Source organism: Stenella coeruleoalba, assembly GCF_951394435.1.
Source record: "Stenella coeruleoalba genome assembly, chromosome: 8".
Lineage (NCBI taxonomy): Eukaryota > Metazoa > Chordata > Mammalia > Artiodactyla > Delphinidae > Stenella > Stenella coeruleoalba.
This window is the reverse complement of record NC_137154.1, coordinates 102,392,591-102,931,813: the sequence shown is the minus strand read 5'-3', so window position 1 is coordinate 102,931,813 and position 539,223 is coordinate 102,392,591. Positions and strand designations below refer to the sequence as shown.

Genomic DNA, 539,223 nt, shown 5'->3' with positions numbered 1-539,223 from the left:
TTACTAAGTTTGGAAAAATATTAACTAGGCCTTTCCACATCTATCAAGTTCAGAGACAATATACTTCATGTACCAAACTGCATAAAGCTTAGTCCTAGAAATGTGGATTATATATATATATATTTGTTTATTTTGGGCTGAGTTGTGTCTTCTTTGCTGCACACGGGCTTTCTCTAGTTGCAGCGATGGGGGGATACTCTTCATTGCGGTGCGCGGGTTTCTCACTGCGGTGGCTTCCCTTGTTGCAGAGCACAGGCTCTAGGCACACGGGTTTCAGTAGCTGTGGCACATGGGCTCAGTCGTCGTGGTTCACGGGCTCTAGAGCACAGGCTCAGTAGCTGTGGCGCATGGGCTTAGTGGCTCCACGGCATGTGGGAGCTTCCCGGGTCAGGGCTTGAATCCATGTCCCCTGTATTGGCAGGCGGATTCTTAACCACTGCGCCACCAGGGAAGCCCAATATATTCTTAATATTTATTAAATTTTTTCTTTGTCTATCGGCTGACTTATTTTAGTCCCGTGGGCGTGCACTTATCATAGGCTTAATTCATATATTCAGATGACTCTAGCAACTTTCTGTTCATGAAGATGAGTTAAGATGAAAGGCATCAAAATAAGGTAGACTTGAGCTAGCAAAGCATCTGTTTAATATAGCCCCTCTTTATATTACTTATTGCTGGTGCTGGGCATCAAAGAAAAAAATGAAAAGTCGGCACTGTTCTCTTAAAAATACGTCAAGGGCCCCCAACTCTTTAACAACACAGGAAATGTCAAATATTATATGGATATAAATAACTCAGTAAAACAGGGTTACAAGAACATCTGGCTTTGCACAGTTCCATGCACTCAGCTGGTGCAGAGATATTTCAGTAATACTATCCAGTCGCTGGGCTGTGCGTGCCTGGGACACAGAAGGGGATTTGAGTGTCGAGTGAAAAATGTGCTTGTAAAAGGGTCTGAATTGTTATCTGTCTAATCCGTCCTAATCTGTTCAGTCATTTGCTCTGGGGGCTCCTAAGAGGGAATACTGACCCCCTCTGGAAGCTACTTTCTTAGACAGACACCCCCAGAGCCCAGGGTGAAGGGTGGAGGGTGGGAGGTTAACGACCCTTGAGACGCACGCTGCCCCAGTGATAACTGGAGAGATCATTTTAAAAGGGACATCTCAATCTTCGGGGGGAATTGCAGCTTTACTTCAGCTCTAACATTGTGGAGACCGTCGGGAGGGAACGCTGGTGACGGGTCTCCTTTGTTCTTGCCAGTTTTGCCTCTCACCCCACTGGGCTCTGCTGTGTGGTTTCCCTCCTCTCTCTGCTCCTTCGTGGTCCCCACTGAAGGCTTCCATGGGATTCGGATGGGCTAGCATCTGGGGAAGGCAGTCTGCACAATCTAAACCATTTGGTGTGCATTTCATTATGCACATGAAGAAAGAAAGTGAAACCCTCAAAACAGATATACATAAAACCTTCACACAAGGCACCTAAGGTGTATGGTTTTCCTCCCAATTACAAAGGTCATCATTATTAAGAGTAATAAAGGGCAACACCATCCGCCTCACAGGAGGGCAAAGACAAATATAGAAACGACAGGTATATCCTGGATCCTTTCGGGCTCATTCCCAAGTAACTCTTTTACCTATGTATTCTGCAAATATTGAGTAACTACCGTGTACCAAGCTTGGTGGTAGGTAAAGACTCAAGGCCCTTCCTTGCCTTCGAGGAACTTTCGGTCTGGTGGAGGAGGCAACACTTGGACACTAACAGCTTAAATCCAATTCAATGCAATTCAGTCCAATCCAGTCCAACCTGATCCAATCCAGTCCAGTCCAATCCAGTCCAGTCCAATCCAGTCCAATCCAGTCCAATCCAATGTATTCTAAAATAAACCATTGAAAGAAAATGAATACCAGGTAAAGACACTTGCTTAAGGGTCTCGTACCAAACTTTCAAAAATCTAGTTATACTGATATCCTTCTACATCTCCAAGAGTCTTTTTGGCAATCACTTGATCCTCTGTTAAAATCAAGTCTAGGTGGGGAAGCACAGGTAATTTAACTGAGTGACAGTGCTGCCCAGCACTGAGACAGGAAGCGGAGGTGAAGATGATTTCTCTCTGAAGCAGCTGGGGAAATTGTCTTGAGGCGAAAGAAATCCCTTTATAGGGAGTATGACTGGTAAGTGCGCATGACGATCTGGCTGTAGTTCCTGGAGACATCAAAGTGCTAACCTTACGGCATATATTTTTTTTTTCTTTCTCAAATAACCGTATTCTATTCACTAAATCAATGAATTCAACTAATGTGTTTCTGTGGAGCATCTTTTAGGAGTGAAAGTCTGTGGGAGATGATAATTCCCTGCTTTCAAGGAGCTCGGTCGACCGGGGGAAGCCACATAAATGCGTAAGTGAAACATCATGGGAGGAGTGTTAAGGATCTGCGCTAGAGAGAGAGAGAGAGAAACATTTGGTTAGAAAGCAAAACCCCATGGTGCATGGGTTGGAAAACGTCGGATGGGTGAGAGTAATTCTCACACTAAATATTCGTATGTTAAATTGAATTTTTCATTCAGGATGATCCTGATTGGCTATATACCTTGTTTGCTTTAATCAGATGATTTCCCAAATCCCTTTCACTGTGTTCTCTGTAGACTTGTCTTGAAAGGGATGACCAGTTAGTCATCTGCATTACAGACTTTGCCTACACTGTGAGTTTGGTCCTCTAGAACCTCGAGAGGGTGCCCCCTTAGGTTTATTTGTTGGCGGGGTCCCAGCCCCGCGCACCAACCCAGCCCTAGAAGAATACTGCTGAGTTTCACTTGCCAACCTGTCCTCCTGCTGGTTTCTTGCATGTACTCTCTCTTTTCTGTTCCATTCTATTCCAGGGATTTGACCGAAGAACTGCCCCCAGACACCACTGAGATCATGACACAGGCCAGTACACTTCAGGAAATTCAAACTGACAGGAACTCCTGCCTTCTGCTATTGCCCAAGTGGCTTGGTGTAGCGAGACGCCAGCTCACAGCCATGGGCTGCCACTGAAGGTTCTTGACCCTCTCTGCAGAGATGGGAATGCCTGAGGGGCTGAAAGCTTTGGCAGGGTTGAGATAAACACTCAGGTTAAGGCATTTTTCATCTGTTTAACCAGATCTCATTATGTTGTCAAACAAGACTGCGGTGCTCACAAGAAACAGCTATGGTATTCTTGTTGAGAGCTGGGACTAGACGTAAGAATTTATTTTTTCCATTGAGGTTAATTTCCCTAATGCTGGGATGCCAGGCATAGTTTTCATTGGGATGGAAGGCGGAGGGTGGAGAGAGTAAGCTGTTGGAGCCTTTTTTATTTTTGCACACGGGCCTCTCACTGTCGTGGCCTCTCCCGTTGCGGAGCACAGGCTCCCGATGCGCAGGCTCAGCGGCCATGGCTCACGGGCCCAGCCGCTCCGCGGCATCTGGGATCTTCCCGGACCGGGGCACGAACCCGCGTCCCCCGCATCGGCAGGCGGACTCTCAACAGCTGTGCCACCAGGGAAGCCCTGTTGGAGCCTTTGAAGGAAAGCTTAATGGCACTTCATAGAGCCCCCTACCTGGTGTTGGGGAGAAGAGTTTAGAGATAATCTCGCCCGCATCCTTGGCAGAGGACCCCCTTCTCTAAGCCACCTACAAAACCTTCCCCTAATCATACAACCCCTTGCTGTGTTATTTTATCACACGCCCCTTCTGCTGGTTCCAGGAAAATGCCACTTTATTTATTTTTTAAGTAACTTATCTTTTCCAGGTTGAGTTAACTTTAACCTGATAAAGTTGCTTAGTCCTGATAACGCTAAAAGCTAGGTAAATTACCGTGCTACCTAGCCATTTGTCCGCATGGTTACAGGAGTAGTGGTGACCCCTGTGAAAATGCTTATCAATAGTCCTATAAAATGGACTTACTGAAAATCCAGAGCAAATGTCTGGTAAGTGAATCCTTTCATTAACCACTGACTTCTAACATGATGCTATTTTATATTTGTATCGTGCATTTCACACACCTAGCTGACTTTTGTTTTGATCACAAAACTCTATGATAAAAAAAAAAACCAAAACTCTATGACATAGCTTAAAATTTTAAAGCCAATCCTTTCTTCCTTTATAAGTGAAAGAAGCCAGTCTGAGAAGCCTACATACCATATGATTCCAACTGTCTGACATCTGGAAAAGGCAAAACTATGGATGGCAGTGGTTGCCAGGCAGCAGGGCAGGGTGGGGTTGATGTAAATAGAGCACAGAGCAGTTTCAGGGCAGAGGAGCTTCAGCGCTCTGTATGGTGCTGTAATGCACCATATATTCCTTCCAAAAATATTTGAGTTACTAGTTTGCGAAAGCGGTCTTATGATGTTCCTCTCCCACATTTGCATGACTATTTTAAAACTTCTTGGCCCTCCTGGAACCTCCTGCAACCTCTAGTACTCCCAGTTCACCTCCTGCCCGACGGAGGTGGTTCTGCTTCACTGGGAAAAGAGAAACCATCCAATGGGAATCCCTTTAACTTCCTGCCACCAGATCTGCATCTTATATCTGCCTCCATAGTCCCCTTCTTCCTTCCTATGACAGTGGAGAAAGGTCTCTTAGGTAGCTATTTTATAGCGCAGGAAAGCTGCAGAGTGACTAGAAGAACTGTTTAATATCTTATACCTTGTAAAAGCAGCAACAGAATTTGAACTCAGGTCTCCAGTCTTTTTGGTCCTAATGCCCTTTGGTTTTTTCTTTTTCCTCTTTTAAGAGACTCTTCTTTTAGAGCAGTTTTAGGTTTACAGTACAATTGAGAGGAAGCTATAGAGATTTCCCATGTAATACACCCCTTGCTCCCACAAATGTATAGCCTTTCCTATATCAACATCACTCACCAAAATGGTACCTCTTTTTTAAACCAAGGATGAACCTACATTGACACATCATAATTACTCAGAGTCTAGAGTTTACCTAAGGGTTCATTCTGGGTGTTATATGTTCAGTGGGTTTAGGCAAATGTATAATGACATGTATCCATCATTACAGCACCATAGAGAGCGCTGAAGCTACTCTGCCCTGAAACTGCTCCGTGCTCTATTTGCATCAACCCCACCCTGCCCTTCTGCCTGGCAACCACTGACATCCATAGTTTTGCCTTTTCCAGAAATCATACGGTTGGAATCGTATGGTATGTAAGCTTCTCAGACTGGCTTCTTTCGCTTAGAAATATGCATTTAAGGTTCTTCTATGTCTTTTCACGGCGTGATAGCTCATTTTTTTTTTTTAGCCCTGAATAATATTCCATTGTCTAGATGTACCACAGTTTATTTATTCATCCACCTACTGAAGGACATCTTGGTTGCTTCCAAGCTTTGGTAATTATGAATAAAGTGTTATAAACATCCGTGTGCAGGTTTTTTTGTGGACCCATGTTTTCAACTCCTTTGGGTAAATACCAAGGAGTATGATTGCTGGATCATATGGTAAGAATGTGTCTAGTTTGATAAGAAACCTGCAAACTGTCTTCTACAGTGGCTGTGCCGTTTTGTATTCCTACCAGTAAATAATGTTTCTGCCCCTCCATCCTCATCAGCATTTGGTATTGTCACTGTTCTGGATTTTGGCCATTTTCATAGGTGTGCAGTCGTATCTCACTGTTGTTTTAATTTGCATTTCCCTGATGACATACGATGTGGATGGAGAGGAGATGCTGAGGAAGTACTAGGAATGGGCTTAGGGACGGGTTGGATGTGGAGAGTGAAAGAGCAGATGTCAAGGAGAAACCTTGGCTCCTGGCTTTGTTCCCAGGCCTGGAGCATGACGCATGGAGACAGCGTCACAAGTATGCCGTCCGCCCAGGAGAGCCTGTCATGGGAGAAGTCACGTGGGAACGGGCACGTGGGTCTGCAGCGCATAGGAAAGGTCCAGGCTGGAGAAGCAAATCTGCAAGTCCTCAAAGATAAAATGGAAATTGTGATCATGGGTATGAAGGAGACTGTCCTTCACGAAGGAGAAAACGAGCGAGAGTCCTACTCACAAAACTGTCCAGAGCAGGTCTTTAGGAGCTGGGTAGGGAGCGTAAACGTTCAAAGGCTACTGAAAGGAGCAGCAGGGAAGTCAGAAAAAGCTGAAGAGGGCAGAGTCTCAGCATCAAAAGGAAGAGCGGGCATCAAGGAATGCAGGGCCGGGGCTTCCCTGGTGGCGCAGTGGTTGAGAATCTGCCTGCCAATGCAGCGGACACGGGTTCGAGCCCTGGTCTGGGAGGATCCCACATGCCGCGGAGCAACTGGGCCCGTGAGCCACAACTACTGAGCTTGCGCGTCTGGAGCCTGTGCTCTGCAACTAGAGAGGCCACGATAGTGAGAGGCCCGCGCACCGCGATGAAGAGTGGCCCCCGCTTGCCGCAACTAGAGAAAGCCCTCGCACAGAAACGAAGACCCAACACAGCCAAAAATAAATAAATAAATAAAGTAATTAAAAAAATATTATATATATAAAAAAAAAAGAAATGCAGGGCCATAGCCAGTGTCCAGAGCTGTGGGGAGGTCAGCAAAGATGAGGGCTGAGAAGCATCTTTTGGATTTAACAGCATTTGGGCTTTTGGTGACCTCAGCAAGAACTATTTCAGAGAAGTGATGCGTTACTGTGGATTGAGGAGAGTTTAGGTGAAAAGAGAATGGAACAAGTGCTGTGAAAAACTTCGAGGAATTTTGCTGAGAAGGGGAGCAGAGAGTTAGGGCTAACACGGGTCCCAACCTTGTCTGCACACTACAATTATTGAGGCGCTTTAAAAAAGTCCCAAAGCCAAGGCCACTCTCCAGACCAATTACAACAGGATCTCCGAGAGTTGGCCGCAAGCGCGGAGATAGTTTATAGCCCCCAGGCGATGCTTATACACAACCAAGACTGACAATCACCAGGGTGGAAGGAGATGTGGGGTTGAAGATATATACAAATATATTTTAAGGATTGCAGACTCCAACATGCTTTATTGTTGATGGGAGAGGTCTGGTTGGGAGGGAAGAGAAGGGTTAGTTGATTGTGTGAAACCCTGAGCTGTGGTGGTGAGAAAGGCCTTGGAAGGCAGCCCTTTAGAAGGAATGCATTATACTTTTAACTGCATTATGATTACCTTGACATTAAAAAATCTTTTTAATCTGCATTTCTTTAATTATCCAAAGAGTAAAGTTGCTTCCTGAAGCATTTCCTATAGAAGAAAATGCATTTAAGCTGTTTGACTTGTCCAGACACCTTTTTCCTTTTCTTAAGTGTTTGTTCCAAATGATGATTGCAAAATCCTTTTTTTGCATTCTCTATTCTCTCTTTTAGAACCACTTCGGACACTTGCATTTAATTTTGTAACTATGGTTTAAAGCAATTATTTTGGTTTAATTCTAGATGTACTTCATTGTAAATGCTACCTGCCCGTGTGATGACACCATGGCATCCCCGCTCCTGGTTTCTGAAATTCTTCCCTCGTCTGGTATGAGTGTTCAAAATACGTATATGGCATTATATTTTCTGAATTATTTAATAACTTAAACATTGGCTTATTATTGTGAAGATAACGAGTGAAACTTATATGTGGAATCTAAAATATAATACAAATGAACTTATTTACAAAACAGAAATAGACTCACAGACATAGAAAACAAACTTACGATTACCAAAGGGGAAAGTGGGGCAGGAATAAATTAGGAGTTTGAGGTTAGAGTTACAAACTACTATATTTAAAACTGATAAACAACAAGCTCCTACTGTATAGTACAGAGAACTACATTCAATATCTTGTAATAAACTATAATGGAAAGAAATATGAAAATAATATGTACACACTTATAACTGAATGACTTTGCTGTACACCTGAAACTAACACAACATTGTAAATTAACTCTACTTCAATTAAAGATTAATTAATTAATTTAAAAAATAAAATACAAAAAAAGATAGCAAGTGAAAGATATCATCGATGAGCATTTAATTCTTTTATTTCAATATTCTCCATAAATACTCCACCAATCTTAATTTCTCTTCCACTGTAGGTAACATGGTTTCCTACCTGCATATTTGTAGGGTGTTTTCCTATTATCCTTATGTTTACTATACATTTCCAGGATGCAGCTGTTGTTGTTTAGCCTTGGACATGGTGAACGCTTTTGGTCTCCAGGACACATTTTTCCTCCTCAAAAAAGTGTTATAATTCTGACGACCACTCTGGTTGAGTGGTTTTGGTTTATTCTTCAGAGACACTCTCATTCTTTGTCTTCTGTGTCTAGTATCCTTTCTCTGTTTTCATTCGACTATTTTACTTTGCATTCTGGAAGAACTTTTCAAGTTTATATTCCAATTACCAATTGGTTTTTCTGCAATTTCAACTCTTCTTTTTCCTGCTTTCCATGTAACTCTGCTGTTGTATTTTTCATTAGCTTATAATCTTCTATTATCTTACTCATCTCCTTTTTATCTGTTGGTAGTTTTCCTACTTATCGCATCCTATCTCTCCTTGGGCATTCTGTTACTCTTTCAAAGAGGCCATACCTTTGGGTGTTCTATTGAAGTCTGATATTTTCTAGAGACTTTAAGATGGTGGGCCCTTTCTCATGTTCTGCAATTTGTTTTCATAAGACCCGTGGTCAACCGAACAAAATGTTTGCCAATATTCAAAGTGTGTGGGTTGCTTGTGTATACTCTCTGCATCCTTGGGCACGTGTTAAATCCCCTTTCTATTTCAATATCAGGTATATGTCAGGTTGATAGACCCTCGGGACTTAGCTACATTCCCAGGGTCTGGCTGGTCTCAGCTAGCTTGGTCTACTGGCATCTTCTACCCCCTGAGTCTACTCTTCTCCATCAAGCTGAACCTGCAGGCCACAAGAACACCTGTAAGCTCCAGCCTTCATGGCCTGGAGGACTCTCCTTGCTCTGTCCCTCCTGACGCTTGTGCTTCGCGGGAGGCAGTGCACAGCTTCCAGTGCCCTGAACCCAGCTTCCGGACAGTTTACTCCTGAATTTATAGTCTCTAATTAGCTGTGGAAGCAAGGACCGATGCGAGTGTGAGACAGGGCTGAGGAAAGGGCCCCCTGGGGGATGGATGTGTCCACACGGCACAAGTTGGCGCCCTGGTTTTCCATCTCGCAGCCCTATAGCAGAGTTGAGTGGGGAGCAGGGGGAACAGACTAGCCTCGTTCTCTACACCCTTGGTTGTTTTTGTCAGTCAGCTTCTACCAGACATACAGTCAGTGGGAAGTCTTCTCAGATTCTATCAATGGTCTTCATTTTGGGTATTGTGAGTTCGTCTTTTTCATTTTTCTTTCTTTCTTTCTTTCCTTCTTTCTTTCTTTCCTTTCTTTCCTTCTTTCCTTCTTTCTTCCTTCCTTCCTTTCTCTTTCTTTCTTTTCTTCCTTTTCTTTCTTTCCTTCTTTCCTTCCTTCTTTCTTTCTTTCTTTCCCTCCCTCCCTCCCTCCCTCCCTCCCTCCCTTTCTTTCTTTCTTTCTTTCTTTTCTTTCTTTCCCACCCTGCGTGGCTTGCAGGATCTTAGTTCTCTGACCAGGGATTGAACCCATGCCCTCCGCAGTGAAAGCACAGAGTCCTAACCACAGGACGACCAGGGAATTTCCTCTTTTTCTATCTTAATAAGAATGTTAATGAGAGGCTGGTAGAGTCTTAAATGGAGGACTTATTTTGAGGCCTCATTTCTCCTGCCTGGAGAATACTAGTGTATACCTCGGGAGGACTGTTGTAAAGATCAACTGAGTTAATACAGAGATCAGCTGGCCTAGAGAAGCGTTTGCCGTTATTATCACACGGGACCAATAATTGATTCAATCCAACAAATATTAATTGAATACCTGTCTTGTGCCAGGTTGACAGAGGGCGGATGCGTCTTATCATGTGCCAGGCCCTGTGCTTAGCTGTGGACATCAGAGTAAATAGGACCTAGTCTCTGCCTTATCTGAGTTTATATAGTAAGGGATTCGGACAGGTAATCAGGTGATTACAGGACAGTTATTTTAGAACACAGTCCTGGAAGCTTTGGGAGCACGTAGGAGGGGGTCCCTTCCCCAGTATTGGAAATGATTTCCTAGAAAAATGGAGCAGAAACTGACCGAGACTCTTTATGCTTATCGAAGGAAGTGAGGACTCAGGATCCATTCAGCTTATCGTGACATTAGATTTCATTTGCCTGGAATATTAGGTATTTAAGGAAAAAGCGATTGGCAGATGTGCTTATACGTTTAGATAATGGTTTCAGTGCCCTTCTCTGGGGCAACAACAGTGGCAGCTGCAAAGACCACAGCCTCTAGGGGCTACGCTCCATGTTTGGGTCTTAGTTTGTGCCCAACTGAGCACCATCTCTGGGTCTACAGAGTGTTGGTTTATCTTCTGAAACACTTGTTCCTCTTCTGGACACTTCTCCATAAGTTTCCTGTTTCCATCAGAACCAACATATCCTGTAAAGTCTTTCAGCTCATGGACGAAGCATGTGCACCAGGGGAGTCAAACTGTGTTGAACACTCCCCAAAGTAGTTCTTTTTTCCTCCCTTTCTTTCCTTGCTTCCTTCCTTCTTTTTCCTTATCTCTCTGCTCCATTCCCCACTTACTCCAAATCCTCTGACTTCCTCTGTGGATTCCAAAGGAGGATTTCAGAGACCTTGAGATCAAGGGCCTCTATTAGGGGCAGGGACCCTCTTGGGCTGAATTCAGCTTTGGACAAAGCAGTTATTTTGGTGCAAGCAGATGAGCAGAATAAAATCTGCAGGTCATTAAAAAGCTCCAAAGTCTTCCTTCTGCCTTACAAACATACGCCCTGGCAGAGGAAGCGATATTTCCTTACCCTCACTCACTGAGGTTAAGGCAGTAAAGACTGCTGAAATTTCAAATGTTAAATAAGGAAATTTCAAAAGTTAAATTTCAAAATGTTAACTAAGAACCCTGGTTCACTGATACTAGGATATGAATTAGTTTCTCTGCTATTACTGCCCTAGTCCTGAAGGCATGAAACCCAAAACATGTGATTTTGTTTGTTTGGTTGGTTGAGCTTTTTTGTTTTGTTTTAATTTTAATTTTTATATTGGAGTAGAGTTGATTTACACTGTTGTGTCAATCAGGTGTACAGCAAAGTGATTCAGTTATACATATACAAGGATCTATTCTTTTTCAAATTCTTTTCCCATTTAGGTTATTACAGAATATTGAGCAGAGTTCCCTGTGCTCTACAGTACGTCCTTGTCGGTTATCTATTATATACAGCAGTGTGTACATGTCAGTCCCAAACCCCCAATCTATCCCTTCCCCTCTGGTAAGCATAAATTCATTCTCTAAGTCCATGAATCTGTTTCTGCCAAAACATGTGATTTTTATAGGAACTAAAGAATCTGGAGAATGGTGGCTATTACCTGAGAGACAGAGGTAGATGCTACAGCAGAGGCCCTGCTGACGTGGGCTTTGAGGATCTGGAAATGGGGACACCCAGTTTCACCCCTCCCTCCCTTCCTTCCTTCCATCCTTCCTCTTTCCCTCCCTGCTTCCCTTCTTTCCTTCCTTCCGTCCCTCCTTCCCTCCCTCCCTCCCTCCCTCCCTTCCTTCCCTCTTTCTTTTCTTTCTTTTTTCCTATTCCCTATCTATGTCTCCCCTCATTCACCTATTCATTGAACAAGAAGGATCGCGAGTGCCCCTCGCAGGCAGGCACTGCTCCATCTCCCTCCTGGGGATCTGAGGATCGGCATTGGCCACGAGGAGCTGAGTGCAGTGGGATGGACAGAGCTAATAAATAATGACCCTGCACAGTGTTATGAGAGCCAGAGGCACCATGCCCTTTCTGGTCAGATCAGAGACACCTTCTCAGGGCATTTGAGCACGAACTTGAAGGTGAATCAAGATTTTCCAGCTGGATTTGGAGGGGGAACGACCCTGGGTAAAGCTGTGCAGGAGCCTGAAGTGGTCCGGGAGGAGAGCAGCCCCCTGTGTCTGGGGCAGGATGTATGGGGGGAGATGAGGCTTGAGAAGGGCTCTGTGGACCAATCTGAGCCCAGGCCCTGGGGTGTTACAGCAGAAAGCACAGGATGACCTCTTAGCAAATATCTCCATTGTGTGGAAATCAGCTCAATGGTCCTCCTAGTTTTCTTATAAATACTTGTTTTACAAAGGAGGGTGTAAGGCCAAGAGCACTAAAGAGGGAGGAGGCCAGTCTGCTGGGAGCTGCGGATTTTCCTTTGAGCTGGGTTTTTGAGGGAATAGAAAGCGTGGAGGACCTCCCCCCGCCAGCCGGAGGCTGTGTCAACACAGTCATCAAACACAGTGAAAATACGACCAACAGGGAGCACAGCGTCAACGCGCTAATTAAAACCAAAATCCATTTTATTTTTCTTAGATTTTCCTGTTTGGCTTTTGACAACAGTTGAATGAAATATAGTTTGCTGGGGTCTCCCTTCTCTGCAGATGGCTGGTACCAATCTCGGCCTCCTTGGAATTCAACCTTTTGTAGGAGAGAGAAGCAAGGGGAGTGGAAAGAGTCAAGGGACACAGGCACAGGCACAGGCACGGGCACGGGCACGGGCACAGGCACAGGCACAAGCAGAGACGCGTGTGCGGGGGCGTCCTTATCTGTTCCCTTTCCCTTGAGACATGAGAGACTTCTTAGGAGAGGACCCCGTGGACTTTTGTGGGCCATGGGATGGCGTGTCATGCTCCTGAGGTTCCCAAGGCCCTGCTTCCCATGGGTCCCCTGCAAGCAAAGCCCCGTGGAGGCCAGAGGTAGGGGAGGGACAATCCAGAGAGAAGGGAGGGGAGAAGCAAACGTATGTCCGGTCAGCGGCTCCTGTTGCTTTTGGTCCCTCAGGAGTGAGATTCTGAGCTGACCATGGGTGTCTGGGGTCTGGAAGGCCAGGGGACCCTAGGGAGCCCTCTCAGGTTCTAAGCTTGGGCAGCTCAGCTTTGTTATTTGTTTACTTTGACATTTCAGTGTCTTCTGATTCACGGAAACAGGTGGGGAGCCGGAAGGCAGAGATTCAAGGTCTCTGAGGGCCTTTCCTCCTCGTGGTGGCTTCCCTGGTGGCGCAGTGGTTAATAATCCGCCTGCCAATGCAGGGGACATAGGTTCGAGCCTTGGTCCGGGAAGATCCCACATGCCGCTGAGCAACTAAGCCTGTGCACCACAACTACTGAGCCCACATGCCACAACTACTGAAACCCACGTGCCACAACTACTGAGGCCCACGTGCCACAACTACTGAGCCCGCGTGCCACAACTACTGAGGCCCACGTGCCACAACTACTGAGCCCGTGTGCCACAACTACTGAAGCCCACGTGCCTAGAGCCCGTGCTCCGCAACAAGAGAAGCCACTGCAATGAGAGGCCCACACACCCCAATGAAGAGTAGCCCAGCTCACCGCCACTAGAGAAAGCCCGCGTGCAGCAACAAAGACCCATTGCAGCCAATAAATAAATAAATAAATTTATTTATTTTTTTAAAAAACTGCCTCGGCAGGCGGATTCTTAACCACTGCTCTACCATTGAAGTCTGGGTGGAAGTCTGCCTGCCTTGGACGTGCAGGCAGACGACGTGGCCACCAGGCGGCAGGCCCTCGGAGCTGCTCTTCCCTAGTCGGTCCTGCCAAGGACGATGGCTCCTGGGCTGCCCCAGGGCTGAAAACTGAAAACTTCCAGAAACGAAGGACCTCGAGGTGTTGTAAAGTCTGGCACGTGGGAGGTGATCAAATGCTTGTAACGGCTGGGTGCAGGGAGTAAATTCTAGAGCCCAAGCTGATGGGGTGGTCCTCACCACGCCCATCATGTATGGACACTGAAAACAGAACACGGGTGGTCTGGATTCCTAGCTCTTCTCCTGGCCAAAGCAGGGCATGTTTGTACCTTGCTGATTCTGTTTCTTGCTTTAGAGTTTGTTCATTTGTCTTTTATGCCTGTTTCTACACTATTGCCAGTGTTAGTCTGCAGGTTCCACAATGGGCGGCATGTTTGTTTTATTCTTTCTGCACCAGGGAGCACCGATGGGCCGAGGACAGGTCATGTTGCAGGGGAGCAGGCAGTGCTGACCCGACCCACCCGTCACTGAGACCGAGCTCTCCTTGTGTTTTGCACCCAGGGCACCGGGCTTGCCTGGTGGCGGCCCTGGTCCCTCCCCACTGCTCCCAGCAAGGAGGTGCTCCTCTGGGACAGAGTCTAGGAGCTACAGCAGTAGCCAATGGGGGGACATTGCCTGAGGGACAGAGGCAGCCATGAAGACCTTTGTGCCCGCCTGAAGGAGCACCTAATTCTGTCTCGAATCCTAGGTCCGTTTGGGCTCCAAAATAATTTTGGACCGAAGCTCAGGTATTTGAGATCAGCTGCGTTCACCTGGGCTGCTCATCCCTATGACGCGGTCATCGCACCAAGGGCCTCCTCCCCGCCCCTCGGCCAATTTTCTTTCTCTCTTGTCCACTCAGCTCCCTGCTGCTGCTCTCACACCCTCTTACTCTCTTGTCCCCTCCCTGACACTTGCCAGTCCAGCCTCAGGAGCCCTCAGTCCAACATTTCATCACCCTCTACCATTTTTTTTTGTGTGTGTGTGGTAACGGGCCTCTCACTGTTGAGGCCTCTCCCGTTGCGGAGCACAGGCTCCGGACGCATAGGCTCAACGGCCATGGCTCACGGGCCCAGCCGCTCCGCGGCACGTGGGATCTTCCCGGACCGGGGCACGAACCCACGTCCTCTGCATCGGCAGGCGGACTCTCAACCACTGCGCCACCAGGGAAGCCCACCCTCTACCATTTTTAAAGGACATTTTAAAACTACAAGTTTTCGACTCAGAGTTATGGTCTCCGAACTCAGCTGGACTCAGAGCTTCCCAGCAACGCTTTTACCGGTTTGGGGTCATCTCTCCTCCATGACCCTCACCATCTGCTTCTCCCCCACCTCACTTCAAGCTTCCTTTAAATATTCTGACCTCTGATTCTCACACCTGCTCTTCTTCCCATTTCATAGAGAAAAAGGGGAGCCTATCGGGAATGATCTTCCCCACGTGCCCCTGGCTGCTTACACACGTCTCTACGCCTCTCCCCAGCTCTGAACGGGAGGCATCAGGCTCCGCAGTGCGGGGCTCATTCATCCAAAGCTGCCTGCCTCCCTGTCCACCTGGCTCTCTCTGTGTCTTCCAAAAATCAGAACTTTCTCTTCCTGTGTCTTAGCGTCTCTCTCGCTCTCTGTTGCTTGCTCCCCTTGGCTTATAAACGTGCAAAATTCCTTCCCCGCCTCTCTCAACGACACTCCCCTCTCCACCACCATCAGAGTTCACTTACTCTCCTCACCCACACTCCCTGGGCAGTTTTCATCTGGTGTTTCCATTTCTTCCCCTGACATGTACTCCAGACCCAGTCCAAACCTTGTCCGGTTGGGACTGGTTATCCCATCCAAGAGCACCAAGAAAGACTTGCTCTACAGACGGCAACTGAGGCTCAGGTCTGTCATCCATTAGTGAACAGTGAAGCTGGAAGTCAGACGTAGGTTTTATGTGTTCGACCGTCTGTGCTTTCTCACGACTTGATGCTGATGGACAGAAGCCGACTCTGGGCACCTAAGATGCCTCCCTGGAGGTCGTCTAGGAAGGCAGGCGTTTGGGGGTGAGCGGGTGGTGGTTGGGAGGGCAGTTGAGAAGTTAGAGGCAAGGAGACGAGTTAGAATGGCTTTCTGCTTGTGGCGGTTCCTGCTCACGCCTCTCCATTGCTCACTCCCCGCTCCCCTCAAACACACAGTCACACACCTCCAGAGACCCACACGTGGCACGTTCAGAAGAACATATCATAAACACTCAGTGATTATTCCAAATGAATGAAAGCCCAGGCAGGAGAAGAGGTCAATGTCACAATACTTGATCCCGGCTTGAGAGTGGGGAGGAAGCTGTGTCCTGGCTCCGTCATCACCCCTTTGGGCAGGAAGGAGGCCACAGCCTCACCAGGGACTGCTGAGACCCCAGGTGAGCTGGGCAAGGAGGGCATGTCTCTGAGAGGCGGCACACCTGTGCGCAGGGGCAGGTGGGTCTGGCCTGGGGTGCAGCCCAGCTCTGCTAGGCACTGCTGTTACCTAGCAACTTCTCACTTGGAAAAGGGGGCGATAAGGGTGTCCACCTCAAGGGGTCGCTGGGAGATCTCAGTGAGCTCCTGCGGCACAGCGCCTAGGACACTGGGCTGCAGGAGCTTAGACGCTGCTGCTGTTTGATGATGACGATGATTGATCGTGGCGACCAAGACCTCGTAACCCTGCTGTCACCTTAGTGCACCCAGTAAGCAGTGCCTGAGCACCTAGTGCATGCCAGGAACCATGAACTAGACTGGAGAAGGGGGAGACCCGAGGCTCGCTGTGACGGCCCCCGCACTCTGGGGCCTGAGTGGGCTGCCCTTCCTAATGAGTGGACACCTTCGTTCTGGCAAGAACCTTTGAGGAGGGACCCCTCCAGGATCTGAGGGACCCCCGTTTCCTTCTCCTTCGCAGAAAGAGGACTGCAGGCCGCTTTTGAGCCTGTGCGCCCCAGGAAGCAGTGTTATGAGAAAGCCACGGGGTGGGGACCCGGGGCGGGGGATCACGTTACCTGCCTTGGAGCTCCTGCTTGGTAACAGGAACTGGTGAGGCCATCCCCTTCCTCTGTGGAGCTTGTGGGAGCGGGTGAGGCTCCAGGCTTTGGGGTATCCCCTGGGCTCAGCTCGGTTCAGCACTCCAGGAGTTTTAGGCCATTATGCTTTTTCTGGACGAGCAAAGCAATCCCTCCATTTGGTCCTTTTTGCCAAATGGACTTTTCCCTTCTTCTCTGTACCCAGGATGCCCAGATGGCAGGAGGTGCCCAGAACCCAGGGCAGCAAGGACGAACAGGCCCCTGGGTATCTGGTGGTCGAGCCACCAGAGGCCAGGCTCTGCTTGAGCTGGGATCCAGGCTTCTGATTCTCAATGAGTTATTCCAGTTTGGTCTCATAGGGACCACTGTTTTCATGGACATTTAAAAAGACTACAGAGATGCTAAAGGTCTGGGTCTGTGGGGACACTAGTCATTTCTTTACTGGCTCAGCTGTCACCTCTTCTACCACCTCTTCTGTCGCCCAGTATGGCTGGGTTGATGTGATTTACCTTTCTTAAAAACAGTGTGTGGGGCTTCCCTGGTGGCGCAGTGGTTGAGAGTCCGCCTGCCGATGCAGGGGACGCGGGTTCGTGCCCCGGTCCGGGAAGATCCCACATGCCGCGGAGTGGCTGGGCCCGTGAGCCATGGCCGCTGAGCCTGCGCATCTGGAGCCTGTGCTCCACAGCGGGAGAGGCCACAACAGTGAGAGGCCCGCGTACAGCAAAAAAAAAAAAAAAAACAGTGTGTGCTGTGAAGGTAAATTTAGTGATGCTTTTCTTTCTTAACATATTTGTTGGGTTTTTTTTTTTGTCTCTTTACCCCTGTTTTGTTGCAAATCTCCTCCCAGTTGGATTCTGGTTGCCCCAGAAGTCCCGTGGAGGGAAGGGACTTTTCTTTGAGGTGATAATGTGCTTTAAATTAGGAGTTGATTTGGGGATTCCACAGCCAGCCACTTGGTCATCAGTGCAGCATACTGTCCTCTGGAAAGAGGTGATAAATGAACTGTAGACAGAAAAACTGAGGCTAAGAGACGATGTCCCTGGCTCATTGGGAGGTCACTGTCCTGTCACTTTGTCCCTGCGTCATTCCAACCCCAGGCCAGGCATCCTGGCAGAGTCTCAGGTTTCTCTTGTAAATCTCCAGGATCTTCTAAAAACCAAAGCGGCTCTGTGTTGCCGGTAGGCCAAATTGCAAGCCCTCAGCTTGGGTTCCCACCCCCCATTCTACCTTTCCCACAGCATGCCCCAGCCCCCGAAAATCCCCGGCGTCCCCCTGTGCCAGGCCCCCATCCCCAGACCTCCGCGGCTTTGCACACTCTTTTCTGACCAACCTCTCTTTCCCCTGTTGAATTTGGTGATTGGCCCTTCCCAATAACTCAAATGGTTCCTCTTCTGAAAAGGTTCTGTGTGTCCCACCAATAGGCTGGTCACTGCCTTGCTATGCCCCCTGGCAAGGACCCTCCACAACATCATCATCACGCCTACTGGTTCTTTCCTGTCTCGGGCTCTGAGCATCTTGGGAAAAGGGTCCTCGCCTGCCCACCTGTGTCCTCAGCAGCGCCCAGTGTGGGAGCCGGGCAGAGCTTGCTGGATGACTCGCGGTCCAGGGTGAGCACAGCAAAGGGCATCGCGGTGCCCTGACGCCTCAGGGACCAGAGGGGCTGCCCAGCCGCTGGGTTTTGGCCTCGCCTGTTTCCCAGCATCTCCTGTGAGATCTCCGTGTCTGCTGCGTTGCACCACCGGCGTTTGAGCAGAAGGGGTCTCTCCAGGCGCAGAACACAGGTTCCCAGCGCTGCAGTCAGGAAGGCTGCCGAGAGGGGCATCCTCTAGTGAGGAGCAAAAGCCAGGCTTCCTGGACATTCCGGGCTTCACTTCTACACCGGGAGGAACTCTGCACCTCTCCTTTCTCCAAAGAAAGCGTCCTAAATTTGGCTGGAAGGGATGCTGCAAGACCCTTCCCCATAGAAAACCAGCTTCTCGCCTCCCTCCTAGCCCTAAACTCACCTGTCCTTTTCGTGAAAATAAAGTACACAGAGAAGGAGTTTCTCACTCTCTTTTTATTTTTACATTTTAATTGTATTTATGATGGCAATAATCATGTACTATAACCCCCAGATGGGGTGAGGTAAACGTAAATTAGACTACATGATTTTAAAAATTGAAGTATAGTTGATTTATAATGTGTTAATTTCTGCTGTACAGCAAAGTGATTCAGTTATACATATATGTACACTCTTTTTAAAAATATTCTTTTCTATTATGGTTTATCATAGGATATTGAATATAGTTCCCTGTGCTGTGCAGTAGGACCTTGTTGTTTATCCATCCTATATATAATAGCTTACATCTGTTAAGAAGTTTCTCTTTATAACAACATATGTGTGTGTGTGTGTGTGTGTGTGTGTGTGTGTGTGTGTGTGTGTGTGTGTAACAGGTATCATTGGGAATTTCTTCCTGAACTGAATTTTTCTCCTATTGTCACAAGTTAACATCAAGAATCAGAATACTAAGAATTTATAGGCAGAGCTAATTGTATATTTTGGATCCATAACATAATTTATTTTGTTGCGGTAATGCTGGTCGCCCAAACGCTGTTTACTTGTTTCTTTTCCCGTTAATTTGGCACTTAATTTTCATATTCTATTTCATTTTCTATTCTATTCACAATGAGCTAGCACCTCACATCTGTCAGGATGGCTGTTTAAAAATAAAAAAAGACAGCAAGAGTTGGCGAGGTTGTGGAGAAATTGGCAGCCTTGTGCAGTGTTGGTGGCAATGCAAAATGGTGCAGATGCTATGGAAAACCGTATGGAAGTACCTCAAAAATTAATAGAACTAACATATGATCCAACAATCCTACTTCTGGGCATTTGCCCAAAAGAATTGAAATCAGGATCTTGAAGAAATACCTGCAGTCTTGCGTTCATTGCAGCACTTTTTACAGTAGCCAAGATACGGAAACAACCTAAAGGTCCATTGACAGATGAGTGGATAAGGAAAATGTGGTACATACGTATATACAATGGAATACTATTCAGCCTTTAAAAAGAAGGAAATTCTGCCATTTAGCACCTTGGATGAACCTGGAGGATGGTGTGCTAAGTAAAATAAGCCACTCAAGCAGGAGTTAATCGAGTTTTAAATCGCAGTGAGCATCTTCTTTGTTACTGCTTTTTACCAGTTCCCTGCGTGTCTGGTAACTTCTATTGCTGGGAGCTAACTCGTTTTGGATTCTCCCTCCCACCTGAGAGTGGGAAGAGGAGCTCGGTCCAGCTAACAAGACTGCAGCCTGCATGTATTCTTCCTCTGATGCCACGTCCAGTTGAGTTGAGGGTAGAGAACATCGGCTCTGTGTTACAGGATGGACAAGTGTGCCCAGAGGGTCAGAACATCAGAGAGCCCCTGGACCACCCTCTCCCTCCAAGCCTGCTTCCTCATCACATCTTGAGGACTCCTAACCAGCCTTCCTGCTACAAAGGCTCCAAGAACCCTGAGCAAGGGCAGAGCAGAGGGGAGAACCCACGGGTCTTGGCTTTCATGCCTGCCGTCCATGATGTGCTGTGTCTCTCTCAAGAGTCAACAGAAGTGGCTGAAATGTCACTGAACTCGAGGTGTTCTTAAGGACCACCAACCACTTCTTTTCATTGATTAGAAGATGTCTTGAGAGGTGAAGTCTTGATTTGTCTAGTAGAGTCTATGAGAATCTTAGGTTAGTATAAAATATGCACTTGAAGGTGCCTGGGAGGACATTTCCTTGGACCCATTCTCCAGATGAAGAAACTGAGGCACAGAGAAGTCACTCTTGGTTGACCAAGAATGGGAACCTAATAGGAACCTATTATATATAACCTAATAATTATTAAATCTATCTCCTATTTATTGAGCATTTACTCTGTGCCAGGCTCAGAGTGAAGCAGTTGACATTTCTCTTCCCAGTGCTCCAGGGGCCCCATGGGGTAGTTTGGGAGGTAGTGGGATGTTTGATTGAGTCCAGGCTCCCAACCACACCACCCAGATTCCAGCCTGGTCCTGCCCGTTACCAGCTGTGACGGTTTCTAACTCTCTGGGCCTCAGTTTTCTCATGTGTATGAAGTGGATAATCATAGCACAGAAATCAGAGGGCTTTGGGGAGGATGAAATGGGTTAACACATGCCAAACCCTACAGCCTGTGGCTTAGTAAGTCATCCAAAAATGTTACTTTGCATCCATGTTGTATAGAAAGGAAAAGGGAGTCAGGGGGTTAAGTAACTTGTCTTTGCTGGAATTCCATCCAAGGCCTGTCCTGTGCCAAAGCCCAGTCTCTTTCCGACATGCATAGCCAGCTTGGTGGCCTCAGAGCTGGGGAGGAGTGCGACAACTTGGTTTTACTGACTCTGCCTTTGGGTGGAGACCCTGACTTTTCCAGGCTGGTTCCCACAGGTTCCTCACCTTGTCCTTTCTTGCTGCACTCCTTCCTGTTGGCCTTCAGGGGGCACCATTGAGCTGCATTCACCAAGTTCGGGCCAAGGGATGGCAGCACGATTTGAAATTACACATGATGAAAGGAAAAAGGAAACTCCAAGGCTGAAATCCCAACTGCTAAGACTTTTGTCTTTATGACAAACAGCTCTTAAAAAACAAAATTGCTCCCCTGCAGGAAGGAGAGGACTTTTCAGAAGTCAAGCTTATCGCAACGTGTGTTGTTTCTTTGCTCCAAGTACTTTAAAAAGAAAAGGATAAAGCTACCTTAACACACACGCGCGCGCGCACACAAGTCTGGAGACAGTGTCAGACTCTGCAGCCTTAACCCTGTCAGGGACGGAGTCTTAGCCTAGCTGACCACTGAGAGCAGAAGACAAATGTTTGCCTCTGGTTACTGCTCACGGGAATCTAACACGTCAGAGAGAAAGGGAAAATAATTGGGACCAATTTTCCCTTTGCTTATTTTCCAAATCTGAGGTTCCAAACTGGGTGGCTTTCCTGGAAGATTTTAACAGGAAAGGTCCAGATTCTTGGCGCACTGGCCATGCCCACCTGGGGCATTGCCAGTCCCGCGCTCCCACTCCCTGGCCTGACCCAGATGCTGGCCTCTGCCATCAGCCTCTTGGAGACTTGTCAAAGGCCTCACGATTACCCTTTTATCCCATAAACAGTGCACACTCGGGTGGTCGCTATTTTCTCTCCTCCCAGGCATGAGCTAAGTGTGGAAGAGCTCCCGGCTTGAAAGAAAACGCTTCCAATCTCACTGCTCCTGGAAATGAGTGGCAAGCGTTTTCTGCCCATCTCTGAATGGAGAGAACTTCAAGTGCAGAGACCTTTTCATCTCTGCCAATAATCTCTTGTGACTCACCCTGTTTTACAGGGTACAGACCAGTAACGTGGCTGGAGTGCCACACAGCTACCGGAGGGGCTTTGTGGAGGTTCTAGGTCCTCTGATTTAAGTCCAGGGGTCTTTGCATGACCAGATCTTAGCTGAGGATGGAATCACTCAGCTTCATTGGCTGGCTCTCCTCCCTTTTTGCAGGACTTCCCAGGGCTGTGCGGATAAGATCTCATCCCACTGCCTCCCCCTGCCCCGACCCCACTCATGCCTCCCCTCACCCTCCAAAGTTCACCTTTATCCAAAAGTCCTCACTTCCAGCAGAACCATCAGGGCAAATCTGGCGGGGTCTGCAGGGCACTCAGAGGCCCATTCTCCCTGGGGCCCCCATTCTGGTCTCAGCCTTCCTGGCGCCACGTTCACATCCATCTCCTGCAGCCCTGGCCTGACTTCTTCTGCTCTGTATAGTGCAAAGGCCTCCATAAGGGATGGATGACTCAGCCCCTCATGTCTCCGTGTGATTCTAGTTTACAGCACCTTTTCTGACAAAAATTAGGATTGGAAAGTGGAAGGAGAAGGGGCAGGGACCAAGACCCAGAAGGGATGCAGTGCTGCCTGTTGGGGCAGAGCCTGGTCCGGAGTACAGGTTCCGAGATCACTTCAGTGGATTGAACTATGCTCCAATCCAGGCTGTGTACACTGTTTCAAAACACCCCCGCGCTCCGCACCGACCCACGTCAGCAGAGAAGGGTGGAGATGGAGCTGAATATTAATGATACGCCCCCCCAAGTCCTTTGAAGGCATCGCTGAGGTCTGACAGCTCTGTTTTCTGCCTTGCAGTGTGGGCGACCGTGAAACACTCCTCGGGGACACAGAGAATCAGATCTGACTCCAGAAAGCACTTCATTCTGCTCTTGGAAGGGTCAGTCGTGGAAAGGGAGCTTTCCTTAAAAAGGACTTCAGAGAGAAAAAAATCTAGCCCTTTAATTTATAAAAAACAAGTCCATCTGCTTTTTTGAAATAAACAGAGATACAGTTAATTGTTTACAGGCTTCGGTGGGGTGTTTTCATCTTTCATTTGTTTATTAAATGGTTTTGCCCCTCACCTTCGGGAAGAAATTTCACACTTCCTCTGAACGCTGCGCTAAACCTTATCCTCAGTTCAGCTCGAGGAAACCCTTGCAGGAGCTCTCATCAAAGGCAATCTTTAGGACTTCAATCCTGGAGAACCTTCAAGGGGGGGATGCCTCACCGCTTCATCAGTAACCCCAACCCAGAAAGCACACCCTCTGAAGGCCACCGAGGTGTGATCACCTGGGAACCATTTGAGCAATGTCCAGGGTCACTGGGCAACCCCAAACGCACACTGTCAGGCCCAAAGTGGCTGGTGTGTTTTCTCCCCAGGCAGGAGGCAGCTGGACGCTAACTTCCTACCAACAGCTCACGGTCGGTGACCGGGAGCATTATGGATGGGGCATTACGTGTCAAGCAGCATCTGTCCTCATCCTGGTCTTTCTACCCTTAGCGTTCAGCCAGGGTGGTCCTGATAAGGGCTCTGCTGCCACAGATCGTTCTCTCCTCACAGCCTGCGTGCGGCGGTGACCCTGAGCTCACGGGGGTGCGGCCTAGGGGCCGTGGAAGGAGGGGAGCAGCCTCGGATGTTACGGGGCAGCCTCTGCAACATCTTGCTCTCTCTCTGTCCCCATTTTCCTTCCCATTGTTCCTACCTGGATAACTCTGCTCATGAGTCCCTTTTCCCATAGGTGATAAAGTCCCCCACCCCTGCCCTTGCCACATTTCAGGAAGGATGGAGGAGGCTGGGCAGACTCCTCATGGGGGTCAGTCTTTGCAGGACACCAGTGAAGATTGTTCCTCAAATTAGCAAGAAGGGGGCCAGTGTCTTTTGAGCTCTGCGATGAGCTTGGCTGCCCTGTAAGACCTGGCCAGGCTCACAATTGCCACAGCAGCCCTGGCATCTCCAGCCCCCAGAAGGTCTCACTATGGGACACGGCAGTGCCTGTTGGGGTGGGGAGGGCGGCTGGCAAACCCAAGGGCCTCCTCCCTGAAGTTCTTCTGTCGCATCTGTTGGATTCGAGCCTTGGAACAAACCCCACCCGCTTCCCAACAATCCCCAGCTTCTAATTGCTCTTTCCTTTTCATTTTATTTAGTAACTGGGTTCAGCCCAGGAAACCCTGGCTTCCAATCTTTGAGTGTTTTGACTCAGGGACTGTAAACTGTCTGATTTCTTGGACAAACACAATCTTGAGGAATTTTTCTCTTTACACAATGGCCGGGCTGTGTGAATGTCATAGTTCCCCATTCAGGCCTCGGTAGGTTTTTTTTTTTTCCCCTTCCTACCGACGTCAATCTACTTAAAATAAATATTCCCTTTCGTTTTGGGGGCCCTTTCCTTTGGATTACTCACCTTTATCTCTGGGATTAGAAAGCAGCTGGGAAGCAGAGATAGGAGGGCAGGAGAAAGAGCCCATGCCAGGAAACCCAACTTACACTGGCGTTTTTTAGCAAGTCTGGAGCTCACCTTTGGCTTTGCAGATTATACTCCTTGACTACGTGGGGCCACCGACCTGCGTACTCTTCCTATTTGGAGAGACTGCTGACTCCCCTGTCCCCTTCCCCTCCCCTATGACCCCCGCACAGCCCCCGAGTCATCTTTCTGAAGCAAATCTGGTCCTGTTGCCCCCATTGCCCCCTGCTGGAAACCTCTGAGGACCTGGATCGAAGCCCCACTGCTCAGGCAAGCTGGGCCCATCACGGTGTGGCCCTGCCGACCATCTCCATTCCAGTCTCGTGGCTTCTCCTCCATGCACCATCACGCAGCCCACCCGACACCAGCGATCTCACCTTGGTGCTTGGCATGTGCGATCCCTTCTGCCTGAGATGCCCTTTCCTTTCCTTGTTGGATTCTTCCTCATCCATAAAGACCCACTTCAGTTTTCACCGTGTGAGGCTGTCCTCCACAGAGAGTGTGTCCGCCCCCCTTCAGACACATTTTTTTTCTTAGGCTTTTCTTTCTTTCTTTCAAGATGTTTTTTTGATGTGGACCATTTTTTTAAAAAGTCTTTATTGAGTTTGTTACAATATTGCTTCTGTTTTCGTTTTTTTGGCACGTGGGGTCTTAACTCCCCGACCTGGGATTGAACCCTCACCCCCTACATCGGAAGGTGAAGTCTTAACCACTGGACCGCCAGGGAAGTCCCCAGACACATTTTTGTGACAGCCCTTACAGCCTTACCTGTGGCTACCAATGTTCACCTTCCACAAAGCTGTGGGCTTACTAGTGTCCTTATTGTTTCAACGCAGATAGACTGCTAACTGCTCTTAATTCTTCTTTTTCTTTTTCTCTTTCTTTGTCTTCCTCTTCATCTCTTCCCTGTCTTGGTAGCTCATAAAATTATCTTTGAAATCTCTGCTGGGCCTCCTATGGTACCTGGCATTCTACCAACAGAATGAAAGATTGACGTGCTGAGCTTTGCCTTATCAAATAGCTTCCATGCCTAGACACCGACCAGGCACCTTATGTTTGCTATCTCACACCCACCTGGGGGGTTAGATCTTATTTTCTCGTTTTCACATGAGATCAACCGAGACTTAGTGAGTTTAAATTCCTTTCCAAGGTCACACTGTCAGCAAAGGTGTGGTTCACACTCAGGTCTCTCCGAGCCCAAAGCCTGGCCTTTTTTGTGCTGCCCCTGGCCACTGGCACAGCGACTCCAGGGCTGAGGGGACCTGAGCCCCAGGTTGGGTCTCCCGGCAGCTCACGCGAGCCCTTGACCTTTCTGTGCCTCCCATCCAGAGTGAGAGATGGAAACGGATACGCTAGCATGCGCTGCTCAGGATGGTGGCTGAGTGCAAAACGTGTTCATCAGAAAACGCCCGCGATTGTTGGGCATCAGAAGAGAGTTAGATCAGGAGGACTTTCATCCCCTTCCCGCTCTTACTTCCTATCCCACCCTGAACGGATTATGCTTTTCCTGGTTGAAGAAATTCATCCCTGGGGAAGGTGGGTGGCAGTCAGTCTGGATTGCTGGGTAAAAACCAGGCTTTCATGTCTTTGGACTGTGATCTGCTGGGTTCTGCCGGTGGGTATTTAGGGACTCTGCGGAGACCAGGTAACGCTGAGTGAAACGTGGAAACGCTTATGCAAACAGAGTGTTACGGGAAAGTGGAAGTCGGTGGGAGAGGGGCGCACAGCAGCCCTCGGTGTGCTGTCGGGCTGGGGTGAGACTGAACCCCAGCAGAGGGCTGCTGGGCCAAGGGTCTGACGGTGGGTGCGTTCTTGGTATGACTCAGCGTGACTCCCACCTGTTGGTTTCCTGTTCTTTACTTCTCTCCTTTCTTCCAGAGCCAGAATCTAATGAAAGCCTGTTCGTTAGAGCGCCTACTGTATACACAGCCCTAGGAGGTACAGAAGACACAGGCCCCGTTCTTAAGACGTTTAGACTGAGGAGGGATAACTAATAGATTCCTACAAGGCCTCACTCCTTTAACCGCTGTTGATTGAATGGTTTGCCACGCTTCAGGGATGAGGTGAGGGAAGACCCCCATGGCATCATGTCGGGTGGCGACAGTGGCTGTTCTTCACAAGGAGTGTGGAGACCCAGGGGGCGCGTGTGGAGCCTGTGCTCTTCTCCACGGAGCCGTCGGGAAGGCCTCCTGACCCAAAGCCGGGTCCGAGCTGACCCAGCAGGATGGCCCGTGGGCATGGTGACTCCCCTCCCTGTGGCAGGAGGACCCGGGGTCTGACAGCGAGGTCCCACATACGCACACATTTGGACGGCAGATTGAAGCTGGTCTCGCCCAGAACATCTAGTACGGCTGTTGTCCTGCTGACACGACAGTCCCTTTAGTCCCACGGCCCCTGCTCAGGAGTCCCTGCCCTGCCTTAGGTCTTTTCCTGTGATTAGCAAGAGAGCCAGCTCCCAGCGACGAGCGTGTGTCTCTGACTCTGTCACCCTCTTTGAGCGCCGCTTTCTTTGTTCCCTGACAGGAAAAGGTGACCAGAGCCGGTCAGCCTGGCTGGGAGCTCAGGGAAGGGCCCCTCCCCTCTCAATGAAGCCCAGGGCCACCTGGCTTTCGAAACTTCTTGTCTGGGGTAACTGTATCTCACCTCATCAGCCCCGCTGATGCTTACGTCAGGAGAAGACCGTTGTGTCAAAGCTGACTGGTGCCCGGATTATGGCTCTGAGCGTCTACCCACCTCTGTTCTTCAAAAACAGGAAGTCACCCCAGGCCAGCGCGACTCAGCCCCAAACCCAGAGGCTTAGATCTCATTCGCGCTCAGAAAGTCGGTGTAGAACTTGGCAAGCTGGGTGTGTGTCTGTCCTCTTCCAGATGCCTCGGTTTCTCCTCCTGCCCTCAAGCTCGGCTTCCAAGTCAGACTCGAGCTTCTTGGGTGAGACCTGGAGAAAGAGACAGTGGTGGGAGGCCGAGACCCTCCCAGGGGTTTGAAGACCTGCTGGCTCTGCCCATGGACAGAGGATAAGACCTCAGGTTCCAGAAACCATTTGTGCTTGTGTGTTGTTTGGTTGACTCTGCAGCCTCGGAGCCGAAGTGATAACGTTCATCTATTTCCCCATCAAGAGTGACAATACTCTAAAAATACCGGTAGTACTTTTTAGGGGGAATGCTTTTCACTTTGTCCTAAGCTGTTATTTTGGGATAGATCAAGGCCCAGACTCGGGGACTCAGGCTGCTGGCGATCAGGGCAAGGAGGAAGGAACAGGCCCGGGGGTCATCCCTGAAGCACGTCCACTGTGTTCACATCAAGACAAGAATATTCTGGGACTTCCCTGGCAGTCCAATGGTTAAGACCTCGCCTTCCACTGCAGGGGTCATGGGTTCGATCCCTAAGATCCCACATGCCTCGGGGCCCAGAAAGCAAAACACAAAACAGAAGCAATATTGCAACAAATCCAGTAAGACTTTAAAAATGGTCCAAATCAAAAAAATTCTTAAAAAAAAAAAAGACAAGAACATTCCGCATAAGACACGCAGGCTGGGCCTGGGTTAGCCTCCCTGGGTGAGATGACAGGGCACAGCCCACACAGCTAACTGGCATGTTGTCTGCTGCAGGTCCACATGCCCTACGCTTTCCTCTTCTTTTAATCTCTCTCCGCTCTGATCTGTCTCCCTCTTCTAAATCAGAATTCCTTTCTGTGGACATAAGCCACCTAGAGGTCTGAGAGATGGAATAAATAACGAATAAATGAGTTCCCTTGCCCAGTCGTTGACGAGATATGGCCGCCACCTCCCCTACACTTGATTAGCAGCTGCAGAGGAATGTCATAACATGGCAAGGACTCCAAAGATGAAATTGGCCACTGGGGAGGGAAGGGAGGATTTTAAACCAAGACCCAGGAAATAAATCCAAGAAAGGGCTGCTGTGGCGGGATTCATGCTGGGTAATGTGTGAGGACCGCTCTCCGTCCCGGGGTCCTCTCAGAGGTATCCTGGGGAGCAGACTTTCTTCCCTCAGCTCTCTGCTGCTCCCTCATCTGCCCCAGGGCCACCCCCGGGGCTCCCCGTGAGCCATCTTGGAAACAAGCATGTGGCGGAGACTCCAGGCTCCTCCAGGCTCTGATGTGCTTTGTGGCCAGGAGGAGGGTGACCGGGTGGGAGAGAAGTTGAGAAAGTTAACAGTGTTGTCTGGGGACACTTTCGAAGTCATGTTTTAAGAGGCAGATCACATCTGATGCAACACGAACCCACCGCCAAGCAGCGAGAGGCATAGGTTCTCAGGCTCTGAGACCCTATGGGAAATTGCCTATAGGCCCCACAGCCTGGGAAACTGGCCTGGAGGTTTTATAGAGTGACTAATATCCTACAGGGATCCGCTGGGTCCTAGGACTTGCCTCAGGGTCAGCACATCAGCCCCTCTTAGAGCAACACCCCTGGGACCGTCTATGTCCATCTGGAAGAAACTAGTCACAGAGTGGATTCAGGACTTATTTCTCTTTCCCACCTCTCACCCAGCTGTGTGTTTACACATGATTTTATATTTTCTGTTGGGAAATCTCAAAGCATCTAAAAGGCAAGCCGAGATTCTCAAGCTGCAGGCAAAGGTGTATGTGTGTAGGGTCGAAGGGAGGGGAGCGTTGCTGAAAAAAAGGAGAGAGAGACAGAGAGACAGAGAGACAGAGAGACAGAGAGAAGGTAGAAAGGAATGAAATGGCCAGGGAGAAGCTGGGTCTCCAAGGTTTAATACTGTGATATCATAGTCCATAATCCTGTCACATTTGACACGACATGGTACCATTATAGGTGTTTGGGCTGTAGGATCAGGTGAAACAGTGTCACAGAAACACAATTTCTTTCTCTCCCATTTGGGGATATTGGCCAGCAGGGGATGTGATGTGTTTAGATGTTTATAACTGGTTGTCCCTGACCTGGGGGCTTGTCCCCACTCCCAGCCAAACATGGCATCCGCTCCGTTATTGTCCAGAGGGTGAAGGGTCTCCAAACCCCTAATCACCGTGAACTCCTGACACCCTAACTTCATGCTACCAGCATGAATCCCTGGCAAGGGGATACATTTGCCACTTGGTTGTGATTCTTCTGCATCAGGACAGGTAAAGCTTGGGGCTGGAAGAGGTCCAGGGAGGCAGAGGGGGACATGGAAATGCCTGGGATTTGGATGACACTGACAGCGATTCTAAATCCTGACTTGCTGGCTCTGTTAACCTTTTGAGATTCAGTTTCTCCCTATGAATAATGACAGAGCATCTCTGAGGATCTGGTATGTTGCATTGCATAGGGAAATTGATCAATAATAGCTAGAAAAAAAAAAAAAGGAAAAAAAAACAGCTAGAAGCCCTTCTTAGAATCTAGTATAATTGTCTCGTTCACCCAGGTGAAACTAGAACCCAGACTGGCAATTCCCACAGAAGGGGGATTCTGTAAATACTTGTTGAGTAGAATTGACAAGCTATTGTCTCTGGACTCCAATTCAGCGTTCTTTAGAGTCAATTTCACCTTGTTCCTTTTCTGAACAGGCATCTTCTCCGCTTTCAATGCCACAGGCGGCAGAGGCTCCCAGAAGGTCCGTTTCCCTGAAACTGGCTCTCGGAGGATGTGACGTGGACCTAGTGAGTTTAGCTCAGGTTGCTTCTCTGGCACCAGCAGAAGCAGCTGCTTCTCTAAGAGGCTGAGCTGGGGTCTCCATCCAGAAGAGGAACTGGCAGATTAAGCTCTCAGCCCTGCCGGTCTGGCTAGAGGTTGATAAGCGATCTTCAGAGAAGTGGAGGGAGCCGTCTGTCCCTGCTTCCTTGCAAAACCATGACTCAGGAATATGGTTCACATCCTCAGGATGGCAGAGGCGCTAAAAATAAACCATGACCAAAAAGACCCCGGCGATGGCCTGGGGGGGTGGGGACGGGAGAGGGAGGGGTGCCAGGGGAGCTGGGGGAAGGCGAGAAAGAGAAGGGGGAGGAGGGGAAGGTTGGGCAGGGGACCACACAAGGAGAGGGAGAGGAGTCAGCGCCTTGAATCAGAGGGGGGAGGGGGGGAAGGAAAGTCCTGGAGGGAAGATGTGTTTGTCTACTGCAGGGACACAGGCTGGACGCTGGGCTGGCGGTCACCTCTGCTCCCTCTGTCCCTAAATAGGAACGTCCGCCTCTCAGCACTGGGCTCTGTCACCCTCAGTGATGTCCTGCATGTCTGTAGTTACCACTTCTACGCTGGGGACGCTGAATCTTCATCTCTGACTCTAATCCCACCCGAGTCTGGTCAGTATCTTCAGCTGCCTCCTTTAATCTATTTTATGTATTAGTTTCCTCCTAAGATTTTTGTGGCCACTAAAAAAAAAAAAAAAGTTTGGCAATCATTGACTTTTGGGCTGAAACTGTCTTCGCTGAAATGTAAAATGTCCCCGATTAAAGTGCCCCTCTCCCGTCTGTCCGCCAGCCCCCTTTCTCCCTTCCTGTGGTGCTTCGGCCATACTCCTAGTCGTTCAGACTCTGGATCTAGGAGTGCGAGCAGGGGCAGGGTTCCCACCTGCTGCCTTGGAGATGTTTCTGGGATTCGGCACTTTCTTGCTCACCCGCTGTGACCCCCCTGGTCCCACACTGTTAGGGCCTAGATGGCTGTGACATCTAACTAGCTTCTCTCTCCTCCTCTGCTCTGCGCACGTCACCCTCTGCCGAAACTTCCGGTGCCCCGCTTTCAAAACCCTCAGTGCTCCTGTGGTTCCCTCATGGGAATCCTCTGGCCAGAAGTCAAAGGGCTCTCCTGGCCGGGTGCCCCAGTGGTTTGACGCATCACTCTGTCTGGTCAGGCATCCCTCCCCCATCAGGGTACAGACCTCCTGCAGTCCCCACCACCCCTGGGAACACTCCCCACTCTTTTGAAATTGCCCAGTCTTGCCCATCTTTTGGTTTTCAAGTCTAACCTTCTCTACTTCCTTCTCCAAGCCTCCCTCCCCCCAATTATTTTAGCCTAAGGATTTTTCTGAGTCCTTGCAATCTCTCCAGTCTGCAGTGCATAGCTTAGCATTTGTTTATGCACAGCTTATCCCGATGGCTGGCCTAGCCCCTGACGCCCCACATGCTGCTCCCAGCCCCTAGCTGGGAGGCCCTGGGGCCTTTGGCTCCGCAGAGCTGACTCCTCTTTCCCGCCCACCTCTCCTAAGGCACAGTGGGCCTCTTAGGCTGACCGCCTTGTTCCTGAGCCAGCCTCAGGAGAGTTCAGACCTCAGCTTGACATATCTACACGTCTCCTGCTTTGGATTAGCTTCAACATCCTTGACCTTGACGCTACCAGCAGGAGTGTCTTCACGTCCCTGTCCCTAGTCTTTCTATTTCTCGTCCTCGGTGGAGTCTCCGGGCATGTTCTTATTTACTGCACTGGAGCCATCCCAGCCTCTTTGTCTCTCGGACAGGCCAGGCTGCCTCCAGACAGGGCCTTCCCACTCCACCTCCCTTCCTGCCTTCTTTGGCTGGGTCACTCCTACCCACCCTCCACTTCCCAGGGGGCCACTAGAAGTCACTTCCTGGGGGGCAGTTTCCCTGACTGGGTCAGATCCCCCTGACAGATGCCCTCAGAACGTCCTAGGCTTTCCTCCACAGCACTTAGCACACATGCAATCACGTGCTTACTTCCTTGTTTACACACTTTCCCCCAGTGACTGTATGCACCATTTGGACGGGGTCCTAGCTGGTATTATTTTCTGCTTTGTCCCTAGCATGGAGAATACACAGTGTCTGGCTCAGAGTAGAAGATCTTTGTTGAAAAACTACAGAAGATGTGTTTTGGATTTGACTTGGGAGTTAGGGTCTGGCTGGTCCAGGACCCAAGGATTCTGCCTTCCAAACATACTGAGTTGTTTGACAAAGTTGTTTGACTTTGTGCTGAGCCAAGCGTCAGCTTGGAGAGGCCGTCCTTGCCCTCCTACATTTTCTCTCATGCCTTGCAACAAAACGTCCGGGTCTGGCTCAAACTCTCTATTCTTCTAATATCCATGGCAAAGTTTCCTCTCCTCCATCTCCCCACTGCCCCCAACTCTGGCACAGATTGGAGGCTGGCCGATGAACAGACACAAAAGACAATGCTTCTGCCAATCCTGCCCGTCGAATCTCTGGGCCAGTTTCCTCTCTGTCTCCTGTTCTGCGGGAGCCTCTCACCCCAACAGGAGCACAGCCCTGGGAAAGGTAGCTCGGAGCCTAGGGCACAGGGGTGGTGTCTGAGACGTATCTGCAGAGGATCCGTCACGTTGGGCAAAAAAACTCCATTGTGCATCCTTCCATCCATCCTTCCAACCAGTGTTTACTGAGTACCCACCACCCCTCCTGTTCTCACCAAGCTCACAGTCTATTGGGGGACTCAGAACCCTGAAGAGGTCAGCAAACCACGGATTACGGGTGGCTCTTAGGGCCAGGAAGGAGCAACAAGGTTTGGGATAGGGAACTGTGTGGTCCCTGCTTTGGATCTGAAGGTCAGGATGGGTTAAGTTTAAGGTGATCAGGTTCATCTTGCCTCCTCACCTCCACCCCACCAGTTGTTCTGTCCGTCAATGACTTTTCTTTCTTTGCTCATCTCTGATCCACTCTCATATATTCACATCCCGATTTTCTGTTTTCCAAGTTCTCTCTCTGCCGGTGTTTGGTCTTGTCTTTTGTTCCTATTTATCAAGAAGTTTGAAAACCTAGAAGCTTTCCTTTTCTTTTTCAGTTGGCTTATTGCAGTGAAATCCCTGGAGTTCCAGGTTCTGGGTCATCCCCCTAAATCACTAGGTCTCACAAACTTGGAAGGTTGGAAGATAACTTAGAAGTAGGCATGCCCAGTCTTTTGATCTTCATTTTCTCTCTCTCTCTCTCTCTCTCTCTCTCTCCTCCTCCTCCTGTTTCTCATTTTCCATTGCTCCGTTTCTTTCTCTTCTCTGGCTCTTTCCTCACCTCCTGGTGTTTCTGTCCCATCTGTCTTGCAGGATGACAAGTGGTTACAAGATAGGAAGGAGAGCCTCCCTCCTAGGGCAGCTCATTTTTTCCAGACACGTGGACAGATCTCGTTTCAATTATCACCTTTTTGATACGGGTCAAGCTGATATGCCACAGTTCTGTGCCTGTCACTTCATCATTCCCGGCTTTTGTCCTCTAGTCTTTGTTGTATCATGGGAGAAGGAACTAAGCAATTTACTTTTTTTTTTTTTTCTGCAGAAGGGAGGATGCAGAGATGGGAGGACCCAGAAACATGTGGACTGTGCTTTTTGGTAAGTGGTACCAAGCTTTGTTAAGTCCTCTCTCCCTTTCTTTCTTGATGTGGAATACTTGAGGAGCAGGAAAGTTGCATGTAATGTGCAAATGGTCCTTCTCCCCTGCTTATCAGGGAATCTAAGCTCAGTGGTCCGCTAAGTCAGCAAGCCTGAGGGTACTGTGGAAATAGCACGGGCTGGATGTGAACCACAGTGTGGCCATTATTAGCTATGCAACCTTGGGAAAGTTACTTCCTCCTTCTGAGTCTCATTTTCTCGTTTGTCAAATGAAGACAGACTAGTACTGACTTCTGAGCCTGTGTGTGAGGATAGAATCTATGAAGGTATCTGAAGCACCTGGCTGGGTGCTGAATGTACGCTTCTCATTCCAATTAGTACGCACGTGCTGAACCCCTCACATTTGATTCTGCAAACTGTATAGGGCCTGGGCCATGCCTTTGAGGGTGCGGTGAGGAGGCAGCCAGGATTGTGGAGATCAGGTTATAGACATGGTCCTTTCCTCTGCCCAGGGGCCTGGCTCTGAGCTGGGGGCGCTCAGCAGGGGCCCTCTCCCCAGGAGCTGTCATACCTCCGGAACCGGCCGCTGCGCCAGCGTCTGGATCTTCTTAGATCTCAGTCTGGACCCCTTCTGCTTGTCTTGTGGAATCAGTTATCAGCAGCGAGCAGAGGGGCCTTGGCTTTCTTCTCTGTGGCCCAGCCTGCCGCCTTCCTATCCATAAACAGCCTGGAGAGGGGCAGCAGGAAGGTTGCTCCTGGGGCTTCAGGTGATGCTGCCCTGCGTGCTCCCTCCATGCCTCTCTGACCTCAGATGCTGCTGTCTTGATGCTAAAGCAGGGCTTCTTTTCGTATCTCCTGCCCTTAGCTGAGAGGTGCGTAGGCATCAGATGGAAATTTAGAAATTGTTCGGGAAGAGGGACTGTGGAGGTCTGTCTTTAGCTTCTGCTTTGCATCCCATTCCTATCAAGATGCTCCTGCCAGCGGCCCCATTCCCTCAGGCTTCTTTCCACTTTCTGCGACCCTCCTCCTTACATTCATGAACTCATGAGTCCACAGACGAAGGCTGGTTGCAGCTTTGGAACAGACCTTCCATCAGCGCTGCCCCTTGCCCGGACTGGTGCTTCTGTGCCTGGGAGGCTTCTGTGCTGGAGTGTCAGATGGGGGCGGGGAGGGTACCGCCCAGACTGGGGAGCTGTTTGCGTGGGAGGTTCTGGACACCCCTTCAGGTGAAAGAAGAATGTGAGTTCTCAGTCCTCATTTTTGTTTTCCACTCAACCGCCGTGGGACACGGTCCCCCCCCTCCCTCCTTGCTGTGCTTTCTTCCCTGGGCTGTCAGGATGCCCTCCCTCTGGGCCCCCTCCCGCCTCACTGGTCTCCACTCAGCCCCTCTGAGCTTCCTGTTGACTTTGGAGGGTCCCCAGCTCTCTTTTCAATCCTCCTCTCCTCCTCGGTGAATCCAGCCAGTCTCACGGCTTCGGAAGCATCTAGAGCTGGCCACCGCACACTGATAGCTCCAACCCAAAGTCCCTCTGAATCCAGGTACACGTGGAACTCACAACATGGATGTCTCGGAATTCCTGTGGCCACAACCGGATGCTGGTTCTCCCGACATAGCTTCTCCCTGCTTCTGGGTCTGAGCCGAGGTCTTCAAGAGCCCTGCTAACACCTCTGGTTCTCCTGACCCACATTCAGCGGGTCAGCTGAATGTTGCCTCTACTCCTAAGCTCTGTCCAGTGCCCTGCTGCTGTGCGTCCCCTGCATCTCCGCCACCCTCAGGCTAAGCCCCATCTCCTCTTGCTTGGAGCCCGACCAGGGCCTCCTCGCCACCTCCCCGCTCGGCCCCTGCTGGTGGCCTCACGGAGGAAGCCAGATTGGATGGACGTCCATTCTCTTCCTCACCTTCCTCCGGTCTTTGCCCAAATGTCGCCTCCACAGCCCATCTGCCCTGACCATTCTACGTGAACTGGCAACAGCCCCGTCGCCCCGCTCCCCCATCCCTACCATGCGCTCTTATTTGCCTCGGGTGCTTAAGTCATTATTATCTTTTTTTAAAGAAAATTTTATTTTTCTTTTCAATCAAATTGTCTTTTTTATGGAAGTATAGTTGATTTACAATGTTGTGTTAATTTTTGCTGTACAGCAAAGTGACTCAGTTATCCATACGTATACATTCTTTTCCAATATGGTTTATCATAGGATATCGAATATAGTTCCCTGTGCTATGCAGTGGGACCTTGTTTATCCATCCTGTATATAAAAGCTTACATCTGCTAATCCCACCCTCCCACTCCATCCCTCCCCCAAGCCCCTCCCCCTTGGCAACCAGCAGTCTCTTCTCTATGTCCGTGATTCTGTTGCTGTTTCGTAAGTAGGTTCATTTGTCCAGTTTTAGATTCCACATTTACATGACATCATATGATATTTGTCTGTCTCTGTCTGACTTACTTCACTTAGTATGATCATCTCTAGTTGCATCCATGTTGCTGCAAATGGCATTCACTACCACCCTCCCTCACCGGGAGCGGCGGGACCTTTGTCGTCCAGTCCCGAGAGCCTGGTGACACATTGCAGACGCTCTGTAGTGGACGGAGCTTTGCTGCTTTTGGAGGCTGGCGTCTTCTCACCCACAGGTCGTGGCCAAACACCACGTCTTGAGGGAGCATTCCCGACAGAGCAGGATCTCCCTCCCCCGGCCCCCCCCAGTGCTCTCTGCCAGGCCTTTCCTTCAGGCCTGTTGTCACAACTTGTAAGTTCACGTTCACGGGTCTGCTCACGCGTTTGTTGTCTGCCTCCCCAGCTGTGACCCCGTTACAGCGTGTTGGCTTTGTTCTCTGTGGTTTTCACAGTCCCTGGCACAGGCCTGCAGAGGGTGGACTCCTGATATTTTGGTTGAGTAAATGTGAGCACACGTTTCACGTGTCATCTTATTTGATATGAGGCTCGGGGAGGTATTTGGCCCACAGGCATAGAACCAGGTGGACGAGCCAAGCTTGAATCGAGGTCTGTCTAACGTGTGTGCGTGTCTGTGTGTGTGTGTCTAACGTGTGTGCGTGTCTGTGTGTGTGTGTCTAACGTGTGTGCGTGTCTGTGTGTGTGTCTAACGTGTGTCTGTGTGTCTAACGTGTGTGCGTGTGTGTGTCTAACGTGTGTGTATGTCTGTGTGTGTCTAATGTGTGTGCGTGTCTGTGTGTGTCTAACGTGTGTGTGTCTAATGTGTGTGCGTGTCTGTGTGTGTCTAACGTGTGTGTGTGTCTAACGTGTGTGCGTGTCTGTCTAACGTGTGTGTGTGTCTAACGTGTGTGCGTGTCTGTGTGTGTGTGTCTAACGTGTGTGCGTGTCTGTGTGTGTGTCTAACGTGTGTCTGTGTGTGTCTAACGTGTGTGCCTGTGTGTGTCTAACGTGTGTGTATGTCTCTGTGTGTCTAACGTGTGTGCGTGCCTGTGTGTGTCTAACGTGTGTGTGTCTAATGTGTGTGCGTGTCTGTGTGTGTCTAACGTGTGTGTGTGTCTAACGTGTGTGCGTGTCTGTCTAACGTGTGTGTGTGTCTAATGTGTGTGCGTGTCTGTGTGTGTGTGTCTAACGTGTGTGCGTGTGTGTCCAACGTGTGTGCGTGTCTGTGTGTGTCTCCCCAGTGTTGCACTATGCAGGCAGCTGCATCCTTGTGTAGGGAGGGCTGTCCATCCACGGCTGGCTTCTGCGGTGACCCCGGCCCAGTAAACACTGCCAGAAGAGACTCCTTCCCTACACTTTGGGTTCTTTCTCAAGAAACCTACTCTGGAGGCCCGGTGCCCAGCTCTGTGAGGTCCCGTGACTACCTGCTGCCCTCTCAGCCCCACCAAACCCACGGCCTCCAAGGAGACAAAGGTCTAGAAGTCCCACCTCTTTGGGCACCGAGCACACGGCCTTGGGAGGCTGGGGACAGAGGCAGCCACCTGAGCCTCTTCCAACCACGCGATCCATCCTGTCCAGATCCCACGGCCCAGGAGGAGCCAGCTGCCCTCACCCCGTGATGCGAGCCCACCGTGGGCACAGCTGAGAGGCCCCAACGGTCCCCGTTCCTTCCCGCCCACAGCAGGTGTCAGGCTCACACCTGCGTCCCACAAGGATCCGAGGCTCTTTTCTACAGGAAGGGAGAGGGTGAAGAGGGTGCACAGCGGGGGTTTCAGAAGCAGCAGGAAGGACACTGGCTGCCCTCCCCTCCCTGGCCAAGGGCAGAGAGACTGGAGGAGACGAGCCCCTTACCCCGGAGGGGTTAGGTCCGGCGCAGAGCTCTCACCTCACAGCACCCCCGGAGCCGTTTCTCCAGGTGGGCCTGGGCCTGTCCCTGGACTTCACGGGTGGCCCCCAGGCACCTCGGGTGAATGGCAGTCACCATGCCACCTGCGGCAGGGCGGCTCCCCAGGGCTCGCAGCAGGACTGGGACGATGACAGGCACTTGGGTTCAGAAACTGTGGCAAATCCAGGGATCTGCTGACTATTGCCAGACCCTGCGGGTGATGCCTGGCCTGACACACGGAAGCTGAGGGCTTGTCTTTTGTCTCCCTGGGCAGGCAGGTGAGAGTAAAATGGTAAATTAAATAGACTCATTTAAAAAATTATTATCTATGACGCTTTTCCCCCAGTTACAATGTGGGAGCCCCCAGTATGACCCATTTGACATTAAGCCACTTTCCTCTCCCAAGCTGAGCTGGTTTTGCTTAACTAGTAGTAGATACGCTTTGCTCGTCAGTAACACTACGGAGAGCCAAGCCCAGGTCCAGGTTTCCATGCTTAGTGGCCGGGAAAGAGTGAGGCGGGGGCTCAGGAGCTGCGAGCACAGCCCGACTTAGTCTTCACTGCTTCCCAGCTTGGCCCATGTGAGTGCACGCGCACACACACGCACACACACACGTACACACGCATACACGCACGCACACACAGACTAAATTTGCATCAGGCAATCCCTAAAGCAGACAGTTCAATGCTGTCGCTTATTCTATCAAATAAATATAGATCTATAAATAGACCTCCCTCTTTGCCTTGGAAAGTGACAAGTGTGCAGAAACTATTTCACTCACAAGCCAAACGCTGGCTGGCTTCACAGCGTTAGTGTGGGTGTGGCATCTCCTGGATCCTGGGCGCTCAGGCAGATTCCATGAGGGTTTACAACTGAGTTGGGATTGTTTCTTCACCTGAATTGGCTTTTGGTTTCATCTGGGGGGATAAAATCTTAATCGATGTCATTTTAATTAAACTCTTCCCAGAGTGCTACCGATACCAACTGGCATCTACTGAGAGAGAGAAAGAGGGGGCGGGGAGAGAGAAAAAAAGAAGGAAGGAAAGAGGGAGGGTGGGAGGGAGGGAGGAAGGAGGAGAGAAGAAAGAAAGAGGAAGGAGGAGAGAAGAAAGAAAAGAGCGCTGCTTCCCTTTGGCTCCGTTCTCTGCTCAGGACGAGCCCACAAACCATGACAAGGGCACACATTTCCGGTTCCCGGTTCTGCTCTGACCATCCCAGACTTGGCATCCACCCAGCTGTGTCCACAGACTAGACAGGTCAGCCTCCACGGCCTTCTGAGCCCATCACAAATTCTGATGGACATGACACGTGGAATCTAGTGTCAGCCCAAACCTGCGAGGGCCATTCTGCCCAAACAGAGAGCGAGCACACAGACCCACAAGGAACTGGATCCAGGGGAAGGGCCACACTCACCACCCCCAGCCCCCTGTCAGCCTTGCGCTACGGACTCCCCTCGGGCCCACCCGCGCACACCTGTGCTTGCAGCTGGGTCCCCGGGCCGTCTCTGTTCTGAGCTAGTCCGAAGGTGGCACTGAGTATCGCCTGATTTAAGGCAGTATTACGTCTTGAGGCCAAAAGCGTGCATCCAGGGAGGCCAGCAGACACACCATGGGTGAGCGCTCTGTGCCGTGAACGGCGGGGTCACAGGTCCTCTCGCCTGTTGTTCCAACCGTCCCTTGGCACCAAGAGGCTGCCTTGATTTTTTTTTTTTTTTTTTTTTTGGGACTGATCCTGCACTTGGCCGCACAGACTGCAGGCCTCTCCTAGAGAGAGGAGGTGCCCCTGGCCGCCTCTTCCCCTGGGGGGCTGGATCGAGCTCTCTGTGCCCCCAGCCCCCAGCTAGGTCTTGTACACGAGCTCTGAGTCTCAGCGCCCAGCACGGCTAGCTCTGCTGGCTCTGCCCAGATCGGCCCCTCGGCTGCCCTCCAGCACCGAGCTGCACTTGAGCCTGACCCCCAGCTGCTGAGCTGAGCCCCGGGCAGCCTCCCCGACTGCATCACCCAAGGCTTCCTCCTCTTTCCTCCGTCTGCCTTGATTGTCAGGCCCAGCAGCTATTGCACCAATGCTTGTTCACTTTAGAACAGCTCGAACCTCCTGGGTGAGAAGAAACACGGGGTCAGAGAGGTGAAATGTCTTGCCCAGGACCCTGGGCTGGTTGGAAGCATAGTCTGGACGGTGCCTACTAGGTCTTTAGACCTTGTGTCTGTGAGTTTCCCCCCTGGACCAGCAAACTTCCACGTCTGTGCCACACGAACCCGTGGGCGCCCCACAAATAGACAGAACCCAGAGCCAACCTCGACCCTACAGTCAGACGCCGACCTCCCTACCCTCTGCTCCCCACGCGGCTGTTCCTGCCGACCCGGAACCACATATCTGACATCTCTGCCCGCATCTCACCAGCCTGCTCTTGCAGGTGGCAATTTGCATGGGGGAGTGTACCCTCTCCCGTGAGGTTTTGCCTATGTGAGTCTCTTTTCTGCTCTTGGGAGACGAGCAAGAGATTTTCTTTCTGCCTCTTTAAAAAGAAAGAAAAACAAGACCCCAGTAACTCCCTGCTCAGACCCAGGCCTTAAGGTGTTTCAAAGCCTCCCTGGTCTATTTCTGGCCTATTGTCCTAGGGGTCTGAGAGGAAGGCCTGATGGTGGTTCTTTGCTTTCAAGGCAGAAACAGAACATTGTTTCTCCCGGCTTTGATTTAATGGCCAAAAACAGTTATAGGAAACTGTTCAGCAGATGTTTTATGAAACTCAGAAAAAAATTGGGTCTTTGAGAGGGGCTATTTTTAGACTAATGCTTCCTACCATTGGGGGTTTGGTGCTCACAAAGGGAACAGAAAATGGGAGAGAGAGACAGAGAGGTGGAGAGAGCTTTGAACATTTAGACAATCACGTTTTATTTTTTCTTCCATTTTCACCCTGAATTAAATGTACCTGGGAATCCATGGAGGATGGAATACGGAGGTGGTTCCAGGGAGGAAGGGTGCACTTTACTGTGTCCCTTCTAAAATGAAAGTTTACTGGGTGCAAGGAAAATCTCTATGTTTTGTCATTTCCCCAGCTCCTTCTTGGAGCAACACGGAAATGCTTTCTTCCTTGCCCACTTCGCTTCCTTGTGTCCCTTTGCCTGAATTAACCTTTCCTCCTCTATCCCACCCCTGCTTTCCTTCCCCTTCTGCCTCTTTTACCTATTTCACTCTAAGGTCTCATTCACACTCAGGCCAGGCGCTTCCTCCCCCAGGAAGCCTTCCCTGAACTCTCCAGGGTGGATTGCTGGGCCTCCTCTGTGAGGAGGAGAATACACTCCTCCTCCTCTGTGTGAAATACACACTCCTCTGTGTATTTCAAACACTGCATTTACTGCCTGGCTTTACAATCTATTTATGTATCTAGCTCCTTCCTCAGGCTGTCAGCTCCAGGAGGGCTGGGGGCTCTGTCTTAATTACCTTGTTGTCCTCAGTATCTAGCCCCGTTTAGTTAATACCATGTAGAGAATAAATGTTTCTTGAGCGGAGGGATTGATGAAGATTAAAGGGAGTGAGCAAGCAAGGGAATTTTATCCAGTTGAAAAGATTTTACTTTACCTACAGAAGCAGAAATGAATCTGTTTTGGTCTTTGCTGTTCAAGTAGAACTAAAATCTGTTACTACTATAATGTAATAAAGTAATTATTATACTCCAAAGTGGTTATTACGATTTCCAGGAAACTAAGTCTTTGGGACAATAAACAAAAGAGTTGATGTGAGAGTCATCAGCTTCAGATATTTAATTAAAACCTTTGGTTTTCTCCACTCCATGGGAGGGAATCATATTTAAGAAAGCCTCAGCTGCCTTGGTCCAGGTAGGATACCCGGTGAGGGCACAGAAAAGGAAGGTGGGGAAACTAAAAGCAAACTTTTCCCCCTTTCTGGGGCCACTTCCAGTTGGAACAAGAGGACAAGCATGGCCCCAGGTGAGAAACAAATAACCTTCCACGTTCCCCTTTGTCCTGAGACCTTTGGCCAGTGTCTCAAACTCAGGTGAACAGAATGAAGGCCAACGGCTTCTAACTTTCTGCAAAGTCCAGGAACTCAGCCCAGGAAAAATGAGGTTTTCCCTTGATTTGACCTCGTCATTCATCACGGTCTCCCTTGTTTCTCAAGACCTTATTGAGCACTTTCCAGAGAGCTGGCGGAGGTTGAGGCAAGCTCTGCTATCTGAAAAAGCATCATCGTCACCTGTGTGAGGGCCCATGGCCACATCAGTGCACTCTGGGCAAACGCGTTAGAGTTTCTTGGAGGCTGGACCCCGGCAGAGCACCCTTTCATGTGCCAGGGCCCTGGGTGAATGTTTCCATATCCTTTTTTATCCTTAGAGCTATCATTTTTTTTGAACACTTAAAATGCACTAGAAAATGATCTCACTTATCTTCTTTATTTAAGACTGTTTTAAAAATCACATAATATAATTTTTTTCCTTATTAATAAGGAACGATATCTTCTGTGTCTTCAATTATCTTCTATGTCTTCAAGAACTGGTTTCTATTCTTACCCTGTTTTCCGGATGAGGAAACCTGAGTGGCTAGAGAGGTTGAGGAAACGTGCCCAGAGTCACCCAGTAGGTGAATGAAATGCTGGGACTGGGCTGACACCATCGATTTCAGTGTCTCAGTGGGTCCTGACCAAGGTCCCTGGGAAGCTCTCTCTCGTGGAACCCTCCCTTTCCAATCTTTGCACACTCCTTCAGACAATCTATTTCTAACTCTCCCCAAGGTTCTCTGCCCTCTTCTAGGACAATTCATGGCATTTCTTTATTCTGACTTTTAAATTCTGCAGGCAAAGACAGAGACCTTCCCTGCTAAGGGAAAGTAGCTTCAAAGAGGAAGACACGCAGAAAAATATGAAATGTCAGTGGCTTTGAAAGGCTATTTTCTAGAAACAGGACAAGGGCATATGAGGCAGACCTAGCAAAGTCTATTCCAGTGGAGGTAGCTTTCCCCAGGGCATTGCCAACCTAGTTGATTCACATCCTACTTATGGGCTATGATCGAGCCACTGGGACAGAGCTTAGGGGATAGTTGTGGAGCACTTCCGTACCGGTCGGGCCGGGCTTGGTGACACCGTGGTGACAAGGGCCAAACCTCAGTGCTTCAAGCTACACTTCCTACCAGGCTACTGGAGCATCGCAGGTTGGCAGGCAATTTGTGCCATGGCATCTGAGTCACTCTGGGCCGCTGGCTGCTCCGCAGCTGTCACCTGACACACACGCAAGAGAAAAGCAGAATGGCTGAAACTCTTCAGGCGTTCTCTGGGTTTCTGCCAGAGGGCTCGAATTTCATCACTGAAAGCAAGTCCTAAGGCGACTCCCAATTTCCAGGGTGCAGGGAAGTGAGATTCTACCTCGTGCCCAGGTTGGGAAAACTGCCCTCTATATTTGGTGAATAAATTGGATGTACTTCATTTTAGGTTAGGTATTGATGAACAAAGTCCCAATCCTGTCCTCAGAAGCTTTGTATGGTGTTGGGGAACGAGGACTTACCACACATCAAATAGTTAAGGACATTATGAGTGGGTATAAAATAATATATCCTGGTAAACCATGGGGCACGGGGGATAGTAGGTTTTAGATACAGTGTTTCAGGCCCCAAGGAAGCAAATGAAGAGAATTTGATCGGTACAAAATGCCCTAGATAATGCGATGTTCAAATAGAAAAAGCAATTATACAAATTTTGGAGATGAAAGGGTTCTCCCAGATTTAGTATCCCTAACTCTTCCCGCCTCTAACTCTGTACAAGCCTCCACTAAAAATGTAGATCATCTTCTTCCTTGTTCCCCTGATAAACGTCCATCTCTAAGAACAGATCTGACTTTATCTTTTATTTTCAGTTCTTATGAAATATCTGGAACCCAGTTGTTGTTTGGATGCGTTAATCCTGCTGAGCCCATCGTGTAACAGGTTTCTTACAAGAAAGCGTGTGAGGACCACCCAACATAGAGTCACCAGCATCGTCAGCTGGGCTCCAAGGAGACTTTCTTGGGGGAAGGGTCTCTGCATTTCTGTCCTTTCCCAAGCAGACCAGCTCGCTCTAACTCAGCTCCGCCGCACATCTTCTGTTCCTTGGGCATCTTCTTACCTACACCTCTCACCTGGCTATCCTGGGAAGAAAACACCATCTTCTTCTGCTATTGCTTCGGCAACATCAATTATTCAGAACGAACATTCTTCCCCTGCTCGCATCAGGGTCAGCATGGCCAGGGGTCCAAAAACACTGAGATTTTAAAGCTGGGAGGGCCCTAGAGGGACCTACCACCCAGCACTGTTGTTTCCTTTGCAGAAACTGAGGCTTCGAGAGCTTAGGAGACCCTCCCAAGGCTTCCTAGAACTGACTGGGAAATCTGGGCTTGAACCTAGGTCTTGTGAATCACCTTTCATGCTCTTCATACACTGTATTTACAGATGCGTATTTGTGTTTAGACTTTCAATAAACTTTATATTGATACCTGAGGCCTCATATTTTCCCCTTTATATCAAGATAATGTTCAAAGCAATGCAGAAATGATCAAAGGAAATCAAAAAGTGTGGTTTACGTGCAAGGAGAAGAATAATCCTATGCCCAACATGAACGTGAGATCTCATAGAAACCTCTTCACCTGCTTGAACGACACCAGTGCCGCAGGGAGAGGATCTTGAAATCCACCGGATGAAGTGGACCACCACGTCAGGAGGGCGTGAGTGGGCAGGTGCTGATTGTCATTAGAGTTTCTCTAGTTCACCCATCATTCAGAGTTTGGGTAGAAAACACGCTAAAAAAAGAAAGAGAGAGTGGAGCAATGGAAGCCGTGGGGAGGGTCAGGTGAGGACCAAGGCGGGTGGGAAAGGAGGACAGGTACCTCCCAGAAGCGAGGGCAGAGTTAAAATTACATGATGGATGACAGCAATGATACTGCCTCTCACTTCTCTGAAAGCACTGCTCCTCCAAAAATAAGCCAAGAGCAGAAAGACAGTATCATATTGTGGTCAATAATATGGGTTGAAGAGTCAGACTAACTTGAATTTGAATTCATATTTGCTTGGATGTGACCTCAGGCAAATTATTTAACCTCTTGTAGCCTCATTTGTTTTTCTTTCAGCAAAATGGGAATAATAATAATAAAATCTCCCCGAGGGGCTGTTAAATGAGATAATGCAGGTCAGATGTTTAGCTCAGGGCTGGACAAGTAGTAAGTATGCAGTGAGTGTTAGCTGTTATTAATATCAACAATGTAGTTATTAGGAGGGGAAATTCTTGAATTTGAGCTGAGACATTACTCACCTTGGCCACTCGCATACTAATGAACCCAGAATCTTCGTGTCTTTTTTCCTCACCCTCCTCTCTGATAAACTTGAGCTCCTCTTCACCCAGTCTTAATTAATTAAAATTTTGTTGAGTGTTTTAAGTGTTGGTCACAATCAAAGACAAATGAGACAATTTACTTGTCCATAAGGAGCTCTGTGAGTTAGGACCAATTTAGGAACTTCATGAGCTGATATCATTTTCTTTATTTCTGATCAGGCATGCATCTGATGTGATGTGAGGAGGAATATGCAATACTCCTAAGGTCCTATGAGGGTTGTCAGAGCTGCAACTTCAGCTCTCTGACGGCAGATGAGGTTCCAAGAGCCTTGCACGGGAGTGCAAGCTTGGCTTGAAGAAAACCTCCGCTGCACACCTAGGTGAGACTCTATTTCCTGTTTTTTGAAGCCGTGCTTGCTGTAACCTCGGCTGAATAACCCCCTAAACAGCCCTTAGACCAGGAAGCATTTTTAGGGCCTCTATCCTGTCCTGGCAGAGAGATGGGATCAGATGAGCTAACGGGTCTTTCCGTGGCGAACTGCTTTGACAGCTGCCATGTCAGTAATGGCAGGAGCATCAAAAAGCGAGCTGTCCAGTGTGAGAAAGGTTGACTTTTACTTTCCATCAGCACAGGAAAATGAGGTATCAAGGCATCCAGGTTTAATCTGTTCATGTGGAAGTTAAAATTAGAATGGGAGGTATTCAAACCCACCTGTTCTAGGATGTGTAGCCAACTCACGACCAGAGGGGATAAGTAACAAAAAACAAAATGATACACAATAATAATATAAAAATAACCCCCTTGGAGTTATATTTTAGGTCTGCAGGGAAAACACGTAGTCCAACACCTCCATTGTTTTGGTGGCAGGGCTTCAGTGAAGTAGAAGATCTGAATGCTGGCGTCATTGAGTGTTTGTAAAAAAGGAAGTAGTCATTGTGATGAGATCTAGTGCCCCAGCTCTGTGTGGGGAAGACAGGGCTCAAGTCTCCCCTCTAGCAAGTGTCCCCCCAGACCTTAACTTCCAGCCAAGTGGCTAGAATTTCTGTTGTCAAGCACTTGTCTTCTGGTCACATAATGATATCTACTGGTAAAGTGGCCTGGGGCAAAGACCAGAAAACAAGATGGCCAAGGAACAGAGTGCAGTCCTATCTGTGCACATCGGCTATGACTTGAATCAAATCTGAGCTTTGATGTCATTATTTATTAAATGGAGAAAATATGGGCTTGCCCCCAAAATTTACCTGGAAGACAAATGAATTAAAATTGCGAGCACTTTGAACCTGGACAGGAATTGACACACGGATGAAATGATTGGCCTCCCTCTCTTTCAAACCCACGGTCTTGTCTCTTTTTCTTGCCCGGACTGTAGGATGTCTGGCTGCCTCTTTTTGCTTCATTTGGCTGAAGGGTAACTGGGGAGGGCAGGTTTGACCTCAGAGAGAGTATCCAGCCCACAGATGTGGGTGGTATACGATGGAGCCAGGAGAACGATTGCTCTTGTTGGCTCCCTTTCTCTATTCCCAGCTCCCTCCAGGGGACCATTTTCTCAACTCCTTCCCAGTTTGGGGGGAGTGCATAGACACTGCAGAGAGGTTGCCCCTTTCATAAGCCAGACCACAGGGGATCCAGCTGTGGGGTCACCTTTTCTTACTCTTTCTGCCCTCCTGGGAAGAGAATGGGCGTCGGGCGCATTTTAAAGCCATTTCTATTAAATTGATGCTGCAAGTCAATGGGAAGCCTGCACTCAGCTTTCCAGGCGGGGGTTTGCCAAGGAACAAAGATCTGATTCATACTAACTCATTGACTGCCTTATTTGTAATTTTCCCCTTAATATTATAAATGCAGGCAACCAGGAATGCAGGCTTCCCAGATGAGGATTTGCACAAATCATTTTTGTTTTCTATTTTCTGTATATTTCCTGTCCACCCCCATCCCTGGCCCAGTGCACCCGTGGAAACGCCGTCACTCTCAGGAGGGGAACTGGAGAGCCCTTTGTTTAGAGGAGAAGGGGGAGGAGTTCTGCAGGGCACCTTTACTGTCTTCTCAGAGCCCAGGGCAGTAGAATGGCTGTTACCCAGAGTCTGCTGACAAATGATTAGAATCCAGGTTTTTGAGAAAGGAGGCTGAGGCTGGCTGCAGGTCCCTGTGTGGGGAGCTCCCCATCTGACCCCCCCCCAAACAACATGTTTCCAGGTGTGCTCTGAGTTGTGTGGGTGGCTGGCTGCAGGGTGTTCAGTAAGTCAGTAGCTTCCTCAGAAGACCTTCACACAGAAGTTTGATTCTGCCACAGGGGGCTTTGGAGCTGTTGACTTAGAAATCTTACCGAGTCATTTAAACATGGGCACATTCATTTGCATGCCTGAAATTCAGAAGAGCTACCCTGCTCTTCTCCACAATTCCTGGCTCATATAAGCTGTAGGAAACACTGGCAGTGCTTCCTATAGCTTAGGGTTTGCGAGTCTCATCCCCTTGGGACCCTGAATAAAGGAGTGAAATGCTATGCGCAAAGACCCCATCGAAGGGTGGGAGCACGGAGGCGTAGAAATTTGTTAAAAGATTTTTCTAGGATTACTTTTTCTTTTGATTCCAAATTCTGCCGTCTTTCCAAAGGTCCTCATAGCTTCCTTGAACTCCAAATCAGAGAAAAATAAAGGCAAATTTGTATTTTTAGAATTTTCTTGGTCAGATTTTTCTCATCCTGACATACCAAATGTCATAGGGGAAATGATTACAGGCCAGCATCTTCCAGTACAAATGGTCTTCTCTTTTAAAAGGTAGAGTTGTTTTTCTTTTTAAGTATAAAAATAATATATTCATGTGACAATGAAAAGTCCAACTAGACAAAACGTTATGAAATAAAATGTGAAAGTCCACATTCTCATCCCACAGCTAGTCACACTCCCAAGAAGTGACAACTACTCATATTTTTAGTTTTTTGGTAGCTAATTTCATGTTATATGTAATACATTTCTGCTATTTCTTGATTTCATCACTTTAAACCATACCAGTTGACCATCAATATAAAACATAAAACATGTAGCTCACTTACACTACACTCAACCCCATCAATTTCCCAACGTTTAAATAATTTTTTTAGTTCTTAGTTGTCTTTTAGTTATCATTATAACTTTGAATAATACACCTCAATTTTTAATTTCTTGATTCATCATCTTGGGACAACAACTCTGACCTCATGTCATATGAAATGAAGACATTAGCACGCCTATGTTTCTCTCCACCTTTTCACATACTCTTTACCTCCTAATATCGCCAAAGTTATAATATTTGCATTCAATTTTTATCATAATTAAGTCATTCATGCTTGATCTACAGATTGATTCTAAAAATTGAAAACCCATTTCTATTCAGATGACTATGTATTCATATTCAGGTGGTTCACCACAGGACCAAGTAGTGTAATTAGACTTTATAGGATGAGGTATAATTCTATGTCACTAAACTTGTGTGCCAATGAAAAATATTGAAAACTTGAAAAATATTCCAAGTTTTAGTATCAAATGAATTCTCTTTCTTATGTTCCATGAATTCGTTAAAATGAGATCACATTCTATTTTTCATAATGACTTTCTTATATAGCTCTTTGTTTTTCCTAGTGTTGCTGATTGCTTTTTTTTCTTATTAGTTAAAGCAGTTTATGTTTTCACCTTTCATCCAAACTTTTAATAATTATGTTACAAGGGAATCTACCTTCTTTTAAAGACATTCTCTTGTTCTATGATTGCTTTCTATACTTACTGTATACCATTCTCCTGGATAAGGTCCACTGTTTCTTGGATCTCATTTTCTTCTCTTTTTTTTTTGTTTCAATTTCTATTTTGCTAAAGTACAGTCAGTCCTCCATATTCATAGGTTCTGCACCCTGAGATTCAACCAAGCTCAGATCCAAAATATTTGGGAAAAAATTCCAGAAATTTCCAAAAAGCAAAACTTGAATTTGCCACAAGCCAGCAAATATTTACATAGCATTTACATTGTGTTTACGACTATATGCGTAGCATTTACATTGTATTAGGTATTGTAAGCAATCTAGAGATGATTTAAAGTATATGCGAGGATGTGCATAATTTATATGCAAATACTGTGCCATTTTAGATAAGGGACTTGAGCATCAGTGGATTTTGGTATCCATGGGGGATCCTGGAACCAGTCCCCTGCAGATACTGAAGGGTGACTCTACATCCTATTTCTTCAGAAAGGCTTGATGGGAAGTAAACTTTCACATTCTTTGTATGTCTGAAACTGTTTTTATTTTATTATTATACTTGATTGATAGTTTAGGTATAGAATTTCCGGTTCAAAATAATTTTTCTTCAAACATTTTAAGATATGACTAATACTTTTTAGCATCCAGTGCTATTAATTTGAAGACTGATGCCAATCTTACTCCCATTCTTTTGTAGATGACTTGCCTTCATCTTTCTAAAAGCTTTTTGTATCTTCTCTTATCCTTGGCTGAAACTTTGATTTTAAGATTGGTGATTTTCTTAAGTTCTTATAAACTTCTTCTAATAGTTTCTCCCTTTTATTTTCTCTCCTCTATTTTGGGAAAATTTATGAGGTGAATGTTGCACATCCTGGATTGATATTCTATGTCTCTTAACTTTATTATTTGATATTTCATGTCTCTTTACATTTTTTTGTTCTTTGTTCCAAGAGACTTTGACTTTTTTCAGGCATGTTATTGACATTTTTATTGGGCAATCCTATTTTTTTAATTTCAACAATTCATTTATTCATTCACTCATTGGTCAGTCACTTGTTTAGTAAATGTTTGTTGAGCCTTTGGTATGTGCCTGGCATTCTTCTAGGGGATACAGCAATGAACAAAACCTGCAAAGTATCTTTCCTTTTGATGAGAGAGGAGGTAAACAATAAACAAATGAACAAGTGGATACATAGTATGTCAGATGGAAAGTACTAGGGAAAAAATTAAGGCAAAATAAGGTGGATAGGGAATACTGAGGATGGAGATGGATGGTTTTATTTTATAGGATAGTCAGGCTAGACCTCACTGAAGAGTGAACATCTTCATGTGACATGTGTGAAGCAAGGGAGGGAACTTCATGGAACTGCAGCAGGAAGAGCAAGTGCAAAGGCCCTGAGGTAAGAGCTTCCTTGCTCTCTGACCCCTTTCCATAGTAGCCCAAAAAGGCATTTGGGGGGGGGATTCATAAATATATCTAAAATTTTAAGATACCCATGTTTCGTTGCATTGGAGACTGTCACGGGATTTGCAACTAACTTTCTAGGCTCTAAAATAAATGAAAACGTATGCATATTTTCAACCAAATAAACCTATACTAAGAAGTTCCTAAGGACCAGGCACCAAGCGAGTTGCTGGAGATACAAAAATAAATAAGTCATAGTCTTTACCCTGAGTGTAAACAAATAACTAATATGTAAGACAGCAAATGCTTATTGGATTTATGGACAAGGTAATTGGGAATGTGAATACCTGATCCCATAGTAATGCTACTGGTGATACCTGATCTTGTAGTGATGCTACTGGTAAGAGGGTAAAGTCTGGCAGGGGAGATTCAGAGAGGAGAGGAGATGAAGACTGAATAAGATTTTGCTAAGGGAAAGGTGAGGAGAGTATTCCAAATGGCAGTGACCATGTGTAATACCCAGAAACAAACAGAGCATTCCCGTCAAGAGATGTTATTCAATGCAGTCTAGTTTCTGTAGACCTCAGAGTAGCATAAGCCTATTAATTTAATTTTTCCCTGAAAAAGAAAGCCTAAGAAGAAAGGAGTTATAACGTAGCAGGACCAGAGGAGGACTCTCAGCAAACAGTCACTATACATGGCTGTCTTCTGATTTTTATCTTTATTTTATCTATTTTTTGGCTGTACCACACAGCTTACGGGATCTCAGTTCCCCTACCAGGGACTGAACCCGGGATCTTGGTAGTGAAAGCATGGAGTCCTAACCACTGGACTGCCCGGGAACTCCCTGATTTTTAAAATATATACTTGCCAAGTATGTGTGGCCTTGGATTGGGGGAGGCATGTGAGACAGAGAACCCGGAACTGGATTAAATATCAGGAGTTTGTGGTCTAACACTGGTGGCTTTGGTCAGATTACTTTCCCATAGTTACATCTACTTGAGTTTGAAACAATTAATTGTATAACATTTCCAAATATCTGAATGTTGTTCCTCTGCTGTGCCAATGCTCACCTTCCTATAACTTCTATCAACTAGACCTAGTTTGATGCATTTGAAATGAACTACTTCTTCTTCTACATTACAGCCCTTTACATATTTAAAAATAGCAGTAGAGATCATTGTAATAGTGGAATCACATAGAGCTGGATGGAACCTTAGCTATCATCTGGTCCAGTGGAAGAAACTTCTCTACAGCATCCCTGCTGGCTGGTCCTACGGATCCAGTGCTTTTCCAGGCTCTCATTTCTTTTTTGAATGGCTCCACACGTTCAAAAGCTCTCTAAATGCTCAAAAGCACTTCATCATTTTGATCTGAAATATGCTTCCCTGTAATGTTTATCTACTGATCCAAGTTCTGTGACACTTGTCTATTATGTGGCCATTTCAATTCCAACAATGAAATATTATAACGTCTGCTGCAGGGAGACAAGGCAGGATTCATCAGAGCTATCATAAACAAACTCTCCAGTCCCTTTCATATGCAAAGCATTTCACTTTCAAAGCATTTTCTGTCTCTATTATCTCATTTTATTTTTCAGCATCTCAATGAGAAAAGACCGTAGGCAACAGCCCGGAGAGATGCCTAGTTCCGTGAAGATTACTGCTACGTTTAGTAACAAGGATGGGAGAGAAATAATCAAGCAGGAAGGTGCTCAGTGTTCTGATGCCGCCACTCTTTGGAATCCTGCTTGCTGTTACGTGGGAATATCAGCGCCTCAAGGTAATGCAGTGCGCCAGGGCTTCTCCTCACTCTGCTCCTGTTTCACACCAGAGTCACAAGTCTCTGGGGTCAATGGCATTCATGATGAAATTAAACATCAGACACGTCTTCATATCTTCTCTATAGATATGCTACAGAAGGCTCTCTGGTGGGATGCTCGTTCTTCTTGAGATACCCAAATTAACAGACTCCAGAAATATGCAGAGATAAAATTCTAATCTGTATTCAATCTCTTGATCTTTGTTGGTCTTGGGCCAGTTACATGAGCAGCTTGGTTAGACCTGAAGGGAAGCGGGTTGTCCTTTCTTTCAGGCAATGGGCATGAGAAATACCTTAAGAATTCAGTTGTGCAGGATTGTATGTGGAATTCAGGAAACCTGGCACACCTTTCTGTGAACTACTGTATCAGACCTCAGGGATTCCTTTAGATTCCCAATCACGGGTGAATCGAGTCTCCCGTCCATTTTCATCGGCTACAGTGGAAAAACATTGTCTCTTCCTAGCTTCCCTTTGATGTGGAACACAAAATCTTTACTGGGCCCTTTAAAAGAGGAAGAGATTTATGTTTCTATTTCTGGTCCAAAGAAAATAAATGTGCCTTTTACATTTTCTCATAGACTTCTGGTTGGAGCCTTCGAGAAAGCAGAGACTTATTTCAAGTTCCGGGAGTCAGTTTCTACACCAGGGGCTCGGAGCTCAGATGAGCCCGGTGGTGGGAACACACATAGAAGTACCTGCCTTGTGTTTGGGGCTCAGAACAGACCTTGTACAGCAGGAGACTGGTCCTGAGTTTGCAGAAGTGGGGAAGAGGCCAACCACGCATCTTCTGATGAGCAGATCAAAGGCATCACATTTCATTGTTTCAGGGGAAAGGAAATGGAAAAATAAAGGGAAAGCAAATCGAAGAATGAAGGACAAGGGGAAATCCCTCTCATATGGAGTGTCCATAGTAAGCAATGAGGAGCAGTTAAACTGTGTGTTGTATGATTTATGTGTCAGAAGTCTTCCTCTTCAACTTTCTAGAAATGAAGTATATGATCTTTAGTTCATGGATGAGAAGACCAATGCCCAGAGACCTTTCCTCCAAACACACAACTAGTTAGTCAAACTAGGAATTGAATCCAGATCTTATGATTCTTTTCATTGCTAGAAGAGTCAGTATGAAATGAAGGCTCAATCTTATGCTAAATTTCTAGACTCTTTAGGAATACATGTGAACATACCAGATAAAATACTATAAAGGCAACTGTTTATGGCATTAGAAGTAGGTTAAGAAAAAAATGGGCTAAAATACTATGTGTAATATGATCTAGTTTATTTTTTATAAAATAAAAAATACCTATCTATATAGAAAGACTGGAAAGAAATTATCCATGGAAATGTTATTACTGGATATCTCTGGAAGTGGGGGGAGGGTTATAGATAAATTTAATCTTCTGTTTTTATTTTTTCCATATTTCTCCAATTTTAAACAGTAAACATAGATTACTTTTGGATTAAAAAGGATAATAAGTACCTGGGAAAAGACAGAAGGAAGAATTGTTCTTGGAGTCAAGGTTAAAGTCCTTGAAGTTTGATCTTGGAGAACGATTTAAGAGTAAGAACATACTTTCAATATAAATTATTTACTCTAAGCTTCCTTGAATTTTGATCACCGAGAGAGCGGACCTCTACAATCTGAACAAGTACCAGCCCTTCCGTAACTCTGACCCGTCAGAGGATTTTGCCCTACTCTGAGCTAGAAGTAACAATGCTTCTTTCACTTTTACTGTTTTTGTTTCTTTTGGCCCTTTTTAGAAGTATCTGTTATCCAAACACCCAACATTTCTAAAAACTCACCTTTGAAATGCCACCAAAATAAGATAAGAAGTGGTGCACTGTATCCTGTTCTGCTCTGGTCAAGGATGAGCTGTGATGTAGGTTGCAAGAGACAGCCCTTCATTAGGTAATGAGCCAGATTCTCTCCAGTCAGAAGCCTCCCCCTGGGAGCAAGGTCAGCATCTTTGCTAGTCCACACGCTTTCTGGATGGTGCAAAGATGGAGTTCAAGCTTTTGTGATTTCCTTAGCTGGCCCTTTGATAAAAAAAAATGGTGCTATAAGTAACTCATTTGTATGCTTATTGGGGAGTTAGAATACTGGATTGTACAACCAAAGTATCTCTTTCCATTCTTCATGCTCATCCCATTCCAAATTAACACTGGGATCCCGTTTCTACACACCTCTGTGCTGTGAAGGGTTTTCTGTGTCCAATAGCCATTGTTAAGAATGAGTGAGATGCTTCAGGGACTTTTTAGATCTGCAACTCTTAGAAAACAAACTAGGAGGGAAATAAAACCCGGAAGTCTAGATTCAGTCGAGCAATCACAAGTCAATTGCTTCCATCTTACTTATTCTTAAGGAAAAACAAGATGAAGGATGTATTGTGGCAACTACTCCAATGGTAGAGGAAAAGCACACCAGCTGTAGACTGAATTAACCCAGATAACAGACAGAAAGAAATCTGGTGTGAAGTGGTGACTCATTCTGTCTGTTTATACAGCCTGAGTCTTCTGGTTAATTGTCAGTTCTTCACTTCACTCTGTGCTCTGTAAAAGATAAATTATTCTTGTGACATGTTTGTTTTGATTGAAAAAAAAGTTCATGTTGTGATGTTTAGGGACAGAGTTGGGTGACAGAATTCGGTGTCATGTTCTGTGACGACAGCAGGAGCAATGGGCAATGGGAGAAAAATTAAAGATCAAAGAACCAAAGTTAAGAAATTATGGGTAAATTGGATAGTATATAGGCAGCATTCAAATAGCCATCTATCCATCTGTTCATCCACCCACCCATCCATCCATCTGCTTATTCGTCCATCCATATATCCATCTGTTCATCCGTCCATCCATCCATCCACTCATTCATTCATCTCCCCATCGGATTCTCATATAGCCTTCACTTTAGATTTCTGGCAGTGATAAGAGTTGCAGGAACAGGGTGAATGAGGTTGATTCATTTCTTGCCCCCATGATTTTACAATAAACAAAGAAGATGGACGTTACACAAATAATTACAATATAAGTTTTGCTACAAATGAGAAAGTGGTACACTGTTCAAATATATAATGAGATGACATAGTCCAGTGAGAGAAGGGAGATGCCAGTGGTCAGAGAAAGCCTCTTTGCAGAGGTAGAATTCAGGTCGAAACCAGATGTAGATGAATGTCTGAGACATCTGGATATTCCTAGCTTGTCTCCTTGGTCCCTGAGTTCAGGGACTGTCTTGGCTACGTTGAGGAAAAAGGGAAGTATCCAGGATAAAGATGTCCGCAGCAAACCTGGCATTTGGTTGAAACGGTGTTCCAAAAAAACTCAAAAACGAACCAATCTACTGCTAATCATTCATGAGCACCAGGCCAAAAGAATGAGTACGTTAACAACTGATGAATGTGGCTTTCCATAAATTTCTCAATGCCTTTATGGCTGTGGCTGACTGTGGTTACTGGACTTTTGTTCCTAAGCATGTTTTTTTTGCGGTATGCGGGCCTCTCACCGTTGTGGCCTCTCCCGTTGCGGAGCACAGGCTCCGGACGCGCAGGCTCAGCGGCCATGACTCACGGGCCCAGCCGCTCCGCGGCACCGGGACACGAACCCATGTGCCCTGCATCGGCAGGCGGACTCTCAACCACTGCGCCACCAGAGAAGCCCCCTAAGCATGGTTTGAAACAGCAAAATCCATGATGATTTTTGTGGTACATGGATTGCTCTTTCCTCTCCCTGGTTTACTGGCGACTGAGCTATCAACTGAATCCCCAGGCATTTGGTGTGAAAAAGAGAGAACTACTCCATCAACTGTTCAATTAACCTGAATTTTGCTTCTTCAGTACTGGTTCCTCTAGCTGCAAACCTAGACTTAGACTCACCCAAGATGCTTACTATGCAGCTGATAATGGTTCCTACAGAAAGGCTAATCATTTAGCTTCGAAGATTTATGGGGAATTTATCTATTAGCATTCTTTTAGCCAAGAGATTAATTTCTCTGACTCTGTATTCTTGCCTAAAAAATGATGCAGAATCCCTAAAGATCCTTCCCAGCTCATGAACTTATGGCTTCTAGAATTTTTGGTCATGATAGTTCTGTTCAGGGAAGCATATCTCGTCTGAGCAGATACTGCTGAGTTAGGCCAGGCATAGGGCACGGGAAGAGAGATGTCTAAGGCACAAAGAGAGTGGGAGGTTGGTGCTGACTTCTTGAGCACCTTGGAGAAAGCAGAGTTTGGGCTGCCTTACAGAAGCCCTTACAGCCTCCCATGAAGGGGGCAGTTTAGGGCCACTTTATCCTGATAGGTCAGGAAATGTATTAAAGGGCTCAGCGTCCCTCCAAGGAAAGTTGTTTGCCTTCAATATTAACCCTTCTTCCCCCCTACCCCTATATTGCCCTTTTCCCTTCCCTCTCCTCACTGGTAAGTTTGTTCTCTGTATCTGTGTTTGTTTGTTTGTTTTTTCTCTGTATCTGTGAGTCTACTTCTTTTTTTGCTTTATTCACTAGTTTATTGTATATTTTAGATTCCACACATGTGATATCAGACAGTGTTTGTCTATCGCTGTCTGACAATTCTGAACTTAATGCCCTCCAAGTTCATCCATGTTGCTAAAAGTTCATTCTTTTTTATGGCTGAGTAGTATTCCATTGTTAGTATATACCACGGGTTCTTTATCCATTCATCTGTTGATGGACACTTAAGTTGCTTGCATACCTTAGCTATTGTAAATAGTGCTATGAACATTGGGGTGCACGTATCTTTTCAAATTAGTATGTTAGTGTTATTATGGGATGATATGAAATCATGTGTGTGAAACTTTTGAAAATTGTAAAGTGCTGTAGAATTCAAGGAATCTTTCATTCAAAAAAAAAAAAAAAAGAAAGAAATTGGTTTGCCTTCTAAATCAGGACTAGAAAACATGGTTGGAAGCTTCAAAGAGTAACCCTGTAGTAGTCCTGGGAAGGTGGCCCTGACTCCAAGACCGGGCTTGATCTGTAATCACTACACAGTTTCAAAGGGAAAAATGAATGTGGTCAATGTTACTTGGTGTGACCCACCAAGACCCAGCTGCCGCTGTGCTTGTAGAGACCCAGGAGGATCCCTTTCTCATCAGGCAGGTCCTCATTGCATTACTGGGTGCTGCATCAGTCGCTTTTCTCCTGATCAGCACCCCGGCATTCCAGCCAGGAGGAAAAATCAGCTTCTGGGCTTTCCTCTGAGGATTCATGGCATGTGGGGAGGATGACGCTGGGCTGGAAAATAGAAGCCTTGGGTCTAGCCCTGGCCTTGCCGTTGATAATGATGGTTAGTATTTATTGAGTAAAACCTCGATGAATTCAATACTTAGCACTCGCTACCCTGAGGTGTATTATCACTGTCTTCATTTTACGTACGGGGAGAACAAAGACCAGAAATTTTAAATGAAATGCCCATGGTAACATAGAAGGGCTGGGATTTAAGTCGCAGCAATTTAACCTCAGAGTCTCTGCTATCACACTGTGCTCTCCTGTCATCTTAGACCAATAAAGTCACATATTTAAAAATAAAATGTGCTTCTTTCCTTCACCTGAATGGAACAGAACAGTGTATGAAATCAGAAAACACAGACATATAACAAGAATAAAACAAAAAAGTCTCCCATGCCACCAGAAATGACTACTTAATACTTAGGTGATTTGTGCAGATCTCAAAAAAATGATGTCATCCTGCAGGATATTTTGACCTGTCAAGCCATAACTCTGTGTACTCATCCAGTCCATATGAATGTGCGTTACGTTAAGGGAGTTTGCTGAGGGGGCACTTTATGTCGTATAGGGATGTCTGCCCTTCCAGGGTCCCATTCGAGTTGAGGAGATAAGGCAGGAAAGACATGAGAGGGAGAGGTGAACACTTCCATAGCACAGTATGACAACATATGAGCAAGATGATCTCTGCATGAAAAAGTGCAGGAAGAGAAGGCTGGGGTGTCAGGGAGACACAGAGGAAAAAACACTTGAGCTGGAACCGATGAGATATGAGGAAGCATTAAGACTTGGTTGCTGAAATGAATGAGGTCACTCAGATGGGGCCAACGTAGAAAGTTGACCCCAGTAAATGCACTGCCAAGTGTTTGATAGCAAGTTGCAGGAAAATACATATAATGTGTATTTTATACACGGAAACCATACAGGAAAAAGGTCTAGGGGGCTGCACATCCAATTGTAAACAATAGTTAACCTTTCCATGTGAGATTGGGTGAAAGGGGGCAGGGATGGTGAGTTCCAGTTTTTAATTCAACCTCTTCCGTATTGTTTGAATAAGCTAGGACCACATATTAATTTTGTGATTAAAAACTGAGATTTAAAAATGACTTGGTAAGAGTTCGATTGGCAGAGGGAAAAAGTAAAGGTATTTTGACGGAGGAGGGAACGGGGGCAGAGTGACAAATATACAGAGAAAGGAATAGAGTCCAAGAAGGAGGTGACTAGAGATGGGTTTTCAGTGGTCTGTAGTGTATCATACAACCATCCACTCTGGCTCTCTGTGAATTTGGAATCTAAAGGATGCTTGGAACTTTGTGAATTTATGGCATCTAAAGGATGCTCGGTGGGTCCAAGAGAACGAGTTCGGTGCCGCACGTTCCACAAGCTTTATCGAAGCTACTTTGCAGGATGTCCATCTGGGGTCCTACCGCAGCTCCAAATGTCAAATACCTCATCGAGTGCTAGGAAACAACAGAAAGCTGGTTCGAGCCCTGTTGAAGTGGCCCCACCCTGCAGGGGTGCGGGGTGCTGGGAGGACCCTGCCGAGAAGCCTAGCCTCTCCACAGGCTCCCTGGCGCACAGAAAGACCCACACCTGGGGGCCAGATGTGCATGTACCCGTACGTGTGCCACAACTGATTCGTCTGTGGCGCAAGACAAAGACTTGGCTTCTGATTACGGAAAGGAGATAGATTCATTACAAAGTGCAGGATAAGAAGTTTCAGAGCTGGAGCGCGAATAGACAAAGGTTCTCTGCTCTTTGCTTTCCTTTCATCTTATAGTCTGCGGCCTCTTCCATATTTGATGGCGATTGCATTTGTAAAGGTATCTGGATTTCACCCCTACTCAGTCTTTGTGATTTGTTTGGGTACTGCTTCCCTGTGTACATGGAGTCTTCTGAAGCATCAGAAGTTTTTTCCAAGGGAGATGGAAAGAAAGAAGAGATAATATGTGAATGCGATAAAGGGAGATGTCGTTTTGTTTCTCATTACGTTGAAAGCCATCGTTCAGTTCAGACTTACCTCTTTTTGTGCGTTGACAGTGGTGTAAAGAATCATTGTATATGACGTGTACAAGCGGTTATATTTAAAATAGATAACCAACAATATAGCATAGCATATAGCATAGGGAATATGCTATATGCTAAGCAATATAGCATAGGGAACTCTGTTCCATATTCTGTAATAACCTAAATGGGAAAAGAACTTGCAAAAGAATAGATACATGTATATGTAGAACTGAATCACTTTGCTGTACACGTGAAACTAACACAACATTGTTAATCAACTATGCTCCAATATAAAATTTTAAAAAAAGAATCATTGTAGATCGTTGTGAAGGGCATTCCTGCATTTTGGGGGTTGGGGTGGGAGGCAGGGAAGGTTGATGGTGGAAGGGCTGAGCATCCTGGCAAGGCTGAGATTCTGGGAATTCAATTCCACATTTTTCCTCTTAGGAGATACTAACTTGCAATGCAGCTTGCTATGCTGAGAAAAGAAAAAAGAGTTCTTCACAGTAAAAACAGCAAAGAGCTTGGTGGTAATTATTCTACATTCATTCAGGCCCTATTCCAACTGGGTCTAAATGATATTGAAACTACCATCCTTTAGGCTGGGCTATGAAGATGCTCTTTCAGGTAAGTAAACAATTCTTTAAAAAAAAATATTTTATTGACGTATAGTTGATTTACAATGTTGTGTTAATTTCTGCCGTACAGCAAAGTGATTCAGTTATACATATACATGTATCTATTCTTTTTCAAGTTCCACAGGTATACATGTCCCTGAGGTCACGGGGCTTTAATTATTTTTCTTGAAGATCTTAAACTATAGAGTCATCTCAACTGAGGTCCTTCTCCATAGAATGTAATATAGCAGAGCATGGAAAAGACCAACCAATATTGCCTTTCCAGTTTACTGTTTCGATAGTCATCCAATTATACAGTGATTACAACAACCTCATGTGGTTGGGCTGGTGTTATTAGCCCCTGTTTGATGGATGACAGAGCTGAGGGCTCTGTGAGGTGGAGGGAGAACCCGTGCTCCTCCTGTGAGTTCAGACCTTTTTCTTTTCTTCTTTTTTTAAACAGAGGCCATTTCAGGTCTTGTTGCCACATGGTGGCTTTTTTTTTTTTTTTTTTTTTGGCTGCGTGGCATTAGGGATCTTAATTTCCCAACCAGGGATGGAACCTGTGCCCCGCTCCCACCCCTGCACCCCTCGCCCGCAGTGGAAGTATGGGGTCTTAACCACTGGACAGCCAGGGAAGTCCCAATACCCTCTTCTTTGGAGGATCATTACCTTTACCTTTGCCCTGTACCATTCACGTGGAGGAGAAAGCCTTTTCTCTGCGGATGGTCTCCTTAACCCTAATGCTATACATATTTCCTTCAGAAAAGTATATTTATATTTTTTCTTTGGTAAAATATACATAACTTAAAATTTACCGTTTAACCATTTTAAGTGTACAGTTCAGTAGCATTAAGTAACTGTCACCACCACCCAGATCCAGAGCATTTTCATCATCTTGAACTGAAACTCTGTTTCCATTAAACCCTAACTCCCCAATCCCCATTCCCTTCAGAGCCTGGTAACCTCTATTGTATTTTCTGTCTTTATGAATTTGATTATTTTAGATGGCTCATATAAGTGGAATCATACAACATTTGTCCTTTCACATCTGGCTTATTTCATTTTGCACGTTACCCTCCAGGTTGATCCATGTCGTACCAGGTATCAGAATTTCATTCCTTTTTGAGGCTGAATAATATTCCATTGCTTGTATAGACCACATTTTGTTTATCCATTCATCTGTTGATGGACGTTTGGGTTGTTTCCACATTTTGGCTGTTGTGAATAATCTTGCTATGAACGAACATCTGTTCGAGTCCCTGCTTTCGATTCTTTTGGGTATACACCTAGAAGTGGATTCTGGATTCCATGGTAATTCTATGTTTAATTTTATAAGGAATCATTTTACTGTTTTCCGTAGTAACTACACTATTTTGCATTCTCATCAGCAATGAACAAGTGTTCCAATTTCTCCACATTGTCACCCACACTTGTTATTTATTTTACTACTTTTTTGATACACACCATCCTCATAAGTGTGAAATGGTATTTCATCGTGGTTTTGATTTGCACTTCCCTAATGGTTAGTGATGTTGACAAGCTCTTCATGTGCTTATTGACCATTTGTATATCTTTGGAGAAATATCTAATCAAGTCCTTTGCTCACTTTTTTTTCATCTATTTGAAATCCCGATATTTAATTTTATTTTTTTAATTAAAATTTTTTTTTCCTTTACTCATTTTTTAATGGAGTTATTTGTTGTTGTCGATGAGTCGTAAGAGGTCCTTATATATCCTGTAATCTATTGTAAGGGATTTGAAATTTTTTTCCCATTCTGTGGGTTGCATCTTCACTTTATTAATAGTGTTCTTTGATGTACAAAAGTTTTTAATTTTGATGAAGTCCAACTTATCTATTATTTCTTTTTTTGTGTCTGTGCTGTTGGTGTGATTCCAATAAATCATTGCCAAACCCAATGTCATGAAGTTTCCATCGATGTTTTTTTTTTATGAATTTTATAGTTTTAGGTCTTTAATTCATTTTGAGTTAATTTTTGTATAGGGGTAAGTTAAGGGTCCCCCTTCATTCTTTTGTGTGTAGATATTCATCTAATGCTATATTTTCGAAGATACTGTTTAAAACAAAACTTGCTGCTTTCCTGGGCATTCTCTAGGCCATCTCAGCAAGGGTGTGGTTTATTTTACACTCTTTAGATTTCTAGCTATGCTCTCGGCCACCATGGTAGGTTGGCCCTAAGGTTCTAAAGGGTTTTTGTCTATGTGAATTCTGTGTAGACAATGCCAGACCCCAGAGGTCTGCAATAATCACACTATACACCCATGTAAGCCAAGAATCCGGGTCTTCTCTATGTTGCTTTTTTTTTTTAACTCTCTTGCAAACATAGTGAATACAATTATAATTGGTTGTGATTGGTTTAATTGCCCATGGACTTTTTAAATGGGGTGGTGTGCTGGAGCTGACCGGGCTGCAGGGGACAGTCTGAAGCTTCCGTAGCTCTCTTCACAGATTCTTTCATAGCATGTATTACATTTGATCGAGATGGTTGATTTCTCTGTCTGTCTTCCCACTCCAGTGTGGACTTGTCATTTCCCCCAGTGCCTGGCACAGACAGTTATTAAACAAAACTGAACCAATAGCGCTATCTCTTCCTTTTCTCTAAGACTTTTAATGTGCAAAGGCAGAAGATGAGCCGTAAAATCTTGTTTTCATGACAACACCATCTTCACTGCATTGCTACCTTTGTACAGTGAAGGGTGAGGATGACGTTGCGCTGAAGGACACTTACTATATTTTCACAGTTTTTCAAAGTTGAGCCTTTGTGTCTTCATTAGAAAGGGAAAGGAGTCAACCATGGCACATTTTAACTCCCATCCATTGCTCAAAGTAAATGGAAACTTTTAGGATAAAAGCCTTAAATTACAAAGCCAGATACTGACTTTCCAAAAAAAAAAAATTCTGTAATGAAATAATCCTATTCAGAGAAATGATATTATACTGTAATATTCTTACCACGGTTCTGAACATGTGGATATAAAGTGCTGTATATTTTCACCTAGAACAAGATTTTCACATTGTTTATATTTTCTCTAAATGAGGAATATATGAATATTTCTGCCCTTTTATTCCTGCACCAGGGACTAGGAATCAGAGTCACTACAACTAATCTATTTTAGAGATCACCTAAAGCCAGACTTAATTTTCAGAATCCTCAGCTCTCATTTTTTTTTTTTGTTGTTGTTGTTGTTGTTTTTTGCGGTATGCGGGCCTCTCACTGTTGTGGCCTCTCCCGTTGCGGAGCACAGGCTCCAGACGCGCAGGCTCAGCGGCCATGGCTCACGGGCCCAGCCACTCCGCGGCACGTGGGATCTTCCCGGACCGGGGCACGAACCCTTGTCCCCTGCATCTGCAGGCGGACTCTCAACCACTGCGCCACCAGGGAAGCCCCCCAGCTCTCATTTTTGAGAGAGTTAATTCTTCCTTAGAATTAAGTTTTTTCCTTAGGAAACATCACACTTCACATCACGTTATTGTTTTTAGAGATAAGCCAGGTTACTAGAGATAAGCCCAGCAGGTGATGGGGTGGTAGACAGTCTGCTCTCTGAGTCTTTCCTGCCCTGAGGCTATAGCCCTCTCCTGACCCCTGACCTAGGTTAAATGAGGGCTCGGAGGAGAAGGTCAAAGAACTGTGAGTCATGAATATTCAAATATTCAGTAGAGGGTAAATCTAAAGCAATGGCAAAGGCTGAAACACGAGTTATCCCACTGAGGGAATTCTCTTTTGCTCGTCTCCCTCCCGGCTACTTTCGGTGGCTGAGTTACATTTAACAGAAGGGTAATTTCAATGATATAAATTAAGGCTGTGATCCGGTGTTACCTTAACCAGTAACATGATTTGCTTTTCCATCTAGACCACAGAGCCTGTCCTAGTGGCTGCCTCCATGGAGTCAGGGGCCAGTGGAACACTGCCTTTTTTCCAGCTTTTCTGGGCTTGACCACACCCCCTAATTTAAGGAGGCAGCTCTATTAGAAACATTATGGTCTTTGCATCCTCTTTAGCCTCCGAGCAGAGGATTCCCGCAGGTAGTTGGAAAGAGACCACAGACATTGAGGGAAGCTCACTCAGGACCTACTCTTCACCCAGTTTCTCCGGCAAAGTGGTAAGTGGGGTGTGAGTTTCTGCCTAAAACTTTGCAGTCCGTTTTCCTTTGCCTTTTTTTTTTTTCATTTGGTGGAATTAACCGGTAAACTGATGGGGACTTTCAGGATACAAGCGGCTTTCTCTTTTCACATTTTTCTGTATTTTCAATTCAATTGTTTAATAACCATTTTCAAAAATACTTCCTAACCTTGTTAGAGTAGTCTGAAATCAAGACCTTTTCTCTCTTTCCCCTGTTTTGTAAGAGCAAAAGCACATGCACGTTTTAGGCACTCGCCGAGCACTTGTCAGAAACTGAATTTTCTTCACATATTGGAGCACTTCCAAAGAAATAAAGCTGTTGTTAAATGTTGACATTTCCTTTCTTCTCTTACACTCCTAGTGAGCCATTGTTTTACTTTTTAATTTTTTTAAATTTTTATTTTAACCTCAGTAGCTTAATTAATTGCCCTTATTTTGAGGAAATTGCTACGGATTTGAGGTCAAACTAGCCTTTTTGGTGTTTTTCCCTGTCCTGTGACTCACAGTTTTCCAAGGGACTGTACTTTTCCCTTGGGACTTGTACCTGAGGCAGGGGGATTCTGAAAGTCAAGGAGGGTCATTTTTACCTCCACCACAGAGCTTGAATCCTTGGGCAGCACTATGGACAAGCAGGGGGTGTGGAGGGCCGCTCTCCTCCATTGGTTATTTTATATCTGGCAATCTCACTTTGTTGGGGGCTTTTCCTCTACTATTAAAGCATCTCTGTTACCCCCTTTTAAAGTTGCATTTCATGTAGGCGAACTATTCAAAAGATGCTGGGTTACCAAGATCAAGGCATTCGATTGCAGGTTTTCCTTATTACCTTTTGGGTAAGATTTTTTTTTTTTTGCAAATCACAAGGCCATTTTCCCTCCTACTTCATACCATTACCGTGCAACTGAAAAGAGAGATATTTGTTAAACAACAGGAAATCCAGGTTCTAAAAACGGTAACTCCGATAGCTCCATTTCATCTGTAAAATGCCTGGCGCTCTGACTCTTTCAACAACTATGGTTCTGGATGGCAGCACCTGCCTTCTTTTTATCTAAAGAGAAACCCCTTTGCTTCTGCAGGCGTGGGCCGGGCAGGGAGGGCGCTGGGTGGACACTATCACTGTGGAGATTCTTCCTTACGTCTTGTTTCTGAAGGGAGGGGAGGGAGAGCTAATGAGTTAATGTCTGCAAAGTGCTTTGAAGATGAAAAGACCTTTTCATGTGTTCTACATTGTAGTTATTAATATTAATATTTGAAGAAGCGTGCTGCTTCTAATTGTAAATCAACATCCTTGCCAACTCAGTAGTGAAAAAACAAACAGTGCAGGCGGCCAGGCAGCCTCTTCCGTCCTGGTTCTGCCGCTGAGGATGTACGTGGGAAGCTGAGGGCCTGACTACAGAGAGGGCATCTTTGCCTTACCGGCTCCTTACACCGAGGTGCTAGTTTGTTAGAGGTGCGAAGAGGTCCAAGAGTAGAGCCTAGGGGAGGGTGGGTAACAGGGTGTAACCCTTCAACATGAGTCGGCTGTGACCTTGGAGAACGGGTTGACAGCATGGATCTGGGCCAGTTCCCTGCCTCAGATGATAATGGAGTTCAAAGGAGATGAGGGTCAGAACTGGCACCAGCTCTGGCTTTGGAGTCAGGAAAGTAGAGTGTGCTTGGATTCTGTTAGAGACTGTCTTTGGAACTGAGAACAAGTTATTATTTTTTCGGTACGGGCCTCTCCCGCTGCGGAGCACAGGCTCCGGACGCGCAGGCTCAGCGGCCATGGCTCACGGGCCCAGCCGCTCCGCGGCATGTGGGATTCTCCCGGACCGGGGCGCGAACCCCTGTCCCTTGCATCGGCAGGCGGACTCTCAACCACTGCGCCACCAGGGAAGCCCAGAACAAGTTATCTGACGTGACTGTGCCTTATTTTCTTCATCTCTGAAATGTGAATAATGAAAGAAATGTGAATAATGATTTGTGCTCCACCTATCTCATGAAGATGAGAGAATAGTTGTAAATAGCATAGAGCTTTGAAGAATAGAATACTGCCAATAAGGCTGAGGGACAGTCTGAAGTAACATTGTAACAAATTGGGTGTGTGGGTGCAGGTGCCCAGGGAGGGTGAGTTGGAGGGCAAACAAATGCTCTGGAAACAAGCAGTTGCCACAGCCGTTTCCCTTGTTGATTGCCTCAAAGTGTTTGCTTGATTTCTTACTGATTAAAGTTTGCCATTCCTCATGGTTTTATTGATTGGTGATCAGATCTGTTTTCCACAGCAATGTTCCTTCTCTAATTACCCACTCAAAACTCCCACTTCTGCATCAACCAGCAGAAGGGAGCTGGAGCATCCTTTCTCCCTCCCCCCTTCCCTCCTCTCCCTCCTCTCCCTCCTCTGTCTCTCTCTTTCCTTCTTTATGGGAATTAAAATGTACTTAGTATTTGAGCAAAATAAATGGGGTGAACAGCAAGTTAGTGGCATTTGAGGGGAATCCTGTGAGGTCTTTCAATCCTGGGCCAACTTAGGTATGAAGACAACTCATTCTTTTGCCCTTCATCTTCTTTGTCCCTGCTCTACTGAAAATGTAGCTTTAGGGAACTCAAACTTTTTAATCTAGATGATTCTCTGGATATAATACCTGGTCTTCTCCACTCCACCCAAGGAAGGACACTCATCCCCGAAGTTTACTGAGCACTTGGTATGTTTCAGGGCCCTTGGTGCTTTGCATGGGTTCCTTCTTTAATCTACAATGAAGTCTGTGAGGTGGGCTGTCTTGTTATCCCCATCTAGCAGATGAGGACTCCGAGGTTTGGTACCATGAACGACTTGGTTGGTGGTGGGACCTGATTAGAAGCAAAGGCATGTGAGTTCAGAGCTGTGGCTGGAGTCATATCTCATAGGAACCTCAGTAGCTTTGAGGCACTTCCACAAATTTAGGCTACCTTTTTCTGCTTAGAGTGATGGTTTGCTTATCTGGGAGAATACTGTGGCTTAGGCCAATTTTCCAAAGGGGAATCTGTGGATTAATGATTCATTGTTAGAAAGACACAGACTCTGAAGAAAGGCTACAAGGTCAGGTTGACGGGATCAGCAAATCTATCCCTCAAAGGGACAGATATTGATTGAATTTCTCCCTCGTGCCCAGCCTCGTGGGGCGCTGTTGCAGACACAGAAGGAGAAATATATGTTTCATTTAAAAAAAGAATCAACATAATTTATTTTAGGAGGCAAGATGTTACCTGAAAAGAGATTAAAAATAAAAGATAATTGTTAAGTGATGTGATGCAGTCTGTGAATGCTTTGGGAGAGCAGATGGAAAAGAAAAAGTTACCTAGGGCAGTGAGGGAAGGATACTTTTTGATCAATTTTGATTCTCGGAGAAGAGGGTAGATTCCATATTCCTGCTGACCACGTGCTGGTGTGCTGCATCCAGAAAACAGAGGGGACAGTTTGGACAGTACTTACTAGAATGAAGTCGAGCAGCAAACTTTTAGTGAAGATGTCAAGAAAATATTCTCAATGAGGGAAATGCAATCTGTATTTTCAAGAGATGTGGGAAAGTAGAAACTCCCAGGGTTTTAGTCTTTTGTGCATTTTTAAAATGTGTTAACTTTTCATTTTGAAATAATTTGAGGTGCATAATGAGTTGCAAAACATAGTACAAAGAATTTCCAAAAGATTTAAGTCCCTTAAAATTGTGAAAAATATAGTGCCTTTTGGTGCTCTCCAGTGATCCTTAATCCAAAAGGTTTCCTCTCGGTAGGGGAAGAGCAGCGATGCCAGTTTCTTGACATAAGAGGTGAAATAACTCAAACCCTGGCTTCTTAGGAAAGGCAGGAGCCTTGTCAGATGCAGCCATTACCTGGCACGTGGCTTGAGAGGCGGGCACGGGTGCTGAGCTGCACATTCTCCCTGGCTGGGCTTGTGTCGCAGCTAAGATAAAAATCAAACCTCTGCTCAGCGTGTGGCCCGGATTCTTCCTGCCTGTTCCCCGGTGGCCTCTGCCATCCAAACACCTTCTTGTTATAACCACTCATGAATTTAACCAAGTGAGTCCAGGCACTGCCTCGCTACTCAAAATGAGCATGTCCGGGTATCCTGCTGGAAGTGCAGACCGTCAGGCTGGCTGTACCTCAGACCTGTTGGGTCAGTCTCTGCCTTGTAACCTGATTCTCAGGTGATTCCTACATGATTCCTATGCAAATCAGTTTGGGAAGCACCGTTCTAAAGAAAAAGCAGGAAAAAAACCAAAACAAATTTAAACAAAACCCAACAAACAAATCCTCTCGCAATATTTTCCGTTGCAGCTTATAACTTCCTTATATTTATATCTAGTTGCCAAAGTGTTACTCCACGAAAGATTCACATTTCTATCAAAAAGATACCGGTTTATCTCAGGAAGCTGCAATATTTCCCCATATGTGCTACGCAATCTTTCAATGAGTTTGCTCCTCACTGTAAGAAGAATGCTTACTTCTTGGTTTTAGGCATAACAATGGTACAAACAGACTGCCATTCAATAGAAATTGTGGCGCTTTTCTCCTGTGAATTTCTTGATTAGGCTACTCAACCTATGATTATGGAAGGGAATCCTTTTTTGATTATTTAAATGCAAGTCTTTTAGAAAAAGAGGTAAGGGATATAGGCTGTCTGGGTTCTGGCTCTAATATCTGAATAAATAACCTCTGCCACTTTGGGCAGTAAAATAATAATAAATAAAAACCACTATTACTGTTAATTAGTCAATGCTTACTAATGCCAGGCACTGTGATAAAATAGCAACAACAATAATAATAACCATTATTTATTGACCATTTTATCATGTATAAAGTAATATGCAAGGGTTTTATTTTCTCTAACCCTCCTCAATAATTCTGAAAGGGTTGGTATCATTATCTCCATTTCACAGTTGAGGAAATTAAGACTTCGTGAGATAAAGAAATTTGCCCATGACCCACACTCAGTAAGGAACTCCCGGTCAACGCATAGTCTGTCACCTGGAGTTCTTTATCATTCTGCTAAACACTTAACCTCTCTGGGCTCAGTTAACACATATATATGGAATCTAAGGAAAAAAAAAAAAAAAAGGTCATGAAGAACCTAGGGGTAAGACGGGAATAAAGACACAGACCTACTAGAGAAGGGACTTGAGGACATGGGGAGGGGGAAGGGTAAGCTGGGACGAAGCGAGAGAGTGGCATGGACATATATACACTACTAAATATAAAATAGATAGCTAGTGGGAAGCAGCCGCATGGCACAGGGAAATCAGCTCGGTGCTTTGTGACCACCTAGACGGGTGGGATAGGGAGGGTGGGAGGGAGGGAGGTGCAAGAGGGAAGACATATGGGAACATATGCATATGTATAACTGATTCACTTTGTTATAAAGCAGAAACTAACACGTCATTGTAAAGCAATTATACTCCAATAAAGATGTTAAAAAAAGAAAAAAAGAAAATGGGCAGATTTCATGAGATTTTTCCAATTCCCAAATTCATTGACTTTACAAAATCCCTCTTTATATAAGTATGCCAGGAAGCTGTTTAGCAGTATGCTGGGAAATTTGAAACTTACAGTTTGGGCAATAGAACAAATGAAACCTCACTGTGAAAAATGACCATCAGACATAGTGCAAGAAGTTGCTCGCTGGATTTGAGAGAGTTCAGGCAGCTGGTGTGCTTTAGTTCAACGTTAAAGGGCATTATTAAAACTCTCCTGGCACCATTCATTCTCTCGATAGCTATCTCTATATTTAGGGCATCTCTCAGTTTTGTTGAGAGCTTCTTAAGACCCAGAACCATATCTAAATTCTAGATTATATCTGACATAACTCCACACACTGTGAGTTGAAAAGTAACTCTTTAAACTTCTAGGCTCCTGAAGGATTTCTTTGGCAGCCGCCATGGGGTAAGAGTTGACATTTAGCTTGCAGGTCTTCTCTGGGTTCGACGTGGCCAAGAATCTCATATACCATGACCTCTGCTATAGCCACCCTCGTGAAGCCAAGATACTTCACGTCATTCCTCCAGCTTGCTCTTTTTTGTTTCTAGTTTCTTAGTAAGAAAACAATTCCAATTTTTTATACTACAACTTTAATTTTATTAATGTATTATTGTTAATTTTACTATTAGTATTATTATTGCTATTTAAAACTCAAGCAATCATGCTTTTATATCTATACTACAAAAGCCCAAGCTTTTGGTATGGTAATCTGCCCTAAAGTATCTTTCAATTTCATGTCCCGTTTTCCCCACAATCTATTTGCTTATTGGATTATTCCCTGTTCTCTAATCTACTGTTTTCTCGCTTCTGAATCTTTGTGCGTACCTCTAGCTACCCATTTTTCAAGGCCCGTTTCAGCGCCACCTTCTCTTGAAGTCTTCCCTTAGCATCCTTCCGTAAGTCATTTCTTCATCTTTTATGTACCCATAATACATTACCTACATCAGGGTTTCTCAGACTTTAATGTGCATATGAACCACGTGGAGTGGAACCTGAGCTCTGTAGTTCTACCAGCTCCCAAGTGCTGTCCATGCTGCTGGTCTGCGAGGACCCCACTGTTGAGTAGCAAGGTCATCGTTTTTCTCATCTCATCAACTAGAAAAATAACTATGTAAAGAAGAAAAGTGAATTACTCTCACTTTTGGAATTACCATAGCACCTAATACAGGGCCGAGCAGCTCTTCAATACCAGCTAGCTAGATAAAAATCCCAATTTTTTATTTAGTTATTTGTGGAGTGCCTACTATGTGCGTGGCCCTGGAGTACGTCTGAAGGACAATGGTGGTTATTTGCTGAATTTCATGGTTCGATAGAGGATCTGAGGAATGGCATTTGAAGACAAGGCTGTGGCCACTTCTACAGTCAAACAGCTGATTGAATGTTACCTTTAGTTTTCCAAAAGATGTTCCCACATTAGAAACAACAGAGCATTAGTTTCTGAAAAGTTTCAGAGACTAGGATTGACATTGTGCTCATAAAATTCCTGGACAGGTTTTAATGTATTCCCTTGATGTTTATGACAGATAGCACCATTCTGCCCAGCGTTGACAGCGCCATTCCAGCATAGTGACGAAGAGGGATTTGTTTCCAGGAGGAGGAAACATAAAATAGTCTACGAGGCACTCTTATCCCCTGATTGTTATGGTTCAGCATTTTAAAACCATCTTATATTCTTTGTCTCTTTCAGGAGATATTAGTGAGTGACTCGTCATATTACAATAACAAGAGTCCATTTTTAGTATTCTAAGAAAGGTTAGTTGAGCTATGTCAATTCATACAGAACCTGAAAGCGTTATGCTTAATTAGGAGAGGAGAGTTTTCAGAGAAATAGGAGATGGACATGAGTCATTTTCAAGCCTCTATTCAAGTAAGAGTTGGGGGATTGTTAGCAGTAAAGGCGGGGAGAAACAAGACTGACACGTTCACTGATCTATCTGTGAGTTGATGCCTCATAAACTTAGTGAAAGAGTTGGTGGATTGACTTTAAGACCCAGAAGCCAATAGCACATGGATCAGAACATGGCCTCTATGGGTGGGTGCCGGCTCCTTGAAATAAGAAGGAATGTTTATTAGGGTCATGTTGGAATAGTCAAGAAAATGAGGTTCTTACAGAGTTAGGAAAGAGAGAGAGAAACCATCTTCAATTCTGTTTACCAGTTTATTTTCTACTTATGGTAACCGCAGAGTTTCCTTGGGGGAGTGAGGATTGTTCAGCTATCTAAGCTGCTTACATTTGAGTTCTTGGAGAACAGGACTCGGTAGCTTTTGTTACACTGCCAGATCAAGGGAGAGATCTAGAATGATTTGCAAACTACAAATGGACTACTCGAGAGAATTAGAAAGAAGATACTGGAAGACAATCGACTCGTCAATGGGGTATGTCTGTTAGTTTAGAGAAAAGTATGATCGTGCTTGCAGTTAACATTAAAGAAATCTAACCTTGGGGTTGCATACGGACACATGTCATCACAGGTGATGTCCCTTTTTTTGGTCCCAGAGATATCTTCACTGTCTTGGATAAACTCAAGCACTGAGACATAACTCTTCACGTTCTAACTCTTCACGTACAGGTCTTTCCTTCATTTAGTCAACAGGAGTATTGCGCGTCTATGGTGTGGCAGCTAAAGACACACGGTCCCTACTCTCTAGCAGCTCATGATGCAGGAGCGGAAACTGAGATGCAGGAAGTACTCTGAACTTTGGTCGGTACCTTGTGAAAGTGAATCCCACGCTGGAGGACCGAGAATGTCTATCTAACTGACAAGAAGTTTTAGGGAAAGCTCCCTGAAAGAGGTAACACTCAGTCTGAGTCTTTAAAAACAGATTTACCTGTCATTTGGAAAGAAGAAATTCAAACTCTTTCCATTGCACATGAAAGGTGTTGCCTCGGTGACGTGGGTGACGCTGTTGTCTTTAGTTTGGCAAAGGTGCTGTCATTCGGAGAAAGTGTCCTTTGAATGGCTAGTCCTATTGGAAACCGAATTCTTTTTCTCCTGCATTCCAGTCCAACTTGCAAAGAGGAAAAAAATGCATCATCTGTATTTTCTGTGACAGCTTGATTGCACTTTTGTATTCCCTGCGTGCAGGCTTCCTATGTTATAGCCATAATTCTTGACCTATAGGCTAACACAAAGGTGAGAGGGCAAAGGTCAATTTTAAATCACAAGGGGTTTGTTGGTGGCACTATAATTCTGGCTTCTCTCTCATGGAAGGAAGTTTGTCAACATGTATTCAAATATAGGCTGTACGCTGTACATATTCTTTGTCCCCAAAATACCACTTTTGTCATTTAATGGGAGTAGGAAATATTTTAGGAACTTTTATAATGACGAGGAATTGGGAACAAATAAATTTTATGGTAATAAGAGGCTCATTAAGAAAGGTAGGATGCATACATACAATAGAATCCTCGACAGCTGGATACTTTGGGATGTACGACTATATTTATTGACATAGAAAACTATCCGTAACATCATGCAAATGTCAGTGAACAAAGCAGATTGTAGAACAGCAGGTAGAGAATAATATCGTGAAGGTAAAATTCTGATCGTGTGTATATGTGTACGGACACATTAAAAAATACCCAGCAGAACGTTGAATAAAGTATCAGTACAATTATCTCCAGATGGTAGAATTTCAGGGGATTTTGACATTCGTGATAGACTTTTCTGTATTTTTCTTGTAATTTTCTCAATAAATATATATATTTTGGCAAAAATTATTTTCAAAAGAAAACATTTTGAAGTGTGGTTTATGGGGTTGTTTACCTAAAGGCATAGTCTTTCTTTGAAGAGCATATAACCCCAATGAAAAACCCTTAAGTGATGTCACAGTTATCGCCTAGACAGGCACCAAGCAGGGGCAGAGTTGGTAGGAACTGGATTCAGCTTCCACTAAGCCTGGTCTCTGGGATTCCCTGCTCTTCTGCTGCCTTGGCCTGAAACACCCCTCCAAGTCCCCCCCTCCCTTCCTTCTGTGTATCACCCTCCCCGCCCCTGGAGAGACCTGGATGGAAGGAAGTGTCAGCCTGTAGATCCTGGCCTGGGTCCTGGGCTTGTTCGGGGCAGGAGTCTCCGGGGGGCGATCATGTGTTTTAGGAAGAATCGCGATCTCCCCAGAGTCCCAAAGGCTTTACTGGGTGTGAGATGCCCACGGAAACCAAACCGCTACCTGTTTTTCCCTCTGCACGGTTTGCCCATTTTTATCCTGAAAGTCCAGGGTGGTGAGGATAGACAGGAGAGGTGGCTGGTGGGCTAGTGTCAGTCTCAGCTTGGCCCGAGTCTTCGCCCCAGCCCCGTAAAAAAAGGGGCTTAAATGAGTTCAGGTGTTTGTAAAAATTTTGTAACTTACACTCTCACCTTCAACAGTTATTTGCGTGCCAGCTGCCTATCAACACTGGCCTAGGATCTAGGGATTCGGAGTGAAGAAATACGCTAAACTTTGTCCTCGACAGACTTAACTTCTAGTGGGGTAGGAGTCGGGGACACAAGAAAGAAGCAGCCGAGTGTCAGACCAGGAGCAGGAAGCTGCTGTTTACATGAGGTGGTTGAAAGGCTTCTGGATGAGGCGACATTGAATGCCTAGTGAATAAAGGGAAAGAGTTCTCACTTAGAAAGGGATCACGAAACAAACCTATTACTTCCAGTGAATCTCCCCCCAGATCTGCAGTCTATTTAGAGCCTCTGATTGGAGACTCGAATACATTTACTTCTGATCTATCTCTTACATGTTCAGTCTTGCGAGACCAATTTATTTGTTCTTTCATTCATTCACTAATTGAAAAAAAAATTCTTTGATACCCCTCAGTCTGTCTTACATTCTGGAGATACAAAGATGAAAAAAACATAGTGTCTGCCTTCAAGTAGCTCTGAGTTGAGTGGGAGAGGCGGGTAGAAACAGGCATTTATAAAACAGTGTGTTGTGCGCAGTGAGGGAAACACACGTGGGGAACACAGAGAAGGGACAGCCAGCCCAGGCTGGGATGAACAGCAGTTCAAGAAGGATCCCTGGTGGCTAAAACTTCTGAGATGAATCTAGAAGCTTCAGGAGAAGGGGTTAGTTAGTCCTGAGGAGCAAGGGGGTAGCAAGGCGTTTCTAACAGAGGTGATCGGGGGAGAAGGGCGGGGACGTGAGAAATAACACAGGGAAAACAACAGAGTTCTAGTTAGAGGAGTGGAGACATCAGTGCGGTGGTGAGGAATGGAGCTACAGTGGGTCCTGGAGGCCGGGGAGGACCACTTGGGTCCTGGAGGCCGGGGAGGACCACTTGGGTCCTGGAGGTTGGGGAGGACCACTTGGGTCCTGGAGGCTGGGGAGGACCACTTGGGTCCTGGAGGCCGGGGAGGACCACTTGGGTTCTGGAGGTCATGGAGGACTACTTGGGTCCTGGAGGTCAGGGAGGACCACTTGGGTCCTGGAGGCTGGGGAGGACCACTTGGGTCCTGGAGGCCGGGGAGGACCACAGCTGGGAGCCCAGCTGCCTCTTAAGCACAAACTCACTGAGGACAACTTTACTCTGCTGCTCCGGCACTGCTGGTCCCATTCAAGGAAATGAACGCAGTTCTTCACAGCTCTCTGTTACCAAGGGTTCAAACCATTTCTGCATTCAGACAAGCCTCTGGATGCCTCTAGGCTGGGGAGTAAATCTGAACTCACACAGTTGTTTTGTGTTTAGGCATAAATGTTTATAATGCCAAGACAAAAAAGTCTGTCCAGCCGATGTCCAAATAGCTGTCATGTGGGAGGGAATTCTCCTCGGCCAACACGTCAAAAAACTTTTTTTTTTACCCAAACAGTTTTTCTGAAAGGGTTTACATCTACAGCAGCTGGTCTGTGTCACCACCTACAAGTGGAAACAGGGTGGGTTCTTTTTTTCTTTCTCCAGAAAATAATGAAGCGGTCATCCATTTCTGTCCCAGAGTTATTTCCTGAGATGAGAACCCTTGAGTGCCCTGGCAACTCCCTCTTTCCAGCTTCCTCCACGGGCAAAGGACTTTTCCCCAAGGGGAGCGTCAGTCACAGAGCATGAAGCTTCGAGAATTCAGCCCAGCTCAGGACGGACCATATGTGGGCCCACGGGGTTCCTCACTCACTCTGTCCATCCGAAAGAGAAAACACGTTTCCCCTAAACCTTTTTCCCAGCTCTGAGGAGAGTTGTTAGGAGGAGGAAGGTTGCTCTTGGTTGCCTCAGAGCTGGGCTTCAGGACAAGGCTGCTGATTCCAAAAGTGCTTTCTTTTACAAAGGTGTAAGTCTAACAGGAATTCAGATGGGTAGAGGTCTTCTGCTGCTCCTGAGAGTCTAGGGAGGACCCATAGGGCCATGTGGTCACACCTCGCACTGTGCAGTCTTCCATGGTTTCCTGTTCCCCAGCCTTTGGCAAAACGGACTGCTTATTTTCTTCCATATTGTTGGTAACCTCCTCACCACCTTGTATTTTAGTTCTGTGGGAGCCCGTCTTCCCCACCGCCTGCAGATGGAGATCTGTCTGTCTCAGCTTTGTCCCGGATCTGATAGAACGTAAGGTCCAAGAGGTGCGGGGTCTTCGTGTACCTGTGTATCTCCAGCACCCACATAGCAGGCACAGGGTAATTATTTACTGAATGATTAACAAGTTCCCGGCAAAGGAAGCCTTTGACGTGCCTGTTGAATAAATAATTGGGGTCTGTGATGACTCAGGGGGCCCGGTGGGGGGGGGGGCTTTTTTGGAGGAAATTGGAGGGCTGGATGGGTTGCGCAAAGCAGCACTGCCACACCTGGACATTTCCCAAAGGTTTAGGCTGCCCTGTGGGTCCCTGGAGGGATGAGCAACTTTTCCCTAGGGAATCAGATCTTGGTTATGCCGTTCTCAGTATGACACAATCTATGTTGTCAACTTTGAAGTCTCATCTCTGAGTAGATCCAAAACTGTGAAGTGCAGGTGGATGGGTGAATGATGACTCATTAGGACTTTAAAATTTGAATTTAAGACGAAAAGCAGCAACGCTTCTGTACAGTATATGGGCGGTGTCCACACCGACCTGTGGTCGGCTGCTTCTTACTCCAGGCCCTCTACCCAGCGCGGGGTCTGATACTTGGTAGCTGCTTACTGTTTTTAGAAAGAAGCACTGAAGAGGGGACCACGGCTCCAGATGGGAACAGTGTCCTTGGACTAGAGACTTTGATCTTTTTCTACTCTTCCGCTTTGCCACCTGGGAATTCTTCCTAAGGGCCATTTTTGGCCATCAAGTCCCTGAAAAACTAGAAGACAACATCTTGAGAAACATAGGCACCCTTAGCTATTTTACTTTTTAAAAATTAATATTAATTTGACGGCTTCTACTTTGGGGAGAAAAGACATCATAAAAAGGTGCCGTTTTAGTTAAAAACAATAAGCACAGCTCTGGGATAATTTACGTCTTCAGAAGATTTTTAACTTACTTCTCAACTGTATGACATTAGTTGCTATGTGATGGTAGCCCTTAGTATAACTTTGTAGTGCAGAACTTTAATTATGTTATTTATTTATTTTTGAAGTCTAGCTTTTTTTTTTCTTCTCCTTGGCCACACCGCGTGGCATGTGGCATCTTAGTTCCCCAACCAGGGATCAAACCTATGCCCACTGCAGTGGAAGCATGGAGTCTTAACCACTGGACCACCAGGGAAGTCCCTTAACTATGTTATTTAAATACATTTCATATGAGAGAAGATATATACGCTCATTGGCTGTCAAGCTGTATCAAGATGGTGAACAAAGTTGTAAATTGAACATAAGACATATCGTATTCTTTATAGTTCTTGAAATGGGGTCAGTGGCTTTAATTATTCCCAAGAATAAAGGAAAAGGACAGACAAATACAAAGTGGAAAGTAGCTAAGTGGAAACTCAAATGCACTCCCTAACAATAGGAATTTGGCCTCTGAATGACATATCTAGGAATTTAATCTTCTAAATCATTCAAGAAAGGCATTTTTTTAGTGTGTAATATTGAACTTATGAAAGTGTGTAAACTAGTGTACCTTAGAGAGCGTTTGGCTCAACAGAAATGTTTGTATATAAACGATTTTCCTGATGACCGACAGCTAACTGGAAAGTCCCTTCTGCTAGAGCATTCCTCAAACGTGATGGTCATTCAGACTTTGAATGGAGATAGTAGCTCTCAACAAGACATTTAATTAGCCCTTCTCCTTTTTCAAGATGGATAATATTCACTCCCCTTTTCGGGTCTTCTCTCTGTTTATCTGTCTCAGGGTCCTGGTTGACATGCCTCCTCGATGGAGGTTTTCCATCCCTCTTTTCTCCAATCCTTTCTCTATTCCGTCCTTCATCAGTTGATAAATGCCACACTTCGTATGGAGGGCCAGACCTGGTTGGGGTGGAGGGAGGGAGATACAGGAATGGAAATGTTTTTTAAAAAGACACACAAGACCCATTCCTGCCCAGAAACCCCCTAAAGGGTCTTTTTAGGGACTCTGACTGCTTACTGTCTGCAGCAGCCGTCACCATCCAGGCTACCTTGCAGTCAGGGGACTGGCTCTGTCTGGGGTCTGCCTTACTCTCTGTTGGCCACTTTGTTTTTCTACGTTTTAATTTCTTTCTCTGTAATACAAAGAAGCGAACGCCATGGTTCCTAAGGAGACCTGCTCCGAGCCCTCCTTTGGTCGCTGGTCCACACATGTTCTGCACCCAGTGGCTCAGTGAATGCTTTTTCCCACACAGGTGCTGACGGCGTGATGAGCTACTTTGTGGAGTCTGCAGTGAGTGGCCCTGCCCCCTACTCAGCAGTGCGACCTGCAGCAGTGGTAAGTGGGACCCCTTCCCTGCCCTCCCCCTGCCCACCGTGCCGTCCCCTCTCCTCCCTCGGTTCCTGCTTTCTGATCTCCTAGACAGAAGCAGCTGGGGACCCAACTCCACAGTTGGAATGAACTTTGAGTTTTTTGGAGGGGCTACATTGTGAGATTATCTGTCTTTTTATCACCGTATAAAGTAAAACATCCAAGACTGATAGATTTACTGAGAAAGATTTTTGTGTTGCAGAGAATATGACTCAAACATGAGTAACGGTTAAAGCCAGGTGATTTTTCACAGCTCAGTTCATTTGGTGAAGGTTTTTCACACACTGAGGTACCTTACACCTATTCTTAGCATAATTGAACTTATTTTTCTTCTCATACATAAAAGCTAAAATATGCAAGCTTTCTAATAACAGAATTTGAAACTGGAAATAAAATACAACAACAAATTAGTAGGAAAAATTCCTGAGTCCTAGAATAAGAGGGGTAAAAGGAACTTTAAACTTGGACTAAAGGTTTTTTGCTCTTAGGGAAGAAGGCTCTCACCCAAGCCATGTGCTGACCAGTTGAAATATTCAGCTAAATTTCTTATAAATTTACTGTGTGAGAGATCCCGTAATGCTGTCATTCATTGATTCCAATGTTAAGTGAACTTTTAATATTAGCATTGAATCATTAACTATTGATAATAAATTCTGCGTGTTTTTGTATAGAGATAGCCAGCCTAAATGTTGAACTTTTTTTACTTAATCTGGATATGGACAGATAAGTTTACTGTTAACTCTTCCAAATACGTTTATGGGTCTATATAGACTCCAGTCTACCAGAGCTCTTTTTTGACTGCAGGCTTTGTCCAGTCTGAGGTTCTGCAGAATTTTTAACTGGTACCCTTCAGTTTGCCCTGACCTCTCACTGTAATTGTATATCAAAAGATCTGATGTGTTTGAAAATTATTTTCTGTAGTATTGAAAAAATAATTACTTAAAAAGGTATTTTATGTTCAAGGAATGATTAACACATCTTTCTTCACTGGCTGTTCTGTAATACATATTTCTTCTTTTTTAAGTGGCTTCTGTTTTCATATAAACGCCATTCACTATTAAAAAATTAGAATCAGGAAAACGTTTAGAGTACAATTTACTTCAGAAATATGTGTAAAACACACACACACAACAAGTCCAGACCAAAAGTTGTTCCATTCCGCTTAGAAATTGCCAAGAGGCTTGCTGAGGTCCACAGGGCTGGAGGCATTGCCAGGGAAAGGCTCCTTCTGCTTCTCACACAAAGGTTATCGTCTAAGGTCAGCACAAATGACACTAAAGTTTTCTTAAAGGTGATTTTGTAGAGGTTTGTTAAAATAAACAAGGATATTGTGATTTCAGGGCAAAATGTGTCATTGACTTGGAAAAGTAGATTTAAAAGCCAGCCTATGCATATACACTGAGAAAACCGTAATTCAGAAAGAGTCATGTTCATTGCAGCTCTATTTACACTAGCCAGGACACGGAAACAACCTAACTGTCCATCGACAGACGAATGGATAAAGAAGATGTGGCACATATATACCACGGAATACTACTCAGCCATGAAAAGAAACGAAATTGAGTTATCTGTAGTGAGGTGGATGGACCTAGAGTCTGTCCTACAGAGTGAAGTCAGTCAGAAAGAGAAAAACAAATACCGTATGCTAACACATATGTATGGAATCTAAAAACAATGATTCTGATGAACCTAGGGACAGGACAGGAATTAAAAAAAAAAAAATGCCAGCCTAATTCTTTTTGCCCGTATTGTAATCCAATTAAAAAAGTTGAATAACCTGTCGGAAAAAGCGATGTCATGCGAATTTGCATTTATTTTATTTTAGGCACTGAAATAAATTTTATTACGAGTATATACATTGCAGGTATAATATTAAGTTATCCTAGACAGGGCATCTGGAAATTGTATGAGATTTAGAAAAAAACCAAGAACAACTCTTAAGTGTGTATTTTCAACTGAAGACCCCAGCCCTGGCTGAATACCCTGGATATTTTTAAGGCCTTTTGAATGGTTTCCACTGGTTTCACAACAAAAAACCCATTTATCCCCAAACCCAGCAGCCATACCTGAAAAACGTTATCAGCACGTGGGATCCTTTTCACTCCCATATTTCAGAGTTGCTTGGGTAATAGCAGAAAGTTACATGGGAGAACTTCTATGTCATTGTTCTAGCACTTTTGCTCATAACTTCTCTGTGGGCCTCAGTTTCTCCATCACTGGAACTGGTTAGGCAAATTTTCAGAACCATAGAACATGCAGAAAAGTCCTCTGACTTCTTCACTGACGTCCTTTTTAATTAAAAAAAAAAAAAGGTAAATAGGGCTTCCCTGGTGGCGCAGTGGTTGAGAGTCCGCCTGCCGATGCAGGGGACACGGGTTCGTGCCCCGGTCCGGGAAGATCCCACATGCCGCGGAGCAGCTAGGCCCGTGAGCCGTGACCGCTGAGCCTGTGCGTCCGGAGCCTGTGCTCCGCGATGGGAGAGGCCACAACAGTGAGAGGCCCGCACACCGCAAAAAAAAAAAAAAAAAAGGTAAATAAAATTGGTGAGTACAAGCTCAAGTTCAATGAGCCAGCTCCTACAGACAACCTCCATCCAACTTTAGGCTCGGCTGTCGTAACAGTCAAAGAATTTGTACATTGTCTACAGAATATAACTTTGGGACATCGGCATATGAGAGAAACTAGCAAACCTCACACTCTCAATCCCAATCTAAGGTTTCGTGGAGGAGTGAGGACAGCTTCATTGACTTTCCCAGACAAGAACGTTAACGTCCCAGGCACCTGAGTCTTCTCAGTTCTGTTGGGGCCTCAGTGTCTGGAGCTCAACCAGTGGTGCTTAATCTGATCATTCAGGTCCTCCTGGCCGGCGCCCTGGTCTCTGGGTTAGTTAGCCTGGGCCACCAAGAAGAGAAACTGTCCCAGGCATGGGAAGTTTGAGGGTGAGAGGAAAGCCATCAGGACAGTGGGTTTTTAATCTGGGGCTGATTTTTTTAAACATCTTTATTGGAGTATAATTGCTTTACAATCTGGGGGCGATTTTGTCCCCAGGGGATATTTGGTGATATTTTTGCTTGTCAAAACTTGACGGGCACGGGTGCTCTTGGCCAGAGGGTAGAGGCCAGGGATGCAACTAGGCATCCTGCACCGCACGGTCCAGTTCCCCATGACAAAGAATTGTCCAGCCTCAAATGTCAGTAGTGCCGAGGTTGAGAAGCCCTGCCCTAGAATACACACAAGATCAGGTTTGAAGGTGGGGTGGTACTGTGTGTATTTACTTGTAATTATTGCGTTAGAAAGGGAAATCTTAAAAAAGAAAAAAAAAGTGAGACTATATCCATGTTATGAGGGGCTCTGCTAAGCAGGCTGCTTTAGTTGTCCAAGAAACAATCTTCTAAACTAGGACACGGATATTTTCCAGGCTCTGAAGACTGCTAAATCTCAGATTCCTTGTTTGTGTGTTAGAGGTAGCATTAGTGTGGTTCGATCATTTGCCGTACCAGGGGAAGCCTTAAAATAATCACAGCAACAGTTGTAAAATTCATCCCATACTTCGGGTACTGGCCATTGTACACAGAACTCACATTATCTGCCTCGGGACCCCTTTGTCAAAAGCAGGACACAAGTTCTCTCCCTTGTAAGGTCAGCCTCTCGGGAGACCTTCATGAAAGAAGTGATATCACAGCTGGGGTGGCAGGGAAATGACACTTCTGGAAGTTGTCTGGCCATTGTGTTGCAGGGGGTGACGTTTTCAGGTACTTATATGGGTTGTGTGTCAGGGACCCTTTCATCCAAGGGGAGGAAGCGCTCCTTCCTGTTATGCTGGCTCAGTGAGCCCGCCGTGAGCCCTGGAAGTCCCTCGAAGCCCTGGTCCTCTCCTGTGTCATCCTCCCCTTCATGCCGCTGAGTCCGCAGAGCTGGGGGAGGGCCGGCATTGGAGGATGGGCTGCCCCTCATTTTGACCAAACACGTCCTTGTCCTTGGCTACCTCCCCAGCAAGAAGGATGCGGAGGAGGTCCTTGAGGATCGATGGCTCCTGAGCCAAGTGAGGTTAGGAAGCACCTTGAACTGTACAGAGAGAAGGAATAGACGACCGCCCACTCACCTGCTCTCAGCGCTCAGGCCTTTGGGAATATAGCGATATGCCGGGCAAGTAACTGTCCAGGGGGCCAGACCACATGGAAGGCTCCGAGCCTTCCATCCTGGGCCAGGCAGCTGTGGGACACAGCTGGGCCAAGTACCATGGAAGGCACTTAGGCTTTGGAGTCAGAAAGACCTGAGTTAAATTCTGGTCTGTTACTCCTCAGCCATGTGACCTTGGGCACATTATTCCCTCTGAACCTCAATGTCCTCATCTGTAAGATAAGCACAGAGTGTAACTTACCATAGCAGGTCATTGTGATACCAGCCCCAAACATGACCTCAGCTAATTCCCTTTCCCTGTGTTTACCATCACTTCTCTATTTTTCTCTGGATTATTTGATCGTGTGAGATGGCCACATACAGGGAGGAGTGGAGATGGTTCCACTGATTGCCCATACAAGGGTGTTTCCAGAGCAAGATGGGGCTATGGGGGTCAAGATGGAGACATTCTTGTTGAGAAACCTCCTTGCTTCATCAGTACCCTGCACTAGAAATAGCTCGCCTGCCACCAGATCAAAGTTCTCTTGTAATGGGCTGGTGGTTTACAACCCCATTGTGTAAACAGACCTGGTTCTCTTATCTTGAGTAATTGCAGTTTAATTGGGCTTCCTTGGGAAGCAATTCCCTTCTTAGCCAGTGCTGTTCTCACTCTTCACCTCCACCCCACATGCCTTAGGATGTGTTCACAGGGGTGTCTGTGCAGTCCCTGCGCTTCTTGGGAATTTGGGAAGGGCTGGTGCTCGTTTCTATGAAGCTTAGCACACATGCCTTTTCCTTCTCTCTGGGAATCCTGGAGAGCAGTGGATCAGGTATTCCAGATTAGAGCAATGAGAATACAGAAAAAGAAATTTAGAATGTAAATGGAAACTGGAAAAGAAAATGTTTTCTTGTCACTTGGGGTGGTGATGGCTTTGCCTCTGGAGAGGTTGCTGGAACATTATGTTTAAGGAATGATCTATAGCCGTGACTCTTAGTGGGAGTCAGAAAATGTGAAGGAAAAAAGAGAGATGTGTATTTTTCCAGCATCTTAGAAAGTGGGGATTTTCTAAGATACTGTGTTTAGTTAGCACACACTGGAGAATTTTAGAGCCAGACTATAACCTAGAGGCCATCTCCTAATATCAGGAAATCTAGGTCCTGAGAGGTTAAATTAAGTTGCCTGAGCTTAGAAGTATGATCTGGAATATGGTCCAGCTCTCCCGGCTCCTGGTTTAGGAAACTCCTTACCATCAAACGCATCTTGATCATTCTTAAGAAATGTGGAGATGGATGAGAATTTATGACAATTCATGGATTCATATGCTTTATTCATGCTGAATTGAATTTAGGACAAAAAAGCCCCAGAACTCCATTTTGTAGAGCGCTGAGCAAATCGAAATTCCTGCCCCGTTTTTCCACCATGGGAGGTTCTCCCAATGTCCTATCAGGAGGCTCTGAGCCACCTTCACCCTCCATCTCCACACTTGGGATGGATGCCTGGGGCTGGCACCCCGTGGAGTCGCTGGGAGTCTGAAGGCTTCCGGCTAAGCGAGTGGAAGCTGACGTGTGACACGCATCACGCCCCATATCTCTCAGCAAGAGAATGTCAAGTCCAGGCGCCCAGAACTGGGGCAGGTCCCACCGAGTAATATCTTGAGTGGAGGGGGCTGTGGTCTCAGGCTGGCGTGAGAAGCTGCAGCATCAGTCACTGCCCCCCTCCCCCACCTTGGTCTGCAGCCCCAGGCCTGGGGGCGTCTCAGGGTGGCCTCAGCTGTGGTCCACGTGGCCCGTGTGGAGGCCAAGCACAGCTTTTCATGGAGAGCAGAATCCGCTGTTCCCATCTCTGTTCTCTCTGTGCTTCAGATTCTCTTTTGTCTCAGAAACCTACAGTGGTCTGGCCTGCCCTTTCGCCAAGGCCCAAGCCCATCACTCTTATTGTTTTAAAAAGAATTTCCTGGCCTTGAGTCTAAAATTAAATCGTCCTTTGAGGGTTTCCTATTTTGTCTGTTCCTGCCTCTCCTGTGGCTGCAGCACCCTCGCCCCCTCCCCCTTGGTGGGAGAGCTGAGGGGTGTTTCCGTGTTGCCTCTTTCCTTTCTCGAGGGAGCAGGATGCGTGTGCCCCCCTGAAGCAGAGGTGCCCCAGATACAGTCTGCCCCAGACTCCTCCCCAGCGATGCCAAAGCGCTTCTCCGTGAATGTAAAGAGGTGCTGACTGGTCTAGCATCTTCTGAGGATGAGGAAGCCCAGACTCGATGACAGGTCTGCGGAGTCGGTCAGGCCAGCCTGGGAGGGCAACTGCCTGCAACGAGGTGAAAGGTTTTAAGATGAGAAGTTCCCCGTTTATTGCACAGACTGGCGCCTCGCATGTGAGAGCCCCTGGGCGGTTCAGCAGCTAGGCAGGCACTTCCTAACTCTACTTTCTCTACTGAAAAATGGGAAAGGTGGTGGCAGAACGGCATGACCGACATGAAGGTGTTAATGCATTTCAAGGGGACCTTGTATGTCATGAATCTAAATGATGACAACTTCCGGTTCTCTAGGCTTTTTTTTTCCACCCTGGGGTGTTTTTTTTTTTAAATCAAATGAAGGTTGTCAGTTACAAGATCAGGAGAAAGAATGTGGATGGATCAGCAGAAAGGAGACTTGCAGTTGGAAAGGAACTTGGTGATCACTGGGGCCAACCTCCTCAGGAAGCAAAGGTTTAAGGAGGTTAAGAGATGGGCTGGAGGCTACGCAGCTCCTTAGGGGCAGAGCAGGACTCAGACCCAGGCTTCCTGATTTCCAGTCTCCTGTCTTCCTACCAGAGGGTATGAACGTCTATGCCAGGCCTAGAATGATGCGGAGTTATCCCCGCGGATGGCAAACCCCTGTACTCATCCATTCAGTGTTAACTCAGCTTTGCGTCTGGGCATGTATATTTTTTTAAGCAGCAGGATCTAGAAATATTTATGTGTCTTATATGTTTACGGCCCGGTACTAAGGCTAAACCCTAAAATTCTGAAGTCGGTTAAGGGAAAGACAGATGCACTCCCGCAGAGTTTGTGCTCTGAGTGACACATACACGAGGAGGGTCAGGAAGGGTTTGCGGAGCAAATGCCTGGACATTTAAGACTGCTTGGCTCAAGACAGAAACGAACTCTTACAGAAAGGCGGCTGCCATCAGTTTGCGATGTAGTGTTGAAAAACTACTCCCCTGTTCCCTCTTTTCCAATTGGGGGGGTCTTTGGAGGGGGTGGAGGGAAGGAAGCCTCTGGGCAGAGGCAATGCTGGGAGGTTTGGCAGGGCTGGGGGGTAGATGAAGAGTAGCCACAGGGAGGGGGCCGCGTGGGTGGGGCGGGGAGACGGAGGTCCCTGGTGGAAGCATCGGAGAGGGGAACCGGCAGGACAGGGCAACAAGGGGGACATAATACCATACGTGAAGCCCTGACTGCAGCAGGGGGGCGGTGGTCGGTTGTGGAGGTGACGTCACAGCTGGCTCATGTTGGAGCAGAGACAAGTGCGTGTCCCTCGTCCTAGTAGTTTCCAGACTTCAGGGCTTTTATGCTATTTCTTTCCAGGATCGGAAAGCAAAGCCTTTAGGCTGCAGGCTCGAGTCCTCTGAAGCCTGTCAGAGGACAAGGACAGCAGTGCTGGTCCCTGGAGATGGGGTGGGGAGGCTCCTCACAGCGTGTGACACAGCAGGGCAGGAGTGCACACTCTCCTGAGACACCCAGGGGACCCAGGCCCTCCAAGCCTGCGTGGATACCACCCTCTCCTTAGCAGCCGCTTGCTGACCCACACGGTTCTGAAGCTCTGCCCTTGGTGTCTCCCACACCGAGCACTTTTGTGCTTTTCCTCCTGTGTCTTTAACTGGCCCTTCTTTGTTGTTTCTCCCTTACTTTTCCTCCCAACGACAGGCAACTTCATAGATCCATTTTTTCAAAAGTGAAATATAATTGACTTAATATTATATTAATTTCAAGTGAACATAGTGATTCAATATTTTTATACATTACGATAAGTCTAGTAACTGTCTGTCCCCATACAAACTTATTACAATATTACTGACTATATTCCCTATGCTGTGCACTGTAGTCTCATGACTTACTTGTCTGATAACTGCTCTGAATCCCCTTCACTTATTTCACTCATCCCTCCACCCCACCTCCTCTCTGGCCACCACCAGTTTGGTTTCTGCATCTGTGAGTCTGTTTCTGTTTTGTTATTGTTCATTTGCTTTGTTTTTTGGATTCCATATGTAAGTGGAATCATACAGTATTTGTCTTTCTCTGTGTGAGTTATTTCACTCAGCACAATACCCTCTAGGTCCATTCATGTTGTTGCAAATGGCAAGATTCTATCCTTTTTCTTGGCCGAGTAGTATTTCTCTCTGTGTGTGTGTGTGTGTGTGTGTGTGTGTGTGTGTGTATCTCATCTTTATCCCTTCATCCATCAGTGCGCAGTTAGGTTGCTTCTATATCTTGGCAATTGTAAATAATGCTGCAGTAAACATTGGGGTGCACATATCTTTTCAAATTAGTGTTTTTGGTTTCTTTGGGTAAATACCCAGAAATGCAATTGCTGGATGGTGTGGTAGAGACATTTATGATCCTTTCTCTTTTCTTTTTTTTTTGCGGTACACGGTCCTCTCACCGTTGTGGCCTCTCCTGTTGCGGAGCACAGGTTCTGGATGCGCAGGCTCAGCGGCCATGGCTCACGGGCCCAGCTGCTCCGCGGCATGTGGGATCTTCTCGGACCGGGGCACAAACCCGTGTCCCCTGCATCAGCAGGCGGACTCTCAACCGCTGCGCCACCAGGGAAGCCCTCTCTTTTCTTTTTAACTGCCATTTTCCCTGACTCTATACTTTAACTAGATCCTTTACACTTCTAGATCTAACTGTATCCTTTCCTGTCTTCTCCTGTCATGCTGCCACCTTAGGGACCTCTGCACCAAATTGCTCTGCCATCTCTCCATCTGAACACAACCAAAAGAGAAATATTCTTCCAACCTCCTTACTTACGTACTTAAACTCACCATTTTCACTATCATAAAAGCAAGCAATCTAAGCATGATCTTGGATCCCCCCTTGCCTTCATCTCCTATGAGCCATAAAATCATGTTGACTCTTCCTTTGAAAGGTATCTTACACTTCTTGTTTCCTCTTCACCTCTGCATTCATGACCTTAATCCAGCTCTTCGTAACTGGCCACTGCTCAGCACCAGCACTGAGGAGAAGCATTCAAGTGGGGGCAAAGCGTGGCCCCCAAACGCAGTACTCAAGCTACGTAAATCTTAATGCAATAATTTTGACATTCAAAATGAATGCAAAAATTACTAAATGAACTAAAAAATTTAAATGCAGTAGGGAGACTTCCCTGGTGGCACAGTGGTTAAGAATCCGCCTGACAACACAGGGGACAGGGGTTCATTCCCTGGTCCGGGAGGATCCCACATGCCGCGGAGCAACTAAGCCCGTGCGCCACAACTACTGAGCCTGCGTTCTAGAGCCCGCGAGCCACAACTACTGAGCCCATGAGCCACAACTACTGAAGCCCGCGCGTCTAGAGCCTGTGCTCCGCAACAAGAGAAGCCACCACAGTGAGAAGCCCGCTCACCGCAACGAAGAGTAGCCCCCGCGTGCCGCAACTAGAGAAAGCCTGCACGCAGCAGCGAAGACCCAACGCAGCCAAAAATAAATTGATTAAAAAATAAATTAATATAAATAAATACAGTTAGGATCGGTAGTACTGACTTTTCCCTTTACGCCTCAGGCTGTGACCTGGCTCTGCAGGCACTGCGGCTGCCTTGTCATCCTCCTCACCTGATCCTGCTAAGTCCATCTGACTTAGCGCTATCGAATGGGTCCTTCTAGGACATCTTGAGTCACCATGTCACTCTTACTAGCTTTAATACAACCTCTAATGCCTTTCTCCTGCAGCCAAATTCTGGTCTGGTGTTTCTGACCCTCAACACTGTCCCTCCAGCTCTCATTCTTGCTAGTTGCTCTCCATTGCAAGCGTTCTCATTGCCATGAGCACACTTTCCCCTCATGCTTGTCACTTCCAAACAGCAGTCTTTATCTCTCTATATCGCCAAGCCGAGTCTTTCGGATCCTTCCTTACATCGCCATCTACGTTCCTTGGCACCTTTAGGTGTGTCATCTTCTTCTGCTCTCTAGACCTTCATGTTCTAGGCTAAATCTTACTTGACTTTTCGGTTATTACCTTAATCTGCTTCCTCTAGGAAGTCTTACCTGCTGTCACTCTCCTCCCCCTACACATCGGTACTTAACCCTGTCACATCTCCTTGCTGTAATTTCCTGTTTACTAGTCTGTGCACTGCTGAGGGTAAAGTTCATATATTGCTCATACTGTATTCTTAGCATCTAACATAATAGTTGGCACAGACTAGTTGTGTGATACAGATTTGTTCACAAGTGTCCATTATCGTAATCCATCCAGTACTTACCATGGGATGGCAGCCTCCCTGCCTGAGCAGTCCGAGCCACACAAGGTTCACACTGCACAGATACAGAAAAAGACGATCTGAAATCAGGTAGACCTCGACTAGAATTCTATCCCCATTATTTTACTAGCTGTGTGGTCTTTGGAAATTTACTTGCCCTCTGAAAGCCTCAATTTGTTCTTCTGTAAAATGAAGATAAGAATACCAATCTTGCACAGCTATGGTGAGGATTAAACGTGACCATCTCTCCATCATGCTTAGATCACTGATGGGCATGGGGTGGTGTGCGACGTACGTTAGTTCCTTTCAATAATCTCCTGTGGGATGAACGAGTGAGGACCCATCAGATGGGTTCCCTAAACTGTGATGGGGGCTAGGAAGCTTGCTTGCATCTCCTGAACTCACCTCCATTCTCCAGCAGCCAGGAAAGGAAGAGGTTGAACTTGTTTTGGGTGGTGCCCTTGTCAAGCACGGAGGTGGGTGCTTTGCTTCCCAGATTTCTGACTTCTTAATAAGCAGCTTCTTTCTCCTCAACTGAGAAGGTTTCATAATGAATTGGAACTGGCTCTGTGGTTCTCTTGAGTAAAAATGTCATTTTCGTACTCTGTGAAATAGGTATTCAGTCAGTTTGTGAAATGTCTAATAAACAGGCAGGTGTCTAGGTGACCAGGGTCGTGATACTCCCAGGAGCATCTGTGAGCAAAGATGTTCGTGGCTCATGGTAAGCTTGGTGCACTATCTCCTTCTCCTTCTTAAAAATAGGTTCCCCTGGCACCACTGAGGACAGCTGAGGAGGAAAGATGTCTTAAAAATTGACTTCCCTGTATAAAATAATAAGTGAACCCTCCCCGACAACAAAGAGCCTGCTGTAGGAGCTGGAGAGACTCCACGAAAAATGCCAATCACGAAACTCAAGGAGATGCCATACGTGGTTGTTGGTCAAAGCTGTGTGCTGACTCGCTGTATGGCCACGTGGTCATCGCCTGGGTCTGGAACCTCATTGCTTTATCCCTAACCCACCACTTACTCCCACCCTCTATCTCCCCTCTACAGCGCTCTCAGATCATTTTCCTTAAACACCTCTTTGCGAATCATGCCTCACCTTCAGTGACCTTTCCTTAGCAGAGAAAGCCTCAACCTTTTCACCTGAATTCAAGTTCTCCTCTTGTCCCCACCATCCTAGCAGGGCCTGCACCAAACCACCCACCACCTGTCTACAAGGATCCTACTGGTACCACCTACTGCCTTCTTACAAGGACTTTGTGGTTTAGGCAAGCCATGCACACACTGCTCCCAGAGAAGACAGGGCCAGGTCACTTAGAGTGCTCCTTTATGCCATTTAAGTACAAAATTTCCTCGCGCGAGACCCTATTCCTACAACTCTGATACTTGACACTGAATTTTGAGAAATACTCTATATGAAAAAATGGGGGTAGACACTGAGAGCACACAGCTCATCTAGGAAATGTGCTTGAAATTGATTCTGTTGCAAAGGATTGTTGGGGATCCGAAAAGAAAATCTTAATGTAGCTGCTTCAGGAGCTTACAGTATTAAAATACAATGTCAGCAATATGGCTTTATGCCGGAATTAAGGAGACGTTTTCTGACCGGAGCTCAGCTGAGCGTTCTTTCTGATGTTTTCCCTAAATCTCGGTCCCAAACACAAACGGCAGGGCTGCCATTGCTCTGTTTGTATTCTTGTGGCTCTCACCAGGGCCTCCTGGTAGCGGAAGCCAAGGACGTTAGCCTTTGATAGACAAGAACTCAATGTGACTCCGTTCAGTCCCCAGGGTTTTATTCCATTCTCAGCACCTTTAACCCACCTGGAAGAGGAGCAGCCCCGAAGTAAACTTCATCCAGCCGTAGTCTGAATGATTTTATGAATATTATGAGAAATATCACGTAAATTAATGTGCACAGAACCTCCTTTTACGTTTTGGTCTTGACTGCCATTTTTCTCTGTGCCGATATACCCTCTTATGCTATTTTTACTGAGCTTAAGCGAATGGATGATTGCAAAATGGGGAAGAGAGTGTAGACAGTGAATGATTGACTCTAACGTAATAGGGCTGCCGCTCAAGGGGAGAGAGGATGTAAGGGGTTCTCCAATTAGAGGCTCTGACTGCGGGTTAGCAAGCTACTCTTCAGGGATGAGAATTCCACCTGAGGGGTTACATTCATTAATTAGCACCTTAACGTTGGTAGTTTTAATCACATCAGAGTCTAGCAAAGTTCCATTTTCTTAACTGGGGTCTTTATGGAGGTGGAGGGGCCAAACAGGAGAGAGAAAGAATAAAAAAGAAGAAAAGAAAGTTGAGGGTGGGCCAGTGTAGACTAGACTCCTATTCTTAGGAAATCTTCTTTCCATGAATTTGCTCCTTCTTTAGTGTCTTAATTGTTAACCTTCTTGCTTAATCCCAGGAATGTTAAGGGTCTCATATTAATACCTACTTTATATTAGGCTCCATGTACACTCCTTATTACATGCATTTAATATAGGAATACATAATTTTATGACATGTATTTCATATTTTGTTTTGCTTTATGTATTATTTTCTTACACGTATTATTTCATTCAATCCTCCTACCTTATGGGGTAGGTATTATTATTTCCATCTTATAACTGAGTAAACTGAGGTTTAGATAAAAGAACAGGCCCAGGCCCCCATCAGCGAGTGATGGAGCCAGGATTTGAATCCATGCATATGTGGCTTCAAAGAATAGGGTCTTAAACACTTCAAATCATGGTCTCCCACATAGTGTATTTGTCCTACTTAGAGAGTACTGGGTGCCGAGTATATTTTGTGGATTCTATAAAACTGATAAGAGTTGCACAAGTACCCAAATGTTGGGAAAAACTGAGAATTCCAGTCTACCAATCAATATTGTTAAAACCTATGCACATTGATTAACTGAAAAAGGAGTGATTTGTATCATTTAGGTCCATTTTTTTTTTCCTTTGGCATTTGTCACTTATTGGTTCTATGATAATGGAATGTCTCGTAGGAATATCCTTTCATGGTATTTTTATAGAGTAAGGTTACATAAAAAAGAAAAAATTCCAGGATTGTGTAAAGATGACCAAGATTCTGCCTTGCTATTAACCATGGGTCCTTATTTGAAAATTAAAAAATTCTTCAAATGCTTGGGGAAACGGATGAAAATAAATGTATACATCGTCTAAGTCAGAAACCCTTCCTATTCCCTGTGTCTTTTTTTTTTTTTTTTGGATGGGAGGTAGTGATCAATAGTTGGTTCTATTCTGTTATCATCTGTGGATGAGTCTTACTTATGGATGACATGAAGTTGCTGTTCCATTAGGGAATCTTAATGTATTTCCTTTTTTTCCTGATCACAGAGGCAGGGACCTCTCAGCTCTTACGAAGATCCTCGAATGGCCTGTGGTTTCCAGTCCACTTATCACCCGCCGAGAGCTTGCTACCCCTTCTGGGATGAGATGGCCACTCAGGAAGTGCCCACTGGTCTTGAACACTGCGGCTCAGGTAGGAACATAAACGGAGGCTGAGACTGAGGATGGAGTTGAAGGACAATGGCAATTGGATGAGGGCTGCATCCTGCATCCTCTGCTGTCACAGCTGCCCTGGCTCACGTGGGTACCAGATGCTATTATTCTATGGAAAGTCCCAGGACTTTTCAGTCACTTTGAGTGACTTTATTCTCCAGTGACAGGAAGACTAAACTCTAGGAACGGGCCCACGCGAGGTTGCTTTAGGTCTTCATTTTGTAAATAGTTCTCTCCACTGTGCCTGTCCCGAGCCTTACCCACTTCAGCCTGGCTGTTGACAAAGGACCTAGAAGGTTTGCAGTCATGAAGTGTGACAGATAGACAGAGGGTGTGTGAACTAGTCAGCCTTCTTACAGGACATACTTTCTTCCATTCGTCTTCTCTTTCCGTCATCCTCTCCCGCTCTGCCCAGGCCCGCCTGCATCTGTCTTCTTTTCCCTCGTCCCCTTTCTCTCTCTTCAACTCTTCCTCACAGAAGCTCCTCTCGAAATTCCCTTCACTCCCAACCTGCTGGTCATGGTGCTGCCCTCTGGTGAACAGAAGCCACGAGGACTGGAGAAGTTCAAAGTCCTTACTCCATTCTATTTTGCCAGAGTCCCTGTGTTTCTCACAAATTCCATTAGCCCTTGCTTACCTGCCAGCTTTTTTTTTTTTTTTTGGTTTATTTTTAATGCAAAATGTAAATCATAAATTTAGGGCTTCTGAAATGATTGATTCTGACATTAAGTTCAATGTTTCATGAGATCAGGGTATGATAATATATCCAAGTACCAAAAAGCCAGTGTTTTCTCCCAGGATGAATTCTTAGCATAAGAAATTTCATAACTCTTACAGATTGAAAACCTGTAATTCTGATGAAGTACATAGGGGAAAAGCCACTGGAAACTAACTTAAATGCAATTTTGTTTGTTCAGTATCTCTTTACCCTATAAAACTATATGGTAAACTTCTTTTATAATAGTGGAGAAATAAAGAAAATGTTTGCTTTGTTGTCCCCATACTGTATATTTCACTCAAAATAGACAGACACAGAGTGAGATGCTGTAGCGCTTGGTGGAGGTTGAGAAGGATGGAAGTCCGCTTCTCCGGGGCAGAATGAAATCGACTCCTGTGTTCCATATTGTCTTGACTCAATAGCCCTTGATCTTGGAGGTATTCTCTGGTACTATCTTGGATCTCAGACAGGATAACATTTATGCTGCCACTTTCTGCGTGGCATCTCAGTTCCCCCTGGCATAAATACAAAGGTCTCGGCTATCCACCCATTTCATGAGGCGGCAGAGAGGATATTGTAGCTGGTCACAGTTTAGACTTAAGGACTTAAAATTTTAACAGATGAAAAAGCTGATCCTTTAAAATTCTAAACAAAATATAGATCTTGTTTGTATAAGCATGAATCCTGTTCATGCCATTAGGCTTTCTTTTTTTAATCAATAATTATCTTCTCTTCTTTTATTTATTTTTTAACATCTTTATTGGAGTGTAATTGCTTTACAATGGTGTGTTAGTTTCTGCTTTACAATAAAGTGAATCGGCTATACATATACATATATCCCCATATCCCCTCCCTCTTGCATCTCCCTCCCACCCTCCCTATCCCACCCCTCTAGGTGGTCACAAAGCACAGAGCTGATCTCCCTGTGCTATGCAGCTGCTTCCCACTAGTTATGTATTTTATATTTGGTAGTATATGTAAGTCCATGCCACTCTTTCACTTCATCCCAGCTTACCCTTCCCCCTCCCCATGTCCTCAAGTCCATTCTCTACGTCTGAGTCTTTATTCCTGTCCTGCCCCTAGGTTCTTCAGAACCATTTTTTTTTTTTAGATTCCATATATATGTGTTAGCATACGGTATTTGTTTTTCTCTTTCTGACTTACTTCACTCTGTATGGCAGACTCTAGGTCCATCCACCTCACTACAAATAACTCAATTTCGTCTCTTTTTATGGCTGAGTAATATTCCATTGTACATATGTGCCACATCTTCTTTATCCATTCATCCGATGATGGACACTTAGGTTGCTTCCATGTCCTGGCTATTGTAAATAGAGCTGCAATGAACATTGTGGTCCATGACTCTTTTTGAATTACGGTTTTCTCAGGGTATGCGCCCAGTAGTGGGATTGCTGGGTCGTACAGTAGTTCTATTTTTAGTTTTTTAAGGAACCTCCATACTGTTCTCCATAGTGGCTGTATCAGTTTACATTCCCACCAACAGTGCAAGAGGCTTCCCTTTTCTCCACACCCTCTCCAGCATTTGCTGTTTGTAGATTTTTTGATGATGACCATTCTGACCTGTGTGAGGTGATACCTCATTGTAGTTTTGGTTTGCATTTCTCTAATGATTAGTGATGTTGAGCATCCTTTCATGTGTTTGTTGGCAGTCTGTGTATCTTCTTTGGAGAAGTGTCTGTTTAGGTCTTTTGCCCATTTTTGGATTGGCTTGTTTGTTTTTTTGGTATTGAGCTCATGCCACTAGGCTTTGAAGTCTTATATCTCCCAGTGCAACAGAGATTAAAGCTCCCTTGCCTTAACGCTTTCAGCTCTGGATGCTGTTTCTATAGCTACCAATTTACAGCTCACTACATCTTATTAATACATGCTATGAGTAGCTGAGTTCATCTCCACACTCACCCATAGCCTCAGGATCAGAATGTCTCATATTCATAGCAAAAAGTCTTGGCTCATCTCTTGTTTTAGCTAAGAAGTATTGATACATAAATTCCCAAGTGAAGATGATTTTTGATTCTCCTCCTTGTCAAAGTTCTCAAAGGTAAAATAGTTTTTATTTCAGGGCCAATGAGACACAGTGTCTGTAAAGAATTTTAAGAACCTCAGGAGGAAGCTGCTTTAAAATGCAAGGACTGATAGTCGTGTAATAGAGTGTACTTTCCACAGTTTACTTGTTCAAGAAGGAGGAAGCCGGGGTCACCCAGACTGATGGTTCTTGGGTAGGATGGGAAGACGAGGGCACATAATAACCAGTCCTAAAATGACCTGGGTTGTCACCAACTGCAGCTTAGAAATGCTAACAAGCTTCCATGTGGGAACGGTGCTTTGGTGGCAAACGTGATGTCTGTAGTTCTCTCTGTCCTAGGCTTCTTCTGATGGAAAGATCTCGCAAGAACTTTTAGCTTTCCCAGCCCCTCCTTTGCCTTTTGAGCCGTCCAGACGAAGGGGTTGCGATAATTATTTCTGGGCTGTGGTCCAGCCCTCCTCAGTGATGGGTGTCCTTTGGAAGGAGATCTTGGGGTTACAGAGAAGGAAGATGAAGACATAGACCAATCGATGATTTCTCCAGCTGCAGCGCATTTCCTTGGAGATGTGTTGAGTAAGAAGAAAAGAGAGAAAAAAACACTCTCCAGTTTTGTCATCTCCTTTTATCCTATTTATAACTTCAGTTTCCTTCCTGTCCTCCTGGCCACCCCTAGCCCTGCTTCCATCTCACGTTTGTGCTCTCAGAAGGGCTGAAGGTACTTCTTTTGTAAGGACTAGACGTCTGTCAGTGCCTGGAATGCCCGGCAGGAGGGGCCATCGAGCATTAGGGTCCTTCCTCTGAATGTTGTTCCTGTTCCGAAGGGACTGAGGCTGAGAGGGGGGAGAGGAGTGGAGGGAGGGGGGGGGGAGAGAATCAAGCTGAGAGAGAACGTGAGTGGGGGAGAGGTTACCAGGCGAGTGGGACAGAATACTCAGTAATCAAGACGAGACGATAATCGGTTGGCCAGAATAGCTGGTTCTGAGGAAACAAGAAACGGTGTGTGGAAATGGACAGAAAAGAAAAAGTGGGCATTAGTAGAGAGATGGAGGATACAAGGAAGATAGACTGAAAGATGAATGGGAAGGGGAAAGAAGGGGAGGGGAGGATAACATGAAAGAGAAAAAGAGATGAATCTCAGGACATTAACTCTCCAGCTAAAAAAGGAAGCCACATTTGCATGCAATTGCCTGTGCAGCTGTACATTTCTTCATGACAATCTTGTAGTCATCATTTTCTTTCATTTCTACCTCCTCCGGCTCGCCTCTTCCCCCTCCTCCTCCGGATCAGCCTGGAGCCATTAGCGAGAGCCAATGGGGACGGAGAGTGGGGTTCTGCATGAATGAATGGGCTCTTTCTGTTCTAAGCCTCTCCTCATCCCTCTGTCGGGGAGACTCGTGAATCAATGGAGCCCCTTACATGAGACACGGCTGAAATGTCTGTTGCTGTGTATAGTCTGACTAGAGTGGAGTCCACTGGCCCTGCCTCCCCTCTGTTCTCTTCCTCTGTTTTGTCCCCCAACCTCAGCCCTTTCTCTCAACCATCATAGCAAGAAGCATTGTATTAAAACGTCAGTCTCTTGTTCCTCGTCTCCAGGAGGTCACCTGAATTTCACTACCATTAGCTGTCATGACTAGTTCTTATCTACAGCCCCACGGAAGGGATGGAGTAGATGGCAAACTATTTTCAGACAGAGGCAGTGAGCTCAGAGTGGTGCCCAGACCCAGCTGGAGTCATGCGATGCCTGCTTTCCACAGGGAACCAGAGGAGCGACATCAGAGACCCAACTGAACACCCGGCCACACGACCGCAGTCCAGCCCATCCACTGATAGCTGTCCATATTTGACTTGAACCTCATAGCTGGGATGACCGTGAAAGACAATAGTGTGTATCAGAAACTATGACACACTTTCAGAGTGATAGACTATCAAAGTAGGTTTCATTTCAGGGATGGATCTGTCTTGAAACAGCTAAACTTACAGAGGTGCTCTCTGACCAAAGTTCACTTCTGCAAAATAGTTGCTTAGAATTGGAAAGCAGTCTGCCGCTTCAGAACACAGTAAACCCCACTCACCCTCGTGGGACTGAACCTATGGTCTCGTTACCGTGGTCCTTGATTTGAGAAGCAAGACAATACTTTTTTTCTTCTTGTATCATGCAGTTTGGAATGTTTTTGTCACGGGTCACAGTAAAAATCTCATCTACCCACATTCATACTTCTCATTCTTTGTGAGAGAGGAAGTATACGCAGTCTAAGGTGAAGACTCCAGCCTCTGGACCCAGATGGATGGGGCTTGCCCATCAGCCCTTCCTAACTGTGTCACCTTAGACAACTTACTTTATCCCTGTACTTCAGTCTCCTCCTCTACACCAGTGTTTCCAAGTGTGTCAGAGTCACCGGCGGGCTTGTTAAAACGCAGGTTGTGGGGTTCTCTCCCCACGGTTTCTGATTCACTGAGTCTAGGGTAAGGCTCAAAATTTGCATTTCTCACAAAGTTCTCAGATGGTGCTGTGGCTGCTGCTGGTCTGAAGACCACGCGTTGAGAACCACTAAGTTAATGTATGTCAAGCGTAAAGCAGCGCCGTCGCTAAGCAAGTGCGATATGAACGTTTGCCTCCGTAACTCATTGTCCCAAAGCGCCTGAGAGTCCAAAAATGTCTGGGTATCATTGAATCAGAAAGTGACCCCTTGATGGGATGAACACTTTGGGTGGCCGGTGCCAGGCGCTGGAAACTGAGAAGATAGAGAGAGAAAGGGGAAGATTCATGCCTCGTCTCTCAGCAACTTTTATTTGGACGTGTATGTGAGGCTCCGTTTATGCGATGAGGAGAAATGGTTCCTAGACGAAATATCACACTTATTTATGAGATAAAGTTTGGGGTGACTTTGGCTCTCACTACAGTATTTAAAATTTCTAAAAGAAATTTACTAGCAAAGTTGTAGCACAAAAGAGTGTCTTTCCCAAGTAAACTTTGGAAGTTCAAGTGGGAGGTGTATTGAGAGTCCGAGTTCATGGTCTCTCCCGGGCCAGACGGCCAGGCGGCTGGGAGAGATCAAACCTGGGCCAGTGTTTGGAAAGGGCTATCGACAACCAGGTGGGAAGTTTCAGCAGGAAAAACAGATGCCTCTAATTTGGCTTTTAAGTGTTGAGAACATTGAGGGAATGCCAGAGAGGCTTGTTAAATGGAGATTCACCTTGCTCTGAAATGTTTATTCTCCTAGCAGCCTTGTTCTTTCTGCTGGCCATCTTAGATGGCCCTGTGGTTTAAAAAAAAACGGTTTTTCAAACTCTGTCTGCTGCACATATCTGTTCTTTCCTCATTTGGGGTATGTTTTCCTTTTCTAAAGGATCTGTTCCGGGTTCTCTGTTCTTCAAAACAGTTCTGATTCTGTGTGTGTGTGTGCGCGCACGTACCTTTGTCTGGGATGTCGTAATGGGGACCGTTCCTCTCGGGGAAAATTTCGACCTTCTCAGAATTGGACTTGGTAGTTGTGTTTAGAAGGGGGAAACTGTAGCCCTGTCTTAGGTTTCAGCCTTTCCCGGGAGGCTCCCGTTGGGGCCGAGATGCCCTGACAAGCCGCCTCCAGGGGACAGCGCTGATGGAAGCTTAATGCAGGAAGCCCTCTCCTGACCTGCATCCCACCTCCGAGAGGACCAAAGCCTGCAAGGAAGAGAGGCTGGGGGGAGAGCCGCGGATCTGCCTCGCCCTAGTAGTGCATTACGAAGAGCATCCGTGTACAAAGACTAGCCTACGCCCTTGCTCTATCATTTTGTTCTTCTGATCATGAGATTTCTACAAATGCCTGAACCTCTTCTCCATAAGTGAAGGATGTTTCTCTGGCTGTGGATTGAATTTGCTCCTATTTGCCAATGTTACACTGTCGCATCCATCCTGTTCCACCCCTCCACCACCACCTCGGTAGTTTTCCAGCCTACACTATTTCATATTCATATTACAATCACTTTCAGTATAAGTTTTTTTTAAATTAATTAGTTCATTTTATTTATTTATTTTTGGCTGCATTGCGTCTTCATTGCTGCACGCGGGCTCTCTCTAGTTGCGACGAGTGGGGGCTACTCTTGTTGCAGAGTACGGGCTCTAGGCAAGCGGGCTTCAGTAGTTGCGGCACGTGGGCTCAGCAGTTGTGGCTCGCGGGCTCTAGAGCACAGGCACAGTAGTTGTGGCGCACAGGCTTAGTCGCTCCGCGGCATGTGGGATCTTCCCGGTCCAGGGATCGAACCCGTGTCCCCTGCATTGGCAGGTGGACTCTCAACCACTGTGCCACCAGGGAAGCCCCAGTATAAGTTTTTGAGTATAAGCTGAAAGGTACTGGGTCCTAGCAAAGGGTTAGGGGGCGTGGTGGAAAGAGCAAGAACTCACCTGAGATCTTGTCCCCTCACCTTTAACAGGTGGGATCCTTACACTTATTTCAAGGAGTTCTTGTGCTATTAAATGGGGTGCTGTACCTCAAAGGGCCTTATAGAAGGTGATCAGTAGATGCTACCTTTTCCTTTCACCATGAGCTGAGTGTGAATTTAAGTGACCCAAGAAACCTGGTGTCCCACCCTTATCTCAGGAGTCTTGCCCACGCTCACCCTGCCCCAGACTAATCTTCTGACACCTGCCAATTTTACCTTCCCTTGTGTCCCATTTTACCAGTGAAAGGAGAAGGGAGCCGGGTGAGGACCAGAAAGAGAAGCTGCGGGTTAGAGACCTGTGTCTCTCTGCAGCGATTCCAGCAGCACAGAGTAGGAAGGGTTGTAAAGACCTTCACAAGTGTAAATCACCTCTGTAGCTCCGCGGGAGGGAAGGTAACCTAGTGGGAGAAACCGGGGCCGCGGTTAGTGAGTTACGGAGAGGATGCGAGCTCTCAGTTGGCAGTCCTCCAGTGCCGCTTCTCAAAAATCCTAGGAAGTAACAGCATTGCACTGAAAGTCCCAGGGGGCTGGGGAGAAAAAAGTTCTCTTAACTTTTTCAAACCACAAATATTTGGTCCGAGTTGGGAAAAGGTCCCCGGGGCACGGAGTTCTTATTTGATTCAAGCGGTCTGACCCCTCTTAGGAACTCGTTGGGGGTAGCGGGGGCTGGGGACCCTGGTGGAAGCCGCCTGGCGTCAGTCCTCCCTCTGCCGCCCTCGGTGAATGAAGCGCTGGGTGGGTGAGGGAGCGGGGGCTGCAGTCCGGCGGGGGGAGGGATGCGCAGAGGCAGCCTGTTGTTCTCAGCGTCTGGCCGCCGACTCTTCCTCTCTCCAGATGTTCGCTGTGTTTATAGCTGCTGAAGCAGGAGACCCAGCTCCCTCATTAATAAGTTTCTTTCCTGCGCTGCGGCCAGGGGTCTCAGCCCCAGCCTGCAGCTGGGAGAGGCGCGGTGGAGGAGGGACGAGGGGAGGCGCCCCTCCCCCCCCCGCCTCCGCGCGCCTCACCCCCTCCCCGCCTTCCTCCTCTGCAATCCTCCCAAAATACACGAGCACACAAAAAGAAAAACACCAGCAGATTTTTTATTTCAGAGAGTAAACACTTGGGCCGTGGGGGTCTGGAGGTTATGGGAAAAGAGGAAACCATCGGGCTAATCAGGCCAGCACACACTTCCCCTGCTGAAATAAAACAGAAATCATTGCTCCGCAGGCCGGCGGTTTAACCCCGGCGCTGCCAGCGAGGCGGGCGCAGGCAGGGCCCGCCCGGAGGGAGGCAGGGCGTCCGGGAGGACGGGCTGCAAGATCCCGGTCCGGGCGGGGAGGAGAGCCGCGAGGAGCGCACAGCCTTTCTATTCCGTCGTGGGTAGCGCATCTGCCCCGAGCCGAGCTTGAGAAACAGACGGTTGGAACAGAAGAGATTCTGGGCGTAGATTCAGTTTTGCAAGAGGCTGGAGGGAGCTCCAGATGGGTTGCGGAGATCCATGAGGCGGCTCAGGGAGACAACGCTCTGCCCGGCGCGCACGTGCGCACGGATCCTGCTGGGAAACGAGCTCGGGCGTTGCTGAGACTCGTCTGGACCGAGGTTTTCGCCCGGCCACCTCCCAGCTCAGCGAGCCTGGCCCCATCACTGACCCCTTCTGGGTCTCAGCGTCCTCATGTGTGATACAGTAGTGCCTGCCTCACAGAATTACGGTGAGGGACAGGAAACCGTACTGAACGTGGAAACGGCAAGCACCAAAGCATGGCTCTCAATTCTTGATTTCATAGATTACTTTCAACTGATCAGGTTCCTCCCTCCGCCCGCCCCCCTTTCCTTCCTTCTTCCTTCCTTCCTCCCGTCCTCTATTCAGTGCCTTCAGCTTCCATCTTCGCTCGCTCGCCCCCTTGCTGCCTGTCTGGAGATCGTAAATATCGCATGGGTCAGAGGTCATAAGTCAAACATGGGACCTAATTGCACTCTGAGAGAAATTACCTTCCCACTGATGTATAGGGCAACCTTTGGCTCTCTCTGAGGCTGCCAGTGTGAGAGGCCCGTCAGCTTCGGTTCTGACCCTGCCCCCATACCATGGTATAGTCAGCTGACCGTTCCCCAGCCCCCCACCCCCCTTCACTGTGAGGATGTGGAATGGGGACCCTTCCTCCACGGGGTTCCTGCACAGCCCGGTTAGATTCACTTAGCACCTCCACAGAAACATTTGACTCTTTTGGACTTTCTTGCTATTTAAGAAAACAGACCTTCGGAACCCCTGTTCATCCTTGCAGGGGGCATTAAAAAAAACAAAAAAACAGGGGGCTTCCCTGGTGGTCCAGTGGTTAAGACTTCGCCTTCCGATGCAGGGGGTGCAGGTTCGATTCCTGGTTGGGGAGCTAAGATCCCACATGCCTCCAGGCCAAAAAAACCAAAAACATGAAACAGAAGCAATATTGTAACAAATTCAATAAAAACTTTAAAAATGGTCCACATCAAAAAAATCTTTAAAAAAAGCAAAAAACAAAGCTACCAATTCCTGAAGTTGTTTTTACCAGTCTTCCCCATACCTCCTCAGACTTGCTGAAGTGGACCTTAAGAAACAGCCCCCAGTGATTTCAATATCCACAGACCCAGGGTTCTAGTTGCCTTTGCAGTTGTCACTTGATTCCTTACCTGCTTCAGACATGTTTTTTATCAACGCTGCCAACTTTCTGCTGAGTCCCAGGCCTGCAGATTCTCATAGAGAGCAGGGGTGCTTGATGCAGATGAGTTTCAGAAATGTGGGATTCCCTCTGAAACTGTGTGCAAGGATGTTTCTAAGGGTCTGTAGCTTTCCTCTGATTCTCAAGGGATCTGAGATCCCCAGGAGGTTAGGGCACCTTTGTACCCCCTGGCAGCACTTAGCATGTCGTGCTTAGCGAGTATGCCAAGCATCCTTTGTTGAACTGGGTTGAATTCACTTGTAAAGCTTCCTTCCTCTCAATCCCTTCTCACCACTCTGGTCGGTCCCAAGAGATTGTCTTTAAATCTGGAAACTGTTTCCATCCCATTGTCTCGGAGGCATTGGGCACGGACGCCTTGTCTGAAGTGAGGCCACTTCTCTCCTGTTTCCTTTTCAACATCTCCCTTTATCTCACACTCCTCAAAATGATCTCTCCAAACGCCCATGAAGGGTAGGGACCTGTGGTCTCCACTGGGAGGTGGAGGCGGGATGGGGCAGAGCCCTTGGGCCACTTGAGAGCAGCACAGGAGCATCACACTGTGATCTGCTTCTCACGGACTAGCCAGTGAATGAGAGATTTTCCCAGCATCGCTGTCTCATGCAGTGGGGAAAAATGAGCGGTAGGGACGGTGCCTCTGAAGGGGGATGGAAGTCCAGAGCCAGCACCCCTCCCACAATGGGGGGAGAAGCCACCGCGGCACGTAGAGTTCCTTCACTCCCCCAGCCACTGCCTCTGATGCTGGCCGTCCCTTGGAGTCTTAGCTCTAATTTCCGTTCTTTACCTTCTCTTGGAACCATTGGCTGTTACATCCTCTGCCACAAACTAACTTAGACAAGTGGAGACCATTTTCAGAGTCTCAAATTGAGCACGAGGCATTACCCCACACTGGTCAGCTATTTGGAGCTGCCCAGGGATGGCTCAGCGTTTCCTCCTATGGTCAGTAAAGATGGACATTCTTAACCGAGCAGGCCTACAGCCTGCATCCCGTTGATAGGCTGACTATTGGGTTTTACAATGAACGTGGCTGAAATGTCTGTAGCCTGTTCCCGGTCTGTTGAGTAAAGATTGGAAATTACAGAAAAGTTGTCGTGTTTCCTTCAACCACATCCAAAATATTCAGGCATTTCATCAGTACTTTGTGCTTTGAGTTTAAAGTTCCTAAACAACAAAACCAGCCTACCATGGTGCAAAGTTTGGTTGACGTTGAGTGGTAGTTTTTTGTTTTGTTTTCAGCATGGTTCAGATCCCTCAGAATTTTCAGTTAGATATCTGTGCTTATCTCTCTTCCTTGTTGCTTACCTACCAATCAATTAAGAAATTAACAATGTAGAGTAAAAATAATTCCTGTCCCATTCTTCTTCAATTTTAAATAATCTTATTGTAGGACGTCCAGGAGAAGGTCTGCCTTTTTCTACAACAGCTTGAGAGGTAGAGTAATTGCCATTCATGAAATACTTTCTCTAGGCGAAGGATCACACACTCTTACAATATTCCTAAGAGGGCGATATTATTCCCATTTTACAGATGTGATGAATGAGGCTCAGAGAGTTACTTCCCCCACAAGTCTAACTATAATTCTCGGAGGTGCGGAGAGGGTCAGTCAAACTGGGATCTTCCTTCAAACCCCATGCTCTTAAGCATTGTACAAACTTTGCTACCCAAACATTTTTTTTTTTTAAAGTCTGCATTGTTGCCTAGTGGCTGATGTCCACCCTATAGGATAATATACACTTTCCTAATTTCCCCACAAACTAGAGACCCTTCAAAACCTTGCAGAGGTGAAATAGAGGAAATGAGCCTCTGTGCTTTACTTTTTGGACCTTCTCTCTGGTTTCTTTTGGTTCCACATTGGTTCCTTAAGGGCATGAAGGAGCAAGGTCATCTGCAGAGCTGCCGTGGACAATGGTTTCCTTTGCTGGCATTCACTTCGGGTCTGTCACCGAAGCATGGCATTCCCTTTGCCCCTTGCCCCCTCCTCCGTCAGCCAGCTCTGTGAGCAGACAGAGTCGCTGAGCCCAACTCAACCCTGAGAAGTTTCTGAAAGGTTATACCCTTGAAGCTCTCCACAGTGCGGGCAGCACGTGCTGAAGTTTACACAGACTCCTCGGACCTCTGAATAGAGAGACTAATTGTGGGGAAGCTGCCTTTCAGCGCGCAGGATGGGCTGTTCTCTGTGGGTTTTACTATCAAAAGGCTTTCAAAAGTGTAGTGGAGCCATTGTTGAATATTTCACAATGAATTAAATACCATTTCTCTCCTCACAGCTGTTCCATGTGAGTGAGCGGAGTGCTTTTTTTTTTTTTTTTTTTTTCCTGGCAGAAGACGTCTGCTGTATAAACCTAAGCACTGGGGTAATGAGATTATTTGTGTGCGAATTCTTTAGGAAAAGCATTTCTTTATTTTAAACTCAATGTGATGCGGGGCTGCTGCTCAGGAGATGGCAGGGAGAGCCTCGGAGAAGAATGCGATGGAAATGTCTAAGCAGAGCTGGGAAAAGCAGGGGTGAGGGGCTCAGGGACCAGACCTCCAGCCTCTGTACATTCATCCACATTTCCCCAGGGCCGCCTGCATCTCCCAGACCTACTCGCTGGGCTATGGAGGCGGGAAATTCCATATATTTTTTTAGTAACAATTAATCACTTTTCCATCTGCCCTTTCAAAATCCCTTCCTGATCTCACAAGTTTTTAATGGCATTGAAGGAACGCTTGTTTTGCTCTCTACCTATTTTTATATCAAGGAGCATTTAAAAACTTTAAAGTGTAAAAGACACAAAGAAAACCGCTTTCTTGTGACGTTGAGGGCGGTTTCCACCATTAGGACATATTTGACCTTTCTGTTGCTAGAACATTAAGTGCTTCACGGAGTATCCAGTCATCTTCCCTTGCTTGAATTACTTTCCTCTTCAAATTTTTCATTGCCTTCCGTAGACATTGAGCTTCAGGTAATCAGTGAATTGGAACTAAGTATAAAATTGATTAAGATTAAATACTAGCGTAGCCTTAACTCTTCTTAAAGTATCATCGGGGAGTTACTAGCTATTCTTTAGATCCATTGAAATCCAAGAAAAAGACAGGGGAAAAAAATGGGAAGAAGAGGGATTTAGATTAGCCACGGTGAAATTTAACTCTGAAATCTATTATTAAAGGAATTTGCAAATTGCCTCTCCCCTCAAATATCCTTCAGGATATTTCAGAAGTAGTTTAAGTAATTTTCTATTATCCTTCTGCTTCTATCACATAAGACAAAAATTTTGAACCTTTTGAGAGAAGTTCAGGAGAATGTTTCAGGATGCTATCAAATGGGTAAGAGTAGGCCAGATAGGAAAAGAAGAGGACAGAGTGTTTCAAATGTAATTCTGAATTTCTCCCATTTTGATCCCTTACTCCCTCCGCTTCCCAAATTTCCCAAAGTCTGTGGCAGGGTGGGCAGGTGGGAATGAATCATTCTTCCCCTCGCTCTAATGGATGTGAAAGATCTGCTGGAAAGGCAAGAGCGAATCTATGCTGTTTCCATTGCTTTAAAACACCTCATCTTTTCCTTCTTCCTGGCTGTGTACCTGTACTTTGCCATGTGCGTATATACCAGGCTTTGTTTATTTTGTTGTAACAATCACTATAAAAATAATACATCTCTTTAAAGAAAATGTGTAAATTAAAGACTAGTTGGGAGGGCAGGGGGAGGCAGTTCAGTTCCATCACTAATGGTTAATACATTGAAGTCTCTTCCGTGGATATTTTCTCTGTGACCAGTTCACCTGGATATCACACAGGTATCTCAGTTACCACTGGGCTTATCTCTTACTCCTCTGCCTCTGTCGGAAGCCTGTCTTTACCCTCTACCCCAGTGTCACGTCCTCTGCCAATCACCAGGCTGGAAAATGGGGAGTTACTATCCACTCCCTGCCTTGTGCCTTAAGCCTTGTGTTGGTCAAGGCTCTTTTTGTTTGCAAGTGGCAGAAACCTGGCTCAACTGGCTTTATTTTATTTTATTTTTTAACTTTTTATTTTATAGTGGAGTAGAGTTGATTAACAACGTTGTGTTAGTTTCAGGTGTACAGCAAAGTGATTCAGTTATACATATACATGTAGCTATTCTTTTTCAAATTCCTTTCCCATTTAGGTTGTTACAGAATATTGAGCAGAGTTCCCTGTGCTATACAGTAGGTCCTTGTTGGTTATCCATTTTAAACATAGCAGTGTGTACATGTCAGTCCCAAACTCCCTAACTATCCAATTTCAGAAGGGGATTTATTGAGTTATAGAACTGAGAGATCCAGTAGAAGAGCCAGCCTGGGGAATTCTAGACAATCAAATAATCTTGTCAATTCCCCTTTTCTCCTCTCCCTCCCCTGCTTCCCCCTCCTTCCCTTCCTCCTTCTCCTCTTTCTTTAGCTCATGTCTTTGCTTTAGTAGAGGGGAGCTGGGAGGGGTCCCGTGCTGGAAGAAGAGGGGGAAACTCTCGGGAGAGAAAAACAGTAGATGACCAAGTCTGTCAACTTTATCTTCTAAATATCTCCTGAATTTATCCCATCTTCCCTCTTATTATTGTCAATACCTTGGTTCAGGTCCCAGTATCGGTGAGCTAACCCTTTATTGTTGAGATCATCACACTGTGTTGCAGTCACTGATTTTTGTTTTCCCTGTTAGTCTACATGCACCATGAGGGCAGGGCTTTGTCCTTGTCACGTTCATAAGACATGGCAGAGGGCCTGAACTGTCATAGGCACTCAATTCAGGTGTGTTGGGTAAAGAGACCAGGATTATTAACTTCATCTGTCAGGATGATTGTGAAAAGTACCCAGGATTTTAAAATCAATTAAGTCGCTAAATTAAAAAACAATGAAACAGCCCCCCCCCCCCACCGCCCCAAACCCTTCAAAAGAAAATTCCAATATTGTCCCAGAAGGCCCTTTGTGTTCCGGCTCTTCTCCTTCTAAGGTCGAGGGACTTTACCATTTATTCCTGTGTCCCCAGTACTGAGCCTAGTACTTGCTATGGAGCAGAGGGTTGATCAATATGTGTGTCCTGCTTGTCCAAACTCACCACGGCTTGTGGCGGGTGGTTGGTGGCTTGGTAGTCAACTGGATCAGAAATAATTCAAAGTTTTGGACTGGGTTAGGGTCTAAGTTGACCTTGGTTAGAGCCCTTTTATTCTGTCCCTCATCAATCAGCACATACATACTGAGCTCTTGTTCTGCATGGGATATTGGGCCACAAAGTAGGGCGGCACACTTGTCTTCAAGGAGCACCAGCACAGCCTTGGTGGGGAGCTCAGGCAGACACAGCTACGCCGGGCAGTCAGGTGAGCCTGGGAGGAATGGGGATGATAAGGGCGGCGTTTTTGCTGCAGACTCCAGGTAAGGAGAGACCAGCACAGCCAGGCTCCCCCGGGGCCTCTTTCCAAATTGAGTGAAAGGGAAGGTGGTGTGGGGGGAATTCATCTTGAGGTTCATTCGTTTGTGCAAACTTGGTCAGGGGAACAGGACAGAGTTCAATTTGAAAAGGGGCTGTTTTACTGATGTTTAGAATAGTGGCCGCTCTGGTTCTGCTTTATGTATCCTGGTTCCTTGTCAGTCTTTCCTGCGTTCCCCTCTGTTGATTTTCACCTCCCTGGCCCTAATCTGCCTGCCTCCAGAGATGAGTTTATCCTCTCCTCGGGCTTCCCAACCTGAGTGCGACGTTCCATTCCCTGGGTCTGCTGCTTCTCACTTCGTTAGCGTTGCCGATGTTTATAAAGCCAGGAGATAATATTTTTAGGTTTCATTTGGAGTTTCCCGGGCAGCCTCTCTTTAATCCACTTAGGAAGTTTAGAAAAGAAGGTCACAGAAATGTTAGATGTTTTTCCACTGAACTTTGGTTAAGCAAATGGTCTTGGGGTGATGTTCACAGACTCCGCTGGGCAGACTTACCGGATGATTGGAACTCCTTTCTCTTTCTTTTATTCGTCTTGCTTCACCTCTGTGCAGTTGTTTTGTTTTGTTTTTTTCTTTTTCAAACAACTTTATTGAAATAAGCTTCATTGAGATACAATTCATTACACGATATAATTCACTCATTTAAACTGTAAAATTTAAGGGTTTTTAATATATTCACAGTATTGTGCGATTATCACCATACTTTAATTCTAGAACATTTCTGTCCCTCCTAAAAGAAACCTCATACTCATTAGCAGTACGTCCTATTCTCCCTCCACCCACCCACCCCGCCTTGCGCTAGTAACCGCTGGTCTAAGTTTGTCTTTTTAAATTTACCCTTTCTGGACTTCCCTTGTAAATGGAATCATACCATACGGGAGCTTTAGTGACTGATTCTTTCACTATTTTCAAGGTTCATCCATGTTGCAGCATATATCAGTACTTCATTCTTTTTTAATCACTGAATGCTCTTCTGTTACGTGGATATGTCACAACTTACGTGTCCATCATTTGATGGACATTTGTTGGCACTTTGTATCTGTTAGAAATAATCCTGCTACGAGCATTCATGTGTAAGTTTTTGTGTGAACATGTTTTCATTTCTCTTGGATTTATGCCTAGAAGTGGAATTGCTGGGTTGTATGGTAACTCTATGTTTAACTATTTGTGGAACTGACAAACCATTGTCCAAACGGGCTGCACCATTTTACATTCCCACCAGCAACATACAAGTGTTCCAGTAATGACGTATCCTCACCTGGACTTGTTATTGTCTGTTTTCTGGTTAGATCTCATCACGGATGTGAAGTAGTATCTCATTGTGGTTTTGATTTGCATTTCCTTAATGACTGATGATCTGGAGCACTTGTTCATGTGCTTATTGGCCATTTGTTTATCTTCTCTGGAGAAATGTCTATCCAAATCTTTGCCTGTTTTTTAATTGAGTTGTCTTTTTACTATTGAGTTCATCATGTAGTTTAGACATAAGTTCCTTATCAGGTATATATATATATATATATATATATATATATATATATATATATATATATATATATGATTTGCAAATATTTTCTCCACTAGTATGAGTTGTCTTTTTACTTTCTTGATGTGATAATTTGCAGCATGAAAGTTTTTAGTTATGATTAGCCCAATTTATCTATTTTGTTTGTTTGTTTCCTTTTGTTGTTGTTTGTGCTTTTTGTGTCATATCTGAGAAATCATTGCCTAACGCAAGGTTATGAAGATTTATGCTTTCTTGTAAGAGTTTTATAGCTTTAGCTCTTAGGTTTAGATCTAGGATCACTTTGAGTTCATTTCTGTGCAGTGTGAATAAGGGATCCAACTTTTTTCTTTTGCATATATATATCTTATTGTCCCAGCACTATTTGTTAAAAGATTTTTCTTTCCTCAATGTCTTGGCCCTCTTATAAATTTTAAATACATAGGCCACCTATGTTTATGAACTGTCTTCTTAATCTATGGCATAAATAATAATTTGTAGGGCCTCCCTGGTGGTGCGGTGGTTAAGAATCCACCTGCCAATGCAGGGGACGAGGGTTCAATCTGTGGTCCGGGAAGATCCCACATGCCATGGAGCAATTAAGCCTGTGCGCCACAACTACTGAGCCCGCGAGCCACAACTACTGAAGCCCACACAGCTAGAGCCCATGCTCTGCAACAAGAGAAGGCATCACAATGAGAGGCCCATGCACTGCAAGGGAGAGTAGCCCCTGCTCAGCACAACCAGAGAAAGCCCACGTGCGGCAATGAAGACCCAACACAGCCAAAAATAAATAAATAAAAATTTGTATTAAGTGGTTTTTTCAACATTGTTCACTATGATAAATCAGTATTTTTTTGGTTTATAGTGAACTTGGTGGGTTAGGATACCAGAATTCTAAGTCTGGTTTGAAATGTGATTTTTTTGAACCTGAAAAATCCCCCAAATTGCCATTCATTGTTTATTTTGAGCCAGATACTGTCAAATATTTTACATATATTATCTTATTTAAATCTTACCAAAACATCCTGTGAGTTATTATTAGCTCCATTTCATAGATGAGGATGCTGAGCTTTACATAGTTGAAGTAACTTGCCCCAAATTACACTGTTAGTAAGTTATAGACCCCGAATTTGAGCTCAGGTCAGCCTGACTCTGTAGCCTAGTATTAAACACTGTGCTGGGACTTGAGCAAGTTATGTGAAGTAATAGTAACCAGGAATAAGAAACAGAAAGCAGCCACTGTGTGTGCAATTTGTGAAGAATGCAAAATCTGAAAATCTAGTTATGCTAAATGATTATCAATTTCCACATCTCTAAATAGGAACATAACACCTTCCCCTGACCTCCTGTGTTACAGTTAAACCAAGACGAACAGTATTTAATTTTGAAGTTACTTAGTGTATTTTAACTCCAAGGAGAAAAAAAAAAATCAGCAGACTTTTAAAGGAAAAAGTCATCATGGTTTTATGAATTAATTGTACAAATCTCAACTTAATGCAAGTGTGTTTGCCAAGACATCGATATTTCTATTTCATCCTTTTGGTCTTATGTTTGATAAGTTTCTAACAAAGTTACTAACAGTTGTCTGTAGAACACCCTGAACTTACAGAGTTGACCATACAAAAGACTTTTAACCAAATTAATATGTTCAATTTGGGCATCTTGAAGGAATAACCACTGTGAAGCCCAGGGAAGTAGAAACCTGTACTTCTACTGTATTATACCTGTATTTCTACTGTATTACACCTGTAATATTGGAGATGTCAATACACAGAAGACCTGAAATCACCCCCACATCCTCTCCCCCATCTCTTTCCTCTTTCTCCCTTCTTTCCAGTGCTCACTTGCCTTTGGTGAAGAATTTGGGGTCTATGATTTTACAACAGTGGAATGTCTCCCAGGATGTATTGTTTGTGTGTTTGTGATTGCCACGTCCCACTTGTCATGAAGTCTCTACTGGAACGTGTTATTATAAAATCCCAATAAACATATATAAGTGGGAAAAAAACTATTAGAAATATGTGTTTTGTGACCAGCTGCTCTTATTGCTAATGCGTCCCCACATTTTCCTGCTGCAAGGAGATGGGAGGTCGACTGGAACGTTCTGGGTGCAGGAATCCTCTTGTCAGTTTCCCTCGCCCCGTAGTTCCTGCGGGAAGGGAGCTGACGCCATCCTCCACTTCCCCTTAATCCCCAATCCTGATCTCATTCCTCCTCTGGTTCATCCTTGAGTTCAGGCAGATGCATCACTGGGAGTCCTACTGTATCCTCCTCCCAATGACAGCTTCGCTTAATTCGATTTTGAGTGGAGATGGGTAGGAATTAATGCATGAATCGTCTTCTCTCCGCTGCACCACGCCTTCCCTCCTTCTCCCCCTACACACACTTTCTTGGTGGGAAAATGATGACTCGGTTTGTGATATGTAAGTGATAAAAGGTCTAATAAGAAATCCAACAAATGATGACAAAAGACTTGGCAGGAGAAAACCACATTTGAAAGTCCCCGAATGATAGAGGAGAGTAATTCGGGACATAGGAATAATCTGAAAGAGTTGCCTGAATGTGTGCCTTCAGTATTTTGCACAGCTGACTTGGATCAGAATCATGCAGACTAGGAAAGTCTCTGTACCCTGGACAGACGCTGTATGCTCAGGGCCAGGAGGCTTGCCTTCCTCTTGGACATTTCTCAGAGGTGCTGTGAGATGTTGATGGAAGTGACCTTCCAGGCTATAAGGTAAAATGTTGCTGTTATTTCAATCAGAGAAAAGGAACTGTGCTTACTCACATTTAATTCTGAGGTTTGGCACATAAAGGACTTAAAATGACCCAAACTCTATGAAGATAGTGTGAAAGGGATATCTCCTAGTTGCTCTTCTAAGGGACCCCATTTGCAGAATTACATGGCCAGCTTACCCTGAAGTCATTGCTTAAATAACCTGCTAACTGGAATGTATTGACATGAACTATCAACGCAGCTTCTCCCAACGGTCAATTCCAATCTCTTCCTGCTCCAAATAAGAGGTTCCTTGTGTGTTTTGATTTGTCTATATTGTGCGTTTTAATATTGCTCCAAACCACAACTGGATTTAGAAAGCAGCTATTGCTATCGCACGTAATGTACGCTATTTTCTAAGACCTTAATAATATTGTGTTTACCCATTGTACTTAATTCTTGTACCCAATAGCTTCATGACAGCAGTCATATTTGCAATACATATTTCTTTCCTTATGTTCCTATTCTTTGATTCAAGTTCATTGATGATATACATCTGATGGTTCTACTTGATTAATGCTATGGCATTCACACCTACGTTCATTTCCAATCATTCTTCTCTTTCTACTATGTTTTCTATTTATCTTTGTTGTTAGCCGTTTATTTCTGCCATGTAGTTTATTTGATCTGTCCTTGATAAGTTAACAGGTGGGATTTTTACACTCTCGACGCACACTGGCTGCTTTGTAGTCATACTAAGTGGTACGTTGAGGAAAAAGATCGCTATAAAAATGCAGATCGATTTGCCTTCATTTATTATCCTACTTTATACAGATCTTAGAGGTCTTGGATGAGTCTTCCGTAAGGCAAGACCTGAGGATGGAGGCGCACTGCGGTAAAGGCAAGTAATAAAGAGCTTATTGCCAGTCAGAATCTAATTTTACAGCTTTCAATCCATTATGATCATTATAAAGTGGGCATTCCACTTTAGCAAGTAGGAGGCTTGCCAGAACAGAGTTGCTGCCAAAGGAATGGCGGTGTTTTCTCCCTTGGTCTTAGGTTGGAGGTTCTGTACTCGCTGATGTGATTACTCATTGCTGTAAGAGCATGGAATCTTTCTCTGTGTCTTTATCCCCTTGCTTTCCCTCTCTATATAGAAGGTACCCTCAAATATTAGAAAAATGCATCTTCCTAAATGTTGAGGTTGTGATGGTAAAATAACAAGGGAAGAATTGACCCCAAATGGCATTGTGCATGGCAGTGAATTTATACAAGAACCATCAGGGCGTAACTGTAAGGCTTTATGTTTTAAGGATGGGAATCATCCAGTGACTTTGGCTGTTTTTAAATGTTTGTGGATTTGGCAGAGTTCAAAATCTGTTTTGCCAAGCGCTTTAATTTTTTTTTCTGCTAATTTTGAGGTCCATGAGTATTACGTGGGAAACTTAAATTGTATATGGGATTACTTTATAATTTAGCCATCCATTCATCTGTATAGGACATTTGAGAAGATTGGTGACTCTTCTTAAAAACACTTAGAAGGAAAGGTTGGTATGGTTTGATGATTAAATGAGCTACAAACCTCAAAGACTGGAGTTGATTTGAAAAGTTAAGCTCTAGAACTATTAAACAGATTTAGAAAAGGGCTGGTCTCCTTTCATTTTATTATTAAAAATTTTTTTGTGTCTGAAAAGTGTGTATGTGTGTGTATGAGATTGGACAATTTCAAATGGGGAGAACCATGTCATAAGGTAATAATGCCCTTTTCTAAACACGCAGGACCATCTACAGTGAAGCTGGAGGTGGGCCTGATTTTACCGTCTCAGGTCACTTCAAAATAAATATATTTCATTTATTTATTTGGTCGTGCTGGTTCTTAGTTACGGCAGGTGTGCTCCTTAGTTGTGGCTCACAGCCTCCTTAGTTACTGCACGTGAACTCTTGGTTGCGGCATGCATGTGGGATCTAGTCCCCTGACCAGGGATGGAACCCGGGCCCCTTGCATTGGGCGCGTGAGTCATAACCACTGTGCCACCAGGGAAGTCCCTCAGATCACTTTTAATATCAAATGGTTGTTTTAGTCACTCCTCCATTTCTTCATGATTTCATTCATTTATTCAGTTATCTATTCTTTCAACATTTATTAAGCATTTACTATGTCACCAGGTCCAAGTCACTGTGTCTTAAGCTGGAAATTAAAATTTGAGTAGAGTATGACTCCTGACCTTGAAGGGCTGAGATTATTTTAAGCCAGGTAGTTAAGTGCTCAGTCAGAAGTCCATGGGCACTGACTTGAAGTCAGTTTGTTGTGAGAGTGCAAAGGAGGAAGTGCCTGATTTTATCCCAAAGACCCAGGAGACCTGCAGGGGGGTGGGGGTAGGGTGGGCAGGGTAGATGTGATGTTGGCTGCTGCTTCCTGAGGGATGAGTGGGATGGGTGGACCAGGGCTTTCCAGAAGGGGAAAGGCCTGTAAAAGTACACAAAACGGTGAAACACTAGGCCATGTTCAAGGATGCCAACAAGTCCAGGACTGTTGGAGAGCAGGGGAAGAAGGTGAAACCGGTCCGAGAGGTGGGCGGGGGCCCATTTGGGCCATTTGCCCCATGCTTGGATTTCATCTGGTTAGCACTCCAGAGTCTTTGAAGGAATTTGTTATTTCTACATCACGGTAAAAAAAAAAAAAGGGTTGAGATGTTCTCTCATATCTCTGCTTTCCTATACAGTGTCCTTCTGAGAAGCTTGCGCTTCTGTTTCACGCAGGTCTGGGCGGATGTCTTGGCTGCATCCCCCGAGGCTCCTCGACTTCCATGGAAAGTCCTTCGGAAACGCTCCACTGCTGGGGTAGCGCTTCCAGACTGCAGCGTGGGTGGATTCCCACCAAAGGTTTTGCATTGTGACAGAAGTGTTGCCTTCACAAATCATCTATTTATCTATTTATTTATTTTTGGCTGTGCCGCGGGGCGTGTGGGATCTTAGTTCCCCGACCCAGGGACTGAACCTGAGCCCCCTGAAATGGAAGTGGAAGTGCGGAGTCTTAACCACTGGACTGCCGGGGAAGTCCCTTATTTTCAAAATAATATAAAATTTGTCTCTTGGGCTTCCCTGGTGGCGCAGTGGTTGAGAGTCCGCCTGCCGATGCAGGGGACACGGGTTCGTGCCCCGGTCCGGGAGGATCCCACATGCCGCGGAGCGGCTGGGCCCGTGAGCCATGGCTGCTGGGCCTGCGCGTCCGGAGCCTGTGCTCCGCAACGGGAGGGGCCGCAACAGTGAGAGGCCCGCGTACCACACACACACACACACACACAAAAAATTTGTCTCTTTCTTTAAGCCGAGTATAACTCAAGCCTGAGCTCTGGATGAATGTGGAGCCTGAACAAACCCGGCAATGCTGATGCGGTGGCTTTTCAAAGGCCAGCGATCTGTGATGGGGGAACAGTAGGAGAAGTGGAACGTTAGCTTGTCTATCTCTAGGCGCTTTGCAGAGGTTCTGGATGGAGGAAAGCTAATCAGGAGACCTGCATGGGGAGAGAGGCGTGTTATTTAATTAGCTTTACAATGGGCTGACTTGAAGGCACGTGGTGGTTTTAATAGAGGCAGATAGATGTCCTTTTTTGCAGGGCTAATTGTTGGGAAAAAGCAGGGTCTTTGTTCCGGCCCAGCATGAGGGCTCTGATCTCTTGGAGCCCAGGGCTGCCCCTGCTTATAATTTTAGACAGAGCTATTCAAGGCTGCCCTGTAGAGAAAAGAAGAACAAGAACAGTATTGTGTATGCAGGATCTGTGCCCAAACCTCCCCAAAGTCACTAGGAAAAAAAGAGAGAGAGAGAGAGAGAGTAAGAGGACCCAGCCATGTACATCTTAGAGTATTTCCCCATCACTTATTTGCTATGTTTGTTGGAAAGGGCAAAGCCATCCTTTAATCAACTTGGAGCTGAGGTGGGGTGACTTAACTAAACACTTTCAGAAATCCAATTAAGTCCACTTTCCCAGTGATATGGCATTCATCTTGCCAAATGGAGCAGGCAACTCGCAAGGAGAGTCTGTGAGTTCCATGCTGCCAGTCTTCATGGCCAGATGCCAGGCACTGGCGATGCCAGAGTATGAATTATGTAGCGGATGCCCCTGAACAGCAAAATCTGTGTTGCTGAGGGGCAGGTGGGCTATCTTCCCTTAGGGTTCAACTGGTCGGCACAGGTAGTGACACAGCAAGTAAAACACTTCATCTGAAGGCCAGGAGGCACATCCAAGCTCAGAGAGGGGCTGCTACATGGGCCCAGAATCCCGTAGCTAAAAAGGCATGGGTACAGCACAATTAGAGATGGTTAGAGGTTCAGGTTTACAGCACAAGTTAAGTTGTTAGGAAACTTCTAGCTGTCAGAAACAGAGGGGATAACGTAAGAAAAGACTTCTGTGAAGTGACTGCAATGGTGTGTGGATGGGGGGCGGTGAGGTGCTAGTTTGGGGAACGCTTCAGGCAGCAAGATACAAGGTAAGTACTGGACAGTGTGTGTAAGATTCTGCTAAGTTAGTGATCGGCTCGGAAGCCAAATGGTGAGGCCGTTTGCTTGGGATCTTATTTTGCTCAGTTTGTATGAAATCATTGAATGGGTATCAAACATACAACCCAGAGTGGGGAGAACCCAGTATTGGAAGGAGTCCTAGAGGGTGTATCTTCCTCTCTGCCCTGCTAGTGTGTGATGTAGCTGTGACCATATGTCTAGAACTTCCATAACCATATTTCATGTCTATAGAATGGGTATCAACTCCTTTTCATCCAAGGGGCCTGGTGTCCGGATCTGTATAGTTTACATACTCAGACTTAAAACTATCTTTATTATTATGTCATGACTTTCATGGGACCACCATGTCCTCATCTCTTGGTGAGAACACTATCTACCACAGCTTGGATTAACTTCCATGAGAATTTTATGGTCGCCGTATCCAAAGTCAGGATTCCGATTTTTTAAATTATTAATAGCGGCGAAGCGGTGTCGCGTGCTCATTCTGCGTTAGACATAGTGCAAATGGCGTGGCACAAATTCACTCCATCCTCAGATCAGCTCTGTGAGCTGGGCACTATGATCAGCTCCATTTTACAGATGAAGAAACTGAGGCTTTCTGAGGCCAAGGGACCGACAGCTGGAGAGGGGCCAAGCTGACTCAAACTCTTGTCCACCCGCGGCCAAAGCTTGTGCTCTTAACCGCTCTACCCCACTGCCTCCTCAGTTCTTTTAGAGTTTAAGGGCATTCCTTGTAGTTAGGAAACCAAAGCCTGATAGTTGATCTGGCAAAAAAAAGGGCTCCTTGGAAGCAGGGACATTTATTTGGAATTGTCTCCTTATCTCCACACCTCAGTTCCATTCCATTCAATTAAAAAAATACTCTCCGGGAGAGAAAATGTTAGCTCAATAAAAATGGGGAGTCTATGTGGATGCTGGGCCTTTCCTGGATCTGGAATGGTGGTTGCCAGCCATCTGGTCTCTTTCAAGGTTGTGGAGTTCCCTGAAAGAAAAGTCCATGATCTTTTTGATTTTTCAAAATCCTGAACATTATTTAGAATTTTTAATTCCTGGAAAGGGACCTCTCCTGGGAACCTGCCACAAGAGAGCCCCTTGCCGTTTGCCCTCCCACACTCTGCTGCCAGCTCCCCAAGCAGCTGGACCTTCCTCCTTCCTCCTCTCCTCCCCTCCCCTCCCCTCCCCTCCCCTCCCCAGCGGGTCCCCTCCTCCCCTCCCCTCCCCTCCCCTCCCCTCCCCAGCGGGTCCCTGGTGGTGCTTCCTTCCACCCAAGGCCTTTGTGTGATGAAGTCTTTCAAGATGGTCTCCCTGTCTGGGGAAAACACATGTTTCTGATCAATCTGATGAAATACATTTCCATTAAGAAATAACTTCTCTGTTTTCTTCCTTCTCCACCTTACCTATCATTACCCATCATCTCGAGCCCTCAAGGCTTGAAAGGACTTCCCCGGCCCGACTGATTACATGGCGCCTTCTTGCACGTCACATAAGCTGGATTTGCTTCTCTCCTCTTCACCAGTGTGAAGGGAGAAAGGTTTTCGTTGTACAGGAGCCAATCCAGATAGATGAGATGTGAGCTGGGGTCTCTTCCACCATCCGCTACATTCCGACACCTTCATAAGGGGTGATGCAATGTGCCTAGGGAGCCCAGCTGTCTTGTAAATTAAAGACGGCTTCATCTCTTTGGCCCTGGAGAACAGAGAATTAAATGGGAGCTGTAATCCCGGAGAAGTTGACATATCCCTTCTTGAGATTGTTTTTCAACTGTTGTTGTTCTATCAGTGGCATATTTGGGGCTCAGTACATTCTAAATATGAATAATTACTCAGGACGCCCTAGAGTTGTTTTTATGGATTTAATGTTCCTGCATATTTATGAAACTTAGATTCTGTGCACATTTGTTTTCGGGACAGTACACATACAAAAAGAGATTAGAAACAGCAAAGGACTTTAAAAAGTGCTCTGCATCCCACTTCCTCTGTTACTAGATTTAGCATCAACAAACGGAGAATTCGTATAAATTCATTATGAGGCAGTGATGTTGTGCGCTGGAGGATGCTGAGGGCCAGGGAGGGGTAGATATCTGAGTGAGATATTTGTAGATGACAGCTTCAAAGTATGTTAATTTTCTTGGCTAGTAAGATGTTCTCAGTGTGTTCTCACATTTCATTTTTTCTTGGGTCGATTATGTGTAACTAGCTCAGAGAAAGTGACGTAAAATGATGTGTGTCTCTAATTCTCTTCACAGCTTAGTGGCAATGGTGGACCCTAACCAAACGCATTACGTCCTTGGTTTCCATGGTTTAAAATCAGCCTGCGTTTCCCTTGCAACATTTCCATTATGCATCAGCAGATATAACAAATTAAGTGCGGGGAGGTGTCATCTGCTATGGTCCAGCCAGCCAGAGAGGTTAGGCCTTCTTTGAGTGTCTTTTGCCACCTGCTAGGTAGTAGCAGCTCATTTGACTTTCCCTCCCCTCCCCTTTCCCATCATCTCTCAACATATCCCCTTTCTCACTGGAGAGGATGCCTATAGCATGGCCAAACAATTAAAAAAAAAATGCATTGCTTCTGGGGACCTGACAAGATATAGTAAATTGGAGAAGGTGGAGGGGATTTGTAACAGGCACTGGACTCCCTATAAAGTGTCTAGGTATTCTTTCTCACAAAGATGGAGAAAATTGGGTTCATTTCATGTATTCTCTTATCTTACGAACAATGGATATAGCTATTCTACACCTTCCCTTTATGATAATCAGTGAAATAAAAGATTCAAGTTAAAGTTCAGAAATTCCTGAAGCCTTCTTCTGACAATATGAACAATATGATGTGTAGAAGTTCAGACTGATGACAAAATGACTGGTTTGCTTGGTGGTAAAGCCAAATGCCATTTTCCATAAACAGCTATACCTGTTTACACTCAGATGAAAAACAAAATGAATACGGTGACCTTAACAACATTTTCCTTTAAGGGCATGAGAGGCAGGTGATGAGAACAGCAGAGTAAAACTTTATAAAGACCTTTCCAGTTGGAAAAGAGTCACCCAGTTATCTCTTTAGTCTTAAACTTTGGGCAACTTTGAGTCTCACATTACACCAAAAAAAAAAAGACTGATATTTGAGTTCAAGATCTGTATTTGGAATTTTAGGAAGTTATCTGTTCATTAAGTAAATAAACAGCATAATTTATTGAGTTCATACTGTTTTGAGCTGAGCACTAGAGGTGATGACAGAAACTAATCACTGCCTTGAGGGAGTGTAGGAGGCGGACGTGCTTATTCAAATACTCCCTTGGGGTGTGCTTGGGCTGTTGGGCAGAAAGGGGCACCTTGTGGGTGTGGGGAGGAAAATTCTTTGCATACAGAAAATGTCCATGTTGGGGAAATACTGAGAAATACCCTCTGTGTTTGGTGTAGATTTTCAGCTTGACCTTCCCTTGCATCTTCTGTGGTCACCTCCTTTCACTTCCATTCTGCTCTGAATCCTTTGCAACTCTTCCAGCTTGAGGACGTCCTATTGACTTGTTTGACTGTCATCCCTTGACCGTTGGCCACGCAAGTCAAAGAAATCGACTCTGTGAAGGTACTGGATCCATGCCCAGGCCTCAGTTTCATTTTGGAATCTTGGAGATTTAAGTCCCAGAATGACAAGGACATAGAATCCCTGGTGACTCTACCTTGTCGTGTCCCCCCTCACCACCCATCCTTCCACTGTTCTCAGCAAAGTTCCCCTCTACTGCTTCCTCCTGTACTATCTTTCCTTTTTCTCTTAGAGCTACTCTTCTAGTACAATCTGCTTCCTCTGCCTAACTTCCAGCATCTAGAACTGGATGGAGAAACTCTCCACCCCATCCCCGCTCCTTCATCTCTAGGGTGGTAAATGCCACTCCTTTGGGGCAATGGACTTGGCATTTCAAAATGAAAGGGGGAAAAGAAAGGGGAAGATTCCACAATAAAATTCTCTTAAGATTTAGACCACAACTGCAAAGAACATCTGTTTTGAAATCTGGTGTTGTCTTTGTAACCCAAGAGAGAAGCAGGGTAAGATCAGAGGAAGGCCTTAGCCTTCCACCAGAAGAAACCACCTGCCGTGTGGGGAAGGAGCCGGGATCCTGTCCTCCTGGGGTTCGGAGCTCCCTGCCAGGAGCCTGGTTCTCTGCTTCCACCCTGTTATTAAAGAATATTCGGTCTCCTGCCATTTGTGCGAATGCCATCGTCCCTCTACCTCCTCCAGAGGCCAATTTAGGACAACTTACATTGGAATTCATACTACATGATCCCGGAGGCTCCAGGGTAGCCTGCATTCTGCACGACCCAGGCCCAGGAGGGAGCAAAAAATCCTGGGAAATGTGCTCCGTTCGCTTCAAGGAAGCCAGCTGACCATGGTGTGGAGGGAGCCTCCGTACCCTGCAGCCTCGATCGGCAGCCCCTCACCTCCTTCTGTGTGGGCAGAGCCTGAGCTGCTTCAAGAGGAATACGTGCCGTCTGAACTGGTGGATTTTCAAATGTCGCTTGGTCTGTGGACGAGGCCCATCCGTCCCACATTGCTGGAGCTGCAGATGCAGCTGAATGGTTCATAATTACAGTCTAAAGAAACTGCAGACAGCAATAGAGCCAGCCCAGACCCTTTCTCTCCTCACAGCCCATGCCAAGCTGTCACCCACAGGGAATGCTAGTGTGGTTACCCTGCAGCGTGCTTGCCCAAAGACAACACGTCCAGTGCAGAGGAGACTGTTAGATTTCTAGAAATTGAGGCTGATCATCTATCTGTTCCTGTGTGCACTGTATCCTGCTTCCTTTCTCAAGAGTGTCTGGGAACAGACCAAGCTGAACTGCAGTGACTTCCCCTGCAGTGTGGTGTCTGTAAACCCAAGGAGATGCCCGGAGAGAGGATCAGGGGATCCCGTTCTAGAACTGACACTGTCTTTTTCAGGCTGTGTGGCCTTGGGCAGAATGACTTACTCTCTCACAGTCATTGTTTTCCTCTGGAAATAAGAGGGCTGACCTTGACTAACTCTAAGAATCTCCATCTCACTGTAACATGTGACAAAGCCAAGACCTAAGGTTTTGTCACCACGAACGTGATCTTCCTTCTGAATTTGAAATAAGATTTTTCGGTGACTCTTAAATACAAGTCTGCAGTTTTCCCTCCTAACCAGGTAGTGCTGGAGTTTCTCAACTGAGGCCGAAGCTGGGCAGGTTCCCAAATCAGGAACTGAGGGGAGGGGCTTGGAGAGATCTTTTTCAATTAGATATGATCGTTCTCCTTACCTCTCCATAAGACAGTTCAGGTGAATAGGGGGTCCATGTTACTCTGGAAAGGGGCCGACCATGCAGAAGATTTTTATGTGGTTCCTCCTACAGCCTATGGTCTACTGGCTCTTAATAGCAGTAACAGTGATTTAACTTTGAGCTCGTCTTCTGACCTAGACACTGCTAAATGCTTTCCATGCACTATCTCATTTAATCCTCCAAAGGACCCTACTTTAAGCAGAGAGGGACTGAGGTTCAGGATTGTTTAAATGACTTCTGCGTAGTAATTCAGCTGCCTAGTGGGTAGAGCTGGAATTTGAATCTGAGCCTTATGCCAGAGCCTACGTTACTTACGTTCATCTTGGTTTTATCCTGGAGAACTTTCCCAGGGCAAACGGGCCCCGGTCCTCCCCTCTCCCCGCCCACCCTCCCTCTCCTCCCTGGCTTCCCTCCTTACTTATCGCTCATTGTTTATTGTACCTTCTAAACAATAGTTAATGAGTCTGTATTACACGGTCGGGAGAGCCAGGGGTGATTTTATTCCCTGAAACAGAGATGAGGTTGTGACACAAAAAGGTTAAGTGGCTTTGGTGAGGTCACAGAGCCAGGCTGCAGTGGGCGACAGCAGCTCCGATCCCCCACTTGGGTTCCTGAACTGACCCTAAGGCCTTTTGGCATCAGAGTTTAATTAAGAGAGCTCTTTTCATTTTCTCCAATTTTCCATTTTATGGCAGCTCCATAACTTAGGTAGATATCTAAGCCCCAGGCATCTTTCTCCCCCCAGGGTGCTTTTCAGTGACTCAACTTATCACACAGAAGCCACTTGCTTTAGAGCTAAGCTTTAGGAGCCTGTTTCTGTGTGTGACGGGGGACTGCTGCTTTTTTTCTCAGAGAAAAACAACCACAAATGCAAAACGGGCAGGTTGTTAATCGAGGACTTTTTTTTTTTTCTTTTCTTTTCAATCTTACATTTAAGCCAGTAAATGAACATCTGTGAGTCATAAACTTGCTCTGGATCAGCCGTTAGTGGTCTGAGTGTTTTTGCACCTACCTCTAATAAAGCATAGTTTAGCTCAAAACTCAGAGATTCTTCGGTTTGTGGACGGTCAAGATGTGGGAAATAGAAAAGTAACTTCTTCTAGCACGCTTCTGGAGGAGGAGAGTCTGTCTTTCAGGATTGTTTATAATTAGGTGTATTTTTATATTTCTTTTTTATTGAGGTTGGAGCGGGAGTTGAGAGAGGAGCATAAAAGGGAAAGTTTATGTTTTTTACATACTCTATGTTTTTGAGGGAATTCTTATAAAAAATGTGACTGTTTTCTTGATGTCATTAACGTCTAACGTCACACCCCTGTCCCTCAACTCCTGCTGGCTTTATTTTAACCCCTTTGACATGAGGCTTCTAGTTTAAGGAATTTCAGCCCTTGCTGGGTGTGATTCCCAAGTTTTGGGAATATTTGAAAATACAATTCTGGTTTCTCCCAAGTACCGGAGGAGCAGACTGCTGCATTACCGGCAAAAACAAAAAGTTGTCCCTTGGTTGAGTTTTCTTGAGTGCCTTAAAAATTAGATATAGTCTTGAAACAACTTGCCCAAGGGGATGGAAGGCAAAGCTCCTCTGATCTTATCTTGTTAGTGGGGAAACTGAGGCGCAAATGAAACCCAGTGGACAGGAGTGCTGGGGAACAGAGCTTCTGGTCGGCCAAGGCCAGACCTAGAGGCAGAGTGGCTGACATTGTTTAGCTCATTTTCACAAGCGCTAGCATATCAAACTCACTTAACCTTTGAATTGGAAAGCCATGGTGGCAAAGTAAGAGCCCCTAGTGACCAGGAAGGTGATAGCTCACTCTTCAACACATATTGATTGAGCATCTGCAGTGTGTCAGGCACCAGGCAAGGCACTGTTTTTTAGGATACGGTAAGATAGAAATATCATCTAAAGTTCACAGAAACATTTAGAAAAATCTACTTGTGTCCTAGAAAGAATAAAAATTGAGTTGATCAAAATTGATCAGATTAATCAAGTGGGATCATTGCAGGCCTGATCAGATCATTACTATCCCAAATATGTAAAAATACTTTCACTTGTCCATATTAAGTGCTCCTTGTTTCCACCAGATCCGAGGTTAGATGCATAACTTCTGATAACATCAATACTCACAATTGGCCTCCTGCAGGAGTAACTTTCTTGGAAGTCTGTGGTGGCCTCTGGCTATCTTCCAAACCCCACTCCCTGATTTGCACAGTCAAACTTCTGTGCTTCAGGACGGGGTTAGAAAGGATGATTGACAAGTTGAGCTGTCATCCTTGAAGAACTGAAGGAATAAATTCCCCCATTGCTGAAGTGGACAGTGTTTTTCGGATTCATCATGGCGGGCTCTTTTAGTGTCTAGTTTGGGGGTGAGGGAGGTAGCAGCCGTGTTTAGGCTAGCCTGGGAAAGAAAGCTGAGAAACCGACTGAGGGAGAGAGACAGGACTTGCTCTGAGGAAGCTGCGTTTGAAATAGAGCAGTCACACCTGGATTAAAAAAAAAAATACCAGCATCTCCTTAACATAACATCAATGAAACAAAACTCCGCAAAGCAACTCCTGATTTGCACAGTTCTTTTGCTGATGTATTCACAGCGGGTAAGGCAGGATTGGTTCAAGATCCTTTCCTTTGCTGCTCATTTGAATGTGTAAATGCACAATTCATTCATGCGTTGTTTCCCTCAGCTTTTCCCAGGATCAGACGGGTCTGTTCTTGTCATCTGGGGGCCAGCACTGTTTTCTGATACCTTTTGGAAACACAGCTGGATGACAACATTCCTTCGACAATTAGGATTATCACATACAAATACTTCCCTCTGGTCACTGGAAGACTAGCATAATCTGCAGTTTGAACCAGGAGCCTGAGATTTGAGATTTATCTCCTATTCTTGGCTCCTCCCCTCCTTGGCTGTGGGAAACCTGTAAGTTACTAATACTTCAAGGGGACAGAACTGGAATTAGATGAAGGTAAGCAGGTGTGTTAAAACTTATCAGAGCTTGAGGTTACAGTTACAGCCAAGTGGTGGGAGCTGAACATTTGCTTAGAAATCAGGAAACAGTATTAAAAATAGCTTTCTCTGAGGTTGTTCAGAAAGATTTATGTTTTAAAAAAAATTTTATTTATTTTATTTTTGGCTGCATTGGGTCTTCGTTGCTGCGCGCGGGCTTTTCTCTGGTTGTGGCGAGCAGGGGCTACTCTTCATCGCGGTGCACGGGCTTCTCATTGCGATGGCTTCCCTTGTTGCGGAGCACGGACTCTAGGCGTGTGGGCTTTGGTAGTTGTGGCACGCGGGCTCAGTAGTCGTGGCTCGCGGGCTGTAGAGCGCAGGCTCAGTAGTTGTGCCACCGGGCTTAGTTGCTCAGCAGCATGTGGGATCTTCCCGGACCAGGGCTCGAACCCGTGTCCCCTGCATTGGCAGGCGATTCTTAACCACTGCGCCACCAGGGAAGCCCCAGAAAGATTTATGTTTAATCTTTTAGTTCATCAGAGATAGCTATCAGTGCCTGGCTCCAGCTATACGTATGGGTCTAGGGTTGCACCTCTATGTCTAATGCTTGATTTATTAATTCAGACCAACTCTCTCCATTTATGATAACCAGTGTGCCAGTGGCAAACCATTAATTATGCAGGATCATGTTATGGTGTCTGAAGTGTCTGGGCTTCCCAAGTGGAAAAGGGGTCTGTGTACTGGGATTCTGTCATGGCTGCGAATGACGTACTCCAGAAATTCGAAACCACAGAGCTTGTGCATCCCATTTTTGATGGTGGTGCTAGGAGGGTTGTCAGTTTTATCTAGTAGAGGAGGATCTGTGAAAGGAAAGACAAAACTTTTGGCCAATGGTGACATAATTAGAGGAACAGAATAATAGTTCTCCCTGCCACCCAACCACTGCTGTAGGGAAACTGGAAGCTTAAGGAAGCCCAGGAGTGGATGCTAGTTTGGGGGCCCTGTTCCTGACTCTCCCAGTAATAAAGACGACGTTGGGCCTTTGTTTTGGGTCTCCAGAAGGCTGCCTTGGGCTCCATCCTTATCAAGGGCAGGTCATTTTTAACTAATTTCTTAACGATGACACTTGTTGGCCCTTGAAAATTCGAAGGCTCCTGCAGCACTCCAGTGCCGATCCCTGACTCATAATCGGCTGGAGTCCAATATTCCCAGAGCCCTTTGAGGACACTGGCTCGGAGCCCCCTGCGCTTGCTCGCACGCAGGCCCCTCCAGTCGCTGCCTCACGTCCTGTGTGTCAGTCTTTGTGAATGAATGATAGACACGCACTTGAAGAACTATGCCGCTCCCGGGACGGGGCGGGAGCGGGTGACCAAGTCCTCAAGAATGCGTGGAGAATCTGACGGACTTTCCCGAAGGGCCGGAGCGGCCTGGGCACCCGCTGGCTCCGCGTGCGGTTTCTCTGCGGCCCGGCTGCAGTGCCCGGGGGGCAGAGGGCGCGGCGGACGCCGAGCTCCGCCCAGCCTTCCTTTCGGTTTGGACCGCCGCCGGCGATTGGCCGCGGGTCCAGGGCCCCGCCCCCGGCCGTGCCCGCCCCTCGCCGCCCCGCCCCTCGTCCCTCCCGGCCCCCCCGCGGAGACCCTGGGGGAGGGGGCCGGGCGCGCAGACCCGCGGCCAGGGCTCGGCGCCTCGAGTAACGCCCCAAAGAGGAGGGGAGAGCGCGCGGGCGAGGGAGGGAGTCGGCTCCGGAGAGCGAGGGCGAGGGCGAGCGCAGGCGGCTGCCCGCGGAGAGGAGGGAGCCGGGCCAGGACTAGGAGGTAGCCGGCGGGGCGCTAGGCGAGGCGGGCACCCGGCGCGCGCACTTTCCCGCAAAGTGCCAACTACCCGGGAGAGAGTTCCGGCCGCTCACCTTCTGGGCGCCGGGGAAAGTCAGCGGGAATTTGAGATTTTAGGGAAGAAGGTCCGATACCCCCGTCCCCTGTCCCTTGTTACTTATCCCCATTAAAAAGAGAAACAACAAGAATAACAGCAAACTTGCTCTAGTCCCGTCTGTCCCCCCACTCCTGGCACCATGAAGGCGGCCGTCGATCTCAAACCGACTCTCACAATCATCAAGACGGAAAAAGTGGATCTGGAGCTTTTCCCATCCCCGGGTGAGTGGTGACTGCCGAAGCCCCCACTCCAGCTCTCGGCCAGAGGCCGGGGTCCCCTCCGCTTCTACCCCCTTCGCTCTTCCCTTACAGGCAGTGGTGCGTTTCTGCCAGAGCTTCTGCCTGAGCAGGCGATGCTGGTGGCAGCTGGAGAGAGGTAGAGAGGAAGAAGAGGACGTTGGTGGCCCGAGACCCTTGTTTGGGGGGTGGTATTTATTTTCACAGCTGTGTTTTTGTGAGTAATGGGAAAAAGCTTTTAGAATGGCCAGCACTCCCATTCCTGCTTTTTTATTTTTCCAAATGAGCGGGAACCCTCTGGCCTTATTCCTTAACGTTAGGGGGGTGGACACTGCCGCCGAGGACATCATCCCCTGACCCTGCAGTCATGCCCCAGAACTGGAGCCGGATGGAGGGCCTTGGGTAGTAAGAGCCCAAACGGTGTCTAACTGGCTGGCCTTCATGCACATTTTCAAATGTCTTGCCTTCCTGAGCTCCCCTGTCACATGTCCCTTTGCTATCTAGCTTCTCTTTTCTGGGTTGAGGATAGGGAGATGGGAGCTGAGCTGAAATGATCATCTTAACTGCAGGAAACATCCCGATTCTGTTCATGCAGGTTACTCACTTTATCCATCTTTCTAATCTGCCGTAAATTTGTCCCTTGGTACCAAAGATCTGTTAGAAGAGGGAGAACCTCCCAACACCAAACGTGACTTTGGGGTGACTTTGGGTCTTTGACTGGTGTGTTATCCAACTCTTGGATTTGTAGGATTTGAAAAGGAAAGGGGTGGGACAGAAATTTCATTTTGTCTTAGACACAGTTTTTGGTGCTAAGCAGTTTAATGGACGCTGGAGCTCCAGAATTTCTGGAATAAATGCAATTGGAGAAGAAAAGATGCTTTCTTATAGGATAGGGAACTGCCAGCTATCCTTAAGAGACTCGTTATTTTGGAGGTAAAGGTATATAGAAACATGTAGGGAGAAGGTGGTGCTTTTTGGAAAAAAATTAATCGCAGTAATGTGCTTCTCTGTTGTATTGGATTATCAGTAAGTTCAGCGGCTCCCCATGTTGAAGACTTCTTTGCCTCCGCCATAATTAGTTGCTTATTTTAACCCTTTCTGAATCTGCTTAAACTTTCAACACAAGCCAAGCTGACGTTTTGTCATTTGGAGATCCTGCAGAAATCTTAATAAAGACATGGTAGTGGCTGGTGTCTTCTCCTCTTAGACCCCCTAACACTCAAGCCCAGGGTTGCTCCCTGGGAGGTGCAGGAAGACTAAGGCTGTTCGTTGTCACAAGGATGCTGAGATGAACTGGCACCTCGGAGACATTTCGGGTACATAGAGCTACAGTTCAGAAATGATGCTGCTGTGATGGTGGTTTTGGGGAGTTCAAGGCAGCCAGAATAAATTCTGTTAGTCACAATTGATTCAGACCATTTATAGAGGAAGTGAAAGGATAGTTCCCAGCAAAGATAGATCTCAACCAATAGGTCCTTTCCTTAAGTATGGCTTGTTTATATGTGTGTTTATGGGGAAGAGACAGATTTGGTCGTCTGGGAAATGGTGTCAATATGTCAGTCTACGAGCCTACAATGGATTTGGCATGCTGGGAAGGAAAAAGAGCCCCTAGCAACACATGTTTTAGATCACAGTAAACAGCGGAAGCATTTTGGGGGAGTAATTTAGTAAACATTAGAGGTTTTAAGTATATGGTACTGTTCTGTTGATTATTGATAAAAATAAATCCTGAGCAAGTAACTATTCTTAGCTTTCCCATCTGTAAAATGGGGACAGTGAGGCCTACTGCTGCAGTCATACCCATTATAATAAGCAAATTTACAGTGCCCTTCTTTTGCAAAAATATTTTGTCAGCAACCTTCAATACAAGAAAATTTCAACTGATCAAAGAAATTAGGCAGTCTTCTGCCATTCATTGTAACGAGATTTGATTTCTGGCGCTATCAACTAAGTCTGAGATCATTTTTTTCCTGGAGGTTTAGTAGCATATACGTGAATATTATTCCCATACCCCAGGAAGGGAAATGGAGGCACAGAGAAGGTAAGTTATTTACCTAAGAATGTCTAGTGAGCCAGCAGCTCAAGTGAAATGCATCCCGGTTTCTACCATCTCAGTGTACAGTTGCCTTGAGTAATACTGCAAGTTACCTCTGTAAAGCTTAGCAGAGAAACTTCAGTTGAGACTTGAACTTGCAGGTGCAAGGATGCAGGAAGCATCGGCCAGCGCTGCTTGCTTTTGTTGATGGGAAAAGACACTGACTGGCAAAGTGGGGATTTGCTTTGCCCATCAGACCATACAGGACATTTTTAAAGTTTAACTTCTCATAGCGTGGCTTTGTGTCTACAGCTGTGACAAGTATTTGTCAGAATGATTCTTTGGGTGGTTTAGTTTCTTATGTGTGGAGACAACTATTTTGGGAACTTACCTGGTTTAAATAATTAAACCAGGATTTCTCCCTCCCCCACTCCCCTCATATATGAGGGCTGGAGAGAGGCAAGAGGGAGGTGGGTGTCCCAGCAGGAGCCTGGGTCATTTGCCAGTCTCAGTGGCTAGGACCTTATCAAGAACCTTTATTCACTTTGATTCTGGATTGAGACCTCACCAGGAGTTTTGACAGCTTTAAGTGCCAAATTACCATATACTTGGAAATAACATTGGCATTGAATTTTCCTTGTAGGTGAAAGTTGGATATATCATTTTGATTGTAATACATGATTGCCAGGTTCTCAGAGCTTAAATAGGTTAAAACAAGCAAAGCCATAGAGTGTGCATGGAGTTCCCTCCTGGTGTGGAGTTTGCTGAGAAGGGGTGGAGGCTGGGTGCCAAAGCAAATACCTTCCCCAGCCGCTTAATTTTTCCTCTCCTTTCCCACTCCACTTTCTTGGTGAGGTGAGCATAATGCCCAGGGAAGATCAGGAATTCTAATTATGTTTGTTTGCACTTTTACAAGAATGAAAAAGGATCAGCCCCCCTCCTACCCTAGGAAAGGATGTCCATCCCTCGGGGACCTGTACTGCCCTTAGAGATAGGAAGAACCTCCCTCCCTCTCCCAGTGCCTTTGGTCAGTCTTTGTATCTTCATCTGTATGGACCAGAAAGAAGGGCAGAGCTGCCGGGCTCTTAGGATCGCCTGTTCACTGTGCTTCCAGACCCCCACGGACCACGCGCCATTAGTGATGATGAGCCCAGCATTTCCGAGCAGGGACTCTGTAGCCAGCCTGTCTGGGTTTGGATCTCAGTTCTGCCACTTACTAGCTGTGTGACTTTGGACGAATTACTTCATCTCTCTCTGTGCTCCAGCTCCTGCATCTGTAAAATGAGTGCGATAATCCTTCTACGTCATAGGGTTGATGTGAGAATTAAATCTGTTACTGTGTGCAAATCTTAAAACTGCTGATCCACAATAACAACACAAAAATGACGACGGCTGTAGAATTTTTAGGGGCCCTTGAAGTGTTTTATAGGGGCTGCAGCTGCCTATGCACCTCCCCTAATCGCTTATTTGAGAGGGAAAGAAGAGTAAAGTTAAAGAGAACCTTTTCACCTGCCTCACTGAGATCTCACACTCCATTCTGTGCCCCAGCAAACAGCGAGCCAGGTAACTCTCAGAGTGTCAGGGCATCTCTGGGGCCCGGCTGTCAGTTACAGGCTCAGGGATCAGTCAGTTACTGCGGGTGATGGAGATTGTCAGTGCTGCCTCAGAGCCAGAAGGCCACCAAGACTAGGGGCCGGGGAACATTTGCAGGGTTGATGGAAATGTAGAGTTCTTCAGTTATGCAGGGTTGGGAAATGCATCATGTCCAGTTATTATAAAGTATCTCCCATCTTATTTATTTATTTGTTTGGCAGAGCTCGCATTCCTGGCATTTTTGGTTGGTTTGTATTGCTGTTTTTTTGTCTGTGTAACTTTTTTTCTTTCTTAAAGAGACCAGACCACCCTGTAGGGGGATCACCTCCCCCTAGGAGACAAACCAGCCCGCGGTCAACCTCCCAGAGCCCAGCTTGCTCTGGGCTCCATCAAAATCTCTGCAAAACCGAGAGCTGGTTAGTGTAGGTCAGGATTTTTTCAGGAAAGCGAGGCTCCCTATTGCAAAGGGCACAGATAACTCTCCAATGGCGACAGCGACAGTATAATTACAGCCGTCCCTGGTTTGCGGAATGAATCACTCATGGCTGTGGTGGCATTCCCTGAGCTTGCAGTGAAGGTAGATTCCTGCCGTTCCCAAGCTGTAGGGATATTTCTGAAACACGTACTGAACCTGCATCACGTGCCAGGTTCTTTCCCACTTCACACCACTAACTCTGGGGTACAGGCACAAATTAGTACATCCATTGTTCAGATGAGGAAGAGGATATTCTGAGAGATGCATAATTTGCTCTAGGCCGCACTGATAGAAATTTATAAACTGATGAGTGTTGCGAGCATTTTATACCTAATGTAAAGCACCGTCTTATTCACAGAAACTCAGGGAATCAAAAGAGGGGCAACGAGGAGGCACTGGTGGTCGGTGCTTTGGGGGTTGAGGGGTGCAGGGGACCCCTGCAGCCCTGCACGACTCCTCTGAGCTTGGGGTTAGGGCCTGTCCCATGAGCTCCCTCCAGGGCTGGCAGTCGAGGTGTGTTGCTTTAAGAAGATGCTTGAGGGTTCCAGCTTGCCTGAGATCACCAAGCAGAGAACCAGGCTTCTTGCTTTTCCAATGTCTTCCAGATGTAGTTCGTTCTCTCACAGGTGAGGATGTGATTGTGTTCACTTCCAAGGTCACATCCTTCCCAGAGCCTCCCCATTCGGCCTGATTTACCTCTTTCGTCGCGGACACAGCTCTGCATGTATCTCACTCACAATCTGGGCGACGAGAGACACAGATCAGCAGCAGTTTGTTTTCTTAGTACAGATGTAATTTAATTTTCCTTCCTGCAAGGAGGCCAGAGGTACCTGCCTTTATTGTCTGCACAGCAAATAAGTTTTATCTTTTTCCTTGCCTAAAATATAGGGTTTTCAAGCCCATGCCATGGGTCAGGGCACATAGTGTGTAGCTGTTCTGGCACAAGGAGGGAAGTTGAGCTCCAGGGTGCTACCTGCAGACCTGCCCACGCCAACCCACCCCCCACCCCCACCCCGCTGGCCCACAGCTCAGTGGGAAACCAACAGACTCCCTGGCGACTTGTCCACGGGTGAGGTCTTGGTTCCTCTGTCACTGCCTTACGGGGAGCATTTTTTCCAAACAGTTAATACCCTTGGGTCCCACGGTCATCCCAGAGAGGAATTTGGATATTCACGACACAGTCCTCATGTTTTTATCTGGGTGCTCCCGAATGAAGTGGGGACCCCACCCCCCTGCTCAGACAGAGTCTCCGATGGGATTTGCCTCCCTGTTCACAGTATTCTAGGTCCACCCTTTGCTTCCAGCTGTTAAGCTCTTCTTAACTCTGAGTTAGGAATGTGAAGACAATCCCCAAATCTATCATTTTTCCTTGTCAGGTATCTACAGCTCCAGTTTGCTTTTTTTTTTTTCAGTTGGGTTGAAGAGCTCTTTCTCCAGAACTTCAGTAGGTGTTTTTCACATTTGCAGAAACAGGCTATTTGGCTACTTTTCTTGAAGCTCTGTGCCTATCTACGTTACCTTTTTCTTTCACTTGGGTAGTTTATAGTCTCTATGCACGCCCAGAAGGAAATTGGTCTGTAGCGTAGGTTACAGCAGATCCAGTATCGCTGGCGGGGAGCCATGCTGACAGAAGCACTCAAAATAGTGCTGTTGGAGCCATAAATATTTATTGATTATTTGGCCAACTTCTTCATATTTCTCAGGTGCTTTCCAGTTTCTGCTGCTTGGGGCCAGGCCTGTCACTGGGCACTGGGAGGGTGGCTTCTTACTGCCCCATCACCTTTTCCCCATTGTCCTTTTTCTGTAGCATTTCGTTCGGTCTCAGAATTGTAAGATACTGACCCAGATGGTGCTTTAAGACCCAGTGTAGCATTGGAAAGTTTTAGGGTACTGGATTTCAGATCTTGATGGTGTGTGCTTGTGATTTCCCATCCAAACTGGGACACTTTTGAGAGTGTAATGGGTGCTGTTAATAATGACACCACAATGAGAGATAGACTAGGACTGTCCCTGGAAATGGGGTGCACGCTACTTAGACACTGATTTGGGACAGTAATATTCTTTATGATATCTCCTTAGGCCATCCAGAGTAAGCTAAAAGGACCAAATTAAGAGTTTGAAGAAATTCAAGTTCAGTGTGGTTTCCGCCAAGCATGAGTTATATTTGTAAATGTGTTTTTTGACACATAATATAATATTTCTCAGCACCTGGTAAACAACTAAAAATCAACCTCAAATGAGTTCACTTTAAGCATTTGAAACCTCTCGGTAGCTTTGAGGAGCTATGCTAAGCTGTCGATTTTTGCTTTGCAAAGTTCTGCAGAGGAACTGTAAACTCTCTGCGTGTAGGGTGTGTGTGTGTGAAAATGAACTTTTGAGTCGGGGGAAATGCCATCATTACACACGTGAAGACAATGACATTTTTCCTTTGTTTTGTTTTAATGTTTATCCAAGATGAGAAGTTTTACGTTGGGATCAAAAGGGGCAAAAAAAAATTTTTTTTTTGTACTGTTAAAATGGGTAAAAACAAAAAGAAAAGTAAAACAGCAAGCCCTCAGTTTTTTAGGGCGGGAGAAAGGGAATGGAATAGTGGATTCAACCGCAACATCCCGTTTGGCTAAAAAAGAAGAGAAAAAAAGAAGAGAGGTGACAGGAGAAGAGTTAAAAAGTATGAAAGGACTAATGAAAGAATGAAAGGAGATAGTGAAAAAAAGATCAAAGAATTTAAGTGATATTTCATAGACTTTTGGAAAAACCCCCATATGGACCAAACATTGCACTTGGGTAAGAATTCTAGTCCAAGTGGCCAGGTGGGTAATCTGTTTCCACTCTTTGTCTCTGTAATCATTTCTGAATACTTTACATCCTGCGCGGCTGTATGGCAGGTCAGGGCAACCCAGATGGAATAATCCTTGTGCTCTAGGTGCTTTCATGGGTAAAAGTGCAGGAGGAGCATCATCTGAACTTGTGGAAGTACATGGGGATCAATGATTCTATTTTCTGTGTCTGTTGGGCGCTTTCTCCCAACAGTTCTAGGTTAGAATAATTTCCTGGGTCAGCTTCAGGGAGACCATGGGTATTTCAGAAAAATTTGGAAGATGTGGTTAAAAACAGAGGAATGTTTTAGATAGAGAGAACAGCGTGGGGAGAATGCTGCAAGTTTGGAGTGAAAGAAAGGCTTACATAAATATGAAGAAAAACACCTTGATTGTAGAAAGGGAAGAGAGTTGGAAGTGTGAGACCAGGACCTATGTGAGAGCGTTTTGCATCTCAGGATGAATTTTGCCTTTGAAAGTAGGGAGATTTTAAGGACAGAGCAGTGTTACTGAAAAGGCTTATGAGAGAGGTGATTTGTTTTTTCTTTTGGTAGCATTACTTTACCTCCCAGTCATACTGTTAGTTGTTAAAACCTCTATATCAGTTTATCAGAATAAGCGTTAAACCTCAGAGAAGATGACAAATCAATCAGGTACATATTTTCAAAGTACAAATGGAAAATAAGAATCTAGGTTAGGCCAGGGGGTTCCTAATCTGGTGAGTGTTTGTAGATACATGGTTTTTTGAAGTACATATTTAGAAACCCCTCCTATGTGCCGGGTACTATACCTACTCTCAATTAATGATATTTTTGTGCAATTAGAGTTTTGTGCTGGGATAATCACTGTCGTTACTTATCATTCATGAGAGTGTGTGGTTGAGTCTGATTTTCAAATACCCTTCAGAAACTCCACTACAGGGCATTTTCAGTGGAAGAGTTTCCATGTGTTGACTTCTATACTTCTAGTATTTATTTTTCTTTTTCCTATCTATCTTGAGATTCCCTACCTAGGTTTTTTTCTTTTAATTCTATACATTATGCATTGGTTGTCTCATATCATTGAAATACTAATTAAATGTGTGGAATGCAGTGAGGATTCAGGACTAATAAGGGGAGGTCTATCAGCCTAGTAGGAGTACATTTTGTGTATAAGCTAAGCTGAGTGTCTACTCCGGGGAACCCATCATTGCCTGGAGACCCAGGAGGCCTGGATTCTAGCCATGGCTTTGCAACTCTTCGTCTGTGTGACCTTGGGCAAGTCATTTCTTTTTTCTGAACCTCCAGCCCTTCATCGTTAAATAAACTCACTGGAGAAGATGACCTGTAAGGTTTCTCTTAGCGCTGATAGTGTATGAATCTAGATAGCATTTAAAATAATGAAGGCTTAGAGAGGGCATGGAATGTCATTCAAGAGGTAGGCAGAATGGGGGTATTTTTCTCCTGGTCCCCATATTCTGTTCATCACAGTTCCATCATTGGGAGGATTTTGAATGCATTTGTGAAGATTACCTTTCATGGGGAGAGGTATTAGGAATTGTCACAGGCCTTGCCTACGTTTGGAGAAACACATTGTCCCTGGGGTGACGCTGGACCAGGCGTCATACCTTCCTCTTGGTCCCTCTCCATGAAACAGCTTCCTTTTTCCATCAGCCTTTGCTACGGTTGCAGCGGAAAGGAGCTCCAGCGCGGGGGGTCTGCTCTGGAGGAAGGAGATGTAGGCTGGGGGTCTGGTAGGTGAAGCAGCCAGCAGCCCCAGCTGCATCCTCCGGGCCGAGCGTGTGGTCTGAGCCAGACCTGTTTCATCTCGGCTACTCCTCGTCAGGGCGCTGCTCTGGGCAGAAAAGGCCCCTCCTGCAGCAGGAACGCATTCTGCTCAAAGCCACCCTGGTGAGGCCCGTGCCTCTCGTGTGTACCAAGGCAGGGGCTGGGCCCCTGGCTGCTGGGCGCTCGGGAATGGGGTCTGGCCCTCCCGGAGGTGCTGGCTGCCAGGAGATCCCACCTGCTTTGGTCTCCCCGGGTCCAGGAAGCTGCTGCGAGTGTGTGCTGGGGTGTGGTGAGCACAGGCTGCCGGCCTTTCAAAGGCTGCATTTACAGCAGTGGAGGCACGGCGCCTGCACACAGTTGTTATCTGAAAATCAGGTTCTGGATGTTATTGCTACGTTTTGAGAAAGGTCTGACACAGTTGCCCTTTTCTTTCAGGAGCAGGGACCTAAGATCGGCGTGCCAATTTGGGGGAAAAACAAGAAAAACTGCCACTGATAAGAGGGCAGCGTTGATCTATCCGTAATTGTGTAGGCATCTCTCAGCTCGTTTTTACCTTTTTCTTGTTTTTTTCTTTTCTGTTAGTTATTGGATGCCAGCTTATTAACCTGCCAAGAACCTCATTCTTTTACCCCTATCCCTGATAGCTAACTAAGTGTTCTTCTCATCTCTCAGATGAAGAAACCATGAGGTTAAACAATGTGCCCAAGGCCACACAGCGGGTGAGCGGAGTTTAGATTCAAGCCCAGCTGCAGGTCACTCCAGAGCTCACTCTTCTCAGAACTATTTGGATACTTGTTGACTTTGGGGAAATACTAAGGTCTGTTTGTGCCTATTGTTTACCACTTCACTTATTACTTGGTTGTGATCTGGTAGCATTTCGCAGTTTGACATGGGACTTACTCCCCCTTTTAGCTTCACAGTCCCTTGAGTCACAAATATGTTACAGGTAGGGAAACTGATGCCCACTTGTGATGCCAAGTTCCTTTCCCAAGGTAGCTTGGTAAGTAAGTGGCAGAGTTAGAACAGGAAGCTGGAATTCTCCAAACCCCTTGACATTTCCATTCAGCCACACACATTTTAAATATTTCCTTGATTGGATGAATACATAGTGCGTTCACATTACTACTATGGCTACTAAACATTAGCCTGAGGTAGAAGTATTAACGAGGCATCCTCTGCTCTTTTGCTAGAGATTGAGTTCCCTGCATATTTTCTGTGTATAGTTAGTCGGTCCCCTGTAGACAGTGGGCTGATGATTGAGCTTCAAGTGGGTTGCACAAATCTCTATCATATGGGATCTGGAAAATTTGCACAGCTTTCCATGATGCCAAACCGCTGGCCAAACTTTAAGTAGGATGGTAGGTTAGTTCTTTCTCAAGAAGTAGAAAAAGGTGAGTTACCCCACAGGCTTCTAGACAAAGACGCAGTTTTCCTCTGGGGTAGGCTGACTTTGGACTTTGAGAAATGCATTTTTTTTTTTGTTTTTTAATCTAAAGAGTTTTGAAAAGAATTCCTGTCCAACCCCCGTTTCCTTATATTGAAATATATGCTCATTGCTTTGGTCTTCTGAGCCTCAGTTTACCCTTTTTAGCAAATGAGGTCCACTTTGATGACGAGCAGGAACTTCAAGTAGGCAGAGGAGCACCTCAGGATAAAAAGTAAAACAAAACCCAGAAAACTTTGCATCTCATGCTGCATGCTGTGGGAAAGAATTGTGCCAGAGAGGTGTACAAGAATTACATTTTCGGTGAGCGATGTTTTCCCCTGTGAGTTTCCATTTGGGGCATTTGCTACGGCACCGGGTGTATACACTTGGAGTCTAGTGAAGTTATATTAGATTGTCCCCCTAATACAATGTGTTGTTCCTTAGCAATAAAAATAAGCCTTCTTCCCCCTGTTTTGGTCATTCTGGAAGCAAGAGCGTTTCAAAGCCAAATGACAGGTTGTTACACGGAGAAGTGGCCCCTTGGCATGTGGCTGTTTCCTTGGGAGTGAGTTTAATTCTGAATGGCCAGCAGTGCCCCCGGGGGCTTCTGGATTATTGGGGAAGAGGAGGTGGGGCTGGGTGTAGAGCTTGGTACACCTGATTGCAGCCAGAATGGAGAATAGGTTTAAGTTCGGCATTTTTGAACGTGGGCACTAACTTTAGTCTTGTCAGGAACATTTAGTCTTGTAAAGCAAATCTTACTGTGGCTGCCAAGTGTCACCTCTTCAAAATGGGGCTCAGGCCTCCACTTCTGAGGCGTTGTGGTCAGGCCTGCAGTGTGCTTGGCCTTCCCTTTTCCTGGTTGGAGCATCTTCCGTGTTGGTAGCCAGACAGGTCCACCCAGGTAGGTGCTCATCCTTTACCTTCTGCTGCCCGGCATGAGAATCAGGATACATGATTCACTTAGAGCTGCCAGACCCTAGCCACGTCTCTGCGTCACCTGTCACCTCCGTCAGCTCCGTATTCTTCTGGAAGAAGGGCGTTCCTGGTGAGTGAGCTGCCTTTGCTTGGAGAGAGTGGGAACGTTAATGAGCTCGTGTTTACAGAAAACTCTGGAGGCATCCGTGATATAAGGAGTGTTCTTAAATTACTGGGAGATATGATACAGAGTGGCGATGCTGAATACCTAGGAACTCTCTAAGGGTGAACGGTGTGTGTGTACAGGAAATGCATCCTTGATTTCACATCAGATCAAGAGTTCAATCTTACACCTTCCTTACCTCCTAATGGAAATCAAACATTCTCCAGAACTGCTGGGTGCTTGTTTCTGGTCTCTGTACATATCTGCGCTTCAGTTTGGAGGCATGAGAGAAATGAAACTAATAGTTCTAGAGTACCTACTGTGTGCCAGGCACGTTGCAGAGTGCTTCCCACAAATAATCACATTCTTTAAACAACCCTATGAAGTCGGTGTTTTATTTTTTTCAATGTCTTTAAATTTTATTTAAAAAATTGTTTTTACTGAAGTATAGTTGATGTACAATATTGTATAAGTTATAGGTGTGCAACATAGTGATTCACAATTTTTCAAGGTCATAGTCCATTTATAGTTATTATAAAATATTGGCTATATGCCCTGTGTTGTATTATATCTCCTTGTAGCTTTTTTCGTACATGAGAGTTTGTACCAAGGTTGGTGTCTTAACCGCCATTATGAAGATAAGAAATTGAGTCTCAGAAAGGCTGCAATAATTTCCCCAAGAACTCTCAAGTCACAAATTTAAACTTAGATCCTTCTAATTACAAAGTCCTACCAACTTAGAATCTGTTTGGAGAGAAGATTTGCTAACATTCTCATCAGAGGCTTTGATTCTTGGTGCGCCCTTCTGCGCAGTGTGCTCTTTTGGGTTCCTCATTATTCTCAGGCTAAGAAAGAAAAACATCCAGTATATCTATAAATATATATCACTGGGCTGTGTAATAGAGCAGAAGCCAAAAACATAGTTCCCATCGGTTCCATGTGCATTTTCAAATTCAAAGTGGACAAATGAAACGTAGGTACGTAAATTTACTAGTGCATAGAGAGAGTTGGTGCTTTTGGCTCCATTTTCCAGATTGGGAAATCGAGGAATGAAGTCAGGGCTCCACCCATTCTTGAGAACCCTCCGGGGAGCGGCTATTCAGAGGCACACGTCTAGGCCTTGAGGCCACTTGATGCAAGAGGAATGTTGGTAGAAAAATAAACACACACATGGAATGAATCAATGTCTGCATGATGGACCTGGAGTTAGCCTCTGATTCATTTGGAGATTTAAAAAGAAAAAAAGAAAAATCTCTTTATTTCTGGATTTCTGAAGGCCTCTCTCAGGGGAGCCTTGTGGCTTTTCTATGCCCTCACCTGTGATGGATGGCCTGATGGGAGAAATTTGAAAGTCCAGGCTGGCTGCAGTGTCTCCAAAGGGTTTTGGGTGCTGGATGAGCGAAACAGCAACTTCACGTTTTAGATGAGATCGGGCCCCGGCGACTTGCTGCCGGACTCACAGGGTCAGGTTAGCGTGAGCTACTCACAGGCATCGGCTGCAGACAACGAGGGGTGACCGAGGAGGATGAGTCCAGCCTCCAGGGGCCCCAACTGCCTTGCTTTGTAAGAAAACACTCGCAGTGTTTTTATGGGCAAACCAGTTCCAAGGAATTAGTATCTGAATTTCCAAAAGCTGGTGCAAGATACGCAGGAGGCTTCTCCCACACAAACTAGCCAGGAATCTGAGGATCTTCTTCAAATTCCTGTTCTAATGGAGCCTACATGCGGTCCACTTTTTTAGTCATTGGAGTTTGGTTCTTATATCCCTCAGATGGTCTGTTTATGCCAAAGGTTTCTTAGCATCATCTTAAGATACAGACGCATTCTCTTCCCTTTCGGTAGATGAGACCTCATAGTCACAGGGGAGGGATCCATTTTTGGGCGGCTCCGTAGAAAGTCCTCTTTGTCTGTGAATCCCACAGCCTCTCATTCATGACATTGGTTGTGATGGTGGCTCTCCCTGCAGCCACCGCCCTGTCCTGGAAGGAGCAGGGTTTGGAGGTGAGACAGCCCTGCGTTTGAATTTTCTGCTTGCTAATTTGCCCTTCGGCAACGTATTTAACTTCTCCAAGCCTTCCTTGTGTAACCCTTACAACTGAGGTAATCATAAAGAGCTTTCAGGGCTCTTGCAAGGATTTGAGATAATGCCTGTAAGATACTTTTCCACTGACACAGGGTCTCGTAAATGGTGTGTTATCCTTGTGTCTCGTAGGCCACCATTTCTGTACAGAGGCTCTTTGCTGACAGCGCCGTTGCTACTTCAGTGGTTGTTAGGACTGTGGTTTCTGTGAACCTGGTTACAGAAAATTTTCCACTCGACACCCCTGTAACCAAGTGGGCCGGAGCGGTCCCTGTGGCCAGTGGTAGTGTTTTTTTCCTCTCACGCACACTTAGCAAACTTGAGCTTGGCCTCAGGTCATGGGTCCGACTTTAAAAGCATCATGTTCAGGCCCTGGCCAGGTCAACAGGGCCGGTTCTTGGAACTGTCGTTATCAGGATATAGAATTATTTTAATTGTCCTCTTCTTTTCTTCTGGGAGGGACCTAAGCATGTGAGGTTCAGGAGGAAACCTCTACGACCTGTCACTGCAGCTGGCCTGGAGTAGAGCTGCCTCCTCCAGGCTGCCCTCCGCGTTAGCTTGCTGCTGGGAAGGGCCAGGTCAGTGAGTCCACGCGATGCCCTCCTAAAGATAACGAGCCTCGGGTCGGAAGAAAGGCCACTGGCCTTGCTTCCTTCTCCACACCCCGTATCCCTTCTGTCCCCCAGCAAATGCCCAGTAGACCCTCGCAGTACTGGCCGACTTCCGCTAAAGCGCTTCGCAACTGAAGATGCCTTCTCTGGAATCTGCCTGTGGCCAATTGCAGTGGTTGATTTACAGCCAGAATCCGGCACCTGGAAAAGGGGATCCTGTGTCTTTAAACAGCTGTGCTCCAGTGTGTGTAAATGTGCTCGCTAATCCAGTGACTAATTCACTATATTATAAAGCAGCAACAAGCGGGCTGCCAGGGCAGGGCTGGATCCCAACTGGAGTGCTGTGTTAAGGCTCAGGGAATTCTTTCTTGAATTCTGCCACACCACCCGTCTCTGGAACGGACTGGACATCTCATCTGTCTGTTCCCTGCACCAGAATCAGCACTTGGTTCTCCAGATTCCCATCCTGCTCTCGCCTGCCCCCTCCCCTCCAGACCTTGGGTCAGTTTATTTACTCACCCGAGGGGAGAGCCAGCGCTGCTGCATCTGAGTCAGGGCTGGGGAACCAATCAGAGCTGCTCTGGGGCATTCCAGGGGCCCAAACTCATGATCCCTCTTGGAAGAGAACTTTCCAAAAGGTCCCATTTGGTCACAGTGTTGCATCTGCACCTTTTCTCGGTTCACGGCCAGTGAGCCTGGTCCCCTGTGTGTATGCCTGAAGCCCTTTTCTGTCTGCCCTTCCTTTTTTTCCCCCAGGGCTGGGAGAGAAACCTTCAGAAAGAGCCAGGTCTGATGGAGATTTCCTTCTCCTGAAAGCCTTCAACATCGAAATATGCAAATGCTAATGTGTTCTCCGTGGGCCCTGGGGCAGCCTCTTCTGGGGACGGCGTGGGGTGAGGCAAGCTTGATGCTCTCTGCCTGTCTCTTGGGGTCTGTGGCCTCCCTCTCAGTCCTCCTGTACGTGGTCCCAGAAGTTGTAGGCTCCAGGCATCCGCCTCTGGAAACGACCTCTCCCAGCGTTTCCGTGGCCTCCCAGTGAGTGGGCCTGTCTGCATCTCATGAGGCTTCCCTGTGGCCGAGGTCACAACGATGTCTCTTCCCTCTCGCTAATGCCACCCACCTGCCACTGGAGTTGCCCTTGACACCTTGGCCCCTCTTCTTCCTCACCCCCCTACGCTCCAGACGTCAGCACCCTTGCCCCAGTGCTTCTGGAAGCCAGCCCATCACTGGAGAGGTGGAGAGGTGGTCTGTGTGCTTCTGGGAAGGGTCCATGTCTCCCAGTCACCGGGAGGTGTTCCCATTGCTTGGCTCATAGCAGGTGGCTCATTAGCTCGTTTAAAAAATATATATATATATATTGTTTTTTAAACTGAGATACAATTCACATAACATAAAATTCACCGTGTTAAAGAGTACAATTCAGTGGGTTTTCGTACATTCACAGAGTTGTGCAACCATCACCAATAACTGACTTGGGTACATTTCTACCACCCCTGAAAGAAGCCCCCCGCCCATGGCAGTCAGTAGCTCTTTTTGCGTGAAGGCGTGCTGGTCAGGCTGTCCAGCAGGGCACAGGGGGGCGTGGAGCTGTGTCTCCTGGTGAGAGCCCCCACTGCTCTCCCCTGATGCCCCAAGCACGGACCCACAGACCCGGGAAGCTGGGGGCTCGCTTGTTTTGGCTCTGCCGTGTAGGAAGCTAGTGTCTGTCTGGGCACAGATAATGAGCCCTTTCACTAGCGGCAGGGCTGTTCAGCCCCGGAGCTTCGGGCTGTGGTGGCTGAAGTTTCCTAATGGCTTCTTGATGAGGCAGAGCCACTTAGCAGCAGCGGATGAGGGCTGTGTATCCGCACCCGGTCTTTCCCTTTCCCACCTGAGGCTGCGGATGGACAGTGGCTTCTGCTCCCTCTCCTTTTGCATTGATCATTTCTTCTCTGCGCTCCACCCGTTGGCCTATCAGACCCATTGATCTGGAGATGGGGTCTGCCTGGTGGCTTCTCAGCCTCTTGGGTTTGCCCCTGGGAGAGGCCTCCGATGCTGTCTGCTCTGGGCCAGTGTGGGCGAGACTCTGGGGTCGCCTTAGGGCTGCCAGAATGCCCCGGGCTGGTTGTTTGGGGCCCCATTCTGAAAGGAGAGAAAAAAAAAAAAAACCTGTGGAGGCTACAAGAGACCACAGCACAACCCTTAGCTGTCTGCACTCTGAATGCATTTGCAGTTAGAACAGGAGCTGCTTGTATTGCTCCAGGACCTGGCCTTTTTGAGTTAGACTTATGGCCTTGTTAATTAGATGCATCAGGTTCAACTTACAGGCCAGTGCCCCTGATTTTATGTTCTGCCTTTGTCAGTGGGGTTGGTTGTATCCCCTCATTGCTATCACCATGTCTTCTTTACCCTTCCAGCAGGACTGGAATGGTTGCGTCACAGACCTTGTGGATGACACGATGGTGCTCTCCTCTTCTTTCCGTGCTTTTTAGATGAAGGTCACTGGATCGCTGAAATTAACTGCCGCCTTCACTCTTTCTGGATCGATAGGAGTAGCACCCTCAAATTTTAGCCCTGTTACGCAGAGTGGTTTCGTGCAGTTGAAGTTGGGTGTTGGAGAGTCTTGCTTTATGATCCCTGGCATTCAGCTGGGATCCCTGCTGGCAGGAAGCTCTTCTACCGTAGAGCCTGGCCATCGTGATTGAAAATTTATAACCTGCTAGAGCAGCAGCGGATCCCATCCTGGGCCCGTTATATCCCATGCTTTTTAGATCTTTGGATGGCTTGTTCCTCTGTTCTTACGAACCTGGGGAGCAGTAGAGTTTGTCTCGAGTGATGACCAGGGCTTGCTAGCAAGCAAAGACAGGAGGGAGATGTCTCTCTCCCAATCCACCACGATAAGGAAACAGCAGTGGTGCCGAGGACAAAAAATACTGGCATGGAGCCAAGAGGTCTCTAATTAGTAACCACGTGATGTCACTTCGCTGAGCTTCGTTTTCTCCATCCGTAAGAGAAAGGGGTTGAACTAGGTGATGTCTCAAGTCCCTTCTGATCCTGCGTGTTCCGGGACCGGGAGTCCTGTGGGCCACCTGACCAGGGCGGGCGCTCACCCACCCTCATCTCTACGGCGGCTTCCTCTCATTCATCTTGTAATTACGTCGAGTTGCCAGGAAGGGGAACATCCCTCCAAGGACTTGTTAAAGCTTTATAGCAAATTCTGTGAATTCCTCTTTTCCCTTTTTGGCCTAGGATAAGCTGCGTGCATCAGATAACCACAGCGAGGGCAAGACAGCGGCACAGAGCCAGGGGAGAGTGTGAACACGCAAGCAGGGTGCGCGTCAGGTGCTACCTCCTACCCAAGGCCGTGGAGAAGGCCAAAGCTGAAGGGATAGAGGGGCCAAAGTTCTGGACCAGGAATACCTGGAAGCAGCCTCAGATGCTAGGTTGAGCAGGGAACCTCATGGTTTAGGGAGAGGACCCATAATCCCTTGAAGCTGTCTCTCAGGCTTCCAAGTACCTCCCTGGCAGCTCGGGAACCTTGAGCTGGGCCTCAGATTATTCCCTAAAACCCTTAAAGCAACGGGATTTCTGACCCCTCGTCAGGGATGTACGTTTGGATTGACCGAGCTGAGTGGGGCCTTTATTTCACGAGTTGTTGAACATGTAAAGCCTGATGCCGTAAATTCCAGATGCTCCACGTTAGGGCACTGGCATCGGTTTTTGGTGCATGTAGCTGGTGTGCATTTTGGTGCACTTAGCAGGCGTCTTTGAAGACTGTGAGAGGTGCAGAGAAGCACTGTCTCGTGCGCTTGCCAAATATACTATGGGTGGGAAGTTTTGCATCTTCTCTGATGTCAGTCTCTTCGGGGCGGGAACGTGTGTTCCTCTGCCTTCTCCCTATATTCCTGCCATGTGGCTCCCACGTGGTTCTCTTGAATGACACTGGGATGAGTCAGCAGGGCCCTTGGAGAAGAAGGGGATGCTTACTTGGCCTGTTGGGAGCAGGGGGTGGGGGAGAAGTCAAGGAAGCAGTGTTTGAATGAGGTCCCGGACCACGTTGGATGGCCCAGGTACCCACTCAGATCTTCACAGTTTGGTGCCTTTTAGGTGGTCATATGTTTCAACTGGGTTTCAGTCTCCACCATCTGCTTAGGACAACAGCGTATAGGGGTGTTTGCTTGTCGTGGCCTTGTAGGTGGCGTCTCAGATGTCCTCGTATCTCAGGTTCACCAGGCCACCCTCCAGATGGTCTGACCCCTGAACATCTGGATCCCTGCACTCCTGAAGCCAGCGAAGAGAGTGTGGGAAGGAACACAGGGCGTCACTTCTAATCACTCGCTGGTTACGTCGGTCCCAGCTGTGTGCAGCACTTGCCTGCTGTGTGCTTAAGCTTTTAAATTATACGACATTTAAGTGCTTGTCTCCAGCTCCCTCCCGCTGTGGTGACATTACCTGGGATGTTCTCAGTGAAACACCCTAAGCTATTTCAATGGAAGGGATGAAAGGGATCTTTTTCAGGTTCCTTTCTACCTACTTAGTGTTGGTTTTCCAGGAGCAAGGAGGTTGATGGCAGGAACTCGTAGGCATGCGTGGGGAGCTTGAAGTTTTCCTTAGGGGGGCGTCTGTATGAATCCCTGGATGTCTTGCCTTTAGGAGATTCCAGCTTTGCAGTTAGGATTCAGAAGTCTGTAAGCTTGGACTGGATCCAGGGCGTGCAGTTACTGACTCTGTCAGTTGCCGGTCAGTGCCGGGGCCGTCGGTGGAAACTCACAGTGAAGCCCTGCGGCAGGAGGGCTGCTTGCAGGGCCTGCTCCAGGGTCCCTGTTCCCCAGCCCAGGCCCAGGCTCTGCTCATTTTCGGTTTGGTGTCTATCACAGGCTTATGCAACCATTGCTGGTCCTTGTTAGTAAGCCTCTAGGAGGATTAAGACTATAAGTAACACAGCTGGGAAGGATTAAAATTGTCACTCCAAAGTTATGTCAGAGCAGAAGATGGCATTTCCAGAAAATAGAGAGACTGTCCAAAGAGGATGAACTAAAGGGGAGTCAGAGGCCTTTATTGAGATGTGGGGCACACGTACATGTGAAGATCAGCCCTCAGCCTCTTTATGCACCAAAGAAATGAGGAGGGTACGTTCCCATGAAGAAACACTCCGAGAGGGACTCCAACCATGTGTCATTAACAGACCCGACGGGACCGACGGGGCTGTTGTCTCGGGAACAAGAGAGTTGACCTCCGTCTAGTGGCCAGGCTTTCCGTGCACCCCTGCCTTCGTTGCTCTGGGCTGGGCCGAGCAGCAGTTACAGTCTGGACCTACCCCTTCTCCGTGGTGGCTGTATTTTAGCAGTAGGCTAAAGAGATCTTCACTTGGCTAAAGAGATCCTTTAGGCTAAGAAGAAGCTACTCTGTGAGTGAAAAAGGAGCCTATTTCTAAGCAGGCAGTGTTCTGGGTGACCTCATCTTCCTCCCAGCCCAGATCCAGTTGGAGCTGTGCGTACAGGGCAGAAATCCAGTTCCTCCTGTCTGGGACTCACAGTGGCAGATAAAAATAGACCAAGACTTTGTCTGCAGCCATTGTTCTCTAAGTGCCCATTGTTTCTGGAAGCAAAGTGGCTGTGGCTCTAGAGCTTTAAGCTCTGTGCTCTCTCTCTCTCCCTCTCCCTCCCCCACCTCCCCCTCCCCCACCTCCCCCTCCCCTCCCCTCCCCTCCTCCCCTCCCCTCCCCTCCTCCCCTCCCCTCCCCTCTCCCTCCCCTCCCCCTCCCCCTCCCCTGCCCCCTCCCCCTCCCCTCCCCTCCCCCTCCCCCTGCCCCTCCCCCTCCCCTTCCCCCTCCCCTCCCCTCCCCTCCCCCTTCCCCCTCCCCTCCCCCTCCCCTTTCCCCTCCCCTCCCCCTCCCCCCTCCCCTCCCTCTTTCCCTCTTTCATTATGCAGGGATCAGAGTCCCGGCTCCCCCATCTCCCTCAGCCGCCTTTGCACTTGTCTGGAGCTCCCCAACTGGTAGATCAACAGACTCCACTGAAGATTTTGTCCAAGTCTTTCCATGATTTGTGGCCAAGATGTGGACCTGTGGATCCAATGACTGTAAAGGCAGGAGGATTTGTAACTGGTTGAGCAGCTAAACCCAAAGGGTCTTGATTAACGTGTCAGTATTGGAATGATGCCTCGTCTCTGGTGTTATGTTATGGGTCACAGGACTTGGTCGTTGACGTTTCAACGTTTTTATCAGGGGCTCAGGTTAGAGAGGGATGCAGAAAGTATACTTCAAAATTTCAAACGGTGCAAAGCTAATAGGGTGAGGACAGATTCATGATACAAAAAAGATCTCTACGCATGGAAACACGGATCCAAACAAGGTGAAGTTCAGTATGGATAAACGCAGCCTCTGCATGAGGTTAATGAGACTCAGTCAGTAAGTGCAGAGCTGGCTCAATCGCGGCACCTATGGAGAAGGTCCGGTGCAGCACTTCGAGGGAGTGGCTTTTGCGGTATGGCTGTTAGAAAGATCGGGGTTGGTCTGCACCAATAGAAATGCGGGAGTAGGCTGGTCATCTCCGTGTTCTCCTTTGTCTCCTGAGAAGTCTGGTTCACCTGTGAATGTTCATGATGCTCTTTAGGGACACGGACATACAGGGGTGACCCTGGGTGGAGGCGTGGCCAAACCAGGCCATTGTGAATGGTTGCAGAACCAAGGAATTTTAATACCTGGATGGAAGTGATGACAAAGGGATGAGTAAAAATATTGAAAAGCTGAGAGATGAAGAAAGATTAAAATTGTACTGTTTGATTTCAGCCAACAGCACTGGAGCCAATGGTTGGAACTCATAAGAAGGGAGACATTAACTCAGTGTATGCAGTTGTTTTAAAATAATTATTGCAGTGCTTAAGTGAAACTGAGTGGCTCAAAAAGTAGAGAGTGGCTGAACGTCTTAAGTGAGGAGTTATACTAAAGGACCCCTCCAGGCCTTCCTGGGGAGTGTAGCCATCCTGTCCCAGATCCTGCCCTACCCCTGATTGTCATTACTTCTGCAGATAAACCTTTGTGGGTCTGGGAAGCTTGGCGGGGGAGGGGGGGGGAATCATGCACATAGAGCGTATTGCTTCAGTGCCTGTGGTTGGCATTTGGAAAACGGTTGGCATTTTGAGATCATTTGTCTCTGTACTGGGAAAATGGACATAGATATTCTTATTTTTCACTGCGGTTTCCCTGGGCTGAAAACAGACAGTTGCACTGTGTGAATGTCTATGAGTATGCTTTTGCCCTCTCTGTCCAGATTTATTTATTAAAAGAAAAACACATCTGCATAAAAAAGCCTTAGAACACAGGAAGAATGTCCACTTTGTTTTTCTTTCTGTAGCACCGAGACATGTGGGGTTTCAGCTTCCTCCAAGGGGTTTTTGAAGACCGGCTTTCATCTCAAACAAGGCTTTTTCCCATTGGAAAAAACAGCCCATTTTTTTGGTTTGAAAATATATTTATATAATGTATAAATAAATAAGAAAGACGAGAGAGAATTTCCTTTCAAAATTTATGGAAAAATGCTGCTTTCTGAACATCATTAATTGGGAGTAAGTTGCTGGCCCTTCCCAGCCCACTTCCACTCTGCCATGTGTCCCTTTATTCTGGTTTAAATTTTTCCAGTATTGGCTTCCTCTGCTCTTCCCTTTCCTTCCCTGTGTTCCCTTCTCTGCTGTCCATCCGCCCTCCCCCATCTTCACTGCCCGCTCTGCCTCTCATCTCCTCTCCCAGCTGCTCCCTGTCCGCTCGCCCCCACTCCTCCTGCGTTGCTCCTAAGTCCCTCTTCTGCTCTCCCCGGCAGCCCTCAGCAACTAGAGCCCTCACTGGAAGAGGCCTGTCTCTGTGTTTGTTTCCTGCGTGGGAGGGAGAGGCAGGCCTTGAGAAAACAGTTCAAAAGTGCAGAAAAACTCCACCTCTTCCAGCCTAAATAAAGGGGCTCCACTCCATCTGTTTGCCCAGATTGTTCCTTTGCCCACCGAGAAAACTCATCCTTCACCTGGACCAGCCCGGTCTTCCTAGAAATGCTCAGACGCCCCCTCCGTGCCCGCCTTGCCCCCAGGCCAAGTGCGGAGGGGGCCCCGCGGTGGGGGGGGCTCTGACTCAGGGTCCTGGGTGGGAGCCACAAGCTCTGGTGTTGCAGCTGCCGTCTGCCAGGAGAGTCCCAGGGGTGCACGCGCTTCCTTTGTCATTACTTTCTCTGTAATGAAAATGACGGAGAAACATGAAAGGAAATGTTTTTGTGTCCATTTCTGCCTCCCCTGCTTTTAACTCTGTTAACAGGTACGGGTGGAAAATACCCGGCTTTCGTGCCCGGTGCTCTGGGTTTGAGTGCTGGTAAGATCAGTCAACTGGCCTGATTATCTTGGTTCAATCACTGAAGTACCCTTTGTGAGCCTTCATACCCTCACCTATGTGACAGAGAGAATACTAAACCCTTGGTTGTCCTCAGGCTCATAGTAGAATAGGGGAGAAGAAATTTTCTAAAATGTAAACTTCTACTCAGAAAGCAGCACTGAAAATCACAGGTGGGAATCAAGTGACATGGAAATGCGTTGGTCAGCCTGATGAAGCAGCATCTCCGGGGCCTCAGAGGGTGAAGCATCAGAGCAATATGTAAACTGAAATCGCGGAAGCTGGGATGATAGCAAGATGTAGGATGTCAAATATTTTCCATAGTCTTCTTGAGTGGGGTTGTCCTTTGCCGTGTTGTTGCCAAAAGCCTTCTGACCCTGTCATGAGTATTTTATGTATTTATTTTTTTCCGGTACACGGGCCTCTCACCGCTGTGGCCCCTCCCGCCACGGAGCACGGGCTCAGCGGCCATGGCTCACGAGCCCAGCCGCTCTGCGGCATGTGGGATCCTCCCGGACCGGGGCACGAACCCGTGTCCCCTGCATCGGCAGGCGGACTCTCAACCACTGCACCACCAGGGAAGCCCTGTCATGAGTATCTTAATTGAAGGCAGGACGGGGCAGGAGTTTGCCCTGGCTCGGAAATCGAAGGATGGGGGGGAACCAGTGAGATGCACCATGGCTCTCTGCGAACCTTGAAGCTGAAAGGACCCAATGTATGTTTTCTTCCAGAGTAATATAGAGACCTTGCCTCTGCGTTTTCCGTGACAAAAGAAGTGACACTGTTCTGGGACATCCAGGACTTGTAAAATGCCTGGTGTGGAGTCAAGTGTAACTTGTCTATGTAGAAAATGATTTGAAACGTGTGATATGTTCTGTAAATGGCTTTGAATGACCATTAAAGAACTTTATTCTTTGAAGTACCCCATTGAGGCGGGCCTTCTATGCAGGAATCCTAATCTGAATAGCTAAAACATTCTTTTAAACCGTGAGCATGTCATTCATTTACGGGTACATGTATGGCTTGGGTAAGATGCAGCTTGGCTTCTGGTAAATACCAAACATGAAGAAAAGAGTTTTGAGCACAAAATTACAGTTTTGTTTTGTGCCATATAGACTCTAAGCTGGCACTCTTAGGAAGTTTTTAACACCAAAAGGCATCTTAGGTCCCCTGGATCCTGGAGCTGTGAGGTGTTGTCATGGCAAAACACACATTCTAGATGATTACTGCTACAAAGATTTCCCCCGTAGCGGACTGGAGGATACAGAATAGGTGAGGAGTCAGTCTGTCTGCTAAAACAGAGAGCCAGATTCAGGGGATGTCAATTTCCATTTATATCTCAGAACCTGATTTTTACATTCATTTTCTCAGTTGCTTGGTCGTACGTCCCTGGGGAAATCGCCAGGTTCCTTCTCCTTGCTGTCTCTCTAAGCTTTGGGAAATCAAATCGTATATTTTTTTTAGTCTTTCTATTTTACAAGACACTTTTCAGTTCAGTTCGAGTCACCAATAATTTATTGAACACCTACTAGGCTTTGGTATTTTCACACATATTTAATTGAATCCTCACTGCCGGGTAGGTAGAGAATCCTAGCGAGTGGAGGATGCTCCTGAGCTCTCAGTGGTCCCCGAGGACTCTCCCACACACCCTCACTCGCCAGGGCTGCTGGAGAAAACACAGAACTAGGAGCCATTCCAGCAGGGCCCATTCATTCAGATATTTCCTCTTTCAGGCCATGTGCCCAATGTTTGGGGTGGGAGATCTGAACTGTTCTAAGTAAGGAAAAGAGCAAGAAAACGTAGCTGCAGGACCCAGGGGGCAGTTCTGCTTTCTGGCGCAGCTCCTGGAACGGAAGAGCCTCTCTGGGTTTCCCTGAACACCTGGGATTGATTTGGGTTTTGCTCTGACTTGGAAACATTTGCTGAGGTGGAGGTTGGAGGAGGGGTTGGGGAGGAAAGAAATAAATCCAGTGATTAAAAATAGCTTGTGCATGTCAGGTGCCTGAACGAATTGGGGAACACGCCCACAGTCCCTTTTGTCTGGCAGGTCTAAGCTCCTGGCTGCCGAATTACAACCGCTTTCATTTGTTTTTCCTGCTCCCCTACCATGTAATGGTCAAGGGCTCATTGGAACCATGTGTGAGCCTGGTGAGTCACCAAATCCTCAGGACTTCAGTGGTAATAATGTGTTAAAACTCCTTTCGGGGGATGGGACAGGGGTGGGTGAGGGGAGAAGGGAGAGGACTGAAGTCACTTCCTACAGATGTTCAGGGTCCGCGGCTGTCTCTGCAGCCTTGGTTCCCAGGCCCAGCTGCTGGCCCGAGGCAGGCTTCCCTGGGCGGTCTGCAGCCTGCTTTGCCTCTCCGAGGACCATCTCTTTTGTCCTGGGACAAGTTCCCTCTGAGAAGAGGCATCTACCTCTGAGTCGGTACGCTGTACCCCAGCAGCGCGCTTCGTTTCCCCGAGGCAGTAACTGGAGACTGGCTCGAAGTTTTGGTCGGTCGGATCGTTGGAGGGTGAATTGGGGATTTTCTGTGCAACTTCGTCCTCCATCCCTCAGAGTTTTTTTTTTTTTTTTTTTTAATTCGCTGGTGACTTCAAGGGCATTGGTATCAAGAGAAGGACCAAAGCCCAGTTGTGTTTCCCTGACTGATAAGAAAACTCTGTTTTGGGGTCAGGGTGTCCCATCATTTGGGGCAGCGACGGACTGCTTGCTTGGGTTGGGTGGTCCAACCACGGCTCTGAGCTATTCTTGCTGAGCTCTTGCTGGAGCCAAGGGTCCTGCTTGTCTCTCATCACTTTGTCACTTCATTAGGTTTGCGAAAATGGGGTCGAGGGGCCGAGGAGGGACACATTTCCCTTCTTTGCATTAGCCTCAGCCAGAAGCTTTGTGGAGTATACTGACTTCCTCAACAGGAAGCCCTGCCTTGCCAAGTTTCTAGCGCCTGTAACGGGATTTGGAGTCAGGAGTGTAGGACAAAGAGGACCCTTCCTTCCTAGTTCCAATGCATCCTTGCATGAATGAGAGAAAGGTTGAATGAGATTCCTTTTCACAGCCTTCTGAGATGTTAGTGTCTTCACTGGGTAACTTCTCTTAAGGACCAGTAACGACTTTCTAAGGACAATGTTGATTGTTCAGAATCAGTCACTGACCACAGCCATTTTGCCATTTCTGTTGATCTGAAGGGGTAAAGGTGCCTCCTCTCTTATTCTAGGCAGTTTGACATCTGCCCTTTGGGTGCTGGCCAAAATCCTCAGCTCTTTCTGCCCACTCGTAGTTACAGTTGTAAGTTCCTGAGGACCTTAGCAGTCAGGAGGAACTACCTCTGCAGTCTTTTGCTTGTAGGACGTGGTGGTCAAAGGAACGGCTGGCTACCCTGATTTGAAATCATCCCTCTCTGATCCAACTTCATCACTCTCCAGATCGTGATAATGTTGCTTTAAAAGAAGTTCTGTGGTTCGAGTGGACCAATGAATGAAATGTAGACCTAGATTTAAGCACCGTGGAAAGTAATCTGAAGCCCTTATTTTCTTTTTCCACGAGCTTATCTGTTTCTTGTAAGCTTTCATAGTATGATCCTCCTTTATCTCAAGAATATCCTCGTGACAATAAAATATTTGTGGGTGAAATGGCATGTTGCCTGGGATTAGCCTTACAGTTCTTCTGTGTTGGTGGGGAGGAGACGAAATAAAAACTGGTAGTGTTGATGGATTTTGAATAGGGATTTATTATACTAGTCTCTCTACCTTGGTGTGTGTTTAAAAATGGGCGTAATGAAAAATTTAAAACCCCATGAGGGATATAGACACTACCTATCAACAGACCTCTTTTTAACAATGCACTGACGGAGTGGCGTACCCAGCGTGATTACATAAGTGGCAGAACTGAGAACCCGTGGGTTTTGACCAGCAAGCTAAGGCAGCAAGCCCAGTGCGTTGTCCCGCTGTGTCTTTTCCCCCTGTCTTCAGAATCTTCTCTTTCCATTTGGGACAAGTGTCCTTTTCTTCTTCTCTGTATGAATGAGAAGGTTTCTCCTTGGTCCTTTCACTTTAAGAAACCTATTTCAGCCAGACTTTATGTAACTAATTAACCTTATATTATGTGCACAATTGCGCATCAGGGTGACTCAGGGGTGAACACAGACAGGGAAGGAGGCCAGCTTGTCATTTACCGTGTGTTACTTTGTATGGAAGGAAGGAAGCCTCAAGACCCTTGGTTCCAAGAAAGGAAAAGATTACAGTCGGTTCTGTCAATGGCTTTTAATTATGTCTTTATGGGGCGAGCTATATGAAATCCTGGATTTCTTCGATCCAGAAATGGTTTTGTTTAAGTTTTTAATTTACTGACTCAAGTGTATCTCATTTTCAAACTGAGAAATAAAAGTCCCGTTTTCTGTGTCTCATCTGTAGAAATGTTAGTGTTCTTGGATTTCTGATCCATTCCTGTTTGCAGCCGCAGTGGCATTGAATGGAAGGACCTTGGACGTGTGAGAGTTGAAAGGTGGAGTTTAAGGCAGGCTCTTGATCTCTTGCAGTCTTGGTTTTCTGATCTGTGGAGTGGGGGTCCTGTAATACTTTCCCAGGCCCCCCGGAAGCTTTATGTTGTGAGGATATTGGGGAACAGTATATGGGAAGGGTCTCGGTGGACCATAGTGGTTTTCAGATGTAAGGCGTATCATTCATTCCTGGTGTTTCTTTCCTGCTGCTATTGACTGGGGCAATACCCACCACCCGTGGCCGGTGTCGTCATGGTAACCCACCAGGCTTTGGCCAATCCAATGGCTGCACAAGACTGGAATGTGCACCTTGGATCTCTAGTCCATCGCCTCACCCTCGGGTCCCAGATGCTCCAGTCTTCCTGCCATTTATTTGAGGATGGTGAGAGGAGGAACATCTCAGTTCAGCAAGGCCATAGGTCTTGAACTTCTCCTGGAACCAACGCCACTTCAGGCTTAGACTCTAGGTAACATTGCTGATATGAGCCGTTCGGTTTCAAACGACTTAATAGAATGGTATGAAAAGTCACGTGACATGTCGTTGATGGGTTCTTGGGCGCCGAGCAGTCCTTAACTTTGAGTTCCATTATGAGTGAATTGAAACCCTTGTTCCACATTTGACTTAAAACATCCTTGGGCTGTATAAGCTTTTGTTCAGGATTAGATCACAGTGAAAAAGAAGCAGATGTTTCCCTGCATTGAAAAGGCCACAATTCATTGTGTTCCTACTGAGTCAAGAAAAACTATCTGCTAATTTCTACTCTGATACTGTGCAGTCTTGACTGGGCAGAGTTTGGGACCGTTATTTGCTCACTAGCTTCTGTACAACTCTCCTCTCAGAAATCTGGGTGGTTCCTATAAATATTAACTCAGATTTAGGGTCCTGAGGAATAACCCCTGGGTCAGAAATCGAATATACTTGTAATATGTTTATGTTTCATAAATGTACTTAGAGCCTCCACCGTATCAGCAGAGTATATTTCCAGGTCAGGTGCCCAGTATTTTGAAACGAATGTGTTATTGCAATTCAAGATATTGCAAGTACAATTATTAGCACAAAGGCAATTTTAGTTCTTGTCCATAAAATACAATTAGTTAACTTCTGTGGAGCATTGATTAATTTATAGATGCTGTTGCCAAAATTAGAAATATTTTTGGTACCTAATAGAAAAGTATTTTAATAGGTAATGAGATAAGGTGTGGTCAGAATAACAGAGATGCCTGCTTGGGCCAAACCATGTCAGCTTCTCCACCTGTGTAATGATTTCATTATTTTTATTGGTCAGTGTAATTGACAGAACTGCCACAAACATGAATGAGCAACACAGAGGGCATCTTTGCATTCATATTCTTCATGATGAGAGTTTAATGTTTTATGTTAATGCCACTTTGGAAAGTGGTTATTCATCATCATCTACATGCAGTGCCTGTGCTACTAAAAAAGACGATCCTGACTGATTGTTCATTCACTTATAGAAGAGTTTTGATTTTTTTTTTAAACCTTCCGTTCCACACTTCATGAAGATAGATAAAACTCTGACTTTCCTGTCTGAATCCTTTGGGTCCAAAGGCACTGGTACGCCTTCTCCTGAGCTCATCAAGTCCAGGTGTCCCAAGTGTGTGGTGTTGGCTTTCCCCAGCGGGCCTGGGAGCACCTCTTCCAGAGACCCAGCGCTCTGAGTCCCCAGTCAGGGGCACAGCCTTTGGGTGCCATGCAGGACCGTGTGGACCAGGCTTTTGAGAATGGCACTGAGGTGGACAGGCACAGGTTAATTCCAGCTGCTTCCCTTGGAGAGAACAAGCCAGAACCTGGAAGTGCCGGCTCCCTGACAGGAAGTGGAAACCTGCATGGGGAGTTGTCAGCCCAGAGGCCCTGTCCTGGCCGGACTGCTGGGGCACTGCTGTGATAGGAAGCAGACTCCGGGCTCTCTGCTGTCATCCTCAGCCTTCACATCACCCTGGCATCCAACTGTCCAGGCTTTCCTGTTCAGAAGATGTCTGGGGCCTCCTAGCCTCATCCTTCAGTTCCAGTTTGCAGCAGAACCACTGCTGGTCCATTTGGCCCGGCCCACATTTTCCACATGCATTTTCCTGGCCCACTTCTGCCATCAGTAGAGTCCTTTTCATCGAGTCATAGATCCAGTGGAGGGAACAAACACACACAACAAAACCCACACAGTTCAAGTTCATGAATTGGTGTTGGATGGGAGCGAAGGGAAGGAAAGTTGATTCAAATATGGAAGACTTTGAATTCATCCAGCGTTTGTTGATTGACTCCTGTGTTGGGAGCTGGGGTTGCTGCATTTGTTCCTTCTTTCAGAAGCGATACTCTTGGTTAAATAGAGAGCCCTTTTCTCTAAAGTCGAACTGACTTCCACTCTAAGGGAAGATCTCCTGGACCTGTCCCTTAGCTGTTCTTGGGCGAGGAGAGTGGGGACGAAGGGGGAGCACTGATGTCTTTCTTAGTGACTCATGTGATGATTATTCCATTGTTCAAAGGGCTGGATGTTATGTAATCAACGTTTTATCCCATCCCCCTACTTTTCCCCCCTAACAATCTGGGATTTTCCAGCATTTTGTCAACCTTCCTGGAAGTGTGTTGATTTTTCCACTAGGTTTTTTTGGGCATGTCCCAGGGCAACCCAAACTCTCCACTCCCTATAACTTCAGATCCCCCTCAGTGCAGGGCCTGGGAGAGCCACAGCAGTGAACCCTTCTGTTCTTCGAGGGCACAGGGCAGACTCTGGGCAGTTTCCTGATAGCACCGCTCAAAGCAAACTGAGGGAAAGAGCTGCCTGCCCTTCTTTCTTGCCACGTAATTTCCATTCATTTTGATATTCAGAGGCAATATATTTGTTTCTTTTTTCAGAGGTCACCAATTATCATTTTTTTTCCCTCCTATGTTTCCATTTTATCCAGCCAGTAACACGTTACTTACATCCAGGGAACTTTTTAACTAGCCAGGGTTAAAGATGGCTGGTGGAGGGACTTCTCTAGTGGCCCCGCCATTTTCTGTCAGTTTCATATGATACACTGAAGATTCAGGGTGAGCAAGCGGGCTTCTGGAAATTACTGCAGTAAAGTGCATTGCTGTCTAAAGGTCACAGGACAGCTAGTAGGAATTCTCAAGTCATTTCTTCGCTTGTTTGCTTTTTGTTGGAAATTGTGCCTGAGGTGAATTTGGAGGATTTTTAACTTGAACCATATCTATGTATCTTGGCTTTGAACATGGTCTGCAAGTACAAGAGGGACACAGCAGAGATAAAGATGCATGTGGCAATAGCAAAGGAGGACGCATTTGTGGATCTGCAGATGTTGATTCCTCATTCTTCTTCACCACCTACATAAATCAAGTTTTATAGGTGTTACCTCCTATATGCATGTCACATCTGACCACTTACATTTTCTGCAGAGCCATCTTCCTAGCTAAAGCCACCATCATCCCTCACCACAACTGATACAAGAGCTTTTTAACAAGTCTTCTTGCATCCATTTGGAGTTAACCTCCTAAGCCATTCTTTACCGGCAGCTAAGGCGATCTTTTTTTTTTTTAACCCATTTTTAAAAATTGTGGTAAAGTGAACATAACCTAAAATTTACCAACATAACTATTTTTAAGTTACAGTTTAGTGGGATTAAATACACCCATAATGTTGCACAACCTTTGCCACCATCCACCTCCAGAACTCTTTTCATCCTGTAAAACTGAAACTCTGTCCCCAGGACACAACCCCCTATTCCTTCCTCCCTCCAGGCCCTGGAAGCTACCATTCTACTTGCTGTCTCTATGAATTTGACAATTCTAAGTCCCTTATATAGTTTGTCTTTTCAAGACTGGCTTATTTCCTTTACCATGATGTGAAGGCTCATCCACGTTGCAGTATATGTCAGAATTCCCTTCCTTTGTAAGGCGGAATGATAGCGGACTGTGTGTGTTTATACTACCTTTTGCTTATCCAACTCATCTGTTGATGGACGCTTGGTTGCCTCCACATTTTAGCTACTGTGAATAACGCTGCTATTAACATGAGTGTACAAATATCTCTTCAAGACCCTGCTATCAGCTCTTCTGGGTATATAGAGAACTCCTAAAACTCAACACAAAAAGACAAATCACTGTATTAGAAATGATCGAAATGCTTGAATAGACATTTCTCCAAAGAAGATACACAAATGACCAATAAGCCCATGGAAAGATGCTCAACATCCCTAATAATTAGGGAAATGCAGGTCAAAACTACCATGTGATACCACTTCACATCTATTAGCATGGCTACTGTAAAAAATGCAGAAGATAAGTGTTGGCAAGGAGGTGGAACCCTTGTGCACTGTGGGGGGCTGTAAAATCATGCAGCCACTGTGAGAAGACAGGATGGCAGTTCCTTGAAAATTTACAAATAGAATTACCTGGGGCTTCCCAGGTGGCGCAGTGGTTAAGAATCCGCCTGCCAATGCACGGGACATGGGTTCAATCCCTGGTCCGGGAAGATCCCACATGCCGTGGAGCAACTAAGCCCATGCGCCACAACTACTGAGCCTGCTCTCTAGAGCCCATGAGCCACAACTACTGAGCCCATGTGCCTAGAGCCCGTGCTCCGCAACAAGAGAAGCCAGCGCAATGAGAAGCCCGTGCACCGCAACCAAGAGTAGACCCCGCTCGCCGCAACTAGAGAGAGCCCGCGCGCAGCAACGAAGACCCAATGCAGCCAAAAATAAATAAATAAATAAAATAAAAATAGACTTACCGTAAGATGATATTCTTCAAACAAAATGTAGTCATGTCATTCCTCTGCATAAAACTCTCAATGCCTGTTTTGCTCAGGATACAATTATAAATTCCTTAACACACTCCTTACTTACGTTTTCAGCCTCCTCTAAAGCTGCTGTCCCCTTGATCGCTCTGCTCCAGTTGCATTGATCTTTCTGATACTAAAACAGGCCAAGGTTCCCCTCTTCCCCCATCTCAGGACCTTCATTTGTGCTATTCTCTCATCTCGGATCGCAGCCCTCTAATTTTAGTGCTCATCGGGATTACCTGGATTCTGTGTTACAAACGGATTTCCGGGCTCCGCCCGCTCAGAGGTTCTGATTCAGGAGGCCTGGGTGGGGCTGAGTTCTCCCAAGTGATGCTGATACGGCTGGTCTGGGGACCACACTTTGAGAACCACTGGTCTGGAGTAGTTTTTAAAAAACTCCTGTGTATCCTTCAGGTCTCAGGTCAAACATCTCACTTCTAAAGGAGGCCTTCTCTGATTCCTCCAGACCTGCAGGACTCCCTGTTACGTGTTAACACTGCATCTTCTACTCCTCCTATGAAGCCCTTACTGACATTGTGTTTGAACGTTTAATTGTGTAAATAGTTTTTTTGATGACTGATTTCCCTGCCAGAATCTGATATCCAGCTCCATCAGGCTAGGGATCATTACTGTCTTGTTCACTGTTCTTTCGCTAATCCCTTGCATGTAACAAATGCTAAATAATTATTTATTGAACGGATGTTGTTACTTCCTTTTCATAGGTAACAGCAAGTGCGTAGAAACATTAATATTCTCAGTGAGTGTGAAGGATGGGTAGGGGCTGTGGGGGAATTAGCAGAGCTATACAGAAAGAATAAACGTATTTTGTCAGAGAGGCAGGGCGTATGAGGCAAGAGTCAGGTTTTTTGTTTTTTTGGGTGTTTTTTATGGGCCCTACCACATTGTGGAAAGCCCCCCAAATTTTACCTGCCCTGGTGAGGATGCTACTACAGTTATTTCTCAGCTTGTCTTCTTCAGACCATTCATGCTCCATGATATTTTATGGGTGGTTAATTACCTAGTTAGTTTTATCTTTAAAATTGAGGTATAACTGACATGTAACCTTATGTTAGTTTCAGGTATACAACATAATGATTTGATATTTCTGTCTATCGCACAGCGATCACCACCACCCGTCTAGCTACCATCCATCACCTACTTCGTTTTTGTTAGTATTCATGTGCTATTTTTTCCTTACAGATATGGAATGTGCAGATGTTCCACTCTTAACTCCAAGCAGCAAAGAAATGATGTCTCAAGCCTTGAAAGCTACTTTCAGTGGTTTCTCTAAAGAGCAGCAACGGCTGGGAATTCCAAAAGGTAGGTTTTGTAGTTGGAAGGAGAGAGGATGGGATCAGACTTTGAGGTATGGGTAGTTTTCTCACCTGTTGAGTGAGATAGACATTATTACTCAGCGTGCTTCAGTCAGCAGCCACAGATCGTCGCAGACCTCTGTTGGAACAAGCATAGACGCATACTGATGCTCCTTCGTCTCCCAGGCTTGCCCCTGCCATCTTGGTTTTAGGGCAGTGGTGCCCAAACTTGTTTGCACATTAGACGGGGGATCGTCAAAAAATTCCACAGTCCAGGTCAGGTCCCAGACCAATTAAGTCACAATTGCTGGTCGCATCGGTAATTCTGAAGCTTCTCAAGTGCCTCCACGGTACAGACAAGTTTGGAAGCCATGGCCTTGGAGTCATTCTGGGCCGCCATTGGATGAACTCGATGACCTGCATTTCTGGGAATTTACTCTTTTCTTTTCCGTGTCCTTTGGTGAAATGTGTTTACCTTTGGGTGTTCTCATCCAAAAGGGTTTATTCAGGAATGTAAGGGGAAGTGACCTGCGTTGTCAGAAAGGAAAACTGATGGGGGAAGACTTAAGCCTTGACCAAGCAGCATTTCCTGAACAGTTGAGAGCAGAAAGAACACTTTTCTATTGAGTCAGAGAAACAAAAGCTGTCTTTAGACCAGGCCAGTGCTACTGCTGCATAAGAGGCTTCCACCCTGCCAGACGAAAGCCTTCGGTAGATTCTGTGAGTGTGTCTGTCCACCTTTCCACGTATTCTACTTTCCCACAAACCTCAGCTGACAGCAATGCCCCATCACAAGGCAGAATACAGTGAATTCTGACCCCTGGGTTTTCCAACATCTCATAAAGTCATCGTCTAGATCGAAGGGGGTGACCTTGAGAGCAGGCATGCTGTAGGCATCACAGCCTGCCATCAGCTGAGCTCTTTAAGTGTCATTAGCTGGTGTAGTCATGTTAAAACAGGGGTCATGCGTGAAGATTATATGTCGTCTGTCCTACACTTCTACTCAACGCAGGGCCTGTGATGTGTATATATTTTGAAGGGTATCTGGTATAATACAGGTACCTAATGATGTCGTTATTACCAAGTATCATTCGAATGGCTTACTGTTACTAATTGCTGTGACGATTACAGTCAGCCCTCCGAGGGTTCCTTGTTGGCAGATTCAACCAACCACAGGTCGGATTCTGTTGGTTGAACCTGCAGATGCAGGAACCCGCGGATACAGAGGGCTGACTGTACCCTAACCTGCCCTCTTATATAAGGGAGATAAGCATCCACAGATTTTGGTATCCGAGGGCGTTCTGAAACCAGTCCTCTTTGGATACCCAGGGACAACTGGGCTAGCCATGATTAACTAAGATAAAAATAATTAAGCATAATGGTCTCAAGTAAATTATAAGAGTTAAGAGCAGGGAGAGGTGAGTGCAACGTCCAGAGCACACTTGACTTTGTTATTATTGCTGTTAAAGAAGTCATTTGTTCCCTTGTCCCAGGCTTCAAAAAAGTCTGATGGAAATAAGGCAGTGAAAGAGGAGATCCCTGGAATCTCGGTCTGAAGATTCTAAGGATGGAGAATTCTCTGCTCCTTTCTAGCTGATGACAGTGATCTTCTAGCTGGCAAGATAGAGAAGATGGGGCTGTTGGATGCGGGGGTGGGGGTGGGGGGAGGGTTATGGAAGATGCCCTATCAGGCATTCCTAATTCTATGAATCCGAGGACATCCTCAGTGAAGGTCAGATGCTTTCGTGTTGTCTCTGAGGCTCGGGGAAGAGTTAAGAGCTCGATCTGCTGGAACGTCATTTGATCTCTCCCCGCAGACCCCCGGCAGTGGACAGAGACCCATGTTCGGGACTGGGTGATGTGGGCCGTCAATGAGTTCAGCCTAAAGGGTGTGGACTTCCAGAAGTTCTGTATGAATGGGGCAGCCCTCTGCGCGCTGGGGAAAGACTGCTTTCTCGAGCTGGCTCCAGACTTCGTTGGGGACATCTTGTGGGAGCATCTGGAGATCCTGCAGAAAGGTAAATGCATGGGGGCAGGGTGAGGTGGGAGCCGGGGGGGCGTGGCTTTGAGAGTAGGTCCAGGAGCGTGCCCAGTGGTGCAACGTCGATGCCATCACCTGGGCATCCAATCACAGCACGGCGTAGACAGTGCCTGGTAAATAGCAGGTGTTCCATAAATGTTAGTTTCTTTTTCTTCTGTGTACTGGAGGTTCCAGTTTTAATCTTTAGCTAGTCTCTACTCCTGAAGCTTATTGGTATGCAGAGTTCTGATCCCAGACTTTATCTTAGACTCATGTACTGTTTGAACAAGCAGTGCCCACAGCCAGCAACAAGAGAGTTTTTCTTTCTTTCTCTCTCTCTCTTTTTTTTTTTTTCCTGATACTCTTAAGACACACTGTCTTGATCCACGGCCACATCCAAGCTTCGTTCCTCAGAGCTTCTTAATAAGCAGGCTTCTCTGCCCACTAACTAGATTGGAATTGCAGTCGCGAGGTACACCTTTTCCATCTGGAGCAGAAACTGGGGTTATGTCAGGACGCCGTGTTGCAACCTTGTAATGACATGGCCTCCCCTACCAGCCTCTTCCAACCTTTCTGGACCAAGTGACTCATGTACCACAGTCCTGGCTGAGGATAGAAACAGCAGCAGGCGGCAAACTTGGGTGTTTTTGCGCTTATTTTTCTGAATTTCTTCTTAAAATAAATTGCAGTTACCAGCAGTCAGCAGTGCCCTCCAGCTGACTGTAAGCCTAGAAGCCTGTTGCCCTCTCTGACCCAGGCCCACCCTTTCCCTGTGGTCACCAGCTCCAAGCCCTGGCGCAGACGCGGTGACGGGGGGAGGGGGGGGCAGGGAGCAGAACTCGGGCTTAGCACTTTTATTCCATATAATACCTTCCTTTGTTTAAGGATATTTTCCACTCTGCAATGCCCAGGAGAGACCCAAATTAGACTCCTCTGGGCACAGAAGTGTTATCTTTTTCTTTTTTCCCCTTCCCTTCAGCTTGTGCTGAAAAAGAAATATAAGCAGAGTCGAGAACTAGGTGAATCTAGCCTTCCCCGAAGCCACACCGTGATCTCGGTGTAACTGCACACAAACCACTCACACGTGTTGACGTGAGCACCTGTGCATAGAGGGAAAAGAGACAGCAGGCTCAGAACAGATCTGATGCAAGCATTGGCTTATAAACACAGCAGTGGGGGGCGGGGTACACCAGACTGTGTCGCCCCAATATATGCTGCTAATTCACCGTTTCCCTCCAGTCTTCACCCTGGGGCAGCAGCTGTCCTGGAGTGTCTAAACCTGCCTCTAATCAGTTATAACTCATCTGTACAGCACCTCCTTGTTTCCAAAGTGCTTGAAACTGCGTTTTTCTCATAGGACTCTCAAAACAACCCTGGGACATGGGAAGGGCATGTTCTCTCGGTGTCCTTGTCTGTAAAACGAGGACAGGTTAGGTGGTTTCCTCAACATCACTTGTTTCCTTAAACCTAGGTCTTTTCACTCGAACTTCCTGTCCTGTGTTCTTTGTGTAGTGATGCGGACTCGTGGGGTAGCTTCTGGCCTACCTTCCTGCGAAGGAACAATACAAGCAAATTTAGGAGAATTGGGAAATAATGGAGTGGGTTTGAGAACATCTCACAACATTTTCAAGGGAGAGAGGCAGGAGGATCGTCCTTGTTCAGGTCCTTGAACAACTGAACGTGATGTTTGTATTGAGGCTACAGCTTTTGTTCTGTGATTAAACTAAGGCAACCCAGCGCGGAAAAAACATAGCTTTTCTGGGTGGGGTGGCAGGCCAAAGGTACAGGGGATGTTTCAATCTGATAAGCTGCTGAAGCCGAGTTTAATCATTTTATCTCAGCTGGGAACTGTTTTTCTGTGCAGGCATAAACTTGTTTTCCCAGCAGTCTCTGCTCCCAACAAGCTATCAAATACCTGAGGAGAAACCCAAACCAACCCTCTGTCTTTATGTCTGATTCTTACAGTGAAACGTAATCATACTGTGCCATGCGACAGTCAGGGGCCACCAGCAGATTCCAGGGTCATTAGACGATCCACAGGCTCACCTTAGTCCCATGGAGAGAGCCTTCTTCTGCTTGGGTGCCTTCATCTATGTTCCATTCTCATTCCTACGGAGGTTGGCACCTGGACAGGAGTGTGGTTATGTGACTCTTCTCTCTCCTTGTATGAGCCCTGTCATATTTCACTAAGTAGAGTCACCTTACTAGCATCTTATCTGGGCCTGAACTTGACATTTGAGGGCCACAGAAAAGACACAAAACGAAAACCAGACATCTGGGGCTTCCCTGGTGACGCAGTGGTTGAGAGTCCGCCTGCCGATGCAGGGGACACCGGTTCGTGCCCCGGTCCGGGAAGATCCCACATGCCGCGGAGCGGCTGGGCCCGTGAGCCACGGCCGCTGAGCCTGCGCGTCCGGAACCTGTGTCGGGAGGGGCCACAACGGTGAGAGGCCCGCGTACCGCAAAAAAAAAAAAAAAAAACCAGCAAAAAACCAGACATCTGTTGGAAGAAATGGAGGCTCTAAATCTACCTGTGTAGAGATTGTCCTGTATTTCTGAGAAGCTTTGGACCTGATCGGGTTGAGTATTGGTGGCTGGTAACCTCCCAACATGCCTTCAAGCCTCGGCTGCTGGCGGCACACGCATGCATCAGAAAGGCGGTGAATGCCTTCCCACCCCTTAGAGGTTACTCACAGGATGCGCTTTCCAAGAGACTAAATCCCATTCTGCAGCTACTGGAATCATAAACGTAGCCATCCTTCAGTGAGCTCGTCTCTAGACAAGGCCCCCGTCAGGGGAGACCCCGACACCAGCTCAGTCGGTGGACATGCAGATTTCTGCGAAGAGGGGCTGAGATCACTGTGGTCCTTTTGTCCAGGGTCCTCTTCGGCTGAGCGTTGCTTGCACGCTGACCTCTTTGTTTCATGCCTCTCCTGTCTGTTGCAGAGGATGTGAAGCCGTACCAAGTGAATGGAGTCAACCCTCCCTACCCAGAGTCGCGCTATACCTCGGATTACTTCATTAGTAAGTTCACCCCCTGCTCTTCCCCCCTCTTCCTGTCATGGGAACTTAGGAAAGGATCCCTGTCCTAGGCCATCTCAGGCCCCCGCCTGGTAATGCTACAGAAAATAATATTTCCTTAAATGTAGACTCTTGGTTGTTTTGCTCTTCCCACAAAGCACAAGGCTTCAGCCTATCTGCACATTTTATTCACCTGCACGCACCTACACCGGGGTCTTTCCCATGTCTTCAGCATGAAGGTCGCACAGAGAGACAATGACTTGCCTCCAAACTCTTATGTGCCCCGCGGTGGCCATCAGAGGTTCGGGTTAGGGATTTTGCCCTGGACCTTGTTCTTTCCTTTTTACTGGTAGATGCGGCAGCACTTCCTCTGAAATCCTTCCTCCAGAGCATGCCCTGCAGCCTCAGGAACGTAAAGCCTCCTCCTTGTAGTACCTTATCCCTCACCAGGCCTCCTGGGTGGCCGGAGGGAGAGAATTAGCCTCGGGCTGTGCTTATCTGATGGCTTTGCTTTCAAAGGGTGTCTTAAGCAGGTTTATTTTCACTTTATCTTTTTACGATTATGATTTTTATCCTAACAACAACAACAACGAGCTTATTGTGTGCTAGAAATGTGGGTAGGCTTTTTCCACGTATGCTGTCATTGGATCTGCATCGCAACACCCCGAGGAAGGTTGCCACCATTCCTATTTTCGAGATGAAAAAATCAAGTCAGAAAAGGGAAGTGTCTCGTCAAGGGCCACGGCTCTTGAGTAGTGGCGTAAGGTTGAAAACCCAGGCCCTTCTCACTTAAAATATTTTTCTTGCATTCCCGAAGGTAGTCACCTTGTTTGACATTGCGGGGCCCTTGTCAATGGGGAGGAACGGCCTGTTTCCAGTACGCATCTCTCCTCTCTCCAATTGCCCATGCTCTGTGTTTCCAGGCTACGGTATCGAGCATGCCCAGTGTGTCCCTCCATCGGAGTTCTCCGAGCCCAGCTTCATTACAGAGTCCTACCAGACCCTCCATCCCATCAGCTCGGAGGAGCTCCTCTCCCTCAAGTATGAGAACGACTACCCCTCGGTCATCCTCCGGGACCCTCTGCAGACGGACACCTTGCAGACTGACTACTTTGCCATCAAACAAGAAGTGGTGACCCCAGACAACATGTGCATGGGGAGGACCAGTCGTGGTAGGTCGGATTTCTGCTCTAGAAAATTCTAAGAATTACCTGAGTTTGTGAGCTCTCCAGGTCCCACTTTTTCCCCCTCGCTCTTAGCCCCGGGCATTCCTGAGTTTTAGCCTTTCCGTCTTAGAATGTCTAGATATTAAGAACTTTGTATCATGGAATTTTAGCCAAGTCCTTCATGATGCCAAAGGCTCTGGGTCCATGGTGGAACTGAAATCTGGCAGGAAGAACAATCGCCTTTCTTATGTGGGTAAAACATTTCACCACGTGATAACTTCAGGTGCTCGTGGCTCTTTTCGAAGGTATGCGTTATTTTCTTGGAGAGGATTTTGCTTAAGGAGGACACGATCACATAAAGATGATTTCAGAGACCCTCCTGGAGAGCCCACATCGTCCTGGTGTTCCAGGTATTCCCGGTCAGACTGCACATCCTGGCTGGGTATCTGAATGACCTCTGCTTCTCAGCCTGGGCTTCCTAGCCTCCTGTGCCTTCTTTGGTTTGGGAAGATAGAAGATGGTTAACCAACAGCTTATTTGGAACCAGTCTTCAGCAGTGTGGTGAAAGGGTGTATTTAGGTAGAGGACCAGGGAAAGAGGCGGCCAGAGGCTTCCGGAAGAAGGTGCTCTTGTTGCCATGACTGTTATGGCAATGATAAAATACTCACTGACAGTGAAATAAATGGTTCAAAATAGAGCTGGCTGACTTTATAAAGCAAAAAAGGTTAAGTACGCCCAGTTTTTAAGATCAGGACATAAACATTCAGAGGCACGGCTCACCTAGTGACGTGTCCAGATTGTTTTGTTTCTGACAAAAGCGCAGTCCATCGTAAAGAGGGACTTGTTCATCCAGGAAGACCTATAGCTGATTTCCAACAAGTTGAAAAAGATGACTATTCTGATGGGTAAATGGGAGAGAATTACAGACAGGAAGAGGACAGGAGAAAGCCCTTCCGAGCGATGCTTGCGAGGCCTTTGGTCACGGAAGTCGGGCCTGGCCGCCTCGTGGTGATTTCTGCTCGGTGATGACCCTGCTCCTCTCCTCAGTGAGGCCCCAAAGGCCTCACGGGCCGCACACATTGTCATCTCCTTCAAGTGTTCAGGTTCCTACTTCCTCCCAGCAGGCCTCGAGATGACCAGCAAGCCTGCAGAGGGAAAGTCCCCAGCAAAATCGGAACCTGTAATCTGCCTTCTTGCAGCCCCGGGGTGTTTGTGTTTCAGACAGAAGGGGATGGGTGGGACCAGCTTTGCCTTCCCCTTTCTTCTTTATTTTTGGATGCCGGTCTATTTAAATACTTACACATATGTGTACCTTTTTTCTCAGGCGGGTCACAGCAACAGAGCGCCTTTCTTTCTCACGGGGCTTCCTGTGCGTGTGTGATGAGGCTGAGTGTGCGTGGGGACTCAGCCGTGGTGTCACTTTGGGCAGATCTGCTGCCAGGTCCTTCACCAGTTGCGTCTGGCTTTGCATTTGTGCAATTCCCCCTTCTCCCTCTCCTTCTCTTGGTTTTTGGTTTTGGTCCCCACCCGCCCCGCGACCCCAAATGAATCCCGAGGGACCAGACGGTGACCTGTACAAAGGGACAGGAGGGCTTTCTCTCTGGCCTCCTTCTCCCTCACTCGCACCAAGCTTCACACCACACAGACTTGAAGGGGAGACCGGTCCGTTCACGGTTGCTTCTGGCGAGTTAGAAGTGCCGCAGACAGGATGTATTCTAGGGGCTGATTGGCTCTGACGTGGTAGGATCGGTCTAGACTGAAAGCATCACTGTGAGCTGCTTATTATCAACAATCATCGTAGTGTTCGTGTACTGCATTAGGGTATAGAGTGCTTCGGTGTGCCCCTTCTTTGGCCTCGGAGAGCTGTCTTCTTTGTGCTCGTCTGTTCAGCGGGCCGCCGTTGTCCTCCCCGACCTACTGTTCTGGGTGCTCCGAGGTCTGTGTGGTGGAGTAGCTTTGGAAGGACCTCGCGGAGACATTTCTCAGGAAAGCCAGCTGATGGACGGCGTGGAGCTTCCCTGCGTGAGCACAGTAGCCTAACCGAGTGTCTAATCCAGTTGGAGTCCACCCATTTTGGGAGAAAATACCCGTAAATGATGGTTCCCAGCTCCAGGATTGTGAAAGAGAGCTAAGATGAAAGTAGCCTACTGCTATAAACTGCAACTCTCCACAGACTTGCATTCGGTTCATGTTTGAGAGGCTGCCAGAGAGTGGTTCTGGCCTCGTTTAGTGCCCTTGCTTACTGGGACTCCTTGGAAGCTCCGCTGTCTTGCATGTGAAAATTCCAGTCTCTGTACCCTCCAAATATAAGAATGACTGAGAGAATCATCTCAGGGACATTTGAGTATAACTACAGCCTCGACATCGGTGACCTTGTGGGAGTATTCTTCATGAAAATATAAACTTTCTTTCTTAGGTTTTTGGTATGTGTAAGATGGATAGCGGGTGTGAGCAAATACCTTTTCATGAGAGACCACAAAATTTCCTGTTCTGTTGAAAAGGAGCTGTTGCCTTCTTGGTTGGGGGCTGTTTTCTTGAGTCTTTTAATGTGAATTTCTGGAAGGGACAGTCCCTTCTTTTTTTATTTTTAAAATATTTGTATTAGAGTAGAGTTGATTTACAGTGTTGTGTTAGTTTCAGGTGTACAGCAAAGTGAATCAGTTATAGGTATACCTATATACACTCTTTTTCAGATTCTTTTCCCATGTAGGTCATTACAGAGTACTGAGTAGATAATAATAATAAAAAGTTGCAAATATGACAGTGGACTGGGTAGGCGGGGCCGATGATTCCATGAAGCTCTTCCATGTACCTACCTTCTGGGGATTACCCTTCTTTGAATGAGTGACTGGAAGAAAGAATGAGATGAAGCAGCTAAATAACTATGTTTCTGTTCCAAGCAGCACTGGAGGTGTTAAGAGGTTCAGGAAATCTACAAGGGGAGATTATGCAAAAATTACATATTTAACTGAGTATCTTTTATCTGGGGTTAAAAAAAATTTGTTTTTGGAAGCAATGTATCTTCCTTCTTAATTACTGTATATTTAATTTTGGTTTGGACACCAAGATTAAATATTTGAATTTCACTGGTTTAACGAATTCCCTCTGTTATGAAGGGGAGGATACACCAGAAACATATTAGTATTACGTTGTGTATGCCAGCCCTTATTCTGGGATTGAAATTTCATGGTAGACCAGCCAGCCCTGACTCACAGGTATCTCTGCACACACATTTGTCACATCCTTTGGCTTCTTGAATTTGCTGAGGTGGCCATTTAATCTCCCATGATTTAATTTAGGTTGCCTGGAAAGTATCTGGAAATAAAACATAAAAAAATATTCCTGTGAGCCTTTTCAGTAGTTAGGTGCATTTATTTTTGGTCCCCCCCCCCCCATTTTGTTAGGCTCCTTCTTAATGGCATTTTCGCCAGTGGAAATTTCTCTAGCAGCTATTATGCAATCCTAGCAGCTGTTTATAACCTGGTTTGGGAAATTAATGAACTTGCATGATCTTGTGGTCAGTTAAGAATGCCTTAAGCAACTCATACAGTAAAGGATTTCTGACACTGCTGTGGACCTTAACTCTTTAATCGACTTCTTTGTTTTTTATTGCCTATGTTTCCCTAATAAAGTACAAATTTCAAGTACAAAGCTGCACTTGGAGAGGATAAAGAATATGGATTTCTATTTAGAAGAGGGATAGTGTTTGCTTTTTTTAACCTCCTGGAAAAAGCATATCATAACTTCTTTCTCTGTTTGAGAAGGCACAGAGGCAGTACTGCATTTATTTCATTTTAAAGAGTGTTTGGAAGAAAGGCTAAAAAATAATATTTTAGTTCCAAGGTCAAGGAAGGTCAATCTGCTCTTAGTCTAATGGAATTTTTTTTTCTCATGACCAGAATATTTTGCCAAATGGGGCCTTTTGAAATCGTCTCCCTGGCTTGAGTTAGGATAGGGAATGAATTGGGCCTGACACTGCTCAGATTTCCTCATCTACTCATTGGCTCTAATTCATCAGCCAGAAATCCCATCATAGCCGGCATGATTCTTAGCCTGTAGATTTCTGGCTCTGGAATTCTTGCGGTCCCAAACACTGCTGTCTCCCTCTGGCAGATGGAAACTGCGCCCGACTCTGCATCTCTGTCCTAGGGGCTCTGGAGCAAGACGAGACCACGCAGGGGGCTCGCAGACTGGGCCCAGGCAGCCCCTCCTCCCCAGAGCAAACCCACACGCCTCCATCCCCACCGGCCACTCCCTCCATCCGTCCTGCGCATCCTCACCGAGAGGGTTTCACAGTGTCTCTTCCCATCCCTCCTCCCTGCCCTCCTCCCACCTCCTCTTCCTCCAGGCAAGCTCGGGGGCCAGGACTCCTTTGAGAGCATAGAGAGCTACGATAGCTGCGACCGCCTCACGCAGTCCTGGAGCAGCCAGTCATCCTTCAACAGCCTGCAGCGTGTCCCGTCCTACGACAGCTTCGACTCAGAGGACTACCCAGCCGCCCTGCCCAACCACAAGCCCAAGGGCACCTTCAAGGACTATGTGCGTGACCGTGCTGACCTCAACAAGGACAAGCCTGTCATCCCTGCTGCGGCCCTGGCTGGCTACACAGGTAGGCGCCCGCCCCGCCTCCTGCTCGCTGAGGGTGGGCTCCCTGGAAGCTTCTGTGCACATTCCCAGCCCCTGAAGCCAGCCTCTTTCTTTCCGGGGGGGTGGGGAGAAGTAGACTCGGAGAGGTTGGGTCAGCCTCTCAAGCCACTCTGTGAATAGCCATTGGCTTTTGGAAGCAAGCAGTGTCGTTCTGTCCCAAGGGATCCTTTCCAGGATCGGTAGGGAAAACTGATATTTTGGATATTTACCCCGCGCTGGGAGAAGGGAACTCTGTTGATTTGGTGTTTCTGGAACCTCTGCCTTGTGGTCTAGCATCAAAGGACTTCTCGCCTGCCCTTGGGAGGTCTCTCTAAACCCAAAACCAGCAGTGGCATCTCTCAAAGCCGTCACGGAATGGCCTACACCCTGGACTCATTTGCAGTAGAATCCTCAGTATTTGGCCGGTCTCTCCAATGGGAACAGTGCCCTCAGTCACCGGACACTCTGGCTGGATCCTGCCCTACATAGGAAACCTTTCTTGTCGCTTAGCTTTACTGTTGATTTTTTTCCAGGAGTGAAAGTTGTAGTAGTGGTGACTGAAGAAATGTCACAGAGGAAGGAAGATGTATGTTGAGAGTCTGGGCTTTGATTGAGAATCTGGTACTAGAGCAAAATGATTCATTGTCCAAGCAAGGTGTGGCCCATAGGCTGTCTAGCTCTGGAAGGGTTTGAAGAGTATATCTGACAACTGTCCAAGGAGCAGACGCATGTTAACGATCAGACCCTTTCTGTAAGATTGTCGTGTTTTGTAAACATTAGACATTGTGTCGCGAGCAGAGCTTATTTTTAAGCTTGGATGACACAGCTGTGACCTTGCCCTCTGTTCTCTTACAGTTTATCCACCCTGGACAGGTCACTGGTGGGGACCCTCTGTATGGATGAAGACAGACAGCAAGATCTGTGTTTCTAGTGACGTGTCTGTCTGATCTGAAGAGTGTGCTGGATCCCTGTTCTTGTGTGAGGGAAATCTCAGGTCTTTACTAGGAAAGCCAGCTGACCTTTGAGAACAGCTCACATGCTTAGAAAAGTTCCTCCTCCTTCAAGGATCAGGGGGGTGTGTGTCTTTTACGTTGCATTCTTCCAGCTCCCCATGCGGTTCAGTGCACGGATAGGTGCTCAGGAGCTAGGTCTGGATTTTGAGGTAGCGACAAGGTCTGTATATAGAGTCGTGGGCCAGAAAGGAGCTTAAAGGTTCCCTACTTTCTTCTTGCTGCAGTATATTCCCCAGGTCCTCGCTGGAACATCTCGAGTAGATGGGAACTTGCTGCTTTGCCAGGGAGTTCCTTCCCATCTTGGGCAGCAGACAATGAAAGTTTGCCCTTTTCCATTAATGGCACCTGGAATAAGGAAAGTATATAAAGTCTCTTTCAGTATGCACAGGAGTGCTGGCTCCTGTAATTAAACTCTTAGGTATTTTAAGAACTGGACTCCAGTTGGATACACTGATGAAGGAGGAGAGAAGTTCTGCTTGATTAGGAGGAGGAGAGGCCGGGGCAGCTCTGGCATGACTCTGGGCTGTGGAGGCGGCAGGCGTCTCTAAGTGGCTGTACTTGCTTCTGTTCTTATGGCGCAGGTTACACTCGGCTCTGTCGTTTGCCCAAGTGTAAAGGCCACCTCTTCTCCTCCTTCTGCCCGAGCTTCCAGGACCAAATCCTCAACTTAGTTTCTCCCTATTAAAGGTCCTGCCTTATTCCCTCTGGCGTAATCTCCACCATAACCACCATTACCAGGCACGATTATAATTTTCTCCCATATGACAATTTTCATCATTCTCTCTCAGCTTGGTGTACAGTTCTGAACATGTTGCTAGTTAAGGCGGTTTTGTGGATAATGATATTAAATAAACTGACTTTAAGTTCTAAAGTTTGGGTTCTGGCCAAAGAGAGTCTTATGATTTAGGTCAGCCTTCATGGGAAAAGATTCTGTTAAGGATTCATGGCTACACTCCAGAAAGTCTAGAAGTTTCTAGAAACGGTGAACGCCTCATCTCCACCTCAAATAGAAACTCCTCTGAAAGGGGTATATATATATATATATTAGTTATTGGATTTCGTAGGTGGGAGAAGCTTGCAGAGCTAATAGTCTACAAGAGTGATTTAAAGGGTTTTGACTAAGATGATCTCAGTACCTTGGCAAGAATTATCTGAGAGTTGGGAATCTCTCCACGTGTCCCAGTTTCAAGAAGAGAAGGAAAAGGGTGAATTGGAAATTTTAAGAACGAGGAATGAGTGTGAAGTACAAATTAGGGACATGAAATGTCATCAAGAGGGCCAACACCAAAATGCCGCCTGTGAGGCTTCTCTGGCAATCCTAACCCAGAGGCAAACAGATGAGAACCTCAAAAGCTCTTTTCAGGACAAATACAGGAATGTCCTGGAGCTGTGAGTTATGTTTGATGTCATCCCTTATTTGGATAGATTATTTTTAATGGGTGCCCCTTCGTCCCTCCCTTCTCCCCTCCCTCCCTCCCTCCCTCTCTTTTCCTCTCTCTTTCTCTGCCGCTCTATCTCTGTCTCTGTCTCTGTCTCTATCTCTCTCTCTTTCTTTCTAGGGGAATAAAACTAATTCAGTGAATGGAAGCAAAGAGAGGATGATTATCAGTTAAAGATCTCAAAAATTCAAGTAGTCATTTGAACTAAAAAACCTTTTTTTAAGTATCTTACCATTCAGTTGTTTCTTCTTTATAACTGGGGATTTAACTTTTCAAACCATCTCAGATGGAGGTGCAAACAATAGCCCAGAAAACAGAAGTCCTCTGAGCTCCTCCCAGCGCTAACACACTGTGTGATTTCAGGCAAATTTACCTTGTACCCTCTTCTACTTTTAGTGAAATGGAAGTGTCCCTCCCTCTCTCGGTGGTAGGAGATCTGTGAAAATGTAATTGAACTAACTCAATTAACGAGACAAATGAGTGCTAGACATGGTGCTAGACGCAGGGGAGAGAGCTCACTCGTAACAAATCAATTATTTCAGCAAATCTGAGCCCATGTTGAGTGCAGACAAGTGTTCGTAGCCTTGGAAGGTTCACTATCTTGACGAATTCAAGACACTGTCATTGTCCTTAGACTTGAACTGGATTTTCGTATTGCTGTGGTTTGATGAAGGTCAGGAATTTGTTAGGCATGTCGGGAGTGGTCCAAATTTGGGTGTCTTTTCTTCCTGTGTTCAGTTCCTGGTGGACTTCTCCTGTCCGCAGTGCAAACTATATCTTGCCCCTCATTGTGACCCCTTATCATTTCACATACATCCTAGGGAACGGGGAAGGGGGATGGAACATGCTTACTCAGCCCCCTCCACCACGCGGGGAGCGTGTAGTGACTGGAGTTTTTATAAATGCATCTCTGAGTCTATGCAGACATGCTAAGATGAGCTGAAGTTTGGAAAAGTACTTTGGAAAGTGGAAATCATTGTATAAGTGTTGGCAAGACTTTTCATTGCTCATAAATGTCACACCTATTTTCTATCTCAAGTTCTGAGCTCTTTTTTTTTTTTTTTTAATCTGTTTCCTTAAAATTCGACTAACTCCAGAGTATGTGTGGCTACACGGTAGGAGCACATGTGTACCTTTTACATCACTATGACTTGGCTTGAACTAAAGGATGCATGTATAGATTCCCTGTGCGGGGGTGTGAATCCATTTTCCTGCCAGTGCAGTAGGAGCCTAGGTCTCTGTTCGTCTCACTCTCAAAGGAATACATTTTACTTCTTCAGATGCTGTCTTAGTTACTGCACCGTAAGTGTGGAAATCAGTTAGAAACTGAATTTTCACATTCTCTTGCACAGTTGCATTCTTCCTCCCAAGATAAGAAAATTGCATCAACCTTCACTGGGCTCCCATGGCAACTTGTTAAATTAGGTCAAGATGTGTGGGCAGATAACATGGCTTGAAAGCCTGCCTGTTCGCTGAGTTAAGAATACATCAAATGCAGTGCTGGCTTCCGCCAAGAATGCACCTTCTTACCTTACTGGGACCGCTTTTGGTTATCAAACTGATACGATCAGAGAGCTCCATTTTCTTTTGTTCGAAGATACATTATGAACCCCATCTGATTACAAAACAAACTGAGAGAAGTGGCCTGGTGTTTTCTATGTATTTGATGGACCTAAGCAAAAAGCTTTCTAGATCCTTGACACACATGGGCATCTCTGATTTTTTTTTTTTTTCCATTTCAGCAGGTGTAGAATAATATGTTGGATTGTCAAAGAGTATTTTCCCTTCCTCTCTGTCCCTCCAGGCCCCTCTTATCAATGATGAAACTGAGGCACCAAAAAGGACTTATTCCAGGCCTTCTGCAGGAAGGTAGCTCTTGAATTGAACCTTACGTGCCAGATGTCTCACCTGAGTACGAAATCTTTCTCCCTCTTAAAGAATGAGAACACTCATTGGTTATCTCAGTTGCTCCCATAGAGTAGATTAGGAGTCTTGTCTCTTGCTTGTCACTAATTCACACTGTGTGTTGGGGGGGGAGGGGGGTCTTGGGGGCAGGAGGGAGTTGGAGCTATTGCTCTGTAAATCAGCTTTATAGAGCTTCACTCCAGACTGCCAGACTTTTGTTGCTACAAATAAGGAATCCTTTCCTATCACTTCTGCAGTTGGTATGGAGCAGGCCTGCTGGTAACTGTCGTGTTGTCGTTGTCTAGGAGAAGCCCCAGCTTTGTGTTGTAATTGTTGATGAAGTGGTGAGGATCTCTTCTTTATCCTGGAGCCTGAGCAAAGCTGAGCCCAAAGCTAGTCAGTAACTATAACGAAAGTATGTTTTACCGTGCTGGGCCGATTTGTGAATAGCTGATCCCTCAGTCTCCTAAAGGCTCGATATGGGACCGTCAGGAATCCAACTTGCAAATATTTTTGCGTGAGGCATCACACGAAGCCGTACCAGCCTTGTAGAAATAGAAGCCCTAGGTATTCCCCTGTTGCTTTTGGCCTGAGATAAACCTTCTTCTTGCTATTTTGTAGATAAATTAGAGCCCGTCCACCGTCACAGAATAACAGAGTCCCTGGGCCATGCCCAGAACCTGGGGGATCTGACTGGTCACTGAGTTTTAGGGTTCAGGAACCTAAAGCTACTGCTAAAACATGTATTTGAAAATAAACAACTTTCCTGCAAAAAGAAGTGCTTCAAAGCCCTTCAGTTCAGAATGAAACCTGAGATTGGATGGCATTTCCTGAAATCACAGTTTTCTGACGGAAAGCTGGATTGCAAAATCATCCCAGCGTCCTCAGGTACAAACAACCACCGAGGAAGCTTCTGGTGTGAGCCTAAGTCATTGACGAGGAAGGGGGGTGGCGCATCACCGGAGCAGGGTAGTGCAGTGTGAATCTGTGCAGAAGATTCTAATGCTCGTCTACAGGTGGAACAGCCTGGAGTTTTATAATGGGGGGAGGGTGGTGATTCCCTGAGCCAAGCTCTGGAATATAGTCTTTCCATGTGCCTGCTGTCGCGATAAGGGTGTGAATTGACTAAAGTCAAGAAGAACCAGCTTGCTGACATGAGCGTAGAACCCTGGTGCCTGTTGCGTGCAGTACTGCCTGTTACAGGGGCCCTGAGGTTCTCGGCCCAGGCGAGGCTGGGCCTGGCCTCAGGCTTACAGGCAGCATCACAGTCTTGGTGTAGACCATCGTCGGACAGCACCTGGGTGGCTGGGAAGAAAAGAGCTTGGCAGTGAGAAAGGCAGATGGAGCATCTTCCCTTTCTCCTCACAGGCCCCTGTGAGTAGCAGGCTGTAGGAAGCCAGACAGACCCCCTGAGCCTAACTGGAGGCTTGCTGCCAGAAGCCGGGGGGACTCTGATTCTCTGTGCTGTGTTTGGCGCTGGGTCCTAAGGGGGTGTGTGGAGTGCCTTTGGGACCTCACTGGAGTAACGGGTTAACATGCTGCTCAGTTATGAGGCTGCTGGGGAAATACTCTGGAGCCTGGGGAAGGAGATCTCCCTGGCAGCTCTGGGCTGGAGGGGGAGGGGGGGGCAGAAGCCCCTTGGTGTTGCCTGCATGGACGTTCCACTGCTTCCGCCTCCTGACTGGTTCGCTTTGGGACCATTTTTCTTAATCATCTGCCACCCGTGGAAAAGATCACACGGTGGGAGGATTTGGCTTCACTCTTCATTTTTTTCTTCTAACTGGCTTCGGAAATATGGACAGGGAGGTTCCCTGTTTCCGTCAGTTGCCCTTGAAGACCGCAGCTGGCTGAGCCACCCCGGGGTCTGGACGCAGCTACGGTAGCTCCGGCGAGCTGCCTTTGGGGCGGAGAGGCCCCTTCGTACGTCACAAAACAGAATCTCAGACCCTGGCGTTCCAACTCGCCGAGGCCTGTGGGTGCCTGGATTAGGAGGCAGGAAACTTACACGATGACACATCTTTTCTGGGGACCCAGTCCCCCAGCTTTAAAGGAGTCTCTGAGTCTCCCATTTATTTGGGTCACTGTTTCTTTAACAAAATCTAACTCCAAGTGGTGGAACTGGGTGGTGACAGTTCTGGAATTCCACTCTGTCTCCACTTTGAAGCTCCACCTTTCTGTCTTTGAAGTCAGATGTTTTCACTGAACAGAATTCAGCCAGTGTGTTGCCGAGGCATCCACACAGGTCCTGTCGGCCTTGAACAGCCGGCCTGGAAACTCCCGCAGCCTCTGCTGGGAAGGGCTCTGTGAGATTTCGCCCCTTGGCATCTCCTGGTTCCTTGGATGCCTTTGCCTCTCTGGACACTGATTGACCAGTGGTTCCCCGGCGTGGAGACTCCATTCAAGAGGTGCTACAATTGACCCGTGAACACCACACGGGGGTGAGGGGCGCTGACTCCCACACAGTCAGAAATCCGAGTATAATCCCCAAACTTAACTACTAGCCTACTGTTGACCTGCTAACATAAACAGTCGATTTACACACTTTTTGTCTGTTCTGTGTACATCTGCGTATATTTTATGCATTCATGGCATACCCAACTTTCTTCTTAGTTTTTCCATATTTCTAGGCTATGCGGTTTGTCTGAGTTTTTCTCAAATTGTTGCAAATGTACAAAAAAATTTTCCAATGTATTTATAAAGAAAAAATCCATGTATAAATGGACCCATGAAGTTCAAACCCCTGTTGTTCTAGGGCCTCTGTATATCCCTCCCTCTTCTCCCTAAAGTGACTTTCATGTGATGCTTACAGATAGGATGGTTATCAGCACCCCGTCTGTCACTTTTATGCCTTCAGTCTTAAATCCAGGTTAAGCACATGACAGGAGACCATCCAGGCTGTTTGACCACTGGGTATGTTGCAGAGGCTTCATCGTGGTGGGGTTAAGAGTATGGACTCTGGAGCCAGGCAGCCTGAGTGTGTCTTGGCTTTGCCACTGACCAGCGGCGTGACTGTGGGCAAGCTGACATCTCTGTGCCTCAGTTTTCTCACCTGCGAAATGGTCATAATAGGAGTTCCTATCTCCTAGGATTATTGTGGGAATTCCATGAATAGCTTATGGAAAGCACCCAGCACAGTGCTAGGTCCACAGGAAGCACCCTCTAGGTGCTCGTTGTTACCACTGTTTCGTATTATTCTCCAGACCTTCTGTCCTTCAATACAGTTCTACATTCTTCGAGGTCAGGGGATGATGGATTTGACTTACAGAATGCCAGTAATTCCGGGCAGTATCTTGGGGGCACAGCCAATATTTCATACCAGATTAGGTCCCTTCAGCTATTCAGCTCAACCCACATGTGTGTTGAGCTCCTACTAAGTGCTAGACTCTTTCATACGCATTCTTTTTTTTTTAACTGTCTCCAATGACCACATGAGGAAAAATCTGTTATCCTCATTGTACAAAGGAGGGAATTGAGGTTCAGAGGGGGAAGAAGTCTAGCCCAAAGTCACACGGCAAACAGCAAAGGAGAGGCCTTTCACAGGTTTTCACAACGTCAGACAATTTGTAGGAAAATATCCAACGTTAGTAGCATGTTAGTTTGGGTCTGCAGATGCCAAGGCACGATTAGACTCGGGGGAGAACATCTGAAGAACACAATGGGAAGAGGAAGAAAGGGCAGGGGAGCCTTCAGGCTGTGCTGCAGGTAGGAAGAGCCTCCAACTGCAGCTCAATTCCAAGAGAGGTGTGGCCAGGCTGATGGGACTCCTCGGTCAAAGACTGGGGAGCTCTCTGTCTTGCAGGAATGGCCTCTTGTGCCCTCTGCACCATTCCTGGCTGGAGCAGCCCCAGGAAGCCTGACCTTGGTTGGGGACAGGGTGGATGGAGTCACATATGCTGCCTGTGGCCAGAGGGCCCAGCAGCATGCGGTCGTGGCCCCATCATCCCTGACTGATCAGCGTGGTGTCTGGCTGGTCGTACAGCAGGACTCCAGACCGTGGTCCCGACGCTCTTGGTGGCCCACGACGGGCTTCTGGATTCAGTGCCTATTGTTGACTTTAACTTACCGAACTGCATTGTTTGCTGTGTGACTCACCTCTCCCTGAGAGATAATGAGAGTGAAAGTTGTCCTAAGGTGGGTGAATGTGAAAGTCTGAACTCGGTGAGGAAGCTGGGACTTGCTTGGCGGGAGAGGTGCTCTTAGGGCTGGGCTCCGTGGAGGTGTTTGACCTTCAGAGCTGAGATGGGTGCAGTTTCTCGTGAAGGCCCCTCGAGGCTGGGTTCTCGCTCCTTTGTTCTTTAAAGGCGTGGGTAGCGCCTTTTCAGCTCATCCCATTATGGTGGAACAGAAGTGTTTCTTCTGCTGCCTCTGTGCTGCTTTTAGTACCCTCTTCTGTTATTCCACCCAATCTGGCTACCGTGCTTTACATTTGAGGGGTGTTCAGAAATTATTTGCTAGATAAAGGCTTGAAAAGTTATATGCTCAAATGATGGCTTAGGATCTAGTCACCTCCCCAAGAATTTGAATACGTTAACTAGTCATTTCTCGAGGGGGAAACTTGGTACGGGGGGGAAACTTTACCCCCTAGGATAAAATAAAGCTCAGATGGCATTTGAGAACCTACTAGAAAAGGTCCAGGCTTCAGAACTCTCAAGTCCTATTTTCTAGTTCTAATCAGTGAAGACCTCCTTCTTTCTTCTTGTCACCTACATACTTAGGAAGGCATTTTCTTTTGACATGTACGTTAGTGACATAAAGCTTTTTTTTTTCCTTTCTATTTTGGTTTCTAAACAAAATTTTCACTCCGTACCCTCAAATCCAAACCTTACCCATTTCTGGTGACTTCTTAAAACAATCAGTTACCTTGCAGACCTCAGGAGGAAAAGCTGTAAAGAAGCCCGCTTCTTGCCTTCAGCTTTGCTGGCTCACTATCCAAGTGTGTGTCTGAGCGGCGGATTGAACATGGTTAGGCAGAGTTCCTGGGTTTGGAGGAAAGGTGCCTGCATTCGAGTACAGGCTGCCCCTTTAAGAGAGGAAGGGTCTCCTTTCCCTGCGGCCGCTCCCACACATGTGTACTTTGAACACACGTAGGTGTAAGGAGCCCAAGCAAAAACAAGGGCCTTTCCTCCAGATACTTAAGTGTGTAACTGTCTTGTTCTCAGGCCCCAGGCAGACTCAAGCGAGCCTCACTTTCGTCTTTCGCAGGTGGGGCAGCCCGGCTGACCCATTGCCAGCCCCAGACTCACTGCCCAGACTGTCCTGGACATTAATAGCTGGGCAAGACTTTCTGCTCTTCCTTCAGTTAATAGTGATGGGATCTGTTTCTAGGGCCAAACTACAGACATTTGTGGGGAATGCTGGACTCATTCTAGCTCAGCCCTACATAATTATTAGGTGGAGTGCGCTTTGGTGATGGGTATAAATGATTAGGAGGGGAAAAACGTGCACTGGGGGAAAGAGGATCTAAGTCTGTCTGTGGCCAAGATTTCCCCAAACCATAAAATGTCGGTGATACTTTCACTTGCAAAGCAGTTTGCATCTGCTCTTTTTGTGCCTGCCTACTTTGAATTAGAGCAAGAACTTCAGAGTTATCCCTCACTTTAAAAAACCTTAACCGGTTATTCTCATCTACAGTGTTTAAAACATTTTACACTTACATACTTTAACCATTTTGTCTTAGCTTCTAACTTTCTCCTTTTTCAAAGTTGCCGTATAAAAGGCCAGTTGAATTCTTGGAAGAATCATTGAATTTGATCTAGTGCTTTTGCTATTTTTTTTTTCAACTCCATCTTTTTTTTCTCTTGTTTTCCTTTTGGAAAAGTCTGCTTTTAAAAATATTTTTTTCTGTTGTTTAATTCTTCCATTGTTGTGTTTTATTATTTTATTTTATTTTTTTGGCTGCGCCGCACGGCGTGTGGGATCCTAATTCACTAACCGGGGGTTGAACCCGTGCCCCCTGCAGTGGAAGCGCAGATTCTTAACCACTGGACCGCCAGGGGATTCCCTCCATTGTCGTGTTTTATGTTGTTCCCAGACTGCTCTGCGCTGTGGTCAGCTCTTTATATATATATGCATATATTTATATTTATGTTTATTTTTAATAATAGGAACTTGATCTACATCTCTGTAAAGTAGAGAGGAGCAGGGATAACTATTTTCATTTTAGGGATAGATAAACTAAAGCCCAGAGAGGTTAACCAGCTGCGTGAGGTCGCTCAGTGAATCGGGGAAGAATTGGGATCAAAGCTCTAGACGCTTGACTCCCTGTTTTGGGCGTTTCCCACCATCCTGTATATATTTTCATTTTATGCGATACTATCTGCTGTTATCGCTCTGTCAGTATGTCCAATGCCTGACATCTTTGTTTGTTTGTTTGTTTAAATTTTTTGAAATGCTTCCTTCTTTCTTTTGGTCTAACGTGTCAGAGACATGGACTTGACATTAAAAGCTGGTTTTAATTGTTCTCCAACTTGTTTCCATTGTTAAGTCCTGGCTATACCAGCAATACATAAACACAAGGGCACGAACATGTTGCCCCTCATGACGTCCATGAGGTGTGTTTTTCAGGTGCCTGTTAGAAAGTTGTTTGTGGTTATGAGTTGAATTATTGGAACTCATATCCCTGATTGCTGCCCTTGTGTTACTAGCCATTGATAGAGGAACGTGTGTATAGAACCTATTGATCTACAGTGATTCCTTGAACCGAGGCACCTTGGCCAGTTACAGAATGTATCGTACATATACAGATTGTGCTGGGGATGAGGTGAAATTGGGTTGAGTTGAGGGCAACGGAGGGACATAACTCAGAAGAGGTGGGAAAAGGCACCTACAGGCATAAAGCCAAGCCAAAGTATGAAGCAGTCTCTACTCTTCCTTCTTTTGAAAATCCCAGTGCTCTGGATGCCACACCAGCCAGCAGTGCATCTCGTGGCTCCTTCATCCTCAGGCAGAAGACGGTGCCGCTTCATGTTGAGTTTGGCCCAGAGGGCAAGAGACTGACAGGATGCTTTCTGTTCAATTTGTCATTAAACGTCATTTCATAAGGACTGAATGGAAACAGAGGGACTTGGAGATCTTTTGTGAATGATAATTTAGAAGGGGGTTGACAAGAAGGGGGTGATGCTTAGAGGCTCCGGGGTGACCCACCACCCCCAGAGGTAGGCACTCCTGCAGTAGTCTGAAAGACAGTTCACACTTGTGAACAGATGGGTCATTTCTGGATTTGAGTGTTCTGTTTTTGCCATCATCGTTTGGCTGTGGGTAGAGACACCTGGGTGAAAGGGAGGGGCCAGTCGGTCCCGTTCCTCTGTTTTAGAACCACCTGTCAGATGTGTGCTATTGGGGCAGAGTGAACCCTGTTGCAAGGGTGACCAACCATGAGAGTTTCATAGGTTAAAATAAATGTGGTGTCCTGCCCACACTGAGGTATTTGACTTTGAGAGTCGAGCTGCAGAGATTAGATTCTCAAAGTAGCAAATGAATTCCCCAAAGGACAGGAGGTGTGGTCGTTTTTATTTTGGGGCCCATGTTGATGAAACGTAGCCTGGGAGTCACCCATATTGTTTGGCCCCAAATATAGTTTAATAGAGAGAAGCAGTTTGGGTCGCTTTTTTAAACCCTGACACCTTTCTGCAGAGGAGGGTTGTTTTGAATCATGCAGTTCAGTAAATGTTTACCAAGCACCTGTCCAGACGAGGTCCCAGGCCTGGCATTGAACACAGAAGGGTCAATCAGACGCAGCCCAGGCTTGCAGGGAGCCAACAGCTGGAGTCACTTAACAACAAATAGCTTTTTGATAGCTGGTGTTTGTTGGTGAGGCACCATCCCAGGCTTTGGGTTACAGCAGTGAAAACACACAGTCCCCGCCCTTGGAGCATGTGTTCTAGTGGTGAGAGAGATGCAGGGAGAACAAAGCTGTCGGAGCCGGTCTTGGTGCAAGCAAAGCATGATGGGAGGCTGCCCGAGAGAGCCGCTGCCCCGGGCTCCACTCTTGTGTGTTAACCTCGCGCTGGGCACAGGTGACAGAGTGAGAACTTGCAGCTGAACTGGAAAGGAAAAACTGAAGTCCCACCCTGACCCCCGTTCATGAGCAGCGAGCTCATTGCCATGGCAGGCAACCCCCAAGCCTAGAAACAGAGAAGATACCTGTACGTGGCCACACGGAAAGAATTATGATCCTGAGCCTTTCTAACATCCCATCCTAGCCCGTTGCTTTCCTTTTACCGAAGTTGCTCACTTCTTAGCCTCGGAGCGAGGGAGTAAAAAAGCAGGGGCTTTTAAATAACCATCCCTGGCTCATTGAGACGGATATGGGGATCTCCCAGTCCCCAGACAAAGAAAAGGGACATAAACAACCAAATGAGTAAGACTTGACTTGAAGCTTCGCCTTAACAAAAAAAGAGATCGTAGCCTTGGATTTGAAGTGCTTTGAGGGTCGCCTCTGGAGGGAAGCATCCTCGTGTGAGACTTGCTCTGCTGGCCTGCGGTCCCTTCAGGTACCCACCTGATATTATCTCTTCTGAGATTGTGTCACAGGCTTCAGATCAGGACTGTCAGTGTTGCGCTAAGAGTTTTCCTCTTCCCCTCAGAAGCCGAGAAGAACAAAGCAGTCAGAGGAAATTCCCCACTGCGGCCAGGGAGGGGGCCGACGGCGGGGTAGGGGGTGGTGTGTGTGAGTGGGGCAGGGGCCCTCCCTCCCGCACCGCCTGGGGGAGAGACTTCCTTCTAACAGGGACCCCTCTGTTGTTGCGGTTCAGAGCTCTGAAGCATAGTTTCCCAGTGATGCCACTGGATTCCTGAAGTGTGACACCCCAGGGCAGCCTGGTGAAGGCCGCTGTTGACTGCCTCGGGGCCCCTGGACAGGGACACCATTGTGAGTCACATTTGGTGTATGAGCTCCCCCTTCCCATGACTGGCACTATTCTTAGTACCATTCTCTGCTCCCTGGGACAAAGGTCATTGGGACCACAGTCCAGTTGGGTGGGTGTGTGGGCCTGGGCCCAGAGCGGAGAGGAGGTGCCAGGAAAATAGAGGAAAAGGCTTTACCACGTGAGGGCGTGTCGGAGGGAGGGCACGGGATGGAGCCCGGCCCTGAGGATTTGAACAGACCAACTCCAAGCGCTGCAGAAACAGCCCCTGGGAGAGCTCGGACCGGGAGGGCCAGCCTCAGCCATTGTTTGCACAAGTCTGGGGCTTGAGAACTTCCCTTGGGGCTGGACTTGGGTTCTGGCCAGGAGGTCAGTGTCACCAGGGACCCCAGAGCCACCTCCAAGTGCTGGCCTGTCAGGTGGCCCTGATTTCCCCTCCCAGGCCCTCCCACAACCCCGTTGTTGTGGAAACAGGCTCCCGTGTTGGACTGTCCACTGGTCCAGCCGGCGGACAAGCTGTCCTGACGCCCACATTCCTGCCCTGACCCAGCGTTTCTGGCCGGCAAAAGAACCCCACGTCCTTCCCATTTCTGTTGCCTCCACAGCCAAAAGGAGGGTCGGGGTGTCAGCAGAAGTGTACAAGAGAGGAATCTCTGGGAGGCATCACGGATCCCTTTCGTTCGGGGTCACCGTGAGCGCTTTCTGAAGGGTTAGCGGCAACTTCCAGAAAGCCCTGGGTGGGAGCCCTGCGTGCGTGGTTGGCCTGAGTGGGCTGGCTGGATTCTTCCTCGAGAACTGAGGAAGGAGCCTTGAGCTGACATCACCGCTGTTTTGACTTCGCAGCCCAGCAGAGCCTCCCCATCCCAGGCCCTGTGCTTTCTTTAGGCATCTGGTTTTCGTATTGATCCTCCCCCTTCCCTTCTGTAAATAGGAAAAAAAAAGAGTTAGAGGACACCACACCTAGGACCTGGCCTCCCAGTTCCCAGATTTCAGTTTATGTTCCTTATGAGCAAAGGAAGGCTCACAATGACAGAAAAGCGAAAACACCCACATGCAAGGGCTCACCCCGCCCTCGGCCACATCCACAGACACCAGGGGTCAGAGGCACACAGAGAACGGTCTGGAGCTGCAGGGCCTGCGTCTCGGACATCTCAGTTCAGGAAGCGGCAGCATGAGCAGTGGCAATAGTTCTGTCTGACGTCCCTTCCTCACGCGCCAGTCCCAGCGACGCTAATCAAAGCCCCTTCCCCACTTGATGGCTGCACGTCTCGAGGGTGGAGGACGGAGGTGGCTCTTGGACCGCCCTCCCCGGACTCGGGACGTGCTTGCTGTTCCCAGCCAATGGCCAGGACTTGCCTGGGGACAAGAATCCCCATATTTCTTTTCCTTTCCTCAGCTTGGTATAATTAGCCCCCCTTGTCTCCCCAAAGGGATTTTAAGACAAGTAGTGTGGGAGAGGTTTTAAGGTAACTAGTGGGGGGAGAAATAATGGAGTTACGTAGGCTAACGGCGACCACGAGGGGACCTGACTGGGCTGGGAGTGCCACCTGTGGCGGTGGACACCAAGGTCACTAGTGGCGGCTGTGTCTGGAGGACCGCTGGCCGCCCAGTGTCCGGGACTGCTTGCTGTGAGAAGCGGGCAAGAGAACATGTATTTAGAAAGCCGGGTCCTTTGATCCCTGGGACCACTGCAGCCAGCGGGCAGTTTAGATGCCAGCTTCTGGGTTGGTCTTGCCTAGGGGCAATGGAGTGTCGAGATGAAGAATTTGGGGGTCAGGCTGCCTGGGTTCCAGCCACACCACTTCTGACCTGCGCGGCCTTGGGCAGGTTATATAGCCTCACAGTGGGTCAGTTTTCTCTGCTGTAAAGTGGGAGAAACGAATACGATAACAACAGCCTCCACCCATGGACTTATTGTGAGGGATAAATAAGATGCTATAAAGCATCGCCTGTTACTACGGAACATAGTAGGTACACGATAAATCATAGCTGCTGTTCATATTTTCCTTTGCCAGGTGTCTGAAAGCAACACCCCACTCTCTCTCACGCCTGCGTTATGTGGTTGACCCAGGAGAGGACCGTGAACTCCCTGGCTTATTTACATAGTTTTGGACTGTAGTAGTTGATTTTTCCTTACATGTCTCATTTCAGGGATCCTGTGAGTATCTATACTCATTCTCCACTTCTTCAGGGAACCTATTATGTCACAAGGGCTATTATAACTGCGTTTTTCTTATTATTTTGCCACCAAAAATTCCATAGCATTTCTTAATAGAAATCTCTTTTCTTACTCCTGTCCATCCGGATGACTTCTTAGTGATTCCTCATAGGAAGTCACTTTAGGACATTACTCCAGGCAGAGGGTGGTAGCTGGTGACTATTCAACTGCTAAGAAACCTGCAAATGTGTCCGAGCTGTCCATGAACTTGTTCTTCAGCGAGGGGTAGAAACAGAGAAGGGTAAGGCTTTACCGGTGTAGCTCCTGGGACTGTTTCCTCAAACGTTAATATATTTTGTAGGCATTTGCTGAATCGTTTAATTCTAGAATTTGTGTAAGCTATTTCTTGCCAGATGGGTTTAAAGTACTCAGAGTGAGGATGAGGTAGAGATATTTCATTTTCCCTGTTGAGCCTGGGCTGTGCTGAGGAGGGACCACTAGGAAGCTGTTGCTATAGCAGTTGCTTCTTTTGGCTGTCCCAGAGCTCAAAGGAAGCTCCCAGACCAGCTGCTGTTTGCTCACAGGCGTCCATCAAGGTTACCCTGGTGCCTGGGAGTCACGGCCCGGGCAGTAGGCCCACCATTTTCTAATTGTGCCTGGAGCAACGTCACATCACTTTTCTGAGCGCCTTTTTCTGCACCAGTAGAATGGAAACAGTCAGCCCAGTGTGCCTTGCCTATAAGGAGGGTAGAGAGTGGCTTTTAGGAGCAAGCAAGATGGTGCATGTGAACATGCCTTATAGACGTGTAAGACATAACAAAAGTTTGCCCTTAGAGGTCATAAAGGACATTTCTGTTTTAGACTGAGAGGCGACGTAAAGCTTGTTTCCTATTGAATCCCAGTTTACTTTGGATCAGACAAATTTGAAACTCAGGTTGAAGATTAGAGTCTGAAAACAGTCAAGTTTTCCTGTATGAGTCAGAGCGTGCCAGGCTTTCTTCATCTACACGGACTGGGTCTTTCCTAGCCACCCTGTGTCCAGATTGCTTATGGGCTCTGACTTCTGATTGGAACTGGTAGAGGCATTCCTTGCTTGGTTCATACCTTGAGTACTTTGTAAGGCAAAAATAATGACTTCGTTTTTGAAGGCAAAAAAGATTATGCTGCCTTAGAGTATCTCAGAGGAGCGATACAGTGTTTTCTTTCTGGAGTTTGCTTAGCAATAAAAATGGACTGACCCTTAAGTCGATCCAAATAAGGCAATCGCTCTTCTGTGTTAAGGGCTGTTTTGGTAGGAATTCTTTACCTGTTCAGTCTGTTCAAGCTCCTAGTGCCTCCTGTACCGCTTGTGCTCTGTGTTGCCTTCATTTTCCCCCGGCTGATGGGCTGAGAGAGGAGGGGTCGGGAGTGGCCCGTGATGGGATTAGTTGCCGAGAGTGTGGAGCATCTGGTGTAATGATTCACGATGGCTTGTGTCTCCAGGCAGTGGACCAATCCAGCTGTGGCAGTTTCTTCTGGAATTACTCACCGATAAATCCTGTCAGTCTTTTATCAGCTGGACTGGAGATGGCTGGGAATTCAAGCTTTCTGACCCAGATGAGGTAAGAAGGGAGTGACTTCACAGAGTCTCCTGTTGAGGGAGGATGAGAGAGAGCTCTGGAGATGGGTTCTGTGGGGTTGATGACATTTTCTAGGGTTCAGATCCCAGCTCTGCCACCTGCTACTTGGGTGACCTCATCTGAGCCTTAGTTTCATCATTTGGAAAATAGTGAAAATATCTACATTGGCCATTTGTTTTCCAGGATTAATTGATATGATGCCCATAAAGTGCCTGGCACCTAGTAGGCCCTTTGTAGACACAAGTTGCTTTCTCTCACTTTGCGCCCTCCCTGGTCTTGTGGCTCTGTGAATATGGAAGGGGTCTGACAATTTGAGAGGCCTTGGAAGATTGGTACAATTTTCACATTAACTTGTGTTTTCATTAACAGATGCTTTAGTGAGGGGAGGAGGAATAAATTGAGTTTGGGATTAACATATACACGCTACTATTTATAAAATAGGTAACCAACAAAGACCTATTGTATACTACAGGCAACTCTACTCAATATTTTGTAATAACCTTTAAGGGAAAAGAATCTGAAAAAGAATATATATATATATATATAATATATATGTAACATATATGTTTTATAGATATATAATATATATAATATATATGTTTTATATATATAATATATATATATAAAAGTGAATCATTTTGCTGTACACCTGAAACTAACACAACATTGTACTCAATTATACTTCAATACAAAAATAAAAACAAAACAAAACAAAAAAACACTTGGCGAGTGGTTGCTCTGTGCCACGCCCAATTCTGAGGATAAAGAACAATGAACAAGAGAGACGACCTCTCTCTTCCGGCAGACATGAGGAGCCCTGTGCCCAGTACAAAAAAAATGCTTCCTGTTGATGAAAGGCAGGTGTGATGGCAGCTCAGCCGTCCATCCCTTGCATTAGATTTCATGCTTTCAAAGCAAGGACATTCTATTAATAATACAGGGTAAGAGGAGACACTATAGTGTTGCTTTTCTTTTTTATTTTTTAATATCAGATGCTTTAACTCCATTCCCTAGAAGTTCAGGGTCACTGTGTTTTCATCAACTCAAAGAATCAACTTCACTGTCATCGTTGCCCAACCCTTGTAATTCGGAATTCAGAAAAGATTGGTCAGAAAAGTAACTTCTATGTACATGAATCTCTAACCCTTTCTTGAACATCGTGGGTCACCATGGACGGGTGCAGGCAAATAAACATGTACATTTGGATCATCCTGTAGATGTTTACCCCTCTTCCTTTTTTTAAAATTAAATTTCAGGTGGCCAGGAGATGGGGAAAAAGGAAAAACAAACCTAAGATGAATTATGAGAAACTGAGCCGTGGCCTTCGCTACTATTATGACAAAAACATCATCCACAAGACGGCGGGGAAACGCTATGTGTACCGTTTTGTGTGTGACCTGCAGAGCCTCCTGGGGTACACGCCCGAGGAGCTGCACGCCATGCTGGACGTCAAGCCCGACGCGGATGAGTGATGGACACCAAGGGGCCGGAGAAACTCTGCTGAGACATTTCAAAGAACAACCACGTTGGTCGGACTCTTAATTTTTAATTGTTATTCTATTTTTAATTTTCCAGAACTCATTTTTTTACATTCAGGGGTGGGAGCTAAGTAAGCTGCAGCTATAATCAATTGTGCGCCGTTGGAGGAGGAGAGCCAGGACTTGTGGGGTGGGTGGGATGGGAAATTCTTGAGCGGATTTTCAGGAGAGAGACAAGGGCCTTCTTAGAAGCTTGAAGGATCTGGCTTAAGGGAGGAAGAGACTAACGTGTCCAATCATTTTAAAAAAAAAATCATCCACAAAAAAAATAATGTGTCTTGAGTTACGGACCTATTAGCAAAAGAAATTGATGCATCAGGAGTCATGAGACTAATAAAAGGCCATTAATTTCCTTTTGTTGTTAGGTCTGGGAGGGTGAAAAAGAGGGAGGTGGGGTAAAGCCTTTTTTTGGGGGATGCACTAAAAACCAAGGACTATTTACCTTTTATTCTACTTTCCAAACAAAGGTGGACTTCAGTGGGGAGGGACCAAAACTGTTTTTGTGTTAAAATTTATTCTATTAAATTTTGTGCCAGTATTTTTTTTTTTTTTCTTAAAAATCGTCTTAAGCTCTCAAGTGGTCTCAGTATCGCTGTACCATGCAATCTTGTTTTTATATGCTGGCTGAGGATTCTGTCACAGTGAAAGGAAACTGTTTATATAGACCCCACTGGAAAGACAAAGCGCTGTCCCTGAGATCGGGGATCCCAGATTCATGTGACTGATGTGTGGAGGAAAAAATAAGGCTGATTTGGGTACAAGGGAACTGTGCATGTGAATTTCACCTGTAAGTTTTTAAAAATTGTGATCACACCCTTCTACTTACTTGTCATTAGTGGATTCTCAGAGTCTGGACTTAACGTTGAGCTAAGCATTAAGTCTGCGAACTGAATGTATTTTGCAGCCCTGGTTTTGGACCACAGTAAATGTAGGAGCACTGTAGAAGTCATGGAAAGGGGATCGAAGGGGGAAGATGGACCTGGTTCTTTACTGGTTTTAGACCTGTAACGTACATGACTTGGAATAAAATCCGTATGCACGGGCATTACCCCTCAGGCCTTAGGAAATAAGTCCTGAATGCATGTCATTCCCAACTAACACTCTGTCCTTTCTCCTTTGTGTATTATTTCCCCAGCATCCCACATTTACTGCTTTCCCCCACTCTGTTGTTCAGTAGAGAGAGATGTACAGCTTTCTGATGGGTGAGTGAAAGAGTAACTACAGACATGACATGAGTTGGAGAGCGTCTGATAAAGCCATTTAGATGTCCTGAGTTGTAGGAGCCATGGAATGGGGAGCCTGTGAATAAAATGGGGCTTGGCTGTCTTTGGGAGAAGTGCAAGGCTTTCCTTTGAAGAGTTTAAGGCAGCTGGGTCGGGTGTCAGGTGAGACTGGGTGGGCAAGCACGGTGCATAGCGCAGATGCTGTGAGGGCCCCGTGCTTTGGATCCGTTATTCTGGCACAGGGTAAGTGAAGGGTTAGTAATTGCAGAGGAAGGAAGACTTGAAGGGATATAGGAACTATTAGGAAAGGAGCTGGGGTGTAGGAATAAGGTGGTCCATGGGATTCAAATCTACTTTTAGTTCTCCCAAAGTTGAACTACAAACATAATCAACTGGGGTGTTGTAAAGGGTCATCTGAAAATGGAGTTTGGGGAGAGAGGACCAACATCTGACCACTAAGGAAAAGCACCTCCTATAAGTAGGATCCCCCCCCGCCCCGCTTCCCCGGCTGTACAGGCGCCTGATTCAAAGGAAGGTGACGGAGGGATGGCTTTTCGGGCTTCAGTGAGGAAGGGGAAGAAATATTTAGGACGGGCTCCAGCTGAGAAACTGGAAGTACTAACTACCTTCTAGCGTAGCTTCAAGAAAGTGGATTGTTTTCTCCCAGGTCCTCTTGCAGACCCCGAACGATCAGGAACTTAGCTCTGTGATTCACGCGTTTCCTCCTACTGAGAAATCGGAGCGTCTGCTTGGAAAGCGAAGGCTGCATTCAGCCCAGCTGTGTATTTTGATCTTCTTCCGGATGCAGGTGCCTTAATGAAGCTCTCGAAATATTTTAGGAGCTGCTCAGGGAGTGTTAGGCAGAACTGTTTGGACTACATTGTTTTCTCTTAGATGATGTGATCTCTGTTGGGCACTGGCAAAGATGTGTGTGCGCCTGCGTGTGTGTGCATGCGTGTGCGTGTGCGTGTGCATGTGTGTGTGTGTTTGCAGACGTGCAAAACTGCAGCTGAGATAATCCCGGGGCTTTCTTGTGAAGTCTTTCCGCATTTCAGTGGTGGGCGAGAGTAGGACCAAGGCCGGGCATCGGTCACTGCTCGTTTGCCACCAGGCATAAAATCACTTTCTCAACTCATCAACAACCTTTCCTTGTACAATGATGCTGAGAACTCCCCCGTGTGAGTCCTGCCGTAATTCCCTAGCAGATAAGATGTAAGCAAGTGCTTCCTCATGCCCTTCAGCTGCTTGTTTGCTCAGATGCCCTTTCTCTCTCAGTGCACCGTTTTCAGTATTTGTAGATAGTGTATGAGTTCAGACAGCTTTGTCGATCTGGCCAGATGCTTTTTCTCCTTCTGTCCAAAGGCCAGAGACCATCCCAGGAAGAGTGGTGGGTGGTTTATACACTGGAAATGTAGCAGAATTGTTGGAGTTCTGCTTTTAAAAAAAAAAACAAAAAAAAAAACATGTTAACTTCAGAGGAAGGATGGGCAAATCTGGTTGAGCTGGGTGAAACTCTTATTTTCCTGGAGATGCCTTAACCTGTGTTGGTTTTGGCTGTAGGGTTCAGGGTCACTTTTGTTCCCTTCTGCAGTCAGTCAGGGGAGGGACTTCCCTACACAGAGCCCTGGTTTTGTGGCTTTGGGGATTGGAGGTAGCATTCAAAGATCAGATATGCTTTTCCTCACTTTGGAGACGAACACTCTGGGTTTTAGAGCATTAACCTGCCTAATCTTCATGGTGAAAATGACACCTTCTCTTTCCTAGTCATGCTGTGCATGCTGCTTTCTCTGTTGGGGTCTATATAAATGTGTTGAACTCTTATCTACATTCCAAAGAAGTTTCGAGGAACCATAAATATATGTATACATATACATATATAAAATATATAGATTAAAAGGAAATTATCTCTATCAGGAATACTGCCTCAGTTATTGAACTTTTTTTAGAATACTTTTTTTTTAAGCTCAGAAGTATAGGGGTGAAAAAGATGTTATATTGTGTTTGACTATTTTCCAACTTGTATTTTCATATAATTTATATTTTTTAAAAGCTGAAAATTTAAAAGCAAGATGAAAAAAAAAAGGAAAAGCAGGTGCTTTTTAAAACTCGGAACTGAGGTAGCTTAGAGATGTAGCGATGTAAGTTTCTATGTGTTTTTTTTTAAATGCAAAAAAATTTCTTCTGGGGAGTTTTTTGTTTGTTTATTTTAGGAGCTGGTGCTGGCACATCATCTTGCTGGAGAATTTTTTATATACTGTAGCCTGATTTCATATTGTACTTTAAACTGTGTGAGATTAAAAGCAAAGAAATTCATTCATAATGATGTGGGTTTGTCTTCAGTCTTTCCTGTCTGGTTCATGCGTGAAAGCGGGACAGATTAACCAACCAGAGACAAGCACAGGAAGGAACGCGACTCTGTCTTGCTGATCTCAACTTGCCCTACACCATTTCAGATAAAGATTTCCTAATAAAGTGAGAACTATAATAGGAATAGGTGGAAGTGTAATGTGACATCCCAGTTAGACATAGATGGTATCATCCTTTGTGGAATGTCCCCGGCCTCATCATACCGCATTTTGATCGCGCCTGGAGAACTAAGAGGCACATGAAGAAAATTTTTAATGACTCAGCAGATAAACATTTGATTTCCACTAGGTAAAGTTTCTGATATTAACACGGGGAGTTGAACATCTTTGGTCCATGCCCAGGAGCAGCATTCTTCTCCCTCCTTCTGACATTCATTTTGTCCTGTGCCAATGCGGACCCATCCCGTCCATCTCCGTGGCCCCAGCTCTTTCACTGGGGCGGAAAACTGGGAATGATAATATCCGTCCGAGCCCCCGGCAGCCAGTGTCATCAATCCGATCGTATTTACAGGTGCTTTGGGGAGGAGGGTTTAGGAACACATCCTGCGTGGTGCTTTTCTCTTGTTGTTGGAACTGCGGAAGGTGTATGTCTTTAAAACACCAGCATTTGCAACACAAATCCCAACTCACAGCTGGAAAGAGAATTTTTGCTGAATCGTTCACAAAGAGAGCTCTGTTTTTGGAAAATCGGTTTCTTCAGGCCTGGAGCCTGAGGTTTGCTGAGTGCCCGTTAAACACCGACTGTGTGGTCCAGTGGTCAGGGAGCTGGCCTGGCCGCGAGGAGGGCTCCGGTCTACAACCCAGTCAGGCCACCGCCACTCACTGGGGCACTGTGGGGAGATGGCTGGAGGTCCTTACATTTTTCAGTCTTCAGCTGCCAGCCTGGGCAAAGCCACAACTCCACAGCCAACCCGAGGCCACATCTAAGCTCTTCTCCCCCTGAATCCACAGGACACAGAGAATAGGTTCCTGCCTCAGTCTAGGATTTGGTCAGAGAACTTTCCTTCAGTGACAAGTTGCTGTTTATTCCCCCGAAGTATGTGATTCCATGCTGACCAGGTTAAAAGATACAAGATACACTGGAACGAAAACAGCTTAGGCCTCTCAAACTAGGAGCTAGAGTTTAGCTGGGGAACTCTCAGACACCTAGGCTTTGGTGCTCTCTTAATGACACTGCTGGGACCACCATATTGGAGTTGGGGTGGTGGAGAGACGGTATCTTCTAAAACTCCCTCCGGATTTGGGGGAACGGGATAAGGTGAGAAGGAGATGCAGGGAAAAGAGGAATCATTCAAAAGAAGCTGGTGGTCAAAATTCTACAGAGTTTGACAGGCTTTGGAGCGGTTGTAGGATAAAGCAATGGCCCAAGCCTAGTCTGGCTCCAGACTGCTATGGCTTTGGGGCACGCTATAGCACCCATGCTAAAAATAAATTAATAAATCATGACCAAAAATTGACCAAAAAGAGCTTACCTGTACAATGAAGTCTAACCATTTTAACCTGAAAAAGAAAGAGGATTGTGATTTGTACTTTGAGTGAAACAAGCCAGGCCGTGGAGACTGCAGGGTACACACAGGTTGACTGAGGACTGAGTCTATGCCACAGAGATGTTCAGTGTGGCCTTCACAGTGTTGGGACTCACTTCTGCAACTCAAGTGAACAGTGTCCGGCAGTAAGGCCATGGGGTGGTCTTGGAATCCTGTCATTCCTGTAAAGCAAACACCCCTGGACGCTGAGTGGAGGCTGCCCACTTCGAGATGCACGTCAATCTCCTGTTTTGTCTGCATGGCTCAGCTCCACACGTTTACATCCCTGCCTCACTGCTGTAGAATGTGAGTTTGTCAACCCCGTGAAGGTATCTCTCCACCTCCCGTGTTTACTTGGCATGAAACTTATTTTATTCTGGAAACCAGCAGTGGAAGAGAGCACAAGAGGTCATCAGGTTCATCAGAACCATCTGACTTCTAAACCCTTGTTGTCTCCATGACGCCACGTTGCCACCCAGGAGCTCTGAAAGGTCTCCTTTGATGATGCTGGCTGATGGCTCACCCTCCATGGAAGCCACAGCCCTGGTTACTAAGAGGGATGCTTCATGCACCGAGTGTGGAACAAGGACGGTCTTCTTTCAGTTAGGAAGCCTTTTCCACTCCCACAGCCCTTTCCAACCTCTGCTTCTCCCCAGCGCTGCTCTGGGTGGTGGTTTGTGGTGCAATTTCAGTTGTACAGAGGCCTTTCTCTAGCTCACATGTAGGGCTGCTTGACCCTCCGAGGACTGGCCTCTGCCCTTTGATGGGCTTACCACTCAGCACACTGCTGGTTATCCACTGCTCTTTGGGATTCCTCCCAGTTCCAGGAATCCTCTCCAGAAACCGCAAATATCAGAAGAGAAAAGTGCTTTCTTGGCTTCTCTTGCAATGAGGCAGGGATTTAAGAAAGTCTGATAAAAGCAGGTGTTGATTGACCAGTGAACATTTTAAAAGGCTTGAAATTGAGGGGAAAAAAATCCCATTTATTGGGAATTGAGAACTTCAAATTAGCTGGGAAAGGTGGCTCTGGCCTCTCTGCCCCTTGGTCATTGCCATTTCCTGTTTTACTGAATGCCCCAGCCCCTTTCGTTTTTTTTTCCATTTTCCTTGAAAATATTTCACCCTGGGAAAGCCGGTTTCATTCGATTGCCCGGGGTCCCTCAATGTGCTGATGCCCAAGGTAATGACAGGGACCCATCTGCCCAGAGCAGCGCTGGGGACTCAACAGTGGCCAGCTCTCACCAGCTGCCGGGCAGTCCCCAGAGCCTTGGTGAGTTGCTAGTCCTGTGCTTAATCTCATTTTTTTTTTTTTTTTTTTTTTTTTTGCGGTACGTGGGCCTCTCACTGTTGTGGCCTCTCCCGTTGCGGAGCACAGGCTCCGGACGCGCAGGCTCAGCGGCCGTGGCTCACGGGCCCAGCCGCTCCGCAGCATGTGGGATCCTCCCGGACCGGGGCACGAACCCATGTCCCCTGCATCAGCAGGCAGACTCTCACCCACTGCGCCACCAGGGAAGCCCCCCTGTGCTCAATCTCTTATCCTGCCATCCAGGCTCTAGTGGGCTCTCGGCCATAGCATCTTTCAGAACTTTGATGTCAGGTTGGCTCTGGTCTCTCCACATGATAGCATGTGAGGGGCAAGGAGGTTTTCAGTAGCCACTTGTGAGAGCTGCCGGGGTCAGGAGAATGCCACCACCTTCTCCCTGCCCATTCTACACTGTCCGCTCAAGACATTGGCCCTGGGCAGGAACAGGCAAATCCTGAAATTTCATTCTTGACTCTAATGCCCTTTCCTCCCAGCCCCAAACTGCTTCCTCTACTCATTAAATCTCATCCACTTTCCAGGCAAAAAAACATCCTGGCATAAAATTGATTAATTCAGAATTGATCATGACAATAATTTCTATTAGTTCTGATGGATTCCAACAGTCTGCTAAATGCCAGTGTTCAGGTTGGATCCTGGGGTGGTGGAAGGCTTATATCACTGGAATCATTCCTTTGATGTGCACCTCAGCTCTCTGGGGCCAGTATCCTGCACTTTCTCATCCCGAGTCTCCTCAGGGTGCACCGTGGGGAGTGGCTGCAGCCTGATGGCTGCTAGAAGGCAGGTATTCTTTCCTTCCTGAGTTCCCTCAGGGCTCTCCAGCTCACATCCATTGCACTGCTGGCCGCAATCGCTGATGACTGCAACATCCTTTGTTTACCGACCTGGCAGGAAAGATTCCATTTCTCAGTCTGGAAGTGGTTCTGTGGAAACAGCACAGGGTGCGACGGAGTCATGGTGACAGGCGAGGAGGGGAGAATGGGGAGGAGGTCATTCAAGCCCTTGTGAGCCAGGTGAGAGTAAGGCGGGACCCTGAGGATCTTCCCACAGGCTAAGTCACATGGCCCGATCTGTGCTTAGAAGGACTATTCTGCCTGTAGAGCAGAACAGATCAGAGGGGACAAGGATGGAGGAAGAGAGACCAGCTGGAAAACGATTTCATTTGAAGCCTGCCAGAGTGTCAGCCGTGAGCAGATGAGCAGGGTGCTCAGGTGACAGAATCCCTGGGACTGGGTGGGTGGTGGGCTGCTGTGCGAGCACGGGGATTTGGGTGGTACCCAGAGATGACTATGGCAGTCCTTGTGCTCGGTCACCATATCCCCAGTGCATGGATGTTAGATCTGGAAAGAACTTTAGAGATAAATCCAGTCCTCTCATCGTGTAGGTGAAGGGGGTTTGGGTTACTGGTCTGAGGTCCCGTAGCTAACTGGTGACAGAGGCACAATTAGGTCTTAGCTCTGCTGACTCCAAGGCCAATCCTTTGTATCCCGTGAAGGTTGAGGGCTTGTCCCTCCAGCACAGGCAAGAAAGAGTCCACCTCTTCCTTTCCTCCCTCCCTCCCTTCCTTCTTTCCTTCCTACCCTCCCTTCCTTCTGAGAACAAGAGCTATTTAGCTTACAAGTGGGTGTGACAGGCCTCCCCGGGTGATGACATAGGCTGTCTCCTCTCATCAGGGTGCTGATCTCCATGGAGCCCTGGGCACCCGCCTCCACCCCAGGCTGAAATTGAAGAGAAAGAGGAGGTGTTGGTTTCTCTGCTCCAGTGGTCACTCCTCAGCCCGCCGGGAGCTGTCTCAGCCCCCCTTGCTTTGCAATCGCTGAGCATTATTCCCAGAATGCCATTTGGTGCGGAAGAAAGAGCAGGGGTCTGACCAGCTCTGTGACGTCTTCCCTTACTACCAGGCCACCTTACCATCTCTATATCTTGGTCTCACACCGCTTCTCTGAGACTGACAGGCTCCTGCTTTTTTTTTTTTTTTTAAAATCTCTCTATTGTGCCAGTTCTTGGTGACGTCTCCTCTTTCTCTCACCCATTCCCTTTATTCTCCACCTGAGTTTCCTCTCTTTGTCTCTCTTATCTTATATATCTAGAGAGGAAATGTCATAGGCTGGAGAGAAAAGGCAGTGACTTTTAAGAGTAGGGACTCTGAGGCTAAACTGCATGGTGTTAAGTCCTAGCCCTGCTGCTTTGGGGCTGTGTGACTTTGGGCAAGTTAATGAACCTCTCTGTGTCTCGATTTCTTCATCCATGAAATAAGGATAATAGTATCAACGGCACAGGATTGGTACGTGATTGCCATTTAATATGTGCTGACGCTTGACACATAGTAAGTGTTATGTAAGGGAACCCAGTAGTAAATGAGAAACTACAGCTCGAGAAAGTCTTTTTCTCCCTTTTGGGAGAATGGTTTTCTCCCCTGGATTCCTGGGACAAGGAGAAGACTTCGGCATTCAGGGTAAGGGCTCTGAAGGGGCTGTCTGCAGAGTCAGGTGTGTCTGCTCTGCCCTCCCAGGCCTCAGGACGGAAGGTTCTAGTGCCAAGGCCCCCCTGCCTGGCACGGCCAGCTTGCTGTCGCAGCTGCAGGTGGGCAGAGCACTGGCTCCAGGCTTGGAAAGGCGGACGCTGTTCTGGCCAGCTCCAGGACTCAGCGTTTTCCACTACTCTTCTCTCTGTTTGTGTTCCTCTTTGGGCTCCCCCCGCCCAGCGGGGGCTTCTGAATGACGTCCAACAGCAACGCTGGGCCGGCTCCAAGGCCTCCCCGTCTCCTCCCGTCGGCAGGCGGAGGACCCCGGGCCTGGTGGCCCCTGCACAGGGCTCTCTCGCTCACAAAGTGCCATTGTACGGGTTGGTCTGCGGGAGACAAATGATTTTGAAATTTCAAAATCAACAGCAAGTTATTTTTATCCACGGAAGGGCTGAAATGCCTTTATTTTCCATCTTGGAAAACAAACCTTAAGGGATCACTGTGCTGCAGAGAGCATCTCCATTTGCCCTGGGATTCAAGCATTTGCCAGGGAGGCTTTTGAAAGAGCGGGGCTCAGAAAAGATGAAGTCGAGAACACCAGGACGTCGGGGCCCACGTGACCCTCCCAGGATGGGGGTCTGCTGGGCTTGGCCCCAAACCTATGGCTGGTGTGGCCTCCAAGCCCTCGAGCTTTGCTCCTGCCGATGCCTGAGCACTGACGTTGCTTCTTCTTGTGCCCGCACCCCACCGACCCGCCCAGCTCTTCACGGCCTGCTTCTCTCACCCAGGCCCTCAGCCTTCAGTGAGGGGCAACTCAGGACTATCGTGTCCACTTCTTCTGGAGCAGGGGTCTCGTGGGGGAGTGCACACTCCAGGGATCGCACAGAATAAGACATGGACTATGGAAGGACTTTGATTCCTATTTCTTTTCACTCTGAAAATAAGAGACACACTTTTATTTACTACTAAGGAATATGCTTATCCACCTCGGTGCCTTTGTTCAGCCTTCTCTGGCTTCTCTGCATGCACTCAAAACTCTGCAGGCCAGGGTGGGATCATGCAACATAGAAGGGGGTCTACACTGCTGCCCCTGTTTCAGCAAATTATGGTGTTTTAAGGTTTACATGTACGCAACGAGTAGATTTACAACCCAGAATATCTAATTTTAACCAAACGATCCTCACAACATGGACAAGGGGCTTAAAATGTTTCCTGCAATGAAACTGGATTGTAGACAATAGGAACAATTCAGGCACACCAAGGCAAGAAAAAAAAAGCCGGATTACTTCTTCAACCCGTGGAACAAATTACTTGTCATCCGTATAGGGAGGTTAAGACAGCAATGATTTAATTACATTTGGCCCAAAAAAGTTTCCAAATTACCAACAGTATATTAAATATAGACTTACATTCATTGTCGTCAATAAGCATCAGTGCCCCGGGCACTAATATTATTATCAATCAATGCGAATAGATATTAGCTAGTGCATCTAATCTACAAATAAATATGCATCTATTGGAAGTGGTGCTTGAAGATATTTACTGATGGGGATATAGGGCCAGAAAAATTTTGAGATGACTGCCCTAAAAGAATATTTTCTGTGAGCCAGCAACTTTTCTGCTTATGATGAAAAAAGCTCATTTGCAATCAGTTAAAATCAGAGTTTAAATCCTGACTCCATCACTCAATAAGCTACTCAATATCTTTGCATCTCAGTTCCCACAAAATCACAATAATAACAATTACCTCATAGGTCCATTTTGAGGATCGATATAATAATTCATGTTAAGTGCATAGAACAGTACTTAACATACAGGAAGCGCTCCTTCCCCCTTTCTCATTCTCCTCTTGCTTCTGCTGGGACCGGGGAAGGTCAGGCAGTTCAAAATGGAATGGAGCTCACTCTCTCCAAAATCCCACTCTGACCCTCAGGGAGCATTCCCTCGTGACCGAGAAGGTGAGCCTGTGCTTTTCAACACAGGGCTGGCTGCTCTTGGCTGTAAGAGGAAAGAAGATTTGAGTGTGTATGTGTTTAAAAACCAGCCTGGGTAGGCCTTCCTGGTGGCTTTCTAACAAGTGTACAATAAATGGCCCTGTGTTGGTTTTCGTTGGCTTCCCAGCAGACCATTTTTCCACGTCAGAAGGTAGAACCCCGCAGTGCTACAATTGGCAATAATTAGTCCCCACCATGACACAGATCAGCCAAAGATCTCAGACATGAATGAGCCTTCACTCACTCATGGGGGGAAACAAGGAAGCCCACACCCAGCCTGGGGCCTGGCCTCTGGCAGAGGGTCTGGCACCGCCCAGCTCTGTTACGGAAGAAGCAGGGTGAGGGGCCGTGATGGGCGGTGGGGCTCAGTCCTTCTGGTCCGTCTCCCCGGCTCCCATTTTGCACATGAGGATTCAAGATGAAGGACTGGTGAAGCCATCAGAGTGTGAGAGCCATCATCTTCCTCTCTGCCAACTGTCACCCGTGACTGTTGCTCCAGCTAGGATTTGGATGATCTCGTAAAAGCCACGTGCCAGCTTGGAGAGAACATCGACCCACGTGTACACACGGATGCCCTTTACCCCTCAGACCCCCCTTCTAAACAGAGCTTCAGGTTCAAGTCTGAATCTCAGGTCCTCCACCCCGTTGTAATTGGACCTGGCAGAGCTTTGTGGGGAGTCAGGAACTCCATTTCAGAGTCTACCAGAACACTCCGTGAACGTTTCGTTCACAGTTCTAAGCTGGGAGATGCAAGAAAAAGCAAATGAGGTTGTTAAAGCCTAACGTTCAAAGTATGTTGTATCGATAGATACGGGAAGAGATTCACTTCGCAAAGAAACGGACTCCAGCAAAAAGTGGAGGGAGCTGGTGTGACCTGAGGGGTCGACACGGAGACTGCTCTGGCCCGTTGCTCTCTGGGTGACCTCACCGGTGAGCTCTCCTGCAGTCCATTCCAGACAGGTGACCAAGCTGTGAGTCAGGCTTGCCTGGGCAGGAGGCAGCTGGTACAGAGAATACACCTATTCCCGTAACCTGACAGCCTTGACCCCTTGGCCTCGGAGGGGTTACTCCATCTGGGGACAAAGCAGCCTTTGTCCTTATAAGCTGCCCACAAGTTGTAAGGAGGGGACGGAGCTTCCTTCCCTCTCCTTCCACCTGCCATGTAGGGTGTAGAGCTCGTGGATATTCTCCGAGCCACCCACTTCTCTTTTTTTCTCAGGCCAGACTTCCTTGAGTTTCAGATGAACTATGCCTGATTTGTGACTCTCCCTTCACCAATAATTTGCTTTGCCTTTTTAAGAGTGAACTCCCAGAGTCCAGTGTGGCAATTCCTAAGCCTGTAGACAGTGATAAATTTCTGGGACTTTTCCATCCTGCCCAGTACTCTTTACTTTCTGAATTTCAAAAATCCATCTAGGGGCTTAATTCTCTTAAAATCAAAACATGGACTTCAGAGGTATGCCGCCCTAAGGTCAACTCGGGGGACCTTTGACACATTACAACCTGTTTGAAGCACCATTTCTTCTTTTGCAAATAGGATAATATGATCAAATGGAATAATGTAATAAAGTGGCTTTTAAAGGACCTGATATATAGCAAATGCCCAATAAGTGTTAGTTTCCTCTCAGTCATCCATTCTATGAGGTAGAGAATCCCCTGAAAATACTTTCATTCTTTTTAAATATTAATTTTACATATTTTCTAAAAGGTTGCATATTTATTGAAAATTTAGATAACACTGAAAAATATTCAGGAGGTAATTTACAAAACACCTTTAGTCTTCCCTATTGAAATTTTGGTATAAATTCTCTCAGAATTTATAGATATGCATGTATATTTGATACTAAATATGCTTTTTTACTCAGGTAAAATTTACATACAGCGACGTGCTCAGATCTTAATTGTTCCATTTGACAAATCTGTGTAAAGCAGCATATCCAGAAAGTTCCCACCCTGTAGGCATTTGCTATTCTAATTTCTATTACCATAAGTTAGTTTTGCCAGTTTTTGAACTTCATAATTCATGGGGCATTGGATGGAGTACTGAGAAAGGTTTTGCATCAGTCCTGGAACAAATTTAGCCCTAGACTAAATACTGTTGTACTTCTGCCTAATAAAGCTGAAAAGCACGGCTCAACAGGGTCAAACTATTTCCAAGGAACTGAGCTCAAGAATATTTTTAGGCATACAAAAATATCCAGCAAATCCACAAGGTCTGGCATTCAATAAAAATTACCAGGCATACAAAGGCACAAGAAAATATGACCCAAAGTGAGGGGGGAAAAAATCAGATGGTTGGATATTTCCCAGAAATGACACAGGTATTAGAATTAGTCCACAAAGATATCAAAAGAGAGTAACAATTTCACATGTTCAAAGAGTTATGAGAACATGATACGTAGAGATATGGAACATATTAAAAAATGACCCAAGTCAAGCTTCTAGAGATGAAGGCTGTAATGTATGAGATGAAAGATCTGCATGAGACTGATGACAGGTTTAACAATGCAGAAGAAAAAAATAGTGAACTTGAAGTCATAGCAATAAAAAATATGTGAAATTAAGTACATAGGAAAGAAAGACTGAAAAGAAAATGAGCAGAATGTCAGTGAGCTGTGGGACAAATGTAAATGCCTGAATAAACATGTAATCAGAGTCCCCAGAGGGGCAGGAAGTGTGATAGAAAAAAATACATGAAGACGAATTAATGGCTGAAATTGTTCCAAATTTGATTAAAACTATCAACACACAGATGGAAGACGCAGAAGTCCAACAAACTCCAAGCACGTGAAAATTGAAAAAAAAAAAATACAGCAAAACATCAGAATCAAATTGTTTAAAACCAGAAACAAAAGAAACCTTAAAAGTAACTAGTGAAGAAAGACACATTATATACAGAAGACAAAAAGCAAGAATAGCAGCAGATTTCTCATCAAAAGCACTGCAAGCAAGAACACAGTGTACAAGAGCTTTAATGTACTGAAAGAAAAATGTCAGTCAACCTAGAACTCTATACTTAATGAAAATATCTTTTGAAAACAAAAGCAAAACAATGACTTTTTCAGAAATAAAATACTGAAGGATTTTTAATCACCAGCAGAACTGCACTCTAAGAAATCACAGAGAATATTCTTCAAGCAGAAGGAAAATAATACTAAGTGGAAATCTGGGTCTACACAGTGGCATTAAGAGCCTAGAAATGATAATTATGTGGAGAAATAGAAAATACGTTTTTTTCTTATTATTTAAATCTCTTTGACTTATTTACTTAAGAAAATTGATCGTTGGAAGCAGCATAAGAGCCGTGTAATGTGGGGCTCATTACATGTGTAGAAATAAAATGTGTGACAACAGTAGTCAAAATTCAGGAGTCAGAGAATGGAAGTACGTTGTTGTAAAATTCTTTTAATATATGTAAGGTGGTATAATATTACTTGAAGGCTGATTGCAATAAGTTAAATCATAGTTTATGAACACTAAATCAACCATTAAAATAATACAAAAAAAGAGATCAAATGGAATAATAAAAAATATGCAATTAATCCAAAAGAGAGCATAAAGAGAGGGGAAAGGGAACAAAAAATAGAACGAATAATAATTTTAAAAAAGCCAGCTGGTAAATTTTAAATCACCATATTCACCAAATATATAATCACACTAAGTAGAAATAGTTTAATTACCCCTGATAAAAGGCAGAGCCATCATACTGATACAGAGAAAGCCCCACCTGTATGTTCCCTATAGGAATATACATCAGACATAAAGATACAAACAGGTTAAAATTGAAATGAAAAGTGATATACGATGTTAATAATAGTCAAAATTAAGTCAGAATGGCTATATTAATATCAGAAAAAGTAGATTTTAGAACAAAAAATACTACCAGGGATAACGAGGGTCACTTAATAATGATATAGTGGTCAATTCACCAAGAAGATATAACAATCCTAAATGTTTATGTAACAAATAACTGAGTTTCATTATACGTGAGACAAAAAGTGACGAGCTGAGAGCAGAAACAAACAACTCCACACTTAAAGCCAGAGATTTTAATAATTGATAGAAAATGTAGAAGCAAGGTAAGTATCTAGAAGATTTGAACAACACTGTTAATCAAATTGACTTAATTGACAGTTTTAGAACACTACACCCAACAACAGCAGAATACATTCTCAAGAATCAATGAAACATTTACCAAGAGGGACCATGTGTTATAATAAAACAAATCCTAATAAATTTAAAAGGAGTCAAGTCATAGAAAATCAGTTCTATAACCACATGGAATTAAATTATAAATTAGTATCAGGAAGATAGCTGGAAAGCCTCTAAGTAGTTCAAGCTAATCTTCATAAATAACTCATGGATCATACATAAATCCAGAGAGAAATTGTAAAGTATGTTAAACTGAAAGAAAATGGAAACACAACACTGAAATAAGTGGATTCAAGTAATACTTAGGGGGACATCTATAGCCCCAAATGCCTTATATTAGAAAAGAAAAAAAGGTCTAAATCAATGAATTCAACTTCCCACTTAATAAACTAGAAAAGGAAAAGCAAATAAAAACTAAAGAAAGTAAAAGACACAGAAAGAACAGAACCACAACCAATGAATTAGAAAACAGAAAAGCAATAGAGAGAATCAGTGAAATCAAAAGGTGATCATTAAAATCAATAACCCTCTAGCTAGACCGATGAGAAAAAATAAAGAGAGAAAACACAATTTACTAATATCGGGAATGAGAGAGGTGGCATAACTAGTTTCTAAAGATATTAAATATAATAAGGGATAAAATAGTACACATGGCATGATTCCATTTATATGAAATTACAGAAAAAGGAAAATTATTCAGTATGGAGAGAAAACAGCTCAGTAGTTACTCGGGATGAGGGTGGAGAGAGGAATGGATTTCAAAGGGGCCACAAAGGAAATTTTGGAGTTGATTAAATATTCGTTATTTTGATTTTGGTGATGGCTTCATGGGTGTGTATATATATATATATTTCAAAGTACATCAAATTGTACACTTTATATGTGTGCAGTTTAGTGCACTGTAATTTTACCTCAATAAAGTTTCTTTGTGATGCTGTCAGAGGCTGGTTAGTTCATTTGGTTGATGTCCAGTGTCAATGAGGCCAAGACCATAAGCTTGAGTCCAGTCATAGGCCAGTTAACTTCTATTTCCAATAGCAGCAAAATGTACCTCTTTTTCCTAAATTTTAAGGTCATTGAATCTGAGTGTGGATGGCTCAGGGAAACCCACAACCAGTACAAGGGAAAAAATAATTTCTCCAAGTAAATTGTTTACGTATAGGCAATGGACCTTAGCAAACCTTTGGGTTTATAACGAAGAGCACTACAGTTTCTTTTTTCTAAAAATGATTTCTAACTAATCCTAGTTAGTTCTGAATTTTACTTTATCCCTTAACACTAGATCTAAACATTATGACTAAAGATCTAAATAATTGTCACTTACACGTGTAAACTTATATTTTCATATCATTTCTTTGCATCTAAATATCTGTTCTCTTTCTTTTCTTTAAATAAAATGTAAGTAGATTCATGGAGGTATAATTGGCATGTAATAAACTGTACAAATTAAAATGTACAATTTTACAGGGTTTGACAATTTGTGAAACCACCACCACATTAAGGCTAATGAATATGTCCATCACCCCTGTTTCCTCAAGCCCTATGTAATACCTTCCTCCTACACAATCCTTCACCCCATCTCCTATCCTCAGGCAACCACCGATCTGTTTCCTATCACTGCAGATTACTTTACATTTTCTAGAATTTTGTATAAGTGGAATCATATACTATGTAATTTGGGGGGGGGGATCTGGCTCCTTTCTAGCAGTATAATAATTTTGAGATTCCCTTACACTGTTGCAATTCATTCCTTTCCATTGCTGAGTGGTATTCCATTGTATAGATGTACCACAACTTACTTATCCACTCATTTGCTGACGTATAATTAGGTTGTTTACAAGTTTTGGCTGTTACAAAATTCATTATGTTAGCTTTTCTGTTCAGGTCTATGATTCCTCTGGGTTAATTTCTGTGTATGGTCGAACATAGTTCAAACAAGCAGGCACATAAGCAATTGTTGTACTACCACTAACATTTGTTGAAAAGATTTATCCAAACAATTCCAGCTTATTTGTCAAAAATGAATTGAATAAATACATATGAGCCTATTTCTGAACCCTCCATTCTATTCCATTGATCTTCATGTCTATTTTATCTACCAAAACCAAACTATCTTGATTTTTGTAGTTTTATCATAAACTTTGACAGTATCAATAAACAGCTAAGACCTCCAACTTTTGGGTTTATTTTTTTAAATAAAAGTTACTTTGATCCTTTGTATTTCCATATAAACCTTAGAATCCCCTTGTCAATTTCTACAACAGAGCCTGATAGAATTTTGGTTGATATTGCATTGAATATATAGATCAATTTGGGAAGAACTACTATCTTTACAATATTTAGTCTTCCTACTTATACGCATGGTATACCTTACCATTTATTTGGTCTTCTTTAATATTTCTCAGGAATATTTTATTCTTTCAGTGTAAAGTCCTGGGCCTCTTTTATTAGATTTAATATTAAATATTTTATATTTGGAGGCAAAACTACAAATGGAACTTATACATTTTTGTTTTCCATTGTATGTTGCTAGTGTGTAAGGATAACATTAATTTTTATATGTTAATTTTGTATCTTGTAACCATGCTAAATCCATTTATTAGTTCTAATAGTTGTTCTGTAGATCCCCTCAGATTTTATTTTCACTAAAAAAATCATATCATTTGCAAACAGGGACAGTTTTACTTCTTTTCCAATAAGTATGTCTTTTATTTCCTTTTTTTTTTTTTTTTTTTTTTGCCTTATTGCAATATTTAGGGTCATTGATGATTCTGGGATGTAGTTTGCATAATCAAGAGTGAGATGGGCTCTCACTAATATTTTGAAATCCCTTCATCCCCTGACTTGTATTCAATATACCATCAAATAAGTCAAATCAGTGATAAAAATTAATCTCTCATACCTAGAAATAGATTTAATGTCATGATGGACAAATATCATGTATATGCCAAGAATATAGTAATGGAGTGTATAGTATGTGATATAATTTCCATGCTATTTTATGAATTTGAAGGTACTTTTGTATCTTACACATAAGTGAACAAAACACAGTAAACAAAAAAATCCCAGGGAAGTCACAAGTTTGGTGTTTTAAAAATCCAGCTTCTGATGGCAGTGTAGGTTTCCATAACATGCAATGGGAAATAACCACTGAGTGATAATATCTTGTGTAATGAGGAAGAGCTTATGATCCAACTCAGTCTGGAAAATTCACCCCAAACTGTAAACTTCCAGCTCTGAGTTGCAGTGCAAATATCATAGACAAGTAGTCACAGCAGGCGTGCTTGTAGTGACTAGAGAAGAGTTACATTTCCAGCGTTTTCTCATATTTGTGAGGTACCTTGTAAATATAGAAATAGTCAACTGTACCTTGGGGCACTTACCAAAGACCTTTTGCAGTTAGTAAGGACTTATTCAAAGAAATGACCATCCTGACATTCACTAGTAATGATTATCATGGGACACAGAAGCAGCTCAGTGACAGTGAAAAAAGGGAAACAGAGTTAGGGAGCTGAGGTTTCCCTTTGCCAGGAGGCAAAGTTGGGTAACAATTGCCAATACAATCTGTGGCTCTGTTGTCATTTGGAAAGGTGTTTGTGTGTCTCTGTATAGTTAATTCCATAATTTGAGTGTAACTTTTTTGGTAACTAATTCTTTTTGTTAGCTTTTACACATCACGAACAAAAGTACTAGCTCTTACCACTTGACAAAGTTGGTCCTATGGGATGGATACTCGCTCTCAAGATCAATGGTTAGGGAGGGATACCTGTTGAGTGTTCCACCCTTCTCACATTCCCAACCATTATACCATTTTCCACACTACATTAATTCGAATAACATCTTTGGAATTTTGGGTCATAAAACTTAGCTCTTATTTCCCCATAAAATCAGAATAGTAGTAGTTAGTATTTTTTTATTATTATTTTATTTTATTTTATTTTATTATTTATTTATTTATTTATTTTTTGCGGTACGCGGGCCTCTCACTGTTGTGGCCTCTCCCGTGCGGAGCACAGGCTCCGGATGCGCAGGCTCAGCGGCCATGGCTAACGGGCCCAGCCGCTCCGTGGCATGTGGGATCTTCCCGGACCGGGGCACGAACCCGTGTCCCCTGCATCGGCAGGCGGACTCCCAACCACTGCGCCACCAGGGAAGCCCAGTAGTTAGTATTTTGAAGAAACTCTGGCTGTAGGCAAAGCAATGTGCTAAATACTTTGCATGCTTATTTTAAAATAATAGTACCCATCTTGTAGGGCTGCTATGAAGACTAAAATAGATGCTATATATAAAAAACAGGGAATGCCCTGAAGGCCCAGTGGTTAGGACTCGGTGCTTTCACTGTTCCCCTGGTCCGGGAGCTATGATCCCACAAGCCACGCGGCAAGGCCAACAAAACAAAACAAAAAGCGCTGTGACCAGTTCTTTAAAAGACAAACAAGCGAACAAATAAATAACAAAATTCAACTCCTGGTACAAAATGAATGTTAAGTAAGTGACCAAGTATTAATTAACAATATTGATCTACTACTGCTACTACTAGGTGTTATTTTACCAGATCGACTTGATAGTTATTGGAATTGTTGACCATTTTATCACAGTTACCTGCAACACTGATATTTATCTTTACACATACAACTTTGCAACTATCTCCTAATTCCTTAAGGCCAAACTCTTAGAAGTGGAACTACTTTCGAGACTCATTTAATTTGCAAGTAACAGGAGGCATCTTGAGCTCTCTGAAGGAAAACACCTATTTCATGGACTCAGTGATGAGCCTCTGTGACCATCAGGAAGGCAGCTGGAACTGTGAAGTTTCCAGAACCAGGGACTGAAAAGTCATCAGGACCTCCTATCCATCTCTTCTTTTCCCCTCTGTATTTCTTCTGTAGCATTCTCTCTCCTCTTGACAGGAAACACGACTTTGGGAAAGTTCCAGAGCTTAGAAGACATAGACCCTGCCACACAACAAGAGGCCAAATCTCTTTTCCTCTGTCACAATTTAAAACTCCCAGGAAAAGGGCTCTGCTTCATGGGTCACATGCTTACCCCTGACCATTAGCTCCGGCTGTGGGGAAAGACACCCTCTTGCTGGGAGCTCCACTTGGGGTAGGGCGAGCGGGGGTCCAGAGAGCAGTGTCTGGGCAGGCAACTCAGTGTTTCCACTCTCCTGGGTCAAAGTTTATGTATGTGACAATTTTAGTTCCTTCAAATGGCCTACATTTCCATAAATGGTATATAAGCGCAACACTTTCTAAATCAAATTAATAGAACAAAATAATGCCATTTGCAGCAACATGGATGGACCTGGAGATTGTCATGCTAAGTGAAGTAAGTCACTCAGAGAAAGATGAATATCATATGATATCACTCATATGTGGATTCTAATTTAAAAAGTGATACAAATGAGCTTATTTATCAAACAGAAACAGACTTACGAATTTCAAAAACAAACTTATGGTTACCAAAGGGGAAACATGGGGCGGGGGAGGGATACATTAGTAGCTTAGGGATGAACATACACACACTATTATATATAAGATAGATAACCAACAAGAACCCAGCGTATAGCACAGGGAACTCTACTCAATATCCTGTAATAACCTGTGTGGGTGAAGAATCTGATGAAGAATGGATGTATGCATACGTATAACTGAATCACTTTGCTGTACGCCCGAAACTAACACAACATTGTAAAACAACTCTACTCCGATGAAATAAAATTTTTAAATGTGGGCCATAAAAATAAGTTAATAAATAAATGAACAACTCTCTTGTCTGTTCCACTACATCCAAGCTTTGCAAATGTAACGTTCAGCTTAGGTAAATGAAATATTGGAGAGACAGAATCTCACGTTATGCTTTTTACCTACCGTGGAGCGTGTCTCCTGTGTCTTCAACTCATTTCTGCACTCCTTTACTGGAGTCTCCTTTTCTTCTGTCCCTGATTTTGGGGGGTCTCAAGGATCTGGGCTCAGCGTTCAGGGCGTGCCTCCTCTCAGGGAGCTCACCAACTTTCGTGATGTCATTTAGTACTTTTGTAATAATGATCTTCAATATCTACAGCCCCTTGCTAACTGCTCTTCTATTCTATCCTTAGAACTAGAAGTCTTATAATATTTATGGCCAGAAACAGAGATATCAACCTGGACTTCTGCATTTCCCTCCTTCGCTGTATCCAATCTTTTGCCAAGGTTTTGGCCGTACGCATAAGCATCTTTTTTTTCTGATCTGTCCACCGTCTATCTCTGTTATTCAATCCACGTGAAGGCAATGAATGGCAGATCGTCAGCCCCCAAGTTTAAATTTTACGATTTAAGGCACACACGAAGACAGACTATATCTTTCAGTCCCAATTCCAAAGTCTCTGAGTGGGTCACGTTCCTATTTCTGAACAAATGACATACAGCCGGGGGTCAGGGTCATGCAGCAGAAATATGAGAGGTTATCAGCCCTATGGATGGCGAGTGTTGTTCCCAAAAAAGAGGGTCTGGGAGGAAAAAACTCTATCGTTGGCCTTTACACGAGTCATTGAAACATCATGGAAAGGGCTTTAAGCGTTGTCTGAAGTCAGAATTTGGGATATAGTCTGCATACTGTTGCTGAACTTCAGGTTCAAATATGGGTTCCCTAAGTAAATAAAGCTTAATATTAGGCTGGAAATTTTCATATAACTATTTCATGGAAAAAAATCCTGAAAAGTGCAAAGAAAGGCATCTTCCTGGCTTTCATTTAAGTAGAAAAATCACAGCACCAGCCATCAGCAGCCTTTTCAGACCCTCATTTTTCATCATCTAGACATGCAGTATGTAATTCCCCTGATGTCAGGGTTTGTGGCTTCCAAATCCCTGCTGCTCCACGCCACGGGGGTGACATCAGCATTCTGGGTTTTCCCAGATGTGAGCCCAGAGGCTCTTTGTACCCTTAATACGTGTTATTTTCAGATAAGAAAGTGTAAGCAGACAGGAAGAGGAGACTTCCCTATTATAATATTGTCCCTACTGCCCTAATGACCAAAATTCAACTCAAAGAAAAAAAGAATAAACTCAAGGAGAGAGTCACCCTTTTGGCTGTTCAGTATTTAGGCATATCTATTAAGTATTCCCGGGTGGAGAACGCCCTCACCTCCCACGTTCTGTACTACATTCATGAACGATTTTTTTTTTCATCCAGGGATTTGCTATACCGTCTCATGCCTTTGGGTTTATGCAACTGTCACCTTTGGCTTTTCTGTGGAGGTAAAGTTTACTTGTTTGCCAAAGTCCAGCTCAAATATCTCCTGTTCTTTGGAGTCTTCCCCCACCCCCCACTTTTCCTTCTCCTCCACTTCTGCTGATATAGCTGTTCCTTCTTTTTTTATTCTTTTTAATTTTTTATTCATTTAGCTATTTCTGGCTGCGTTGGGTCTTCGTTGCTGTGCGCGGGCTTTCTCTAGTTACGGCGAGTGGGGGCTACTCTTCCTTGCGGTGCGCGGGCTTCTCACTGCAGTGGCTTCTCTTGTTGCAGAGCACAGGCTCTAGGCACATGGGCTTCAGTAGTTTTGGCACACAGGCTCAGTAGTTGTGGCACACGGGCTTAGTTGCTCCATGGCATGTGGGATCTTCCTGGACCAGGGCTCGAACCCGTGTCCCCTGCATTGGCAGACCGATTCTTAACCAGGGAAGTCCCAGCTGTTCCTTCTTAAGTGAACCTGTTATACGTTGGCTCCTCTCTCTTCAGCAACATTTAACAAATAGGTTGAATACCTATTTGGTGCCAAGTATGAGTCTTTGACTTGTATAGATTGAAAATATAGGATGAAAAGGCATATGTCTTGACTACAAGTATCATTTAATTTCATGGAGAGACAAAAAAGAAAAACACCATATAACATGATTGAGAGTTATAATGTGTGTATAGGGGAAGGGATAGGCAATCATCTTCTCTGCTCCTGGTACTGCTCTTGGTGCTGCCTTAAATGTGGAAGGAGGTCCATTAGCCTAACACTCTGAGCCTTTCTCTGATCCTTACTTGCTCTGCTCCAGGGAGTGATGTGTTTGATTGGTAAATTTTGAAAGAAGAGATTAATCCTGCTCATAGCAGATTCATATTCTCTTCTGTTAGGGCATCCCATAAATCTTCCAGTGGGGAAGTCTGACTCCGTCCATCTGAGCCTGTGCCTCAGAGGGTAAGTTAGCTAAACTTTGGGTCTTTAGGAAGCTCCTTGGTCCACTTGCCCATAGGTATAAGCTCCACACTATTAAGTCAGCTTTATCAGTAATAAAGGTAATATTCTGGTATCCAGTTCCATCTGCTTTCTTTTTTTTGATCTTTAAAAAAATTTATTTCAGAGCTCAGATAGGAAAAAGGGGTGCTATGTTCTGATCCCTCAAAGAGGAATCAGGTAAGTTGTTACAGAGCAGGTGGTGCTTGAACTCTCTAGTAAAGTAGTAGGAGTGTGCTGGATGGACGGGACAGAGAAACTATTCCTAATATGGAGGGCAACATGTCCACAAAATTAGCACAGTGATTTCATAGAAGAATGTGTCATCTGAGTTGAAGGGCTGAGAGTTTCCAGAGATGTGACTCGATAGGAAAATAAGAATCATATCACAAAGGGCTCTGTTGTGTTAAGAAATTTGGTTATTTTCCTATAACAGTGAAGGATCCATTAAGAAATTTTGAATTGAGGAACGGTCTGAGGGAATTTGGGTGCCAAAAATATGACTATAGCAGCGGTAAGAAACAAGGCTGGTTATTAAACCAGTATGGTATTGGCTTAAGACAGACAATGTAGACCAGTTGAATGAAATAGAGAGCACAGAAATTAACCCATGCATTTACGGTCAATGGATCTTCAACTAGGGTGTCAAGAATGTGCAGTGGGAAAAAAGATAGTCTCTTCAAAAATGGTGTTGGGGAAATGGGATATCCACATGCAAAAGGATGAAACTGGCCCCCTATCTCACCCCATGCACAAAAATGAATGGAAAATGGATCAAAGATTTAAAAGTAAGGCCTGACACTGTAAACCCCTAGAAGAAAACACATGGGAAAAGCATCATGACATTGGATTTGACAACGATTTCATGGATATGACAGCAAGAGCAGAGGTAACAAAAGCAAAAACAGACAAGTGGGACAACATCAAACTACAAAGCTTCTGCACAGCAAGGGAAACAACAGAGTGAAAAGTCAGCCCGCATAATGGGAGATAGATTTGCAAACCATATATCTGATAAGGGGTTAATTTCCAAAACATGGAAAGAACTCCCAAAACTCCATAGCAAATAACCCAAATAACATGATTTAAAAAATGGGCAAAGGACTTGGATAGACATTTCTCCAAAGAAGAGATACAGATGACCAACAGGAATTTGAAAAGGTACTCAATATCACTAATCATCAGGGAAATGCAAACCAAAACCACAATGACGTATCACGTCATGCCTGTTAGTATGGCTGTTATCCATAAACCAAAAGATAACAAGTGTTGGTGAGGATGTGAAGAGGTTGGAACCCTGCTGCACTGTTGGTGGGACTCTATAATGGTGCAAGCACTATGCGTAACAGTATGGAGGTTCCTCAGAACTTAAAAATAGAATTATCATATGATCCAGCAATCCCACTGCTAGGTATGTATTCAAAAGAATTGAAATCAGTATCTCAAAGAGATATCTGCAATCTCATGTTCATTGTAGCATTGTTTACAACAACCAAGATGTGAAAACAACCCAAATGTCCATTGATGGGCAAATAGATTTAAAAAAATATGGTATATACATATGATGGAATATTAGTCTTAAAAAATAAGGAAATCCTACCATGTGTGACAACGTGGATGGATCTGGAAGACATTATACTAGGTAAAATAAGTCAGTTCCAGGAGAACACACACTGCATGATTCCACTTATATGACGCATATGAAATAGCTGAACTTACAGAAGGCAAAAATAGAATGGTGGTTGCCAGGGGATGGGGGAGGGGGAAATGGGACGTTATTGTTGGTGAGTATGAAGTTATATTTATACAAGAGGGATAAGCTCTAGAGATCTGCTTACAACACAGTGCCATAGTTAACGATGTGATGTTGTGAGCTTAGGGAAGATCTCATGTTGCATTCTTACTACAAAAAGAAAAAAAAAAAAGCAAAGAGACCAACTTTTGGAGGTGATGCATATGCTTATTACCTTGATTGTGGTGATGGTGTCACGAGTGTATGCATGTCTCCAAATTCATCAAATTGTATGCATTAAATATGTGCAGTTTTGGGCTTCCCTGGTGGCGCAGTGGTTGAGAGTCTGCCTGCCGATGCAGGGGACACGGGTTTGTGTCCCGGTCCGGGAAGATCCCACATGCCGCGGAGCGGCTGCGCCCGTGAGCCGTGGCCGCTGAGCCTGTGCGTCCGGAGCCTGTGCTCCTCAACGGGAGAGGCCACAACAGTGAGAGGCCCGCGTACCGAAAAAAAAAAAAAAAAAAAAAATTCAGTTTTTTGTGTATTAGTCATACCTCAATACAACTGTAATAAACAAAAAAGAAACTGACTTGGTGGATGTAAGAAGATGGTTGGAGGTATGGACACTGGTTTTGCACGAGTCCATGTGACAGGTGATGAGGGACCAGAGTAAGCAATGACAGTGGGAAAGGAGCAAAGATGAGGGATTCAACAGATCATAAAGAAGTGGACTCTGTAGGACATGGTGGTTGAACGTGACAGATAAGGGTCTATGCTGGCTCCTAGATTTCAGGTTTGATCATATGAGATGCCTCCGATCAACACCTCTATCTGACCACCTAAAATACTGCCTCATAATTCATTGATAATTCAGCCGCACTAGTTTGTGATCTCCTGAAAACGAGGGACTACAACTTTTATTTAAGTATCCAGAAAGCCTTGCACATTGCCTGCTCTATAGTGGGCTCAAAATACTTCTGAACTTTTCATTAAAAAAAAACAACATATAGTGCTTCCTATGTGCCAGGTACTACTCTAAATGCTTTACAAATATTATTTCACATGCTCGTTGTAACAATCCCTCCGGGATAAGTATTATTATCCTTACTGTACAAATTAAGAAACTGAGGCACAGAGAGATTTACTAACTTGCCTGATGGGATAATAAATTGCCCATCTGCGTTTCAAGCTCAGGCTTCAGAGATGCTGCTCTTCACCACTGCGTTACACTGAATAAATACTATTGACACAGGCTCAGTTAATACCTCCAAAGCAACTTCCATCCACCTTTAATTGAGTAATATCTTCCAAACTCAGCACACATATCCTCTGACATTCCTCCACTCACCTGAGCCCAAGGTTGGTTTCAGAGCCCCTCCTGTTTGCTTCCACAGTGTCCAGCGCTGACCTCTGTCCCGGGACAGACCCTACCCACTTGGAACTACCTATTCATTTCTCTGTCTCCTTTTCTACCTTTTGAGCTCCTTGACGGCAAAGGATTATGTTTATGCCTGTCTGTGGTCTGATCACCTAGCATTCGTTTATTTTGGGTAAAATCGGGAAGAAATGATCCAACAAGGTCAGTACCCATGTGGCAGGGCGTCAGGATGAACCTTGAGAGCTGGAGTAGGAGTTGCTGGGGGGCAGAGGGTGGGAGGTGAAATGCAGGTAAGAGTAAGAGTCTGCTCTCAGGGACTAAGCCTCTCTAATCCCATGAAGAGAGGGGATCGAGGTGGAGAATTCCCGGCCAGCGAAGGCTCCGAACATCTGTTTCTCATCTTAGTATCCATTTATGATTTTCTCCCTCTTCCTCCCCCTGACTCTTGGAGTTGGCTGCAGCCGGAAAGCCCTTGTGGTAGTAAAGTTCTCGGTAAATCACCGAGAAGCCTCCAGGGCTTTGGGGCTCATTTTTCACTAGAAAAAGCCAAATCCAGGGGAGGGTGGCAAAGGCTGGTAAAGAAAGGTGGCCTGGGATATCTCCAAGTCCTGTTGCTTCTCTGCACAAGTAGGGAGTAGGGAGTGAGTGGGCAGACTGTGGTGTGTGTGTGTGTGCGCGTGTGTGTGTGTGCATGCGCGCAGTGTGCAGGTCCATGGATGGTTCAGACCCTTCCTTGCCGTTCTCGGTAGGCAAAGCCTCTAAGTGGTTGAATCTTGGCAGTCGTGTCTACACTTCCCGGCCCCATCCACATAAGGACAAGGGTGTCCTTCCATGAGAAAGTCTCTGCAGAGCCTGGGTCTGAGCCAAAGCTCCTGCCCTGCACTTGCCGCCCACAGACTTCACAGGAAAGTAAACAGGGGCAGGGAGACCACGCCCAGAGGACAAGGGAATGGTAGCGAAATGGGAACAGACTGAGGCAGGGGAGACCATGAGCCCATAAAAAATAAGTAGTAGGAAATGCCCTCTTCTGGAATCTCTTTAGGGCTGGTGGTAAAACTCAGTTTCTCTATCACAGCGTTGCCTTTAAAATTTAAGCCGCTTTCTACCATTAAGCTGTTTCACATCCACGTTTGGTGAGAGCCAGGTTAGGGCACAAGGTTCCACAGGCTAAGAAAATCAGACGAACCTGTTAGGACTATCAGGTTCCGGTCTGAGCTCTCCTATAGACACGGAAACTTTGTATAGATCATTTAGCCTCCAGGTCTTTGTTTCATCAGCATGGAGAATTCAGGTGATGCTGTGTTAGGAATGACTAGATTTTGCTTTGAGATTCTCAAGGGATGGTGTTAATAATAGTTCTCTCTTATGAACATCATCATTCATGGGGGTAGGTTTTTACTGGAACTTCAAGCCTTCTGAAGAACTTGAAACAATCTGGAATGGGCCTTTGTGGTGCAGTGCTTTGTTTGGTATTATCTGTGGTCTCCTCCACTTGCCAGCCCATCAAAGTCCTAGAGTGACAGCAGAACTGATTCTCTGTCTAGGGTTCTTCCCATGAATGACTCGGCCCACTTTAACAGACTAAATTTGAGCCTCACAGGCATAAAAAAGGATTTCTGCACCATATCCAAGTGTGAGAAAAAGCCTGGGAAATGTAGTTTCCAGAAAAATGTGGACGGTTTATGAGAATAACAGATAAGATGATTTAAAATTGAGACCATTCCTGACAACCTAGGTCTAAAAGTTCCCATTGCACAAGTTCCTTTCCAATTTATTTTTTAGGATTCCAAGGAAGAACCTCTGACTTTCTACAACGTTTGCTACAGACTTCCATTTAACCCTTAGAATAATTTTTTCAATGCTTCTACTGTGAGGGAGAGGCAATAGTCTGGTGGAATTCATACTAAGAGGTACACGACTAATATCAGAGCCTGAGGGCGATGGAGAGAGACTTTGAGTGTCTGGACTGAACTGAACAGAAAACCCCACCCCCTACTACAAACAAAAGTGCAAAGTCCCTTAAGGGGGACCTACCTGATTCTATTTATAGGAACATCTGGGAATTTCCCCACAGTGTGTTTGGCTAGAGCTTTGCTCCTGGGGTAATTTACCATACCTGTACCTAGCTCCAACTTATTTTTGGAATGAGTTCTCTCCCAGAGACCCCACAGGGCTAGTAAAACTAAAATTTTTCGGATGGCCTCAACTATGAATTTGACAGAAATGCACAAACATGTTTGAATTCAGCAGTGCATGCAGCCTAGACTGAATAATAATAGTAAAAACAACAACATTTAACATTTGTTGAGTTCTTACTGTGTGCCAGGCACCGTACCAATCACTCGGCCTAAATCACAACAGCGCTCAGAGGAAATTACTCTTATTTCCCCCATTGTGCATGTGAGAAAACAGAGGCTTGGGGAAAGAGGTTAAATAACCTGCCCAGATTCATGCAACTAATACTTGCTGAGGTATTTGTACCCGGTTGATTGACTACAGAGTCTATACGTGCCCCTACCATGTTTGCTGCTCCTCTGAAGCCGTGGAGCCTGAGATGTAAGTCAACATTTAGCCCAGCACCTCCTAGGGCATCACTTATCATACCCTTGCTGACCTAACTAGTACACACAATTGATACTTGGAGCACTAAGAAGGCAGGTCTCCAGGACTTGGATGTTTAGTACGTTTCTTCTTCCATCTTCCTGGGAATCACTCCTGGCAATGTCTGTGGTCTCGGTACTCGTGTTAATTCCATTTCCATGTAAGGGGGTAGGTGGGAATGGGAAAGGGTGCACGTGATTACTGGTACCCACTGAAAATGTGTGAAGGAGTGTCCAAATTACGGGAAATGTCAGGATATGACGTTCTTTGAGCAAATCAAAAGGAAAGGTGAGAAGAGGACAGGTGATTCCATTCCTCCAACTTTCCCCTCCTGCTTTGAAGTGATGGAGAGAAGGAGAAGGCTGTGCATGACGTAGAACAGTGATGGATATGCCAGGTCTGGGTCGAACGAGGAGAACGTGCTGGGATCAGCCAGTTCATCCAGAAGGACCTGGATTCTCCCACAGTTCCTAGAGCCCAGTGGGGCACTTCTCTGGTGGCCACCCTGTGCAGACTTGGCTATTATTCTTATTTTGACGATTCTTACGACCAAATCCCATACTTTGGAGAAGGAAATACCCCAATTCCTCAGTCTGCCCAGAAGCTGTAGTCCCAGGTCCTCCCCTTTTCCTTTGGCCTCAATGCCCCATACTTGGGTGGGGAAAACCCTGTTGACATTTTGGGGGAAGAGAAAGAATTGAGTAGGTGGGTGGGTTCCAAACCCTCTTCCTGCTGCTGTGCCCTTTACACGAGCTCTGCGCTCTTGGGGCCTGGAGCCCACAATAGGTTCTCTTGGCCTGTGGTTTTCCTATCTTCTAACTGCTTGCACCAGAACAGGGCGGGGAAGTGGGAGCTGTGGCCTGGAGGGAATCCGTACCTCAGACAATGGGTGCAGGGAGGTGGGTCAACCAAGATGACAGCAGCCAGAATTGGCCCTTTTCAGGGACCCTGAGCTTTGAAGGTGGCCTGAGGGTCCACCCGCCGCCTGTCCTAGGGCCTGGAATCCCTCCTCACCTCACCCTCCAGGCCTCCTGAGAGGATAGCGTACATTTTCCTGGTTTGAGACGCCATGTTATCTGAAGGCTGGTCATTCAGTGGTTGAAAGCCTCTGTCTTGGAGTTTGTAGGCCTAGGTTTTGAATCTAACAAGTGGCCAAATCTCCTCACGCCCCATCTATCAGACTGGCCAAAAAGTTTGTTCGGGTTTTCCTGTAACGTCTTACGGAAAAATCTGAATGGACTTTTTGGCCATCCCAATACAAGCAAGAGCAGTGCTGGCTGTTCTGTAGGCTAGCTGAGACTCAGGTGAGGTGAGAATGCCAACACGTCCAGTCAATCCGTAATGGACTGTTCCCGAGTGAGAGGTGACTGGTATTATTACCCGAACAAGGTAGTGTGCTATTAATATGTATTCATTTGATCAGTTCATAATATAAGCAGTTAGTATTTATTTAACAGACGCTGCCTTAAATATTTTTATTTATTTTAATAAAACAAATATTTATTTAGGGCCTACGAGGTGCCAGGCACTCTCCTAGAAACTGGCAATTCAGTTGAGAACAAGATCCTTGCTCTCCTGGGCCTTACTTTCTCCTGGGAGAGACAGATGGTAAACAATTATACGAAGCTAATGAAGGTAATTTTAGACACTGATGAGTACTGTGAAGTGAATAATATAGAAAATGGGAAAGAGAGTCTCTGAGGGTAGATACAACAGTTTTATATAGATAGTTGCCTTCTGAAGAGGTGATGATGTGCTGGACTTGGATGAAGCCACCCATGGCAGGGGGGCTCTTGTGGGGGGGGGTGTTCCTGGGAGAGAAGAACATGTGTAAAGGTCCTGAGGCAGAAGCAAACCTGAGGACCTGAAAGAGGGCCTGGCATTTGGAGGTGGCCTGGGCCTGGGGCTGGGGCAGGAGATGAGCTTCATGGGGGCCTCCAGCAGGCGTGGCCTTCTGGGCCACGGTGAGAATCCCACTCCCTATGGAAACCACTAGAAGGCTTCGGAAGGGAAGCATTGCGGTCTGAGGCATCTTTTCGAGAGAGTGCTGGCTGCTGGTCGATAAGCATTAAAAGAGGCAAGAGGGGAAATCAGGAGATCTGTTAGGAGGAAACTGCCTACATTATCTCAGCTGATTAGCATAACAACTCGGTGAGGGATGATGCCAAATAATCTTAATTGGGAAACTCAAGTTTTTGGGACCTTGAGTGGCTTTTGCTGGGTCGTATGCTGGTGAGTGTGGGACCAGGAACGGAGCCCAGGCAGCTTCATCAACTTTCTGTAGACTGCTCCTCCCCTCAAAGGGCTTTGAGAGCCGCTCAAGTGATGCTGTTCATTGTGGCCGACCAGCGGATGCAGGGAGCAGCGGAGATGGGAGAACGGTCCAGCTGGGGCGGGGCTGGGCTGGTGGTGGGGAAGGCAGCTGTTCCTTGCATCTCAGTCTGGATGGCTGGCCAGGCCGCAGCAGGAGTCTCCCTCCACCCTCCCAGGGGAGTTTCCCGTCTCGTCACAGGGTCTCCTTTCCCCACCACAGCGGGTCCCAGGCTTCTGTTTGTGTTTCTACCGAGCGCTCCACTGAGGCCTGTGGTCGCAGGATGGCTGCCCTCCTCGCTCGGCCTCAGGATTCGAGCCGGGGGATGAAGATCGGCCACTTCTGTTTTGCCATAACAGCTGCCTCCATGGTAACCGCCTGTGATATCACTGGAAAAGTGATTTGCGGACTACCGAGCTGGAAGGAGAGCGATGGGGTGGGAGCTGAAGCAGGAGGCGGAGAGGGGAGCGTCCACGCCAGGGCTCAAAGCCGTTACACACATGACCCTCCCCATCGTCCCTGTCATGTCCTGTCTCCTGGCTCAGGCTTTAGCGAATCCAGATGTTCTTTGGAGAGCTCGGGCATATTCAGCCCTGTTGTAAACTTCTCTTCATTTTTCAGCCAATCTGACAAATATTTGTAAGAGCCTCATTCTGTGAGTCTCAGGACACCTTAGGGCTGGAGGGCGTTAATGAGGACCAACCCCCCTGCCACCCGGGGACTGTTCCTGCCCTCTGGTTCTACCCCCGGTCATGCTTGGACCACAAGGACTCACTGTCCAAGGGACCTGGTAAGATATCCGAGCAGTATTTTCTTAGAAACAGGAAACCGTCCTTAGCCAAGTACAGATGAGCTAAAGCACCCAGAAACCCAAGGATTGCTCCAAACACAGGAGCTTGGAGGTAGACAGGGAGGGTTGACCTCCTGGCCGAGTCACTGCCTCGTTCTCTCACGAATGGGGCGGATCTCAGCTGTCTCAGCCACTCTTCCTTGCACTCAAGCCCATTCTATCCGTAAGTGCTGGGAACACATTCATTGAAATAGTTTTAGCAAAATCTTTTTCTCTCCTAGAAAGAAATGCATGAATCAAGACAACATCGGATGGACCCAGAGATGATCACACTAAGTAAGCCAGACAGAGAAAGACAAATACCATAGGGTATCACTTATATGTAGAATCTAAAAAAAAAAAGATACAAATGAACTTATTTACAAAACAGAAAGAGACGCACAGACATGGAAAACAAATTTACGGTTACTAAAGGGGAAAGGGTTGGGGGGACAAATTAGGAGTTTGGGAGTAACATATACACACTACTGTATGTAAAATAGATAGCCAACAAGGACCTACTGTATAGCACAGGGAACTATACTTAATATTTTGTAATAACCTATGAGGGAAAAACATCTGAAAAGGAATATATATATATATATATATATATATATATATATATATATATATACACACACATATATATATTTATACATATGTATAACTGAATCGCTGTGTTGTATACCTGAAAGTAACACGACATTGTGAATCAACTATACTTCAATAAAAAATTTTTAAAAATAAGTCTGTTCCAAAGCTACAAAAACAAAGCAAAACAGAGGCCACCCAAAGCACACCATCACGTAAGTAAAAAAGGTAAACTTCTGAGTTAAAGGCACCAAGAACTGGGAAATTGCCCGTTGTGGTAACTACTCTTTTTTTTTTTTTTTTTTGCGGTACGCGGGCCTGTCACTGCTGCGGCCTCTCCCGTTGCGGAGCACAGGCTGCGGACGCACAGGCTCAGCGGCCATGGCTCACGGGCCCAGCCGCTCCGCGACATGTGGGATCCTCCCGGACCAGGGGCACGAACCCGCGCCCCCTGCATCGGCAGGCAGACTCTCAACCACTGCGCCACCAGGGAAGCCCACTACTCTTAATTATTCTGATTTTCAGTAAGATATTTGAGCTACCTTGGGTAGATTTGTTAAAAAAAAAAAAAAAGAGGGGCGTTATGTGTTGTTTTTCTTAACCTCATAACCTCTTCATTGGATAGACCCTCATCACTAGCATGACTGGGAAGATTGCTGACTGAGGCCATTCTTTGAATAGAGAAGGATGAAATGAAATGAAGATTGTTGACTTCTAAATATAGCAGTAGTAATGGGGAGCACTGGGTAGAGAAGGCTATTTGCTGTGTCTTATTTGCTAAGCTGCTTTTTAACTCTGTAAACTCTCTTTTCAAGGGATAAGTTGATACCTCTGCTCCTTGAGGATTAAGAGCACATCTTTAAGTTCTCCGTGGCATCGCCAGCACCTAGCCTGATGCCTGAAATTCAGTAGCTACTCAGTGCATAGTTGTTGGTGAATAAATGAATGACCAAATCAGTGAAATTAGTTCTTGACTCATTGAGGTCATACGAAACCAGAGACTGGGTGAAGGGGAATAGAATCGGGAAAGAGAGTCGGTGTGCTGGTGGAGAAGAGCTCTCCCCTCCGGGGTGCTGGCGGGATGTTAGCAGAGGCAACGTTAGAATTAAAATCAGAAGAGCAAGGATGAAATCCTGACTCTGTCACTCGGTAGCTGTGTGACCTCAGACAAATTGTTCAGTCTCTCTGGGCCTCAATTTCATCTCTATAACAAGACGTTTAGTACCTACAAATATGATGATAGTAACCCTGGGATGAAATGAGGCAGGGATGGGAGAGAGCCTCATGGAGCCCAGCCCAGGGCCTCTGCACATCCTTCACAAGCTGGCATTTTAGGGGGCTTGGCTGAATCTGCGGCTCAATCTTTTTTAAATGTACGAGGCAATTTGTCTTCCCACCGATGGAGCTCAGCGTATATCTTCCAACCAGCCAGGGTCCACTCTCCTCTCGGTGTTCTTTCTTATAGACCCAGAGCCAGGAAGCCTCTCTTGTCCTATGTGTGAAGCTTCTCCTGGGTGGGTTACCTCCCCCAGAGTGTCCCCAACCTCCCCTCTATGGTTCCTGGAATCAGCAATGCAATGGGTCTGAGTGAGCACTTCATAGAAACTCAGAACCCATCCTCATGTGTTTTGGGAGCTGCAGGGTGTGGAGCACAGATGGGATTTTTCTGCTGTGCTTTTTACCTAAAATCAGGCCTGGGACCAGCCCTAATGACTGTACTTTACGGGCAACAGCAACTCAGGCTGCAAGGAGATCCAGGCCCTGGTCCAAGCCCTCCTTCGGTTCCGCACTTCTCTGCCCATCCCCGCCACCACCTACACACAGGCGCCGGGGACAGCTCTTCTGGAGGCGGCCCCTCCCCCTGCTGTGGCACTCGGGCTTTCCGATGGGCCCGCCAGCTCCGGGAGTGGCTCCTGGGGTTAGGTCCCCACAGCTCATTTTCCATTAAGGTCACCAGGCAACCACCAGAAAGCGACAGCTCCTGACGCAAGCCCTCCCCTCCCCAGCGACAAGCTCTGTATCCCGTGACTAAGCCTGGGCTGGCTCCAGGGCTGTGGACACGCCAAAGGCGTGTTGCCTGGGAGGGCGGCCTAGACAGTTCCAGCCGTACCCTCTGCGGTGCCCGTGGAGCTGGGACCTTGGGCCATGGCAGCGAGGGCGTGCGAGGAGTCAAGTAGGGGCACCAAGGCTTAAAGTCAGACATGGGTCCCAAATGAAGCCTTGACTTTATCCCATTCTGACTGGAACTGTTTTTCTTTTTGGGTGTCACCCTGGAAATAAACTGCTGCGCTACTTAAAATAATGATACTAACATCACATTTTGATATGGGGATTGACGGTGTTCAAAACAGATTTATTTCCATGGTTGAGATTTATCCTCCCACTAGCTGTTTGAGGTGAGTAAGGTATTGTCCCCATTTTAGAGATGCGTAAACTGAGGCCCAGGGAGAAATTTACAGGCCCAGGGTCACTTCAGCAAATAAGTAGTTGACTGAGACCCATCTTAGGACTTCTTCCCACATCAAGCTGAGGTCTTCATGCTTTCTTCTTTCCCAAGGACTTTGCTGTCCTTAAGTTAATTAATCCAGTCACCTACTAACTTACTCATTTATACTCATTTAACAAATACTACGGAGTGCCTACTACATGACAGGTACTTGTAAAGCAGTGAACAAACATGCAGCCACCTGTCCTCATGGCACCTGAATTCTGAGAGGAGACAGACAGAAAAATACTTGTGAGATGTCAGTTGGGGATAAGAAGACTGGAGAAAGTGAAGCAGAGCTGTGGGCTGCGGAGAGCCAGTGTGTGTCCGTGTCGGAGATGGAGCAGAGCCCCTGTTTACACGGGCTGATCAGGGAAAGCCTTTCAATAGGTTGCCATTGGATCAGAGCCTGTAAGAAGTGAGGAAGCCCTCCTGGTGGTTCCTGGGCGTGTGCTGGATGACATCATGGCTTTGGGTGTGCACCCCAGCTCCCCAAGGAGAGATGAGAAAGCCTGCGACTAACTTGCCCAAGTCCCAGTGCTCTAAGTAGGGAAGAAAGGGTGCAGACCAAGGTCTATTGTCGAATCTCTGCTTTTCCATTTTTTTTTCAATTTGGCCGCGTCATGTGCTGTGCAGCCAGGGATCGAACCTGGGCCCCGGGCAGTGAAAGCACTGAGTCCTAACCACTGGACTGCCAGGGAATTCCCTCAAAGCTCTGCTTTTAACCACTCCCAATTTCAGACCGAGACATCTAATCGGGTGGGGAGATACGAGGGGCAGGGTCCTCTTTCCTTACATTCCTCAAGAAACATTCGGTGTTTGCCAATCCCGCCTAGCTGATTTCAATAAGGCACAGGCTGGCATAATAAAAACAGTGGCCTGTTTGTATGATCTGACTTCCTTTTTATTTCCTGTTTATATGTCATATCAGGCAAAGGACCAGAGCGCAGAGATTACAGTCAACATCAAGCGTGCTATGGCTAGGGAGACTGGACTAAAGATGATAAGTTTTCTTCAAATGTCACCATATGCCAGGCACTCTGCTAAGTACTTTATATCTAGTATCTCACCGAAGTTTCACAAAAATCCTCTAATACAGATTCTCCTTTTATCTTCATTTTACAGATGATGTGCTTGAGTTGCATAACCCAGCTGAGGTTACATGACTAAGGATCTGACTCAGATTCAACTCACCTCTTATACTGTAAACTGAGCTCTAAAGCCCTAAGGAATGGGTGAGGGAAGTCTTAAGTGGTGAGAGCTGATGAAAAGGAGGCAAAAGGGCAAAAGGCAGAGCAGACTGTGGGTCCACTTTGTTGGGGCCCATGTGTGTCTAATACATCCAAGTAGAGTATATTGGGATTGGTTCTAAGCGAAAACTTTTGTGTCCAGAACTGTACCATGGAATTATGACAAGCAATTCATGAATTCACTAGGAATGTGGGGGAAACTCTTGGCATACTTAACATTTGATTTTTTACTTTCCATTTTTTTCTGATTATTAAAATATAGGCTTATGGACAACGAATGAGAACATGCAGAAAAGAGTGAAGTAAAATGAAAGCATCTCTACTCTTACCAAAGACAATCACTATTACCATTGTGCTATCTTAGGGTCCTGTCGTCTTTCTAGATTTCAACAAAGCATATACATATTAAAATATGTAATTTAGTCAAACAAAATTCTTTACATGTAATGATGCAAGATCACCTCCTTCTGTGAGTGGAACTTGCCTGGGACCCCAGCTCCACATACACAGCTGGGGCTCAGGCTCAAAGTCTCCCCTTTCCCCTTTGCCCATCACCTGTGAGCTGCACAGGAGTCTGTGTAAAGCCAGGCTCTGGCTGGGCGCTGTGGTCTCCGGAAGGATTTTCACTGACCCTGGGCTCTGGCACAGCCAAAGGGCATCGCCCCTGCTACTGTAGCTATACGTTTCCCTGACAGGAGCTCCTCTCCGCCCTCTCTAGATGGCGGACGTTCACGAGCAGACAGCAAGATTCACGGCCGTCTGGCTTCTCCCTGTCCTCCCCCAGATGAGCTAAAGCCAGATGACAGAGCCTGAGACAGACCCGAGGAGGGGCAGCGGGAGGATGGATGGCAAGCCAAGCGGAGGAAGACGATATCTGGTCCCTGATCGGCCTTTGGCTTAATCGTAACCACATGAGCTAAGTCAGAGCTACAGAGTGGAATTGGGATTAGAAGAGAATTTCCTTCGGGAGACTGATGGGGACAAAGCTATTACTGCGTGAGACCATGTGACGTTGCCGACATCATCCTTTTAACAATGATGGTAACAGCAGCAGACGTTTATTGGGCGCCCATTATTTGCCGGGCACTGTACTCAGTGCTCTGGGAGGATGACCCCATTAGTCCTCATAACACACTGTGCAGGGAGGGGTTACTGCTGTCCTCCTTGTGAAAATGAGGGCGCTGAGCCCCAGAGAGTAAGTAAGATGCCCAAGGTCACCCGGCTAGTTCATGGTTGAGCTGTGCTTTGAGATAAGAGTTTTACTATAGATCCTTTCACAGGAGGTTCAAATGCATTCATTCATTCATTCACTAAGCAAGCGTACTAATTCAAGCTACTGTCATCTCTCACCTGGATAACAGGTAATAATAACTTCTTAAGTTTTTCCTTTCTCTGATACACAGAGGTTCAACCTTGGCTGTACGTTGGTATCACCTGGGAAAGTTTCATCACTACAGGTGCCTAGACTCAGAGATGCTCATTTAACTTGTCTGAGATATGGTCCAGGCAGAAGCTAGGTATATATAAATTCTGATCATGTCCCTCTCCTGCTTTAAACATTTTCCTGAATAAAGGCCTTGATTCATAGCTTGGCTTCCCTCCCTGACTCTGTGACACCGGCCCCACCCTCCTTACCCGCCTCCTTTCACACAGCGCAGCTGCAATCTCAGCACGCTGCCACTCGGGCCTTCTGGACTTCCTGGAATGTTCCAGGCTTCTCGCTGCCTCAGGGTCTTTACATGCTGACCACAATTCCCTTCCCTGTTTGTCTGATCGACTTCTACTTATTCTTTAGGTCTTAGCTTGGTGCAGCTGATTATGAAAGTAGCCACAATTCTTCACCCCTCCTCCAGCAGCACTTCTGGCCATGTGACTTCCTGTGGAGGGGCAGAGTCTCTTTTCCCCCTTCTTGAATCTGAGCTCGCCTGTGACTTGCCCCCATCAACAGGATTCTGCAGAAGGGATGAGCCTGAGCCTCAGCAGTCTTGCAGGCTTCTGCTTCCTCTCTTGGAACCCCACTGTCACCATGTGAACAAGCCTGGTCTGGCCTGCGTGTGGATCCCATCTGAGGCCATCTCAGACCAGCTAACCTCAGCTGATCTGGAAATGAACCACAAATTCATGAGGAGGCCCAACTGAGATCAGAGCCTGGCCTGGATCAACCAATTCTTTCAGTTGATACACAGACTTGTGAGCAATAATAAATGGTGGTGTTTCAAGATGCTAAGTTTTGGGTTGATTTGTTATGCAGCAAATCATAGCTGATACATTTCAATATCACTTCCTGTTTCTCTTCTAACCCAGATCTTGTTCTCCCATTTGTCCATTTTCATGGCACCTTGTTCTAGTAAATTTTGGCATTTATGATAATTGTATCACAGTTAAAAATTGTGCAATTAAGAATTTTTTTCTCTCTCTGATTAGAGTTTAAGCTCCATGAGATCAGATTTGACCCCCGAAATACTCTTTTCATCTAGCACAGTTTTGTACATAGTAAATGCTAAATAAATATTTGTTATAAAACAAATATAAAATTAATTAATACATTCACTAAACATTTATAGTGCTGTCTACATATTGGGTACTAGGCAAAATTTTAAAGATATAAGGATGAATGGCACGCAGCCTTTCCTCTTCTGATGTTCACGTTTTAAAAGGCTGGGACATGCATGTGTAAATAAAAAGTGTAGCCCAAGTTAATAAGTGTAATTGAGGATTATAGTGTTGACGAGAGAAGGATAGAGTAGTTGGTTGAATACATCTAGAGGAAAAAAAGAGGTTTCTGGAAAATGCTATATGGAGAAAATATTTGAGAAGATGATTCTATACCTGATGAGTGTGTAGCATGGGTATTCAGATGCCCTAAGTGGTGCTGCCCTTGGCAATATGACTTTTCAGAATGCTTAACAAAACTTGTTAATTTTCCGTACAAGAAAAAAGAACGTCTTCCCTCAATTTACGTAGAAGCTGCATTTATGGAAAATGCAAACTGCATGAAACCCTGCTTTAAAATTGTACAAAAATTAGGTCCTATGTGTTTATATGTAAATGGAATTAAGTATTAGGCTCAGAGAGTTATAAATAGATTTTCACCGACACGAATGTCTGAAGGGACTTCTGAAAACAAACCATGTGGAATGTGGGGTAATTTTTCGTTGCCTGGGAATGTTCACTGTATCTAGGATACCTAGTTCCCCTGGCTTTTCCCCACTAAATGGCAATGGTGTGACAATGCAAAATTCATTTTCAATTTCTAAGGCTTTTTTACCAGTGTGACACCACAGCAGCTGAGCTACTGATGTAGAAAAACCTGCTTTGACTAGTTCACCTTCGTGTTTTATGAAACAGTGTTATTTGAAAGGCCTATGCTTTCCACACAAGTGTTCTAACACTTTCAAATTACTTTGGTATAATTGCCAAAGAGGATTCAACAGACTTTCTTGAAGGAGAAAGAATCTGAAGACACCGTTTCTGTCTCTGGAAGCAAATGCCCTTACTATCTGTGCCGTTCACAAGAAGGATGTGGTCTGGAAGCCCAGGAAGCCCACATTTCCACAGAATTAGGAAGAGCCCAGCTAAAAACTCATTTCATGGTTCTTGGTCAACATCAGCATAAAACCTGTGAAATTTCCTGGAGACTTAATCTGAATAGAGCGAGTCGTCATTCATTTTTACTGACAGGAGTAGTTTGGATTAGTGAAGAATTCTAGTCTTACTTAGTAAGAATCTTACTAAATGTTTCTGATCTTAAAGGAAGTCAAAGTCTAAATTTGGAGATAGAATGTAATTGTGCAAAATTTACTGACAACAAAAGTGGCAAATGCCTAATGAGTGGGGCAGGCACTAAAGGCTTTCCTAGTTCAAGGGCAAAGAGGTCACTGAGAACTAGAGTCATCAAGGAAGTTTTCACAGAGGCTGGAGCAGACAGGAAAGGGCATTCCAGGTGGAAACAATGGCATGCAGAAAAAAAGCAGGCAGCAATATGAATGGCATCTTCTAGAGACTGTGAATAGACTCATCTGGCCAGAGTGCTACTAGGTAGTAGCTAATAGTAATATAACCATGGCAATTTATAGCCTCATAGCTAATCACTTCCAATACCATAGCAAGATACCAGACTTGGTGCTCTAGGAAAGAGGGGTCATTGAACATTTTGATCAGGAGAGTGAGAGGATCAAAGGTTATTTAAGTAATGGGAGAAAACTTTTGGTTTTTTATCCTGGTTTATACCTCATTGTGGATAAATATCTAGTAAAGAAATACTCCTGGCCCCTGAATCCCCTAATGTAAACATCTCCAGGGAAGGAGGAATTATTTTTCTAACTGAGAATTTGGGAGATACCCCCGGGCATGTGTTATTCAGCCCCCTTCCTCCTCCTCGCCTAAGATATTCCTGCAGAGTGTGTCTCTTTGCTACTTGCACTCTGACTTTTACAGGGGTAGGTCCACATGGAGAGGCCTGCATCCGGATGTACTTGTGATTGGGTAACTGTCTAATTCAGAATGAGGTATTAGCATGCCCACTTGGCTACGAACCTCAGCTGCGTTCTCTAAAATAGATTTTATCTGTAAAAAAGCCTGACATTTGGGGCTTCCCCGGTGGCGCAGTGGTTGAGTGTCCGCCTGCCGATGCAGAGTACACGGGTTCGTGTCCCGGTCCGGGAAGATCCCACATACCGCGGAGCGGCTGGGCCCGTGAGCCATGGCCGCTGAGCCTGCGCGCCCGGAGCCTGTGCTCCGCAAGGGGAGGGGCCACCACAGTGATGGGCCCGCGTAGCGCAAAAAAAAAAAAAAAAAAAAAAAAAAAATGCCTGACATTTGGATCCGCAGATGTCCAATGCCAGTGTTTCTCTCTTAGTTAATTCCAACCTCGGTGGAAGAGTGCTGGTGCTGTTTATAGTTGCAACCAGGGCCATATGCTGCAAAGCCTCCAATTATTTCTGAATTCTGAGTGGTCATTGGGGATCAGATACCATTTACACGTTTTTATTTTAGTTTGCAAGAGCATAGTTTGCTAAATTGAAAATCTGCGGTAGATTATGAAGGGAAAGGAATGATCTTTCTCATTATTTCCATCAAAATATAAACATTAAGAGATAAGTCATCTACCAAATAAATAATCGTCACGGAATATCCCTCATCAATTTATTCTGTTTGTGAAATTAATTCTTGTGCTGCTGGATTTTGGACAGCAGTCTATGTTCTTGAATTTGTCTGCTTTTGAACTAAAAAGACTCCTGGTACAGTCCCCTGGTTCTGCATTGTCAGCTGTAAGCTCTGAAGCCCATCCTTTAGAATTTCTACTCCTTGAAATAACAATAGTTAACAGTACTTGGTAGAGTCCTTTGCATGAAGCTCTGAGATCGTCCTTTGTTGAACACATGAAAAGCTGTGAGCTTTCAGGTAAGCATCTGAGGAAAGCAGAAAATATGTGTGGATAAAATTAACCATAGTTTTTGTCGTTAATTTATTACAGTCATCAATAATATCCAAATGGAGAAGTACAAAGTTCTCTACTGGGGGACAATAAGTAACCATTTCATAAAGATTTGACAAGTGTTTCTCCTGAGGATAAGAACATATTATAGAGAATAAAGACATTAATAAATCTCCAGGTACTTCCAATTCAGAAAGTGTACAATTTCAGAAATATTTATATTAATGACATTTTACCTACATAAAATTATCCTTTGACTTAACAACTCTTCCCATGCTGCTCTGAAAATAGCACGGAGCTAATTGAGAAGTACAGATCATACCAAGTGTACCTAATCATTTCTAGTATTTCTTTTTATAGAAGGTGAAAGGACAAATCTTTGTGACTGTCCAGGGCTTTCTGGGAAATCTCAAAAATAGTTTTGGGTGTAAAAGAAATTGCAATTTCTTTTTTTTTGTTTGTTTTTCAAATTTGGGATATGCTCTTAGCAAACTAAATTCAAAAGAGTCCTAAAAGTAGATTTGGTGGCTTGATTAAGACAGTATCACAGGTGCCTGAGGTGCCTGAGAAATAATAGTGTGGAGGTTAATTCTCAGGTGCCTGAGAAACAATAGTGTGGAGGTTAATTTTATGTGTCAACTTGGCTGGGCCAAGGTGCCCAGATCAAACATTATTCTGGATGTTCCTGTGAGGGTGTTTTTAGATGACATTAACATTCAAATTGGTGGATTTTGAGGAAAGCAGATTGCTCTCCACCATGTGGGTGGGCTGTACCCAATCAGCTGCAGGCTTGACTAGAACAAAAGGCTGACCTCTCTCGAGAAAGAAGGAATTCTGCCAACAGGTGGCCTTGAACTGCAGCACCAGCTCTTCCCTGGGTGTCCAGCCTGCTGGCCCACCCTCATGTTTTCCTTGATAAACCAAAACATTTTCCATCATTATGAAAACACAGTTGTATTTTCTTGCCACTATCTCTGCTAGTATAGTATTAATCACCCATATTTACTATAACTTTTAACTAAATTAACTAACTTCTACTTTCATAGGAAAAAAAACTGGGAGGGAGGTGATTGATAATTATTTGTCCATTCGTAAGCATTTTAGCAGAATTGCTAGGATATGATATACATGGTACAACTACCCACAGTCACATACACCCATTTTACAACCTCCTAAAGTGACAAAATAAATATATCCATTAACATGACCCAAAGGTATAGTCACTCCATAACATACAAAAATAAGAAACAAAAGTATATAGATTAGGTACATATTATGATCAATGCTTTAGTATTCTATTTTACTTAGAATCTATTCAGGTGTACAGAGATTAGTCATTAATTAATTTAATATCAGTTCTAGTTAAAGTTAACTAAGAATCTTTACACTTATTTTTAAGCTGAAACATTACAGAACATGTTAAAATTTGAAATTATATTTTAATTTAGTTGAACACCAAATCTTATAAAAACAAGATATATGCTTATATTTTACTTAACATTAATAAAACCATGATTTGAAAATATGATTATTTTCAAACAAAATGACCAAATCAGTATGGATTCACTTTAATTATGTAAACTTGGATTTTTACATAAAAATACTTCTGGGCTAGTAGTTTCTATGAAAAGAACTTTTTATTCTCTTAAAAATATATTTAAAGTATTAGGTGTTTAGTTTCTTTATTTTCTGGGAAAATATTCTGAATTCTGGGAAAATGTTATATATATATTTATAAGCACTTATTTTCGTTAAACTAATTAAAACATAGCTCTTTTAATTTAAAATACATTATGATCTCATTTCTTAATATACTCTAGAGGTAGAAAAATATTTCACATTCACACACTGAGGGGTAAAAACTTTCCTCCCTTATACAAAGAGATCCCCTGGCTTCAGTTTTACAACTTTAACCATGGGTCAAAGTAAACAAAAAGACTCACCAGACTAGATCTCAAAGATTAGTTCTCCTTCTCAGAGGACATATGATTTTCATTTAAGCTCATAAGTAGACAGACAAACAAAAATTAATAAAACAGATTCTCTGCTGTTTCTCAGCTTAGAATAGATACCCGTCATCCAAGAGAAATCACCAAATGGTCAGATTAATAGAATTAGATGCCCAATCTTGTTGCCGTCGATAAGGAATAACTGGTCAGCCGTGCACAAATCAGACCCAGAACTGAACTTGGCTAAGTATAGAAACAAAAACAAAAACACAAAATCTGGAGGAAAAGACCAGAAAAAGAGTCAGGACAGGTTAAGTTGTTGTGCCCCTTGAGAATCACTCCAAGAACCAAGAAAAGAGATTTCTGGACTTGCTCCATGAAATGAATATTTAGATAATTCAGTTTAATTGGCTCTGTAGGCATCTCAGTGGGACCTCCACAACTGTTAAAGTATAATTTTCAAAAAGTTAAAAACATGACTCTCATTCACATGTAGAAGGACTATTTCTCCAACATTATTCATAGTTTTTCATCGTTGAGGAAACCGGTAAGATGGTAAAGCTGCCTCAGAGAGGACAGCTTTGAGGAACTGGATATTTTATAAGCATTAAAAAATAAAAAAGAATGTTAGAATAAGATTGCTAGGATAGGTACCAAATTGGTTAATGTTCAACAGGACAATAAAACTGTAACCTTTGGGATTATCTTCTCTAGTAGAAAGAAATACGCTAGTTAACCTGAAACTTTACAGCATCTGGGCCATAATCAAACTGTAATAGGAAAGTCAAACAGAAACAAATTCCCTAAGAAAATTAAAGAATGCTTGGGCAGGCCTATTCAACCTTTCTGTATGATATTGAAAGAAAATACCATCTTTCCCTTTGATTATTTTTTACAGGTTTTGGGCAATTTTTCTTAATCTTTTATTACCCCTGTTCTGTTTGTATGACTCAAACATGTTTTGATTTTGCAAACAATTACAGTTCTTCTTGAATTTCCTAGGCAGGCTTGATTTCTAGAGGTCAAGCCTTTTAAATATAGGTGTTTCAAATTCTCTTCTAGCATTTGGGTTTACAATGATTCCATTGATTTTTTTTTTCTCTTTATGTCCTCCCAAGATAATGGTATATTCTTTTAATATTAAATACTCCTTCCTTTTTCTTTGTTTCCTAAAACAATCTATAATAATATTCTTCTGTGGGAGGAGCTGTAGCTTGGGACTCCGACGTCTAAAGCCTCCTTCTAAATATATGTGATTAACTAAGTTACGCCATTTACTGGGGGGTGACTCTTGATAAGATAAGCTGCATGAATTCAAAGTTATTCCTTCCACATTTTCCTCTTTGGGCTCTAAAAGGGCTTCAAAACAACATGGAAAGATGAACAAAATTATGGGTAGCTGATCTAAGACTAACTCTTCCTGGTTTAAACACTTAAAGCTAGCATGACACATTACAGTGTTCTGCAGCACAGGTGGGAAGTGGTTACTTTTTTAAAACAAATTTCTTTTTATATTTATTTACTTTTTATTGAAGTATAGTTGATTTACGATGTCGTGTTCGTTTCAGGTGTACAGCAAAGCGATTCACTTATATATATAATCTTTTCACATTCTTTTCCCATATAGGTTATTACAGAATATTAAATATAGTTCCCTGTGCTATACAGGAGGTCCTTGCTGTTTAGAAAAGTGTCTACCTTTGAAGTGTAAAGTCTAGACCTCCTTCCTGGTTGGAGAAATGCAGCAGAGGCAGCCAATGTTGTTCTGCAGGGTCCCTTCCTGGACACTGCCCAGCTCCTCACTGACCCACCACAAGGCCTGCAGGGCTGTATTAGCAAGACTTTTTCCTGTGGTCAAATTCTTGCTAGAATAGGCACAGCTTGCACGCACTTACTAAACCCCCCATTTTTGGGGCATTTTGCCATGGTGTGTGGGTGTTGAGGAAAGCTACAAACCTGCGGAACAAAAGTGCTATCAACTCTAGTGACTTACAAACATCAAAATCCCATATGGTTGACTTCTAAAGCCCGAGGCCTTAATCTGCCTCCACAAGCTGCACTAGATAAAAGCCTCACAACCCACAACTAGAAGAGCCAGCCGCCTGGCATAAGGTCAAAGCTCCACAAAACCCATGGTTGCTAAAATCTATGACCTAAAGCCTGCAACCAAGGCCCATCGGGAACCTTAATCTACAGGTGCTGTTTAGTTTTCCAAATTCGAACCCTTTTCTATTTCTGAAGTTTTCCAGCTCATTAAACTGAATGTTGGATTCATAAGGAAAATAAATAGCAGCCCATTTTTTTCTTGCCCCAGTTTGGATACTGAGAGATAGTCTATGGAGTCGACAGGCTGAAGATGGACATGGCATCTTTATTTGAATGAAGCGGTTGGAGACCACGGCTCAGGTGAGAAGGTCGTAAGGAGTTGCATTGCACGGAGGCTTCCTCTTCCACTACCCTTACACACGAGGCAGTTTCCAGGAGTTGTGCAGCGGTGGAGGGAGTGTGAGTGAAGAGGCTTCCAAGCTACAGAACTAAGGTACACACAGGTAAGTTACTCTCTTGGGAAGGAAGGAGTAACAGAAAAGTGGGAACATCCTCTAATTGAACTCTTTCCAGAACATCGAGTCCAACATGAGACACAGAGAACTAGAATCACTTTTTAGATCAGGACCTTGGAACAAAAAGGTGACAGGCCTTGGGATCTTAGAATCTTCCATTCATGTGTTATTCATTCGTTTGTTCATTCAAAAATATTGATATTCTACTATGTGTTCCACATTGTACTAGAAACTGGAAAAGAACAATACATAAGATTCGTAGGGTTCCAGCTTTCATAGAATTTCTAATTTGTGTGAAAGACAGAAATTGAACAAATGCTTGCCCTTATCATGGCTGCCCAAATCCAAGAAAACACAGGGTTCTCAGGAACTTTTCCTCTTGAAAATGAGGGAAAATCCAAATCAAATTGGCTTAAGAAAAAAAAAAGCATTTTATTTGCTTACATAATTAAAGAGTTGACGTCTTGAGGCGTATCTCGCAGTAGGGGTTCCAGAGCCATCCAAGTCTGGCTTCCCATCTCTACTTCTATTGTGTGCATGTCACGTGCTGCTTACAGAAGCCTCTTGCAGATACAGCAGCTCTAGATCTTACGTCTCAACTTCAAGCCCAGTGGAAAAGAGTTAGAATCTTTATACCAGAATTCTCAGAAAAAGGTCTGATTGGGTAATAAGCCCATTTCCATGCCAACCACTTTGGCTTTGGCTTGTGTCCCATGGAGCTCCACCAGAATGAGATGTGTGGTGTGTGAGTGAGGGTGAGCCTAGGTCCCCAGAAAGGATGGGATAGGCTTATTATTAGAAGGTTGAATGGATACAGGGGCACAAAAGCCACAGTTGTTCACCATGAGTGAATTAGTCTGGGGATAACAGAGAAGCCTTCTCTTCGGAAGACATGGTGTCTCCGTGATATGAAGATCTGTAGATGTTAGTTAGAGTTTAGAGATGGTAAAGAGCATTCCAGGTTGATGGAACAGTGTGTGAAAGATTAGAGGGAAGAAAATTATATATTTCAGGCCACTGTGATCATAAAAGTGATAAAGGGAGGGGGGAGATTGGAGAGTAGGTTGGAAATGTAATAGGTATCAGATTAGAACAAGTCTTGTCGGTCATAGCAGAGCCTTTATTTTGGTTTTAATCTAGCCATTTGGATCAAGGAATGGTAGACAAGGGAGAAAGAAAGAAAGAAAGAAAGAAAGGGAGAGAAAGGGGGAAGGGAGGAAGGAAGAAAGGAAGAAAGAAAAGAAAGAAATAAAGAAAGAAAGAAAGAAAGAAAGAAAGAAAGAAAGAAAGAAAGAAAGAAAGAAAGAAAGAAAGAAAGAAAATTTACCTGGGTGACTATATATTCTATGGACAACATTCCATTATAATCTCAAGGGTCTGCCCATTTTTTAAAATGTACTTGAATGTAGATATAGCTAATATTTCTTAAAATAAATGGTCCCTTAGCTGGGCATTAGAAATCATTGTGCTCACCAGAGACATCTGATAAAATGATAGTGGGTACGGGCTATGACTTAACATACTGAGAAACAATATTATCATCATTCTCTTTTGATTTAGACTCACTGTTCTTCAAATAACTTTTTTATCTTTCAGTGGTTGGAACCAGGCCAGTGCTAAGCAACAGTTATATATTAATACTAAGAAGAGGAGGATGCGTGTGCAATGTCTTAGCACAGCTATCATTTCACCAGGCGTGAGGTGTAGGGGCCAAATCATCGGGTCAGGGCATGACCGCATCCTCCTTGGAGATCATACTATCTTGGAATACAGAAACTTTTTAGAGAACAGAAGGCAATAGAAACGTCAGCAGGGGATTTCTCTTCATTTTGCTGCCAAACTTTTCACCTTACCATTCTCCAGATTATTAAGAGATCAAAAGCTACTGTGGCGATGAGCCAAATCACGAACTTTTGCTGCTGACACTGTAGGGAGAAAGCTAATGACTGAACAATATCTGCATCCCAGCAACATCGAGATGATGTGGAGTGAAACCTCTTGCTGAATCAGGATTAGCAACAGTGATTTGACAATATTTTCCTAGGCGTTTCTTGACTGAAGTAATGGCAGAAAAATTAAGGGTGATGCTGTAACTGGTAGAGTCTGTTGTTTCTCAGAAAGAATGCAACTATGTGAAGTGATGGATGTTAACTAAACTTATTGTGATCAAGTTGCAAGATTTACACATAACAAGTCATTATGTTGTACACCTTATACTAACACATGCTATAGGTCAATTATATCTCAGTAAAACTGGAAAAAAACAAACAAACTAGGAAGCGACAACTGAAAAAAAAAGTCTCGTTTATGCCAGATGTGTACAGCTGCTGATTCAGAAATATATGAAGTCTTGGACAAGAAAAAAAAGGAAAGAATGTAAATTAATGGATAGACGAGTCTCTTAAGAGTGTAGGAAGATGCTGAACGGAGCCCCAGCTTCTTATGAGTCAAAAATGCAGAAAATGTAAGTGGAGATCTTAGAAAGAGAGATATAACAAGACCTAGGTGAGAGCTATCCTCGTGCAGATCCACCCAGAGAAAAAGGTCAACATGACCCTTGCTCCCTGGGCTTATGTGTGCTAAGGTCTCCAGTTCTGAATGTTTCTGGCAAGGAAGTTATGGAAGGTTTTAGGGTTTAGGGTTGTGTGCAGAAGGGCCTTGGTTTGGGAACAGGTGTGTCTAAATGTATACGGTAAGTATCTTTGCTTTTTTGTAGTAAGGCTACCCCCTCCCCCAACTTGTGAACTAAATAAAGAAATTATTCTACCATCATATCTATTGCTTCAAAACTGGCAAGAAAAAGAAGAGATAGAAAATCATTAGGCTTGACTGAAAGGAAATCAGGCTGTAATGTTTTTGAATTTGGGTCAAATTCCAGAGCTTTGATACTGAACTCCTTTGGGCAATTTCTATTAGATATCTCATTACTGGCCTGTGTCTAGTGGCAGAAGAGAATTGTAAGCATTCTGCGGTCTAAGAGAGCTGAAAAATTGTTACGAGGTTGTGTGAGCCAGTCTTTCAAAGATGAGTGCTTCTTTTCATATGTCTTTTGGGGATCCCATATGCCATACCAATAACCAGCACTGGTCCCTTAATTGTTTGGGGTCAGAAGAAAGCTGGCAGAGCAACGATGGGCTTTGGGTTTTACAAACTGATGATTGCACAACTTGAGGAAAGGACAACTGTTCTGTCTTAAAGAATGGCTTTCTCAGCATATGGGAACCACGAAAGTTACAATGGTCTTGAAGCAAACTGGCTGGCAGGAGCAAATGCCTAGGGAAAACACAGTGAATCTCTGGGACTCTCCTTACCACAAGCAAGAGTATTTACCAGCTAATATAAGCTAATTGACAGCGTTGCTAGTCTTTCTTCTACCTCTTCTCAGGCTTGCTCCCAATCGGAAGATTTGGTCTTTGGTTGCTGGGTCCCTGGAAAAATAGTTTCCCACCATTCTTTTCGTCTTTATCTTCAGCAGAGATGGAAGGAGGCAGACAGAATGAGGTCCGTCTGCAGTCAGCATGACTGTGAGAACTGTTTACATCTGTGTAAATCTATGGGGGGGATGCTGTTCGCTATGAGAGTGGTTGCTCAGAAACAGAATAGGGAGATGTGGGTGGAGGTTACAGGAGAGCCATGGGAGGGGGAAGGAAGGGGGCCAAGGGTGGGTTCCTCTGCTCATGGCCAAGGAAAGAAGGGCTGTTTGCAGAGCTCAGCCTGCAACTTAGAAACTGTCTGCACAACCCAAGATGCAGGATGTTGCAGGAAGATGTGGTCCACGGTGACCGCAGTGAGGATTGGGAAGGCAAGTGACCCACATGAGACTTTTCAGCCTTAATCTGTGCCATTTGACCCTTGGTCCAAAGACATGGGATTTGTGCCACTTGCCCCAGGAGACAAATTTGCTCAACTGTTCCCAGTTTGAAGGGGGACACCTCGGGGTGTCCTGTCCACCTTGGGGAATTTTTCTTCTGGCCTCTGTCTCCCCTCCCCTCCCCTTCTCTCTGTCTCTCTCCCTCCTTCTTGTTTAGCTGGTCATTCATTTCTCAAGAGTCTTCCCCTATGATCTTTTTTCCCACCAGCATCCAAGGCAAAGTCCAAGGCGTGTTTAGAGGACTTTTAACGGGTGGGAGACTGGGGAAGAGGTGTGGGGAGGGTAAGGAACGTAGCATGGAGACCACGAGGGGCTTGGTAGACATGAACTTGCCTTTTTGTTTTTTGCCACTGTGCTCTTAAATTTGTGCGATTGTTTAGTGGATAATCATGTTACTTTTCTTACCTTCTGAGGCATGCACGCTTCTCTCTACGGAGAGATAAAGACTTATTCACTTCAAACAGCAGGCCCAGGCATTCCAGGGGTGCATATTCGTAGCATATCTGTTAATAATCTCTAGGTACATGATGTCACGTGGGCAGATCTGACCTGCTACGCTGCTTTCCCCACTGCTTTCTTCAGAAGTAGGTCCCATTTCCCAGGCTTCTGGGCAAAGGCATGCTGGGAAAGCCAAATGCCTTGACCAAGGACGCTTTGAAGAAACAGGGAGTGAGGCAGCTCTTACCTCCTCTCACAGAACTTCCTGATTCATAAAATGGAAGAACAGTTAAGACCCCTAGAGGCCACTGTGTCCAAGCCTCTTCATTTTACAGAAAGAGAAACTGAGGACCAGAGAAGTGACTGGCCCAGGACTCCTATTTATGGTAGAACTGGGACTAGCATTTCGATCCCTGATTCCCGGTCCGGGGCTCTTTTCAGTCAACAGCAGTACACTCAGGGGCCCTCATTCTCCCTCCCTAAACCCTGGAGCTGTGGGCGGGCGGGGGACAGATATGGTGGCTTTACACCCAGTTGTTTCCTTCGGTTCTCAGGCCCCTCAGCTTCTGCACGGGAGACTTATCCGCAATTTCTTCTTCCCGTCTCCCGAGATTCCTGGGTACTAGTCCCTGCTATAATCCCAGAGAGTTCCTTCCCGGGGCATCAGGGCTCGTCAGCAGTTTTCGTCTCTGGGACAGAAGTGGCAGGACCTCAAGAACTTTCGCTTCTAAACACTCAGCTCAATCTCTACCTGACTCAGCAGAGGCTTCTGGAATCTCCCCTCTGTGTGCTGACCAAGTCTCAGATGGGCATTAACCAGAAGCCGTGGGTTGCCTCTCTGTTTCTGTAGTGAGAAGACCAGAAAAAGCTGATGATGACCATTGAGGAAGAAAACTGCACAGTAGGTAAACACTGCATCCTCTGCTCTATAAATAACCCTAATTAAGATGAAAACACCCCCACGGTCTCATCTTTTTTAAATTTTTTCTGTTGGACATCATGGGAGGTCCTTGAAGCAGAACCTCTGGTGCTTGCCAACAATAACCAGGCTCTGAGAAAGAGAAACGTCTATGCTTCTTCCATTTTTCTGGCTAACTTGACTCTGATTGTTTTCTGAGGCTTGACGCTGATCCATCTTTCTTTCCCCTCCTGTCTTTTAAGGTGACTTTCAGAGCCCCCATGTCTGACTCCATATTCTCTCCTAAGGTCCCAGTTGATTTATGAAAGCAGTTCAGCAGGGCTTAATTCATCACGCAGTGAAAATAGTGCCAGGAGGGTTTCCCTGGGAGGGAGGAGTCGTGGTTATTCTAGGCTCATTTTTAAAAGGGACCAGATAACATTAGACATTGTACAGAATTTCTTTCTCTTAGAGACTGGTGGGCGTGGGAGAAGTGGCTCAGCTATCTGAGGGGGCTGACAAGAGTCTTGGGCCTCAAGGGAGGGCACTGGAGTGGCTGGGTCATTGTACATGAAGTGGGTGGAGATACTGCTGCCACGAACCAGCCTAAGAGCGGGCTGACTGCATGCACAGAGCTTAGCGAGGCCCTGCTCTGTCCCTACCCTCCGTCTCCTGAAACGGGAACTTGAGATTTTCCCATACTGCCCTGTGGGCTGGACAGATGACAGGGGCCACACTACCCAGCACCAGGGCCAGGGTGGGAAAGGCAAAGAGAGAAGGGGTCTGGAACCAGAGAAATTACAAAATCCCGGGGCTAAAAATTAGAGTTTATCAAAATTTAAACTCTGAAATGATTAGCAATCAACTCCTAATGTTGTGAACAAAAGAAACAGATTCTGAGAAGGTTTACTTGCTCAAGTTCACATAGACAACCAGTGGCAGAGCCAGGGTCACTCCTAAAGGACAGATGCTAGGTGGTCTCGTCAGAATCACACTCTGCCTTTGTACATCTCATGCCAACTTTAAGTCTCCAAACACTCCCACACAGTTAGGCCACAAATATTTATTGAGAGTAAATATTTAGTGCCCCTTCATGCTCGCAGGCATCCCATGATCAACTCTATCATTTTTCTAATGACACTGAACTCATCTGTTTGTGACTCTGCCTCTTTCACTTGTTGTGAAGATTGAAATCATGTCGTATTCAACTTCCTACGACTGGGACCTATGTTTGCTGAGTCGTATTGATTTTTTGCAGGCCAGACTCTGTTCTTAAGAAGATATAAAAGATATAAAGCATATGCCCCTTTATTCCTGTAGCTTATAGCCTAATAAGAGGTGTAAGAAATACATGTGTGAATCCTTTTATTTCTTTATACAGGAAGATCTTCAAAAATCACACTTACTTAGTAAATACAATCTGAAAACTTTAACCAGATGCCCAAAGTGGTCCTTTCCTTGGTCCCATCATCTTCTTACTCCCCTTACTCATTTACATGTGTCAATTGCATGGACAATTTTAGGTCCCCGAAAAGTCCTTGCATCCCCGATTCTAGTCACTTTCCCTACAGAGTAATCATACCCTATGTTGAAATCCAACGTATCCTTCAAGAGCCATTTCAAATGCTTCTTCTTTTTGATCCCTTTCACCCAGGAGTGGCTTTGAAACTCCTTCCACACGGTTTTTATCCCTTATCGATACGACAGGGCCTTTTGTATCGTGGTGGCTGGGTGTATAAAGTGAATTTTATCTCTGGTTCCTTCCCCAGCCTGCATGTTCCTCAGAGCTAACTAATTTCTAACTCAGCAACTCTCAGTGCCTAGGCTAAGGAATGCAAATAAATGCTCAATGGACATTTGTGGAATGGATCAATAAATCTACCTTGGTAGACTGAAATTACTGTAGGCTGGGATTACATCTTGTCTTTACATTCCCATCACATGTAAAGGTTGCTTTTCCAGTAGTATCGGTTTCATCCACGTTTGTTGATTGAAAGCACAACTAGGCATTACAAAGGAGCCTGCTAAAATGCAAACGTATGGAGTGTTTCTTAAGGGTACTTGCCTAGGAAGTCGAGTTATGCAGCGGAAATACTGTGTGCTCCCTTGAGAAGGTGTTTCTGAGCCAGAATCTGGGTGGGGGAAAGGTGGGAGGAGAGTGCAAGGATGGAGAAAATCAGACTACCAATAAGGAGAAACCAGCCCTTGGCATTCTAAATAAAGGGCCCCGAGAGATCAATGCCACACTCACCGCTCACGTTTCAGTTCGTCAGCGGATGGGAATGTCAGTGGAGAGATACTGGTTTGGAGGTCAGAAGACACTTGGCAAGTTGTTTATTTACTTTGAACATCCACTTTCTCATCTATAGAAGAATAATTTGTTTCAGGCCCACTGGGTGGATCCAATGAAAGAACGTACGAATGTAAATTTGAACTGTTTCTCTTTTGACTCTTTGAAGCAGCTTCTGGCATTTCTCTTCTGAAGCTTCTCCTCTACTGAATATATATTTTTTTGTTTGTCCCTTTTCTCTGGATTCAGGGATTTTGTTTACTAGTAAAAGGATTATCTGCAGGTCATGTGCTTGCTGTTGGTGTTCCTTTTAGCTATTCTTAAGTAAATAATCATGGATTTAGGGATAAAATTGTCTTGACAATATTGTTTATAAAACCTGAGAACCAGATGCAATCTGCATATCTAGCTATAGAGAACTAAACAAAATACAAAACACCTGAGAGATAAAATGGCATTCAAGAGGTAGTTCAGTCTATCTGTGAGGTTAAGAATGATATCCACACTTCTGGTACCCATTTGCATTTATTTAATTGTTTAGAGAACTGCTGAGCATCTTTTTGTTTCTTGGTTCCGTGTGTGTATAATATGTACTATTTTATATCTATCTATCTATCTAGTTTGTTTTCTTATTTGTTTTAGTGTGCAAGATATCTCCAAAGACATGGAAATCAATCATAGACGACCATAGATTTTATCACCCCATCAAGATGTGAAAACTGGTGCTATTAATAACATAACAGAAAAATAAGCCCATACTCTGATTGCCACGGCCAACATTAGGGCTGTGTCGCTGCCCTTACACACTAAGACTCCCGGCTTTCTTCTTCTGCGTTCCTTATTCTTGCCAAGGGTTCGCTCAAAAATACAATCAACTTGTTACTGCAATGGCTCTGCTTTACAGAAAAGTTGTAAAGATAATGCAGGGAGCTCCCATCTACCCCTCATCCAGTTTCCCCTAATGCTAACCGTCTCACATGATCATGGTACATTTATCAAAATGAAGAAGCCAACAAGGTGCCTTGCTATTAACTAAGCTTCTGACTATCATCAGATTTTGCCAGATTTTACAGTCATGGCCTTTTTCTCATCCAGGATCCAATCCAGGATTTCACATTGCACGCAGTCATCATGTCTCCTTAGTTGACCATGTGTTGTGATAGTTTTCCCCCTTGTTTCTCATGATCTTTAGGGTTTTAAGTAGTACTGACCAGGTAATTTGGGTTTGTCTGCTGTTTTAGTCATGATTAGACTGGGATTATGGGTTTGGAGGAAGAATGCCATAAAGGTGACAGTCTCTCCTCGTCATCATGGGGGTCCATGTTATCGATATGTCTTATCAGTGGTGAAGTTTACCTCGATCAGTTGGTTAAGGCAGGGTTTGCTAGGTTTTTCTATTGTAAAGTTATATCACTTTTTAAAATGGAACTTCAGCGATAGGAAACTGATTTTGTTGGGCTCATGTTCCTCATAGCTTTTCTTTGATTTGCTGAACGTCAGGTCTATAGCCCCAGAGAAAAGACTGAGCCTAGATATTTCTTTAGAGCCCGTAGTCCTTCCCTGACGATCACATGGCTCCTGCAGTATAAGGTACCCTCCAAAAGGGGGTTCCTTCAAAGGTTCAGAAGGAAAAACCCGTCAATAAGAGCCGGTCCAGGAATCATGGGTGGGTCCCAGGCAAGAGTTCCATGATGACACAGTCCAAATATCATCCAGATGGAACGGCCCTAAAAAAACACCCTCTCGCCATTCTTAGAGTCACTCCAAGGCAAGGCTGAGGGGAGAATGAGAGCATCTGCCCAGAGGCAGGCAATAAAAGAGTGCATTTTCTACCAAGAATTTAAAAACAATGATGAAACTCACTACAAGTCAATCTGCATTTTTATTACCACCATGCACTGGGAATTCTAAACAATCTAAGTGACAAAATGCTCCTCCTCAGAGGGTAGACGTTGTCCACCACCGCCTCCTTGGGCAAGTCACTGACCATGGCTGGTTAAGAGGATTTTGGATGGAGTGAGCCCGCCATCTGAAGGCATCTTCAAGGCAGCATTGGCATAAGGGTTATTAAATACCTGAGTTCATACAGCCTCTGTCATTTCCCAGTTTTGTGACTTTTAGTTACTTATCCTAAATATTTCTTCATCAGTAACGTGGGACTAATTCCATATAATTGTTGGGAGGAAGAAATAGTTAAGTTATGTAATGGATTTAATGCATATGGTAGAAGTCAGTATTTAAAGGAATAGTACTACTTCAACCGCTTACTCCTGGCAACTATACTAGAACATGTCAACTTTGAGGATAGAAAATCTTTGTCAGTCTAAGGCTCTCTGGTCTCCAAGATGCCTTTGACTTTTAGAATGATGTACCATACTCCCAGGAAGTAATTGAATTCTGGGCAGAACTGGCTGGGAAGTTTGCTTCTGGTCCAGATTCAGTAAGCTTGGCTTCCTAAAAAAGATTAAATTCACTAAAGATCTTTCAAAACCACACTGAGACGTAGGAAAAGTACACAAGGAACCCTTGTAGTCTTGGGTTAGGAGATAACCACTGAAAGAAGACTCCTCCTTAGGATGAATGGGAAAGCCACGTCTGAAGTCAGAAAGATCTCTTTGCTGGCTTGAGAGAATGGAGTTCATATGCAAGCCACACTCAGGTTATTTTATTTCCATCATCATCATGATTATCTGTGATTCTGAGCCACCCGAAGCTTGGAGATCATCAGTCCACCATTAAAATGGACCAAAGCACCTGTAAGGTGACAGTCAATAGTGTTTCTAAGGAACCAAGTTCAGGGGCTAATAGTGCACAGACTGGGGACAGTTGAACAAATTTGTCTCATGCAGCAAGTGGCACAAACCCCTGTCTTTGGATCAAGGGTCAAATGGCACAGATTAAGACTGAAAAATCTCACATGAGTCGCTTGCCTTCTCATTCCACACTGCTGTCACCATGGACCACATCTTCCTGCAACATCTTGCATTCCACTGGGGCTGTTACTGCCCGGTCAGCTACCCTAAGGTGGGAGAACTCTTATATCATCTGGGATGATATACCTCTGGGATATACCTCTGGGATAAACAAGTCCTTCCAAGAACTAGCTAGATTTTAGAGTCTGCCAAGAATTCCCGGTGGCTTTCTCATCCCCTGTGAGGAGCTTTCCCTCATAGGGAAATACTATGTGATTAGTATTCTAAAGGAAGCATTGCTATTCTAGATAGTCACAGAATTTTTACCACATAAATTGAAAGAATTTTCAAGTGAAAAGATACTTTGGTTCTTGTCTGAGTGAATTTTTGAGTGAGTGATTGTAGATCTCTGTAAGAATTGTATTTAACCCATTTTATTTTTATCTGACTTTATGCCACATTGAGCCTGTAAGATTAGGGCACTTTATCTAGTAACTTCCATATAGAAACAAAAGCAAAATTATTGAAAGAATAAGTCAGTCTATGTGGTATCAATTCCTTTGGGTCTCAATTAGTAACCAAGCGTAGTGTCTTTAGCAAGCAAACTGGGGCTCTTTCGTGAGAAAAGACCTTGAATTCCAGTTTAAATTGAATGAAAAGGAGGTAAAAAATTATATCTAAACTCTGTAAATGTTTAAGAAATGCACTGTTGTTTTCCACTTTTGTTATAACATAGATTGCTTCTCAATTATTTTGGCCATCAGGCATCTTGGTAATCAATAGAAAAGTTCCAGCAAACTAATAATTCTAATTTTATTGTTACCTGGTCTGGTCATTTCCGTTGGGGGTACATAGTACAGGAAGAGGGCACAGAGACAGAAGCAACACAGAAAAAATAAGAAGGAAAAAAATGAATCCTCATACATAGGTGGAAAAATAAAAGAAAATGAATTCCCCTGTGAAATAGAGCAGGGGACTGGGGAGCACGGGAGGGATGAGATTCGGTACATGACTGAATCTGTCCTCTTTGGGCTAGAATCCGAGATTCCCTCTTCTTCACCGCTGATTAATGGAGGGTTCTTTCCAGTCTGTGAAAGGTGCCTCCTCGGTGCCTGGGTTCTCTGAATTTGGTGAGAGGGTTACAGCTTTGCTGTTGCCTGGGCAGGACAGAGTCAGGCTGTGTGGTCGAGCAGAGCAGACTGACATCCAGAACTTTTCTGCTAGCTCACCGTCTGCGTGTGAACCACCTAACCTAGAGCCCATCCTCTGAGTCAGAACATCAGATAAAATGCAGTGAACTCCTGTTGTGAACTATGGGAAAAGGTGCAGAAACAAGGAAAGTGCTATTTATTGTCAAGCTCGATCCCTATTTGACATCTGAAATGGAGACTGTTGTAATTCATCAGGTCAGAATCAGAGGATTTTTTGTAAAAGGATCCCAGATAGTGTGTTTGCTGATCAGACCCTGTGGGAGAAGCCAGCCTCTTCCCTCCAATGCCATAGATCTTTAAGGACTTTCCCCTTTCTTTCTTTCTTTTTCTTTCTTTCTTTCTTTCTTTCTTTCTTTCTTTCTTTCTTTCTTTCTTTCTTTCTTTCTTTCTTTCTTTCTTTCTTTCTTTCTTCCTTCCTTCCTTCCTTCCTTCCTTCCCTTCCTTCCTTCCTCCCTCCCTTCCTTCCTTCCTTCCTTCCTTCCTTCCCCTCTCTCCCTCCCTCCCTTCCTTCCTGTTCTTCTTGATGACTACCTTTTTCAAGAGAATTTAAGAATAATGTGTTAGGGCAGATATGTCTCCTTCCTTCTCAAGGAGCATTTCTGGACCACCAGCAATGGCTGTGACAAGGCAGGTGCTTATAGTGGCCAGGTGGATGGGCTTTGGAGTCCAACAATCTGTGTTTAAGTCCTATTTCTCCTGTAAAATCTGCCTGAACTTGGACAAGTTATTAGTTTCATTGTCTCGGTTTTCTCATCCATAAATCAGGGTATTGGTAAACTTAGTACCCACCTCAAAGGGCTGTTGTGAAGACTAAATGAAATGATATTTGCATTTGTATTAACTTTCACTATCATAAATGCTTTGCCAAGTTAGAGTTGCCCTTGCTCCATCGTTTCCAGATACTTTAGCTGAGGTTTCGATTTGACATTTACAGCTGGGATCTGCAACTTCTCACTCCGTAGAGGAGAATTCTGGCACCAGGGCACACTTGTGGCCCTCAGGCTGTTTGAAAATCTAGTGTAGACCTCTGAGAGGCCCCAATCTCGTTTTTCAGGCATATCTCATTGTGTGGTTTGATCTCTGCTGGTTAATAGTGAAAACAGGACTTATTTCCAATTCAGATATATACCCTGGCATAATAACAGGGTTTAAAAAATTAGCTGAGTTTCATATAAGTCGGAAGTAAGATGTGATATCAAAAATGGCAGGGCTTCCCTGGTGGCGCAGTGGTTGAGAGTCCGCCTGCCGATGCAGGGGACACGGGTTCGTGCCCCGGTCCAGGAAGATCCCACATGCCGCGGAGCGGCTGGACCCGTGAGCCATGGCCGCTGAGCCTGCGCGTCCGCAGCCTGTGCTCCGCAACGCGAGAGGCCGCAACAGTGAGAGGCCCGCGTACCGCAAACAAACAAAAATGGCAATGTAAACTCATCATAATGATTGAGAACTAGAATGAAGAAATGCTGTGCCTGCTGCATCCCGTGATGGTCAGAGCTCAGAGTATCTTAATTATTTCTGAGCATCACGCTTTAAAAGGAACATCGATAAACCAGAGCAAGTTCAGAAATTTGGAAGCAGGTAGCAAAGAGTCTTGGAACTCTGTAACTAGGGATAGTTGAGGGAAATGGGCAGACAAAACCAAATGGGGACACTACCATTGTCTTCAAATATTTACAAGAGAAATAATTAAACATATTTTTTCTCCTAAAAAGAGGACCTCGAGGGTTATAAGTAGTCCAGTGGGGAAGAGATTTAGCCAACTTTTGGCTTAATGTAAGGAAAGTCAAGTCCATGAGGGTAGGGACTTTATTTTGGTTTGTTTGCTTGTTTACAGCTTTTCTGTAGTGTTCAAAATACAGCTTGGACACTTAGTTGTCACTTAGTAAATATTTGTTGAATGAATATGAATAATGGTTTTTCAAACAGTAAGAGCTGCCTCAAAATGGACTGAGCTTCTTTATTCCTGGAATTATCCAGACGTGATCTTTGGTGAGACATGATAGAAGACATTCAGATATGACATGTGAGCTGGGCTAGGAGAACTTCAAGGTCTGTATCAACACCGAGATAGAGTTATTTCATAAACCATCGAAAGGACCAGTGACCAGAGGACAAACATGAAGTTTGGTGCCCTTTCAAAGCAGCCTCTCAACAGTCGTTTATCCCCCAGCAACCGCTAAACCCCACTCCTGAGTTTTGGTTGTAATGAACTCATGGCTGGCAGGGGGACTCATTCATTAATTGCATGATTGTTATGGCCCCTCTAATCTGACAAGGACACAGCTTTCAGCTCTGACTTCCACGATCTTCTCCTAAGAGTGTCCCTGAATGGAGTCTGGCAGTCATCAAAACCAGGGAAGGATGCACTGTTCACTCCGAATCCAGCATCACTGAGTTCCTCCTTCCTCTTGCCCATTAGCTCTCACCCTTACGGCCAGTGAAATGCCTGCAACGCTCTGCTTACCTGCTTGGCCCCGTACTATCCACACACCCCAGCCCTGCACTCTTTTCTTTTTTTTTATCAGAGCCGGAACCAAATTCCCTGAGCCTTTAACTGGTGTGTAGACTCCGAGTATAAACACGATCCCTGGCATTAATCATGGGTAATAGAAACCAGAGATGAACTGTCACGTAGCTTGCTATCCCGTGGCTGAGTCAATGCAACCTTTTACAAACACACTAAGAAATACACACGCAGGCTGGGAATGGAGCATGAAAGAAATTCCAAAGCATATTTTCCTCCCCCGCCAACCCCCTTGCTTTTCTTTTTTTTAATTGCACAGGAATTCAGTAACCAGAAAAACATAAGAATTAAAAATAGAATCAGAACTTCTAAGCATCTGCCCTAGAGGAGCATGTTGAGAAAAGGCTTTTTTATTTATAGGCCATTCTTGTAGCAAGAGATTTAACTATTTCAACCTGGAAAATATACACCCTCCATCTGGTGGCTACCTCCTCACTTCAGTTGCCCCTCTCAGCCACACTGTTGTCGGCCACATGTTATAGAGGACAGAGAACTAGTCTTGAAGTTAGAACAAAGACCCGAGTTTAAATTTTATACTTCTTTCTTGTATTATTTCTGTAACGTTGGGTCAAGGACTTACCTTCTTTCTAAGTTTTAGTGAACTCATCTGCGAAATGAGAATCAGAATATTCAACACACAGGATTTTAATGGGGATTTAGAGACATAATCATCTGTCTAGTCCAAACCCCAAAATACAGCAGGCGCTTGACAAAGGTTAGGTGATTCTAGATTTTGTCTTATTTGGGAAGCATCTCAGAAGCATGAAGGCTGACATGGCCCAAAAACACAAAGCTGTTCTTCACTCAAACTTCATATATAAACATATGTGATATGAAAATGTAGGGTTTTTGTTAGGGTATTTCACACTGACAGAATCATATTTACGATGATATGGAATCATTTTGGCCATTCTAACACTCCTTTACTGTTAGGGTCAACAGATGCCCAGCAAAGCACGGAAAAAACACAGCTTCTAGCCCAGTTGGTTCAGCATTGATCATTTCTAAAGAGAAAGCACTTAGGAGATATATATAATTAATAGAAGATTAGCAACAAGGTGAAATTCACTTTGTATGCATTTGGACATCCATCAACCACACTCTGCTAAGCTATATTGCTAATTAGTACTTAAGCATTTTGCTCAGTTTCTACCCAATTCCAAAGCCTCATTACTTGCTAGACCATTATTTATTACCTGGTGTAGCAGGATCGATGCAATTATTCCCATTTCACAGTTGTGTGAGTAAAGAGTAGAGGATTAACTATTTCCAGAAGCCACCCAGTGTCTGCTGTGGGGTTAATCTGAAGATTCAAACAGGTTTTGAGTTCTTTTAAAATAGAATGACTTGGGTAAAATGAAGCTAGGTCTGCCTAATAACCTCTGTTAAGCCCTGACCACAGGGCTGTGTGTGGGAGTGGCTTGTTAAATGTTGACTGTAAATGAGTAACCATATGCCATGTGGCTAGGATAAATATCTTATAATTCACCTTTCAAAGCAGAACACTTTTTAAAAATTGAGGTATACTTGATATACAATATTCTATAAATTACAGGTGTATAACAGTGATTCACAGCTTTTAAAGGTTATACTCCATTTATAGTTATTAAAAATATTGGTGATATTCCCTGTGTTGTACAATATATCCCTGTAGCTTATTTATTTCATACATAATAGTTTGTACCTATTAATCCCCTCTCTCTCTTGCTTCTCCCCCTTCCCTCTCCCCACTGGTAACCACTAGTTTGTTGACTACATCTGTGAGTGTGTTTCCTTTTCATTACATTCACTAGTTTGTTTTGATTTTTTCAGATTCCACATATAAGTAATATTATACAGTATGTGTCTTTCTTGGTCTGACTTATTTCACTTAGCATAATACCCTTCAAGTTCATCAATGTTACTGCAAATGGTAAAATTCCACTTTTTATGGCTGAGTAGTATTCCATTGCATGTCTCTCTGTGTGTGTGTGTGTGTGTGTGTGTGTGTGTGTGTATGTGTATACACACACACACATATATACCCATTCATCTGTTGATTGTTAGGTTGTTTCCATATCTTGGCTGCTGTAAATAGTGCTGCTATGAACATTGGGGTGCATGTATCTTTTCCAATTAGTGTTTTCATTTTATTCAGATATACCCAAGAGTGGAATTGCTGGGTTATATGGTAGTTCTATTTTTAGTTTTTTTGAGGAACCTCCATACTGTTCTCCATAGTGGCTGCACCAATTTACATTCCCACCAACAGTGTACGAGGGTTCCCTTCTCTCTGCATTCTTGCCAACATTTGTTTTTTGTGGTAAAACAGAATGCTTTGAGTGAGAAAGAGGACACCATCATAAACATTCTGGAGCAAAATGTATAAATAGGAATCATGGGAAATCCAAGACATATGATCATTGTATCTAAAGCAGACTACCCTGGAGAACTGTCTGTGCTTGTAACACACCAGGGAGCCAACTCTCTGCAAGTGGTCTTCAACTTGACCCTGGAACTTGCAGCCCAGGCTTTCTTGAAGATTCTTGGTTTAGAATCATGGAAATGAAATAATACTGAGTCAATCATATCCTGTTTTGTGCTGCATTTGGTGGGTACCATGTGCTGAAGAGAGAATTTCACTTAATTACAGTTGATGATGCAAAGGGTTCTTGTCACCTTGGTCTACATAACCGGAGTCAAGGTTTCTTAAAGGCAATGTAGACAATAATATAAAAAATTTAGTAAATGTCTGGAACGTTGCATTTCTTTCTTTGCACAAAAGTTGTAGATCAAACACTATAAATGTCAAATCTAAACTTCAGCTAATGTGTCTGGAAATGATGAGGCAAGTTCAGGTCCAACTTGGCATAGCATTTATGATCATGAACGTTAATACATCTTGAGTGCCACATCTATTTCTTTTTTCTTTTATTTTTAAACAAGTTTTTGAAGAAACTGGTTTCAAGCTTATGACTCAAATACAGGTTTTCTTAAACAATTTGCATCTTTAATTTCCTCTTTTAGGTTCTTCTGTGAAAGTTCATTTGTTGTTCTTAAATATTTGAGTAAATGTACCTCCTTATGTGTGATTCAAAGTAAATTGTTTAACATGGTATTGTGATACAGTGGAAACAACACAGGATGAGAAAGAATAGCGTTTTGTTTTGATCCAAGTCTGCTAAGTTGCTTTTGACTTTGGGTCACTCAAGCTTTCAGTGACTCTAGGTTTCAGTGTTTGTCTCTCTTTCTCTGTCTCTTTCTCTATTTCTCTCTCCCTCTGTTTCTCCCTCCGTATTTCTCTGCACGTCTCTCTATCTATGCATATGTACATCTACCTATTTATATTTATATATAAAAACAAACCACACACACACACACACACACACACACACACACACACACCCCAACAACCAAGCAGTGATCTTGAATACCCCTTCCAGATCCAAGTGTCTGGGGTTTAATGCTGAATTTTATGCTGATTTTGTGAGGCACCTAAGGTAAGTAGTAGAGTCTCAGGATTTATTTAATCAACCTGATAGCCTTCAATTTATTATAATGTGTCCAAATTCACCCTTAACAATGATAACGGCAATTCCAGTTCTAGAATTCTTCCTTAATGAAATAATCCTAAATTTGAAAACAAACCCAACATCTTTTACCCAAAGATGTCTATTATAATATTATAAAAATAGTGAAAATTATCACTTACCTAAAATAATGAAGTAAGTCAGAGGTTCAGTAATTTATGGAGCAGTCCAATGATGTTTCTTCTAGCCATAAAAACTATGTTTTTGAAAAGTATGTACTTACATGAAATATATTTGTGATGTAATAAGAAAAAAACATAGGCAGAAAAGTATACATCAAATTGGTAATTTTCTTAAAAGTACATTATGTAATGGGAAAAAGACGGGAAGGAAATACAATAAAATTTATAGTGAGCATTTTTGAATGATTAGAACTGTGGGTAATTTAACAATAAAACAAGACAAAACATATCTTTTTTTTAACATCTTTATTGGACTATAATTGCTTTAGAATGGTGTGTTAGTTTCTGCTTTATAACAAAGTGAAGCAGCTACACATATACATATATCCCCATATCTCTTCCCTCTTGCATCTGAAAAAGCATATCTTTATTTCAAATATTTTTTGTGTGTGTGATGAAGCTGATATTGAATTATCATCCTCATCATTCTTTAGCATAGTGATACACATTTTCACTTTTTTTTTTACATCTTTATTGGCGTATAATTGCTTTACAATGGTGTGTTAGTTTCTGCTTTATAACAAAGTGAATCAGTTATACATATACATATGTTCCCATATCTCTTCCCTCTTGCGTCTCCCTCCCTCCCACCCTCCCTATCCCACCCCTCCAGGCGGTCACAAAGCACCGAGCTGATCTCCCTGTGCTATGCGGCTGCTTCCCACTAGCTATCTATTTTACATTTGGTAGTGTATATATGTCCATGCCACTCTCTCACTTTGTCACAGCTTACCCTTCCCCCTCCCCATATCCTCAAGTCCATTCTCTAGTAGGTCTGTGTCTTTATTCCTGTCTTACCCCTAGGTTCTTCATGACATTTTTTTTCTTAAATTCCATATACATGTGTTAGCATACGGTATTTGTCTTTCTCTTTCTGACTTACTTCACTCTGCATGACAGACTTTAGGTCTATCCACCTCATTACAAATAGCTCAATTTCGTTTCTTTTTATGGCTGAGTAATATTCCATTTTGTATATGTGCCACATCTTCTTTATCCGATGATGGACACTTAGGTTGTTTCCATCTCTGCGCTATTGTAAATAGAGCTGCAATGAACATTTTGGTACACGACTCTTTTTGAATTGTGGTTTTCTCAGGGTATATGCCCAGTAGTGGGATTGCTGGGTCATATGGTAGTTCTATTTGTAGTTTTTTTTTTTTTTTTTTTTTTTTTTGCGGTACGCGGGCCTATCACTGTTGTGGCCTCTCCCGTTGCGGAGCACAGGCTCCGGACGCGCAGGCTCAGCAGCCATGGCTCACGGACCCAGCCGCTGCGCGGCATGTGGGATCTTCCCGGAGCAGGGCACGAACCCGTGTCCCCTGCATTGGCAGACGGACTCTCAACCACTGCGCCACCTGGGAAGCCCCTATTTGTAGCTTTTAAAGGAACTTCCATACTGTTCTCCACAGTGGCTGTATCAATTTACATTCCCACCAACAGTGCAAGAGGGTTCCCTTTTCTCCACACCCTCTCCAGCATTTATTGTTTCTAGATTTTTTGATGACGGCCATTCTGACTAGTGTGAGATGATATCTCATTGTAGTTTTCATTTGCATTTCTCTAATGATTAATGATGTTGAGCATTCTTTCATGTGCTTGTTGGCAACCTGTATATCTTCTTTGGAGAAATGTCTACTTAGGTCTTCTGCCCATTTTTGGATTGGGTTGTTTGCTTTTTTGTTATTGAGCTGCATGAGCTGCTTATAAATTTTGGAGATTAATCCTTTGTCAGTTGCTTCATTTGCAAATATTTTCTCCCATTCTGAGGGTTGTCTTTTGGTCTTGTTTATGGTTTCCTTTGCTGTGCAAAAGCTTTTAAGTTTCATTAGGTCCCATTTGTTTATTTTTGTTTTTATTTCCATTTCTCTATGAGGTGGGTCAAAAAGGATCTTGCTGTGATTTATGTCATAGAGTGCTCTGCCTATGTTTTCCTCTAAGAGTTTGATAGTTTCTGGCCTTACATTTAGGTCTCTAATCCATTTTGAGCTTATTTTTGTGTATGGTGTTAGGGAGTGATCTAATCTCATACTTTTACATGTACCTGTCCAGTTTTCCCAGCACCACTTATTGAAGAGGCTGTCCTTTCTCCACTGTACATTCCTGCCTCCTTTATCAAAGATAAGGTGACCATACGTGAGTGGGTTTATCTCTCGGCTTTCTATCCTGTTCCATTGATGTATCTTTATTGAGGTGCTCCTATGTTGGGTGCATAAATATTTACAATTGTTATATCTTCTTCTTGAATTGATCCCTTGATCATTATGTAGTGTCCTTCTTTGTCTCTTCTAATAGTCTTTATTTTAAAGTCAATTTTGTCTGATATGAGAATTGCTACTCCAGCTTTCTTTTGGTTTCCATTTGCATGAAATATCTTTTTCCATCCCCTTACTTTCAGTCTGTATGTGTCTCTAGGTCTGAAATGGGTCTCTTGTAGACAGAAAATATATGGGTCTTGTTTTTGTATCCATTCAGCCAATCTGTGTCTTTTGGTGGGAGCATTTAGTCCATTTACATTTAAGGTAATTATCGATATGTATGTTCCTAGTCCCATTTTCTTAATTGTTTTGGGTTCGTTATTGTAGGTCTTTTCCTTCTCTTGTGTTTCTTGCCTAGAGAAGTTCCTTTAGCATTTGTTGTAAAGCTGGTTTAGTGGTGCTGAACTCTCTCAGCTTTTGCTTGTCTGTAAAGGTTTTAATTTCTCCATCAAATCTGAATGAGATCCTTGCTGGGTAGAGTAATCTTGGTTGCAGGTTTTTCTCCTTCATCACTTTAAATATGTCTTGCCAGTCCCTCTGGCTTGCAGTTTCTGCTGAAAGATCAGCTGTTAACCTTATGGTGATTCCCTTGTGTGTTATTTGTTGTTTTTCTCTTGCTGCTTTTAATATGTTTTCTTTGTATTTAATTTTTGACAGTTTGATTAAAATGTGTCTTGGCGTATTTCTCCTTGGATTTATCCTGTATGGGACTCTCTGTGCTTCCTGGACTTGATTAACTATTTCCTTGCCCATATTAGGGAAGTTTTCAACTATAATCTCTTCAAATATTTTGTCAGTCCCTTTCTTTTTCTCTTCTTCTTCTGGAACCCCTATAATTCGAATGTTGGTGTGTTTAATGTTGTCCCAGAGGTCTCTGAGACTGTCCTCAGTTCTTTTCATTCTTTTTTCTTTATTCTGCTCTGCAGTAGTTATTTCCACTATTTTATCCTCCAGGTCACTTTTCCGTTCTTCTGCCTCAGTTATTCTGCTATTGATCCCATCTAGAGTATTTTTAATTTCATTTATTGTGTTGTTCATCGTTGTTTGTTTCATCTTTAGTTCTTCTAGGCCCTTGTTAAATGCTTCTTGCATTTTGTCTATTCTATTTCCAAGATTTTGGATCATCTTTACTGTCATTATTCTGAATTCTATTTCAGGTAGACTGCCTATTTCCTCTTTATTTGTTAGGTCTGGTGGGTTTTTATCTTGCTCCTTCATCTGCTGTGTGTTTTTCTGTCTTCTCATTTTGCTTATCTTACTGTGTTTGGGGTCTCCTTTTTGCAGGCTGCAGGTTCATGGTTCCTGTTGTTTTTGGTGTCTGTCCCCAGTGGCTAAGGTTGGTTCAGTGGGTTGTGTAGGCTTCCTGGTGGAGGGGACTAGTGCCTGTGTTCTGGTGGATGAGGCTGGATCTTGTCTTTCTGGTGGGCAGGTCCACTTCTGGTGGTGTGTTTTGGGGTGTCTGTGGACTTATTATGATTTTAGGCAGCCTCTCTGCTAATGGGTGGGGTTGTGTTCCTGTCTTGCTAGTTGTTTGGCATAGGATGTCCAGCACTGTAGCTTGCTGGTCGTTGAGTGAAGCTGGGTGCTGGTGTTGAGATGGAGATCTCTGGGAGATTTTCACCGTTTGATATTATGTGGAGCTGGGAGGTCTCTTGTGGACCAGTGGCCTGAAGTTGGCTCTCCCACCTCAGAGGTACAGCACTGCCTCCTGGCTGGAGCACCAAGATCCTTTCATCCACACGGCTCAGAATAAAAAGTAGAAAGAAAGAATTAGTAGAAGAAGAAAGAAAGAAAGAAAGAAAGGAGGGAGGGAGGGAGGGAGGAAGGAAGGAAGGAGGGAAGGAAGAAAAAAAGAAAGAAAGAAGATAAAGTAAAATAAAATAAAGTGAGATAAAATATAATAAAGTTATTAAAATAAAAAAATAATTATTAAGGTAAAATAATAAAAAAAAATAACAAAAACAAAAATGAAAACAACCCCCCAAAACGGCTGGATAGGACCCTAGGACAAACGGTGGAAGCAAAGCTATACAGACAAAATCTCACACAGAAGCATACACATACACACTCACAAAAAGATGAAAAGGGGAAAAAAATCATAACTCTTGCTCTCAAAGTCCACCTCCTCAATTTGGGATGATTCGTTGTCTATTCATGTATTGCACAGATGCAGGGTACATCAAGTTGATTGTGGAGCTTTAATCCGCTGCTTCGGAGGCTGCTGGGAGAGATTTCCCTTTCTCTTCTTTGTTCTCACAGCTCCCAGAGGCTCAGCTTTGGATTTGGCCCCGCCTCTGCGTGTAGGTCGTGGGAGGGCGTCTGTTCTTCGCTCAGACAGGACGGGGTTAAAGGAGCCGCTGATTGGTGGGCTCTGGCTCACTCAGGCGGGGGGGGGGGGGGGGGGGGGCAGGAGGGAGGGGCACGGAGTGCGGGGCGGGCCTGAGGCGGCAGAAGCCGGCATGACGTTGCGGCAGAGGCCGGCATGACGTTGCACGAGCCTGAGGCGCGCCGTGCGTCCTCCCGGGGAAGTTGTCCCTAGGTCCCGGGACCCTGGCAGTGGCAGGCTGCACAGGCTCCCCGGAAGGGGGGTGTGGACAGTGACCTGTGCTCGCACACAGGCTTCTTGGTGGCAGCAGCAGCAGCCCTAGCGTCTCATGCCCGTCTCTGGCGTCCGCGCTTTTAGCCGCGGCTCGCGCCCGTCTCTGGAGCTCCTTTAAGCAGCGCTCTGAATCCCCTCTCCTCGCGCACCAGGAAACAAAGAGGGAAGAAAAAGTCTCTTGCCTCTTCGGCTGCTCCAGACTTTTCCCCCGGACTCCCTCCCGGCCAGCTGTGGTGCACTGACCCCTTCAGGCTGTGTTCACGCCGCCAACTCCAGTCCTCTCCCGTCTCTCCGACCGAAGCCCGAGCCTCAGCTCCCAGCCCCGCCCGCCCCGGCGGGTGAGCAGACAAGCCTCTCGGACTGGTGAGTGCCGGTCGGCCCTGATCCTCTGTGCGGGAATCTCCCCGCTTTGCCCTCCGCACTCGTTGCTGTGCTCTCCTTTGCGGCTCTGAAGCTCCCCCCTCCGCCTCCCGCTGTCTCCGCCCGCGAAGGGGCTGCCTAGTGTGTGGAAACATTTCCTCCTTCACAGCTCCCTCCCACTGGCGCGGGTCCCGTCCCTATTCTTTTGTCTCTGTTTTTCCTTTTTTCTTTTGCCCTACCCAGGTACGTGGGGAGTTTCTTGCCTTTTGGGATGTCTGAGGTCTTCTGCCAGCGTTCAGTAGGTGTTCTGTAGGAGTTGTTCCACGTGTAGATGTATTTCTGGTGTATCTGTGGGGAGGAAGGTGATCTCCCCGTCTTACTCTTCCGCCATCTTCCCGGAAGCCCCTCCACACTTTCACTTTTTGCTGCCTGGCAACAAATGCATTTTAGAAAGTTTTTGAAATTGCAAAAAGCATTTTGTAAGTCAGCTTCAGTAGGTTACAATTCTATTGAACCTTTCATATGTGAGTCCTCTACATTTGATCACATTTGATTCAAAATTAGTTGTAAATCTTCAAAGAATTCAATGAACCAAAAATCAAGAGGGAAATCAAATCATATTTTGTAGCTTTCTGATAATTGTAATTTTTGAAAAAACGCTTGTAAGCAAGCTCATATTACAGAAATACATTGAAATTTATTACTTCAAAAGCAACAGAGGAAAAAAAATAATGATTTATGAGAATTTGAATAAAGTACAAGTTTTAATTCTGAAATTCCATAATAGGTCCTTGTTAAACATTTTGAGAGAGATATTTTGATATGGGTCCTATTTTTTTATTGAATAAATTTATATTCTATAGTGGATCAGAATTCTATTGAGGTGGCCTAAAATTTGTCACATCCAAATCTGGCAAAACTTTGAAAATAAACTTTAAAAAACACACCTTACTCAAGAAATTTTAGGTTGAAAATACATCTTTTAAAAATGTTTTTCTCAAAATATTTAATTGAATATAACGAACAAAAAGTTACTTTAGTACAAGATTTTTCAGAATGACTCTTTCAAAGAAACAGTTGCCAACTACTTCATTATTACACTGCTGTCAGATCTGGTCTCCATAGAGGGGCAAATTAGCAATACAAATGAACACAATTTCAAATGTTCTTAATACTTTAAAGGGACATAAAAGATGAACAGTTTTCCAAGAGACAAAGAACATCTACTCTAAAAATGTCCACTCTCTATGAGAAATCAATCTTATTTATGGGACTGATACTAAGCTGGCATGCACTTCACAATGTGGAAGTGTTGATTAGTGGGGCTTCTGTTCCGATTGCCTGGAATCTGTGCTGATTGGCTGGTGGCTGGTGGAATATTACCCCTGAGTTTTTTTCAGAGTGAGAAGTTTTTCATCTACTTGTATCTGTTGTTGAAGAAACATCTGATAGGAGGCATTGTTGTTGAGACCTGATGTTGCATCACGAAGGGTGACCAAAACGGGATGCAAAGTAAGAAAGGGCAGTGGTCCTCTGGCTCCTTTGGAGGCCAGGGGAGGAGGTCATTATCATGTTTATCTATGGAGACTCCATAAACCTTGCTTTATTGGCTGAGCTAAACTGAAATATTCTGTTCTATTCCCATGCAGCTACCTTTTTATTATTATTATTTTTTAAATTCACAACTCTCAGTTTTTTTTTAAAGTCTACAATTCAATGTTTTCTTTTTATACTATATTCACTGAGTTATGCAACCAACATCTCAATCAATTTTATTTTATTTTTTATTGGAGTATAGTTGCTTTACAATGTTGTGTTAGTTTCTGCTGTACAGGAAAGTGAATCAGCTATACGTATACATATATCCCTTATTTTTTGGATTTCCTTCTCATTTAGGTCACTACAGAGCACTGAGTAGAGTTCCTTGTGCTATACAGTAGGTTCTTGTTAGTTATCTATTTTATACATAGTATTAGTAGTGTATATATGTTAATCCCAATCTCCCAGTTCATCCCACCCCACCCTTTCCCCCTTGGTATCCATACGTTTGTTCTCTACGTCTGTGTCTCTATTTCTGCTTTGTAAATAAGATCATCTGTACCAATTTTTTCAGATTCCACATACATGTGTTAATATACGATATTTGTTTTTCTCTTTCTGACTTACTTCACTCTGTGTGACAGTCTCTAGGTCCATCCGCCCCTGCCCAAGAAACCCTGTACACATTAGCAATCACTTCCCATATACCTCCAACATTCCCCTCCCCTCAGGCTAGGCAGTAACTAGCTTACTCTCTGTCTCTACAGATTTGCTAATTCTGAACATTTCCTGTATATGGAATCTTATGCGGTCTTCTGTGACCGGCTTTTTTCACTTAGCATAACGTTTTCAAGGTTCATCAGTACTTCATTTCTTTTTATGGCTGCATAATATTCCATTCTATGGATATACCACATTATATGTATCCATTCTTCAGTTGATGGGGTATTTAGGTTGTTTGTACTTTTTGGTCATAGTGAGTAATGTTTCTACAAATATCCTTGTATAAGTTTTTTGCGTGGACACATGTTTTTATTTCTCTAGTTATATGTCTAGGAGTAGAATTTCTGGGTCATTTTTCAGAGTTTTCCAAAGCAGCTGTGCAATTTTACACTCTCTTCAGCGGTGTACAAGGGAGCCCACTTGTTTGCATTCTCACCAGCACTTGATATTGTCATATTTTTGACTCTAGCCATCCTAGCAGGTGTGAAGTGTTATCTCATTGTGGTTTTGATTTGCATTTCTCTGATGGTTCCTGTAAAGAATATTGTATTGTTAAAAGAACATTATACTGTAAAGATAAACTGAGGTACGTTAAAATTCTCAAGGCTTATTTGAGAAAACATCAGTTTGAGTTGGGCTGTGCCAAACCAGAGGCTGTTAGGCGCACTCCACCAACAGGAGCTAAAGGCAAGTCTTTATAGAGCAGATGTGGAAGCAAAGCAAGGAAATAACCTGATTGGCTCTAGCTTAAACAGTTGCCTTATTTGGCTGTTTGTGATTGGTCATTCTTTAAATTTTGTTTTCTTGGAAACAAGTGCATTTATAGGAATTGGCTCAGGCTTAGGTTTTGGTTTGCTAACGCAGGCAACAAAGGCATTGGAGCCATCTCAGTCAAATGACCTCATTGTTTAGTTACCTTAGTGATAGGCCTACAATCATTTGTCCTCATTGGAATTAAGAATTATGGAATATTGCAAGTATATCAGACATTCCTAAGTGTGGGTTGGGTGAATAAGTGGCAATGAGAGATATGTTTAAAGTTTAGCTTTAACCTACAGAGGAAAATTTAATTAGCTGAGTCCTTGACTGTACAAGAGGCTGGCAGTCTCTGTTGAGGAGGAATTGAGTGTAAGGTATTCCCTTCAGACTGGAGCCTTTGCCTGCCAGCTGGCTGATGTCCATCAGTGATCAGCACATTAGCAGGTGGTGCCCAGTCCAGCACCTCTGCACTTGCCCCGATGGTTTGTTTGTCTAATGGCTCTTCCCCAGTATGAGAAAGAGAATCACATCTCCCTTGAACACGCATCCATCTTTTAGTTCCCAAGATGACATTTGCTTGTTCTGACCTTGACAGTCTGTCTCACTCAGCCTCTTAAAATATCAAATGGGTTGTGTTAAAACCTAGTTTAAGAACAAAGAGTAAGCAAGAGAAAAATGTGTCATTTTGCAAGACTCAAAACCCATCATTTTAAAGCAATTAACATATCAGTGAAGACAAATGATAGGACAATGGGTTCAGAGAGTGTGTTCTCATGGGCCCAGTTTGCTTAGGTATTTCTCAATTTTTGTACATGGAATTACCTGTGAAGATTATTTTTTTGTGCATGGAATTACCTGTGAAGATTTTTTGAAGCATGCATGTCGGTTGATTTGATTCAGGAAGGAGCCTAGACAGCTTAAATAAAAAAAAAATTTCGGGCTTCCCTGGTGGCGCAGTGGTTGAGAGTCCGCCTGCCGATGCAGGGGATACGGGTTCGTACCCTGGTCTGGGAAGATTCCACATGCCGCGGAGCGGCTGGGCCCGTGAGCCATGGCCGCTGGGCCTGCATGTCCAGAGTCTGTGCTCCGCAACGGGAGAGGCCACAACAGTGAGAGGCCCGCGTACTGCAAAAAAAAAAAAAAAAAAAAAAAAATTCTATTATTACCTATGTTGCTGGAATTGAGTAGAAATATCAAATAGTAGATAATCAAATCAGTGAATAATCCAATGTTGTATCTGTTTTGTTTCAAAATAAAAGATAGGCTATTTTTCCTATACTAGATTTACTTTTCATGTTGTGTTATGGGTGTTGAAATGATCTTATGGGTATATGCTGGCAGGGAGAAACAGTAAGGATTATATTCTCTATTGCATACATATGGGATAAGATACAAACTTTTTATGTTTATATTCAAAGGCTTCTACAGTGTATTCCACTCCCATTCTTCAATCTCATTTCTAGCTATTTTTCCACATCAACACCTTAGCCACATTAGATTGCTTACATTTCTTTGGATGTGTGTTGTCTTTCTTTATTATTTTTGCATATATTGTTCCCATTGGAAAGTTCTTCTACGAACTTGTTCATCTGGTGAATTCATGTTAATTCTTCAAGATTCAGTTCAATAGTCTCTGTGAAGCCTTCTCTGACCCTTACTCCAAAGCTGACCACTCCCTCCATTGTGCTATATTTATACCATATACAAAAGCAATTTTTCCCATATTTATTAAGCACTTATTACATGTTGGACATTCTGCTAGGCTCCAGAAAATTAGAACGTGGCCCATTTTCCTCTTAGTTTTCTTGATATCGGAGAGGAGAAAGAAAACTATACAGATAATTACACTGTAAAATATTAAGGGCTTTGTTAGGGAAATTTAGGGATGCTCTGGGAGGAGATGGGAGGGACCCTTAACTTATGCGGAGATGTCATTAATGGTTTCTGAGTAAATTGCTTCTGAGATGAGTCTTGAAGGATGAAGAAGAATTAAACGGGAAGAGAGGACAGGATAGCAAGCAAATTGCAAGAGGAGAAACAGCGGGCACACCTTGGTGTTAAGAGAAGGGTTGACACATTTGTGAGGCTGCAAGCCGTGAAGATGGTTGGAGAACATAGTGTGAAAGCATTGCAGGGCTGGGGGCTGGGAGTGGCTCAATGTAACTGTGAGTTAAACCTGGAGAGGTTGACCAAGATTCACTCCAAAAATATTATTTGTTTACATCCCTTATCCTCTCCTCTCTCTAAGAGAAAGATCTTGTTTTATTCAGATTTCTATTTCAGTGACTAGTGCCACATGACCGTTGGATGGATGGATGAAGCATGTATGGGCTAATGGGCTCCATGGGGCTGGGATCACAATTTAACTGAACTGTCCACATTCACAAATCACTTGGTTGACTTTGAGAAAGGATGTTGGTTTCATTCCTTTTACTCCCTATTTCACCCCTTTTATTACCATATATTTCCTAAAGAGAAAGTCTGGCCAATATCAAAACAAAGCACTCTACTCTGTTTTTAATTACCTTTTTCAAGGCTGCACTAGCAATGCAAATGCTGCCTGGTCTAACTTGAGCTGCAAACAGAAACGTCTGCTTTCCTTGAAAGTGCTGAACGGAGTGCACGAAGCTTAGAGTGATAAGGGTTGAATTTTCGGGTTTATCTTTTAATAGGGACGATAAGATTCTAATGCCTCAGCCCTCTGTGCTATCTGGATGCTGATGGTGGGAACAGTCACCAGAGGGATGTACTGGGCGGTGGTGGGGGGCCCTGGGTTAACCTCAGAGAAACACAAATATGAGTGGGTGGAGTGCTTGCTTTCCATGAGAATCTCTGTCCCTCTCTTTCACAGCCTGGCCCAAACGATCGGGCTTTTTGCCAGTAAGCAAAGCAATGGAATATTTTTTCCATTGGTCAGAGGAAGTTTTCTTTCTTTCTTTTTTTTTTTTTTCCTTTTTGTGAATGGAGATAAAAACGTTCATTTGAAAAGGGAACTTTAGGAATTTCATTTTAGTAAAATGAAAGGCTGCTTAGATTCCCAGGAAGCCCTGGAGGAAGGTGCAAATCCCAAGGCAGCAAGAGCAAGGGTCCTCGGAAACCTGCAGATGTGCGTGTAAATCCTAATTCTATTGCAGACCAGCTGTGCAGTCTTAATGTTGCTTTACCTTCATGAACTTCAGTTTTCTTGACTATCACATGGGGAAAATTTTAGGTAAATAAAGTGAAAGGACTGCAAGTACAATATGTAGAAGACACTCAATATTTATTAGTTTCATTCTTTTGCTTTTTAACTCAGACAAAGGATTACACAGGCTTCTCACCAGTCTTCTGTGTATTTGGGAACCAAGTCATGAATACAAATCTAGGACGCCCAAGGGAAGGCTTTGCATATACAATGTCTTATCCTGCCAGCTGATCTCATTCACTTCGACTCACCAAATATTTATTAAGTGCATGCTTGCGCTTAAAACTGACTGAGTCTGTAGAGTTTGCAGTTGGATGAGAGATGGTTACTGACTTCTGTCTTCCAGAAACTTGTCTCTTATACAATGACAAAACTTGATATGTTGGGCAGGTTACTAGTACAAGGCAATGTGTGTACACACATGTGTTCCTGTGTGCATGCACGTGTGTGTGTGTGTGTGTGTGCGTGTGTGGTCATGCACATAAATAGTTTTGGGAGGAGGATATCAACAAGGGCCAAAGGAATGAAAGGGACTGCTTAATTTTCTTGGCTGGGGTTGGAGGCGCTGTACAAGGAACAAAAATATCACCCCTACAACTGCTCTTTCTTCTGGACCAAAGTCAGAAGCCTCTGGCTTTCAAAAATACCCAGATAATTTCCCTCTCACTACTGCTCAATATTGCTTTAAATGCCAAGAACGTTGGAGCCTCCATGCCTCCAGGCCAGCTATTTCTTCTGGCTGGAATTCTCTTTTCCAACTTTAGAAATCTGACTCATGCATCCACTCCCAGCTCAAAACTCCTCTATGAAGCTCTCTCTCCTTTTGTAGATCTATTACCTAATGTAGACATGATACATATTTTAGGAGTGAATGAAATCAGTCCTATAAATGGTTCTGAAAGTTAATTTCTGCCAAAAATATTCCACTAGCCCCCAAACTGTCTTGAGACTTTTAATAACTTGCCAATAACCCGCCTCTGGGTTATTCTATCCTCATCTTCTCCCTCCTCCCCCTTCTTGCCAAGTCAGAGAGCAAAAGCTTCTACGGAAGCACGAAGTCCTCTCTGCTATTAGCTTGCCTTGAGTATCAACCCACCAAGCAGAAGCAAAAGCAGAACACTATGTGTTTTGTGACGTAACTGCCCCTCTAAATGGGGGACCGACAAGTAAATTAGAGGAGGACATGAAGAACAAAGTGTTAAAATACGGGGAGTCCTGCCATTGGTCTCTTTCAAGGAGAACTGTCAAGTGAAAATTCACTCAGTTTGTATGAACGTGACAAAAAACCCTAAATACTGAGAACAGTAAAAAATGCAAATCATTCTGCCAAGTAATTAATTATGCAGATTTCCCTTTTGACATGTGAATTGATTTAAAGGGGTTTGATAGTTGGTAGATACTGTGAAATGACCATACTGTACCTTAGGGCAAAACTCCATGAATATTCTCTTACCCTTCTCTTTAATGGGAATGATCTCTAAAATATGGATAATGACCATCTAACAGGAAGTGACTCAGGGCCTGGCAAGGCCTTAGGAACTTGTCTGATGAGCCCTTCAAAATATCTGCAAAATTCAGTGAGTCCAACAGGACCACTGAAATTCAGTAGAGTCTTCTGGGATTTATAGAGAAGGTTCAGGAGACACTTTCTTGGGAAACCAAGAGTACGGCTCAAATTCTTGCTCGGTTTTTGATAAAGTTGAGCTGTACTCAGGCCACACCCACATCCCCTCCCTGCCCTGGGTTGACCCTGTTTATCTCTGTGTGAGGTGTAGATGGGAGCAGGGTGGCCTGGTGGCAGGCCTGTTCTCTGGGATTTCAGTTTCTATCGTGACTTGTTTTCAGCCCTTTATTAATTTTTTCCCTCTTCTTTTCTTTTTTAATTTGGAGGCAACTCTAAAGTGCTTCTAGGGCACGAGACAGCTGGTTTTTACCACGGTGCTGATTGAGTTCATAGCATTTTCTTTGCCTCTCCCCCATCCCCCGCCCAAATCAGATGGAAACTTATTGGCAATGATATGAAGCATTTATGCTTTTTCCACCCCTTTTTTTTTTATCAGGAAAAACATTGGAAAAACAGATTGTATGCCCAGGCTGCTGGCTCTTGAAATTCCCTCCCTGTTCAGACCTATTATCACAGTAACAAAAATGGTTTCGATAACATGAATCTAACCAGCATTCACTTCAATCTGCCCCCAGGACAAGGAGGGGTGGACTCTCCCTCCTCTCTGGGGACAGGAACTGGGCTTTTTCAGGAATTCAGCTCTGCCAGAAATGGAGCAGGAATTTGGGCCGTACTCTGTCAATCATTTCCAAGAGAAATGGACTTTTTTGTATATACATTCAAGGGAAGGGGGAGACAGCATCGCCCCTGTGTGGGCGATAGGACGTGTTTAGCGGGCTCAGCTTTGGCGCTGTACCTGGAGCTCACACCACCCCTTCTGGGTCACACTCCGGATGTTTGTGGCCCCAGAATTCCTTGCCAAAATGGCCTTTAGCCTGCTTAGAAGAGTTTTTCTGGGCTTCCTCCTGGCGTGTGTTCTCTGGAGGATGGAGGCTGTGTAAATCTTAAGCCTGATGGGTGGCCAACGGGTAGCCCTTTGTGGGGATGCAGAGGGAGACTGAGCTTCCTTGCTGGAGGACAGAGATGGGGGTAGGAAGAGATGGGCGTGGGCCAGTGGTGGACTCTATTCATGCTGCCATGTCCTGGTGCAGAAGTTGGAGGAGGTTGAGAACTCAAGTTAATCCAGGTCTTGTAGGTTGTTATGAGGGTAAATATGGTAGGATAGAAGCATGAGCAGTCAGTTAGTTTGATACATTTTGTCTGAATATTTAAACTTATGGTGTGTTGCTCTCCATTTACATTATTGCCTGAAGCCCCCAAATGTTAGAAGAGGGGCTGGGGAAGATTTGCTATAATCACTCAGGCCCCTTGATCTGCTGAGCTAACTCAGGAGGAGTGAGTTGAGTATATTTTCTGGGTGGACCTATCTCTGCTTTCCCTTGGGGAGTGGGGAGGGAGTATTCTGTTGCGGAAAGAACCTGAGATTTGGAGCCAGAAAGATGTCGATTCAACAGACATGTATTAAGCACCTATTGTGTGTCAACCAGAGATAGACACCGGGATAGACAAAACACAGCCAACATTCTCAGAAGATTTATAGCAGGAAAATGGATATTTGTGCAAAATACAGCAAGAAGACAATGTGTTAAAATCACTGTTAGCCAGGATACTGTTTATTTATTTATTCTTTTATTATTGTTTTTTATTGAGGTAACATTGATTTATAACATTACATAAGTTTCAAGTATACAACATTACATTTCTACTTCCATATACCCTACAGCAGGCTCACCACCAACAATTTAGTTTTCATCTGTCACTCCACACTTGGTTTTGCCCTCCCGTCACCCCTCCTCTCTGGTAACCAGTACTCTGTTCTTTACATTTCATGTTCGTTATTGTTCCGTTTGATTCGTTTACTTATTATATTTTGGTCTGTTTCTTTGTTTATTCAGTTTTTATAGTCTACGTATGAGTGAAATCTTAAGATATTTGTCTTTCTCCATCTGACTTATTTCACATAGCATAGCACTCTCAGGTTTCATTCCTGTTGTGGGAAATGACAAGGTTTCCTGTGTTTTATGGCTGAGTAGTATTCCACTGAATATATGTGCCACATCTTATTTATCCGTTTATTCGTTGATGGGCACTTTTAGGTTGTTTCCGTATCTTGGCTATTGTAAACAATGCTGCGATGAACATAGGGATGCATATATCTTTTCAAATTAGTGTTTTCGTATTCTTTGGACAAATATGCAGAAGTGGAGTTGCTGGTCATATGGTAGTTCTAGTTTTAACTTTTTGAGGAATTGCTATACTGTCTTCCACAGTGGCTGCACCAATTTACATTCTCACCAACTGTGTATGAGGGTTCCCTTTTATAGACATCCTCACTGACACTTGTTATTTCTTGTCTTTTTGATAATAGCCATTCTGACAGGTGTGAGGTGACATGTCATTGTGGTTTCGATTTGAATTCCCCTGACGATTAATGATGTTGAGCATCTTTCCATGGGTCTGTTGGCCACCTGTATGTCTTCTTTGGAAAACATGTAGACAACGTACAACTCCTCTGCCCATTTTTCAATCGGGTTGTTGTTGTTGTTTTTAAGATTAAAAAAAATATTTATTGTATTTATTTATTTTTGGCTGCATTGGGTCTTCGTTGCTGAGCGTGGGCTTTCTCTGGTTGCGGCGAGCGGGGGCTACTCTTCATTAAGGTGTGAGGGCTTCTCATTGTGGTGGCTTCTCTTGTGGTGGAGCACAGGCTCTAGGCACACGGACTTCAGTAGTTGTGCCACACAGGCCCAGTAGTTGTGGCTCATGGGCTCTAGAGCACAGGCTCAGTAGTTGTGGCACATGGGCTTAGTTGCTCTGCAGCATGTGGTGTCTTCCTGGACCAGGGCTCGAATCCGTGTCTCTTACATTGGCAGGCGGATTCTTAACCACTGTGCCACCATGGAAGCCCAGGTTGTTTGGGTTTTTTTTGTTGTTGTTGTTGTTAAGTTATATGAATTCTTTATATATTTTGGATGTTAACCCCTTATCAGATATATCATTTGTAAATATCTTCTCTCATTTGGTAGGCTTTTTGTTTGATTGATGGTTTCCTTTGCTGTGGAGAAACTTTTTAGTTTGATGTAATTCCATTCCATTTGTTTATTTTTGTTTTGCTTCCCTTGCCTGAGGAGACATATCCAGAAGGATATTGCTAAAACTGATGTCCAAGAGCATACTGCCCGTGTTTTTTTCGAGTAGTATGGTTTCAGGTCTAATATTCAATTCTTTAATCAATTTTGGGTTCATTTTTGTGAATGATGTGACGTAGTAGTGGTTTCATTTTTTTTGCATATGACTCTCCAGTTTCCCAACACCATTTATTGAAGAGACCATCCTCTCTCCATTGTAAGTTCTTTGCTCCTTTGTCATAAATTAATTGTCTGTATATGTGTGGATTTATTTCTGGACTCTCAATTCTGTTCCATTGGTCTATGTATCTGTTTTTCTGCCAATACCATACTGTTTTGATTACTATGTCTTTGTAATATAATTTGAAATCAGGAAGTGTGATACCTCCAGCTTTGTTCTTTTTTCTCAGATTGCTTTGGCTATTCAGGGTCTTTTGTTTTTCCATACAAATTTTTGACTTTTTTTTTTCTCTTTCTGTGAAAAATTTCCTTGGGATTTTGATAGAGATTGCATTGAATCTATATATAGCTTTAGGGAATATGGACATTTTGACAATGTTAATGCTTCCAATTCATGAGCATGGAATATTTTTCCATTTATTTGTGTCTTCTTCAGTTTCTTCCAACAATGTCTTACAGTTCTCAGTGTACAGGTGTTTCATCTTCTTGGTTAAACTTATTCCTAAGTATTTAATTCTTTTTGTTGCAATTGTAAATGGAGTGGTTTTTAAAATTTCTCTTTGTGCTAGCTCATTGCTAGCATATAGAAATACAACAGAGTTTTGTATATTGACTTTGCATCCTGCAACTTTACTGTATTTTTTATTTCTAATAGTATTTTTTTTTTGTATGTGTGGAGTCTTTGGGGTTTTCTATATATAAAATCATGCCATCTGAAATTTAGCCAGTATACTTTAATCCAATAAGGGTGTGGATCTAAAAGAAGAAGCAGGTCTCTGGAGGAAGAGTTGAGCAAGTCTTCACAGAGGTGACATTTACCCTGGGTATTTAACCTGGGATTAGCAAATGTCTGCCAGGAGAAAGGAGGAAACCATGACTGGAGGAAATGATTTGTGCAGAAGAATGGAGACCTATGAGGACCTCTAATTTGATTTTAGAATTAACTTTGTTACTTACTTATTGGGTACATTACTTAACATTTCTTAACTTTAGTTTCCTCTTCTATGTAATGGGGTTAGTAATGTAATAGCATGACCATTACATGAAATAGTGGATTTGAAACACATATTTTAAATTCTAAATAAAGCACTAACTAAATCTTAGTGATTGTTGAAAGTGGGACTTCAGGCCTAAATTCCTCTAAGTCCCAGCTGGGGAGTACTCTGCAGAGTTTAGTGTGAGAGTTGGGATGTCTCCTGGGGGTCCTGTTGACATGCATCCTGAGAATAATCAACCTCTGGAACAGAAGGAACATTGGGTACAAGGTGGGCTGGCCCGGGGTTGGTGCAGGAGGACAATCAGGAATGGAAGGGCTGCATTCTACTTTTCTTTAGAAGTAAGCCAATGCTTTACTACAGCCTAGAAGTGAGCCTGAGTCTCTGATCTTTGATTAAGCAATATAAATTATAGGACCTTCTAGATCTGTGGTCAGGCTTCACCAGTTCTCCCTTGCAAAGCCCTTACCCTGCAGAGGCAGTTTTCTTTATTATTCTCAGGCAAGAGGCAGCAGTTTTGAATTCTTCTATTGTCACTGGTGCTGCTGAGGAATAAATAACCTGAGGACAAAGACCGTGTCTTATAAATTCAGAGTCCCTGCAATCCTAAATCAATAATGAGCACAGCATGTATTTGTCACATGAATGAATTATTGGAAAGGAAGCTGCTCTTCCAGACTCTTACAGGGCATATTCCCTTCCCTGCTGATTTAAAAGGACAAAGTGTCTTGTGTGCTCTGGTCAGTTCTTCATGCCCATGGCTGTCCAGCCTAATTGCTAAGTGCCAGCCCACTGAAGCCTCGTCAATGATAGTACATCTTCCTTGGGGTCACCTCCTTCAGGGCAGAGCCCCATGGCCCACAGGACACTGACAGCTTCTGTTTCACATCTGTTTTTACTTCTGCCTAAGCCTTCTGGGTCACTGCCTTGGCCCAGTGATCTCCCCTTTCACCTTGGTTCCCACACCAGGTCAAGACAGGGAGACCTCCTCTTCTCTTCCCAGCCCCCGGGGCCTCTCTCTGTTCCCTGTCCACACTCTGCTGGTCCCTGCCAGTTGTGGATGCAGAGTCTAAGGCTGTCCCCCAGCACCAGGGTGCTCGGCTCTCACCAGCCTGGTCCCACTCTTGTCTCTCAGTGAGAGCCTGTTTGCTACTCACATGTGTTCATCCTGACCTTCGGGTCTTGGAATGTTGGCACGCACATGTAGCCAAGGAATCCAATCTGCTTGAAGCATTAGGTCTTCAAATAGTCAGAACCCAGGGAGGCTTCTTGACACTAGCTTTGTATCAGCTGCATGGTTTCCGGAATTGTCATCCCCACCCTCCCACTTAATCATTTGGGTCGTAGTTGAGGGTGCATGCCTAGATGCAGGGTTGAATTGTTTGTAATAAAAGGGAGGGAGATACAGAATCTTCTTTCATCTCCTTGTCCTTCTCTGCAGTTCATACTTCATCCCAAAGGGCTTTCAATCAAACAAACAAACAAACAAACCATGTTCACTGAAAAAGCTTACTGGCTGGAGGGGTAAGGCAGCCCACCATAGTTACATTAGTGGTTGTTAAGGAAACACAGTAGGCATAAAGGAGGTGACCTGTGATCTCAAGCAATTTATAATCTAGTTATGAAGACAGAACTAAACCATGTGAAACCATGGCAAACCATGTCAAAGAGATTAGTATTAAGTGCCTATGTGGCACTTAGTAATAAGTGATGATGGACGCTGTGGAGATCTGAGGAGGCTGTTTGGAGGAGATGGAGCTTGAGACAGATCTGTAAGGATGGAGGGGGTGTGTGTGTGTGTTTATTATATCCTCAGCATCCAATACAGTGACTGGCAAGTCATAGGTGATCAATATATATTTTGTATGAATTAATGCACTGGAAAGAGAAGAAAAGACGAACGGAGGATGATGTAAACACAGAGTTGAACAGGGCATGTTTGAAACCCAGTGACAGGATTGCCGAGTGAGTGGAAAAAATCAGGCTGAATGGGGAGGGTGAGCGGAGCAAAAAGTAAACCCTTGCTAATTGTCAGGGGAAGTCCGGGCTGTCTGATGTCGCTGGCTGTGTTCATCAGGGCAGGGCATGCTAAGCGCAGATCCCTTTTCACTTTCTGAGCCAGTTTTCTCATTCCAGTGGGCTCTGGGAAAGTGTTGCTGGTATCACAGAGATCAAAAACCTGGGGCTGCAAATAAGCAAGGGGGGTGAGTGCAGGGAAGCAATGAGGGTCACTGAGATAGGCCTCTATTGCTGAGCAAAGCCAAACAGTTCAGACCTTCATACCCCCAAAGTCAAACCCAAACAAAGCTGTAAAACGGGAGGGAGGGGCCATCAGGAGGGAGTCACGTGCCTGATGTGGAGAAATGCAGGGGGGCCAGAATGACTGGCTAGGACAACTGTCCTTTAATCGTGTTGCTCCTCCAGTAAGCGTGGAAATCTGTGGAAAATTTTGCCCTGTGTGTGAGATTCAGAATAAGCACCAGAATACCCTTGTTGCCCTTTGAGACCATACATGTAACTGTTTGTTTATACCATAAACATTTATGGAGGGTCTATTATGTGCTAGGCCTGTGTATCTGTACCCTGGTGATTGTGTTTGAGCCACGGACTCTGTCCTTACGGAGCTTACAGTTTACTGCAGCGAGAGGTAATAAAGAGGTAAATGAGGAAATAAGAAGAAAGGTGGTGAAATTGATTTCTTCTATCAAATATTCAGATGGATAAAGGATAAGGAATTGGAGTTCTAAAATAGAGCGTGACTGAGTCTCCCTCCAGAAATGGGCCTGTTCTTGTACAAGAAGTAAGACTGAATTTAAAAAAAAAAGAGAAACCAAAAATCAGCAAACCAAAATGAAAAATCAAAAACACAAAAAACCAGAGTATACCAAAACTATGAGTGGAGCTGCTCTCAAGCAGGCTGTTTTTCAAACTAAACATGGGGCTGCACGGACCAGCACAGAGGTGCTAATGGAGAGATCGGTAGGGGATGTTTGACAGTAGATATGCTCTAGAAAAGACATCTCTGTTGAACTGATGGATACACTTGGGTGAATAAGTGAGGGTTTCAGGGAAGCAGTGCTGACTAGTAAAATCTCTGGAGTCAGAAATATCTGAGCTCCTACTTTCCAGCTGGGTGAACTTGGAAAAATTTAGCCTCTCTAAGCCTGTTTGCTCATCTGTAAAATAAAGATATTACTACCTCCCAGGTGGTTAAAATAGATTCTTATGTAATACGTTTAGCACAGAGCTCGGCATATAGTGTGTGCATGATAGAATCGAACAATTTCAACCTTTATCCCTTGAGGTCCAAAGGGTGGGGGGTTGGTAGAGATGGAAAGGGTAGGGAAGCCAGGAGCAGAACTTAAGCAGGACAGAGAGTGACATTTTCACATGAGAATCGAAAGGGAACAAAAGACACAAAGATGTGTTGGCTGGCTGAGAAGCAAATTTGAATATTCTAATTGTCCAGATCCTTCTCTAAGAAACATTGCTGTAGGTAGCAGCCTGGTCGCTCTTCCCTGCAAGTGAAGCAGACTGGTCTCTTAGGAGCGCTGAAAGAATCCAGCCCCGAGTGCTTGGTCTTGATTGTTCATGGCCGAGGGGTGTGTTATTGAATATATATGGTTGTAGGTGTGCACACAAGCACACGCATTTGTGGCTGAATCCCAAATTTATGCAGTGTGTCCTGATGTATAGGAAAATATTGCTTCTAGTCTATTCTTCTGCATGAGTCACTGTTCATTTAGTACGTTTAGTAGGGTCAGTGTGTGTGTGTTTGAGTGTGTGTGTGTGCGCACACGTGCGTATGTGTGTCTTGTACTTGCCAGTAAACAATGCATCAAAATTCTGGTTTAGAGGATCTTTCTGGTAAATAGTCTTTCAGCTGAATACCTGGTCTTTCAGATTCCCTTCCCTTTCCCTGTTTCTTCCCCAGATAGTATATGGGAATGCTTCTGTGACCTCAAGACAAGGGGGGAAAGAGAGCCTCAGATCTACCTGCCGGCCTCCACTCTTGCTGCCCTGCTTTGTGAACAGGCTGGTTTGAACAGTTCAGCCTGGTCATCAGGCTGGACTATGCCCCCCTGAGACAGGACTGGTTCTTTTCCATTTCCTGGAGCTTTGTTCTGGCTCCTGTTGCTAAAGTCTGTGGTCCCAGCCATCTGGTCCCATTACTTAGTGGGTAGAAACTCCATGTTCTACTTTCTCGTTCCTCCTCTCCTGAGATTTGTGGGGCTTCAGTCCTTCTTTTTCCACACACACACACACACACACACACACACACACACACACACACACACACACTGAGGAGAGACAGAAGCAGGGTCTCAAAGCCCATCTTTCCAGCCACCCACCTCATCCAACGCTGTGTGCTCTCTCTCTCAAGCCGGCTTGTAAGCGACCCTGAGCTGATTGCCAGTCTTCTCTCACTCTCTTTTTAAAATTCTTAACAAATTTAATGCCAGCAATATTTAGAATACAATTATTAACTTACATTAAAGTATGGCTCCTAGCTTCCAAATTTTATTTATTTAATTTATTTTAATTTTTAAAATTTTGTTGAAGTATAGTTAATTTATAATGTGTTAATTTCTTCTGTACAGCAAAGTGCTCAGTTATACACACACACGTATATATACATATGTATATATTCTTTTTCATATTCTCTTCCATTATGGTTTGTCACTGGATATTGAATATAATTCCCTGTGCTATACGGTAGGACCTTGTTGTTTATCCATCCTATGTATAATAGTTTGCATCTGCTAACTTCAAACTCCCACTCCATCTCTCCCCCACCCCCCCGTCCCTCTTGGCAACCACAAGCCTGTTCTCTATGTCTGTGAGTCTTTCTGTTTCATAGATATGTTGATTTGCATTGTATTTTAGATTCCACATATAAGCAATATTATATGGTATTTGTCTTTCTCTTTCTGGCCAGTTTTCTCAAAGAGCAGTAGTCCCAACCTTGGCCATGCATTGGAATCAGCTGGCAAGTTTCTTCAAACCCTGATGCCTAGATCCTGTGTCCAGCTATTACATTGTAAGTGGTGTGTCTGGATCCATGGAAATGATGGGCAGCCAAGTTTGAGAACCACTGTCCAGAGGCTCACAGCCTCCAGATGAGGGCATGGGCCACAAGTCCTTGCATTTTTGGAGTATGTCTTGCCCACCCAGATGTTCCCATCATGTGCAGCCTACCACTGGAGGTTCCTCACCTCCACATGGCAGGGAGTGGAGATGATGACACGAGCAGTGACTTCTCCATCCACGTCCTCCTTCCTCCTCTCCTCTCCAAAGCCAGAAAGGAAGGGACTCCACTTGGCTCTGCATTTTCTCCCCAACTCCCTTTACATCACACGTTTGAGTTCTTTTCACTCTGGCTCTTGGCAACTTAATAGTTAAGTCACTTAGCCAGTGATTTATCAACAGAAGCTTAAAGAATTTAGAAAAAACTTTTCTCTCATGATGATACTAGGTATTCAAGGCTATTATCTTGGGGAGAATTCAAAAATTTTATTTTTAAATTTCAAAAACAGAATATTTGTTTTTTATTTGAATTTCTGCTATAAAAATGCTTAAACTCTACTAAGGGAGATGAAACAATAGAGGAAAAAGGAGGAGCCAGTAACGTATATAATGCATAACATTTATGTATGTATGAGTTTGCAAGGACTGCCGTAACAAAATACACAGACTGGGTGGTTGAAACAATGGAAACTTATTTTCGCACAGTTCTAGAGGCTGGAAGTGCAAGATCAAGGTGCATGCACGCACAATTTGTTTCCTCTGAGGGCCACAATGGAAGGAACTGTCCCAGACCTCTCTCCGTGCCTTATAGTTGGCCACCTTCTTTCTGTGTCCTCATACAGTTGTTTCTCTCTGCATGTGTCCCTGGTGTCTCTCTGTGCATCCAAATTTCTCTTCTTACAAGGACACCAGTCAGATTGGATTAGGACCCATCCTAATGGCAGCATTTTAACTTAATCACCTCTTTAAAGACCTTATCTCGAAATCTTTTGTTGTTGTTGTTCACTATTTTGTTTTTTTGGGTTTTTTTTTGGTCACACCGCACAGCATGTGGGATCTTAGTTCCCAGACCAGGGATTGCACCCTACCCCCTTGCACTGGAAGCATGGAGTCTTAACCACTGGATCACCAGGGAAGTCCTACATTTCACTTTTTAATAGTTACAGGTCAACCAGGCAGAACCAAGCATCTTGTCTACATGGAAAATTAAATCCAGTTCACAGACGTTTTCAAAACACTTGTCTAATGTTTCCACAAATACTTGAATTAGATCTAAAATGCCAAGTTCACTTTCTGAAGAACCCCCACAAAAGACAAAATATAATGTTGCATAATGTCTATAAATCAGGTTGTTGTCAGATCCTCCAATTAATAATCCTCCTTCTAGGAAATTAAAAACATTTTCATCTCTCTGAGATACCAAGTGGAATGTTTCCCTGATGATCTGCTGTTGTGTATCCTCACTGTAGGGCTGGTAGAACTTAGGAGAGCCGCGGCTTCCGGTGGCTGTTAGAGATGAGGATCGCCTTGATCATGCCTGAGCCCGACCGACCGACCGGGTGGGAGCTGGCCATCCTTCCCTACCCGCCGGCTTCTGCACACGCGCGGGTGTGCCACCCTCCCACCCCCCCCCCCCCGCTCTCGAAATGTTATTACATATCTCCTAATATGGTATGAGGGGTTAGGACTTAAACACAGGAATTTTGTGGGGACACAATTCAGCCCATAACAATATATTACTTAAAAGATAAAAAGGTGAGAGCCGGAACTTTTATGTATTTTTAGTACCCATATAGCTTGCAAAGAGCTTTTGTAATTATTATTTCATTTACTCTCAACAAATTCTTATAAAGTATTACTCTAATTTTATTTGGAGATGAGACAACTGAGGCACAGAGGATCTAGGTGACTTTGTTCAGGTCATTGAGATAATTACTAAAAGAGAACTTAAAACAAGTCTGTGTGTGTGTGTGTGTGTGTGTGTGTGTTTCAGTGTAAGCAAGTAAGTCTGTGTGTGTGTGTTTCAGTGTGTCTGTGTCTCTATAGTATAGATTAAGCAGTAATAGAATAAAATGATTGAATAATAATACTCTGGTCTGTATTATTTTTTGGGGGCGGAGGGATATTGAGACGAATGACCAACACATTTGTACAAAATTAGTAAAATCCTAATACAAAAGAAAAATCAAATCCCAAGCTCAGTGTAAGATAGAGATCAGAGGGAAATATTGAAGAGTAGTGAAAATGGTCCAGTCTGAACTATGGCATGAGGTTTACATTAAAGGAAACTCTTTAGGGTGAAGATAAATATCCAAACAAGTAAGACCAAATATTGGATACAGTCGAGGTCCTTTACCCAGCTTCAGTAAACTAAACTGAGAGCACAAAATGAATTGGTATGATAATGTCCCACTAGATGTTTATAAAGTATTTTGAGTGAATTATCTCATTAAATCTTCACAGTGATCCATTAAGGAGGCTAAATATTATTACCATCTTTATTCTATTTTTGAGAAGATTGAGGATCCTATCGTTTGAAATGCATTGCCAAAGATCAGCCAGCCAGTAAGTAGAGCTGGGATTAAAACCCAAATATGTTGGTTTGAGACTCCACGCTCTTTACTGTGCACTATACCGTTATGCATTTTCTTTAATTCTGCACCAGACAGAGATCTTTAAAGTGGACCCTATGATTTGGGTATCATCCCATGCCCAGTGTCTGACACACTGCCTGAAACCGAGTACACTGTCACTGCTAAATAAAAGGAATGAGTGAATTAAGCAGGGAGGCCTTCTGTTCAAATATAGAGGCCTGATTGCATGGGTTTGTCTTTTCTTTCATCAGAGTATATGAAACTTATGATAAAACAATTTTTAAAAGATAAGGAAGAGGAATAGGGTTATCAGGGATTTTGACAAATTTCTGGAAGATGGAAAGCACATGTCAGGAGAATAACTGATGAAGTCAGGGAAGGGAGCCACAGTGAATATATGTACGGATGAAAGTGCACAAGGATGCAGTTATCAGCCCATTTGGACCACAGAGCACCTCAGGTGTTGGAAATATGGTGCAAGAGTGAATACAGACTAAACAAAGAAATTAACTTATAGTTTGTCCACTGGATAATCTCTTCTCAAATGAATGAAGCCTACATAAGCCAGATGCTTTCTTCTCTAGGAGATCAAACAAACAAATGTGGAGAGGTTCCTTTCTAAAGAAACCTTAATGGCTCTACTGCAGGACTTCTCAACTGGGCATTTCTGGCATTTGGGGCTGGACAATTCTGTTTTGCAGTGGGTTGCCCTGTGCATTGTGGAGTGTTTAGTAGTATCCGTGGCTTCGTCCACTAGATGCCGTTGGCATTCATTCCCCCTCAGTTTTGACAACAACAAACATCTCCAAAACTGCCAGATATCCCCTGGAGGGCAAATCATTCCTGGTGGAAATGACTTCCACATCCTTTCACTTAGGAGACCCCCAGTGTAATGTCCAATTTGTGCTTGATTACCTAATTCAAATGTTGACAGTATTCAGAACATCGAATCAGGTTTTTTTTTTTTAAATTACTTCTCTACTAAATATGAAAAACAAATATTTGAGGAAATATAGCATAATATAAAAACAAGTGCTATGATAACATAATCAAAGAAAAAACCCTTATTACTTAAAAATGTCATTTTATGTACCAAGTTTAAAAAAGATTGGATAGCAAAGTCTAAGAAATCTCCAAGAATGTGTAATAAAACGCAGAGATAGAAAATATGATGACAAAAGGTCAGAGATATGACAGATAAGTCCAGGAAGTCAATATCTGATTAACAAGTTTCCAGAAAGAGAGAACTGTGTACATAAAGGGAAAATTATCAAAGAACTAATTTAACTATCCAGATCTAAAGGATACATCTCAATTATAATGACATCCGAATGTCTAGTACAATCAATGAAAAGACGGCCATCCTTAAACACATTATTTTGAAATCACAGAATACCAAAATAAAGAGAGATTTTAAAAGGTGAGAGAGAGAGAGAGAGAGAGAGAGAGAGAGAGAGAGAAAAAGAATGAATAGTTTATCCTCAAAAGAAACAAGATATAAGATACTGGAGCAATAACATTATATTTCTTAGGGAAAATGAGTTTTCAGCCTAGAATTCTATATCCAAACAAACACTAGATTGTTCTGGTAAAAATAAATATAATTTTTCAATTTAAGGAAAAAATATTTCCTGACACACTCATTTTTATGAAGCTTCTTGAAGAAATGCCTCTGTTGGCTAGGATGCCTTTTAGTGAAAGATCATAAAATTCCAACTCAACTGGCTTACACAGAAAGACACAGATTACCTCAAATAACAGAAATCTAGAAGTGGACGGTTGACTCAGCTGTTACTGAACTCAGGTCTGGCTGCTCACCACTCAAAAGCCAATACTTGAGAGGCAAGTGTTGGTAGAAAGGAAAGTTTGCTTTATTCCAGAGGCTGGCAACTGTGGGAGAAGGGAGATTCATATCCAAAGGCCAACTCTCCTCTATTGATCAGTGGGCAAGAACTTTTAAAGGAGAGTTTCAGAGGTGCACCAGTGGAGGGAGGGGGCTACACGTAGAAACAGCACAGTCAGCTCTGACAGTCATCTTGAAATTGGTCATGCGGTGGTCTGATCAGCGTCATCTTGATTGTTCTAAGTACAATTAGTCTTCAGTTCCAGGGTCAGTTTGTTCCCATTTCTTTGAGTCCGGTTCTCAGAATTGTGGCAGCTTATGTCATGGCTACAGCCTGGTCATCGTGCAGTTAACTTCTTCCACCTGGTGGGGGTTTCAGTATCTGTAAAACAGCTCACAGGATATGGCTCAGAATATTATCTATAGCTTTTGAGGAGGAACTAAAAGACCTTGAACTAAAAGTCCTTTGCTTACTGACTAAACTATTATTATTTTTCCCTGTTTGACTGCTTTTCCTTTGTTTCTGCATTTTCTCATTTGTCTGATTAAATTTATTCTTTGACTAAAGTTTTTCTACAGACAAAAGGCAGGCTGAGGACATTGGTGGAGGGAGTCTGTCCATAGGGCCCTCTCCGATTCACTATATCACCAAATTTTTAAGTTCTTCCCATCTTCCTATTCTGTCATTCTTGATGAGTTGCATAGTCCTTGGATAGCTCCCCTCTTGTTAGATGATGATTTCTGCAACTAGATGTTACATATGGGTATGATACTGGACAGAGGAAGAAAGAACATTCTATTCTGTGGGTCTTTTTTTCTTTTTTTAATTAAATACTTCATTGGAACGTCCCTCAGCAAGTTTTCCCTCGTGTTTCATTGTTCAGAATGGAATATATGCCCACTCTCAAACCAGTCATTAGCAAGGGGAGAAGTAGTAACATGATCGACTTAGCAAAGTGTAGGATCGGTAGGAGAAGGGTGGGATACTGGAATAAAAACAAGATTTTGTTAGAAAGAGGGATGTGTGTCTGCTACAATGCAGCAGCCAATTTGGGATTAAACTAAAAAAGAAGACAGAATCCAGGTATGGTGGAACTGATCCAGGAAAGGAGGAAGGAGAAATTCAGGAAGAACAATGCACAAGGCCCAGAGAGCACAGGTCTAGGTTGGATCAGAGGGACCTAGGTAGGAGACATCTGTGTAAAAAGAGAAAATAAGTTTTGATAAAAATTTTTGTTATGATAATGGCAAAAAATAGGCATTTGAAATTCTAGAAAAAGTGTTATAAGAAAGGACTGCAACCATAAAAACACTACTTAATTCTGCTGTGTTCAGTATTGGCATGGCCATGAAACCAGGGACACCATTGGTTACTTTCAACTTCCAGAATCCATCAGCGAAAGCTGGTTACAGAAGAAAGGTAACAGCAATCACTTTTTTTTTGTTTTTGCGGTACGCGGGCCTCTCACTGTTGTGGCCTCTCCTGTTGTGGAGCACAGGCTCCGGCTGCACAGGCTCAGCAGCCATGGCTCACGGGCCCAGCCGCTCCGCGGCATGTGGGATCTTCCCGGACTGGGGCACGAACCTGTGTTCCCTGCATCGGCACTCGGACTCTCAACCACTGCACCACCAGGGAAGCCCAGCAATCACTTTTGACAGTATGAAAGAAGTGTATATGTGAGAAATTGGGAGAGGCAGATGGGGGAGAAGAGCTGAGAGCTCAAGGAAAGAGCAGGGATGCTAATAATCTTATCTGACAGAGTGACCAGACAGGCAATCAAAAGATACTCTGTTTAGTTGGTGGAACAAGAAAAAAAAGAAGAAGAAGAAATGGTAAAAAGGTAAAGAATATAGGAGATAACATAAGGATTTACTAAGATATTGGGTGCAGGGGAAGATAGGGTGAGGTTATGTGAGCTAATTATCACATCTGCAATTCAAAAGATAATGGATAGAATGAATCAGAAGATAATGGATAGAATGAATCAGAAGCAGGGGTAAAACCTATAATCTAGAGATATGGCACCAACGGGAGAGAACAGCCAGAGTTAAAAATGTTTGCTCTGGGGAGGGAAAGTGGGCTGGAGGAATGCGGACAGAGGCCTATCCTTTGTAAGCCCTTTTTATTATCTCTTATTTCAATCTTGTGCACACACTGTCATTTGATAGCTGAAAGTGTTGTAAAAATGATTTATTTTTACTTTCTGCCATAAGGTAGATACATTTTGTATTACGCATTTTCCGCTTACAGCTGCCTCCTAGACATTTTCTTTGACATCACATAACCTTTATAATGATTCAATTAATGGTTATATATTAGTATTTTGTATTATTTCTTTGCAAGTCCTGATCCATTCATTCTTGTTCTCTCAGTCTCCCAGTGTCTATGAAGAAACCAAAAGAAGTTGAAGCTTGGGGGTAGCAGCAGATGTCCAAAGAAAAAAGGTTTTTTTTTCTTTGAAAATAACCAAAACTTAAAGTGACCCTCATTAACCCCATGCATTAACCAAGTTCAAAGCCCAGGCAGAGGGGTGCGGCCCTCCTTGCTCATGCAGCAGCCCTGGAGTGGGGGGCTGCATGCACCCCCTGAGACCTGCAAGGCCAGAGGGTGTTCCCTGGCAGCCTGGACAGCATCAACCCACGGCTGCCCTTTGCACTGCCACTGCCTCAAGTTCATTTGAAATGGGTGCTGCCAGAAAGATGAGGCTTCATTTGCAAAGCAAGGGCATGTCTTTAATTATCCTTTAGATCCATACAAAATCGAGGCGGGTGGGGATAGATTTATGGCTTTAGATTCTCTTCTTTGCCATTTATAGAACAGTATTTATCAGGTGTAGGGCACATGGCAGCGCTGAGGCGTGCCAGACGGGATCAAAAGCAAAGCATAAAAACCTTCCCCTTTCAACAAACCTAATCTCCCCCTTCTATCTATAAATGGCCACATTAACCTCATGGCTCAGAAGAGAGATTCATTCTGGCATTTTGCTGTCTGAGGAATCAAGAGCAAGTGGGAGGCTGGCTTCTGTGTGCCAGGCCTGTCTTGCCTCCCCTTTGATGTTTCCCTCAGAAGAACTGAGTCATGGCCAACAGCACTGGGGTGGGGTGCTCTGCATGGCCATGGTCTTGAGAGCATCCCTTTCCCAGGAGGCATTTACATCCCTCCTAGGAGAGCATCAGATGGGAAATGGCTGGCAACACAGCCATGAATCATTCATTCATTCAGTGCTGTTTAGTTAGGTCCCATATGTCCCACACGTTTCCAGGGGGTAATAGATTCTAAGGAAGCAGAAGACATGATTTATTCCTTGAGAAAACTTCAATGTTACTTGGCAAGAAAGTCCTGCCCATAACGGACTCAGATCATTAAAGTAATTTTTGTTGTTCTTGAGTTTGGGGAAAGAGTTGTTCATTATTGGGGCTTCAGAATGAGTTGGGTATCGCCTAGAATGTATGATGTGGGCTAAGCCTTGAAGGCTGGGTAGAACTTGAATAGAAAAGAGGAAAAGAGAGATGTGGAGATCATAAACAAAAGCCCCGAGGCCAGCATAAATGTGGCATGCTTCCAAGGGGAGAGCAGGCAGTACCTGGTAGAAACATCTTTGGGACTCAGTGGTTTCTGGGTGTGTGTCCCATTCTCCTGAACTGTGGCTTGCTGACCAACAGAAACCTGCAGATTCAGGAAGCATAAGTACCTTTGCTTCTCCCAAACAAAGTAACCTTTTCCTTGACTCTTCTGCTTCCATAGCTATGGAAGGTAGTTTGCTTTTCTTCTTTCTGCAAATTGGAGATGCGTCATCCCTGAATTAGGGTATCACAGTGCAAAATCTTAGAAGCATAGAAACCTTGAGTTTCTCTAGAATGTAATCTACGTGAAAAGTAAGAGGTTTGTTGGTTTTCTTCTCTCAACGTCTAGAGCAGCCCCTGGCCCGGAGCAAGAGCTCAGTGAGTCGGTCTTACTGATTAACAAAAGAATGAAAGCCTAGCCTTCCGCACAATTCAGGAACATCTGGCTTCTGCACTGAGAATCAGAAGACTCAATTTCTGGTCTTTCACTTTGACTCTTATTAGCTTGGGGCCCATCATCCCTCATAACTCAGTTTGCTCATCTTCCAAATTAAAATATTAAAACATATTTTTTACATACCCCACAAAATTGTGAGGATCAACTATCCACTCAATGTATTATTTATTTATTTATTTTAACATCTTTATTGGAGTATAATTGCTTTACAATGGTGTGTTAGTTTCTGCTTTATAACAAAGTGGATCAGTTACATATACATATGTATACATCATATACATATGTTCCCATATCTCCTCCCTCTTGTATCTCCCTCCCTCCTACCCTCCCTATCCCACCTCTCTAGGTGGTCACAGAGCACCAAGCTGATCTCCCTGTGCTATGCGGCTGCTTCCCACTAGCTACCTATGTTACATTTGGTCCACTCAGTGTATTTTAGTTTATTTAATTGCTCTGTATGAGGTTCTGGGAATATTAAATGACTTTAGCTTTCAAGGAACTTAGTCTAGTGAAGAAGACAGAAAAACAAACAAACAAACAAAAAATTGCAAGTCAGTGGGATAGCGTATAAAATAGTGGCACACTCAGAGCACTGTGAATGCACAGAAGAGTGACAGCTACACAGGCTGGGGCTCCAGGGAAGGTTTTCTAGACATGACAGTTGTGTGCGTCCCTTGGATCAGGTTACAAGTTACCTGGGGCAGGTGTAAGTGAGTGCAGCACTTCAAGGCAGTGGGGAGGGGTGAATGCCCAGACGCCCAGGGCTTAGACAATCAAAGGGTTGGGTGGAAGTGTGTATCTGTATACAGCTGGGCACAGACTGAGTATGTACAGATCTGTGCAGGGATTGGCAATAAGTTGTTCTGGTGAAACTAAGCAGTAGAAATCATGAAAAACATTAATTTCTTCATAATGACATTTGGACTTTATTTAGCAAAGGATTATAAATTGTGTGGAACATTATCAGATTAGCATCTTAGAAAAATCACTGGAAGCCTATATGAAGGATGGTTGGGGAGATGAGACTGGAAAAACATTGACGGCAAAGGAAATTGGTTAGGGAGCTACTGGAAAATCTGTGGGAAGGGTGAGGGGGAAACCGAGGAACTGAAATCGTGTTAAGGGGGTAAAAGAGTTGATGGGTGGATTAGAAGAGACTGAAAAGATGGACTTAGTAGTGACTGACAGCCTGTGGGAACAGGGTAATTCTCAGGTTTGTGATTTAGGTGACTGATTGGGTAATGGTAAACCAGACTATGATAGCTGGATGTCTTCAGTGGGTGAATAATGTAGTGTCCAGTCAAACAGATCTATTTTACATATTTGTTTGACATTTAGTTAGACAACTCTGCACTGGGTGGAGAAGTAGAGCACCTTGTGAATGCTCTCAGCCTTTCCTCTACTGTCCTAATAAGCAAGTCACCTCTGGCTTCAAACCATCTTATTCCACCCAAACTAAAAGGAAAAAAAAAAAAAAAAGACAGCTTCTCTCCTTGGAAGGACATTCAGTGAGCATCTCTTTTGAATACTTACCTTCTACTAAAAGAGATATATTTGACATTTCTCTCTGAGAGGGAATCTGGTAGATGTGGATTTTCTCCATTTGTTTCCAGTAATCTTTTAGCTATTGCAAAAGGTTCTTTCTCTCACAGACTGGTGGTTGCCAAGGGGGAGAGAGTTGGGGGAGGGATGGAGTAGGAGATAGGGCTTAGCAAATGTAAGCTTTTATATATAGGATGGATAAACAACAAGGTCCTACTGTATAGCACAGAGAACTATATTCAGTATCCTGTGATGAACCATAATGGAAAAAAAATATAAAAAAAGAATGTATATATATTATATATATATATAATATATATATAAAACTGAATCACTTTGATGTTCCATAGTCATTAACACAACATTGTAAATCAACTATACTTCAATAAAAGAAAATATTCTTTCTCTGAACAACTTTTTGTCTGGTCTGCTGCATGATGGTTTGGATTACAGTGTTATTTATTAAGATGGGGAAGGTGGGATAAGCAATACATCTGGGAGTGGGGTGGTGGGGATTGGTGTGTGGTCAGGGAATCCAGTTTTTGATCTGTCAGCCTCTGAGACATCCATGACATGTTTAGAGGGTAGTTGGATGTTTATAACTGGAGCTTGAGTCAACAGAGTCCAAAGCTGCAGAGAAGGCACACAAAATGTCCATGTCCTTTGGCCTCAGCAATAAAGAGATCATTGGTGACTTTTGCCATCGACACCTATGGAAGCTGGATTTTAGTTTTGGGGTATTTACGAAAGGGAAGTGAAAATTAGACAAAGTGATCATGGACAATACAATATACGATACATTTTCTAGGATGTTAAACTATTTTCTATTAACTTCCTATTATGAAAGATGATTTAGTCCTCAAACCATCTCTGCCATATACACATATTTTCCCATCCTTTCTTGCAATATAGTTCTAAGACAGTTTTTGTTAGCACAGTATTTGATCTCCACATTTTTCCATGAGTATGCCCGTACTATGTGCAGCTGAGCCATGTAGACTACTATGGTTTTATTTCCTTTCTTGTACAATACATTTGTGTTTCCTCTGGAATTAATAACTTTTATGATTTTTTTTGTTTAGTTTTCTGCATACCTAGAACAAAACCAATCCAAAACACTGTCAAGAGTATTAATTTTCCCTCAGTATTTTCAAACATATCAGATGCTCTATCAATTTTGTCTTCTTTTTGGAGAAATATTTCCTGTGATCTCCTATCCTCTTCCAGTCTGGACTGGTTGACTTATTTGCCTGTGACCATATGTCTTCCTGGGCTTTCCTATATCATCCTGGGAATTGCCTTCTCTCCTTTGTTGGTGTGTCTGTTTCTTTTATCTTCTGTCTTCCTCCTTTTTGGTCTATCCTTTCATTTTGATGGAAAAATGTAGTCCCATGATCCTGGAAAAATATTTGGAAGTACTTTTGTTGTAAATTACATGCTGAGTATGTCTATTCTTTGCTCACATTTAATCAATAATATGGATGGCATAGATTTCTTGGTAGAAGATCATTCTCCCTCACAATTTGAATGCATTTTTTCCTGTTGTTTTCTATCAGATTGGCATTAGAATCTCTGTGCCATTCTGACTTGAATCCTTTGTTTGTGTGGGTGACCTGTTTTCTACTTTTTTTTCTTTCATAGTTATTAGGATCTATTTCTCACCACTAGTATTCTAAAATTCATTCATAATGATGTGATTTGGTGTGTGTCTGTGTCTATGCTGGGTACTTAATGAGGTCTTTCAGTCTGGGAACTCATGTCTTTTGTTTCCTCGTAAATTTCTTGTATGATCTCTTTGATAATTTCCTTCCCTCATTTTCTCTTCCTGGATCCTCTATTATGGATATCAGCCCTTCTGGACTGTTTTTAGTTATATTCAATTATTTGCTATTTTTCATTTCTGTCATTTGTTAGTTTGTATGTTTTACTTTGGGAGAGATTTCCTAAATCTCATTCAATGGTTCCATTGATATATATATTTTAAACATAGTGTAGAGACATTTAATAATCAAAAGCTCTTTTAAAAAAACTCTCTGGGGGCTTCCCTCATGGTCCAGTGGCAAAGAATCTGCCTTCCAATGCAGGGGAGGTGGGTTCAATCCCTGGTCGGGGAACTAAGATCCCACATGCCGTGGGGCAACTAAGCCCACTTGCCACAACTACTGAGCTCCAGCGCCTCAATGAGAGAGCCTGTGTGTCACAAACTACAGAGCCCATGCACCCTGGAGCCTGCGCACCACACTTAGAGAGAAAACCCGCACGCCACAACTAGAGAGAAGCCTGCACCACAATGAAAAATCCCGCATGCCTCAACAAAGACCCCGTGTGCCACAACTAAGACCCGACACAACCAAAAAAAAAACCTCTCTGTTCTTTTTATAGCTGTATGTTTTTGTTTCATTAACTTTTATCTGTCTTAGGATCTCAATTATAGACACACATTTTGTTTTCTTTAACTGTCTGCATTGTTTTTGTTTGTTTTGATATGTCTTTCAGATTACAGAATTGCCTCAAATATCTGATGTTCCTTGGTTTTCTATTCATATTTAAAAATAATGCACTAAAATCTGTTTATAATCTCTTTGTAGTTGAGTGGGATTTATGGGCTGGTGGGCTTCACTGTGGGGTGATTTGATTGGTTATTTTTTGAGACTTCTCATGTATCAGAATATTTTCTAATGGATTAAGTATTGTTTCCCCAAAGAGGAACCTCCAATTTTTTGTAGGGGAAGAATATATTGGATTACCTCTTGGAAGCCAAGATGGGGGGAGGAACACAGAGAGGTTCCTCTTACCATGCTGGGTGATTTAACTTAACACTCCTGTTTTCAGTATGGTATTCCCACCCTCTCTTGATTGTCATGTTTTCAACTCTAGAACGTCTTTGGTTTAACATACACAGAAAACAGCCCTTTATTCTTCTGCTGGAAGAAAGGATGAGCAGATGCTCAGCTGAGTGGAAGGGGTAGAAATTCAGGGATCCGGGAATCTATTTTCATAAAGACTTCCAATCAGTCATCTTACTTTCAGTCTTATTTCCACCACCATTCTCAGAAATATCTTCTCTAATTCCTGATCCTTTCTCAGATAGGGTAAATTAGTCTTTCTTTACTGTCAGAAGTTTATCTTTTTCTGCCATTTCAGGGGCAGTGAATTCAACCTTTAGGGAGAGCTAATGATTTTTAAAAATTGTGTTCAGGTTGTAAATCAATAACACAAAAAACAAGTAACCTGACTAAAAATGGGCAAAAGACTTGAATATATTTTTCTCCAAAGAAGATGGATAAATGGCCAATAAGCACATGAAAAGATGTTCAACATCACTTATCACTAGGAAAATGCAAATCAAAGTAATCATGAGATAACCCTTCACACCCATTAGGGTGGCTACTCTTAAAAAACTATAGAATAACAAGTGTTGGTGAGGAGGTAGAGAAATTGGAACCCTTGTGCACTGTTGGTGGGAATGTAAAATGGTGCAGCTGCTATGGAAAACAGTGTGGCAATTCCTAAAAAAATTAAACTTAGCATTACCATAGAATTCAGCAATACCCCTGGGTATGTACCAGAAATAATGGAAAGCAGGAACTTGAACAGATATTTGTATGCCCATGTTCATAGGAACATTTTTCACAAGAGCCAAAAGGTGGAAACAACCCAAGTGTCCATGGATGGATGAATGGGTAAACAAAATGTGGTATATACGTACAATATCTTTCAGTCTTAAAAAGAAATTATGACACATGCTACAATATAGATGAACCTTAGGGACATAATGCTGAGTGAAATAAGCCAGGCACAAAAGGACAAGTATTGTGTGATTCCAGTTATATGAGGTACCCTAGTGTCGTCAAATTCATAGAGACAAAAAGTAGAATGGTGGCTTCCAGGGGCTGGGGAAGGATGAAATGGGGAGTTATTGTTCAATGGGTTTGGAGTTTCAGTTTGGGAAGATGAAAAAGCTCTGGTGATAGATAGTGGGGATGGCTGCACAGCAATGTGAATGTACTTAACGCCACTGAACTGTACACTTAAAAATGGTTAAGATGGTAAATGTTATGTGTATTTTTACCATAATTTTAAAAAATGTGTTTCAGCTGAAATAGGCCAACCAGAAAGTTTTACCTAAAGGACTCTTTCTACACCTCTAGTTCTTGTGACACTAATGGAGACATTTGAAGACAATAATCAATGAGGGAACAGAAGATTCCAGGTCTTCTCTTTTCCAGACTAATCTCCCCACTCAAGGGCCTATAACCTTTTCTACATAACCTGTTTTTTTAATTTGCCCTTCTCTATCTGTCATCCGGTTTGGGAATGCCAGAGAACTCAGAATTATTAGCACTGTTCAATGGGCAGTGAGTACCTTTTTCAGTGTTTGTCTTATGGAAATGTTAATGTACCTCAAGACACTGTAAGGTATTTTTGGAAATGAAGAGTTTTGTGGTCAAATGAGCTCAACAGCTATTGCTTGAATTATTGTTTTCGTAGGATTTTCCAGAGTATTTAATAGGCTAATGTGCACTGGCGTTTCCAAGAGCAGGATAGAGGATTTGGGGCTTCTCAGGCATTTTGGATCGCAGTCTTTTCCATCTCAGTACAGTTTTCCATGGAACAACGTTTGGGAAATTTTTCGCGCGTGTAATTGTTAACTCTGGTGTATATACTGAGTCCCATCAGTTTATGAATTTTCATAAGTGTATGCTCCAAGTGCAGAAATAGTTCTGGATCTAGGCTGTGGAGCTTTTGGAAAGAATTTCTCCCAAAAAGAATTTCAGTTCTTGGAAAGAATTTCCCTGGAATGTCCTCTGAGAAAGTCAACATGATTTCTTCTTGTATGATACAGAAACATATGCTCTGCATACATACAAGACGCTGTCACCCACAATAGACATTTGCGTAGCTCTAAGCCTGAAAATTGAGTTAGATCATCTCATTTGAGTGTCATAAATCACACTTTGAATTTTTCCAAGGCTCTGAAAGCACACAGATCTCATCTACAGGTCCACAATTTATTATTCAAAATCCAAAATGGCCAGATATATCTTGTAATTGGAAACTTTGTGAAATACGATATGATGCCTGTACCATGATATTACACCCCGACAATGACTGGAGTTACATCCTTTTAAACAAATGCATCAGTATTTGCTGAATATTCCTACTCGCTAGGAAAAATAAAGACTAGCTATAAACATATCAGTCTATATCAGCTTTTGTAGCCAAATGAGTTTTAGTGACTCACTTACTAAAAATAGCATTTAGTTGCAGAGTTGTTTTTTGGATTTCAGAATGGCAAATAAGGGATCGTAGGCACACTAGTGAAAATGAGGCTGGGTTAATGCTAATAACTTTTGTTACCAACAGGCTCCATATTTTTCAATAGTTTACTCTTTGGAGGAACAGTGGAGAAGGAGAAGTATCCAGAGAGAGAATCCTTAGGGAAAAAGGGCAGGGGTAACTGTTCTTAAATCTAATTCCCTGGCCTCTCCTCCAGGGATGGGGGGCGGGGAAGGGAATAGGGAGGTAGTGTTTAATGGGGACAGGGTTTCAGTTTAGGAAAGTGAAGAATTCGGGAGACAGATGATGGTGAGAGTGGCACTGACATTAGTGCCACTGAAATGTACAGTTAAATAGGGTTAAAATAGTATGTTTTATATTATGTGATTTTCACCACAATAAAAAAAACATTTAATAAAAAAAAGCTAGTTCCTTGGCCCCTCCTGCTTGATTCTCTTTCGTATAGTCTTAGAAAGATGAACTCATTTGTTCTAATTCTCCACCTTCCGCTGAGGAAGGTGAAAACTTCCAAGTTACTGGAAAACAAAACACAAAACCAGAAAACAGTGAGGATCAAATGGTTGTGGGATCTAAGGTGACACAGCAAATCTAGGATGGAACTTTCAAAAGTGAGTATCATTTAGTTGATGTAGTGGATAAACCAAGGGCCAGAAGTTAGAAGGTATGACTATGTTACTCACTACCTGTGTGACCTTTGGAAAAGCCCATATTCTTGATCTTTCAGTTTCCCATTTACACAGTGAGGATCCAACAATCATTTTATGGTCCATTTAGTATTTCTAGTCAAAACAACCTTATCCACAAAGAAGTTAACTGCAGGTGAAATATCTGTGTGGTCGAAAAACGAACGAACGAAGAAACAACGAACAAGGACATTTCTTGCTCCTGGAGGATCTCCTTCTGGAAAAGAAAGCTACCCTGAAAGACATGCATAGAAATTTATTTCCCCCGTGCTTGTGGGCATCTTACTGTACTCATAGCATATTGTGCTATATACTATATTAAATGTCTTAAATGTCTGCAATAAGGATTTCATTTAGATTTAATGTCAGAATTGTAAACATTAATGAAATGCTAATAGAGTGATTAACAACACATGCTTTGAAGTTCCTCAAATATGCACAAAAAAAGAGAAGACCTTATAAGAAAAATGGAACTTTACTCTGTAGTTTTTTTCTTTTTTTTGGAGTTGGAATATCTCTCAAATGCTCGGTTCTGAATAAACAGAAAAACAGCAGGAGGATAAAAAAACAAGGCTGAATTTCAGTCACACGGATCTCAGCAAGAAGTAAAAATAAACTCTTTAAATGATGTTTCTTTTCCACAGCTCCCAGAGGCAGGTTTGGTAAAAAGTAATTTGAAAATAGACAGATTCATCTTTTTGCCTTTCCCTGACTCTGCTGATTCTGTAACTTCTTCCATATTAATTAAAGATTTCTGGGATTTTGCTTTTTTTCTCCCTTTCTCAGAGAGCCACCTAAGAACACAAATACTGGAACAGAACCTGTCTGGTAATTTTGTGATATCCTAATTTCAGGAAAAGAGCACAGAGCTATTCCCTCAGAGTTTACCTGGTCCAAGCTCCCTGCTTATCGATGAAGTCTAGAGAATTGAGGCGATCTGTTGGGCCTCACAGCTAGTTTGTGAAAGATCTGTGACTGATCATAGCTCAGACCAGTACCTTTCCCCCCAATACTGCATGCTGTCTGCTGTCCTCAATTAAACTAAGACAGTGTCCTTCATAACTCACTGTTGCAATAAATACCTCTGTGATTTGGCATAGAGTTAGACGGTTCAACCACGACATGAGCTCCGTGTAGCTGGGTCCTTACAAGTTCAGCACCTGAGAAAAATTAAGTGGAGAATTGAAAATCATATCCAGCTGGACGTTAGCATGTGTTAAACAGGGTTTTGATGTTAAAGGTTTTAAGTGCGTGACTGGTACACCTCAGGGCAAGGCCCAATCTGCCCTGAGAATCTGTTCTTGCTTTTCTTTCTTTTCTCCTTTAATCAATCCCATTCAGTTTTCAATTCTCTTTCTCACTTTGCAAAGTGCCAGACAAATTACTGGTATCCTCTATGAACCTCTGGTTTCTTATTGGTTTCGGAACTCATACCCTCCTGAGAATATTTCAAGGTAAATCTTGGTCAAGTCACATTTAATAAAATTTTAGGGACACAATTAAAGCTAAAACCTTTATACAACTTTTATAGCTCTTCATCTTCCATTTTCTATTTCTCTTCTGGAATGTATTCTCTTAATGCTTTACGTTTTCTCTAAAATTCTTTCTGCTCTTCTTTAACAACATGTCTTCTGAACTATGGGTGGTCTCAAAGTCTTAAGATTATTAATACAAAGTTGCTGACATTCAGCTCTTTTTGAAATATGAAGGTGGCAACTTCATTTGCTTCAGCCTAATACATTGTAAAGCAATTTGGAATATACACATTTCAGCAGAGATTCTTTTTTTTCTTAAAGTAGAGAAACTGTAATAAAACCATGATTTTTACTGAACATTGTAGTGTAGAAATTTAAAGATTTTTAAGAAAAATTCTGCTTAGATGATTTGTTTATTTGCTTATAGTATAAGTAATTTTATGTCCCAGTTTGCCCGCAAGCCTCCGGGTTTTGCCTGTTGCCCAGCATTCTGTCTGTTTTAGCATTTGCTCAGGATTTTTCTCAAAGTATTAGTATTAACTGTTGCATTAACAGAATAATACCACCTCGTTAGGTTGGTTGATCTCTGCTTTGTGTCTAACATCGGCTCTGATGCTTTTTAGCAGTATGTGAGCTACATGCATAGTGAACAGAGGTCTTAGCTTAAGGTGTAGTCAAATCACTCTTTTTAGACACAACAAATAGATGTCTCCTTTTCAAGGGAGGAATGTCAGGTGCTCACTGATAAAGAGAAATGTGTTCAGTTACAAGCAGTGTGGGGTAGCTAAGCCTTTCTGGTTTTGAATGGTGCTGGGAGAGGCATTTGAATTTGCTGCCCTGGTGGCCACTCCATTTGCCAGCCAGTCATGACATGGCCTTGCCAGGACTCCTGCCAAGGCCTGAGAGATGCTCCAAGCTACCATGTTACCAGTTGGCAGGATCAATGACAAACATGGAAAATTCTGTTAGACATATGCAAAATGTGTGTGAGCTAGAAGCTGGTCGGTCCTGTGTAGATCGCATTGTGAGTAGAGTGAATGTCTTCACCATGGTGATTTTGTCACCTTATATATGGTATAGGTCTACAGCCACTATCTAATTGTTTGGTGATACTTTCTTTTTTTTTTTGGCAATAAACCTTTTTGACAGAAATAAGTTCAAAAGGAAGAAAAGTGCCCTTGTAATGAAAATTTAAGTACTAAATTTTCATTCTCAAGAAAGTTGATGAATGTGTAACTTTCCCAAAATGTTTGTCCACAATTACCGTCCACCTCGGAAGCTGTGTTGCCGTCACTGACCACATGGAAACAAAAACACACAAATCTGCTGAATAAGCATCAACACCCACAAGAGAATTAGTAACTTAAGAAGACTGTTCCTGAACGCAATACTTCAATCATTGCAGTCTAGATGATGTGTTCACATATAATAATGTGAAGCTTAGCTTTTTATGTACACTTTTAAAATAATTGTTCTTCTGAATTAATTTCTCTTATTTTTTTATTCCTAGTTTTCTTCTGTACATAGTACAAAAACTGAATTAATACTGTTACTGTGTTGGCTCCGTTGACAGAAGAAAATACTCACTAGCAGTTAAATGATGACAGTTTTGTATTACTGTGATCAACCGGTTTCTCATCTGAGCCACAGAACACAGAAAACTGATTTGGGAGACTGTTTTCTCAGTTCTTCCAAAGATGGTACATAACTAGTGCCATTCCAGATGTGCATACCACGACATACAACCAATGCCTTGGAGTATTAGAGCTTCATTCTCTTAAAGAACCCTGGCTGAAACAGCCCGAGTCACATGTTTCACATTGAAAATCCATAAAGATAATACCAAAAATATCAAAAATCATCTTCCACCTAGTCATAGAATCAAATAAAGCTTTTGGAGGTTCATTCTTTCAAAGGTGGAATTTCAGACATCATTTTGGATACTATTATAAATTCAGTTAAAAATTCCAACATTGAGACAAAATTATGTTTTGTGATGGTATCACATATTCAAAGTTTGGTGAAGCACACCCTCATGATACAGTCAGTGTGGTCACTAAATGGAGAAACATATAGAACAGACATGTATATGGAATTAATGGGTATTGTATTATTCAAATTGTGTCCATGCAAACAAACCACAGTATTCCACTGTCAAAATAAAAGCTATTGCTGACAGCATTTACATCTATTTTGATAAACATGGTTAAAGTAATTAAACTTAATTTTTTGTTATGAAGCCGATGCTGAATTTGAAAATGTTAAATAAAAGCAGATATTTTCTTGCTACATTTCATAAATCAAAACGTACACGTGTTTAAACCTATGTAATTGACTTACGTGTCCCATAAAGTTATTGAAATGAAATGTTTTTGTAAATAAGTTCTCTAGTTTTAATTGCATTTTGTTCCAAATCATTTGGACGTCTTTTATTAAAGCTTTCAATAATTGACACACCAGAAAACTTGAGCCTTTGAAAACATCAGCTTTTTTAAAGTTTAGAAAATTGCAATTACTAATATCAAAATTTGCAAGCAGGAACATTATTAATTGAACATTAATACAAATGCAGAAGAATTGATCTTGCATACGAATGTAGGGGCACATCGCATCCAATGTAGGGGCATATCTCATCCAATGAGATTGTGAGAGCCTCAAACTGTATGAGCCTTAATTCTGAGCTTCAGTGAGACCTTGAAATATTTCAATTTGAGGGAAGGTTCTTTTCATGGAACTTTTATTTTTAATTAGATGCATTCATATTTTCTACCAGAATGGAAATGAAGTTGAGAAGACTGAGAACTTTTCAGCATTTACATTCTGTGAATCTTTTTTTTTTTTTTTTTTGCGGTACGCCGGCCTCTCACTGTTGCGGCCTCTTCCGTTGCGGAGCACAGGCTCCGGACGCGCAGGCTCAGCGGCCATGGCTCACGGGCCCAGCCGCTCCGCGGCACGTGGGATCTTCCCGGACCGGGGCACGAACCCGTGTCCCCTGCATCGGCAGGCGGACTCTCAACCACCGCGCCACCAGGGAAGCCTTCTGTGAATCATTTTTAAATGTTGTAGATAGAGACATCTTATTTGAAGAATTTGGTAATATAAAAATATTATCAATGAAAGTAATTTGGATGGAAACCAAAAGACAGAAACTTTAAAGATAATTTAGCTGAAATATTTGTACGTTTTCTTACAAAGAATTAGAATTAAGAATATCCCCTATGGAGCAGAATTTGTTCTGACCTCACCTAACCATCTATAGAGTTTTTTCAGTTAAAAATAATATGGTGTAAAGAAGACATGATTGACAATTCCAGTGATTTCAAATTTATTTAATAAAACTTCAACTTTAGAGAAGATTGTCGGAAACTTTACTGTGTTAGACACAGTAAAGAAAATTAAAATAATATTACTATCTTATTAAAAATAAAATCTTCAGATATGTATTTGTGACAGTTTTAGAGGCTGCTGTGTCTAATAAACTGATTTAAATATTTAAAAGTAAGCCAAGAGGGCTTCCCTGGTGGCGCAGTGGTTGAGAGTCCGTCTGCCGATGCAGGGGACACGGGTTCGTGCCCCGGTCCGGGAAGATCCCACATGCCGCGGAGCGGCTGGGCCCGTGAGCCATGGCCACTGAGCCTGCGCGTCCGGAGCCTGTGCTCCGCAACGGGAGAGGCCACAACAGTGAGAGGCCCGCATACCGCAAAAAAAAAAGAAAAAAAAAAAAAAGTAAGCCAAGGATAATTACTCTGCAAAAGTTTTTTTCATGTTCAGAAAATTGATATAAGGAAGTTGTAAAATATTTGCTTTAATGGACACAAATATATGATTTTTTGTCTTTTAGAGATAATTTTGAAAGTCTTTTTGAATAGAACAATTTTACGTATCTCTCAGTATTATAAAACCTAGGTTTTATTTTTTTTTAATTATTTTTTCTATTATTATTTTTGGCGGATAATGTTTTTTATTCCAATTAACTATTTATACTGTTGTCATTAGAAATGCCACTGATCTTACTTGCCTCATTCTGGTTTTTATTCTTAATACATACTTTTCCTATTTTCCTGATGATTATAATGCAAATATTATCAAATTTTGATTCTTCTTCAACTAATAAGTCACTGTGACACATTACAATTATATACCTGTACAAATAATTATATATGAATTTATTTTTCCTTAATCATTGGTGAAAAGGAAATAGCATACTTTAATCCTCTCTCTTCTTTTTTTTATTTAACATCTTTATTGGAGTATAATTGCTTTACAATGTTGTATTAAAAACTGAGTTTTTAAAAGCAAGAAATAACTTGTGGAATAATTTCCCTCTTCCTTCCTTTCTTTTTGGCTATGTCCTCTCCTCCTTTCAGGTCCAGTTCAAGCCTGATGCTTTATGTATGCTAAGATTAAATACTGTCAATATAAATACACCTTTTTGACATCTATCTTCACTTCCTCTCTCCCACATTTTCCTATTGGGACCAGGAAGGATTTCTCTGAGCCTTTTATTCATTGTGGATTACTCATCATCTGAATCACCTTTGACTCCATTACCTTGCACTGAACTATCTTTTCATACACTGCCTATGGCTTTTAGGTGACGTATGTCATGGCTTATAGCTTTTGTGTCCCTATATAAGGGTTGGTGCTCAAAAAAGTATGTGTTGTTGAGGACTGTATTCCATACTATAGTCAAAGAAGATAGTCTGGATTCTAGATGGAGGGAGGGGCGGGTTACAAAATTAATGTATGACTGTGTCAAATCAACTGCTTTTATAGTCTTCTTTCTAGCAGTAGAAAGAGCTCCTGCGATAGTTCTGGTTCTGCGGAATATAAGAAAGGCCAGTTGGGGGTGGGGATAGGGGTTGGGAAGTTGGTGGAGGCTTTTAATTTAGTTGACCCAAAAGGATGAAAGGTGAACTAGGAGGGTGATGTATAAGATTATAAACATTGAGAATAGATGTATTCTAGAATAGTCATATTGGTTAAAAAAATGGTATTTTAGAAATACGGTAGGTAAAAGAAAATGTCAAAACCAAGGACATTAAAGAAAAGGAAGAAAACTTTTATTGTAATAGGAAAATATGGGAGAGAGGAAGTGAAGATGGCTGTTGAAGACATTATTTATTTTGATAGTATTTTATCTTAGTCTAGCCTAAAATGTGATGTGTTCACATTCATTAATAGAAACTGATTGAAAAGTTGTCAGTGGGGTGGCAATGCAGAGAGCAAAGAATGGTTTGGTGCAAATAATGCTACATAAAAAATATTATATTTTAGAGTCTCCTACAGGTACATTGTCTCCAGCATTAGCTTTCAACAAAACAACAGCAGCAAAAGGCCCTAGTGATTTTAAAATGAGGTTATTGATACCAACGTGTGCTGGGAATCAAGCCATAATTAGCATTCAAAGATTTATTATTAGGTTAAGAGCATTTCAAATCGACCATATCTTATGTACATATAAGATAATCTCTTAAAGGTCATGCCTCTTGGAGACACTTGTTTTCTGACATCTTCATATCCCAGCTATCTGCAGAGGCATGGGGGAAAGATAAACAAAAGTATAAATAAATAAGACAGAGAATGAATTTTAACCTCATCTAGGTATGGAAAACATGGAAATAATAACACATGCCTTTTCTAGACCACACTTCCAGATTACAAAGATGAGTGAGAAAGGAAAGTTAACTTTGGCAAATAAATATGTTTAGAGTCTCCTAAATTTCTTGGCTTCTCTTATTTTTCAAGTGATTATTAAGAGGGAATTAGGGAACCTCAATATGGTGTAGAGAAGGGTTTCAGAATTGGACTTTGGAGACTTGAGGGTTTTTTATTCCAGATGAGATTGCAGTGACCTTGAACAAAGCAATTCAGCCCTGGGTCTCACTGTCTTCACCTCCCGAAAAAGGAGTTGTGGTAGATGACAGCTCAGTTACTTTCTGATAAATGATTTGAAAACCTGTGTAGTGATAATATGACCCTTTATCCAAATGGGAAGATGCAAGGGGTAGAAACCATGAGAGCAAAGGAACTGTCCAGGGTGCTTAGAAACACTGGGGTCCATTCATTCTCTGGAGTTATGATCAGAAGCCACAGTATGACTCCATCTGGTATTCATCCAGCATCTCTACTATGTTAAATGCATAGTAAGCTATTCCGTCAGTATCAAGTTTGTATAATTCAATATATGATCAATTTCCTTTTGCTTAAGGGAGAGATTACATATTTAGAATCATCTCTGCTCTGTCTTCAACTAGTTGCTGGCCTTTAGATCAGTCATTCCATCCATTGGTTATTTAGAGCAGGATATCAGAGTAGATTTCATGGCATACTTGCAATATTGATTTTCCAGGAGTCATCTTGGGACAGGTGAGGATGCGTACATTGTTAAAGAGATGGAAGGGACGGAGATGGAAAAACACACCTTTGACAACGGTACGAAAGAAAAGAGAAAGGAAAGAGGAAGAGGAAGACCTGAAAGACAGCTAAGGGGAGCTAATTATAATTAAGCAATCCTCAGTTGCTTGACCAGACCACACTGAAGGAGGTTGTGGATGTGTGTACACTATATTAGCTTGTCACAGCATGACCTTGTACTCCATCATGAATTGCCATAACTTCTTGCTGATAACCTACTTTGGGGTGGGGAAAGGTGCAATGAGAACGTGCTGCTTTTGAATCGTAGTGAGACTTAAGCCTACTGGGTGGAAAGGGGGGAGGTGAGAACTCCTTGAAGTTGAAATACTTGTACAAAGTCTATATCTTTTTCCCTTCTAGGACTGAGGAAAAAGTGTAGACAGCAATCTTCTGGCATCAGTGTTCAGGCTAAGGACGATGGACTGGGGATCTGAAGTTGTAGGCTTAATGTGACTGGTAGAGATCTTTAGGGAAGTGTGATGCTCAGAGTGATGTGGCAGCATCACTGAGGTCACTCTGGCACAAAAGACCCCAAGGAAGAGTTTGGTAAGAATTAGACAGTGTCAGGGTCCCTGCTTAGCACAGAAGAATTTTGGTCTTATCAAGAGGATTTGCAGAATGGATAAGATAACCAAGGCAGAAGCCCAGCCACATGGGCTCATTAAATGGGAAGGATTAATAGGAATTTACGCTATAGACATACGGATGCCAGGCCTCTTCTCAGGTCTGCTGAATACCAGGTTATAGCAGAACTTGGGGAGAAGGAAGGTAAAGCGTGCTCAGAAGTTATGGGAATGAATGACTGAATGATTTAGGGTTCTATTTGCTTAGACTGAGAACCAATGAGAAGGGACATTTAGGAAGAGAGACGTTTAGCTCTTTCTTTCAGCATGTCGAGTTTGAGGTTTTTATGACATTGTCAAAGGAGGCTATGCAGGAGGTGGTCAAAATATGACTTTGGTTTTGAGAAAACTGCCGCAGGATGATTTAACACCCTGCATACTGACTTTGATTTTCCTCCTACCTTTAAGTCTCCTGGGAATTTCCCCTTATTTCAGCCATTTCTTTGATATTTATCGAGTGTTCCTAGGGGTTTTGTAGGTGGGAGGTTTTCAGACTCTCAGCTGGCCTTATGGCTGGGGAGCAGCCTCAACACCTTGTGTACTTAATAAATACTACTGGGTAAATGAATACATGGAAACTGAGGATTGTGAGTACATTTGATGGGAAGAGTAAGGTAAAGCTTTCAACAAAAAGGGCTGATAGAAAAGTCAAGATACCTGGCAGGGCATCCAGCCCTGCTGAGTGACAGGAAGCGGGGGAGGAGTCACCTCTGTTCAGACGCAGCAAACGGGGAAGGAGGCCTGAGATTGGAAGGGGCACTGGAAGATTGTTAGGTCACTTGTTTCTTTTTTTTTTAACATCTTTACTGGAGTATAATTGCTTTACAATGGTGTGTTAGTTTCTGCTTTATAACAAAGTGAAGCAGTTATACATATATATATATCCCCATCTCTCTTCCCTCTTGCATCTCCCTCCCTCCCACCCTCCCTATCCCACCCCTCTAGGTGGTCACAAGGCACCGAGCTTATCTCCCTGTGCCATGCGGCTGCTTCCCACTAGCTATCTATTTTACATTTGGTAGTGTATATATGTCCATGCCATCTACAATGTTGTGTTGGTTTCTGCTGTACAGAAAAGTGAACCAGCTATACATACACACATATCCCCTCTTTTTTAGATTCTTTTCCCATACGGGTTATTACAGAGTACTGACTAGAGTTCCCTGTGCTCTACAGTACGTCCTTATTAATTGTCTCTTTTATATACAGTAGTGTGTATATGTCAGTCCTAATCTCCCAGTTTATCTCTCCCCCCACCTCTTTCCCCCCTGGTAACCATAAGTTTGTTTTCTACGCCTGTGACTCTATTTCTGGTCACTTTTAAGAAGCAAGTCCCTATACGTGATGAAAGAAGAACGTGGTTTGCATTTCTCCAGTGATTAATGATGTTGAGCATTCTTTCATGTGTTTGTTGGCAATCTGTATATCTTCTTTGGAGAAATGTCTATTTAGGTCTTCTGCCCATTTTTGGATTGGGTTGTTTGTTTTTTTGATATTGAGCTGCATGAGCTGCTTGTAAATTTTGGAGATTAATCCTTTGTCAGTTGCTTCATTTGCAAATATTTTCTCCCATTCTGAGGGTTGTCTTTTCATCTTGTTTATGGTTTCCTTTGCTGTGCAAAAGCTTTTAAGTTTCATTAGGTCCCATTTGTTTATTTTTCTTTTTAATTTCCATTTCCCTAGGAGGTGGGACAAAAAGGATCTTGCTGTGATTTATGTCACAGAGTGTTCTGCCTATGTTTTCTTCTAAGAGTTTGATAGTGTCTGGCCTTACATTTAGGTCTTTAAACCATTTTGAGTTTATTTTAGTGTATGGTGTTCGGGAGTGTTCTAATTTCATTCTTTTACATGTAGCTGTCCAATTTTCCCAGCACCACTTATTGAAGAGGCTGTCATTTCTCCACTGTATATACTTGCCTCCTTTATCAAAGATAAGGTGACCATATGTGCATGGGTTTATCTCTGGGCTTTCTATCCTGTTCCATGGATCTATATTTCTGTTTTTGTGCCAGTACCATACTGTCTTGATTACTGTAGCTTTGTAGTATAGTCTGAAGTCAGGGAGCCTGATTCCTCCAGCTCAGTTTTTCTTTCTCAAGATTGCTTTGCCTATTCGGAGTCTTTTGTATTTTCATACCAATTGTGAATTTTTTTGTTCTAGTTCTGTGAAAAATGCCATTGGTAGTTTGATAGGGATTGAATTGAATCTGTAGATTGCTTTGGGTAGTGTAGTCATTTTCACAATGTTGATTCTTCCAATCCAAGAACATGGTATATCTCTCCATCTATTTGTACACTACCAAATGTAAAATAGATAGCTAGTGGGAAGCAACTGCATAGCACAGGGAGATCAGCTTGGTGCTTTGTGACCACCTAGAGAGGTGGGATAGGGAGGATGGGAGGGAGGGAGACGCAAGAGGGAAGAGATATGGGGATATATGTATATGTATAACTGCTTCACTTTGTTATAAAGCAGAAACTAACACACCATTGTAAAGCAATTATACTCCAATAAAGATGTTTAAAAAAAAAAAAAAGAACCTGGTTACAAGAGCTTGGGAACGTGTGGGTGGAAAGCGAGAGATATGGCTGAGAAGGGCAGGTGAGAGGTGAAACAGCCGTTTGTGTGGAAAGCAAATTTAGGGAGAGTTTCTTGAAGATAAGGGAGACCAGAAATTGGAAGTTTTATTCTCACCACCACTAAGTGTTATCTAGAATTTCAGAATAATCAAACTTTGTTTATTAACTGACTTCTTGGATTAATATCAGATCTTAAATGATTATTAAAAGTTTGCAGTGTTGTATGTGAAAATGTGACACCTTAGGTCATGGATTAGAAAATACGATGGGGGTCTAAAATCTTTATACCATTTAAGAATACTCATATCAATTTTATTCTCTTTTGCATAACTTACAGATGATTACAGTAACTTCAGAGATGCTGGTAAATCGAGCTGTATACATTTGAACAAGCATAATTTTAACTTTAAAATGCACACAACATCAAAACTGCCAAGTTGTAACTAAGTATATATGAGCAAGAGAGTTTGGAGAAGAGCCTATATCCACTTTCCCGGACTCTCATAAGAACCCTTGAATATTTACTCAAGGGAATGTCATAGTTTGATTTTGTCCAGGAATATTTAGTTCTACTCACTGAGTTCATTAAACCCAGCTGTTTTTCTCAAAGAACTAGCTGAAGGAAATGGCAGAAGTGGTGACAGAGAAGCAGAAATAGAATACCAGAAAACGTGAGAAAACAAGGGTAAAACAGGAGGGGTGATCACAGTTTCACACTGCTTATATCATTTGTTTACTCTCAAATTCTTCGAGTAGGTGATTTATTAAATAAGGCCCTTTGTAATCACACCACCAACGTCTTCACTAAAAATAGGATGGGGCTGGTTTGAACTTTCTGGAAATCTCATAAAAATTAGCGTCAGATGCCTCTGCTGTCCTCTGACTGTGTGAGGTTTTGGACTCCCTGGCTCTGTCCATTCCAACTGAGGCTCTTTGGCTGCAGGGCCACTGACACCCACTTCTCATCAGCCTGGCAGAGCCCAGTGGGGCACGGTCTCTGGTGGGTTGGTGAGGAGCCTGGTCTGGGGACAAACAAAGCCAGGTGCCACAGGGACTCACCAGCATGCCACGTGGTGGCCAAATGTCGTGAGATGGAAAGTTGCTTGTGGTAGTCTGCTGTCTGCTAGGATGAGATTAATTAGGGAACAGGAAAAACATGCACGTTGCTTTCGGATAAGTGGAGGACAGCCAATTGAGGCCAGGCTTTTAGCCTGTCTCACGGCAATCACTCCGAGGGCCCGTGTGTTTACACACACTCACATGTGCTTATGAAAACTTGACTCCACCAAATGGAGCCAGCAGAGAGTACGGAAGGCAAAGACACAGCAAAACTCCTTTTCTCAAACCCTCAAACTCTATTACACCATCTAAAGAAATGGATTCTATTATAACCTGTGCTTAAAAGTTGAATAGCAGTAAGTAGAAGTGGCAAATGTGTTTCTATTGAGGATGTTGACTGGAGAAATTATTTAAATTTTCCACATGGAAAAATAGATGCAGAGCATGTATGAATTTTTTCAAGGTTATTCGACAGTGGTGCTACTGTGTCTTGGTGGGAAGCATGGCTATTTTTAAGTCTGATGAAAACTATAGATAGTTTTCCTGGAAAAATGAATGCATACTTACACACACACACACACACACACACACACACACACACACACACACACACGATGGAGAGGGAACTTTGGATGCTATTTCAAAGGGACTGTTTTTTCTCTGTAGCTCATTTATGAACCCATTTATGGGTTCAGGATAAGAAGTTCTGGCATAGCATATTATGAAAAAGTATCATGTGGGTGAGGAAAATCTGAAAACTTAATAAAGGTTCCCTATGTCTCAAGAATTTGACTAGGTACTGGATGGACATTGTTTCTAATTTTTGTAACCATACTAAGCAATAGGGACATTACCTCTCTTTTATAGAGGAGAAAGTTGAGGCTAAGAGAGAGAAATTCACTTGGCAGGAGAAAGTATTTCCTAGCGATTTGGAGCCTAGACTCTGGGGGCAGATTGCTTGGGTTCAGATCATGTTTTTCCCCCCCCACTTATCAGTTAGAAAATTCTGAGTGAGTTTCTCATCCCTTCGTGTCTTGGTTTCCTCAGTCATCAGTGAGCATAATGATGGAATTTCACTTCATAAGCTCTTATGAAGATTCAGTAATACAAGACATGCCAAGTGCTTAGAACATTGACTGGCACATGGTGAGCACTAAATAAATATTTGTTGTAATAGTATGGTTAAAGACCACAAAACTAGTAAGTAAGTAGAGGATCCAAGAATCAAACCAAGTTCTGTCTGGCTGGAGCCAGACTCCTTCTGCCACCATGCATATTTCCAAACTTGTTTTACATTTGTCCTTTGGTAAATCATATAATGTTTCCAAATTTTAGTTTCTGTATCTATAAGATACAGATGATGATAGTAACAATAAAAACACCTCCTCCCTTTTTGGGGAGGATTATATAAGACACCAGTAAGTACAGTTTAGTAAATTGTCAGGCACTGTGACAATATTCATTGCTGTTTTCATCAGCGATTAAAGAATCAATTTGACTCAAAGCAAAGAACCCTGTGTTTCCCCTTCTACATTTATCATCATGGAACTAAATTTGTATCACGTGCACTCACCTCCAAATCTATCTCAGAAGACACAAGTCATTGGAGGTGGTCACAGTTCTGAAATGAACACTCCATCGTCTTAATGACTCTCAAAGTGGGATATAAAGGAGAGTTTAAGCACCCCCTGGACCTTCAATAACATTTTCCTAAGGTAGGCAGAAAAAACACCAAGTGTTTTTATTAAAACAAATGTTTGGGAACCACATTTATGTTTATTCCAAAATTGAGAGAACATAGTAGTAGCCAACGACTTCACTATGTTGGCACAGAAACTTATATTTTTGTTAAACATCAGGTTCGTTGTCCTCAGCTGGAATGCATGATTTCAGTTACTCTTCAAAAGGTCAGTTTATTTCTGGGAGTAATATTTCTGCAATGCTAAGAATCAGAGGCCAAAAGGGGAAAGAGGACACGGCCTATGGAATAGATTACATCCCTTTCTGGGGTCCCTGAGGGAAACTTAGAAACGAGAGCTTAGCTGTCCTAAAGTGGAGACTTCTACTTTGGAATGGAATTATGATGTTGCAAGAGACTCATTTAATCAAATTTAGTTCCATCTTGCTCACAGAGTCTAATTCCCTAGATGTCAATTCAGGTCTTTTCTTCTGCCAATTCATGTCCCTCAGCCCCTTCGAAAAATAATTTGCAGTATCCCATTGGTTGGTCACGCATATACTGAGGGCCTAATATGTATGAGGTATGTACACTAGTCCAAGAGGAAAGACATGGTTTCTTTCCCAAGTTGTTCAGCCTGGTGGAGGAGAGCATCCTGCCAAAACCCATCTTAGGACCTGCAGTGTGGTAGGGGCCCAATAAATCTCTGTTGAAGGATTGAATTCATGCCAATAAAAGTATAAAGTGGGGCTTCCCTGGTGGCGCAGTGGTTGAGAGTCCGCCTGCCAGTGCAGGGGACACAGGTTCGTGCCCCGGTCCAGGAAGATCCCACATGCCGCGGAGCAGCTGGGCCCGTGAGCCATGGCCGCTGAGCCTGCACATCCAGAGCCTGTGCTCCACAACGGGAGAGGCCACAACAGTGAGAGGCCCGGGTACTGCAAAAAAAAAAAAAAAAAAAACCCAAAAAAGTATAAAGTGCTAGAGGAGAAATGTTGCTGGGAAATGAGCTGTTCCTTTGGCTGGTGGTGGTCAGGGAAGAATTCCCAAGGGGAGTGACATGTGCACAATGTTGGTAGAAATGTAGGAATTTGCTGGATGGGCAGGGAGTAGGAGTTGGAGGGGAAGAGCGCCGAGGTGTGAACCTGCAGTTTGGGCTAAAAGCCCATCAAGCAGCGAGAGATACGGGGGCAAACTGTCACTGCTTTGATATTCTCCATAAAAGGAAGTCCGAGTTTATTCTGTGTTTCTGAGGAGTCCCACGAAGTTTCACACAACGCATCTCTCTCTTCCATTTGTCCTTTTAGCACTTCATATCCACAGAAAATTATTGACATTCTGTCCACGTGAGCAGAGAGTTTTGTACCAAGTCTGAGCCAGGCATTAAAAGCCGATCCTCACTCTGCCCCAGGGGTCGAGTCCACACCCTTCGTTTCACCACTTACAGGTTCTTCACTGCTGTGCCGCCTTCTTCCATGGGTGACTCAGGGCTGGGAGGTCAAGTGGCTGAGACTGGTGGCGTCACAGAGCTGGGGCTGGTGGAGCAGCAGGGTATACGGTTATGCTAGCCCTCACCTGAACTGTGGAGAGCTAGATGCTGGAACCAGCATCTTCAAGGAATGACAGGTGAGAACCACAGTGGCTGGTCCGCAGCCGGAATACATGACCACGGAGTGGATGAAAGAAGGGGTCCAAGACGCAAAACTAAGGCATCAGGACCGACAGGAAGATCAAAGTAGCTATAGGAGAGGATGGCAAGTCTGGAGGAATTTCCTGGGCTGGTTTCAGATACTTGTGATGCTTTTGAAGAATTGCCTGTGGCCAATGGTTAGAACCCCTTTTATGTGCTTCCGTGCCGTGGCACTCTGTGTGTGCCTCTCAAGTTTGTAATGATTTCTTAAAGCCTGTATTCCTAACTGGATTGTAACTTCCACAACAGCGGCAATTGTGACTGCTGCTTCTTTGATGTTACAGTCAGTACTTAGCTTAGTAGGTGCTCAGTCAATAGTATTGAACAATTCATGGGATGGATGTGTGGCTGGCCTGACTCTCCCTTCTGGCCCTGAAGGTATGTAATTGGTGGTTTTGTTGAGATGGAAACGATGGCTGAGATCTTGATTAAAACTTGGATCCACTAGAGCTCTTCCCCCGAGGAAAAGAATATGATGGACGTTCTCTCTGGAAGGAAGCCGATGCCTTTTGAAGTTGTACCTGAGGGACCTGAAGAGAACCTTGCCCATTAATTCTTCTACCAGAGAACACCATCCTTCCCTGAGCTTCCTTTCTACCACAGGCCAAGACTGTTTTTTTTTTTTTGGGGTAGCAGACACTCAGGAAATGCCTGTTGATTTGACTTTTCAATGTGCCGTACAAGAAAACAAAAGGCAGGACATTTGAGATTTCTCTGAAATGAAGGGAACAATTTGGATAAAGGTCATGAGAAGGAAGAAGGCTTCTTTACAAGCACAAATTTAGATTTGGAAGTTAGCCCTACCCTCATTTTACATGCGGGGATCCTGAGACTCAGTGGGTGAAATGCTTCGCTCGTCCACGCAAACACGTAATGTTTACGTGTCTGTGCAACACTTCAATTTTGGTTTTTATTTGCAAACTCAACTTGAACCCAACGCTTTGACCTCCTCTCACACTCAGGCTTTCACCTTTCTCAGGAGGAAGTAGGTAAGCACGCCTGGTCTATGACTGAAGGTGGTGGAGGCAGCTGGATAAGGAGCCCAAAATATGCACCTTATTAGCCTTGATTTCCTCTTAACTTTGAAGTTCTCTCCAAGGCTTTGAGAGTTTTCTTTTATTCATCCACACGCAGTTCTGTACCTCCAGACAGCTCTCCATCTCCACACACATACGTATCTATGATTCTACAGACAGCTTTGATGGATATCTGTGAGACCACATGTTCCTCCATTCATGCTTTTCCTTTCTCTTAAATATTCATAAAGGTTCACAAGCAGAAATAAAAGTCCCTCAGATTAAGAGCCAACTAAAAATAGCACTTCCATTCCTTGCCAGGCAATGTGGCATCAATCAAGGCCATCGGAAAGATGCTAGGAAGGAAAGAAGAGGAGCTGATAACCTTTTTCTCCAGTTTTTTTAGTTATCCCCCTCTGTTATTAATAAGTTAGCAAGACAGACAGCTCGAGATGCAACCCAGATGTTTCTGGGTTCCCGCTGCTGAAGATAGTTGCTGCTTCATGGATTCTCTGATAAAATGTGTCCATGTGGAGAGAGGGCTTTGAACTAGCTAACTGCCAGGGAAGTCTAGTTGTTGGGCAAAGGGAAGGATGGGTGGAATCTTCAGGGTGGGGTGGGGACTTCATGAACTCTCTAGATAACCGCCACTTCTGTTCGTTGGGTTTAGGCTTGCTTTGGGCCCTGTATATGGAGCTGTCATTGGCTGACAATAATGGCTAATTTATAGCTCACGTGTCAATAGTGTGTTTCTTTTTAAGTCTTGCAGCTCCCCAGGGCTAAAGCATTGGGAAGCTAGGCAGTCATTCCCTCTGCTCTGGATTGTCCCGTCATTACCTCTAGCAGATGGATTTGAAGTTTCCCCTGGGGATTCTGGTCTCTTCATCTCTCCCTGGACGTTTTTGCAAATTGTGAAGTTCTTTATCAGAGAGGTACTGAAATTCCAGTCACACTTCTCTGATTCATCTCTTCTTACCTGGGGTCAGATTTTATCTTCCTTTGAGTGGGAAAATTGTTATTAGATCATGATGGACTCTTTTCTATTTTTTTCTCCTGCCTCTCAAAACGTTGGTTTATGTGTTCAAAAGCTTTGACTTTCGATACTTTTATCATGGATAGGGATTTTCAGGGCAGATTTTCAAATTTAAGGCCGTGAATTTGACCCTTGGATTTGGGCTGAATCAACTGCTTTCTGCAGAATAATGTATAAAATTATTACTACTGGTAGAATGGTAGTAAAAAAAAAAAGCGGAAAGTGCATAAGGTGATGAGTACAAGAGAGAACAATGGAAAACAACCCTAGGTGATAGCTAAAGGTTTTATCCTGTTATATGATCCACAGCACCTTTCTCTTATCTATTTATTCCTTTTAACCTGGGTATAGTCATTGGGAAGGAGAAAGGAGAAAAATAATTTTTGACAAATGGATTTTCAGTGGGAAAAATAAGAAAGTCTTAAATGAATTCAAATCTGAACCAGGTAAGTGACTTTATTAATAAGCTACATCCTCCGTATTGTGTGTATTGGTTTTTCCCTCAGGAACGTTTTAGTCCTTTGGCTTCAACTGAATTGGCTGAAGCAAAGAAGAGGTGTTTGCAATTTTCTTCTCTATTCAACTTGCCCCAAATATTTTTTTGTTCAGAAGATGAGTGCCTTTCACTGCCACAAATAAATCAAAAGTGGAATAGACAGGAGGCTCCAAATTATGCCCACTGCCCATTTTCTATTACATGAACTGTTTTAAGCCAGAGAGCACTTGGTTGAGATCTTATTTTTATGATATTTTCTATTTGTTTCCCCACATCAGAACAACTTACTTAAGGTATGAGATTGTTCTCATTTAAAGGAAGAAGTGGATGTGAAAGTGCATCAAAAGCCCTAAAGAACTATTTCCATGGAGGGAAAATAGTGTGGTTATTATTATTATTAGTTTTTGCAGTACGCGGGCCTCTCACTGTTGTGGCCTCTTCCGTTGCGGAGCACAGGCTCCGGACGCGCAGGCTCAGCGGCCATGGCTCACAGGCCCAGCTGCTCCGCGGCATGTGGGATCTTCCCGCACCGGGGCATGAACCCGTGTCCACTGCATCAGCAGGCGGACTCTCAACCACTGCGCCACCAGGAAAGCCCTTTTTACCACTCTTGTTTTTTTTTTTTTTTTTTTTTAGTGTGGTTATTATTGGTGAAGCTAATAACGGAAACAATGTGATGCGTGCTTAAACATATTGGAACATCCCCCAGTGTCACCCACTGTTCCCTAACTGATGGATTCCAGCTCACACCACTCCACAATGTCTTGGGGTTATTTCACAACATTAATATACATTATTTTTGCTTCTGTGCAAATATAGGCTTCTGTTGTCTCCTTGATGTAGATGGGAAGAGCTGGTTATTGGTTTCACACAGGCAACATTATGTGCCGAAGACATAAAATTTCTACCTTTTTCTCTGTCCCTCCCTTAGATTCCTGAACAAATGACATCAGTTTCTTCATGCACCTTTAGGACCCACGAGCATGTTCCTTTCACTTTCCCAGTTTTATTGACAAATAACTGACATGCATCACTGTATAAGTTTAAGGTGTGCAGCCTAATGGTTTGATTTACATGTATTGTAAAATGATTACTATAGGTTTAGTTAACCTCCATCATCTCACGTAGATACAATAAAAAAAAAAAGAAGAAAAAGTTCTCCTCGTAATGAGAACTCTTAGAGTCTACTCTCTAAACAACTTTCCTCCATATCATACAGCAAGTTAACTATGGTCATCATGTTGTACATTATATCCCTAGTATTTATTTATCTTATAACTGGAAGTTTGTAACTTTTGACCACCTCCCTCCAGTTCCCCTTCTCCCTCCACGTAACCTTTTGATTATGGGAGCAGTGGATACTTTCTCCTGCTGTAGACACCCATTCACTCAGTATTCCATTACTTAACACTTAAGGTGTTCCAGGCACATGTAAGTATCAAAGGAGATTAAAAGATGCTTAAAATGAAATTCTTGTGTTCACTTTTTTTTTTTTCAAATCTAATGAGGACAAACATACATGAAAACAGCTAAATCCATCATAAGATATAACAGAGTGTGCTCTGATAACAGTGTGCAGTATCTGGGGCTGTTTCTCTAATAGCCAGAATTCACCAGTCTAGGAACTGAAGGGTTGAAATGGGAGGGACACCATGTACTATTATCCTTAGTGACCCACTAGCCAAATTTTAGTTTCTTGTTCTTATGACTTTACGCCCTGCTGGCCTAGAGGTCTTAGTTCCAGAGAGGAATGCTTTCACCAGGAGACACAACAGTGATTCCATTGAACTAGAAGTTAAGACGCCCCCCGGCCACTTTGGGTTCCTCATCCTTCTGAATCAACAGACAAAGGAAGGAGTTGGCTGGGGTGATTGATCCAGACTACTGGGGGAAATTGGACAGCTACTCACAATGGGGGGAAGGAAGAGTATGCCTGGAATAAGCCATAGGGCTCACCAAGCCCTGTGACTAAGGCCAATGAAAAACTGCGACAACCCAATCCAGGCAGGACTACTAATGGCCCACACCCTTCAGGAATGAAGGTCTGGGTCACCCCACCAGGTAGAGAACCATGACCAGCTGAAGTGCTTGTTAAAGGCAAAAGGCCATACAGAATGGGTAGAAGAAGAAGAGAGTTATACATACAAGTTAGGAGCATGAGACCAATTACACAAATGAAGATTGTAATGGTCATGAGTATTTCCTCTTATTTTGTTATCAGTGTGTTTGTGTGTGTATATATATATATACACACACGTATATTATGCAAATGTATTTTTTTCCTCTCATTTTTTATCATGTAACATAAGATGGCTTTATATTAGTATTTAAATGCTGTTAATTTTACACCATAATACTTAAGTTTTGAGATATTAAGGAAAAGTAAATGCCATTCAAGTAGTTGGCCTCTTCTGGGGAAGAGATCCGTGTGCTTTTAGTTGTGTACAGGATAGTTGCCTCGTGTTAGGCAGAATTGTGACCTTGTTACTGTCTTTATTTGGCGAGTAAGTATGGTTTAAGGAGATAAGTATTGATGCCAAGCTGACAAGGTGTGGGTCTGTGGTAGTTCATTTTATGTACCAACTTGACTGGGCTTAGAAATGCCCGGGTAGCTGGTAAAACATTATTTCCGGATGTGTCTGTGAGGGTGATTCCAGAAGAGATTACTATTTAAGTTGGAAGACTGAATAAAGAAGGTCACATTCATCATTGCAGATGGGCATCATTGGTGTATTTCTATGGTAATGGGAAGCCACTCGAAGATTTATAAAGACACACGTAGATGAAAAAAAAACCCCGATTTTTCTGATGATGGTGAGGATGGATGGAAATGGAGAAAGAACACCAATTTATGTGGTTATTATAAGTAGATTCTATTAAAGGTTAACAAACATCTAATTCAAGTGATAAGTATAATAAAGCGTACTAAAGGTCCTTCTCAAGAGTTAAAATGTATAATCCTTTCTCAGAGTTTCCTTGTATCAGTCAGGATCTCGGCAGGAAACCAAAGGAGTACTTGAATTGGGCAGCTAGAGTTGAGCAGAGAGACAGCTCATAAAGATGTAGGCAGAGTGTGGGGAAAGCAAAAGAAATGTTATAATACTTTCAGCTTCATGAGAGTAGGTTTTTGTCCTCCCCAAAGAGATGAGGGGTGGGAGTGTGTTCTGGAACCCAGACACACAGAGCTGAAGTGGAGAATGGTAGAACCTCAGCCCCGCTCCTGTTGATGCCACAGAAATAAAAAGGAATCGTTCTCTTGACCTCACTCTCCTCTCTTTCAGGTGCTCCCTATTGGTCAGACACAAGAAGAAGTCACAGGACAGGTGAGCATTTGATGCAGTGTGCATGGTTCAGCCTTCCAGGGCTAGAGAATGGTAAAGGGTGAAGGGGAAAAAAAATAAAGGAAAAAAATCCATTTTTCATTATGGCCGAAGATGAGGTTTACTGGCCTTGAAAAGTACTTTGGCAGAGATATTTACAGCTTCCAGAAAACACATGTGCTCCCCAAATATCTCAGCCCCCTTTTGCCAGGTGAGGTCATGTGACTAGTTCTGAAAAATGGGCTGTGAGCAGAAGTTGCATATGTGACCTCTGGGTTGAAGCACTTAAGGGACAGCACTTGACCCTGTGGCTTCCTCTTTCTTTGCTCTGGCAACCTGGAGCTCATGTGTGCTGTAGAAGTTGGAGAAACAGGTTGGAGCCTGAACTACCTCTTGGGAGAGAGTTGTCCTGGAGGGACACTGGACCTGCAGCAGACTTCACACAGTTAGAAATAAAACTTTGTGGTTGGGCTACTGAGACTTTGAGGGTTAATTTCTTCCTACAGTATAACTTAATCATCCTGACTAACACAGCTAGGAAACTTCTAGCCTCAAGTACTGAACTCTTGAAAATGTAGTTGGTTGGTACCATTTTGCTGAAGAAGAGTTTGCCAGTATAGGAGGCTGTGTGATACATTTAAGAAAGGATACCGACCACTGCTAGCTGGATAGCTTCTTTCTACAAGACTGCGGTAAGGATTTACTTATCCTTGAGTTCTCATCACCCAACTTGTTTGATTATCCTATTTCTGAATGTGCTTCTTCCCCAAATTTCACCTCTTCATACTTCCAATCCAGATGTAACATAGTTAGGTACCTCTTCAGATCACTGCCTCTTTTTTTTGAGGTTAACTGTTATTATTTTCTTTTTTTAAATTTATTTGATTGAGGTAAAGTTGATTTACAATGTTGTGTAAATTTCTGCTGTATGGCAAAGTGATTCAGTTATACATATATATTCTTTTCCATTATGGTTTATCACAGGATATTGAATATAGTTCCCTGTGCTATAAAGTAGGACCTTGTTGTTTATTCATCCTATATATAATAGTTTGCATCTGCCAATCCCCAATTCCCAGTTCATCCCTCCCCCTCCCTCTTCCCCTTGACAACCACAGGTCTGTTCTCTATATCTGTAGAATCATTGCCTCTTGAAGGATAGCTGTCAAACGAGTTGCTCAATTTGGAATCATAGCATCTCCCTACAAACTCTGGGAAGAGCTTGGATTTTGCAGCCAGACCTTCCTGTGTTTGAGTTTTATTCCAGTCAGTTATTAACTCTGTGACCTTGTGCATATTGATTAACTGAACCTCGATGTTTTTCTCATCTGTCAAATGATAAAACCTACTTTGCAGGGTTATTGTAGGCATTAAAAAAGATATATGTTAAGACATAGAAAACAAACTTATGGTTACAAAAGGGGGAAGGGTGGGGAGGGATAAATTAAGAGGTTGGGATTAACACATACACACTACTATATATAAAATAGGCGACCAAGAAGGTCCTACTGGAACAGGGACCTGTACTCAATGTTTTGTAACAACTTATAAGGGCAAAGAATCTGAAACAAGTAGACATATGTATGTATAACTGTGTCACTTTGCTCATACCTGAAACTAATGCAGCATTGTAAATCGACTATAATTCAATGTTTTAAAAAAGAGAAACTAGCACAGTGGCTGCCTGACATATTTTAGAAACTAAATGATTGATAGTCTTCATTTTCAGCCTGTGGGAATTCAGCTGAGTTTGTGGCTGACAGTAGCTGAGTTTACCATAACACCGTCTCAAGTCTTAACCTCAGGTTTGGTCATGTTGGTTGAGCCATATCATAGAGCTCTGTGGGGCTTTTGTGAAGATAAAATAGATATTTTCAACTTCGGTGCTAATAAAATCTGCTGAGTTTCTAAGAGCATCATTCTTGTTGACAAGTTGACTGCAAAGTTATAGCTCCTGACTCATACTCTCAACTGAGAGTTTTTGGAGGGTGTTCTATATTGAATAATGTTCAGTTAAGAGTGCAAAATAGTTTTCTGTTGAGAATGTTTGGAATATTGGAACAGAAATTAGTCCAAGAGACAAAAGATGTGGTTACTGCCCCCATCTCTCATAATTTTTAGACATATAATCATTGCTAAATCATTTAATCTCACCAGTTCCTAGTAATATTCTCATTATTAAAGTGGAAATAGGCATGTCTGACTTGCCTACACTCACGAGGTTATTATGAGAACAAAGAAAATAACATATATGCCAGGCTTTGGAGAATTTTTAGCTGGGTACAAAATATCTAGCACAGTGCCTTGCATTTGACTAAATATTTGCTGAATGGAGATGGTTGAATAAATAAAAACAGAATAAAAAAAATGGAAAAGACTTGGATTACAGTCAGTTTCTCTTGAGGATGGAGAAGCAAACATAGGAGTCCACTAGCCTAGAATATTGTAGCATTACTAGCATGGCTGGACTTAGTGACGTAGGGCTACAAAATTCCACACCAGAAAGAATTTTGAAAGTTGACAAATTTAATCCTCTCTATCCATAGGAAAGTGAGTACAGAAGGGGAAAATGGCTTGTGGATAGTGGTAAAGTGGGAGTCCCAACCTTTGTCTTCTAAGTTTAAGATGAGTGCTGTTTGCACACTACCATGCAGCGTCATTCCTGGCTTGGTGATGGCCTCTTCAGCTCTGAGGCTGTGCAGATTCTAGGGAAATGCGTCCGAGCCTCATTAGCACACACATGGATGAGATCTGATTCATGTGCTTTGCTTTAGATCCACAAGCAATACAGTCATTAACTTACACACATTTTGTCCCATAAGCCCTGAGGGCATTTATAGTTGTATTCTGAGAATTCAAAAGTGACAGGTAGATTTTACCATTCTCTCAGGCTCTGCCCACTCTTCCAAGATCCTGACGCTCTTCTTCAAATGAACAGAGGCCTTCACATGTTGACAAAAGCCTGTTCTGTGAGGCCTGGTGTTTCCAGGCATAGAGGTTCAGGTGCAGGGGTGATGTCACATTCTCTTACAGCTCTGTCATAAAGGCACTTTCCATGGTGAACCGCTCTTGCATTAAGGATCCTGAGACAACAACAGGGCTTGCTTCTGTCTCAGACCAACCCATGGCCGGTAAGGCTAAAACTTCTGTACCAATAAAAGCTGCTGAGTTTCTGAGAGCGTCATTCTTGCTGGCAAGTTGGCTGCTAAGTTATAGCTCCTGACTCACCACTCTCAATTGACAGTGTGAGAGCACACGTGGGTGTGGACACAAGACCATTTGCGCCACACCTGGAAATGGGCTATGAATTGGGTAGTGCTCTTTCTTGCCATTGGTGGTTCCTCCCCATAAATTGGAAGCAGCCCAACACTGGATTTCAGTGTAGCTCTGGAATATTTACTATGTAGGAAACATAAGTTATGCTGTGTGGGTTCTTTACCTTCATCAGTCCTGAAGAACAAGGAGAAAATTCAAATTTTTCTTTTCCTTGGGTAGGATTCTTGGTTGTCAGTTCAAATGAGATTCCACAACTTGATTATGGGGGTCTTCACCCCAAAGTGTGGATTGAACTTGTGTCTCCAATGCAAAATGCAAGTCGAAAGAATTTCAAACATCTTCGTGGAAAAACAGGTTCACTTTTCATTTACTCGTAGGCGTGGGTGTCTGTAATGAAAACATCAAGTTGAAAACATACAAACTGTTATTCTTTATTATGTAATTGTAACAACACTCTAAATATATAAAATACCCTTTCTCTGGGTCAGAATTCCCCTTTGGTGTCCATAGTTTTGACATGATAGATAGATTGTGTGTGTGTGTGTGTGTGTGTGTGTGTGTGTGTGTGTGTGTGTGTGTGTGTGTTTTCGGGAAGTAAACTTAAAACCGAACATGGGAACATTGGGTGAAAAAATTGATGAGATATGAAGGACAAGGAAAGGGGGCAGGGTATTCAGGCCGACTCCATACTTCTGGTTTGTGTGTTTCTCATGCCTGGTAGAGAAGACGAGAAATGGTCTGGTAGAAGTGTGGACATTTTGGTTAAATTGGACTCAGGGTAGATTACTGGACCATCCCTTTTTCCTCTCCCCATCTAAATATTATGAAAACACAATAAACCCAATTCCACCTTCACACTTTAACCTTGTTTAAAAAATTCTTCTCATTATAATTATTTCTAACCTTTTAAGCTAGTGACTTACTGGAGTTGAGGATAATGAGGTGGCGATCTTTCATTTTCCCATATTTTGTGTGCGTAGGATGCAGTAACTATGAATTATATTCCCTGCCACAGCTCCCCAATTGCTGGGTGATCTAGTTAAGGCTTTTGCTCTCCCTTTGGGTCTGAAGAAGAAAACCAATGAAACTAATCTACATCTGAAGCGTTAGGTCCACCAAAATAGCAAATTTCAACATTTCCCCTGGCAGATAAGGCTGAGGTGAGGCAACTTCATCATCTACTCTGCAGGGAAACAGGAAATGTAAAGACAAGAACAGAAAGAGACAAAATGGTGCAATGAAGTGGTGAATTAAATCTTTTTAATTTTAAATTTTCAGAAGTTTGATTTGAGAATTAGGTGAGCATGCATGTCAGTGCCTTTGGTAGGGACCAGTGAGAGAAAAAGAACCAGTGTGAGGTGAGTATCTTTCTGATGAGAAAAAACAAATTCAGGTATCTGTGGTAACACTTGTTTGTCTCCTTGTTTATCTCCTGAAACATCCCTCGATCTACAAAGAACCACCAGAGAAAAACCACTGCACAGTCATCATGTTGCCCCAGATATATCTTAGAGAACTGATCTGAAAATTAAGGCAGAAATTCCGTGACTGGAGCTATGCACTGCTTACAGTGTGATCTTGGCCACCGTTGAATACCCACCCATCTCAAATGTACACACAATCTTCCTACTGAATTTTCTTTGATTTGGGAAACCTGGCTGGTGCTCTGATTCAGAATCCACCCTCTTTAATCTGTAAACCAGGCCAAGCAATTCTTAGGAACGATTCCTGAGATAAAATGGATTACACAAAATATCAAATACATTATCTAATGATGACTCTGTCATCGAGAACGATATCTAAAATTCTCTGCCAGGAGTCTGAAAAGGTGTTCCTTTGCCAGGTTGAAGCTGGGAATTCTGTCCCCACTTTATAGATGGGATGTGGAACCCTGATGTTTTAGAGCTGAAAATCACTAAGGGCTTAAGAGGAGAAAAACACACCTGAAGCACGTTGATTTTCAGTTCTGTGGTTGTGTGGACTGGAAACTCCCGTAACTCTGAATTCTGATGCTATCACCGTAAGGGGAGATTCTAGATCTAATATGAATTCTCCTAATACTTTTTCTGAAAAAAAACAAAACAAAACATACACATTAGCTTAGTTTTACTACTAGAATGTTGTACAGGGCAGAATTTAAAGGTTTTGCAGCTGTCTAAATAGATTATTCTTCTAATTTGCCCTGAGTCTACAAAGCTTTATTCCTTCCACAGATATCTATTTTGTGCCTGTTTTCTACCAAGCTGTGATCTAAGGCATTGGGTACACAACAGGGAAATGTGATGCCTTCAGGGAGCTTAGATCCGGCATTATTTTCCTTTCTATGATAAAAAAAAACTACTGCAATTTTTGGACCCTTTTCCATGTCAGTTTCACCTTTGTCTCCCATCATAACTGCCACCATTATGTGGATGACGCTTTAGTCTCTTTCAGGACATTTGAAATCTCTCCTAAGCTGTGGTCTAAGATTTTCAACTTTCTGCTTTTCATACTTATATGTATCTCGAGCTCAAACTCTCTGAGACTATGCACATATATTTTCCTCTCTCCTCCACCAACCAGATCATCTTTATAACTTTTCTCATTCTCTTAATAGCACAGTATTTCCCAGCTCCCTAGTTGAGTACCGTCCACCTCCGTGGGCCCATACATGCAACATGTCAACAGGTCCTTTAATTCAGCCTCCCCTGTGTGTTCCCCATCACTTCTTCTCCACTCCTATCACCATCTCATTCTGGGTTGACTTATCTCCTGCCGGCTCTGTGATAGTCACTCAATTGGTGCCCCATTTTTTTCTCTCTATTTCATCTCAATCATCATGCCCACTGCATATTACTCTTTCCAAAGCACAATTTTGTTGAATCATTCTTTTGCTCAAATACCTTTACTGACTTCCTTTTGGCTGCAAATAAACCCTAAACTAAGTAATATTCATTGTTTGGCCATAACCTATCAGTTTTGTCCTTATCACTCACGGTTCCGTTCATACGTATGGCACATGTATCAGTCTAGAAAGTTGCTCTCTACCAACATGCATAATGCTGTGCTATGCTTGAACATGTTCCTGTCAGAAATGCTTTCTCTTTTGGCTTTATTTTCCTCAAGTCTCAGCATAAGTGTTGGGTTCTTCACAAGGCCTATAACAGATCTCCTGTGACAGCCATTCCGTGTGATGTGGGTCTCACCTGTCCTCACCATGTCCTGATTTGGGCATATATCACATGCCCTTGCAGAGTGTAAGGACCTTGAGCACATGCTTCAGAATGTTCCATGTCCATCTTCATTTCTCACATGGTGTCTAGCCAAATATCTTGCCATGTTGGATATTCCAGAATATTTGGTGAATTAAAAAATAAAAGAGAGAATGCTTTAGTCAATTAATTAACGGGAGATAGTAAGTGAAGTGGGTGGATCAGGGCTCTGTAGTCAGACATCTGGGTTCAAATCCAGACATATACTAGCTGCGTGACCTTTAGATATGTTATTTAATCTCTCTGTACCTCAGAATCAAGACCCATAAAATGAGGATAGTATTGGGGCTTCCCTGGTGGCACAGTGGTTGAGAGTCTGCCTGCTGATGCAGGGTACACGGGTCCGTGCCCCGGTCCGGGAAGATCCCACATGCCGCGGAGCGGCTGGGCCCGTGAGCCATGGCCGCTGAGCCTGTGCGTCCGGAGCCTGTGCTCCACCATGGGAGAGGCCACAGCAGTGAGAGGCCCATGTACCGCAAAAAAAAAAAAAAAAAAAGGAGGATAATATTAATATTTATCTCTTGAGGTTGTTGGGAGGCGTAGTTCTATTCATTTATGTGGAATATTTAGAATAATGCCTGGTGTAGAGTGGATACTCAGGAAGCTTTAGTTAGCAATTTCTACTACTATTGTTTCAAATGCTGTCGAAATTCAGAAAAAAGCGAGTTCTGTGTAAACTGGAGTAACAGGAGGAAGCTTCCTGCAGAAGGTAGAACAGGAGTTTGGATCCTGAATAATGGACACCAGGAGAAGGCATATTGTACTTTGCTTTCCCCAAGCTCTCAGAGCCAGTCATCAAAATGGTGCAGTCCGTTGTCAACCGTAAAGGTGGTATTTCTTTTCAATCTCCAAGTCTTTTTATTCAGCAAAGCAACAACAGCCTTTCAGGGCACGTTTTGTCTCCCCTGCACCTGGCCTGCATGTTCAGTGAAGACCACCAGGCTGCAGAGTTCAGGGTTGCCTCCTGTTGCCGACACCTCTGTTTCAGCCTCGCTGGGGCTCAGCCCAGGAAACATCTGCAAGGGCAGCTTCTCAGTGACACATTCTCGGCATCAGACGGCCTGGCCGAGAGCAGCCTGCTGGGCTCACCTCCTCCAGACGGTGGTAGAGAGGCCCAGGAAAGGCTGGACTTGTCACCTGGGCACGGAGGGGCTCCGATGACCTGATCCTTTTGTCTAAAGAACAGCTGTCTGGTGTTTTGTTCTTTTTTTGTAAAATAAATAAAGCCTCCCATTTCTATGGTAATGCCTGAGCTGCCAGCCCAAAACATGGCCTGACGGTCCCACCTGGACACCTCGCCTGGACTCTCAGCCTGGGAGGGTTACGAGCAAGTGGGAGACGTTATTTGCACAGCTCCAACCTAATGAATAGCTTTGGAGGGAACTTCCTGGAGTGGACAGGGGATGCTCCACCCAGGCAGCTTGATTGCAGAGGCTATTTTGAAGTTGATTTTTTGACCCTCAGAGGGAATGCCACCTGATGGATGTAGATTTTCCTTAGAGGCTGTGCACGGCTCACTCACCTTCCACCTCAACACGCAGCCGCTGTGCCGATGCTTCCACCACCCATCAGTGCGTTCTCCCAAAGGGAGCCGTGTTCAGAAGAGGCTGTCTGAGTGGTGTTCTCAGTGGCCTGGTTTCTTGACTCTAGCCTGTTTCCTGCTTCTTCTCCAACTTTTGCCATTCTTACTGTGAATGGGTTCAGCTCCAGTTGGAGGGGAGGAAAGGTTTCAGAAGATTTCTGTGTTCAGAAAATAGATTCCTTCTTTGTTTCCAACATCCCAAGCGTGTAAACAGCAGAGGGAAGATCTTTCTCTTCCTGGCGGCCTCGGAAGCCACTTGTTTTCCTTTAGAGACCTGAAAGGTAGAATAGAGCTGTGTCTTCTGAGATGTTTTACTTTAGCTCTGTTCATGGACTATGCCCAGCAGTCCTGAAATGTATTTCCTAAAGGGGATGTGTGACAGTGCAAGGGAGGGATGGCTTGATGGGTTGGTCAATAGATGATTTGTAATTGCGGATGAGAAAAATGCGGTCTGAGCTTCTCGAGCCTAGAGTTATTTGTAAGTGTGTGACCAGGAGCCCCCCATCATTCTCTTCCCAGCGTAGCTCCTCTCTCGCTGAGGACCCCTGCAGTCCGTGTTTCCTTTTGAAATGCAAATGCGCACATGGATCCAGGCTGGAGGCCCTGCAGCCCGGGGAATCCACAGCTCCAGGAGGAGTCTCAGGTTGAAAGTAGGAGAGCAGAATTCATCTGGTCTCTGGTTCCACTTCCTTCCTTTACACTTCGTCTGAAGTTTTGTTTCTCTTCTGGTGTTCTCTTTCCCAGCTCACATTCTTTCCAGTGCTTAGGGAAATCTCTTTCCATTTTCAAAAGCAAATAAACGAAGCCGCAGAACAGGCTTGCCCTGCTCCTAAAAATACACGGGGGGCGGCGGGCGGGGGGGGGGGGCGGAGGTAGGGGGGTAAAATGTATAAATCTTAAAACTAAAGTGTGATTTGGGAGATGGGTGCGCTAGGCTCTGCCCATGAATAATTCAGAGCGATAGGGTGATTCTGTCTGCTTTCCGAATGGCTTTAGATGAACTAAAAGAACACATTGGATGGGGTTTCAGGCAACAGAGCCAAGGCGAGGAAACTCAAGCAAGACAATTACCAGGGACTTGCCTCAGCATTTCCTCCCAGTGTGAGATGTCCTACCTCTGAATTCTGCGGCTTTTAAATAATGGAGCTACAGGTTGTTTTTCAAAGTACAGTATTCATTATGGGAGACTACGTACTTATTCCAACTATGGGATTCTAAACTTTTCTGGGGCCACTCCTTGGGAAAAACTACAGAGAGGGTATCACCGTTATAGTATCCCTGGAGTCTACAAGTTTTTTAAGGCCCTAAAAGATAATATTTAAGACTAGAAAAAAGTTCCTGGTCCCCAAATGAAAAAATAAAAGTATAAGTAAAAATAATAAATGGCTTAATTATTATGCCAAATAATGTATAGCGATTCAACACAGAGATGATCTATAAGCCCTAGTTATGTAAGATGTAGGTACACTATCATATGTTTGACGTATTATGACGTGGGGCCTCCAGTAGTTAGAAAGCTTAATTTGTAGGAAGGTTATATGGTGGCCCTGCTGCAGGCCTACGTGATGAGACATCATTTTAAAATCTTGAATTGCAGAGGAATAGAACAGCATAAAAGTATAGAGCTCAGGTCCTGGATTCACACTTACTTATGATTCAGGATTTTTATATGACCTGGGGCAAGTTCTTAACCTCTCAAGCTTCTTTTTCTCATTAATAAGGTAGAAATCAAAGTAATTTATTTCTTTCACAGAATTTTTTGAAGGAGAAAAGTCATTTTGTATGGCACCTGGAACACAGAAAGCACTCAGCAAAATTTTAATTGCAATTCTTGTTTCTCTGTCGAACAAAAATTGTTCGCCCTGCATTATTGCTATTAGTATTCTTCACGCTGGGCTCTAACTGAGATTTATGCTGCCTCCAGAAATCAAATTCATACCTAACAGGATAAAAATGAACGAATATTTAGGAGATTTAGAAAAATGTGCTTCAGGCTTTGAAGGCGTGTTTTTTTTTTTTTTTCGGTACGCGGGCCTCTCACTGCTGTGGCCTCTCGCGTTGCGGAGCACAGGCTGCGGACGCGCAGGCTCAGCGGCCATGGCTCACGGGCCCAGCCGCTCCGTGGCATGTGGGATCTTCCCGGACCGGGGCACGAACCCGTGTCCCCTGCACCGGCAGGCGGACTCTCAACCACTGCGCCACCAGGGAAGCCCCCTGAAGCCTATTCAATGTGGGCACCCCTGAATGACATACCTGAAGCGTGTTTCTTGGAGCAGAACCCTCTCGCTTGGCTGCTTTATTCTGGCACTTTTGGCTTCAAGAACAAAACTCCGTATAAGTAAGCTGCATTCCTTGTTGCTTAGAAGTATCGTTTGGAATGATAGCTATTTCCATAGAGTCTAAGTGTCTTCCTGAAGTTTCCCAGATCCACCATACTTTCTCATACTTTTCTCTTTACACACATGTCACAGCCTTCCTGGACTCTTCTTGGACTGATTGCCGTCTTTCTCTGTCTGACGTATTCCTCTTCATGCTTCCAAACCCTGTTCACATCTCCAAAGAAGCATTCCCTAACTCCACCAATTGGCACTAGAAACAGTGGTCTTCGGCTTCCTGTAATAGCATTCAATTTCTCTTACGTCAGACTGCATCTGAGCTGAGTTGAATCAAAATTAATAAATGCTTAATTAAATATCTACAAAGTGTTACATTATTTAAATCTAGTCTACTGCAACTTAATTCATGTAGCTCTGTATGTACTACATTCAATGTATGATTTAGGGGTGTTTTAGTACGAAACATAAGACAGGGTCTATGAAAATAAAAGCCCCCAAGGCCTGTGAGGATCTTGAAAGACAAAGCTATTTAAAGTTCAAGCCCTTGAGAGTTCTCGTGAAGGGTAGCATAGAATAGGGAATATCTCTGTGAGCTTAGGAATTAAACTGTCTGGGTGCAGATCAGTTTTTTACTGGTTAGTAATTGTGTGAATTAGGCAAGTCATTTAACTTCTCTAAGCCTCGATTTCCCCATCAGGAAAATTAGAAAAATAATAGTAACCAACATTGTGGTTTCTTTTGAGCCTGAGTACCACATTACATGTAATGTACTCATCTGATGTATGGTGAGTTCTCAGGAAGTGCTCTGTCAGGAAGACTCCGTGACTCTAGTTGACCACTGTGTCCACAGTGCCTGGAACAGGGCCTGGGAACTTGGAGCTTCTCATTAGTATTTGTTGACAGCAATGCTGGTACCGGTCAAGCATTCAGCGAATGAAAGTGCTCATCTCATCTGGACTGTTCCACAGCCTCCTTGCTGCCTGTCTCACCTCACTTCATTTTTCGCTTGAGACCTGGAATATTTGTTCATTGCAAACTTAATCCTAGGGTTCCCTTTACTCGATTATTTAATGGAGCTCCAGTACCTTGAGGGTAACGTGCATGCTCTTTGGCATGGCATTCGAGGCCTCTTGGGATCTGGGCTCTACCTAGAGAGCCACTCTCCTCTCCTGTTCCTCTTACGCTGCACTTGCATGGCTCTCTGAGCAGCTTGAGACCCCTCTTTCCTCTGCTCCTTTGACAGGCAATGCCTTTGTCTGCTGTGCCTCCCAGATCTCAGCCTACACCCCCAGAGTTTGCCATTATTCAAAACTCATTCTAGTATTATCTCCTCTATGAAGATATTTTTGACGTTCTTCTCATCCATCCCAAGCAATTTTAGGCTCTTTTCATACATCGCTATTTTATGTACGTGTGTGTGTGAATTTATATATATATTCACACCAGGCTGTACTGTTTTCAATGTGTCTATTACCCCCACCAAACTGTAGGCTCCAATGTATTATTCCTCAGAAGAATTACCCTGCCACTTAGTAGAGTGTCTGGCATAAAGTGTATTATACATAAATGTAGACTGAACCATAATATGTCTCTCTGTTGAGTGAAGGATTGAAGGAATGACTGACTCTTTGATTGGATGAATCAATGAATATCTTATATGTCAGGGACTGTACGTTCTAGTTTGAGTTGAGTGGTTTTGGCGTGACTACACAGGTAGGTACATATTTGTGGGTTTCACAAGCGTTATTTGGTGATGGTGGTGTTGTCTTTTTTGTGTGTTCTTTTCCTCTTTCTAGTATTTATTGACATGGCTCTATGACTTTAGCTTTATATGGAATGGATTAGAGTGACGGGAAGGGTAGAGAGGAAACTGGTCCCCAGCACTGGTGATTGTGGTCTGCCTTGTCTCCCCTACCTGCAAGTAAGGATGTGTCAGTTGGGGTGGGGAGCTCATTTCCAGCAGTTCATTCTTTTTATTCTTTTGAAGCTAAGTGAGAAGTAGGGAGAGCCCCATATCTGTAGCTCATGCTTCCAACCTCTCCCTCCTGCCCATGGAGACCTTTTCCAGACACAGCAACATAATGTAGTTGAAGAGGTAACTGGGATGGACAGGAGGGTTGGGTGCAGATTCCAGCAGGCCACTTGAGCCCTCTGGACCTCCTTTCCCTCATGTGTTAAAGAAGGGTTCACTGCACCCCCTCTAGCTTTGACACTCTAGTGTTATATGACGACTATGGTGCTGATAAGGACATCACATGGTGGCAGTAGCCTTAGGAGAGGGTCAGTGATGGGTTCAAGTCCTCCAGGCAAGCTCTTGCCCTTGTGGCATAAAATCAAAGAGGGCACATTTCGTTAATGTGCTTTATCTTGCCCATCAGCTCTGGGAACTAATTCCACTGGGTGATCACAGTGAGCGGGCCTCCTCATCTAAGGAGATGCAATCCCAGGAGCGGCTGCCCTCTGACCCTGTGCATTACTCACTCTGTCACCAGTCCCGAGACTGGCCCACTGCCTGTCGGGAGCTGCACAGTCTGGAGCAGCAGCTGGGCCAGGAATGAAACAGGATGCTTGCTGGGAGAGGGGGCAGGGTGGAGACCGTCCGACTGGAGAATGATGCAGCCGGGACCAAACACACATACGTGCTCAGCTTGAGGGCTTGAGGAAATGTGAATGCGTCGTGATCTGGGACAAAGACAGTGGCCAGATGGGCCCCTGGGAGAAAAGTGTCTGGCTGTTGGTACCCAGATGCGAGGAAAAGATCATAGCCTTGCCAAACCAAACAGTCAAGGCATGAGGGGCAGCCTTGGCTGATACATTGGTGGCTCCAGTCACCATTGCCTGTGTTTCTCTTTTAATGCAGAGCTCTGACTGCAATAATAAACAACAGGGAGCAGCCTAGGTCTCAGTTCCTGACGGGCTCCATGGTGGGAGAGATCAAACGTTACAAAAAGCCAGCCCAGGTTAGGACTTCATTTAACAAGGAGCTAGCTCATCCCAGTGGATGGAGCCTTGAAAGCTCTTCTCCAGCAGCTGAGGGCCTAGAGGGTTCAATGATAAATCCTTCCAAGAGGAGGTCATGTACTTTGGTAGACATTACCTGAGGTATCCTATCCTGTTCCTGGAGGGTAAATGAATGGTGAGAGGAGGCGATGGGGAGATGGTAGAGACGCAGAGGGAAGAAAGGATTTGGGCAAGATTAAGAACGAGTCAATGACCAAAGCGATAAACCATCGTGTTTCTAGGTTGGACCCGGGCTTTGCAACTGTCTTGTGACCTAGTGCAAGTTTGTTAATCACGCCGACTGAGCTTTGGTTCTCATCTTGCTTGTGGGAAACGGAAGGAAATCCCCATCGAATTAAGTTTGAAAACAGACAATGAACTGAAAAGTTTCAAATATGATAGTCACAGATACACAAAGTCTGCTCTTTCCCTTCACCAACGTGTGTGATTGAATTCACTCATCCTGCATTGGAGACAATTCTTCTATGGAGAGCAAGTCTGGGATAAAAGGAAACAAAGACAAATCCTAGAAAACAGAGAAATGCCATATTCCTGTAAAGGACGTGTTTGCCACCCCTGATGTTTATCCACAAGAGAAGGGTTTTTTGTTGGAGTTTATGATGGTTCTGGCAGTACATACCATCAGACGCTAAACTGCAGAGGAGAGTAAAGAGTAAAATGGAGATTGCAATGGTCACCAGTTTCATATACTAAGAAGCAGAAGGAAATAGGCTGTGTGTGTATCTCTCCAAGCACAACATCTTTGATTTTGACTCGAGACTTTAGCAACTTAATCCAGAGACTGAAACACCTTTCAAGGTTCCAGCCTACAACACGGAAGCCCTTCGCTCTTTGGGCTGGTTTAGTGTAGGCGCTCTGCTAGACTGATTGCAGCCCAGGCGGGGATAAATCAATGCCGGTGGACTGTGCTGGAGGAGTGGCCAGAGAGATGCTTGCAGAATGCAGTAAACAGGACATGGCGGAAATCAGGAGCTGGACTCGGGCTGTTACCGAGCCCCCCCCCCGCCCCCCCGCCTCATTGTCAGGAAATGTGGGGAGCTGAGGGCCACCGAACACACAATGATGCAGCGGGAAGTGGCCTTTATAAATACCCAGGGGTCAGGGCCAGACCCTGCGAACAATAGGGGAAATGATGATGGAGGGCAGTGGGGCTGGGGGTGGGGAAGCCAGGATGACTCCATCAATGACAATAGCTGAGCAGGCAGCTGGGGGGTGATGCGGGTGCAGAGGGAGGCCTGGGGGTTGTGAACCAAACAATACAAATTGCCCAGCAACTCTGTAGCCACAACACAGGGCAGCGGATTCTGTAAATAGTCCACGGTGTGTCCCATTGTTCCTTCGAGAACTTCTCCCTGGCCCCTACGTGTCAAAGATCTCTGTTTTGCTCTGTTTACCGGAAGATACTCCTGATTCATAGGATGCTATTCCTCACCAGCCGTGAGTGTGGGCTATTCGGCCACATTTTCTGCCTTGGGTTCATCCTTTTAAGCAAATAGGCACCAAAGGAAGCTTGAGAAGCCCACTGTGGAAGGGATAGAGTGTAACAGGCAATGCTCCTCTACCTGCTCATTGATTTAATCTCCCTCGATCCATTTGGTGAGGTGGATGGAGATGGATAGATGAGAATATCACCCTCATTTGCCACATAGGGAGATGCAGCTACAGACTATAACCTTGCAAATGAATCCAAACAGGTGAAGGGCTGTGGGAAAGGCAATAAACCAAAGTAGGAGTCTTTTTTTTTTTGAACTCAGATCACGTGATACTTTAATCGTTGAACAAACAGACAATTAATAGCAGTTATACCATGGACATGTCGTGATCCAGCATCAAGGTCATAAACCATATTGCCGATATGAACTCCAGAATACAGTTACACTGTTATCCCTAGTAAAACTTGTTCCGTTGATCAGTGTTTTAGAAGAACAGGTGATAAAGCATTTTGACTAGCTGGTCTAAATTTTAATCACTCAGAGGTGGTTTTATTCTCCAAAAAATAAATGGCGCACGGGCTCAAGGTGCACTGGCTTCAGTAGTTGTGGCTTGCAGGCTCAGTAATTGTGGCCCACTGGCTTAGTTGCTCCGTGGCATGTCACTCATCTGGCATGAATTGTGACTTGCTGGTCAAGCAGGTGAGTGAGTGGCTATTTTTAATGCTGCCCGAAGGACCTAGATTATTTGTTTCATGGGATATTTCCTAGTTCTTACCACGATAGGCTATGACTGGGGTAGAAAATTTGGGGGACTTTAATTCTCCCTCACTACATGGGCTATGTTATCGAGGGTCATGATGCTATACTTATGGAAAGAAAAGTATTTTAGATACCCCCTTCTTTTTTCCATCTCTGCTCAGGCAATCTATGTTGAGCATTGAAAGTTCATCTTTTGTCCTGACATGTAGACCGTGTTAAGGAGGCTAACACGCATTCCATTTGTTCTTGGAGCCTGTGTGATTGCATGAAACTCAAAGAGGGATAAAGGAGAGGAGTTGTCATCAAATGGCATTTTTAATCTTACCAGGTGTTTATAAGTAAAAAGGTAATTTCCATGTACAAAGATAGGTGTGACATGTGACTATGCCTCAAGTAGACATTGTAAACTCACCAGATTGAATGTTCTGTCTCTCCGTTATTATTCTGTTTCCCTGCACTTCATTGTAAATATGATTAAACATTTAATTGGATACTCAATTATTTAATGGTCATCCCTTTCTCTGAGAGGTAAGTTTTTCGAAGGCAGGTGCTAGGTTTCTCCTGTTGAGGTGGTTTTCCCAGGGCTCAGCACAGTTTCTCCCATGAAATTGGCCCTGAGTTAATATTCATTGAGTGACTAGGGGAAGAATGCTTTTTTTGCTGGTGGGTTCCCTCCCTGTACAGCCTCCTGGTCCAGGAGCCTGCTGGACCCTGTGATCTGAGCTGTGCTAATCACAGGGCCCTCAGCACAGTGGTCCAGATCCAGGAGGGCTCAACCATGGGCATGTCTTCGGAGTGCCCCCCAGGACCACAGAGTTGACTGTGCCAGCAGAGGACCTGGTCCTTAAATATCTCGTGACATATATAATTAATTAAAGCATTGTGTAAATTGGGGTGAAATAAAAGGTATATGAAATTCAAATGGAGATTAAGCCACTTTATATCTATTTTAATAATTGTTTAAAACATACATTAAAGAAACCATAGGCTTTGCCTTTCAATAAGAAGATACTAAACAAAATGTAAATTTAGAGCTTGCTAAGAGTATCCTAACTCTAAGCTGAACCTTCATATTCTGCTGGTGACAGTGTAAACAGGCATAGACTTTCTAGCAAACCATTTTGTATAAGGTATATCAAAAGCCTTAAAATATTCATCTTCTTCAACTCAGCAGTTTTATCCTGGGACTCTTTCATAAAAATGCAGACAAAAATTGTAACCAAAGATGTTTATTATAGCTTTACAGTAGTAATTTAAGAAGTAGGAAATAACTTTTCTAATAATGGAATATTTAATTAAAATACCAGTGTAAAAAAGAGTAGAATATTAGGGTGCCATTGAATCAAATTAATTAAATTAGTGGTATCAATAAACTTTTACACATAGTTTGGATCAGTGAAAATTATTTGACTAAATGGGAAAATGCAGGCTGCAAAACATATACAGAATATATTCTCAAGTATGAAAAGACACATATAAATCTAAAAAAGACTGTAAACAGTGTTATAAACTATTAGTGGTGTTGCTTTCAGGATGTTAGAAAGGTGGTTTACTATTTTTTTCTTGGTATTTTTTTCTGCTTTTTCCAAAAGTGTAACTGTATTTATAAACATATATTTTATAATCAGTTTTTAAAAGCTTTGCTTTGGTAAGTTTACTTTTAAATTTCCAAATTTACGTTTCTCTGTGAATCTCTGGAAGGAATGAAGATGTCGGAGTGAGTCTCTTCAAAAAGAAAAAGGGGAGGAGAAAGAGAGGAGGAGAGAGGCTCAGTTGTTGAAGGAAATATTCTTTTGGCTTTGGGAAAGATCTTGAGGGAATCACAATTATACAATAGGAAGACATTCTCTAAGTGTCCACACTCTTTTTTCCCCTTGCTGCTGAGCCGTGAATGAAGAATGTCTTTAGCAGAGGCTATGGGAAGTGGCAGCCACATGACAACTTGAAGTGAGGAACGTATGGTCACAGCTGCTAGGGGTTGTCATGGTCTTTGATATTAGAAGGCTTTCAGGTAGAGGTCTGTTTTGATGAAAGTGTGAGCTAAACAGCCTACAAACAGACAGACACCATAGGATGATGTTGGCGAACCAAGGCTAGGTCAAGAAATAAGAGCTAACGTCGATTGTGCACCCACCACGTGCCAGACACTCTTCTGAGTGTTGGTATGTGTTAATTTCTTTAATCCTTGTGGCAAAGCCATGAGCTGGGTGATATTACTATCCTCATTTTCGACATTAATAAATGGAGGCATAAAATGTTAATTAATTTTCCCAAGGTCATAGGACTAGTGGATAAATCAGGAATTGAATCCAGGAAATCCAGCTGAGAGCCTTTGCTTTTTCATCATGATCTAACCCCTCACCGATAAGAGTTCTGAACAATCGAAAGGTATTACATTAGTCCCAGGTGTTTGTACTCCCATAGCCTTGAGACTCATTCAGTAGGACAAGAAACTGCTCTTAAATAGAAAATAGTATTGTAAAAGGAAATAGCTAGAGTTCCCTTAAGACCTCAAGTCCCATTTAATACTCATTTGTTAAATAAATATTTATAGAGGGTAGGATGCCCTGGAAGGAGTGATAAAAGACTTACTCTAGAAAGACAGGCAGACAGATAGGTAAGTAAATGGTGAAGGGCACTGAGAGCCCTTGGTGGACTTACACAGACTGATGTTATTACAGGGGTATTTTAGAGAAGACACTTTGACTGTCTGACCAGTGGATAGAAGCCTATAGGGAGACAGATGTGGAAGTAACATAGCAATCAGGTCAGATGTATTGAGGGCTTAAAATGCAGTCATCTGAGTTGGATGGAAAGGATAGAATTGGTGACTGTATAGTAGTTGGGGGTCCCATCAGGAAAGAGGTGGTACAGGCTAGCTCTGGCAATATAGGCATGATTTACAGAGCGTGTGAGTGGGGACTGAGCAGTGCCCTGAGGTTGGTAACATCACGGGGGGAGGAGGCTTTACTACCTCCAAGCCTGATGGGCAGCAGGAAGGGATGGTTATTAGAACCCAGAAAGAGCTGTGTGGAAAGGGAATTGTGATGGGATCTGGCCTTATGTCCAGGATACGGTCAGTCCATGGTGACCCCACAGGGGAGGGAGGAGGGAAATAAATAAAGTACCTTCACTCTCCTGCCTCTTTCCAATCTCTGGCCAGTCCTCACCAAAGGCCAAGCCCAACTGGCAGCCAGAGGTCACGGGAGCTCTATTGTTTATGTTGCATAAGTCAGTCTCGGGCATATGCTTGGAAGCGGGGAGTGATTCTGGATGGAGGGGTATCTGGAAGATGTCTGGCTCAGTAAGCACTCACATATGATAGTAATGCGGGGGGCAGGGGCAGGGCGTGGAATCTGCCGTGAGCCTCAGGTGTTTTGGATTGGTCATTGTTTCTAGGTCCCGAAATAGGGAATATAGGAAGAGGTACAGAATGAGGATGAACATGATATGTTCTGCTTGGAACGCATTTTTGAAGTGCATGTGACAAATTCATGTAAGACATCTAGTACGTAGTTACTGTATACTCAGCTAAGAAGAGAAGGTGAGGGATAGGGAAAACCGATAGTTACCATGAGTTATACAGGTGAGAGCTAAAACCATGGTGAGGCAGTTGGGGAGGATACGTAGAGTGATTTAAAGGGATGACTAAGGGCTGGGGGATCTCCAATCTTTAAAGATACGATGGAAGCAAAGGCACCCAGAAGAAGTTTCCAAAGACACACAGAAGCTTCCAAATCCATCTTAACCTGGCCTCTTCCTATATGCCTGGATCCTTGGGTTTGTACTTGTTTTATATGGACTCCTATGGTTCCAAGGGTAGAATGTAGAGTGACTGGGATTGTAAACTGAGAAGTTAAAGACCTGAGCTTGTCTCCTGGGCCTTGGACTAGAACCTCAAATGCTGACCTTTCCTCTTAAAGCCTTCCTTACCTTTCTGAAAGAGCACTCTTTGACTACATCTTATCTCTTGGGGTGTTTTCAAGGATAAATGAGATAACGTCTGTAAGGCCCCTGGAGAGGAAGTACCAATGTAGATAAGCACATGGTCGGGTATTTTTAACCAAGAGCGTTGGGTGTTCAGGACGTGCCATTCAGCAATTCCTGGAGCCTTGAAAAGGAAAGAGAAAGGGGTGGGGAGACAGGGAATCAGAGGCATACAACAAATGTTTTTCGAGAAATCCCTCCCACCCCAAGTGTAAGAATCCACGTCAAAGGAAGCAAACACCATGTGTAGATAAAACAGGAAGGTGACAGGTTTGCTTGCTTGCAACCAAGACAGGGTGATGCCAAAGGGCTAGTCCTGGCAGCTCGTTCGCTCTAGGGGGCGGAGGTCCAATTGCTGGCTATCCCACTGATAATGAAAGCAAGGTTAAGTGACTCTCTGTCCTGTACAGAATGGCAGGAAACATCTTCATCACCCATGACTCTTGGAGAGAGTGGTGGGGAGTTGCAGGGGGTGCATTTCCTGCCAAGATTCCAGAAAGGGTGCTCACCCTTTATGGAGGTATGAGCCTGCTGACCCAACACAAGCAAGGCTGCAGAACAACTGTAGGGCTCGGCCCACCCCTTTCAGTCCATATCTGCTTCATAAGCACAAAGCCTTTGGAAAGTAATAACAGGAACCTTGGAAAGATAACTTACTTGGAGAAAGGTCTTAGAAGAGTTCACCCAACTGCCTCATCAGTGCTGAAGTGAGAATCTTTATTTCGAAATGCCATGCATTGGAGAAGACGAAGTCTGAGTACCTATTATGCCACAGGCTCTGCTGAGGAAAACACTTGATATACATCATGTCATTTAACTCTCTCTACAACACTGTAGTTGAGGTGTTACTGATGCGTCTTTATAGGTAAGTAAGCTGAGGCAGACATTCAAGGTTGACTCCCAATAGCTAGATCTGGGTCCAAGTCCTGTCTCTACTATATATAAGCAGCATGGTATTTGGGAAGTTTAAGCATTCCAAGCTCAGTTTCTTTATCTACAAATCAGAGGACACAACTTTCATCATAGGATTATTGTGAAAGTTAAATGAGATAGGGCAGACAAATTTTGAATTTAGTATCATATTATGTCTATGTTTTTCCACGACTACCCTGTTAAACTCAGAAGCCAAAAATGACACCGAGTACAATTAGGATGTTTTTCTCAAGCTGCTTTGCCCTAAACATTCAAATTTATTTTAGAGTAACATGAATGGGAGAGTATAATTTTACTTTGAACATGGTCATCTTGTTAGTTTTTGTTTTCTTAACATGGAAAGAGTATGCCCTCTGTAGACACCTTCGGAGATATCTAGACATGTGTGTTTTTTTTTTAACATCTTTATTGGAGTATAATTGCTTTACAATGCTGTGTTAGTTTCTGCTTTATAACAAAGTGAATCAGTTATACATATACATATGTCCCCATATCTCTTCCCTCTTGCGTCTCCCTCCCTCCCACCCTCCCTATCCCACCCCTCTAGGTGGTCACAAAGCACCGAGCTGATCTCCTTGTACTATGCAGCTGCTTCCCACTAGCTGTCTAGTTTACATTTGGTAGTGTATATATGTCCATGCCACTCTCTCACTTCATCCCAGCTTACCCATCCCCCTCCCCATATCCTCAAGTCCATTCTTTAGTAGGTCTGCGTCTTTATTCCATAGACATCTGTTTTTCGATTGTGTAAGGTTATCCCTTGGTTTGTGAAGGAGCGACAGACAGAACATATTGTGAGGGCTCTGGGGATGAAGCTCACATCACATCCTCCAGATCTCACATGTGGAGTGGTTTAGTATCAAGGCAGCAATCACCTGCAAGATAAAGGACTGGAAGATACACAATTTCCTTAGAAGATGAGAAGGTTTTAATCACATGAAGCCATAAAACTTTTGCGTTTCCAAAGACCCAGTTCTCTTAATTACAAATGAAGGAATTAGGAGGCAAGTCAGTCCAGCTCAAATTCTAACAGCCAGCTAAGTGTAGAACTAGGACTGGAGTTCCTCAGCCCTAACACAAGGCTGTTTCTACTTCATCATACTCTCCTTTTTGCATGTTATATCTCTCGCGTCTTCTCTTAGCTGTTCCTCCCCCTTTTCTGGTTATTTTCCCCCTAAAACAGTGGACGGGGTTTGTAGTAGTGCCTTCGCATGGGAAATGTTCATAAAATATTTGTTACAAGAATGAACAACAGCATACTTGGAGGCATTTTATTCAAATGGTTTCTCAAATCTCTGACCGGCTCTTCCTCTCTGGTTTGGGTTTGAATCAGTTAGTTCAGATAGTGTAAACAGCAGTTCACTTGGAGTTAGAAAATGAAGAACAATCGCTCCTTTAAAAAAAAGAAAAACACAAGCTCCATCCTTCCTATATTCTCAGGATTGACCCTCATTTGAGGAATATTAAATATTACAATTGTCATCAAGTGCAGGCAATGACACCCTCAATGACAAGTCTCTGGCAGCGACTGCTTCTCTCCTATGGAGAATTAGATGAAGTGACAGGGTTAATTCCCAGTGGGACACAAGGCTTTGGTGATGTGAAGCTATTGCTGTTCTGGGAGACACATCAATTACTTGCCTGACAGTCTGAGTGGAGTGGAGGAAGGGTTTCATCTGTGCCTAGAATATTACTTCCTTTCAGCACTTATCAAGGCCTTTGATGTTCTTCACAATGTCACTGGGAGGAAATCAAGGTGCTTTCTTCCAACCTGAATTTGGAAATTCCATTTGGGCGAAGCTTGCAACTGATTGGGTAGAAATGAGCTCCTAAGATGAAAAGGGAAGACAGGCATCAGCGTTCCCCGTGTAACTTGAGTCTGTTCTTCTGGAAAACCTCACCAAGCTTCATCAGGCACAGAGGGAATTGTCAGCCTATAGAGTGGAAAGGTTAAATGAGTTTTATCGTCTTCTCACTAAAATGACAATTCCCCTGTCAAGTTTCATTTGGGTGATAAATGTCATGGTGGGAAGCCCACAGCCTTGCTCGTCAGCCTGCCCATTGAGATGGCCAAGTGGAAGGACGAGGTGGGGAGTGGGGAGACAATGGCAAATACCTCTCTGGGTTCTGGAAGAAGGGTCTCACCTGACGGTAACTGAGAGGTCACTGAGCTCCAGACGTAGCTGTGTTGAGTTCCAGACCAGCCTCTGCCACATCATTGTATGTCCATATACAATCTATGTCACCCACCACAGAGAAACCATTGACAAAGACAACGAGGGACACAGAAGTCTGCATACTGCCATCGCCATCTTGGTTGATTTCCTTTCACAGATTCTCTGAGTATTTACACCAGATATAAAATGGTTACCCAGATTTCAAACAACTGTGATCTGTGAAATATCTAGTTGGTGAACATGTTTTTTTTTCAGTAAGGAAGGGCTGGTTAATGCTTAATATGAGCCAACTTCATAGGTAATACTCAGTAAATTTATGCGGAATGAAAGAAGCTCATTGAACCTAATGTTGTAGACTTCTGATTCTTTCCTTTAAGACCTTGCTACTCAAAATGTGGTCCCCAGATCACCAGCATCCTCATTATCTGTGCAATTGTTATCAAAAATGCCAAATCTCGGGGCTCACTCCAAACCAACTGAATCAGTATCTGCATTTTAGCAAAGTCCTCAGATGACTGGTACATACATTAAAGTTTGAGAAGCTCAGCTCTAAGACACTGTGCCCATGAGTTGGATGATTTCCACCAGGGCAACGGTGGTGCCTTTTACGTCTTTTAATCTTTTTTTTTTTTTTTTTTGCGGTACGCAGGCCTCTCACTGTTGTGGCCTCTCCCGTTGCGGAGCACAGGCTCCGGATGTGCAGGCTCAGCGGCCATGGCTCACGGGCCCAGCCGCTCCGCGGCACGTGGGATCTTCCCGGACCGGGGCACGAACCCGTGTCCCCTGCATCGGCAGGCAGACTCTCAGGGAAGCCCCTACGTCTTTTAATCTTAATGATAAAGAATTTCCCAGACCTAGATAACTGAAAGAAGCTAGTATCTCTATAACACAAAGCCCACTTGCATTCTTTTCTAGAAAAAAATAGTATAGTTTGGTTTCTAAATATAGTTTCTAAAATAACTTAATGATAAATCTCTCACTCCTCCTTTCAAATATTATTATTCTTTATGTATCAACATGCCTTAGTCCCTTAAAAAAGTTTTGAGCTCCTGGAAAGTAAGGATCATATTTCAGTCATTTCTATAGATCTCTGCATTTTACACATAATAACAGGTTTTAAACTACTTGTGTAATAGACTCAAACCTCCAGGTAAAAATAGATATTCTCTCTCATTGCACTACACACTCTCTCCTCGAAATGCTAATCACCGTTTGTAACTATGTGTTTCAGTGTCTACTTCTTTAATGTCTTTACCCCCTACTAGATACAAAAAAACTGTATAAGGCAAGGTTTGTCTCATTCACTTTGCTGCTACGTGTGCCACATAGATGAATGCACAAAGGTAACAAGCCTACATTTAGATGTTTCAAAGGCCAATCGAGTCATTATTTGCCTTTCTCCTAAGAGAAACAAAAAAACTTCTGTATATACAACTTTATGGAAAAATCTTATTTACACAAGAATAATTGTAAGAGTGATCAACCCCGGTCAGTTTCCACCCACTCGACTACTTAGCAGATTGAAAATATCCATCGCCTCCTTGAAGGCCTGAATTTGGACTTTTCTTTCTCCGTCGAACTTCATCTTCAGAAAGAAATCGTTTTCATTTCTCTGAAGTAGAAACTCTCAGTTTCAAGGCCTGAGAACTGTCGGTTTTCTTTTCCTCTCAGAACTACCCTCCTCAAAGAAAACCCTCCTGCATCCCCGACCTGCAGTGGAACCTCAGTCCCGCAACTCCTCTGCCGTCCAGCCAGCCCTTCGTCTCCATTTTTGGCTTCTCTATCGGCCCGTGAACCCTCCCTCTGGTGTTCTGAGACTCTGGGGTTCTGAGTTCTGAGACTTTGTTTTGGTGTGTGTGTGTGTGTATGTGTGTACGTCGCTCTGTGTTCTGTGGTGTTTTCTTTGCAGCCTTTACCATCTGTGGGTGTTTTCTCGATCTGCAATGGAACCACTGACTGTCAGCAGCTGCTGGTTTGTGCACGTCTCTGCAAAAATGGCTTCAAGCGTTACCTTGCCTGCTCCAGTGTGGGGCAACCACAGTGATGAACGGGCACGAACCCCTTGACACATGCACTTCACCTCCCCGGTGGGGCCGATAAGATCAAGCGTGAAGGCGGTGAGCGGTCTGGCATCCTCAGTGTACTCTGTACAGAGGTGATGCTGAGCCCCATACACACCTTCCCGGGGCTGCTGGTGCTACCAGTCTCCCCCAGCGCCCCACACGTTCCCGCAGCTGGTGAGAGGCACGCCTGAGTTTCCAGGGGGGGCCTGAGGGTGCATTTCAGACCCAGAAAAGGGCCTAGAAAAACTAATATCTTGTCACTTTCGTTGTTGATGCCCATCCTTGGCTATTTCTCCTCCTCTGCTAATAACAATAATCAAGACAAATTTCCCACGTGGTGAGTGTTTATACTGAACCAGGTTCTGGGCTGAGGTGTTTATAAATATTCCCTCCAAACCATGTCTCTGTCTCTGAGCTCGCAGGCAGAGTCACACACACATCAGCATCTAAACCAGAGCGAGGAGGGCCGGCCGCCCCTGCAGCCCATTCAGGGGCTGGTGCAGCTGGTGGCATTTCTGATAGAATATTCAAGCTTTTATTTTTCTTCTAATAAGGATTCCGTCTGACTCCAAAGAGACAAGTAACCCTTGATTGAGGCAGGATTAGATAGTAATCGTGTTGTGGGCAGGAATCATTTGGATCTAATCTTTATGACAAAAAAGACATACTCAGTAAACTCTTAACTGACATGGCCTGATGGTACAACACTCGATACTAGGAAGCTGACGACCCTGGACACAGGAGCCCGTGGAAATCACTTGTACTTAGGAGAAGACACGGGATCCAGGGCTGGGTGTGGGACGCCTCAGGGACTTCCGTTCAGTTGAACTGAGGATAGTAGGTGGCGGGGATTTTTTTTCACAGATGAGAAAATCAAGGCAAAGAGCAGAAAGTTGACTGGATCAGGGATACACAGTGAATCAGAGACATAACCAGTCATGAAAGAAAATTGTCACGGCAAGGGAATTGTTTTCCCCCTAACTCTATAAAAGATGTCTATCCATGAGATGAAGTTATTCATTTTAATTGTTTTTCAGAAAGATGCTGAAAAACAAAATTATCAAAGGTCACACAGAAGCGTAGAGAAATGTCTTTATCGAACATCTACAATGTTCCAGGTTCCTTAACTTTGAATTGAGGTACTTTGCATTTTGTTTCATAGATGGAGAATTTAAAGCTTGAAGAGGGTAAGTAACTCGTCCAAGGTCACTAGACAATAAGTAGTGGGATTGCGATGAGGATGCTGCTGTGTGTGGCTGTCACTCACGCTGCCTCCCCACGTCTGAAATGCAAAACAGACGGACAAGGCTCTAACTCAGCCTGATGAGAGCTCGCAACCCATAGTAAGGCCTCTGGTCATCCGTGTCCCAGCCTGTGAGCTGGGCCCTCTTTCCTGGGCATCTTCTAGGGCTGGGAAGCTGCAGCCATTCCCACGGGGGTGTGCTGAGGCCTTTCATCCATTGGCTACAGCCACCTGTTTCTTTCCAGGCTGAGCCACTCTCTTCAGGCACAGATGGTCGGTCCAGTGTGCATGTTTTCACCTTTGGTCCCCAGAGTCAGAGAAATACCGTGCTCCTGATATGACCCTGTTTGTAACTGTGAAAGCATCCCCTGCCCATCCTCCAAAGCCCAAAGATATCCACCAGCCATTGCAGCAGCCTCAGTAGCAGCAAGAATGAAATCAGGAGTCCATAAACCAGGCAGAATAATCGTCCAATTCTAAAAGAGAACCAAGGACGGAGGAGGAGAGATGGGCAGGATTCTGGAAGCCATCTGGTACTGCTTTACCCCAGAGCCCAGGAAGGGTAATTTGGAGATACTTAAGGAAGTTGCTATGCCTCTATCACTGGGCGCATCCTGTGAAGGGCAACTCTAGCAAAGGGGGGCCTCGATCTGAGATTGTTGCATTGATTTCTTGTCGCTTTCTCCTTTGGCCTGTGGGTCACTTGGCAGTTGGCCTATTTCCCTCTTTCTAGGCTGCCTCCAAATCTCAGAATCCCAGATTCCAAAGTTGCAAAGACTGATCACCTTAATCAAAGTCATGAGATTCCCCAAAGGAGTTTTTGTTTGCAAAAAGGGTCAGAAATTACTGGTCAGGAGAAAAGCGGGGAGAGAGCACAGGGACATCAGCCACCCCACCTCCACCATTTTCTCTGAACACCCAACTTGTTCTGGTCACAGTTTCCTTTGCTTCAAGCATAATAAGAAATAGGATAAGAGCCATTCACACACACATGAAAGAGGAGTCAGTTCTGACTGTCCCTCAAATGCCACTTTCCTCTTTCCTCTCAACACTCCTCCCTTTCAGAGGAGTGGAAAAGTTGAGTAAGTTATATCATTTCCTGGCTTTCAGAAGTTTAGTTTGAGTCATCCTAGGGCCAGACCTTTATTCAAAAAATTTGAGCTGCAAAAAATGCAAGTCTCACCCCCAAGGAGGGTGGCCATTCAAATATTTTAGGTCAGGATGGTCTTGTTTTATTCAGTTACAGAGTTTCAAAGCTGGAGAAGCCCTTAGAGTCTGTCTCTTCTAATTCTGTCTCTTGACAAATGGTAAACAGAGGTGCGGAGAGGGAAGTGACAGGGATTTTGTGGCAGGGAACGGCCTGCTCTCTGGCCTCAGAGCTCCCAGCCTCACATGCCCAGGACCATTAGGGCAGCCTCTTTCTTTCTCGTTATGGAGTGTCGCATCCAAACAGGAAGGCTTTACAGCAGCCCGGCAGGACTGTATGTCCTCGTCACCCTCTCCTGCTTGTTGTTCTTGTATTCGGTTACAAATCTGGCTCTGACCCTTGTTGAAAAGGGTCATTGAAAGTGGGTAAGGAAAAAGAGAGCTATCGGCTTGGTCATGACCCAATCAGTCCATGGTTACTAAGTTTCTCAGGACTGGAACCTATTTTTTACAAGGTCAAGAAGTAGACGTGGAGGGAAAGTAGAAAGGATCCAGGGAAGGGGTAGACAGCTGGCCACACCATTAGTTCCAGGGTTACACACAACCCCAGGGGCCTGTGTTAAGCTCACAGCCAAACCCGAGCATGGTGGCAAAGCAATACCCACAGAAGAACTTGGTTGCCGAGGAATTCCAGTGTAGATTTTGTTCTGCCACTGACTAAAGGGGACAGGAAGAAGGAAGATCATTTGGAAAAAAGTTGTTAGGAATGTCCTAAAATAGTTGTTCTTAAATTTTAGAAGTTATTAAAAATGAGGCTTTTTATACCCCTGTACCTCCACTCCAGATATTCTGATACAGTTGAGTGTGGAGGCCAGAAATATCTTTTTCTTGTTATTGGTGGTGATGGTGTTCATCCAATCACCCAATAATTTTCTTACGGTTATTTTTTTCAATAAACATTTAGCGGGAATAATTTTAGATTTACAAAAATGTTGCAGATATAGCATCAGGAATTCTGTATACCCTTCATCCCATTTCCCCTAACGTTAATTTCTTTTTTTGGTAAGTTTTGGTACAATACATATAACATACAATTAACCACTTTTAAGCGTCCAGTTCAGTGGCCTTGAATACATTCATATGGTTGTACAAGCATCACCACCATCCATCTCCAGAGCACTTTGATCTTCCCCATCTGAAACTCTGTACCCATTAATAAGCAACTCTCCATTCCCTACCTGCCACCCCCTGCCCTGCCCCAACTAGCCCTTTGACACACCACCATTCTACTTTCTGTCTGTGAATTTGACCATTCTAGGGACCTCACATAAGTGGAAATCATACAATATGTGCTGTTTTGTGACATTTATTTCTTCCCTTTTAAGACTGACTAATAATCCATTACACACACACACACACATACACACACACCACATGTTGTTGTTTATCAATCCTTCCATCAATGGACACTTGGGTGGCTTCCACCTTTTGGCGATTGTAAATAGTGCTGCTATGAACATGGTGTACAGATATCCGTCTGAGTCTCTGCTTTCAATTACTAATTATTCTGGGTATGTACGCAGAAGCCTCGTGTTAATTTGTTACATAACCATGGCACATTACTATTCACTAACCTACAGACTTTCTTCAAATTTCACTGATTTTTATGCTAAAATACAATCTTTTAATAAGCACCCCAGGAGACTCTGGTTCACTGGGCCAATGTTTTAGAAATAGTGATTTTTTTTTTTTAAATGACGGATTTAGTCCAGGAAGCCGTGCTGGCTGTTGGAGAGAAAGTTGGCCTTATACTGAGGGTTTGTATGCTGGGTCTTGTCTCGATTCACTGCCTTTCACTGGGCCTGATGTTCCCCAACTTTCAAAGAAGAATGATAGAATAGACGTCTTGGAGTTATCTGGAGCATTCTAGAGAGAAGAAGCTCTCAGATGTAAAGTTGTTCTCCAGGTAGAAGTTTCCAGACAGCAGCTGACAAAGGAGAAATTGGTCAGAGTTTCTGAAATCTTAGAAGCAGATTCAATAACAGAGAAAAGCTTTGAAAAGAATATGAAGGGTGGGGGGTGAGGTTCTCTACCTCTTGTTTGTCTGGTATTGTCAGAACACAGGGTCCATTCAGACAGGTGACACCTGCCTTCTGTCATCACAGGGGACAGAAACAGAAGAAATGCACTTTGGCTGCTGTACTTTGTACTTTAGACTTGAAGCACTTCTTGATATAACAGTGAGTGACCCAAATCTTTAGTGCCCTGATTTTGCTTTCCCAGGTGAATGAATCTGCTGTAGTTTCCCAAGTAACTAATGCTAATTTTATTTCTTCATTTACCCAACACACATTTATTAAGAACTAAGCATGTACCTGAGCTTTACTAGGCAATGAGGATGCAGAGCTTGCTTACAAGAACCTCTGCCCTTCAAACACATGCAGGCCAGGGGAAAAATAAGGACACCTCTAAGTACACTGGAGAGCAGTGGTTATTTCAAATTGCAAATGATTTTTGCATGAATTAAGTGCGGTTTTGACTAAATGTCAAGAGTTCTAGGATCCTTTGACGGCAACATTGGGTACTTACAAAGCAGCATGGGAGTGCTTTCTGTAGGAACCAGCCCAACGTAGCCCTATAGAATGGAGCCTCTAAAGACGAACATTGAGACTAAGTATAGTGGGGAAGAGTATAAAGGTCTACAAACGTGTGAAGCAGCTTCATTAGGACTGCACCAGGCATGTGCTGTTCTTCAAGCATCATTTCAACTCAGTCTTCTCATGAAAAAGTTGTTGGAGAAAACGTAAAATGAACCCAGGGTCGGGGGACTTCTTTATGATGCTGCCCTGGATGTAGTATAGGAATGTGCCTTTCATGATGGAAGCACAGGAAGCCAAAAAACGGGCAACCCAAGAGACTTCAAGGAAGTATTGAAATAGGAAAGCAGGGGATTTCAGCAAGAGAGGAGGACCTGGGCTGAAATCTGGTTTGGATCCTATTAATATCAATGGCTTGGGAAAAGCCCTAGAGGGCCCTTAACAAAGGAAGAGGCGGTCATGACCTCAGCACTAACATCTTCACATCTTTTCAGAGAGGCGTCAATTCCTGGGGACCCTCTGTGGCAGCCCTGACTCAGAAGGAAACTCACCAGCTACTACATCACATCATCTCAGACCACTTCCTGAAGGGCTTTGGGTTTTCCCTAGAAGGCTCTTGTTCATGTACAGATCCTGCCAGGAACAGACAGCGGGTCAAGTGCCAGGCAGGCCAATTGGAAATTGAGGCCTTCTGTATAATAAATATACACAACACAGTACATAAATAAAAGATAGCTATAGAGATAAGAAAAAGAAAGGACGGAAGCCATACCTTCCTGTGTGTGTATGTGTGTTCATATATACACACGTACACATGTAGACACACCCACACTCAACTTATTTAGCATCTGTGCCTTATAATATACATGTGAAATGTAGATTCAGAAGTAGAAAAATAATACCTCTAGAAGGGGGAGAGAAAAAAGTCACTCCATGACCTAGGTCAGGCTTTCCCAACTTTCTGTGCTTCAGGATAATTACGCGAAGGCTGAATTCTGTAATCAAATAAATTTAGGAAATGTTGGATAAAACAAATGCAAACATTGATTGCTGGACCTCTTAGGATGGTTAATATGCTAATGGAATTGTAAATCTCTTTTCTCACACTTGTTGCCATCAGACGTGTTTTGTGAAAAGCATCTTCAGTAGTGATCTACCGGGCATCTCTTTGGGAAATGCTGACCTAGGCTGATGCAGTTCCTTTATTAGAACATTAGCTCTGCCTGGGATCCCTGACAGGCAAGGCACTTAAAAGAAACATGATGGGTTATAGTTTTTTCATATTCTAAATTAAAATGATTTTTTTGGATGTAAGAAGGTCATTGAACTACATAATGAATTATCTATTTAACAATGGCTTAATGGAAAATGTAGAATAATAATTATTATATTATTAATTATAGTAATAACATTACTACTATTATTATATTTTAACTATATTAAATGTTGGACATAAGCCAAGGACATAGCCTGAAAACTTAACTTAGGAAATGACATTTTGCATGGGGGGAAGGAGAGTCGGCCTGTTGCTTTCTGATAATCCTATTTGATAAAAATTATTAAGTTTAGAATATCTTGAATTCCTTTTCCTTGAACACTCATTCATTTATCTATGATTTGGATAGGAGTTGAGATTCAACAATTTACATTTCAAATCTGTAGCTGGGTCCAGAGCTGCTTCAGGACTGAAGGAATAATTTCCACAAGCTTTTGATACTGGACATGCAGATGACAAAGTTTGGGCATTCTGTTAGGCTTTTGAGACAGTGGCCTCTTCTTTCACCAAATAAAAGGACTTCCAACCCCTCCAAGGATGAGCCCTGGGGAATCCTGCAGGCAAGACCAAGACTCTCTCAAGAGCCATCTTAGATTTTTTCAAATGCTCAGAGAGGTGCTTGAGTGGATATACTGACTGACAGGGATGCTTGGCTGAGTAACCATAACACTATGGCATCAGAGTTAAGGAAGAAAGACAGTTTCCCTTTTTGGATGGCAGAGTTTCGTAGAAAGTAAAAAAAAAAAAAAATGCAGAGTATCTTCATCACAGCTGTCTTATCCCCTTGATCTCATTACTCCTTATTAGCACAAACCATTCAGGACAGTTAGGGTGAAAGTCCTGATAAGGAGGAAGTCATCACTTTCAAAAGAATCTAGCACATCTGTCTTGAGATGGCGATAAACAAAGAAGGTCTAGTTATTAAGTAATCAATAACATTGATCTGTAATTGGAGATACAGCACTAGTTCCTCCCTGACTACCCCTCCCACCACCACTACTACACACACACACACACACACACACACACACACACACACACACTCACAGGCCTTAACCAAGCAGGTTCTGGTTCTTTTTTTTTGGTGTACCCATTGTACCCTGTGTTTCTCTTTATCAGAGAATTTACCACATGATGATGTTGAAATTAACTGTTTATGTGTTCACGAAACACAAAAGGTTGCCCTCTTCAGAGATAGGCTTAATATATTATCATTTTAAAACTCTACTGACCAGTGGAAAAAGTACTTACAAATGTGTTGAGTATATTATCTCTAGACAAATTCCTTGGACACTCATTTATGCCATGCTTACTGATGAACTTGACAGGTGTTTTCTTTTTTGATTTAATCCACTCTTTTTAGATGAGTAGCCCATGAGAAAAGAAGTTTCTTAGTCCAGACTATAAAATGGAGATAACACCGCTAAAGAACCCACATGTATGTTTTAGGAGGAATATAATTCTGAAACATAACAAGAATAATAAAGAATTAAGACAAACTAGGTTAGTCTTGTTTGTGAATTCAGTGATTATGTGTCAGATAATGGACAAATAAATAATCCTTTTACCATTATCTGACTCCCAAGTCCACTCTATGTTCGACCAAAATTCCTTTGTTTCATATCTGGGAAAGAAAGAGATTAAAGCTCCATGTAAAAGTGAATTCATTTTCTAAAACCTTCCTTCCTTACCTGCAAATAATATGAACTCCTTCAGAGAGGATTAAGAGATTGGGCTCTTTACGTTTTGATTTGCATCCTTAAACTGGCCCCCCTAAAAAATATTTTTAGGCATTGGAATAGTATATTCAAGAACAGCACTCTCCAATACAAATATAATTGACCCACATATGTAATTTAAAATTTTCTAGTAGGCTTATTTAAAAAGTAAGAAAAAACTTTAAGAAGGTATTTGGTTTAACTCAGTACATCCAAAATGTTATCATTTTAACATGCAATTAATATAAAATTATATTATTCTATTACTTTATTATAAATTATATTATTATAAAATTATATTTGTATTCTTAGTTTTGTATGAATTCTTTGAAATCCAGTGTATACTCTATATTTTTAAGCACATCTCAATTTGGACGGGTCACATTTCAGAGTTCAACAGCCACATGTGCAGGTGGTTACTATTTTGGACAGTAGCAGTCTGTAAAACCCATCACATCAGAGAAAGCTATCTGGTTTTTTTATGGTATCTATGGTTTTGTTGAGAAGATATTAGTACCTGAATTGGTGGATCTAATTGTGCTGAGTTGAAATATAGTATCTGATAACAGATATTTATTGAGCTCTTAATGTGTTCTGAGCTTTGTTCTAGGCACCGAGAATGCAGCTGTGAACAAAAAAGTCAAAATTTCCTCCCTCATGGAGTTAACATTCTGTCAGTAGGAGACAGACAATAAAATAGACAAACTTATTTAAATGTTAATAAATGGTAAGGAAAAAAATTAAAGTGGGTGAAGAGGAAGAGCGAGTATTGAGGCAGGAATTTAAGGTTTAGAAATAGCTGCCAGGCAAAGTCTCAACGAGAAGGTAATGTTGGGTTAAAGACTCTCACACTGGCAAGATTTCAGGAACATCATGGTCTTGGGTAATTTTCAATTTTATTTTAGTAAAGAAGATTGATGATGAAAGTATAAATTAGTCTGATTTAACTTTTTTAATTAAAAAGTTTTATATATCTTTAAAACTGACTGAATCAAGACAAAAATTATTTCATTCAGTAAATAGCTTGTGAAGGATAACCACATACTAAGTGTTGGGGATGCAATAATGAGTAAGACAAATAGTCTGTTCTCTCCTGGGGTTTGTATCCTAGAGAGAGTATTAATGTATTTAATTAAAGACTTGTGCTGATAAATATGTAATTAAACATTGAGATTGGTGCCATGAATTCATACCACAAAGGGCCCAAACCAGACCTGAGCTAGAAAGAACGGATGTCTGAGTTCCCTGAGCCAGGACTAAAGGGGGCAGTGGAAAGAGTGTTCCAGGAGAGAGGAACAAGATGTGTCAGTGCTCTTGGCAGTGAAGTTAAGAGTCAAAACTATAGCTTGTCTGGCCAGGGTGAGGGGACAGTTCTACCAAAATGAATCTGAGATTTAGACTGGGATCCATAGGGATTTGTAGACCATGTTACAAATTTGGTTTTCATCCTAAGAACAGTGGGATTCCACGGAAGATGATTCGTTTCTTTTAAACATTTGAGGTCTTATAGAAGGTAACCCGATACAATTTTTGTTTTGAAACAGTCAAAATGGCTGCAGTAGGGGGAATGGACTGGAGGGTTTGCCAGAGACCCGTGGGTAGGCGCCTGGCCTTGTCCCCAGGTCAGGACCAGAACACACATCTCATGAGCTCAGACAACCAATTCCTTGGGAGGAAAGAACCCATGGACTTCTAGACACTGTGACCCTTCAGGTGGTGTTGATGATGGACAGTCTAAAGATCTGAGCCCTTGAAAAGCAGCTGTTAGATGACTCTGTAGGACAGGGCTGTTTTGTAAATGTCCCAGATGGGACAGAGTTCTAATCAGAGGAAATGTCAAGAAAACGTAAAGGGAGTGTTGGCTGCTCTGGATCATATTATACTGGACAACTTAGAATCTTATATATAGATTGTAGAAGGCACCCCTAGCCTTACATAGAGATTAACTTGTTTTGCAGGTTTCAATTCTGCTTACGATGGCTTCCTTTTTTTTTTTTTTGTTATTAATGGAAGTGAGTACAGTACAGAAGACAGTCATTAACTGTATCTCCATTTTTAAATTGATTCCTTTGGGTCCACTATTATAAAAATGTAAAGCTGTTAAGATTCTTGGAAAGTTATGGTTGATCAATGCACTTTTTATATTATGCTTGTGCAGGTTACATTCAGTGGCAAAACCTAATCATTCTTTAAAACTTATAAGAGATAATCTAATGTTTTCTTACAGCCTAATAGGACAGAGGACAGGGATTAAGAAGACTGTTATATTAAAATATTTCTCTTCAAGCTTTCCATTGATTGAAAATAAGCTGAAAATGATGCCATAGAGTTCTGAGTAACTTGATAATAGAACATTTCTTATACAAGAAATCTTATTGGGGAAATTAACAATGATAGCTAGGATTCATTGAATACTAACTATGGCTAAGCTCTCCTCTATGTCTTCATATATAACCTTCACAATAAACTTACAGTGTAGTCACTGTTATCTTTACAAGAGAAGCAGACTAAGACATACAAATATCAGGTAACTTGCCTCAAATCATGAGCATTATACAAGCTGGGCATTGTACAGAGCTGGGATTTAGACCTTGACTGTGTGATACAGGAACTCATGGGCTGCTGGTGCCCTCTCTCCCAGATTAGTGTTTTCCCCCTTTAGACTTGGGAGCATAACGTGAGTTACCCCACCGAGGCTCACAAGAGAGTGTGTGTTTTGAACTAAGATGGTGTTGAATTGATGACCTGCATAACTGTAGACCCAAAAATATTTGTGGAGTGTCTTTAAAGTTCTACTTTCCAGGGTGTCCTTGAACCAAGCAAACTTACTGCATTTTCTTGTTCATTGGCTCCTTTTGGTGATACCCAGTCCCAAACCTCACCTATTATAAAAATAGCACATGCTGGGAGCAGGTGTGCTTAGGATGCGTACCTGAGCTCTCCCAGGCTTTCTTCAATGTGCAAAGACAAATAACCTTATATAGAGCATTCCTTGTTAAGAGCCCTAAACCCTTGTTTTTCATCTGCTTGCTAGTTTTCCTAAGCTAAGTGCATACACTGTACCTATAGGATATTTTCTAATTAAAATGATTCCAGGCTATCTGTTTTATTTGAAAACTTAGGCTTATATGGTGCTTATATCAGTGTACAGAAAGGAAGAATTTCTCTGAAAGTCCTGTAGGGGTATGTGGTGATGGGGTGAAAAACACTGGGTTTAGTCAACTAGGACAATTCACTAAGAAAGAGTTTCAGGCAGAAAGAGACCCTCTACAAGTTAAAATGCACAAGACTATCAAGGACCTCATTTTGCCTCTCTTCTTCCCTTGGGAGGGACTTTAATTAAAAATTTCATGTAACTGAATTTTGATTAAAAATGCTTAAGTTGTAGGAAAATCCCCAAAGAGTAAGCAAGCCAAGACAGGCAAAGTTACAGCCCCTTTAATTGCACCATGATAAGTGAGGCTAGAGACCAATGAAATGAAAACAAGGGGAGGTACTGACCTTACCAGATAGCATGGATTGAACTTCTAGCCTCAGTCTGTCCAGAAGATGAAAGTGTCAGCAGCTGTTCAAGGCCAGAGCCAAGAGCGAGACCTGAGTCCAAAGAGGGATGGAGCCAGTTTCTGCTGGGGCTGCTACCTCCTTTTTCTAAACATTCATTAAACATACTCATTCCATTAATGGTTCATCCATCACTCTAGAGATAGCGAGATGAAGCAAATGCTGGTGGAGAAGTGGTTCTTTCTCACAGGGGTGCCCATCTCCTCCCTTCTCACCACCCAGCCTTGTCCCACTTTTCCTCATGAGCTTCCCTGATTAGTTTCTCATACAGTAAGTCCCCTACATACGAACCTTCAGGTTGTGAACTTTCAAAGATGCGAACGTGCGTTCGCACGTCCAATTGTGTAAGTTAGTTCACGTGTCTAGAGTACATTGTCATGTGCATGAATCCACTACAAATAGTTGTGCTTTTATGTACTTTACTGTACCGTACTGTGTAGGGTACAGTAGTACAGTATCTTTATTTCAAGCCCAGGATGTCCGGAAGCAAGCATAAAAGCAGCGGCGATGTAGCTGGTACTACTGTATTTTCAAGGTACCGTACTGTAAGATTAAAAATATTTTCTTTATTTTTTGTGTTTGTTTGTTTTTTATGTATTATTTGTGTGAAAAGTATTGTAAACCTATTACAGTACAGTACTCTATAGCCAACTCTTGTTAGTTGGGTACCTAGGCTAACTTTGTTGGACTCACAAACAAATTGGACTTACAAGTGCACTCTCAGAGCAGAACTCATTTGTATGTAGAGGACTTATTGTATTTGATTCTTGCCACCGACCGTGATGAGCAGGTCATCAGCACTCATTCCCTGTAGACAAAGGGCCCACAAACACCGTTACGGCAATCACATCCAGGGCTCCCCTTCAAAGCTGCATCCACTGCCTTTGCCAGGCCTGTTGGCTAAGGAAGGGGAGGCCCCTGGGGTGGGAGACCTGAGGCCACAGCTATGTTCCATATTCACATCGTCACTGTTACCCTTCTGTCCCCTCCCATCTAGGTCTTCATTTCATTTCTATTTTCTCTTCTTGTCCCTTGCTGGGAATTGCTCTGTGTAGTTGGGCAACATTTTGGTTTCTCCTAATGAAGGAGTAAAGGAATGTAAAGGTGGAAAAGGTGGAGGTGCTCAGGTGTTAGCTTCTAGGAAACAGCAGAGACTATGGAACAAGACCTCTAGTTCCATCACTGCCACTTTCTCTCACTTTAATTTTCCTGCCTGTTATGGAAAATTGTTTTTTGGAAGAACAGGGTCATTTGACTGTTTTGGGGGTTTTTTTCCACAAAATATTCACATTTTCATTCACAAAGAATCCATTTAAAAAACCTCCATTGACTGTGATGATGGCTAAAAGGCATTTTCAGTTCTAAGGGACCAAACCGAAAAAAGCTGAGGGCAATTTTCAAAGGGCCTCTGGACAGTATAAGACCTGCTGAGGCAAAAGGACGGAAACAAAAAAAAATGTTTACATAAAGAGTGTGGCAGGACTTCCCTGGTGACACAATGGTTAAGAATCTGCCTGCCAATGCAGGGGACACGGGTTTGAGCCCTGGTCCGGGAATATCCCACATGCCGTGGAGCAACTAAGCCTGTGTACCACAACTACTGAGCCTGCGTTCTACAACCCATAAGCTAAAACTACTGAGCCCATGTGCCGCAATTACTGAAGCCTGTGTGCCTAGAGCCCATGTACCACAATGAAGAATAGTCCCTGCTTCAGAGGGCAGACAGCAGAAGCAAGAAGAACTACAATCCTGCAGCCTGTGGAACAAAAACCACATTCACAGAAAGGTAGACAAGACAAAAAGGCAGAGGGCTATGTACCAGATGAAGGAACAAGATAAAACCCCAGAAAAACAATTAAATGAAGTGGAGATACACAACCTTCCAGAAAAAGAATTCAGAATAACGATAGTGAAGATGATCCAGGACCTCAGAAAAAGAATGGAGGCAAAGATCGAAAAGATGCAAGAAATGTTTAACAAGACCTAGAAGAATTAAAGAACAAACAAACAGAGACAAACAATACAATAACTGAAATGAAAAACACACTAGAAGGAATCAATAGCAGAATAACTGAGGCAGAAGAACGGATAAGTGACCTGGAAGACAGAATGGTGGAATTCACTGCTGTGGAACAGAATAAAGAAAAAAGAATGAAAAGAAATGAAGACAGCCTAAGAGACCTCTGGGACAGTATTAAATGCAACAACATTTGCATTATAGGGGTCCCAGAAGGAGAAGAGAGAGAGAAAGGACCCGAGAAAATATTTGAAGAGATTATATTCATAAACTTCCCTAACATGGGAAAGGAAATAGCCACCCAAGTCCAGGAAGCACAGAGAGTCCCATACAGGATAAACCCAAGGAGAAACATGCCGAGACACATGGTAATCAAATTGGCAAAAATTAAAGGCAAAGAAAAATTATGGAAAGCAGCAAGGGAAAAATGAGAAATAACATAAAAGCGAACTGCCAGATTACCATTTCTTCTCAAGTGTGCACAGAACATTTTCCAGGATAGTTCACATCTTGGGTCACAGATCAAGCCTCAGTAAATTTAAGAAAATTGAAATCATATCAAGCAACTCTGACCACAACACTATGAGATTAGAAATCAATTACAGGGAAAAAAAGTAAAAAACCCACAAACACATGGAGGCTAAACAATACATTACTAAATAGCCAAGAGGTCACTGAAGAAATCAAAGAGGAAATAAAAAAATACTTAGAGCCAAATGACAATGAAAACATGATGATCCAAAACCTATGGGATGCAGCAAAAGCACTTCTAATAGGGAAGTTTATAGCAGTACAAACCTACCTCAAGAAACAAGAAACATCTCAAATAAACAATCTAACTTTACATGTAAAGGAACTAGAGAAAGAAGAAGAAACAAAACCCAGAGTAAGTAGAAGGAAAGAAATCATAAAGATCAGAGCAGAAATAAATGAAATAGAAACAAAGAAAACAATAACAAAGATCAATAAAACTAAAAGTTGGTTCTTTGAGAAGACAAACAAAATTGATAAACCATTAGCCAGACTCATCAAGAAAAAAAGGGAGAAGACTCAAATCAACAGAATTTGAAATGAAAAAGGAGAAGTAACAACTGACACTGCAGAAATACAAAGGATCATGAGAGACTACTGCAAGCAATTATATGTCAATAAAATGGACAACCTGGAGAAGTGGAAAAATTCTTAGAAAAGCACAACCTTCCGAGACTGAACCAGGAAGAAATAGAAAATATAAATGGACCAATCACAAGCACTGGAATTGAAATTGTGATAAAAAATCTTCCAACAAACAAAAGCCCATGACCAGATGGCTTCACAGGTGAATTCTATCAAACATTTAGAGAAGAGCTAACATCCATCCTTCTCAAACTCTTCCAAAAAATTGCAGAGGAAGGAACACTCCCAAACTCATTCTATGGGGCCACCATCACCCTGATACCAAAACCAGACAAAGATGCTACAAAAAAGGAAAATTACAGACCAATATCACTCATGAATATAGATGCAAAAATCCTCGACAAAATACTAGCAAACAGAATCCAACAGCACATTAAAAGGATCATACACCATGATCAAGTGGGGTTTATCCCAGGGATGCAAGGATTCTTCAATATACGCAAATCAATCAATGTGATACACCATTTTAACAAATTGAAGAAAAACCATATGATCATCTCAATAGATGCAGAAAAATCTTTTGACAAAATTCAACATCAATTTATGATAAAAACTCTCCAGAAAGTGGGCATAGAGGGAAGCTACCTCAACGTAATAAAGGCCATATGTGACAAACCCACAGCAAACATCATTCAAAATGGTGAAAAACTGAAAGCATTTCCTCTAAGATCAGGAACAAGACAAGGATGTCCATTCTCACCACTATTATTCAACATAGTTTTGGAAGTCCTAGCCATAGCAATCAGAGAAGAAAAAGAAATAAAAGGAATACAAATTGGAAAAGAAGAAGTAAAGCTGTCACTGTTTGCAGATGACATGATACTATACATAGAGAATCCTAAAGATGTCACCAGCAAACTACTAGAGCTAATCAATGAATTTGGTAAAGTTGCAAGATACAAAATTAATGCACAGAAATCTCTTGTATTTCTATACACTAATGATGAAAAATCTGAAAGAGAAATTAAGGAAACACTCCCATTTACCACTGCAACAAAAAGAATAAAATACCTAGGAATAAACCTACCTCCTACCTAGGGAGACAAAAGACCTGTACACAGAAAACTATAAGACACTGATGAAAGAAATTAAAGATGATACAAACAGATAGAGAGATATACCATGTTCTTGGACTAGAAGAATCAACATTGTGAAAATGACTATACTACCCAAAGCAATCTACAGATTCAATGCAATCCCTATCTAATTACCAATGGCCTTTTTTACAGAACTAGAGAAAAAAATCTTAAAATTTGTATGGAGACACAAAAGACTCTGAACAGGCAAAGCAGTCTTGAGAGAAAAAAACGGAGCTGGAGGAATCAGACTCCCTGACTTCAGACTATACTACAAAGCTACAGTAATCAAGACAATATGGTACTGGTACAAAAACAGAAATATAGATCAATGGAACAGGATAGAAAGCCCAGAGATAAACCCACTCACCTACGTTCAACTAATCTATGACAAAGGAGGCAAGGATATACAATGGAGAAAAGACAGTCTCTTCAATAAGTGATGCTGGGAAAACTGGGCAGCTACATGTAAAAGAATGAAATTAGAACACTCCCTAACACCATACACAAAAATAAACTTCAGATGGATTAGAGACCTAAATGTAAGACCAGACACTAAAAGAGTATTAGAGGAAAATATAGGAAGAACACTCTTTGCCATAAATCACAGCACGATATTTTTGATCCACCCCCTAGAGTAATGGAAATAAAAACAAAAATAAACAAATGGAACCTAATGAAACTTAAAAGTTTTTGCACAGCAAAGGAATACAAATAAGACGAAAAGACAACCCTGAGAATGGGAGAAAATATTTGCAAACGAATCAACGGACAAAGGATTAATCCCCAAAATATATAAATAGCTCATGCAGCTCAGTATTAAAAAAACAAACAACCCAATCCAAAAATGGGCAGAAGACCTAAATAGACATTTCTCCAAAGAAGACATACAGATGGCCAAGAGGCACATGAAAAGCTGCTCAACATCACTAATTATTAGAGAAATGCAAATCAAAACTACAATGAGGTATCCCCTCACACCAGTTAGAATGGGCATCATCAGAAAATCTACAAACAGTAAATGCTGGAGAGGGTGTGGAGAAAAGGGAACCCCCTTGCACTGTTGGTGGGAATGTAAATTGATACAGCCACTATGGAGAACACTATGGAGGTTCCTTAAAAAACTAAAAATAGAATTACCATATGACCCAGCAATACCACTGCTGTGCTTATACCCAGAAAAAGCCATAATTCAAAAGGACACATGCACCCTAATGTTCATTGCAGCACTATTTACAATAGCCAGGACATGGAAGCAACCTAAATGCCCATCGACAGACGAATGGATAAAGAAGATGTGGTATATATATACAAGGGAATATTACTCAGCCATGAAAAGGAACGAAATTGGGTCATTTGTAGAGATGTGGATGGATCTAGAGACTGTCATACAGAATGAAGTAAGTCAGAAAGAGAAAAACAAATATCGTGTATTAACGCATATATGTGGAACCTAGAAAAATGGTACAGATGAACCAGTTTGCAGGGCAGAAATTGAGACACAGATGTAGAGAACAAACACATGGACACCAAGGGGGGAAAGCGGCGGGGTGGTGGTGGTGGGATGACTTGGGAGATTGGGATTGACATGTATACACTCATATATATATAATGGATAGCTGATAAGAATCTGCTGTATAAAATAATAAAATAAAATTTAAAAATTAAAAAAAAAAAGAGTATCCCCCTCCCGCCTCAACTAGAGAAAGCCTGAGCACAGCAATGAAGACCCAGGACAGCGGAAAATAGAAATAAATGAATTAATTAAGAAAAAAAAAAGAGTGTGGCAATGAGTTGCTTTGGGACTTCATTCGAAGCCCAAATTTAGTCTAATGTACTTCACTCTGTCAGTTCCCTGTCTGCAGACTTTTCTTCCATCAGCCAATGGCTTGGTCCCTCCAGTGGCTCTCAGTCCTGAGGTGGGGCAGGTGGTGGAGGTTATACCGCAAAGACCAGGGGAGAGAGCAGGTTGATTAACAGAGATAAGGATGGGGTGCTGGAAGTGCAGGGGAATTTCTAGAAATAATCCCCAATTCCTTGACTCATTCTCATTTTCATGGGATTCTTAAGCCAGGCCCATAAGAAATTTTATAGGATGTTGGTAACAGAAAGGGCCCTAAGCTTCCCCTCCTGCTCAGATCATCAGGCACAAGCTGTGTCTGTGATTTAAAGCCCCCTATCTCTGGACCTGAGTTTCTTTGGCTCCCTAGGCAGTGATCATAGCTCACTTTTGGGTGTTTAATATTGCATCCAGAGAGGTAGCCAGATCTGCCTATTAATGTCCCTGACCTGAGGTGTAATTCCTTATTGACTCCTTTATCTCTATATTTATTCACTAATTCATCTATTCATTCAACAACTGTTTACTGATGGCCTGCTCTGTGGCTGGCACGACTTTGGGTCCTATTACTAGAGTGAGACATGGTCCTGTCTCTCAAGGAGCATTCATTTTGTTACCATGCCTGACATTCCTAGGGCAACGTTCATCTAGATTTGTCCACACGCACGTGGATGCAGTTGGCAGAACAGTTTAATCCGACCACCAGCAATTCCTCCCTCACGTCGAGAACTCTTTGTGGAGTGTCCGAATCTTCCTTGGCTCCCCTGTGCATTGAACACACCTCTTCAGCCTGCTTTCGTTATTCCTCCAACCTGTGCTTTCATAAACTGCCCCCTTCATTCTGCTAAACAATTCTTCCTCTTGCGCCTTTGTTCCTGCTTTTGATTTGTGCCTAGAATTAACTTATTCTTCTCATGCCCCCTTATGGATAGCATCCAGTCTGCCCAGTTGCCCTGCAAACTTTCTGCACGTGGGGTCTGAGTCTTTCCATGCTTATCTATTATTGTTGAGCAACTAGCTCAGTAGTTTTATTTATTTATTAACATTTCTGGCTTTTTTAAAAGATTTTTTTTGATGTGGACCATTTTTAAAGTCTTTATTGAATTTGTTACAATACTGCTTCTGTTTCATGTTTTGGTTTTTTGGCCTAGGGGCATGTGGGATCTTAGCTCCCTGAGTAGGGATCAAACCCACACCCCCTGCATTGGAAGGCAAACTCTTAACCACTGGACCACCAGGGAAGTCCCATAGCCCAGTAGTTCTACTATACAGGTAGACACCAACCTTCATGCTTTGCACGATGTCATTTTGCTGTCTGCCTTCTGCCTGAAGAGCAGCTGAACTTCACTTGCTATTTATTTTGTTTGCTTATTTGATACTTTCTATCGATCATGCTTGAACAGCTGAAGTTTTCACCACTGTCTCCCTTGCATGTAGCAGAGTGCCAGGTCCAATAATAGGAATTTAATACGTATTTCTTGATTACCGATAAACTGACTGACTGGCTGAGACAGAAGTATCAATCCACATAGTCTGTAGTGTGGCCTGTCGTCAGGAACACTGTGCCATTTACAGGAATTCTGGGACCTGCCTTCAGAGTTCTGCAAATGCCTAGTGACCTGCCCAGAGAAGCTGGTGATGGAGAGAACCTGCTACCGAAGTACAGAATGATGCTGAACATGAGAGAGTCAGGGGTCATCTCTTGCCCTCCAGAATCATTGTATTCTGGCAGGAGGGCACAGACTGTATGTTTTTCCCATTTGGTTCATAAAAGGGAGGTAGGTTGGGGTGAGAATGAGATTGAAAGATGTTAAACTGCTGGATTTGAAGATGAAAGAAAAGGCCACTAACCAAGGAATGCAGGTAACTTCTGGAATCTGAAGAAGGAAAGGAATTAGATTCTCCCCTAGAGCCTCCAGTGGGATGCAGCCTTGCCAACACATTGACTTTAGGACCCCTGACCTCCAGGACTACAAGATACGATATTTGTTTTGTTTTAACCACTAAGTTTTGGCAATTTGTGACAGCAGCCATAAAAATGAATACACAGTGGCAGGACCCCATGAAGCCAGTGCTGTGACAACCTTAGTGTCTGGCAATGCATATATACCATCCAAAAGGTCACACAGTGGTAGTTCTGAAACCCTAGGGTGGAAGACCTGGATTATTTGAGAAGCGGAGGGATTCCTATTATTTGAGGCACAAATCAAGGTGCTGATTTTTCTAAACATCCATAGAAAAAAATGTTCCTCTTGAAGCAGAAGAACGGAGTTAAAGAGCCTGAAACTCCATATGCTAATTCTGATCACAGAGACCTGGTCTTAAAAAGCCAAAATGCACTTATGGATACGGAGGACCCAATGGGCACACAATTTATACCCAAGATGAGGATAGAAAGTGGATAGAAATTAATCTATGAACAGTTTTCTATGGGATGAGATGTGATATGTTCTTATAGTCTCATTTGCTCCTAAAATCTTCCTTTTTTGGTTGTCATGGTATCTGGGTTCCAGGACTGTCCCCAATCTCCTTAGTTTTGGTATCATTTACAGACTGTCCCTACTAGAAAAGAATTTGTTTAAACACACTCAAAGTATAAAGACATCCATTAACTGAGGGAGAGTGATTTTCTTTATAAAAGACACCACGTGTTTCCTACCAATAGGTCTCGAAAGTGTCATTTGGTTGGTGCAGTATTGAGCGTACACGTGCTCCAGTAGGAGCTGCTCCATCCCAAGCCCAGTGGGAGGCCCCCGCCGACCCTCACTTAAAAGCGATGCTGAAGCTGATTCGAGAGTCAGCAAGGTTTGTTTAACTGTCTGTGTAGCTCAACATTCATCCTATTTGCAGCTCACTCTCCTGTCTTCTCATGGGAGGTGTTCCCCAGGGAGGATGCCTGGGGACCTGTTGCGATGTTATGCAGGGTACTTACGCAATGGGATCAGGTGTTACGTTACTTCTAAACTCCTTCTAACATTATAATTCCTTGACCTTAGTCATTCAAATTGCACGCTCAGAGAAGTTCTACCCAGCCAGGCCTTTGGCTGTAAATGATACCAAAGCACACAGGACCCAATATGATCTTCTTCAAGATCTTCTCACCAAACTCATCTCTTTCAATTCTCCCTGTCCTACTGTGTCCGGTCATGCTGGAAAACTCACTGTGCCTGTCACGTAATCTGATCTCGCTTACCTTTAGGATGGACTCACAGCCAAGAATCAAACCTTTGGTCTGTCTTCACGGGAGGCCCTTCTTGCCTTCTTCCAGGATTTAACATAGATACCACATTGTATATGAAGCTTTTCCTGACCTTGTTAGACTATTCTAGGCGCCCCTGCTCTAAGTTTCCATTGTACCCAGAGTTTATCAAGACTGCATCTTAATCTGCCGTTTCTGCGTGTCTCCTCAGTAGACTGTAAGCTTCTGGAGGACAGGGCTATGCCTTGTTATCTCTGTATCCCCAGAGACCAGAATATTGCCTAGCATAAGGTAGATTTTCAATAAGCATTGGTGAAATTCATGCTTAAGTAACAGAAATTTAATTAGCAAATTATTGAATGCCCAAATGCATTCAATTTAGTACCAATTTAAGCCCAGGTTTCAGTTGTCACGTTCAGACAGCAGTAATGTTGGAAGTGTTTAATAGATATGGGGGTGGGGGGATGGAGACAGAGAGAGAGAGGCCTGAAATTGAGAGCATTTGTGTACCAAGATATTACTTTCTACTTTTGTTCATAAAGGCCTGGTTACCTTGCCTTCAGTTTAGTCTCACGCTTCCACAGACTCGAGACGTAGGGTGAAAGTGTCAGCACAGTGACCCCTTTTCCTTGGACTGAACAACCACGCCAGGAAATTGTAACAGCGTGAGAGTATATCCTCTTCCACAGCACGGAATCCATGCCAGGGCCAGGTGGGCAGCTGTCTGTATGGTATGATTCTTCAGGGGCTCAGAGTTTTGTCTACAACTAATCTTTTCTGCCAACTTGCCATTATGTGTGACATTTCTGCAACTAAAATCATTCCTTTCACATAAGATGGTATCTTCAGAAGTTCACTTGTTACACACAAAGCAGGTCCCTAAGATGGATATCACAATCGAGGTTAATAGACATGGATGGCTTGGCAGAATTGGTGCCTAGGGCTAGAGAATTGCGTCCTGGGAGAATGGGCCTCGGGCAGGTTCTTTGTGAAGGATCCAACGTCAGGAAATTTGGGCCTGAAGTACTGAAGAAAGCAGGTGGAGATGGGAGGCCCCGGTGTGAAGCTGAGTTCTGTGCAGTAGCTCAAAGGCTCAGACGTCCATTTGGAAAAAGGGGGAAAGTGGATCAGGATAGACCAGCTTCTCCGTGTCATCATGGCATGGTCCCGTTCACTCTTAAGTGGAGTGTTCAAGGTTAGGACACATTTTTCTTGGTTTGTACAAGCTATCCCAAGACCTCTTGTTTTCTCGTGAAGGTGTAAAGCTTGCTCTCTCCAGGGTGTGTCTCATTGCCACAATTAAGAAGTGTAACATTTGACTCCACCTTTGATAACAGAATGTAGCTTTGTGGCTACTTGTTCTTCTATGATTGTGCAGAAAGAAAACAAAACAGACAGACTCAATGTTATGCAGAAAAGGTCTGAATCAAGCAACAAAGAATTTATTAGAAGAGATTATTAGCATGGCAGGGTCACAGAGTTTCACTGCCACAAGCGTGTGAGGAGCTTTGCTGAATTCTGTCTTGTGAAATGTTTTACCTTTTCTACCGCTTGACACTGGAGGGGGACTCTCTGTGAATATTTTCCCCTTAGAGTAGACATACTGATGAGATGCCCAGTATCATTAATAACCACAAAGAACTGAAACATGGGACTGGATACTTAGAATCTCCATTCCCTATAAATTTCCAGGTTTATCACCTGAATTGTTAGCCTTTGTGCTTTATACAACCCAGTAGCTCCTGCTAATTGTCTATTTGCTTATCTATGCAACTTGGAGTTGGGAGTTTGTGGAAGACCTAATTTTCCAGATGCTCACCTCATGTTTTTTTCAAGTGTAGACTCAAAATGATGGTTCTCAGAAGTCATTTGTCTTTCTACAGAACTTATTGGAAGACCAAGAAGTGTTTCTGCTAAGGCAAAATAAATAAGTAAATAAATGTCTAATGCAAGGAGTGAAAAATGAGCTTTTTATAATTTTACACTGACCACAACACACAGTTGAGAAAATTTGAATAGCTTAATTTTGAAAGGTGCTTCAAAGCATATAAAGCACTTTCCCAAGTATTTTTTCTCATTCAATTCTTCTAAACTTGTCAAATAGTGCTTACCCTATTTCAGAGATGAGAGAATGGGGCTCAGAAGAGGGAAGCAGCGTGTACAAGGCCACACAGCGCATGAGGGACTGAGCTGACACCAAAACTTGACTGTAGATTGTGTAATTTCAACTCTCACCAACAAGAGAGACAAAGGTGGCTTGGCCACCCAAGTATTTATTTCCATGCATTTTGGAACTCCAGGCCAACAAGCAAGCAAACGAAACCCCCCACCAAACACCGAAACATCCCCAAACGCAAACAACCAAAAACGGAAATTAATTTTTCCTCAGAGGAGGCAAACAGAGGTGGGCACCTGGCTGATTTCACACAGTATTAACAACACTCAGCTCTAACGGGCCTCCCTGGTCTCCTCGACCTTCCTCAACAAAGGCTCTGAAGCACTAATTAATCAGACCGAGAAAGTCTGGGAATTTATCTCTCCTCCATCACTATTCCTGCTGGCTACTGATTTAAAGATGTGAATCTACTCTTTTTTTATCTAACCGTCAGGGAGAAGCGAATCCAAATTTCACCGAAAGGGAGATGAGAGCGCAGGGCGATACCTAAGACTATGACTGGCGATTAATCAGACAGATAGCATCTTACATTTGGAAAGGAGCTTAGAGATCTAATCCAATCTCCCTCCTAGGAAGGAAGCCTGACAAATAGCCACCAGGCATTTGCTCCAGGGATGGGAATTTCATGTTTCTCCGCTATTGTTAGGTGGGCCCTCGTGAGAAAGTCTTGCCTACAGGGAATTAAATTCTATCCCCTTGTAAACTCTAAGTTGATGTTCTGACCTTCTTCTGCCTTCTGGCACTTTAACGAATAAGTTTAGTTATCCATTTGTATGTGATTTTCCCAATATTTGGTGTCAGCTCTCTTGGCTTTCTTAAAATATCTCTTCTCTAGCAAAACAGCCTCAGCTTCGCCAACTCTTCGTATTTACTGATTTTTCATGACTCTCTCCAGATGGTCCCTTATTTGGATATATATATATATTTTCTCTCTCTCTCTTTTTTAGTGAAATGGCCGTAGCTGATTAGGGTCTGTTCTTCTTGCTTTATCTGACCCAGTATTAACGTACTTTCAATACTTTTACTGGTCATAAGCTCCGTACCAGTGGGGCTATGTACATGGTGGTCAGCGATAGTATCAGCTCCCCCATCTCTGTAACGCACTGTAGATTACCAAATGAGAACTGAACTGGTTTTCTTCATGTAATTTACCTCAGAAGCCACACACCAGCAAGTGGAACAGAGCAAATTGTCACGTAGAGGCCACAATTAACACAAAATTGTCCCTTAGAACCAGTTTTTGCTTCCATAAGCTTTTTTGTCTATCTAGTATTGCATCTCTCAAAATACAGAGAAAAAACAGGTAAGAGACTAGTTTACCCACAACTTGACAAATAGCCTCTGAGTGACATTTGGAAAGTTGGTAAAAGCCACCAGAGTCAAAGCAACTTCTGAAAAAAAAAAAAAAAAGATTGTGGCTATGCTATGCTCAACCAGGCCACACCTGTTTTCAGAAACCACCAAGTGTTCTGCCGATAAACAGAGATGCTGGCTCTGACAGTCTCTAAGGCAACAAGATACCGATCATCACTGTACAAGGACGAAACAGAGACACTGCTGACAAACAGTGAGCCCCGTTTTCTCATCTACTCAACAGTGCAGCCGCAGTTGGAGTAAATTCTGCCTCAAGAGTTCATCCCACACCCAGTCTCAAACCCTAAACTCTAATTATAATGGAGAGAACCCTGCAGTTAGAAAAATACCTGGAGGATCTGGACCTCACTGCTTAAGCAATAATCCTGCGACTAATGTGAACTTGAAAATGAGCTTCTGGGGAAAGAAGACAAGATGCATATCTCCTTTCTGTGTTCTCATTTCCTCACCTGCAAAACGATGTTTATGTGGCTAGAATTCCTGAGGGTCTACACTTGGTGATAAGCCAGTGAGTTTGGATGACACACAGCAATCGTTTATCTAGTCTGGCTCCCTTGTGGGCGGGTTGGAGTTTGTTAAGAAATCACCATCAAAATACAACCATGTCCCTGCTTTTTGAGTATTTATGTCTCGTAAAGATGTGTAATACTACACTTTCCCATTTTGTGATATTTCCAACTTGAGATATTTGAAAAAGAACAAAACAAATGAGCGTTTTGTAAGAAGTTGGCAGAGAGGCAGGATGTATCCAGGAGTTGGAATGGGTGCTTGTCTACTGCTTTTGAAATCATTGTACTGAGGTTACTTATGCCTGTTTTTTTTGGTCCCTAGACTTTGAGCTGCTCCGTCTTGTCCATTGGTGTCATTCCTTCTCTTTCAGGTGGCAAGTTCTTCACCTTGTTGGTACTCAAGAAATAGTTGTTGAATTGAATCACTGTGTTGCTTTGAGGAGATATGGCTCAAAGACACTGTAGATAAACTGGAATCTCATGGTTCAGGACATTGGAAAACACACTGCAAGGATGGAATAATTAATGATTTAATGAACCTTGGAAAAATCACAGAATCATAAATGCCAATGACAAGTATAAGTTTAGGAAGCCTAATTATAAACAGCAACAGAAGCAGTAACTTAAATGATCAGCTGGTCAGATAGCAGCCACCTTTATTAAAAGTTCTGGCCAGGATAAGAATTGTTAAGTAGAGATGTGTGAGAGGCAAAATATATAGAACTAATTATGATGATGAATGCAGCCGGTTTTACATTGACGCTAAGGTGTACAGTAGACATCAAAATAAAATTCTAAATATCACCCTGTATTTATTTTATAGTTTATTGTCAAAAACTTATAATATATAAACAAGCAAAGAGACAAAATTAAAAATCACACAAAGTCCTACCATCAAGAAATAAAATAGCTGTTTTAGTATTATACATGCATATATTTTTGTTTGTTTTTCTCTACAGACATCACAGTATGTATCACACATTCATAAACACACGTATATTTTTTTGTTTTTTAAAAGTGAGTTGGTATTGTACATTTCGTCTTGTAATTACTGTGTCACTTAACAGTATAGCAGGGCATGTTTCCACGTTATTTAAATATTCTCTACTTTTCGTGGTTATATATTATTTCATCATATTTATGTATCATACGTACATATAATGTATCATACACATACATATTAATGGACATTTAGACTGACCTCAAGGGTTTTTTTTCCCCATTGTTTTTTGGTTATGCCTGTTGTCAAAGCTCCTGTAAATATTGTCTTCTGGAAAGTTCATGCATTTTATTTTCCTTGTAGCAGTATATACTGGGCCTTTTATCTTCTAATTTAAGAGGAAGTGTGGCTATAGCTTAAAATGACATGATACACATCCTCCTAATAATTGAAGAGCTCTTGCTATTAAAAATGAGAAGAATTTAGGGAAAATGACTTAGTCATTGGATTGATCTGCATTGATTAGGTCCCCAAAGTTGATGGTTATAACACCGCCACATTGTTTTTTAACGTAAGATTTCGAATCAGGTCAAAATAATATTACCCCAGGATACTTTGTCATCATCAAGAGTTAAATGAATATTATCACCTATGAGGGGAAAAAAAATTCTCAAAGTAATGTATTCTTTTTTTTTTTTTTTTTGCGGTACGCGGGCCTCTCACTGTGGTGGCCTCTCCCGCTGCGGAGCACAGGCTCCGGACGCGCAGGCTCAGCGGCCATGGCTCACGGGCCCAGCCGCTCCGCGGCATGTGGGATCTTCCTGGACCGGGGCACAAACCTGTGTCCCCTGCATCGGCAGGCGGACTCTGAACCACTGCGCCACCAGGGAAGCCCCGTGATGTAGTCTTATATTTAAAAAAGTGATCAAAGAGAATCGGGGTGAAAATACTGAAATGTAGGACAGTCTTCGGAGAGCAGTTTCTGCCTGGTGATGGGCTCTCCTCCCGGTTTTACCTCTGCTGTCTTTCTCCAAATACTTCCCATAAGCATCCTGCTCGTATTCCATACCCCAGAGATTCCACTGGCTACCATCTCAAATTTTCTCTTTTCCTCTTCTCCTGTGAAAGCCAGGGTGATGGCTCAGCTGGTGAGAACACAGAATTAGTGAGCTCAAAGCTGCCTCATTCGTGTTATTTAGCTTTGAGTAGGACAAAATAAAATACTCCTCCATAGACCCAGACCATCTGCCTCTCACCCCCCTCAATGGGTCAACAGGGAAGAAAAGACGTGTGTTGGATGGCTCAGGACAACTTGTCACCACAGCTAGAAAAATTACTTGTTATTGAAGCCTGACTTGCACTGGGTCAGGAATGTCATCACGTGCAGAACACAGCAGCTTTCTCCCCCTACAGCTTCCCCGCAGGTCTTTCCACGCAAATCCTTTGAAATATGATAATCCAGCCAAAAGCTTATGGCTGGCAACCATATTGAGATAGAAACAGAGCATAATTCTTACGTTAAAATGTGCCCATTTGTAAAGGGGAGAGACTTTCTTCATATGTCATGAGTGTTTCATTTCTTAACTAGTGATGTTAGGCTTAGTGTGAAATTATAACTCTTAACTGTCCTTTTTCCATTCTTGGTTTCCAGAAAAGAGGTAGAGCTTAGAGATGCTGAGGTCTGACTGCACAGGCCTGAGTCCTAGCCCCACCACTTACTAGCTGTGTGGCCTTGGCAAGTCTCTTGCCTTCTCTGTGCCTCAATTTCCCCATTTATCAAAAGCGGGTGACGAGAGCACTTACGTCCTGGTATCGCTGTGAAGATGCAATCAGTCAAATGCACGGAGAGTGCTCAGACCAGTGCCTGCCATGTGCTAGACGTTCCTTAAACGTTAGGGGGTCCTCCATTCTGACCAGTGTGTGGACACACGGCTTTGGCAAGGATTGCCATGGCAGACTCGATGTCGTTTCACCACAGCTTCTGTGAGTGTGAGTCTAGGGATATTTACTGAGAGCTGTAATTCTAAACCCTGAAGGGCCCCAAGGCATGAGGGAAGACTGTGGGAAACATGTAGAGGGCTTTCACTTAAACGACTATTGCTTCACCAGCCTTTTCGCACCCATCAGCGCTAGACAAATCCGCAGAATAATAAGAAACATGCCTGACAGTTGGGTCAGAGTAGAACAGAACGCAGCCGCAGACTGGCCCATGCTGTTCAGCCTGTTAATACCCTGAGTTGTCAACCCTTTCCTCTTTCCTCCTGTGACTACACGAGCAGGCCACGAGCTTGTGAACACACGTACACACACGATTTCCACAGCCACTTAAAGCAGCCCCTGTTCTTGATCTGGGGGAGCAGCTTCCTTGGGTCAGATGGGGTGATTTTCCTGGTCCCAGGCTCTGGGGTGAGGGGTGAAGGGAGAGGCCCCAGGGCAGGGTCTGGAGCAGGGTCTTGCCTGGAACATGTAAAACACCACCCACTGCACTCCTCTCCCTCAGTTTCCCAGCACAGGGAAGCCAGGGTATCACAAGGGCTGCTTAAGTCGGTCCTGTCCCCACCTAGATGCGTATCATTTCCTTCTGAGCCACACGCCATCTATCGCATTAACGTACAATTTCCCTGGAGGCCATTCCAAATCTGCTTAAGAACATATTGTTCCTGGATTTATGGTGACCGGAGCCAATCAGCTGGAAAGAATCCCATTACATTAGATAACACAGTTGGGAATTCAAGTCTCTTTCCTTAAACATTTGTCAGGCAGCGTCTCTTCTCACTTAGGTCTGACTTCCTTTTTGATAGTAAATAAGCCAGAATAATGCCGGATTTTCAGCCAGACTGATGACCGGAGTGGCCAGAGCCATGGCAGAGTGCTTGTGAAAGATCAGGCCTGACCTGGAACTGGCTCCTCCAGAAGGGTTAGAAACAACAGAACCTCAAGCCTAATCTTAGAGTTCATCAGAGCGTGACCACTCTGGATAACTCCTCCTCCCTGGGCCCAATTCCGAACTCCAAATTACAAAGGAGAAGAGTCTTCAGAAGCATCAGACTTACAGAGCAGAAGTCCTGGGTTTGAGTTTTAGGTCTACGCCTATGTAACTCTACTTGGACAGATCACAAGCCTTTGAGATTGTCTGCTTATCTTTAAATTGGGATGCTGGTAGCGCCTATCCCCTGGGCTTGTGAGGATTAGATAACATAATGAATGTGAAAGCCTTGTGTAGAGGTAAAGTGTGACACAAATATTAAGGGTTCTTTTTTTTAATTTAATTTTTATTTTATATTGGAGTGTAGTTGATTTACAATGCTGTGTTAGTTTCAGGTGTGCAGCAAAGTTGTTCAGTTATACATATACATATATACATTCTTTTTCAGATTCTTTTCCCATTTAGGTTACTACAAGAGTATTGAGTAGAGTTCCCTGTGCTATACAGTAGGTCCTTGTTGGTTATCTATTTTATACATAGTAGTGTGTATATGTTAATCCCAAACTCCTAATTTATCCCTCCCCACCACGTTTCTGCTTTGTTAACCGTGTTTGCTTTTGAAGTCTGTGAGTCTGTTTCCATTTTGTAAGTAAGTTCATTTGTACCATTTTTTCCTTTAGATTCCACATAAAGTGATATCATATGATATTTGTCTTTCTCTGTCTAGCTTACTTCACTTAGTATGATAATCTCCAGGTCCATCCATGTTGCTGCAAGTGGCATTATTTCACTCTTTTTAAGGGCTGAGTAATATTCCATTCTATATACGTACTACATCTTCTTTATCCATTCCTCTGTTGATGACATTTAGGTTGCTTCCATGTCTTGGCTATTGTAAATAGTGCTGCAGTGAACACTGGGGTTAAGAGTTCTTAATGCTGATAGTTTTCATTAGGGCACATGGATGCGAAACACTGAATCCTAGAATTGAACACTGTTATCTCTTCAGGGCAGGTTCTGAAGGTGAAACCAGATTATATATAAAACAGACTATGGACATTCTATTGCACTAAACACTAGTATTATTCGATGAAGACACAAAGGGCACATTAAAGAATTCATGCTTTTGTGAAAAGCTAAAATGCCCTCTTCCACAGCACTAAAAGCTTTAATATTCTCATTCTCCTTATGTGTCAGTGGAGAATAATTCCAGTTTCATGCCCTTTATCATCACAGTTGTGCCCAGGAGTGCAAAGAATCTGACAAGTGTCTTTATCCTAGTACAAGCTCTAGGAAGCTTTGTTCTGTCCAAGGCCATTTTACCAATCTCAGAAAACTTCCCGTGTCCCCAGATTTCCAGTTGCCGATGGAAAATGTGCTGGATTGTCTCCCTTTGATATTTTGGACTGCTTAAAATAATGAGGCATTATTTCAGTACCACCCTTCTGAACTCAAGATTCCATCAGGAGTTAATCTTCAATACTCTCTGGAGAGGCAAGCAAACTCCTAAGAATAGGGAAATGGAGACATGAATGTTTAAACAATTAGCACAGAGACTTATCCAAGGTCAGAGAGTGAGTAAGAGGAAAAAACTGAGCTCCTGGTGAGCTGATCTGGTCCTAAAGATGCCCTGGGGAGAGCCATCTCTGCAGAAATACTTGCATGGCCAACATTTGCATGAGCAGATGTTTTATCAAACCTACTGTACAGCAAAACCCACCCTTGCCTATCTATTCCTATCTGCTTTTATTATGCTTTGGGGCTCTAGCATGATAAGACCTCCCATATGGTACTTGTATTAACATTAAATAATGACCATTGTGTTGTGTATACTATCACCATAGAAATATTTACTTAGTTGAACACAGACACTGGTTAGGCATGGTGATTGAAAACAAGCTAATCATAAAAACCATTCATGCTCACATCTATTTATAAAATCTGTTTCTCTTGTGTCAGTTAAGTACAGGCTTTGTTCTAAACAAACACATGCAAACCTTCTGCACACCCAGGGACATGAAAGACGTCCCTCCCCACTCCCTCCAGCCAGCCAGGCCCTGGGGTGTGGCCTCGTGTGAAAGAGCAGGCATGTTTCTGGGGCTCAGCTGGGCTCCTTGGAGGCTGGAGCTGGCCCTTGCCTTCTGGGTTCCTTTCTTTTCCTCCCGTGCTGACACACCCTGCCTGGGGTTCGGGTTCTCAAACCTGGGTGTGCTCAAAGCCGCTGGGATGTCTGTCACAACTGCAGTTTCCAGCTCCACACCAGAGAGCCTTTTGGAGTTGCTGACGAGTGGCGTCTGGGAAACGGATTTGTAGGAAACACTCTGGTGGTTCTGGTGTTGAGAGTCTGTTTTTTTCACTTGAGAAATGGTCCTCTCCCCCGGGCTGTCCGAGGACCCCCTGTCTGGTCTACTGCCCTTCCTTGCCCACAGCAAATGCTAGGGGGCTAGAGCCAACACTACTGAAGGCTGCTTTTTGATGCCCTTAAATTTTGTTTCAAGAGATGCCAGTGATTTCCATTAAAATGAACTCTTTAAGTTGTGTACAGCCAAATGGGTGAGAATCTGGGCTTTGGAGTCAGTTTGCATCTGTCTCTGCAACTTGCTAACCATGTGGCAACGATGGAGCCCCTCCAGCCACCATTTTTTTTTAAAACTTATAAAACGAGGATAATGATACCACCTGCCCCATTGAGTTGATGGGAGGGCAGTGGTCATCATGAATGCCCGGCACACAGTCCCTGCCACGAGTACTTCTGTTCCAGAAATAAATTAAGTTGACTTGGGCAGGCCTTTCAGATCAGGGTGTTTAGGAAGATGCCACCTAAGGGAATGTGGTGGAAAGAAAAGGGCAGAGATGTCCTCTGTTGATGCCTGGCCCTGCCACCAAAGGGCTGAATGACTGTGGGCAGGTCCGGGTCCTTCTCCAAGAGTATCCATAAAACGTTATCTGTGAAATGAGTGGATAGGTCCAGAGCAGTCATTTCCAAACATTCTGATGCCCTTTGAATGTCAGGAAAATAACAAAATATCTGCTTGTGTTTATACTCGCGGGGTTCATTGACACACAGTGACAAAGGGTTTCTAGATATTCTGTCATTTTAAAAACTGATTTATATTTATTAATCCCAGCCCTGTTTACATTGATTTGGGAAATAATCGGGCTTGTTTGCATGGACAGATATCACTGATCAGACAACAGACAATGTTTGGGCAGTCTTATAATAACGACAGCCCAATTCATACAGTCTCTCCAAGCGGGAGCCACTGGGCTGATGGGTGTTCTGTAACAGATCCCTCTTGATAATGAAGGTGGATCTGGAAACCCAAATTGTGAAACACATGCCCTCAGAGCTGCTTTCCTTTCTCTCCCCTCACTTCTGATCTTTGGCCAGGAAAGACCGGCAAGCAGCTCTGTTTACTCAATGAATCGTTTCTGAGCACCAAGGGCAGGCAGGTGCTATTCTAGAGGCTTAGGGGATGTCAGGGAAGCAAACTCCATCCCTCCTAGTAAACGCACGCCTCCCTGGTCTCTCCAAAGGGGTCCGAAGTCTCTGAGGCTGGGACACCTGAGGGGACCTAGGAGAAAAAAGGGAGGCTTGCTTAGGTCACTCACTTCCCTCATTTGCCCCCTTTCACTCCTTTTTCAGTTATTTCTTTCTCAACGGTACACTTTTGTTTACAAAATCAGGAGCTGATATTGTGACTAGACAAAGATCTTTCTCTTTCCAGACTTTAGTTTCCCCATTTATAAGAAGAGGGTTGGCTTCTAGGGCACAAACCTCCCCTCTGGCTCTATACTGAGTGTGATTCACTCAGCAGAAATAATAACAGCCCATTTAGCTCAACCGTCTTGTCATTCTCCCCCCATTTGCCCCAGTAAACACTTTGCAGTGCCTTAGAAACAAGCCAACACTGTTGGTATAGCTTTTTGTGTGTGGCTGTGCCTCGCAGCTTGTGGAATCTTAGTTCCCTGACCAGGGATCAGACCTGGGCCCCAGCAGTGAGAGCTCCGAGTCAATCACCAGACAGCCAGGGAATTCCCAGTGCTGGTATAATTTTGAAGCTACGTTTGTCCGCAGAGCTGAGGACTACTTCTCTCTCTAAATGTCCATCTCTCAGTCCCAACAATAGACACTCATGAATATCTTTCTCCTTGGGCTCAGCCAGGGGACTGATGGAGAGTGACAGCTCTGGAGGCCAAGCTTATGGCATCAAGAGTTGCTGAGACAGTTGAGTATTAGATGCAAAAGAGGAAACAAAAAATTGCTCCCCAGCCCCCGGCCCCCGTCACACTGTCTTTTATTTCTCTCACTCGTGTGGCATCCATGTGCAGGTGGGGACTGTATCCCTGGCACACGGTAGGCGCCCAGTTTGAAATATTTGTTGAATGAGTGAGCAGACCCTAGTCTGGATCGTTTTTTCCACTTGGCTCTACCCACCCTTCATCAGCTGGCTCTGCTTTGGGAAAGAAAACACACGACGTTGGGTAGATTCATCTGCGCAAAATATGGAAGGTGGTGGAAGCCAGCCTTGTCTCTCTGCTGGTTATTCCACACTCTGCTTACAGTTTGCTCCGTGCTCTTACACGTGAAGCTCAGTATCAAAGTCAGCTAAGGGTCCTCTAAGGGAACTAGAACTTTATTGAGGGCTGATGTCCTGGCCTCGTCCTTATGGGAACTCAGCTGCAAGAGGAACTTCAGACTGGTGGTAATTCACCCAATACACCCTTGTGTGACAAGTGGGGGGCTCTGGGCAGGCACAGGCCAAGCCCACGCTGACTTCCACCTGCCACCAGGAACAGCATCGGATCCACTTCACATGCCCTGTATCTGGCATTTCCAGGGGAGCCCCCCTGAGATGCTCCTGCCCGGGAGAGGAATCTGATATATAAACGCTTGGAGCAGGCCTAGGGGATGCAAAGCGGTTACATTAAGGATTGGGGTTCTGTTTATTGACAAGGTCACGGCCTCTCCTAGTTATGACCCCCGAGGGACCCCGGCATGGAAACGGGATTTGTAACGTAACACTAACAATAACACACTAGAGACAGCCGTGACAGGGCCCGTCTCTCCTACACGCTGCAGCTGGCTCCCCAGGATGCGGACAGAGAGGGGAGCCGACGGGCAGGCACAGGGGCAGCAGACAAAGGAGCAGGGACGCAGTCGATGTGGCTGGAGGTGCCGGGGCCAGGAGTCCAGCGGGGCTTCTGTGAGCCCTGCAGTCGGAGAGCTTGCCCCACTCGTGAGCCTTCGTGTGCCCCGCTCCGCCCAGCCTCCGGGGATAGCAGTGCTGGCCCTGCATCCTCTCACCCAGCTCCCAACTCTCCTCTCACCAGACAGACCTGCTCTCAGGTCGCCGCAGCCCCACTCGCCATCCTTTGTTTCTGGATGTATTTTGTCTTTTGGGGGTTGGGGAGGTAACGGGATGGGGCACGAAGAGGAAGAGTGCATAACTGAAGCCCTAGGACTCTCTCATGGATGTTTTTAGTCCACGGGCAGCCTGGACAAAACTGGAATAGACATTTTCTGCAGTTTCTGCACTTACTTCTTGCGGGGAGGATTTGGGGGACTGTGACATATTCGTGATGGGACATAAGGGGGTCTCCAAAATCACACCATATTGGAAAATCTCTCCTCTGGTGTTTCATCAGTGGTTTCTCTTCCGGTCCATGTGAAAGGAGAAATCCGTGTGACCTCGTGGGACCCGACCCAGGAGAGTTTTCCAGTTAGCCGATGAGTGGAGGGGTTAGAGGAAGAGCCATGGACTCTGCTACTTTTCCCATCAAGTCTGTACTTTACCTCTCACCCATCCAGCAGGCGAGAAGCACCAGTGAGTAGAGATTCTAGAAGAGCCTGGCATCCCTTCAAGGGTGATTTCCAGAGGAAACAGTTAAGAACATTTTTCTCCATCGTGCGCTCTGGGATTGCCCATTTCCTTGAACTGAGGCATCACGGTCATTGTTGGCAGCCCCTCTGTGGTCTCAGACGAGGCCTTCCCTTCCTGAAATCCTCCAGTAGCTCAAGTTTCCGACTAGTTTTCTTTTCAGATGCTAATGTTTAACCAAGCCTGGTGTCCCAGGAGTCCTCCCACGGCAGCCCTCCTTTTATCACGTGCTGTTGTCCTTTTAATGGAGAGGCCAACTAACTCAATGCTATATTTGAAGTATTTTTAAAAAAACCAGAGAGGGTGTCCCTGGAATCGTCTATACATGTAGCATCACCTTCACGTGGAGAGGTTGTAGTAGTGACCTGACCCTTAGTCAATGGAGCTGGGCATAGCCAAGCTTCACAGACAAGATCAGGGACCTTCATGCAATCATTTTGCCATCTCACCAATTTTCCACCCTCAATGATTATAACTTAAACTGGAAAAGCTTTCTCTGGGCCTTTTCCTGGTTACCATGTAGAGATTTGGACCACAGAGAGATACATTTTATGTCTTTGGTTGGCTAACGGTGAGATGAGGAAGGCGGACAACTAAATGGTTTTTTCATGATTCCTTTTTCAAAACACACCCGTCTGTATACATAAACTCACACCTACTTCAGCACTCAATTCCCATCTCGCTGGTGAACACTTCCTAGACTGCCATGGCTCACAGATGTGTTTTCCACCTCTGTGTACCTGACCTGTATAAAATGTAGCCCTGCGTCATCCTTTGCACTGTTGCATTGATAATTGTCCACCGTTTCGTGTGCATTTCCTATCTCCCTCCCTGCAGGCAGAGGCTTTAGGAACGTGCTCATCCTACCCTGGTGTGATTCTCAGGTGGTTGGCCCATTCATGCTTCTCAGCACTCAGACAATTTCCATGGTCACGTGGAGGTGTCACGGTGGCTTGAAGTTCAGCATTAGTTCAGAATGATAGCCAGGGATTGTCTGAAAGACAGAGAAAAAAGTCCCAGATGACACGTCATTTAGATAATATTTGCCTAATCTTTGCATGAAACCTACATGATGATAGTCTCATATGTGGATCAATTTTTATCTTCTTTTTGTCACTCTCTCTCTCATTCTCTTTTCCTCTCTGTCTCCCACCCCTTTCGCACCTCTCCCTCTTTCCCTTTCTGTAAAAGTAGAGACAAAAGTTAGCGGAAGTCTCCGTTGTCAGACTTCAGAGTCTTTGCTAAACATTTGACATCTGAAGGCTTGTCCCCCTCCCCTGCGACCTCGGCCTCATCTCGCTTGCATGGGCACAAGCCTCGCAGAGATAACCATATCAGGCAGAATAAATGAAGCTTGTTTCCTTCTAAATTTGCTTCCTCCTACACACGGTATGGCTCTGCACCCTGGGGCAGGCGGGCACTCTACCCCAGGCCTCTCCCTACCGACTCTTGGGTGGAGGCGCTGGGCTAGATGTGGTTGGAGATCTCCGTTCACCAGACAGAAGTTGTGGACCTTTTGAACCAGAAAAAGATCCCACAAAAAGTCTCATGGGACATTCTCATTTTAGAGATAGCAAAATGGAGGCTGAGAGGAGTTCGATGAATTGTCTGAAATCAGAGTTAGATCTGAACAGAGCAGGCGCTGGAAACCAGAATGCTCTTATTACCCAGGCTGGTCTTCTTTCTGCTTGAACCCAGAGACTCAGAGCCTGTACATTTCAGCAGTGACCCTGAAAGCTCAGAGGGTGGACTCCCCCAGTGTCCCAGTGGACTAAATCCTCCTGAGATTTCATCAGGATGACACAGAGAAGCCCTGCCCTCGGCAGCCTGCCTTGGAGGAGACCTGGAGAACCTACTTCCTACATGCCTTGGGGTCCGCGGAAGAGGGAAGCAGCTGGTACAGTGTGGTCTGTGCGCTGGATTCTCTCATGTGCTCTGTGATGCCATCCAGGACCTGACTGCTGCCACCTGTCCCCACCCCACAGAAGGGCAGTTGGAGTTGACTCTCCAAAGGCAACATGGCGACAAGAGACGCGAAAGGGAAGCTGGAGCCGCTGCATAGAGGGCTGGGTGCCTGAAGAGGAGAAGCACACAGCTCTCCACTGGGATACCTGGACTATTGCCCCCAATACCCTTCAGAGGGACAGAAAGTCCACTATTGAAGTTCTTTACTTTAGTTCTTCAGGGCATCTTAGAATGGAACCCATAGAAAAACACAAATGCCTCTCTAAAAATGGTAAGACTTTCCTAGGAATTGGAAGATTGGATAACTTGGGCAAGGAAAATGGAAAGAACCCCTAAAATCTTGACTTTCTCCTCTCGCCACCTTCTAGCATGTGATGTGGACACACACACACACACACACACACACACACACACACACACACACACACACACACACACACACACACACACTTTCCCCTGTGCTGTCTGGAAGACCAGCAGAGGTTGGCAAGTCCTCCTTCTTCTGCTGCCATCTGGCTAAAGCAAACCTCTTGCACAGAGCCACCCCCTTTTGCCGCCTGTGAGGGGCAACCCAGCCTCAAATTGCTTCCTCATTTCTGGGGGGCTCAGCACGGATGTTCACAACTCCCAGCCGACCTTCTGCTTCTGTCAGGCTTGTTGGCTCTAGCCTGCCACCCTCCTCATGGGCACCTGCAGCCCTCGCATGTCAACTAGTTTTGTGCTTTTTTAGTGCTTTCTTGTCCTGCACTCCCAGCCTCCAGCCTCCCTCCGGGCAGCAGTACCTCCCACTCGCTCACCACTCTGCCTGCGTGCTTCCCAGCCTGCGAGGGCAATTTTTCAGAAAACTATTTTTAGAAATAGTAACCTCAGAATAAACACAGCACACCAGATGCTGGTGTTTTTCTGGGGCAACTGAGCTGAGAATCATTTGTTTAAAGAGAAAAAGGTAAAACAGCCAACCTTGCTGTTCGGGCAGGGCAATGGGCTGCAGATCGCTGGGTTTTACTCCCTCTTGTGGCAGGAGTTTAGATGACATGATGCCACCTTGACCCCGACTAGTAAGACTTTATTATGGACAGAAGTTTTACTTGACATTTAGCCTTCTAGTTTGATGAAAAGTAAGGATAGATTGCATCCTAATTTTAAGGGTACAAAATGTATTAAGGATATTAGGGCAATTTCTCTGCATCTTTTCCTTATTTCTGGAAGGACTGATCAACATATAGAACTATATTTTGAAAATGAGGCTATGGTAAAACTGCTGGAGACCTTGGGTTAAATAAAATGTTTCCCTAAGCAGAATCTGCATGTAATGGGAAACTATTAGGGTATATTCTGTACTATATGCCTCTTTCCTAAGTAAGGGTCAGTAGTTCTGACAGCTCCTTAGAAAATGGGATAAAAAGGGACAAGTTAGAAGGGGGATTTGCCAGTCTAGCGTTGGAGAGAAAACACAACAAAACAACAACAAAGCTTTCTGATTGTAAGACCAGGGAGACCAGAACCAAGGGTATCCCTTTCAGAAAGTTTTAACCACATTTCTATTAAGCATATTTCTTAGTGAATTTGGCACCGTTTGCAAAAAGACATCAGAAGGAAATTGAAAGACTTTTGTAGACCTTCTGAATTCTAGAACTCTACAATTCACGGCCATAAGATTCTTCTAACTGGAAGAAAGGTGTAAGTGAAAGGTCATCATTGGCCTAAAGACTTTAGTCCTCAGATCAAAAATACTTCTCAGTGTGGAAAATAGCCGATGAACAATTATCTAGTCACATTATAAATGACAGGGCTTCTCCTACAACTGGCTGTGGCTTACTGATGTCTGGGTGATGGAGTAAATCCAAATGGCTGTGGTTTGCAGGAGGGAAAATGTGCAGTAATCGATCAGTCAGATCGTGCTCCATCTCTCAGCCCATTTTGAGTCAGACTTTGTGAATTATGGAACTGCATTCATTCATTCAACAGAAAGCATTCCATTCACAAATAGTTCAGCCGAACTGACAATTGATGCATTGAGTTCTTTTGCTGAAGGGCTGCTGGGTTTCCAGAGTAACAGCCTCATCTTTGACTGCCCTTTTCTCTCTATTCACCTTCACCAGTTTTGTTCATAAGTTACCTAACTTCTAGCAACTCCTGGTGGGGAGACCAGCACCGTCCATTCTCCCATGGCCAGGAGCATCAGGTGACACTGTTTGTCCCCTAAAGTGGGCAGTCACAAAGGAGTGTGCACTGCTGGTTTTCCTACGTGCATGACTGAATTTCCCTTTGTTGCCAAGAAGGAAGAGACACGCACACCATCTGACCCTGTGAGCAAAGTCATCCCTAGCTGAGAACCATTGACATAAGGAGAGTTGTTAGGAGAGATTTCATTTCTTCTTTTTTGGTCATTCATTCTCTTTTTCCCATTTACATTTTTCAACAATGATAGAAGACATATAACCTGGAGTAGGCCTTAGAGATCAGTAGTGAACAAAAATAAAATTTCTGGCCACAAGTGACTTATAATCTAGCATAAGTGTGGGAAGGAGACAGATAGTAGACACATAAACGAATACATCAGAGGATCCACGATGGGGACAAACTAAGAAGAAAACAAACAAGGTAGTGAGCTAGAGAGTGCCTAGGTTGGCTGGACAAGGAAGTGTCAAGTGTGGGACCACAGAGTCTAAGGGCTGGACCTGGCATTTGGCTGGATCTTGAATCTCAGTAGATGACAGAGATCATCATGATGCTGGCCGTTCAGGGTGTTGAGAAGGAAAGAGACGCGACCAAGGCCAAGGTTTTAGAAGTTTCCTCTGACTGTGGTCTGTATGTAGGATATTTGGAAAAGAGCAAAGCCATAGAAGCCAATAAATTGATTAGGAGATTGCTGCAATTATCAAGAAAAAAGATGGTGAGCTAGGTGGTGAAATTGGGAATGGAAAGGAGGGATGGCAAATGAGGAATTTATAGCAGAACCTTCTTGATTTTTAGATTTAATAGATGATTAAAAAATAAAGCCTTGCATGACTTTGCCACACGAGGATGTTAAAACAACTTAAATACTACTATCAATTTTACTTTATGAAAACAGGACTCTTTTAACACATGAAGAGCATAATCTCAGAACAAAGGGGCAGTCCTCTGGGTTGGTGATTTTTAATTTTGTGTATAGTCTTTTAATTTTGTGGATGGCTGTATTTTTCTCATTGCATCACAGACCAGAAACCACTATATGCTTGTTCTAAGAACCCACCCATAACGTGTTCATTCTGGGCTTAGCTGAAAATGTGATGAGCTATGAGGCTGGAAGAAAAAAATAATGTAAAAGATCACTCCAAATTTTTGTAGTTGGGTAAACAGTATTTGAGGGAATCAATAGCAAAAAACAGAAGAGAGGAGGTAGGTTTGAATCAAAGGCAATGTCTGGATTGAAATCTGATCAATTTGAGATGTTGGAGGCACATCCCTGGTAAGATACTTGGTGAATTGTCATAGGCACGGTATTGAGGTTAAGGTTAAGAGTGAGGACCACAAATACAGATTTGGGGATTGTTAACATGAAAATAATGGAAGCCATTAGGCACAGTCTCCAAGGGAGAAAGGAGGAAGGACAGTGGATAAACGCAGCACTCTGGAGAAATTTAACAGGCAGAAATTAGCCAGAACTCAAAGGATAGAGGAACCCAAAATAGTCAAGAGGATTAACAAAGCAGAAGGGCAGGTGTCAAAGAGTGAACTGGTTGTAGGGAAATTGGGGCCACAACAATAGACTTCATCTTCCTGCATGTAAAAGGAAGAACTGCAGATAGTTCATGTGTTAGTAAGATACAGGGAAGATAGTTTTTGGAATGATGGAGACCTGGACATATTTATAGAGGGGGAGAAATGTATGATCCATGAGGAAAAAGTAATTGATGCAATAAAATGCCAAGGGAACCTTGGTGGGGATGTGGAGGGATAAAGTTTGAAGATAAAAGAAATCATCCTATTCCTTAGAAAAGGAGGGAGGATTTCATGGGTGAAGGCGCTGAGATATCAAACAACTAGAAGGGTACAGTCACAAATAAAGAGAAAAGGTGCCGAAGAAGCCCTCATAGATGACTCCAGTCATAAGCTGTGAGAGGTGAGGAAGGACTAGAATTTGTTATAGCCCCTGTAGAAGTCTGGTAAGGAGCTAACAAGATAACAGCTAAAAAAGCAGAACTAAGGAGTGAGGAGTCTGCTGGCTTGAGTTAGCGTGTGTTTATTATGGGTCAAACCAGCTCCATGTTATGAACTTTTTGAGCTACTCTTGGCTGCTGGAGAGTAGAAAAAGAGAGAGCAGAGTCAGAAATTAGCACTAGAAGTAAGAGGGAAGATAAGGATAGGAGGGGTCTAGAGTTCCAGGAGGAGAAGTACTAGCAGGTCCATATCAGCATCAGAAGCAGACAGGACGACTGGGAATTCGGGGTGTGTTGAGGGACCACAGGTCACAGTGAGAGGGGTTTCAGTGTGGAGCCTTGCTGTAGCTTCACTGTAGTCAGGAGGGAGAGGCGTGGGGTTAAGATGAATTTCACAGACGTGTTTTGCTCATTAACCATGTGCCTGACCATGACGGTTAATAAGACTGGCAAGGTCCCTGCCCTCATGGAATTATATTCTAATAATGGGAGCAGAAGGCAGGGAGAAACAGACAATAAACAAAAAAAAAGGAGAACGTATCAGGTGGTGATGATGATTGACCTAGAAAGACATGACGGCAAGTCATCACCACACATTGAGTGGGGAAGGAAGGTCTCTGATTAAAGAACATTTAAGCCAAGATCTGAATGACTAGGTAGAGGTGGACGTGGGACAAGTGGTCCCATGGTTGTGGGGAATCAAAGGAAGAGAGGCATCAAGGGTGACTCCCAGATGTTTGTTCAAGCAACAGGTGGTCCTTTTTACTGAGGTGGGGAAAACTATAGAGGAGCAGGTGTTGAAGGGGGTGAGGACTGGCAGAAAATCAAGAATTCTCTTTTGCCACCCGGAGTTTAAGATGTCCAGGGGTGGCCGTGAAAGTGGAGAAGTTCTAAGCATGAAGAGAGCATCAGGGAAGGCCAAAGAGGTTGTGAAGATCAAAGAGTACTCAGAATGAAGCTCCTCAGGTTGTAATGTGGGTCATAAATATCCTCCTTGTTCAGGATCCTTGAGGTTATTTCAGAGGAGGGCAGGATTTTGGTTGAGGAAGAAAAACTTGAAGAAGGAACTGAAATGATAAGGAATATGAGCAAATTTTCTTCTTATTTATTTATTTATTTTTAAAACAGCAGGTTCTTATTAGTTATCCATTTTATACATATTAGTGTATATATGTCAATCCCAATCTCCCAATTCTTCACACCACTCCCCCTCCCTGCCACTTTCCCCCCTTGGCGTCCATACGTTTGTTCTCTATATCTGTGGGCAAGTTTTCTTGACGGATTCCTAAAGACTAGTGGATGGTGGAGATGATGGGGAAATATATCTGAAAAGCAGTTGAAAATGGTAATTGATGGAGACTATGTATATTCTTGATAATGATTACAATAATATTTCAGCAATTGAGCAAAGATGCTCTTTAGCATAGACTGCATTAAAGAATAATTAAAATGTAGGAAGTGAGCAACCCTGCAATATATAACAGTATTATTGTTTCAATAAGCATAGCGATCTCTTGAGACAGAGTATTAAGAGACATATCCAGATTATATTAGCAATAATAATAGCAGTGAGGGATCTCAGAAGATCCAATCCAACTTTGAGCATTTCTTACAAGTTCGACCTAAGATTTCTTCTTTTCTGCATCTACTTGTGTGTGTGTGTGTGTGTGTGTGTGCGCGCGCATCTGTGTGTGTGTGTTTGTGTGTGTGTGTTCTCAGCACGGTTTTTGACTATTTCTCTAAGCAAACATGTGATTCTAATGAAATTTGCTGAATTTCAAGCAGCCACACGTGTATGAAAGCTGCCCAAGTTGGATATTTGTGGAATGCTGATTTTCCATACATATCAACATTTGGTAATTATCATCAGAACTATTCATACAAGTTTAAAAGTGGAAATAAAATTAAGAGAGATTCAACAGGGACCTCAGATGACCTACTGGGTAACCCTTAGAGGTAATCAGTCCTTTCAGTGAGGCCTATGTGACTAAGCACTCTTCCTAACTCAGCTTCTCCTGGAAATCTTAACAGAAACACCTGCTATTTCTTCTTTAAACCTCCACACGCTGGGTGGACTAGCGAACTACAAGCACATTATAATAAGTATGCCTCAAAATTGTCATAAGTTGGTGTATGTATCCTTTCCTAATTTCATAAGTTTCCCAAGGCCTGCTCCTTCCTGTTTTGTTTTTTTGTCAATCTCTCTCAAAAGCTCAGCATACGGGTTTTAAATGATAGCACCACTGGTGAAGTGCATTGGTTATTGATCGCTGCATAACAAAGCACTCCCAAACCTAGCTGCTGCAAACAACAAACATTTATTTTCTGTGGGTTTCTGTGGGTCAGGAATCTGGAAGTGTCTTAGCTACAGGGTCTGTTAGAAGGCTGCAGTCAAGATGTTGGCAGGGCCTGCAGGCATCTCAGGGTTCAACTCCAAGAGGACCCAATTCCAGGATTTCATGCATGGCTGTTGGTAGCCCCTAGTTCCTTGCCATGTGTGCCTGTCCACAGGACTGCGTTTCCACAGTAGCTGGTTTCTCTCAGAGTGAAATGATTCTGGAGAGATGAGAGGGAGAACCTGAGATGGAAGCCAAGTCCTGCTTATAACCCAAGCTTGGAAGTGAAGTCCTGACATGGCCACAGTTTTCTGTTCATTAAAAGCAAAGTTTGATATTGACATGTGCACAGTACTATATTTAAAACAGATAACCAATAAGGACCTACTGTATAGGACAGGGAATTGCATTCAATATTCTTTAATAACCTAAATGGGAAATAAATTGAAAATGAATGGATACTTGTATGGGTATAACTGAATCATTTTGCTGTACACCTGTAACTAACACATCATTGTTAATCAGCTATACTCCAATATAATTTTTTTTTTTTTAAGCAAGTTAGTAACTGCAGCCAACACTGAAGGAAAGGATGTTGATATTAAAAGGTCGGGGCCATTGGAGACCATCTTGCAGACTGCCAACCACACACCATGAGTTGTATTGCTTCACATGGCACATGGGGAAACTGATACTCTGTGAGGATTTTGATTTGTCCAAATCCATTCCTCTCACAAATGGAGCAAAAATGAATATAAAAATTTGCAAAAGACATCGGATAAAGGACTGTTACCCAAAATATACAAAGATCTCTTAAAACTCAATAATAAGAACAAAAAAATACTATTAAAAAAGTGAGCCAAAGACCTTAACAGACACCTCAAAGAAGATATACAGATGACAAATGGCATATGAAGAGATTCTCCACATCAGGGAAATGCAAATTAAAACAACCTACCTAAATAGGTACCTACCACTACATACCTATTAGAATGGTCAAAATCCAGATCACTGACAACATCAGTTGCCGGCAAGGGTGTGGAGCAACAGGAGCTCCCATTCATTGCTGGTGGGCATATAGACTGGTACAACCACTTGGGAAACAGCTTGTCAGTTTCATACAAAACCAAACACACTCTTACTACAGAATCCAGCAATCATGCTCCTTGGTACTTACCCAAAGGAGCTAAAAACTTAGCTCCACTGAACAACCAGCAAGCTACAGTGTTGTACACCCTATGCCAAACAACTAGCAAGACAGGAACACAGCCCCACCCATTAGCAGAGAGGCTGCCTAAGATCATAATAAGGTCACAGACACCCCAAAACACACATCTGGATGCAGTCCTGCACACCAGAAAGACAAGATGCAGACTCATCCACCAGAACACAGGCACCAGTCCCCTCCACCAGGAAGCCTACACAACCCACTGAACCAACCTTAGCCACTGGGAGCAGACACCAAAAACAATGGGAATTACAAACCTGCAGCCTGCATAAGGGAGACCCCAAACTCAGTAAGTTAAGCAAAATGAGAAGACAGAGAAACACACAGCAGATGAAGGAGCAAGGTAAAAACCCATCAGACCAAACAGATGAAGAGGAAATAGGCAGTCTACCTGAAAAAGAATTCAGAGTAATGATAGTAAAGATGATCCAAAATCTTAGAAATAGAATGGAGAAAATACAAGAAACATTTAACAAGGACCTAGAAGAACTAAAGAGCAAACAAACAATGATGAACAACACAACAAATGAAATTAAAATTCTCTAGAAGGAAACAATAGCAGAATAACTGAGGCAGAAGAATGGATAAGTGACCTGGAAGATAAAATAATGGAAATAACTACCACAGAGCAGAATAAAGAAAAAAGAATGAAAAGAATTGAAAACAGTCTCAGAGACCACTGGGACAACATTAAATGCACCAACATTTGAATTATAGGGGTCCCAGAAGAGGAAGAGAAAAAGAAAGGGACTGAGAAAATATTTGAAGAGACTATAGTTGAAAACTTCCCTAATATGGGAAAGGAAATAGTCAATGAAGTCCAGGAAGTGCACAGTCCCATACAGGATAAGTCTAAGGAGAAACACACCAAGACACATATTAATCAAGCTATCAAAAATTAAATACAAAGAAAAAATATTTAAAGCAGCAATGGAAAAACAACAAATAACATACGAGGGAGTCCCCATAATGTTAACAGCTGATCTTTCAGCAGAAACTCTGCAAGCCAGAAGGGAGTGGCAAGACATATTTAAAGTGATGAAAGGGAAAAACCTACAACCATGATTACTCAGCAAGGACCTCATTCAGATTCAACAGAGAAATTAAAACGTTTACAGACAAGCAAAAGCTAAGAGAATTCTGCACCACCAAACCAGCTTTACAACAAATGCTAAAGGAACTTCTCCAGGCAGAAAACACAAGAGTAAGGGAGAGACCTACAATAACAAACCCAAAACAATTAAGAAAATGGTAACAGGAACATACATATCGATAACTACCTTAAATGTAAATGGATTAAATACTCCAACCAAAAGACATAGACTGGCTGAATGGATACAAAAACGAGATCTGTATATATGCTGTCTACAAGAGACCTACTTCAGACCTAGGGACACATACAGACTGAAAGTTAGGGGATGGTAAAAGATATGCCATGCAAATGGAAATCAAAAGAAAGCTGGAGTAGCAATTCTTATATCAGGCAAAATAGACTTTAAAATAAAGACTATTACAAGAGACAAATGATCAAGGAATCAATCCAAATATGAAAAATCATGTATAACATAATATAATATAAAATATAAAACACAATTTGAAAGGAAACTTTGACTCTCATTAATGCACAAAATTCATAAAGGAATATGACACACAAGAGAAATAATAAATAAGTTTATAGACAATTTTTGCCTCCATGAAACTAAATAAATACACATATCATCTTGGAGTTCCATTGTATATCTATTAAAATTTCCATGCAATTAAATCAGAATAATAATTAACAGTGCTGTCAAGATGATGATAAAATAGTGCTGATTTCAAAATAAGTCATTATCACTTTACAGTGTAATTTTGTAGCATATGTCTATGTTCATACAGCGTTTATAAGTATTGATCTCTTGAACCCATTTTGGGGAAGGGGTTCAAATCAACTCTTCTAAGAAATTGAGAAAAGCTATATATATTAAATCATCATTTCAGAATGATTTATAAAGTCAAAAAGTGTTTAATAATAAATGAATGACTAAATTGTACACATGTATATGATAGAATATTATATATTCATTTAAATTTATCCTTGTGAAATCTAAGAAAAATTTTAAAAACATGCAATATTGATATAATGGGAAATTAAAGAAATACACTTAAAAATGTAGGCTTACTATCTGCAAATGCAAAAAAAGTATATCTTTGTGTAGGTGAGAATTGGGAAGCAATGAACAAAAGTGAAGGTACTTATTTTGTTAGGATAATAGGCTCATTAGCGTGTGGTATTTTTCTCTTTTAAAGTGTTTTTAGTACCGTAGATATTTACAGTCCTTATGAGGGAACAGGAACTCATGTGTAGCTTTTGTGTTGTGAGATTGATGTTAACTCTATTTTTGCAGAATTCCATTTTTTTTTCTTTTGAAAATAGAGTAAATCTGTATCACTAACCTTTCATGAACTTTCTAATTTTTTGTAGCTTTTACAAGATTACAGATTGCATTTTGACAATCACACCTCCAAAAGCTTCCTGTTTTCTGGGAAGAACTTATTCTAGGCATGAATACTAAACATGGCTACAGGTTCCTCAATCCTTTTCTCTTTAAGTTTCTTATCCCTTTTGCTGATTTTTAAAGTATCTTTTTCGGTTCAAGCACCATTTTTCCGGAAGCAAAATGTTATTTATGTAGTTTTGCCTTTTCTCCACCATCTGATAACATTATATCATTACTCCCAAGTAGTTACCTTCTACATTCATCTTCCTGTTCCAAATATAGCTTGAAAGGCCCTTTTGGTTTCCTTTGGCCTTAACCTTCCTGATTCTATTGTTATCAGTCTCTGGTCTCTGACGTGCTGCCGTCCATGGTTTTGCATCCCTCTGTTTCATTGTTGGTGTGCATACTTTTAAAACTTTGCTCAATGTTATGTGGCAGCCGGATGGGAGGGGAGTTTGGGGGAGGATGGACACGTATACGTATGGCTGAGTCCCTTTGCTGTGCACCTGAAATTATCATAACATTGTTAATTGTCTCTACTCCAATATAAAATAAAAAGTTAAAAATAATAAAATGTAAATTTCTTTTAAAGTGATGTGTACAGGCATGTTGAGTTTGTTCGGTATCTCTCCTCTTGTTAATTATCCCTAGATGGTTTCAGTAAAGGGAGCTTCCTAATATTCGTGACCTGTTTGTTTGTTTTTTTTTAATAAAATTTCAAGCAGTGATATCAGATCTGATTGCTGAAGTTTTTGGAAGGAGATCCAGTAGAGAAAGAAGAGAATGGGAAATATGACTACCTTTAATTCAAAACAGTTTCCTTAAAGACATGCTAGTGAGCACTAAAAAAAATATGGCTTTCTTTGTATAATAACAATAATTGAAAGAACAAAGACTTTTCTTACCAATATTTTTTTACTACTCTGGGACAGAGCATTGCACGGGTGCACACATAGGTGATAGAAAACATTGCAGAGGAATAATGCCACCACAGAATTCTGTGACCTTTTCTCAGGTCACTTGTTTCTAATTGCATTCTGACTCCTAAATCGTTTTCTAATGCAGGGAAACCTGTTTATTTTGTGGATGCTTGTCAACTTCTTCTCTAGCATGTGTCCACAAATCAGGCTGATTAAAAGCAAAATAATGATACAATGACTATTCTTTTATTTAGAAGTACTTAGTATTCTAAACAAAATAAAGCTTTTGTTACTGGGAATGTTCATTGTCTCAGGCTATTCAAAGAGCAACGGATGAATAAGTTGGTTGTTGTTTTTTTTTTCCAACATCTTTGTCTTCCTTCAATAAGAGCTCAGTTTAAAACAGTAGACTTGTTTAGGTATGACAAATTTATTCTAATTTTGATGTTTAGAGAGCTTACTCCTAAGGAATATTTTCCAACATTTTCTGCTTCTAATATAAATTCACTGAATTTAATACATGTAATAAAGTGCATTTCTGAATATGAAACATTATTTTCGGAGGATTTCATGATAAGGTTGATCACTCTATAGGGCATTGAATCTGTCATAACATCCAAAATTTAAATGTCACCTGAGTTCAACATAAAACCTTAAGTAGAATTTAGTGGGTTAGTGCTATATCTTCTAATGAAAAAGTAGTGACTCATGAAATAATTTCCACCCCTCTGCCAAGATTCCAGCCTAAATTCAGTTTTTTGGTAATCAGATACATTATCTCCCTCCTTTTAAGCTTGTATAAAAGGTGTGAGTATCTGGGTTACGCTGTGTTACTAATTCAGAGAGCATTGAGATGTTTTATGTGAAAGTACAAGTCAATGGACGTCATAGTCAAAGAGTTAATGGATGATAGGTTGGCATTCTAAGGGTTAAACACAGATACACATAGACATACACTTGAAAGAAGAATATGTTGAATACAAGCACACAAACAGGAATATACATATTGAATATACACACATATATATCTATGGATAGTTATAACTATAAAAATATTAAATATAAATATTAATATAAACTTTTAATGTGAGGTCTGAATATCCTAGTGCTTAGATGATTCTTTTCATCCTTCTTAAAGCAACTGAGGAACAATCATCTCTAAGAATGTGTAAACCACCTGAGGATACTAATAGGCACTGCTTTTCATGGTGGTCCAAGGAAGAAAGGGGTAAAAATCCTTTGCTCTTTACCAAATTGTTACCCAGATTTTAGGTGTCACTGAGAAACATTCAATAACCACCTCCTTTCTCCTATAACCCAAAGGAGGGAGGAGAACTGAGTGAGAAGCCTCATGCTTGTCAAAAGAAACAAGGAATAGAAGGAGGGAGGGAGGAGAAAACTGAGCTCACCTCTCCCCAGGGGCTGTCGGAGGTTTTACTGAGTGAGGAAGGCTTACGAAGGCTGCTGAAATACAGAGAGAAAAAACGCAATCAGAGAACAGGAGCCGACCCCTTCACTCGCCTAGCTCAGTGCACATCAAATAACCTTCCTGTTGCAGTGTTGAATGATCTATTTATGGTCATATTGGCAACAAGCTGGCCCCATAATGAATCATCAGGCTGACTCAAGGGGGTGATCCCCGATGTGTGGCAACTGTTGCTTCTAGATGATGGATTTTTCCTATAACATTTCTTAATCTGTTGAATGCTCCTAACCTCCACAGCTAGGTTAATGCCACGTGATGCAGAGCTGACAATGCCTCAGTTTTGTATTTCTTCTTCAAATGTCTACTGTTAATTTTTAGTCATTATTTTACTTTGAAACATGTAGAGTTCTTAAATAGATGCATACTGTCTTATTGGAAAATGAGGCTTCAAGAACTGTTTACTTCAATTCAATCTTTTTAGAGATGAAGGGACCCTGTCCCAATCTGGCAAGCAACTTATCAAGACCTGGTTTAGCAGATCTGAAAAATAATTATATTGCGTTTGTATTGCAGATAAGCTGCAAGATAACTGACTGTGTCTAACTGAGTATGACAGCTTAACAGCAAGAAGGGTAGAAAGTAGCAGGGTAGGTTTCACTGTAGACCTAGATACCATGCCCAGGAGACCAGACCTGAGTGTGGTACCACTTGTAAGGCATTTGGGGCAGCCAACCAAAAGCATGTGTAATCATCGTGAACCAAGTTTTCATAAAATAGGAAGGAACATAAAACACCTCCACATATTTTAAATAATAAAATAATTAAATCCCAGAAAAATAATGTCTTGCTTATGATCACTCAGTTTGACAAGGCCAGGACTAGAACTTAATTCTGCTGACACTCAGTCCAGATTTCTCTGTACAGTGCCTCACTGCCTCCCTTCTCTCTATGGGATGCCCAGTGATCTAAATTTTATTTTGTGTATCTCAGAAACACTGTTGACAGTGAACAATAACCAGAGTCATTATTTCCCTCTTTTGTCAAAATTCAAAGACCAACAGAGAATTGTACAACCATCATGGTGTTCTTTATGCCTCTAGTCAACTTAAATCAGCTTAGAAACCAGAGTGACCTAGACAGGGGAAGGGAGCAATGGAAAGTCCGTCTGTAGTGTCAGTTTAGTAGATAAAGATTTATGTTGAGTTTGAGCTGAGTTCATTCACATAGACTGGAAAATTTTCTGTTTGGACATGACACTTTGATTCTTTTTTTGGGGAAAGGGGCATTTTTGGGGTGGCTGAAGAGCTGATTTGCACATGTTATTTAAGATGCCTAAACGTTATTTCGTTTGAACGAGAAAGGATAAACGGATGACATTAAAGTGCAGATACCTTGTTCTTGCATTTCCTATTGCTGGCACCAAAGCCAGTATTCACTACCCTTGGGGCATATATTCCATAATGAAAGATGTTATCATTTAAACCCAAATCACTGGGTTCTCATTTCCTGGGTATCTTACAGATTCTGTGAGAGTTATTGAGAGACAAGGGATCCTCTTGAAGTCTGTCACTTTGCAGAATGCTAAGAATGCCTTCTCATAACTTTACAGTCTGATATTGCTACAGCTATCATAACAACTATTAGAAAAACTACAAAAATGAGACAATAAGAACCTGTTCTTAATTGTACTAAATATTATTTTTTTTAATTATAAAAGTGGTAAGTCAATTGTAGGAAGAAAAAACCCTACAACTAACAGAACAGAGGGTATAAAATGAAAAAGCAGTTCTATCTACACTCTCCCTAAACCCAATTTTATATATAAATGAGATTATACCATATATGTATTTCCACTTGCTTCCTCCCCCTGCCACACACACTTTTTAATACATTCTCATCATTTTTCTATTTCAGTACATTTAGGTCTATCTTAACAGCTCAATCTTAGCTAACAGCTCAATAGTTTCATTGTATATTTGTGTCATAAATTTAATAACATATTTAGCCAGCTCCCTATTGCTGAAATCTGTTTTTCCCCCAGTTTATCTCAATTACCAGAAATACTTAGTGAAGGTCCTTCCAGGGACCTTCAGTGATTAAAGTAGGTATAGAGTAATTCCAAATAAAAAAAATAAAATAAATTAATAAAATAAAAAAATTAAATTAAAAAAAAGAAAAGGCAGAAAGCAACAATGACCAAATGCAAGGATCTTCTCAACTCATTTCTGGTGACAATTGGAATAGAAATATAAGTCTGAAGAACATTTAAGTGAATTGTTCCAAAACAAACATTATCAGATTTGAAAATGAAATAAATTTTGTAGATGAGAGAGAATTCAGATAGCTCTCTTCCCTACTAGAAAACTAAAACAATTTCAACACAGAAGAACAACAAAAATAATAAATTGCTAAGCAACAGAGATCCTGTTTACATGCAAATATTGATAGTAATAACAAAAAAGAAACTGCATGAATAACACAGGAAATATGATCTGAAAGCAAGATTGCCTATAATAAAATATTTGGCCTTTGTTTTGGTCTAGTTTGGTTTTCCACAACAAGTCAACACCTATTTATGTTGACACCATCTGAATTAGTCTGCCCCAAAGCCAACCTGACATTTAGCAATCTGCCATCTGTCTAAAAAGGAAGTTTATCTTGACAAAGACAAAGACCAAAAAGGTGTTTTTGTGTCAGCTTATCTTTACAAAGGACCTTAACAAAGAAGGCCAGCTTTGTGGTACTTCAGACATTTCTTATTAACTCTCAAAATCTAAGGAACATTGGAGCATTAAATGTTTCTTCTGTGATATTGGTCCTTTAAGCTATATTTTTTTACCTTTTTATTAGGATGGACTTTTTACCTTCCAGGGGAATGCACAGAGGCTAAGTCACTTATCCTAAATAAATTTATGTATTAATTTCAGAATAGACTTACTCTGCTGATCTAAGACAACTACTTAGGGCTCTAGTATTTAGGATGCTACTGTTACTGATAAAAAAAAATTACAGGAACATTTATGCATCATAACATCCATTCATGTACCAGTGTGAAACCTTGAGGTTAGCTGGCCCTGACTCAATTCACACCTGAATTTTTTTTTTTATCTTTAACAGTATTTCTGTTCTCCACCCACCACTACACTGAAAACTTCTTGAAGGAAAAGAAGACAAACTTTACAAAATTATTTTAATCCATATATTGCCATGCTTTGCAAATTATTGGTATAAATGTTTGTTGACTAAATCCTCAGATTATTGACTAACCTCCTAGTGCACTGAATACATTGTGTCTCATTCATAGATATATTCATATATCTATGGGTCCACTTATTCAAGGTTTTTTGTTTGTTTGTTTGTTTGTTTCAATAGCAAATACTACAGTGCTACACAATCCATGGTTGGTTGAATCTGTGGATGTGAAACCACAGGTATAGGGGAACCAGGGATACGGAGGAATCTGGCATACGGAGGGCTGACTATAAGTTATACAGGATTTTCAACAGCTGGAAGTTGGGTGCCTCTAACTCCTGCATTGTTCAAGGGTCAACTGTATAAATACTTTATTTTCTATACTTGATTATTTTAAGAGTAGTTTTCAGTTCACAGGAAAATTGAGAGGAAGGCATAGAGATTTCCCTGTCCCCACTCATGCAGAGCCTCACCCTTTATCAACCTCTCCCACCAGAATGATTCATCAGTTACAGTTGATACACTTACGTAGACACATCATAATTACCCAAATTCCACAACTTACATTCCAGTTTTCTCCTGGTGTTATACATTTTATAGGTTTGGGGAAGTGTATAATGACATCTCTTTCTTTGTGGTATTTCCACTACCCTAAAACTCCTCTGTGCTCTGAGTGTTTATCCCTCCACCTACCCCCAAGCCCTGACAACCACTGATCTTTTTATTGTCTCCATCATTTTGCCTTTCCCAGAATGTCATATAGTTGGAATCATACGGTATGTAGCCTTCTCAGATTGGCTTCTTTCAGTTAGTGATATGCATTTAAGGTTCTTCCATGTCTCTTCATGGCTTGATAGCTCATTTCTTTCTAGTGATGAATAATATTTTATTGTCTGGAAGTATCAGTTTATTTATCCACTTATCTACTAAAGAACATCTTGGATGCTTCCAGGTTTGGGCAATTATGAATAAAGATGTTGTAAACATCCATGTGCAGGATTTTGTAAGGCATAAGTTTTCAACTCTTTTGGATAAATACCAAGCAGTGTGATTGCTGGATCATATGGTAAGTATATGTTTAGTTTTATAAGAAACCTCCAAAATGTTCTCCGAAGTAGCCGTGCCATTTTGCATCCCCACCAGCCATGAATGAGAGTTCCTGCTGCTCCACATCCTTGACAGCATTTGGTATTGTCAGTGTTTTGGATTTTGGTCAATCTAATAGCTGTGTAATCATATCTCATTGTTGTTTTAATTTTGCATTTCTCTGATGACATATGATGTGGAGTATCTTTCTATATACTTATTTGCCATCTGTATATCTTCTTTGACGAGGTATCTTTTACAGTCTTTAGCCCATTAAAATCTTTTTTTCTTATTATTGAGGTTCAAAAGATCTTTGTATATTTTGGATAGCAGTCTTTTAACAGGTGTGCATACCTGGAGTCTTAAATGGGCTCCTTCATTTTTTTTTAAATTATAACTTTATAAAATTTTCCACATGGTCAATCCAACCTGAAAAGGTTACAGCTTCAATTTCCCTCCTGAAGATCCTCCTTATAGAAATCACAGTCCTCTGGTTTTAACTTAGACTGGCCTTTTTTAAAGGCCTATTGCACAGCTCCCATCCTGGTACTTTACGTAGATATAATTTTTACCAATTTTAGACTCTCTCTTACTGCTCATCTATGATGGATGAACGCCTTTATTCACTTTCTTCATATGGTCTCTTATTTTGATGGGTCATATTTTCATCAACTTTTCCAGAAAAGCAAGAATGGGAATTAGGCTTTTGCTTTAAAATTTTTTTGTTTGTTTTTAGACTTTCTTTTTTTTTTTAATATGTGAAAACATTGCTCTTATGCTCTCAGATGTGTTAGGGTAGTGATTATAAAATTTTAGCCTAAAAATCAGTTTTACTGAAAATCTTGAAGACCTTGTTCTAATTCCTTTTAGCTTACAGTAGTGCTACTGAGAAGTCTGAAGATATTTTCATTTCTGATTCTCAGATTGTGGCTCTTTTTTCTTCATTTATTTTCTTTCTTTGTAAGATTTTAGAACTTCTCTTTATCCCTGGTATACTGAAATTCCATAATAATATACAATGGTTTGGATGTTTAAAAAATAGTTTGCTGGGTGTTTAATGTCACCTTTCAATCAAGTGACAAATATTCTTGAATTACAGAAAAAAAACACTTGTAGCATTTCTCATACTTTTTCCATTTTTCCCTGAAAATCCTATTGGTTCTCAATAGGATATTGTGAATTGATGCTCCAATTTTTTTTCATCTTTCCAATTCCATTTTCCTAGTATCAATTTGCCTAGTGAGATCTCAAACTCATATATAATAATTTTCCAGGATATTTATTTATTTATTTATTTTCTTTCCTTTTTTTTTTTGAATTTTATTTTATTTATTTTTTTTACAGCAGGTTCTTATTAGATATCCATTTTATACATATTAGTGTGTATATGTCAATCCCAATCTTCCAATTCATTACACCACTACCACCCCTGTCACTTTCCCCCCTTGGTGTCCATACGTTTGTGCTCTACATCTGTGTCTCTATTTCTGCCCTGCAAACCAGTTCTTCTGTACCATTTTTCTAGGTTCCACATACATGCATTACTATATGATATTTGTTTTTCTTTTTCTGACTTACTTCAACCTGTATGAAAGTCTCTAGATCCGTCCACGTCTCTACAAATGACCCAATTTTTATCCTTTTTATGGCTGAATAATATTCTATTGTATATATGTACCACATCTTCTTTATCCATTCGTCTGTCAATGGGCATTTAGGTTGTTTCCATGACCTGGCTATTGTAAATAGTGCTGCAATGAACATTGGGGTGCATGTGTCTTTTTGAATTATAGTTTTCTCTGGGTATATGCCCAGTAGTGGGATTTCTGGATCATATGGTAATTCTACTTTTAGTTTTTTAAGGAACCTCCATACTGTTCTCCATAGTTGTTATATCAATTTACATTCCCACCAACAGTGCAAGAGGGTTCCCTTTTCTCCACACCTTCTCCAGCATTTGTTGTTTGTAGATTTTCTGATGATGGCCATTCTAACTGGTGTGAGGGGATACCTCACTCTAGTTTTGATTTGCATTTCTCTAATAATTAGTGATGTTGAGCAGCTTTTCATGTGCTTCTTGGCCATCTGTATGTCTTCTTTGGAGAAATGTCTATTTAGGTCTTCTGCCCATTTTTGGATTGGGTTTGTTTTTTTAATATTGAGCTGCATGAGCTGTTTATATATTTTGGAGATTAATCCTTTGTCCATTGATTCATTTGCAAATATTTTCTCCCATTCTGAGGGTTGTCTTTTCATCTTGTTTGTAGTTTCCTTTGCTTTGCAAAAGCTTTTAAGTTTCATTAGGTCCCATTTGTTTATTTTTGTTTTTATTCCCATTACTCTAGGAAGTGGATCAAAAAAGATCTGGCTGTGATTTATGTCAAAGAGTGTTCTTCCTATGTTTTCCTCTATGAGTTTTATAGTGTCCAGTCTTACATTTAGGTCTCTGATCCATTTTGAGTTTATTTTTTTGTATGGTGTTAGGGAGTGTTCTAATTTCATTCTTTTACATGTAGCTGTCCAGTTTTCCCAGCACCACTTATTGAAGAGACTGTCTTTTTCTCCATTGTATATCCTTGCCTCCTTTGTCATAGATTAGTTGACCATAGGTGTGTGGGTTTATCTCTGGGCTTTCTATACTGTTCCATTGATCTATATTTCTGTTTTTGTACCAGTACCATATTGTCTTGATTACTGTAGCTTTGTAGTATAGTCTGAAGTCAGGGAGTCTGATTCCTCCAGCTCTGTTTTTTCCCCTCAAGACTGCTTTGGCTATTTGGGGTCTTTTGTGTCTCCAAACAAATTGTGAAATTTTTTGTTCTAGTTCTGTGAAAAATGCAATTGATAGTTTGATAGGGATTGCATTGAATCTGTAGATTGCTTTGGGTAGTATAGTCATTTTCACAATATTGATTCTTCCAATCCAAGAACATGGTATATCTCTCCATCTGTTTGTATCATCTTTAATTTCTTTCATCAGTGTCTTATAGTTTTCTGCATACAGGTCTTTTGTCTCCCTTGGTAGGTTTATTCCTAGGTATTTTATTCTTTTTGTTGCAGTGATGAATGGGAGTGTTTCCTTAATTTCTCTTTCAGATTTTTCATCATTAGTGTATAGGAATACAAGAGATTTCTGTGCATTAATTTTGTATCCTGCAACTTCAGCAAATTCATTGATTAGCTCTAGTAGTTTTCTGGTAGCATCTTTAGGATTCTCTATGTATAGTATCATGTCATCTTCAAAAAATGACAGTTTTACTTTTTTTCCAATATGTATTGTTTTATTTCTTTTTCTTCTCTGATTGCCATGGCTAGAACTTCCAAAACTATGTTGAATAATAGTGGTGAGAATGGACATCCTTGTCTTGTTCCTTATCTTAGAGGAAATGTTTTCAGTTTTTAACCATTGAGATTGTTTGCTGTGGGTTTGTCATACATGGCCTTTATTATGTTGAGGTAGGTTCCCTCTATGCCCACTTTCTGGAGAGTTTTTTCATAAATGGTGTTGAATTTTGTCAAAAGCTTTTTCTGCATCTATTGAGGTGATCATATGGTTTTTATTCTTTAATTTGTTAATATGGTGTATCACATTAATTGATTTGTGTATATTGAAGAATCCTTGCATCCCTGGGATAAATCCCACTTGATCATGGTGTATGATCCTTTTAATGTGTTGTTGTATTCTGTTTGGTGGTATTTTGTTGAGGATTTTTGCATATATTCATCAGTGATATTGGTCTGTAATTTTTTTTAATGTTGAATTTTCAAGAGTTCTTTCTTGTTCTCTGATAGTCTTTGTTTTATCATATTCTACTTTGTATCATGGATGCCATTCTCCTCTCAAACCTCTGAGGAAAATCTTCTGAGGCTAGATTTTTGGTTTGAGTTTCATGGAGCTTACATTTTTGTGTGTATAGGGGCAGAGAGGCAATAAACAAAATACATAATAATATTCAAAATATGAGAACATATACCTAGGTGCTAGATTTATATATTATAACTAGTATAATAGTGACAAGTGCTATGATGTAAAATTAATGAGATGAGATGGTAAGATGAAAAATTGGTCTCCTGCATAATAACATGAGGAGTTCCATCGACCCATACCTCAGTGACTGTTGTGAAAATTATAAAAAAGAGCCATTTAAGACCTATGATGTTTGCCCTAAAAGCAAAGAGAAAATGAAGGAAACACATCTAAGAAAATCTATAAAAATTCTGTAAGAAAGACAAGAGCCTGTTTTTTTTGTTTTTGTTTTTGTTTTTTTTGTGGTACTCGGGTCTCTCACTGTTGTGGCCTCTCCTGTTGCAGAGAACAGGCTCCGGATGCACAGGCTCAGTGGCCATGGCTCACGGGCCCAGCCACTCCGCGGCATGTGGGATCTTCCCGGACCGGGAAGACCCGTGTCCCCTGCATGGGCAGGCAGACTCTCAACCACTGCGCCACCAGGGAAGCCTCAAGAGACTTTTATTTTTCTTGTTTTAAAATTTTTATTTTATATTGGGCATAGTTGATTAACAATGTTGTTAGTTTCAGTTGTACAGCAAAGTGATTCAATTATACATATACATGTGTCTATTCTTCTTCAAATTCTTTTTTGGAACCAAGGCTGCTCCTTCTCTCCCACCTTCCTGCGTGGTGAGGTGGAGATTCTGCTCCAGACTTCTGCAGCCAAGAATACAGGGCTCCTTCTTGACCCAGCTGTCAGCCAAAGGGCTTTATGCCAAGAGAAGTAGGACTTCAGAATTTCTCATCCTGATACTCGCTGCCCGTTGCTGAGGCTATGTTCTTGGTGCATAGTTGAGAGACGGGGGCTTCCTCCTTCTTCTCAACTTCCACTTGTGAAATGAAGGCTCTGCACTGCACATCACATACTGATAATCCTGGGGCCCTGATACTCCTTCCCTTCATTTTTGAAGCAGTGGATCCGTGCCAGGAGAGGCAAGTTGAGAAGATCTCAGGCTGCTGCCTCTTTCTCCACTGAGTTTTCAGCTCTTGGAAAGAAACTGTCACTCAGAGAAAAGACTGCATATTCTCCACCCCCGGCTCCAGAGTCCTGGCTCAGAGATTTTTGTCAGGGGGAAGAAGCAGACCATAAATCAGATAGCTCTTGATCTTTTCCCAAAGGAACTGACTTCATTTGCAAATGAGGATAAAACAGTTTAATCCTGAAGGCACTCTCAGGACCAGTGGCAGTGTGGTGAAAGGCAGTTGGAAGGACATTCATGTATCTGATGAAGATACAACCCTAGACTGTAGGCTGACTAGTTTGCAGTAGAGAAACTGGGAATCAAACAGCTGGGAGGAGCCCTCCTGGCACCAGAACAAATATAAAACACTGACCTCAGAAACTATTCTTTCCAAAGGGCCACCCTTTGATTGGATTAATTTACAGAGAAATATTTACTCCAGAACATTGTTGAAGATAATAAAACCATCAGCTGGCAATTAGTGAAGTTTAACAGCAGAGTGTGGTCAGGGAAAGAGATTAAGAGAACCCTCCCAGTACCACTGCCACCCCAGGGTGACTGTGGGCATACCCAAAACTGCACCTCCCTGAGAAACAATATCAGAGCCCTAGCACTATGGGGACGAGGAATAACTCTATTATGTATGTATATAATGTACTCTTAGGCCTACAGCATATAGAATTGCAACATACGTGTAATACTTTTGCCAATAATGATACAAAGGAAGTGGGTGGGAGCAAAGTGGTAATGGACTATGGAAACAGTGACAGATGGTAAACTAATAATTATAACAATATATTTTGGGGTTTGTAACATTAATATATATAATATTTTATTTATAGCTTATATATTATTTATCATACATAATGCATCATTATATATAATATAATGCAACAAAAAGAAGAAGAAGTAGAGACATATAGGGGTAATGAACCAACATATCACTGGAATTAAGCTAATATAAATGTTTAGCTGATTATTATAATTTAATACATGTATAGTGAACTTAAGAGCAACCACTAAGAAAACCCAAAATATATTGAAAAAATTGTAATTGGAATTAAAATACTATGCTAAAAAATATTTACTCAATGCAACATAAAGCAGCAAATTAGAAACAGGAAACAAAAAAGGCATGCAACAGTTAGAAGACAAAAAGTAAAATGGCTGACATAAATCCAACTATATCAATAATAACATGAATGTGAATAAGTTAAACAATCCAATTAGAAGGCAGGGACTGTTAGACTAAATGAAAAATATGATCCAACTCTATGTTGTCTCCAGGATACACACTTTAGATTCAAGGACACAAATAGATTTAATGTAAAAGGATAGAAAAAGACATATAATTCAAACAGCAATCACAGGAAAGCTGGACTGCCCATACTGTTATCAGCCAAATAGACTTTAAAATGAAAAATGTCACAAGAGATAAGGAGTAATATTTTATAATAAAAATGTGTCATTTCATCAGCAAGATATAACAATTATAAACACATATGTATTTAATAACAGAGCACCAAAATACATGAAGCAAAACCAGACAGAAATGAAGGGAAACATGGATGATTCAAGAATAATAGTTAGAAACTTCAGTACTCCACTTTCAATAATGGATAGAACAACAAGAAAAAAAATCAGCAAATGAATAGAAGACTTATCAACACTGTAAACTAACTGGACCTAACAGATATCCATAGAACACACTACCCAACAATAATAGAATGTACTTTCTTCTTAAGTGAACATGCATCATTCTACAGGATAGACCATATGATATATCATAAACCAAACCTCAGTTAATTTAAAAGAATAGGAATAATACAAATCTCTGACAACAACTGAATGAAATTAGAAAAACGGGAAAATACAGGTAACCCACGTGAAAATTGAATACTATATTTCTCAATACCCAACGGAAAAAGAAAAAAATCAAAAGAGAAATCAGAAAATACTTTGTGATGAATGGAAATAAAGATACAATGTACCAGAACTTATGGGATGCAGCTAAAGCAGTGCTTAGGGGAAAGTTATTGCTGTGAAATCTTTTGGTAAGAAAAAAGAAAGATCTCAAATCAAGAATCAAAACGTTCACATGGGGCTTCCCTGGTGGCACAGTGGTTGAGAGACTGCCTGATGATGCAGGGGACACGGGTTCGTGCCCCAATCCGGGAAGATCCCACATGCTACAGAGTGGCTAGGCCTGTGAGCCATGGCTGCTGAGCCTGCGTGTCCAGAGCCTGTGCTCCGCAACGGGAGAGGTCACAACAGTGAGAGGCCCACGTACCACAAAAAAAAAAACAAACAACAACAAAAAAACTTTCACATGAATTCACCTGGAATAGAATAGCAAACTAAATATAAATCCAGAGAAAGAAGAAAATAATAAAGATTAGAGCAGAAGTTAATAAAAAAGAATAGAAAACAATAGAAAGAAATCAATAAACCCAAAAGCTGTTTTTTTGAAAAGCTCAACAAAATTGACGAGCCTTTAACTAGCTTGACCAAGAAAAAAAGAGACTCAAATGGACACAATCAGAACTGAAAGGGGACATAACTACTGACCTTAGAAAAATAAAAAGTATTATAAAGGAATACTATGAACCATCATACAATAATATATAAAATGAATTAGATGAAATGGACAAATGCCTAAAAATACACAAACTACCGAAACTGACTCAAGAAGAAACAAAACAGTATGAATAGACCTATGACAAGTAAAGAGATTGAAGTATGAAAAACAAAACAAGCAAACAGACAAACAAAAAGCTACCCACAAAGTGAAGCCCTGGACCAAATAGCTTTACCATTGCATTCTACCAAACATTAAAAGAAGAATTAATTTCTATTCTTCACAAACTCTTCCCAAAAATGGAAGAGAAGGAAAGACTTCCCAACTCACTCTATTACCTTCATGCCAAAGCTAGTCAAAGACATCACAAGAAAAGAAAACAACAGAACAATATCTCTTATGAATATGGAGGCAACAACCTAAGCAAAATATTTTCAAACCAAATCCAGCATCATATAAAAGGAAATTTTCGGGCTTCCCTGGTGGCACAGTGGTTGAGAGTCCGCCTGCCGATGCAGGGGACATGGGTTCGTGCCCCGGTCCGGGAAGATCCCACATGCCGCAGAGCAGCTGGGCCCATGAGCCGTGGCCGCTGAGCCTGCGCGTCCGGAGCCTGTGCTCTGTAACGGGAGAGGCCACAACAGTGAGAGGCCCACGTACCACCAAAAAAAAAAAAAAAAAAAGGAAATTTTCACCTTGACCAAGTGGGATTTATCTTAGTGATGCAAGGTTGATTTATAATCTGAAAGATCTATTCATTTAATACATCTTGTTAATAGAACAAAAAACAGAAATTACATGGCTATCTCAATAGATGCAGAAAAAGATTTAACAAGATCCAAAACTCTTTTGTAATAAAAAAGAATAACAAACTAAGAATATAAGGAAACTGCTTCAACCTGATAAAGAGCATCTTTGAAAAACACAGAACTAACATTGTACTTAATGGTGAAAGATTGGACAGTTTATCTCTAAGCTTGGGTAAAAGAAGAATGTCTGCTTTCACTTACTTCTGTTCAACATTATATTGGGAGTTCTAGCCAGATAAATTAGTCAAGGGAAACAAAAAACAATCAAATTTGAAAAGAACTAAAACTAGTTCTATTCACGGATGGCCTGATCCTATATATAGAAAATCCTTACAAATCTACTAAAAACTATTAGAACTAATAAAGGAGTTTGGCAAGGTTGCAGGATACAAGACCAATATACAATATTTAATTCCTTCTTTTTTTTTTTTTTGCGGTACACGGCCTCTCACTGTTGTGGCCTCTCCCATTGCGGAGCACAGGCTCCGGACGCGCATGCTCAGCGGCCATGGCTCACGGGCCCAGCCACTCCACGGCATGTGGGATCCTCCCGGACCGGGGCACGAACCCATGTCCCCTGCATCGGCAGGCAGACTCTCAACCACTGCGCCACCAGGGAAACCCTAATTCCTTTTTAATACACTCACTTTGAACAACAAATAAAATAAATCAATTCCATTAACAATAGTATCAAAAATAATAGGACATTTAATGAAACAAGTGCAGAAGTTACATTCTGAAAACTATACGTTGTTTAAAGAAATATCTAAATAAATGGGAAAACATTTTCACAGATTAGAAGACTTAACATTGTTATGATGGCAATTCTCTTCAAACTGATCTATAGATTCAATACTATTTCTACCATAATCCAATCTGACTTCTTTGTAGAAATTGATAAACTAATTACAAAATTCATATGAAATTGCAAGAGTTGTGGAAAAGCTAAAACAATTCTAAAAAAGAAGAAGAAAATAGGAGGACTCACATTTCCTAGTTTCAAAACTCATACAGAGCATCAGGAATCAAGACAGTGTGTACTGGCACAAGAATATATATATATATAATAGAATTGGGAGTTCAGAAACTAAACCATACATCTATGGTCAACTGATTTTCCGTAAGGATCCCCAAAACTATTTATACTGAATAAAGTTTGTCAATTGTTCACACCATATACAAAAATTAACTCAATATGAATAAAAACCTTCAATGTAAGAGCAAGAACTATAAAACTCTTCAAAGAAAACAGGGATAAATCTTTGTAATGGATTTGCAAAGGATTCATAAGCATCACAATAAAAGCATAAGCAGCAAAAGAAAAAAAAAATAGATAAATCAGACTTGATAACAAAACTTGTGCTTCAAAGGGCACCACCAAGAAAGTGAAAAGACAACCCACAGAATGGGAGAAAATATTTGCAGATCATATATCTGATTAGGGACTTGTATGTAGAAGATATATAAAATCTCTAAAAGTTCAATAACAAAAATATAATTAACCCAATTTAGGGCTTCCCTGGTGGCGCAGTGTTTGAGAGTCCGCCTGCCGATGCAGGGGATGTGGGTTCGTGCCCCGGTCCGGGAAGATCCCACATGCCACGGAGCGGTTGAGCCCGTGAGCCATGGCCGCTGAGCCTGCGCGTCCGGAGCCTGTGCTCTGCAACGGGAGAGGCCACAACAGTGAGAGGCCCGCGTACGGCAAAAAAAATAATAATAATAATAATTAACCCAATTTAAAAAAAATGGGTAAAGAATCTGAATAGACATTTCTCCTAGGAAGATATTTAAATAATGGATAAGTATATGCCATGAGAACATGCAAAGAGCTGAACATTATTAGCTATCAGGAAAATGCAAATCAAAACCACAATGAGTTACCACTTTACACCCACTAGGATGGCTGGAATAAAAATGAAACTTGAATACATTATGCTATGTGAAAAAAAGTCAGTCACAAAAGGCCACATATTATATGATCTCATTCTTATGAAAGTCCAGAACAGAAAAATCTATAGAGACAGAAAGCAGATGCACAGTTACTGAGGGCTGGGTCAGGGGAGGTGGGGAGGTAAGAGAGTGATATTTAAAGGGTACAGAGCTTCTTTTTGAGGTAATGAAACATTCAGAATTGACTGTGATGATGGTTACACATATTTGTGAATATATTAAAAATTATTTAGTGGCACCTTTTGATAGAATGGAGTTTCCTCAAGAAATTGCAAATAGAACTACCATTTGATCCACCAGTCCCACTACTGGGTATATAGCCAAAGGAAATAAAATCACAATATCGAGATATCTGCACTTCTCATGTTCATTGCAGCATTATTCAAAATCGCCAATGTACGGAAACAGCCTTAGTGTCTGTCAATAGATGAATAAAGAAAGTGTGAAACATATATCTCACATTATACTTATGTATATATGAATATTATTCAGCTGTAAAAATGAAAGGAGTCCTGTCATGTGAAAACATGGGTGAAACCAGAGTATATTATGCTAAGTAAAATTAGCCAGACTGGGAAAGACAAATACTATATAATCTCATTTATATGTCAAATCTGAAAGGGTAGAGCTCATAGAAACAGGGAGTGCAGCAGTGGCTTCCAGGGCTGTGGCATGGGGAAAATGGAAGGAGGTTGGTCAAAGGGTACACACTGTCAGAAGATGAATCAGTTCTAGCTAACCGAGGTGCACCATGGTGAATATGGTTAACAGTGCAGTATATACTTTAAATTTGCTAAGAGAGTCAATCTTCAATGCTCTCATCACACCAGAAAAAAAACAAAAACAAAACAACTGTTAGGTGATAGAGTGTTAATTACCTTTACTGTGGTAATCTTTTCACAATGTATGCATATATCAAACCATCACATGTACATCTTTAATATATACAATTTTAATTTGTCAATTATACCTTAGTAAAGCTGGAAAAAAAGAAAAAGAACAACTTTTGAAACAACAACAAAAAAAGAAAAAGGTTGAAATGAATGTGTGAAAAAGGAGTGTGAATTTGACCTGAAATTTCTGATGGTAAATCAAAAAAAATTTCTCTGACTCTCAGCATGATCTTTCGCTCTCTCTCTTGCTCTCTCTTTTCTGGTGGATTTAGGTACTTGGATTTCATCAGTCTTTTTTTTTTCTCATTTGCCTTGTGGTCTTTCTCTGCAGCAAGAACTGCCAAGTTATTTAAGGAGGAAATGCAAACTGCAGTGAATTTCCCAAGGCACAGCTCAAAGATACTTGCTGGTCCCTGTAGAGTTGGATCTCTATGAAGCCCTGTGGTATTTTAAGGTGAGAATGGGTGACACTTTGAACTTTGCAACCATAAAACTTATACTGGACTGAAGATATGGATCAGTGGAAACAACTTCCTCAGGAATTTAAATATGTCAAATATGCCAAGGGATATTTGATCATACAAGATGTGGAGTGAGGGGAACCACTAAGTGACTCATTCTGGCCATACTCTTGACTTCTTTCAAATACAGGAGGAGGCTGGAAATATCAAAGACAGCTCCAGATTAAGGACTGATCAAGAAATTCTAAAGAAAGGGGGGTGTATCCTCACCCACTGATTATTGTAACATAAATATGAAGAGCACAGAATTTGGAGTCCAAGAGATGAGAGTTCTGTGACCTTTCCAAAGTTATTTACTGCTCTGAGCCTTTGTAACATGGTTGAGAATGGAGACAATGATTTACCAATTGGAATATATTGTTGAGTTGCCCAATGTAGGCAACTAGATTTGTCCAAGTGTGAGAGTGTTGGGAAGTTCTTTTGGGAGCTGATGAAATATCTTGTCTGAGTTATGTTCATTGAATGAGTTCTACTTTCTACCTCTGGTAGCTTAATTTACCTCAGAAATCAAAGTGGAGCTCTGGAAGATTTTTTCTCACTAACAGCCCTTCTAACCCCCAACCCATGCACAGATACTGAGACTAACACGCTTTGGTCCATTGTAGACTTTTCTATGCTTATAGGTGCCCAGGAGACATTAAAACAAGTATTTGATGGAGTTATTTATCCTTCAATTTCCCCAATGTATTATTTATGATTTATTTTTTATACCGAATAAAGCAATTTTAAAACTTGTTTTTATGGGCTATTTGTTGTGTCTTCCCCACCCCCGCATTTTTAAATTTTTTTTTGACTTAAATTATGACTGAAGTCATCACTTTTCATATGCGATGTTTCTATTGACTTTAAAACTAATGTAATCATTCAAAAATCTGCCAAACCCAGCCCTGAGGAATAAAGAAATAGGAGCAGTCCTAAATGGGGGAGGGTGGGCATCCAGGACTGCTGACTTAGAGAGCACTTCCCCCAGGTGTGACTATATTAAAACTATATTTCACTTTAATAGGGAAGGACTGGAAGGGAACTTGGGGGAGGGTAGCCTCTCCTCATGCATGGGACTCCACTTGGGCTAATAAAAGACCACTTAGCCATGAGGGCTCGTTACAAGTAAATTGTCTCTAAACAGTTGGTTTCTTGGTAAACCTCCAGAGTAGAGCAGCTGGAGCATATGTAGCGGGAGGAGCTGAGGTCTGCTCCTGTCCCTGGAGCCAGAGTGCATTTCAGTGACCCTCGTAAATCTCACTGCATAGGAGGTGCTGCTGAATGTCCTTTTAGTCCTTTGGCTCAGCAGAGGACCCACGGCAAGGTATCGATCTGCTCTAAATCTTGGTATGACTTAACTTTCTCTGTTCTCATGCTGTCTTATTCTAGTAATGTTTCAAGATAATATTAGCCTTGTTAAGTGATTTGAGGATTATTTCTTCTATTTCCTGAAACAATTGGTAAAATAGAGACTGTTTATTATCTGATATTTTAATTGAACTTGTTATAAAGCCTGAGCACAGTGACTTTGCTTGTAGAGTTTTATTTTTAAATGTACAACTTGATAAGTTTTGACATATGTGTATACCCATGAAGCTATCACCATGATAAAGACAGTGAAAGTATCCATAATCTCCAAAATTCACTATGAGTTTGACGTTTTTAGATTCCATGTATAGGTGAGATCGTACAGTATTTCTCTCTCTGTGTCTGGCTAATTTCACTTAGTATAATGTTTCCAAGGTTCATCTATGTTTCCACAAATGACAGGATTTCCTTCTTTTTTTAAGGCTGAATAATATTCCATATATATTTACATTAATTATATTTATATATATGAAAAGAAGTATTTTTTCACATATTCCTTATCCATTCGTCGGTCTACTTATGCTGTTTGCATATCTTAGCTACTATGAAGAATGCTGCAAGGAACATGAATATGTTCATTGAGATACTGATATGTCTTTGAGGTGCTGATTTCATTTCCTTTGGATATACACTCAGTGGTGGAGTTAAATTGTTAGGTCATATGTTAGTTATAGTCTTAATTTTTTACAGAAGCTCTGTACTGTTTTTCCTAATGGTTAAAACAATGTTAGAACTTCTAATACTGTCCCTCTTGTACTGTCTCTAAGGTTTCTTGCCCTCTATCCTTTTTCTCTCTGTTCCTTAGATTGGATAATTGCCATTGATTTATCCTAATGGTCCTGTTTTCTCCACTATTTGGTAAAAATCACCCAGTAAATTGTTTATTCTGGATATCGTACTTTTTTTTGGTTTAACTTTCATCTTATTAAGACACTTAAAAAAATTTTTTTTTATTGGGGTATAGTTGATTTACAATGTTTTGTTAAGACAGAAATTTTTTAGAGCAGTTTTAGGTTGACACTAAAATTGAGGGGAACTTACCAATACTCCCTGCCCCTGAAACAGAGCAGGACACTATGGTCCTTGCCCCACCCCCATGTCCTCAGCCTGCCTTTTGTCTGGAAAAACCTTAGCCGAAAAGTAAGTTTAATCAGAGAAGTGAGAAAATGCAGAAACAAAGGAAAACAGTCAAAGGAGACCAAATAATAATAGTTTAGTCATTAAGCAGAGTCAAGGACCTTTCATTCCTCCTTAAGGGCTGTAGATAATATTCTAAGTCATATCCTGTGAGCTGTCTTATAGATACTGAAACCTCTACCTGGTGGAAGAAGTTAACTACATGATGACCAGGCTGTAGCCATGACATAAGCTGCCACAATTCCAAGAATTGGCCTCAAAGAAATGGGAACAAACCGACCCTGGAAATGAAGATTAACTGTACCTAAAACAATTGAGGTGACGCTGGTCAGACCACCGATGACCAATTTCAAGATGACTGTCAGAGCTGCCTGTGCTGTTTCTGCATGTAGCCCCCTCCCTCTGTCTATAAAAGCTCTTGCCCCCTGATTGTCAGGGGACGGGGGGAGTCGGCCTTTGGACAGGCGTCTGCCCTCCCACCCCTCCGCCGGTTGCCAGCCTCTGAAATAAAGCATCCTTTCCTTTCCTACCAACACTTGTCTCTCGAGAATTGGCTTTCAAGCGGAGAGCAGCCGGACCTGGGTTCGGTAACACCCCTACACAAGCATAGCATCCTCCATGATCCATACTCCTCACCAGAGTGATACATTTGCTACAACTGATGAATTCACATCGGCACATCATAATCACCCCAAATCCATAGTTTATATTATGATTCACTCTTGGTGTTGTACATTGTATGGCTTTGCATAAACATATAATTGCACATATCCTTCTTTATAGCATAATACAGAGTATTCTCACTGTCCTAAAAATTCTCCACATTCTACTTATTTACCCCTTGCTCCCCCATCCCTAACCCCTAGCAACCAGTGATCTTTTTAATCTCTCCAAGGATTTGCCTTTTTCAGAATGTCATAATGTTGGAACCATACAGTAAGTAGCCTTTTCAGATTGGCTTCTTTCACTTAGTCATATGCCTTTAAGTTTCCTTCGTGTATTTTCATAGCTTAATAGTTCATTTATTTTTTGGCACTGAATAATATTTTATTGTCTGGCGGTACCAGTTTATTTATCCACACACTTACTGAAGGACATCTTGGTTGCTTCCAGATTTTGGCAATTATGAATGAAGCTACTTTAAACATCCACGTGCAGGTTTTTGTATGGACACAAGTTTCTAACTTTTTTTGGGTAAATACCAAGGAGTACAACTGCTGAATCGTATAGTAACCATATAGTAATCATATAGTAAGAGTATGTTTAGTTTTATAGGGAACCACCAAACTGACTTCCAAAGTGATTCTATCATTTTGCACTCCAACCAGTAATAAATAAGAGACCCTGTTGCTCTCCATTCTCACCAGCATTTGGTGTTTTCTGTGTTCTAGGTTTTGGCTATTCTAACAGGTATGTAGTGATAGTGGATTGTTGTTTTACCTTGCATTTCTCTGATGACATATGACCTAGGGTATCTTTTCATGTGCTTATTTGCCATCTGTATATCTTCTTTGGTGAGTTGTCCATGAAAGTTTTTGGCCTATTTTTAATTGGGTAGTTATTTTCTTATTATTGAGTTTTAAGAATTCTCTGTATATTTTAATAACAAGTATTTATCAGTTATGTTTTTTGCAAAATTTTCTCCCATTCTTTGGTTTGCCTTTGCATTCTCTTGACATTGTATTTTGCAGAGCAGATGTTTTTAGCTTTAATGAAGTCCAGCTCTTATCCATATTTCTTTCATGGACCATGCTTTGGTGTTTTATCTAAAAGTCGTCACCATACCTAATGTCATCCAGGTTTGCTCCTATATTATCTTCTAAGAGTTTTATAGTTTTGAATTTTACATTTAGTATTGTGATCTCATTGGCCCTAATTTTTGTAAGAGAAATAAGGTCTGTGTCTAAATTCATTTTTTCTTTTTTTGTGTGTGTGGGTACCCAGTTGCTCCAGCATCATTTGTTGAAAAGATGATCTTTTCTCCATTGTCTTGTCTTTGCTCCTTTGTCAAAAGTTAATTGATTCTGATTATGTGGGTATATTTCTGGGCTTGCTATTCTATTCCACTGATTTATTTGTCTATTCTTTTGCCAATAGCACTCTGTCTTGATTACTGTAGCTTTATAGTAAATCTTAAAATCAAGTAGTTTCAGTCCTCCAATTGTGTTCTTCTTTAATAATATGTTGGCTATTCTGAGTCTTCTCTTCTCCATATAATTAGAATTAGCTGGTCGATATTCATCAAATAACTTGCTGGGATTTTTATTTTGATTGCATCAAATCTGTAGATCAAGTTGAAAAGAATTGACATCTTGACAATATTGAGTATTCCTATTCATGAACATGAAATATCCTTTCCTTTATTTATTTAGTTCTTTGATTTCATTCATCAGTAGTTTCCCTCATACAAACCTATAAATATTTTGTTAGATTTATACCTAAGTAGTTTATTTTTTGGATGTTAATGTAAGTGGTATTGTGTTTTAAGTTTCAAATTCTAGTTGTTCATTGCTGGTATTCAGGAAAGTGACTTTTGTATATTAATTTTGTATCCTGCAACCTTGCCAGAATTGCTTATTACTTCCAGAAGTTTTCTTGTCAATTCTTTTGGATTTTCTACATAGATGATCATGTCATCTGTGAGCAATGACAAGTTATTCATTCCTTCCCAATCTGTATGCCTTTTATTTTCTCTTCTTTTGATATATTAGCTGGAAATTCCAGTACAATGTTGAAAAGGAGTGGTGAGAGAGGACATCCTCGCTTGTACTGGAGCTTAGTGGGAAAGCTTTGAATTTCTCACTATTAGGTATGAGGTTAGCTGTGGGTTTTTCATAGATATTTTTTTATCAAGTTGAGGACGTTCCCTTCTCCTCCTAGTTTACTGAGTTTTGTAAATCATGAATGAGTGCTTGATGTTGTCAAATGCTTTTTCTGCATCACTTGGTATGATTATGTAATGTTTCTTTTTAATCCTGTTGATGTGATGGATTACATTAACTGATTTTCAAATGGTTTTCTAGCCATGGATATTTGTGATAAATCCCAATTAGTCATGGTGTATAATTCTTTTTATACATTGTTGGATTCAATTGGCTAATGTTTTGTTGAGGATTTTTGCATCTATGTTCATGAGAGATATTGGTTTGTACTTTTCTTTTAATGCCTTTGTCTGGTTTTGGTGTGAGAGTAATGCTAGCATCACAGAATGAGTTAGAAAATATTTTCTTTGCTTCTGTTCTCTGAAAGAGGTTGTAGATAATTGGTGTAATTTATTCCTTAACTATTTGGTAGAATTAAATTCTACCAGTGAACTCATCTGGGCCTGGTGCTTTCTGTTTTGGAAGGTTATTAGTTATTGATTGAGTTTTTAAAAATAGACATATACCCATTCAGATTGTCTATTTCTTCTTATGTGGTTTTGGCAGACTGTGTTTTTTAAGGAACTGGTCCAGTTCATTAAGTTATCAAATTTGTGAGCGTTAAGAGTTGTTCATAATATTCCTTTTGATCCTTTCAATGCCCTTAGGACCTGTAGTGATGTCCTCGCTCTTTTTTTTTTTTTTTCTTTAGTTAGCCTGGCTAGAAACATTGATTTCATTGCTCTTTTCAAAGAACCAACTTTTGGGTTCATTGATTTTTCTCTATTGATTTTCTGTTTTCAATTTCACTGATTTCTGCTCTATTTTTTATTATTATTTTTCTCTCCAAAAATTTTACTTTCAAATAACCCTATACCATGTCACAGAGAGTGTAGGTGCCTAAAATGACAAAATCCTAATTCTTTTCTTCTGTCTCTTGTATCACTGCTGTCATTCATTTCATTTAAATATAAGCATACATAAATCTATCTATCTACTTATCTATCTTTCTCTACCATTCACCCTTGAACAATGAGGGGGTTAGGGGCCACAAATCTCTGCACAGTTGAAAATCTGTGTATAACTTTACTGTCAGCCCTCTGTATCTGTGGTTCCACATCCATGGATTCAACCAACCTACCATAATGTAGTATTGTAGTATTTATTTATTGAGAAAAATTTACATATAAGTGGATCAACACAGCTCAAACCCATGTTGTACAGGGGTCAACCGCATATGCTAAACTATAAAATTTGTCTCTTGGTAGTCTTCTCAAATAGTAGTTTTTTATATACTTTTGATAATATATATTATATGTAATATAATGTGTACATTTGATAAATACATAAATATTCATAATCCAAGACATTGTTAGCATTACTTTTTTGAACTGTTATCTGTTGGATTAATTAAGACTAAGAAAAATAAAAGTTTTTATTTTAACTTCACTTTGATGCTCTTTCTTACTTTATGGAGATCTGAGTTTCTGACCAATATTATTTTACCTCTCTCTGAAGAAATTCTTTTAACATTTTTTGCAAGCCAGGTCAAAAATTCCCTTAATATTTTTCCTGAGAAATTCTATATCTCTCTTCCAAGTTTGAAGGATAATTTTGCAGAATTCTAGGTTTGTAGTTATCTCCTTCAACACTTTAAATATCTATGCACTCTCTTCTTGCTTGCATGGTTTCTGAGGATACGTTAGACGCAATTCTTATTTTTGTTTCCCTTTAGTAGCATGTGTTTTTCCTCTGGCTTCTTTCAGGATTTTTTCTTTTGAGTTTTCTCTAGTTTGAAGGCTATTTGCCTAGGTTTAGTTTCTATGGTGTTTTTCCTGGTCACTGTTCTCTAAGTTTCCTGGATCTGTGGTTGATGTCTGACAGACATTAATTTGGGAGAAATTCTTAGTCATTATTGTTTAAAATATTTCTTCTGTGTTTTTCCTCTGTGTCTTCTTCTTCTGGCATCCCCATTACATATGTTACATCTTCTGTAATTGCCCCCCAGTTCTTGGAATTGCTGTTGTTTTTTCAGTCTTTGTTCTCTTTTTAGTTTTCAAGGATTCGGTCTGCTATATCTTCTAACTCAGAGATACTTTCCTCAGTCGTATCTAATCTACTAATAACCTCATCAAAGGCATTCTTCATTTCTGTTACAACGTGTTATCTCTACTATTCCTTTTTGGTTCTTTCTTAGGATTTTCATCTCTCTGCTTACATTGCCCATCTGTTCTGGCATGCTGTCTTCTTTATCCATTAGAGCCCTTAGCATATTAATCATAGTTGTTTTAAATTCCTAGTCTGATAATTCCAACATCCCTGTCATGTCTGGTTCTGATGCTTGCTCTGTCTCTTCAAACTGTGGTTTTATTTTTTGCTTTTTAGTATGTCTTGTATTTTTTTTCTTGTTAGCTGGACCTGATGTACTGGGTGAAAGGAGCTGCCATAATAGGGAAGCATTCCGTAGTCCTATAGTCAGGACTCAGTCTTTTAGTGAGCCCATTTCTCTGGATTGTGAACTTCACAAGTGTTTATCCATTTTTTTTCTCCCCTGCCTAGGGGAGACAAAAATGGCTAGAGCTCATTGGACTTGGGTATATCCCTTCCTTCAGGTCAGTTAGGCTCTGATAATACCCAGCAGGTTTAGCTCTGTTTACCTAGTTTTCTTTGAGGGCAGGCCTTGTGAAGAAAAGCAGAGTGCTCTGGTATATTTCAAAATGGTTTCTTTTCCTCTGCCCATGTGAGAAACAGGAGGGGAATTTTCTCCGTAATTTACTGTGGGAACCTGGTTGAGTTACTGGAGGTAAATATCACAATATTGTGCACTCCCTCCCACCTCTGGCTGGGCTCCCCTGGAGTTTTTAACTCTCAGAGTTGTCCACTTTAAGCTTTCAGCAACTTGTCAATTACAGTTTAAGTTTTTCTGCACCAACACTGATTCCCTCTCTGGTTTCACCTGAGTGTCTGCTCTGATAAGCTGTGACTTTCTGTATTTGTTGTCTGATTGTCCAATCTTGGGGGCAGCAGTTTGCCCTGTATCCTCCCCTCTTATATGGATCCAGGAAGAGTTATTTATTTTTCATTCTGTTCAGTTGTTTACTTGTTGGAATGAAGTGGTGACTCCAAGCTTCTTCCATGTGGAACCCAATATTGTATTTTTTAATTAAAAAATATTCATTTAGTTCTATTTCTCCAGAGATTTTGTGTTCTTTACATTTATTGCCAGCATATTTTTCTTTATCTCATAAGGCATACTTGTACACTGATTTTACATCTTTGTCTACTTATTCAAATAGCTGTGTCATCTTGGGATTGGCTTTGAATAATACCCTTGGAGTGAGTCTCATTTCCCTTATTCTTTATATGTTGAGCAATTTGTACTGTGTCCTGAATATTGTGAATGTTATATCATTGAATCTCTGGATTATGATATACACCTTGAAAAATATTTTTTAAATTATTTACCAAGCAATTAACTTTGTGGACTTAGACTGTAAAATTTGTCTGTTGGAAGTCAGTTCATATAGCAGGCCAGTTATTTTATCATAAACTGAACTGTTTGCTTTTTGCCCCACATACACATACTTAAACTAGAGCCTGACAGAGTTAACACACAGAATTTGGGATTTTCTTTATCTGGCTCTTTCTTTTCTGGAAATCTCCCATAGTGGCTCTAGTTACCCATAACTTTGATTTTTTGTTCCTCAGGCCAGAAACATAGCAAGGTTTTCTATAAATTTCTGTTTCCTAATATTCTGTGCATGCTGTGAAGATTTCAGTCACCCACAAACTTAACCAATATAAAGAGTAAATCCATCTCATTCTGGTCTGTTCTTTCAAATTTGGCTCCTTTAAAATTCTGCCTTCAGTTATTTGTTTTGTTTATTATTATTTTTTTCTTTTCAGATTTAAACTGTTATAAGCAAGGTGGTAGGTCTGTTTGATCATAATAGAAGAAGAATATATAACTTGATTACTTAAAACCTGTCTAAGTATCTTTGTCTTTAAACTAGAAAGTGTAATCAATTTATTTTCATAAATGATATATTTGGATTTATTATTACATTATTTAGGACTCTGTACTTTAATTTTCTATTTGTTTTCTTTTTTTTCTCAATTCCCTCTGTGACTTTGGAAGTAACATACTCCATTTTCATTAGTTTAGTTATTCTTTTCAAATTTTTAGCATGTACAGTGCACTCAAAAATCTAAAGTTAATTAATATCCATACCCTCTTCCTAATTGTACAAAGATCTTAGCACACTTTTACTCTGATCTTTCCCCATTCCCTTGCTCACATTGTTTTTTTGTTTTGTTTTGTTTTTTGCGGTACGCGGGCCTCTCACTGCTGTGGCCTCTCCTGTTGCGGAACACAGGCTCCGGATGCACAGGCTCAGCGGCCATGGCTCACGGGTCCAGCCGCTCCGCGGCATGTGGGATCTTCCCAGACCGGGGCACAAACCCATGTCCCCTGCATCAGCAGGTGAACTCTCAACCACTGTGCCACCAGGGAAGCCCGCTCACTTTGTTTTATATAATCCAAATTGGCGATTGGTAATTTTTATCATTATTGAATTTTAGTCAATCTTTACTTTATGTTCATTTATGTTTTTACCTTTCATCCTCATCATCATTGCTCTTTTTCTTCAGATTATTTTGTTCTGGGTTCAATTTTCTTGAAGTTCACACATACACATACTTTCAATGAAGTTATATTTTTTTAAATTTTTCTTTATTTTATTCTCACTCTTGAATGATATGGTAGCTGGGTATAGAATTCTAAATTGAGTATTATATCTTCATTGTGAAGAAGTCACCTCTCGGTTCATTCGTTGTGCTTTTTTAGGGGAGGTAAGTAAATTGTCTTTTCTGTTAGGCTGCTTTTATAATCTTTCATTTTTCTTGGGTGACTAAAGTTAACCTTGACATATCTTATCTTTGAGTGTATTTGTTTATTTACTGCTTGAGATTTAGTTTTATTATATTTCTTGAACCGGAGTGTTAGATATTTCATAACTTGTAAACATTTCACTGCCATTATTTTCACAAAAATTTCCTCTTGCCCTTTCTTTTCATTTTCTCCTGGTATTCCTAGAGGATATATCTTGGTACTTCTCATCCCAGCTTTCCTATTTCTTAACCTCTTTCTTTTTTAAAAAAATAAATTTATTTATTTATTTCTGGCTGCGTTGGGTCTTCATTGCTGCACCCAGGCTTTCTCTAGTTGCATTGAGTGGGGGCTGCTCTTTGTTGCAGTGTGTGGGCTTCTCACTGCAGTGGCTTCTCTTGTTACAGAGCATGTGCTCTAGGCCTGTGGGCTTCAGTAGTTGTGGCTCACAGGCTCTAGAGTGCAGGCTCAGTAGTTGTGGCTCATGTGCCCAGTTGCTCTGCGGCATATGGGATCTTCCTGGACCAGAGCTCGAACCTGTGTCCCCTGCATTGACAGGTGGATTCTTAATCACTGTGCCCTTAGGGAAGCCCTCTTATCCTCTTTCATAACTTCTTTCATGTTTTTCTTGTCTTTGTCTCTTACTGCTCTATTATGAGTAGTTTATTCATATTTATTATATATTACATAATTTATTAGTGCTATATTGCTTTTAGTCTAATCTGCTTTTTCAACCATTTTTTGATATTTTTAAATGGCTATGTTTAATATCTAGAACTTCTAATTGGTGTCAAACCTGCCAGGTTTCTTTTTTCTTTTAATTGTTTTAGTATATTCTTGTGCTTTTTATTTAAAAAATATTTTTTCTTGTGCTTTTTAGATTTTATTTTATCTCTTTAATGCTAAGCCTCCCAACTACATTAATAAGCTTTTGGTTATTATTTTATATTAAACAAGATTTGTCTTCTTAAAAAAATAGGAATCCTTTATGGCCAGAGTATTTCAGATATTCCTACATCATGGTTTTACATTGCTTCTAACAGGAAGAAGTGAGGATGGAGACATGTGATGAGGCATCATTGATTTAGGGTCAAGAAGGTGGAGAAAATAGGAATAAAGCGTGATTCAGAAAATTCACCTGGATCTGCTATCCACCTTAAAGATTGAGGGGCTCTCATTTTCACTTTAAAATTAAGTCCTTTGTTTTCTTCTTGCTAAAAACATAGAATCCCTTTACTCCCTGCTACTCAAAAATATAAACAGCAGCAACACAGTACAAACAAGTTGCCAGCAACTACATTAATCACTTGCAGAGTATGTTTTGAAGGAAAATTAAATTATGCATAATTAATTTTAGAGGTTCCTAGTCTAGAGTTATAAAAATGTTAATTGAAGTCTTTTATAAAAAGTCTTGAACTTTGAGAACTTGCATATGGAAACATAAAAACAAAAGCAAAAAAAACTTGTAGTTGGAATAAAAATTTTAATCCAAAGAACAATTATCCTAGGTCAAATTAAAAAAAAAAAGGATTCAGAAGCTCCTAGCAAAAGGACATTTTCCTAAATTTAGTGGGATTCTACACTACTATCAGAGACATAATGTATATTAATTCAGTTACTCATTTGGTTAAGAGTGTTGAGTTCCTGCTACACTCCAGTTATTCTGCTAGACCAGCTCCATATCTGCTTGGATATGACAGTGATCAAAGCAGAAATGGCAACTACTCTCTTAACTTTTAAAATTGCTTATTTTGCATAAGTTAATTATTTATGAAATTAGACATGATTATTTCGTCATGTGGGTTCAGTCATTATCAATGAACTATTTAATTGTCCTTAAAGAATTCTGACTATACTATTTACTTACTCCAGGCATACCTTTTCTTTCATAAAAAAGAACACATTTTTGCTCCTCCCTACACCTCTGGTCTTACTTTATTCTCCCTCCAAAAGTGTTACTCCCTGTCTTCAAGCTCCAATTTCTTTTATTTGGGTTCTATGATCCATGAACCATCCTGCCCATATCTACTTCACAATGTGAAATTCTAATCATACTTCAGATATATCTTCATATTACCTTCCATTTCTCCTTTATTACAATTACTACAGTTTACAAATGCATATTAATATGTGAGACCACTCGCAGTTGGCTGTTGAACAATACAGCTTTGAACTGTGCGGGTCCACTTACATGCAGATTTTTTCAATAGTAAATACTGCAGTGCTACATTATCCTGGTTGGTTGAATCCACAGATACAGAACTGGAGAGATACAGATGAAACATGCATATGGAGGAACTGTATATATGGAGGACTGATTATAAATTATATGTGGATTTTCAGCTATGCTGAGGGTTGGTACCCTTAACCCTTGCATTGTTCAAAAGTCAATCATACAAAGTTAAGATGCTTTTAATTGTAATATAAAAATATGATTCAAATCTTTGCTTAAATAATAAGGGTTCCTCGCCCATTCATTATAAGGAGTTCCTTGGTCAACTAATCATGTTGCCCCTTTCCTGATCTCTAGGAGGATCTCTCTTGTCCAATATCTATCTTGGTCACAACTTAAAGGGACAGTAGGAAGGATGCAGTCTTACTGCTTTAAGAGTTCACTTTGATATGAGTTTAAGGACTTGGAAATTGCTCGGGGCCAAGAAATCACAGCCAAGTTTGGGATTTTATTTACTGAGTGAAAACTTGGTGGCTTACAACTAAAAGCATTTGTTTTCTTGTCGTCCTCCCAGTGCTGAGATCGAGACCTTGCTGGTTTGCAGTATTTCTAGTGTTTACAGAATGCTCTTCTGTCTAATAAGTTTCTATGGTAAAAATAAAAAAAGATGGCCTCCTGCAGCAGAGTCTAAAAGGCTGGCTCTGAATCAGAGTTGCTGCATTGTAAATTGCAGTGTCAAATGTTTCCTAGTCTCACCACGAAAGTATCTTCCCAGAGATACTTAACCTCTATGTGCTTCTGTTACTTTATCTGTAAATAAGAATAACTATTAGTTCTCACAATGATTATAATAGTTAATAAGTTAATCCCTATAAAGTATTCAGAACAATGCCAGACACCTAATAAACATGTATTAAGTGTTAACTATTGTTTTTATCATTATTTGACAGATTTCACTTTATTTTTATGCGTCACAAAAATGAACAGATTTTTATGGTCCGCACTATTAATTAGTTATGAAGAATTTGTTCAGAAAAAAAAATCTTCCTCATTAAGTCTTGATGTAGGGACAAGTTCAACTGAATGCAAAGTTGACTGAAAACAGTTGCTTCCTCCCCACAACCAATTAGTGGGAATGAGCACAAGAGAATCTTTCGGAATACCCACATGTGAATACTCCCCAAATTCCTTCCAGGCATAGGCTTCAAGAATGATGGTTACTACTTGTACCCACTGGGTTTGAAGGAGAGGAAGTAGGGTGACACGGCATGGCCTTGTGTTACTGGGGGAAGAATATCTATTCCAGAAGGAGGATGCCTGCACAGTCATGAACCCTGCCTTTAGCCTCTTAGAAGGCATAAACACTGAACCCAAGTGCATTAGCCCTTCTCCATGCCTTTCCAATCAGCACTGCAAAAATAAACAGTTTATACATTTAAAGTAACCCAAGACTACCCTCACCAATTATTTTATAAGGATCCCTTGGAAGACAAACACGTTCCCCTGCTCCTCAGCCCACAGCAGCCATTCGTCTGCCATGAGCTGTTGGAGGGCTGAGTAGCTTGCTTTCCCGGGGCTCGAGGCCCAGAGCTATTTTGAGGAATAGGGTACCTGTATATCTTCCACTCTCTGGCGAAGTGTCCTATCATCTTAAGTTTCCCTCTCTACAAAACCTTCCTACCTCTCCATCTGACTGACGTTTCCTGGAGTATTTGAGCACCAGTTGTTGTCCCAGGGAAGTAGATGGGGTTGGGGCCCAATTAAGCAGTAGCAGAGCTGTTACTGGAATTTCTTGTGCTCAGAGCCCTGGGAATAAAACAAAATCCACCTCTACTGAGCACATACTATAGGCCAGAGACCGTGTAATTTGATTTAATCCACATTAATGTGTTGCCTGGTGCGTATTATAAACCCTTCCTTAAAATGAGACAACTGAACCCAAGATGACACAGGCAGTCAGTGGATGGCGTGTCTCTGAGATGCCACCTACTTTGTTCCAATGCCATCCTCTTTCTGCTACGACGTGCTGTTTCCTACAAGAACGGGTAGCACGTACTTCATGACTCTCATGTGCTGGGTGTGGAACAGAGAGATTAATGAGCACAGTTGTCAATCATCATGAGGAGCCATCCAGGGAGGCACGGATCAGATAGGGAAGCTAAAGTGCATTTTATTCTTCACATTATTCATGGTCATGTCACTAGAAAGTGATAGATCTGATATTTAAACTCGGGACTCTTTTCCAAAGCACACACTCTTTCCAATTTATATTTCTCAGTATTATTTGAGCAAACAATCTTTTAATCCTATCTGATCTCATCTTCTCCAATCTTACCATAGTCAATAGCTGTGAATCTGAGCACATTGTGTTTCCTGCTAAGGAACTAAATTTCTTAACTTATTGGGCAGTTATTTCTGATATTTTTCTCTTTCATTAATCTGGGGATTGTTTTTTATTTTTCACCTTGCTTCCTCTCTCTCTCTCCATATATATATATATATATATATATATATATATATATATATACACATATACATATACATATGACTTTTTCCTGTGAAGACCTCATTAAGAAACTACTATTCCTTCAAGGTCATTTTGTCCTTAGTTAAGTGACCTTTCCAACATCCTTTGGAAAATCAAAGTTTTACAGAAATTAGCATAAAGGTCTGGGTTTTTATTAAGTCTGGAATATGTAGGAGTTCTGGGATAAAATACCTGAAGCTCTAACAGACTCTAGGGCTAGATAAGCATTTTGTTTCTCATCTGAAAACCTTTGTACCCTTTACCCTCCCGATCAATTGTCGATTAGTGTGAGCTGGGCCTGGGAGGAGGATCCAGTTTATTAATAAATCCGATTATATCAGAAATTCTATCAGAGTTAGCTGAGAAAATGAGTGGATAAGATGAAGTAGCATTATTTCTAGAAACCCTCCCTGTAAACTTCTTATTAGAGAGAAAGAGACTTCTCTGAATCCAACCTAAGTTTCAACCAAAGGCAGGATCATGGTTTTAGAGGGTCTCAGTAATGCTTAGGATTCAAATTTGGTATTAACCTAAAATGAGGTTAACAGCTTCAGAGTTGATGCTACATAAAATTCTTTTTGTAGCATATAAAGTTTGTTGTGGAAGTAGTAAACATTTTGGGTAATATTTTAAATGCCCAAATCCCTCTTCTCTCAAAATCTATTAACTTTGGGTGAGAAATAAACTAGTTATGCTCCCAGATTGATAAGAAACCAAATGGAAAATAGAAGTTGATAATAGCAGGGGATACTGTTGTCAAATCAGTGGTGGCCCTCCTTCTTCTTAGCTAATAGGGATCCTTTCTTGAACTCTTTTGTAAAAAAAAGTCCAGGGCTGGAATGAAGGAATCTCATCTCCTTCCTCCACCAGTGTCCCCTACTCCTCAACCCCGGATTTTACCTTCTTAACCCCTTGTTTTATTGCTTGTCTGTCTCACTAGATCATAACTCCAGCATTGCCCAGATGGGGTGCACGATTTATCAAACTCTCCTCCATGCTAGTGTTCTTCTAACATTTTTCAAGGATTAATTTATTAAAATATCTTAATACCCCCATCAGGTAGCGAATATCATTATGTCTATTTTGCATGTGAAGAAATCAAGACCCACATAGGTTAAGTAACTTGCAAGGCCACCCAACTAGTAAGTGGATTTGAACTTGGAAAGACAGTTGCCAGAGTCAAAACTCCAAACTACCAAGATATATTGCCAAAATAAATGGTTGTTGAATGAATGTCTTTAGTCTATATTAATATATTACATATGGATACATTCTGTAGGTAATAATTTAGCATATTTGTATATATTTATGTTAAACATATAACATCTATGTACTATATAGATTTATTTTATATTAAGGCCACTAGCATATTATATATCATCTCAATATTTATCTAACAAAGACACACACATATGTAACATATATGGTATCTGACTTTATAATTATTCCACAAATATTTGTCAGGGTAATATATTATATATTGTTATATATAATATATATATAATAAATGAATATTGCATTCTTGATATATAATTTATAAATCATGAATATAGAATTAATACTAATATTTGTTTAATGAATAAATGAACACAATCCCTGTGGTCAGCTTAGCCTAGTGCTTCCTTTACTGTTCTCTTCTTTGCCCTTTGCCTGTGACTCTGGTGTCAATCAAATGATTCGTGCTACTTGCTTTCCCTGCTAAAAGACACACCTTGTATTTGGCAATTAAATGAGGGAGAAAAAAGTGACAACAAAGTCCCCTGCATTTTTTTTTTTTAATGAGAAAACAATCTACAGTTTTGATCAGACAATAGACTGCAGCCTAAGAGAGAAGTTTGGGAATGTCCACTCTGTTGATACAGATTGTGGAATTCAGGCAACATTCCCAGGTTGGAAATTGGGCAAGAGATGACCATTAGAACCAAGAATAAAGGAATTAAGGGTCCTTGATTATATATATTGCCTCATGCAGGAACCAGAGTAGACAGACAGATCTTCAATGAAATACCTCCAGCTTGGATATAGAAGGAGCTCTCTCTCTCTCTCTCTCTCTCTTTATATTTATGTATATATTCCTTTGTTGGTCAAATAAAGTTGTTTGTATTCATGCTGTTGCTTTAAGACCCCGGTCTTTAGTGAGAGCTTCCATTTTCCCAGAGCAGTTCAAATGAACATGCAATTGAAAACAGATGTGGGCTCCAGCATGTTATTGCACAAGGGCAAATGGGGCACAGGGAGGGAAAGAGGGGGAGGTGGCAGGGACGGCGCGAAGGGACCTTCAGCAGCCCCAGGACTCTCATCACTCGAGGGGGTCTGAACTCCGAATTCCACCAGCCTGCACTCTGAAAATGAACTCCTAACAGAAAACAGATGGGGTGGACCTCAAGGTGGGGGAGGGGAGACGGAGTGAGGCCTGATGGGGAAAGTGCGGTGAGGAAGGTGAGGGAGCAAGCAAAGTCAGAAACGTGGAGAGAGTGGGTTTATTCACATGCCCATGTAAGGAAAGAAAAGCGCTAGAGGAGGTGTTGGGAGTTGGGGGTGAAACATGCCCAGAACACCTAGCACCTCCTGCAGACACAATTTCCATTGTTTTTTGCCCCGATGAGAAGAACCAGTGATATTAAGACGCTGCAAGAGCAGGGATCATCAAGCCAGATTTTTTTTTCTTCTTCTTCTTTTTGCCTGGGAAACATCTCATCCAAACAGACCACTTGCTTTTGCAAATGCCAGTAGTCCTGATAAATCAAACTCACTGGAGTCAGCACAATCCTCATGTTACTTTCCATCAGGGCTTTGTCTGAGCAGAGGCATGCCAAGGGGTGTCTGCTGCGGGGGAGGAGGGAGCTGGTCCAGTGCATAGTCTGGACAATAATACCTCCTGGGTCTTTCCATCCTGGGAACCAGAGTTAATTCCCTTCTGTTTTCTCGGACCAGCTTATCAGAGATTTGACAGTTCCCAGATTTGAATGAAACATTTTTCCACCTTTCTTTTTCTTTTTCTTTCTTTTTCTTTCTTTCTTTCTTTCTTTCTTTCTTTCTTTCTTTCTTTCTTTCTTTCTTTCTTTCTTTCTTTCTTTCTTTCTTTCTTTCTTTCTTTCCTTTCTTCCTTCCTTCCTTTCTTTCCTTTCTTCCTTCCTTCCTTCCTTCCTTCCTTTCTTTCTTTCTTTCTTTCCCTTTCTTTCTTTCTCTTTCTTTCTTTCTTTCCTTTCTTCCTTCCTTCCTTCCTTTCTTTCCTTTCTTCCTTCCTTCCTTCCTTCCTTCCTTCCTTTCTTTCTTTCTTTCTTTCTTTCTTTCTCTTTCTTTCCTTTCTTCCTTCCTTCCTTTCTTTCTTTCCTTCCTTCCTTCCTTGCTTCCTTCCTTTCTTTCTTTCTTTTCTTTCCTTCCTTCTTTCACAGCTTAATCCTCCCTCTTCAGTAAATGAGAGGAAGAAGTAGATAGCTCTACAGCTGGAGTGAATCTAAGTAGTATGCCATTTGGGGGTTTGCTAAGTTGTATATTAAGATTGCTGAGCTAACACTATATGCTTGGGGGATTATTTGTCCCTAGATGTACTTATTTGGCAAAATAGCTTTAAATGTTCTCATGCATACCATATAATCATACAGTAGTGACTCTCAATGGGAGAGCGGTGTTTGGGAGAGGGATTTTGCCTCCTAGGAGACTTTGGCAATGCCTAAAGTCATTTTTCGTTGTTACTGGAGTGGTGGTTACTGTCTGCATGGGTGAAGGCCAGGGATGCTGCTAAATAGCCTACAATTCACAGGACAGCACCTGTCAACAATGAATTATCCAGCCTAAAATGTCATCATGCCAATGTAGAGAAAATCTGATTATAAATTTTATATGATCCATGTGACACTTTGAGGACAAGGATGACATGGATATATAAAATTCAGGGATCGTCCTTGAATTTCATTTTAAGGTCATATCTTTAAAACCTTATGCCCCCCCAAAACAAACTGATGATGCTAATGATAAAACAGCAATAATAGCTACTAATTATATTGCATTGTATGCCAAGGCACTGTTTCAAGCGCTTTACATTATAATATACTTGTTTTTCACAACAATCTTATGAGATCTGTACAATTATTTTCCTAATTTACAGGAGAAGAAACAGGAACAGAGAGGTTTAGTAATATGCCTGAGGTCACTTAGCTAATAAGTGCAGGGCTGGCTTCATGGGTATTTAGCCTGTGCAATCACACAGGGCCCATGCTCTGGTGGGACCCATGCTTGCTTTAATGTTCTATTGTCACTGCCTTAAAATTCTTAATAATTTTATCACTGAACTTGTGTTTGTAAACGAAGGTCAATGGGCAGTAGATCATGCATGTGAGCAGAAGAGGGATGTATAATATAGGAGTTGCTTGTTGGCTCAATTGACATGTAGTGTTCATGGTTTCCCATGCACACAGAATTCCAGTGGGCCCACAATGCATGTGGGTTCAGTGAGACTCAAGGCAAGTACAGTGTAAGCATGTTCTATCTATGACTAAGTACGGTCATTGGGAGCCCCAAGAAGTCACACTCTATTCAACCAGAACTTGCATTGCACACAGAAAGAAAGCAGGGGCATTCTAAGAAATGCAATGTCCAGGCACCCTATCATATGCCTTCTTACTCATGTTACTTCCCTGTATTAGCCAACAACTTATGCTTGAAATGATCACTTAGAAGGAAGGGGAAAGATAGGACAGCCCATAATTTCTTTTCCTTTCAGTCCTCCCTTACTTATCAGTAAGCCAACAGTACAGAGCATTGGTAGTCTGTTCACATATCAAAAAGTGAAATAAGAAACAGTTGACCTAGTTTTGTGCCATGTTTTCATGTTTTGGTAAGAATAAAATACCTACGCACATGCGAGCTATGGAATAAGAATCGTGTAATTTCAGTGATCCTGCATATAATTTAACTGCTCTTATATTTGCATCGAAATTGGTATTGCACAATTTAAAGATGGATGCTCAATGGTGAAAAACTGAAACCTTTTCCTCTAGATCAGGAACAAGATAAGGTTGCCCACTCTCACTGCTATTATTCAACATAGTTTTGGAAGTTTTAGCCACAGAAATCAGAGAAGAACAAGAAATAAAAGGAATCTAGATGAGAAAAGAAGAAGTAAAACTGTCACTGTTTGCAAATGACATGATACCATACATAGAGAATCCTAAAGATGCTACCAGAAAACTACTAGAGCTAATCAATGAATTTGGTAAAGTAGCAGGATACAAAATTAGTGCACAGAAATCTCTTGCATTCCTATACACTAATGATGAAAAATCTGAAAGAGAAAGTAAGGAAACACTCCCATTTACTGTTGCAACAAAAAAAATTAAATACCTAGGAATGAACCTACTTAAGGAGGCAAAAGACCTGTATGTAGAAAACTATAAGACACTGATGAAAGAAATTAAAGATGATACAAACAGATGGAGAGATATACCATGTTCTTGGATTGGAAGAATCAACATTGTGAAAATGACTCTACTACCCAAAGCAATCAACAGATTCAATGCAATCCCTATCAAACTACCAATGGCATTTTTCACAGAACTAGAACAAAAAATTTCACAATTTGTATGGAAACACAAAAGACCCCAAATAGCCAAAGCAATACTGAGAAAGAAAAACGGAGCTTGAGGAATCAGGCTCCCTGACTTCAGACTATACTACAAAGCTACAGTAATCAAGACAGTATGGTACTGGCACAAAAAACAGAAATATAGATCAATGGAACAGGATAGAAACCCATGCACATATGGTCACCTTATCTTTCATAAAGTAGGCAAGAATATATAATGTAGAAAAGACAGCCTCTTCAATAAGTGGTGCTGGGAAAACTGGACAGCTACATGCAAAAGAATGAAATTAGAACACTTCCTAACACCATACACAAAAATAAACTCAAAATGGATTAAAGACCTAAGTGTAAGGCCAGACACTGTAAAATTCTTAGAGAAAAACATAGGAAGAACACTCTTTTACATAAATCACAGCAAGATCCTTTTTGACCCACCTCCTAAAGAAATGGAAACAAAAACAAAAATAAACAAATGGGACCTAATGAAACTTCCAAGCTTTTGCACAGCAAAGGAACCTATAAACAAGACAAAAAGACAACTCTCAGAATAGGAGAAAGTATTTTCAAAAGAAGAAACCACCAAAGGATTGATCTCCAAAATATACAAGCAGCTCATGCAGCTCAATATCAAAAAAATAACCCAATCCAAAAATGGGCAGAAGATCTAAATAGACATTTCTCCAAAGAAGATATACAGATTGCCAACAGACACATGAAAGGATGTTCAACATTACTAATCATTAGAGAAATGCAAATCAAAACTACAATGAGGTATCACCTCACACTGGTCAGAATGGCCATCATCAAAAAATCTACAAACAACAAACTCTGGAGAGGGTGTGGAGAAAATGGAACCCTCTTGCACTGTTGGTGGGAATGTAAAGTGTTACAGCCACTATGGAGAACAGTATGGAGGTTCCTTAAAAAACTAAAAATGGAGCTACCATATGACACAGCAATCCCATTACTGGGCATATAAAACCAGAATTCAAAAAGTATCATGTACCACAATGTTCATTGCAGCTCTATTTACAATAGCCAGGACATGGAAGCAACCTAAGCATCCATCGACAGATGAATGGATAAAGAAGATGTGGCACATATATACAATGGAACATTACTCAGCCATAAAGAGGAATGGAATTGAGTTATTTGTAGGGAGGTGGATGGACCTAGAGTCTGTCATATAGATTGAAGTAAGTCAGAAAGATAAAAACAAATACCATAAGCTAATACATATATATGGAATCTAAAAAAAAAAGGTTCTAATGAACCTAGGGGCAGGACAGGAATAAAGATGTAGATGTAGAGAATGGACTTGAGGACACGGAGAGGGGGACGAAGTGAGAGAGTAGCAGTGACATATATACACTACCAAATGTAAAATAGATAGCTAGTGGGAAGCAGCTGCATCACACAAGGAGATCAACTCAGTGCTTTGTGACCACCTAGAGGGCTGGGACAGGGAGGGTGGGAGGGAGATGCAAGAGGGATGGGATATGGGGATATATGTATAAGTATAGCTGATTCACTTTGTTATACAGCAGAAACTAACACAACATTGTAAAGCAATTATACTCTAATAAAGATGTTAAATAAAAATAAATAAATAAAGATGGATGGTAAAATTTTGTGCTGATAAATTAGAATTGTAGAATGACATTAAATCACAAATAAAACACCATGACAAGAAGGAGAAACCGTGGAAGAAAGAAAAAGCTTCATATTTTTGTGTCTTTAATGGCACTTTCTCCCTGACTTTTTGACAAGGGATCCTGCATTTTTAGTTCGAGCTGGGCCCTGCGAATTATGTAGTTGGCTCTGAATGACGGAACCATGATTTGAATCCTGGCAGTGCAGACCCAAAATATGTGTTCTTCTCTACTAGAATACCCATTGCTATCATAGGGTCCAATGTGATAAAAATGAGCCAGTCTTTAAGAAGAATATCTTCATTTGTGGCTAGATGACTCTCAGGGTACAAATGTTACCAGTCTGTTGGAGTGGTGAGGGTGGGGTCCATTTCCTTCAAATAGTAATCTTCGGTTTCTGTGGGTGTTCTGAAGGGCTCTTCCTGTGCTACATGCTCAAAACTGTCTAAGGGAGAAACTGATCTTTTATGTGGTGCACACCAACTTGTATGTTTCAATATCACACTGTTCTATGATCTATGACTCTAGTGGATAATAACTGTAGATTTTGTTTATTGGTCTCTGAGATTTTATATATATGTGTATATATATAATCTCACTTTATGTATGTTATCTCAAATTAATCTTCCCCATATCTTCAAAAGCTGATCTGCTAAGTGAATGATGATCAGAGTTCTGAGAGCAAGAAGTTGTGGAGTCATTATTGGAACCCAAAGCTGAATGATTTCCACAGCTCATTTAGTTGCCAGAGGCCTCCTTCTCCTCCTCTCTGCTGTAAAGGCATCCATGCCTGACCATTCTCTGCCAGGCTTTCAGTTGAATAGCCTTTGCAAAGTGAAATATTATTTAGGGAAGTTCCTGTGATTTTTAACATATCCAGTAAGGTTGACATCTTTGGAAAGCTGCATTTTTATAAGACTTATTAATTTGTAGCATCTTGGCTTACAATCAGACTTACTGAAGTGACTCATAGAGCCCAAGAGAATTACTCAGTAGCATTTTGATGAAATAAGTGAAAATGACCCAGAAATGCTTTCCTCTGAAATACGTGACGGTAAAAATTGAAGTGAAAGAATTCTCAAATGTTAAATATGTTCGGGGCATTTTTGGTTTTATCCTGGATGCACTTCAGTGAAATTATTTGGCCTTTGCTTCAAACTGTTCTAAAACACCAAGGGAAATGATCAAAGAAAGACAACTCTAAGAAAATTTCATCTAATCTACATTGGTATACTTCAACATTGCTAAGAAAATCACATTTATCTTTAGGAATTATATTCACAACCTTTGATCTAGAGCATAAAATGATGAGTAAATTTGCATACACCTTCCTTAGGAGCCATGATGTAAGTATGTATCTTACCTCTCAGACCCAATGACTCAGAGGTATGATTCAATACACACTCCTTACACACAAGATACTGGAGCAATGGAGCGGGTGGTAGAACCTTATGCTCTTCAAAGAATATGTTATCTTCAACTTTTCAAAAGAAATACATAGAAATATATAAACCCTGGAGAATATGATTATTCCTTAAATGTAGGGTCTGTGTGTACATCTTATTTGCTTATTATTATTAGTAGTAGTAGTATTTTGGCCAACTTAAGTCAAGATAGCAAAGAAGTTATCACAGCCCATAGCCTAAGGAGTCATACATAACTGGTTTTAATTTCTAGCACCTATTTATTTATTATTATTATTTTTTTAACTTGGGTACATTTACCTGACCTTTCCAAACCTCGCTTTCTTCATTTATAAATTTAAACCAAAGTAATCTATCTACTCTACAGGGATGTTAGAAGATTACATGATAGAAATGTAAATTGACTGGCACATAGCAAATGCTCAGTAAATCAATATATGGTGCCTATTACATTGTGGGCACAAGAAAAACAACATAACTAGTTATTTTGTCCTTAAATATTAGGAAGAGCTGTGCTGAAATCAGTCCAGTCTCTGTTCATACCAACAAACTACGATTACTAAAACACAATTGCCAAAATGCTACAATTACTTTTGCAATATTGTATTTCATTTTAAAATGATAAAATGCTTGGCCAGCCAAGACATATAATTGTGAGTTACTGGATTTATTTATCTGGTGTAGGATTTCACCAAATAAAATACACCAAATAGTACTGGGAAACTAGAAATAGGCATTTTAAAACTAGAATTTACATGAACCCATATGCAACAAATGTAGTTTTGTGATTTCTTGATTCATGGATAAAAGCATTTCAAATCTCTGCTTAGAGACCCTTGTAATTTACATCAGAACAAGAGCACTGGCATTCAGGTTGAGAGGAGTATTAAATATCAATGTTAATATCTATCTTCCCCTTAGATTTAATATGAAAGAGTTAGGAAATAATGTATATATGTTACAGTGTAATATCAAAATATAATGGATTAGCTCTTTTTTTCTTGTTTCACCAATTACTAATTTTGCTAGAAAACTGTAAAAATAAAGAAGAGTATGGAAAAGCTTTAATGAGTTATTTTCCTGTTAACATTTTAACATTTAATGAGTTCTTTTTCCTGTTAATGTTTAAATCAGAAAAAAACCTAAAACCCCATCAACCATTATAAATTTCTTTATTATAATTAAATGTATGTCACCTTTCAATCATCTTCTTGAAAAATATTTTGCATAACTTGACTGATTTGGTTGTAGAGACTGAGTTTAGGTGGTTCTAAGGAAACTGAAGGGAAAAATATCAAGGATAGTATCTGAAATGCAAGCATAGTGGAAATTTAAACATAAGGCATATGATTTCCTTTGATGATTTTATAAACAGAAAATCATGTCATTCGTTCATCGTTTTATTTATTCTTTTACCATATGTCACTTACTGTGCAAACTTCTGATTCCTGATTTTTCTATTACCTTATGTTCTTTAGCTCCTGTTTTTATAAATAAGAGCTATCTAGTATCCTGGACTTCTGCAAATGTGTGAATTTTCCAAAGAGTATCATAATTTAGTATCTGCTAAATGCAGCTTGAGAAGCTCCAAATGAAACACAATTTAGGAACTGTGCCCTGAACCTTGTTTATCATTAATCTAGAGATAGATAGCCTTTTCCAGCTAATGTGAAAACTCAGGCATTGAAATCCATACACACACACAGAGGCACATTCATGCTCAAGTGTTTTGCTGAATCAGCTGAATGAAATGATGCTTTGGAGGCAAACTAACTGCTCTGTCAGCTACACATCAGATAATTGATGCTATTTATGATAGAAATGAAATTGGAGACTGAGAGATGAACAACAAAAAGTCTTCCTTGGAATTGTTTTGTTTTCTTTGGAAAAAGGGAAGAAGCCAGTGACTCAGTTTGGCATTACACTGACCTCTTCAGAAAGAAATATGCCAGATCCCTGGGTAAAACTGACTAACCTGTAAGTAAATGTAATATTAAGACATATTTCATGATTGTTTCCTGGCAATCAGATTTACTTTAGGAGAAGACAATGGACAAGTTTGAACAGGAGAAAAAAAAAGAGAGAGAGAGACTGAATACAGTATAAATCTGTTCTAAACTCTTTTAAAACAAACTCAAGAATCATGTCAATATTAAGAAAATTACAGAATGCCTCCCAGACTCTTAAACATGTATTGTGAACTGGAGATTTCACTTGACTATGCAATATAAATTATACAATGTTAAACGTACGATGTAGTCATGAGACTATCTTCAAAAATAAGTTAATGATAATAATAGCTGTCATATCTTAAGTACTTCCTATTGTTTTAGATACCTTATGTAATATAACTAAATTGATCTTCACAAAGGAATCAAGGGTTAACAGCATCAATTGCAATTGTAGAACAGGAGGCTTGGAGATGCTAAGAATAAAAAGGAATAAAGGAGTCTCTATTTTGCCCTGTACTTGGTAAAACCACAGCACGTTGAAATGTTTGGGAGGTGAAACTGCCTGTAAAGACCCAGGCAACCATAATAAAGACACAAGACTCTTCAATGATCTTGGCAGAGGGAATACTTCTTTCTTGTGAATGACGAAGATTTTAGAGACTTAAATTTTCATTCTGGACTCATTGTTTCCAAACTTGCTTTTCTGTAAGGGCTGTGACATGAGAGGTGTATCAAAGTGCTGTGTCTGCTGTGACTTGTGACCTGGAGTCATCAACCAGCACTGGTTGGGTCAGGGTGTCGTGAATCAGAACCACCTACGGGGCTTTCTCAAACTATACAGCACAGTCCTCCAAGGTGATAAGACAATTTCAGGGCTCTGAGAGGAAGACAGAACTGACCATGCTATTATTTCAGAGGGGCTTCAGAGGACCCTGAAGCCACACTGTCAGGACACCTCTGCCCTGACCCACTTCTAAGTGTCCCCTTTCACATCACTGGGTTTGCATTAAGCCCAGGGTGAGTCTCTCAATCCTGAAACATTTCCTGAGTAACTTCATCACTCAAGGCCATCAGAAGACCTTTCCTTTCAAGCTTGAGACTCCAGCAGAAAACTGGGGGCATACCCTTCTGAAGAAGCCCCATGGAACTGCAGTGTAGACTCAGAAGCACTCATGAAGAGATGACAGATGATCTGAGACAACGGAGAGGGCTAGAATCCTAATTTGATAGTCATACATCATCTGGAATTAAATATCTTACATCAAAAAATGTTTATACAGGACATTCGGTCATTGTACGTTTATGTTTGTGTTTAAGTGTGTGCATGCACCCCGGAGAGATTAGAGAGATTCTGTGTATATGGCAATCATGTTTTTAATTTCCAAGACCTCTTTCTTGTTTTCTGATTGTTCCTTATACATAGCTTCCTATTCCTGTTATAAGTTGACACCTACACTTGAATTTTGAGAACATTGATTCAAATGATATTCAATTATTCAATTAATTTTTTTTCCATTGTGTGTATATGTATACCCGCATGTGTGTATGTATTTATGTGTTTGTACAGAGAGATCAATTCCTTACTCAGATAAAGAAAAGTTGATAGAATTTAAAAACTAAATTGCTTCTATATGAATACAAGGAACAATGATGTTGGTGGCAGACATGAGGGCTCCTGCCTCTCTTATCTGGCATCTGCTTTTTCATATGCTCTTTCTTTCCTGTTTTAGCTGGCCACCCAAGGCCACTTCAACCCCCTGTTCCTGCTGAGCTCTTCTGTATAATGGGTGTGGTGTGTGTGGATGACTAGGGAACACACTGGGACTCTCCCCACTGGCTACTGTTGCTACCCTTTCCTGTTATATCTAGAGGTCACTTATACACATTAATTGTTATTCTGTGATCTAATGGTCCAAGATAACTTCTATCATTTACTGAGCTATTTCACACCAGAAACTTAACAATACAGTCATATTTAATAATCTCTAAAATCATATAAGGTAGCTGTCTAAATCCCATTCTATAGATAGAAGACCAAAGGTGTGGCTATATTAAGAAACTTTCCAAAGACCCCACAGCTAGTAAGTGATAAAACACTGAGTCAAACTCTAATCTGTTCGATTAAAAATACGCTCCATCCAGACTTAGAAAAATGCACGTCGTGAACTTCCTTAATCATGTATTCAGCAAACGTTCACTGAGCACACACCACGTGACAGGCACTGCTCTAGGTAATGAAGACTCTCCCTCCACCCTAATCGCCCGGACAGAACTCTGTACCTCTGCGATCCCTAGGACGCTCTAAGCAGCATCGAGACCCTATTCTAAACCCATTGCTAAGGATTAACAGTCATCTGTGATTTAAATTCAGTAGCTTTGATTTCCTATCAGTCCCTTAGAGGAGGATAATATCATTCCCACCGGGTCCCTAGAATTTCCCATTCTTACTTGCCTTATGATTGCAACTTACAGTTCTGCCCAAGAAGAAAAGTTATGAATGGTTCTTTTCCCTGTTCTTTTCCCTCCTCCCACCTCCGCCTCCCAACAGGAACAGCTGTTTTCTATTACAAAAGAGTTTGACAAGGTGCTGGTCTGGAGCAGTGTCTCTTTGGCAGGTAATTTTGATGAGGCCCAGAGGTAAGGGGGTGAGTGTCTCAGATGGGTTTCCGGTCCTGTTATCATCCCCCTCCGGCACCCCCAGACATGGCTGCCGTCTGTACATGGGGCTGATTTCTGGCTTGGGGCCCATGCTTGCTGAGAGCATCAGTCATCTGTCAGGGTTAATCCATTAACTTTTTTCTACTTAAGCCCAGAGCTTGGATATAAGGCCGACATCCAGCCCTCTGGCAGAGAACTTGGTCCTTGAACACCGAGTAACCCTGCCAGTTCTGACTGGGCACTCAAGCTTTGATTTGGTTTTCTTATTTTTTTGTTCTTGATTTAGGAAAGTAGAGTAGCAATTCCAAACTTTAAGAAATAGACAGTATAGAAAAAAGGCCAATGCTATGTGAGAAAAAGTTTCCCTTCACAGCCAAGCTATCTGCAGAAGAGTGAGCCCAGTAATGTTTTTGCACAGGAAAATCTTACCTGTGTCTTCAAACCACTCTTTATATTGTCCTTGACTTTCAGGGGAAAAAAAAGGTACCCTAGCCACAAAGCTCAGTTAAAACCATCTGAGCTTTATAACTTGGGTTCTATTCTATTTACTGGACTTTTGATGAATGTTTCCAGGAACTGGTTTTCGCTCGCACTCAGCTTTACTGTTTAGATGCAACAAACAGCTGGGAACTCTAATAAGATTTATCATTAAGAAAGAAATTGTTCTTGCCCTTAAGTGGCTTTGCTAGATTTGAATGCTTTCTTTTTGCGAAGAACACCGGATGTCAGGAGACTGCAGTGCTTATTCCAACTCCGTGATTAATAATAATACTAACAATAACAAAACATGACAGTAGCATTTAACATTCAGTAGCATTTAATATTAACAATATTTATCAAGCTCTTACTTTGTGTTAACATGGAATACTGTGTGCAATCTGACTTAAACTTCACCACAACGCTGTTAAAATAGGTATTATTATTTTCAGCCCTCTTTTACAAATAAGGAAATTGAGCCTTAGAGAGATGAAATAACTTGTCCAAGGACAATACTTATTAAATACTGAAAGCAGAATTTATTGCCAGGCTTATCTGTTTCCAAAGCTCTTATCCTCTGAACCAGCTTTCTTAACAATTACTATATAACCTGGGACAAGACATGAGCTCACTTTCCTCATTTGTAAAGCAGGATTGGGGGCAGGGGCTGCAGGGGATATTTGTAAGTTCCTTTGTAACTCCAAGATCCTTAATGGAAAAAGACAGGATACTGTGACAGACTCTAACCTGTTATATGAAGCTTATATTAGTAGTGATGATAATGATAACGTAATGAATTTATAGACTTCTATGTGAGCTAGAAAACCCTTTGATTTCATTACTGCTATGAACTGAATGTATATGTCCCCCAGTAGTCATATGTTGGAGGTCTAATCCCCAGTGAGAGGGTATTTGGCCTTGGGAAGTAATTAAGTTTAGATAAAGTCATGAGGGTGGAGCTCCCATGATGAGATTAGTGCCCTTATAAGAAGAGGAAGAGGCCACTCTTCTCTCCCTCTCTCTCCTTCCCTCTCCCCCTGCCACCCCTCTCCTCCCCTCCCCCTGGCCTTTTCTCCTCCTTGTGAGGATACAGCAAGAAGAGGGCTGTCTGCAAGCCAGCAAGAGCGTTCTCCCCAGGTGCCTTGAACTTGGACTTCCCAGCTTCAGAACTATGAGAAATAAATGTCCGTTTTTTAAGCCATTCAGTTTGTGGTACTTCGTAGAGCAACCTGAGCAGACTATTACCTTATTTGATTCTCACAATTAATCTCAGTACTGAAATGGATAGAATAGCTACTAATATTTGAGTTTTACAGATAAGAACATTGAAGCTCAGAGGTTTACTTGCTCTGGGAGACTCACAAGTGTCTGCAAGAGTCTTCAAATGCTGCCCTGAGCCTCGATATCCTCCTTCCCTCATGATTCGATTCTACAGCCTGGGCAGATGTTGAATTCTACATGGGAGCTTTTCTAATGGGACTTTAGACTGTTTTAGCTGAATTCTTTCTAGGTAGCCACACGTATGCATCCAGACTCAAACTTTTTTCTATGTACAAATGCCCTGTTGCTGGCTTCAAGTGGAATATACTGGGGCACAAACTTCAGAGATGAGTTGTAATAAAGATCTGGGACCAAAATTTAAATAGAACTTTTTACTCATCATTCTCTAGTTTTCATAAATTTGAGAAGAGCCCCTTTTCAGGCTCAGAAATATAAGCTCCAGGAATCCTTTCCTCTCATAGTCCTGCTCAGATACGTGAAATCTCTTCAGTTTCTTCAGCCCTGGTTACTCTCTCTGCTCAGCAGAAATCCCTGCTGACTGGCTCTTTCAAAACCTCAGAGCAGTCGAGCTTGATCTTGGGCAGAAACAGCACAAACGTGTCAATTCCCCTGAAACTTCTTCATGGCTGTCTCTCTGGGCTCTGGTGAAGTGGCCTCTTTGGATGGGTATCTGCAGAGGTACTTATTTGAGACCAAAACTTCGGGATCTGATACCTATCCTGATGATATTTCCATGCACATGTGTATCCATACTTGGCACTGACAAAATAGAGAGATGTTTTGTTGAAGCCTTCATTAGATAAGTAATCTGAAAATTCTCTGCCATTCTCAGCATCTTGATCCTGATGGATAGGAGAGAGATTAGGAGGAAAGAAGGCAAGAAGCTCCGTGCTAGATGGAACTTCCTGTCTGGAGGAAGGTCAAGCACATTGGAGCTCGAGAGAGTTCCTTTTGCTCCCCATCTTGTCCTCCTCCAGACACTCCCAGAAAACTAATGATCAGCTCCTCCCGTCCCCGGAATGTGGTTGAGACACGACAGCACACACATCAATGACCTGTCTCATTCCTCCCTTCCTACCGTTTTACCTCTTCCCCCACAAAACACTTAGTGTTTAGTTGTGGCTATGACCCTCGACCTTGAATTCTGAGCCAGACCCCATTTAATCCTCCATGTTCTCTTTGAGGAAACGACAGAGCCAAGAGAGTCCAATGACAGATACTTTCTGGTCTGGGCTTAATTCCCTTGCAATTCATCTCCTCTGCTTTGACACAGTGTCTCTGGGGGAAGTGCCCCTCTTAACCAGCATAGACATTAAGGCTAAGTGGACAAATTACATGTCCTCCCAAAAGGCTCCCCAGTCTGGGAGAGTGAGCAAAACTCAGATTTGCAAACACCCACACTTCTTTCACACCACATATTAGCATTCTGGAATATTAGACTCATCTACTTCTCTTTTCTTCAGATACAGATAAGATAAATGCCTGGCAATTAGGTGTGTGGGAAGGGTTGGTTGAGGCTAGAAGAATATGTAACAGATGTTGCAAGTGATAAGGAAGGAGCACATGATGGGACTAGAGTGGGGGCCCCTCTGGAAATTTGGATTGTGTGTGGTCATTGGGTCATTGGTGAAATACACACACACACACACACACACACACACACACACACACACACACACACACACACACACACACACACTGGAAGTCTCAAGAGATAGGCTTCTTTTTTTTTCTTTCTTTCTTTTTTTTCCTAGTACTTCTTTTTTCTTTTGCAATTACCCCTCCATCATTTTGTCAGTTTTTCTCACAACTTTATATTACATTTTAGAATTAGTCACATTAATAGCACTAAAACTAACTGACTTAGGAGACCAAGTACTACTATTTAAGGAGCATTTGTAAGTACTTTGCCTTCAGGGACTCTGGAGAAGCCCAAATGGCTTCAAAACATCTTTCCTTAGGGTGCCTTAAATTTCACAACTAGAAATCCATTTCTTTGATTTCACAAATCTTGACATTCTAATGACAGTAAGGACCCTAAGAAAGTGTTCAGGCCTTAGACGAGTCTGGATTCAAATTCTTACCAACCACGTGATATTTACTTTCATTTGTAAAATGGAGGCAATAAAGTAGTACCAACCTCTAGGATTATTTTAAGAAGTAAAGGAGGCAATGCCTGAAGTGCTTAGCACAATGCCTCCTTAATAAAGTCATCAAATCATCATCATTGCTGTGCTCACCTTAAACACACCTCAACCTATGGTATGTGTCAGTGAGCTCCCCAAGGCAAATTCACAAGTGTTACCCACACTAGACTTCACCCACTCCAGTGACAGGATCTCACTGCCTCCTGAGATTGCCAGATGAGTTTTCAAAAGTTATAATTGTTAGAAATGTCTTTCTTAATAATAATCTGCCTCCCTTAAACTTCCATATGTGGATTTCATTAGAAGCCCTGAAGCAAAAGAATACAATCCAGTGACGTTAATTTACGTTAATGTTCTCCCTTCTTTGTCTTCTCACTTGTTTCTGGTGTGATACACTTTGGGTGCCCTCACCATGTAGGCTGTTCTGCTTGTATATGTGCTGCCTCTCAAAGTCTCTTAAATATTCTAGGTCAGAAAACCCTGTAGCACTCACTAAGCTCCTTGAATGCAGGCATTTTTTCATTGAAAAAAAAAGAATGTTATTTAATAAGTATCCATTTATCCATCAACAAAATGGAAAAACTCATATTCTTTCATATTTTCTGTAGACTTGTATAAAAATGAAAGAACAATACAGATGAAGCTGAGTCTTTACAGTCTCCCCACTAATTGCATTACCTTCCCTTCCTGGGTTAGCCATTAAGAAGTATTTGGTGTGTATCCAATTCCACATATTTACTCTTTAAATGTAATATAGCATAACATAATATAATATACAAATGTGCATGTATGTTAGTTCATATATATATACAAAACTAAACTAAGCTATCTAATTATTAATACTTTGTAGCATTATTTAAATACATTATATGTAAAGTTTTCTAATATGCTTTTACATTCAGTGTTATATTTTAAAGATAGATTTATGACAATACATATATAGTTTATTCTTTTTAACTGCAGTGAAAAGGAATTATACGAATATCCCACTATCAGTCTGTCCATCCATCCATCATCCATCTAGCTACTCTATCTATCTATCTATCTATCTATCATTTATCTTCACTATGCCTTGACACTTGGATTAATTACTTGTACTTTTTTTGCTACAACAGTGTTGCAGTGGACCCCTTGTATATTATTTACTCTTTTCGAGTAAGTGTGCACAGTTTCTCTTGGGCAAACACACATGTGCACACATTCTCATCTTGGATGGCTGTCACAGAGTAAGTAAATTTTGGGGTATTGTCATTGCTCTTTGTGGTGGCTCTACTAATTTAAATTGTCATCAAGTATTAAGTGAGAATTCATACTTTCCCACATTCTTGGCCAAATATCAGTATTTTTGCCAGTCTGATAGCTTTGAAAGTGTAGCTCATTGTTTGAATTTCCCTGATTGTTTGCATAATCGAGCATGTTTTTATATGTATTTTGCACATTCAGCTTCTCTTTTCTATTAATTATGCATGAAAATACTTTGCCCACTTTTTTTCCAAGTTCTTTGATTTTTTTGGCCCTATTGATTTATATTTCTCTTTATATTCTGGATCTAGAATTATATATGCAGAACATCCCTCTTTTCAAGGACCTTTCAGTTTTGTTCACATACCTTTCTTCATGAAGGAGAAGCTTTAAGTGCAAAGTACTCAGATTTCTCAGTCTTTTTCTTCTTCATTTTGACTTTGTGTTTCTTGTTTAGTAAATCTTTTACTGTTCTGAAATCTTAAAGATATATACCTACATTTTGTCTCAATAGCTTTACAGTATTTTTTACATTTAAATTTTAATTTATTTTATTTATATATGAAGTAAAAATCTATATCAATCAATAATTTATATATAATAATGTATCATATGTATGTTATAACTAGTTCCTCCAATGCCATTATTTAAATAGTCCATTCTTTTAGTTCACTAATTCTATCTTCATCCATGTCCAACTTAGACATCATTCCCTCTACTGAGTGTTTATTTTAATAACTATATTTTTCATTTTTAAGGTTTTGGATTGGTTGGTTTTCACATCACCTATTTTGACCACCCACCTGTTTTGTTCCATAGTACTATTTTTATTTTATGACACTTTTCCCCCCTTTATCTTTCTTTAGAATCTTAAAGACTTTAATGTCATTGTATATGTTTCCATTCCTTTCCTTCTTTTCTGAAGTAAATTTTCATTTGAAATGATTAATTTTGTTGGCTCTCTTTTCTGAGTAATTTTTTTCTCATGTACTTTGGCATTTTTACTTGCAACCCACCTTGTGTAGGAGAGGTTTCCCCTCTATCTCTTTCCCTTTGAACTTATTCCCTCACCCTGCCAGCCCCTCCCCGCCTTTGCTCCTTGCCCCTACAAGCCCCTTTCCTTTCTCAGCAGTGCAGAACTAGGTCTTTTATTTGTCTTCCATTCTCCATTGTAACTGGGACAGCAGGAGCCAGGGGCTGATCCAGCAGACCAGCACTTCAGAGACACAGCTCTGTGTTAAGCTGTGTGCCCAGGCAAAGCAATGCTGCATTGCGTTTTAGCCTCCTCTTTCTTCCCATTGATCCTGTGACAAGGAATTTGGGTTTTGTCCCATCCCGTGCATGGCAAAATCCCACAGGATTTAAACCTATTGCTAAGCATTTTATTTCCTTTCTGATCCACCATGAGGTTAGTCTTAACTTATGAAGCTGGCTTTGCATTTTTTTTCATTTAGAATATAATTTTAAAATATTAAATATTCAGATGGGAGGGTATGTGCTGACCAGAAATTTGGTATGTTTTATTCTTTAAATTTGTTTAACCACTGCCAAACAAACTGTCTGTCATGAAGTAGAAACTAGATCTATTAATCAGTCACAATGAATGAAGGAATGAGTAGAACAAAACCATCAAATTTCCTTTTCTGATACAGAAGTCTGGAATAGACCAGAATAGTGGTCCCTATCCTGTTGTATCAGAATAGATCATTCTGAACTGAAGCTTCCGATTTTTTTCCTAAGCTTTCCAAAGATAACTCTTATACTCAGTGAAGTTTGGGAACCATGGATCTAAAGGAATGTGCTCTGAGTGAAGGAGTCAGAAAGCATGGTATTCAGTTCCAAATCTTTTCCTTAAAATCCATCTAAATTTGATTAAGATAAGACTTCTGGGCTTTGATTCTCCAAAATGTAAAATTAAAAGGTGATACTGTACAGTTCCTAAGAAACCTTTACATTTTTAATATATGTCATTCTAGTATTAGAAAACCAAATTATTTCTGTAATTTTGGCATCTACATCTCACTCTTGTCTTGGATTGAGATTATAGGCAGTAAAAACCCATAAATATTGATATTTTTGTGTGTCACCAAAAAGCCAACAACTCTCTGGTGTCTAAATAATTTTTGTATCTAAGGAAAGGTCTTTATATTTTTCTTGCTTAAATTCGTTTTAATCTTGGTGAACATTTTTTATTGAACTACAATATACAGAAAGATAAATGAACATATTCTAAGTGTGTAGTTTGATAATATTCTACCAACTACCCCTGTGTATCCAGCACCCAGATCAAAGAACAGAATATTCCCAGCGTCCCAGAGGCCCTCCCTTTATATTCCATTCCAGTCAACACTCACCTCCCCTTGGGTAATCTCTATTATGACTTCTAACACATTGATTTTGCTCTTTTTTTGTACCTTATCTATGGAATCACAAAAATGTACTCATTTGATCAGGATTGTTTTGCTCAATATTATGTTTATGACATTCATGCATATTTTATGGAGTTATAGATCATTAATTCTCATTGTTGCATAATATTCCATGGTATAAAATATACTGTAGTTTACTTATCCAGTCTACTGTTGGTGGGCACCTGGGTAATTCCAGCTTTGGCTGGAACAGCACTACTGTCAACATTTTAGTGTGTGTCCTTTGGTAAACCTGTGTTTTCATTACTCTTGGGCATATAGCTCATAGTGATATTACTAAGTAGTAGGTTATGTGTATGTTTAGTTTCAATAGATTCTACCACACAGTTTTCCAATGTGGTTATATCAACTTAACCTCACACCAGGAGTATATGTGTGTTCCAGTTGCTCCATCTTCCTGCCATACTTGGTATTTTTTATATTTTTCATTGTTATTGTGGCATCTGTATTGTGATATCATATTGTGATCTAATTAGTCCTCACCGATGATTAATGAAGTTGAATATGTTTTTGACATGATTATTGATGGTGTCTTCTTTCGTGAAATGTCTATTCAAGTCTGTCCATTTTTCTATTGGGTAATTTGTCTTTTTCTTATCAATTTGTTAGAGTTCTTTATATATTCTAGATATAAATCCTTTAAAAATACATTTATTATAAATACTTTCTCCCACTCTGTGGGTTACATTTTCACTTAGTTGTGTCTTAATTTTTAATTTCCAGAATTTCTTCATTTTTAATTAATTTCAGAATGTAAAATGTAATTTCAGAATGTAAAACGTTCTCAGTGACTGTACAATACAACATTTTTCCTTTTACATCTGGGACAATCAAAGCCCAGAATGGCCTTAGGTCAATTAATCTTAACTTCAGATTGTCTTAATTTTTTTTTTTGGTTCAGTTTATCATTCTTACCTTTAAGTTTAGCACTTTTGTCTCCTGTTTAACAAATACTTGACTATTCTAAAGTTATGAAGATGTTTTTCTAAATTGCCTTGCCATTAACATTTAGACTTACAATCTGCAGTTCATACAGTATTGAGTTTTTGTTGGTTGGTTGGTTGGTAAGGTGTGAAGTAGGACTCTCTCTCTCTCTCTTTACCTATATCTACATTATCTATAACTATATCATCTATGTCTGCATATTTGGAGATATATTGCTGTAGATAGATATATATATACGTATGTATGTATAGTTGATCCTTGAACAGCATGGGTTTGAACTGCCTGGATTAACCATATGTGAAAGTTTTTCAACAATTGCATACTACAGCACTACGCAATCTGCAGTTGGTAGAATATATGGGTGCAGAACCAGGGATCTGGATCTGCCTGTGGTAAAGTTGCACTGGGGGTTGACGCCCCTAATTTCTGCCTTGTTTAAGCGTCAGCTGTATATATGTGTATGTGTATATGTATATATATACATATACACATATATATACATATCTATTTACACATGTATACACACATCCATATATACACACATATTTGCCAGAATCATTTTTGTTACACATTCTGTAGTCTAAATTTAGTAATCACTCACTGCCTCATATCTCCCACAAATTTGATCAGTGTGCCATTAATGTTAATACAAAACACTAATGCGGTTAATTTAAAATCAAATCAGTAAGACATATATTCCAGAAGTCCTCTGCTAAAATGCAAATTCATTTGGAGATGTAGCACACTGAAATTGTGAAAGACATCTTAACGCTAGTGGTGATACATAGATCAGAAAGCAAGGTGCTTTTAACAGCTCTGTGAGAGTTTCATGAGAAATAGTTCTGAGAAATGGGGTAGTCGTGAGGGTTATCCAGCTTTGAAGCATTGCTGGAAAGGCAGGTCTGGGCAGGATGCGGCAGTGCTGTGTGAGACTCTAGTAAGTTAGAACCAGAGTGACAGATAGCCCTGAGATGGGAGATAGAAAGGCAGAAAAAAAAAAAATATATATATATATATATCTTGTCTTTAAAATTGTATTCAGGGCTGACTAAGAGTAACTCATTGTGATGATTTGTTTTTTCACAAACGCTCTAGCAGGGGACACTGAATGTTGCCATCTCATTTTGTCTCAACTTGTCAAGCCAGTCTCTACATGTCACCTGGTCTTTCCTGGGCTCCATTTCTCCTCTTGCATGAAGGGAGTTGGGTGAATAGCTATCTTGTCACACTTTATACTGGAGCCAACTGGAGTTGTAGGGCTGTAAGACCCACCAGATGAGATTCCATTTCCAGGCGTAAATGATCTTCACTGCATCTCAGAAGACGACTTTGTTCAGCCACTTTAACTACCATACATGTTTGTGTGTGTGCTTGGCGTTTAAGGATGCTCCCTGGGAATGGCATCCATGATAGCACAATGACCCAGCAGCTGCTGAGTTGACAACCTATATGGGGACAGAGAAGAAGTCTCAGACAAGGAGGAGAGAAGGGGGGTAGAGGCTGTTTTGACCCCTGGCTTTCCACAGTGAGTTAGTTTTACACTTACTCATGTGGGGGGTGTTTGGCCTGTTTCTCGACTAAGTATATGTTCACAGTATATTTACATATATTAACACTGATCATTTTGTTTTTACTAGAAAAATATTTTCTAGAGTAAATTGTATTAGGATAATTTAATTCCTTCATTAATTTGCTATTCAGAACTAAACCACTTCAAATTCTAAAAAAATACTCTCTTACTTTACTGAAATTATTTTCATCTGGATAAATTCTTTTTAGCATAAGTTTACAAAGAAGATCTAGTTTTTGTTTTAATCAAATTTTTCTTACATGCACTTGTGAGCTGCCTTTTGTGGCCGTGATTTCTACAAAGTCCACATTTCCCATGTAGAAATTTCAGATCCAAATTTGTGAAGATATTTTTATTTTTCAACACTGTATGTTGTATCCCGGACTAGAAATACTCTGAATTCCACTTGCAGCTAAGGGCTTACTTGAGCACAAGAGAGGTTAAATCTCCTGACTTAGGGTTTCTTTGTGGTTATTTAAAGGAAATCAGAGATGAGCATCTCCTGAGCTCAGGAGATTGGTTTTTCAGGGAAACATCCAGAGTCAGATTCCTGTACTGAATAGGCTTTGCTTGGTTTCCCATGACCTGCTGATATCTGAAGAATTTTTAAATACTAAGAGAATGACTTTTGTTTATAATAAAAAAGAATGCAAGATTTGAGGGGTTTATTACTACGGACCAAATAATAAGCCTCTGAATTCTTCATTTTAGATAAAGGTTTCTCTCCCTAGAAACACTCAGCACGGTTGTTTCTTCTAGACCACATACTTTTCCAATAAGCTTTGGGAGTAGAGAAACAAGACCTCTTTCCATATCCACCTGCTTGAAAGATGGAAGCCAGATAGCAGATCCTGCATCTATACAGATTTGTGGAAACGACACATGATCATTCATACATTCATGGTTTGAAAAGCACTTCTTGAGCAGCTGGCATACACAGGAATCTGTTCTTTATGTTGTGAGAAATACAACAAACAAACAAAAAACAACCGATCATAATACATTGTGTCTCTCCTCAGGGAGATAATATGAGAGGGAATTAAAAAAAGATGAATGATGTTCATCTCAAGTCAATGGCACAGTCATTACTGTGTGAATTCTCATGGGAGGTGCTCAAGAGTACGGAGAAAATCTGAACATCCACGTGCAAAGTACACACTTTATTTACTCCGGGTGTAAATAAAGTCACGGAGACCAAGATACTGAGTGTGATAGTCAGCTGGAGGCCACAGCACTCATGTGGAGGAGAGTTGAGCTTTGAGAATAAAGGTGGAAAAGGTAGATGGAGACTCTCCTGTGGAATGCTTTGAATGGAGAGTCAATAATTTCTCTTCTCTAATGAGCAATTGTAGGTTTCAAGGAATTGGGTTCTTCTGTTAACTGACAAAGTTCTGAGGACCAGATATTTTCTACTGTCTTACCCAGAGTGAATCCTCTTTGATTGTATGATGAAAGCAGAATTTATGATTAATCTGGGGAAATGGGCAGGAAACAAGAAATAGGACACCAAGGTGACACAACGAGAGATAATAAGTTTTATACACATATTAACCTATTAACTTGCATAACGGCTCATAATAAATAAGGAAGACATGATGATAAACATTGTCTGATTTTACAAATGAATGCACTGAGGACCATAGGGGTTAAAGGACTTATTAAAGGTTACACACCAGGTAAAACGACAAGCTCTTACTGACCCCCAAGCTTCTTCATTTTAGTGAGTCTTTCATATAACAAATCCGTATGTTCCAAAAAGCCACCAATCAGACATACTCTAAAATTTTCTGTAAACGGTAACATTTATTTGAAAAAGAGAGTGGCTCTTATCTTGATCCACTGAAGCAGAGGTGAGTGGGCAGGATTATGGAAGATCCCTTTGCAGAGACTTAAAAAGTCGGGGAAATATCTGCTGACGGTCTGAATACCACATCTTAAACATTCCTGTACACGTCAGCGTCTTAAAATGAAGAGATGTTATTTGAAACCTAGTGAAAATGTAGCCAAACTCACTCAGTGCTAACTTTCCTCCTTTCTAGTAAGTGAGTAATTTATAAAGGCAACTTATTTCTTTCAAGCCAAGAGGGGTTGGCTGAACAACCATTATAACACTTCTGTGTTCATAGGATCAAGGCTAGATCCTTCCTTATTAGGAAAAGTGGGCTGTCCCACCGTCATTGTGCATTGGCGTCTGATACTCTGACCAAGCTCTATGCAATATAACTTCTTTTCTGGCCTCATGAATGAGGCAAATGACCCCTGGGATTCGCCTCGTGAAAAAAAAGACTTCTAATGTAGAGACTTTTAGTTTAAGCAGACTCTGAGTTCTCTCTGGAGTCTCGGGAATACCATCCAGAATTGCTTGGAATTCCTTCTTCCGAGGCTTCTTGGTTGTAAGATTCTTTTCAATAATTCCTCCTACTCTTCCTCTCACCCTACACTGTGCCCACCATTAGGGACACAAGGCCCATATGCTTTGGTGACAGGCGTGCATCTTGATGCTGAGGCAAGGACAGAATTCTAGTCTCTTGGCAACAGCTGTGGGCTAAATATTAGAGACGAAACTACTTAGCTCCTGAGTGGTGGGTCCCCTGGACCATTAGCGGTGATTTGTTTTCTGGCTTTCAATTTATCTTCACTTTTTATTTTCTTCTTGGCCCTTTTTCCCTTCACAAAATTATTTTCTTCTCCCACCTCTTCTGATGTTCTGCTCTCTGCGCTCTGGTCTATCCCTGGATCAAGTCAACTGCCAAGAAAGGATCCTCTAAGTCATTTTCTCCTTATTGGGGATTTCAGGGAGTGCAGGGCCAACATAAAAAGATTTCAGACCCTGGGAAGAAAGCATCTCTTGTTTTGATTCATCTTTGATTCACTTGCTTATTGAATAGCTGAAAACTGGCAGGAAAAAAAGCACATTTTCTCTAACAGCTATTTTCAGACACACCCTGATGTATCTCCTTTCCCCATCTCTCATTACAGCTCAGGCATATTTCATAAATCTGCGGTCACTTTCAGGCGTGTCAAAGTCCATTTAAAACTTAAATTTCACATTCAATTTTACTTTTTCCTTCTATCCAAATTCAGGCTTAACTTTTGTTTAGAGAACTATTGTGTGTGTGTGTGTGTGTGTGTGTGTGTGTGTGTGTATGTGAAGGAGAGAGAATTGAATTTTCCATGATTCTTTACTCCGTCTCTCTGCTACTTCTGACTTTATAGAGACAGGGAAGGGAACTTTAAGGAAAAGGGGAAAAATGTTGTGGACCAGTGTAAAGGTCATCTGGCCACTGCTGGACCTTCTTCTCTGCAGTAGCAGCTCTCCTGGACATCGTCCTGCCTTAAGAATGATCCAGAAAAGAAGCAGGTGTTGATCTCTATACTGGTCTATACCCACCAAACCCCAGTGCGTGCACATCACACCTGGAGGAGTTTCCTCAGCTCAACAGCGGTTCTGATATGGTATGCTATCATGTGATACCTGCAGCTCAGCTTCGTCAAGCCAGTGAATAAGTTCTTCGTCTTCTTGGGCCACTTCTACCCTCTCTCTTCAAGTATGGTTAAAGCGGAGGAATAAATTCTTCTTACGGGAAGGAGAGGGGAAAAGCCAGAACATTTTCTCCCCTGCTCTTCCTAGTCTAAAAACTCTTTCTAACCTATGAATTCCTCTTTCTGGCCTTTCTCTCCCACCCACCCATGGTACGCTGTGCAGCATGTGGGATCTTATTTCCCCCATCAGGGATTGAACCCATGTCCCCTGCACTGGCAGCACAGAGTCCTAACCATTGGACCGCCAGGGATTTTTTTTTTTTTTTTTTTGGCCTTTCTTTTCTAGAAGCTAGTTGCTTCCATGGAAGCTAACTGGCCGGAGGGGCACAAGACTGATTCTACTATCTTTATTGAGCCCCGGAAGGCAAATACTGTAACTTTCAGAAATCATCCTTAAATGTAGAGCCCCTCTCACCCATTGTTCCTAAATTTGAGACTGAGGGAAGAGGAAAATCCCATTTAACATCCAGTTAATATTCTATTTAACATTGTTTGTATTCCCAGACCCAACACTGTAGGAGTTTATTAAATGGCTGAATGAATGAATGGTTAAGTAAATAAAAGAAGGGGAAAAGGAAAGTCATTTTGGTACAGGGGTCTGAATATAATAGAGTATTAATAGCAATTCCTTTAAGTATCTATTGTTGCATAATAAATTACCCCCAAACTTAATAGCTTGAAACAACATTTATTATCTCACAGAGTTTCTGAGAGTCAGGATTCCAGCAGCAGATTACGTAGGTAGTTCTGGCTCAGGGTCTCTCACAAGATTACAGTAAAGATGTCGGCCAGGGCTGCAGGCATCTGGAAGCCTGACTGGGCTGGGGGATCTCTGACCAAGATGGCACTCTCCCCTGCTGTTGGCAAGGGTCTCCTTTAGTTCTTCACCACATGGGCCTCTCCAGAGAGCTGCTCACAACATGGCAGCTGGCTTTCTTCAGAGCCATAACCAGAGAGAGAGGGTTGGGGGAACAGAATCAGAAGCCATAGCATCTTCTAGAACCTACTGTTGGAAGAGATGTAATTGTCAATTCTGGCATTTTCTATCAGTCACACAGACCGACCGACTCTGGTATAATGTGTGGGGAGAGAGCACAAGGGTGTGAATAACAGGAAGCAGGGCCCACTGAGGTTCATCTTAGAGGCCAGCTACCACAACAGTCTGTTCATATGCCTTAACTCTTTGAAGACTTATACATTCAATGACTGAGAAGAAATGGACGAATTCCTTGAAAACTACAAACTACCCAAACTCAAGCATGATGAAATGATCAACTTGAATAGTTCTAAGACCATTAAAGTAATTGAATTTATAATTAAATCTCCTGAAAAAGAAACATCCAGGCCCATGTTTCACTGAAGAAGTCTACCAAACATTGAAAGAAGAATTAACAGCAGTTTCACACAATCTTTATGAGACTAGAGTTACCCTGATACCAAAACCAGAAAAGAGAATACAAAAAAGACTACATACCAAAATCCCACATTAATGTAGATGCAAAAATATTCAATGAAATATTACCATGTTTATGAATGAAATGTACCATGTGCAGGTGGGCTTTATTCCAGGTATACAAAGCTGAGTCAACATTCAAAATCAGTCTGTATAATCCACCATATTAACAGATTAAAAAATAATAACCAAATGATCATAATAATCATCATAGAAAAAAGTATTTGAGAAAATTCAAAACCCATTCATGGAAAAAAAAAAAAACTCTGAGAAAAATAGGAAGAGAAGAGAACTTCAACTTGCTAAAGAGCATTTGAAAAAACCCTTCAGCTAACATCATACTTATTGGTAAATGACTTTCCCGCTAAGCTTACCCTCTAGGATTAGGAACAAGGCAAGGATGTCTGCCCACTGTTCTTAATCAGTTTAGTATTGGAAGTTCTAACCATTATATTAAGGCAAAAATAAAGAAATAAATAAAGCGACAGTTTTGAAAGGAAGAAATAAAAATGTCTCTATTTTCAGATGACACAATTATTGACACAGAAAATTCCAAGGAATCTATGAAATAATAATTTACAAAATCCTCCTCAAAGTAGTAAAGATGCCAATTCTCCTTATATTGATCTACAGGTTTGATATAATTTTATAATTATATTATTCTAGATAATTTAATTATTATAATAATTCAATATAATAATTGCTGTCTAAATCCCAGCAAGATATTTATAGACATATACAATTTTATTAGGAAATTTATATGGAAAGGCACTAGCCTAGACTAGTTAAAACAATCTTGAAAATAAAGAATAAAGTGAAGGAATTACTCTACTTGATATTAAGGCTTACTAATATAGAGTAATCAAGACCATGTAGAATTGGTGGAGGGGTAGAGCTCAACAGAGAGAACAGAACAGATAACCCATAAGTAGATCCACACAAATACACCCAACTATTTTTCTTTTAATTTTATTGAAGTATAGTTGATTTATAATGTGTTTAATTTCTGCTGTACAATAAAGTGACTCAGTTATACATATATATTCTTTTTCATATTCTTTACCATTATGGTTTATCACAGTATATTGAATGTAGTTCCCTGTGCTATACAGTAGGACCTTGTTTCTTTATCCATCCTGTATATAATAGTTTGCATCTGCTAATCCCAAACTCCCAATCCTTCCCTCATCTACCCCTTTCCCCCTTGGCAACTACGAGTCTGTTCTCTATATCTGTGAGTCAGTTTTTGTTTTGTAGATAGGTTCATTTGTATCATATTTTAGATTCCACATATAAGTGATATCATATGGTATTCGTCTTTCTCTTTCTGATTTACTTCACTTAGTATTATAATCTCTATTTGCATCCATGTTGCTTCAAATGGCATTATTTCATTCTTTTTTATGGTTGAGTAGTATTCCATTGTATATATGTACCACATCTTCTTTATCCATTCATCTGTCAATGGACACTTAGGTTGTTTCCATGTCCTGGCTATTGTAAATAGTGCTGCTATGAATATAGGGGTGCATGTATCTTTTCAAATTATAGTTTTGTCTGGGTATATGCCTAGGAGTGGGATTGCTGGGTCGTATGTATGGCAACTCTATTTTTAGATTTTTGAGGAACCTCCATACTGTTTTCAATAGTGGCTGCACCAATTTACATTCCCACCAACAGTATAAGATTCCCTTTTCTCCACACCCTCTTCAGCATTTATTATTTGTAGACATTTTAACGATGGCCATTGTGAGTGGTGTAAGGTGGCACCTCGTTGTTTTTATCTGCATTTCTCTAATAATTAGCAATGTTGAGCATCTTTTTATGTGCCTATTGGCCATCTGTATGTCTTCTTTGTAGAAATGTCTATTTAGGTCTTCTGCCAACTTTTTGATTGTGTTGTTTGTTTTGTGTTATTGAATTATAGGAGCTGTTTGTATATTTTGGAAATTAAGCCCTTGTCAGTTGCATCATTTGCAAATATCTTCTCCCAGTCCACAGGTGGTCTTTTTGTTTTGCTTATGGTTTCCTTTGCTGTGCCAACTAATTTTTTAAATTAAACTTTTCATTTTGAGATAAATACAGATCATATGCATCTGTAAGAAATAATGTGGAGAGGCCCCATGTCCCCTTTACTTAGTTTTCCCTCAATGGTAACATCTTGCAAAACCATGGTTTAATATCATACCCAGAAGAGTTCTGTGGCTGCAAAGATCCTGTGTTGCTCTTTTAAGCCACAATCCCCTCCCCCTGCCCCCAACCTAAAGAATGTTATATAAAGGCCTAAAGACTGCATGGCCTAAGGTATGTTACGTATGTTAAATAGAATCACACAGTATGTGACCTTTGGAACTGGCTTTTCTTACTTAGCATAATTCCATGGATACAAGTTGTCCAGTGTATCAATAGAGAGTCTGTTCTTTTTAAATTGCTGGGTAGTATTCCATGGCATGGATGCACCAGTGTGTTTACCTGTTCATCCACTGAAGTCAGATAGGGTGTTCCAGTATTTGGCCATTATGAATAAAACTGCCCTAAACAGACTTGCCAGCCTACACAGTTGTGTGATAAGCCAATTCTTTAAAATAAAAAATATATAAATAAATAAGTAAATAAGTAAGTAAATAAATAAATAAAAACTGTGTGTGTGTGTGTGTGTGTATGTATATGTGTGTGTGTATACCCATATCCTCTTGGTTTTGTTCCTCTGAACCCTGACAGATACACTAATTTTCCTATACTTACTACTGAAATGTCTGCCTTAGGGAGAAGATGTTGCTAATTTAGTCAGGTTCCAGAGCCCAATTTAGGTCGAATTCCCTACTACTTTGAAATGGTAGAGCTCTTTCTTCTTGTGTTTATATTTCTTTTGTTCGAAACTTGCAAATATTCAAATATTTTACACTTATTTGCCTTCCTATTGGTTGAATGATTATAGTTATTCATGGCTGCCTAGTTCAATAACTTTACAGCTCATTGAATGTCAGACATAGAAAAGATCTTCGAAATTTTCTAATCCAAATTCTCTCTTAACAGAGGAGGAAGGTATTGACTGCTAATCTTAGAAATGAGATAAGCAGACATGTTTTCTCAAGCACAACCTACATTCCATTCTTCCATCTTTTTCCTCAGGCCAATGGTCTCCTCCCCTCCTTCAGCCCCTGAAAATGGTCTGATTCAGCCATCATAGAGTGAGCCAAACTAGCTCCTGGGATGAGGATAGACAATTGTGGGTGGGGTGGAAGAATTAGCTACATTTTGTTCTGGACACTTACCATGAGCTAAGGCATCTGGATCTCCCAAATCTAGGGTGATCAGCCTTGGATATTTGGAGCCCTCTAGGAACTCTGGCACAATTAAAGCTAACATATTCCACTTGGATTCACTTGTGGTTCAAATGTGCCACTTTCCCTGTCCAAAAACAACAAACTCAAAACATTCGAGACACCTTAACTTCCAGCAACGACTGATAGAATTTGTTTCCCCTCTAAATGTAGTTTTATTTTTGAACACAAGCCTTGCAGAGACTAATGCACAGATTATGAAATTTAACACAGAGAAAGTGAAACATGGTGTCTCAGATTTAGTGCTGAATTGGGACACTGGCTTTCTCCTGGGAAGTGTGACCCTTCATTTCGTACAGTTTCATTCTTTTAGCTGCCACTGGATATCCTGTTGTCGTGAGAGGGGGCGTTTTGTATTGGGAGGAGTGAATTGGGGGTATGGAGCAAATACATAGTTATTTGTAATGCCTAGAAACAGACTGAAATGCAGTTTTGTAGATCTTACAAAATTTTCCTACAGAGATTAAAAAAAATAATTGTAAATTCTTGAGTTTTAATCACACTAAGTTTTGTGCCTGTCTTTACTCCAAAATTGGCACACACATTTCTAAAAATAAATGGGTAGAGTGTTTCATGGCTAATTAAAGATTTTCAAACACAGCCCATCAATGGATTGTGGTATTAACTCCACGAAGCTTGTTGTGTAGCAACTGGGAAAACTAAGGCTACAGAGAGCTTTCTCATTTCCCAACATCAAATCAGTAGCAATCAGTAGACTTGGGTCTTAATCTAGGTTTACTGATTTAAAATTTTATGTCTTTCCACTGCAGATTTTTGGCCGCATAAATGAGACAAAATATCAGGTCAAGCAGCTGTATCACTCTTTCTTCTCTTTATTTATGGTTCAGGGGAGATCAGCTCTCCTGAATTTTAATTCTCAATGTCTAAATTTAGTATAAAGAATTCTAATAACGCTTTATTTTTATATCTGTGAAATAAATGTCTACCATAAAAGTTGGGCTGCTACCCCAGCATCATAAATAATGGCTATGAAATTCAAGTGCTTACATGATTTATGCTACCTCGTTGGCACTCACCCATGACTCACAACTCCAAGTCAGCAGTTCTAAATCTCACCAGTCCCACCTCTCAGTTGGGGAGTTCCCAGGGTTAGTGGACTTCAGAGCCAAAATGTTCCCTGAGTGAGCTTGAGGGTGAGTGAGTCATTGCTCTGGGATGAAGTTTGACAACCATTCAGTTTAGGTGGAGTCTATTCGGCACCCAGGTCAACAGAGAACAGAAAAGTGACTCACTCTGTAGCTCACCCACCTACATGGATGTTACAAAATCAGCAAGCCTTCCATTTATAAAAGTTTGACTTATATTTCTAATTGAGTCATTGATCATCTACCTAGGACTTCTGAAGGACAGTATTGCTTATCACTGTTGGCTTAAGTTGGCTGGGAGGTTAATCTTTACCCAAAAAGTATATACCTGGAAGTTGTGGTCAGTCTACCCATCTAGGATACCTCTCAGCACTTATGTTGTCATGGGTCCCAAAGAAGTTTGCTTTTCATCCCCTCCTACCATGATAAGTGTTCATATTTTTGCTCAAATTTGAGCCCTTTCCCCTTTTCCAACCTGTAAAAACAAACTTTCTTATCCTAAGAAAAAAGATCACAGTAAAAGATGGCTCGAAGACTTTTCAGAAATCAAGTAGCACTTATGAAACACTATTTGCTTATATTACTGTTTCAACAAATCAAAATCATGTGGGTTAAATTTCCTTGCAAATAAATAAGGAGTCACTAATGAGGAGCTGAGTTTGAATTTTGCCAGAATTACAGAAATTTAGTAAAGATATGTAGTGTTTCTTGAACCAGATGGACCCACTGTTCCACACCAGAAAGTAAAATAGATCATAAAAAAATGTTCCAATATATCTTGAGTAGGCATTCTGAAATCATTTTCAAAACTGATGAGTTATTGATTTGGATTACAGTTAAAAATGAACAAGTGCAGTAATTTTTATAATTGATATCAACAAATACTATTTAGTTAATAAAAAATTCCAACAGGTACATAAAAAGGTGCTCAACATCAGTGATCATTAGGGAAATGCAAATCAAAACCATAATGAGATATCACCTCATGCCTGTTTAGGATGGATATAATCAAAAAGACAAGAGATCACAAATACTGGCAAGGATGCAGAGAAAAGAGAGCTCGTGCACTGTTAGTGGGATTATAAAGTGGTATAGCCACTATGGAAAACTGTATTGAGTTTCCTCAAAAAAATAAAAACAGAACTACCATATGATCCAACAATTCTACTTCTAGGAATACATCCAAAGGAAATGAAAACACTGTGTTGAAGAGATACCTGCACCCCCATGCTCATAGAAGCATTATTTACAATAGCCAAGACATGGAAACAACATGTGTCCATTGATAGATAAAGGGATAAAGAAGTTGTGATATGTACACATATACCTATATGTTACTCAGCCATGACAAATAAAGAACTCTTGCTATTTTCTATTTTTGACAAATGGATGGTCCTCTTGAGGGCATTATGCTCAGTGAAATAGGTCAGATGGAGAAAGACAAATACCGTATGATCTCATATACATGTGGAATCTAAAAAAGCAAAAAACCCAAACTCATAGAAAAAGAGAGCAGATTTGTGGTTGCCAGAGGCAGGGGGTAGGGGAAGGGTGAACTGGAAGAAGGTGGTCAAAAGTCCCAGCTTCAAGTTATAAGATAAATATGTACTCAGGGTGTAATGTACAACACGATGACAACAGTCAATATTGCTGTACGGTGTATTTGAAAGTTATTAAGAGAGTAAATCCTAAGAGTTCTCATCACAGGGAAAAATGTCTTTTTTCCTCCTTTTCTTTTTTTTTTTGTACCTATATGAGATGATGGATGTTCACTAAACATACTGTGGCCATCATTTCACAATATATGTAAGTCAAACCATTATACTGTGTATCTCAAACTTATACAGTGCTGGATGTTAATTATGTCTCAGTAAAACTGGGAAAATAATAAAACAAGAGACATAATATTTATTATGGTTTATTTTTAATAAAAAAATTTGTAAAATAATTAACAGAAAAACCTAATGATGTAGTTAAGATTCTTATTATTTTGTAAGGCATAAGCACCACACTTTATTTAGCTGAAACACTATTTATTTGAGTGTGAATATAATTACTATGAAAACCTTCAACCATAAGTTATGTTATTAATCTTTTAAAAAATTTATTTCTTAACGAAAAGAATTGACAATGAAAAAAACTAGGGACACACATTTAAGAGTCCAAGATACAAAGAACAAGTCATTGACAAAGCAAAGCAAGAATTGAAAATTTCTTCTTCTGAGTCCCCTAGTCAATTTTTTGCCATCTATCTTTATACTAATGGTAATTTTAATAATAACATGTGATATTAATAATGGCACATATGATGAAAATAGTATTAAATGTGCTAATGCAACCTTAATGAAATATAAAAGTGTAACTTTACATCCATGCTTAGAAATGGGTTATTTAATTATTCAACAGTGAGATTCATCCAGGTAAAATATATGCAAAAATAGATTCTAAACTGGAGGAATTATGATCTGAAGATGATTAATAAGATCAGCCTGTCTTTCTCCAGCCATGTTATCAGTAATATACAAGTAACTACAGACTATAATTTGACTTGTTCTGGATAATGCTGGCCAAAACTCTTGAGAGGAATTGGATAAAACAAATGTTTTTATTTTTATAATGCATTTTGTCCCAAAGCCAAGACTTACAGGATTTTGCTTGGAATTACATTCTGTTATTTGCAAGCAAAGAGTTCCCTTGGCTGTTAGATTGGCAGAGCTAGTAAAATACTGCTCATCTGAGGCTATTTAATCTTAGGACACTGAAAAGATCCAATCTATTACTGCTGCTAAATTTAACCTCATGTGAGCCAGGCCCTGGGGCATGAGGTGCACCATTCTTCCCAGTATGGAAAGTGAAAGTTTCTTCTGCCCATGGTTTGGTTAACACACTCAAACAGAATCAACAGGATAGAGTCTGTCCTTATGAAGGCTGATCCTTCAGCTTTTTGTTACTTCTTTAGTGTCTGCTGTGTATTCAGACTCGTTGTGAGGTCCTGGGGATACTTCTGCTTCTAGGGAACTCAGAGTCGAGTAGTGGAGAGAAATGCATAAACAAATGATCGTGTTAAAATGTGAATCTTATTAGAGAAGTAGACAGAGTGCTATGGTGTTTCAGGATTCAAAATGACTAGATATCTGCGGTTGGAACTGGGGTAGGGTTGTATCATGTGTGTACTGCTAGCTAAACGCACCTTTCCAGAACTAAGTGGGGTTCTGTTTAAAACAGTTGGGGCTTATTTGCTCATGATTTTGCTCTGGGGTCTGGGCTGAGGCACACATTTCTTCTATTGGTGTTTCCTGGGAATTACTCATGGTGATTCAGCTAGGGTCAGACCCTCAAAGAAAGGTACTCACATACCTGGTCATTAGGTCGGATTCCCAGCTGGGCATCTCCGTTCGCCTCCATGTGGCTCATCCAGCAGATTAGACCAGGTGTTTAATAGGGTGTCTGCAACTTTCCAAAAGAGTGAGAGCAAAAACTGCAAGGCCTCTTGACCTAAGGCTTGGCAGTTTTTGTACCTACCTAATGGCACATCCACTGCATTTTATTGGAGACAGCAAAGAACTGGTCTATTCCAGAATCAAGAATGGTGGAAATTGTCCCCACCTCATGACGGGAGGAGCTGAGAAGAAATTGTAGCCATTTTAGCCACCGAGTTTAGTTAGTTAGGGAACATGTCAAAGAAAGGCCTTTTAAGGTGAGTCTTTAATGATTTATATTAGTTTCCTATGTAGGTGTGTGTGTGTCTGTGTCTGTGTGTTGGAGCAGCAGTTATTCCAGGAAGGACAGAGGAAGCTCTCCAAACTGAGTGATTAACACGAACACAGGATGGTGCAATATTTGTGACATTACAAGTAAACATATCTATAGATGAATACAGAATGTATCATAGCTACCAGGGGTAGGGAGTGACCAGAAGGGGAATAACAGTGAAGGGAGGGACGGAAATGAGTCTGGAACGATTGGTTAGCAGATTGTTAAAGAGCTTATGTGGAAGGCTGAGTGACTTGGAATTTGTCCTCTAGGCATTGGGTAACCAGGAATCGTTTTTATATCAAGTTGCAGGCCTATGTGGCCTGGGAAGTCACTGAATAAGAATCTGTTAAACAAATAAAAGCAGCTTAGTGATGTAGTCAGATTTGCTATTCTTAAAAAAAAATAGGGTGAAATTAAGTCTGTGTAGACTTAGAAATGGTGTGTGGTGGGTGAGGATAAGAACATTATGCTGACCCTAACAAACAGCGGCAAGTTATTTTACAGGGGACCAGCTCCTTTCAGTGTATTTATTATGAATATTAGGTCAGCTTTATACCTGCAATGTGCTATTGTTGAAAGCCTCATCATAGTGGTGAAGGGCTCCTGAGATATTTAAGTGGATTCATTTTGAAAAATAAAACGCAGCCAGAGAGTAGTGACCTCTCAATGTTGTCAGGAAGCAGGTAGAATGAGCAGAGATGGTAGACTGGGAAACAGATGAAAAATAGATCCTTTACATACGATGCCTAGTGGTTTTTAACATATTTGGAAGAAATATAAATGCTTTTAGTTTGTTTCCTCATTGGATTTTCAAGATGGGCCCTGAATAGAGTTTAGCAAGACATTGAGAGAGAAATGTAAGAGAGTTTGAAAGACCAAAAGCCACAGTGAAGGCTGGACATTCAATCCGCGAATATTCCAAACCTACCATAACCGTTCAGAAATTTATTTAATTATCCTGCACTGGGCAGAGCTGTAGTGTCACAGAAGGCTTTGCCACTTAAGCCCTAGTTTGGAATATTGCCCAGACTGGATATCTATTTTCTTTTCTATAATAAAACTCCTTGTCAATGAATCAACCAATCCAGGGCCGGGATGGAGGCTCTAAGATGTATTTTGCTCTCAGCCAGTGCATAATTGGGATTGCTTGTCTTATCTGCCAAGTGAACTGTGGGTCTGCTGGCCAAACGTATGCTGGCCACATGTGAAACAGTATCTCCCTGCCAAGCACCAACCACAGAAAGTCATCATTAATAATCTCATATGAGTAGACAATGCAGTGATTGGTTCCAGCTCTTTGCGTGCTGGGTTTCAGGGGCAGCTCTGGCCAATGAGAGGTGTATTAGAAAGCCCCACTCTGTCTGTAGATGTCATTAACAAGTGCAATGGATGGACAGCATCTGGGAGGAAGACAGAGCCCTTCATCAGCTGTTGGCAGAGAATCCTCCGGCTGCCTTTTCCAGCCTAGGAGCATAATATTGCCTGAAGCCTAAAAGACAGGTTTTCCTATGCCTAATTAAGGAGGTGCTGTAGGAACCAGAGGAGTTCAGGCAGAGCTCCTGGGCTTTCCCAAGTACTCCTTTCTACTCCTAATGAGAAGCTGTTGCTGTCTTTGGCTGATTCCATTTTGGTGGAGTCTCAGCACACTGTATGCATTCAAGGCTGCAGCTACTTAATTTAAAGGAGAGTCATGAGTAGTGACAAACAAGAGGACAGAGAAGGCATTTTGCAAAATACCTCCATTCCTACCGCCTTCAACTCATTTTGAAGGGGTAGAGAATTTAGCATACCCCAGTGAGAAATTTCTCAAATGTTATTACGAGTTTCTCTTCAGAAGGGTCATCTGGAGCCATGGGATAGCGATTAGATTCTCTGCATAGACTGGCCTGTTTCACACACAGACCAGTCCTTGACCTCCTTGCCATCTCCAGTCCCAAGCAGAATTAGCACCACTTAGCTGAGTTTCCTTAGCAACTGGGTAAGTTACCATGTAACAGTGCATTGTTTGTTTAAAGACTTGCCTCTCACATGATTTTCTGAACAACTTAACTTACTCAGACCAGTATCCTCAGCTCCTCAAAGAACAATCAACACAGAAAATGCTTCACAGTATTTTTTGTACTGTTGAATGTAGAGACTGACATTTGTCAATGGAGGGACCCACCTTTCTGCTATTTCAACTTTCTTATTGTTTCTAGTATCTCCAAAATACAAACCAATAAAATGTAAGAACCTAATGACTTAATATGGCAAAGTAATTAAGAGCCCAGATGTTCTAGAATCAGATCTTGGTGTGAATCTCAGGCAAAACGTTGCTTTTGCAACTTTAGGCAGGTTATTTAAAATGTCTATACCCACAGTCTCCTTCTTTGTTAATTAGTTTAATAATATTACCAAAATCATATAGTTTTGTGAGAAACAAATAATGTATATAAAGTGCCTGATATAAACACTGAGCAAATATTAGCTATTATTGTTATTACCATTATACCAATTAATTACCATTATCTTCAAGTGTAGGATCCCATATCGCTGTCATTTTAAGGTTGATATTATAGAGGGCTACCATATCGTTTTACCAACTATTCTTGTAGCCATTGCTGAATGTGAGAAAAGGTGTGGTATGGCCTTTTTCCAATCACTCTTTTATTTGTAAAGACCCTCGAGCTCTTTGGAGAAGACACATTATAAAGCTGAAGAATTCTAATTATTTTTGGCACCAGCAACATCACCCACAGTCAAAGTAACTAGGGATTCCACCAAGGATTTTAACAACCTTTAGAAGGCAGCATTTCCAGACATTATCACGTCACCAGGAAATTCAGTTTTCTGCAGTAGAGTGTGGTAATGCACTTAGCCGTAAGGCTCTTATTTTCAAACAATTTGCGTCAGATTCATCTGTGTTAGGAAAATGGAAATAAAAAAAATTTGAGTCAGCTAAAACTGATTGTCTCCTTTCATTGGCTTCTGGGATTCCACTCCACACAAACAACTACAATGCCAGCTGGTATTTCAGCTGGAAACATCTGCGGGACCCTAAATCTTTTTTTGCATCATTTTTTTTTCTTTTAAATTTTTTCCCTCTTCTGTTGGTGATTGCACTCATTGAAAAAAATTGGGCTTGGAAGAGAGATGGTTATGCCCACAGATGGAGTGGAATAATAAGATACAGAACAAAATACAGAAATAAGGTAATTTTTGGATAATTAGGACAAAATCTAAATTTACTGAAAATTTTCAGGTAATCACAGATAAAATAGCATTATGAAATCAAATGAGTTTTTAACATGTAGACATCGCCCAATGTTTTTGCCACAGCTCTCAATAAAATCCCTTAGTTCCACAAATTATTGATTAAAAAAAAGTATTGATCAGTGATAAAAGATGCATAACTCAGACTTTTCCTCTGATAGTCAATTGATGCAACAATGTGGGAATATCATGATATTATGAGAATACAGCATTTTTGATGTGTTAATATTATATAACACTATAGTCATATAATAATACAAATATATTATTGTATTTATTTCAATAATGGCCTTGTGGTAGTAGGGTATCTGTTTCACTGATGATGTTCCTTTCCCGTCTGATTTACATATTAGAAGAGAGAGAATGCGAATCACCAAGCTATCCTTGGGATAGAGTCGTTGATCAGGTGTTGGTTGAGCATCATTGGAGGATCACTCGTTCTTTAAGGCCCCTGAACACGAGGGTGCTACGGAGAGTCCGGTAGCAATGAGTTACCGCCCAGTAACCAAGAAGAAGCACAGTACTTCCTGAAGTCCCTGCCCCCTAAAATGTGTGCAAGTTGAGAGAAAAGATGAAATAGAGAAATAGTCCTACAATAGTGTTTGTAAAAGTGAGCTTCGTAGATCATTGCATCTGAAGTATCTGTAGGATATTTGTTAAAAGTGCAGAATCCGGGGCCCATCCTAGATCTGGACTCAATCTTTGAGTGGCTTGCTGCGTTAACAGGCCATTTAGGTAACTATTTGGCACGTTAATGTTTGAGAATTCTTGACCTGGAAAGTCAGGGATTCTGGGGAAATGGGGAAAATGTAGGGATACGAAGTTTCCTGAGCTATAGATTTTCTCAAATGAATCTGAGAAATGCTTCTTGGGACTATTAGCATTGACTCGTAAATAAAAAGGCCGTGAGGCTGCCAATAACTAACTAAATATCCAGTAGAAAGACAAGAATTACATTGTTTCTATTAGTACTCTTACCCCCATTTGGAAAATGTTGTCCAGAAAACTCATATCCTGGGAAAAGTGGGCACTATTACATTTTATCACTTCAAGTCACTGGGCAATGCAATTTGTGATTATTTAGTTCTCTGGACTGCAAAGCTCTCTGTTTGGTTCTTATGTATTATAAGCCTAATATCTAGTTAGATTCCTTCTTTCACTTTCTTCTTAGAATTCAAATCTTAAAAAAAATGTGGAACAAATTCCTTCCCAGGCTAATGGAAAACAGTCTTCTACAAACTGTGAGTCCACATGTGGGAACTCAGGAGTTTATATACAGATGTATGTGCATGATGGTTGTACAAAGAATTAGAAACCATTGCCAACACCATCTAATTGGCACTGGTCACCAAGATCCCAAAGGCCCTAACATTGCATCCTTTATTCACTTTACAATGAATGTTGTTTATTGTGTTATCCAATTCAAAAGGGTCTCTGCATCCACCACTTTCGCATAGATTGACACTTGCTTTGGAAATCTGTGCAAACATCCTTCATGAGGTTTTTTTTTTTTTTTAACTGCCTTTTGTTTCTGTTATCTGCAGAATCTTTCTGGAGTCTGTAAAACATTAGGAGTTCAAAAAGGAAAGGTGACTGCAAATGTGCTTTGCAGTTTGACCAGATGTGAAGCCAGTGTCATGAAATACATTCAATTATACTATAAATAGAAGGTAATTAATAAAATGTGCAGAATGCTAAGACATATCTCACTCCCTATTACTCAGTTACTATAACCACTCTTCCAGCAAAAGACAAGTTTTGCAGATGTCAGAGAATGGATTTCATAATGGGAGTCTCTATATAATAGCCTGAGAAAATGCAGCTTCAATTGCAAACCAGAAGAGGCTGGATTTCTTTTCATTTTTCCCAAAAGTAATAAAAATGAAGACAAGAAAGAGACTTCTATGAAGAAGAAAAATCTCCTATCTAATTAAATATTTTTCAAATCTTGAAGTTAAAAAGCTATACATACGTTGTGAATAATATTACTGGTCCAATTGGGCTACTCTAGTTCCAATAAAATTTAAAATGGGAAAATATATTAATCTGTCATTGTTAGTCAAATTACATGTCTTGTGTTAAAAAGTATTTACCTTTTTCTCCCCCTATGATTTCAGGCTCAGACAGTAAGGACAATTTCTCTGTGTCAAATTTCTTGCAGAGTCATATGCAATGAAATAGGAATTATATCCAGCATCATGTGGGTAAGCCCCCCAAAGTTAATGAACGAAGTTAAAAATTTGGAGAGGGCAAAATCTATCTATCTAGCTAGCTAGCTATCTCTCTAAAGGGTATCAGAGATGAAAAATCCAGGGAAATATATAAGTTGCATTTTTGGGTGGCCGAATGTATACACTTTCTTGATAAAGTGCTTTCCAGTGTAAACGTTAAACCAGCCACTTAACATTTGCCTGCTTCCACACTGTGAGAGCGCGGGAAGGCATGTAAACAGAAATGCAAACTGCCCAGAACAACATTCCTGCTAAGGACACAGAGATTATTCATCCAAATTCAAAATGAGTCCTGTGTATGTGTTTCTCTGACAGTATGGGCAGAAGCTTGCCCCTTCTCCTCTACGGCTCTGTCTCTCCTTCCCCCTCTCCCCCTTCCTCTCTCTCTGTCAGGACAAACTTAAATACTGTCACTCTCTGAGCATGATGATTGATGCCTGGGTATATCTTTCCTGTGGCTGGTCTAGGTTATACCAAGCTCTCATTTCCCCCAGCTGTTTCCGATGTAACTGTTACATAAGATCATACTTGCCTTGCTTGCTCCTTTACTGGAGGAACCGTTGTGGTTCCGTTGTCCCCAAATGTATTTCAGGACAAAACAGTACAATAGAAGCGGGAAGACATGGCTTTGTGAACTGTTGTACGGCAAAGTCAAGTCAAAAGTTAAGAAATTATACAATACATTTGACATATGTTGAGATATGGATAATTCTGGACTAAGGAAGACTATTGGTTTACATAAAAGATACCCTGATCTCACCCTCACTCAATTCAAGTGTTTTTTAGACATCTCTGATATTTTTTAATGATTTATCTAACAGCAAAGACTGTCATCAATCCATTGGGTTTATGTCCCGTTTCTACTAGCTATTTGACAGTATCGTCCCACTTTTTTGTGTATTCTTTTATCACATAGGCGATTCTCAAACACTCTTGAATGTAGTCACTTATAGTCAAGGCTCTAAGACCTACTTTAAAAATTGATGATGGAAGAGGGAAAAGATGTTTGTTCAAACTGCCATGCACTTCTGAAAAATAAAAAAGATAGAGAAGAAAGGAAGGATCGAAGGGAAGAAAAGGAAAGAGGAAGAAAAAGAAGAAGGGAGAAAGGAAGAAAGGAGGGAAGGAAGGAAGGAAAGAAGGAAGGAAAGGAGGGAGGGAGGGAGGAAGGAAGGAAAGAAGGAAGGAAGGAAGGAAGAAAACAAGAAGGAAGGACGGAAGTATGGATGGAAGGAAAGATGGAAGGAAAAAGCATCAATGTCTGTCTGTGGACTACAATTACTTATGGAGGAAGCATCCAGAAATAAGTACCATTTGTGGCTGCTTGAACTCTGGGGCTGTTGTCATTTGGTTCCAAAATAAATATGCTACCTGAGTAAGAGACAGTCTCAAGCTCTGATTCAGTGAACTGGTGTCAGGGTGGAAAAGACCCATTAAGTCATGTCATTGCTTTCTCCTTAAAAAAAAGAAAAAGTGATCCCATGATATTGGTCTCCGGGGCTCAGTCCATTCAGATTTCAAAATATTCCAGGCTAGAAGACTTCCACCATTTTCCTCAGACGATTTCATTATCCAGCTGATCTTAGACATAAGGAAGTTTTTCCAGTTATTATTCCCCAAGTTCCCTTTTTTCCTAAATATCATCCCATTATTTACACTATTTCATTATGCCTCATTTTTATACCTTGGATTTTATAGCCTTCAAGTACTAGAAGGTGGTTGTCATTTAATACTCTTTATCCATCCCTTGGCCAAGAGAACACAAAAGAGTTATTAAGTTGTGCGTTACTGTGGCTTTTTAAGCTCTATTCATAAATCAAGAATCCTAAAGTCTTGGGAAACAGGGATATGGTAAAAGGAAATTTACCTTTATGTTTACATTTAGTCTTCAGTTCCAAATGCTTCTATCAGCTGAGGTGTCTGCCAAAGTTCTGATCGAACTTTGTGTGTGAATGAAACTAGTGTATGAATGAAACAGCCATAGACTTTCCAGTAAGAAGGAACCTTCTTTAAGGAGGATTTGGACCACTTCTCCTTATGTTGCTGAAACTTCTAAATATTTCTATCAAGTCATCATTCAGCTTTCTCTAGCAAGAGATACACAGAGATAGAGAAAGATGACCTCCATTAAACATATTAAGCTAATTTTCAGATGCAAAGGCATAATTCACATCTTCCATGAGACTGAACTACATCACCTCCCTGCCCTGGAGGAACAATAGCAATCATAAAACTCAGATTCGTTGAGCACTCACTCACAGCTCAGGGATTCCGGAAATTCAATCTGCCTTATACAATTGTCATATCCTCATAAGATAGATTTATCACCATTTCAAAATGAGGAAAATAGGATTAGAGAATTAATTCACTCGCCCAAGCTCTCACAGGTTTTCACTGCTGGAATCACAGTTTGTAATTATGAAATGGATACGGAGGTCCATGATAGTTTCACTGTATAACACCTTGAAGTAGGATTACACCTCAAAGCACTGAACAAATACCTAATCACCATTGGGCCAGCTTGGCTCTTCGTGGAGAAAATTTACTTCTGTGACAAGCAGCTAATTCATTAATTCAATATTTAATCAGGACCCAGTATGTGCCTGGCAATCTTTTAGTACTGGGGACACAGTTGTAAACAGAGCCGGCAAACATCCTGTTCTCAGGGAACTCACATTCTAAATACATAAGATGCATAGTTTATCAGATAGTCACAAGTACTATAGAAAAAATAGAGCAATAAAGGGGGGATAGAATTATAAATTAAGAAATAAACACATTTATAGTTTATCAGACGATTTTGTGTGCTAAGGAGAACAATGAAACAGGGAGGGAAGTTAGATAGGGCTGGAATGGTGAGGGAAATCCTCTCTGCTGGTGACATGTAGACCAAGAGTTAAAGAAGGGGAGAGAGTGAGCCAGGTGGATTCCGTGGGGCGAGCATGCTGGGCTGTCAGATGCCAAGGCTCTGAGGTCAGTTGTCTAGTGTATTCAGGGAAGCACAAGAGAGCTAGTCCAACAGGGGCAAAGTGTGTGAGGGAGAGAGTGGCAGACGACACTGTCAGAAAGTGGTCTGGAAAGGTTCTATTGCTCTTTGTCAGCCACTGGAAGAACTCTGATTTTTATTTTGAGTGAGATGAAAAGCTATTGAACAATTTTGAGCAGAAAGCCATTATCTTATTTACATTTTTAAGAGTCACTCTGGTTGCTGTTATAAAAATGTGCTCCCTGTCGGAAAGCAGACATCAAAATAAGGCCAATTAAGACTTAATAGCTAATAATGATTCCACATCATAACAACAGACATTTCTTGGAAGACTTTGGTACTTACTTTATATTCATTATCACATTAATTTTCACAACTTATGTGATGGCTATCATCATTATATCCTGTTTGTAATTTGTAGTTGAGGCTTTACGGAATTTTTACGGCAGTTGATCCAGTACACATGCGGGGGCATACTTGACTTGAATAAATTTAGTTGTTTTGAAACAAGTTTTAATTAATAGAATATGAATATATTTGAGGTTTTTATGGCAATTGGTATAGTAATTGGAGATGCATAGGAAAACAGTGATTCATAACCCTAAATGCACATTAAAATTACCAAGACCTTTTAAATTGTACTGTTTGTCCTTGGAGATACTTAGGTAAGGATTTGATTGAGACCCAAGTGTCTGTACTACTTTTTAAAACTTTTTAATATCTATTTAAGGTAGAGAACACATTTAAAGAAACTCCAATCCCTGCAAGGATGTAAGATCAAAAATATCCAGATATTTTGATCTTGAGTACATTATTTTTTTAAAGATTTTTTTGATGTAGACCGTTTTTAAAGTCTTTATTGAATTTGTTATAATATTACTTCTGTTTCATGTTTTGTTTTTTTTTGCTGTGAGGCATGTGAGATCTTAGCTCCCCAAACAGGGATAGAACCCAAACCCCCTGCACTGGAACGTGCAGTCGTAACCACTGGACATCCAGGGAAGTCCCGACTTACATTATTTTTAAGAAATATATTTCTTAATAAATATATAAATAAACATATTTATCTGTGCAAATTTGCCATCTACCTCTCACAAGTTCATTGGGTCATAGTGTATGTATTTTGTGGATAAACTTTCTCCTGGCTTCTTCTTTTGCCCAGATTTCCTTACCTTCTTCGAAAAAAAAACAAGTGTGTGTATCTACTTTTAAATGTATAATTTTAAAAAGTAAATTAGAAATATAGTAGTCGAACACTCCGCTGATAATTAATTCTTAATTAATAGCTAACCAACTACCTGGACCAACTCAAATGTTTATCAAAGAAAAAGAATATTGAAAAATAATTAACAAATGATCAGGTTTCTGTAAAGAGAGATATAGCACATTTTGGACCTAGAAAATGTAGATGTTTTAAACAATAGGCGTAATGGCAGGAAGGGGATTCTTATGGGAGGAGGATTTCCCATTTTCTCACAGCTCTCCCTTTAGCCCAGGCTGTTTACAAAGACACTGGCGATAATCATTTCTTGTTAAAACTGGGGCTCAGGCAATAGCTGAGGGAGGCTGGAGGAGGTCAGGACCATAAGGCCAGAAATAGCCTTAAGGACAGGCAAAATGGTGAGCTCTATGCAGGGGATCAGCATGGGGAAGGAATATTCTACAAATGGGCAGGGATCATTCAACAGAGACCAACTGCTGTAACAAACAAAGCCAACATTTCAGAAGCTTAATGGAGCAAAAGGCTAGTTCTTGTCCTGTCAATGTACAGTGTGTGTCCATGGTGGTGGAGGGAGCTCTTCTGTCCACTGCTCCACACTTAGTCATTTGGGGACCCAGGATTCCTCCAAGCGGTGGTCTTTGGACTCTGGGATGTTGGAATTCTCTAGGAGATCCATTACAACTTCCTGAGTGAAGAGCAAAGAGAGAGAGTAGAGAATCATATGACAACTTCTAGCAGCCAGCCCGGAATCCTTTATATGTAACTTTCTCCCTCACCCCTTCGGCCAAAACTCAGTCATGTGGTCCCATGCTTTCCTCCCTGAGAGCAGAGGGAGGAAAATGGGTAGAATTATGTGCCACTAAAGGTAATCTTTATGAAAAGCTATTTCCAAATTATTTTCAAAATAGCAGACTGAACTATGTGGATTATACGCAGGAGATCATGGATAACTGATCTTTCAACATGATCTGATCAATGATGACATTTGAGCTAAAATATAGAGTCATTGGTATCTGGGAGAATAAGCATCAACTGCCGGGGTTGGACTGATGTAGAAAGTGAGGTCCAGGCAGGGCTGGAATCTACCTCGGGGGAGTCCTACTGATACACATGACTCAGAGCCAGGTGGTGAGCCAGGCTTAGAGGTCTTTTTCCCGTCCCTGTTTTGGGACAAGACTGGAGGCAGAATCTGAGGAGAGATGGAATCAGGAGGTGGATCTTTCAATATGTCCCAGCTGCAGGGATGGAGTGGGATGAAGTGAGCAAAGATCCAAGTGGACTTTTATAGTGCAGATGGCCTGGACTCTCCCTGTCACTCTGTAGTCTAGATGCTGGTTCTTTGGAGTGCCTGGAGCCATCTCAACTGGGACCCGGCCCTAGTGCCGCACTGGCCCTTTGATGGTGGCAGGTGGTGGGAGGCAGTGTGGTTCAGAGGCTGTGTCCTCACCTGCTCTGTGCTAGTGAGAAAACCACAGCCTGCCTTGTCTCAGAAGCTTCTATGGGCAGACTTCATGGTAATGTACGTTAATATGGTCATGATCTCTTCTTACTGCAAGATGGGAAAATCCTTTCATAGTGTGCCATATCCTGACATTCCCCATAACAAAGAGTGTCACAGGTGTGTGTGTGCGTGTGTGTGTAAGAGAACTGTAGGAAACTAACTTTAAAACAACGTTTCTTGAGAGATATATGGTGTCCATCCAAGGACGGGTTATGAAGTTCTGCTCTAGCTGCCTCAGTATAGAACTAACACTTTGTCCTGAATCTCAGAGCGCCCTCCACTCACTTCTTATCACACAACCCACTTTCCAAGTCGGATGTAAAAAACCCCAATTAGCACCCTTTATGTCACAAAGGAAGGGGATCAAATACTAGCTTGGTATTTGTGTATATTTTCCCAATGTGTCATAATATGCTCTATTGTTATTCCCAGCCAGTCATGGAAACAAGTTCCGATCCCCAGGCTTCGAACCAAAGAAATAAATTTTAAAATGAGTCTAGGAAGGAAGAAAAAAGATTTAGAGCCTAGATGATTTACTGTGTTCTTTCTTTCTTTTGCCTCAATCTTATGTTTCAGATTTTTGTGTGTGTTTTTTTGGTTTATAAGGGAAGTTCGGTTGAATTTGCTTCAATAGTTTCTTATATACTTTTGTCCTTGTGATAGGAAAATCTATTCTTTCTTTTTGCCCACCTGTCAGACAGTTAGCTAGTCAACCAATGAATGTTTATGAAGATCCTGTCATGTGTAAAGGCATTCTGTTAGGTAAAGTTTGGAAGAAGAGGAAGATCAATTTACATTTATTTTATATATATACATATGTGTGTATATACACACACAGAATATGTAGTCATGTACCATAGATAACTGTAATATGTAAGTATATATCATATAGAATTATAGTATATACCATATGTTATATATATTTATATACATACGCATGTGTGTATATACACACACAGAATATGTAGTCATGTACCGTAGATAATTATAATATGTAAGTATATGTCATATAGAATTATAGTATATACCATATATTATATATATTTTTATATATACATATGTATGTATATATACACACACAGAATATGTAGTCATGTAACATAGATAATTGTAATATGTAATTATATACACATAGAATTATACTATATCCCATATATATATTATATATAATTATATACATTTAGTACCTATTATATAACGGGCATTCTGCAGAGTATCAGATGAGATGGGTCACTTTGACACATGGGCAATGACGATAGAAATTGTAAAAGTCAAGTGAAATGTCTCAGCCAAATACTTTTTCAGTAACTGCTTGCGAGCCTGCTCCCAGGCATTCGTCTTCTTCATGTACCAGCATGACCCTGCTGGGAAAATGGACCATGCAGACAATGGGAATGACTTTCACAGCAGGACGACTCTATGCCTGTCTCTAATAATATATAAAGAAGACTGGGCTGAGTTCAAAGATAGGGAACATCAATCCTTGATAACACACATTTTTTAGGATGGTGAGAGGAGTCAGGAATGTGTGACATGATGTTTAGGGCAAGAAAATGACAGATGTGGCTCCTGAAAGACAGGGCTCAAATTACAGTATAAGCGTTCATTTTCTCCAGAGCTGGAAGTTTAACCCCCAGCTCTCGCTGTTCCGAGGGAGGGGTGAGGTTTCGAAACATTTGGGGACACCCTGGCCAGGGGAGTTCTGGGATTTGTGAAAAGCCTCAAATCAGAGAGCACAGTCGAGAGTGCAGCTGAGTTTTGAAGTCAGAAATTCTAAGTCGTATTTGCTTCAGCCACAGCCATAGAGACATGGCACATCCGCCTTCTGTCTCCATCAGCAGCCCTCTCGCCCTCCTCCCACCCTCCTGCCTGGCTTGCTGCCTTGACCTTGGAGCCTCAGAGGTCACCTTCTTTAGAAAATGTGTTTTCATGGCTCAGAGCCTAGTTAGATGCCCAGCCTATGAACTCAAACAGCACCGCTCATGTACTGTGTAATAACGTTCTTCATACCGTGTATCTTTCGCTTGTCTACCTCAACCTCTGAATGATTTCCTCCGGGGGTACGTTTGGATCGTGTTTCTGGTACAGAGCTCAGTGCCTGGCAATACTACACCCTCCATAATGCCGGTTCACTATCAGATGAATCAGTGCCCTGCATGTCTTCCAGAGCTCGGGTCTGTGTTAGAATGTGAGGCCTTCTGGGAGCCCTTGCCTCCCGTTCCTATGGAAACAGGGTGCTGCCTTTCACTTAATGCAGAACATCTGAAAACAGGCCTGTGTGGGAGGAGCCCTGGAATGCAGGACGATGAATGGCTCATTAGTGTCAGTGAAACTTTCCTCCACGTGCAAAGGCACACACACCATTAGCATCTGGCCCTGAGTAAGTGGGAGATTCCAACAGATGTTGTAAAGTCTCCAGGGCCAGCTTCTCCTCATTCACAAAAATGTGTTTCTTGCTCTTCTCTTATCAGCCTTGAGAAAATAGGAGTGAAAATTTTAAGGAAAATCCCTTAAATTGAACCAAATTCTTCTCCTCATTGTGGCTTCTAGAAGGAAAGAGAAAGGAGAAAAGATGTACAGGGCATCACTGCTTAGACTGTATGTGTTGGCCACAGAGCCTGTGTGTGCATGTGTGTGTGCACGTGTATGTATTTTGCCCTGTGTTAGTTTGTTAGAACTACCATAACAAAGCACTAGAAACCAAGAGGCTTAAACAACAGACATTTATTGTCTCACTTCTCTAGAGGCTAGAAGTCCAAAATCAAGGTGTTGGCAGGGTTGGTTCCTTTTGAGGACTTTGAGGAAGAATCCCTTCCAGGATTCTCTACTAGTTTGTGGTATACTAGTTGTAGGCATTCATTGGCTTGTAGAGGGCCCTCTTCTCCCTATGTCTTCAAATCACTTTCCCTCTGTATGTGTCTGCCTCTGTGTACAATTTTCCTCTTTTTATAAGGACACAGTCATAATGGATCCAGGTTCATCTTAATGACCTCATCTCAACTTGATTATCTGCAAAGACTTTATTTTCAAATAAGGTCCCATTTGCAGATACTGGGGGTTAGGACTGTAACATCTTTTTTAGGGACACAATTCAATCCATATCATATATTAAATGATTTAAGGCCATTTTAAGGTAAAAATAAACTGCAGCACAGAGAAGATAACACATTTCATGATATTACATTGATCTGAAACCAGGTCTGTTTGATTCTGATCTTCTTTTTTAATAAATTTATTTATTTATTTTTGGCTGTGTTGGGTCTTCATTGCTACGTACGGGCTTTCTCTAGTTGCGGAGAGCAGGGGGGCTACTCTTCATGGTGGTGCGCGGGCTTCTCATTGCGGTGTATTCTCTTGTTGCGGAGCATGGGCTCTAGGCACGTGGGCTCAGTAGTTGTGGTGCCCGGGCTTAGTTGCTTTGTGGCATGTGGGATCTTCCCGGACCAGGGATCGAACCTGTGTCCCCTGCATTGGCAGGCGGATTCCTATCCACTGCACCACTATGGAAGTTCAGTCTTGCAGTATTCTAAGAGATAAAAAGCACAGAAGTGAACAAGACAAATCCCTGCCCTCATGGAGCTTACATTCTAATGTACAGAGACAGTTAACAAGCAAATAAGCAAACCTGATTTGGTTCATTTACATTTATACTTATTTACATTTAATCCCTCATAATAAAATGTCAGGTAATGAAGAAATTAAAGCCAGGTAAAGGGATAGAAAGTTACCGGGAAAGATAAGATTGGTTTATCTTAAAAGGAAGAGAGTCCCAAGGAAGTAGGGTAAGAGCCATACTGGTATCTGAGGAAAGGACATTTCAATACAGAACGAAGAGCAGGTACAAAGGTCCTGAGGCAGGAGCATGCTTGGTGGGTTTGAGGAGTCTAGAAACAAGGTCAGAATGAGCCCTTGAACATTTATTTAATTCAGTAGTAAGGGCCAATGAGAAGAAAGGAATTGATTTAGCCAAAGACTAGAGTCAAAAACATAAGGCAATCAACTATACTTCAATATGAAAAAAATAAGGCAAGTTTAGGGCAAGGAGAAGAATCATGTTTTAATATAGCATAGAGCAGAGGTTATAAAATAGGAAAAAATATCAGTAACAATGACCATTTCAGTCATCATCACAATATATTTTTTTAACATCTTTATTGGAGTATAATTGCTTTACAATGGTGTGTTAGTTTCTGCTTTATAACAAAGTGAATCAGTTATACATATACATATGTTCCCATATCTCTTCCCTCTTGTGTCTCCCTCCCTCCAATGCTCCCTATCCCACCCCTCTAGGTGGTCACAAAGCACCAAGCTGATCTCCCTGTGCTATGTGGCTGCTTCCCACCAGCTATCTATTTTACATTTGGTAGTGTATATATGCCCATGCCACTCTCTCACTTTGTCACAGCTTACCCTTCCCCCTCCCCATATCCTGAAGTCTGTTCTCTAGTAGGTGTGTGTCTTTATTCCCATCTTGCCCCTAGGTTCTTCACATCATTAATCATTAGAGAAATGCAAATCAAAACTACAATAAGATATCATCTCACACTGGTTAGAATGGCCATCATCAAAAAATCTACAAACAATAAATGCTGGAGAGGGTGTGGAGAAAAGGAAACCCTCTTGCACTGTTGGTGGGAATGTAAATGGATACAGCCACTATGGAGAACAGTATGGAAGTTCCTTAAAAAACTAAAAATAGAACTACCATACGACCCAGCAATCCCACTACTGGGCATATACCCTGAGAAAACCATAATTCAAAAACAGTCATGGACCACAATGTTCATTGCAGCTCTATTTACAATAGCCAGGACATGGAAGCAACCTAAGTGTCCATCAACAGATGAATGGATAAAGAAGATGTGGCACACATATACAATGGAATATTACTCAGCCATAAAAAGAAACAAAATTAGGTTTTTTGTAATGAGGTGGATGGACCTAGAGTTTGTCATACGGAGTGAAGTAAGTCAGAAAACAAATACTATGTGCTAACACATATATATGGAATCTCAGAAAAGAAAAAAAGGTCATCATCACAATATTAAAGGATGTCAAAACAAATATCTTTTTGTTTTCTCTGTCCTTGACCTCATACATGAAATTGGTGACCATAGTTTGTCAGTTTTGCTCCAAAATTTCTTTCAGCCATCCTATCTTTCTGGTCACCCACTGCTGATGGACCTTCATTAGTGCTCATCCAGACCATTTGGTCATTTATCCAGTTGATCCTTCACCCAGTCACCACTTATTTCCTTAAACATGGTTGCATTCCCAAAACACCACTCTCTGCCTCCAAAATATAAACTCATAGCCCTTTGCTCACAATTCTGAACCTGTACCCACCAGTCTGGTCAGCACACTCAAAGACCCAAGAGTAAGTAATTCAGAGCAGAGGAATATCTGGGGGCATTGGGAATATATATAATATATTCATTAATATATTTATGTTTTTCCAGCCACTTCAGGAAATGTCCTGGCCCACTTCCCCTTCCCTTCCACATTTGATGTAGCTCTGGGTTCCTGGAAGCCCCAAGTATAAATGGGACCATGCCCCTTAGGCCACTGTCATTTGTTTTAGGAGGTGATGCTTGGCCAAGCTGAACCGAGTAATACCTTTTATGTCCTCAATTTAACTGAAGAACTGGAGAGAATTCATGGTTGTTGCTGTTGTTATTGTTGTTCCAGAAGTATGGTTCTGTAAGATGTAAATTTGGGAGAGGTCATGTTTTCAACACTTAGGTTTGAAGAATCAGAGGAATCCAGCAGAGGGGTGCAAGGTGGGGAAGAGATGGGGAGAGAGAGCGAGATTCAGATAGAGATGGAGATAAGGAGAGAGGAGAGAGAGAGGGAGAAAGGAGAAGGAGAAGAGAGGGAGGGAGAGGGGTAGAGAGAGAACAGAGAGAGGAAGAAAATGGGGTAAAAGAAAAAAACACCTGACAGCATTTAAGCCAATACATTAAGTTTGTTCCCAAAGCTCGGTTGTAGCACTGTCCCTGGACTTTGTGGGACACCCTTTCCTATCACCTCTTTTGGTTTAATTTGAATGTATTTCTGTTGGTGTTCAACCAAGGGTTCAAATCATTCAATCCTTTTTTTCAATTTTGCCTCCATCACAGTGTCTGTCTCTGGGCCCTCCCACCCGGTAAGTGGGTGAGTCTTTTAGCATCACATCGGTACTTGACAAGTGTGCCTATTATATTCATTATTTTGTCTGCTGAAGTAAAACTTACATTCTTCAAGCTGCTACCATTTTCTGTCTTAAAAGAAAACATACAAGTAGGCTATTTTTAAGTTATGCTGTTGTGTTCTAGGTAAGGAAAATGTGAATGAACAAATTACAAAAGAATTCTTCCAGAACTATTTCTTTTTTCTTTTTTTTTTTTTTTGCAGCACGTGGGCACCTCACTGCTGTGGCCTCTCCCGTTGCGGAACACAGGCTCTGGACGCGCAGGCTCAGCGGCCATGGCTCACGGGCCCAGCCGCTCCGCGGCATGTGGGATCTTCCCGAACCGGGGCATGAACTCGCGTCCCCTGCATCAGCAGGCGGACTCTCAACCACTGTGCCGCCAGGGAAGCCCCAGAACTATTTCTGAAGACATTAGATCCTTAACCAGAAAGATGTAGAAGTGCTAAAAGCTGAAGTCTTACTGTCACTTTCAACTGAAGAATACAATAATATGAAAGGAAGACACAAGACACATCAGGAAAGATAACTGTCAGTAGAGGAGTGGGATTCCATCAGTAAATGTGCACACAGATCCTCCAAACATATGCCATACATGATGCAATATCAGGTGAGCAGATTTGGGTAGGATTACAGAGATGAGAAGTAAAGAAATTCGCATGTATCTCATGTAAACTCTGCACTAAGCACTCAATATGTGTTTAACACATGTTATATAATTTAATTTCTATAAAACTCTGTGACACAGATATGGATGAGGAAATCGAGATTCAGATCATTTAAACCACTTATCCAAGACCATGTGGCTATTAGATCTGGGACTGAAACACAGATATCTCTAATTCCAGTGTCCAGTGTTCATCCCTTTCTCCCTTCTGCGTTCCATTTTCAATCTGGTCTGTCTTGATCCTCTTTTGGAGTAAGGGTTTATGAAGCACAGTCTGTGGGTTCTCAGAATTCTGAGGGGGTGATGGCAGAGTTGAATCAGACACCTCTACTTTCATCTCAACCAGACATCCCCGTGTAGATATGTAGGGTTCAGTGAAACGAGATTTCTGTGTCATATTTTTTGAAGAAAATATTCCATTGCTTTAAGAAGCTCGAAAGCCATAACCACAAGCTAATGCTAGGTCATTTTTGTCCAGGAATGCCAGTTGAATACCGTCCAGTCTAGGACTTTGAACAGATACAAATCATGACTTTCGTCAGGAAAAAAAGAAAGCTTAGTTCTTTTTAACATGAAGTGTAAATAAAATAGGGTATAGTGCTAAGTATATACATCACAAAACCCCACCTGAAACAGGGACATGGACTTATATTCACCTAAAATGGTGAGGAGAGGAAGGACATAATCTTTATATGACAGTTAACAAATAATAACTTTAAAAATAGATACAATACACTTTATTACATCATGTGAAAAATTATGACAACTTTGGCTTCAACTTGCCAAGAGTGTGTCTAAGAATAAATGCATTCCTGTTAAAAACATGAGTTGTAAACAGGTAGAAAAAGCTTCATGACATTGTATTTGGCAATGAATTTTTGGATATGACACCAAAAGCACAAGCAACAAAAGCAAAAATCAACAAATGAGACTACATCGAGCTTAAAAAGTTCAGCACAGCAAAGGAAATGGTCAAGTATAAAAAGGCAACCTACAGAATGAGAGAAAATATTTGAAAACTGTATAACCGCTAAGGGGTTAATATCCAGAATATATAAAGAACTCTACATCTCAACAATAACAACAAAAAACCCACAAAAAATCTGATTAAAAAATGGGTAAGGCACTCAAGTAGACATTTCCCCAAAGAAGATACACAATGGCCAACAAGCATAGTAACAGTAAAGATGCTCAACAATAAAAATCATCAGAGGGCTTCCCTGGTGGCACAGTGGTTAAGAATCTGCCGGCCAATGGAGAGGATACGGGTTCGAGTCCTGGTCAGGGAAGATCCCACATGCCACAAAGCAACTAAGCATGTGCACCACAACTATTGAGCCTGCACTCTAGAGCCCGCGAGCCACAACTACTGAGCCGGCGTGCCATGACTACTGAAGCCTGCGTGCCTAGAGCCCGTGCTCCGCAACAAGAGAAGCCACCGCAATGAGAAGCCCGTGTAACCACAATGAAGTTTAGCCCCTACTGGCCGCAGCTACAGAAAGCCCACACGCAGCAATGAAGACCCAACGCGGCAAAAAATAAATAATAAATAAAAATTTTAAAAAAATCATCAGAGAGATGTAATCAAAACCACAATGAGATATCGCCTTACACCCATTAGGATGGCCACTATAAAAATTAAAGAAAAATAAAAGAAAGAAAACGACAACTGTTGGCTAAGATGTGGAGAAGTTCGAATCCTTGTGTACCGTCAGAAGGAATGTAAAATAGGGCAACCACTATGGAAAACAGTTATGGAATTTCCAAAAAAAATTAAAAATAGAATTATCAATCCATCAATCCTACTTCTGGATATATATCTGAAAGAATTGCAAACAGGATCTCAAAGAGATATTTGCGCACCCGTGTTCACTGCAACATCATTAACAATAGCCAAGAGGTAGAAGCAACCTGGATGTCCATCAATGGCAGAATGGATTAAAAAAATGTGGAGTGTATATATATATACATATATATATATATAAAATGGAAGATTGTTCAGGCTTTAAAAAGAATGGCACTCTGGCATATGCTACAACATGGATGAACCTTGAGAACATTATGCTATGTGAAACAAGCCAGTCACAAAAACACAAATACTGTCACAAGTATCTAAAATAGTTGAACTCTTAGAAACAGAAGGTAGAATGGTGATTTCCAGGGGCTGGGGGAGGGAGAAAAGGGGAGTTTTTGTCCAATGGGTATAGAGTTTCAGTTTTGCAAGATGAATACTGGAGATCTATTATAGGACAATTTATATATAGTTAACACCACTGTACTGTACACCTAAATATGATTAAGATGATAAATTTTATGTTTTAACAGTAAAAAAAACTGTGTCTAAAAATGGTAAAAAGAAAACAAATGCTTGTATTCAAGAGGGAGTTAGATGTCAGCAAGATGCAAATTTGGGGTTTCAGTGAACCACATGGTACAAAGATAGTTTGGGCCTGACCCACTTTCATGGTTCTGGTTTTCTCTATGTAGCTCTTTTCATTGCACCAATTGTGGTTGTTTATTGGGCTTGGGTCACATTAGATGTTGGGCTGAGAAGCCAGCGGACATCTTGTTGCGGAACCAGAAGGCTGACGCACCACAGAACAGCGTTCACTGTGACGGAAGCTATCTTGGGTCTCAGGACAGAAGCTTGGGAAGCAGCTAAGCTGATGGTGCTTTGAGGTAACGATTCCAGAGTGAAAAGCGCACAAGAATTCAAGAATACGCAGGTTGAAGTCCTGGCTCCATCCTTTCACTTTTGTATGCCACCCTAACCCCTCTGATTTTCAATATGAGATGGAGTTAATAGTGAAGTTTACAATGAACTTAATAAAAAAGATCTGTGTAAAAATAGCACAGGGAACTCTGCTTGATATTCTGTAATAACCTAATTGCAAAAAGAATTTGAAAAAGAATAGGTACATGTATATGTATAACTGAACCACTTTGTCGTACACCTGAAACTATCACAACATTGTTAATCAACTCTACTCCAATATAGAATAAAAAGTTAAAAAAAATTGATATAATACATGTTCCTGTTCTTTCCCTTCCACAATACTCCTCACACTGTCCTTTTTGTTCAATGTCTATGTCCTTCACTAGGCTGTAAGCTCAGGGGACCATGCATAAAGTTGGTCTCGCAGGCTGCTGTCTCCAACAATGAGCTCAGTGCCTGGCACAGAGACGTAGCTGGACAACCATTTACTGAATGAATGAATGAATGAATGTGTCTATCGTGCTTTGTCAAGAATCATTAAAGTATAGGGAATTGTTGCTTGGGCTTTTCCCATTTCTCAAGTATTAGCTGGTTAATCTGTAGTCTGGACAGGATACCCCTATTCAAAAGTTGTTTACAGGGAATGATGTTGGTGAGACACATCATTCATGATAAAATATTGACTTGACACCCGCTGCCCGCAAAACTGGCCTCCTGCAATCTCCACCTCATGATAGGATTATGACGTCTAGGAAACAGCCCATTTCTTTACAGAATAAAAAGCTCCCTGTGTCTCTCATTGTTTCTCAGCATAACCTTCCTCTCCCTGCCCCTGGCCTCCACCCCTACTCTTTTCTAGTCTCTGCCCCCTGATCCCACCATGTCCCTAGGCCACTGCTTGAAGTGTGAGCTGCCTTATATGATTTATGGGCCCAGTGATGCTGAGGTCAGAACACAGATTGTTTTGCAGGCATCCCTGAAGTCCCTGTGTGGTGCGGGAGATGCAAGCCCAGAGGGACAGTCACAGGATATGGGATCACATTTGCAACAAGCAGTGCAAAGTGGCACAGGATATCTGTCACCAGACAAGCAAAACAGTCATTGTTTTCTCCCCACCCTGTGACCCAGGCCTGAGTCTATAAAGAGACGGCAGCTGTGGTCCTGACACCCAGATAAACACTGAATAAAGGACAATGTATTAGAAGGAAACAAGATGCTATGTTGTGAGTATGGGCGGTGACTGAGATTTCTGGGGCTCCATTTCTGTCTAGGGTTGTATTTATCTAAACAGTGTGGGTGCCGTAAGATTCCTTGTGGTATCTGAACATGGGTCATCCCCTCAATTACTTAATCAGCAACATGATCCTTAGTGAGTGTCTTCACTGTGCCACGAACTGGGCTTAGGGACTGAGGCAGACAAGAGACGATGTTAGCGCCTGAGCCTCCAGGCCAGGTGAGCTTGCCCCAGTTCCAAGTCCACCTCTCCCTCTCTGACCAACCTCAGACAGCTTGTCCAACCTCATGGAGGAGACAAATTGTGAGTATTACACTGAGATAATGGATATTAACACCTAGGGGTTCAATAGTGTAATATACACATATATTTAAGTATAAGACAGAGTTCCTGCCTTTAAGAGCTTCCTTACAGTTCTCTGCTCTTAACTCTGCTGCCTAATAGAACTACCTGGGGGCACTTTTTAAAAGTGCTAATGCCGAGGTCCTACCTCCAGAGACCATGAGGACATCGCTAAGGTTTAATAGCTTCTCGTGTCATTCTAAGACACAACCAGGATTGAGGACAACTCTCTGACAAAACAAAATCAACACAGGCAGAATGAGAGCAAAGTGTATCACCAAATGCCTGCAGCAACTTTAGTCCCAATGGCAATATTCTCATCTAAATTAACCAGATGAATTTTGCAAATGTCCTACAAACTCCCTGAACATTATACAATGGCTTCCAGAGGTTGCTTCTAGAATCCATATTTACCTACTTAAAAATAATTTCAACTTCTCTCTAATAGAAGTCTTGGCTTCTTTCACATATCCCATCTTCTATGGGCTAAAAAGCTTGAGAATTTTATCTCTAGAAGCGTAGTCAGATATTTTCTCTGTAAGCCCAATTCCCATGAAAGCCAAAACAAGGAGGGCAGGAAGAAGGAGAGAGAATATTAGGTGCCTTTTGCAACCTCCCCACTTCTCTCTTCCTCTTGCCCCCCAAACCCAGGCTCACTTGATCCCTATTTTGCCCACGTTAATATTGCCCAAGCCTTGGGCACTTGGGGACATTGTCAACTTCACAGCTACCTTGTCCCTTCACTTCTTCCTCCTCCTGTCACCCTGGCCCAAAACACCAACCAGCTCTGACCTTGGGTATTGATGACAGCATGAACATCAAATACTTACATGAGTGTTTTACGTCAGTAAGAACTTTAAACCACCATCCTCCCCCAGTAATATCCCACCTTCCAACCCAGGGGGTCAAAACCCTTAACAAGTATCAGTAAACGAATCTTCCTGGAGACGTGAATGGGGATGAGACAAATGAAATGTAAAGAAGTAAGTGATTATCCAAGGTCACTGCAAGGAGAATCAGGCGTTCCTAGCTCCCAATTCCCAACCCAAAGTCTAGCTCTCTATTTACAGAGGACAGTGTTACTCTAATAACTTAATTGATTTATAATGTTTTTCTCCATATAGTACCATGTGTGCAATTAGTTACTGAACGGAAATGCAGCTCAGCTCACTTGCCACATCTGCTGCTAGTCAGGGACTTACAATTTCATGCCCTATTTTCCAGACGGCTTGATTAACATTCAGGGAAACGTAGTGACTTGGCCAGAGCTGCAGAAAAAGCTGGGGAGCTCAGGGATAATCGGACCTGGGAGAATTACCCCAGATGGAAAGAAAACGCAGCATCATCTCAAAACACAAGTCAAACATATAGTATTGTGAGAAAGAGTCACAAATGTGGAATGGCTCTTCTCTCCCCCATTCATTTTGTGTGTTAGTTCATTCAAATTCATTTGTATTCACTGAATACTTAGTAGGTGCCCGTTTTCTTTGAGTAGAGAGTGGTAAGCAAATATATATTTTCCATGCTTTTATGGAGCCTGCTGTCAAGTGGGAAACGTATTAAATAAATAATCATACAAAGAAAAAACATGAATGTAGGAGTGATGGATATGTATTAAGAGGGAAGTACAGTATCGGAGTCAGGGGAGGCTTCTCTGAGGGTGAGGTGTTAAATGTGAGACTGAAGAATGAGCACAGATTAGCTCCCGAGCCGGGGAAAGGCACTCTATCCGGAGGGGATGGCAGCTTAGAGGAAAGGTCTTGGTGAATTCCTGGAATTGTGAGAAGCCTGGCGTGGCTACAGCTTTAAGAGGTGTGGGAAGTGGTCCAGGGAAGTCTGGAAACAGGAAGGAGCTAGATACATGAAGGCTTTGAGTCTTCTATTATGGATTTTATATGTGGAATCTAAAAAAATAGTCAAACTCAGTAAAAGAGAGTAGAAAAGTGGTTTCCAGGGGCTGGAGTGTGGGGGGAAAGGGATAAGGTGGCAAAAGACTACAAACTTTCATCTATAAGATGAATAAGCTCTGAGGATTTAATAGAGAACATGGTGACTATAGTTGATAACAGTGTAGTACATCAGTGAAATTTGCTAAGAGAGTGGAATTGGAATGTTCGTATATGTGGTGATGAATGTATTAATTAACTAGATGGGAGGGATCTTTTCAAAATGTACACATCTACGAAGATGTGTAGATTTGAAAGTGGACATCCATCAAGATGTCCACTTTCAAGAGCTCATAATTTTGTCAGTTATATCTCGATAAAAACTGAAAAGAAGTGTTTTTAAGTGTTAACCCTTAAATTAAGGCTTTTAAAGAGAAGAGATAATATGTTTTAAAACTGTAGACTTTTTTTTATCTGCTCCATGGAGAATGGAGAACAGATCGGGAGGACAAGGAGAGGAAGCAAAGATAGGAGTTGGAATCCACACGACGGATGGTTGTGGCTTAGGTTTGGATGAAGATGGTGAGAGTAAAGTGAAAGGGATGGTTTAGAGAGATACCTAGGAGGCAAAAATCAGTAAGATGTGGTGGTAGATTGAAAGTGGGGAGGGAGAGATAATGATAAGAAGAATGTTCTGTCTTCTTTCTTAGGCAACTGTGTATATGTAGATGAAATTTACTGAGCTGAGAAAAGGCAGAGTGGGAGATACTAATTTTGAATTCCTGTCATAGAGATGGAAACAAGGGAGTGTGATACGTCATTTTGAGGGAACGTATAGACTAGGAGGAGAAGGAGGTTCGAGACTGAGGGTTGAAGAATTCCAACTTTGGGTCAAATTGGAGGAGGACCTGGTAGGAAGAAGTATATCTGGAGAAATAAGAGACAAACCAGGAGAATGTGGAATCCCAGAGGCCTAAGAAGAAGAAGTGTATCAAGGAAAGGGAAATTAGCTCTGCTGGATGCTGTGGAATTATCAGATACAATGAGAACTGAAGAACGTCAGTTGGGTTTAGAAGCTTGGGAGTTGTTAATACCTATAGTAGACCAGTTTTGGTGGATGCATGGCATATTTTCAAAGACCCATACTCAAGACCAGACTGACACCTAAGAAGTTATATAAAGATCAACAGCATGCTCGGTGAGTACTGAAGAGGATGATTGGGTGGTCGGATGGATGGGTGAATGTAGACTTTGCCTGAATCTCAGAAAATTTTTTAACTTTTTCATTTTCTTAAATCCTCTGGCTGGTCAGAATATAATATGGGGGAAATGAAGAAACTAAACAGAAACTAAACTGGCATTGGGAGTTGTGGCCTTTCCTTGCTGGAGGAGGAAGACATGGAGAAAAGGATGAAGAGGGAATGATCATGGTACATGCCTACTAGCTAAGACTTCAACATCTACCAGGAGATCTCAATGTATCCTCCATCTAAACCAGCCACTTTCAAACTTGGCTGATCATCAGAATGACACCCACACCCACAAGTATTCTGATTCAACAAGCATGTTCTGGCCTGGGAATTAGCATTCTGCAACACTTCAGTTAACCCTTGGTTTTAAGGTCTACCATAATGCTCCCTGAAAATTCCAACAAAGAGCTGCATGACTCTGTTCCTTCTTTTCCTCACTGTTTTATAAAATATGGAACACAAAGAGAACATATTTGTGATTCGTTAATAGTGCCATGTCATTTTTTCTCTCATCAGAGGAAACTAAGCCTGAACACCAAGTGTGGTATAGTCATTTACATACCCAGGTGCTTGATTCGCTCCTCATAATATTTTGGAATGAATATTGGGAGGCTATTACCAGGCCCATCAGCTCCATTTTTCAGATGTGGAAACTGAGACAGAAAGATTAAAGGCACAGCCATTAACAGGATAAAGTAGGGACTTCAATCTAGAAGTTTCTCTCCAAGTTCAGGTTTTGAAGGGGAGCTGTTCACCCTACTGATATTTGAGATGCAGATATAAGAGGGGACAATCAGCCTGGTGACCTGTAATATGACCTGTACCTTGATACAGAAATACATGTACGCATATATGCACACATTTTGAAAATGACTGGCTCTACATCAAACACAGAAAGAAAAATAAAATAGAAACTCTCATGATTTCTGCCCTCAAAAGGACCTGTAATCTCAATGGCAAGATGTTACAACTCTTTCCAACACAAGGCTGCCAGGCTAAGTGCAAAGTGAATGCTGTGGATCTATTAGCTGCCAAAGATGTGGATGGAAATGGATTTAACGTATCTTGTGAAGATCAGCTTCAGGCCCTTCACTCGTACCCACAAGGTTCTGGGATGAACCCTACCAACGTGTTCACATGCTCGTATATTTTGGTAAAATGTGCAATAATAAGACTATTTTAAATTAATTAATTAGTTTATTTATTTTTGGCTGTGTTGGGTCTTTGTTTCTGTACGAGGGCTTTCTCTTAGTTGCGGCGAGCGGGAGCCACTCTTCATCGCGGTGCGCGGGCCTTTCACTGTCGCGGCCTCTCTTGTTGCAGGGCACAGGCTCCAGATGTGCAGACTCAGTATTTGTGGCTCACAGGCCCAGTTGCTCCGCGGCATGTGGGATCTTCCCAGACCAGGGCTTGAACCCGTGTCCCCTGCATTGGCAGGCAGATTCTCAACCACTGTGCCACCAGGGAAGCCCCAGACATTTTTATTGTAAGATATTTTAACCGTCTCTTTCTGTTTTGACTTCAACTGCATCACCTTTCTTCTTGTGCTCATTTGTGGAGGGGTGCCTTGGACATTTTTGGGCATCTGCCTCAGTGGTGTTTGAGTAGGGGATGTATTTAGTTTGAGTTTAGTGGGATATGTTCAGAGTATGTCTCACAGTGACTCCTGTGTGTTCTTAAATCATGGTGAGCAGTCCTGGTACAGGAATGACTTCCAGAAATCCTTCTATTGCCTACACTGCCAGCTCACCAGCACCACGCACGAGGGTGCTGGGATAGAGGTCTTCTCCTGTGTGGACATGTCCTGTGATGCCTGCCATGAGAAGTCCGCATGTGGGTAGTTGTTAATGACTGTCTCAATTCAAATATAATTTATAGATAGTCAATGCATAAGAAAACTTAAAATTTCTTGGAATTTGATAGGTCATATACAAAGAAAACCTCACAGAGGATTTTCCAAACTTGACAGCAATCCTCAACTCTCAATTTTTTAAAAAAAATCAATTATTCATGCTAGAGGAAAGACTGCGTGGTCTTTCTCTTCTCTCTATAGAAAAATATAATACAAAATTGTTATCCTCTGAAGAGGTGAGCAAAGAGACTAGAGCCAAAAAAATGCCTTATAGACTTGTGTCAGGCAACTTGCTAATATATTGGATTATATGATGCTTGTGGTATTTGCCAACTTTTTAAAATTTCCAAATAAATATCTTATTCTAAGAAATAATTTACCTTGGAACCTAATTTCATATTATATTTTGTATTTTTTATTTTGCATATTTTTTTTTTGTTGTTGTTGTTAAAGAGCCCCCTCCCCAAACTGTCTACACTTCAGGTCCCATAAAAAAATGGATCTGCTTCTGAGTTTAGTGAAAGGATAAGCCACAGAGGAGGTTAGACGTGACTTTGAGAAAGTGGGGGAAGGCTTCCAGATAGAAGAGCAGTTTTACACGTGGAGGCAACATGAAACAAGAGCCCAACTTGGAAGGAGCACTTGGAAAGTCACAGTGTGCTTAAAGGAAATCTATCCAGGCTAGTTCTCATGGGGCTGTTGTAGTTTCTTTGTTGCAATTGGTTTTGCTCATTTTCTTTTGTTTTAATCATTTAATTGTTTTACATCTCACTGTTGAAGAGAGCTTGCATCTCCCACTGCTCCCACATAGGGGTGCCACATAAAATAGAGTGCCAGTTAAATTTGAATTTCAGATGAACCATGAATAATATTTAGGTATAAATGTGGCCCCTTCAATACATAAGACATATTTATACGAAAACATTTTTTTGTTGTTCATCTGAAATTCCAATTTGACTGGACATCTTGTATTTTTATTTGGGAATTCTGAAGGAAGGAAGACGAGTTTTACTTTTGGAAGCCTCTGATTCCGGGCCAGGGTCTTCATCTGAAACAACTCTCCACTGCACCAGCCACTGAGCTGTGTCCAAAGGAGAGCTGTAGGATCTGTGGAGCCTTCTTGGTCCACACAGAGCAAGGCAAGTTGACAAAGCAACAGTGGTTGGTGGAGGAGGGACTTTCCAAATTAGCGGCAAAGCTTTCCTCTGGGAAACAAATGTTGGAGAGTGAAGTAAAGTCATTCCCCAGTGAAAACCACTGTTATCACTAAGTACATTAAATCCAAGACCACATTACTGCAACAGACCTAAGGGAGAGCTGAATTTGTGTACATCCAGGGGTGATTTAGTTTTGTTCATTACTTATGTGTCCTTTGCCTTTAAAAGATGTTTTGAACAAGGCTTGGTTTCCTCCTCAATTCAAAAACAGTTCAACATGGTTTTGTTTTTTTTTTCTTTTCAAAACTCACTCCTCTACAATATTGTGCTCATTTATACCCTCCACAAACATGGGTTTGCTGTTGTGTGGATAAGGGTCGCTAGATTTAGGAAGTAAAAATAAAGAATGCCCAGTTAGATCTGAATTGCTGATAGATAACAAGTAATTTTTCAGTGTAAGGATGGGGTAGCATTTGTTATCTATCAGCAATTCATGTTTAAATGTGTGTCCTGTGGTTTACTTGGCAACCCTGCTCGGAATACAAGCTGATATTCCTGATTTTGAAACCATACAAAGATGGGAACTCTACCCAATATTTTGTAATAACCTATAAGGGAAAATAATCTGGATTGTTACAAATATATATAGAATTGTGTCATATATATATACTTATATATATATATATATATATATATATATATATACATGAAAATCACTTTGCTGTATGCCTGAAACTAACATAACATTGTAAATCAACTATACTTCAATGAAAAAAAACTAACGTAACATTGTAAATCAACTATACTTCAATGAAAAAACAAAGATAAATCCACCCATCCATCCATCCATCCATACATAAAAGAGTTTGCCCTTCTTTGAAAGTGGGGCTATCTGAGTTTTATCCTAGAGGAAAGGAATTGTTGAAAGATAAAAGACCTGCTTCAGGAGGGAGTGAGTCCCCTGTGTTTGGAGACTGGGTGAACGTTTGGTGGGCATGTAATGGAGGTGACACATATTTGAATGAACAGATTTGTTGAGTGTTGGACTTGAGGACATGATGATTTTTCAGGTCCTGAAGTTGGTGTAGCATAGCACAGTCTCTAGAATTGTATAGATTTTGTTTCAAATTCATGACTTGGTCCTTTATTACTGAATTTTTCTGAGCCTCTATTGCTTTATTTGTAAAATGGGGACAAGCCTAATGAGTTGTTATAAATATTAAAAAGATAATGCATACATAGCACTGTTATAGACACAACAAATTATAGTGAAATAAATGTTAGCTATTGTCCAAGTCCCTTCAAGCTCTGAGATTATACATTTGCATGAACTTCAGTTACAAAAACTATGAGGATTTAAATAGACCAAGAATTTGGGTTTGTAAAAGAGACAGAAAATTCAACAGCATGATATCCTGCCACGGTAATGACCAAAAATATATCACATGGTCTCTTAGTTTATGTTTTTGGAATTGGCTCAAAGAGAATGAATTTGGGTTTTACTTTTCTCGTTTCTCTCTCCGCACCCGACACAAAATAAAGTACATATTTGGTGCTCAGGAAATAATGTTTCATGAACAGTGTGCTCTTCTTTGCCATAAATGAGAGTCAGGGATTTAATGTTTATTCCATGAAACGCTTGGTTAGAAATGAACAAGAAACAAATTCAAGGACATAGTGAGGCTTCTCTTCCTTTCCATCTCTCTGCAGAACTTCTAAAATGTGCTTGTGAGCTTAGTTGTGGACAAAGAATGCCTCCTCCCATTTTGAGCAACTCTTAGCGACGGGATCTCGCTTTTTAAAAGGTGCAATCTCAAACATTCTAGGTGAGAGTTGTATGATGGCTTCAGTTTTATGTCATATTAGCACAGAGTAATATTTCCAATTGCCTGCTAGGCCGTTTTTCAGTATTTTGCAGAAACCTTAGTAAGTCATCTTGATTTGATCCATTCTTCTAAAATAGCACTACCACACAGGTCAGCAGATCCAAATAATGAATACTTCGGACACAGAGGCTTTCTAAAAATTAGTTTGTTTCCTGCCCACATCAGGAATGTGTAGTGTATGCAAAATAAACTGGGGACATTAGTTTATGAGAACTTTAGGTCCACCCTGAGTGCACAGAGATAAGTTCTAAAAATAAAGCCGAGTTCCAGTCTCTCTTTTTTTTTTTTTCTTCCAGGAGTAAATGCTGACCATGAATCTTCTGGAGACTTGAGAAAGAAGCACCGCGGTTAGTCATCATCCTGCAGTCTCACAGTGCCACCTTTTGGTACATGGTTTCTCATTTCCTAACAGTGAATATGAGACAGCTGGTTTCCTCTGGTGATCTTTTACAATCCAACTTCCTTGGTTATGGCTTGACATAATTTCCCTGGAGAGTTCAGGCTTAGGGTATGATAATATACCTTGGATCTGCAAAGCATTAAAAGGGAGGATATTGTCAGATATATGATCTAGCCATGGACACAGGCCAGATGCATTTGTAACTAAGAGAGAAGCCCCTCTTGTCCTGGTCCATTCCTAACTGGTTTGGCTTTGCTGTTATCTATCAGCACCTTCCTTAACTTTTGCAAAAAGGCTCAGTTGATTTCATTCTTTGCCTTCCAGCTATGCTTTCAGGAGCTTGCTTGTGGCCACATATATAACAGGTGACAACAGTGTTTTTTTCAGAGAAATAAAACCAAGAGAGCAATCGCAAGAACTTTATGTTCTTTTCAAGATTGCTCCTCTGGAATATTTACCCACAGTAGAGAATAGGATGTAATGAATTATTTATCAATGGGGCAGGCTTTACTGTATTAATTAATTAGTTAATTAGGATTTGGGTTGTATTTCTGGCATTAACTGAAATTAGACTTGTGTTACAAATATAATAAAATAAAGCTATTTAGGTCAACCTGTTGGAGGAAACTTCAAAACACCTAGAGACAATGAGGTTTTACGTTTTCTGTTTTGGACTGCTAGTTGGAACCCTTGAAGGAAAAACTGGCTGAATTCTCTAAAATTAGGTTTACTGCATGCCTAGGCCTTAGAATTCCAAGTCAATCATTTGGGCTGAATTTCTACCCTGTCCCAACAGCTAGTCAACTCAATGAAAATACAACTCGTGTTGTTTACTATCATGTGCCCAACAGAAACAGTTGTATTTTTCCTCCTTTAATTTTCAGTCAGAAATTTTGCCTTGTTAGAGAGACATAGTCTAGGTTGACATCACCGTAAAGCACTTGTTTTATTCTGAGTTCTAAGAAGAAAATGGAGACATGTTATAAATAGCAACTCTGGTCTCTACTTTTAGTTTGCAGTTCAGTAGAAAAGGTGGGAAGGACATTTTGGTCAGAATGTTTGAGTTCCTTTACTTATAAAAACCCTACCCATCCGTCACCTTTGAGGTCAAATTTTATTTACTTCAAAAAGCCACTCTAATTCCCACAATAGCTGTCTCTCTCTACTCCAAAGCTCTTTAGCTTTTTTACCTTGACAGTGGGCTGTGCAATAAGGATGGAAAATTCCTAGAGATGTCAGACCATGTTTTACCTACTTTGGTGCTTTACGCCTAGTTGGCGCTCCGTATGTGATCTTGAATGAAGTTATGATGGTACACGTGGCAGAAGCACAAGAACATTTCCAAGAATGCGACAGCTTAGCTCAATGTGGTATAAACATCTCTGGGAATGTAAAGCCCCAGCCCCATTTGGTTAGTTTCTCTTTTCTCTTGCCCAATCTAAATTCTGCTGCCATAGCAGCCTAAAAGCAAATCTGAGCATGTTACCCTCCTCCTTTAAAAGCTCCGTGCCTTCTTCTGGCCTCCTGGATAGACTCCAAACACCTTAGATGGGTCTAGCAGACTTAGGCTGTCTGTCCCCAACTCGCTTGTACAATCTCACTTCTCACCCCTTTCTGAAATATTCTTCCTTCACTTTCCTGCCTGGACAAACTTTTGCCATCATTCAAGACCCAATGTAAATATTTTCAACCTCTGTTTAGAATTTTCCGAGGCTCCAAGGCAGAGTAAGCCTCAATTTCTTCTGGGATGTTATGTAATTTTGTTCATTATTTTATTATAGCAACTACTATGTCTTGTGTCAAAACTTTCCTACTTACATTAAATCACTGACTAAAGTGACCTGAAGATAGGGACCCTAGTGATTTATTTAAATTTTCAAGCAGGTGGTCCAGTGTATAATACTCAGGGAGCTTCCAAAAATGTGTGACTGATGAATAAATCAATAATCATGAAGGGTAATGATAATAACACCGGATGAGGACTTGATGGACCTGTTACTTTCTTCTGTGAGATCTGCGGCAGTTTAACCTCCCTGGTCTCAGATTGCCCAACGTGCACAGGCAGTATTTCAGATTAGGTGACCTCCCTTCTGATACAGGATCTGTGAAGTTTTCACTCCTGAGTAAAGTTCATCAAGGCAGGCTCTCTGGGAACTTCCAAATTCAATAGGTTTAAATTCATTAGTCATGAAAGACACTTCCAGATTTGGTAGCTCCGGATATTTGAGGGTAAATACCAAGTTAGTAATCAAAGGATTGGAATTTCTGGAAAGAAATGGATTCTAACCTGGAGCCTCTAGTTTAGAGAGACTAAAATATTAGATACAAGGTCTATTCCTACTTGAGGTTGATTAGTGGATATCAGAGAGTAAAGGGAGGTATCATGCTAACATATGAATAAGTGAACATTCTTTTATAAGCCATCCACATTCAGTATCAAATTGAATTCCAAAAAAGTAAAACTCACACATACTTTTCAGAGGGTTGAATTGACGTTTTCTTAGACATTCTAGACAGGGGTCCACAGGGCAGGGACTAAGCTGCAGTTGTGTCACCCACTTTATGCTTGTTTTCACCTTCTATGCCTCAATTTAAAAGAGATCAGAAATCGAGGAAATAGAAGACCGTGGCCCCCTGCATATTCAACTTTCTGTTGAATATCTAAAGCTGTCTGATCAGCATATCAGACTTAACATGGCACAAACAGAACACTTGATTGCCCAAATGTCCCAAATTCATTTCCCTAAGTAGTACCTATTTAAGTAAATGCCATCACTATTCATCTAACTGCTCAGGACAAAACCTTAGAAGTTATCGCAGATTCCTCTTTCCCATCAACCAATTCATCAATCAGATATAACTTTAAACCCTATTCTGAATCTCTTCTCATCATCTTCACTGCAACCACTCCTTCCCAAGCCACGATTATTTCTTCCTAGATTTTTGCAATAACCTCTGAAGTAGGTTTTTTGCCTCCACATTTGCTCCCTTACCTAGAGTCCCTCCAACACTTAGTGGCCAGAGTGGTCTTTCTAAAGCTTAAATCAGATCGTCATACTCCCCTACTTAACAGTTGCTAGTGGCTTCCAAATATACTTTGAATAAAAAACAAACTTTTTTATGACCTCCTTATCTGGACTTGCAACGTCCCCAACCTCATCTCCTGCCCTTCCTCCTGTGGTTAACTTTGACTCATCCATGTTCGCTTTTGGTGTCTTAAAACATACCCAAAATATTCTCATATCATGGCATTTGTACTTATGGTTCCTCCTACAATGAACACTCTTTCCATGTGGCTGCCTTTTTCTCACCATTTAGGTCTGAATTCATGTCTCCTCATCAAGGAGAACTTCTCTGATCTTACATGAAACAACCTCTCCTGTTATAGTTACTCTCTGTCAAAATTACCCTATTATATATTCTTCATAGCACTTCCAGAACTTTACTTACCCTATTTATTGTTTTTTTTTCTTTACTTATATATTTCAGTCCTATGATGCACTCTCCCTGGAGATTCACATCCAAGAATCCCTTCTTCTTTTAATCTTTCTCTTCTCACACTGAAAGTCCTGTTCCATCCTAGAGGAAAGGCATGCAGCAATTGATTTTCTGGATGCTATACCTGGCTCATACTGAAGGGGTAGCACTGCACTGCATTGCTTGGGAGGGTTTTAGGTTTCATAGGCTTTTTTTTTTTTTTAAGAATAAATTATCCACAAAGGGAACAAGCAGTTCTTTTTTGCCAACATTGACCACCCCTAGCTATCATACTCAAAACTCTTCTCACCTGGGTGAGAGGGGCACGGGTAAGAGAGAAGAGGAGAAAGAAAAGTTCTACCCCCCCCCACACACAAATAAATTGAAGAAATAATATTCAAAATATCCTGAGTGTTTATTCTTGGGTTTGGGGATTCTGGGTGACATTAATTTTCTTAGCTTTAATTTACTTTATCTTCAGGATTTTCTAACATGAATATTTTTTTCATGACCATAAAATAAATCTTTTTAAAAGATTCCATTTGAGGGAGACTATATAAACCTTCAAACTGCAAAATATCAATAACATTAGCCTCAATCTACCACTGTGTTCAGATACCCAACTGTATTAGTCCAGTGACAGATAGAAAAAGACTTGTTGATTAGCAATGAAAATACAAAAGAACATCAACAAAAATATCTATTCTGGAGAGAAGCTGGTTAAGAGTATTCAACATTAGCCTCTAAATTAAATACGGATGAGATATTTTCTCTTGATTCATTCCACTTATTATTACAACTGAGTAATAACAAATTATATGTATCAAGAAATTTGGTCAGAAGGGATATTGTTTTAGGATCAAAGTAAACCCTTCGGCGACAATTCAGATTCCAATTATGTGAGGCGATTGGACTTTGGAGAGGCGATCGCGTTATTATGCTACTAGTTAATGTTGAGTCTCTCTTGGGGGTTGTAGAAGAGTGACTGCTGAGAACCAACAACATCCCTGGTCCAACCTGGCCTGCAGCTCTACAGGAATCATTTGATCATCATTTAAATACACAAGTTCTACGGAATTCAATAGATTACATGCAATCATTTTGAGAAGATATTTTAAAATTTAAGGTAACGATGCAAGCTTTTGGGTTCAGACCTTTGAAGGTGTCACTCATCATGACTGGGGTGGAAACAGAAATGTCAGTTTTGCTACTTAGGTTGTTGTTGTTTCAACTACTTTACCACTGGCCTGGGGAATCCAAACTCCAAAAGATTGCAAACTATGACTAGCAGTTGGGATTCACTCTTTTTTTTTTTTTTTAGCAAATTAAGGCAGTGTGAATTCAACCTAGTGATGAATGTGCCTTTCCCCTTCCAGAGCATCATCTGTACCAAATTGTACGATTTTGGCATCTGCCTTGACAACTCTAGCAAGCAATCATTTTGACAGGAGACCATCTGTGTCGAACAATATACGCAGTGTCTACATAACACAGAGAGGGAAAGAACAGTCCCTAGGAACAAATAATTGTCTGAAATGACCCTGGAGGTTGGTATTTAGAATCTCAGGGGGAAATATGTGCCAAGAGTTGAACATTTGAGACAGATTCCTTTCTAGAATGGTTTCGGGGAGAAAGACTTTCCCTTTAGGATTTAAATGATGAGAAAGAAATATTTAATAAACAACTACCGCCCCTGGATTAAGAAGGTGGCTCTAATCCTGTCTGTTCCATTAACGAGCTCTATTTCCCAGGGTAAGCCACTTGACCTCTTGGTATTCTGTTCTCTTTTCTGCATTAAGTAGCTGGGTGTTTCCTTGCATAAGTCACTTAGCATTGGTTTGTCTATATAATAAACTTCACCATTTCTGGAAATTGTCTCTCCCTCTCTTCCATGAACTGCCCCAGCTCCACTCCAAACAATGAGCTTGTCTGGCTAAAATTCATTGCTCTAATCAGATTCTTTCCTCTGTGTTTGGAATAGGGACTAAGAGATTCCAACTCAGAATTGTCAGAATTTGTCTCTTGAATTGACAAAAATTTGAGATCTCTTAGCAGCAGCAATTTCCCATTGTATGTACCAGGAAACTGAGAAAACAATTCTGGACAAAACAAAAGAACAAAGTAGATGAATAGGCAAAGAGAAAAAAAAAAACAACTCAGATTATTCACTTGTTCTCAAAGACTAGCTTTACTCTTCTCCCTGGATTTTAAGAGAAATTCTAGGATTCTTATCATTCATTCCTTTCTTTTTTCTCCTTAAATTAGTTTGTCACTTGCAACAAAGGGAAAGCCAACTCATTTAATATTTTATAGGAGTTTGGTATTTGATTTCCTCTAGTCTTTAATGGGATGTACCACTTATAAATCTTTGGTTCTCAATGAGGAAAATAAATGACCCTATACAAAATCAGCATGTTAAATTATATGAGCTCTGTCATCCCATCTTGTTCTAACTTTCTACCTACAATTTTGTTTCTATTAAGGTCAAAGTTTTGGTTGTGGTTAGAGAGGAAAACAGACACTATAATACATCATCTCTGTCCTCATGGAAGAGTTGTAGGACATCCACAAAGACAACTACAAAATCTTTCAGCTCTTGATGCCAGCTCTAAAAGAAACTAGAGCAGAAAGGGCCTGCTCCACCCCAGCTTTACTATGTGATTCTGAGTTCTCATACTTAGGTCTGATTGTACCTTCAGTAATACCAGAAATTGCAAATGAAAAATAAATTTTAACCAAGTGCTTTATGTTCCTTTGTAGCTGGCAAGATTTGACTCTTTCAGATCTAGGGCTGGCTTTGCTGGGAGAATGAATTGTCTGATTGTTGTAATAAGACACCTGCCGGAGGTGGATCTAATAGCTTGCAACCCATAGGAACTTAAAGACAATAGCCATCATAACTTAAAGACAATAGTCAAGCTAAAGACTGGATGAATAATCGAAGGCTTAGTGATAGCCTTAGGAGTCAGGACCCTCTGGTACAATTTATCTGCTCAGTTTCTTCTCTGTCCATTTTCAATCTCCTGCCTTAGCATCTTTGCTTGTGTAGTTTCTCCCATGGGGTATGAGTCCTGTTCTATGAGTCTCAATTCCAACTTCATCTATCGAAGGAGGTTTTAGTCTACTTCATCGCACAGTGACTATTCCCTCCTCTGAATTCAAAGTATTTGATATTAGCCCCATTCATTTGAAAATCATGTGGTGCCTTGTGAGGATAATGCTAGCCACTCTATAACAGGTAACTTCCAAAATTTCAGTGGCTTCACCCAAGAGAAGCTTATTTCTTATTCATGACATAGTGCGGGTTTACAGCCATTTGATGTCTTTCCTCCAAAAGGTGATTCAGGAACCCAGATTCCTTCCATCATACTCTCCTACAATTTGCCCTAAGGCCTTAGAGTCTTCCATATCCATCCAATAGAACAGAGACACCAAAGCACCTCGGCCTAGAAGTGACAAATTTTCATTTTTCTTATATTCTATTGGAAAAGAACTGGTCACATAGCCTCTTCTTCAAGTATGATGAGAAATGTAGTTCCTGGCTGGATACTGCCTTCTTAATGCAGCTCTGAACTACAGAAGTGGAAGCTTGAAGGGACTTCCCTGGTGGTCCAGTGGCTAAGACTCCATGCTCCCAATGCAGGGAGGGGCCTGGGTTTCATCCCTGGTCCGGGAACTAGATACCGCATGCATGCCGCAAATAAGAAGCCCACAGGCCACAATGAAGATTCCCGCATGCGGCAACTAGGACCTGGTGCAGCCAAAATAAATAAGTAAATAAATATTTTTTTTAAAAAAGAAGCAGAAGCTTGAATTTTGGTTGATGGCTAGCTCTCTTTTCCACACATTTCTTGTACTTAACTTCCTCTCTATAAGCACTATTTCTCATTTCAAGCATTAATATTCTCGATGGTGATGCAATAATATTTATCTCTCATAACATATAACATACTACTGTGAGCATATGTTGTTCTTATTTAATGTGTCTTGATTGGTTTGTGCTAAATTAGGAAAGTATTGAAGTATTACAGTGGTGCCGAATCTCCCCAAAGTGCCTGGATATTAGCCTGTTATCTGGTTTGATGAAATCCAGAAACAAATGGGTAAATAGAATGGAAACATTCCCTTTAAAATGCGGTGTTGTGCTTTATTCAACAATATTTATTTCATAAACATTTATGGAGCAATTACAATGTGCTAAACATTATACCAGATGTTTTGGCAAAGGAGATAAATATCTTAGAGTTCCTGACCATGAGAGTTTATAGTAAGACTGACGAGAAAAAGTCAGTTATGAACGTACAGACTGACAAAACTACAGAGGTATATGCACAGAATGGAACGGAGTTGACGAACAGAGCACAGAGGGGGGGTCCCTCACTTTACAGGTTGATCTACTGTGATGAGCTCTAGATAGAAGCCATGAGACCATTCTTCATCATGATCAATGTTACTAATAAAAAAATAAGATTGGCATAGCACAATATCAAACACTCTCGTGTATATCATGTTGTTTTCCTCCACTGCGATCTTTTGGGAAGATTAAAAAAAAACAAGGCTCAAGGAAGCAAAGTGAATTTCCTAAGATAACATAATGAATAAATGGTGAAGATTGGAGTTATCCCACTATTGTGATAAATTTTTACTTGTATATTAGGTACTTTCTTCAAGCGTTATACATTTTAGTATATGGAAGTGAAGAGTCACAATGACAGAGCCCGTGATGTAAATACATCGTGGTGTCCACAGAGCCTGTCACCTTATAGGTGCTGAAGAAATAAGAGTCAATGAATGGATGGGTTGGCATTTCACAAAGCCGCATGTACCAGTTTAGATCACGAGGGAACCATTACCAACTTGTTCTTTTCAGTATGTGTGCTAACTAGTAACTTGATTATACACCTCCCTGCAGGTTCCAAACTATGAGGAATTGAATTAGGGTCCCAATTTACTAGCTTTCCTTTGACGATAGCAACAGTTCTGAATGAGACAGAGTCCTTCACTGAGAGTACAGACAGCATGGTTCACAAAGCAGTGTGGAGTCCACATTGGTTCCAGACCAGCTTGCCAATAAGAGAGCTGGGTTGGCATAGAGCAGTGTTGCAGCTACACCTACTGGACTTTCCCTAAACCACAATTGAACTTTCAATAGAAATATTGAAAGTATGACAATCTAAGAACATTTAAACTTTTCACGCCAATCCATCTTTCTCTTTAATGACCTGCACTTGCACATGTGGGAAATAAGATAACTTCCTATGGAAAAAATAGTCATAAAAGGTTATCTTACTTTCCACATGTGTCAGCATAGCTTTTTACGTAGCAGAAAGATGATTTAAGACTAAATGTTCAATTTGAGACCAAAATACAGTAAGGGATACTTCTATGTTTACCACCCAAAGCAAAAGTGGAATCACTGATAACATACAAATGCAAAAACATCAGCGTCTATAAATCTACTTTTATTTACAAAATATACTCATCTGCAGAGTAGTCTGTGTCTCTTTGCTTCTGGTTCAAAAGGAAAGGTCAGATTTAGTCTTCCATGAGATTGTGGGGGAGAGCTCTCAGTTTGAAGCTCCTCATGCCACCTCCAGCCAGAACTCAGTTTGTGCTTTTTTTCTCTTTTTTTCCTCTTCCTTTCTCTTCCAGATTCTTCCACCTCCACTGCTCTCCCTGTCCCCGCATAATCCTGGGGCAAACTGTAGTCCATAAGCAGCCATACCAGCCACAGCATCTTGGATTCGTTAAGAGCTTTGCAGATGAGTTCAATCTCATTTTTCATCTTATTCCTGAAGCCATCAGATTAAAGCTTGTCACATTTTCTGGACACAAAGCTCCAGGCATGTTTTATTCATTATCTGTTCTCATCTTTGAGACAAGCACCTGCAAACCATTTCAGGGTTGGGAGACATCTCTGAAGTTTCAACCTACCATGCGTAGGTTTTGCATCTTTCCATGGGCCAAGCATCCTCATAGCAGCTTGGTTCACCCCAGCTACTTGGTGGCCTATCTAAGTCCTAGGGCCAGTTGTTCATAAGGATGTTCTTGCTGCTGGCATTTGAGGACAAATTGAAACTAAAATAACAAAAATTCTTTATTAACCTTTTACATCATATGACTTAAGTTTAAACCATTTTCTCAAAACACTTGAGAATGAGGACAGAGAAACGAAGGTGGGTGGTATTGAATTAAGGGCTGCTGGCCTGATTACTCTTCCAAGAGCCTACGTATCCCCTCATAACTCACTGATAGTGACCATTGGTGGAAAAACACTGGGCTGCACAGGATTAAAGCATGAAGCCTGGTTTTGTCAATACTTCCAGGTAACCTTGAGTAGTTGCTCTATTTCTCTGCCTTTGTGTACCTACTGCTGAGGGAGGATGATTCTAAGCTGATCAGTCGTTTACAAAAAAATGCCTTCTTGGTCAAGTGCTCAAAGAGACACCATGATATAAATCGTGGATCCTTTTTAGAAAGTTTAGGGTAAGAAATGAGCAAAAGTGTTCCAAAACTAGATGATACGGCAAATCAGGGGTAGAAGGAAATATACCTCAAGTGTTGTGATTCCCGGTCTACTGATCTTAGGTGAAACTTGGTCCTGCAATACAGTCTTCTTCGATAACAAAGAATTCAACATTTCTGAAGTAATTTGAAATGTCAGAGGAAAATCAAAATTGGTTTAAAGTTTAGAGATAACTGTGAACATATGCTAGCAAATTCTATCGCAGGTGTCTATATATGCTTATCTTTGTGTCGTGTGACAAAGCTATGTTTAACTAACTAGCTCACTCACTAAACATATAAATAAAGGGGAAAGGCCCCAGAAGTTCAAATGCAAATTATCTACTCAAAGAATTTTATGGGGAGGAAATATTGGGAAACAACATCCTCCATAGAAGTACTACATCAGAAATCAGTCGGTCGGTCATAAAATAACTTGGACACCAAGCTCAGGACCCCTTATAGGCTCATATCACTTCAGAAGGTGATGGAATATTTGGCAAGTGACACACAAGGATGGGAGTTGAGCCAGCTACCCACAAAGGATTGTTTTACTCTATGCCAATCTCACTTTCTAGCGACCACGTGCTGGACTACAGCAATTTACTCCTCTTTGCCTGCTGGTAAGATAGACATCATGCCCTAACACAGAATATAGCTTCCCGGACATGGCTAACGTTAAGAGAAATAGTCACAAAAGCTTGACCACTTCATAGATGTTTACTGAGAGCATTTATTGGGGTTTTAAGATATACCAATATGTATGAGATATAATCTCTTGTGACCAGGAATTTACAATGCAGTTGGGAGAAACAGCAGTTCCTGAGAATTTAAGCAGCAGTAGAGAAGTAGGCCACCGTACAAGTCGGTGATGATGATAACAAAGGAGCACGACAGGTAGAAAAGACAGGGGTTTAGAGGAGGCTACCTATGGACAAGAAGGGTTGAGAAGATTTCTCAAAGGAGAATTCTAAGTTGCGTATTGAAGGATGGGTAGAAGTTGGTGGCAGAAATAAGTCCAGTTGTGGTAATAGAAAAAATAAAATCTTGGTAGCAAGAAAAGTCAGAGATGGGAACAAAAAGGCCATCTGGCTGGATTCAGTGGTTCAGACGCACATGCTTATGTTCACTTTTACACTAAGCCAGTTAGATCAGTAGGGCTGCTGGTTCGCTGCAGAAATCTGCACTTTCTCCTCAGTGCCTCTTTTTTATTTATTGTTCTAATCACTGGGCATAATAGCAACCAAGTCATAGGAGGATGGTGCTGTGACAGGATAATGGTCTCCGGCTTTGAAAATAATGTCTCAGTTTCTCTGAGGCCTCTTCTTTGGCAGCAGGAGACCATTAGCGTGTCACGTTGTCCGGCCCTATTGACATTATCTTTTAATTGTCCCTGAAGACCCATCTCCCAGGCAGTATGTCTGAGATTTTCAGCGCACTGGGCTTTCTGGACTGACATCCCAATCCACTTTATCATCTAACTTCAGAAAGTGTAAGGGACAAAGAAAATTAAAGGCTTTTATGAAGGGAGAGGAGCATCATGGGAAGAGGTAGGGAAGGCTATATTCATGACAACAATTAAAGACAAAGTAAAGTGGCAAGACAAGCAAGTTATTCTGCAAGAATTCCACGATCAGATGTGTGTGTGTGTGTGTGTGTGTGTGTGTGTGTGTGTGTGGCTATATGTAAGGACAAGGATACCATGTTAAATAGGCTATTCAAGACAAAAATCAAATTTCTAAACTGAGTGTTTTGATAGTTTTGTATAAGACATAATTAGAGAATCAGAATGATGCCAATCCTGGCATATTGGCTCTGTCCTTAACTTTTCTTGAGAGACAGAGCTACATGTCTGGGTGGTCCCTCCTGTTGGCTCCGCTGTTTCCTTCAAGTGTCTAAAGTGTGATTATGCCCAGGAGGCTGGCCAGCTGTTCTCTCTCTCCCCTGAGGACAAAATTAAGTAAATAAGCTTAAACTGTATGAAGAGGCTAGAGGAGAGGGAGAAAGTAATTTTGGACCATGGAGGGTTGAGATCTGAGCATCAAAGACAATGGGAATTCCTCTTTGTTAACAGCTGGTTCTGGTATGGGAAGGGGTGGGTGTTGTCCGGTTAGGAACCTGCAGGCAAGTGGGTGTCAGAGTAGACCTTCCTCCAGTTGAGTCAGTCACTGGTGGGATGGGCTGTGTCTGGATTTGTGACAGAGAGGGATGGATGTTACAGGGGATTCAAGACAGAGTGGGAGGTGGACTCAGTGCCCTTGAACGTCACTTCTCTCCCACTTCAGGCCTAGGAGTCAGCCTTCATCATCTTACTGGCCAGGAGCTTCCCTTAGAGGTCATCAGTTAGGAAAATGAGCTCTGCATAAATATGTCTTCGTCCATGTACTGTCCCAGCACCTGGTTCACAGTGACACCAGGGTAGCTGTTTGGGGATGCGCTTCTCCTCACCCCAGCTCTGGGAGCCGTGGCTTCCTGCCCATGCTTCCAGCTCACAATAGCATCATGGCTGCCAGGCTCTGATTAAAGGGCTCCCTGGGGCCTTCACTTGTAGCCTGTCTTCTTTCCCTCCAGCCCCACCCTCCCCTGCATTCCAGAATCCCCTCCCTCTTCCTGTTATTGTCCTGCTCCTTTCTGATAAGATTACATTTGTCCCCATGAAGAGGAATGTTTCTTTCCTGTACGTTAATGTTTTTCAAAGGCACACTAATGAAAAGATCTCTATCCTAATGCCAGATAATTTATACTAAGTGTTAAGGGATCTGAGAGAGGAGCGAGAGGGCCCAGGAGGTGGGGGAGGCCTGATTCTCCTTTAATCACTTAGGAAACATTTGACAGACTATCGCCAAGCTTGTGATTCTGGTTTCCAAATGCAGTTTTGTTTTGGCTACGGGGAAAGGAATTGCATTTTACAAGGTAGGGATAATAGATGAGCTGGGAAGGAGAAAGGAGATGTGAGTTCCAAAGTTAACTTTTCTACTGTGTTTAGTTGCTCACATATGGTGTGTGGGCATGTCCCTTCATTCTCACCTCAGTTTCCTCGTTTGTGAAATCGGGCCATCTACCTACTTCAGGGCTTTTGTGAGGGTTAGTGACATAGCCTGTGAGACATGCTTTATAAGTGGGAAGTATAAATACAAGGTAGTTTGAACACCTAAATATATACATTGTGACTCAGGGTGAGATGCATCAACTCTAGGAAACAGGCCCTATAAAGGGTTTGAGAAAGTCAGGCATCATCTTTGTCCTCCTATCCGGCTCCCAGCCAGTCGAATTTTGTTTAAAAATACTGTAGAAGTCTGTTCAAGCCCTACCACATGGAAAAGGGTCCTTAGCAATCACTGTATAGATGACAAAACTGAGGTCCCCCCAAAACAAGAGAATTATTCAAGTTGGTACATCTTTTAACAGCAAAGCCAGCACTGGAATTCAGTGGAGGTTTGAGATACCTGGGCTGGGTTCTTTCCAGTCAAACATACAGTTTCTCCCACCGGGAATATGATTGCTGTGTTGTCCTTCAAAGACATGTTGGATATAAACTGAATAAGCCATGGACCGACTACAGATTCCCTAGCATGAAAGCAAAGGGCTTAGATGCAAAGTTACAGCCCTTGTATTTCAAGGCTGTTGCAGATACTCTGAGCTGATCATCTTCTAATCTGTCTTCCTGTTTCTGTTGGCTCCGTTGACTTATCCCTCTCTTGGCCGCAACTGAGCTGCTTGGCTGGCTAACTTACCAGAAGTTGCTCTGGAGGCAGTGCTTTGGTCCGTTTATCAGTGGTTCAGAGAATTTGACATCCCTTAGTGCAACGGCAAATCTTGTCTCCCTACCTGGAAATAAGAGAAAACTATTTCCATGGAAGCCATAAGAACATAGGGAAAAGCCATTGATTCATATGAAAGTGAGGCTGGAGACACGAAAGAGTGAGGAATTCTCAGGGAAAATAAAAATGGTCAAGAACAGTGGTCCTCAAACCTGGAGGCAAATCAGAATCACCGGCGGAGCTTGTAAAACTTGTAGATGCCCGAACTCCAGCCTAGACTGATAGCTGACCACATTTAGCATTCATCAGGAGCACTTGGAGGGCTTGTGAAAGCAGATTTCTGGAACCCACCACAGAGTTTCTGATTCAGTGGGTCTACGGTGGGGTCTGAGGATTTTCAGTTTTAACACACTCTTAGGTGAAGATGTGCTGCTGGTCCAGGGATCTCATTTTGAGAAACACATACCTAGACCAATTATATCAAAATTTCCATGTACAGGATCCAGACATCTGTATTTTTTAAAAGTCCCTGGGTGATTCCAATGTGTGGCCAAATTTGCCAACTGCTGATCATGCAGGGCAATGCAGATTCTAGAACAAGTAGCTGTGGTGGCCCATTCACACTTCAAATCTTCTCAAGAGGATGCCATCCTGAGTCTTCTCAGGAGAGAGTTTCCTTCTGATGATTACTAGATGGGAAAGACGCTAAGAATTCGTTGTCCCAAAGTATTCCTTCCTATGCTCCTTTCATCCCTTCCCCGCCTGTTAATTAGTTACCTAAGCTTCGTAAGTTACCTATGCTTACTCTTGTGCCTTAAAGGCATTGGAAAGGCTGGTCTGAATTCCTGATGGACACCTGAAGGAGTGAAGTGAGAAACTGGCCACAGCTTCCCACCCCATCCCTGTAGTCTGAAGACATTTCTATCTGAAAGAAAAGCATAATAGGACACTGTAACTGTGAAATGCCAGAGGTCAGTTGCTTGTCCTCACATGGTTATTGGTCATCCTGGTCACACTCAGGAAAGCAGCATCTCTGGTCATGGGGAAACTTTGCATGAGGTATGTAATAACTTCTCACCATCTGGAGTCAGTGGAATGACACCTGCTAAAATGGAATCAGTAGATATTAACCTGAATTTAGTCATTAATTAAAGAGATTTAATAATTAATATTGATCTGTTCTATGACCAAGCTCATTTCATGCATTTTCTTATTTAATTTGATCACAGCAACTTAATAAGACAGCCATTTGGTTTCTATTTTATAGAGGGGACATGGAGGTTCAGAAAGATAATATAGTTCACCAAAGTTTGTAAAGCTGGGATTCCTACTTAAGTCTGACCTAGTACAACACTGAGAGCTAGAGATCTCTGTCCAAAGACAGCAGGAGGGGAGACTGGGAATCAACAGGGGGTTAAGGTAAGTCAGGTACAGAGGCTGGAACCACCATGGGTAGGGGAACTGCTAAAGAGGCTTGAGAATGAGGCCAAGCTGGAAAGAAGGGATGGCTCTGAAGACAATGAAACCAACTTCATAATTTGGCATAAGGCCTCCTTCTTGGACTAGGATAGTTAACCAAAAAAGCAAACGCTACAATAGCACAAGCTTGAAAACATTATCGTCACTAGCAAAGATATTGTTAACCTGATTTAGTCATTTAGGCACACACACCCGTAATAGATTTGTCAACTCTGGAGACCTGTTGCAGCTTGGTTTTTTGTTTGTTTGTAATTCAACCTGGAATTTTTGTTAATGTTGATAAATATTTTTCTAAAGCGTGATTGTTAAGGAGTGTGTTTTATTACACTATATGTGTGTGCCATACTTAACCAGTTCTCTATTGTAAGGCTTTTGCATTTATCCAGATGTACTTTTTATAAAACAAAGTTACAATGAAGGTTGCATAAAATTCCTCATCCTTACTTATTATTCTTAAATTGAAGTATAGTTGGTTTACAATGTCATGTTAGTTTCAGGTATACAACACAGTGATTCGGTTATACAGATAAATATATATCTATTCTTTTACAGATTCTTTTCACTTATAGGTTATTACAAAATATTGAGTAGAGTTCCCTGTGCTATACAGTAGGTCCTTGTTGGTTATCTGTTTTATATACAGTAGTGTGTACATGTTAAAGTAAAATTCTTAGAAGTTGAATTGCTAGCTCTTACATATGCCTATTTTTAAGGTCTTTGATACCTATTACCCAATTCCTCTACAGGAAGTTTTTATTTTGTTAAACTAGTTTTCCACCTGCATAGTCAGAGGGTGCCCATTTCTGGCAGCCTTGAAAACACTGACTATTAATACTTTTAAATACCGGTTGTATAGGTGAAAATTGTTACCCGTTGATTTTTTTTTTTTTTTTTTTTTTTTTTTTTTGCGGTACGCGGGCCTCTCACTGTTGTGGCCTCTCCCGTTGCGGAGCACAGGCTCCGGACGCACAGGCTCAGCGGCCACGGCTCACGGGCGCAGCCGCTCCGCGGCATGTGGGATCTTCCCAGCCCGGGACACGAACCCGTGTCCCCTGCATCGGCAGGCGGGCTCTCAACCACTGTGCCACCAGGGAAGCCCCCGTTGAATTTTTTATTGGCAACACATTCTCCTAGAATGTGTTTCTCCTAGAAAATTAAAACATTCTCCTAGAATGTGTTTCTCCTAGAAAATTAAAACAAAAACGCTTTATTTAACCAAATAGGATTTCTACAGTAATCTCAGGTTTATCAATCCCATTGTAATCACAAATTTTTGCTTAAATCATAATTTAGACATATTGACACACTTAGCTGCACTGTCTCTTCATGCTTCTCTTTTACCTTCCTCTGGACTTTCTGACTTGGAACTCCTACATATGGAGTGTGTGTATGTGTGTTTGTCAGGGGAGGGTTACTTCCCCCCAAAACCTTGTGTTTTGGAACTAAAAAGAAGACTGTATTCTCCTTAGGAAAATCCACATTTCTACTTGTCTTCATTGCTCTACCGTTCTCCACCCGCTGTTACTCACCTCATTTCCCAATTAACCCAGGCATCCTTGATTCTGTGGGTAAAAGGAGAAACCGAGCGCTATGCAGACATTATATAATACCCCCATGAGGGCGTCAGTATTTGACAGCCTTCAATAGGTTAATTTTTCAAAGTGGTAAGCTGATATTTCTGTATAAAATGCACATCTGCAGAGTAAATGGTATTAAGTGTTGGTGAATTATGGTCCCAGCCTAGGGGTCACTTGGGCTTCAATGCTACAAGCACCTTAATGCTTTTTTGAATGAAAGCTCCACTAATTGCTTCCATATGATTCTCCCCTGGCCCCTCCCCCCAGCCTCCATCACTGTCCCCAGCCCCTCCCCAATTGTGCCCTGGCACAGGGATAATGAGCTATGAAATTGTACCGTATTGATTGGGGGCTGATGTTAGAACAGAACCTGCCATTTTTCCCCAGGATTTGCTTTGACTCTTGAAGTTCAGACAGCGTTGGGGTCAAGTCCCAGAAGCCCTAAGTCCTCCCCACTCCCCATTCCTTTAAACCACTGGGAGTGCACACTTAGACTGAAAAGGGGCAGACAGATCATTAATTAGCTCGGCTGCTAGGCTGTCTGGTGGGAGTGGGATGTGAGGGCATTTTAAAAGGTGTGCTGGCATGTTGATGGGGTGGAGGAAGAGGGAAGGAGTTGTAAGCATCCCCCAAATACACCGTCAGAAGGGTCGCCTGGGTGAGGCAAGCCAGGCCAGAAATTCGTCTTCTGAGGTTTGCCTGCTCCCCACCCAGATGGCCACGGAAAGACTGAACCCTAACGGGTTGGAAGGGGCACTGAGAGACAACTCAGGCTGGCCCCCCAGATGGAGGTTAAAGTGAAAAACATTGTCAATTTGGCTAAAAGAGGGTCAGCAGGAGACCTGGCAATGCACGAACATGGAGAAGCCCTGCCTGTATCATGTACCTATTGCACGTCAGGCGCTTCCGTGAGCAGCCCTGACTCTACCCAGCTGGCTCCTTTGGGAGGCAGGTATGAACACACCCACTCACAGCAAGCTGCTTGCCCAAGATTACCACTGGATCTCAGAGACAGTGGATCTGGACTCACGTTCGGATCCGCCCGGCTTCAAACACGTGCTCTCCAGCACCATAGCCTATGGTATGTGTCCTGGAGCCACGCAGACCTGGGCTGGAGGCTGACTATTTCACTCACAAACTGGAGAACCCAGAGACACTCAATTTTCACATCTGTAAAGTGAGATGATCTTTCTATACGCCATTCACAGCTGTGGTGAGAATAAAAGAAGAATGCATGTGAAGTGGTCAGCAGAGTGTCGTGCCTGTGTAGCATTCTAAAGATGTTAGTTATTATTACTCATTTTTATTGTTATTACTATTGTTATGTTTCCTCCTAGGAGCCATGCATCCCCACAGCCTCATACTCCTCGACAGTCAGGTCTAGAGCTGCCCATTCCAGCCTCCTCTGACTTTAAGCCCAGCTTCTTCTCCTGATCCCGCTTGAGATGACTTGGCATCTCCTGAGTTCCTTTAATGCTACCTGCCCTAGTCTCTTGGCAGTGATACACGCTGCCCTCTCCCTTTAATTGTATTATTGAACTAGTATTTTTATTTTATGGCTGTTTAATTTCCCCCGTGTTTATGGCCTATTCTCCCCCAACTAAATTGTGAGGATCTCTGAACAGCAAAGGTCTCACATTTCTTTGAGTTTCTCAGTGCACCTGGTTTGAAGCCATGCCAGTATTGCTGCTCAAAAAAGTCTGAGAAGTCTATCTTAGTAAATAGCAATTTAATAAAGAGTATCAAATCTTGTGTTAGATACCCTTAAAGAAATTGGGTGGAGTTTGTTTTTATTTCCCACATCACAGGTCTGGTCTGTAGTCCATACTCTGGCCACTGCTGCCCCTACTGGCATCTAAATGTGTCTGTATTTGGTAGTGGGATTCTCTTTTGAAATAATTAGATGTTTTTAAAAAACAAAACAGAAAACCTAGGTAAATGAAAGAGCTCAAAAAATGGATTCAGCCAAACTAAACTGTATTTGTTTTTCAAGGTTCTGTTCTCTCCACCATGGATTTGTAGCCAGAGAAATAGTTGACATTTGTGTATCTTTATGCAGCACAAAGTCATGCTGAATGTGTTTACAGTTACGGTTCTGTCAGACATGCTTTACAGAAACGCAACACAAACCAGTTTGAGAAAAAATGGATGTTAGGGATGAATCCAAAAAACAGAACAGCTTTCAGAGATCTTAAAAACTAGAATCTGAACCATCTTCCTCTTCCTGCCTCCCTACTTCTTATTCCACCCTCCCTGGTGATAGATTTATTCTGTCTTCTTTCAGCTCTGAGATTATATTTTTAATGCTCCACAGTCAAATGAGAAGGAAGTTTTCTCCAGCAGAAAACTACCAGGAAGAATTCTCATAGAAACAGGAATAGGGATATTATAATTAGCATAGTCTGGGTCTCATGTCCCCCCTGACTCCCACCCTTTCTATAGTCAGAATGGCCACTCTTCAGCAATCTTCAGACAGCTAGCATGAAAGGTTAAACACCTGAATATTGCCAGATTGTTTTATCTTGTGTTCACTCATCATGCTAATATTTAACAAGCATTTGTTGAGCACCAAAGAGCGAATGAACAGGGGAGACGGTTACTACCCTTATGTAGCTAGTATTCAAGTGGGGAAGAGTGGGGATTAAATAATTGCTAACAACAGGTGAGGTAAGCACTATGGAAGGAAAAGTTTGGGTGGTCCAGGAGCCCCAACCCCAGGGAAGAGATGGATTCCAGGACCAGGATGAAGTGAAGTGAGTTATAGTTGGCCTGGTGAAGAGGAAGGGCGAGAACATTTGGCACCTGTGAGAATGCCTCGAGGAGAAAAAGCAAGCCTAGTTTGAGAAGCTCAAAGCAAAAGGCTCAGGATGGCTGACCCCTGGGAGGCTTGCCCTCTTCCTCCAGGACCCCTCACACAGGGTCTTTACTAGAATCCTTGAGAGCTGTGCTCAGTCCAGCTCCTTGGTCAACCTTTCTAGGTGTGTGTGTGTGCTGAACCCCTGAGTTTAGAAGGTGGAAAACCTTGCTTCCTACCATTCTCATCACAAAAGGCAACTCACTGTTCACTTGAATGTGTGTTGGGCAGTGGAGGTCTCTGAAGCCCACTTAGACAGCTGAGTTTGGAGAATGTGGAGGCCAAGTTGTTCTTTTCCACATCATCTTTTCATTTGTTCATGGAGCCTCTCTGTCCCAGCTGAAAATCACCTCATCCTTGTCTTAACCACATATTACCCTATTTATATCTCTCTTGTGGTATGCACTTTCTACCTAATGTTACATCTATGTGTGTTCCCATCTTCTCTCTACAACTGCTCCCTGAGAACAGGATCAAGTTGGTTACCTATGTGTCCTCCGTGTCTGTCTCTACAGGGCATTTCCCAGAGTAGGTGCTCACAATGAAATTAATGCTTATATGGTAAAAATTGTATTCCAGGTACTATTCTTTTTAATCCTCACAGCAATTCTATCAGGTAAGCAATTTATCAACATTTTTCAAATGAGGAAACTGAGGCACAGAAAGATTAAGTAATGAGTGAAATGTCACAGAGCTTATAAATGCTGGAGTCAAAACTTGAACCCAAGAAATTTGGTACCAGAGTCCAAGGTCTTATCTATTATGCTAAACTGTCTATTGAGTGCTAAATGAATTCATGAATGGGTGGATGGATGGATGGATGGATGAGTAAGAACAAAACTAGAGGCACAGAACCCTGGAAATGGAGCATTCAGGAAGAACTATCAGTAGAAATACACAGGACTGAGCATATCTTAAAAACCACAGAGGTAAAGCTGGTCAGTTAACCACGGTTGTTGTAACGCCCAGTGGAAAGCTTGGAAGTACTTTCCCCGGGGTGCATATCAGCTCCTCAAATCTACATACAGACCTTACCAAACTGTAAACATGGGGTTTGCAATGGTTTAGAGTAATCTTGAATTCTACTAAACTCCAAATAATTTTGTAATTCCCCTTTCTGCTTATTTCCCCAGATTCCTCAAATCATTCTTCAGCACTCACCTTTGCCATGTAAGTATCACAAAATAATCGTAAGTATTTGAAAGATGCCTTAGAGGGGAACTTATTTGCCTAGGAAGTTAGAGGTCTAGTTTAGGGGTCTTTTCCATTTTGTTGAAAATAAATGATGTTTCTGAAGAGTTTGTTGTATAACATTCCAATATCTATTTAATAATTATTCAGCTGGGAAGGATGAGCTGGGAGGATGATGGTTACATAGAACTGATGGATATTTTATTTGAGGTGTAATATAGAATCATCCCAGCCATGGATCTTTGCTCCAGAGTCCCTCTAAAATCTCAGATATCTGTGGATATTGCCTCTGAAGTTTCTCTAGCTCTAAATCACTCTGAGTATTCTGGTTTCCAACCTCTGCCATGGAGGACATAGGTAGATGTCCACAGTGCTTATAGACACTGTCTGTCAGCCATTGCTGGGAATGGCCTTACTTCCCCTAACTATCAAGCTCCACTTATCAAGCTGTAAGGGCCAGATTATTTATCAAATCAATTCCCATGTTTTGTACGTGAGTCCCAGGTCTGTATCACCAAGTCTGTACACCTATCCCTGACAGAGTGGCAAAAGAATTTATGATGTTTCTGACTAGGGAGAATGAGAGGAAACAAGGAATTTTAACTAAAACTATCTAAGCACTTCTGTTGGAAGCTGCTGACTCTTAAACAACTGGTGAAATAATTTAGGAAGTCAACCCTAAGAAAACGCATCTTGGAATAAAGCAGGAGTAGGAGCGGGAGGGAGGCTGCCAGGTCTACTGCTAGCAACACAATTCCATAGTCTGCATTTTATTACTAGACCCTGGGGGGGTTCTAGTTAAACTCACTAGAGCTAAAGGATTACAGACATTCCTATCTAATTTATGGCTCTGCAAACTGCACTAATTTGATTGAAAAAACACATATTGTTGAGATAATTTTCATGTTTTACTGTTAAACATGCATTATAAACTTATAGACCATTGGCTTTTTGTTGGGGGGGCTTTATTTATTTATTTATTTTTGGCTGTGTTGGGTCTTTGTTGCTGCACACGGGCTTTCTCTAGTTGCGGTGAGTGGGGGCTATTCTTCGCAGCGGTGTACGGGCTTCTCATTGCGGTGCCTTCTCTTGTTGCGGAGCATGGGCTCCAGGTGCGCGAGCTTCAGCACTTGTGGCTCGCAGGCTCTAGAGCGCAGGCTCAGCAGCTGTGGCTCACGGGTCCAGCTGCTCCACGCCTGTGGAATCTTCCCAGACCAGGGACTGAACCCATGTCTCCTGCATTGGCAGGCGGATTCTTAACCGTTGCGCCACCAGGGAAGCCCAGACCATTGGCTTTTATTATTTACTTCTTTATTCATTTATTTGTTTACTTTTAAGTGCCTTCCCATGTATATTATCCATTTTGCTATTGGAGAATGAATCTTTCTCTTATTTATTTGTAAATACTTTTTATGATTATTGTTTATTAACTACATACCTACTATGCATATAGTTTCCTGTGCCCCAAAATACCAGTCACATAGTTCATGTTTGATGAATGTTTACTAGCTAAAGAAAAACAAACAAAAAAACAAACTAAAGTTTATGTTTTGGGGAGTATGGCGGAGACTGCTAGTTGTCAATACAGCAGTCTAAGCATAATGTAGCATGTCTTAGTTTGCTGCAGAAACAAGTGACTTCCAAAGTTCTGTGGCTTGTAATAAAAATGATTAATTCCTTAGTCACATACATATGGGCTCTGGTGTGCACTGGCTCTGTACCATGTCTTCATTTCAGGACCCACACTGAAAGAGCAGTCCCTATAGAGACCAGACACCTCCTGTGTTAGGGAAAGCACCTTATAGCATCTGCTTTAGAGTGTTACAGAATCTGCTCAAACAAAACATATGTCAGGTCAGCTGTAATGGTGCTGGGAAAAACTCTGTAGGGATGAGTCCAGTAGAGAGGAACAGTAAGTATTTAGAACAAATAAATACATTCTCCCTTTTTTTCTGCAGTAAACAGATCTCTGAATTTTATCTGGGCACAAAACGTCCCTGCCAAAGACATGTGTCAACCACACTTGCAGTTAAGTGTGGCCATGCATTTCAGTTCCTCCAATGGAAGCCTAGTAAAAATGTACCTTTCAAGGTAAGGAGTTCTCCCTCCACTCTCTTTCTGCCTTCCTTATAACTAGAATACGATTCATTTTGATGAATGAATGAATGAATTTAATTAGTTTTGCTTTTATGGATGTTGCTTTTCGTGTCTTTGCCTAACCTAAGGTCACAAAGATATTTTCCCTATGTTTTATAGCAAAAGTTTTATACTTTTAAATCATATTCAAGATACATAGTTATTTAATTTTTTATGTATGCTTTGAGGTAAGGATCTAAATTCATTCTTTTGCCTATGAATATCCAATTGTCCCAACATCATTTGATAAAAAGACTACTCTTTACTCATTTCATTGCTATAGAACCCTTGTCAAAAATCAACTGACTATAAATGTAAGAGTTTATTTATGGACCCTTAATTCTGTTCTATTGGTGGGTATCTGTTCCATTGGTATAATTGTATATCTTTATGCCAGTACCACTCTGTCTTAATGGCAGTGACACTATAGTAAGTGTTACAGTTTGGAATTATAGGTTCTGCCACTTTGATCTTCTTTTGCAAAATTGTTTTGGCTATTCTGATTCCTTTACTTGTCAATGTCTGTAGAAATCCTGTTGAAATTTTGATAAGGATTACATTGAATCTATAAATCAAGTGGAAGACTGTCATCTTAATAATATAGAAGTTTACAGTATGGAATTTTGATTTCTGAATTTCAATAATTTTGATTTTTAAATTTCTCTCAGCAATGTGTTACAGTTGTAAGCGTACAAATCTTGTTCTTCTTTTGTTAAATTAATTCCTAAGTAGTTCTATCTTTTTTATTCTCCTGTGAGTAGAATTGGTCTTTTAATTTATTTTTGAATTGTCCATTACTAGTATATAGACATACAACTGATTTTTATATATTGATCTTGCCTATAGTGACTATAGGTATAGTGATTAATATATACTGTATTGCTTACTATTTTCCTATTTGTTACTCTTTTTTTCAAACTTTCACTCTTTTTCTGACTTCTCTGGTTTTATTTGAACTTTTTAAAAGTTATTCTAATTTTTCTATTCTCTTAGCATATCGATTAATTTTTTAAAAAAATTAAATCTTAAATTGCTCTAGAGTTTTCAATATACATTTACAATAATATAAGTCCACTTCCTAATAACACTGTCCACTTTGTAGTGTGGGTATAATTGAGTATTCCTACTTATAATTGGTCTACTTATAATTGAGTATCCTACTGTTTCTTTGCATCCCTTATAATATTGCTGTCATTTATTTAACTTATATGTATGCCATAATCACTCTAGATTGTTGCTATTATTAATTTAAGCAAGCATTTATTAGACTAATAATAAGTTAAATAGAAGATTTTATTTTGCCTTCATTTTCCTAGAATTCTCTTTGTGCAGATCCAAATTTCTGACCTATATCATTTTCCTTTCCTCTGAAGAACTTTTAATCATTCCTGAAAGGCAGGTCTACAGTTTAAATTCTTTCAACAGTTTAACTATTTCACTGCATGCTTTTCTTGCTAGCATGGTTTCTAAACAAAAAGTTCAATGAAACGTTTAAACTTCTTTCTCCAAGGGTAAGTATGCCCACCCTTATCTCTGGCTTCTTTGAAGATTTCTCCTTGTTTGTGGTTTGTGCAATTTGAATATTGTATGTGTAAGTGTACTTTATTTATTTATTTTTCTGGTATTTGTCCAGCTTGATATCCTCTGAGTTTCCTGCATCTATGGTTTGATATCTATCATTAATTTTGGAGAATTCTCAGCCATTATAACTTCTCAATTCTTTTCTTCTCCTTCTGGTATTCCCATTACACAGATGTTACATATTTTTAATTGTCCCCTAGTTCTTGGATTTTGCCTCTTTTAAAAAAAAATTTTTCTTGTTGATTATCAGTTTGGGAAGTTTCTATTGATATATCTTCAAGCTCACTGATTCTTTCCTAGGTCATGTCTATTCTACTTATGAACTTATTAAAGGCATTGTTCATTTTTTTAGTGTTTTTGATTTCTAGCATTTCCTTTTGACACTTTCTTGGAGTATCCAGTTGTCTTTTTTACATCGCTCATCTGTTCTTGAATGTCACTTTTTCATCACTTTTTCCTTAGAGTCCTTAACGTATGAATCATAGGTGTTTTAAGTTCTCCTTCTGATAACTTCAAAATCTCTGCCATATCTGTGTCTGGTTCTGATACTTGATCTAACTCTTCAAATTGTGTTTTTTGTCTTTTAGTGTGCCTTGTAAATTTTTGTTGATTACTGGATGCAAATTATTGGGTAAAAGGAACTGAGGGAGATAGGCCTGCATTTATGAGGTCTTATGTTTTGGAGGCTAGAAGTTAGACTGTGTTAACTGTTTACTGTAGCTATAGGTGTCAGAGGCTAAACTTTTCTATGGTGTCATTGTTTTTTTCTTTTTTTTTTTTTTTTCCTTTTTATGTCTTTGGGATTTCCTGGGAACTTTTTTAAATACGTTCTGAGACTTGTACTTCTTTTATTTACAATACCTGTTACTATACTGGAACCCTGCTGATATGGTAGTAAATGTGGGGAATGGGAAATTTTCTATAGTCCTGTGATTAGGTCTCAGTCTTTTAGTGAGCCTGTGGGCCTATTGTGATCTTCACAGTGTTTCTCAGTCTCTCTCCTCCTTCAGTGACACACGGAAGCTGGAGAGGAATGCAGTTGGGTGTTTCTAGTTCCCCATGTGGAATGCTAGAGTTGGCTTAAGTTAGGTATTTCCCTTTCCTTTGGTTGGTTAGGCTCTTGTAAAGCACAAGGTGGTTAGGCTCTGATGAAACAATTTCCCTTGAAGGCAGGCTTTTGATAAAGAAAACAGTATGCTCTGGGCTTACTTCAAAATGGTTACTTGTCTCTTGCTTCTGAAGGAAGCAGCGGGGGAATTTTTCTCAATTCTTCACCCTACCAGCCTGGTGGGGTACCTGGAGGTAAAACTCATGAACGTGTGGTGATTCCCCTAAGACTGGAGCACCTGGAGTTTTTAACTCTCAAGATTATATACTGAGCCTCTAAAAATGCATTAATAACGGCATAAATCCTCCCACCATGGTACTCACTCCAGAGGTAAATGTCTGTTCCATGGCTGCTCTGGTAAGCCATGATTGTCTGTTTCCACTGGTCTCTCCAATTTGGGGGCAGCAGTTTGAGCAAAGTTCATCCGGGAGGGCCCTGGACAATCCGAGAGCTCTCTGAAGGTATGGAAATTGGACTTCTAAGTTCAGAGTCTAACCATTCAGCTAAAGCACCTTCATTAAGTGGGGTATTTCGTTAAGTTAAGACTCAGTACTGTGGGAATAGCAGTGAGGTAGCACATGTCTGGTACAGGATACAAAGATGCTGCTAATGTTACCATGGCCACTGTTTGCTCACCAGCCAGTGCTCTGCTGCTGCATAAAGATCATGAAAAGAGGATTGAATCTGATTTAATTTCCCAGCTTAAGACATCTGTAAGCATTATAGAAACCTGAGCACATAATGGGGGTGGGGTTGGGGGTGTTATACTTGGATATATTGAACTTCTGGACTTCTTACTATTAGGGTCATGTGGTTACTTGATTACTTGGTGAATGGTCTGGAACATTCTATTTTTAATCCAGAACTTGGTAGAGGGATATTCCACTTAAATAAATATGTTGTAATGAATTTTTAAAAATTCACCTCAAGTCAAATTACACAGCTCTGTTTTCGACAGATGAGGAGCAGGCATATACTACAACAAATGAAACACAAGATGTAGGTAGAAACCATACCTTGTTTTCACTTGAGGCAAGGCATGTTGAGGGCAATGCTGGCTTGGTTATAGGACAATAATCCCTTGGGTCAAGAGACCCCATTTGGGTGAAGTTTTAGAACACCAGATGGCATGAGTAAGTGTGCAAAGTTGAAACAGCTGCAGATTTTTCTACACGGAATGAAAAGCAAATAAAATTTTAAAAAGCAATGAAACTCATAAAGTTTATGGATTGGCTTTGAAAGGGGACAGGCAAGATATATGGAGACAGTGGAGAAGTTAAAAATGAGTACTTCAAAGAGATCAACAAGTGTTTTCTGGAAACTTCTTTTCCTCTTTTTATTTAAGAGGTTCTTTTTTTTCTGTTTCAAAAGTAATTATAGAAAATTCTGAAAACACAGAAAGAAATAAGACAATTTAAATCCCACTCAATCTTAAGACAGTTCCCATTTCAGTGTATATTACTACATCCTTCCAGCAATTTTTTTTCCTTATAATGGGACATAAGCCAGGGGTATCAGGCAAGAACTCATTGTGTATTTAAGTATTTGAACCAAGACCTGAATGGCATTTTAGTGTTAGCACACTGGAGATAGTACCAGCAAAGGGAATGTAAGGTTGTAAGAGCTTTGATTGAGGGTTCATCTGGGGCTTTGTTGCCTCTGAGGGCATCTTCAATTTAGTCAGGCACTTGAAATTTGGGAATAAAGAGAGCTCTTAGGTAAAACAAGAAATTCCCTCATCCGGCATTTTTTGGAAAGTATGTTCCGTGAACAACCAATGCTAAAGATGTTAATTAGTGTTCACTGGAAAACATAAGTGCCATGGTCAAGAAAGTTGAGAATTCAAGTGGGTTGAATGAAACCAAACAGATTTCTCTACTGCAGAATTTCTTATATCATTTAATATGCTAGTATGCAGTGCTAATCTCTGAGACAAGAAGTAGAGTATGTCGTGTTTCTCAAATACTGACCGAGAAGGTGACCGTAGAAGGAGATAGTATCCAGAGTACCCACTTCGGGAAATTCTACCCTATACCCATGTGGAATGATGCTTTGCTCATGTTTCTAGAGACATGGGGGGGAGAGGTCAAACAGGCTGAAAAGGACAGTCATGAGACGGTGTAGCAGAACTACCAAGATGACTTTGCTGGGCATGGAGCAGGGCACCAGGGACTCTCCATCAGGTGCTCAAGAATTATTAAGAGGCTCAGCTGGGAAAGCAGTCTAGTGGCTATTGCCCTGGAGGGAGTTAGAGAAAGAAGGCAGTGAACCAGGCATGAGTCAAAGAGGACCACAGAACTAAGGCAAAGCAGACTGACCCAACCTGGCTCTGCTTCTGCCCTTTGCCAGGAGAAAACAAAGCCAATAGGTTAATCAGAACCTCTGGGAAGCTAAATTGCTCCTGGGTTATCTCATTGGGATTAGAAGCTGCTTTTTTGCAGTTGAATTTATTCACAGCAGAGGTTCCTTTCTTGGTTTTAAAGAAAGCATGTCTTTGGAAAATTACCTTCTAAATTGGACTTTGATGATCCAATTCACTATCCTACAGAGGACTGTGTTGTTTTTAACATCTACTTACACTCACACTATAATGCTCACGTGGGAAATAAGGCAAATTATGCAGTTTAGAGAGAGGTTAAATAAATGAAGTCAAGAGTGTAGCAGTAATAAGGCAATGTGTCTTCAAGAGGGTTGTAACTATTATTTCATGAACATATATTATCTGTAAAGATGGTCAACGGGTTTGGAAAATGGGTCCTGTGATTCCTATTCAGAGAAGAAGCTTTAGGTCAGGAGGAAACTCTACTGTGGAGGAATTGGCAGAAGAAGAAACAGTATAGACTTTAGGAGACAGATCTGGGTTTTAATTCCGCTTTTCTTGAATTTCTTTTGCCTTGCACCCAGGCCAGGCCTGGAGTCCAGCCATATGCACACAGCCATAAATAGCTACAAGATCCCAAATCACTTGCCTTATGCTCTACGTTGGCTCATTAGCAATATGATGGGAGCAGTTTATTGTTCTCACAAAGCTTCAATTCCTCATCTGAAAAATTGGATTAGTGTTATTTAACTCATAGATTTCAAATGGGGTAAATTTTAAATATACGTCAAGTATCCAGCAAGGTTCTCAAGTATATACTAAATGACAAGAACTCACAGAGCAAGTTATTGGCAGGCCAGGCTAATTTTGCCTTCTTTGGTGTTCAAGTTACAGGTTATCAATGCTGACATTTTCTTTAAAATGACAATAAAAGACCTTGATTATCAGTCACTCATGTTCCAGGGAAAAGCAATTTAATCTGAGATGGCTGTATAACTTCAGAAAAATTATTTAACAGCTGTTATCTGTCATGTATCTTTTGAAATAATTTCATTCCGTCCTAGAACAAAATAGATTTGGACTTAGGAGACCTGAGTAGGAGGCTCAACTTTTTGCACCTATGGACTAAACCCCTGAATATTTCTGAATCTCTACTTCCTTATGCATAAAATGCCAGTGATATTTGTCCAATCTATTTCACAGTAATGTAGTCAGGAAAAAATTAGATAAAGTGCTTGGAAGTACTAGGCAGGATGTAGCTTTAAGTTGATGGAGAAAGAGAATTCACAGGTCTCTGCTGTGGGAGGCTCCATTAAGATGCAGGGACCTAGAGCTGGAAAGTAATAGATCACGATTCTCATTCTAACTGTATCTGTCTATATTATCTTTGACATGTAGTTTTACCTTCTTGTTCTCCATTTTATTATCTGGTAAAAAGTTTGGGGCGTGGAAGGGAAGGAGATTTGAATAGGATTCTAAGATTTCTCACTGCTCCCCATTCTAAGAGTCTGTGAACATCATAAATTCTCCTTTCTGCCACCATTGTAAAGAAGGAGTCAACATTTATAAGTCTACTTAGATTCACTTGTTTGTGGAGAGATACCTGCCAGGACCATATAGTTTGATAAACTGGCTGTGTTTCTGTAACATTACATCTTTTATACTTTCTTTCAGAGGAAACAAATACACAGGTTGGCCTCGTTCAAAAGAACTTTTTGCCTACATTCTTGCTGGTCAGATACCAAGTGCCAAAGAAGCAAGCGATCCTACAAGAATTTCACTTTGGTGCTACTGAGGACAAAGGGGTAATTTAAAAATTTCACCATCACAGGCAGGTTCAACACCTAATTTGAAGCACGGAGACTGATTAATTGGGTTGTCACTTCCAACAGCTCTGAGCTTTGGCCTTTCCATGTGCCAGAAGAAAAAAAAAAAGAAAGCAACATTCCTGTACTTAATTTTCACAAACTTGAGCCAACAGAATGTGACAAAGACTGGCTATTTCTCAACCATGAGTTCCTTCTCCCTATAATACTTAACCTCACTGGTTCTTTTCAGTTGTCAAATTGAGGTAACATGTAAAACTAAAATATGAATGCAAGAAACCACTCCCATACATATGCTCCCAACATAAAACACACACACACTCTTATAGATAGATGCAAAGACATACAAATAAACACTCACAACACCACACACACACAGCTTTGTGGAACAAGAATGTTTTATTCTTTGTCGCTCTTTTTTTGGTTTTTTAAGAGACAGAGTTTTTGCTTCCATTATATGTTTCTATTTGTCTTCTTGTTTCATAATTAACTCTTAATAGTAATATTTATGATGACGGTAATGACAACTGGCATATAACAAGTGCTAATTATGTGCAAAGCTTTGCATTAATCTCTTTCACACAACACACTGTGTGAGAGCAATATCGTTGTTATTGTTTGAGTTTTATAGATGAAGAAACCAAAGCATAGGGAGACCAAATCACTTACCCAAGGACACACAGTGTTTGAACTGGTTCTCAAATCAAAACATGTCTGATCCCCAATCCTAAGCTTTTGGCTACTCTTTTCTACTCCTTCTCATGCAAATGCCCAAATTTAAAATCTCAATCCACCAATTTTTTTCTAAAGCTAAAAGACATTGAAGCCTTAATCAAGCAATAACGCTTAAGCACCTGTTGTGAATCTTGAATCGAGCCACTTCCTAGGTATGAAGTAAAGAGTTAATAGAATCCATTCTTAGTCTCAAAGGAGGAAGGAACAGTATATTACAGGTTGAACTGCATGAAATGACTGATTGTTGACTATTTTTAACAACAGAAGTGGCAATTTAATGTGGATGTATATATCCAAAGCATTCTATGTTCTGCACCAAACCAGGACATTTCAAACAAGAGCCAGGCAGGAAATGTAAGTACGTGAAGCATTAGACAAAAGGCTTGGGAGATGTGTAGCCATGAGAAGACCTGGAGAGGATAGTCATTGAGAAAAGGTATTAATATAAAATAAAAATAAAAGGAAAACCTTAAACCAAACTACTGACTGAAAAATACATGTTGTCAGGTTTCCATCTCTCCTGTAGAAAACAAACCTGCTATCAATTAGAAAAGGAAGAATTAATTGACAACCAGGATTTTCACAAAGCTGCACAGAAATGTAGAAGGGCTTGAGGTAAGCCCTTTAAGAAAGGTAGACTTGAAATAAACAGAATTACAGAATTATGCAGTGCAATCATCACAGAGCATTTAGTGTTTTCAAAGTATCTGGCCCAGTAATATTTTAGTACAATATAAGAAAATATGAATAATCTCAAAATGTATATAATCATCTTTCGGGAGAAAGTAACACCACTCGTAATGCAGTCTCATCAGAATAGAGTCTACCCATTATGACAATAAATTAACACATATTCATTGAACACTTTTATGTGCTCAGTGCTGTGCCAGATATTGGAAAGAGGAAAAAAAGAGTACAACCCAGAGTTCTTATGTTCACAAAATCAACAATTTGAAGGTTTTTTTTAAATTAATTAATTTATTTATTTTTGGCTGCATTGGGTGTTCGTTGCTGTGCACGGCCTTTCTCTAGTTGTGGCAAGCGGGGGCTACTCTTCGTTATGGTGCGCGGCTTCTCATTGTGGTGGCTTCTCTTGTTGTGGAGCACGGGCTCTAGGCGCGCGGGCTCAGCAGTGGTGGCTTGCGGGCTCTAGAGCACAGGCTCGGTAGATGTGGCTCATGGGCTTAGTTGCTCCACTGCCTGTGGGATCTTCCCAGATCAGGGTTCGAATCTATGTCCCCTGCATTGGCAGGCAGATTCCTAACCACTGTGCCACCAGGAAAGACCAACAATTTGATATTTATCCCTGAGTTTTATTTTATATTCTAGTTTGTGGTGATATCAAGGAGAAAAGCCCAAATCCTTCCCGGCGGGGAATTTGCTTCTTCAGCCTTTTGTTAAACTATCGGTCTTTTTTTGTCAAATGGTGTCAGCAAGCTATGTCCAAGGCCCTGCCTGCCTAACTGGGCAGAGATGACCGCCCAGCTCCTCCCAGCAGCTCTTCCCCAGGGAAGTTTGAGCCCATCTCAGGGTCATTCCTGGGAGGGGGAGGTGCAGTTCAACCCAAATTAAGGCAATGCTGGGAGTGACAAGTAAATGAACACAGGGCTACTCCGGCTCTGTTCCCCTTTCAGAAAGTAATCAAGTCAAATTACCTATGAGAAGAAGCTCGGCTCATGGTTGAGGGGGTGTGCAAATGAAAACCAGATTCAGACGGAGGCTGACTTGAGAAAGCCCAGGAGCTTTATTTAAGAGAGAGAGAGGGGAAAGAGAGAGAGAGAAAGGAATACGTGTTTTCTCCCATCCCCAGACTCTACTTACTTTTAAATACTTTGCTTCCTCTCTTGTTCCTTTCTCCCCATCTCTGTTTGTTTCATTCTCCAAAGGAAGAGCAGAGTGAGCGCTCTGGCATGAATGTGCCTGGGCTCTGGGTGACCTTCCAGCATGATGGGAATGATAGGAAGGGGTCGGAACTGGTTTTGGCCTGAAGGTGCAGACTGCAGCTTTTGGTCTAGACTGCAGGTCATTGGTGGACCTTTAAAATACACGTGAACTCTTCAGGCCAGACAATGTTACTCCCCGGGGTATATGTGGCAATATCCGGAGATATTTTTGATTGTCATAGAGTTGAGGGGTTTTGCTACTGGCATCGATTGGATAGAGGCCAGGGAAGCTCCTAAACACACCACAATGAACAATGCAGTCCCCCAGACATAGAATTATTTGGCCCAAAGTGTTAATAGTGTCCAGAGTGCGAAAACTGCTTGACTAGGGACCAAATATTAGTCTAGAAGTAAAGAAATGGGAGACAGAGGACCCTTCCCAACTGCCCCTGTGGAACCGTGGAGCCCTCTTCTTTACTGTGTGCTTGGCATCTCCTGTGCCCTCATTTGAAACTGGAGGCTGGACCCGCCTTAGAGCTGACCTCTCCGCTGATGATCTCATCCCCGTAGAGATAAAGCTGTAGTGAGGTAACCCCTCACGTGTGGGCTCTCCCACTGAGCTAGTCTTTATTCTTCCATTTACACCTGAGAACCATAGTTCCCTTTCTGAACAGAAGCACCTCCAAGAAGTACCACTCTAGCAGATGTTGGGCACCCATCACATCACCTTCTTCTCCCCTCCCCTCCCCACACTTAGATGTGTGTCCAGGTGAAATCAGGAGGACTTTAAAGAGGAAAAGAGGCCCAGATATGGTCGTGTCTATGAAGTGTGTGGATGAAATGGAGAAATCCAATCACTTTTTCTTAAGGCCACATACTACTTGGAAGTGGGTCTCTCAACCCCAGGCATTGATAGATAGCTTGGTGATAATGAACAAATGTTCACACCAGGCAATATGGGATTAGGGCGTTCAGCAGCGGGAAGGAAAGCATGGTGTTGGTGTCACTGTAATGTCCCTTGGTGCCTGATTCACTTTATCTCCTGACACAAGTCCCTTCATATGCCCATCTTTCCTGGTGATCAGCCCCTCTAAATTGCTTTTACTGTACCTAATAAAATTCACAGAGTCAATCTCTGCTTCACACTCTGTGTATTCTGTGAGGGGCTGACCACCATTTCTATTTATAATAGAACAAACACAGTTCAGCTGGGCTGATTGTTTCTAAGTTCTAGAAGGACAGATAGAGGAAACTGCTTATCTCTGGAGCCTACACAGGGTTTGTGACGATGGAGAAGTGAACTCAGGGGGAAGAAGTGATGGTGTGAGCCCAGGTTCTAAGGGAGAGGATTCCACAGAGGGCTGTGGCAACATCAACATATTCCAGTAATCAAACGGTCACTTATTTTTACCTGATCAGGTGTATCTGGGAATGGACATTCCAACTCTTAGGGATCTCCTTTCCTCACGTTGAGTTGGGAGGCACAGCAGCTCATGCCAGACTTTATTGGCCGTCAATGGGAGCAAGAAAACATAGCTTAACCTTAGAAAAAGATAATATTTAGGTGCTAATTCTTATTTTCTCCCTCCTGTTCTTTTTTTCCTTGGCTAGTACTCTCCCTCTCTCTCTTTTTTTCTCTCTCTCTCTCACACAGACATTACTAAAGCCCTAGTTCAAAGTGATTTTACTTTGCCATGGCAAAAATACCATTTCACACTTCCAAGAGTCTGAAATGCCTGCAAAGAAGCTCAGAGGGTGGCTTGAGTCCTGACGGGCTCAAACAAATTGATTTTTGGATGCAGTGAATGTAACTCAGAAGTATGTGGATTATATTTCTCTTAAAATCTACACCATTTTTAAATGAAAGGAAGAAGCATTAGATCAAAGAGATACTAAATTTTGTTCAGCCTCAAAAGACTGTGGGCAAGTTCTTCATATCACTTGTTTTCAGTGTTTACTCTGTAGGGAAAAGAGGGTCCACTAGATAATCTTGTGGATTGTCTCTAACTCTGAAAGTCTGTGGCTTTCTGAGCCAGAATTCATCCTTTCAGACATTCTTTCAGCTTTCTTTTATGGTGAGAATGGGGCTCATGATGGGTCCGTGATGTCGAGACCTGAGACTCGGTGTGTCCTATTGGACAACTCCCACTGGCCTTTGCGTGCCATAAAAACAAACAAACAAAAAATAAAAACACATGAAATTCTGCAACATGCAAGCCATTTGGAACTAAACACTTGTTTCGTTTTGTTTTCAAGGGGACGGGGGAGGGCAGCAAGGCTGTTCAAAACAGCCTCTACAAATTCTGATGGAGCATCAGGAAATTGCATTGTTTTAAAGGGCTGAGTTATGCTTCATTGAATGAAAAGCACAAGGAGTTGAGGAATTTACACCACATACCACCCTGCAGCCTTTTGTTCAGTTAGCCTCTGCTGGCTTGCAAGGAATAGTGGCCTGAATGATTGCAAACAGATGCGGGAAAAATAACAGTGTGGTCTGAACAGGGGGGCAGCTAATATATGAAACTACACTTTTATGGGGCCACTCATATGTCCTTAGGAGATGAGAAGATGGCATTCCACTTTGCTACAACCATTTTAAACTGGTGGAGAAGATGCTGCTCTGTCCATACGGACTCTGGGAACAAATAAAACCGCAAAGAAATAGCTGGGATAAGGGAAACGTCAGTTGCAACCCTGGTTAATCAGCTACAATATCAACACTTCCTTAATTTATTGAAGAAATAATTATGGAGTGTCTATATGTATCACGCAGTGTGCTAAATGCTGGGGATGCAACAGGAAATAAAGCAGAAGTGGTCCATGCCCTCAAGGAACTTATAAAGAAGGAATTACAAAACAAACCCTTAAGGGTATAATGTGACAGCTTTTTGCTAGGTGCTTGGTAGATCTGTCTTATTAACCTCCCACCAAGCTGCTGTTTTTTATAGTTGAATAAATAGATGCTCAAAGAGGTGAAAGAGTGGTCAGCTTGTCAGTAGATTCCAAAATCTTTCAGATTCTTTCAGCCTGCCATGCTTTCACCCACAACATGAACTTAACTCCTCTGGGACCTAAGTTTCCTCATCTCAGTAGTGAAGAGATGGAAGATAATCACTTAGAAAGTATCTTCCAAATATAATATTCTATTTGGCCGCTAGCAAATTCCAGGGGCTCTTCTTCCATATTTGAACTTCTTTAAATGTTTGTCCTTTTTTGGATGCTTTGATTTTTTTCTTTCCTAGATCTATTTCTTATTTCTTGGAGTGTTCTTCAATCTCCTTTGCTGGATCATTTTCTCTGGCTCCTTTGAAATGCTGGCATTGCCCAAGATCTCATTTTCGGGTTATTCTTTCCCCTACTGTCTACTTTTCTTTGGTGAGATAATCAGTTCCAATATTCCTAGCCCTCTCCCAGGTGCTGATGGCCCCAAGGGTGTAAGTCCAGACACCACCTCTATTCTAAACTCAAGACTGATGTTTTTAACTTCCCCCAGAACATGTCCATGTGTTGGAGCACAAGCACCTCACTCTTTGTGATGGCGTGATGGACTGGCACTCAGCATCCATTCTAATCCTCTTCTGGTTTGCTTGTCAGTACTTCAGAGGCTGGGACCCAGATGCAGTATTTTCCTGGGTGTGAATCATCTCCTGTCCCACTCATTAGAAGAACTTGCACAATATTTGGAAGGTGGGAGATAGGTGGGGATAGCTTGCTGTTGTTTCTGATGTCACTGCTGATACATAGGCGATGCTGTGACATTTTGGTTTAGTTCTGTTTGTTTTGTTTTTTCCTGCAGTAGCATTGCAGTTAGTAACTTCATAGATGTTGAAAGGCATTTTGAGAGTGGTGGCATCCTGAAATTTGTATCACAGATCCATTTGATACAAGCTGATACAAGGGATGTTTTAAAATATTTTATTGAAGTAGACTATACTTACAGAAAAGTACACCACAATGCACTTACAACTTGATACATTTCACAGCCTGAGCATATGAACACACATGTAACGGCATCCCTATCCAAAAACAGCGTGAAGAAAGCATCCCAGAGCCCCTTCCCCAGTCACCACATCTCTCTCGAAGGGATAGCCACTGTCCTGACTTCTGGTTTTGGACGTTATATAGATGGAATCATATAGTATATGTTCTTTTGTGTCTGACTTCACTCACCGTTATATTGGTGATATTCAATTACATAGCTGTGTGTAGTTGAAGATCATTTATTCTAATTGCTGTTCACTTTCCATTGTATGAATATACCATAATTTATAGCTAAGTTCTACTGTTGATGAGCAACTGGTGGTTTCCTTTTTGAAACCAGTATAAATGGTGTTGTCATGAACACGCTAGTACATACCTTTGGTAAACAACTACATGCATTTGTTTTGGGGGTATACAAAGGAGTGGAATTTCTAAAATGCATGTTGAGCTTAAGTATACAGATACTGTCACAACAGTTTCCAAAATGTAATTGGCTCTACCAATTCACATTCCACTGGGTGAACTCCATGTATATGGTTGCAGGCTGTTCCCTATCCTTGTCAACACTTATTATTTTCCATCTTTTTCTATTTCAGCTATTCTGGTGGGTACTAGTGAAATCTCACTGTGATTTTAATTTCTGTTTTCTTGGTGACTATGGTGAGCATCTTTTCATATATTTATTATACATTTGGATATTCTCACTACATAAATGCCTATTCAAATCTGCCTTTTTTTCCCTCAGACTCGTAAGAATTCTTTATATATTCTTGAGATTTGTGCTTTATTGAGTAGATGAATACTACTGTGCTTTGACTTTTTCATCCTGCAGTAGTGGTTTTCGAGAAACAGAAGTTAATTTAATTATAGCAAAATTTATTAGTTTCTTTTAATTTATGGTTAATATTTTTGTGACCTATTTAAGAAATCTTTACCCAATTCATGATATGATATTCTCCTGTGCTTATTTCTAAAACTTTATTGTTATATCTCTTATGTTTAGATTTGCTACCTAACTGGATTGGTATTTGTATATATTGATAAGTAGAGATAAAGTTACATGTTTCTTCATTTAGCTGTCTGATTGACCCATCACCATTTATTGGAAAACTCATCCTTTCCTCCTTACTGGTGGCATATTTGTGATACATCAGGAGCTAAGTATGTGAAAGTCTATTTCTACACTTTCTATTCTGTTCTATTAGTCTATCTGTGCACTAATACTACAATGTCTTAGTTATGAGAGCTTCATAATAACCTTAATATCTTACAGTAATTCTCCTAGCTTTATTTTTATGACTCCTGGCCCTTTGCCTTTCCAAATTTTTGCAGATATCAGCTTATCAATTTTCATACACACATACACATATACCTGCTTGGATTTTAATTGGAATGGCATTGAATCTAGAGATAGTTTGTGAAGAACTGGCATTTTTGCTTGTATTGAGTCTTCTGACCCATGAGCATCATACATACTCCATTTATTCAGGTCTCATTTAATTTATCTCAATAGTGTGTCATTGTTTCCAGTGTAGACACATTGCACATATTTCTTCAAATTTCTTCCTGAGTATTTGATGCTTTTTAGTGCTGATATAAATGGCATCATTTAAAATTTTGTTTCTTATTTGTTTTTTGCTAGTTTATAGAATTGCAATTGGTACTGCACATTGACTTTGTATACAATATTTTTGTTAAATTTATTTATTAATTCTAATAGTTTTGTATTCATTTCATTTTTTACATATACAATCACATTATCTATAAATAATACCCTACTTCCTTTCCCATAATTATGACTTATTTTTCTCCATTGCATTGGCTAGAACCTCTGATACAATTTTTAATAGAAGTGGTGTTAGCGTAAATCTGGTCTCATTACTGATTTCAGAGAGAAAAAGTACAATATTTAACCATGAAATTGAAGGATTTAAAAAATATGGATTCTCAGCTTAAGTAAGCCCTATTTCTAGCTTGCAAACAGTTTTTCTCATGGATGGGTGTTAAATTTTGTTGAATAATCTTGCTGTATCTAATCTATCAGCATTATAAAATGATTTTTTCCTTTCAATTTAGAGAATTACATCAATTTATTTTCAAATGTTAAACCTCCTGTATTCCTGAAATAAGCCTCAATTTGTTGAGCTGTATTATCTTCTTTATATATTGTTAAATTTAATTTGCTAATTATTTTAAAGGATTTTTTTCATCTATGTTTAAGAAGAAGCTTGATCTATAATTATCAATTATTATTGTCAAGTTTTGGAATCAAGGTCTTATACAAGAAGTTGGAACATGCTCATTCTTTCTATTCTCTAGAATAGAATTCACCAGTTGAAGGCATCCATTTCTATTTCTTCTTTGTCGGCTTTGGTAAGTTAAAATTTTTTAAGGAATTTGTCCATTTCATCCAAATTGTTGAATATACTGGCATATGTGTTTATTATATCCCCTGATTATTTTTAATGCTTATAAAATCTATAATTCTATACATTTTTCATCCCCAATTTTATAATTCGGCTACCTCCACTTCCCTTTCATAATCGGTGTTGCATGCTATTAGCTTTTAGGCCTAAGGTTTTTCTTTCTCTTGCTGTCCTTTTAGGTTTTGTTGTCTCATAAATTGAGTTGGGAAGTAGTCATTCTTGATAACTCTGTAAAGTTTGTATACAGTGAAAATTGTTTTTTCTTTGACTATTTGGTAAAACTGGTTCACAAAATCAGCTACGTATGTAGATTTTCTTGTGGGAAGGTATAAAGTTACATACGGATTCATTACTTGAATAGAAACAAAACAATTCAGATTTTAAATTATTGTGTTGTTAATTTTTATTTTCCTAGGGATATAGTACATCTATATAAATTTCTGAACTTGTTGGCACAAGGCTGTTAATAATATCATCTTGTTATATTGTCGATGTCTACACTGACTCTTTTTCATTTCTAATGATGATTATCTGTGCCTTTTATTTTTGTCTTGCTCAATCTCACCACATATTTGGTTTAAAATTTGTAATTGTTTCATATATCAAATTTCAGGTTTGTTGATCAATTTGTTTTCTATTTCATTAATTTATGCTTTTCCTCTTATTTTTCTCCTTGCTTATGAACTGAACTTTTTAATATTTAGTAAGTTTGTTTTACCTTAAAGTGTATTTCATCTCATGTTAATATAATTAAACCACCTTTATCTTGATTGAAATCTGCCTAGAATATTTGGGCTGTATTTTTATTCTTAATCTTTTGGTATCCTTATGTTTTAGATGTATATATTATAAATAAATAGCTAGAGTTTTAAAATTCAAATGTGATAATATTTGTCTTTTCCCTGAAGCACTTTATCATTTATGTTAATTATAGGTACTTAGCATATTTATATACAACCAATTATTATGTGCCTTCTATTCATCCCACCTTTCTGTGTTTCTTTCCTTTCATTTTTTTGTCCTCTTTTTATTAATTATGTACTTTTTCCTGATTCTATTCTTACCTATACTAGTTCAGAAAATATGAATGTTATTATTTTTGTTTAATAGTCACTCTAGTAATTACAACAAGCACACATAACTAATCTGAGTCAGAATTAATAGCAACCTCACCGTCCTCCAGAAGGATGTTTGGTTTCCTTTATTTTAAAACAGCTTTACTGAGATACAATTCATGTACCATATGACTAACTATTTAAAGTGAAGAGTTCAATGTTCAGTATTATATTCACAGGGTTGTGCAACCATCACCACAATCTAATTTTTGGGACGTTTTCCTCCCCCTAAAAGAAACCACTTACTCATTAGCAATTATTTCTCACCTCCTAACACCTTCCCTCACCCCAGACAACCATTAATCTACTATCTGTTGGTATAGATTTGCCTATTTTAGATATTAAATGGAATCATACAATATGTGGTCTTTTGTGTCTTGCTTCTTTCATTTAGAATAAAGTTTTCAAGATTCATTGGTATTGTAGAATGTATCAGAACTTCATTCGTTTTTATGACTGAATAATATTCTATTAGAGAGATGTCACATTTTACTTATCCATCTGTTGGTTGATGGACATTTGTGTTGTTTCTGCTCTTTAACTATTAAGAATGTTGTTGTAAAACACATGAAAGGATGTTCAATATCACTAATCATTAGAGAAATGCTAATCAAAACTACAATGGGGTATCACCTCACACCAGTCAGAATGACAATCATCAAAAAATCTATGAACAATAAATGCTGGAGAGGGTGTGGAGAAAAGGGAGCCCTCTTGCACTGTTGGTGGGAATGTAAATTGATACAGCCACTATGGAGAACAGTATGGAGGTTCCTTCAAAAACTAAGAATAGAACTATCATATGTCCCAGCAATCCCCCTACTAGGCATATACCCTGAGAAAACCATAATTCAGAGAGAGTCATGTACCACAATGTTCATTGCAGCTCTATTTACAATAGCCAGGACATGGAAGCAACCTAAGTGTCCATTGACAAATGAGTGGATAAAGAAGATGTGGCACATACATACAATGGAATATTACTCAGCCATAAAATGAAACGAAATTGAGTTATTTGTAGTGAGGTGGGTGGACCTAGAGACTGTCATACAGAGTGAACTAAGTCAGAGAGAGGAAAATACCATATGCTAACACATATATATGGCATCTAAAAAAAAATGGTTCTGATAAACATAGGGGCAGGACAGGATTAAAGATGCAGACGTAGAGAATGGACTTGAGGACACGGGGAGGGGGAAGGGTAAGCTGGGACGAAGTGAGAGAGTAGCACTGACATATATACACTACCAAATGTAAAATAGATAGCTAGTGGGAAGCAGCCGCATAGCACAGGGAGATCAGCTCGGTGCTTTGTGACCACCTGGAGGGGTGGGATAGGGAGGGTGGGAGGGAGGGAGATGCAAGAGGGAAGAGATATGGGAACGTATGTATATGTATAACTGATTCACTTTGTTATAAAGCAGAAACTAACACACCATTGTAAAGCAATTATATTCCAATAAAGATGTTAAAAAAAGAAAAGAATGTTATAAACATTCATGTATAGGTTTTTGTGTGAACATATGTTTTCATTTCTTTGGGGGATATGACTAGGAGTGGAATTGCTGTGGCATATGGTAACTCTATGCTAGTATTCTGAGGAAATGCTAAACTGTTTTCCAAAAAGACTGCATTATATTACATCCTCCCAGCAGTGTATGAGCATTTAAATTTTTCCAAATCCTCATCAACACGTGTTATTATCTGTCTTTTTTTTGGTGGTGGGGGGTAGGAGTTTATTAATTAATTAATTTATTTTTGCTGTGTTGGGTCTTCGTTTCTGTGTGAGGGCTTTCTCTAGTTGTGGCAAGCAGGGGCCACTCTTCATCACGGTGCGCGGGCTTCTCATTATCGCGGCCTCTCCTGTTGCAGAGCACAGGCTCCAGACGCGCAGGCTCAGTAGTTGTGGCTCACGGGCCCAGTTGCTCTGCGGCATGTGGGATCCTCCCAGACCAGGCCTCAAACCTTTGTCCCCTACATTAGCAGGCAGATTCTCAACCACTGCGCCATCAGGGAAGCCCCCTATCTGTCTTTTTGATGATAGCCATCCAAGTGGGTGTAAAGTGGTACCTCATTAAGGTCTTGTCTTACATTTCCTTAATGGCTAATGATGTTGAACATCTCGTCATGTGTTTATTGCCTATTTGTATATTTACTTTGAAGAAATATCTGTTCATATCCTTTATTTATTAATTTTTTATTTGCTGATACCATACTGTCTTGATTACTAGAGCTTTGTATTAAGTTTTGAAATTGGGAAATGTGAATCCTCCAACTGTATTCTTCTTTATCTAACATTATTTAAACTATTCTGAGCCCCTTGCATTTCTTTGTGAGTTTTAGGATCACATTATTGATTTCTTCAAAAAACCAGCAGGCATTTTAATAAGGATTTTGATAGGAATGGTGGCATTAACCTGAGGTGAGGGTGGAGTTTTGACTCTCTGAGGTCAAAAGGTCATCCATCAGACACTTGTGCAGGACCAGTTGAATGGTCCGTGGCCTTGACCAGTTTTAACTGGTCAGGACTAACTCCGTGTTCCTGAAAAGCAACTTAAGAGATCCTTACTATAGTGACTCATCAGTCAGAAGTGTTATCAACAGGGGGTGCTCAAAGGAGTCTTTTGATATATTGTCTAAGCTACATGAAGCTTGGAAGGTATGTGATTTGTAAGAACAACTAAAGCAAGCTTGGTCATTGAAGACAAGTTACAGGATATTATTTATTAAGCAAGTTATAATTTAAGGGATCTGACTGATGACTGCCCTTGGTTTCACCCTCAGCCATCACTGCCTGGAATAGGGCTTCTGCAACATGGGTCTGGGGGAAATGAGAAATGAAGGCAGCCTGACCTTTCTGGGGTGAATATGTTAGCCCCAGACTGTAATCTGCAGGGAGAGAGACCTCCTGTCTTGTGGGTCTCACCTGCCCAGAGTAGAGGGCTCAGGTAAAGCTTCTATAACACAGACATTGGGAGGGAGGAGTAAGAGAGCAGGACATGGTTCAAATGCAACAGACTGGCATCATTCTTACTGACACTGAGTAGATTTTCTTGAATGAATTTTTTCATTTATTCTATGTCCTTAAGACAATTTCCAGATATTTAAAATTATTTTTAAAATCAAATTCATCAGTTAAATTGTTTTGTTGTGGGGAGGGTCTATTGAGCTCTTTATTCTATCATTCCCCAAATCTTGACCCCCTCTTTAGTTCATTTTAAGCTTCATTCACCTTCCCTTGCTTTGTATTCTAATGTCTTGAAATTATATTTTTCAAAACCCACTAGAAAATTTTTTTCTAATCCGTTTGTCTTTATATCATCCATGTATTTATCACCCTTTCTGCTATATATTCATTCTTATATCTCAAACTGTTCCTCTCGGAACACTTCATTCTGCTTAAAGAGTATTTTTAGAATTTCCTTTTGTGAAATCTGTTGATGGCAAACTTTCTCAGACTTTATTCACTTGATTTTTCTTGAAAGATATTTCCACTAGGTAGAGATTATAGGACGGTAGTTATTTTCTCTTTCTTATATTGAAAATATTACTTCCTTTTCTGGCTTTCATTGCTGTTGATATGGAATCAACTTTCAACTAACTGTCTCTTCTCTCTGTCTACCTATTTCTTGTCTTTGGAGTTCTATAGTTTTACTGTGGAGTACCCAGTTTTGCACTTCTTTTCATTTATCCTGATTTGGATTCATCTGGCTTCTTGAATCTATTTCTTTGTACCCTTCATTGGTTTTAGAAAATTTTTAGCTAACGGATCTTCAAGTATTGTCTACAACCTATTTTGGTCTCCCTTCTTATTCTTGATCTTTGATAAGACCTTCTCATTCAGGTCTCTTAATCTCTCTTTCTACTCCCATTTCTCTGTTTACCTTTACAGGATTTTGGGCAATTTCTTCATCTCTCTCTTTTAGTTCAATTCAACAATTGTGCTTAAACTTTAGTTTAACTTATACTGTTTTAAATTGCAATACTTATGTTTTTATTTATAAAATTCCAGTAGGCTCCTTTCAATTTTTCATATCCATTTCTATATTTCTTTTTTCTTGCATATATTTTCAAACTTGTAATTTTATTTCTTTAAAATATTAAACATAGTCTCTCCCTCCCTTCTCCTCCTCTTCCTCCCTCTCTCTCTTTCTCTCTCTCTCCCCCTCCCTCCTTCTCTCCATCCCTTGGAGTATGTGTCTGAAGATTTCATTTTATGAAACTTGTACCAATCTGTTTCTGCTGTTTTTTAAATTTTTTTCTAGTCCCACTCAAAAATACTTCACTTACTTGTAAGTTTAGTTATTTTTGACCATGAACTTCTTATTTTCCCTAAAATAGTTTTTAATACAAATTCTTTGACACATTAAATGTCTCTTGGTTCCTTCAGAGTAGATTTCATTCACTTCTGTTAGGTACTTGTGGACACTATACAGTCTCAAATCACTAAATGCTGAGTTTGCGATTCTGTATATTACCTGGGTGTGTGCATATGGACTACAAATCAGCATGAGGCTAGTTTTTCCAAATTCTTAAAGGAATATTTTTCTTCCTTTCGCTCATTGCCAAGTTTTGAGATTGCTTTTTTTCCCTTAGCCTTGGGACAGGGATGGTGAGGGGCAAAACATTTCTTGCACACTCCACTTGTGGTTTCAGGCATCCACTGGGGGAGACTACTATACTGTTTGTCTAATTGTCATTTAATTACAAATGTATCTCTCTCATTCTCTCCTTTAGGCATTTAGATTTTCTGTTTATCACTGTTGTTCTGCCAATTCACTAAAATATGCATTGGAGTGGACAACTGTCCTTTTATTTCTTTATACACACCTGGACAATTCCCAGCTAATATCTCTTCAAATAAGGCCTCTCATCCATTCGGTCTATGTTCTCATTCTGGGACATAGTTTAGGTGTGTTAAAGTTCCTTATTTTATTCACTGTGTCTATTTCCCTCTTATATTTTCTCTCCCTGTTTTTCTGTGTTCCATTATGGTCAGTTATCTGGATCTACCTTCTGATTTACTAACTCTTTTAAACTTTCTCTTTTTTTAAACCTCCTATTTTGTTTTAGTATAAATTTATTATAAATTATATTTGTTATAGGAATAGAATATTAATATAAACAAAAATTTAACATAAATATAAAAGTTCTATTGGTTCTTTTAAAATCTAAGTATGTTATATGTTCTTTTAACTTAATTGTTGTTTTATCGTTTATTTCTTTAAACATTTCATACATTTTATATCCTGTACTAGATAATTCAATATCTTAAGTTCTTAAGTGTTTAAAATGATATTATATTTGTTTCTGCCAACTATTAGTGTCACCTTGTTTCTTTGGATTCCTCATAATTGATGAGTATTAACTCAAATTTGACATTCTAAGAGCTAAATTTCTGAATGGTTTACTGTAGAAACAGTTTTCATTTGACTCACCCAAGAGCTGGGGGGATAGTATCAATCCAGGACTGGCTTAACTTCTTATTGGACAAAGGATTAATGTGGGAGTCCCTATTCTCCACCCATGGTGAGAGAGCTAGAACTTATTTTTCCATTTAGGCATAAACAGTGGCATTTATCTACAGGTCAATTCCTGATTTTGCATTTGCTTATTAGTTTCTGTTGATGTTGGTGGTGGTGGTTGGTTTCTGTTTTCTTTTGTTGCATTTGTATATTTTCCTTACTTGTTTGAGAGTACACATTTTTATTTTAGAAGTTTGTTTATTATAATTTATTTAGGCTCTGCTTTTATTGTTATAGGAAGATCTATCAGAGTTTCTGATCTGTGTATAATAATGGAAACGTCTGTATCTCCCTACACTTGTAGAAAATGGCCAGCTTCCATAATCTTTTCATTTTATAACCTTACTAAATATTATTTGGTGAATATTTATTTTACATAATAATTTCTATCTATATTTTAAAATTTACCTTTGGTGAAGCATTGATCCAAGATAACTGAAGGCAATAAACCCTTAGACATAAAACCACCAATATCTCCTTATTATAGTCTGTATAACTACTATGAGACAAAGATTGACTAAAGTGACCTACTTGTATTTAGTAACTTGAGTTGACACTAGCCAACTTACTATGCTCAAATTCTACCATTTGTACAATACCTTTTAGTAACACTTGAGCTTGAATTAGTTAATGAAAAGCAGTAGAATATGTTATGATTAGAGAGAGTATTGTATATTCTAGTAAGCCAGACCAAGGTGAAAATTCTTTCTGACATTTACTAGGTATATTATATTGGGCTTCAGTTTTTCCCATTTGTAAAATGAAGATAATATAAGACCTATCTTGTAAGATTAATGTCAAGATCATGCATTTAAACACATAAAACACCCAGCAAGATACTTGAAATATAGTAAAAATTTTTAGTAGACTTCAACCATGTGTTTATCATCTCTGATTATCAGACAGTTCAGGAATGGGAAACAGTGTAGGTCAGTCTTTAAGGAAATGGACTTTGGAAAGTTAAGTTCAAAAATCTTCAAGGAAGACTGGTCACCTGCTAGAGAGTCAGGCAACATTTATGAAGGCACCAGCTGTCAAAAGGAAAGGCTAAGTGTGTGAGTGGTGCAGAGAGATTAATTCCACAGTTTCTCTGGGGCTAGTCTAGGAAAACAAAGAGCTTAAGGTCTAAGGTTCCTTGGGAAGTATGTTCATACAAAAACAGTACTCTGATGACTTTCTTCAAGTGATAGAGGTTAGGTTCACATCTGAACAAGTACCTGGTTGATATTGCCTTATACTCATTTCTGCCCTTCCAGTCTTTGAAACATAACCCTGAGGAGGAGTTACTGTAAATTCCTATTTTAAGATGTAAAGGTAGGTGGCCATAGCCACAGGGGGAAATGGGGACAAAAGAAGAAAGATGAACCGACACAGAAGTACCTTGGTGTGTGTGTGTGTGTGTGTGTGTGTGTGTGTGTAAAGCTTTAGGGATACTTCTAGATATGATTAACTACAAAGAAAAACATATCAATGATTGTAACTAGAGCCAGAATAGTGGCTATTTCTAGGGGAGACGGAGTAGAACAGATTGTAGGACAAGGGAATCGAGTTGTTTTGGTAGAGTTGTTTCTTACGTTTTGTGGAGTTACACTTACGACCATTTGTTAAACAGTATATAAGTGTTTTATTCACATTTCTGTATTATCTTGTGTTTCTAAATTTTAAAAATGAAAAGAATTCAAATGTTAAAAATTTAAAATATTTAATAGCTCTTGTTTTTTTGTAAAAGTATATTACACATAAAGCTAGTTTTTAGTTATTCTCATGTGATTATCATCCTTAGAATGATTTATGAGGTTCTGATCTCCAGCTGGTTTATCCTTGATAACTGGCATACTTCCATGCTGTTTCCCATACATTTAGATGCTGGAAGCAATGCCTGGCTTTTACCCATTAGCCAATTGAAAAGATAATATTCACAATCTTTCTTATACCAATCAATAAAGTAATCAACGTGAAAGATTTGTTATTATAAATCCAAAAAATCCTTATTATTGAGTCACGTCTATCCTACACCCTCTGCCAACTTGCACTAAAGCCCTGCAGTGGGGAAGCTCAGGGGTTTGAGTTTGCTCCAAAGGGAGCCTGGCCTAACCAGGAATCTGGGAACGATCTATCAACAGAGACAGGAAGCAGCTAGATTCCCTAAGTGCAGCTTTTTTACTAAACGGGTTCAGAGTGTGTCACCTCAAAAAATCATGCCACTCTGGCATAGGGATTATTTTGAACTGAAGGCAGTTGACAAGAAATAGAGTCAAGCTCTCTGCCTTCCCCCTATTTGCCTAAATACAAGACATAAATTTGTAAAGGTGTCCCGCCTACCCTCTCTATCAGGAAGGGCAGAAGTTTATCACTGGAGACAACTATAGACCCTTATCAACCCAGAGATGGCAGCAGAGAAATCTACAAAAAAAACCCTTACAAAGTAGGCCTTATCTTCCATGAGTTTCCCTATAAATTTACCTTTCCACAGTTTGCCACCGAAAAGCCTAAACCCTCCTTCCTTTGTCTTGTCACTCCTCTACAAAATTATTATCTTTGTCAAGGTGCTATATAAGCCCCAAGTTTTAATCATCCCTTTACCTATCACTGAGTAAGCCCCTGGGTATGCATGATGCACATGCTAATAAACTTCTGTTTGTTCTTCTCTTCTTAATCTGCCTTTTGTCAGTCTGATTTACAGGGCCCTAGTTAGAGAATCTAGGAGGTTACAGGGAAAAGTCTATTTTTCCTCCCTTACACTACCTACTCCTAACAGATGTCCTTACAATTCCCATTTTGCTCTAGTTTCTGGAGTTGGTGTGTCTTTTTGGTTTACTACAAAGAGAGGAGCCTATGGCTGGGGCCCCCTCTTGCCCCCTCTTACCCCTCATTGTCCCTCATGTGGAGTGTTTCTCCTGGCTTTTATTCCTTGGCTCTGCTCTTGGAATCAGTCCTTCCCTCTCTCAGTCTCTCCACTCTTGCTTTTTGAAAGAATTTGTTCCCCAAATTAACAGCCTACTTTCCCCCTCTCTTCTGAATTATTCATTCCATCAGTACACAGGCTGTAATAGTTTCCATCTCAAAAACAAAAACAATCCTCCCTTGACTCCTAGTAAACCCTACAACCCCATCCTGTCTCATTTCTCTCCCTAATTCACATCAAAAATCTGAATGATTTGTCCATGTTTATTCCCATGACTTCCTTAAAATACTGCCGCCCGTTTATCCACCCGAATCAAAATTTCTTCCCACTACGGTATTGAAACCGTTCTTGTCAAGGTCACTAAAGACACCCATCTCACCAAATCCAATGATCAATTCTCTCTCTTCCTCTTCCTCAATTTCTATACAGCATTTGACATGGGACCACTCGTCCTTAAAGAACTCTCTTCATTTGACTTTGGGAACACCTCACTTCCCTGGGTCTTCTCCAAATGGCTCTCCATTCCTTCCCATTTTTCCTTGCTGTGTCCCCTTCTCTTCCTGACTCCTAAGAGCTGGCCTGCTCCAGATCAGTCCCTAGTCTACTGCTCTTCATACGCTTTTTCTCTTTCCCTCGGCAGCCTGACTTCATAAACCATCGCTATGGTGATGTATCCCAGAATGACATTTCTAGCCCTAAACTCTCTCAGGAATTCAGACTTGGAAATTTAATTGCCTCCTTGACATCTCCATTTTGTTTTCAAATTAGGCATATCAAACCAGTCTTACAAAAACAAAACTTTCGTTTTTCCCTCCTAAACTTGCTCTTTGCTCTACTGCTTCCAAATCAAGAAACATTTCCCTCATCCTTCCAATGACTCAGGCCAAAAACTTTCTCTTATTCGCTGAATATAATCCATCAGCAAGTGCTGTCGGCTCTCTCTTCAGAGTGAGGTATGTCTCCAACTGTTGAGCAACTCTACAGCTGCATCTTAGTCCAGGCTGCTCTGCTATTACCTGGTCTCTCCTCCAGCTGCTGCTGTCTCGCCTGGTTCTATCTGGCCTATCGGACCCTGCTAGTGATTCCCTACAGATCTTTCTACACAGAGCAGACTCAACTATTTTTAAAAATGAATATAATGTATGTTTCTTTCCTTCATAAAATCCTTCAATGGCTTCCCCTTATACTTTAAATGCAAATTCCTCACCGGGGCCTAGAAGACATTATATGGCCTGTCCCTCACCTGTATCTCCTACTAGTTTTTCCTTTCTTCATTATGTTCTAGCAACACTAGCCTTCTGGATTTTTCTTGGATATGCCAAATCTCTGCCCATTTTGCAGCCTTTACACTTTTGTTGTGCTCTCTGTCTGGTAGATTCAACCCTAATCGTTGCATGGCTACACTCTTCTCTGTAGAGGATTCTTTTCCAGGCTTTCCTCTAGAGTTTTTCCTTGACCTTATTTGACATACAGCTTCCCCTCCACTCCTGATGCTCTGCTTCTCTTTTCCAGTAACCTGGCTTTTACTAACTTTGTACATACTTACTTTGCTTTGTACATTCTTAGTACATGATCAGTATGTATCATTATCTCAAATTATATTATAATCTATTTTCTAATGGACTACTGTCTTCTTTAAAACATAAACTCCAAGAGTATTGTGTAGCATGCAATAAAAATGATACAATTTCTTCTCAAAAGACATTGCAGACTCCTGATAACTCCACAGTGATCAGTTAGATCTCTAAGTTATATTAGACCCAGAGACCTCTTGCTTCAGGGAGAATAGTTTCATTCTCCTTAGTGCTATTCAGATAGACATTGGCCAAGATATTAACCTCTGACTACATCCTTGGACAAGAAAATGGAGTGAAATCAGCTGGGTCTTAACTCTCCCCAGTACAAATGTTTTCCAACCCAGTGAAAGGTTTATTTATAGGTCCACTGAAACATCTTTCTTCCCTCTATACTCCTTGGAAAATACTGAAACAAGGTTGGTTTGAAAAGTTGGTGAACTATTTTAATAAGTCATCTTCAGGTTTGGATTTGAAGGTAAATTCATCAAGAGTAAAGGTCAGACCATGTTCCCTGAAGCTACTGGAAACCAGACTCCAGTGCTAACCACTGATAAACAAATGGTTTAAACCAAATAGCTCAGAGGTTAAACTTTGCCATGAAAAATATGCCGCAATATTCTAGGCGACTCAAAAAATATAAACATTTTTCTCACTTACTAAACCAAACATTTGGCCCACTAATTTAAAAAACAAAAACAAACAAAAAAACTAAAACCAATTTAAACTAAACTCCTATCTACCTTCCTTTGAATGAAATAGTGATTTTCTTTTAAAGTGTACATATCCTCAAAAAAAATTATAGAAGTTCAGAGGCTACACATAGTACCAGAAAGCAAGTAATATATTTGTGAGGCAAAAATCTTTACCACTTTTGGTGCTCAAACCACACTCTATTAAAACTCATAATTTTCAAATAGAATATATGAACAGGTTTCTCTGTTGAAGTTTGCATAGTGTTAGCCCTGGATTAAATATTAAGGAATCAGGAAGGAAGTAGAATGAAGAGAAGCTAAAAGCCAAAGGCAGTCCACTCTCATAATATGTTGCTGGAAATCGCATTGTATGGAGTTTTATTTTGGGGTAAATGAGGAGCTCCCTCTCACATTGATCACTATTTATCTCATTTTAAATAGGAGAATTTCAAATGGACTCTTCTGTGATCTTTTTCTAATAAGAAAGATTTCTGGAGGAAATCTTTGAGGTACACAGTGAGTCTTCTTAAAAGGTAAAAAAGAAACATTTTTAAAAGTTTATTTTTTCTCTACAAAAACTCTGAAACAAATCTATTTCATATTTTTTTGTCCTGTAACACACATCCAGTAACTAAAATACATTTCTGAAATTCGGACAGTTATTTGGGAAATACTGCAAGTATTCACCCAATGTGAAAGTAGGGTGTATTACTGTGCACAAGTATTCCTAGACATTATTATGTTCCTGACACATCAAACACTTAATAATGTTTTATTGCATAAATGAATAAACCCTGTGACACATAAAGTCATCAAGAAATAAAGCATATGTTTCTTTCCAAAAAAAGGCAGGAATAAATCAGTAGTTAGGCCATTTTTATTTCTAGTTATGCCATAAATGTATGTCAAAGTCTTGATCAAACTATATATATCCTTTAAAATTTAAATATCCCTTTTAGAAAAAATTTTACATTCATATAATTATGACTTTAACGTTTTTTTCTAGAATGTCTTTCCTGGCATATATAGAAGACACAAAGATTAAAGGTACAATTCCACCTTCAAGGAGTTCATATCTGGAGAGAGAAAATAACAAGTAAACATAGAATTATAACATAGTGTAGTGGGCACTACATGAGAAGCATGAAAAGATTTCTATGACTGTACATCAGTAAGATGTCTTACCCATCCTGGGGAATCATGGCAGGCTTCTAAGATAAAGTGGGGGTCTAAGTCAAAATTTGAAGGACAAATAGTAGTGGCAAGGAAAAGAATGAGTGAGAGAGGAAAAGATATTCCTAGGAGAGGCACAAATACAGGAGTAAGAGAAATCACAGGGCAGAGAAATGAAAATAGTTCTACAGTGGCTGAAATATTAGTTGGAAATAGAGAAATGGCAAACTCAGAAGACTTCCACGCTCAGATGGAAAATTTAGAGGTATGAAGGGCGCAGTATAAAAGAATGGGAAATAATGAGAACTATGGCAGCTGGAGATTGCAAGCCAGGCTAAAAGCATTTATAGTGAAATGAATAGACAAGGAACTGCATAAACAAAATATCTGCAGGTTGGAGATAAAGTCCGTGGATCAGTAGTGTGTGATTCCATGTTAATGATTTGATTTTAAAAGGCTTTGCATACAATGGTAAATCATTTTAACTTTATCTTCAGACAACGGGAAAACACTGAAGAATTTTAAGTAGGGCAGTGACATAATATTTATAATACAAAATAATGGCAAAACTACACTCTAGGTTATGGAGGGTATGGTAGGTTACTTGAGTACGTACATCTAAATGTCCATGTCCACAGTTCTCATCAAAGTAACCAAAAAATACATATAAAAATGAAAAGCTCTGACCTTCATTCTGAAAATTAGAAAAAGGAGAATCTTGATCCTAGAAAATTTAAACATTTGCTTGCAACATAATAAATATTGAATTGCAGTGGAAGAGTTGGTTGGTTATTGACTGTCCACTGGGAAAGGAAGACTTTGTCTCAGAATTAAATGTTAAACAGGAATGTTTAACAGGAATGTTGTCAGGAGAGACTGTGGGAGATGAAAAAGGAAAATTTTTACATTCAGTAATTGTAATTGATTCAATGAACAAGAATTTGGATTTTGATTAGAATTGAACACATGACATAAACATAACTTGAAAAATGCTTGCAAAACTCAGAAAAAAAATAGGAGCAAAAATAATGAGAGACTATATAGTGTATATTTGTTTTTGGATATTTTATATAAAATTAGAATTTCAAAAGAAACAAGCACAGCAGATAAAGAATGAGAAATTCTAAAATAAAAAAACAAAAACAAAAAAACTTTCCTAATCCAAAGATTTGAGTTTTCATAATAAAGTGGATTACTAAAACTCAGATTTTTAAAAAATAGAAGTGTTAGAGGTTTTATGTGAAATTTTTAATAGTGGCAACATCTTTAAGAAGTCAAATAGAAAAAACTATGCTTATAAATGTAAAAAATTCATCTGGTATCACTCTTTTCTGCAACATGTTATTTCAGATACAATGGAGTAATGATACCCATAGGTCTTTGGGTAGAAAGAAGATGGCACAAAAATTCTACATGAATTGAGTGCATAAATGTGGGCAGAGAAAATAATTTAAGTTATAATTCTGAGAAAGTATTCTACTCAATTCTGGAACTTTCTAAATCAAAACTACTCAAAGAACTACTTTTGTTGACTAAGAGATGGATTAAAATAAACTCAATAATGGGGAGGTTGTGCTATTATATTATTCATAATGAGCAATGGTACCAGAAAACAGTAAATGATTGCTGTTAATATGGCTACAATAATGAAATTTGTGTCAAACAAAAGTTTTAAAATAAAATATACGTTATAAAGAAATAATAAGAAAGATCTAAAATAAGAGGTGGTAGTTACCAAAATTGAAAAGGTGTGGAAGGGAAGTTGGATGTATTACTGATTTCTTACTTCAAATAAACAGAAGTCAATATATTTTTTACAAATATAATTTTACAAATTGAAACCAGTAAGTTTGAAAATATTTTTAAAATCTTAAAACCAACTTTTAATAGAATTTTAAAAACAATGCACTAAATAACTTTGAAAATGTCAAAGGAAAGCAAAAAGCAAAGGAAACACTGTTATAAATGACATGAATATTAAAAGAAGAAAAAAAGAGAAGACATCAGAGAA

At 42.4% G+C, this 539,223-nt stretch overlaps 1 protein-coding gene and 1 long non-coding RNA gene across 4 annotated transcripts; both read left to right on the top strand.

Annotated features, from left to right (window-relative positions):
* The first annotated feature begins 29,918 nt into the window (after positions 1-29,918).
* ETS1 (ETS proto-oncogene 1, transcription factor) lies at positions 29,919-189,249 on the top strand. 3 transcript variants are annotated; one of them, XM_079929811.1, is made up of 12 exons: positions 29,919-29,989; positions 30,507-30,628; positions 33,554-33,606; positions 78,314-78,396; positions 92,353-92,497; positions 159,653-159,772; positions 161,583-161,783; positions 164,732-164,809; positions 165,730-165,978; positions 170,321-170,581; positions 187,460-187,578; positions 188,853-189,249. In XM_079929811.1, the coding sequence occupies exons 3-12, from the start codon at positions 33,570-33,572 to the stop codon at positions 189,066-189,068; spliced, it is 1,509 nt and encodes a 502-aa protein (XP_079785937.1). In that variant the 5' UTR covers positions 29,919-29,989; positions 30,507-30,628; positions 33,554-33,569; the 3' UTR covers positions 189,069-189,249. The 3 variants fall into 3 exon arrangements, with proteins under 3 accessions (XP_079785937.1, XP_079785938.1, XP_079785939.1); XM_079929812.1 differs by lacking the exons at positions 29,919-29,989; positions 30,507-30,628; positions 33,554-33,606 and adding an exon at positions 64,061-64,114; XM_079929813.1 differs by lacking the exons at positions 29,919-29,989; positions 30,507-30,628; positions 33,554-33,606; positions 78,314-78,396; positions 92,353-92,497 and adding an exon at positions 126,244-126,915.
* Positions 189,250-258,106: 68,857 nt separating this feature from the next.
* On the top strand, positions 258,107-508,313 carry LOC307190217. Its single transcript, XR_013829445.1, has 4 exons — positions 258,107-258,616; positions 313,103-313,144; positions 506,172-506,208; positions 508,188-508,313. It is a non-coding gene; the product is annotated as an uncharacterized lncRNA (long non-coding RNA).
* The last annotated feature ends 30,910 nt before the right edge of the window (positions 508,314-539,223 follow it).

Bases quoted from the DNA above. Each gene is read 5' to 3' on its own strand.
- ETS1 (XM_079929811.1), top strand. From the start codon at position 33,570: ATGGGAGGACCCAGAAACATGTGGACTGTGCTTTTTG. The intron at 78,397-92,352 runs GTAAGTGGGACC...TCCTGATCACAG, and splicing joins CAGTGCGACCTGCAGCAGTG to AGGCAGGGACCTCTCAGCTC. The intron at 187,579-188,852 runs GTAAGAAGGGAG...ATTAAATTTCAG, and splicing joins AGCTTTCTGACCCAGATGAG to GTGGCCAGGAGATGGGGAAA.